General features: G+C 46.3%; 5 protein-coding genes, 1 long non-coding RNA gene and 1 other non-coding gene across 12 annotated transcripts in view; 3 read left to right on the forward strand and 4 right to left on the reverse strand.

Moving 5' to 3' along the window:
- LOC120942618 (tolloid-like protein 2) overlaps nt 1-1,223 on the reverse strand; it is a 4,510-nt gene extending 3,287 nt beyond the window's left edge. Inside the window, exon 1 of the mRNA XM_040355591.1 lies at nt 958-1,223. Within this exon, the coding sequence (XP_040211525.1) occupies nt 958-1,207 (250 nt within the window). The 5' untranslated portion in view covers nt 1,208-1,223. The remainder of the gene's footprint in view (nt 1-957) is intronic.
- Nucleotides 1,224-30,452: 29,229 nt separating this feature from the next.
- On the reverse strand, nt 30,453-30,608 carry LOC120944493. Its single transcript, XR_005750395.1, has one exon. It is a non-coding gene; the product is annotated as a U1 spliceosomal RNA (small nuclear RNA).
- Nucleotides 30,609-35,652: 5,044 nt separating this feature from the next.
- On the reverse strand, nt 35,653-59,765 carry LOC120944383 (deleted in malignant brain tumors 1 protein-like). The gene is made up of 9 exons (XM_040358440.1): nt 59,660-59,765; nt 49,054-49,277; nt 46,339-46,381; nt 44,917-45,026; nt 42,758-42,968; nt 40,593-40,943; nt 38,474-38,583; nt 36,885-37,095; nt 35,653-35,827 (listed from the first exon to the last, which is right to left on the reverse strand). The coding sequence occupies exons 1-9, from the start codon at nt 59,763-59,765 to the stop codon at nt 35,823-35,825; spliced, it is 1,371 nt and encodes a 456-aa protein (XP_040214374.1). The 3' UTR covers nt 35,653-35,822.
- A 61,486-nt stretch (nt 59,766-121,251) lies between these two features.
- Nucleotides 121,252-290,350, forward strand: SLC9A3R2 (SLC9A3 regulator 2). Its single transcript, XM_040356480.1, has 7 exons — nt 121,252-121,592; nt 149,067-149,303; nt 263,264-263,443; nt 278,612-278,768; nt 280,603-280,646; nt 287,488-287,553; nt 289,619-290,350. The coding sequence occupies exons 1-7, from the start codon at nt 121,383-121,385 to the stop codon at nt 289,775-289,777; spliced, it is 1,053 nt and encodes a 350-aa protein (XP_040212414.1). The 5' UTR covers nt 121,252-121,382; the 3' UTR covers nt 289,778-290,350.
- On the forward strand, nt 175,242-177,367 carry LOC120943276. Its single transcript, XR_005750278.1, has 2 exons — nt 175,242-176,725; nt 176,831-177,367. It is a non-coding gene; the product is annotated as an uncharacterized LOC120943276 (long non-coding RNA).
- A 12,477-nt stretch (nt 290,351-302,827) lies between the features above and the next one.
- On the reverse strand, nt 302,828-329,585 carry NTHL1 (nth like DNA glycosylase 1). The gene is made up of 6 exons (XM_040356487.1): nt 329,411-329,585; nt 325,703-325,926; nt 320,089-320,259; nt 317,198-317,357; nt 308,808-308,913; nt 302,828-303,146 (listed from the first exon to the last, which is right to left on the reverse strand). The coding sequence occupies exons 1-6, from the start codon at nt 329,496-329,498 to the stop codon at nt 303,017-303,019; spliced, it is 879 nt and encodes a 292-aa protein (XP_040212421.1). The 5' UTR covers nt 329,499-329,585; the 3' UTR covers nt 302,828-303,016.
- Nucleotides 329,586-329,624: 39 nt separating this feature from the next.
- TSC2 (TSC complex subunit 2) lies at nt 329,625-423,106 on the forward strand. Of its 6 annotated transcripts, none has more exons than XM_040356484.1 (42): nt 329,625-329,721; nt 336,673-336,827; nt 338,449-338,535; nt 339,984-340,094; nt 342,231-342,375; nt 346,050-346,167; nt 346,258-346,306; nt 347,766-347,891; nt 349,460-349,533; nt 351,677-351,803; nt 353,205-353,348; nt 354,518-354,655; nt 356,752-356,855; nt 361,237-361,318; nt 361,841-361,996; nt 363,963-364,064; nt 364,149-364,271; nt 364,405-364,511; nt 370,813-370,969; nt 371,082-371,204; nt 372,852-372,986; nt 374,473-374,662; nt 374,999-375,092; nt 376,842-376,944; nt 377,023-377,117; nt 378,483-378,506; nt 386,469-386,633; nt 388,782-388,949; nt 391,188-391,294; nt 393,693-393,869; nt 396,677-396,892; nt 397,600-397,668; nt 403,832-403,989; nt 406,515-406,990; nt 410,104-410,182; nt 411,052-411,138; nt 412,794-412,980; nt 415,518-415,657; nt 417,375-417,453; nt 418,194-418,285; nt 420,105-420,203; nt 422,610-423,106. In XM_040356484.1, the coding sequence occupies exons 2-42, from the start codon at nt 336,693-336,695 to the stop codon at nt 422,772-422,774; spliced, it is 5,313 nt and encodes a 1,770-aa protein (XP_040212418.1). In that variant the 5' UTR covers nt 329,625-329,721; nt 336,673-336,692; the 3' UTR covers nt 422,775-423,106. The 6 variants fall into 6 exon arrangements, with proteins under 6 accessions (XP_040212418.1, XP_040212415.1, XP_040212416.1 ...); XM_040356481.1 differs by lacking the exon at nt 378,483-378,506 and adding an exon at nt 383,826-383,948; XM_040356482.1 differs by lacking the exon at nt 378,483-378,506 and adding an exon at nt 383,826-383,948 and having other exon boundaries at nt 391,188-391,255.
- The last annotated feature ends 6,237 nt before the right edge of the window (nt 423,107-429,343 follow it).

Raw genomic sequence — 429,343 nt, forward strand, 5'->3', positions numbered from 1 at the left:
CGTCCGTGGACATATCCCAGTGTGCATTGCTTCAAATACGCCGCAAGGACGTATTGGTTTCGACATGAACGTAAATTACGTCCATCCCCATTCATGGACGACTTACGCAAACGACGTAAAATTTTCAAATTTTGTCGCGGGAACGACGGCCATACTTAACATTGGTATGCCGCATATACGCCTCATATAGCAGGGGTAACTTTACGCCGGGAAAAGCCTAACGTAAACGGCGTATCTGTACTGTGTCGGCCAGGCGTACGTTCGTGAATTCGCGTATCTAGCTAATTTACATATTTCAAAGCGTAAATTAGCGTAAACGACCCTAGCGGCAAGGGTAAATATGCAGTTACGATCCGACGGCGTAAGAGACGCCGGTCGGATCTAAGGGAAATCAATGCTATCTAATTCTAAGAATTAGGCGCATAGATACGACGGCGCAACTCGGAGATACGCCGTCGTATCTCGTTTGTGAATCTATGCCTATCAGACTAAATACCGACCGTGCCAAAACGCAGTGACGTAAAACACTACGACAAGCTCAATGTTCAATGCTTCCGAGCATGCCTCGACTTGATTCTGAGCATGCGTGGATTTTTCTCCGATGGAGTTCCACACAGACGATCGGAATTTACTATCGTTTTTTTTTTTGTTTCATCGAAAAAATTTAAAACATGTTCTATTTTTTTACACCAGTGGAAAAAAGTCAAATGGGGCCCACACACGATCGGTTTTTCATTGAAAAAAGTCCATCTGACTTTTTTCATCGGAAAAAACGATCGTGTGTACACGGCATTAGCATTGTTTCTGATCCATGTAAACTCCACATAAAATATAGTCATATTGAAGCTGGGATTATCATGCCAAAAAACTGGGACAACAGGGAAACATAAAATTTGCCACCTTAGGTAAAGACTTGAACTGATAAAAATCACAACAGAGAATGGCGACAGAGATTACCTGGTTCATATTCAAGCCTGAATCCTTTCCAAGGGTCAGCAAAATCACTGGTGAAGACGATCTGCATGGTGTTCTGCTGAGATGTAATGGGTGGTGGCAGTGTCTGCCCACAAAAGACAGACCGGTATGAGGAAATGAAATATCCTCCATTGTAGATCTGCAACTTGTCAAAACAGTTGCTCATGTGGCCTTCTAAAACAAAATCTGTAAAGGTGACCTTAAACTGTAAGGAAAGAGATGCAAATGTCATATAATAGTTTCTTAGTATGAAGAGATAGAAGAAAATACAGAGTACACTGAGTGTACACAAAAGAGCAAACAAAAAACAGACAGTGATAGAAAAAAAAGAAAAAATACCAATCAAACACAAAAAAGGAGAGAAAAACAAAACAAAAAAAATAGAGAATTTCAACATACCGTAATTTAGCAAATGACAAATTCAGCAAGCTCTTTGTGACATCGCTTTCAGTGAAATCACCCCACTGATCTCTAAATATAGCTATGTAGCACCCTTTAGTGTGTGCTAGTTGGTAGTGTAGGTTTGTTGTCAGTGTAGGAAATTTTAATTTAGCTTAGGGCTAAGCCTAAGCTGGAAAACTGGGTCAGGGTTCAGTGAGTCAGAGATGGATGACTCATCCTGATAGCTCCTCTGGTGCCTCCCCATGGTCTAGAAGGTTGTAGAAACTTCTAGAGCTAGTGGGTGGAGGTTAGGAGGAGCTGTTTGGAGTATTTATGAGGGCCTCAGCCAATCCCCAGTAGAGGGCTGGCAGGGGGCAAGGCTTACCTCTTAAATAGGCTTGAGCCATGCCAGCAGGGCAGTTGGATGGAAAATGGAGATATAGTGCTATGGAGACTGTCAGTGGCCTCTGGGGTACCACCTAGTCTGGAGTAGTGACCTTGGGCCAGGGTCAGGTGCTGGAAGGATCCTAACACAGCACACAAAGGATGCCCTTCCTGGAGGCACGTAGGCAAGTGAGAGGACAGTGAGTAGAGCAGCACTACTGGGGGACTTACAAGGGAGGAGACTGCCACATGTAACCTGTTTGCCCTGAAGACAGTGTTGTGCCAAGTCTTCATTGCTTCCCTGGGAGATCTCCTGCAGAGTCAGTCGGGTGGGCTGCTGAGAATCAGTTTAGAGGACTGTGGAGCAGTGGCGGCCCGCCCATAGGGGGCGCCCAGGCGCGGCCCCCCTTCCTGTAGTCATAAAGGATTGCATGAGTATATGTTATTGTGGCCACCCTAGTCAGATAACCGGACATTGGGCGCCGGTTATCTGAATAAGGACAGCTGGTTGGCTGTGCGAAAGTGCCTATCAGAGCCAGCAGCTCTGATAGGCTTCTGAGTACAGCCCTTCAGCTCTTGGATGTCTTATCTTCGGAACGTAGTGGGCTACATCCCTTGGATAAGACTGACGGCCGTCTCAGCCAATCAGGTTCACTGATTTTGGTTATCAGTAACCTGATTGGCTGAAGCGTCATCGAGGGCAGCAGAAGACATCGAGGGACCGTGGAAGGAGGATGGCGAACCCCAGAAAGGTAAGTGCCGGGCGGGGGGATCTGACTGGCAGCATTTTACAGGGGACAATTGATGTGGGGACAATTGATGTGGGCACAGGCACAGTGGGAACAATTGATGTGGGGACAATTGATGTGGGCACAGTGGGGACAATTGATGTGGGCACAGTGGAGACAATTGATGTGGGCACAGTGGTAACAATTGATGGCACAGTGGCTGCGTTTGGCATGGCACAGTGGTGACAATTGATGGCACAGTGGCAGCGTTTGGCATGGCACAGTGGCGACAATTGATGGGCACAGTGGTGACAATTGATGGCACAGTGGCTGCAATTGATGGCACAGTGCCTGCGTTTGGCATGGCACAGTGGCGACAATTGATGGGCACAGTGGTGACAATTGATGGCACAGTGGTGACAATTGATGGCACAGTGGCTGCGTTTGATGGCACAGTGGCTGCGTTTGGCATGGCACAGTGGTGACAATTGATGGCACAGTGGCGACAATTGATGGCATGGCACAGTGGTGACAATTGATGGCATGGCACAGTGGCTGCATTTGATGGGCACAGTGGCTGCATTTGATGGGCACAGTGGCTGCCTTTGATGGGCACAGTGGCTGCCTTTGATGGGCACAGTGAGGCTGCAATTGTTTTTTTTTTTTCATTTGTTTGCGCCCCCCCAAAAATGTTGAGCACCAGCCGCCACTGCTGTGGAGGAAAGTTAACCGGGAGGGCTAGTGAAAGGGACACCAACGGCTAGGTGGGTTGGCAGTGCCTGAAGAGGTGATGCTGGAACCAGTAACCACAGGAGGAAGATTGCAAGCTGATCACTGTGTTCTGCTATACAACAAGGTGATTTGAGTTCCTGCCTGCAAAGAGCTATTGCTAAATCTGACTGTGCCTGTCGGATCCGTTTCAGTGATTCCGCTGAAGTCTGCAAGCGAGTAAAGTGCAGGAGGAGTGTCAATGAGGCTGTATAAAGACTGTATACAGATTGTGTATAGGAAGCTGTCCCTGCAGATGTTGCCAAAGTTTTGTTGCGGACTCAAGTGGTCATCCCATAACCTCCCAACCCCATCAAAGTTAATAACCTTCAATAAACCATGAAAACAAAGTCTCGGGCTGTTCTCTGTCTCTGGAGTGCCTGTGAAAGTTTGGAGTGCCTGGCTGTGCAGGGTGTGGGTGCGCTATATCTAGATCATAAGATGATAAATAGGCCTCATTCACATAGGTGCTACCATGAATGGGCCATTTGTAAAGCAGCTTGAGATGCCAAGTATGGACTACCTGCATGCAGCACTTGGCGATTTAAGCTGCATAAACAGCAGTGTATGGGCTTCAATGCCCATGTGAATGAGGCCATAGATAGATAAAATATTCCCCAATGATCTGTATTATTTAATAACGTACATGAACTATTTAGACATATTGCACATCCTTACCTTAGAGGTGAGGGTGATGTTCCAGTGACAGTAGGCATTATTGGGGTAATTGTTTGGGAAGTTGGGTGAAGTGATAACTCCCTGTGGCGCTGTCAGCACGCCACCACAAGCTGGAAGAGACACAAACAGATTGACATTACAGCTGTACAAGTATTTGGCTCTAAAATCACTGCCATCAGTTTAGATTTATAGATTAGTAGGTGGCCACTATTTTATATGCATATTTTCCACAAATTATATATGTAGTATGTGTTTATAGAATGATTGTATGATACAGTATATACATTTTTTCTCACATTTCATCCATGAGATAAAAAAAAAGATACTTCTTCGAATTTTTGGGGATATAACTACCAAGTGTTAAGAAGATAAGAAAAAAACTTTTCAATGCATATTTTGTATTTTATTCTTACCAAACAAGCGCAGAGGTGCGCTATGTACAGAGTGCAGAGTTCAGGGGTGCGCCATGTACAGAGTTCAGGGGAGCGCAATGTACAGATTGCAGAGTTTAGGGGTGCACAACGTTACAGAGTGCAGAGTTCAGGGGTGCGCTATGTACAGAGTTCAGGCGCGCGCAACCTTAAAAGTGCACTATATACAGAGTTCAGGAGTGCACTACGTACAGAGTGAAGGGTTCAATAGTGTGCTACATATACAGTGCAGAAATCATGAGTGTGCTACGTACACAGTGCAGAGATCAGGAATGCGCTACGTACACAGCACAGAGATCGGGAGTGTGCTACGCACACAGTGCAGAGATCAGGAGTGTGCTACATACTCAGTGCAGAGATCAGGAATGTGCCACGCAAACAGTCCAGAGATCAGGAGTGTGCTACGTACACAGTGCAGAGCTCAGGAATGCGCCACGCACACAGTGCATAGATCGGGAGTACGCTACGTACACAGTGCAGAGAGCAGGAATGCGCTATGTACACAATGCAGAGATCAGGAGTGTGCTACATACTCAGTGCAGAGATCAGGAATGCGCCACGCACACAGTCCAGAGATCAGGAGTGTGCTACGTTCAGAGTGCAGGGTTCAATAGTGTGCTACATATACAGTGCAGAAATCAGGAGTGTGCTACGTACAGAGTGCAGAAATCAGGCGTGTGCTACATATTCAGTGCAGAGATCAGGAATATGCCACGCACATAGTGCAGAGATCAGAAGTGTGCTACGTACACAGCGCAGAGCTCAGCAATGCGCCACGCACACAGTGCAGAGATCGGGAGTATGCTACGTACACAGTGCAGAGATCAGGAATGCGCTACGTACACAGTGCAGAGATCAGGAGTGTGCTACGTACAGGGTTCAGGAGCACGCTATATACACAGTGTAGGGTTCAGGAACGCACTATGTACATAGTGTAGAATTCAGGTATGCAATATATAGAGTGTACAGTTGCAAATTAGCTGATTCTATTGAAAAGGGAGGGATGGTTGAAGCGATGGATGGAACGAGGGATGGAGGAAGGGATGGTTGGATGATGGGATGGAACAAGAGATGGTTGGTTGCATGGATGGAGGGCTGGTTGGTTGGATGGATGGAGGGAGGAATGGATGGTTGGATGGAGGGAGGCATGGATGGTTAGATAGAGGGATGGATTGAGGGAGGGATGGTTGGTTGGATGGATGGAGGAAGGGATAGGTGGAGGGAGGGATGTTTGGATAAAGGGAGGGAGAGAAGGATGGATAAAAGGAGGGGATGGATGGAGGATAGACTGCCTCTTGTAATTCATCCTCCATAGCAGGCTGTGTTCTCTCAACTCCTCTCCTGTCCCCCTCCTATCGATCTGCCGGCACCTCCTTCTGATACAGCTTAGCTTAGAAGTCAAATCAGACAGGCTGAGGAAGGGGGCGGCGGGTACAATGCTTTCTCATTGGCTAAGGAAGCAGCAGAAAGGCTGTAATCAATCCGCCTCTAAAATCAGGCTGCTGAGTCTAACTAAAGATGATCAGCTTATGTGGCTGAAACTGCTGTATCCCTCCACAAGAAAAAAAAAAGAGTCCCCAGCCTTCTGGCATCAACAGAGGATATGCAGGTACAAAAAAAATAAAATGTGACATATGCAAGTAGTGGGCAGCTGAATTTTGGGGGTGCTACGAGGGTGCTTAAAGAATTTTTGGGGGTGCTTAAGCACACCCAAGCATCCACCTGATGCCACCCCTGCCGGGGACTAAACCTGGGAGAGACTTGGTCTGGGGACAGTGTCCTCAGTCCGGGGACTGTCCCCGGAGACTGGGGACGTCTGGTCACCCTATAGTAGAGGTGCATTACAAGCTGGCCTGTATAAGAACATTAAATCTGCAATATTGTATAAGCCTGATTAGGGAACTCTTAGATGGCAGGTTAGTGTCCTCTGTGCAGAGCCACTGGCAGACGAGTCTGCATCCACCTGAACTGTGTGCAGGCAGCCCATAGAAGTGGATGCACATGCAGCGCCAGCGCGGACACAATTGTATGTCAAAGTTATTGGGCACAGACAGAAGCATGGATCCAAATGTAGAGGTTAGTGAGTTGATATAGGAAACATTACCAAGCCTTACCATTGCTTGAGACTGAAATAGGCGTTGCTCTTTTAGTAATGGGAGTAGTAGTTGATGTGGTTGAGACTTTGGTGGTGCTTTGTGTGGTTCTGGTTTTGGTGGTTCTTGTAGTTGTCGGTGTTGTGGTGGTAGTTGTAGGAGTGGTTCTTGTTGTTTTGGTAGTAGTGGTGGTTCTTGTAGTTGTTGGTTTTGTTGTGGTGGTGGTAGTAGTTGTAGGGGTGGTTCTTGTAGTTGTCGGTGTTGTAGTTGTAGTTGTGGTTTTTGTAGTTGTCGGTGTTGTTGTGGTGGTAGTTGTAGGGGTGGTTCTTGTAGTTGTCGGTGTTGTTGTGGTGGTAGTTGTAGGGGTGGTTCTTGTAGTTGTCGGTGTTGTAGTTGTCGGTGTTGTGGTTGTAGTTGTCGGTGTTGTTGTGGTGGTGGTGGTAGTTGTAGTGGTGGTTCTTGTAGTTGTTGATGTTGCTGTGTCGGGAGTAGTAGTAGTGGTGGTTGGTGTTGTTGTGATGGTCCGAAGAGCTGAATATGGCTTTGGTGCTGTTAATGGAAAGCAGAAGACACATTTCAGAAACAATCCAGATTAAAGCTGAACAGATAAACAGCTAAATAAAGATATGATATACTGTTCATACATGAGAACAGTTTTACCCACCAAAGTATTTGTATTCCTATTCATTCATCTCTGATATTTACACAGCTCTGCCACACAGTTCTGTCTCGCTGGGGAGAGGAACTGATCTCTGCTACAGTTATAGATTGACTGTCCCACCCCAATCGTGTTACTGGACAGTGAAATGAGAAGCAGAAGATGGATGCGCTCAACTTTCTGTAACTCTGATCTCTCCTCCTATCAGAACGCTGCTTATCCCTCTCTGAGCTCTACAGTACATGGGCTAGAGGAAGCTAATGTCAAGTCTAATTCAGGCACTCACACTATCTTGCAAAAAAATAAATTTAATGATGTATTGACAGATACAGAGTTGAAATAATCTGTGTTTTTTAGATCTGCCTGGAATTGGGTTTTTAACAGAAAATTACCAACCTGGAATTGCATATTACAAACCAGGGATGTACCTACAGAGGTCACAGGGGTCACAATTGTGACCCAGCCCCATGCTCCGGGGGTCCTATGTGGCCCCCCAGTACACCTGGATAGAAGGGGCGGCAGGGCTGCTGCATACATAGGAACCGATCTCTCCATTCTCCTTCTGCAGTCGTTGAATGCCCGTTTCTCCTCCTCTCCCTCCAGCTGGCATTCAGTTGCTGCAGGAGGAAAATAGAGAGATCGGCTCCTTTGTATGCCGCAAGGGTTTTGTAACGGTCACCACCGTTTACAACCTTCCATCCCATCCAAGACAGCTTATCGACACTCCAACCAACAGGCAGACCCAATCCATTCCATAAGAATTCCCTCAATAACGAGACACACAGCTCTGTTTGAGGTTTAAAACAGGGAATGAATTTTTATTATCTGCACATGGTAACACATTTCTCTTCAAAATACATCCCTCCCACCCTTGGGGAACAGGGTGGGTTAAATTGTCCAATGACAATGGTGATACAGGTCAGGTGTGTTCAAACTTTTCCTTCAGCAAACAGTCCCAGCAGGGGGGCTGCTGGAGTGATTCCCCCCCTTTCCTCACAGCAAGACACTTAAAACATCCCATAATAGGTATGCAGACTGACTACCAAGCTCCAATCCACATAGCCGACTTAATTACCACAATAGACAATGGAATGCAATCACACCCCACCCCTTTCATCACAGCAAGCTTACTAGTATACATCAGCCAACACACAATATATATATACAATATATACAATATCTGACCGCATTAAATGTGACTAGCACAGACCATAGTGGGGTTCTCATTCACCCTGTGCCCCTAAAGTGACTCCCGTTACAGGTTTTTTCTATCCTCCTTCTTTCTGCTGCCCGCCTGTGTGCTCTTCTACCGCCCTGTGCTATTACCCAGCCCCCCATGCTCTCTCCTGTACCCCCTCATCCCTTGCAGCTCTGCCGGCTTCCCCCATCCCCGCTACCACTGGTCACTGACTGCAGGCAGGTTGAAGAGCAGGGAAGGGGCTGGTAAATATGTTATTACCAGCCCTTTCCCTGTCTTAAATAATAGAGTCAGTGATCCATACCGATCACTAACTCTGTTCATTCAAAACTGTGTAATGATTCTTCAGTTTGTGAATGAACGGGAAGCTCTGTATAGAGCTATTCCTGTCCATTCATTCTTTGCAGCTGAGGTTGCAAAGAAGGAGATTGAGGACTGTGTTCTCAATCTCCTTTCTCTGTCTCAGGTGGAACATTAAAGATCTATTTAGATCCCTAATATTTCACCAAAGCCTCGCAATGGGGCTCCTAAATAATGGTACAAAATAAAAAAATAATAATGTAAAAAAAATGGTAAGAAATAATAAAAAAATAAAATAACAAAAATAAAAACTCCTGACACCAGTGGCGGAACTACCAGGGTCACACAGGTTGCACTTGCTACTGGACCCTGGTGTTCCACCACTGGACTTGGGGGGGAAGGGCATTGACCAGGGGTCAAGGGTGCCTTTTGTGGTTTCTTGCCGGTTCTAGTTAAGACTCTGCGACAAACAATTGCCTCCCATTATCAGTAGTGTAATTGTGAATTAGTCCCTTGGAGATGCAGGAAAGTCATATAGGATAACTTTGGCAAGTAATGTGTCAGTTTTTAACAGGCCTGTCTGTATCTTCATGGACTACCAGCTGACAAACATGACAAAGGGCAAAGTACAGGACCCCATGTCATTCAGTCATAAATCACCGTAAAAATGTAGTAAAGTCCTACAATGAAAAAATAAAAAAATGGGCCCCTGGAGGATTAAGGCCTTGTACACATGATAGGATAGCCAGAGGACAATGGTCTGAAGGACCGTTGTCCTAGGTTAACCTATGAGGCTGACTGATGGTCCGTCGTGCGTACACACCATCAGTTAAAAAAACGATCGTGTCAGAACGCGGTGACGTAAAACACAACGACGTGCTGAAAAAAAGTTCAATGTTTCCAAGCATGCGTCGACTTGATTGTGAGCATGCGCGGGTTTTTAACCAATGGTTTTCCATACTAACGATCGGTTTTGACCTATCGGTTACCAGTCCATAGGTTCAATTTTAAAGCAAGTTCTAATTTTTTTAACCTAAGGTTAAATAACCTATGGGGCCTACACACGATCGGTTTGGACTGATGAAAACGGTCCTTCAGAGCGTTGTCCTCTGGCTATCCTATCGTGTGTACGAGGCCTTAGTCATAACGTGCTAGTATTCACTGCATAGTAAATATGACAGACTTACCTTAAAATAAAGCCTTTCGTCAGTGTGCTGTCACCGCTGTCGGCACTTCCATCTTCATCCAGTCTACCTGCCTGAGTCCTCGCTCTCCAGCTATTTCAATGGCCAGGCCGCGATGACGTCACTTCTGCACGTGCGCATGGGGGTCACAGTCGCGGCACAGTGCTCTCAATGGACTGCATAACCCAGTGTGCTGTCCATTCAGAGCACAGTGCGCATACAATGTAGGCTTACCTTACCTCACTCCTTCAGTCTCCTCTTGCATTACTAGCTTATTAACCGACATATCAACATGGATGTCACACCACTTCCTCAAACTCAATCTTTCTAAAACTGAGCTCATAATATTTCCTCCGGCCAGTGCCCCCTCCCCTGATTTCTCCATCAAGCTCAATAATACAAACATCAGTCCCTCCCCTCATGCTAGAGTACTAGGTGTAGGACTCTGACCTGTCCTTTCAGCCCCAAATCCAATCGTTGTCCAAATCTTGCAGAATTCACCTCCGTAACATCTCCAAAATATGCCCCTTTTTAACCATTGAAACCACTAAGCAACTTATTCACTCCCTTGTTATCTCTAGCCTTGACTATTGTAACTCCCTCCTCATTGGCCTACCTCTCCACAAACTATCCCCTCTTCAGTCTATCGTGAATGGCGCTGCCAGACTCAACCACCTTACCAACTGTTTTGCCAATCCCTACACTGACTTCCCATTGCCCAATGAATAAAATTCAAAATAATAACATAGAAAGCCATTAGGAACTTACTGCATTGATACAGGAGATTGATTTTCATGATATCCAAGTCAGTCATGACGAATTCCTGTCCAAAACTAACACTGCTGTCAGGAACAGCTTCCAGTGTAGGCATGTTGTTTTTGGAGAAAGCCTTTCTATAGGAGGAAAATGGAAAATTAATAACAGAAAGGAAATTGACCAGAGATCCTCAAACTACGACCCTTCAGCTGTTGCAGAACTACACATCCCATGAGGCATTGTAAAGCTCTGTCATTCACAGACATGACTAGGCATGATGGGAAATGTAGTTCCTGAACAACTGGAGGGCCATAGTTTGAAGATCCATGCTATAGACAGTCAACTGTTTTAATCATTTTACAAGACTGTGAAAATGCATTAAATTAAACTCAACTGACCTTACTAGCTGCAGGCATAAAGTAAATTAAGCCGTGTACACATGACTATTTTTAATGTCCTAGAAAAAACGTTTTTTTTCGATGTGATTCTTGTCAAGCCTGCCTTGCATACACACGATCGTGAAAAAAATATACTCGAGCAAAGCGCGGTGACGTACAACACGTACGACCGCACTATAAAGATTAAGTTCCATTCAGATGGCGCCACCCTTTGGGCTGCTTTTTGCTGATTTTGTGCTAGTAAAAGTTTGGTGAGAGACGATTCACGCTTTTCAGTCTGTTACAGCGTGACGAATGTGCTATCTCCATTACAAAAGCTAGTTTTACCAGAACGAGTGCTCCCGTCTCATAACTTGCTTCTGAGCGTGTACGTTTTTTTCACGTCGTTAAAGCCTACACACGACCGTTTTTTCACGACGTGAAAAACGACAACGTGAAAAACAAATAGAAAATTTAGAGCATGTTCTAAATTTTTAATGCCCATTTTTCACGTCGAGAAAAATGCTCTGGAGCCTACACGCGACCGTTTTTAATGACCATTTAAAAAAATTGCATTTTTCACGTCATTAAAAATGGTCGTGTGTACGCTGCATTAGAGTTCTGAAAATGCAATGCTAAGCATTTTTTAGAAAGCCCATCGATTTATTTATTTTTTTTAAACGGTTATAATGCCGCGTACACACGACCGTTTTTCTCAACGTGATTCCTCTCAAGCCTGCCTTGCATACACACGATCGTGCTAAAAAAATGTGACGTACAACACGTACGACGGCACTATAAAGGGGAAGTTCCATTAGAATGGCGCCACCCTTTGGGCTGAATATGCTAATTTCCCGTCTCATAACTTGTTTCTGAGCATACACGTTTTCCCCCTTGTTAAAGCCTACACATGACCGTTTTTCACAACGAGAAAAACTACGAGAAAAAATAGAGCAGGTTCTAAATTTTCAATGCCCATTATTCTCGTCGAGAAAAATGCTCTGGAGCTTACACATGAACGTTTTTCACGACCAATTAAAAAAAAATCAGTTTTCTCATCATGAAAAACGGTCGTGTGTACGAGGCATACGATTTCTTAAAGCTTTTCCTACTATTGCATTTTCACGCATTTAATTTTCATTGTTTATAAGACAGTCAATGGGAGTTGTAAAAGAAAAAGTTCCCTTAATGTGTACAGCAGAGATAATTTGATAGGACACTAGAGGATGCATGCTCCAGCCCGCATTTTGTCAATGTTCAGGCCATGGTATGAGGTAGTACTGCATAGTATAATGGACAGCATTAACTGCTCTCTGTTATTAATGAGCCCCTACGTTTCCAAAGATAAGAGAAGCAGCATAAATATTCTGAAGCAATGGCCGGAAAGGCTGTGTAAGAATTAGAACTGTCATATTTTTTGTCTGCAATCTGCATTGCCATTAAAGAGAATTATCCTCACTTCCTGTCTGGACAGGAAGTAATAAATAATGTCTCCAGTGGGGACACAAACTGCAGCAAAACGATATTTTAGTAAAATTGGTGAAGCGTTAGACCCTCATTATTAATACTATCTAACAAAACAACAAACAGATGGACAGTGCTGAGTGGACTAGATAATCAAGTAGGGAAAGTCAATCATATCATGAATAAAGACAAATGTTTATTTCCTCAATGAGCAAAAATAAATAATAAAATAAACTGAATTAGAAAAGCCAACGATACCACACTATTTCGGCAGCAAAAAAATGAGCCTGCATTCCATCTCTCTTCTTTCATTTCCTGTTGGTACGGTGCAGTTGTGTCATCCAGGCACGCCGATCCCTCGGCGCGGCTCCCTGGTCAGCTCACAGCGGCTGGTGGTGGCATCCCCACAGGCAGTGATATACGATCCTTCAGCCTCCTCCCCCGTTTGGCTCACACCACCACTCTACAGCGACTAGCAGGCAAACCCCCAAGACACGCCTGTGCTCCCCGGACACACGGTCATCAGGGACCCCCCCCTCACTGGCGGTTGGCAACCCTGCTCCACAGCATGGACACTGGCGTCCCTCCACGCTCCACCAAGCAATTATTTATGCTCATTGAAGAAATAAACATTTGTCTTTATTTATGATATGATTGATTCTTGTGACTCTCCCTACTTGATTGTCCAGTCCATTGAGCGCTGTCCATCTGTTTGTTGTTTTAAATCTATGCTACATTTTCCATGTCATTGGTCAGCTGCATGAGTCCTATCTCCTTGGTCACCTCACACCACTCTCTGATCCACATGTTCTAGCGCTTGAGGAACAGTGTTTCTTTTTTTTAATACTATGGGCCCTTTTACACCTATGGACAAACGGTCCGTTTATTACAAGTCCGTTTACGGACTTGTAATGTATCCCTATGGGATTGCAGACGTTAGCGGATGATGCATCCGCTAACGTCCGCAACCATCCGCGTCCGCAAAGATCCGCTTTTGCGGACGGAAGAAAACCCTATTTTTCTTCCGTCCGGCGGAACGTATCGGATGAATACGGACACACGGTCCGTATTCATCCGAATCCCCATAGGGGAGAGCGGAGGAGAGACAGGGCGGTCTCGGCACTGTGTGCGGGGACCGCCCTGTCCGCCGACAGCTCAGCGGGGATTAACGGAGGAAAACGGGCTAACGGAGCGGATCAATACGGATCTGCTCCGTGTGAAAGAGCCCTATCTGTATCTTCATGACCCTGTAACAACCACTCTCCTAATTTATTGTCCTGCTGTCACAACAACAGGATATGAGGTTTCTTACGGGGTCAGAAATCTTCCCAAATCTTCCGAATGGGATAACAGACAGCAAAAGTCTGTACCCCTTTTCTTTTGAGAAAAAATAACTTGTAAGGCCTTGTACACACGATCAGTCCAAACTGATGAAAACGGACTAAGGTTCAGTTTCATCAGTCCAAACCCACCGTGTGTATGCCCCATCGGACTTTTGTCCTTCAGACCAAAGTTTTAGAACTTGCTTTAAAATCGGACTGATGGACGCCTGACCGTCGGTCAAAACCGATGGTTAGTACACAAAAGCATCGGTTCAAAACCCGCGCATGATCAGAATCAAGTCGACGCATGCTTGGAAGCATTGAACTTCGTTTTTTTCAGCACGTCGTGTGTTTTACGTCACCGCGTTCTGACACGATCGGTTTTTGAACTTATGGTGTGTAGGCACATCAGACCATCAGTCTGCTTCATCGGTGAACCGATGAAACTGAACCTCAGTCCGTTTTCATCAGTTTGGACTGATCGTGTGTACAAGGCCTAAGAGGGAAAAAAATAGGCAGAGGTCGAAGTTAATGAAAATAAAAACCTGGCTGAAGTATTTATTCTTTCCTAGTCTATACAAAATTAATATACATTTCTGTGCCTAGTCAGACAGCTCTCAGAATGCATAGTAATAATATATGTTTTTGATAGATAGATACAGTAGATAGATAGATACGATAGATAGATAGATAGGATAGATACAATAGATACGATAGATAGATAGATACGATAGATAGATGGATACGATAGATAGAGAGAGAGATAGATACAATAGATAGATACCATAGATCGATATGATAGATATGATAGATAGATACAATAGATCGATATGATAGATAGATAGATAGATAGATAGATAGATAGATAGATAGATAGATAGACATTTCTAGTAAAGCTTGTCTACAATAAAACATGTGAGAGACTCACTTGGAGTAATGCATGATGGAGCCATAATCGTACTTGGTGAGATCCATGTTAAGGGTGTCAGCCACCTCAAAAAAAGCAGAATATCCTAAAGTAAAAGCCAAAACAAAATGTTAATACCAGTTTAAAAAAAGAACTGTATAGGTAGTTATGGTTCCCATGTCTTAATGTAATCAATTTAATTTTCTTATGGAGCCAGCCTTTAGTTATAGCACCATCCGGTATGAAGGAGAGGAAGGAAGCCAGCAACACTGTGGGGTGGAAAGGGGGTGCAGATAGGGTTGCCTAGGCAGTAATGTGAAATGTACAGTGCACAGGGTGATTGGTGCATTGGGAGGGGGGGGCAATTAATAGAACCGATCCCATGTATGGCTCTGGTGGGAGGAAGGAGAAAAGAAGATAGCTTTCAGCTTTTGCAGAGAGATCCATACATGGGATGAGTTCCAGGAATTGCTCCCTTTGCCATGGCGATCTCCCTCTCTGCCCATATCTGATTCACCTGCTAGCCTGGGCCCCATACATACAGGATGACTGGTAGCACTCCTTGCTGACTCAATCACTGCCAGAAATGTTATAAAAGCACTGATTGGTTGCACATACAGATTTCAAGAGTTGACCTCCTAAGTGCCGTTTCACACTACCGCGACTTGGGATCCGACTTGTGTCGCCCCAAGTCATGCGACATGAGAAATTCAATTGGAGTGAATGAGAGCCATCTTAATGTACACTACTGAAGTCGCTCTGACTTCAGAAAAGGTTCATGTACTACTTCAAGGCCACTTCTAGGCAACTTGTACCCATAGATTTCAATGGAAGTTGCCTCCAAAGTCGGATCTCCATCTTAACTGAAGCAACTTTACAGGAAAATAAAATAGTTTACTCAGGCAAACCCCTCCCACAGAGCTGATTATTCTGTGATTGGCCACAGCCAAAGTCGCCTGTCCTGGAGGCAACTCCAAGTCGCGTTGTAAGTTGCTCCAAGTCGCGCTGAAGTCGTCTTGCAAAGTCGCGCTGTAAGTCGGGTTGCCCCTGTGTGAACCGGCACTAAAAATAAATGCTATTTGTGTTTAGAATACTGATCCAATGGCTACAGTATTTTTTGAGTGCCTCACCTGAAAACAATGTATAATACTTCTTTAATCAAGATGGCTTCATTTACATACCGTCTTGGATGTTGTCCCACAGAACTTTCACATAGTTGTCCCTGTCTTTCCTCACATGTTCATGGGAGAGACCCAGGGCATGTAGGGTTTCATGGGTGGCGATTCCTGTCCATATACATCCTGACTTATCCAAAGAGACTGTCTGTTTACCTCCGGTTCGTCCCAATGAAGACCAACATCTGAAAAGAAAAGCTGCAGCTGTAGTCTGACACCTACAAGGGGGTGGTGGTGGGCTAGGACGCACTCCCCACAAATCAGTAGCAGATATTAGACCTCACTTCCCGCTAGGGTGACCACGTGTCCCGGATTGCCCGGGCCAGTCCCTCATTTTGCAGGTCTGTCCCGGCCACCTTCATTCCAGGACAATACAGTGTCCTGGAATGAAACTGACACAGCCACCTCCTGGGCCAATCGAATGCCACCAAAAAAGTCCGCCACATCACCGCTTTACTCACTGACAGTACTTGTCCTGGCCCGGGAATGCCTGGAGGAGCACAATCCTGCCCCCTGCTTGTGATTGGAGAAATCATAAATCCCGCCTCTTGTGCAAATCACTGTGCTGTGATTTGTTACAGCACAAGCTGATTTTTGGGAAGGGAGGGTGTCCCTGAATGGTAGTTTGGAAATGTGGTCACCCTACTCACCGAGGATGAACACAACATGAGGGAAGCAAAGGCAAGGTATGTCTATGTGAAGGGATAACTGCAATTAATGGAAACCTGTTGCTTTGCTTTGCATGGGCATACCTAGATACATACTACACATACATACCCATCCTGAGACTCATAAGAAAGGTAATCCACCTCTGATGTCTGCTTGATAAAACTGATGCAAGTGGCATCTTCAATTCCCAGCAATGCAGTCTGTATTATCACTGATTGATAGACATCTATACAAGTTAGAGATGAAAATGTCATTAGAAAATCCTTTTTCTTTTCACAGTCTACCTACGTTTATGTGGATGTGATCCTTTTAATGTATATTGTACTTTTCAGTGCCATCAATGGACTTTATAGGAAAAAGGGTTTACAATTTTTATTAATTAAAAGACATACACAGGTTAAAAAACAACACTGAGGCAAGGAAAACAACTGGACAGTAGCCTCCGGGGGACCATCAAGTCAAAGGAGGGTGGATATGGGGGTGCATGAATGAAAGGTGAGTGGGCCTATATTAATAATAAATGTTGTGAGTGACCTCACAGTGTTGATGATGTGATAAAACGCGCTCCCAATACAATCGCTGAAAGTGCAAAGAGTGATCTTTGCAAATTATATGTATACGTTTGTAACCTTGTTTAAACGTGTATTAGAGATTTGCTTTACTTTATACATGTGCGCAAATGTTTCAAAAAGGTATATATATATAGTTTATAATTGTTCAAAACAAATATGTCATAAAAAGTTCAAAACAGCTCCAGAATTATTTTTGGATGATTCTGCTCCAAACACCATGTGAAAAATAAAATCCGTGTTCCAGATAAAATTTGTGACTTTTCACCCAAAGTGACAACAAAATGCGCTCACCAGATGGCTCTGGCCGGCAAGTGACCATAAAGCATGAAGTAGCTCCTCAATCCCCGGAAACCATTCAACGATCTCCTGCCAAACGATCATTCACATGTGTTGTGAACTAGGTCGAATGAGCCCAGGAACAGCCTGATCAAATCCTTAGTATCTATCCTCTGCTTCAATCACCCACATCTGCAAGGCAAGCTCCACCAATAAGAGCCAGGGAAAGCAGATATGGTGTAGTATGAAAGTGCGAAAGTGACGTGAACTGCGTGTCAGACCTAGCTTCTATGCATTTCGCGTTCCAGCACGCGTCATCAGGAAGTGGGTCTGACACAAATGTTTGTAGCTTAAATAGTGGACCTGTTTGTTTTTGCTTTGTGTGGGCTCAGAGTAGCAGCTGATGACTGATAGACAGCAGGGGAGGAGGGGAAGAGAGGTGGAGCTGTCTGGGGTGTCTCAGGGAGCCCTGACCAATCCCCAACCAGAATTAGCAGGGAAAAGGCCACCTAAAATACCCAGAGTGAGCCCAGGTAGGGGGTGGTCAGTGGAAGAACTGAGGATGGAGGACTAGGCTGTTGGGAGCTTTGAGGGAGCACCCCAGTCTGGGGGGGTGACCTTGGGCCTGGGATTCGGGTGCAGAATGGAGCCCTTTACAAAAGCATGAAGGATTTGGACAGAAGGCACAGGAGGAGTCAGAGAGGACAGCAGGAGCTAGTACTGCCTGGCAAGTCTTCAGAAGGGAACCACCGGTAGCAGCCAGGAGGGCTGGTGAGTGACATGAACAGTCAGGAGGACTGGGGAGGCATGCCTGAGAGGACTGGGAGTGTGCAGTCTGGGATGGGTGCAGAGCCAGAAGTGAGAACTGTGATGTTGCGGGCAGTGAAGACGGGCAGTTGCAGCCAGGAGGCTTGCAAGGCCTGAAGGGGGCTGACTGGGAGCAGTAATACATCTGTGGGACAGCTAGCACAGGGAACTTTCTACCATTATCTGCTACACTATGGGGGCCGGGGTCCCTGCCTGTAAAGGGCGTTCGCTATGGCCTGGCTGAGCCAGAGTCAGGCCTAAACATATGCTAGCTGCCCCTGAATTAAAGATTTGTGAAGGAGGAAGAGAGAGTAATAGTCTGCAAGCAAGTTGTGCAGGAGGAGTCCGGAGAAGAAATCTGTACAAAGAGTGTATATAGCTTTGTCCCAATTGATTGCTATACAATCTGCTAATTGATTGCTATACAATCTGCCAATTGATTTTTCCACTGGGCATCCCATATATTCCTATACCCACCCAAGTTTATTCCCTCAATAAAGGAAATTGAAAAACAAACGTACGGATTGTTCATTGTCTTTAAGGTGACTGGGAAGTGAATGCCGGTCTGAGCAGGGTAACAGATGGGCCACATCACTTAAGAGCCCTTAAGGGTGTACCGCTACAATTTGATGTCATAAAACTGTCAACAATATGTGATACTGTTAAAGTGGACCTGTTTTTAAACTTCATAGTTCTCAATCACTAAACCCCAATTTTATGGTCTTTCTGCTAGGAAGATTTCTTCCATTTCCTGTGTGGTCACTGGAACAGGAAGTGATGGGAAACCTCTCCAGGTGGGACAGGGACAGCAATAAAAACCTCAAGTAAATTCTAAATCTTTCTCGCTCTATGCAAAAAGAAAAAAAGCTTAGGCGAAAGTTTGACTTTATCATGGATGAACAAAAAACATACTTACCGAAGTTGGATAGAACGTATGGGATGTAAACCCTTCCATCGTTGGATTTTGGCCACAGGCAGATGCTCTTGGGGCATGCACTAGCGACCCTTTTAATGTTGAAGGCGATGTCCAAATCACTAATTAAATATTTCCCGGATAAAATTATTCCTAAAAGATTAAATACAAGGTGTTTGTTAAAGGAAGCGGTGTTGTGTCATTTGAGCCTAAGTGCTGCCCAGAGAAAGTTTTAAAGCGGAACTAAACCCAATAATTTAATAGATTCAAAAAGCAGTTACCTTCCTGACACGTGCCAGGAATGTAACGGTCACATTGGTTATTTTCTCGGCCAAACCGTCTAACCATCCATTGGCTGGTGCCATAACTGATAACGTGCAGCATCATGGCAGTTGAGGATCAAACAGAGGCCAAGATGGTAGCTTTCTTGACTGAAAATGATAGGAGGGTTCTAGGGGTTGTAAACCTTCATGTTTTTTTTCACCTTAATGCATCTTATGCATTAAGGTGAAAAAACACCCCAGCCCCCGTTTACTTACATGAGCCCTCGAAAGTCCCGCGTCAAGAACGCGCTTGCTTCTTGGCTCTTCTCGGCCCACTCTTCATTGGATAATTTGATAGCAGCGCAGCCATTGGCTCACGCTGCTGTCAATCAACTCCAATGATGCAAGGGTCGGGGGCGGGGCTGAGTCCTGTAGTCGGCGCCTATGGACACCAAGTACAGGACTCAGGAGCGCGCCCACAGGGTAACCCCCTTGGGAAACCCCCTTGGGAAAGCACTTCCCAGGGGGGTTAGCTGATGTGGGGAGGAGCCGAGAAACCTGCCGAGGGACCCCAGAAGATGTGTTTCGGGGCCACTCTGTGCAAAACAAGCTTCACAGTGGAGGTAAGTATAACATGTTTGTTATTTTTTTTTTTTTAACAAACCTATCCGAACTCCTTTAAGTCTAAGATTGACAGTTATTGCACTCACACTGTAGACTCATACTGAAAGTCTGAACCTCAGTACAAACATAGAAGAGCCTGCACTGAGGGGGCAAAGTAGAGTAGCGACTGACAGTCACCACTCTCTACTCCAAAAAGTCTGAGGACTGAGGCCCCGTACACACGACCGAGTTTCTTGGCAGAATTCAGCCAGAAACTCGGTCGGAGCCGTATTCTGCCGAGAAACCCGGTCGTGTGTACACTTTTGGCCGAGGAAGCCGACGAGGATCTCGTCGGGCCAAATAGAGAACATGTTCTCTACTTTCTCGTCAGTCAATGAGGAAACTTGGCTCGTCGAGATCCTTGGCGGCTTCACAAGGAACTCGACGAGCAAAACGATGTGTTTAGCCCGTCGAGTTCCTCGGACGTGTGTACGGGGCCTGAGTGATCAGCCGCCATGTGATCGCTCGTTTCTCTGTTTTAGAACTGGCAGGGGAGAGCAGCAGTATTAGTATGTACAGTATGTTCGTTTTTTTTTGGGGGGGGGGTTCCCACACTTCTCTTTTAATGTACTAAAGAGAAGCAGTGTTTTCATCCTAGGACAGGGAATATGTTAGGGCTATGGAACACCTCCCCCTCTACTTATCATCATATCATAAGGAGAAGGTGTTCTGCACTCCAAAGAAACAACTGGAAAAAGTTGATAACAGAATGTTACAAGCGTACTGGATTTTCTACAGGACTGTCAAGTATTTTTTCCACTTATCAAACAGATATAACAAAGCTATTGCAACTGTATGTTTACCAGGCCAAAAGACAGCAAATAAGAGAAGTCTATTGCTAAGGTTTAATTAAATATACCGTACTTTAATCCACAAGGTCACATATAGGAATGTTATGTGTTTTCATTGACAGGAAAATTCTGCTTAATACCTTACCTTTATTGAGTTCTTCAATCTGCTCTGTCAAGGTTTTATTCTCTGTTGTGGCAGCTGTAAAGAGAACTACAGTGTAAAACTTTCATCATATACTATGAAGTTAGAATATACAGGTATATGTATTATGAATGCAGGATTACAGGACTGGCTTGTGAATGCTCAGATGTTAGGCCTCGTACATACGACCGAGTTTCTCGGCAAAAACCAGCAAGGAATTTGCTGGGAGATATTTTTTTGCCGAGGAAACCGGTCGTGTGTACATTTTCGTCGCGGAAACTGTTGAGAAACTCGACGAGCCAAAAAGAGAGCATGTTCTCTATTTCCTTGACGGGAATGGAGAAAATTGGCTTGTCGAGTTTCTCGACGGTTTCACAAGAAACTCGACGAGCAAAACGATGTGTTTCGCCCGTCGAGTTTCTCGGTCGTGTTTACGAGGCCTTAGCATCAAGCTATATTAACAGCTTGCAGAGATAGATAAAAAAAATTAGTGATCAAAATACTTAAATACTTAATTTTCCTGGAGAAAGCCTGTTCCAGCATCCTTCCAGAGATGGTCACATGACCAAAAATCTAGGCATTTGGTCATGTGATCTCTGTTAAAGGGCATAATTAGATTTCATAGTATCTGATTCTCTCCTTTAGCAGTTATCAATATCATAATCTAATTTATTTATTAGTCTTTGTCAATCCCAGTAAAATAAGGTTAATAGTTTCATAGTAAAACAGCTTGGTGGATTTCACATTAAATGAATGTTGAGATGTTATTGGTAGTTTGAATTAAAAAAAATGTAATTCAATCATCCATTTTTAGCTCCCAATAGTCCCTCATTTAAAGGAACTGTCCTCTTTTTTGTCCCTCTTTCTTCCTCAGCTGTCCTTTTTGTATTTGATGCATAGTTTTATATCTAAAATAAGATTTTACTACCAAAAGTGTAAGGCTGTACTAAACCTTTAATCCAGCCTCCAAATAGTTTATTTATTATTCTAAAGAGTCAGTACAGTATAGAAAAGATATCAAGTGATGTAGAAAGGAGGATGGCCAACCCCAGAAAGGTAAGTCCCGGGCAGGGGGAGGGGCATTTTACAGGGCACAGCGGCGACAATTGGCACAGTGACAGTGGCGACAATGGGCACAGTGGCATCAATTGGCACAGTGGCGACAATGGGCACAGTGAAAGTGGCATCAATTGGCACAGTGGCGACAATGGGCACAGTGAAAGTGGCATCAATTGGCACAGTGGCGACATTTGGCACAGTGACAGTGGCATCAATTGGCACAGTGGCGACAATGGGCACAGTGGCGACAATTAAAGGGCACAGTGGCATCAATTGGCACATTGATGACAATTAAAGGGCACAGTGGCGACAATTAAAGGGCACAGTGGAGACAATTGATGGGCACAGTGGCTGCGTTTGATGGCATGGCACAGTGGTGACAATTGATGGCACAGTGGCTGCGTTTGATGGCATGGCACAGTGGCGACAATTGATGGACACAGTGGCTGCGTTTGATGGCATGGCACAGTGGTAACAATTGATGGCACAGTGACTGCGTTTGATGGCATGACACAGTGGTGACAATTGATGGCACAGTGGCTGCATTTGATGGGCCCAGTGGCTGCATTTGATGGGCACAGTGGCTGCATTTGATGGGCACAGTGAGGCTGCAATTGTTTGTTTTTTGTTTTGTTTTTCGTTTGCGCCCCCCCCCCCCCCCAAAAAAAAATTTGAGCACCAGCCGCCACTGAATATGACAATTTTTGTATGACTGCCTACAGATATTTATAGCCCACAACTTCAAGTCTGACCATCTTCCAATGTCTTTAACTAGCCCCTCAGTCTTACCTGGTGTCCCCGGTATCTCAGTCTTCTCTTTTTCTTCTAATTTCTGTGAAATTAACATACAATTCTATTAACAAAAGTAGATGTTATGTTATAAATTGATAACCCTTTACACATCAATTTGTCAAGTAAAGATTACAGAATGTAATGAGTTTATTGGTTGCTGTTGGCAACACCTTCACTGTGTTTCTTTTTTCTGATGTTCAAATATCACTTTATGCTATTCATCTTGGCATGACCAAGAAGATTTTTCATCCTTTATGATACTTTATGATACGAATGTAGGTCCATTCAATTCTGATGAATGGGGATTGTTCAAGAAGGATAGCAGAATACGCAATTAAATTAATTCTGACTAGTAAGCAAAGACCAGAAGTAACAATAGACAAGACTGTTGAAACGTGTGCCATAAATTGAATACTGGGCTAAATTCTGTAGATTAAAAAAAAAACATTTAGACAATTCTTTGACCAATATACAGTAAAACCTTGGATTGCAAGCATAATTCGTTCCAGAAACATGCTTGTAATCCAAAGCACTTATACAGTACAGACCAAAAGTTTGGACACACCTTCTCATTCAAAGAGTTTTCTTTATTTTCATGACTATGAAAATTGTAGATTCACATAGAAGGCATCAAAACTATGAATGAACACATGTGGAATTATTCATAACAAAAAAGTGTGAAACAACTGAAAATATATTTCATATTCTAGGTTCTTCAAAGTAGCCACCTTTTGCAGCAGACACATCTCTAGAACTGTTAAGAGGAGACTGTGTGAATCAGGCCTTCATGGTAGAATATCTGCTAGGAAACCACTGCTAAAGAAAGGCAACAAGCAGAAGAGACTTGTTTGGGCTAAAGAACACAAGGAATGGACATTAGACCAGTGGAAATCTGTGCTTTGGTCTGATGAGTCCAAACTTGTGATCTTTGGTTCCAACCTCCGTGTCTTTGTGCGACGCAGAAAAGGTGAACGGATGGACTCTACATGCCTGGTTCCCACCGTGAAGCATGGAGGAGGAGGTGTGATGGTGTGGGGGTGCTTTGCTGGTGATACTGTTGGGGATTTATTTAAAATTGAAGGCATACTGAACCAGCATGGCTACCACAGCATCTTGCAGCGGCATGCTATTCCATCCGGTTTGCGTTTAGTTGGACCATCATTTATTTTTCAACAGGACAATGACCCCAAACACAACTCCAGGCACACATAAGGGCTATTTGACCAAGAAGGAGAGTGATGGGGTGCTGCGCCAGGTGACTACCTCTTGAAGCTCATCAAGAGAATGCCAAGAGTGTGCCAAGCAGTAATCAAAGCAAAAGGTGGCTACTTTGAAGAACCTAGAATATGAAATATATTTTCAGTTGTTTCACACTTTTTTGTTATGTATAATTCCACATGTGTTCATTCATAGTTGTGATGCCTTCAGTGTGAATCTACAATTTTCATAGTCATGAAAATAAAGAAAACTCTTTGAATGAGAAGGTGTGTCCAAACTTTTGGTCTGTACTGTATATCAAAGCGAAGTTGTACCGTCAATAAATGTAACCAAATTGCTCTCCTCTCTCTTCTCTTTTATACTCAGTTGTGACATGACGCTACTCTTATGCCCCGTACACACCATCACTTTATGTGATGAAAAAAAATGACATTTTCTGTGAAGTAAAAAATGACGTTTTTGAAACTTCAATTTTCAAAGACGAAGTTGCCTACACACCATCGTTTTTCTCACAATGTTCTAGCAAAGCGAGGTTACGTTCCACCACGTTTTTCCATTGAAGCTCACTTCATAAGTAGCTTCTAGGCATGCGCGGGTGAAAAAACGTTGTTTTAAACGACGTTTTTGCTACACACGGTCAATTTCTGTGAAGTAAAAGTTGACGTTTTGAAAAACGACACATAAAATTGAAGCATGCTTCAATTTTTTTTGGTCGTTTTTTAAAAGACATAAAACGACGTTTTCCCCCACACACGGTCAATCAGTTTTTAAAAACGTCATTTTTTTTCATCACATAAAGTGATGGTGTGTACAGGGCATTATATCAAGACATCACTTGTACATCAAGTAAAAATTTATAAAAAATGTTTGCTTGTCTTGCAAAACACTTTCAAACCAAGTTACTCTCAAACCAAGGTTTTACTGTATATTAACTTGTTGAGAGCCATGGCATCAAGTAGGAGCTTCCTTCATCTGTTGACCAACATATATGATTTTGAAATATTTAGGTAAAACAGGAAAATTAAACATTGTGAAAAATACATAATTATATATGTACATACCGATAATTATACATAATTACACCACAATGTTATTTTTCCAGGGAATGGATGGCAGATGTAATAGGCTCTGAACATTTATGACTACATTTGGGAAGTCAGGATGCATGCAAAAAATTCCAACTCTTCAGATCATCGCTACCCATAGGTAGTGCAGATAATAATAAAACCTGACAGAGCATTTAACCCTTCCCCTACTACCTTTTAGCAAAAATTGGCCTTATTTGCTAATACAGGTTTGAATCGTACATAAACTGCTAAGACTCAAATCAACTTTTCTCTTTATTTGCTTTGAAGACTCACTAGTAATCTAGATTCAGCGGCAATGCAACTAGTTAAAGCAACTTCTAGCAGGAAAAGTGGCAGTTACATTTCAGTGATTCTGTCACTTGTCAGTATGATAAGGTCCTCCAACCTTCCCTACACAGTATATTTGTAGTGGCTCAATAATGCCTCTAGAATCTTCTGTGATTGATTGCTAACAGTAGCAATCTATAACAAATCAAACCAATGGCTCTCTGTGCTGTAGGCTACACGAGAAGCACATAGTAGCAACTGGTAGAAGCAATCACATCCAACTGCCGTAGTGTATGACAATCTATATATATAACTCAATGTGTGTATGTATGTTCCAGCATCACGTCCAAACGGCTAAAGATATTAACATGAAACTTGGCACACATGTTACTTATATGTCAGCAACAAACATAGGATAGGTGGTTTAACCCTTACCCACCCCCATTTGCCATGGTCGGGGTTTTCCTTTAAAGTCCCATTCAACTCTATGGGAAATACATGTTACTTCATAACTTCCAAACGGCTGTAGATATTTCGATAACACTTGGTCACATGTTACTTATATGTCCACTTAAACTATAGGATAGTTAATTTATCCCTTAACTACCCCCATTTGTGAGGGTCGGGGTTTTTGTTTAAAGTCCCATGCAAATCAATGGGAAATGTATGTTCCCACATAACTTCTGTACGCCTGGAGATATTTCAATAATACCTGGTACACATATTACTTATATGCCAAATAAAAATATATGACAGTTAAATTAACCCTTACCTACACCTTATATAAAAGATGGGTATATTTATATTACTATGATTTTCCTCCCCAAAAGGTTAAGATAGGAAGACCGGGCAACGCCGGGTATTCAGCTAGTGTGCAATAAATATCCCATTTAGGCATTACTGGTACATAAAAAAATAAAAATAAATCTGTGTAATTCCAGAAATTAAAGATCTGAGGCTGGGTTCACCAGAACATGCAGAAGCCTGGTGCATCTCCATTCAACATTTCAGGTCCGATTTCATCCCGATGTTTTGGCTGAATTCGGACCTGAAACAGACCAAAAGACACACAGGGCTCCTGTGCAATTTGCACCGGAGCCGCTGCGAAGATGTGTAAACCGGCTCCTTAAAGAGCCAGTCACCCTGTACTGCTATGCCAGGAAACCCACATCCAATTCACATAAGTGTGAACCCAGCCTGAATGAGTTTATACTCACCTGAAAAGGTAAGGCGAAGCACACACAGCACATAGCGGAGAGTAGTAGTAAGGTCCTCATTATTTCCATGCTGAAGATGTTGAACTGAAGAGGTTGATTGAAAGGAGGTTTTTGAATGACCCTAGCCCCTGAGATCTTATATAAACCCCTGGGCACTCCTTCTGGGCACGCCCATCACACTTTGATGTTCTTTGCTGGAGGGAATTGTCACACCACCATGGGAGGTAGCTGTTGTTAGGACAGGTTTTTTTGTCCATAGACCATTACTTGGAATTACTAAGCAGTGTTATAACATTCTATATTGGCATGTTAGTAATCTTATCGTCATGATTAGGATTAATGCCGCGTACACACGACCGTTTTTCATGACGTGAAAAATTCTATTTTTTTATTTGGTCATTAAAAACGATTGTGTGTAGGCTCCAGAGCATTTTTCTCGATGTGAAAAATGGGCATTAAAATTTTTAGAACATGCTCTTATTGTTCTCGCCTTTTTTCACGTCGTGAAAAACGGTCGTGTGTAGGCTTTGACAGGAGACGGGAGCACTCGTTCTGGTAAAACTAGCGTTTGGGATGGAGCTAGCACATTCGTCACGCTGTAACAGACTGAAAAGCACGAAGACTGAAAATCGCAAATCGTCTCTCACCAAACTTTTACTAACATTAAATCAGCAAAAGCAGTGGTTAACTCCTAAACTTCATTTGTCATTTTCCCAGTAATCAGTGCATTTTTATAGCACTTTTCGCTGTGAAAATGACAATGGTCCCAAAAATGTGTCCAAAGTGTCTGATGTGTCCGCCATAATGTCGCAGTCACGAAAAAAATCACTGATCGCCGCCATTAGTAGTAAAAAAAAAAATATCGATAAACCAATCGATAAATGCTTATTGCGATTTTTTTTTACCAAAAATAGGTAGAAGAATACGTATCGGCCTAAATTGAGGAAAAACAATGTATATCTTTTTTGGGGATATTTAATATAGCAAAAAGTTAAAAATATTGCATTTTTTTCAAAATTGTTGCTCTATTTTTGTTTATAGTGCAAAAAATAAAAACCGCAGAGGTGATCAAATACCACCAAAAGAAGGCTCTATTTGTGTAAAAAAAAGGACGCCAATTTTGTTTGGAAGCCACATCGCACGACCGCGCAATTGTCAGTTAAAGCGACGCAGTGTCGAATCGCAAAAAGGGGCAAGGTCCTTAACCTGCATAATGGTCCGGGGCTTAAGTGGTTAAAGTCTATGGGACACAAACATGAAAAATCGAAAGTGCTAATTTTAAAGGCTTATACGCAAGTTATTACCATAAAAAGTTGTTTGTGTGCATTGAAATTAATTAAAGAGTATTTTTTCCCAAAAAATTGCGCTTGAAAAACCACTGTGCAAATATCGTGTGACATAAAAAATTGCAAAACCCACCATTTTATTCTCTAGGGCCTCTGCTAATATATATATATATCTATATATATCTATATATATATATATAGATATAGATAGATATATATAATGTTTAGGGGTTCTAAGCAATTTTCTAGCAAAAAAATACAGATTTTTACATAGATCACCTTTATTATGTGTTATCAGAAAAATACTAGTTTATATTTTTTTGTCTGTCTCTGTCAGGTCCATTCATTGTGTATTTATAGTACAATCCACCTGGATATTACCTAGATCTCATCTAATCTCTTGGAGCTTAGCAGCACTGCCATGTTACACAGGTTATACTCCAGATAGATGATCATCAGAAAAGGTTTTTGCATGTCAATAGGAAGGATAGAAGACCTCAAATTACACAATGCCTGCAGGTGATAACTGGAAATAAGGAAGAGAGTATCCAGACCATGACCCATTTACACTTTACAAAAGCAACTGTTTAAAGAATACCCATAAACTGAAATTATCTGCGACCACCCAGATACTGTGCAGGACAAATGCTCAACCCAAGGTAAAGCTGGTTTACATTAGCATTGGCCATCTGAAGAGCGATCATCAGCGAATTCCTGTCTGGCGGGAATTTAATAGGCAATGAGGAGGTTTTATCTCACCTCCTCACCCCTAAAACCTGCACCACCACCAATAGGTTTTTTATATTGTGAAAGATAATGTTACGCCGAGTAAATAGATACCCAACATGTCACGCTTCAAAGTTGCGCCCGCTCGTGGAATGGTGACAAACCTTTACCCTTAAAAATCTCCATATGTGACGTTTAAAAAATTCTACAGGTTACATGTTTTGAGTTACAGAGAAGGTCTTGAGCTAGAATTATTGTTCTCGCTCTAACGATCACGCCGATACCTCACATGTGTGGTTTGAACACTGTTTACATATGCGGGCACTGCACACGTATGCATTCAATTATGCGCGCGAGATCGTTGGGACAGGGCGCTTTAAAAAAAATATTGTTTTGTTTTTCTTATTTTTTTTTACTTTAATTTTATTATTTTTACACTGGGTCACTTTTGTTCCTATTACAAGGAATGTAAAGATCCCTTGTAATAGAAAAAAGCACGACAGGTATTCTTAAATATGAGATCTGGGGTCAAAAATATGTCCGATCTCATATTTAGACTAAAATGCAATAAACCTACCAAAGGTGGTTCAAGTATGAAAAACCTGCAAACCACCGGTGATAGGGTCATGGGCAGCCAAGGCTCATTGATGAACATATGGAGCGAAGGCTGGTCTATGTAGTCTTTTTCAGTGGAGGAGCTCCTGTAGTTTAAATTGCTGAAAAAGCATGGATGAGGCACAGTTGAAGCACAGATTTTTTTTTTTTTTTGAAAAGCCTATGGCGTGTGAACACACCCAAAAACTCCACCCGGTGCAGAAAAAATGTGCACACACATAAAGAGTGTTCACAAAAACATGCAGACGGGTGCAACGTCAAGTGGTCCTCTTGTGAAGAGGAACCCAAACCCTGATCCCCCGGGGCGTTAGGCTCCAGACGGGGACTGAGGTACTGTGGTCCGAGCAACCGAAGCCAACACGGACCCAACTTCCTCGGAGGGACTGCCGAAACAGAACCCTCCCAGTACTAGGTGGGGCTCCCCCGAAGGGAGACCCAATGAGAGCAGGCGAACTAAGCCAGAAGGCCATGTCCACCCACTCCCAAGACGTTCAGGGCTGGCCCGAGGACCGGCACCCTAATAATCTCACAGTGAACAAAACGTGCACAAACAAAAATAAGACAAAAACGTGACAAACATAGGCTTAAAATAAAAGAAAGTGGGGGAAAGGGATAGTGAAGAGGAGAGTGAAAGAAGTGGTCATTGTGATAAACAATGACCAGGCCCTCCGGCCAGGAATAAAAAATTCCTCCGGTCCTAGCCAAAAGGCCCGGCCCAGGAGGCAGGTGCTAAAAAAAGCGTGTATCTGGTGCAGTGACCGTGGTATCTTAAATCAATGTGTCCCTCACACACAGTGATCTTCAGATACTCCTGGACTGCCACTCCAGGGGCACATGCACCATAGGCTTTTCGTTCCATATCCGACCCCCCGACCGGCCAGTGCAGCCTTCCACCCCTGCCAGCTAGAGAGCCCTTCAAGGTTTTCTTGGGGAGAACTGCCGCTCAGGTAGCAGCCTCCACCAATACTAGCCCCTCCAGACCCTCCGTCAACCCGGCAGATTTGCATGGTCCTACCCCGTTCCACCACACAGGGCATTACCAGCTCCTCCTACCGGATCGCTGACAGAGATAGCACTTACACCAGCCAGCCAGAAGGCCAGACTAGAACTCGGCAAAAAGACCAAGACCGAGCGCAGCACCCATCCTCACCAGAAGCACCCTTCCAGATGGCTCAGACTCAACCATGGGCCCCAGTAACTGTCGGGCAGCACAGCGTAGTCCCTGCTGAAACCATCCTTCCAGGTGCAATGACGTCTTTGGATTGCATCCACCCTCCCCATGTAGGAGGTGCTTCAGCCCCCCGCAGACAACTGATAAGAACAGATACCACACTCAATCCTAGCCAAAAGGCCGAGAAGCGACAGGGAAGACACCACGATCAGCACGGCCTAGAGTGCAATGGCCGAGCCTCGCCCTGGGAGAACCACCTTCATGATCATGGTGTCTCCCCTGCCAGGTAAGTACTACAAATCTTCTTTTAGGTGAGAACGACAAAATCAGGTGCTGCGAAAACAGATGAAGCACAGATGGGCATGAATGAGGCACAGGTGGGCATGAATGAGGCACATATGGGCATGTATGAGGCACAGATGGGCATGAGTCAGGCACGGATTAGGCAAGGGTGAGTACTGTTGCAGTCTCCCTCCTCACCAATTGGTGTGTACAGCGTGTAAGGAGAGAGCTGAACCGGACATGCGCCAGTTTGTTGACAAGTGATCGCTCCGTTATTCGGACTCTCCCCCGATCATCATTGGCACTTCCCCGATCCGTGATGCGTGGGTCCAGGCGGTCACAGACGTTTCACGTCCCAGGGGGGTGCATGGGAAGCGTGATTTTGGGAGGACGTCCCTGGACACCCTCCCAGAACTAGCCGACCGCGCAGTAGCCGTCATTCGGCTGTGGCCCGGTCAGCAAGTAGTTAAAATATCTGCTACTGGCGGCTTGGTGCCAGATACCAAAGAATACCTTCAAGGTCTCTGGACTATCCGTCATCACACCTCCTTGCCCTCAGCAAGCCTTCTTATCCCCTCCAGCACACCTCTGTAACTCCCAGCACACCTCCGCACCCCCTATACACCTCTATACTTCCCAGCATCTTCTGTATTTCCCAGCACACCTCCGTATACCCCAGCAGGTCTTCATACCCCCCCAGCATGCCTTGGTAACCCCCAGCACATTTCTTCACCCCGCTACATGCAGGACTGCATGCCCCAGAGGCTTGAATCCTGCTTGTCTTGCTAGATAACGCTTGCAAATCAAATCAGGATTAAAAAACAGCTTGTATTGCGAAACGCTCATAAACCGCGTTACTCGCAATCCAAGGTATTACTGTACTGTAAATCAAAAAGATAAAGTGAAGTACAATATATATATATATATATGAGCCCAATAGACGGTACACTTCAGAAATCATACATGAAGTGGGCTCCTCTGCGACAAAGAGAAGCTTGTATGGTGTAAGCTGGAAGGTAGATCTAATGGGTTGACCTAGCGTGGCAAAGAAGTGACTTGTTTGTATTGCCAAAAGTCCATGGGGAAGCTACCATGGTGGGCCCAAAGGGTCTCAAGAGTGAGCAATCTACCGTTCTCCATGAATTCGCCACAACAGGCATTAGAGTCATCCAACCACTTTTTAAAGAACGCTATTTGTTCTCCCTGGGGGGAACCAGCAGAAACCCCCAAGCAAGCCAGCAGGGGCCAGAGAATATGTGTTGTTAATCCTATCACAGACCCTAAGAGTCTGGGTCTTTAAGGGAGAGGTGGTATCTGACAGCCCCCTGTGTTCCCTAGCTAGCCACGGGGCGTAGGCTAGGTCTCTTCCCACCAGGCATTTTTCCAAGGTCACCCAGATCCTGGATCGGGTATGAAAATGACAAGAATTTGCTGGAGAACGATAGCCCTGTAATATCTTCTAATATCCAATATGCCTAAACCTCCGGCCCTTTTTGAGCGCTTCAACACTTTCATAGCTTTTCATTCCACACAAATTCAGAAAACATGCTAGTGATTTCTGAAAAAAAGGAACTTGCCAAAGGCACCGGTACCATCTGTAAATAGAAAAGAACCCTTGGGAGAACGTTCGTTTTGAGGCTATTCACTCGCCCCAGCCATGTAAAAGCAGTGTTAGTCCAATGCTTGAGGTCTCCTTTGACAGCTGCCATCAAAGCGGGGTAGTTGTTTTGATAAAGGGTCTCGAAGCGGTCAGTTAGTTGGATACCCAAGTACTTTATGGAGGATTTAGCCCATGTAAAGGGAAATGCCGCCTGTAGGCAGTGAGGGGAAAGCACTATCGGTAAGATCTCCGCTAATTATTCTAATTTTGACAGAGGGGTTAGTGTCCTTTTTGTGGAAGTCCTTACCCTTCCGACTTTTACATCTAGAGTTGGACCCAGATGGATGGTATGTCGTAATTTATGCTGTAATAGTAGGTTTGGAACTTGTGTTGGTAGGACTATATATTCCCCCTCCTGCTTCACCTTGACTGCTTCATAACATAGTCTCTTTGGTAGCCACTTATTCCACAGACAATATTCTTATTATGGGAGACTTTAATATGCTTCCGGACCCTGGGGTGGATAGGCTCTCCTCAGACGGGGGCATCCCTTCTGAACTAGCATACTGGGCAGAGGCCTATAGTCTTACTGATGTCTGGAGTTGGAAACATTCAGCCTCTAGAGAATATACTTATCACTTTGCCACATACAATACTTTTTCTCACCTAGATATGGCCTATGCAGGAGTTCCTCTCCTCTCCAGGGTCCAACAGACTGATATTTTGCCTAGAGGGATCTCAGATCATGTCTTAGTGCAAATCTTCCTCTCCCAGAGCACCCGGGATAGGCTGTGGAGACTTCCAGATTTCGGATTGCTGATACTGAGGTAGATCAAGCTTTTCAGGCACAATTGGCCACATATTGGAGCCTCAACCTCTGACACAGCTTCGGAACCAATGGTGTGGGATGACTTTAAGGCTTTCAGTAGAGGACAGTATCAAACACTAATAGGCCCGGTTTGTAAAGACTTGAAAGCTGACCTAAGTAAGGCAGAGGCTGAGGCTTCTAGCCTGGAGCAACAATATGTTTTGTCTAATGAATTACTGTTTATGGCTAGGAAAAAGTTACTTCAGCAATCGCAGAGATTTTTGAATAAGGCAATCTAAATGAGAGGCTTTTAGCCTGGCTTGCCTGTGAACAGTCTCCTGCTATGAGTGCCCTTGTATAGTCGCTTTCTTTGGGGTGGTCCTTATGGAGTTGGAGCCCATAACGGATTGTTTCACTTCTTATTATGCAGGACTACAACTCAAGGGTGACATACACTGCGGATGAACTTAATACTTACCTCTTGACGGTTGACTTTACGGTGTTGACTGGTACATATAGAGACCGATTAGAGACCCTCTTATGCTAAAAGTGGTTCAAGTTGCCATCTCCTCTCTTCAATCTGATAAAACTCTGGGACCTGATGGCTTTCCCGTTTAGTTTCATAAAATGTATGTGGACGATCTTGCGCCCTGTTTACATTCCATGCTTGTGAATTTGTTGCGGACTTGGACTTCCACTCTAAGGCCTCGTACACACGACCGAGAAACTCGACTGGCGAAACACATCGTTTTGCTCGTCGAGTTCCTTGTGAAGCCGTCGAGAAACTCGACAAGCCAATTTTCTCCATCCCCGTCAAGGAAATAGAGAACATGCTCGAGTTTCTCGATAGTTTCCTCGACGAAAGTGTACACACAACCGGTTTCCTCTGCAAAAAAATATCTCCCAGCAACGCCTGTTTTTTGCCGAGGAACTCGGTCGTGTGTACGAGGCCTAAGGCGGTGATAGTGATGGCCAAGCCTGGAAAGGACCCGGATTTGTCCACCATCACCACCCTATTTCTTTGCCGAATGTGGATGCTATGTTGCTTACAAAAAATCTGGCCCGTCGTTTGAATATAGTCATTACCGCATTGGTACATCCGGACCAGTCTGGGTTTATGCCGGGGAGAGGGACTGACACTAAGATCAGGTGACTGTTCACCCATATCGCTATAGCAGCTAATGATTTCCCGGAGTGGTAGCTTCCCTTAACGCTGAGAAAGCATTCGATTCAGTTGAGTGGGAATATCTCTGGAGGGTATTGAAATGTTTTTTTGGGGTTTGGGCCCAATTTTATTTCCTGGTTGAAGCTGCTTTACCGTAGCCCAGTATCTAGGTTACGGGTCAATGGAGTGTTGTCTGCCCCCTTTCCTTTGTCTAGAGCAGGGCTACTGAATTAAAATTCATGGGGGTCCGGTCAGATACATTTTCTTCCAGCAGAGGTCCAAGTGTCATATTGGTGCTAGGACACCACATGATATCTCCACATCGCAGCCTCCAGTGCACGCCACAACAAACCCCCCCCCCCCCCCCCCCCCCCCCCCCCCCCCCACACACACACCTTTAGAGCCCACACAAATCACACTTTTTTCCTTTTAACTTTATTGAAATGTCAAAAATTTAATTTCATAAAAATTTTATGCACCACAGCTCAGTTGCGGTGCACAGAAACAGTATGCATTTCGCACCGCACTGCTCAGCACTCGGGCAGGGCCGGCGCTCCCACTTGGCGAACTAGGAAGTTGCCTAGGGCACATTCCCGCCAGGGGCGCAACCACAGCTGCTACGTCCCCTCCAGAGGATCGGATTCCTTGAAGGGTGGTGGCTGGTGCTTGCAGAGTGTAGCGGGAGGCAGCTCCAGATGGCTAGCTGCAGAGTCGCTGGGCGGGGAGAATGTGCAGTCAGATCCCCCCCTTCCCCAGAGCCAGGGGCGACCATGCCGATGTCCAGCAGATGCAAAAGAAGATTGTCTAATGTATGGGCAGCCTTATGCTGGCCATACACTATGCAAAAATGTGGCCGATATTCGGTCGTTAAGAAAGATCTTTCGTTTTTCAAACAGTTAATGGGCACGAAATCGATAATCGTCGGGACGTTTTTGAGCCAAAAAAACGAAGGACAAGTTTGGAATTTTTCTGCCGAACGAACGATAAATCGGAAGGTTAATGTGTTTCCCGTCCGAACTTTCTGCACTATATGTAAAAAAAACGAACCATTTTTTTTTTATGTTCACTGAACGATTTATCGGTCATTACATGATGGCACTATCGTTTGCGCTCACAAACAAACTTTCGTTTTTCGAAAGTTCGTTCGGACGATTTTTCGTGGAGTGTATGGCCAGCATAACTGTCATGTTGACTGATAATATTCCAATGTGAAGAATAACCCTCTATTCTAGTTCTGGCGGCAACTCAAAAATGTATATTTACCCTCACTTTCATTACATTCATTACTTTATGAGGGCATAGACCGTAATAAAAACTTGACAATAGTTCTAACACCTCGCCACTCAAAATCTAAAAAAAAAAGTTTTTGTCTTTGGATATATTTTAAACAAATAATAGTACACATTTGGACTAGTTGATGATTTAGCTAAATTAATGAATCAATTCAGTTATATTTATACAAATACTTGTTTAATTCAAATATAAAAAAAACACAGTTTAAAAAAAAATCATAACATATAACACAAGATACTGTAAAAAAAACACATTATTGAAATTAAATTCATATTCTTTGAAATTTGTCTTGAGAATGCACTTGAGGGTCTTGAGGTCTTTAAGAAGTTCAATGCCGGATTTCACCGTTCTTTTCGCGCTTTATACTGCAAGAGGAAGGGTTTGTTTAAAGTAGATGTAAACTTAATCACTTAAATCTCATATAATCGTTAATGTTCACAGAATTTCAAAGGGATCTTTACTATTTTTAAAACAATGTATTTCATTAAAACCTGGTGATCCTGCCATGAAAGTCCTTGTTCAGGCACTTTCTGTTATAAGGTGATGTTCTGTCTCCAAATTGTTCTCCTGAATTGTACATCTTGCCACAAAGGCTTCTGATGTTGGGGATATGATGCACAATGCTTTAGCACAGGGGTCTCCAAACTGCGGCCCGAGGTCTGGATGTGGCCCTATGCTTTCCTTTATCCGGCCCTTGGGGCAGTATTGCTCCCAATGATATGAGGCACTATTCCTCCCAATGACACCAACAATGGGGCTCTGTTTCTTCCACTAATAGCAATGATGGAGCACTATTCCTCCTCCTACTGCCCACCAACACTGGGGCCATGTTTATTCTCACTGATGCTCGGGCCTGGGGCATTTTCTACCCCCATTGGTCAGAATCCGGCCCGCCTGAAGTCTCAAAGACAGTAAACTGGCCCTTTGCTTGAAAAGTATGGAGACCCCTGCTTTAGCACACTAAATGGCATTCAATTATAGTTTACCTCTACAAGAATTCTGATCTGGTAAGAAATTGTCAGCAAGGCAGGAAATGAGGGGGCCCCAGGTAGCAGTAAAAGCCTAAGGGAGATTGTTTATTTTCTCGCTCTATCCAAAGCTAAGAAAAAAAGTGTTGGCTTGGCAAACATTTTATGCCTTGTCCTTGATTCATGGCATAAAACATGACCATATTGAAGCTAGGATAAGGCCCGGTTCACACTGGTGCGATGCGAGAACCCTGCGAATCCCCTGCGGGTTCCCGCATCGCACCCGAATGGCACGGCAGTTCACACTGCCATATGCGAACTGCTGGGCATCGCACAAGTGTGAACCGGCCCTTATTGTACCAAAACTGGGACAACAGAGAACCATAAAATTGTCTGCTTTAGGCAAAGACCTAAACTGATAAAAAAAATAACTGAAAATGGTGTCTGAGCTTACCTGGTTCATATATGAGCCTGAATCCTGTCCTATTGAGACTTTTATCAGTCTTAAAAACAATCCGCATGAAGTTTCCGGTAGATATAATGGGATCTGGTAGCATCTGTCCACACAATTCTCGGGGGAAACTTCCACCATAGACCCAAAGCTCGTCAAAGACACACAAGTACATGTAGCCTTCTAAGTCGAAATTTGTGGGTGTGAGTTTAATCTGGAATGAAACAAATGTACATTTCCTATGTTAGGTATCTTGTATGATGAGATGGAAGAAAACACGGGGGAGTGCTCTGAAGAAAAATATTTTATTCCACAGAAAGAAAGAAATATAGCGAAAAAAAAGTCATGTAAAAATGTATAGTGTTGGTATTTCAGTAGCTATCAAATACACACACAAAAAATAATAATACAAAGAGCACTAATTCAATTAAACTAAATTACCCTACAGTGTTAATTGTGACATCAAATTTCACTTTCGTTATAATCATAGTCATGTGACTAAAATGGCATTTTAGTTTTAGTTGTATTTTAGCCTTTTGACTAAGCTTCCCATTCACACCGGTGCGACCCGAAGTCTATCATTGGCAATGGAACTATTCAAATCGATGCAACACTGAATTTGTGGTACTGCACTGATTTAAAAAAGTAGTTTCTGCACTACTTTTGGCGATTTCAGGTGCAACTTGTATAGACATCTATGCATGCAGTCCCACAGATATCAGACAAGTCACACTGACATGCGGCTTTCAAATCGCTGTAATTTCAAGTGAAGTTGCACGATTTCCAAGCAGCTTTTTTTTTTTGTTTACATCCTGTGATCAACTGTCATTGGCAGACAGCTGATCACGTGGTAAAGGGCCGCTTTGATTGACCCTTTGCCTCAATCTGTGATCGACTGCGTCCAAAGGACCGTCTTTCGGCTATAGCGCGGGCACAAAGTAGTTAAATAAATTGTCCACTATGTCCGCCATAATGTCGCAGTCACGAAAAAAAAACGCTGATCGCCGCCATTAGTAGTAAAAAAAAAAAGTATTAATAAAAATGCAATAAAACTATCCCCTATTTTGTAAACGCTATAAATTTTGCGCAAACCAACCGATAAACGCTTATTGTGATTTATTTTACCAAAAATATGTAGAAGAATAAGTATCGGCCTAAGCTGAGGAAAAAAATATTTTTTTTATATATTTCTGGGGAATATTTATTATAGCAAAAAGTAAAAAAAATTGCATTTTTTTCAAAATTGTCGCTCTATTTTTGTTTATAGCGCAAAAAATAAAAACCGCAGAGGTGATCAAATACCACAAAAAGAAAGCTCTATTTGTGGGAAAAAAAGGACGGCAATTTTGTTTGGGAGCCACGTCGCACGACCGCGCAATTGTCAGTTAAAGCAACGCAGTGCCGAATTGCAAGAAGGGGCCTGGTCCTTTACCTTCATATTGGTCTGGGTCTTAAGTGGTTAGATAGATAGATAGATAGATAGATAGATAGATAGATAGATAGATAGATAGATACTATTTTATAATATACAATATATTATAATATTACATTATAATATACATAAAATATTTGGATATATTGCACATCCTTACCCTAGAGGTGGTGGTGATGTTCCATTCACAGTAGGCATTATCGGGGTAATTGTTCGGGAAGTTGGGTGAAGTGATAACTCCCTTTGGGGCTGTCAGCACACCACCACAAGCTGGAAGATATACAAAACATCTCATTATAACAGCTGTACATGTATTTGGCTCTATATTCAACTGCCATGTGCATACAGTGTCACTTTATAGACTTGGTATAGATTAATTACCAGCAGGCTTTTATCAAAACATTATACTTGCACTATAGTAAAAGCCTATAAAACAAGGATGCTGCTGGATAGCAGACACCTTATGCCCCGTACAAACCATCGGGCTTTAGCCCGACCAAACTCACATCGGAATTCCGAAGGAATTCCATCAGAGGAAAAGAGAACATGTTCTCTATGTAGACTCCAACGGAATTCCTCGGAATATCCAATGGAAAAACTCCGATGGGCATACACACGGTCGGAATTTCCGACGGAAAAAGACCCTCTGACTTTTTCCATCGGAAATTCCAATCGTGTGTACGAGACATTAAAGTACCAAATCACATCTTTGTAGTTGCAGTAAATCCCTCCTAGTACTGTCAGAGCGTCCTAAAGTACCTATGCAATAATTTACTTTCCAAATGTCATCGCTCCCACCCAGGGGTCAAGTCCTGGGGAAAAAGGTGTGGGAACTCCCACCCAAGATCCACTCCCCCACCAAAAAAAAATAAAAAAATCATACCCTCATATGCATTATTACTAAACCGCATGTTTTTTTTTAAAGCAAGTTCTTTCTAAATCCCACGATAACTCGTGGCAGACCTCCGCAAAGTCTCCTGGGAACAATGACAAAAGCTCCCAGGAGACATTGCGGCATCGAGGAAGTGACGGAATACCCGCACACTACCCAATGAATCCACATACAGGAAGCGGCCAGTAACATAAAGGATTACTAAGGTTCGCCTGCCCCTGACAGTGACTCGAGCTGGGCATCGCCGCTTAGTGAAGGATTGGCTTGGGCGGCTCGGCTGCTCTAGTCCTGCAAAGGGAACTGAGTTCCTGCTGTGAAAAAAGTGCAGGAACTCTGTTCCCACGCGTTCCCGCAGGACTTGAGCCCTGCTCCCACCAATGCTGTATCCTGGCCTAGGCCAACAAGGCCCGGGGCTAGGGCAGCATTTTGCAGGGTGGCAGCACGGAAAGAGTCCCAGATGGCTTCCGCTACACTATTAGTGTCACGCCATTTTTATGGGGTGGACTGGGCTGGGAGGCAAATTAGTCTAGCGCCCCCATAAAGCGGCCGTACTGCTTCCGGTATGCAGGCAGTCGACATTACGCAACTATGGGGGGATGCTGCTTCTAATTTTGACTGTCCTATCATCCACAAACCTTCCTCACTGTGCTATGTTTTCTGCTGTACCATTGGCATTTTTATATCTTCTTAGTTCTCTCCATAAAATTATCAGAATTTTGTGCTTAAAGTAGGCAACATGTTTTTTTTTTTTCATTTTGGATAGAGTAAGGGAGGGTTATAGCCCCTGTCAGTTTATGTTTTACCATCTCTGTCCCATTGCAGAGATTTCCCTTTACTTCCTGCCCTGTAGCCAAACAGGAAGTGAGAGGAAATCTATGCAAATTAAGGGAATCCATTGCCAGGCCCTCAGAACTAGTGTACTCACTCTAAAATTTTATAGGGGGGTCTTAAACAGAAAGGGGTGTGGCCTTGGCAGGAAGAGGTGGGTCATATTAAAATTAGGGGGTGCACCAGTTTAGTCAGGCCTAGGGCAGCACAAAACTCTTGTTTGAACAGATGTAAGTGAGTTATTTCTAAGAATTACAGGCCTACAATATAAAACGCCAAATTTCCATGCAAAACATTATACCGCTTTCAGCATCAAAAATCTGACATAATATTACCGCCAGGAAGGTTAATGTGTTATGTGTGGCGATCTTTGAGCCTAGTACACAATTCTAAAAGAAATTGTTCAACCCAGCAGGTGGAAAAACTGACAGCTCAGGTCAGAGCTGCTGTACTAACAATCCAATGTTAGTACAAAGATCTCCCCTGCTGTTCTGACAAGGGGAAGACTTCGGTCATCGCCTTTTTTTGTCATGCCTCTTTTGACAGAACATTTCCTTACCCTGGTATATGACGGCAGAGCTTGTAGTAGGGGTTCTAGTAGTTTTAGCAGTAGTAGTGGTGGTGGTTCTTGTAGTTGTCGGAGTTGTTGTGGTGGTAGTTTTAGGAGTGGTTCTTGTAGTTGTCGGAGTTGTTGTGGTGGTGGTTTTAGGAGTGGTTCTTGTAGTTGTCGGAGTTGTTGTGGTGGTAGTTTTAGGAGTGGTTCTTGTAGTTGTCGGAGTTGTTGTGGTGGTAGTTTTAGGAGTGGTTCTTGTAGTTGTCGGAGTTGTTGTGGTGGTAGTTTTAGGAGTGGTTCTTGTAGTTGTCGGAGTTGTTGTGATTGTGGTAAGAGCAGCAGAATCTGTAGAATCAGCTGTTGACGAAAAGCAAAAGAAACATTTTAGAAACAAATCAGACATTTCTGCCTATCCAGAGTTTTAGAAGCTCTGTCATACAGCACAGCCCCGTCTGGAAGGGTCAGGGGCCTGATCTTACTCTGGACAGTAAAGAGACAAGCAGAAGCCTGATGAGTTAATCTCTCTATCACTCTGCTCTTTTCTCCCATCAGCTTGCTCCCTGCACTGCAACACACCAGACTGCCTCCTTGTGCTGCTTCTTCCTGTTTGAGCTTTGCTGTTCAGGGAATTACCAAGTCCAGTATAGACTGTGTTAGGAAAGCGAATAAATATTTACTTTCCTAACACTGAACCGCCTCTCAGCCAATCAGGTGGTCGGGTCTGTTACCTGTCACCTGATTGGCTGAAACGACAGGCGCTGTGATTGGACGCCGCCTATCAAGCATCTAATCATAGCAAAGGATGGGAAGAGAGGACGAAAGAAGAGATCGAGGAGCGTGGAGGACACCGCCGTGACCCGCTGCCCCACCGAGACAAGGTAAGTGCAGGGCGGGCGGGAGATGCACACTGGCAGCATTTGATGGGCACAGTAGCGGCAATTGGTGGGCACAGTAGCGGCAGTTGATGGGCACAGTAGTGGCAGTTAATGGGCACACTGGCAGCAGTTGATGGGCACAGTAGCGGCAGTTGATGGGCATTCTGGCACAGTGTCAGCAATTGATGGGTACAGTAGCTGCGTTTGATGGCACAGTGGCGGCAATTTATGGGTACAGTGGCTGCGTTTGATGGCACAGTGGCTGCTTTGATGGGCATAGTGGCGACAATTCATGGGCACAGTAGCTGCGTTTGATGGGCACAGTGGCGGCAATTGATGCTTTTTTTTTATTTGATTGCGCCCCCCAAAAAAATTTGAGCACCAGCCGCCACTGATAGAAAGAAATAAAATTAATACACTTACAAGTGTAGATGAAACATAAGCGTCTAAAGTCCTGTATGGAGCCCTAAACAGAGTCACATCCAAGCACCAGTGTAGATGGATTGTCCACAGGATGAATGGATGAATGCCTCCACAAGCGCTGGCTCACCAAGCAGCTGCCAACAGGCTGCGAGCAAGCCGATCACTGACTCCAGGTGCCGGCTGGTCAGGACAAGGCTGTGAAAGCCTCCACCATATAATCCAGGGGGAGCTTCTGGTGGAACAGACTGATAGAAGACGCTATGTGGTTGCCAGGACTTGATGTCATGTCAGGAGTCTTCAGGAGGGGTTTTCTCAGATAAGCACTCTCTCCTGCCTGCATGACTGAGCTAAGGGAAGATGGATTCCAGGAAGTAACTGCTACATGAATCATCTGCCCTTACGCAAGTTGGCCACAGCCAGAATTACTAGGGGGTGTTTTTTTAAATTATTCCCGCATCGCACCCGACTGGCACGGCAGTTCACACTGCCATATGCGAACTGCTGGGGAGTGTCATTATATGTTAACGACACCCCCATTTCAGCTCACGTATCGCACTGCGAACTTCAGTTCGGACATGAATCGGATCGCATATGCTTGAAAACCCATGCAATCCGATTCTGGTCCGAACAGAAAAAAGGGTCCTGTGCGTGTTTGGACCGAATGCGGTGCAATATCAGCCATACTATCTGTATGGCTGAAATCGCATCGCACAGACATTGCGCTGCGAATTACATGTGATATCTGGCATCGCACAAGTGTGAACCGGCCCTTATTGTACCAAAACTGGGACAACAGAGGACCATAAAATTGTCTGCTTTAGGCAAAGACCTAAACTGATAAAAATAAGAACTGAAAATGGTGTCTGAGCTTACCTGGTTCATATATGAGCCTGAATCCTGTCCTATTGAGACTTTTATCAGTCTTGAAAACAATCCGCATGAAGTTTCCGGTAGATATAATGGGATCTGGTAGCATCTGTCCACACAATTCTCGGGGGAAACTTCCACCATAGACCCAAAGATCGTCAAAGACACACAAGTACATGTAGCCTTCTAAGTCAAAATTTGTGGGTGTGAGTTTAATCTGGAATGAAACAAATGTACATTTCCTATGTTAGGTATCTTGTATGATGAGATGGAAGAAAACACAGGGGAGGGCTCTGAAGAAAAATATTTTATTCCACAGAAAGAAAGAAATATAGCGAAAAAAGTAATGTAAAAATGTATAGTGTTGGTACTCCAGTAGCAATCAGATACGCCGATTCACAAACGTAGTTGCGCCCGGCGCATAATATATGCGGTTTGCGTAAGTCGTACGTCCGACGTAAAGTTAAGCCCCATATACGAGGCGCAAGTCATGCTAAGGTATGGACCAGGGAACACAGCCGTCGTATTTTACATCGTTTAGGTAGTACGTGAATAGGGCTGGGTGTAGGTTGCGTTCACGTCGTAGGCAGTGATCCGTCGTATCTTAGGGAGTAATTCCCACGTGATTCTGAGCATGCGCACAGGGATACGTCCACGAGACGGCGCATGCGCCGTTCGTTTTAAGTACTTGTCTGGCACTCGGCCCATCATTTGCATGGGGTCACGCATCATTAGCATGGCTCACGCCCACTTCCATCTACGACGGCTTGCGCCGAGGGAACCCAGCACAGTTTGGGAGGCAAGTGCTTTGAGAATTCGGTGCTTGCCTCTCTGCGCTACGTCGGCGTAGCATATGTTAGATGCGCTACGCCGGCATAAAGATGCGCCAATGTATGTGAATCCGGGCCGTAGTTTCTGCACTACTTTTGGTGATTTCAGGTGCAACTTGTATAGACATCTTTGCATGCAGTCCCACAGATATCAGACAAGTCGCACTGACGTGCGGCTTTCAAATCGCTGTGATTTCAAGTGAAGTTGCACGATTTCCAAGCAGCTTTTTTTGTTGTTTACATCCTGTGATCAGCTGTCATTGGCAGACAGCTGATCATGTGGTAAAGGTTCGCTTTGATTGGCCCTTTGCCTCAATCTGTCTTTCGGCTATAGTGCGGGCAAGAAGTAGTTAAATAAATTGTTTGCAGTCACGAAAAAAATCGCTGATCGCCGCCATTAGTAGTAAAAAAAAAATTATTAATAAAAATGCAATAAAACTATCCCCTATTTTGTAAACGCTATAAATTTTGCGCAAACCAATCGATAAACACTTATTGCGATTTTTTTTTGCCAAAAATATGTAGAAGAATACATATCGGCCTAAACTGAGAAAAAAAAACTGTTTTTTAATATATTTTTGGGGGATATTTATTATAGCAAAAAGTAAAAAAATATATTTTTTTTCAAAATTGTCGCTCTATTTTTGTTTATAGCGCAAAAAATAAAAACCGCAGAGGTGATCAAATACAACCTAAAAAAAAGCTCTAGTTGTGGGAAAAAAAGGACACCAATTTTGTTTGGGAACACACCGTGGATCGTACAGAACCTTCAAAAATGTATTGCAGTGAAACCATCACAAGGATTGCAACGTTTCGAGGTCACACAGGGCCTCTTCGTCAGGCAAGTGATGCCTGACAAAGAGGCCCTGCGTGACCTCGAAACGTTGCAATCCTTGTGATGGTTTCACTGCAATACATTTTTGGACTTTCTGTACGATCCACGGTGTGCTGGCGAATATGTTTGTATGATTGTTGTTCCAGTTCCCAGCTGGTGATCGCTTCAGCACCCATTTTTGGCATTTATAGGCCGTTTCTCCAGGAAGGTGTGCGATTGGAATATTGTCTAATTTTGTTTGGGAGCCACATCGCACGATCGCGCAATTGTCAGTTAAAGCAACGCAGTGCCGAATCGCAAAAAGGGGCCTGGTCCTTTACCTGCATATTGGTCCGGTTCTTAAGTGGTTAAACAGATAGATAGATAGATAGATAGATAGATAGATAGATAGATAGATAGATAGATAGATAGATAGATAGATCTTATTTTACAATATACATTATATTATAATATTACATCATAATATACATTAAATATTTGGATATATTGCACATCCTTACCCTAGAGGTGGTGGTGATGTTCCATTCACAGTAGGCATTATCGGGGTAATTGTTCGGGAAGTTGGGTGAAGTGATAACTCCCTTTGGGGCTGTCAGCACACCACCACAAGCTGGAAGAAATACAAAACATCTCATTATAACAGCTGTACATGTATTTGGCTCTATATTCAACTGCCATGTGCATACAGTGTCGCTTTATAGACTTGGTATAGATGAATTACCAGCAGGCTTTTATCAAAACATTATACTTGCACTATAGTAAAAGCCTATAAAACAAGGATGCTGCTGGATAGCAGACACCTTATGCCCCGTACAAACCATCGGGCTTTAGCCCGACCAAACTCACATCGGAATTCCGAAGAAATTCCATCAGAGGAAAAGAGAACATGTTCTCTATGTAAACTCCAATGGAATTCCTCGGAATATCCAATGGAAAAACTCTGATGGGCATACACACGGTCGGAATTTCCGATGGAAAAAGCCCCTCTGACTTTTTCCTTCGGAAATTCCAATTGTGTGTATGAGGCATTAAAGTACCAAATCACATCTTTGTAGTTGCAGTAAAGCCCTCCTAGTACTGTCAGAGCGTCCTAAAGTACCGATGCAATCATTTACTTTCCAAATGTCATCGCTCCCACCAATGCTGTATCCTGGCCTAGGCCAACAAGACCCGGGGCTAGGGCAGCATTTTGCAGGGTGGCAGCACGGAAAGAGTCCCAGCTGGCTTGCGCTACACTGTTAGTGTAGCACCAGTCTTATGGGCTTCTTCTAATTTTGACTGTAGCTGCACTGCTATCAATTTATCCAATGGAGAGCAGAGAAGAACAAGCAAAGGAAGAATGCGTTCACAACAGACTTTGCAGGGCTCAGGTAAGTAAACCGGGGGGCTGGGGGGCCGGTAAATGAGAGATGTTTTTTCACCTTAATGCATTAAGGTGAAAAAACATGAACCTTTACAGCCCCTTTAAAGTTTTTATTAACAAATTGTTCCCAAATTTTGAAAGAGTCCATGGGTGGTGCCCAGAGGTTAGTTCTTTAGATCAGTCAGTGTTGTCTTGTCAAGTCTGTGGTCAGCTTTTTGGTTATTCATCTCTGCAGTTCAGCTGGAAAGTTAGACCAACATTTGGCAACATACACTTTGGTCTTATAAGCATTCTTCTCTCTCTGCATACAGATGGTTATGACATATGTGATGCAGCTCTGCATTGAAACCAATCAGCTTCCATTTTCTTTTTTGTCAAAGCTTAGTTCAACAAGCTGAAGTTAGAAGCTGATTGGCTACCATGCACAGCTACACCTGTTTTAGCACTCTCCAGTTTTAGTAAATCAATGCCATAGTTTCATAACTGGACACAAACCATTTACCAATCAAGTCTGACAGCTAATATTTATTCTCAACTTTAGCCATCCACTCAGATTTACCTTGTGTCCCCGTTATATCTCTCTTCTTCCTTTGATTTAAGTTCTGTTAAAACAAATATACAATTACATTAAGAAGGCAAACATATTGAAAATTGGTAACATGTTACACTTCAGTCTGTCTAGTAAGGAATGATATGATAATATGTAATCTTAGTTTTCTTTTAAATGTTCATACACATTTCTCCAATGTGAACTTTATCGGCATTACTGTATAAGGCCCCGTACACACGTCCGAGGAACTCGACATGCCAAACACATCGAGTTCCTCATTGAGTTCTGTGTTGAAGCCGCCGAGGATCTCGGCGAGCCAACTTTCCTTATTGAACAACGAGGAAATAGAGAACATGTTCTCTATTTGGCCCGACGAGTTCCTCGTCGGCTTCCTCGGTGAAAAGTGTACACACGACCGAGTTTCTCGGCAGAATCCAGCTCCGATCGAGTTTCTGGCTGAATTCTGCCGAGAAACTCGGTCATGTGTATGGGGCCTCAGAAGCTTCATGTTGTTCATGTTGGCATGACCAAGAACATTTCCCATCCGTTATGGTACATTTTACCTGCCCAATGTGATGGGAATTTTGAATAGATCCTTAAATTCTGATGGGTTTTGATGGTTCCAGCAAGATAACAGAATAAATAATTCAATTATGCTTGACTAGAGATCACAAACAACAACAGGGAGGACTGCAGAAACCCAAAGAAAATGCTGAAGAGTTTAAATAATCTATTTAGTCTTTGACCAATATTCTTTTACTTGTTAAATGTCATGGCATCCTGTGGATGCTTCCTTCACCTTTTGACCAAACATTCATTTTGAAATATTTAGCCAAAACAGGGAAATTAAACATTGTTAAGGGAACATCATTACATCACATAAATTATAAATAATATAGGTAATTAACAAAAGACTATTAGCCAGATTCAGGTAGAGTTACGCCGTTTACGTAAGGCGTTTTCAGGTGTAAAGATAAACCACCAAAAAGATGTTAAGTATGGACATCGGAACCGCGTCAAATTTAAAAATTGTACGTTCAAAACGTCAATTACGTGGGGTTATGCCTTATTAACATAAAACACGCCCACCTCTTCCCAATTTGAATTAGGCGCGCTTACGCCGGCACATTTACGCTACGCCGCCGTAACTTAGGACGCAAGTGCTTTGTGAATACAGCACTTGCCTCTCTAACTTACGGCGGCGTAGCGTAAATGAGATATGCTACGCCTGCCTAACGTTAGGCACGTCTACGTGAATCTGGCTATATATCCCAACTCGCCTATTCTGAGTGACCCTGTTGGTCAAAAACACTTCCAAGACAATACCAAATCAGGGCATAGATACCTTGAATTAAAGAAATACGTCATTGTACCATAACGTTAGTTGTCAGGGAACAGACGGCAGATGTTATAGGTCCTACCCCCTGAACATTCATGATGGTGTTTTGGGAAGTCAGTTCTAAAACTCATCGTTTTAATTACTGACAAGTGTTAATTACACAGAATGCATGGTTGATTACTATGGGAAAGGTGCTAAATAAACCCAACTAACCACAGAAACCATGTAAGTTAGACATATAAGTAATAAAAGAGATAGGTTGACCACCTTGCCTGTTGCCACGTCCTTTGAATTAGCTCAGGCATCCCCTTGTCACATTAGCTATTTTGTTACTGATGACAATTTGCCAGTGGCAGAATTACTAAGACTCAGATGAACTTATTTTATCCTTCTCTCCTTGTCTGAGCACTAATTTCTGCTGCATTGTAGTCAGTAATAAAAATAGCTTCCATTAGAGAAAATGAAAGTTACATTTCAGTGATTGTGTAAAGCCTCGTACACACGTCTGAGGAACTCGACGGGGAGAAACACATCGTTTTGCTCGTCGAGTTCCTTGTGAAGCCGCCGAGGATCTCGGCGAGCCAAATTTTCCCATTCCCGTCGAGGAAAAAGAAGACATGCTTTATTTTTGGACCGACGAGATCCTCGACGGTTTCCTCGTCGAAAAGTGTACACACGACCGAATTTAAAACAGGAAAGGGGGGCAATAAGACAAGAACACTAGGGAAGGGGAAGGGGAGGGGACTGGGAAGGGTAGGACAGGGCACACAAGGAAGGCACTCATATTAGCAACATCCGTTAATGGTAAGAATACACACGACCGGTTTTCTCGGCAAAAAAAAAAAACCAGCAAGCTTCTTGCTGGTTTTTGCCGAGAAACTCGGTCGTGTGTACGAGGCCTTACTCGCTAGCAAGTCAAAGCTATGGCTGCCTCTGCTGTAGGCTACACAAGAAGCATATAGTAGCAACAAGTGGTAGTAGCAATCCCATACATCTGCAGTATTGTGTGACCATGTGCAGTGATAATCACATCACAGGCAGCCATTCATTTTTTTTGGTAAAGGTCAACTTGTCTGTAAATGAGTTATTACTGTAGATCAGGGATATGCAATTAGAGGACCTCCAGCTGTTGCAGAACTACAAGTGTCATGAGGCATAGCAAGACTCTGACAGCCACAAGCATGACACCAAGAGGCAGAGGCATGATGGGACTTGTAGTTTTGCAACAGCTGGAGGTCCGCTAATTGCATATCCCTGCTGTAGATTTTAGTTATATACTGCTAAAAATGGCATATGTACATTAGGCATTATTGTTACGGTCCACAGAAAAAAAAAACATTTGTGTAATCCTATAAGTTTAAGATCTGAATGAGTTTTAAACTCACCTGAGAAGGTAAGGCCAAGCACACGCAGCACATAGCCGCAAGAAGCAGTAGGGTCTTCATCATCTCTCGGGTAAAGATCTTAATCTGCAGAGGCTCCTTTAGCAAGGTGTTTGTATGGCTTGCACCTTGCATTGACTCTAGCCCCTGCTGCCCTTTATATACCCAAAACCAGTCCTTCTTGGCACACCCCTTATTATAATTTGATGCTTTGTGTCTGTGAAAACCTGTTACATGTGAGCAGGTAGATATTACTTTCATCTATTGTTTCAAATGCAAAACCAGACTATTTTAGTGATTCTCACAGGGGGTGCTACATGTCAGAGGATTTTAAACCTAAACATTGAGGCCCAGATTCTCGTAGGAGTTACGGCGGCGTATCTCCAGATACGCCGTCGTATCTCTGAGTGTGAGGCGTCGTATCTATGCGCCTGATTCTTAGAATCAGTTACGCATAGATTTGTCTTAGATCCGACCGGCGTAAGTCTCTTACGCCGTCGTATCTAAGTTGCATATTTACGCTGGCCGCTAGGTGGCGCTTCCGTCGATTTACACGTCGAATATGGTAGTGAGCTAGATATGCTGATTCTCAAACGTACATGTGCTGGCGCATTTTTTTACATCGTTTACGTAAGGCTTTTTTACATTCACGTCGACTAGGCATTGAGCGGGCGCAATTTAATTTGAAAAATCGACGTGATACTGAGCATGCGTGCGCATGCGCCGTTCGATAAAAACGTCATTTACGTGGGGTCACAAAACATTTACATATAACACGCCCCCTACCAGCCTAGTTTGAATTAGGCAGGCTTACACCGTATCAGATACAGTACGCCGCCGTAACTTAGAGCGGAAGATGTTTCTGAATACGGGACCTGCCGCTCTAAGTTACGACGGCATAGTGTATCTGAGATACGCTACGCCCGCCTAAAGATAGGTATTTTTTTGAGAATATGGGCCTATATCTGCATACCAGATATCATAGGCCAAGACTTCTGGATGAAGTTAAAACATTTTTTTAAACACAATAAAATATATCTTAAAAGCATATTAAAAAAATATATATGCATGCTTGATTAACACATGCATTTATTTGATATAAACTAGAATGTAAAGTGTACGGCCCTCTTGTGACTGTGTGCAAGTGGCCTAATGGAGGAAACATTGCATAGGGTATTTTAACATATAGCTGAGATCGTCTTAAGAAAAAGCATTAAGGTCCTTTTATGCTTATACATGTACCATTATAAGCTTTTTCCACTGTATTAGTTTATGTATTTTATATGTACCTTTTGTGTTTATTTATCATGCAACTTTAGGCAGAAACCTTACTGTTCATTTCAGTGGGCCGTCTTAATGCACAAAGCTTTTTTAAAAAAAAACTGCACTACAAAAACTAGCCAAATAAAAATACATAAATGCAAATAAAAATACATTGGAATCCTAATTGAAATAAATGTTTCCTTAGGCTAAATGCATGTGTTATACTGTAGAAAAAAATTAGAAGTATAAAACAGGTTCTTATTTATTAAAGACTGCACACACTGCATTACATTGCAACCAACGTACTGTTCATTTCAGTGGGTCTCCTAAATGTGCAAAAATGCAGCATATCTGCTATTTAAACAAAAAAAATTGATCTGCACTACAAAAATGTGAATTAGCCCAAAAAAAAAATACATTGGAATCTTAATTGAAAGGAATGTTTCATTAGGCAAAATGCATGTGTGATGCCGCGTACACACGATCATTTGTCGGCATGAAAGAAAACGTTTTTCAGCATGTCCAAAAAATAATTTTTTCCAACTTCATCATTAAAAACGACGTTGCCCACACACCATCGTTTAAAAAAAATGATGAACAAATCGCGGTGACGTACAACTGCACTCTAAAGGGGAAGTTCCATTCGCCTTTGGGCTGCTTTAGCTGATTCCTTGTTAGTAAAAGACGATTCGCGCTTTTTTGTCTGTTACAGCGTGATGAAGGTGCTTACTCCATTATGAACGGTAGTTTTACCAGAACGAGCTCTCCCATCTCATAACTTGCTTCTGAGCATGCGTTTTAGCCCACACGTGATCATTTTTTACTACCCGAAAAATGACATTTTTTTAAACAACGTTAAAAAATGCAACACGATCATTTTAAATGACGTTTTTAAAAACAACGTTTTTTTTTCATGCCGAAAAATTATCATGTGTACGCGGCATTATACTGCAGGAAAAATTTGAAATATAAACAGGTTCTTATTTAATAAAGACTGCACGCAGCATTACATTGTAACCGAGCAGAACACATCCTGCAGTGGTCTGACTTCAGTGGAGTAAATTCTGATTGGTTTTCGTGGGTGGCTGTATTTAAGAGTTAGCGATAGTGAAACTAAATCTTTAAAAAATTGCTTGTTATAGAAATGTTTCCCTTTCTAGTAAGGATTCACTGATGAGTACGGATACTTTTTCACAAGTAATCGCTGATATCAATTTCCGATACCAAAAAGAGACTGGTACGATTTTCGGGTGCAATTTCCAATGTCATACACTTTGACAATTTGCACCTGAATCGCACCTGAACTGCGTCACACTGAACGGGGCTTGGAATCGCACTGCAAGCCGACCCTGCACATATGTGAACCCAGTGTCATAGTGACTTGAAGGTATCATAGAGGGGGTTCAAATGCGTGTTTTGACCAAGCTTAACTGCAAGGTCACACGCTTTAACCGCTTCAGCCCCGGAAGATTTTACCCCCTTCCTGACCAGAGCACTTTTTGCGATTCGGCACTGCGTCGCTTTAACTGACAATTGCGCGGTTGTACCCAAACAAAATTGACGTCCTTTTTTCCCAGGTGGTATTTGTTCAGCTCTGTGGTTTTTATTTTTTTGCGCTATAAACAAAAGAACAGCAACAATTTTGAAAAAAATACAATATCTTTTACAATATCCCAATTTAAAAAAATTAAAAAAAAAATTCAGTTTAGGCTGATAGGTATTCTTCTACATATTTTTGGTAAAAAAAAAAATCCCAATAAGCGTATGTTGATTGGTTTGCACAAAGGTCATAGCGTCTACAAAATAGGGGATAGAATTAGGCATTTTTTTATTTTTATTTTTTATTAGTAATGGCAGTAATCTGCGACTTTTTTACGGGACCAGTGACATTATGGCGGAAAAATCGGACACTTTTGACACATTTTTGAGACCATTAACAATTTTACAGCGCAATACACAGATATTTATAAAATGAAATGTCACCCATACATGCAAGTACAAGTTTGGTTTGTGTGTCTTGTAATTGGGGTAATTAATTGTGAATAAAGCTTCAATGATGTTCACTCTATATGGAGTAGCTTAATATTTTGTGTCATTTTAATCATTGTTTTATTGCTTATGGCTCGCTTTAAGCTACATTATGGCCCAACATTTATTATATGCTATTGAGTAAATACTAGTTTACACTCTTGCTGACTATGGAACGCATTTATGCGGTGGCAAGAAAAAAAGCTCAGCCATCGCACCTCTGCGTCCATTGAAGCATGAGGCCATGACAGCTCTTGGTCAAGGCTTCTGCTTTGGAGTATGCACACCTCCCAACTTTTTAAGATGGGACCGAGGGACACCTATTAGCAAATGTATGTAGGCATAGGACACCCCACCATGCCTCCTTAACCTGCCTGGCGGTATCCCCGAGCGTGACTCGGGGTGGGTTTTTCATGCTGCGATCAGTATCCCCGCTCGGGGTAGCTATGCAGAGCCTGCAGCGTGCGCTGGCTTACCTTGTCCTGGATCCAGCGATGCCACCACGCTGTGTGAGCGAGCGGGACCTCGCTCGATTCACACAGCGTCCTCCTGTGCCGCCGATCTCCGTTCTCTGCGACGTTACGATGCACGGGAGCGGAGAACGGCGCCAAATTCAAAAACGTAAACAAACACATTACATAAAGTATACTGTAATCTTATAGATTACAGTACTGTATGTAAAAAAAACACACCCCCCTTGTCCCTAGTGGTCTGCCCAGTGCCCTGCATGTACTTTTATATAATAAAAACGGTTCTTTCTCCCTGCAAACTGTAGATTGTCCATAGCAACCAAAAGTGTCCCTTTATGTCAAAAATGGTTTTAGAGCAGCTAGAAAACAGCGATGATAAATTATAATCACTTGCAGAATTGTGCGATAGCGATTTGTGTGGAAATTCGTCATAAAAAAAAAAAATAATGACCGACAATTTTGCAACTAAGAAAATTTCAGTGATTTTGATTTGATTACATTATTGAATAATTTTTATTAGAATTATATTATTATTTGTTATAATTATTTATAATTATTTATTATATTATAATTTATAATTTTGTTTTAAAAAAAATGTCATACCCGGGATGCCTAGTAGACGCTTGTTTGGTCAGATTTAAGTGAGTTATTCCTAAAAATTACAGGCCTACAGTACAAATCACCAAATTTCCTTGCAAATAATTGTAGCGCTTTTGGTACGTAATTCCAGACAGAATCATACAGCCAGGGAGGTTAAGGAAGAACGATACGAAAAAAAAAAAAAAACCCTCATGTGCTTTATTTTTCTTTTTACCACTACTATCCGTTTATACTGGCATTTGAAGTTTACAAATTTTACAGTTTAGAATTTGGATGAAAGGTTTAGTACTGGAAAATACTTTTTGAAAGATAAAAAGTGCATTTTATATACAACTATATAGATCAGACCAAAATGAGGGGGAATGAGGGACAGAGGGACATTGCATCCAAATCAGAGACATTCCTTTGAAATCAGGGATAGTTGGGAAGTTTGGGCCAGATTCACGTAGCCCGGGCGCAACGTAACTTAAACGATTTAAGTTACACCGCCGCAAATTTCCCAAGTTAGTGCCCGATCCACATTGCACTTACCTGGAAATTTGCGGCGGTGTATCCTAAATCCGTCCGGCACAAGGCGGGCCCAATCGAATGGGGCGAGTCCCATTTAAATTAGGCGCGCTCCCGCGCCGGACGTACTGCGCATGCTCCGTCGGGTAAATTACCCGACGTGCATTGCACTAAATGACGTTGCACCGACGTCATTTGCTTAGACGTTAAAGTAAATGGCGTCCAGCGCCATTCACGGACGTCTTACGCAAACGACGTTGATGTTTAAATTTCGACGCGGGAACGACGGCCATACTTAACATGGCTTAAGACAACTAGGGCTCAGCCCTAGTTTTACGCGGCGTAACTCGACGGAAACGATGTAGAGATAGATCGACGGGCCGTTCGGACGTTCGGGGATCGCCGTAAGTATTCATTTGCATATTCTACGCCGGCCGCAATGGCCTCGCCACCTAGCGGCCGGCCTAGAATTGCATCCTTAAGATCCGACAGTGTAATTCAATTACACCTGTCGGATCTTAGGGCTAGCTATGCGTAACTGATTCTATGAATCAGCCGCATAGTTAGAAACAGAGATACGACGGAGTATCAGTAGATACGCCGTCGTATCTCGTTTGTGAATCTGGCCCTTTGAGTATGTCATGTGAGTGCCAATCAACAAGTGTCGCATGATACAAAAGCCATGCTGCCTCTGAAGCTTTAGGCTGCATTCACACCTGAGCGTAGGTCGTTCGGTCGTTTTGTCGCGCGTATTCATGCTTATTTCCGCGTTTGCATACAGCGTCATCTGACGTTTTTGTACTTCGACGTTTTTTTATTTTAGCCAATAGGAAAAATGATCATCTTTTCATCACTTTTTGCTATGTTGGTAGATTTTTTTCATCTTCTGCCTGGGTGAAATGTTCTATTGATTAAAGCGCCAAAACGCCCGTAGCAAACGCTCGTTGTCGCGCTAGTCGCTTGAATCGAGCGTTTCCATTACTTTCTATGGTAAATGGAAACGCTCAAAAACGCCCAAACCGCCCGATTCGCGCGACAAAAAAGGGTCCGGAACTTGTTTGAGCTTCAGTCGTCAACCATCTCCATAGGGAATAATGTATTTTTTTCCCCTCTAGCGTTTTTGAGTGTCGCGCTTCAGGCGACAAAACGCTCAGGTGTGAATGCAGCCTGGACTGCTGGGAAGCGGCATCAAGTGGTTACCTTTGGGCTATCTCAGTCTCGCCCAGTAATTGTGCATTTGCAGAAACAGTCTTCATTTACAAGAGATTACACAGATTTGATCTAACCTCTTGCATATGAATATGAAGGCGGCTGTATTACACTGGTTTCTCGCCCGTCGAATGGAATTAAAACACAATCATCCGATAAAGTCTTTACATTTCAAAAGGAAAACCACCAGGACTTCAGAAGTCACCAATTGTTTTGCATACTTGCATACATTGTTACATTGGGAGGAAGTAGGAAAATGTAGAAGAACCAGATAGGCACAGATTACAAAGGATCAGCTGGAGTTATTTGAAACAGTTTAATGCAAATAAGGAGCAGAGTTCCCAGGCATGACCAAATTACACTTTACAAAAGTGGTCGTTATTTAGAGACAACCCCAAAACTGGAATTACTTGAAACCACCCAGAAACTTGCCTTGTGCAGGAAGAAGGTTCAAATCAATAAGATGAATGAGTTTCACTTTATGACCAAACATTGGTGGGCCCCTGACCATCACACCTATTATACAAAGACATACATTTGGTGAAGGCCTTTACTTGTATAAGCATGACTGTGCCCCTCTACACAAAACCAGGCCAATAAAGACATGGGGCCAGATTCACAGAGGAAATACGCCGGAGTATCTACTGATACTCCGGCGTATTTTCAAATTTGCCGCGTCGTATCTTTATTTGTAATTCACAAAAAAGATACGACGGCTTTTGGCTAAGGCCCCATACACACGAGAGAATTTATCCGCGAATACGGTCCAGCGGACCGTTTCCGCGGATAAATCCTCTCGAGGATTTCGGCGGATTTTCATGCGATGGAGTGTACACACCATCGCATTGAAATCCGCGCCGAAATCCTCTGGCGATGACGTGTCGCGCCGTCGCCGCGATTATGACGCGGCGACGTGCGCGACGCTGTCATATAAGGAATTCCACGCATGCGTCTAATCATTACGAAGCATGCGGGGGATCCCTTCGGACGGATGGATCCGGTGAGTCTATACAGACCAGCGGATCCATCCGTTGGGATGGATTCCAGCAGATGGATTTGTTTGGCATGTCAGCAAATATTCGATCTGCTGGAATCCATCCCAGGGGATAAATATCCGCGGAAACAGATCCGCTGGAGTGTACACACCATAGGATCTATCCGCTGAAACCCATTTGCTGGGATTTTTCAGCGGATGGATTCTATCGTGTGTATGGGGCCTAAGATCCGACAGGCTTACGGCTTCGTACGCCTTCAGATCTTAGGATGCAATACTTCGGCTGCCGCTGGGTGGAGTTTGCGTCGTTTTCCAGCGTCGGGTATGCAAATGAGCTTTTACGGCGATCCACGAAGGTACGCGCGTTCGTTACGTCGTCGCTAGTCGGTTTTTCCCGTCGCAAAGTTAGGCCTGTTTTTTCATGGCTTAACTTTAGACGAGCCATGTTAAAGTATGGCCATCGTTCCCGCGTCGAATTTCAAATATTTTTTTTTTGCGTAAAACGTCCGGGAATACGAAAGTACGTTACGCACGTCGCCAGTCAAAACATTACGTCTGGCGACGTCATTTCGCGCAATGCGCCGGACAGCTTTACGTTACACCGCCGTAAGTTTACACGCAAGTGCTTGGTGAATCAGGCACTTGCACTGAAAACTTGCGGCGGTGTAACGTAAAGACGATACGTTACGCCGCTGCAGTTCTTTATGAATCTGGCCCATGGTTTCATTAGTGTGGAGGTATTCAAGTGGTCTGCTCTGAGCCCTAAACTCAACCCTACTGAACTCTTTATTTGATCATTTATAATTCCAGTTGGGTGCCAGGTCTTCTTGTCCAACCTCAGTACCTGATCTCACACCTGGGCTCAGATTCACAAAGGACTTACAACGGCGTATCTCCTGATACGCCGTCGTAAGTCCGAATGTGAGGCGTCGCATCTATGCGCCTGATTCATAGAATCAGATACGCCTCACTGTTGCCAAGATACGACTGATGCAAGTCTCTTACGCCGTCGTATCTTGGGTGCATATTTATACTGGCCGCAAGGGGCACTTCCGTAGATTTACGCGTAGAATATGCAAATAAGGTAGATACGCCGATTCACGAACGTACTTGCGCCCGCTACGCCGTTTACGTTAGGCTTACGTCCTGCTATATAAGGCGCAGCCAATGCAAAGTATGGACGTCGGAACAGCGTCGTATTTTACGTCGTTTGCGTAAGTTGTACGTGAATGGGGATGGGCGTAGGTTACATTCACGTCGACTAAGCATTGAGCGGGCGTAATTTACGGAGAAAATTTGACGTGATACTGAGCATGCGCCGTTCGTTAGGCGCGTCATTTACGTGGGGTCACGATTCATTTCCATACAACACGCCCCCTTCCAGCCTACTTTGAATTACACAGGCTTACACCGGCCCATTTACGCTACACCGCCGCAACTTACGGAGCAAGTGCTTTGTGAATACTGCACTTGCCTGTCTAAGTTGCGGCGGTGTAGCGTAAATAGGATCCGCTACGCCCAACTAAAGATACGCCATTGTATCTGACTCTGGCCCCTGGTCTTTTAGCTGTACAGGCACAAATCCCCACAGACACGCTCCAAAATCTGATGGAAAACCTTTCCAGATGGGTGAAGGTTGTTACGGTTTCAAAGAGGGGACTCCAACTCCATATTATTGCCAATGGTTTAAAAATGAGAGGTCCAAGAAACTCATATAGGCGTGATGGTCAGGGGAATGTGAACGCCATTCCTTATTTTATCTCATGAAATTTTCTTTAAAGAAAAATTCAACTCAAAATCATAACTATGGTTTAGTTACGTAATCCTTTTTTTTTATGTGCAGATCCATTAAGGGTCTTATTTTATAATAAATCATTATTTTATTCCACAAAGTGATATTTTACCACAACTTTACATGGCTCCTTTTGAGCAGTATTTTAATAGAATTTACACCAGTGATGGTCAACTTGTAATGTGGGGGGCCTAAAGTGCAGACCTCAACATTACCAAAAGGCTGCCCATAAAATTCTGTGAATATTCAGTATCAGAGATGGCCATGTGCACGATGGAAAAATTCCTTTTGATTTGCATCTGTTTGTTAACCGCTTGCCGAAAAAGCCGCCGTCATTATACTGCAGCAGGTCGTCCCTTTAACAGCTAAAGCAGGCGTGCACGCCTGTCCTCCGGCCACCCGCGATCGCTCCACAGAAAGCCAGAATGGGGATCTGTCAATGTAAACAAACAGATCCCCGTTCTGACAGGGAAGTACAGAGTGATTGTTTGTTCCTAGTGATTAGGAACAGCGATCTCTCTCTACTCTCGGTCAGTCCCCTCCACCCACAGTTAGAAACCTCCCTGGGAATACATTTAACCCCTTGATCACCCATTAGTGTTAACCCCTTCCCTGTGTCATTTATACAGTAATCAGTGCATTTTTATAGCACTGTGGCTGTATAAATGTCACTGGTCCGAAAAAGTGTCCGAAAATTGCTAATCACCGCTAGTAATTACTAGTAAACAAAAAAATTATAATAAAAATGCCATAAATCTATCCCCTATTTTGTAGATGCTATAACTTTTGTGCAAACCAATCAATATACGCCTGTTGTGATTTTTTTTTACCAAAAATATGTAGAAGAATACATATTGGCCTAAACTGATGAAGACATTTTTTTTTTTTTTTTTTTATAGGGGGTTGTTTTGGCCCCCAACAGTGACAGGGCCCTGGGAAGCTGGCCCATTTGCCCTGTGGTAAAGACGGCCCTGACCTGGACTCGAACCTGGGACCTCTGGTGTGTCTGGTGGTGACTCTGCTTGCTGAGCCACCTGGAATGCTGGATGAAGACATTTTTGATTATTTTTTGGGGGGCTATTAATTATAGCAAAAAGTAAAAAATCTTTTTTTTTTTATTGTATTTTTTTATGTTTATAGCGCAAAAAAATAAAAAGAGAAAACTACCATGTATGTTTCAGGGAAAATTGTCGGGAAATGCCTTGCAGAAGGAATCTTGCTGCTGGTGCACGTCTGTGAGTGCTGATGCACGGGTGCACACGAGAGTTTTGGGGCCAGATGTCCTATTTAAACTGGGCTTCTAAACAGAGTCAGTACTGCCTGATCTGAAGCTTCATGTGACCCCTGCTACTCGTAACCTGCTTTGAGATCCTGTTTCTGTGTTCTGATCCGGCTTACCTTTGATTATTCCTGCCTGCTGCCTGTACACGACCCTGGCTTGTCCCTAACTTTGATCCTGCCTGCTCCTCTTGTTACTACGCTGTCTGCCTCTTGCCAACCAAGCTTGTAGTCCGACCTGTCTCTGCTTCTGCACCTGTCCTGGTTTCTCTAACCCGTGTGTGCCTATCTGTGCTCCAAAGCCCTCAGGACTGATCCGCTGTGCACTGACTGCTGTGCCGACCCAGCTCCTCTACTACCTGCTGCGCCGACCCAGCTCCTCTACTGCCTGCTGTGCTGACATCTCATCCCACCAGTCCTCATTCCTGTGTTATCAGGAACTCCGGAGCAACTCTCCTGACTACCTACCTGCCAGGCACTCATACCATTCTGTACTTTCCCCTGTCTGCTCTATCAGGGGCCGCAAGTCAGATACATAAGGGAGGCCTTCTTCTGCATTACCAGGCTCATCCATAAGGTACGTGAAAACGTGAAAGTATCAGACAGCCATATCTGAGCCCGAGCAAGGGACCTCCCCTATGGAAGAACTTTGTCAACACCTGGCAGGTCTGACGCAAGCTGTCAAAAGTCTACAAGAAGGTTACACCCAGCTGGAAGGACGGGTCCAAGCCTTGTTATCCCCTGCTAGTCCTCAAGGGGCAACAGCTGCCAGTACATCTTCCTCACCTGCCATAGTCATGCTCTCACCGGAACCAAGGGTACCCACACACAAAAGTTTAATTGGAGAACGCAGCAAGTACAGAGCGTTACGCAACGCATGTGAACTCTTTTTGCCTTACAGCCCCGTACCTTCTCCCTGGAAGTAACCAAGGTGGGGTTTGCAATTTCGCTGCTTCAGAGTGAGCCTAAAGCCTGGGCACACCGTCTCCTGGAACAAAAAGCTGAATCATTAACAAACCTTATCACCTTCTTTGACGCCATGTCACAATTGTACGAGGACCCTAAGTTAACTGCTACTGCTGAAACAGCACTACATTCTCTCCAGCAAGACCGTCGAGTGGCTGAAGACTATGTAGCCGAATTCAGGCGTTTGAGTTATGACACAAACTGGAATGACGCTGCCATTCGTTACCAATTCCGCATGGGCCTGTCAGATTCCCTAGAGGATGAGCTAGCACGGGTAGGTGTACCCCAGACTCTGGTCGCTCTTGTCAAACTCTATACAGATTGATCAACGCTTAAGAGAACGTCAATCTGAGAGATCTTCAGGACAATATTGTCCACATGGATGTTACCTAAAGTGCCTATATAACCTAATGACAGGCAGAGAGTTGCTGCCACTGTTCGCATGTAGATGTACACCACAGGATTACCTGCCATTAGGGATGTCTAGGCCTGGATGCAGTTAGCTGTCCTTAAAGCGGAGATTCACCCATAGAGAACACATTTTCCCCTTAGATGAATGCTCGTTTTGTCTAGGGGAATCGGCTAGTTGTTTTAAAATATGACCTGTACTTACCGTTTACGAGATGCATCTTCTCCGCCGCTTCCGGGTATGGGCTGCGGGACTGGGCGTTCCTTCTTGATTGACAGTCTTCCGAGAGGCTTCCGACGGTCGCATCCATCGCGTCACGATTTTCCGAAAGAAGCCGAACGTCGGTGCGCAGGAGCAGTATAGAGCCGCACCGACGTTCGGCTTCTTTCGGCTACTAGTGACGCGATGGATGCGACCGTCGCAAGCCTCTCGGAAGACTGTCAATCAAGAAGGAACGCCCGCTCCCGAAGACCCATACCCGGAAGCGACGGAGAAGATGCATCTCGTAAACGGTAAGTACGGCTCATATTTTAAAACAACTAGCCGATTCCCCTAGACAAAACGAGCATCCATCTAAGGGGAAAAGAGAGAAAAAAAAACGAATTGGGTGAACTCCCGCTTTAACTGCAGGTAACCACTTTGTGTGTGGCTACATGTGAACAGCGGTGGCCTTTATCAGCCTATCATTCATTTATATAACTTATTTGCCCCCCCCCCCCCTTTCCCTCTGCAATAGAGGGCAATCTTAGAAGAAAGCCTGATAGAGTCTGCAAAAGACTTAAGACTGTGGCAAAGGTTCACCTTCCAGCAGGACAACGACCCTAAACATACAGCCAGAGCTACAATGGAATGGTTTAGATTTCGAATGGCGCAGTCAAAGTTCAGACCTATATCCAATTAAGAATCTGTGGCAAAACTTGAAAATTGCTGTTCACAGACGCTCTCCATCCAATCTGACAGAGCTTGAGCTATTTTGCAGAGAAGGATAGAGAAAAATGTCCCTCTCTAGATGTGCAAAGCTGGTAGAGACATCCCCAAAAACACTTGCAGGTTTAATTGCAGTGAAAGGCGGTTCTACAAAGTATTAAGGGGGGCTGAATATAAATGTACCCCACATTTTGCATATATTTATTTGTAAAAAATTTGGAAAACCATTTATCATTTTCCTTCCACTTCACAATTATGTGCCACTTTGTGTTGGTCTATCACATAAAATCCCAATAAAATACATTTACGTTTTTGGTTGTAACATGACAAAATGTGGAAAATTTCAAGGGGTATAAATATGTTTTCAAGGCACTGTATCTACTTTAAAGCGGGGGTTCACCCTAAAAACGATTTTCTAACATGACATCCAGCTCACTCTCTACATTCACAGTATGCCGTTATTTTTTATTTATTTGCTGTACATACCTTTGTACAGCTATTTTCTTCCCCGGCTAGGGCCGGGTAGGGCCTCCCGCGGGAGTGGGCGTTCCTATCCAGCAGGTGATTGACGTGATGACAAAAACAACCTCCACCCGTCGCATAAGGAGCGTCCCGGGTTGCCGAAAGAAGCCGAACGGCGAGTCAGCGATATACGGCGCCTGCGCACCGACGTTCGGCTTCTTTCGGCAACCCGTGACGCTCCTTATGCGACGGGTGGAGGTCGTTTTTGTCATCGCGTCAATCACCTGCTGGATAGGAACGCCCACTCCCACGGGAGGTCCTACCCAGAAGCCGGGGAAGAAAATAGCTGTACAAAGGTATGTATAGCAAAAAAAACATACTGTCAATGTAGAGAGTGAGCTGGATGTCATGTTAGAAAATCGTTTTTAGGGTGAACCCCCGCTTTAAAATACATCTATACAATACAAGTGAGGGAAAAAAGTATTTGATCCCCTGCTGATTTTGTACGTTTGCCCACCGACAAAGAAATAATCAGTCTATAATTTTAACAGTAGGTTTATTTTAACAGTGAGAGACAGAATAACACAATTCAAAAAAGTTATAAATTGATTTGCGTTTTTACGATTTCTGACTCCCAGTTATTTTCTATACAGGTAACGAGCTGAGATTAGGAGCACTAGCTGAAAGGTAGTGCTCCTAATCTCAGCTTGTTACCTGTATAAAAGACACCTGTCCACAGAAGCAATCAATCAATCAATCAATCAGATTTAAATCTCTCCACCATGGCCAAGACCAAATAGCTGTCCAAGGATGTCAGGGACAAGATTGTAGACATACACAAGGCTGGAATGGGCTACAAAACCATCGCCAAGCAGCTTGGTGAGAGGGTGACAACAGTTGGTGCGATTATTTGCAAATGGAAGAAACACAAAATAACCATCAGTCTCCCTCAGTCTGGGGCTCCATGGAAGATCTCACCTTGTGGAGTTTCAATGATCCTGAGAACGGTGAGGAATGAGCCCAGCACTATAAGGGAGAATCTTGTCAATGATCTCAAGGCAGCTGGAATCATTATCACCAAGAAAACAATTGGTAACACACTACGTCATGAAGGACTGAAATCCTGCAGCGCCCGCAAGGTCCCCCTGCTCAAGAAATCACATGTACAGTCCGTCTGAAGTTTGCTAATAAACATCTGAATGATTCAGAGGAGAACTGGGGGAAAGTGTTGTGATGAGATGAGACCAAAATCAAGCTCTTTGGCATCAACTCAACTTGCTGGGGGAATGCTGCCTATGACCCCAAGAACACCATCCCCACCATCAAACATGGAGGTGAAAACACTATACTTTGGGGGTGTTTTTCTGCTAAGGGGACAGGACGACCTCACTGCATCAAAGGGATGATAGACGGGGCCATGTACCATCAAATCTTGGGTGAGAACCTCCTTCCCTCAGCCAGGGCATTAAAAAATGGGTCATGGATGGGTATTCCAGCATGACAATGACCCAAAACACACAGGCAAGGCAACAAAGGAGTGGCTCAAGAAGAAGCACATTAAGGTCTTGGAGTGGCCTAGCCAGTCTCCAGACCTTAATCCCATAGAAAATATGTGGAGGGAGCTGAAGGTTCGAGTTACCAAATCTCAGCCTCAAAACCTAAATGACTTGGAGAGGATCTGCAAAGCGGAATGGGACAAAATCCCTCCTGAGATGTGTGCAAACCTGGTGGCCAACTATAATGCCGCGTACACACCATCACTTTATGTGATGAAAAAAAACAACATTTTTAAAAACGTCATTTTAAATGACCGTGTGTGGGGAAAACGTTGTTTTATGTCTTCTGAAAAACGTCAAAAGAAAAATTCAAGCATGCTTCAATTTTTTGTGTCGTTTTTCAAAACGTCGTTTTTTTTACTTCACAAAAAATGTCGTTTTTTTTTCATCAAAAAAAATGACCGCCTGTACGCGGCATAAGAAACATCTGACCTCTAAGTTTGCCTACAAGGGTTTTGCCACCAAGTACTAATGCCGCGCACACACGATCATTTTTCGGCATGAAAAAAACGTTGTTTTTAAAAAATGTAATTTAAAATGATGGTGTGTGGGCTTCACATCATTTTTCAGGTTCTGAAAAACGACAATTTTTTTTTTTAACATGCTGCATTTTTTAACGACGTTTTAAGCTATGTCGTTTTTCGGGTTGTTAAAAATTATCGTGTGTGGGCTAAAACAACGTGAAAAACCCGCGCATGCTCAGAAGCAAGTTATGAGACGGGAGCGCTCGTTCTGGTAAAACTACCGTTCATAATGGAGTAAGCACATTCATAACGCTGTAACAGACAGAAAAGCGCGAATCGTCTTTTACTAACACGGAATCAGCTAAAGCAGCCCAAAGGGTGGCGCCATCCGCATGGAACTTCCCCTTTATAGTGCCGTCGTACGTGTTGTACGTCACCGCGCTTTGCTAGAGCTTTTTTTTAAAACGATGGTGTGTGGGCAACGTCGTTTTAATGATGAAGTTGGAAAAACGTTGTTTTTTCTACATCCCGAAAAACATCGTTTTTTTTTCATGCCGAAAAATGATCGTGTGTACGCGGCATAAGTCATGTTTTGCGAAGGGGTCAAATAATTATTTCACCCATTAAAATGGAAATCAATTTATAACTTTTTTGAAATGCATTTTTCTGGATATTTTTGTTGTTATTCTGTCTCTCACTGATAAAATAAACCGACCATTAAAATTATAGACAGATCGTTTCTTTGTCAGTGGGGCAAACGTACAAAATCAGCAGGGGATCAAATATTTTTTTTCCCTCACTTGTAATGTTATCTGTTATGAAAGCTTGCATCATTTAACTTCTGCTTTACTTAAAGCGAGTTCACCTGAAAAAAAAATTTTAACATTAGATTGAGGCTCGTTTTGTCTAGGGGAATCGGGTAGTTTTTTTTAAAATCGAAGCAGTACTTACCGTTTTAGAAAGCGATCTTCTCCGCCGCTTCCCGGTATGGTCTTCGGGACTGGGCGTTCCTATTTGATTGACAGGCTTCCGACGGTCGCATACATCGCGTCACGAGTAGCCGAAAGAAGCCGAACGTCGGTGCGGCTCTATACGGTGCCTGCGCACCGACGTTCGGCTACTTTGGGAAAATCGTGACACGATAGATGCGACCGTCGGAAGCCTGTCAATCAAACGGGAACGCCCAGTCCCGCAGCCCATACCCGGAAGCGGCGGAGAAGATCGCTCTCTACAACGGTAAGTACTGCTTCGATTTTAAACAAACTACCCGATTCCCCTTGACAAAACGAGCCTCAATCTAATGTTAAAAAAAAAGGTTTTTGGGTGAACCTCCACTTTAACTTTAAGTACCTTAACTTTTCTTGTAATAGTAGTAAGTAGTAATTGAGTAGTAATTGAATATGAAAATGAAAACAGAATTATGCAACATTTTATTTTCAGAATGAAATGTCTTTTAAATGACTATATAAAGGCCAGGAATAGAACACAAAAGAAGCAAACAATGGTATTGCTGGAATAAAGGATACACCAATACATATGTATAAGGGATCTGTCTGTTTTTGAGAACACAATGCTTTGCGTACTTATTATATTGAAAAGCAGTGGGCAGTAATGGGAAAGTTTTTAAGTGGGGAAAAAAATTATATTTTTTTTAATCTAGAATAATTATAAAGGTTTTCCATTATGGGAAGTCGGTTAATGCAGAAGGCCTCGGGTGAGAATGTTTGAAATAGAAACTGTCAGATGTGTGAAAAAAAAAAAAAGTCTCAGGGCCCTATTGCCAATCTATTCAGGTTTCCATGTTTTATTTCTTAAAGCGGAGGTCCACCCTAAAATAAAAAATTACATAAAAATGCCCAAAAAAAAAAAAATTGAAAACTATTTTTCTTTTTTTACTTACCAGAAATGTTGGTTGCTAGGCAGATCTTCCTAATCTGCCTCTTCCTAGTCCGCGGCTGGTTGTCCTCCTCACGTTGTCTTCTGGGGAATGGGGCGCGCTGACTTCCGGGAACTGGCCCGGATTCAGAAAGGAGATACCACGGCGTATCTCTGAGTGGCGGGGTCGTAACTATGCGGCTGATTCATAGAATCAGTTACGCATAGATTTCCCTAAGATCCTTACACCGTCGTATCTTAGGCTGCATATTTACGCTGGCCGCTAGGTGGCGCTTCCGTATATTTACGCGATGAATATGCTAATTAGGTAGATACACCGATTCAGAAATGTACGTCCGCCCGGCGCATTTTTTTACGTCGTTTACGTTAGGCTTTTTTCGGCTATATGAGGCGTAGCCAATGTTAAGTATGGACGTCGTTCCTGCGTTGAATTTTGAAAATTTTACGTCGTTTGCGTAAGTCGTTCGCGAATAGGGCTGTACGTAAGTTACGTTCACGTCTAAAGCAATGACGACTTGCGGCGTAATTTCGAGCATGCGCACTGGGATTTTTTCATGAACAGGACATGCGCCGTTCGTAAAATACGTCAAATACAGTGAATTTAAAAAAAAAAAAAACCACATCATCCACATTTGAATTAGGCAGGCTTACGCCGACACACATACGTTACGCTGCCGTAACTAAGGGCGCAAGTTCCTTCTGCAAACGGAACTTGCGCCCTAAGTTACGGCGGCGTACCGTATCTGAGATACGTTACGCCGCGCCGACAGATACTCCAATGTATCTGAATCCGGCCCACCGCGTGTATCCCAGAGAACAGCCATTCATAATGCGCTGCGCAAATCGCGCATGCGCAGTAGGAAACGGGCAGTGAAGCCGCAAGGCTCCACTGCCTGTTTCCCTTAGTGAGGCCGCTGGTGACGTCACTGGCGCATTTGCTCTGAAGGAACAGCATACTAGCACATTATAATATTACCTTGCAGGAGGGAATTTTTTTTTTCCTTCACCAAGTTTACTACCACTTTAATTTGGTATTAAACCCAAAATCTAAAAGGTAACATATTGCAGCTTACCAATCATTAGATGTGGTGGCTGCATTCGTTTTCTTTTTAGGATTTTCTTTCCTCTGTTTTCACCTGGTGATCTAACCAGTAACACACCTCTTGTATTAGAGTGCCCCCACTCTGGATGAAGGAGCACAGAGGGCACCTTTAGACATCAGCACTGCCCATCTGTGTTAGTTTTACTAGCTAATTTAGACACTCTGTACCAGGGGTCTCCAAACTTTCTAAACAAAAGGGCAGTTTACTGTCCTTCAGATTTTAGGACTGGGTCGGACTGTGGCCAGGGGAAGTAGAAAAGGTCCCAGCGTCAGTGGGAAAAAATAATGCCCCATTGTGTGTTTTAGTGAGAATAATTGCGCCCCATTGTGGTGTAAGTGGGAGAAATTGTGCCCTATCATTAATATCATTGGGCCCCATGTTGATGGGGACAAGGGCCTCATCCCCACAACCCTTGCCCGGTGGTTGTGGGGGTCTGCGGGCGGGGGGCTTATCAGAATCTGGAAGACCCCTTTAACAAAGGGGACCCCCAGATCCTGCCCCCCCCTATGTGAATTGGTAGAGGGGTAAAAAAAACACACACACACACACACACCGTAGAAAAAAGTAAAAAAAAATAGGTACTAGGTACGAAATTTAAAGTAATATTTCACTTTTATTGTTTCACTTTTAGCATTATTAAATTCACTGCTCCCGAAAAAACGTTTTTAAAACTTTTTTTTGCATTGATACATGTCCCCTGGGGCAGGACCCAGGTCCCCAAACACTTTTTAGGACAATAACTTGCATATTAGCCTTTAAAATTAGCACTTTAGATTTCTCCCATAGACTTTAACAGGGTGTTCCGCGGCTTTTCGAATTTGCCGCGAATACCCCAAATTGTTTGTTGTTCGCCGAACAGGCAATTTTCGAGTCGAACATGAGTTTGACTCGAACTCGAAGCTCATCCCTAGTCAGGAGCATGTTTTTTATGGATGCAGTGCTATATTTAAGCAAAGGGGGGGGGGGGGGGCAGGTATAAACCAAGCAGTGTTCTTACAGTACATCTTTCCCATAAAATGTGTTATTAACATGTGTTTTGTTCTTATCATTCAGGAAATTTTATCATTTTCCATAAGTGTTTGCGCTAGGCCTCTCTGATGGGTGCTGGGAATGTACATTTGCTATACACAGCAATCTTTCTTTTTTATTTTTATTCTTTCAAACATAGTATGCACAATGGTTACAGTAAAACAATCGAATATTAAGTTTGTACATAAGTATGTACATATTTTTTTACATTGTGGTCTGGATTACAAATGAGATAGTAGGCTGTGCTGCTTTTTGTGCATTGTTCCTGAATATTGCTTCTAGGACAGGCTGATCTACAATGTACTAAATAGATGTGTCTTTCAGGACAACACATGAAGGTGAAGTGAGCCATCTAGTGGACAGTATACAGTATGACAGGTCACTTAAATTTCAAGAATACGAACCAAAACTACCTTGGCTGATGAGGATCATTAGCCAAAACAGAACTGCCAATTTGTCAGGTCAACTACTGTATATAGGTTGAAGCAGTGTTGCCAACCTACCAGATTGAAATTTACTGACACAACACCCAAAATTTACTGGCACAGCTAAGTTTTTACTGGCATTTCCAAAAGTTACAAAATTACAGTTTTAAGTGCAAATTAGAGTACTTATAGCTAGATTCAGAGAGAGTTATGCCGGGTACACACGAGAGGATTGATCCGCGGATACGGTCCGCCGGACCGTATCCGTGGATAAATCCTCTAGAGGATTTCCGCGGATTTTGATCCGATGGAGTGTACCCCCCATCGGATCGAAATCCGTGCCGAAATCCCATCGCGATGACGTGACGCGCCGTCGCCGCGATGATGACGCGGCGACGTGCGCGACGCTGTCATATAAGGAATTCCACGCATGCGTCGAATCATTACGACGCATGCGGGGGATTCATTCGGACGGATTGATCCGGTGAGTCTGTACAGACCAGCGGATCAATCCGTTGGGATGGATTCAAGCGGATAGATTTTAAAGCATGTCTTAAAATTTTTATCCGCTGGAAATCCATCCCAGGGGATAAAAATCCGCGGAAACAGATCCGCTGGATTGTACACACCAGGGGATCTATCCGCTGGAGCCGGTCCGCGGATCAATTCCAGCGGATGGATCCTCTCGTGTGTACGGGGCCTAAGGCTAACTCGGAATCTGCGCCGTCCTAATCCTATTCTCAAACTGAGATACACTTAAACCTATCTAAGATACGACAGCCTGCGCCGTCGTATCTTTTTTTTTAACAGGGAAGCGCGCCGTCGTATCTTAGGGTACAATATTTAGGCTGGCCGCTAGGTGGCGCTTCCGTTGAGTTCGGAGTAGAATATGTAAATGACTAGATACGCCGATTCACGAACGTACGTGCGCCCGTCGCAGTAAAGATACACCGTTTCCGTAAGAGATACGCCGCGTAAAGATAAAGCTGCCCCTAGTTGGCCTAGTCAATGTTAAGTATGGCCGTCTTTCCCGCGTTGAAATTTGAAAATGTTACGTTGTTTGCGTAAGTCGTCCGTGAATGGGGCTGGACGTAATTTACGTTCATGTCAAAACCAATACGTCCTTGCGGCGTACTTTGGAGCAATGCACACTGGGATATGTACACGGACGGCGCATGAGCCGTTCGTAAAAAACGTCAATCACGTCGGGTCAGGAGTAATTAACATAAAACACGCCCCCTCATCCTCATTTGAATTAGGCGCACTTACGCCGGCCGCATTTACGCTATGCCGCCGTAAGTTAGGAGGCAAGTACTTTGTGAATACAGTACTTGCCTCTCTGACTTAAGGCGGCGTATCGTAAATATGATACACTACGCCGCCTTAAAGTTGCGGCGGCGTCTCTGAATCCAAGTATTAGGCTACAAACAAATACAATAAGCAATTAGCAATATGATTTAAGGTAGATAATAAGGCAAATAATAAGGAAAATATTTCCTATTTCATTTTCGATATAGTAAGTAAGTAGCTCAGGGACAGGCTTTAAGAGAATGGGCGGCACACACACATAAAATTGACTCTCACAGTGACACTGACAGCAGTGTGCAGTAGCACAGATGATGATGAGACCTCACTGACACAACATATCCCATGCGGAGTCACAGTGACAGTCTCTCTCCAAGCCAAGTGATCCCTCCAGTCCACTCAAGTCTAAACGGCACTGACGGTCCCGGGCCCAGCCTGCCATACTCCTTTACAGCTGACCCGCACACGAGGCTCTGGCCGCTCTGCTTGGCTCCATTGCACCATGACATCCCGCGACATGCTCAGGCACCGCCCCCGCCAGAGCCGCCCAATCACACTGTAGTAGGCACTCAGATGGTCTCAGCTCCAGACCAAGCCGAGCGTCACAGCCACATTTTTTACTGGCAACCTTTTACTTTTACTGGCAGGAGAAAATGTCCTGTTTTTTACTGGCTGCCAGTAAAAATACTGACAGTTGGCAACACTGGGTTGAAGGCAAAGCTAATTGAGCAATAATAGGTCATCTCATGTAAGGATCTTAATAGTGAATAGTAGCCAAGAAAGGGCCAACTCAAAATGGCAGTTCAACACAGTAGAATCAGCTTTTTGAATTTCACTTCATTTGACCAACTCCGCCGTTTTCAAAGTTTTGAGCTATGTCCAGGGGTCAAGTGCAAAAAAGTGTGGGAACTCCCACCCAAGATCCACTCCCCCACCAAAAAAAATAATAATACGCTCATATGCATAATCACTAAACCGCATGTTTTTTTCCCCGATCCACTGTACCTTAGTAATCCTTATGTTACTGGCCACTTCCTGTATATGGATTTTTTGGGTAGTGTGCGGGTATTCCGTCACTTCCTCGATGCCGCAATGTCTCCTGGGAGCTTTTGTCATTGTTCCCAGGAGACATTGCGGAGGTCTGCCGCGAGTTATTGCAGGATTTAGAAAGAACTTGCTTCGAGCTGGGCATGGCCGCTTAGCGAAGGATTGGCTCGGGCGGCTCTGCTGCTCTAGTCTGCAAAGGGAACTGAGTTCCTGCTGTGAAAAAAGTGCAGGGACTCCGTTCTCACGCGTTCCCGCAGGACTTGAGCCCTGGTTATGTCCCTCTATACCCCCAATTCATAGTCACATTTTCCATATCTTGCACTAATTAGGCCTTATGCACACTGGAACTTTGGCCCTCTCTCCTTCACTCCTTCCCTCCTTGGCAGAAAAAAAATACTTGATGCTTGTAAATGTATTAAGCGCTTGTATGTTAATTAATTTAATTGGTCGGAATAACCTAATAACTATTAATAATGAATTAATGCTCAAGCGCTAAATGCACCTAGCGTTAACACGTATGTAGGCAGGTTGCATATGGGGTTTGGTAATGTTAGTTAGATTAGTGTGGCTGCCCAGGCTGGGGAGAGGAAAAGTTAGCTCAGTTATGTTCCACTGCTAACATTTTGCTGGGTGTTTGGGATCAGCCTCCTGTCCTGTGATATATAAAAGGCAGAGGTTCTGATCTCAAGGGTCGGGTCAATATTGCCAAATGAAAAGTAAATTTATTTAGTAAAAAAACTGCAGTAAAAAGCAATGGGAGTAGTGACACACAGGCCTCCTCACCATACTTCTGTTAAAACACCACAGGAACTGATGTCACAAGGCTCCACACGATGCGTTGCGTCACTGGTCACGTGACTTCCTCAGGGATCCCTGGAAAAGTCACGTGACCAGTGACGCAATGCATCGGGTGGAGCTTTTGATGTCAGTTCCGGTGGTGTTTTAACTGAAGTATGGTGAGGAGCCCTGTGTGTCACCACTCCCATTGCTTTTTACTGAGGTTTTTATCCTTACTTAATGTAAGCAGTTTTTTTACTAAATACATTTATTTTTCATTTGGCAATATTGCACTATGGCTATTCTTTGTTTCCTTTGAGTGCCATTTATACAAGAAGTGCCATTCCTTGGAGCAAACTGTTTCCTCTATATGTGGAATTATCCAAGATGTTTTGATGCCAAGTTTTGGATGTAGTTCTTCGTCTTCGCCTGAAACCTGGATGCCTTTACAGATCCATCAGCAGGATTCCTTATCTGACTATCGGATGAGCCTTGTTTGACCCTTGGGTCATTGTTGGAGGTGAGCAGCCAATTCATAAATGTAACAGTCGATGTTTGGATTGATGTTTTATCTGTTTTTTCTTCTATCAAGTTAGCTCTATGAGCTTTTTGCCTTTATATGAACTGACTCCTACCATTGGGCTTTAGTTGGACTTTATTCACATTTATTTATTTATTTGTATGTTTGGATACTCATCATATTAAATGTTTGAGTATATTACTTTATGGCACATTATTGAATAAGCGCACCATTCCCTTCTTTCTCTTTTACATTTATTACGCAGTGTTTTTTGAATACACTAAGTGTTTGCAGCTAATTCACGGTCACTATACATGTACTATATATATTTTAGTTTATTTTCACTATATTCACTGGAGATTGATGGGTTATATTTACTTAAAAATTAGAACATAGTAGCGTGCATGTTTTTCCCTTATAACTCAGTAGATCAACAGTTTTTTAAATACTAATAGCCAGATTCAGGTAGGGCAGCGTAACTTTGGTATTTACGCTACGCCGCCGCAAGTTAGAGAGGCAAGTGCTGTATTCACAAAGCACTTGTGTCCTAAGTTACGGCGGCGTAGCATAAATGTGCCAGCGTAAGCGCGCCTAATTCAAATGAGGAAGAGGTGGGCGTGTTTTAAGGAAATTAAGCATGACCCCACGTAAATGACGTTTTGAACGAACGGCGCATGCGCCGTCTGTGGACGCGCATGCGTCGGATAGAATGCCTAAGATACGTCGAACACTGCTTACAACGTGAATGTAACTTACGCACAGCCCTATTCGCGTATGACTTACGCAAACGACGTAAAAAGATACGCTTGTTCCGACGTCCATACCTTGCATGGGCTGCGCCACCTAGGGAGCAGCTTTATCTTTACGCCGGCGTATGTCTTACGTAAACGGCGTAACTAATTGCGACGGGCACACGTACGTTCGTGAATCGGCGTATCTTGCTCATTTGCATATTCAACGCGGAAAACAACTGAAGCGCCACCTAGCGGCCAGCGTAAATATGCACCCTAAGATACGACGGCGTAGGAGACTTACGCCGCTCGTATCTTAGCCTAATTTAAGCGTATCTGGTTTCCAGAATACGCTTAAATTTACGACGGCGTAGATTCAGAGTTACGACGGCGTATCTACTGATACGCCGGTGTAACTCTCTCTGAATCTAGCTATAAGACAGCACGTTTGGCGCCAACAACCATGCCACGTTCAAAGTCACCTAAATCCCCTTTGTGATTGGCTGATTAGCCATTTGTGTTACCAATCAATTGAACAGGTGCACCCAAATAAGTGGTCGGTAAGCGTATATCAGGTGCTAGGTCCACTTTAAGGTTGGGTAAACGTGACATAGGATAACGCTTCTGAGTCTGAACACGGATACTGGAGGAGTGATCACTTCCTGACGCTAGCAGTCTGCAGACAGCGGCACAGTGGGGGGTCAGTGGAGAGTAAGGGATATATGGAGGAGTGGCACAGCAGTTATATGGCAGGAAGGATACAGCGATTCCCCAGAGTGGGTCACTGTGAGTTTAAAGCTTTGTGTCAGGTGACACCCTGTGTTGTAGGAGGGCAACAGAAGAAGTGGGCACAGCGCCAGAGCCTTAGCCTTTGAGGAAAAATACTTAATTTTTCTGAAAAGTATTATATGAAGGGAGGAGGACAAGGTTGTGAAATGCAAAAATAGAAGGGAAAGGGTCACCATCATAATGAAGTCTTAGATTCCTGAAATGTAAGGTGGTCTTCCTGTCTCCTCTACTGGTGCCATTCCTATCCTCCACCTCCCTCTTCCTGCACTCACAATAAACATGACTCTGTATTGGCTACCACCCAGCTTAGATTTCACAATGTGATTGTTTAAAATCTTTTTTTTTTGTGTGACTTTATAATCCAGTGTTTCTCAACTTCTTTTTTTTTAGTCAAGGCGCCCTTTCACATTATGCACATCTCAATGTACCCCATTCAAAAATGTAAAAATGAAGCTAATAGTTTTTAATATTGCTGCTGCATCCACACACGGGCCACCCAACATTAGAGGTGATTTATTCTTCCAACTCTGCACACAGGTACTGACTAGTATTCTAGAGTTTCTCTTCTCCCTCAGTTTCTCTCCCTCTCTCTGCTAATGTGACCCCAGTGCTAACGGAGAGGAGCAAACAAGGATATTGTGCACGTGTCCAATGTCCTCCTTATCAACTGATGACATCTTTGTAAATATAACAGAAGAATTAAACAAGGGTCACTTATCTGGCGCTTAGGTAAATATCCTAATCTACCGTATATACTCGAGTATAAGCCGAGTTTTTCAGCACATTTTTTGGTGCTTCGCTTTTCGCTTCCCGTCCACTGAGTCATGGCACGCTCTGTGTGTGCCGTTCCCAGGGCCGATCCACCCTATACGCTTGCTACGAAAGCTGCGTAGGGCCCCTGCAATGTACTCGGGGCCCCCGCCTCCCCCTCGTGTCCTTCTTTATACAAGTAAAGTAAATAGGTAGCGCCCGCCCTGAGCTATTGACTGTCTGACGCTGACCGTGTGTCCTGCCGAAAAAGTTCCCCCGGTGTCCTGACGAAAAAGTTCACTCGGCAGATAAGGATCCCCCCTGTACCGCACAGGTGCAGCACGGCGCTTGCGCAGTACAAACCTGAACTGAGCCTCCGAAAATAGCCGAACATGTAGAAATGAGACCGAGTCAGCTCTAGACGGCAAGAACACCATAGGCTGTTGAAAGGTAAACCAGTTTCAAGGCTCTGTCTGCACAATCACAATGTAATTATTGTATAATGAACACTTGTCGCTGCTAGTTGACCTTCGTTTTGTCGCGGTTTTTATTAGGCTGGTCAGATGGTAATTACTAGGACGTGTATCATAGGGAAAAGGGAATATTTCTGTAATGACTAATGAATGATTTTTTATTATTTAGCTCTCGTTTTTCCAAAGACTCCGGTGAGTGCACAAGTGGGCCTTTTGTTTCATTTTCGGACCAAGAAATATTGTTTGTGGATATTTTAGCGGCGGCAGAGTCATCGGTAGGGGGTAGCAGAGAGGCGTTAAAGAGCTTGTTATATGTTTAAGATGGATAGCTGAATTAATAGATCGATAGATACACATATTTTTATTGTGGCGTAGGATCTGAGCCTGCTGTCCCTCCATCTCTTTTTCTCTCTCTTTCCCTCTTTCTCTCCTTTCTTTCTATCTTTATCTCCCTCTTTCTTTTTTTCTTTCTTTCTTTCTTTCACCCTCCATCCCTCATTCATCTCAGACTCTAACCACACACCCTTCTGAGCCACGGCCATTTGAGCCACGCCCACTATTTTGCGTGAACCAACGCCCATTTTTCGTAATGTATATAAGGTGCAAATTATATGAGTTTCCATTGATTCCTATGGGGAAACTCGCTTTGATATACGAGTGCTTTGGATTACAGGCATTCCTCTGGAACAGATTCTGCTTGTAATCCAAGGTACTACTGTATTTTGAAAATGCCCAAATCTGGTCCGATACCAGACTGATGTGTTTGAAATTATTAGCCGTGTATTTCAACTACATTGCTCTCCTAAGCCAAAAATGGGTCTCCTGGGAATCTTGGAACGCGCTACTAGAACCTTTTACTTGGCTTGGAAAACTACAGCTATCGCCTCAACTTCCCACCACATGTCTGTGGATAGATAGAATTAACTCTATCCTGCATTTGGAAAGTATATGCAAAGGTTCTGTATGGTTATTTAAATCACCCCACCCTTTCGCCCCCAGCCCTGTTTATGAATAAACCTTTGGAGATCTTGGATGTTAGGATAGATAGCCATACTATATCTCTCATTGCCAATTATGCATTTTCCTGACTGACTCCATGGCAGCCTACGTGTGGGTTAATCCCGCCTCCTCTCCAATGTGATAGGACCCCATACCCATAAAAGTTAACTCACCAATAGACTCAGTGTTCCTTTTTTTTCCTCCTCCATGGATCAGATTCATTTTCTTCAAGGAATGGAAAAGGGCACACTTTAAGCGGTGCAGCTCGGATCCCAGCCATGGGCGGGTGGAGAGCTTGCCCAGCATATCTTGTTATATGCTGTGGCGTGTGCTGAAGACTGGATTCGGCTGGCAAGGTCCATCTTTATCTTACTCCATGGCAGTCGCCTATTTGTTATTCTATGTTGTTTGTTTGTACATGTGTGGCGGCTGGAGCGCTTCTGCGTTCCAGCACGCCTGTGGCTTCCTGGTTCCCCATCGCCTGTGCCCCGCGCATGCGCTGTACCCACTCCCGGAGCGAGGCTTGGTCGCGCATGCGCAGTCCGTCGGTTCCCGCGGCGGCCGCGCAGGCGCCGTGGGTTCGCGGTCCACTGCGCAGGCGCGTACGTGGAGGACGTGTGACGTCACCGGCGGGCCTTTTAAAATCAGCTGCTGGCCTGTGTTCATTGGGTTTCCCTACAGGCGAGCAGCTGATTGACCGTCTGTGCTACTCTGCTAAAGCTGTCAGGTCAGTGAGAAATCCTTTTTGCTTCTGGCTAAATTGATTTTACCATTTCCTGCTGTGCACTTTCTACTTGTCTATTCCAATTAATTGTTTAATTATTTTCTAATACTAAATTAATTTATTTATATGCATTGACTTTATTTTGTTGGTTCTGTTCATTTATTTAAAAAAAAAAAAAAAAAAAAACACACACAGATGAGTTAAGAAATTTCTTAAAGGGGCAGTATACTCATTTTATTTTTTGTATTATTCGGCACCATAGGTTCCTTTTTGGTTCCGAATCAGTGTCACCTTTTACACGCAGGTCCGGGAATTATGGACCAGTCACCGTCTACAGGCGGCCAGCCCTCACGCACAAGGTATGTGCGGGAAAGGGTTCGGGTTTGGGGCTGCTAGTCACATTTTCATGTGTGTTGACAGTTTCCTCCCTAAATGTTTTTTTTTATTTAGCCCTTCCAATCCAGAACCGGAAGACCTTGCCAGTCCGCAACGCACTTCTTCTTCCTCAAAGTCGAGGTCCAAGCGTAGATCTCCATCTACTTCTTCCCACCGGAGGAGAAGATCACATTCCTCCTCAAGACACCGCTCCCACCGCCATGATAGTCGCTCTGATCGCAGAGCCTGCTGGGGATGTGACACTCGTGTCCCGGAGGGCAAGTCATTGTGCGACCGATGCTACGCCCATGCGGTCAGGGAAAAAGAGACTGATGGTCATCGTATCGAGTCTCTGGTGGAACGTGTGGTTCAACGAACTATAAGAGAGAACATGCCCCACACGCAGATTCAGACCAACACTGACGGGTCTGTTTCTCCAAACTTAGAGATCCTAGAGGATCCAGGTCCTTCCCGGCCTCAAGCCTCCACTCCGGCTTTTCCTGAGGGTGACCTAGAGAGTGATGAAGAAGGCTTAGAATTTGACTTCGCGCAGGTGACGCCACTCGTCAAAGCGATTAAGGAGGCTCTCTTATGGGAGGAACAACCTGCTTCTCCAGCCAAGCAGAAAAAATATTTTAAGCGCTTGGGAAAAGAACGCCCTACGTTCCCGTTTCTGTCTGAACTGAAGGGTATCTTTGAAGAGGAATGGAGCAAGGTGGACAAGAAATCTTCCATGGCTAACAAAGCCTCAAAGCTCTATCCCTTCAAACAGGAGGAGGTCAAACATTTGGAGAATGTTCCTCTAGTGGATGCGGCAGTAACAAGACTTGCTAAACACGTCACTTTACCTATTGCTGATTCCGTCTCTTTCAAAGATGGCCTGGACAGAAGAATGGACCAGGACCTCAGAAGAATTTATGGCCTAGCGGGCACAGCGTGCAAACCGGCTCTAGCTTTAGCGGCATTATCAAAGGCCATGGAAGCCTGGACGGAAAACGTTGATTCTTTCCTCAAAGGCGTCTCTGAAGAACTAGCCAAGAACTCAGCCACGGCAGAGCTAAAACTGGCGGTCGCATTCCTGGGTGAAGCCTCCGTTGACTTAATCCGCCTGTTAGCTAGGATTATGCTTTCTTCTGTGACCGCAAAACGGGCCCTCTGGCTACGCCCCTGGGTTGCTGACCCATCATCGAAGCAGAACTGGTGCAAGATTCCCTTCGAAGGGTCAACCCTGTTTGGTAACAAGCTGGATGATGCCATCTCCAAAGCCACGGGTGGCAAGTCGGGTTTCCTTCCTCAGGACAAGCGCCAAACAGGAAGAAAAACATCCCAATTTCGGCGATACAGCCCGGATCGCGCTAGGGAAGCTCGCGCTTACAGACCTGGTGGAAATTACAGAAGGAATTGGAGCAGAGGTAGAGGCTCCTACCGCAAACCTACTCCAACTACTCAAGCGTCAACTGGACGCGACAAAGGGAAATCTTTTTGAGACAACGCCCGCCCAAGCGGATCAGGTAGGAGCTCGTCTACTCCTTTATCGGCACGTCTGGGCGGCCTCAATCAAGGACTTTTGGGTCATCAAGACCGTGACCTCAGGACACACATGGTCCTTTTCCAGTCCTCCCTGTCCAAAGTTCATCTCCACTCTTCTTCCAGGGTCACTGGAACAGAGACAGGTCCTTCTAGATTACATTCACCTCCTGAAAATTCAAGGGGCAGTGGTACACGTCCCAAAAGACGAACAGTTTCTTGGGGTATACTCCCCTCTCTTCTTAGTACAGAAGAAGAACGGTACCTGGCGTCCAGTCATAGACTTAACGTACCTGAACAAATTTATAACACACAAAAAGTTCAAGATGGAAACTTTATCAACCATCCAACAAGCAATACAACCGGGCGACTGGATGATTTCTGTGGACCTAAAGGATGCCTATTTTCACGTCCCAGTAGCAGCAGAGCTGCACAAGTTCCTCAGGTTCTATGTCAACCAGGAACATCTTCAGTTCGTATGTCTACCCTTTGGCCTAACAACATCCCCACGGGTCTTCACCAAAGTTCTTTTGGCACTGGTAGCCCTCATCAGGCTGAAGAAGATTCGTTTGTACCATTATCTGGACGATCTCCTGGTCTTGTCCCAAGACAAAACCCTTCTCCTGGCACAGAGAGATCAGGTCATCTCGACCTTGTCCGAATTCGGGTGGCTCCTGAACCTGGCAAAAAGCCACCTAGAGCCAACTCAGTGTCTAACCTATCTGGGAGCTCAATTCGACACGGTAAGGAAGACCATCTCCCTACCAGTAGAGAAGATTCCGGTAATTCAGGGGAGGATTTCCCGGGCCTTGAGTACTCGCCACCTAAGAGCTCATCAATGCTTGAAGATCATTGGTCCACAACACCAATGGTGAAATGGGCGCTTTGGAGGCTACGTCCCTTCCAATCCGGCTTTCTCAGGCAGTGGAAATCAGGGAGCATGAGTCAGCGGATCCACATTTCATCGTCAATGAGGGGCAGCCTCTTCTGGTGGCTTCAACCGAAGAATCTGCTGAATTGTCACTCCATCGCTCCAGTTTCGTGGGTCACAGTGACAACAGATGCCAGTGGCTCCGGTTGGGGGGCCTTATGCGGCACAAGCATGGCGCAAGGCAGGTGGGACGCTCGCCTCCACAATCCAGGCTCGAACACCCTGGAGCTTCGAGCGGCCTGGTGTGCCCTACAGTCCTTTTCACAACTGCTGAAGGGAAAGTCAGTAATTCTAAGGATGGACAACACCACAGCAGTATCATATGTCAAGAGACAAGGCGGGACTCGGAGCTCATCCCTTCTCCAGGAAGTAGAGCCCATTATGAAATGGGCCCAAGTGAACCTGGTCAACCTGACGGCTGTTTTCATTCCAGGCATTCAGAACTCCCAGGCGGATTTCCTGTCACGAACTCAGGTGGACGTCAACGAATGGTCTCTCCACGATCAGTCCTTCCGTTGGATATTATCCCTGGGAGTCAATCCCCAAGTGGATCTCTTTGCTTCCCCGAACAATGCCAAATTGAAGAAATTCTACACGAGGGGTTACTACAGCCAGGCAATCGGGACAGATGCCCTAACGGATCAGTGGCGGTTTCAGAGGGCGTACGCCTTTCCCCCGATCCCAATAATTCTAAAATTCCTGAAGAGACTTCTAGCGGAAGAAGTGGAAATCACAATGGTGGCTCCATACTGGCCGAACAGGCCATGGTTCCCTCTTCTGGTTCAGCTGAGTCTTCAGGACCCAATTCCAATACCATGCAGACCAGACCTTCTCTCCCAGGGGACACTCCTCCATCCCTGTCCGGCTCAAATGAAACTAGCGGTCTGGTTCTTGAAAGGGAAAGGCTAGAATCCCTTGGCTGCGCCTCTCGGGTGATCTCTACCCTTATGAGCTCAAGGAAAGGAAGCACAAATAAAGTGTACGGTAGAATATGGTCTAAGTTTGTGGAATTTTCTTTAACCGCGGGCAGTTCCTTCAAGAACCCAGAAATCCAAAACATCCTAAGCTTTCTTCAATCAGGGCTAGACCTACCCCTGTCTGTAAGCTCACTAAGAGTTCAAATCTCAGCACTTTCAGCCTTTTCTGGAATTCCTTGGGCAACCCATCCACTAATCAAACAGTTTTTTCGTGGAGCTTCAAGATTGAGACCTCTGAGGAAACCAAGATTCCCCAAATGGGATCTCCCGTTAGTTCTTGACTTTTTGAATGGACTTAGTATGTCGGGGCCCTTCCCGTCCTCGTTGAAGAACTTTTCAGCCAAAGTAGCCTTTTTGGTAGCCATCACCTCGGCCAAGAGAGTGTCCGAGATCGGTTTTCTGGGTCACAAAGAGCCATTTCTCACCTTTTTTCCAGACAGAGTGGTTCTGATACCTATGCTGGGCTCCAAACCAAAGGTCTCGTCGGTTTTCCATGAGAATCAGGAAGTAGTTCTCCCTACCTTTAAAAACCCAGATTCTGATGAGACTCACCCTCTGGATATGGGCAAGATACTCACTGAATATCTTCAAGTTACATCTACATTCAGACGTTCTGATCACCTGTTCGTCCTGCATTCAGGCAAGAACAAGGGGAAAAAGGCATCTTCAAGAACAATCGCATCCTGGATCGTCCAGACGATACAACAGGCTTATTGTGCAAAGGGCTTGGCTCCTCCGCAGGCGGTAACAGCTCACTCCACGAGAGGGATGGCAGCTTCCTGGGCAGCAGCCCGTCATGTGGCGCCAGACGTTATTTGTAGAGCGGCCTCTTGGTCTTCTATAAACACCTTTATGTCCCATTACTGTGTTGAACCTGCAGCACTGTCTTCTGTAAATTTTGGTTTATCAGTCTTGTCGGCTGACGGGACAAATTAAATATATTTCTGTTCAGCATACCCACCCGTGTGTTTGGCTAGTTATTTCCCACACGTAGGCTGCCATGGAGTCAGTCAGGAAAAAGGAAAATTTATTATCATACTTACCGTAATTTTCCTTTCCTGATGGACTCCATGGCAGACGGAGTTCCCACCCTGAAATTATGGAGTCGGGATAGTTACGGAACACTGAGTCTATTGGTGAGTTAACTTTTATGGGTATGGGGTCCTATCACATTGGAGAGGAGGCGGGATTAACCCACACGTAGGCTGCCATGGAGTCCATCAGGAAAGGAAAATTACGGTAAGTATGATAATAAATTTTCCTTTATACCAGCTCTGCATGTTCAATACAACAAAGAATTCAAAGAATTCACAAACCACAGTGTTATTCATTCACTGGAAATACACTTTTTTATTGACTGTATGTCAATAAAAAAATATGTCTATTTCATGTCACTACAACGTACATTACATTGCTGAATTTCATGGTTATGATGGAAGTCTTTTATACAAATGACATTTCCAGCGAATGTGGATTCAACGCCGCTCTTACACATTCTTCTTGTGTTTTTTTTCTAGCTATTTTCACCTCTTGTAAAAGACCTTGCAGAATTTTGTTCAATAAAAATGACTTTGATGGTTAAAAAAATATCTGCATTAAAAGGATGCCTACATCTACTACTGTTTATGCAACCTGGCTGCATTAAAGTAAAAGGAAATCTTGAACTGTACTTTAATGCCCAGTACACACGATCTGAATTTCCGATGGAAAAAGTCTGATGGACTTTTTCCATCTAATTTATCGATCGTTTGTATTTTTTTCATCGGAAATTCCGATGAATTCCATCGGAGTTTAGATATAGAACATGTTCTATATTTTTCCGATGTAATTCAGTTGAAATTGCGATGTGATTTGGCCGGGCAAAAGCCTGATCGTGTGTACCAGGCATAAGAGGAACCCATAATGAGAAAAATATGCATTGCATGCTGTGGGGCTGCAAGCCTTATTTTTTTTTTCTACTAACTCAAACAGCATAAGAAAAGTGCTTGCAATACCGATCTGTACCAAAATTAGAAGAAACTCTGGATCTCTAGATCATACCCACACTCATTGAATCAGGTATATATTGCTGTCTGTGTCCTTGATGGTGAGATTTATGCTCTCTCTTTTTCTTTTCTTTTCGTTCAGCATAATCCATGATAATTTGCGTTTAAGCTGATCGAAGGGTATCGCTGTCGATTTCTAGTTCCTAGCGATAGTTATCTTAGCTGATATAAATATAAATGTGAGGAGCCGTCTCTGATGACTGGATGCTTCGAACACCCTGTTACCCAGGAGTGCGTGTTTTGTGGATTTTGTTAGATTAATCTGGATGAGGGAATATATAAAGTTGTAAACCCTTATCCAAAATCTCCTGACCTTGGGGCATCATGTCCACCATATATGATAGGTGGATCCCTCCTGGCCACAGCCCCGAAAGCATCTTGAGGAGGCACCGGGCACAAACCATTTAACTTTAGAAAGTTTTTACTTTAGATGTACTTTAAAGGAAATCTAAACCCAAGAGCAAATTTTTGAATAATGTATGTTACAGTGGTGGCTGCTTCAGTTTTCAAGTCTTATGCCGCGTACACACGGTCATTTTTCGTCATAAAAAAAATATTACGTTTTTAAAAACGTCATTTAAAATGATCGTGTGTGGGCCTCACATCATTTTTCGGCTTCTGGAAAAAATGTTGTTTTTCGGGTTGTAAAAAATGATCGTGTGTGGGCTAAAACGACGTTTTAAACCCGCGCATGCTCAGAAGCGAGTTATGAGACGGGAGCGCTCGTTCTGGTAAAACTACCGTTCATAATGGAGTGAGCACATTCATCACGCTGTAACAGACAGAAAAGCGCGAATCTTCTTTTACTATCACAAAATCAGCTAAAGCAGCCCCAAGGCGAATAGAACTTCCCCTTTAGAGTGCCGTCGTACATGTTGTACGTCACCGCGCTTTTTTCATCATTTTTTTAAAACGATGGTGTGTGGGCAACGTAGTTTTTAATGATGAAGTTGGAAAAATGATCGTGTGTACGCGGCATTAGGCTATAATCTTTTTTGTCTAGTACAGAAACTACCAGTAGACCTTGCCAAAAATGAAGGGCCCCATGTCACTTCTTGTCAAGTGAATGCAAGGCGCAAACTATGTTATGGAGATGATGGGAGGAAGATGTGTTTGTAATCCAAATCACGAGAGCAGTCTAGAGTAACAACCGCTGCTCCCTCCAAAGATAGAGGCAATGAGCGGCGCTATACCGTCGGGATTGTCGCGGAATTGCGGCATTATTCGGCTGCTAGCGGTCTGGTATTAACCCCCGCTAGCGGTCGATAAAGGGTTAATACCACCCGCCAGGGCTTTTTTTCAGGGGGAACTTGGGGGAACTCAGTTCCACCACCTCTGGCTCAGACCCTTTGGTGCCTGCTCACCACAATCACTTGTAAACACAGAAGTCTGGTTTTTGTGTTTACAAGTGACAGCTCTGCACTCTGTGTGTAACCCCCTGAACCCTGCACCCTGTAAGACCCTCCTACTGTTTGTGAAATCTGAATGGGGTCGTGGTTGGGTTCCTGCACCTATTTTCTGAGAAAAAAAGCTCTGCCACCCGCAATGCGCCTCTGCAGAGGCCGGCGGGCGGCGGTATTAACGCGGTGTCCCATTGTTTTCAGTGGGAAGGAGCAGTAAACACACGCTCCTCTCACCGCTCCAAAGATGCTGCTTGCGGGAGATTTTTTTTTCTCCCGCCAGCGCACCGCCTCAGTGTAAAAACGCCCTTGAGCTTTCACATTGAGAATGCCGGGGCAGGATTATTTCAGGCGTTATTTATGCGCTATTTTTAGAGCTAAAACGCCTGAAATACGCCTCAGTGTGAAAGGGGCCTTAGTGACAATCTGCATCTAATGACAAGCAATGTGGCAAATTTTTACAAGAAAATTGTATCTTACACATAGCAAGATGGTGACAGACCTGTTGGATTGCATACATGCTTGGTTACTAGCAACAATGGAGTAGGGTAGTAATATGCTGTAGGATATAAATAGACTAGCTGGTTTGGGCGCTGGCTAATTTTAGTGCTGTATATACATTGATGTCTACAGACACCTGCAGATAAGGAGAAGTCCAACCCTTTGTCTCTACATTCCTATTGTTCGCTTGTTTACACAGCATTGTTATCAGGAAACTGATTCAGTTGAGATCGAATCTGCTTTGTTAGGTGCAGTAAATGAAATGCGGACTAATTGAGTTCAGTTTCACAGTAATTAAATAAAAATACACCCAAGCCTGTGTGTCAGCAAAGGACATGCTATAATTATAGCATATGTTGGTGACACACTTCTTCCGCAATATTTATATACTTATAGAAAATGTGCCATATGCCTGCTGAGTTATTAAAGAGACATGATCTTAATGCATTTTTTTTTTTATTTTTTTTTTGGAAAAGGTATGTAAGCCACATTGGCAACACATTCCTGCAACACCTTGGTACATGTGTATTCTATGCCACTAGGGCACTGATTGAATCAGTGTCATTGATACCTAGATGTCCTGATCAAATAATAAATAAGTTCATAGTTAATGTGTATACCAAAAATTACTATTTAGATATTTTTAAGGACATATATATATAGAAAAAACCCACACTGTGAAATTACAAAAAGCAATAAAATAAATATATTAAATGTAAACAAATGAGCAAAACCCGTGATTGAAATTGTTCATAAGCAAAAAATAGTTCATAAGTGTTGAAGAGCAGCAAGGTAAAACACTTTCTCTCTCTCAAATGTGAAATCTTCAAAGTGATTTTTTTCCAAAGAATTCTTCCACCACACCCGATGTGCAAAGTGATTCCTCCACCAATAAAATTGGCCACTCACCAGAACGATTTGCCTGACACTCTCGTGTTTCGGCACAATAGCATGTAATGATTGTTCAAACCATTAAGTGAGCTTCCATTTCCAACCGTGTGATAAATAAGATCCTCGTAAATAATGAAGAAAGCATATAATAGTGTGATAACGTAAAACTAGTTTTAATAACACACCACATAAAAAATCTGCAAATAATGCACTAACAAAAGGCCAAAGTAAAACTTGTGAATCAAAACAAAGCAGAACTTCCTCAATATTGTATGGCTGATGAACTTCGGTCACGGCGGACCCAAGAAAACAACCAGGTATCTCTCACCACTCGATCCACACTGTGCTGGTAACCCACAAAGCTGGCGTGAAGCAAAAATCAATCGCTGGTCACTAGCGTAGTAGACTGCTGCGATGGCCTCTCACGTTGGTTCAGATGGTTAAAAGTCAGACTGTAGCCCCGCCCCCGACATGTTTCGTCATATAATTGACTTATTCATGGGATAGGCCCGGATTCACGTAGTACTTACGCTGACGTATCTCAAGATACGCCGCGTAAGTGCACAGATGCTCCGTCGTATCTATGCGCCTGACTTTGAAAGCAAGATACGCATGAAATTAGGCTTCATCCGGCCGACGTAAGTTTCCTACGCCGTCGTATCGTGGGCGCATATTTACACTGGCCGCAAGGGGCGCTCCCATTGATTTACGCTTCGAATATGCAAATGACTGAGATACGCCGATTCACGAACGTACTTGCGCCCGTCGCAGTAATATACGTGGTTTACGTAAGTCGTACGTCCGGCGTAAAGTTATGCCTCATAAAGCAGGTGTAAGTCAGCAGCATCAATGCACCAGGGAACACAGCCGTTGTATTTTACGTCGTTTACGTAGTACGTGAATAGGGCTGGGTGTAGGTTACGTTCACGTCGTAGGCAGTGATTCGACGTATCTTAGGCGTTCGTTCCGATGTGATTCTGAGCATGCGCATTGGGAAGCGTCCACGAGACGGCGCATGCGCCGTTCGTTCGGCCCATCATTTGCATGGGGTCACGGTTCATTTTAAATGGATCACGCCCACTACCACCTACTTTGAATTAGGCCGGCTTACGCCTACGAATTTACGTTACGCCGGCGCAACGTTGGGAGCATTTCCTTTGTGAATGCTGTGCTCGCCGCTCTGCACAGCGTCGGCATAGCATATATTCGATATGCTACGCCCGCATAAAGATGCGCCGAGGTATGTGAATCTGGGCCACATTTTTTCAGGTGATCAATTACCATTCCGGTTCCAGATTGTCAGTAAGGAGACTGACAGTCATTGACAGCTGGTGTTCTGTCGAGATGTGGCCCCCCCATCGAATAGTGCCCGCATGCGCCGTACGTCATAGCACAACAGCTGATTTGCCGTTCAGCTGGGCTGATGCAACCAAGGCGCATGCGCACATCTTAGCAGGTATCTCTCGATGGGAGATACCAATTCAAAGGCACAATTTAAACCTATACAAACAGCGGGGGGAGACAGTAGTTGTCAGATTGTGCATCGCCACTGCTGGAGGGTGGCTAGTGGCGAGGTGCAATGTGAGAACTACAGTCTCCCCCCACTGTTTGTATAGGTTTAAATTGTGCCTTTGAAATGGTATCTCCCATCAAGAGATACCTTCTACGATGTGCGTTTGCGCCCTGGTCACGTCACTCCAGCTGAGCGGCAACCCAGCTGGAGTGTGGCGCCGTCCTGCGCATGCACAGGCACTATTGGATGGGGGGCACTTCTCGACAGGACACCGGGATTAAGAGCAGCCGCAATATCAGCTGCTGGTTCTCAAAGAGGAGAAAGTATATTATTTTATCCTTTGCATGGGACATTGTTTCAGGGAATAGGGCTGCCACCTTTTCTTCAAGTCACACCCGAACACTTTAGCGGCGCAGAGCAATGTTTTTTATTGTATAAAATATATATATTTTGCGATTAAAAAACATTTCTAATCATATGAAGTTAATCACAAGAGTCCCCCTTTACATCAGAGTTCTCAGTGTTCCCCCTTAAGTCTCTTACGCCGTCGTATCTTAGTTGCATATTTACGCTGGCCGGTAGGTGGAGCTTCCGTCGATTTCAGCGTAGAATATGCAAATTTTCTGGATACGCCGATTCAGAAATGTACGTGCGCCCGGCGGATTTTTTTACATCGTTTGCGTAAGGCTTTTTCCAGCGTAAAGTTACTCCTGCTATATGAGGCATAGCCAATGTTAAGTATGGACGTCGGGCCAGCGTCGAATTTAGCGTCGTTTGCTTAAGTCGTTCGCGAATAGGGCTTTGCAGAAATTACATTCACGTCGAAAGCATTGACTATTTGCGACGTGATTAGGAGCATGCGCACTGGGATACGTTCACAGACGGCGCATGTGCCGGTCGTGAGAAACGTCATTTGCGTGGGGTCATGTTTTATTTACATAAAACACGCCCACCTCTTGACAATTTGAATTCGGCGCGCTTACGCCGGCAGATTTACGCTACGCCGCCGCAATTTACAGAGCAAGTGCTTTGTGAATACTGCACTTGCCTCTCTAAATTGCGGCGGCGTAGCGTAAATAACATATGCTACGCCCGCACAAACTTACGTCCCCCTACCTGAATCTAGCCCGGGGTATATTTACTTGAGCCACACTCACGAGTTGATGGCAAACATGAATGAACTCTAAGAAAACTCTCTTGATGTATTGAACATTACCACGATCACTCATGCATTTAGGAGGGACACGCACAGCCAATGCCCTCTCCTCCTGTCCAGTGTATCACCACTAACTCCCTCCTAGTAGCGGTATGGGGTCTCGCCGTGCACCTAGTGTGTACAGGATGAGTGCCTCGGCGATGCAGATCTTCTCCCGTTGCTATGGGAGACGGATTGCGGCCGAAGGAGTGCCCATAACACCTCCCTCAATGCAAGGGACTATCTCACCTGCCACATATACACACTTACCCAACAGGCTGCTAGAGAAACCTTCATTACCCCTGGTAACCACTTGCTTGTACTTCATACTGTATATACTCCTGTACTGATGTCTTCATACCACAATGTGCCTAGTGATCGAGCTGTAGCAGGTGCGTCCATAGAGGGCACAGGAGCGCCGCTCCCTCTCTCCTGCACCGCCACTGTAATACAATACATAGATTCATGCATTGCATGAATCTATGTATTGTCATTGTCGCTCACTATTCAGATGGCCAGCCCCCTGGTGAGCGCCGGCTATCTGAATAACGGCAGCTGGTTGGCTTTGGAAGTGCCTATCAGAGCAGAGCCAGCGGCTCTAATAGGCTTTCCGATTACAGCCTGAGGGCTGTAATTGGCTTCCAAATAGTTAACCAGGGGACGCACGGGGTGTGCGTTCCCTGGTTAACACTGACAGGTGTCTCAGCCAATCAGGTTCACCGGTTCTGGTTACCGGTAACCTGATTGGCTGAAGCGACATCGAGAGCGGGACTTCTTTGAGGGATCGATCCGAGGATGGGTGACCGAGAACGGTAAGTGCCAGGGGCGAGGGGAGCGCAATATGGCGGCATTTTAGGGGCAAACTGGTGGCAATCGATGGGCACAGTGGAGACAATGGCATGGCACAGTGGCTGCGTTTGGCATGGCATAGTGGCGACAATTGATGGGCACAGTGGCGACTATGGCATGGCATAGTGGCTGCGTTTGGCATGGAACAGTGGCGACACCTGATGGGCACAATGGCGACAATGGCATGGCACAGTGGCGACAATTGATGGGCACAGTGGCGACAATGGCATGGCACAGTGGCTGCGTTTGGCATGGCACAGTGGCTGCGTTTGGCATGGCACAGTGACGACAATTAATGGGCACAGTGGCGACAATGGCATGGCACAGTGGCTGCGTTTGGCATGGCACAGTGGCGACAATGGCATGGCACAGTGGCTGCGATTGGCATGGCACAGTGGCGACAATTGATGGCACAGTGGCTGCGTTTGGCATGGCACAGTGGCGACAATTGATGGGCACAGTGGCGACAATGGATGGCATGGCACAGTGGCGGCAATTGATGGGCACAGTGGCAACAATTGATGGCACAGTGGCTGCGTTTGATAGCATGGCACAGTGGCGACAATTGATGGGCACAGTGGCTGCATTTGATGGCATGGCACAGTGGCGACAATTTTATGGCACAGTGGCTGCGTTTGATGCGCACAGTGGCAGCAATTGATGGACACAGTGGCGGCAATTGATGGGGACAGTAAGGCTGCAATTGATGGGGTTTTTTTTTTCGTTTGTTTGCGCCCCAGCCGCCACTGAGCTGTAGACTATATGTGGTCGTTACTTACAGTGCACCCCTCACTGGAGTGCTGAACAGGAAAGGGGGTGGGCGCAGCTGGCTTCAGCTTTCATCCGGTGTATTGTCACAGTTTGCTGCCTATCCTAGAATGCTCCGGAAGTAACGTGGCGGTCAACTGCGCATGCGCGATGCGTTCCAAACGCAAATGCGATGCGTTCCAATGGATTCACGACAGTGCACACCAGTGAAACCTCGGTCGGCATGCAGGCTCTTTCCTTAACATCCCCGTGGATTGGAGGATGTTAAAAAAAGAGCAAGGAGGCCGAGCGAGCGGAGCGAGCCGTCCGACTGGCCACTTTCCTCTAAATCCACGTCGCCCTGAATGCCGGGTTCGCTGGTGTGTACTGTCGAAAATCCATTGGAACGCATCGCACTTGCGTTTGGAACGCATCGCGCATGCGCAGTTGGCCGCCACGTGACTTCCGCAGCATTCTACGATAGGCAGCAAACTGTGACACTACACCGGGCTCTGAGAGCCAGCCAGCTGATAATAAGGCAGCTGGGTGGATCTCGACAATAGGTCAGAATCTTTCCAAAGCTTGGATTGGCTCTGTGACATCAGCTGATAGCAGGCACTAGATATTATCTGTCTTTGGGTCACAGGACAGAAAAAGTGCCCTCCTGGGACCAGCAAGAGAAGAAATAAAAAAAAAAACTTTGGCCTTTTTAATAGCGCAAAGAATGACATTAATGACTTCGTCCAGCAGGTGGCACTGTATAGCAGTTTTGTTTTTTTCAATGACCAAGAGCCATGTCAAAATTCTTTATATTTATAGCAGGAAAACATTTTCTCCTTCCAGAAAAACAAGAATCCAAGAAGCTATTAACTGTATTTGTTGATGTCATGACTATAAGAAAGTATTAGAGACAGTTTATTTGTAGGATCTGTGCTACTGCTTGAATAGACTACTCTCCTGCCCATTGATTTACAGTATCTAAAGTAATTGGAAGGGAATGTTTGCTCACATGGTTTGTGAATCCAGATGTTCAGGCTTTCTATAAACACTGGAGAAGGACATGCAGCTGGGGGTATAGAGGTTAAACATCTACGCATGAGAGCAATCATGCAAGACAGCCAAGAATAATTCCATGTGCTGCTAATACTATAAAAAACATGGCTGCAGAGCAAAGCATTCTGGGAGGCCCAGTCATAGTATTCCTTATGTTTCTTGCTGTAGACACAGAATAACTAAACATTTTATTCAGGTGTTATATAGGCCTACAACAATTTTCGGGATACTGCAGTCTAAAATGTTACATAGTTTTATTAACTGCAACTAAGTATAATATTTAGATTATGATATCAGTACAGTCAGCGTACCAACAAAACTATATCAGGATTCTCTTCGGTGTGCTAGAATAAGTATGGCTAGAATTGTTGATAAAGTAGGTAAATTTCCAGGCTTTTCCTGGCAGCCAACCCTGGGTATGTTTTGATCTGGGTTGGGAGTAACTCAGGGTAGAGCTGGGTGACTCACAGGCAGTATCACCAAGACCTCCCACTAGGGTTGCCACCTTTTCTTCAAGCCAAACCCGAACACTTTAGCGCTGCACACCAATACATTTTAAGGGGGGAACGCTGTGGACTCTGGTGTAAAGAAGAACTCTGATGTAAGGGGGAGCTCTGTGGACTCTGATGTAAAGAAGAACTCTGATGTAAGGGGGAGCTCTGTGGACTCTGATGTAAAGAAGAACTCTGATGTAAGGGGGAGCTCTGTGGACTCTGGTATAAAGAAGAACTCTGATGTAAGGGAGTTTCTGCTCACCAAAGCTCCCTGTGCCGCCCCAATGGGGCATAGAAGTTATATACGTAGATTGTTTCCCTAACCATTTTCTATGGACGTTTATGTTCAGTTCACATGCTGCCATCTAGTGACCCTTTGTGGTATTTGTATTTTCTATGTTCCTTTCTCTGATGTATGACACACTTCCTTTGTATGTAATGCTCCACCCCTTTTTCCTGTGTTTGGTACTTCCTGTGTAATGGAGGCAGCTAACAGGCCACATGTAGCAGGGCACATGTATTCTGCATAGTAAGCTACAGACAATATCATCTTTTGACCGCATAATACCACTATTCATCTATCTATACATCTATTCATCTGTTGTATCCTGTCATCTGCTGTAACTTGATGTTTCGGATTAAACACCTCTTTGGATGGAAATGGTATTGGTGAGTTCAAGCTATCTGATGAGGATTGTCCTCAGTGATTATGGGCCAGATTCTCGTAGAATCCGCGGCGGCGTAGCGTAAGCCATTTACACTACGCCGCCGCAAATTACTGGAGCAAGTGCCGTATTCTCCAAGCACTTGCTCCGTAATTTGCGGCGGCGTAGTGTAAATGGCCCGGCGTAAGGCCGCGTAATTCAAAGGGGGCAAGTACTCGCGCAAATGCTCAGTATCGGTATCGGTACAACCCTAGTGGCAACCCTACCTCCCACTTCTTTTCAGAACGTTCTGGTATCTTCTGGAAAGGAAGGAGGTGAGGAGAGGTGGAGCTGCTTGGGGTGTTCTGAGGTGCCCTGACCAATCTCCAACTGGGATTGGCAGGGGGCAGGCCTCCTTAAATACTCAGGGTCAGCCAAGCTGGGGAGGAGTTGTTCGGGGTGGAAGCTGAAGATGGAGTGCTAAGCTGTCGTGGCCTAGGAGGGAGCTCCCCAGTCTGGCCTCTGTGTTCTTCACCTATAGCAGCCCTCTTTCCCATAAAGTTAGCAGGCCTACCTGTACAGCGAATCCAAACAGCAGAGCAGGACAGACAGCAAGTTTGAGCACATATTAAATGCGCTATCATAAGACTGCAGGCTTGGCTGGCTTACATTAGATTTGATCTCCACCCAGAGATAGGCTACATCAATTAAAGGTGTTGTAAAGGTAAAAGTTGCATTAAGGTTTAAAAACAACCGTCAATACTGCCCCCCCCCCCCCATTATACTTACCTGACCCTTTGAAAGTCCTGCGCTCGCCCCCGACATCCTCTTCGCCATTCAGCCTGGCCATTGATTGGCTACATTGGATGGATTGAAAGCAGCGCAGCCATTGGCTGGCGCTGCTGTCAATCACATCCAATGATGCAGCGCACCAGGGGGCGGGGCCGAGTGATACAGTCAGCGGCTATGGCCACCGCTGTATCACGGGAGCATGCCCGCAAAGACTCAACACCATGCAAGCTTGCTCGCATGAAGGTGTTGAGTCCTTGCAGGGGGGAGCCGAGACAGCCGCAGAGGGACCCCAGAAGACCAGGTTCGGGGCCACTCTGTGCAAAACGAGCTGCACAATGGAGGTAAGTATAACATGTTTGTTATTTTTTTTTTTTTCTTTAGTGATCCTTTAACTTACAGGTGGACAGACAGATGGGGAGAATGCATAGCCAAAACCAGGATGCTGGAACCAGCAGCTATGATGGAGCAGGAGTTCTACATGCTCCTGACACTCTTGCAGAGAGATGAGCTCATCACTGTGCTGCCTCTCCTTTTCACAGGCTAGAGTGGGTCCAGGACTCAGAGGAAGTGGGGTGAATAAAGCTGGCCAGCAAAAAGAGGACATCTAGTGGCAGAAAAAGTACTGCAGGGGAAATCTCTGGATTGAATGTGAATATTGCAGAAAAACTGGTTTTGATATCTTATGTTTTATTGAGCAATTTGTTTTATCTTGGAATTTTTGGCTTTAGTTCTATTTAAAGTTCAGGTATAAAGAAGGATTGTTTTGTGTGACAATTAGTCCTCTCACCTTCTGCCACGGTCCCTTCTCCTTTATCTTGCCTCTGTTTTTCTAGCCCTTTGTTGGTTGTGTACATATAACTAAAGCTATGCATACAAAGTGATTTGAGCTGTAAACAGCAGTGAGAATTGTGATTTCCTAACAGCGGGGAATGATTACGCAAATTATCAGCTTCTCGGTATAAGAGAAAGCCCAAATCTCGCTGTTCCCGGCTGTCCCTTGGCAGTAAGAGGGATGTGACAATACATAACTCAGATTTCTGTTATCAGGATTACTGCAAAGACTGGGAAATTATTCAACCGAATGTCTTAACAGGGGATTAAACCTTTCCATAGGGAATGAAAGCAATCTACCTAAAGCTTTCTGGAACAATCTAATCTCACGTAAATCCATCATTTCATGGATTGTTGTAGGATTTGAGGATATTGGCTTTTATTTATAATAATCTCTGGAGGAATGTTCTATCAATCTGAGTAGTCGAAATAGTCCAAAGCTTTTTGTTTGACACGCCACCTATGAAAAATGTAGTCACGTCAAATCGATCACTCTGAAGACAGAAAGTCAATCTGAAGCTGTCAACTGTTGCAGTATAAAATATTATGCTCCAATTGGAACGGCTTTCCGACTTGAAATAAATGGCTTCCATAGGGGGGGAAATCGATCAAAATGATGTGGGAGGCAAACTGTCTTCTAAGTCAGGGGTCTCCAAACTACAGCCTGTTGTCCAAATCCGGTCTGCCACAAGGTTTTCTCTGGCCCGCAGCTAGGGTTAGTGGTGAATCCTCAGAGTAAGCCCATTGTACTCTCACACAGGTCTCACTTCAGGCTAGCAGAGGTCCCTTTCTTTCTCCCCTTCCCAGTCTCCAGCACATGTTCCCCCCTGCTTCACTGTCATTGCCTCCATCATTGGAGGTTAGGATCGCCAGGACTCTGATGGGGACGCTAATGTAAATAGAAACTTTGATGCAAGGGGGACTTTAACGTAAAGGGGAACCCAACAAGACACTGAAGGGACCTTGAGGTAAGGGAGGACCTTGATGTGGCTTCTGATGTCAAGAGGGACTATGATGTAAGGGTGGACTCTGATGGGTACACTGAGGTAAGTTGGGCTCTGGGGCAATTTTGACATAGACTCTGACATTAGGGAGAATTTTGATGGGGACTCTGATGTAAGAGGAAACTCTGATGTAAAAGGGACTTTGATAAAAAGGGGACCCCAATGGGGAGACTGATGTAGGGCGGACTCTAATGCTGACCCTGACATAAGGCAGACATTTCATGTGACATAAGGGACTCTGGTGCTAAGGGGGATTGTGATGGGGACCTTGACGTAAGAGAGGAATTTTAAGTGGACTCTGAAATAAGGGTGAACTCTCATGGGCACACCCATGTAAGAGCCTTTTGGCAAAATCCAGTCTGCTACACTGTTTTCTCTGGCCCCCAGCTAGGGTAAGTGGTGAATCCTCAGAGTAGGCCCATTGTACTCTCACAAAGGTCTCACTTCAGGCCAGTAGAGGTCCCCTTCTATCCACACCCCTTTCCAGTCTCAAGTACAGGTTCCCCCTGCTCCACTGTCATTGCCTTAAACATTGGAGGAATTAAATGTGGACTCTGATGTAAGAGGAAACCCTGGTATAATAGCTGTAAGAGTGATCCCAATGGGGAAACTGATGTAGGGGGGACTTTGATGGGGACCCAGACAAAAGGGAGAAGTTTTATGGGGACTCTGACATAAGGGAGGAATTTGATGGGCACTCTGACATAAGGGAGGAATTTGATGGGGACCCTGACATAAGGGAGGAATTTGATTGGGGACCCTGAAATAAGGGATGTATTTGATGTAGACACTAACATACGGGAGGAATTTGAAATGGACTTGGACTTGTAAAGGGGGACTGTGATGGGGTCCTTCACATAAGGGAGGAATTTGATGTGGACTCTGATGTATAGGGGTATTCTGATGTAAGGGTGGACTCTGATGGGTACACTGATGTAAGGGGGACTCCGGAGGGGACCTTGACATAAGGGAGGACCTTGATGTGGCTTCTGATGTCAAGGGGTACTCTGATGTAAAGGTGGACTCTGATGGGTACACTAAGGTAAGGGGGACTTTGAGGCGATCTTGACATATGGGAGGGATTTTGATGGGGACTCTGATGTAAGAGGAAACTCTGATATAAAGGTGACCCCAGTGGGGAGACTGATGTAGGGGGACTCTGGGGGGAACTTAGGATACGGGAGGGGCTTAATGTGGCATCTGATGTCAAGGGGGACTCTGATGTAAAGCCCCCATAAACACTATCAGTTTTCCTGCAGGTTTTTGTCTTCAGGTTTACCAAAACCATTTAATATGAGGTCAAACCTCAAGAGTTTCAATTTGTATGCAATCAGGCAGGCTCTTGCACTACATGGTTTTGGTAAAGCTGAAGAGAAAAACCTGCAGGAAAACTGATAGTGTGTATGGGGCTTAAGAGTGGACTCTGATGGGGACTCTCATGTAAGAGGAAACTGATGTAAAAAGGACTTTGATATAAAAGGGCACCCCAATGGGGTAACTGATGTAGGGGGGCTTTGATGGGATCCATGGCATAAGGCAGAAATTTGATGTGGACTCTGACATAAGGGAGCAATTTGATGTGGACTTGGGTTTGTAAAGGGGGACTGTGATGGGGACCTTAACATAAGGGAGGAATTTGATGTGGACTCTGGTATAGGGGGGAACTTCGATGGGCACACCCATGTAAGAGGGACCCTAACATGAGGGAGGACTTTGATGTGGACTCTGATGTCAAGGGGGATTCTGATGTAGGGGGGCCTCTAATGTATGGGGCAATTTGATGGGATCCCTAATGTAGCGGGGGACTATTTTTGTTTGACCTTTACTATGTTCTTTCTCTGACGAAGAGGGTGGGGACAAGGGACAGTGGCTAATGCTGATCCTCTAACATTCCCTCCCCCCAAAAAACAGATTAATGGACTATCTCGGTACTAGGTAAGAAATGACATACATATACAATAATAATACATTTTATTACATAAAATTGTTAGACAAAAATGACATGATTAGAATTGAAAGAACAGAACCTCAGGGATACCCCCGGGCAATATCTGTTATTACAAACATATAGATTGGTCTATGCCTCGACTAGTTTCGCGGTAAGAACCGCTTCCTCAAGAGAACCAATCTATAAAGCAACAAATACAATTATTGTTGAACAAACATAATAATTCAAACAATAGCCATAAAAATAGAATAGAAAGGGATAATACAAAGGGAAATAGCTTACCCGCTATTTGGGTGGTTAAACTAGCTACTCTGTTTATCTGAGGCCATACTCAACCTTTTTTGCATATGTTCTTTCTCTGTTATTCTGAAATATATCATGCTGATTACAAAAAAAGAGGAGCTATTAAATCATATCCATTCATGTAAATTGTGTTCATTCATTTATAAAACCGATTTTCTTTTTTTTTTTGGGCACACACAAATATTTGTATATTACACGATGTGGCCCTTGTACTGGAAAGTGTTGGGGCCCCCCTGGGGTAAACAGCACATGACACGTTTACACGGATTGCAACATTGCCTCGGTGGAGATCTGGTAAACACATGAGTGTGATTACAGGTTACAGCCGCACATCTGGCTAATATCTCCTGACCTGAGAACTTTATAGGGAGGATTGTGTTTTTTTCTATCACAGGGAGATTTTCTAAAGAAGAGTTATCTAAAGCAGCAAGAAGAAAAATGAACCCCCCCCCCTGGTTGGGACTATGGGCAAGCAATCCACACATTAATAGATAGACAAAATATTTATTATGAATGTATGAAATCTCTTGATCATTCAAACATGAAATTATGATCATTAAAAAGGCATACCGTATCACAAACAGGTACATACTGTATATCAAAAGCAAAAACAAGAAAAAAAGAGAACATGATATGTAATTTGGGCCAGATTCTCAGAAGAGTTACGCCGGTGTATCTACTGATACACCGGCGTAATTCGAATTTCCCGCCGGCGTATCATTATTTTGTATTCACAAAACAAGATACGCCGGAATTAGGCTAGGATCCGACTGGTGTAAATCACTTACACCGTCGGATCCTAAATGCAATACAACGCCGACCGCTAGGTGGTGTTTACGTTCAGGTCTCATTTGTTTATGCAAATGAGCCTGATACGCCGATTCCTGAATGAATTAGCGTCGCATAGCCGTCGCTTACGTCGTTTCCGTAAGCGTAAGGTTACCCCTGCTATATGAGGGGTAACCATACGCCAGTCCGCCGTATGCCATGTTAAGTATGGCGTCGGGTCCGCGTCGACTTGTTACGTCGTTTTCCTAAGTCGTCTGCGAATACGACTTTACAACAATGACGCCCACGTCGGCGTCATTGACGTTTTCCGTCCAGAACTGGAGCATGCGCACTGGGCTATTTTAAGCCCGGTGCATGCGCAGTTCGATCGGCACGGGGGCGTGCTTAATTTAAATACATGCCGCCCCCTTTGAATTACGCGGGGATACGCCGGGCCAATTACACTACGCCGCTGCAAATTACGGAGCAAGTGTTTGGGGAATACGGCACTTGCTCCTGTAAGTTGGGGCGGCGTAGTGTAAATGGCTTACGCGACGCCGCCGCAGGATCTACAAGAATCTGGCCCTTTGTCTTTTTTTCTTGTGATGACTGATCATGGCAGTTTTTTATTTAAAGCGGTTGTAAACTCCCAATGCGGAAGTTCTACCTATAGGTAAGCCTATGTAGCGCCCTGCTCCTGATGACCAGGCGCTATTTCAAATTTAGAGGGTGTCTGAGCTGATAGTTTAGCTCAGACTTTAATTGGGGCTGAATCAGCCTCTGTTCTGGCTATGGCTGTGCCTGGAGGGATTTCCCTTTGTCTGCCTGTAGGTGGCGATACCACCACAGGCCAATGTTGGAACTAAGGCAGGTCATGGTGTATTGGGTGTCTTTCCTCGGGAACAGCCCAGTGGGAGTGGTCTCCCCGCTGGGCATGCTGGGGAAGGATACTTGAGGGGCAGGCACCATTTTACGGGGCTTTTTTTCGCCTCGTGGTCCTCCTTGAGCAAGGTATGCGTCATGTGATTTTTAGCCTCGGGACCATGCTAGTCCGAGGCTGCATTTCTGCCTGGTAGGCCCAGTTACCCTGACTGGGGGCCTACGCTTTGGAGGTGATCCTGTGCTGTCTGTCCTGCGGGAGAAAGTCACTCAATGGAGGAAGCCAGGGGAGGACCTGTTCCCCGGAAAGGACCGAGCGGAAGGCTGGTACTTTGGGAGAGGCCTGGTAACTTATTGAAGGATGCACCGTAGCCTACAATACCTTACAGTGTTGGCTTAAAGGCTCTAGAACTGTAAGGGTGGATCTCCGGGTACCAAATCCTGTGGCAGAGGATTCCGCAATCCCTCATCTGAACTTGCAACCAGTCTGTGGCAGAGACTGAGATTATTCTTGTCCGTGCATCATCCCGGCTGCTAGGCCAAGTGAGAGGGGCCTATCCGCGTGAGCAATACCCACTCGAGAAAAAGTGGTGAGTGTGACTTTGAAGTTTAGCAATTCCCCAGTGATCTGCCTTGTGCGCCTGAACCTTCCCCTGATCCTTCTTCCCTCTTCTTCTACAAGTTGTTTGAAAATAAAAGCGAAAGAAAAGGAGCTATAACTTGTGGACATTGAACTTTTTACAGACTCTCCACCCCTAGACAACGAGGAACGAGGTAACGTGCAGACCCAAAACTAACTAGCAGCTCCTACGGGGGTAGTGCTACACCTATAATAAGGCTTATATTATTATTATATTATTAAGGTACAGTAATTATCGCCTAAACGTTTAGGAGATATTTTTATCTTGTAGTGCACCGATGATGTCATCGACGCATGCTTTGTGAAGAAACGGCCCTCCATGCCATTTCTTTACTAGTGAGTGCCGTGACTGGCGGCTCCCATGCGCATGCGCAGGAGTGACGTCACGCTACTCCGGACAGTCACAGACCCGGAGGGAAAAGGGGCGAAGATGGATGCGGCCTCCAGCGGGGACAGCGCGGGCTTCGTTTTGCAGGTAAGTGCCACATAATGTGCTAGTATGCGATACATACTAGCACATTATGCTTTTACTTTGCAGGGAACTAAAAAGGATGTAAAACTCATCAGGATTTAAGGATAGGGACCATATGAAGCTATTTATTATCACATAGTTGTTTGGCTCTTTTTAAAATCATAATAGTGACAGAAATCACCCTCCTACAAACGACTGGAAGCTCTGAGGCTCCATTCACATCTAGGCTGACGAAATCGCAGCGTTTTGTCCCGCGAATTGCGGCGGCAAATGGCGGCGTTTTGTACCGCAATTTGCCGCGATTGTCCGCCTGGATGTGCCCCTCTATGGAGATGGTTCCCGAACGCCGAAAGCCGCCTGAAAAAAAGGTCCGGGACCTTTTTTCAGACGGCAGGCGACAGGCGTACGGCGTGGAGATGTGAACCATCTCCATAGAGGGCAATGTGTTTCCAGCCCTCTGGCGGCAGCGGCGTCACACTACAGCCGACAAAACGCCTAGGTGTGAATGGGGACTGAGGGCTGTAGAACTACAAGAAGTGATTGTAGTGGAAGTGAAGGAACTGTTACACTTTGTCTTAGGAACTGTTACAGACTGTTGCCATAGGAGACAGCATTCCTACACATGCTGATGTCAGGTCTTGCTTGAGGCCTTTCCGTGTGTGGCTGTCCTCCTGTTGAAGTCTCGGAGTCTGTCAGTTAATCTTGCAACTACCTAAGGGTGTCCTGGCCCTTACCCTCTCTCCCAAAGTTCTGTTAAGAGAAAAAAAAAATCTCTTTTACATTCAAGAAGTGTCTAGCGCCCAATCAGTCTACTTTGCATTACGCCCACTATGCCATGCAAGCCACCATATACAGAAGGATGTCAGCTATCTCTGGCCCTGGAGGTTCTCATTAGACCGAAGGAGGCCTGGGACCTTGCTACAGTCAATACACAAAGTTAGCTGACACATTCAGGAGGTAAATGGAAAAATAATGGATGTTATAAAATAATGATTGTACAAAATAGGTTGAGAAACATTGATTATACATAATACACTAAGAAACTCAGATAAAGAGATGTACCAAGAAAAGCATTTACATTTAAAAGTGGGGAAACCCACAATTAAATATTAGGGCCTGGATTCACATACATCGGCGCATATTTATGCGGGCGTAGCGTATCTAATATACGCTACGCCGACGCAGCGCACAGATGCAAGCACTGGGTTCACAAAGCACTCGCCCCCCAAATCTACGCTGGGTTTCCTCGGCGTAAGCCAGCGTAGGTGGAAGTGGCCGTGAGCCATGCTAATGAGGCGTGACCCCATGTAAATGATGGACTGAGCGTCATAAAGATACGAATAACGTACGGCGCATGCGCCGTCCCGTGGACGCAACGCAGTGCGCATGCGCAGAATCACGTCGGAACTACTCCCTAAGATACGACGGATCACTGCCTATGACGTGAATGTAACCTACGCCCAGCCCTATTCACGTACTACTACGTAAACAACGTAAAATACGATGGCTGTTCCCTGGTCCATACCTTTGCTTGAGTTGCGCCTCATAGATGGGGAATAACTATACGCCGGACGTAAGCCTTATGCAAACCGTGTATATTATGCGCCGGGCGCAACCACGTTTGTGGATCGACGTATCTCCCTCATTTGCATATTTGCAATGAGGCGGCCAGCGTAAATATGCGCCCACGATACGCCGGCGTAGGAAAGTTACGTCGGTCGGATGAAGCCTAGTTTCAGGCGTATCTTGTTCTGTGGGCACGGTGCACAGATGCGACGGCGCATACTTACGCGGCGTATATCGAGATACGTCGGCGTGAGTGCTTTGTGAATCCGGGCCTAGGTCTTCAAACTCTTTAGCACAAGGGCCACGACCTATGTTCTACAAATATTTGTGGGCTGAAAAAAAAAATAGTTTTATAAATGAATGAGTCTTCCACATCAGGCTTTCCATCAGAGTCTCCGTACATCAGAGTCCCCAGTCTCCATCAGAGCCCCTCCCGAGGCCTGGTATATACTTATGCAGTTTGCTTTTGATCTGTTTCTGCAGTGCTTTTTGTGGTGCATTTTGCGTTTTTGCATACGCATTTTTGACACGTTTTTGATGCATTTTACATTTTGTTTTACTTTTTTTGGCCAATTTGTTGTTAAGCAGATTAAAAAATGCAAAGCGCGTCACAAGTACATCAAAACGCACTATATGTTTTTCTCCATTGAAGTCTACTGAACTAAAAATGCACCATTTTGCATTAAAAAAAGTCCATATCCCTTTCCAAAAACGCAACGGATAAAAAAAGCATAGATCTGGACGTGTCCCATAGGAAAACTTTTGTAAATGGACTGTAGTGCATTTCTGCAAAAAGCACCAAAGAACACATAGGTGTGAAACAGGCCTTACATCAGAGCCCCCATAAGAATCCCCCTTACATCAGAGCCACCATCCAAGGTCCCCCTAATACCAGATAAGAACAAAAGATGATCAGGACAGCCGCACTCCAATCCAATGTAACTTTAATGTAAAAAACTGGAAACAGGCACTACAAATCACAGCAACGGAGCCTAGGACAGCTGGTGTGTTTCCTAATACCAGGGTCCCCATCAGAATCCCCCTTACATTAGAGTCCCCATCCAAGGTTCCCGTTTATACCATTGTCCCCATCAGAATCCCCCTTACATCAGAGTTCCCATCCAATGTTCCCCTTATACCAGGGTCCCCATCATAATCCCCCTTTACATCACAGTCAGTCCCCCTTATACCAGGGTCCCCATCAGAATCCCCCTTACATCAGAGTCACCATCCAAGGGTCCCCATCAGAATCCCCCTTACATCAGAGTTCCTGCATAAGGTCCCCCTTATACCAGGGTCCCCATCAGAATCACCCTTACATCAGTCACCATCCAAGGTCCCCCTTATAACAGGGTCCCCATCAGAATCACCCTTACATCAGAGTCACCATCCAAGGTCCCCTTTATACCGGGCTCCCCAACAGAATCCCCCTTACATCAGAGTCCCAATCCAAGGTCTCCCTTAGGTCAAAGTCCCCCTTACATCAGGGTCCCTATCAGAATTCTCTTTACATCAAAGTCCCCATCAGATATTACATCAGGAGGGTTAAAGGGGAAAAGTGTTATTTTTGGCTGGAGTTCTGCTTTAAGCTGAACCTGTTGTTTAACTGCACCTAGGCAAAGCGTGGAGTCACTTAACCCCTTGGCGCCAACCCTTACGCAAATATGAGGCCTCTCGGCGCCTGGTGCCCAGAGCAGAGGGGCCGCATATTTGCGTGAATTGCCCAAGCAGCTGTGCCAAGAGCGTGCGCGCTGTACGCTCCTGACACAGTTGCCGGCGCCTAATTGCAAGCAGCGATCAGAAGTTTTCGAATCACGTAACCGATGTGACAGCCAATCACGGTGGTCACATGCTCTTAAGCCCCGCCTCCCAGCATCATAAACCTCTTAAAGGGCTTGGAGGCGCTGGCGTGAAAAGGTTAAAAGACATTATATTGAAAAACATTGATCTATGCCACATGTTTTACAGCTTGTCATCATTCGTTGTGTAACCCATACTTCTGATTGATTGCATCTGTTGCAAATATCTTATAACAAAAAAAAAACCTTTTATCTTGTAGCTGTAGGTTACAAATCTGTGTTTTCCAGCAACCAGCCAGAATTCTTCTTCAACTTAAAATAGAACTAAAGGCCATTTTTTTTGAAGGGGGGTGTAGAGTAAGTGAAGGTTGCAATCCCTGTGGATTTTTTATTTTTTTTGCCATCTGTGTCAAATTGAGGACATTTCCATTGACTTCCTGTTCCATAGTCAAAACAGGAAATGAGAGGAAATCCCTCCAAAGTAAGTGAGGGGATCCTAGGGTTTCACCAGAATTGGTTCCTCCATTATGCCCCGTACACACGACCCGTTTTCCCGACGGAAAAAGTCAGATGACAGCTTTTGGCCGGGAATCTCGACCGTGTATGTATGCTCCATCGGACATTTTCCAACAGGAAAACTGCCGGAGAAAAAAAAAGAGAGCAGGATCTTTTTTTTCCCCGTCAGGAAAAAATTCTAGAGGGAAAACCGTTTGTCTGTATGCAATTTCAACATGCAAAATAACGTGCATGCTCGAAAGCATTGAACTTAATTTTCTTGGCTCGTCGTAGTCTTTTATGTCACTGAGTTCTTGGCAGTCAAAATGTCACCAAACTTTTGTGTGACCGTGTGTATGCAAGGCAGGCTTGAGAGGAATTTCTTCGGGAAAACCATTGTTTTTTTTCCGACGGGTAAACCGCTCGTGTGTACGGGCCATTAGAATATTCCCCCCCTATTACTGTTCTGGTAGCAACCTATAATTTGGGATTCTCTTTTACTTTCACTTTAAGGCCCCGTACACACGACCGAGTTTCTCGGCAGAATTCAGCCAGAAACTCGATCAGAGCTGGATTCTGCCGAGAAACTCGGTCGTGTGTACACTTTTCACAGAGGAAGCCGACGAGGAACTCGTCGGGCCAAATAGAGAACATGTTCTCTATTTCCTCGTTGTTCAATGAGGAAAGTCGGCCCGCCGAGATCCTCGGCGGCTTCAACACTGAACTCGACGAGGAACTCGATGTGTTTGGCACGTCGAGTTCCTCGGACGTGTGTACGGGGGCCTAAGGCTGCATTCACACCTGAGCGTTTTGTAGCCTGAAGCTATAAAACGCTAGAGGGGAAAAAATACATTATTTCTATGGAGATGGTTCACATCTCCACTCCAAAACGCCTGAAGTCGAACGCCTGAAGCTCAAATAAGTTCTGGACCCTTTTTTGTCGCGCGAATCGGGCTGATTTGGGCGTTTTTGAACGTTTGTATTCCCATAGAAACTAATGGAAACGCTCGATCCAAGCGTCTAGCGCGACAACGAGCGTTTCTACGGGCGTTTTGTCGCTTTAATCTGTTCTGTGAAATAGAATATTCACCCAGGAAGACGATAAAAAAAATCTACAAACACAGCAACAAATGATGAAAGAGATGAGCATTTTTCCTATTGGCTAAAATAAAAAATGACGAAGTTCAAAAACGTCGGACAATGCTGTATGCAAACGCGCGTCAAAACGTGCGATGGAAAAAGTCAGATGGGAGCTTTTCATGGGCTATTCCGACCGTGTGTATGCCCCATCTGACATCTTGTCCAATGCACTAAAAACCATGCATGCTCAGAATCAAGTACAAGACGGAAACGCTCGATCTGGTTAAACTAGCGTTTGTAATTGAGATAGCATATTCGTCAAATCCTAGCAGAGGACAGAAAGTGAAAGGGAACACTTGCTGCATTTTCTCCATTTTTTATACAAGGCACAGTGCGTGCCATAAAGCACCGAGCAAAATCACCTGACTAATAGGCATTTAATGGTGCAAGTTGTGAAGTTCTAACAGGAAATGCATGACATTCCTGTGTGTGCCGAGTATAGTTATTGCTCTGCGTGGAGCCAGTCCCTGTATATATGGCTGTGTAACAAGGAGACTAAAGACTACTGCTTCTTAGGCTGCGTTCACATGGACTCACAGGGCGGATGTCGGCGAGAATATATTCTAAATGTGGCCTGTACACACTGTGTGTGCCAACAGCATCACCTGCCAGTGTGCTCCTTACAAATCAAAGGCCAGCGCCGTCGCTGTTCACATCTAAAAAGTTAGGGTCTTTTCACAATGATGTGTTTTGCTCGGAAGCTTCAATATCACTTTAATCGTTGTGCTCTCATCTTTCCTATACCCTGTACATCAGAAAATAAGAGGAAGAACTCATGTAGTCATAGGCCCGGTTCACACTGGTGCAACAAACGCTCTGACTTTGGGATCACATGTCGCATGACGTGTATAAATCAGTTCCATCCAAAAATGGAACTTCCACTTTAAAGAAAGGTGACCCCCTGACATGCCACATTTGGCATGTAGTTTTTTTTGGGGGGGGGGGGGGGGAGCGTAAACTCTCTTTTTAGAGGTTTCAGCTCCCAATTCCTCCCTAGGTTGCCTCGGCGACCGGAATAAGTTCATTTGACTCTCCCAGGCCTATATTCTGGAAACCCCCAGACACCAGAGTTAGGTGAGAATAAAAAATACCAGAAGATAGGTTTTAGGGTCACAAGAAAAAAATTGAAGCTAGTAGTGGTTCTCAACTTTTTTAAAACCAGGGCCTAGTAAATTCTTCCTAAACCTTCCGTGCCCCAACGGTAATGAATAAAATATATTCTCAAACAATAAAAAGTATGGGAATGTAAAACTTATTAAAATGCTGGAAAGCTCTAGATGGGGCTAGGTGTCATTCTTGGAGGGAATGGGGTTTGTGGAGTGGGTTATGGCAGAGGTCCCCAACCCCGGGCCATGGACCGCCGCCGGTCGTGGCCTGTCAAATGTCAGGCCGTACTGCCACTGGGGGGGAGCCACATCGGCAGCCAGCGGCAGGAGGGGTGTTCACCCTCCTGGGGGCTCTGGTGTGTCAGGCCGTCTTTGGGAAAGGCAGCGCAAGGCCGGCCTGCTCTGGCACTGCTGTAAATAAAGGCATGATAAAGGTCTCCTTAAGCAGAGATTGGTGGGGGAGCTGGAAGGAGGCACGGACCCCTGGCCGCAAACACAAATCCAGGCCTCTATGTGAGCATCTGGTGTCAGGCTATGGGCAGACACTGTATCAATCACCCGCCGCCAAATTCCCCAGTCAACCCCAACTACATCCCAACCCCCCCTGTCCTTGGCAAAACGTTCTTCCACAAAACCGGTTGCTGGGGTTGGGGACCGATGGGTTAGGGGCAGGGCCGGCCTTTGGGGTGGGCGGGGTGTGCGCTCGCACAGGGCGCCATAGCAACATGGGCGCCTGGCGACCTGCACAGATTCCGATGGTCACAGATTCGGCGGCGCCCCCCCCTTGCGCAACTGAATATGACTTAGCGGCGTTAGCGGGCGCCGGGTGGCATGCTTGGTGACAGCCGGGAGGCAGCGGCAGACACACAGCAGGCAGGGAGGGTGCAAGTCGCACCCGAGCGAGCCGTCAGCACACCCGGGACCCGGCAGCAATAATCCCCCTTCCCTTTGCAGTATAGGCGGTGTTATTATAGCGTGTGATATACAGTATAGATGGCATTATTATGTGAATAAAAGTTGTATTTTTATCATAGCTTGTAATCTGTTTTTTGGGAATGGAAGGCTTTAAATGGAGCCGGTATTGGAGAAAGGTGTGGACACTGAAAGGGCGTGGTTATGGAGGAGTGTGGTTACTGAGGGGCGTGGTCACTAGGGGGCACTCGCACAGGACGCCTAAAGGCCTAAGGCCAGCCCTGGTTAGGGGACTCTACAGGAAAAGTATTGAGGTTTCTGGAGTGGGCTGGGGAACACTCTGGGAGGTTGGGGGGACACTGTAGGAGGTTTGGGGCACTGTGAGACACTGTTGAGGGCACTATGGAGGGCTGGAGGCTCTAAAGAAGGCTGGGTAGCACTGGGTGAGGCTAGTTGGCACTGTGGGAGGTTAGGGTAAGGTGACCAGATTTTTTAAGTGAAATCCGGGGACATAAAAAAATTTTTGACTAGTAATGGCGGCAATCAGCAACTCTCTGCCTGTGGCCGCCGCCGCCTTCCTCGCAGCCTGTCAAGTCTCACTCTCCGGCCCCCCGGCTACTACTGGGTGGGGAGCGGAGGAAGATCACTCTGCCAGGGAAGGCAAGATAGATAAGCAGGCAGGCGACTGGTCGGGACTTGAGCCAAGGCAGAAGAACATGTGAGTGGAGCTGAATGGGCACCCGAAACTGAAGAAATATTCCCTCCGCTCCGACCAGCACATGATCATCAGAAAGGGGCACAGATAATGCTAGTAGGAGCAGTGGAGTGGGGGTGTAATTCAGATTTTTTTTTTATTCTGCACTGACTGTCTTTGAAATTGCCCCAGTCCCTGTTCAGATGCAATCCGGGGACAAAACCAGGGACAGACTTTGTCCGGGGACAGTGCCCTCAATCCGGGGACTGTCCCCTGAAAGTAAAAAGTATTTCCGTTTACACTAACCTGAAGTGGAGGCTGGTAATGTACATGTAGGTAGATTCACAAAGAGTTAGGCCGGCTTATCTACAGATAAGCCGACCTAACTCTGAATCTACGCCGGCGTTTGTTTAAACGTATGCTCAAACAGAGATACGCTTAAACAAAGCTAAGATAGGCCGGCTTGCGCCATTCTATCTTAGCTTGCAATGTTTCTGGTGGCCACTAGATGGCGCTTCGATTGCGGCCGGCGTAGATTATGTAAATGAGGGGATAGGTAAGTGATTTGAGAATCACTAATAGCCTAAATAATTTACGGCGGTGTAGCCTAAAAAGACTAGGCTAGTCCGTCCTAATTTTAGGCCGGGGTACATGAATCTACCCAATAGTATATAAGGAATGTGAAGTCAAATGTGTGACCTTTTTATCTTCTACGTGACCCGGGGTCTTAGCAAACAGCTTCTTGTGTACAAAACAGATTTTTAGATGTTTTCTGTCCAAACTTGTGATAACTGATATAACATTTCTCCGATCAATTGTGTCACTTTTGCAGCAATGAAGATAATCCTCCTAAAAGTAAGAAATCCACATACTTCTGTCCACATACAACTCCATGTTTGAAACAGAAACCACAAGTTAAGCCATTGCTCACAGTCATCCAGCAGCACGGCAATAAACTAGTGCATGTCATTTTCACAGCTCTTCAACTATTAGAAAAATGAAAAACTGTTGAATGTAACAAGTTTGGGAAGAAAGGTCATGCTGGGTTCATTGGTCATGTGATTGCAAGTTTAGTACTGACTGACATTCTTGAAATTTAGGACTTCTTAACCACTTAAGACCCGGACCAAAATGCAGGTAAAGGACCCGGCCAGTTTTTGCGATTCGGCACTGCGTCGCTTTAACTGACAATTGCGCGGTCGTGCGACGTGGCTCCCAAACAAAATTGGCGTCCTTTTTTTCCCACAAATAGAGTGTTCTTTTGGTGGTATTTGATCACCTCTGCGGTTCTTATTTTTTGCGCTATAAACAAAAATAAAGCGACAATTTTGAAAAAAATGCAATATTTTTTACTTTTTGCTATAATAAATATCCCCCAAAAATATATAAAAAAACTTTTTTTTCCCTCAGTTTAGGCTGATACGTATTCTTCTACCTATTTTTGGTAAAAAAATCGCAATAAGCGTTTATCGATTGGTTTGCGCAAAATTTATAGTGTTTACAAAAAAAGGGGATAGTTGTATTGCATCTTTATTAAAAAAAATGTTTTTACTACTAATGGCGGCGATCAGCGATTTTTTTTCGTGACCGCGACATTATGGCGGACACATCGGACAATTTTGACACATTTTTGGGACAATTGTCATTTTCACAGCAAAAAATGCTATAAAAATGCACTGTTTACTGTGAAAATGACAATTGCAGTTTGGGAGTTAACCACTAGGGGGCGCTGAAGGGGTTAGGTGTGACCTCATATATGTTTCTAACTGTAGGGAGCCGGGGCTGGACGTGTGACATCATTGATCGTGTTTCCCTATATCAGGGAACACACGATCAATGACAGCGCCACAGTGAAGAAGGGGAAGCTGTGTTTACACGCGGCTCTCCTCGTTCTTCAGCTCCGGGGGCCGATCGCGGGACTCCAGCGGCGATCGGGTCCGCGGGTCCCGCGGCCGCGGTCACGGAGCTTCGGACCGGGTCACGGGCGCGCGCTCGCGACCCACGGCTGGGTATTTAAAGAGGACGTACAGGTACGTGCTTGTGCCCAGCCGTGCCATTCTGCCAACGTATATGTGCAGGAGGCGGTCCTTAAGTGGTTAATGTATGCAGCAGCCCTTGACATCCCGCTGCAAAGCAAATCTGCAGTGGATCACCTTTCAAAAGCGTTTAACAGGTGGTGAGGAAGCAATATATCACCTCATCAATGCTTGTTTTAACCCTGAAAATAATGACCTACCATGCCACAACTGCGTGCATGGCATGCAGTTCCAGGGTGGTTACGGTGTGGTTGGTTGTTATTTCCAGAGTTAAAACAGGTAGCTGGGCTTTAACACCTACTGCACTGCGGTGGGATCTGTTCCCCGGCATATCTGGTGGACACAGCGGATGACAGATCAATCTACTGGCCCACTGTCTGTACCATGTAAATCGCTGTGACCAATCACAGCAGATCATATGACAATGGTACACAATGGATGGCTTCAATTCATGCCATTTATTGTGTACCATTGTGTTGATCTCTGTGATTGGTCACAGTGATCACATGGTACAGACAGAGTCAATCACAGCCCATCTGTACCATGTGATTAGCTGTGGCCCATCACAGCTAATCACAATAGTGAACACTGAATGAATAGTTTTTATTGAGAAAAAATGGTTACTTATAACAGTGACATTCATTGTTATAAGCAATCATAGTGTGTAAAAAAAAAAGTAGTACAGTGTGACTATAATAACACTATATTGCTCTGGTCACAGTATGTAAAAGAAAAGTAAAAAATAACATTTTTTTTTTTATAAAATAAAATATTCAAAATATTCTTGTTTTTGTTTGTTTTTTACATACTGTCACCAATTAGTGTCCCTGATCACCGCTACCAGTTATTTGATGAAACTGTAGTGCACTGGTGACGGTATTTAAAAAAAAAAATATGTGAAAATAACAATTGTTGTTACATTTCTTTATTTTCCAAAACATTGTGACAAAAAAAATTACAACTTCAAAAAACTTGCCACACCTCTTACTAAATACCTTGGACTGTCTACTTTCCAAAAGGGAAAGTGCCCACATTTGGGGGGGGGGGGGGTATTTCTACTGTCCTGGCATTTTCGGGTCTCAAGAAATTAGATGAGGCTGTCAGTACATCAGGATTGATCGATTTTCAGAGATATATATACCATAGTTTGTAACATTCCTAAACAATATACACTGATTTGGGTTATTTTCACTAAAGAAATGTAGCAGTATGCATTTTGGGCTAAATTTATGAAGAAAGATTATTTATTTTCAAAAATTTAAAACAGAAATTAAGAAAAAAAAAAGTATTTTTTTCAAAATGTGAATTTTATTTTTTTCATCAATTTAGCACAAAATAAAAAACCTAGTGGTGATTAACCACTTCCATACCGGGCACTTATACACCTTCCCGCCCAGACCAATTTTCAGCTTTCAGCGCTGTTGCACTTTAAATGACAATTGCGCGGTCATGCTTCACTGTACCCAAACTACATTTTTATCATTTTGTACCCACAAATAGAGCTTTCTTTTGGTGACATTTGATCACCTCTGGGATATTTATTTTCTGCAAAAAAAATAAAAAAATTACCGAAAATTTCTGTTATAAAACATTGTAAATAAGTATGTTTTCTCCTTCACTGATGGGCACTGATGGTACTGCACTGACAGGCACTGATAAGGCGGCACTGATGTGGTGGCATTGATGGGCACTAATATGTGGCACTGATGGGCGGCACGGATAGGCGGCATGGATGGGCTTGGATAGGCAGCACAGATGGGCACAGATAGGCGGCACGGCTGGGCACAGATAGGCAGCACGGATGGGCACTAATAGGCGGCACGGATAGGCGGCATGGATGGGCACTGATAGGCGGCATGGATGGGCACTGATAGGCGGCATGGATGGGCACTTATAGGTGGCATGGGTGGGCATAGATGGGCACTATTATATGTGTTGTACTAATGGATGCCAATCAGTGCCAAACAATGCCTGCCAATCAGTGATGCCCATTGTGGGCACTGATTGGCATCTATTTTTTGTGTCCTCCTCATCCCTGGTGGTCTAGGGTGGCATGCTTTTTTTTTTTTTTTTTAATCCCTGGTGGTCTAGTGGCCATCCCTGGTGGTCCAGTGGGCATCCTCGGGGGGGCTGTGCTGATAATCGATCAGCACAAACCCCCCCCTGTCACAGGAGCAGCCGATCGGCTCTTCTCTACTCGCGTCTGACAGACGCGAGTGAGGAAAAGCCGATTACCGGCTTTTCCTATTTACATTGGGGTAGATTCAGGTAGCAATTACGTCTGCGTATCCATAGATACGCAGCGTAATTGCTAAGTAGCGCCGGCGTATAGACTTTCTGTATTCAGAAAGCTCGATACGCTGACTGCAGCCTAAGATATGACTGGCATAAGGCTCTTATGCCGTCGTATCGTAGGCTGCATTCTTACGCTGGCCGCTAGGTGGCGTTCCCGCAGTGGTCAGCGTAGAGTATGCAAATTGCATACTCACGCCGATTCACAACCGTACGCGTGCCCGGCGTTCAAATTTTACGTCGTTTGCATTCGTCGGTTTCTGCGTAAGGCTGCTCATGCTATTAGCAGGCGCAGCCAATGCTAAGTATACCCGTCGTTCCCGCGTCGCGATTTTAGAAAATTACGTCGTTTGCGTAAGTGAATCGTGAATGGCGCTGGATGCCATTTACGTTCACGTTGAAGTAAATGACGTCCTTACGACGTCATTTACCGCAATGCACGTCGGGAAAGTTTCCCGACGGAGAATGCGCACTACGTTCGGCGCGGGAATGCGCCTAATTTAAATGATCCACGCCCCCTAAGGGATCATTTAAATTACGCGCGCTTACGCCAGCCACTTTTACGGAACGCCTCCGCAAATTACAGAGCTAATGCTTCGTGAATGAAGTGTAGCGCACGTAATTTACGGAGGCGTAGCGTAAAAACGGTACGCTGCGCCTCCGTAGTAGTGCGCGCCCCTACCTGAATCTACCCCATTGTGATCAGCCGTGATTGGACACGGCTGATCACGTGGTAAAGAGTCTCCGTGAGAGACTTTTTACCTTGATCGGTGTTGCGGGGTGTCAGACTGACACCCTGCAACAACGATTGCCGCGATGCGCGCCCCCGGGGGCGCGCAGTGGCTCAGAATCCTGAGGACGTCATATGACGTCCAGTCAGGATTCTACAACCACTTTGCCGACGTCAATATGTCATTGGCGGGCGGCAAGTGGTTAAATACCATCAAAAGCAAGCTCTAATTGTGTAAAAAAAAAGTGCGACAGCTCTGAAATCTGTGGGCAGGAAGGGGGTGAAAGTGTCCGGTATTGAAGTGGTTAAAATAATATTTAGCACGTGTGCCATGAAGATCCTTGTGCAGATACTTCATGTTATGGGGTGACTACGCACTGTTATTCTGTATTGTCACCCTGTCACATACAGTTCCAGCAAAGACAATACGTGACTGTGTGGACGCATGTTGTGTGGGCATGTTCTTCCATTGTGATACTCAGGATGCCCTCCCTGAAAAGTGCCTGCAGCCATCAATGACAGAGGAGTATTTATATAAAATAAGGATTACAGAGATAAGCAGCACTGGATAAAAAAAAAACAAAACAAATTTAGACAGAACAAACGTGGCAGATATTTATAACACACAGAGCTTTAGCAAACTAAAATGTTATCTAGTTAGTCTAGTCCTACACAGTTAGGGCTCTTTCACACGGGCCGCCTGACAGTTTTTTTTGCGGACCTGAACGGGCACTCCGTGCTCCTCTATGGAGCCGCGGATGTCAGCGGTGACATGCCCGCTGACATCCGACCTGCTCCGATCCGCCAAAGTGTGACGGAGGAAAAACCTACTTTTCCATCCGTCTGGCGGATCGGATCGAGTGAACACAGACAGACAGTCCGTGTTTATCCGATCCCCCCCATAGGGGGGAGGGGAGAAAAGACAGGGCGGTCCCTGCACAGTGAGCGGGGACCGCCCTGTCATCCGCCGGCTCTGCACAGTGAGCGGGGACCGCCCTGTCATCCGCCGGCTCAGCAGGGATCAACGGAGCGATCCCCGCTGAGCAAGCGGAGGTTCACGGGGCGGATCATTACTGATCCGTCCCATGTGAAAGGGGCCTTAGAATTTCATTGGAACATGGAAGTTTTTAAACGTTCGTTTTGGTTTTCAAAAGGCCAATTGGAAAAATTTGACAATCATTTTCAAATGTAGCGACAAAAAAAAAAATCTAGGGAGAAGGATAAAACATTTATCGTTTTCTGTCTGAACAAAACAAATTCTGCTTCTGCACTTTGAATGGATGTAGGAGATAGATTGCTGTAGATGAACCATTGGCGGCTGGTGCTTAAATTTTTTTTGGGGGGGGGGGGTGCAAACAAACGAAAAAAAACAAAAAAACAATTGCAGCCTCACTGTGCCCATCAAACGCAGCTACTGTGCCCATCAATTGCAGCCACTGTGCCCATCAATTGCAGCCACTGTGCTCATCAAACACAGCCACTGTCCATCAAACGCAGCCAATGTGCCCATCAATTGTCGCCACTGTGCCATCGAATGCAGCCACTTTGCCCATCAATTGTTGCCACTGTGCCCATCAATTGTCGCCACTGTGCCATGCCATCAATTGTTGCCACTGTACCATCAATTGTTGCCACTGTGCCATCAATTGTCGCCAATGTGCCATGCCATCAAACGCAGCCACTGTGCCATCATTTATCGCCACTGTGCTCATCAATTGTCACCACTGTGCTATGCCATCAAAGGCAGCCACTGTGCCATGAATTGTCACCACTGTGCCATGCCATCAAACGCAGCCCATGTGATTAAGGCTTTATAAGGACTTGACTGATAAATTAAAGCCAAAATTCAATCTGGGAGTTGCCCTGTCGGCTTAAAGAGTCAGTTAACAGTGTATAGGCAGGTGCAGTCTACTTTCTCCAGTGCAGGTGGCGTGAAACTGCAGCGGCATTGCAGAGGGAGAGGAAGTCAAGAGGAACATGATTCCGTTATGGTTTTACTGTGCCCTGAGCCCTTAGCCAACCCTACTTTGAAGCCTCTTAGAGCCTCTGGCTCTAAGCAGGTGCTTCAAACCCCCCCCCCCCCGGTTGGAATTTATGCATCCGGTGTCCTGCATGGGGGCTGGGCACATGGATGGGGGGGGGGGCCCGGGCACCCCTAATGGACGGGCCACCACTGCATCTAGTTTTAAGAGGAACCTCAGTACTCTTAATGCTGGCCCCTAACCCACTCACTAGCGCCACCATCTTTGAATGTTCTGTGTGTTACAAAGGAACGTGCATGCGCATACAAACAGGGACCTCCTTAGTTGAGCTGCCTTCATACATGTATGGGTTCTGAAGGGCAGGCAGGGCACTTCACCACATCTGCGTATGGGTGGCATCAAGCGCAACACCATTCTCTTCTAGGCAGCAAAGGACGAAGTTACAAAAAAAGCTGAAAGCATTAAAAAAAGGGGGGGGGGGCTGCAAATAATTATTTTTTTGGGGTACATGTTTGCTTTTTTGTGTGGGGGTTGCCTTTAGATGTTTACTTTGTTTAATAAGTACTGAAAGTATTCTGGCTCCAGGCGGTGACTCCGGCAGTCCTTTTCACAGCACAGTCAGAGTTGGTGACGACACTCGGGTTAATTAAACGGCGGTGCTGAGTCAGCGCACACTCATGTCAACTCCTTAACACTCCAATTAGAAAGGATTCATTTTGGTGATTGAGAAAGTTTCCGTCACTCCCTCCCATTCCTTCCATGTCTTCTTGCTGCAAAGATCTTCGTCAGTTTACAGGATTCTTTCCGAGCCCCAAGGCTTGGACGGCCCCACCTGCCTCGGCAGCCAAACTTCTGTAAATTCCCATGATATAAATACAGGTGGGCTGATCTGAAGCTGATACAAGGTTATTGTACCTGCTGTCAGCCGCACTGCCGGGGGGGAGAGAAATGTTTACAGCTGACAGCTGTACTTCATAATGACAGTCGTTTTATTATAGACGGGGCTTATAAATAGCTGTGGCTTCGATAACGTACACACGAGGCTGCTAAAAAATCATTTCTGATTTACTTAATGCCTGCAGTTCAGTTTCACTTTAAAACTGGTTTCATGTTCCTGTGAACTAGAGAGACACACAGAACAAAAACAAACAAATCCAGGGCAGTGTTTTGTTTTTAAAATGAATCTGATTGGTTCTGTTAAGTTTTAGACACACAGTAATGACAGCTTAGACCACCGTGAAAAGCTCCCAGTACTGTGGTTATAAGGAAACAGACAACCAGGAAGTGTGGAGATCACAGCAGAATTACAGCAACTTCAAAGCAAAAACAAACAATAAGGACATGAAACCAGTACTGCAGTAAGGTAAAGGAAGCTATTTAGCTAAAAAAAAAAATTCCCTTAGTGATCCTTTAACGCAAGAAGATTTACTGACGTTAAAGCGTCTGATGTTCCAACTTTTGGTAGATGCTGGAGAGTCAACAAATACGAAAGTTTACACCTATCCAATAGCAGTGGCGGCTGGTGGTATATTTTTTGGGGGGATGGAACAAAATAAACCAACAGCCAACCCCTCCAGTTGGTTGGGTCACCGCAACCACCGTGGGTCGGTCGGGTCCGCTGTACACATCGCCTACCCCCCCAGTTCATTCGGGTCGAGTCACCTCCCCCCCCTGTGGATCGATCAATGAGTCCTGCACACTTACCCTCGGGCAGCGCTTCCCTGAGGCCTCGTACACACAACCGAGAAACTCGACGGGCGAAACACATCGTTTTGCTCGTCGAGTTCCTTGTGAAGCCGTCGAGAAACTCGACAAGCCAATTTTCTCCATTCCCGTCAAGGAAATAGAGAACATGCTCTCTTTTTGGCTCGTCGAGTTTCTCGACAGTTTCCTCGACGAAAATGTACACACGACCGGTTTCCTCTGCAAAAAAATATCTCCCAGCAAGTTTCTTGCTGGTTTTTGCCGGGAAAATTGGTCGTGTGTACGAGGCCTGAGAGCGGCAGCTTCGTCCCCTGCATCTCCTCCGGCGGCCTCCACGTCCCCTCCCTTCTTCTCTTTCCTCGCCGTGGCCCAATAGAATCGCTTCTCCTTTTGGCCAATTGTGTCTGCTGAGAAACGCCTTTCACGGAAGGGACCAGGAGGAGACCACAACTTTAAACAATGAATGGACGCACGCAGCCTGTCAATTTCAGGTACACTGATTTGGGCACAGTGAGGCTGCAATGGGCGCAGTGAGTAAACACTAATATAAGTGTGAAACACGTCAGCTTTACCGGTGTGCTGTGACTTATAGTGCTGTTTTGGATTTTACAATAAAGGCAATTTTTATTCGGAGTGCGGCTGTCCAGAAGAATCCTTTTCTTTTCTTTTGCCTTACACGTGCATTGCTTGCACCCATGGTTCTGTGAGGAGTGATTACCTTGAAAGACATCCACACCTGAGCGGCTTTTCCTCTCCGATGGGCACAGTGAGGTTGGCACAATGAGGTTGGCACAGTGAGGTTGCAATGGGCACAGTGAGTTTGGCACAGTGAGGTTGGCACAGTGAGGTTGCAATGGGCACACTGAGATTGGCACAATGAGGTTGGGCACAGTGAGGTTGCAATGGGCACAGTAAGGTTGGGCACAGTGAGGTTTCAATGGACACAGTGAAGTTGCAATGGGCACAGTAAGGTTGCAATGGGCACAGTGAGCTGTGCAAATGGGCATTGTTGACACTCTTTTCTGCTTACAGTAGCTGCTGCATTCTCACCCTAGGCTTATACTCGAGTCAATACGTTTTCCAATTTTTTTGTGGTAAAATTAGGTGCCTCGGCTTATACTCGGGTCGGCTTATACTCGAGTATATACGGTATATATAAAAAATAAACAAAAACAGTAGAGATCAAATACCACCAAAAGAAAGCTCTATTTGTGTGATTAAAATGATATAAATTCCAGTTGAGTACAGTGTTGCATGACCGAGCATTTGCCAGTTAAAATGGCGCAGTGCTGAGTAGCAAATAATGATCAGGAGGCAGTGATGGGAAGTACTGTGATCTCTGTGACAGGTAATAAATGTCTGAAAGTGTTACAATCACTCAATACTTAGCATGAAAAAGTAGAAAAATATATCTGATGTTAGGTCTACTCTAATGCCTCGTACACACAATCGCGTTTTCCAACTTCCAACAAGAAAACCAAGTTTTTTTTTTTCCAGCAAGAAAACGTCTGAAATTTGTCTTGCATACACACGGTCACTCAAATCTTTCCTGAAATTCCGAACGTCAAAAAACGCGGCGACCTACAACACGTTCGACGAGCCGAGATCGATGAAACTCAATAGGCAGTTCCGCTCTTCTGCTTGATTCTGAACATGCGTGGTTTTTATTTTTTTGCGCGTCGTAATTGCATACAGATGAACGCGATTCGCGATAGGATTTTTTACTGTCACTAAAATTGAGATCCTGCTCGCAATCTTTTCTTGGCAGGAAAACTGACAGAAAAAGGGTGATGGCATAGAATCAGTTACGCATAGATATGCCTAAGATCCGACAGGTGTAACTGTGTTACACCGTCGGATCTTAACTGCAATTTTAAAATGGCCGCTGGGGGCGTTCTCGCTGATACGCCAATTCGCGAACGTAAGCGGGACGGACGCAGTCACTTTACGCCGTTTACATAAGGGTTTTCCCGGCATATAGTTACCCCTGCTTCTATGAGGCGCAGCCAATGTTAAGTATGGCCGTCGTTCCCGCGAAAAAATTTGAATTTTTTACGTTGTTTTCCTAAGTCGTTCGCGAATAGGGATTTGCGGAAATGACGCTCACGTCGGCTTCATTGACGTTTTCCGACGTGAGTTGGAGCATGCGCACTGGGCTATTTTTTCAGCCGGCACATGCGCAGTTCGATCGGTGCGGGGGCGCGCTTAATTTAAATACAAGCCGCCCCCTTTGAATTACGCGGCCTTACGCCGGGCCATTTACACTACGCCGCCGCAAATTACGGAGCAAGTGCTTTGAGAATATGGCACTTGCTCCAGTAAGTTGCGGCGGCGTAGTGTAAATGGCTTACGCTACGCCGCCGCGGATTTGATGTGAATCTGGCCCTTTCACTTTGTATGCAATCAGATATATGCACTGTGTAGTTGAAGGTGAATCTAAAGGAAATTTCCACATACAGTAGATATGATAAGAAAAACTTTTTTTTTTTTTTATCTGAAACGATCACACTGCACACTATAGATAAAGTGTTCTTACAATTTACTGTAGATTATCTAATACCTAGTAATGCTCTGCGAGTTCTCTGTCCTATCACTAAAGGAAAGGTCAGTGCAATCAGCTGGAAGGTTAATATTAACCAAACGTTCAATAGTCACATGGGCCTGACCATGGCTTCTCACATCTCACTAATGTCCTCAGCCTCTGACTTTAATACTTCCCATTCAGCTCAGCTGTTGTGACCCCACATCTGCTCAGTGTCCTGCCAGGTGTCACATCTATGTGTGGTGTCCTGCCTGGTGTCCCCCTCCACATCTGTATGATCCTGCCTGGTGTCCCCCCCCCCACATCTGTATGATCCTGCCTGGTGTCCCCTCCTCCACATCTGTATGATCCTGCCTGGTGTCCCCCCCCCCACATCTGTATGATCCTGCCTGGTGTCCCCCCCCCCACATCTGTATGATCCTGCCTGGTGTCCCCTCCACATCTGTATGATCCTGCCTGGTGTCCCCCCCCCCACATCTGTATGATCCTGCCTGGTGTCCCCCCCCCCACATCTGTATGATCCTGCCTGGTGTCCCCTCCACATCTGTATGATCCTGCCTGGTGTCGCCTTCACATCTGTATGATCCTGCCTGGTGTCCCCCCCCACATCTGTATGATCCTGCCTGGTGTCCCCTTCACATCTGTATGATCCTGCCTGGTGTCCTCCTCCACATCTGTATGATCCTGCCTGGTGTCCCCTCCACATCTGTATGATCCTGCCTGGTGTCCCCCTCCACATCTGTATTGTCCTGCCCGCTGTCCCCTCCTCATATATATGATCCTGCCTGGTGTCCCCTCCTCCACATCTGTATGATCCTGCCTGTGTCCCCTACACATCTGTATGATCCTGCCTGGTGTCCCCTCCACATCTGTATGATCCTGCCTTATGTCCCCTCAACATCTGTATGATCCTGCCTGGTGTCCCCTCCTCCACATCTGTATGATCCTGCCTGGTGTCCCCTCCACATCTGTATGATCCTGCCTGGTGTCGCCTTCACATCTGTATGATCCTGCCTGGTGTCCCCCCCCCACATCTGTATGATCCTGCCTGGTGTCCCCTTCACATCTGTATGATCCTGCCTGGTGTCCTCCTCCACATCTGTATGATCCTGCCTGGTGCCCTCCTCCACATCTGTATGATCCTGCCTTATGTCCCCTCCACATCTGTATGATCCTGCCTGGTGTCCCCTCCACATCTGTATGATCCTGCCTGGTGTCCCCTCCACATCTGTATGATCCTGCCTGGTGTCCTCCTCCACATCTGTATGATCCAGCCTGGTGTCCCCTCCACATCTGTATGATCCTGCATGATGTCCCCTTCACATCTGTATGATCCTGCCTGGTGTCCCCTCCTCATATAAATGATCCTGCCTGGTGTCCCCTACTCATCTGTGTGATCCTGCCTGGTGTCCCCTTCACATCTGTATGATCCTGCCTGATGTCCCCTCCACATCTGTATGATCCTGCCTTATGTCCCCTCCACATCTGTATGATCCTGCCTGGTGTCCTCCCACATCTGTATGATCCTGCCTGGTGTCCCCTCCTCCACATCTGTATGATCCAGCCTGGTGTCCCCTCCACATCTGTATGATCCTGCATGATGTCCCCTCCACATCTGTATGATCCTGCCTGGTGTCCCCTTCACATCTGTATGATCCTGCCTGGTGTCCCCTTCACATCTGTATGATCCTGCCTGATGTCCCCTCCACATCTGTATGATCCTGCCTGATGTCCCCTCCACATCTGTATGATCCTGCCTGGTGTCCTCTCCACATCTGTATGATCCTGCCTGGTGTCCCCTCCTCATCTGTGTGATCCTGCCTGGTGTCCCCCCCCCCCCAGATGTGGTCCCTGTCCTGGCTCCTGACCGCCCCTCCCCCAAGATGCGGTCCCTGTCCTGTCCTCCATATGTGGTCCCTGTCCTGGCTACTGTGCCCCAAATGTGGTCTCTGTCCTGGCTCCTGTCTCCTCCAGATGTGGTCCCTATTCTGGCTCCTGTCCCCCCCAGATGTGGTTCCTGTCCTGGCTCATGTCCCCCCCAATGTTGTCCCTGTCCTCCCCAACGTTGTCCCTGTCCTGGCTCCTGTCCCCCCTAGATGTGGTCCCTGTCCTGGCTCCTGTCCCTCCTAGATGTGATTCCTGTCCTGACTCCTGCCCCCCCCAGATGTGGCCCCTGTCCTGACTCCTGTCTGCCCCCCAGATGTGGCCCCTGTCCCCCCCCAGTTTTGGTCCCTGTCCTGGCTCTTGTACCCCCTAGATGTAATCCTTGTCCTGGTTCCTGTCCCCCCTAGATGTGTTCCCTGTCTTGGCTCCTGTCCCCCCAGATGTGGCCCCTGTGCCCCCCCCCAGTTTTGGTCCTTGTCCTGTCCCCCCAAGTTTTGTTCCTTGTCCTGGCTCCTGTCCCCCCAGTTTTGGTCCTTGTCCTGGCTCCTGTCCCCCCAAGTTTTGGTCCTTGTCCTAGCTCCTGCCCCCCCCCCCAGTTTTGGTCCTTGTCCTGGCTCCTGTCCCCCCCCAGTTTTGGTCCTTGTCCTGTCCCCCCCCCCCAGTTTTGGTCCTTGTCCTGGCTCCTGTCCCCCCCCCAGTTTTGGTCCTTGTCCTGTCCCCCCCCAGTTTTGGTCCTTGTCCTAGCTCCTGACCCCCCAAATTTTGGTCCTTGTCCTGGCTCCTGTCCCCCCAGTTTTGGTCCTTGTCCTGGCTCCTGTCCCCCCCAGTTTTGGTCCTTGTCCTGGCTCCTGTCCCCCCCAGTTTTGGTCCTTGTACTGGCTCCTGTCCCCCCCCAGTTTTGGTCCTTGTCCTGGCTCCTGTCCCCCCCAGTGTTGGTCCTTGTCCTGGCTCCTGTGCCCCGGTGTGGAAGATTCCAGCCTGTGTCGGTGGGAGGAGCCAGAGAAGCATCTTTGTGGCTTTTCCTTGTTTGCAAGTGAGAGAGGAGAGGAGGAGGGGGAGGAGCCACACACTGAGCTCCGATCTGTCCGAGGAGAGGAGAGGAGTCCCCCCCGCTCTGTGCCCCGCTATGCCCGCCGTCCTCCACTGACTGCCCGCCCGCCCGCCGCCCGTCACCCACCATGTCCCAGGAGCGCCCCGAGCCCCGGCTCTGCCTCATCCTCAAGGGGGAGCAAGGCTACGGATTCCACCTACACGGCGAGAAGAACAAGAGCGGCCAATACATCCGCAAGGTGGAGCCCGGCTCACCCGCCGAGCTGGCCGGACTCCGAGCCGGAGACCGAGTGCTGCAAGTCAACGGGGCCAACGTGGAGAAGGAGACCCACCACCAGGTAAGTGCTCGGGAACTACCTACTGTACTATTATGGGACTAACTACAGCTCTACAATGCCAAGTAACTTCTCTACTATACTACCTACTGTACTGCCCACTTCACTACCCACTATACTACCTACTGTACTACCCACCACCAGGTAAGTGCTCGGGAACTACCTACTGTACTACTATGGGACTAACTACAGCTCTACAATGCCAAGTAACTTCTATACTACACTACCCACCACACTGACACTACCCACTATACTACCTACCGCCGGGTACCACCACTTACCTCTGCTCTATACTACCAGTGTACTACTACCCACCACCAGGTAAGTGCTCGGGACTACCTACTGTACTACTCACCACCAGGGAACTACTGGGCTACAGCTCTACAATGCCAAGTAACTTCTCTACTATACTCTTTACTACCTACTGTACTACCCACCACCAGGTAAGTGCTCGGGACTACCTACTACCTACCGCACTACCCTCCGCCAGGTACCACCACTTATCGCTATTCTGCCTACTGTACTACCCACTGCACTACTCACTATACAACCCACCATCAGGTAAGTGCTCGGGACTATCTACTGTACTACCTACCGCTAGGTAAACTACGAGGCTAACTACAACTCTACAATGCCAAGTAACTTCTCTACTATACTACCTACTGTACTACCGCACTACCCTCCGCTAGGGAACTACGGCTCTACAATGCCAAGTAACTTCTCTACTATATTACCCACTATACTACCCACTTCACTACTCACCATACTACCTACTGTACTACCCACCACCAGGTTAGTGCTCAGGACTAAGTACCTACTACCTACCGCCAGGTAACTACGGGACTAACTACAGCTCTACCATGCCAAGTAACTTCTCTACTATACTACTGTCCCCAGTCTTCAACATCTCCTATGGTTAGAGATGGAAGACATGATACAAGAGATGGTCAGAGACTGAGGACATGATACAAGAGATGGTCAGAGACTGAGGACATGATACAAGAGATGGTCAGAGACTGAAGACATGATACAAGAGATGGTCAGAGACTGTAGACATGATACAAGAGATGGTCAGAGACTGAGGACATGATACAAGAGATGGTCAGAGACTGAAGACATGATACAAGAGATGGTCAGAGACTGTAGACATGATACAAGAGATGGTCAGAGACTGAGGACATGATACAAGAGATGGTCAGAGACTGAGGACATGATACAAGAGATGGTCAGAGACTGAGGACATGATACAAGAGATGGTCAGAGACTGAGGACATGATACAAGAGATGGTCAGAGACTGTAGACATGATACAAGAGATGATCAGAGACTGAGGACATGATACAAGAGATGATCAGAGACTGAGGACATGATACAAGAGATGGTCAGAGACTGAGGACATGATACAAGAGATTGTCAGAGACTGAATACATGATACAAGAGATGGTCAGAGACTGAAGACATGATACAAGAGATGGTCAGAGACTGAGGACATGATACAAGAGATGGTTATAGACTGAGGACATGATACAAGAGATGGTCAGAGACTGAGGACATGATACAAGAGATGGTCAGAGACTACAGACAGGATACAAGAGATGGTCAGAGACTGAGGACATGATACAAGAGATGGTCAGAGACTGAAGACATGATACAAGAGATGGTCAGAGACTGAGGACATGATACAAGAGATGGTCAGAGACTGAGGACATGATACAAGAGATGGTCAGAGACTGAGGACATGATACAAGAGATGATTAGAGACTGCAGGCTGTATTTTTCTTGAGCTTTTCTTGCACTAAAGGTGCCAATAATGGGCAACAATATTAATTTAAATTGATGATATTCATTAAAAAGTCGAATATAATACTGTTATATAAATATTTTCGGTTTTCGGCCAAGCGCATCCTGCATTTTTTGTTTCGGCACCAAAATTTCCATTGGGTGCACTGGACCCCATAGATAGTACTCATGTAATTATGCCATTCTGTGGTATGTACTGTTACTAAGGGGGTGATTTACTAAAGGCAAATAGGCTGTGCACTTTGCAAAATGCAGTTGCTCCAGAGCTTAGCGACTTGGGACTGCAAAGTCGCATGACAAGTCATACCCCATGATTTCCAATGAGTACCGTTCATATCTGTGCGACTTCAAGTTGCACCAACTTCATCAGTCCCTGTACTACTTTGGTCCGACTTTGATGCTAGTTGAGGATCCATAGACCTCGAGTTTACACAGGCATTCCCTGAAATCACATGAAAATCGCAGTAAAATCACACCACTTTCAAGTCGCCGCAGTGTGAAAGGGGTCTAAATGAGTTGAAGCTTCACGTTGCAAATAATACTCAATCATGTGCAAGGAGAAAAAATTTTTTTTTGCTTGCACATGATTGGATGATAGAAGTAATCAGAGTTCACAGTCTGTTTGTCTTTAGTAAATGAACCCCTATGTGTTTACTGAAACCATCACGTAACTTAGTGACTCTCTAGTATATACCGTCACTGTGTGTATACATTCACTCCCAGAGATCTCTGTAGAATATTCTGTCATTTGATGTGTTTACCAGCCAGTAAGTGAGCGACTTCATAGAATATACGCGCTAAGCATGCGCTAAATGTGGTTATAGTGGTGGCGAAAATATATTTAATGAAAAAAAAAAAAGCATAAGATATGCCCCACTTTTTTTGTATAATATGAAAGATAATGTTACGCCAAGTAAATAGATACAGTACCGTATTTTCCGGCGTATAAGACGACTTTTTGGATGCAAAAAAATGCATCCAAAGTCGGGGGTCGTCTTATACGCCGGTGACAGTCTCCGTGCTGCTGCGAGCGTCCTTGATTTAAAAGCCACTCCTTCTTCTCAGCGTGTCCTGTGATAGGCGGAACACAAATATTCCCAGCAGTGCCTCTGTGATGGCACAGTGGGGGCAAGTGATGGCACAGTGGGGGCATGTAATGTAATGGCACAGTGAGATTTGAAAAAAGCCTGTTTCTGTCAGCGGTTCCAGCTACCCCTCCGCTTCCAGAAAGACTAATAGGAAGAAGGAGGTCTTATATGGCGAGTATATCCCAAAACCAACATTTTTCCTGGAAAATTAGGGGGTCGTCTTATACGCCCAGTCACCTTATACGCCGGCAAATACGGTACCTAACATGTCACACATAAAAATTGCCCAGACTCTGGGAATGGCGACAAACTGCAACACTGAAAAATTTCCAAAGTGGACACTTTAACCACTTAAGACCTGGACCTTTAGGCAGCTAAATGCCCAGGGCAGGTTTTGCGATTCGGCACTGCGTCGCTTTAACAGACAATTGCGCGGTCGTGCGACGTGGCTCCCAAACAAAATTAGCGTCCTTTTTTCCCTACAAATAGAGCTTTCTTTTGGTGGTATTTGATCACCTCTGCGGTTTTTATTTTTTGCGCTATAAACAAAAATAGAGCGACAATTTTGAAAAAAGTGCAATATTTTTTACTTTTTGCTGTAATAAATATCCCCCAAAAATATATATGAAATTAATTTTTTTCCTCAGTTTAGGCCGATACGTATTCTTCTACCTATTTTTGGTAAAAAAAATCGCAATAAGCGTTTATCGATTGGTTTGCGCAAAATTTATAGCGTTTACAAAATAGGGGATAGTTTTATTGCATTTTTATAAAAAAAATTTTTTTACTACTATTGGCGGCGATCAGCGATTTTTTTCGTGACTGCGACATTATGGCGGACACTTCGGACAATTTTGACACATTTTTGGGACCATTGTCATTTTCACAGCAAAAAATGCATTTAAATTGCATTGTTTATTGTGAAAATGACAGTTGCAGTTTGTGAGTTAACCACAAGGGGCGCTGTAGGAGTTAGGGTTCACCTAGTGTGTGTTTACAACTGTAGGGGGGTGTGGCTGTAGGACTGACGTCATCGATTGAGTCTCCCTATAAAAGGGATCACTCGATCGATATGCCGCCACAGTGAAGCACGGGGAAGCCGTGTTTACATACGGCTCTCCCCGTTCTTCAGCTCCGGGGAGCGATCGCGACGGAGCGGCTATAAACGAATAGCCGCGCCGTCGTCCCGGATCGCTCCCCGAGGTAAGCCGCCCGCCGCACGCAGCGGGGGGGGGGGGGGTCCCGATCGCTAGAAGGCAAGGACGTATATATACGCCCATCTGCCTGTACGTGCCATTCTGTGGACGTAAATAGGCGTGCGGCGGGCGTTAAGTGTTTAAATGCCTTTACAGTTTACCTGTTTAGAGTTACAGACTAGGTCTAGTGCTAGAATTATTGCTCTTGTTCTAATGTTCGCGACGATACCTCACATGTGTGGTGCAAACACTGTTCACATATGCGCGCAAGACTTACGTATGCATTCGCTTCTGCACATGAGTATGGAGGGTGCTTTCATTTTTTACTTTTTTTTAATAAAAAAAATTTACTCTGTCCCTTTAATTATTATTATTATATTTTTTTATCACTTTTTTTCCTATTACAGGGAATGTAACCAGACGATCGTTTTTCGGCATGAAAAAAAAACGAAATTTTTCAGCATGTCCAAAAAACGAAGTTTTTTCCAACTTCATCATTAAAAACGACGTTGCCCACACACCATCGTTTTTAAAAAAATGATGAACAAAGCGCGGTGACGTACAACACGTACAACGGCACTCTAAAGGGGAAGTTCTATTCGCCTTTGGGCTGCTTTTAGCTGATTCCGTGTTAGTAAAAGACGATTCGCGCTTTTCTGTCTGTTACAGCGTGATGAATGTGCTTACTCCATTATGAACAGTAGTTTTACCAGAACGAGCGCTCCCGTCTCATAACTTGCTTCTGGGCATGCGCGGGTTTAAAACGTAGTTTTATCCCACACACGATCATTTTTTACAACCCGAAAAACTAAATTTTTTCAGAAGCCGAAAAACGATGTGAAGCCCACACACGATCATTTTAAATGACGTTTTTAAAAATGTAATTTTTTTTTCATGCCGAAAAACGACCGTGTGTACGCGGCATTTGGCCTCATGCACACTGGACGGTAAAATAACGTTATAAACGTCAGTAGCATTGCAGTGAGTTTTTCAACGTTTTTGCAATATCGTTTATTAGCGTTTTTTTTATCTTTTGCTTGTAAAATTAGTTTTGCTTCCATCCTGGATTGAAAATCATGACATCGCTCTGGTCCTCCAAGGCCATAGAGGCGATCAAAGATAATCTAGTCTTTTATTGCCACTGTGACCAGCTGGCTGCACTATTGGACCGTTTCATGGGCAAGCCGGTGGAAAGGGTAAGCCTGAGAAACCCCGGGCTGCAAAAAAAACAATACCAGGGTTATGGCTGACATCTTCATCCATTATCCTGGTAAACCATTTGCAAACCGCAACTAATCTATACGTATTGTTAGGGCCGGTGCTAGCACTAGGAAAACGTGGCGGCCGCCTAGGGCGCCCGGCCACTGGTGTTCATACTCTCTGCAGCAAGCAACTAAGTCTCACCATCATTAGGCTGCATTTGATGTGCACTGGTAGGTTGCATTGATGGGCGCTGGTGAGGCTGCATTGATGTGCGCTGGTAGGTTGCATTGATGTGCGCTGGTAGGTTGCATTGATGTGCGCTGGTAGGTTGCATTGATGTGCGCTGGTAGGTTGCATTGATGTGCGCTGGTAGGTTGCATTGATGGGTGCTGGTAGGTTGCATTGATGGGTGCTGGTAGGTTGTATTGATGGGCGCTGGCGAGGCTGCATTTGATGGGTGCTGGTGAGGCTGCATTGATGGGTGCTGGTGAGGATGCGTGTGATAGGTGCTGGTGAGGCTGCATTTGATGGGCGCTGGTGAGGTTGCCTTTGATGGGCGCTGGTAAAGCTGCATTGATGTGCGCTGTTAGGTTGCATTGATGTGCGCTGTTAGGTTGCATCGATGGGCGCTGGTAGGTTGTATTGATGGGCGCTGGCGAGGCTGCATTTGATGGGCGCTGGCGAGGCTGCATTTGATGGGCGCTGGTGAGGCTGCATTTGATGGGTGCTGGTGAGGCTGCATTTGATAGGTGCTGGTGAGGTTGCCTTTGATGGGCGCTGGTAAAGCTGCATCGATGGGCGCTGGTAGGTTGCATTTAATGGGCGCTGGCGAGGCTGCATTTGATGGGTGCTGGTGAGGCTGCATTGATGACCGCTGGTAGGCTGCAATTGATGGGCGCTTCATTTGAAAGGTGGGCAATACATGGGCAGGGCAAAAGGGGTGGAGTCAGGGGTGGGGCCAAGGGGGACGGCAAAATTAGGTTTAGTCTACGGCGTCTAAAATCCTTGCACCAGCCCTGCGTATTGTGGTCGGCTAGGGGTTAATTAGAGGTGTAACAGGGTGTATATACAAGGCCCCAGCTTCGCATATACAATGTATGGTCTGTAAGCACCTGACCATCTCACCTATATGAGTGTATTGGACATCCCATTCCAAACCATGGACATAATATGGAGTGCCCCCTCCCCCCCCCACACGAGTATTTGGGCTCATTCAGCCAAAAGGGCAATTGTGGGGTCCGGTACTGAGGTTGGATGGGAAGACCCGGCTCACAATTGTCTTTCTGGCTGATCCCAGATTGGATCTTCTGTAGGGTTGAGGTCCGAGATCTGTGGGGACCACTCCAGTTCCTCCACACCAATCCCACCAAACCCACCAAACTCACCAAACTCACCAAACCCACCAATCCCACCAATCCCACCAAACCACGTCTTTATAGAGCTGGCTTTGTACACAGTCATGCCGCAACAGAAGACCCTTCACTGGAGACATCTGACCTGAATAATATGGATAGTCGTCCCCACACCTTTGGCTTCATGGTAGCTGTGATAGCCAGGCGTGTGCCATACTATATATATATACCTTGTCATTTCCTACAACCAAATCTCCCTGCCCTAAATCCTGTCATTTTCTAGGTCCCATTATTTGCACATGTATGATTGACCTGAAATTGCACGCTCCCCAAGAACACTATCTTATGTCCGTGTGACATCTGCGCCGCTAACTACTCAATGTAATCAAAAGCAAAGAGCAAGTTCACTTTCTAACAAATATTTACTTTTACACTTATGATTTTTTTCTTTTTTTTATTATTATTATTTTTTTTAGCTTTTTTCCTTTTTTTTGTATTTGCTTAAAGCCCATCCCAGGGCAAGGTGCAGAGAAGACGTAGGTAGATTCCAAAAAAGCTCATATACAACTAATTATAAAAGCTGGAGAATGGGGGAAGGGGACTTGTTGCCTCCCACAGTGTTTCTACATTCTGGAAGTAATGCACTAGAAATAAAAGGTTGGGGTCTGGTTTCTTTGGAAAACTTTTAAAGAGAATCTCTGAAGATCAGGGCCCGGATTCACAAAGGATTTACGACGGCGTATCTCCAGATACGCCGTCGTAAGTCCGAATGGAGGCGTCGTATCTCTGCGCCTGATTCAAAAAATCAGATACGCCTCACTGTTGCCAAGATACGAGCGGCGTAAGTCTCCTACGCCGTCGTATGTTGGGGTGCATATTTACGCTGGCCGCTAGGGGCGCTTCCGTATATTTCCGCGTCGAATATGCAAATGAGGTAGATATGATGTGATAGATTGTAATAATATGCCTATTTTTGAGTTAAAAACGCAGATTCAGAAACGTACGGATTGAGCTACGCCATTTACGTATATTTCCGCGTTGAATATGCAAATGAGCTAGATACGCCGATTCACGAATGTACTTTCGCACGGCGTATTAAAATACGCTGTTTACGTAAGGCGTACGACCGGCGTAACTTTACCCCTCATAAAGCAAGGGTAAGTCATGTTAAGGTATGGACGTCGGAACAGCGTCATATTTTACGTCGTTTGCGTAAGTCGTACGTGAATGGGGATGGGCGTAGGTTACGTTCGCGTCGACTAAGCATTGAGCCGGCGTAACTTAGGAAGAAAATTCGACGTGATACTGAGCATGCATGCGCCGTTCGTTAGGCACGCCATTTACGTGGGGTCACGATTAATTTCCATACAACACACCCCCTACCAGCCTACTTTGAATTAGGCGGGCTTACGCCGGCCTATTTACGCTACGCCGGGTCCGCGGATTGCCGCCGCGGTCACAGCATCAGGAAAGGCCGCGGCTTCGGCCTAGCTCCGGAGCTGTGGCCATCTTGGTACACCCAGCGCGGCGGCCCTCCTCTCTGTTTACACCCACAGAGGAGGAGGGGCCCGCGCTCGTGGGACAGACACCGCTCTCTGGTGTCTGTACTACGGGGGGCAGGGGGGGTCTGTACTGAGGAGGCGGGTGGGTGTCTATCCTGAAGGGAGAGGGGGTCTGTTGTACTGAGGGTGGTGACACTATATTTTTTTTGCACCAGTGCCCCCTGCCAGTGCCAATAAGTGCCACTTGACGTCCAGTGCCATCTGCCAATGCCACCTGCCAGTGCCAATACCAGTGCCACCTTCTATCCAGTGGCAATACCAGTGCCACCATCCAGTGCCAATTAGTGCCACATTCTATCCAGTGCCAATTAGTGCCACCTTCTATCCAGTGCCAATACCAGTGCCACCATCCAGTGCCAATACCAGTGCCACCTTCCATCTAGTGCCACCTGCCAGTGCCAACTAAAGCCATCAGTGCCACCTGCCAATGCCAACCAGTGCCATCTGCCAGTGCTAACTATTGCCATCCAGTGCCAATTAGTGCCACCTGCCAGTCAGAGCCAACCAGTGCCACTTGCCAGTGTCACCTGTTAGTGCCAGTGCCAATCGGTGCCATCTGCCAGTGCCATCTGCCAATCAGTGCCACCTGCCAGTGTCAATTAGTGCCACTTGCCAATCAGTGCCATCTGCTAGTACCATCTTTCAGTGCCATCCAGTGCAACCTGCCAGTGCCAATAAGTGCCACCTGCCAATCAGTACCTTCTGCTGGTGCCATCTTCCAGTGCCAATTAGTGGCATCCAGTGCCATGAGCCAATGCCACCAAAAAAAATAAAATCGGCCTAAAATATCGGCCGCATAAATCGGCATCATATATCGGCCATCGGCCGCCCCGATTTCTAAATATCGGCATCGGCATCGGCCAGAGAAAAACCCATATCGGTCGAACTCTAGTTAGCATAGCGGCTCCCATAAGAGCTGACAGCTGAGGGTTGAATGGAAAAAAAAAAGCTAATAGTGTGTACAGTGCTTCAGAATCTGGTGCGGCTGTGCATGGTGGCCAATCAGCTTCTAACCTTTAGCTTGTTCAATTAAGCTTTGACAATTAAAGCTGGAAGCTGATTGGTTTCTTTGTAAAGCTGCACCATAGTTTGCACTCTCCAGATTTGGTAAATCTCCCCAATAATATAAAACCAGGAGGCAGAATAAAGGGAAACACTCCTATGTGAAGGATCCGGACTTTGGCTTGTATGAAGACTTGTCTCCATGTTAGTTCTTTGTCATCGATCAGTTTGGCAGGATTGATGGCTTCATCTGTCACAAGTGATTTCTGGCCTTGCAAAGCGCAGAATAAAAAACCGCAACGAAATTTCCTGTCGCCTTGAGACCTACCACTGACCTAATTAGTAACTGGCTCCTTCTAAAAGATCGCCATCTGTTCCCTATTACTATCCGGAAAGATGTTGGAAGCCCTGACAGCCGTCACCTACAGCTGCAAGTCAGAACATTTGCAACCTGTGGCTCTCCAGCTGCAGTTGGACCAAGTCCCGCCGTTCCCTGACCGCACTGCATGATGGGCTTTGTAGTTCTTCAGGAACCATTTTTACTTTTGGATGGTGTCCTTCATAAGCCAGTCTTATGACTGTGGTTCATTCCAGATAAAGATCTCTTCATCCCTTTGATTGACAATTATGGATTATTGTTTCCTCCCATGTCTATAGATTAGGGCAGTGTTTCTCAACTCCAGTCCTCAAGGCGCCCCAACAGGTCATGTTTTCAGGCTTTCCATTATTTTGAACAGGGGATTGTGCCCTGGTTCACACTGGGTACGATTTGGAACGATTTGAGATGCAATTTGACATGTCAAATCGCATCTCAAATCGGCGGCAATTGTCGGCAATGGCACTGTCCTAATCAGTGCGACGCCGCATCTGCGATTTCAAAAGTAGTTCCTGTACTACTTTTTGCGATTTCGGGCCGCGATTTACATTAAATTGCGGCCGAAATCGCGGCAAAATAGCAGCCGCGAAATCGCGGTAAAATCGCGCATTTTACCGCGATTTTGAATTCGCAGCAGTGTGAACCTAGGCTTAATCAGTTTCACTGCCTTAGTAATTACCACAGCTATTTCATCTGAGAAAAATGCTGAAAACATGACCTGTTGGTGCGCCTTGAGGACTGGAGTTGAGAAACTCTGGATTAGGGTGACCACGTGTCCCGGATTGCCCGGGACAGTCCCGCATTTTGCAGGTCTGTCCTGGGCACCTTCATTCCAGGACAATACAGTGTCCCGGAATGAAACTGACACAGCCACACCCCCCCCCCCACCCCAGGCCGATCTGATGCCCCCAAAAAAGGCCGCCACTTGCTTCACTCACTGAGGGTAGATTCAGGTATCTCCGCCTAAAGTTACGGCAGCGTAGTGTATTTACACTACGCCTCCGCAACTTACAGGAGCAAGTGCTGTATTCAGAAAGCACTTGCTCCATAAGTTGCGGCGGCGTAGCGTAAAAGGGGCCGGCGTAAGCGCGCGTAATTCAAATGATCCGGTAGGGGGCGTGGATCATTTAAATTAGACGCGTTCCCGCGCCGAACGTACTGTGCGTGCGCCGTCCCTAAAATTTCCCGACGTGCATGGCGGTAAATGACGTCGCATGGACGTCATTGGTTTCGACGTGAACGTAAATGGCGTCCAGCGCCATTCACGGACGACTTAACGCAAACAACGTAAAATTTTCAAATCGCGACGTGGGAACGACGTCCATACTTAACATTGGCTGCGCCTCCTAATAGCAGGAGCAACGTTACGACGAAAACGACTTACGCAAACGACGTAAAAAACTACCGCCGGGCGCACGTACGTTTGTGAATCGGCGTAAGTATGTAATTTGCATACTGTACGCTGACAACTATGGAAGCGCCACCTAGCGGCCAGCGTGAGAATGCACCCTAAGATACGACGGCGTAAGAGACTTATGCCAGTCGTATCTTAGGCTAATGTCGGCGTATCTAGCTTTCTGAATACAGAAAATAGATATGCCGACGTAGCTTTGAATTTACGCGGCGTATCTATGGATACGCCGGCGTAAATCGTTCCTGAATCTACCCCACAGTCGGACAAAACCGATGAGAATGGACCGAGGTTCAGTTTCATCGGACCAAACCGACCGTGTGTACGCCCCATCGGTCTGTTGTCCTTCGGTCCAAAATTTTAAAACATGCTTCAAAACCGAACCGATGGACCGCTGCCCGATCGGTCCAAATCGATGGTTAGTACAGAAAAGCATCGGTTCAAAACCCGCGCATGCTCAGAATCAAGTCGACGCATGCTTGGAAGCATTGAACTTCGTTTTATTCAGCACGTCGTGTGTTTGACGTCACCGCGTTCTGACCCGATCGGATTTTGGAACTGATGGTGTGTACGCATATCAGACCATCAGGCCACTTCAGCGGTGAACCGATGGAAATGGCCCGTCAGACCAATCTCATCGGTTTGGAACGACCGTGTGTACGCGGCCTGACGGTACTTGTCCTGGCCGGGAATGCCTGGAGGAGCACAATCACGCCCCCGGCTTGTGATTGGAGAAATCATAAATCCCACCTCTTGTGTCCAATCACTGTGCTGTGATTCGTTACAGCACAAGCTGATTGGTATGAATGGTAGTTTGGAAATGTGGTCACCCTACTATAGATGCCTTTGTAGAAACTACTTTGTGATACACTATATTGTCAAAAGTATTGGGACGCCTGCCTTTACACACACATAAACTTTAACCTCCCTGGCGGTATTCCCGAGTGTGGCTCGGGGGGAATTTTCAGTACCAAAATCGGTAACCCCGAGCCACACTCGGGATCGCATCGCAGGATCCATGTACAGCTCTTACTTACCTTGTCCCCTGGATCCTGCGATGTCTCCCCGCTGTGTCTGCGTGCCGAGTCTCCGCTCGATTCACAGTGCTGAGCTCCGTTCCCTGTGAGCGACGTGACGCACGGGGGCGGAGCTTGGCGTCAAATTCAAAAAGTGAAAAACACAGTATAGATACAGTACACTGTAATCTTACAGATTACTGTATCAAATAATTACACATCTCCTTTGTCCCTAGTGGTCTGTCCAGTGCCCTGCATGCAGTTTTATTGTATATTATAAAAACTGTTCTTTCTGCCTGAAAACTGGATATTGTCCATAGCAACCAAAAAGTGTCCCTTTATGTCAAAAGCGGTTTTAGAGCAGCTAGAAAACAAACAAATTAGAATCACTTGCAGAATTGAGCAATAGCGATTTGTGGGGAAATTCGTCTTCAGACACTGAAAGTATTGACAGCGACAATTCTGCAACTGAGCAAATTTCAGTGTTTTTGATTTGATTACATTATTGTATAATTTTTAATTATTATTATATTATTATTTGTTATTATTTAAAGTTATTTATTATATTATCATTTATAATTTTGTGTTTCAAACTTTATCATACCCGGGATGTCTACTAGACTCTTGTTTGAACAGATTTAAAAACTACAATTTTTCCCCTAAATAGCTTCCTTTACCTTAGTGCAGTCCTCCTTCACTTACCTCATCCTTCCATTTTGCTTTTAAATGTCCTTATTTCTTCTGAGAAATCCTCACTTCCTGTTCTTCTGTCTGTAACTCATGCAAGGCTTTCTCCCTGGTGTGGAGTGTCCTGCTCGCCCCCTCCCTTGGACTACAGGAGAGTCAGGACGTCCTCTAACACACAGCTTCTTTCTCTATCTGCAACGTTGAAGCTGTTCTAGCTGCAAAGGGCGGGCCAACTCAATATTGAACCCTACAGACTAAGGGGCAGATCTACGTACATCGGCGCATATTTCCGCCGGGCGTAGCGAATCTAAGATACACTACGCCGCCGTAACTTAATTTTTTTTTCGAATCCTCAAAGAATGCGCGCCGTAAGTTACGGCGGCGTAGTGTATCTTTGGCGGCGTAAGGGCGCGCAATTCAAATTGATGTGATGGGGGCGTGTTTTATGTAAATACGGCGTGACCCGACGTAAACAACGGTTTTTTTTTTAACGGCGCATGCGCCGTCCGTGGGGGTATCCCAGTGCGCATGCTCGAAATTAAACCGGAACAAGCCAATGCTTAAGACAGTGGCGTCATTCTACGCAAATCCCTATTCGCGAACGACTTATGCAAACAACGCCAAAAATTCAAATTTCGACGCGGGAACGACGGCCATGCTTAACATTGAGTACGCCACCATATAGCAGCTTTAACTATACGCCGGAAAAAGCCGAACGCAAACGACGTAAAAAAATGCGCCGCCTGGACGTACGTTCGTGGATCGCCGTATCTAGCTTATTCGCGGGAACTTTGAAATTACGCGGCGTATCAATAGATACGCCGGCGTAATTTCTTTGTGGATCTGCCCCTAAGACAGGGATGCCATTAAATGCATGTAAAGGCAGGCGTCCCAATACTTTTGAATATATAGGGGCAGATTCACAGAGCAAGTACGCCGGCGTATCTACTGATACACCGGCATACTTTCCCGCGTCGTATCTTTAGTTTGAATCCTCAAAACAAGATACAACGGCATCTGGGTAAGATCCGACAGGCGTACGGCTTCGTACGCCTTCGGATCGCAGATGCAATACTTCGGCGTCCGCTGGGTGGAGTTTGCATCGTTTTCCACGTCGGGTATGCAAATTAGCTTTTTCCGACGATCCACGAAGGTACGCACGGTCGTCGCATTCTCTTACGTCGTCTGTAGTCAGCTTTTTCCGGTGTATAGTTAGAGCTGCTATTTCGTGGCGTATAGATAGACTTGCCATGTTAAAGTATGGCCGTCGTTCCCGCGTCGAAATTAGATTTTTTATTTTTTTTGCGTAAGTCGTCCGTGAATAGGAATGGACGTAAGTCATGTCTAAGTTAAAAAAATGACGTAGTTGCGACGTCATTTAGCCCAATGCACGGCGGGAAATTTAGGAACGACGCATGCGCATTTCATTCGGCGCGGGGACGCGCTTCATTTAAATGAAACCCGCCCCCAACCCGCCCAATTTCAAATACGCCGCCAGAAAAACACTACGCCGCCGTAACTTACGGCGCAAATTCTTCCTGGATTCGAATTTACGCCAGGTAAGATACGGCGGCTGATACGCTGCGCCTGTCCAATTGTATGTGAATCTGCCCCATAGAGTATATTTGTCTTCCCAGGTCCCGGATTAGACACGGGTCTTGTAGAAGTCCAGAGATGACACAGGTCTCCGGAGAACCCCCCAGAGGCTGCAGAACATCTTGTACGCCATTGGAAACAAGCCTCTGCGCTGGGATCTGTGTAATGCTTTCACTGGCGGCAGACGCACATTTGCTCATTGGAAAGACTCGAAAGACGTAAATTAAAGCTGAACTCCAGGCAAGGAGTCTAAGTGTTTGTAAACCTCAGACATGAAATATGAACAAAGCATATGACTCCATAGCAATGATTCTCACCTCCTCTCCTCAGGGCCCACTAAGGCCCCTTTCAGACGGACGGCTGTTTTGCCACAGTTAAAAGCACTACAAATGTTTTGTGAAATTCAAGGCTCCAGGTACTGCGATTAGCTGCATTTGCACATTGCGATTACATGCGTTTACGTGCGTTTAACTGCGGCTGCGTTTAGCTGCGGTATTCATTTCCATAGCAACCATTTGTTTCTTTTTTTTTGTTTGGGTCCCTTGAATTCTAAAACGCTGCTATCCGCAGTTGACAAAAAAGACTGCGATTACCTGCGGTTATGTGCATATAGCTGCGCTACATCGCACCTGGACGCATTCAATTCTATTTTTTCTATTCGCACCAAACCGCATGTAACGTAATCGTGCGTAAACGCTGTGTGTGAATGGGGCCATAGGAAAACATTGTGTGCTTTTAGCTGCGGTAGAAAAATAGAAAATCCGCAGCTAAAAGCACCATTCTATCCGTCCGTCTGAAAGGGGCCTAACAGGCCAGGTTTGCAGGATAATTGAAATACATCACAGGTGATATCATTTGCTGCTCAGTGATTGCAGTATTCTAGTCTGCATCTCCCCAAGGTAATACATAAAACCTGGCCTGTCAGGCTGGATTCACACCTAGGCATTTTTAGTGCTTTTTGCATTTTGCAGATTTGCACTACAGAACGTGTTCCATTGGAAACCATGTTAAATGGACTGTAGTGCAAATCTGCAAAATGCAAAAAGCACCAAAACTGCATAGATGTGAATCCAGCCTTAGTGGGTCCTGAGCACAGGAGTTGAGACTTACAGTTATGAGTTGTAGTGGTGTCCTCCCACCCCCAGCCTGCCTGGTTGGATATTGAAGAAGCAGCAGTAGACTAGTGTGGTCATCTTTATGGTCACTCTGTTTTCTCTCTTTCTCACATTGCTGGTGTCATTGAGCCCGATTGTTGGTGTCATTAGGAGAAATTGTGCCCCATCATTGGTGTCATTGAGTTCAATTGTTGGTGTCATTGGGAGGAATTGTGCTCCTTCGTTGATTTCATTTTGGCAAATTGTTGGAGTCATTTGAAGGAATTGTGCCCCATCGTTGGTGTCATTGGGAGGTATTATGCTCCTTTCGTTTGTGACAGTGGCAGGAGTTGTGCCCCATCATTGGTGTCATTTTGCCCTATCGTTGGTATCATTGGGAGGAATTGTGCCCCATTGTTGGTGTCATTGGGAGGAATTGTGCCCCATTGTTGGTGTCATTGGGAGGAATTGTGCCCCTTTGTTGGTGTCATTGGGAGGAATTGTGCCCCTTTGTTGGTGTCATTTTTTTTTTAAATCAAGAAAGTTTTTATTGCTCACAGAACAAGCAAGAAATCAACAGTATGACATCTCTTACAGGTTACAAACATTACACTTCACATACATCTTTTCATTCGGTACAAGCATGAATACAATCTGCTTTATATTGCGCCCTCTCATCCCACTCCCCCAGTTCTAACGGGTTTAGTTTCCTCCTAGCAATCTCGCCTGGACGAGCTCCATAGGGCTCAGACCTGGTGTAGCTAGCCATGCATCCCATATTTTGTCAAACTTGCCCGCCCTACCCCTATGCTGATATATATATTTTTCCATCACGAGCATCTTGCCCATATGTGTCACCCATAGTTTAAACGTGGGGGGTACCTCCAGCTTCCATTTCAAAAGGATGACCTTTCTGGCCTGGAATAATGCCCTATTAAATACCAGTCTGGTCATCTCCTCCGCCACCGCTCCCTCCAATACTCCTAGCAGGCAATAGACCGGTTCCAGGGGAACGGAAGTCTGGAAGACCGAGTTGAGCGTGTCCAGGACCTCCCTCCAGAACCTATGGAGTTTGGGGCAGCGCCAGAGCAGGTGGATCAAGTCACCCGTTCCTACCCTGCACCTGTTGCACAAGGGGTCGGGGACCCTGCCCATTTTAAAGAGCTTCACCGGGGTGTAGTGGACCCGCAATAGGATGTATAATTGAGATACCTTTTGTGCAACGTTTAGGGAGCACCTGTTTACCACCTGCATCGCCTCCTCCCACATGTCACCTGTCAATGGCCCAACGTCCGCCTCCCACTGATCTGCCACCTTCATGGGGTGTCCTTCCAAGAATGAGTCAAGTAGCATATTGTAGCACTGCGAGATAATGCCCTTTGTTTCTAAGGCTTCCCGCAGGATGCGGAATACCGGAGTGGGGGACTGAGCCCACTCCACCGCACTCCCCTGGGCCCTAATTGCGTGTTGCAGCTGGACGTAGTAAAAAAACATGTTTTGTGGAAGCGCATACCTGGACCTTAAAGTATCAAACGGGAGCAGTGTGCCCCTGTGAAAAATCTGTTTGAGGAGGGCGACACCTCTAAGGCGCCATCTGGGACCCTGATCCAGTTTGGCCAGTTCAGTGAACGTGTTGTTATCCCATATCGGGCTAAATTCAGTAAACCCCGTGACCCCCTGCAGCTGCCTCACCTTATTCCACACCTTCTGGATAAGTACATATGTGGGCATTTTCCTATTGGGCTTCTGAAAGTGCTGAGCCTCCAGACCCTCCGGTATCGACCGGGCCCCAGTGCCAAACATCAGAAGCCTGGCCGAGGAACCCGCCGGGACCGGGGACATGGCCCCAATCAGGTGCTGTAGCTGCGCAGCTAGGTAGTAAATCCATGGGTTAGGAAGTGCCAGTCCCCCTCCCTCCTTGGGGCGTTGCAATTGCTCCAGTTTTATCCTGGGGGCCCTAGTGTGCCATAGCAGTTGTCTAAAGAGCGAGTTTACCACTCTGAAAGTTTTAAGGGTGATAACTATTGGGGAATTGTGGAGCAGGTATAGTAACTGCGGCATCAGGATCATTTTGATGAGATTAGTCTTACCCGCGAGGGACATTTGCAACCTATTCCATATGTGTATTTTGTCTCTAAACCTGGTCAATAGGGGAAAGATATTCAATCTGCTATAGTCAGTCACATTGGGGGACACATGCACCCCCAGGTATTTAAAAGAGGGCACTATCGGGACGGGGGTTGAGGGGCCGTCCTCGGTCATGGGAGGTCCGTCCAGGAACATCAGTGCAGATTTAGTCCAATTTATGGTGAGGCCCGAGAAATGTCCAAACCTCACCACAAGGGACATCACCTGGCTCAGGGAGTCCCCAGCATCTTCCAAAAACAGGAGCATGTCGTCGGCATACAACATGAGCTTCTCATGCATGTCTCCGTAGCGGAAGCCCTTTACTGCTGGGCAATCTCGTACCATAGCCGCCAGGGGCTCAATCGCCAGGGCGAAGAGCAAAGGGGACAGGGGGCAACCCTGCCTGGTCCCCCTGCCCAAAGCGAAGGCAGTAGACATCCGGTCCGACAACCGTATGGCCGCCTGGGGCGCGTCATACAATAGTCTCACCCATTTTAGAAAATTGGGGCCAAAGCCAAACTTGGCCAGTACCGCCCACAGATACCGCCAGCCGACACTGTCGAAAGCCTTATTGGCATCTAGTGACAACAGTGCCCTTTGGCCGACGGAATCCGAGGGGGTCTGCATGTTTAGGTACAAGCGGCGGAGATTGGTGGCGGTGGAGCTGCGAGGCATAAATCCTGCCTGGTCTGGGTGGATTATGGATAGGATGATTTTATTAACCCTCATGGCCAGTACTTTGGCTAGTATTTTTACGTCGCTCTGCAGCAGGGATATGGGCCTGTATGAGCCTGGGTCAAGGGGGTCTTTGCCCGGTTTTAACAAAAGAATGATGTTGGCCCTTGTCATAGATGGAGGGAGCTTTCCCTGTTCAAAAGCAGCGTTGAAAACCTCTAGCAGCTTGGGGAGAATCTCCCCCCCGTATTGTGTGTAGACCTCCATGGGGATGCCATCGTCCCCCGGAGCCTTACAGGTAGGGAAGGAGGCGGCCGCCTCCGTTAGTTCGTCAAGGGTCAGGGGAGCGTCCATCGCAGCGCGTGCTTGTCGGGACAGCACCGGGAGGGTCACATCGTCTATGTACGTCTGTAGCTCACTGTCAGGGTAGTCGTCGCAGGGTTTATACAAATCCATGTAGAAGGTCGCCAACACGGCAACTATCTGCTCTGGATCATTCACTAGCCGCCCCTGAGAGTTGCGAATCGCTCCGATGGCCGGGGACGCCTGCTGGGATCTGGCGATCCTGGCCAGTAGCCTGCCGGTCTTTTCCCCCTCCTCGTAATAAGCTTGTTTGGTGAAAAAGCGTTTTTTTTCCGAGGCGGACGCTCTCAGCCGGTCCAGGGAATCCTGGCCCGACATCCAAGCCTCCCTCGCGGAGTCCGAGGGGTCTGTCACATACTTTAGTTCCAGTCCCTGCACCTGATCCCCTACCTGCTCCAGAAGTGCTGCTGAGTTACGTTTCACTGCTGCAATTTCTGCTATGAATGTGCCCCTAAGACAGGCCTTAAATGCATCCCACACCTCGACTGCGCCACCCACTTGGCCATTTTCCGCAAAGTACTTTCCTATCTGCTGCCCTATTCGCTCATGTGAAGTGAAGAGTTTTAACCAGAATGCGTTCAATTTCCAGGGGGCTCTGGGCAAGGAGGAGGCCGGGCGGGTAACAAGGTGCACTGCCAGGGGCGAGTGGTCTGATACTCCTCGAGGGAGGTATTCCACCTTGGATACCATGTGCATAACCTGGGTAGACCCCACGCAAAGGTCAATGCGTGAAAGCGACCCATGGGTCTTAGAAAAGCAGGAAAATTGTTTGGTCGTCGGGTGTCTGGCTCTCCAAACATCAATCCAGCCCACCTCCGCTAGCAGGCGGCTCAAAATGGTGCCTCTGCCCCCCAGTGGTGGTATGGCTGGCGGATGTCTATCTAGCCTGGGGTCCAGGCATCCATTAAAGTCCCCCATAATCACAACAGGCATATCAGGCTTATCTGCTAAGTATGACAGGAGACATTGTAAAACCTCTCTAGAAAAGGGGGGGGGAATATATACAAAAGCAAGTATCATTGTCACAGTGTAGAGTTTGCAATACAAAAAAACATATCTCCCTTGGGAGTCTATTACCGAGTCTATTTCCTGGTAGGCCAAGGATTTGTGAACCAAAACACTCACCCCCCGTGAGTAGGAGGTGTGTGTGGAGTGGTATGCCTTGCCCACCCAGGAAAATCCTAGGCACCCAATGGTGTCCTTCGTGAGGTGCGTCTCCTGGAGACCCACCACAGCGGGATGGAACTTCCTCAAGCATGAGCCAATCATAGTACGTTTCAAGGGATCATTGACACCACGGACATTCCATGATACTATGGTTGTGGCTGCCATGTCTGGTGTGGATTAACGGTAGCGCCGCATGGCGGCAGTGTCACAAGTCCTCTTCGAACCCTGGGGTCCAGAAAAAATGATGCACGCCCATTTGTAACAGTCCATGTGCAACGTGGGTGGAGGCAGATAAAGTATAATAAGGGGGGAGGGGAAGCAGCATAAAGTGTAGTGAAGTGAGCAAAAAACAACATAAAAACATAGGTGAGACAACAGTGTCTCTGGGACTCCGTGCCAACCTGGCACCTAACAGTCCCCTTCCGACCTTGAGGTCGTGGTCTAACTTGCGCGACATAAAGGGGGGGCCTCCCCCGCTGCCGCTCTGATTCCAATCTTGGAAGGGGCATTGTACAACAGCTCTGAGCTCACGCTGCCCAAAACACAGCTGGAAAGAAAAATAGCAATGTCCCGCATTTAAAGATAACAATAACAGGTAATTCCCACAACAGGTGTCATACCTAGTCCTCTGAGTGTGGTTTGGTGCTTCAGTCCCCCTCGTCTACTTCCCTCCTCCTGCGCAAATCTTGTTCGTTGCGGTCCAGCCAATCCGCAGCGTCCGCTGCGGATTCAAAGAAGGTGGCCTGTCCTCTGACCGTGACTCTCAATTTAGCTGGGTACAGCATGGCGTATGTTACTGGAATTTTCTGTAGGCGCTTCTTTATATCAGCAAATTTAGCTCTCCTGCGCTGTACTTCTGCAGAGAAATCCGGGTAGAATGAAACCCTTGCTCCATTATAGTGTACAGTCCCCTTCTCCCGCGCCAGCCTGAGCACTATTTCTCTGTCCCTGTAATTGAGGAGCCTGGCTAGCATGGGCCTCGGCGGATTTCCAGGTGGGAGAGGTCTGGGTGGCGTGCGGTGTGCCCTCTCCACCGCAAAAAGTGTAGTAAATGCTTCTGCACCAAACATCTCTTGGAGCCATGACTCCACGAATGCCGTGGGGTCCCGTCCCTCCACCTTCTCCGGGAGCCCAACTATACGGACGTTGTTCCTTCGTAGGCGGTTCTCGATATCATCCGTCTTTGCGTTTGCCTGGCCCGCTTGCTGCAGCGCTGTTCTGGTATCTCTGATGAGGGGGGGCATCTGGTCCTCCACCTCGCTAACTCGCCCCTCCACCGCCGTGGTGCGTTCCCTGATTTTCTGGATGTCATGCCGGATAAATGACACTGTTTCCGTCAGGGCCCCAAATTGCAACTTTAGGCCGTCTACTGATGCAGTCACAGACGTGGTGCAGCGTTGCACTGCCTGCAGGATCTCACTCAGCGTGGGCTGTGGGGCATCGTCTGGCCTCTCAAACAGGTCTGCTAACTGATCTTGGGACACCTCAAGGGGTAGTGTGTCGTCCAGGGCAGAGGCGCCATCTTGCCCCCCGGCCTCATGTAATGGCGTCTGTAGCTGAGGGGAGGGGGAGCAGCTCGGGCCTTGTAGCTTTTGGGCATAATACAGCATGTCTTTGGGCTGCTCCCTCCCCTGCTGTTTTTGGGTCTTAGCCGGCTTACCCGTCTCCTTGTGTGTCTCCCAGCCACGCGTAGCTCTCTGAGGGAGGACGGGGCCGGCGCCATCTTGGAGGGTCAGGGCCGCCACCGCTGCCGCTTCCTTGTCGCCTCTACGGGCCATCTCGAGGATCGGGAAGGACTCCGTGTGGTCACCGCTGCGTAGAGGAAGGTAGGGTGAGTCTGTCAGCTGTTTTTTTGCGGTGCAGGATCGCTGCGGGAAGGATCAATGCAGGGTCAATAGCGGGAGCTCCGTGCCAAGCGTCCGCTCACATGCCTGTCCAGGCCACGCCCCCCTTTGTTGGTGTCATTGGGGGGAATTGTGCCCCATTGTTGGTGTCATTGGGGGGGAATTGTGCCCCATTGTTGGTGTCATTGGGAGGAATTGTGCTCATTGTTGGTGTCATTGGGAGGAATTGTGCCCCATTGTTGGTGTCATTGGGAGGAATTGTGCTCATTGTTGGTGTCATTGGGAGGAATTGTGCTCATTGTTGGTGTCATTGGGAGGAATTGTGCCCATTGTTGGTGTCATTGGGAGGAATTGTGCCCCATTGTTGGTGTCATTGGGAGGAATTGTGCCCCATTGTTGGTGTCATGTGTTCAATGTGTTAGTTTATCTAAATCTGCTAGTACACCCAACACTCTCCCCCCCCCCCTCCTGATTAACAATGCTGCGCTCCAAAGGTGCCCCCTTCATCCGGAGTGGGGGGGCACTCTAATACAGGAGGTGTGTTACTGGCCAGATCACCAGGTGAAAACAAAGGGGGAAAAAGCCTAAAAAATAAAACTAATGCAGCCGTCATTCTGGAGGTATGTGAGAAGACTCCAGCTGATGTCATGGCGGCCGTCTGCAGTAAACATAGTCAGTGACGGGGTATAGACGGCCGTGTCACATTGTGTCTGCTCCATTCACAGCGGCTGAGATCAGTGTCACTTTGTGTCACATTGTGTCGGCTCCTCTGTTATCACTGAGCTCTGTGTATCATTGCGATGGCCATTGTCTCCTCGCTCCCCGTTTCTTCTGCTCAACTCCTCAATCTCTGGTATTTTTTTGTCTCTTGTGAGAAGTGAAGAGGTCACTGCGTTCTCTTCTACAACAAGCGTGACATTTATACAAGGCGTCCGGCTTTTGAAGAATGGAGGAGAGGCCTTGTGGAGGGCGACTGGAAGAGCTGGAAGCAGGGCCGTCTTTAAAGTTGATTGGACCCGGCTCACTAATTAGTTGCTAGAGGTTACAGCACATGATTTCTTCTTGTTGATTGTTTTCTAGAGATTACTGTACAGTAATACTGCTCACTGATTGGTTGTTAGAGGTTACAGCACATCATCTCGTCACTGCAGAGGGGCATGATATACATATGAATGCCGCCTTTATTTACATATGAATGCCGCCGGCCTCAGCTATTTACATATGAATGCCGGTTATTTGCATGTAAACACAGGGTCTGCAGGTGAGTCATCTGTACACAACAATAGGACAGAGCTGGGCAGCATTAGTAGCAGCACTTCACACTGAGATATCAGGACACAGTACAGGCTAAAACTTCAAGGGACGAGGGAATTTAAACTGGGATAGTTGTTTCACACGCATCAGATGATCTCTATTTCCCCCCGGAGTTCCCCTTTAACATCGCTCTCCCCCTCACAAAGCCAAGTCAATAGTCAGCGATGAGTTGTATTGCGACAGCGGCTTTCACAGTTGGCCACACACTGGCATTGTTGAGAACTCGCCCAGCTGGCACAACCCACCTGACATTCTCAAATGTCTAATCCTCATTGTACGGGCATAATCAGGCATTGAGAGGAACAGGGACATAGCTGTGCTCCGAGCGGGCGAGACGTGTGTTGAAATATTCCCCGTGACGTGAAAGAACAAATTAAGATCATGTCGCTGTTGGCGAGTGTCGCCGATGAGCTTTAATAAGGGTGCCTTGTGCTAATTGGCCCTGATAAGGTGAAGGAGCGTTCCTGTCAGACGGGAAATATTAGTATTGGAGTTTATACTCGGGGGCACATCTTCTCACGTGGATGCTTCTCGTTTTTATCTTGTGTGACGGGCGTCCTCCTCCACTAGATACCCGTGTCCGCAAGAATCCCTGATCCCTATATCTGGATGGCCGTAAATAAGAGCCTGGGCAAGTACAGTAAAACCTTGGATTGCTAAAATAATTCGTTCCGGGAGCATGCTTGTAATCCAAAGCGCTTGTATATCAAAGCACATTTTCCCATAAGAAATAATGGAAACTCAGATGATTCGTTCCACAACCATTTATTCATAAGTCCTTCAGTTTATAAACCATATAAAAAAGTATAGTAATGTGAGCAGGTTGTGTGACCATAAAATTTCCCTCCACAAATGGAGCCTCCACAAGGGGATTAGAAGCAAAATCCAGCAGGAGATACAGAGTATAAAAGAGAAGAGAGGCGCCTCTAAGTGTAGCAATATGGTTAGATTTAATGAAGGTACAACATTTACCAACTCACATGGTTGATGACTAAAAGAGGCACATCTAAGTATGCAGGCATCCGGGGTAAAGCTGTCCACATAGACCGTCCTCTTCATCGCCGGCTCTCACCGCTGTCAGTCTGCAATGGTCACCAGGAAGACTACCCTGCAGTAGATAGGATGGAATTTTCAGAACTTCTTAATTCTGACTTACAGGAATTATCCTTCGACAAGCTAAGTAATGCTAAGAAGATAGGTAAAGATAAAGACTTTCATAGGTAAGCCTACAAAGTTATAACAAGTCTAAATACTTAGATTCTGCACTAGTCTGATAATGACTGGTCCTCTTTGATGCCAAACTCCAGCAAAAGCTGTCTGTCACCCGTGTTGGGGAGATGTTCCCTCACTTCCTGTCCCTGTGACTTCACTTCCTGTCCCTGTGACTTCACTTCCTGACCCTGTGACTTCACTTCCTGCTCCTGTGACTTCACTTCCTGCTCCTGTGACTTCACTTCCTGCCCCAGTGACTTCACTTCAAGTCCAAAGGAGAACGAAGATTTGCAGTCCAAGGACCTAGACCAGGGGTCTTCAAACTATGGCCCTCCAGTTGTTCAGGAACTACAATTCCCATGATGCCTAGTCATGTCTGTGAATGTCAGAGTTTTACAATGCCTCATGGGATGTGTAGTTCCGCAACAGCTGGAGGGCCGTAGTTTGAGGATCCCTGACCTAGACTGTGGAACGCTCTACCAACCACCATCCAAATGGAGGGGAACCACTTGGCCTTCAGGAGAAAGATCAAAACCTATCTCTTCTGAGGTCAAAAAGTTTACTCAGGAATGGATACTAAGCGCCCAGAGGCGATTCAGTTTGCATGTGTTGCGCTATATACGTTTTTCACTCACTCACTCACTTCCTGCCACTGTGACTTCACTTCCTGCCCCAGTGACTTCACTTCCTGCCCCAATGACTTCACTTCCTGCCCCAGTGAAAAGCAGACACAGCAGGACAGGCTCACTACTTTACTATAAAAGGTGTCTTTGCTGCTCTTCATGTCTCCATGATTTCCCTTTTCATTTCTTGTACCCATTAAATGTACCCAACTGAACACAGACACCCATAACACCTGACAGAGGTTCTAAATCTTCACCATTCCATTCAAAGCTGAATAAAATCCATGGTCTGGCGCTGTTCTTTATAGATTCCTGATCTTATCACCACGTTTAAGCAGAAAACACAAAGGGCCAGATTCACAAAAGGGATACGACGGCGTATCTCCTGATACGCCGTCGTATCCCTGTTTCTATCTATGCGACTGATTCATAGAACCAGTTACGCATAGATATCCCTAAGATCCGACAGGTGTAATAGTTTTACACTGTCGGATCTTAGGATGCAGTACCGCGGCCGCCGCTGGGGGGATTTCGCGTCGTAAACCAGCGTCGGGTATGCAAATTAGCAGTTACGGCGATCCACTAATTTTTTTCACGTCGTTACGTCGCCGCAAGTGTTAGTTTGCCGTCGCAAAGATAGGGTACCTTTTACAAAGTGTAAACTTAGTACACCATGTAAAAGTATACCCGTCTTTCCCGCGCCGCTTTCGATTTTTTTTTACATTTTTTATTTTTCCCGGAGCAAGTCTTTTTTACCCGTCGCGATTCACAAAACGTCGGCGCGTCGTAACTTCGCCCAAAACACGTCGGGAAATTTGCGACGGGAGCATGCGCAGTACGTCTGGCGCGGGACTCGCCCCATTCGATTGGGCCCGCCTTGCGCCGGACGGATTTAGGATACAACGCCGCAAATTTCCAGGTAAGTGCTTTGTGGATCGGGCACTTAGCCAGAAAATTTGCGGCAGTGTAACCTAAATCGGTTACGTTACGCTGCGCCGCCTGGCTGTGAATCTGGCCCAAACTTTTTTCTTTTATTCTGTGAACTTTCCTCCAACTTTCTTTTTTGACCACTGGGAACCTTTACTGTGGGCCATGTGCCTAAAAATGGAGAACAATGATCATTGTCCCGAAGAAAAGGATTTTCCATAAATAAGTATGGGTGTGCTCACTATCGGCCCCCGGGGGAACCAATCTTTGCAGTTGTGTAAACAGGGACAAGCACTACGATACGGTAACACAGGACAGGGGGGTTAATGACCAATAATGGAAATGACGAAGATGCACCATAGGGTTTGGTTTCTGTAACATTCATAGATAATCGTTTCAGAGATTTTCAGAGCAATGTATATTAAGGTCCCGAACTGAATGGACACAGCTGCATGGGGTGTGTATGTTTGGGTCACGGCTGCATGGAGTTTCTTTATTCTTACCATGTTTTGGTGGGTTACCTTGGGTACTCTGGTTTCCATCTTTAATCAAAATACATACAGGTACGTTAATTGGTAACAATACAATCAGTGGTCTCCAAAATGCCACCAAAAGAAAGCTCGTTTTGTGGGAAAAAAAGGACGTTCATTTTGTTTGGGAGCCACGTCGCACGACCGCACAATTGTCAGTTGTAGCGACGCAGTGCTCTGGTCTATGGCCAGCCAAATGGTCCGGGGCTTAAGTGGTTAATATGACCAACTCTAGCAACAGGGCAAAGGAACTTGGGTACATAGAAACATATAACCAATAGGGTTGTGCACACCTTGGGATTGGTTCTTATCTTCAGGAGCTTTCTTGTGTCCTTTTACATCCGTACAGAGCTGTATGTGTTTAAAATGTACATTTATATAGAAAATTAAACTTTGACATGTACACAGGCAACCCAACATATCTAAGGAATTCAAAATACTCAGTGTAATCCATGAAATGAAGATTCTTTATTAGCTACATGCACAACACACTGGTAATATGCTAACGCGTTTCGTCTGTAACAGCCTTCCTCATAGCACCGAGCGCCAGCTCAGCTGTATTTTGTATTCTCTGGATAGAGTGTGGGGACACTTCAGCCTGAGCACCAGTTTTCAGCCACAAGAAGCCGTGAACAGTTGAGCTTGGGCAGGCCCGTCGCTACAGGACAGGCAAAGCAAACAATTGCTTGGGGCCCCCGAGCTGGCCTGGGGCCCCCAACTTCACCTTTCAGGCTGTAGCGTGTCCTCGCTCCTCTTCTTTCCTCGCTCCTCTTCTTTCCTCCTGTATATTTCATGCTCTGCTGGGGCACTAGTGATTCATCACCCCTTCCATCCACCCGGCTGTTGGTTTTCTGCTTTCTGTGGTTCTGTGCTGTGCGTGCGGTGGGGGGGGGGGGCCTCCATGTCCATTTTGCTTGGGGCCCCCTAATTCCTTTAAATGGCCCTGAGCTTGGGTATTGTGTATCCTGACCTAACCCAACATTTCTGCCCTGTTGGGGACTGCCTGGGAGCATTGCAATCAAAGCCCCTTTAGAAATCAGTCCCCGCCACAAGCTGGTGGTTCTGGGGCCTGAGAACTGCACAAAAAAGAACCAAAGGGCAGCAGGTTGGGTCCTGGGGCTCTGTAATATAGGAGTTGGGAATTCAGAAGCAGATGTTGGGTGATTGTCCTTGCCCCCTGAACCAAAACCCTCCCTATGGGTGGAATGACCCTCTGAAAAGTCCTGACTGTGGTTTTAGGATTGTGTTGAGCTTTTGTTTTCTTCATTTGTTTACTGTGGATTACTAAGGTGCTATGTTTTCTTCTCTCTCAGGTGGTCCAGCGCATTAAAGCCATAGAGAACGAGACGCGGTTGTTGGTTATCGACAGAGAGGCGGATGAGTACCGGCGGCTTTCACAGTCCAGTTCGCCTCCAGAGTCTCAGCCCAACTCAAGTGCCCCTTCCTCCCCCTCCGTGGGCAACAACAATGGCGAGGTTTGGAAAACTAAGAACGACACCACCATTGAAGACCAGCTGCAGAATAACCACAGTACGGAGAACGGCAAACAGGTACCAGTAACAGAGAGAACGCTGCTTCTCATAGCATTTTCTATTGTCTTGTATGCCCATCTGTCAATTATTAATACCAACCTGCCTCCGGGGTATATAATCAGACATGGTACATGGTTTATAGTGCACAGAATGTGAACCTGTTAATGGCCCCGTTCACACCAAGCAGCGTGTGCTTCAGGGCTTTTTTAACTGAATACTGGAAAGTCTGGTAACCCACAGCAGAATTCTTTCTCTAGTCTGTCGTTGGTAAAGTTAGCCATACAACTTATAGTGACCCCGTCACCACAGGGTCATTTGTACAAAAAATGTCCACCTTCAGAAGAAGGGTTTATTAAAGCGGAGTTCCACCCAAAAGTGGAACTTCCGCTCATCTTATTCCTCCCCCCCTCCGGTGCCACAACTGGCACCTTTCCCACTTCCGGGAGTCCCTGCCGCGGAGCTGCGACGTCAGCACGGGGCTCCCTCCTCCTCCCCCGGCCGCCGGGCCATTAGTAGAGAGGAGTGGGGCCTTGTGCATGTGCAGTAAGGTTCCCGGCGTGAAGCCGAAAGGCTGCACTGCCGGGTTCCCATACGCGCAATGGCGGCGGAGCACCCAGCAGCTGATGGAAACATTAGCTGTGGGTGCCGACATTGCTGGACTCCAGGACAGGTAAGTGTCCATTTATTAAAGCCAGCAGCTACAGTATGTGTACAGTATGTGTAGCTGCTGGCTTTTAATGTTTTTTTTTTTGGGGCGGAACACCGCTTTAATTGCAGCTCACCCATAGATGACAAACTCTCAAAGTGTTATTAAACCCAGGACCCTGCATTTACTATATCTGGTCTCCCACAGTACACAGAACATGCAATTATTTTAGTAAATATAAACTACTAAATACCCTTTCTCATTAGCAGTATATAGCAGTCTTTTGACTTCTATCAGTGTCTGGTTAAAGCTTGTAGGAGGAGTTTCCATTCTCCTCTGACTTCCCTATGAGGCATATTACATATACCCTCAGTCTGGACAGTGCTGATTTGCCCCTGTGCTGATCACATGCACCCTCCCCAAAAAACACAAGCAACTCTCTAAACTGAGCATGTGCAGAGTCCCCCCAAGGCTCTTTACTATTGGTAGGGTTGTCCCGATACCAAGCATTTGCCCTCGGGCAAATGCTCCTGATGCTTCACCCGATACTTGTACTGTCAGCGGTGATCAGTGCATGGGGAAGTTACAAGCACCGATCACCGCAGTATAGATTTAAAAGTAATTTCTCCGCTTCTCCCCCCCCCCCCCCCCCCCCCCCAGCTTTCAGCTGCTTTAAAATCAGCGGTGATCGGTGCTTGCAGCTCCCCCACACATGATCACCGCTGACTGTCCCGTGTCCTCCTCCAGCCCCCCTCCGATTTGCTGCAGTCTCCCTCCCTCCATGTCCCCCGCTGTGTTTCTCTCTCCCTCCGTGTCCCCCCATGTTTCTCTCTCCCTCCCCTCCGTGTATCCCTCAGTGTCCCCAGCCGTGTTTCTCTCTCCCTCAGTGTATCCCTCCGTGTTTCTCTCTCCCTCCGTGTATCCCTCCGTGTCCCCCGCCGTGTTTCTCTCTCCCTCCGTGTCCCCCCATGTTTCTCTCTCCCTCCCCTCCATGTATCCCTCCGTGTCCCCCGCCGTGTTTCTCTCTCCCTCCGTGTATCCCTCTGTGTCCCCCCCTGTGTTTCTCTCTCCCTCCGTGTCCCCCCATGTTTCTCTCTCCCTCCCCTCCGTGTATCCCTCTGTGTCCCCCCCTGTGTTTCTCTCTCCCTCCGTGTCCCCCCATGTTTCTCTCTCCCTCCCCTCCGTGTATCCCTCCGTGTCCCCCGCCGTGTTTCTCTCTCCCTCAGTGTATCCCTCCATGTCCCCCTCCATGTTTCTCTCTCTCCCTCCGTGTATCCCTCTGTGTCCCCCCCGTGTTTCTCTCTCCCTCCGTATATCCCTCTGTGTCTCCCCGTGTTTCTCTCTCCCTCCGTGTCCCCCCTGTGTTTCTCTCTCCCTCCGTATATCCCTCTGTGTCTCCCCGTGTTTCTCTCTCCCTCCGTGCTCCTCCTCCACCCCCTGGAACTGTCAGGATGGAGAGCGGGGTAGGAGCCGGTAAATCCGCCTGTTCACTTTGCAAGAAACTTTTCATTTTGCAAGGGAGTTTTCCCCTTAGGCTGGCCATAGAGTATGCAGTTTTCTTTCCCTCAACCACTGGTTTAAGGAAAGAAAATAGATTGATTCACATTCAGTGTTGATGGGGGAATCCCTCCTCCTGCGCTATTGTATTCTGACAGCGGGGGATTTCCCCACCATCAGAATACATTGATCACTGCTGGCGGCTAAAGCTGAGCCAGACAAATTTCAATCCATTTCAATCCATTTCAATCCATCTATGGCTGGCTTTAACCTTGGGAATGAGGGGAAACGTTACTGACTTTCACGTGCAGGCAAAATTTGTTTTATTTTTTTATTTTCCTTGCATTTGATTGTTTTTTTTTATTGCAAAGTGAATTTTTACCACATGCAATAAGGCAAGAGAAAAATTCCCTCGCAAAGTAAACAGCAGCTTATTTGGCTTTGGCCCCTTTCACACAAGCTTTCCGATCAGGTCCACCTGTCAGTTCTTCAGGTGGACCTGACCAGAGCCTCCATTCATTCCTATGGAGTGCCAAATGTCAGCGGTGACACCCACTGCTATGCGATTCGATCATGTCCGTAAAATCTAGACGGATGGTGACCCTATTTTCCTTCCATTTGGCGGATTGGATGAAAACGGATAGGTGGTCTGTTTTCATCCAATTTCCCCATAGAGGAGATCGGGGCTCTGACAGGTCCATCTGAGCACAGTGAGCGGAGATGGACCTGTCATCCGCCTGCTCAGTGGGGATCAGCCGATCTATCCCCCGCTGAGCAAAGCGGAGTCCGCCGGGCGCACAGCCCGTGTGACAGGACCCTAAAGTAAACCAACCCCACTGTATCAATATATATAGCCAGATTCAGGTAGACGCGCCTAACTTTAGGCAGGCGTAGCGTATCTCATATACGCTACGCCGCCGTACGTTAGAGAGGCAAGTACAGTATTCACAAACAACTTGCGTCCTAAGTTACGGCGGCGTAGTGTAAATGTGCCGGCGTAAGCGCGCCTAATTCAAATGTGGAAGAGGTGGGCGTGTTTTATGCAAATTAAGCATGACCCCACGTAAATGACGTTTTGAACGAACGGCGCATGCACCGTCCGTGGACGTAACTCAGTGCGCATGCTCCAAATTACGCCGCAAAGACTCATCGGTTTCGACGTGAACGTAAATTACGGCCAGCCCCATTCACGGACGACTTAAGCAAACGACGTAAAACGTGAAAAATTTTACGCGGTTCCGACGTCCATACTTAACATTGGCTGCGCCATCTTTTTGGTGGTTTATCTTTACGCCTGAAAACGCCTTACGTAAACGGCGTATCTTTAGTGCGCCGGGGAAGCGTACGTTCGTGAATAGGCGTATCTCGCTGATTTACGTATTCTAGGCGTAAATCAGTGTACACGCCCCTAGCGGCCAGCATAAATAGACAGCTAAGATACGCCGGCGGTCGTATCTTAGCAACATTTAAGCGTATCTCAATTTGAGAATACGCTTAAATATACGACGGCGCAGATTCGGAGTTACGACGGCGTATCTACTGATATGCCGCTGTATCTCTACCTGAATCTGGCTAATAGTTTACACTAGTGTACCTGTGGTTATGCCTAAAATGAGAGCAAGAATTTGATTGGTTACTCCAGAACTGACTGTTCCCCATCATTCTCTCACATCGCCTCTAAATCACAGAAGGGGGAATGGTGTTGCTTTAGGTGACAAGAGCCGTTCTGCTGTCACACACTTTACTGTCCTTGTGTTATGAAAGTGACTTTTCAGGTTTGGTAATTGTTGTGCGTAGAAACTACAGCGCTCCTCCAGTTATGTTTAGAGTATCCCAGGGGCCCCGAGGCTCTTCTGTTGGGGGTCTGTTTCCTCTCGCCCTCCCCCATTTCCTGATTCTCAGGCTCAGGCTGGAGCCTTGTTGTCAGGGATTTGGTACGGAGACACGGAACAAACACGAGGTCGGAGGAGCGCTGGAAATATTCGTGTGACATAAAGCAGAGCAGGGAGCTGGGAGTCCAAGCTGGGGGAATTGTGTGCATTAAGTTGAATTTTGTCTTCTTTTTGTCTTGGTGAGGGAGTTGAAGTGACCTTTGTTATTCTACTTGTTTTTTTTTACTTATAGAACAAACTATTTTTCTCTTATCGTCCATGGACGGACACAGCTCCTTAAATCTTGACAAGTGGGTTATGTTCCCTGTTTACAGGAGAGGACTAGGCAGAAACATGTTAAATAGTTAAATACATGTTACATTAACAGAGTTGAACAGCCCCGCCCAGGGGGCGGTCCCTCCAGACATAACCCTCCTCACTGCAGCTTGCAGCCTCAGTTTCGTTCTGCCTAGCAAAGGAGAAGGACGTATGGCTCCCTTTGGGCCCAGCGCCCTGAGGAGAAGTTTTATTTTATTTTACTTTACTTTTTCTTGAAGAATCTTCTTTCAACTGTTGGCTGAGAGACAGGCTGGATATTATAGATCCTTGTAGTCTACTCAGTCCGACCAGCAAGCGTGGGCACACCTTTGCAAAGAGGCTTGGTGTGCCACGCCATACCCCATGACTCCTGGGGTGGCCGGTGAGCTTTGCTCCGAGGTCCACATATGACTGGGCTGTGGTGTTGTCTCACTCACAGTGGACCGGGCCGACAGCTACCTCCATTTCGGTTGTAGTTCTGTCAGGAATGCGTCAGCGAGTCCTCGCTTGGACGGGTAAGTACAGTCCCTCCTGCTTCGGTGGGTTGGTACAGCTGGGCATTCCTGGGGTTCGGGGGTCCCTTCCCCTTACTTCCCTGCTCCTTTCCCTTGCTGCATTGCTAACATTGCCGCTGTCAGGGGGGAGGGGGCCTTCCTGAGGGGACTGTGTTATCTGGCCTGTGCTTTTTCTTTTTTGTATTGGGCTTTCCTGTGAGGTAAAAAGCCCTGTGATGAGCACAGATGTTTATGATTATACTTCAGCAGACGCTGACTGATTGGTGACACCTGTAACGGTTTTGCTTTTTATGCTGTATCTGTGTCTTATCCTTAAATAAAACAGCCCTATGAGGCTTTTTCTGTTTAAACACAGGTCCCTGCAAAAGTTACCTCACGGTTCTTTTCCTCTCACAGACAGCACTGGGCAGTCTCCTCCTGAGGGAGTCCCCTGGTTACCCCTGGTCAGCGCAGCAAGTGGGTGAGAGGCCCTGAATAGGGCTCTAGGAGCTTTTGTCTATTTGTATGGACAGGTGTGCATATTATAATACACACTATATGTAAATATTGGAGTCAGTATCTGGGTCCTTCCCCACATGCTGGTGGTGGCAGCAGGTGTTAGCACCTGGGATTCCCACAGAGTTTTTATTGTTAGTCCTGGACACAGTTTGTGCCAGGGTGGGGGTGGACTGCGGGCGGGCGGTAAAAGAGTGCCCCCTTCCCCCGTTATCCCCTGGGGAATGCTCTGTTATGGAGCCATGGACTAGGTACCTAGTTAAAAAAAAAAAAAAAAGGCAGAATAAGGCATTTATGGGTGCGCTTTTTACTGCTGCAAGGGACTCTCCTAAGCTGCATAGTGCAGCTGGGTTTCCGCCGAGGGCTCGGTCTTTTTTGGATCACACAAATCAGACCGCTGTGTAGGTTTTTTCCTTCTGTGCCCTTCTTTGATAATTTCTGAGATGCGGAATGAGAAAAGCCACTGAGGGCTTTTGTAGTCCCTCACCGCCTGGCGGGAACCCCCGCTTGTATGGATCTGACTGATAGAAGATCCGAAGTACTGACCCGTTCCATGTTTACCATGCTGGGGTCTGGCTTGCGGCCTATTGTGGCCACTACACTGGGGTCTCAGTGGTCGCTGGCGCTATTTTTTGGGAGATTTTTCAATTACATTGAAAACTCCCATTGGCGCCCATTTTGTCGTAGCCACGCTTTGGCGCAGCTTACATTGTGCTGGCCTTTTTCCTGTGGCCGCGTTCTGAACGCTCGGCGGCCATCTTGGAGTAGTCCTGACCCCTAGTGCTGTATACAACTCACAGAGTGAGCATTTTGCACCAGACAGTGGAGGAGCACCGACTCTCTCCTGAGGTTATTAGCCTAGCGGACCAGCTGGTCCAGGGCCTCATATAGGTCTGTGATGCTTCATTGAATGCTGCGCCCTTGTTATCCAGGGCGTCTGTTTCAGAATGGTTTTATGCACACGGTGGTGTAGTGCTTAACTCCATTACTTGGCAGCAAAAGAGTCATTGGTTCGAATCTGCACACTGACGCCAATCTGCACACTGACGCCAATCTGCCTGGAGCTTGCATTGTCGCTCCCTGTGTCTGTGTGGGTTTCCTCCGGGTACTCCGGTTTCCTCCAAAGACATGTGTGCATACACCTACATAATATACATACACACTATGTGTGTGTATTATTTAGGGGCAACCCTCCCAGGCCGTCAAAGGCCCAGCTGGGGGACTAATCTGTCCCTGGGTGCATAAGCCGATCACGCCGGCACCCAAATCCTGCCAATGTATATAGCCTTCCCTCCCTGTCTCTAGGTGGGAGGGGCGGCTTGCAGGTTCACAATTCAGTGAAACCTCCCTGCTCTCCGACTAGTGGGTCTGCGAGGTGGTCTCTTCGGAGTACTAGATAGGGTTTCCTCCTATCCACAGAACAAAGTTCTGTCCTTGTGTCTTCCCCTCCCGGCACGTCGGTCTGCCTTGGGCAGTGTGGGATTTGCTAAGCTGCAAGGTAATTTTACCTTTCCTGCAGGACGAGAGTTTGGGGGTTTTCTATGGGCCTCAGGCCCTAAATACCTTTGTGAACGTCGGGTAGTTCCGCATGGAATCCATTTGTTCGGTGGTAGCTGCGCTTCATCCGGGGGATGTCCTGACGTCCTCGGACATCAGGGACGCATACATGCATGTCCCGTTTTGCACATGTCACAGTGTTTTTTTCTGTGCTTCGTGATGAGAGAAGGGTCTCTGTCAGCCTGTGGCCCTCCCTTTTGATCTGGCGTCAGCACCATGGGTTTTCAGCTAGGAGCTCGCACTTATTTGAATTTTGTTGGGACAGCGAGGCTTTGCCTCATTGGCTACTTTGACGACTTTCTTCTGAGAGCAGCTTCTGTCTCCGACCTAGTGGATGGGTTATTCCCATTCAGACCCTCCGAAGATTCGGGTGGATGTTAAACGTTTAGGCCAGAAAGTGTAGCTCAGTGGCAGCAAGCCTGCCCTACATGTGTGCGACCCAGGGTTCAAATTATGGGCATGCTAGGTTCCGACTCAGCGTTGGAGTATCTAGTGTTGATCCAGACTCCTCAGTGGCAAGGTCCTTCTTCCCCTGGAGAAATTGCAGACTCTTCAGTCTGCGGAGAAGGTATTGGCATCACGCAATCGGTCTTCTCTCCGGGCGCCTGCTGGTTCAGGGTCTGTGGGTAGCCTCCTTCAAGGTGGTACTGTATGCCCAGTTCCACACCCTGGTTTTCCAGTGGAACTACTGTCCAGGTGGTAAAAATCTCTTGTCTCTGAAATCATTAGATTCCTGTGCGCCACCTAGTCAGAGTCTCTCTGAGTTGGTGACAGAGATTCCCGACTCTTCGGTCCGGGAAGTTGTTCCTTCCTTCCAGTGGTCGGTGTTTACGACGAATGCCAGCTCACGGGTTGTGAACCTGGAGGTTCACAAAACTGGGGGGTCCAGTCGGCCCTGAGTCGCTGGACTTGCGTGGACCTATGACCACACCTCCTTGAATGTGTCTGGTCTCGGTAGCTACCCAGGGTCGGGCCTGGCTAGTGCCTGGTGGAAGACCGCCTGGGAATACCAGGTGCTGTCTACTGTTCATTGTCCTACTATTTTAGGCGATCAGGCTATGCTTCTCCTTGTGGTCGACCAATCTGGTTTCAGCCGGACAACGCCACGGCCGTGGCTTCAGTCTACCATCAGGTATGCCGGCAGGCAGACTACTGGAGTCGCCAGATGCTGGACCAGGGCGACTGGTCTTTGTGCTTGGGGTGTTTCGGCTCCCTTGCAGGAGGTGAGCCTCACATGGCATGGATCTCCTGGCAGCTTGTCTCCGCCGCAAGGGTGTCAGTTAGTGGCCAGGTCTAGTGATCTTGTACAGACGCGTCAGTCGCGCTGGTGGCCCTGTGTTGTCTGTATCGGTGATTTTTTGCCATTCCTCCATGGTAGTTGCTTCCTCGGCCGCTCCACAGAGTGGATGCTGAGGAGATCCCGATGATTCTAATCGCTCCAGATTAATCTCGGCGTCCTTGGTACGCTGATATCGGGCGCCTGGTAGCGGAGGCACCCTGGCGATTGCCAGGGCAGGAGGTTCCTGTCTCAAGGTCCCATACTTCCTCCTGTTGTACAGTCACTGACTTGCTTAACATGGTTATTGGAAGCCAGACTTTAGGTGACCAGGGTCTGTCTGACTCGGTCATCTCAACAGGGCACCGTAGTCTTCTTCCGGAGGATCTACCGTCGCACCTCTCTTGGTGCGAAGGGATGGAGTGACGTCCACGGGCGTACTTTCAATGTCCAGGGTCCTGCTGTTTTTAAAGCTTGGATTGGATCTAAAAATTGCTTAAAGCACCGTTTGGGGGCAGATTTCAGCCTTGGCTGTGTTCTTTTAGTGGCCTTTTTGCGGCCCGTTCCCTGGTGGGTCCCCTTTTTTTGTGTGCAAGGGGTTTGTCATATACTTTCCCCTCTTGGCCCATCTCTTCCCCCATGCGTTTTGTTTCTGGTGCTCTCGGTTCTTCAGGAACCTTCCTTTTGGAAACATCAGAGAGATTTTCTCTTGACACTATCTCAGAAGGTGGCCCCTTTAGTGGCCTTTACCTCTGTTAGAGGGGTTTCTGAGTTGGCGGTCTTGTCTTGCAAGCCGCCATGCTTGATCCCCCATAAGGATTAGGTGATGGTGCGCCCGCGACCTTCCCTTCTTCCGAAGGAGGTTTCGGCCTTTCATACTTTAGGCGTGGTACGCGCTTTGCGGGTATACCAGCCTACTACGGCTCCATTTCGGAGCTTCTGACTCTCTTTTGTGTCGGTGTCTGGTCCACAAAAGGGCCTGGCGGTCTCGTCGACCACCATTTCTCGGTGGATCGGGCAGGCCGTCATACAGGCCTATGCTCCTAAGGGCGGGCCCCCCTTTCCGGTCACGGCACTTTCGACCAGGGCAATTGGTGCTTCCTGGGTTTTTTTTTTTTCCCGACATCATGCGTCGGTCTCACAGGTGTGCGAGGCGGCGATTTGCTCGTCCGTTCACGCTTTTTCCAGAATTTACATGGTTGCTGTGAGTGCATCTTATGATGTTTTTTTTCAGCCGCTAGTTTTTGCCGGCGGCTGTTTAAAGTTGCACCTCCTCCGTTGAGGAGCTCTGCTTGTTTTGGGGTGAAGTTAAAATTGTTTTTACTGATATATTTCCCACCCCTCGTTTTTTGACACTGCTTGGGGACGTCCCACTTGTCAAGATTTAAGGAGCTGTGTCCGTCCATGGACGATAAGAGAAAATAGGATTTTTTGTACTCACCGTAAAATCCTTTTCTCTGAAGTCCATGGACGGACACAGCTCCCACCCCTCCTTTTTAGGTTTGTACTGCTTGTTACGAACTGAGGCTGCAAGCTGCAGTGAGGAGGGTTATGTCTGGAGGGACCGCCCCCTGGGCGGGGCTGTTCAACTCTGTTAATGTAACATGTATTTAACTATTTAACATGTTTCTGCCTAGTCCTCTCCTGTAAACAGGGAACATAACCCACTTGTCAAGATTTAAGGAGCTGTGTCCGTCCATGGACTTCAGAGAAAAGGATTTTACGGTGAGTACAAAAAATCCTATTTTTTTTGGACGTTTGCTGCTTCTTTCTTGAGTTTTGAATTAGAATGAAAGAAGGAAAGGTTAGAGGAACTGCAGTCTGCTCACATAATTTGTAATAAAAACATGTTTGCCATTCTGAAGCTTCCCTCCAACCACTTTGCATATTTTATATATACTGTGATTCTGTACTTGCCAAATATGCTGCAGAAATCTCCCTCCACTGAGTCTGGCTGCAGCCATTTTAAGTGTGGGCAGCTGAAGCTGCTGCCTGTTCACTTCCTGGATTTACACAGACACACACCTCCAGCTCTGTAGCGCTCATTGGCCCTCTTATGACTCATCCTACCTCCCTCCCTGGCAAACTCACTAGAGAGAGAGAGCTGTGTATGATGTCATAAGCCTAGGCTTTTTACCAGGCAAGAATCAGGAAGTGGGCTGTATAAGGTATTTACTGGCAGAAAAAAAATGTTTTACTATCCAAAGTTAAAACAACAAGGGCAGAAGATTTAATAGATGAAAAGATGAAAAAAATACTGAAGTTCCACATTTTAAGGAAAATGTCTGTGAACAATGAAGTTTGAAGCTCCGGTAAATCAGAATAGACCCGGACCACTGGGTCAGTCAACATGGAGACCATAGTCCATATTCTCCTCTCTGTTTAAGTCACTGCAAAATACCCAGTGCTTCTGGGTATAGGGAACATGTGCCCTCCACCCATGTCTTAGTCTAGGTCAGGGATATGCAATTAGCGGACCTCCAGCTGTTGCAGAACTACAAGTCCCATGAGGCAAAGCAAGACTGACAGCCACAAGCATGACAGTGGCATGATGGGACTTGTAGTTTTGCAACAGCTGGAGGTGCGCTAATTGCATATCTCTGGTCTAGGTTCTCACTTCTGTGGGATCGAAATCGTGCGAGTTCAGCTATATTCTCACAATTTCATTCCCGCATGTCAGTCCAAAATTCGGGGGCGATTTCAGAGACATCTGAGCGGGTTCCTGCGCAGATGTCTATTGAAATTGCACACAAAGTCGCCAAAAGTTGTACAAAAACTACTTTCGGGAATCGGTGCGGCACCGCAAAGTCTAGGTTGCACCTATTCAGGCGGTGCCATTGTCGGCAATAGCTGCTGATTTGGCATATGATTTGACAGGTCAAATCGCATGCCAAATCGCATCAATTGTGAACCTGGGCTTAGCAGGAACCTGCACAGGTATCTCTAAAATCGCCCCCCGATGTCGGACTCACATGCAGGAAGGATATGGTGTGAGTTCAGCCGATCGTGCATCAGTGTGAACCTGGGCTTAGTGCTCAAACCTAGCAGCCAGTCTCCAGGCTCATATGAGGAGGAGATGGGTGTCATACTTGTGTAAGCTCCAACAGCACCCAATTTAGAGCTTACACAATATTTTACTTCTAGAGGAAAGGAGTGGTGGGGGGAATGCCAGAAAAGATGAGTATACGTGGATCACCTAAACGGATAAAGTGGCAGGCTATTTAAATCAGAACTCAACTAGTCACACTACTAATGAATGACTGCCCTGTAATCAGCATATGCATATCATGCATTCCTCATTCTCCCAGCGAGACTTTCCCTCACTTCCTGTTATGACAGCTGTCACTTGGACAGAAAGTGAAGGGAAGCTCCTCAACAGGAAAACGGACAGCAATAAAAACGTCTTTCCCACTCTATTATTAAAGGGGTTGTAAAGGTACAATTGTTTTCCCATAATAGCTTCCTTTACCTTAGTGCAGTCCTCCTTCACTTACCTCATCCTTCCATTTTGCTTTTAAATGTCCTTATTTCTTCTGAGAAATTTGATATATGATGTCGATTATTGCGGCCGATATTTTAGGCTGATTTTTAAAAAAAAAATTGGTGGCACTGGCTCGTGGCACGGGATGGCACTGGAAGATGGCACTAGCAGAAGGCACTTATTGACACTGGCAGGTTGCACTGGATGACACTGAAAGATGGTACTAGCAGATGGCACTGATTGGCAGGTGGCACTTATTGGCACTGGCAGGTCGCACTGATTGGCAGATGGCACGTGGCACTGGCAGGTGGCACTGGCAAGTGGCACTGGTTGGCACTGACTGGCAGGTGGCACTAATTGGCACTGGCAGGTGGCAATAGTTAGCTCTGGTTGGCATTGGCAGGTGGCACTGATGGCTTTAGTTGGCACTGGTAGGTGGCACTGGATCGCACTAACAGGTGGCACTGGATGGAAGGTGGCACTAATTGGCACTGGATAGTGGCACTGGTATTGGCACTGGCAGGTGGCATTGGCAGATGGCACTGGATGGTGGCACTGGTATTGCCACTGGCAGATGGCACTGCATGGCAAGTGGCACTAATTGGCACTGGCAGGTGGCACTGGTTCAAAAAAAAAATGGTGTCACCCCCCTCAGTACAGACCCCCTCTCCCTCCAGTATAGACACCCCCCCCGCTACAAACACCAGAGAGCGGTGTGTGTCCCACGAGCGCGAGCCCCTCCTCCTCTGTGGGCGTAAACAGAGAGGAGGGCCGCTGCGCTGGGTCTACCAAGATGGCCACGGCTCCGGAGCTAGGCCGAAGCCGCGGTCTTTCCTGATGCTGTGACCGCGGCGGCAATCCGCGGTCACAGCATCAAGAAAGGCCGCGGCTTCGGCCTAGCTCCGGATCCGTGGCACCGCTAGCGGCCATGTAAAATCTCGGCCTAATTTGGATAAAAATCGACCGATGCCGATTTCTCCAAAACGGCCAAATATCGGCCGATATATCGGCCTGCCGTTATATCGGTCGACCTCTAGTCCAGGCACCTGGCAGATCCAGACGTTATTGTCGTGATGACGCCGTGCCTGGACTGATTTCTGTGATGTCACCAGAGAGCGGACTTCAGACTTGCTCTCTGCTGAAAACGGGTCACAGGAGTGCAAAACGAACTGCACTCATGTGATCCACAGGAGAAGTCCAGCCAAGCGAGCTTTGGCTGGACTTCTCCGTTAATGACTACCCTGGTTTGTACCAAGTTGGAGGTTTTCTTTTATTATAACATCGATGGTCAACGACCTTCGTGCCGGGCATTCTGTCCCAACATTGTCCCACGGGTCATGGCGGTCCTTGGCCACAGGCCTTGAAACCTTTGTACAGTCCGAAGAGATTTTCAACAAATCGGGGACAATAGTATGAAGTAGTGGGATAAGTCATTTTCTGAATACCTGAATATTTTTTGTTAAAACTATTAAAATGTTCTTTAAAATGGAGTCTAACCGTTCCCATGTTCAGTCTGTTTTTTTTTTTATTAATAATTCTGAAAATAATTAACGTGTATACAGGAAAACCTTTGATTGAGAGTAACTTGGTCTGAGAGTGTTTTGCAAGACAGGCAATTATATACAAGTAGCATCATGTCACAACTGAGTATAAAAGAGAAAAGAGGCACCACTAAGGCCCCTTTCACACTGGGCATGGGAGGTGCGGTGTCGATATAGAGGCACGATTTTTAGCACCGCTATACCGTCGTATTTACCGCAATATTCGGCTGCTAGCGGTGCGGTTTTAACCCCCGCTAGCGGCCGAAAAAGGCCTCGGCAGAGGCGCATTGCCGGCGGTATTACCGCAGTTTCCCATTGATTTCTATGGGAAGGAGCGATGAAGGAGCGGTAAACACCCCGCTCCTATACTGATCCAAAGATGCGGCTAGCAGGACTTTTGGAGCGGTCCTGTTTCGCTCCACGAGTGATTCAAGACTCGCTTTCAGATTGCTCTACTGCAGGGTAGTCTTCCCAATCACAATTGCAGACTAATAGCGGTGAGGAGGATGGTCTATGTGGACAGCTTTAGGCCCCTTTCACATGGGGCGGATCAGTAATGATCCGCCCCGTGAACCTCCGCTTGCTCAGCGGGGATCGCTCCGCTGATCCCCGCTGAGCCGGCGGATGACAGGGCGGTCCCCGCACACTGTGCAGGGACCGCCCTGTCTTTTCTTCGCTCTCCCCTATGGGGGGGGGGGGGGGGATCGGATGAACATGGACCGTATGTCCGTGTTCACCTGATCCGATCCGCCAGACGGATGGAAAAGTAGGTTTTCCTCCGTCACACTTTGGCAGATCGGAGCGGGTCGGATGTCAGCGGGCATGTCACCGCTGACATCTGCGGCTCCATAGAGGAGCACGGAGCGCCCGTTCAGGTCCGCAAAACGAACTGGCAGGCGGACCTGAACGGGGGCCGCCCGTGTGAAAGAGCCCTTACACTATATTGCCAAAAGTATTGGGACACCTGCCTTTACACGCACATGAACTTTAACGGCATCCCAGTCTTAGTCCGTAGGGTTCAATATTGAGTTGGCCCACCCTTTGCAGCTATAACAGCTTCAACTCTTCTGGGAAGACTGTCCACAAGGTTTAGGAGTGTCTATGGGAATGTTTGACCATTCTTCCAGAAGTGCATTTGTGAGATGAGGCACTGATGTTTAATGAGAAGGCCTGGCTCGCAGTGTCCGCTCAGGTCAGGACTCTGTGCAGGCAAGTCAAGTTCATGCATTGGGGTACTTATATGTAATGTACAAATACAACGCATTGACTTCTTTGCAAATGAGCATTTTATATCATTGATGGATATTGTTTGTTGTTTCATATTTCGACCAGAGCTCATATTTTACATTTCTTGAAATCTGTATTTTGTACCTTTTTGATAATAAAATATTGGGCTATGTGGGTATCAGAAAAAAAGGAGTACAGTAAGTTTACATTGATCTGCCTTCTAATGATCATCATTATTGATCTTTGTCCCCTGTCTTGGTGACCCCAAATGTGAGGCTCCTGTAATGGAGCTCCTAGTCTTTTCCTCGGTTCCTCTGTGTATTGGCCCCCTGGCCTCACACTTTGCTTTAGTGATTTTCCTGTGGTTGGATCGGTTCCCCTGGCGCTGCGCTCCCTTTAACAGATCAGCACTGGAATAATTGCCGCTGTCGCCCTCTGAGCGGTAAGCCGTGTCTGTTTCCAAAGTTCAACCTAATTAACGGGCTCCCTGAGGTGTGAAGGCTTTTTTTTTTTTTTACGTTGTACATCAATCTTTGGGATTCCCGACTGTCCTGTGCCATGTTGTCTCTGTTGGGATTAGAATTAGATTGTAATATTAAAGTGGGTATGGCTGGCAACCTTTTGTCCTTTGTTCAAGCAGGTCAAAACAACAGGTTTAGTTTTTGTTCAAGCAGGACTAGATTACAGGGACCACCAGGTAGAGAACGCTGCTTATGAGGCTCCATTCACACCTAGGCGTTTTGTCGCCTGTAGCGCGACGCTATTGCAGCCTGCAATACGCTGGAGGGGTGATTTAACATTGTCGTCTATGGAGATGGTTCACATCTCCACGCCGAACGCCGTACGCCTGAAGCTCAAAACAAGTCCCGGACCCTTTTTTTCAGGCGGCTTTCGGCGTTCGGCATAGCCGACAATGTTAATCACCCCTCCGGCGTATGTTAGGCTTAAAAAACAACGCGTTTTGTCGCGGCAAATCGCGTGACAAAACGCTGCAATTTGTCGCGGCAAATCGCGGTAAAATACGCCGCATTCAGGTGTGAATGCAGCCTGCCTAAAGCCTCATACACACGATCGGACTTCCAACGCACTTTTCCGTGGATTTTGCTCCGAAGGACGTTGTCCATGAACTTGGTATGCATACACTAGAGGTCGACCCATATGGGTTTTTCTCTGGCCGATTTTTAGAAATCGGGGCGGCCGATGGCGATATATGATGCCGATTTTTGCGGCCGATACTTTAGGCCGATTTTTAAAAAAAAATTGGTGCCACTGGCTCGTGGCACTGGATGGCACTAATTGGCACTGGAAGATGGCACTAGCAGAAGGCACTGATTGGCAGGTGGCACTTATTGGCACTGGCAGGTTGCACTGGATGGCACTGAAAGATGGCACTTATTGGCACTGGCAGGTGGCACTGATTGGCAGATGGCACTGGTTGGCACTGGCAGGTGGCACTGATTGGCACGTGGCACTGGCAGGTGGCACTAACAGGTGACACTGGCAAGTGGCACTGATGGCTTTTGTTGGCACTGGTAGGTGGCACTGGATGGTGGCACTAATTGGCACTGGATGGTGGCACTGTTATTGGCATTGGCAGGTGGCATTGGCAGATGTCACTGGACGGCAAGTGGCACTGGTGCAAAAAAAAATAGTGTCACCTCCCTCAGTACAGACCCCCCTCTCCCTCCAGTATAGACACCCCCCCTCCTCAGTACAGACCCCCCCTGCCCCCCATAGTACAGACACCAGAGAGTGGTGTGTGTCCCATGAGCGCGGGCCCCTCCTCCTCTGTGGGTGTAAACAGAGAGGAGGGCCGCCGCGCTGGGTGTACCAAGATGGCTGCGGCTCCGGAGCTAGGCCGAAGCCGCGGACTTTCCCGATGCTGTGACCGCGGTCACAGCGTCAGGAAAGGCCGCGGCTTCGGTCTAGCTACGGATCCGTGGCACCGCTAGCGGCAGCACAAAACCTAAATACACCACTGGGTTGAGGGGCGGTAAAACCCTGCGGTTGAATCGTGTTTTTTACGTGCCCCCCCCCCCCCCCAACTGTCCCAGAAGGGTGGCTCGAGAGATAATTACATCCTGAGAAAAGGGAGTCTCAATCCTCAGTTTATGTGGTGTGGGTGATGCAGATGGGAAACATTTTATAGATACACTTTGGCCACTGTAGCTGCTTAAAACGTAATTTTTTTTCCTTTTTTACCAGGAGCCGATCTTCCCAGTTAAGCTTTATTTCAGCTGCAGGGGAGATGAAAATGATTTTCCTCTTTTCCTCTCCAGAACCTTTTGTCCTTCTAATTGAAACGCTAGTGAAGTTTTGTGTCCTGCTGCCAATTCTGGCTCTGCTACCTCGGCTGGACTGTAATATGTTCCCTGTGTAAATCAGACTAATTATCTGGGAACACTGCAAGTTTCCGCATCTTGTTCATTGCAATTATATCAGGAGCTAATTTTTTTTCCCTCTGGCTTTACAGTTACCTGCATTAAAGAAAAGGCAGTTTGTATGTAAGAAAACCTGGATTCCCCACTTGATAAAAAACAAACAAAAAAACTCCTGGGTATTCTAAATACATAGGGGGTTATTTACGAAAGGCAAATCCACTTTGCGCTACAAGTGCAATCTACAAGTGCAAAGTGCACTTGAAATTGCACTGAAAGTGCACTTGGAAGTGCAGTCGCTGTAAGTCTGAGAGGTAGATCTGAAATGAGGGGAAGCTCTGCTGATTTTATCATCCAATCAGGTGCAAGCTAAAATGCTGCTTTTTATTTTCCTTGCATGTCCCCCTCGGATCTACAGCAACTGCACTTCCAAGTGCACTTTCAGTGCAATTTCAAGTGCACTTATAGGCCCAGATTCACAGAGTGTGGGGGCACATTACGCCGCCGTAGAGTAACCAATGTACGCTACGCCAACGCAGCGCAGAGAGGCAAGCAATGAATTCAGCAAGCCAGTGCTCCCAACGCTGCGCCAGCGTGGCGTGGGATTCGAAGGCGTAAGCCGGTGTAGGTGGAAGTGGGCGTGAGCCATGCAAATGAGGCGTGACCCCATGCAAATGATGGGCCGAGCGCCAGACAGATGCGTATCACGAACTGCGCGTGCGCCGTGACGTGGACGCATCCCCCTGCGCCTGCTCACAACCACGTCGGAAGAACTGCCTAAACTACGCCGGATCACTGCGTACGGCGTGAACGTAACCTACGCCCAGCCAGACACACGTCCAACGTAAAATACACTGGCTTGTGTTCCCTGGTGCAGACCTTTGCATGTCTGCTGCTGGGTTGCACCTCCTTTATGGGGAATAACTTTACGCCAGATGTACAACTTGCGCGCACCTTGCGTAGCCTGCGTTGGGCGCACGCAGGTTCGTGAATCGCCGTATTTCCCTCATTTGCATGTTTGAATGGCTAATCAATGGGAGCGGCACCATGCACCCAGCCTAAATGTGCGCCCACCCTACGCCGGCGTAAGCAAGCTACGTTGGCGGGGTGTAGTCTGGTTTTAGGCGCATATCTGTTTGTGGGTCTGGCGCACAGATACGACGGCGCACATTTGCACTTACGTCGGCGTAACTTGTTATACGTCGGCGTAAATGCTTTGTGAATCTGGGCTATAGTTTGCACTTGTAGTGCAAAGTGGAATTGCCTTTAGTAAATAACCCCCATTGCATTCAATTTTGCAAACCTTACTGCAGATCCTTACTTTCTTGTACCCCAGGGGTACTTTTGTAGGCTTTGCCCTGATCTTCCTAAAACGGGTTGCTAAGTTGGAGGTTCTGTCTGGCTATGGTCATACGATCAGATTAGCCTTCAAATGTACAAACTGGATCCTTGAGAGTTCCTTTTGCATAAACCCATCTCACACCTAGATAAATATCGAAGGAAGCTGGCAGGGTACATACTCCTGGCAGACCCTGGCTAAGACCTGTAGATGACCGTGGATACCTTTCGACCCTTTGCAGAGTTCTAGCAACGTCTTCTGGTGACCATGATACATGAGAACTAAACCTCCATTCTTGTGCCCCGTACACACAATCGTTATTTCCAACAAGAAAAGTTTGATGTGAGCTTTTGGTCGGAAATTTTGACCGTGTGTATGCTCCATTGGACTCTTCCTGTCGAAATTTCCACCAACAAAAATTTGAGAGCTGGAAAAAAATCCATTTGGAAATTCCAATCGTCTGTAGCAATTCCGACGCGCAAAATTCCGAGGCATGCTCGGAAATAATTTGACGAAATGCCCGGAAGCAGTAAACTTAATTTTCTCGGCTCGTCGTAGTGTTGTACCTCACCACGTTCTTGATGGTCGAAAGTTCAGAGAACTTTTGTGTGACCGTGTGTATGCAAGTCAAGCTTGAGCGGAATTCCGTCGGAAAAACAATCCAAGGTGTACGCGACATAACCGATACCCATGCTAAGTACCTTTAGGGTTTCATCTGAGGCACATGACTGGACCATGTTGACCACCTGAGGATTGACCACTCTCTTCTCTCCCTGTAACAATTATCTATAGCCTGGTGGGCTGACGCTGCCGGTGGGCCCCATGAGACACCCCCTTCCCTGACTTGTCTACCTCTCTCTCTCTCTCTCTCTCTCTCTCTCTCTCTCTCTCTCTCTCTCTCTCTCTCTCTCTCTCTCTCTCTCTCCCTTCCCCCTTCCTTTACTTTTCTTTCGTATCTGTTACCCATACCATTGTTTTGCTCATGCAACTCATCCTATCAGATATCTTTTGAGCTCCTCCTGCCCTGATTCCGGTTGCCATATATCGGCTGACGAGTGGAAGACTCTTTATAGGCCTATAAACCTCGTGCCTTTATACCAAGTTGTATAGTTTGTGTTCCTTTGGGAGACGCCAAAAGAACCCTCATTCCTACTTTCTCTTTACTTCTAATGTAGACGTTTGAAAATTCCGACAACAAAACCGTGGATTTTTTTCCGACGGATGTTGGCTCAAACTTGTCTTGCATACACACGGTCACACAAATGTTGTCGGAAATTCTGAACGCCAAGAATGCGGTGACGTACAAGATGTATGACGGCACTATTAAAGGGAGGTTCTTGTTAGGAGAAGTTTGGTGAGAGACGATTCACGCTTTTGAGCCTCGTGCTTTTCAGTCCGTTACAGCGTGACGAATTTGCTATCTCCATTACAAACGCTAGTTTTACCAGACCAAGCGCTTCCGTCTTGTACTTGATTCAGAGCATGCGTGGAATTTTGTGCGTCGGAATTGTCCACACACAATTGTTATTTACGATAACGGATTTTGTTGTCGAAAAATTTGAGAACAAGCGCTCAAATTTTTGTTGTCAGAAATTCCGACAGCAAATGTCCGCACACGGTCGGAATTTACGACAAAAAGCTCCCATCGAACATTTGTTGTTGTTGTTGGAAATTCTGACCGTGTGTACGCAGCATAACTGTGCGGAGCTTCGCTCCCCTTCGTGTAATGCGCTCTGTTGTTCTAAGTACGTATTGTATTCCATTTTGCTATTCTGTATTTTGGAAAATTGTTAAAAACCTGAAGATGATGCATGAAAGAAGATATTATTGCCACAAACAACATTCTTCCTGCAAGGGACACCTATAATTTGACTACAAGCACGGTGCAAACTTCTGAAAAAAAGCAGTCAGGTGTAAGGAGGGCCTGGGGATCCATTACACTTTGTACTGTTTCCAATAGAGATTTGAGTTTTTGACAATTTTTTCAAAAGTATAGTGGGCCTCAATTTTCAAATTCTGCCAGAAATTCTTGACTGAAGTCTCAGGCCCCATACACACCAGCGGATCTTTTTGTCCGCTGGAAAACGGTCGGCTGGACAAATGTCCGCTGGAAACCTGTCCGGTCGGCCGTACACACGAACGAACGTGTCTGCTGAAACTGGTCCGCGGAAAAGTTAGCAGCCTTTTCACTTCTCTTCTTCGAACTACAGAACACCAACCTCCTGTGTTATGGAGAAGAGGAGGATGTGTGCTGTAGCCCTAAGGCCTAGGGTGACAACGCTGATCCTCCATAGATACAGTGAAGTTAGTAAGCGTTGTCACCCTAGGGCAGCGAATGTGGTACTGGTAGGACCGCCAGGTGAAAATAAAGGAAAAGCATGAAAAAGAAAGCAAATGTGGCCATTACATTTAAGAACTGATAAGCTGTGATATTTACTGTATTTATTGTATTTATAACACTCACTTTTTCACCCTGCAAATCGGTTGCAAATAGCGTGTTATGCGCCGATACTGCAATTTGGGCTGCCTCGGAGAGAACGGGGAGGGGGGTGGGATGAGCGCCGTCAGATTACATACAGCGAGAATCTCCTCTTTACTCAGCGGCCTCTGTAATAGGAAGTCCCGTCTCCTGGGCTGGCATTGGACCAGTGTTCTGTCTATCATAGAATCCAGTCCAGGAGGCGGGACTTTGTTTTAAAGAGGCCGCTGAGTAAACAGGAAATTGTTGCTGTATGTAATCTGATGGCGCTCATCCCGCCCCCCTCCCTGAGATGGGCATTGATCAGGCTGCATTCATGGCAATGGGGAGGCTGCAGATGGGCATTAATCGAGCTGCATTGATGGTTAATTGTGAGGCCACAGATGGGCATTGATCAAGCTCCATTGATGGGCAATTGTGAGGCTACAGATGGGCATTGATTAAGCTGCATTGATGGGCAATTGTGAGGCTACAGATGGGCATTGATCAAGCTGCATTGATGGGCAATTGTGAGGCTACAGATGGGCATTGATCAAGCTGCATTGATGGGCAATTGTGAGGCTACAGATGGGCATTGATTAAGCTGCATTGATGGGCAATTGTGAGGCTACAGATGGGCATTGATCAAGCTGCATTGATGGGCAATTGTGAGGCTACAGATGGGCAGTGATCAAGCTGCATTGATGGGTAATTGTGAGGCTACAGATGGGCATTGATCAAGCTGCATTGATGGGCAATTTTGAGGCGGCGGATGGGCATTGATCAGGCTGCAATGATGGGCGCTGACCCTTATTTTACTTCAAAGTTCATTATTTAAAAACATTTTTTTTCCTGAAACTTCCCTCTTAAAATGAAGGTGCGTGTTATACGCCTGTGCGTGTTAAATGCAGATAAATACGGTATTTTTTTTTTCTTGGGTTTAAATGTATTTTAATTCTAAGTGAGCTTATTTCCTCTGAGCGCTTAATTTGGAGAAGGATTGGGTTGAGCAGAAGTGGCCTCCCATTCCGCCCAGGATTGGGTGGAACCCCTCATAGACTATACACTGATAATCGTCTGTGGTAAAAAGGCATCTTTATTGGCTATCGCCCAGATCTTCAGAAGAACTGGCTCTGATCCAACCTGAAGATCTTATCAAACTCAGGCCATTGTATGTGAAGGGGTGTGAACTTTTGATGTGCCGTTCAGGTTCCCACCGGGGTTGAGCAGTGCGGAGGGGTGTATATGTATACGTAGGATGTTACTCAGCAGTAAACCATCTGGTTTATTCTGGAAGTCCACCATCTTGGATGTCAAGGTGGACATGGCATTGAATCACATGGACTTTGCCAAAGTGCACCTGTCAGTTTGTGTAAAGAGCATAAGGAAGAAAATAGGGAATACCCTGTCACCTTGCCTATTCAGGTCCAAACCTACTCCTGGACCCAGTTATATTAGTCTTTACAGCACTCCCTTGCCTTGTGTTCTTCTATCATAGAAAATGATCTGGTGCGTCGGGTTATCGGGAAGCAACCTTCTCCGATGATGCAGTGCTCGGGAATAGCGGCCAACCGCTAACCCTGAACCCTGTCACATGATGGAGGGGTGTCATTTCTGCCGGGAAGCGCCAACATTTGGTAAATTGCCATTAAGGCTCCGTTCACACCTAGGCGTTTTTACGCCCGACGCTATTGCAGCCTGCAATACGCTGGAGGGGTGATTTAACATTGTCGGCTATAGAGATGGTTCACATCTCCACGCCGAAACGCTGTACGCTTGAAGCTCAAAACAAGTCCCGGACCCTTTTTTTCAGGAGGCTTTCGGCGTTCGGCATAGCCGACAATGTTTCAGGCTGCATTCACACCTGAACGCGGCGTATTTTACCGCAGCGTTTTGTCCCACGATTTGCCGCGACAAAACGCTGCGTTTTTTAAGCCTAACATACGCCGGAGGGGTGATTACATTGTCGGCTATGCCGAACGCCGCCTGAAAAAAAGGGTCCGGGACTTGTTTTGAGCTTCAGGCGTACGGCGTTTCGGCGTGGAGATGTGAACCATCTCCATAGCCGACAATGTTAAATCACCCCTCCAGCGTATTTCAGGCTGCAATAGCGTCGCGCTACAGGCGACAAAACGCCTAGGTGTGAATGGAGCCTCAATCACCCCTCCGGCGTATTGTAGGCTAAAAACTACGCGCTTTGTCGCGGCAAATCGCGGTACAATACGCCGCGTTCAGGTGTGAATGCAGCCTAAGAAAGGAGCAGTGTGGGCAATGCAATGAAGGTGATTAAAACATCGAACATTTGTTGTTGTTGTTGGAAATTCTGACCGTGTGTACGCAGCATAACTGTGCGGAGCTTCGCTCCCCTTCGTGTAATGCGCTCTGTTGTTCTAAGTACGTATTGTATTCCATTTTGCTAGTCTGTATTTTGGAAAATTGTTAAAAACCTGAAGATGATGCATGAAAGAAGATATTATTGCCACAAACAACATTCTTCCTGCAAGGGACACCTATAATTTGACTACAAGCACGGTGCAAACTTCTGAAAAAAAGCAGTCAGGTGTAAGGAGGGCCTGGGGATCCATTACACTTTGTACTGTTTCCAATAGAGATTTGAGTTTTTGACAATTTTTTCAAAAGTATAGTGGGCCTCAATTTTCAAATTCTGCCAGAAATTCTTGACTGAAGTCTCAGGCCCCATACACACCAGCGGATCTTTTTGTCCGCTGGAAAACGGTCGGCTGGACAAATGTCCGCTGGAAACCTGTCCGGTCGGCCGTACACACGAACGAACGTGTCTGCTGAAACTGGTCCGCGGAAAAGTTAGCAGCCTTTTCACTTCTCTTCTTCGAACTACAGAACACCAACCTCCTGTGTTATGGAGAAGAGGAGGATGTGTGCTGTAGCCCTAAGGCCTAGGGTGACAACGCTGATCCTCCATAGATACAGTGAAGTTAGTAAGCGTTGTCACCCTAGGGCAGCGAATGTGGTACTGGTAGGACCGCCAGGTGAAAATAAAGGAAAAGCATGAAAAAGAAAGCAAATGTGGCCATTACATTTAAGAACTGATAAGCTGTGATATTTACTGTATTTATTGTATTTATAACACTCACTTTTTCACCCTGCAAATCGGTTGCAAATAGCGTGTTATGCGCCGATACTGCAATTTGGGCTGCCTCGGAGAGAACGGGGAGGGGGGTGGGATGAGCGCCGTCAGATTACATACAGCGAGAATCTCCTCTTTACTCAGCGGCCTCTGTAATAGGAAGTCCCGTCTCCTGGGCTGGCATTGGACCAGTGTTCTGTCTATCATAGAATCCAGTCCAGGAGGCGGGACTTTGTTTTAAAGAGGCCGCTGAGTAAACAGGAAATTGTTGCTGTATGTAATCTGATGGCGCTCATCCCGCCCCCCTCCCTGAGATGGGCATTGATCAGGCTGCATTCATGGCAATGGGGAGGCTGCAGATGGGCATTAATCGAGCTGCATTGATGGTTAATTGTGAGGCCACAGATGGGCATTGATCAAGCTCCATTGATGGGCAATTGTGAGGCTACAGATGGGCATTGATTAAGCTGCATTGATGGGCAATTGTGAGGCTACAGATGGGCATTGATCAAGCTGCATTGATGGGCAATTGTGAGGCTACAGATGGGCATTGATCAAGCTGCATTGATGGGCAATTGTGAGGCTACAGATGGGCATTGATTAAGCTGCATTGATGGGCAATTGTGAGGCTACAGATGGGCATTGATCAAGCTGCATTGATGGGCAATTGTGAGGCTACAGATGGGCAGTGATCAAGCTGCATTGATGGGTAATTGTGAGGCTACAGATGGGCATTGATCAAGCTGCATTGATGGGCAATTTTGAGGCGGCGGATGGGCATTGATCAGGCTGCAATGATGGGCGCTGACCCTTATTTTACTTCAAAGTTCATTATTTAAAAACATTTTTTTTCCTGAAACTTCCCTCTTAAAATGAAGGTGCGTGTTATACGCCTGTGCGTGTTAAATGCAGATAAATACGGTATTTTTTTTTTCTTGGGTTTAAATGTATTTTAATTCTAAGTGAGCTTATTTCCTCTGAGCGCTTAATTTGGAGAAGGATTGGGTTGAGCAGAAGTGGCCTCCCATTCCGCCCAGGATTGGGTGGAACCCCTCATAGACTATACACTGATAATCGTCTGTGGTAAAAAGGCATCTTTATTGGCTATCGCCCAGATCTTCAGAAGAACTGGCTCTGATCCAACCTGAAGATCTTATCAAACTCAGGCCATTGTATGTGAAGGGGTGTGAACTTTTGATGTGCCGTTCAGGTTCCCACCGGGGTTGAGCAGTGCGGAGGGGTGTATATGTATACGTAGGATGTTACTCAGCAGTAAACCATCTGGTTTATTCTGGAAGTCCACCATCTTGGATGTCAAGGTGGACATGGCATTGAATCACATGGACTTTGCCAAAGTGCACCTGTCAGTTTGTGTAAAGAGCATAAGGAAGAAAATAGGGAATACCCTGTCACCTTGCCTATTCAGGTCCAAACCTACTCCTGGACCCAGTTATATTAGTCTTTACAGCACTCCCTTGCCTTGTGTTCTTCTATCATAGAAAATGATCTGGTGCGTTGGGTTATACGGAAGCAACCTTCTCCGATGATGCAGTGCTCGGGAATAGCGGCCAACCGCTAACCCTGAACCCTGCCACATGATGGAGGGGTGTCATTTCTGCCGGGAAGCGCCAACATTTGGTAAATTGCCATTAAGGCTCCGTTCACACCTAGGCGTTTTTACGCCCGACGCTATTGCAGCCTGCAATACGCTGGAGGGGTGATTTAACATTGTCGGCTATAGAGATGGTTCACATCTCCACGCCGAAACGCTGTACGCTTGAAGCTCAAAACAAGTCCCGGACCCTTTTTTTCAGGAGGCTTTCGGCGTTCGGCATAGCCGACAATGTTTCAGGCTGCATTCACACCTGAACGCGGCGTATTTTACCGCAGCGTTTTGTCCCACGATTTGCCGCGACAAAACGCTGCGTTTTTTAAGCCTAACATACGCCGGAGGGGTGATTACATTGTCGGCTATGCCGAACGCCGCCTGAAAAAAAGGGTCCGGGACTTGTTTTGAGCTTCAGGCGTACGGCGTTTCGGCGTGGAGATGTGAACCATCTCCATAGCCGACAATGTTAAATCACCCCTCCAGCGTATTTCAGGCTGCAATAGCGTCGCGCTACAGGCGACAAAACGCCTAGGTGTGAATGGAGCCTCAATCACCCCTCCGGCGTATTGTAGGCTAAAAACTACGCGCTTTGTCGCGGCAAATCGCGGTACAATACGCCGCGTTCAGGTGTGAATGCAGCCTAAGAAAGGAGCAGTGTGGGCAATGCAATGAAGGTGATTAAAACAGATAAGGCTTTAAAGAGACCCTGTCTTTTTGATCTGAATGGGTTTCTTTAATGAGATCTCTGTATTTGTACTGGATTTGCTGTGTTTTGGTGCTGGTACAGGAAATGTTGACTTTATTCCTACAAAACACAATCACGCGGACCTGGGCTCCGAATCAAAAAACTAAATATAACCGCTTAGTGTGATACGGCAAAGCTGTTTACCGGTGCCTGGTCTACTAAGGACCTGTGCAGGGTCTACAAGCTTTGCCACTTGTATACAGTCATATGGGCAGCTCTGCTATGCCTAAGCTGGAGACAGCAGTGGAGGGCTCAGTGCCATTATATCCCATGGGCAAGTCCACTGAAGGCCACACCTATCCTGTCTCCAACTTGGTTATTGTACCCGACTTGTATGGTTGCATAAAAATGCCAAAGCTGATAAACCCTGCACCAACCTGGGAACCTTTGTAAATCAGTGGGCCTGAGAAAGGGTGTGGGACAGGGAATGAAGTCAGGAGATGCTTTAAAACGTGGAGGGTTTAATAGCAATGCACATATTGTCCCACGCTAAATAAAATATGGGGCCAACAGTGGCAAAGGAAAAAAATGTTCCAGGAAGGAGGAAAGAAATGCCCCTGTTTCAGTGGTGTTATCACTGTCCCTGCATAAATGGTATTACTGAAAAGAAAAATGCCTCTGCATCCATGGTGTCACTGGAAGAAATAAATGCCCCTGTGTTGGTGGTGTCACTGGAGGGAAAAAATGCTGCTGCATCCGTGGTATCACTGGAAGGTAAACATGCCCCTGTGTTGGTATCACTGGAAGGTAAACATGCCCCTGTGTTGGTATCACTGGAAGGTAAACATGCCCCTGTGTTGGTATCACTGGAAGGTAAACATGCCCCTGTGTTGGTGGTGTCACTGGAAGGTAAACGTGCCCCTGTGTTTTTGGTGTCACTGGAAGGTAAACATGTCCCTGTGTTGGTATCACTGGAGGGTAAACATGCCCCTGTGTTGGTGGTGTCACTGGAAGGTAAACATGCCCCTGTGTTGGTGGTATCACTGGAAGGTAAACATGCCCCTGTGTTGGTGGTGTCACTGGAAGGTAAACATGCCCCTGTGTTGGTGGTGTCACTGGAAGGTAAACATGCCCCTGTATTGGTATCACTGGAAGGTAAACATGCCCCTGTGTTGGTGGTGTCACTGGAAGGTAAACGTGCCCCTGTGTTTTTGGTGTCACTGGAAGGTAAACATGTCCCTGTGTTGGTATCACTGGAAGGTAAACATGTCCCTGCGTTTTTGGTGTCACTGGAAGGTAAACATGTCCCTGTGTTGGTAGGTATCACTGGAAGGTAAACATGCCCCTGTGTTGGTGGTATCACTGGAGGGTAAACATGCCCCTGTGTTGGTGGTATCACTGGAAGGTAAACATGCCCCTGTGTTGGTGGTATCACTGGAAGGTAAACGTGTCCCTGTGTTGGTGTCACTAGAAGGTAAACATGCCCCTGTGTTGGTGGTGTCACTGGAAGGTAAACATGCCCCTGTGTTGGTGATATCACTGGAAGGTAAACATGCCCCTGTGTTGGTGGTATCACTGGAGGGTAAACATACCCCTGTGTTGGTGATATCACTGGAAGGTAAACGTGTCCCTGTGTTGGTGTCACTAGAAGGTAAACATGCCCCTGTGTTGGTGTCACTGGAAGGTAAACATGCCCCTGTGTTGGTGATATCACTGGAAGGTAAACGTGCCCCTGTGTTGGTGGTATCACTGGAAGGTAAACGTGCCCCTGTGTTGGTGGTATCACTGGAAGGTAAACATACCCCTGTGTTGGTGATATCACTGGAAGGTAAACGTGCCCCTGTGTTGGTGGTATCACTGGAAGGTAAACATGCCCCTGTGTTGGTGGTATCACTGGAAGGTAAACATGCCCCTGTGTTGGTGGTATCACTGGAAGGTAAAAATGCCCGTCAAATGCCACTGTGTTGGTGGTGTCAGTCTCCGGACTGCTTTGACATCTGTGCCACTGAAATGAAACAAGAACTGGGAGGCTGGAGAAGTAGGGGAAGCTCTTTGAGGTGCATTGAACCAAGGGACACCTAGGTGGCTTTAGGGGAAAAGAAGAAACGGAGGGGCTCTAAGGCGGTAGGGTGACTATGTAGCACTTTAGGGGTTTTGAAGGGGAGAGAAGACCCCTGGGGCTGAGTTGCTCCCCCCCACTCTCGACGTACTTATAGTTCGGACCTCCATCCCAGCCCAGGAATAAAGGCAGCTTCTTCTTCTTCCAGTCTCTGGTTGTGAGATATTGTCCCCTCATTCTGCACTCTTCTGCCCACAGAAGACAGAGAAAAGAGCCGAATTCTCCCTTCACCATCTATTAGGTGAAATTGAATACAGTAAAACCTTGGATTGCGAGCATAATTCGTTCCAGAAGCATGCTTGTAATCCAAAGCACTTGTATATCAAAGCAAATTTTCCCATAAGAAATAATGGAAACTCGAATGATTTGTTCCACAACCATTTATTCATAAACCAAGTTACTCTCAAACCAAGGTTTACTGTACAAGTATCTCTGGGCAAGTCAGCAAGTTCGCCAGTTATGGACAGAAGACGATTTCTTTCTGCAGGGTGGAAAATTACATGAAGGTGCCCTCAGGGGTAGCAGTGTTTGTCTTTATGAAGTGGTGACCTCACATACACCTATCTTCTAATATTAGGTGAGCTTTTTTTATCATCTCGGTACCGTCATTTATGACCGTTTTCTTCTTCTTTTTATTTGTAGAGTAAAATAAGAGGTCAGGTTTTCACTTTCAGTGACTCACAGACTGGAAGAGATGAGTATATTACAAGGAAGACGTTTACATTGTATATTACTTTATGGCCATTGTCATAAATAACTTGTTTCTGAGCTTCTTCCTCGCAGTCTGAAATAAAAACTCCATTACGGCGATATAATATTAGAATAGAATTCTTTGTAAAACGGGCAGTTTTAATAACTATTAGAGCTGCATGATTCTGGCTAAAATAAGAATCAACATTTTTTTTGCTTAGAAGATAGATCACAATTCTCTCACGATTCTCGCGGTGTAACGTCATCTTTCGTATTAAAACAAAAAAAAATTGTGCTAACTTTACTGTTTTTTTTTTTATTTCATTTTATTCCTTGAAGTGTATTTTTCCCCCCCAAAAAATTGCATTTAAAACACCAATGATGGGACACTATTCTCCCCACTGACACCAATGATGGGACACTATTCTCCCCACTGACACCAATGATGGGACACTATTCTCCCCACTGACACCAATGATGGCACACTATTCTCCCCACTGACACCAATGATGGGACACTATTCTCCCCACTGACGCCAATGATGGGACACTATTCTCCCCACTGACGCCAATGATGGGACACTATTCTCCACACTGACACCAATGATGGGACACTATTCTCCACACTGACACCAATGATGGGACACTATTCTCCCCACTGACGCCAATGATGGGACACTATTCTCCCCACTGACGCCAATGATTGGACACTATTCTCCCCACTGACACCAATGATAGGGCACTATTCCTCCCACTGATACCAATGTTGGGACACTATTCCTCCCATTGATACCAATGATGGTGCACTATACCTTCTACTCACACAATTATCGGGACACAATTCCCCCCATTAATAACAATGATAGGGCACTACTCCCTTTATTGATATCAACAATGGGGCACTATTCTTTCAACTGACACCAACAATGGGGCACTATTCTTTCAACTGACACCAATGATGGGACACTATTCCTCTCCATTGACACCAACGATAGGGCACTATTTACACCCACTGACGCTAAGACATTTTCTACTCCCACTGGCCACACTCCAGCCCCCCCCCCCTATAGTATGAAGGACAGTAAAGTGGCCCATTGTTTAGAAAGTTTGGGGACCCCTGGTATAGAGGGTGGCAGAGGAGTCAGCAGCCTGACTACAAATTTCAGCTTGAGTTCTGTAGGGCCTCGTGCACACAGGAAATGTTTGTAGCTGCTTCCAGGGGCTTCTTGGGGGAGGGGGGGGGGGTTTACTGCCTCTGAACTCCCCTCTATGTTAGCCTATGTGTCCATGCACACATAAACTTTTAGAGGAGTCTGTAGGCAGAAGCGTTTAGAGGCATTTAAAAAAATCGACAGGCAGTTCGTCCAGGAGCAGCAGAGTTTTGACAGAAAAAACGATTGAGGCTGCTAAACGCTAGGCGCATTTAGCGCTTAAGCATTCATTTATTTCAATCGCCAGAATAAATTATTAGCTCTTGACACCTGTTAATGCCTTTTAAAAGCTTAAAAAAAAAATTGAAACTATGGGTGCTCAGCCTGTGGCCCTCCAGCTGTCCCATCATGCCTCTGCCTTTGGGAGTCATGCTTATAACTGTCAGCCTTGCAATGCCTCATGGGACTTGTAGTTCCAAAGAGCTGGAGGGCCACAGGTGGAGCACCCATGCCTCAGAAACTTTTACAAGCGTCCGGCCTCGTACACGCAATTGGGTTTCTCTGCAAAAACCAGCAAGAAAACTGCTTCTTGCCGAGATTCCCGTTCGTGTGTACGAGGCATTCAGGTTTCTCGTCAGGAAATCTGGCCAGAATCTCGACGAGAAAAAAAGAGAACCTGCGCTCTTTTTTCTCGTCGGGATTCTTGTCGGCCTTAATCCCGACGAGAAACCCGAGAGTGTGTATACTTACCTGTCGCCGTGGAAACCCGCGCATGCTCGAAATGACTTTGACGCATGCGCGGTAGCTTCCACAGCATAGGTAGGGTGAAGCAAGATGGCGGCGACGGCATCATACGTGATGACGTCACCGCGTTCTTTCCTTTCAAGAGAACCGCAGTTCTTTTGAAATGACGGTCAGTACACTCCGGTGGCGAGAATCTCGTCAGGGAAAACGCCGGGTTTTTCCTGACGAGATTCTCGGACGTGTGTACGAGGCCTCAGGCTTTTTTTTTTGGAGCAGCCAGGAGGAAAGGTTTCTAGGAGAAGAGAAACTGGAAAACTTATAAAAAGGAGCCTCAAGCTCCTCCTGCTTGCTGGTTATAAGAATACATAAGAATGTAAAATATGCCCTTTTTTTTTTTTTAGTCCTGACCACAGCAAATAAATAATAAATATAAAACCACTTCATTCTCCCTTAAAAGAAGCCTTATTATTTCTTGCTGTGCTTTCAGCGCACTAATCCAGTTAGTAATGCACTGTACATGATAGTAGACTGGGGACATGAAACGCGGCAGTAATTAGAATCGCATATTGACCCAGTGAGTGTCCTCTCCTGAAAGTGGGTCAACAGCCCGTAGAGCAGATATGTATGGATATGTGTGTTTTGCTATATACTAGTAATCTCCGGTCTAACAAGGATTCAGAATCTGACATTACCTTTTGGCTGTCCGGTTGTTGTGGAACTACAAGTCTCAGCATTCTGGGATGAGTATCTTGCATGCCACTGTAAGAGATGCATTTGTTGTGTGATGAAAGGCTTGTTCCCCTTTTCTGTGTAAAGGAACAGAACAGCTTTGGTTGGTTTTGCATTTAACAACCCTACACATTTTACAGCAGCGAGGTTGTCCTTAATGGAGGAATACATTTAAGTGTTACTAAACCCAGGACACTGCATTCATTATATCTGCTCTCCCACAGTACACAGAACATGGAAATGCAATTATTTTAGTAAATTTAAACTGATAAATACATTTTCTCATCAGCAGTATATAGCAGTCTTGTGACTTCTATCAGTGTCTGGTTAAAGCTTGTAGGAGGAGTTTTCATTCTTCTCTCACTGTCCTATGAGGCTGCATGACCTCTGACCCTCTGCCTGGACAGTGTTGATTGGCTCTGTGCTGATCACATGCCCTTTCCCAAGAAAACTAGCAATAGAGGCCAGATCAGGAGTATTCTGTTTAGTTCTGGTCACCAGTCCTAAGAAGGGATGTGCTGGGGGCTGGAGAGAGTCCAGCGAAGGTTAACGAAATTAATAAATCTCAATTACGAGGAATGACTATAGGCACTAAATTTATTCTCACTGGAGAAACGATGCATGAGAGGGGACATGATAGCGATTTACTAATACCTCAATGAGTATCCCTGCATAGGAATAAAACTATTCAGTCTCAGGGGGTGTAATAGGACACGAGGCCACACAATGAGATTGGAGGAGAAGCCGTTTAACCTTAAACCCCCCTGCAGGGGTTTTTTCACTGTCAGGGTGGTAAGGATGTGGAACTCTCTTCCACAATTGGTGGTTTCAGCGGGGAGTATTGATATTTAAAAAAAGACTCTTGGATGTACATCTTAAAAAACACAACATACAGGGATATGGGAAATAATTATAGACACTGACACATGTACACCTACACAGGTTGAACTGGATGGACTATTGTCTTTATTCAACCCTTACCTTTGTAATACACACCAAACTGAGCATGTGCAGAGTGGCCCCAAGGCTCTGTTCTATCATGAGATGGATTAGGGACAGTGGAAGAAGGGGTGGTAAAGAGAAGACAGGATCAAACAGCCTTTTTACACAATGCAGAAGATTAACCCCTTAGGTTCCACAGTGAGTATAACCAGCACGCTTTACTGCATATACAGACTGATTTTACTGTATGTGGGTTTAGTAACACTTTAACTACTTGCCGCTCACGCTATAGCCGAAAGATGGCTACAGCGCAGGCCTTTATTGCGGGGAAGGCGTCAATGGACGTCCTCTCGAGCAAGCGCTTCCCGTGCCTGCGGGTCGCGCGCCACGTGCTCTGTGATCACTGAGTCTATGAGACTCGGCTGATCACAGATCAAAGTAGGGGGTCGATCCCGGCCCCTTACCACGTGATCAGCTGTCAGCCAATGACGGCTGATCACGTGATGTAAACAGAAGATCAGTAATCGGTATTTTTTCCCCCTCACGCTCTCTACAGGAAAAAAAAAAGCCGATCACTGGCTTCTGTCAGAGAGACATCGGTCCCTCACACAGAAAGCCACGGCTGCATTTTCTGTGCCCGTCAGCTGCCAGTGCCCACAGTGCCAACTACCAGTGTCACCTATCAGTACCCACCAGTGCCACCTGCCAGTGCCCATAGTGCCATATAGCAGTGCCACCCATCAATGCCCAACAGTGCTGCCAATCAATGCCCATCAGTGTCTCAAAATCAGTGCTACAGATCAGTGCTTCCTATCAGTGTCACCTTTCAGTGCCGCTTATCAGTGCTACCTATCAGAACCCTTCAGTGCCACCTCATCAGTGCCACTTATCCATGCCCAATAGAACCGCCTTATCAGTTCCTATCAGTGCCCATAAGTTCCGCCTATCAGTGCCCATCATTGCAGCCTCATTAGCGCACATCAGTGATGGAAATAACTTGGGTTGGGTTTTTTTTTGGTCCTTTTTAGTTTTATTTAGCAAAAAATAAAAACCCAGCAGCAAAAAATACCACCAACAGAAATCTCTATTTGTGTAAAGATATGATAGAAATGTAATTTGGGTACAGTGTTGCATGACTGCGCAATTGTCATTCAAAGAGTGACAGCGCTGAAAGCTGAACATTGGCAGGAGGGGGGGGGGGGGGGTTTAAGTGCCCGGTAAGCAAGTGGTTAAAATGCAGGTGGAGACCTAAGCAGCATTGCGTGTTATGATAAATACAGAAAACCAATACAGGAAAGCAAATGTTGTCCTACATATATATATATAGTAATTAGTGTATTTACCTTATTTGCATGATAGAATATTAAAATAAGCAGCCATGCGTTGTTCTCTGTCACAGAACAGACAGTCATTATCTTTTGTGGGTGGGGGGCAATTGTAAAACAGACGTGTGGTTGTTGGGGAGCCAGACCTCGTATGTATATTGTGCCGCCATATAATTTATTATTTTATTGATGCCGTCTTCCTTTCATTGCTGCTCTGCTCCTGAATGTATTGTACAAGAGATCCCACAGGAAGGGGAGGACATCTATACATATTCCAAAGACCCAACCTTCCCTAACTGTTTGTTGGCGTATTCCAGCTGGGTGTCAGAGGGTGTCAGGGAGCATGTGGAAGGGCAGGAACAGAGGCGGGAGCGCAGCCATCTTGAAGACTTTGGTTTCCTGTCTCCGGGCTGTGAAGGGGGATCAGGGAATTGGAGTAAAATCCCTGCTGTTCTTTAAGACACCTTTTCTCCTTCGCCCATATGGATCCAATTTTCTTTATGTGACTGAACAGGCCTCAGAACCTGGAAATCGAGTTAGGCTTAAATTTATACATAAAAAAAAGAAAGAAATGTAAAAATCGGCCTGTAAACTAACAGCCGTAAGGAAATCAATCGCAAAATGCGTGCTGGCTTATTGTACGGGGCTTTACTAACATCTGGAACAACAGTGGTTCTTTAGCCCATGCCCATTGGATTACATGCTGGAAGATGATGGAAAATGATTGGTTTCCTTGGGGAATGGCTTCACTGTGCTATTTAAAACAAAAAAAGCATACATCTCTCTCTCTCTCTCTTTATAGATATATAGATATATAGATAGATAGATAGATAGTGAGATGGATAGAGAGAGAGAGAGAGAGAGATTGATAGAAAGATAGATAGAGAGATAGTGAGATGGATAGAGAGATGAATAGAGAGATTGATAGAGAGAGATAGATGGATAAATAGATAGAGAGTGAGATGGATAGAGAGATAGATAGAGAGCAAGATGGATAGAGAGAGAGATGGATAGAGAGAGAGATGGATAGAGAGAGAGATGGATAGAGAGAGAGATGGATAGAGAGAGAGATGGATAGAGAGATGGATAGAGAGAGAGATGGATAGAGAGAGAGATGGATAGAGAGAGAGATGGATAGAGAGAGAGATGGATAGAGAGAGAGATGGATAGAGAGAGAGATGGATAGAGAGAGAGATGGATAGAGAGAGAGATGGATAGAGAGAGAGATGGATAGAGAGAGAGATGGATAGAGAGAGAGATGGATAGAGAGAGAGATGGATAGAGAGAGATGGATAGAGAGAGATGGATAGAGAGAGATGGATAGAGAGAGAGATGGATAGAGAGTGAGATGGATAGAGAGTGAGATGGATAGAGAGTGAGATGGATAGAGAGTGAGATGGATAGAGAGTGAGATGGATAGAGAGTGAGATGGATAGAGAGTGAGATGGATAGAGAGTGAGATGGATAGAGAGTGAGATGGATAGAGAGTGAGATTGATAGAGAGTGAGATTGATAGAGAGTGAGATTGATAGAGAGTGAGATGGATAGAGAGTGAGATGGATAGAGAGTGAGATGGATAGAGAGTGAGATGGATAGAGAGTGAGATGGATAGAGAGTGAGATAGATAGATAGATAGATAGATAGATAGATAGATAGATAGATAGATAGATAGATAGATAGATGGATAGAGAGTGAGATGGATAGAGAGTGAGATGGATAGAGAGTGAGATGGATAGAGAGTGAGATGGATAGAGAGTGAGATGGATAGAGAGTGAGATGGATAGAGAGTGAGATGGATAGAGAGATAGATAGATAGATAGATAGATAGAGAGTGAGATGGATAGAGAGCGAGAGAGAGATGGATAGAGAGTGAGATGGATAGAGAGTGAGATGGATAGAGAGTGAGATAGATAGATAGATAGATAGATAGATAGATAGATAGATAGATAGATAGATAGAGAGTGAGATGGATAGAGAGTGAGATGGATAGAGAGTGAGATGGATAGAGAGTGAGATGGATAGAGAGTGAGATGGATAGAGAGTGAGATGGATAGAGAGTGAGATGGATAGAGAGTGAGATGGATAGAGAGTGAGATGGATAGAGAGTGAGATGGATAGAGAGTGAGATGGATAGAGAGTGAGATGGATAGAGAGTGAGATGGATAGAGAGTGAGATGGATAGAGAGTGAGATTGATAGAGAGTGAGATTGATAGAGAGTGAGATTGATAGAGAGTGAGATTGATAGAGAGTGAGATGGATAGAGAGTGAGATGGATAGAGAGTGAGATGGATAGAGAGTGAGATGGATAGAGAGTGAGATGGATAGAGAGTGAGATGGATAGAGAGTGAGATGGATAGAGAGTGAGATAGATAGATAGATAGATAGATAGATAGATAGATAGATAGATAGATAGATAGATAGATAGATAGATAGAGAGTGAGATGGATAGAGAGTGAGATGGATAGAGAGTGAGATGGATAGAGAGTGAGATGGATAGAGAGTGAGATGGATAGAGAGTGAGATGGATAGAGAGTGAGATGGATAGAGAGATAGATAGATAGATAGATAGATAGATAGAGAGTGAGATGGATAGAGAGCGAGAGAGAGATGGATAGAGAGTGAGATGGATAGAGAGTGAGATGGATAGAGAGTGAGATAGATAGATAGATAGATAGATAGATAGATAGATAGATAGATAGAAAGTGAGATGGATAGAGAGTGAGATGGATAGAGAGTGAGATGGATAGAGAGTGAGATGGATAGAGAGTGAGATGGATAGAGAGTGAGATGGATAGAGAGTGAGATGGATAGAGAGTGAGATGGATAGAGAGTGAGATGGATAGAGAGTGAGATGGATAGAGAGTGAGATGGATAGAGAGTGAGATAGATAGATAGATAGATAGATAGATAGATAGATAGATAGAGAGCGATAGAGAGATGGAGAGAGAGCGAGAGATTGCGCTCGCTCGTCCGCACCTCCTTTCCTGACTTGCCAGGCTGCGTGCTCGGATAAGGTCTGGTGTGGATTTTGGGGGCCCCCCACGCCGTTTTTTCAGCATAGGGGGTTCCCCTTTAAATCCGCACCAGACCCGCGGGCCTGGTATGCTCTTGGAGGGGGAACCCATGCCGGTTTTTTATTTAAAATTTGGCGTGGAGTTCCCCCTCAAGATTCATATCAAACACAGTGCCTGGTATTGGCAGGGATCCAAGTCGGATCCCCATTCATTGAGAGTTGGACATATGCCATCTTCAAGTCGCAGGGCAAAGTCGGATCCAAAGTAGTACTAGTGTCGTGTCGCACCAGTGTGAACCCGGCCTAAAAGGTCAATGAGTTTCTGGACTCCTGACAGACCCTTGCATCTTTCATCCAGTGCTGCACTGACGGTTCTGGATTCTGAGTCATGGGGAAAGCAAAAGAATTGTCAAAGGATCTGCGGGAAAAGGTAGTTGAACTGTATAAAACAGGGAAAGGATATAAAAAGATATCCAAGGAATTGAGAATGCCAATCAGCAGTGTTCAAATTCTAATCAGGAAGTGCTAAATGAGGGGTTCTGTTGAAACTAAACCACGGTCAGGTAGACCAACTAAAATTTCAGCCACAGCTGCCAGGAAAATAATTTGGGATACAAAGAAAACTCCACAAATAACTTCAGGTGAAATACAGGACTCTCTGAAAACATGTGGTGTGACAGTTTCAAGATGCACAATAAGGACGCACTTGAAGAAAGATGGGCTGCATGGTCGAGTCGCCAGAAGAAATCCATTACTGCGCAAATGCCACAAAGTATCCGCTTACAATACACCAAACAGCACAGAGACAAGCCTCAAACATTCTGCCACAAAGTCATTTGGAGTGATGAGACCAACATTTAGCTTTTTGGCCACAACCATAAACACTACATTTGGAGAGGAGTCAACAAGGTCTATGATGAAAGGTCCACCATCCCTACTGTGAAACACAGAGGTGGATCGCTGATGTTTTAGGGATGTGTGAGCTACAAAGGCACAGGAAATTTGGTCAAAATTGATGGCAAAATGAATGCAGTATGTTATCAGAAAAATACTGGAGGAATATGCAGCCCTGCCATAGGATGCATTAAGGTGAAAAAACATGAGGATTTACAACCCCTTTAAATCAACTTAATTAAAATCATAATTTAAACATAAAGAGCAACTGTCATCTCTGTCCCGTAGTGGCTCCTCCTCTGACCCACTTTAATGGGAGGGCTGGTAAAGCGGCAGTGACACAACAAGGTGAGGAAGGTGGCGGCAGTAGGTGAGTAGATGCCCGCTAACAGGCGCTGCCATGGTGGATCTGAAACTTTAAATGTAAGGACTTATTCTTGCTCTTAGTTAGAATCTTTAATATTTGCCAACAAAATGAAGGTTTCCTATTTAGAATAATAAGCTGTCAGGTTAGTAAAACAGCGATATCAGAACCGATTCATTCATACAGTTTGTAGTGTACATAGATTTGCAAAACAATTCGAAAAAGGAATATCCCTGAACTTTGTTTTATCTCATGGTTACTGAGAAATTGTGTGAATGCATCAATGCAGTGCATGTTATTTCAGCTTGCAGAGCTTGGATTCATGGAATGGAGTTTACCAAAAATGTAAATATTGCAGAATATACAGCCTTGTGCTACATAACTAAGCTCCATTTCATGCTGAATAAACTCAATTATTAATGTATCTTAAATAGAAAACTATCTTTAGTTTTTTACTCCAAAAGCATTTTAATAAAATAAATTTGATAAAAATCTAAAAAATCGATTTAAATAAAAAAATAAGATTGTTCTTTTCATTCTTTTTTTTTTAAGCATACATTTGTATCCACCCTGTGTTGTTGCTGCTGTTGTTGTATAATGATGTTCATACTGTATATTAAACTTGGCTAAAATGCATTCTAATATTATGTTCATCGTAATTTTGTAATATACTGTTTGACAGAGAAGCCGTGGATGGTTGAATTATTACCATTTGAACGTTTGTCACATTAAGTTATCGCCATGAAGTGTACCTGGAGGTGTGCTGTCACCTGGGATTCTGTCATTGCCATTATAAATACGGCTGCTAATAATGACTTTTGTTGTTTTAAGTTTCCACACTCCGTCTTGGCAATTAAGTGTGATTATTGTTGGCACAGCTGTGTAGTGCCATCCTTCTGTTACAGTACTATAGTAAAATCCTACTATTACACTACTATAGTATAACCCATCTACTACAGCAGTACAACATTACCCTACCATTACAGTAGTATAGTATATCCCTACTATTAGAGTACTATAGTATAACCCTACTATTACAGTAGTATAGTATATCCCTACTATTAGAGTACTATAGTATATCCCTACTATTAGAGTTTTATAGTATATCCCTACTATTAGAGTACTATAGTATATCCCTACTATTAGAGTACTATAGTATATCCCTACTATTAGAGTACTATAGTATATCCCTACTATTAGAGTACTATAGTATATCCCTACTATTATGCCGCGTACACACCATCACTTTATGTGATGAAAAAAAACGACACTTTCTGTGAAGTAAAAAATGACGTTTTTGAAACTTCAATTTTCAAAGACGAAGTTGCCTACACACCATCGTTTTCTCACAATGATCTTGCAAAGTGAGGTTACGTTCCACCACGTTTTACCATTGAAGCTCGCTTCATAAGTAGCTTCTGGGCATGCGTGGATGAAAAAACGTCTTTGAAAACGAAGTTTTTTGCTACACACGGTCAATTTCTGTGAAGTAAAAAGTGCACTTTTGAAAAACGACACATAAAATTGAAGCATGCTTCAATTTTTTTTGGTCGTTTTTTACAAGACATAAAACGACGTTTTCCCCACACACAGTCAATTAAAGTGACGTTTTTAAAAACGTCATTTTTTTTCATCACATAAAGTGATGGTGTGTACGCGGCATTAGAGTACTATAGTATATCCCTACTATTAGAGTACTATAGTATAACCCTTCTATTACAGTAGTATAGTATAACCTTTGTGTCACAGTAGTATAGTATAACTCTACTATTATAGTATTTATTAAAGGTATATTATAAAAAAAAAGTACTATGTATGACTCTTCTACTACAAGAGATAAGCCATTTGGCATTGCAGTATGTTGCTATTGTTTGCTATCAAGTTCTTGCTGTGTGTTTGCTGTATCTTTTGTGTGTTTTGTGTGTTTTGGTAAAAATTGTCTCAGCCATTCTCAAACAGGGTTTCTCCCGAGGTTTATTATGCTCTTCATTGGGTAGATTGATAGCATGCAGCCATTGGCTCACACTGCTGTCAAACTCCAATGATGCGAGGGTCAGGGGGCGGGGCCGAGTCCTGTAATCGGCGGCTATGGACACCGGTACAGGACTCGGGAGAGCACCCGCAAGGTAACCCCCTTGGGAGAGAGCTTCCCAGGGCGGTTACCAGAAGCGGGGAGGAGCCGAGACAGCCGCAGAGGGACCCCAGAAGACGTGGACCATGCCCAATCTGTGCAAAACGAGCTGCACAGTGGAGGTAAGTTAACTACTTGCCGACCAGCCGCCGCAGTTATATGGCGGCAGGTCGGCTCCCCTGCGTGAGAGCACGTAGTGTGATGGACGTGAAAATAAAATGAATATTTTATTCTATTCTTTTTATTATTAGAATCACTGAAATGTTTCTCTTTCCTATATTCCTTATACTGTTTATTTGTTTTTATACGCATTATGCATATGTATGTATGGGGAGGGAGGAGGGTAGAGTGGGTGTGCATGTATTTGTGATTCTGTGGTTTTAATAAAAGAGCCAGCAGGCTCTAGTGATTTTCTCTTTGCTGGCTGAACGTTGGAAGGTGAAATCTTTTTGTCTATAGATTGCGCACTGTCTCACCATATTAATTTGAATCAGGCGGCAGAAATGGGTTAGCCCTGAGATTGTCAGGAAATCAATGAATTAATCGTTATCAGTGCTCTACGTCACCTCGCAAAGCGGGCACTAGGGGCGCCCCCCGCTCATCCCTGATCCCGACGCGCATGCCCGGCGGGTGCGATCACCGCCGGGCACCCGCAATCACTCGTTACAGAGCGAGAACCGGGAGCTGTGAGTAAACACACAGCTCCCGGTCCTGTCAGGGGAGAAATGCCTGTTCATACAATGTATGAACAGCAATCAGTCATTTCCCCATGTCAGTCCCACCCCCCCTACAGTTAGAACACACCCAGGGAACATACTTAACCCCTTCCCCGCCCCCTAGTGTTAACCCCTTGCCTGCCAGTGGCATTTTTATAGTAATCCAATGCATTGTTATAGCACTGATCGCTATAAAAATGCCAATGGTCCCAAAAATGTGTCAAAAGTGTCCGAAGTGTCCGCCATAATGTCGCAGTACCGAAAAAAAATCGCTGATCGCCGCCATTACTAGTAAAAAAATTTTTTTTATAAAAATGCCATAAAACTAACCCCTATTTTGTAAACGCTATAACGTAATTTGCGCAAACCAATCAATAAACGTTTATTGCGATTTTGTTTTACGAAAAATATGTAGAAGAATACGTATCGGCCTAAACTGAGGAAAAAAATCGTTTTTTTTTATATATTTTTGGGGGATATTTATTATAGCAAAAAGTAAAAAATATTATTTTTTTTTCAAAATTGTCGCTCTATTTTTGTTTATAGCACAAAAACTAAAAACCGCAGAGGTGATCAAATACCACCAAAAGAAAGCTCTGTTTGTGGGGAAAAAAGGACGCCAATTTTGTTTGGGAGCCACGTCGCACGACCGCGCAATTGTCAGTTAAATCGACGCAGTGCCGAATCGCAAAAAGTGCTCTGGTCATTGACCAGCAATATGGTCCGGGGTTAAGTGGTTAAACATGTTTGTAATTTTTTTAAAAAAATACGTACCCATACAACCCCTTTAAGGGTGTAAGGATTTCCTGAGACCTGAAAATTATTTTGGGGTTTCCTATGGAGTAAAAAGGTTGAGAAAGGCCGCCATCATGCATGTCAATGGGGACACAGCCGTTGCTCCCAGTTTGGCAGCCATGTGGGTGCTCAGCTTTGAATACACACTGTTGGCGTTTGGGGCCTTGCACCCACACGGCTATTAAATTGGGAGCAGTGGCCCTGTACATCAACATGCGGGCAAACACGGCCCTTTCTCGGGTGTGCGCTGTGGTATGCCGGTGTACAGGAGTGTACCTGAGCCCCCTATGTGCCCACCATACAATGCCAGTCATTGAACGGAGAGCCTCTGTGTGTGAAGGTTTTGGTATCAGATGACATGCGGGCAAACACGGCCCTTTCTCGGGTGTGCGCTGTGGTATGCCGGTGTACAGGGGTGTACCTGAGCCCCCTATGTGCCCACCATACAATGCCAGTCATTGAACGGAGAGCCTCTGTGTGTGAAGGTTTTGGTATCGGGTGACATGCGGGCAAACACGGCCCTTTCTCGGGTGTGCGCTGTGGTATGCCGGTGTACCTGAGCCCCCTATGTGCCTGCTAGGGTTGTCCAGATACCGATACTAGTATCGGTATCGGGACCGATACCGAGTATTTGCGGGAGTACTCGTACTCGCGCAAATGCTCCCGATACCTAAATAGAATACTTTTTTTGTATTTATCAACATGTTCTATGAAAATTCTTTGAGTTTTTTACTACTGCGTGACAAGCAAATAAATTTTTTTTATTCATTTTTACTCATTTTTATTCTTTTATAATGTCTTGAGTTAGAGTTCTTCATAATTCTAAAGAAAATATCCTTAGTCTGTATTGTGGTTTGAAAACTGTCACATGACATTTAAAAAAAGTATCGGTATTCGGTATCGGCGACTACATGAAAAAAAGTATCGGTACTTGTACTCGGTCCTAAAAAAGTGGTATCGGGACAACCCTAGTGCCCGCCATACAATGCCAGTCATTGAACGGAGAGCCTCTGTGTGTGAAGGTTTTGGTATCGGGTGACATGCGGGCAAACACGGCCCTTTCTCAGGTGTGCGCTGTGGTATGCCGGTGTACATGAGTGTACCTGAGCCCCCTATGTGCCCACCATACAATGCCAGTCATTGAACGGAGAGCCTCTGTGTGTGAAGGTTTTGGTATCGGGTGACATGCGGGCAAACACGGCCCTTTCTCAGGTGTGCGCTGTGGTATGCCGGTGTACATGAGTGTACCTGAGCCCCCTATGTGCCCACCATACAATGCCAGTCATTGAACGGAGAGCCTCTGTGTGTGAAGGTTTTGGTATCGGGTGGCATGCGGCACATTTCTTTTTTTCTCAAAAAAGGATGTTTATTGAAAAATATGACAGACATACAGAGTGCAGACAATATATCCGTTACATGACATATCCACTTTTTGTACATCCAACTAAGTCAGCTAAATGATGTAATAACACACAAAAACAAAAAGAAAACAAAAAAAAAAAAAAAAAAAACACAAAAGAACGAAACCACACAACATTTCTGGTATGCTGCCTCCTCCTCCCACTAAACCATCACAGTTTGCATTTTTATGACTTGCGGAAATCAATGCACACTCACACTCTGGGATCCACTCCATTGTACCCTTAGGAACTATCTCCTAACCCCCGGCATGCGGCACATTTCTGAACCTCTCTTTGTCGCGGAATGTATTGTTTGCCAGAATAGTTCTCAATGAGGCATCTTGTGTTTGACAGAAAGCAATGCCTGAGGAAAGCGTGATGTCACACGGACGCCTCACATGACGCCGCTTCTGCCCGTCTTCCACATACAACTCTTTATAAAGAGCTTTTGTAGCTCAGCGTTCTCCTGTTCTTTCCCTGTGGCGCAATGTACCGCACGCTGTGTACAGTAAACTTGTTTACACTATAAATGGGGATTAGTGAATGCGCTGGCGGCACTGCTTAGTGGACGGGCTTAGCTTGGCGCGCCGATGGTGTTCTGTGGTCTTCTGGTGAAGGCTTGTGGGTGAAGGTTGGTGGTGCGGGGGTCTTCTTTACCTATATAGATGGAATAGAAGCAATAATTAGAGAATACACTCAATTTTTATCTATTTATTACCGATATTTATATGGCGCCATACTGTACATTCACATCAGTCCCTGGGTTAAGGAGCTTACAATCTAAGGTCCCTATCTCCCATACATGCTCACATGTTAGGACCAATTAAACTACCCGCATGCAGACTCCATGCAGACCAGTGTTTAACCACTTCCATACCGGGCACTTATACACCTTCCTGCCCAGACCAATTTTCAGCTTTCAGCGCTGTTGCGCTTTGAATGACAATTGCGCGGTCATACAACACTGTACCCAAACTAAATTTTTATCATTTTGTTCCCACAAATAGAGCTTTCTTTTGGTGGTATTTGATCACCTCTGGGATTTTTATTTTCTGCTAAAAAATAAATAAAAAAATGCCGATTTTTTTTTTTTTTTTTTTTTTTTTTTTTTTTTTACGTTTTTTTTATTTCAGTTACAAGACTTTGTAAATAAGTATGTTTTCTCACGGATGGGCACTGATGGGGCTGCACTGACGGGCACTGATAAGGCGGCACTGATGGGCACCAATGAGGTGGCACTGATGGGCACTAATATGCGGCACTGATAGGTGGCACTGATAGGCGGCATGGATGGGCACAGATAGGCCGCATGGATGGGCGCTGATAGGCAGCATGGATGGGCGCTGATAGGTGGCATGGATGGGCACTGATAGGTGGCATGGGTGGGCACTAATAGGTGGCACGAATGGCCAAGGATGGGCACTGAATAGGTGGCACAGATGGGCAAGGATGGGCACTGATAGGTGGCACTGATGTACTGTAATGTATTGTACTGATGGATCCCAGTGCCAAACAATAATGCTTGCCAATCAGTGATGCCCATTGTGGGCACTGATTGGCATCCCTGGTGGTCTAGGGTGGCATACCTGGTGGTGGGCATCCCTCGTGGTCTGGTGGTCCAGTGTGGGCATCTTTGGGGGGGGGCGCTAATAATGGATCAGCACCAAACCCCCCCCCCCCCCGTCAGAAGAGCAGCTGATCGGCAAGTGAGGAAAAGCCGATCACTGGCTCTTCCTGTTTACATCGTGATCAGCCGTGATTGGACGCGGCTGATCACGTGGTAATGAGTCTCCGTCAGAGACTCTTTACCTAGATCGGTGTTGCGAGGTGTTAGACTGACACCCCGCAACAACGATTGCCGTGATGCGCGCCCCCGGGGGCGCGCAACGGCTCAATATCATGAAGACGTCATATGACGTCCGGTCAGGATATTGAAACCACGTTGCCGCTGTCATTTTGCATAAGACGGGTGGCAAGTGGTTAAACCAGGGGTCTCAAGCTGGTGGCCCTCCTGCTGTTGCGAAACTACAAGTCCCAGGAGACATTGCAAGACTGACAGTTACAATGCATGACTCCCACAGGCAGATGCATGATGGGACTTGTAGTTTCGCAAAACAGCTGGAGGGCCGCCAGTTTGAGACCCCCTGGTTTAAACCAAGGACCCTAGGCAAAAGCGCTAAGCCATTACTTCCTATCAGGTAGGATCTCATGCTTCATGATTGCAGGTAGACCTACAGAAGATTGTAAAAAGGAGGAAATAGGAATAGCAGATGAAGCGCCTCAGAGGGACACAGATACGTGCTCCATATTGCGTGCACCACATCCTGCCTATTGTACCGTCGGGGTCAGGATCTGGTCTCTTCCTCATTTGCTGCTTGGTTAACCACTGACATTGACACTCCGCCATAATGAGGATGAGGCACGGCTCCCGTGTTCTGGGGTGAGAGAAGTGAGGAGTCCGCCGGCCTGCCATCAGAGAAGTGATATTGTCTCTGCCATGTGCTTTCACTTTTACATCTGCTGGGAGCGACTCCTATCTAAAGCTTCCATTGTATTACCAATAGAGAAGGGGCACATACATGGCGTGGCAGAGGGCCTAGAGAAACGCCAATAGGTTGTGGGGCATGAGAGAGATCTAGGCAAAGGCTGTCATGGCCGTGGACCAGTCCTCGTTCTTAGTTTAGGATCCCATGAGATGGCGACATGGAAGCTAGTGGAATCTTTCAGAGTCAGGTAGTTAGGTATGTTGCTGAAAGGGGTGAATGCCCCCAGCGGTCAGGGGTCTCCAAACTTTACAGTTCAAGGGCTATACCCTATATTTTACAAATACTCATCAGGGGTTCCTTTAAAAGTCTTCCTTACATCAGGGTCCCCCTAAGGACCCTGCATACATCAGGGTCCCTATCAAAGCCCCCCCCTTATATATAAGCTTTCCTTTATGTTAGGATTTCCTTCAGAGTCCTCCTTACATCAGGGTCCCTATCAGAGTCCCCCTTACATCACTGCCCCCTTTACATAAGGGTCCCCATCAAAGTCACTCCTTACATCAGGGTCCCCATCAAAGTCCCTCCTTACATCAGGGTCCCCATCAACGTCTCTTTTACATCAGGGTCCCCATCAAATTCCCCCCTTATGCCAGAGTCCCCATCAAAGTCCCCCTTACATCACAGCCCCCTTACATCAGGGTCCCCATCAACGTCTCTTTTACATCAGGGTCCCCATCAAAGTCTCCCCTTACATCACAGCCCCCTTACATCCGTGTACCCCCCTTACATCAGGGTCCCCCTCAAAGTCCCCCCTTACATCAGGGTCCCCATCAAATTCCCCCCTTATGCCAGAGTCCCCATCAAAGTCCCCCTTACATCAGGGTCCCCATCAACGTCTCTTTTACATCAGGGTCCCCATCAAAATCCCCCCTTGCAACAGGGTCACCATCAAAGTCTCCCCTTACATCACAGCCCCCTTACATCAGGATCCCCCCCAAAATCCCCCCTTACATCAGGGTCCCCATTGATTCCCCCCTTATGCCAGGGTCCCCATCAAAGTCCCCCTTACATCAAAGCCCCCATACATCAGGGTCCCCATCAAAGTCTCCCCTATTATCAGGATCCCCATCAAAGTCCCCCCTTACATCACAGCGGATGTCAACAGATACGCCAACGTAACTTCTTACTGAATCTAGCCCAATGGCTGCCATTGGGAAGTGCCAGTTTCCTGGTTGCGTTATGCTTACCCTTTGGCTTCAGTACTTTCCTAGTCACCCAGAACAGAAATGTGCACCAGGAAAGTCAGAGCTCCCCATCCGCATGCTTGCTCTGGGTTGGCATTGAATCCAGGGGGGGCGTGTGACAGCCAGGCAAGTAGCATTTTCAGAATAAGATGTCAGCAACAGCAGCCTGCATGCTCCTTTATTAAGGAGAACTAAATGACCCCCCCGCCCCCAGTTGGCTAAGAGGGGGCAAGCCCTTCCATGAGAAGTGAATGGGATTGCAAGGGCCCGGATTCAGAAAGCAATTGCGCCTGCGTAACCATAGTTACGCAGCGCAATTGCTGACTTGCGCCGGCGTAACGAGTTCTCCTGATTCAGAGAACTCGTTACGCTGACTGCAGCCTAAAATCTGCGTGGCATAAGGCTCTTATGCCACGCAGATTTTAGGCTGCATTCTTGCGATGACCGATAGGGGGCGCTCCCATTGTGGTCAGCGTATAGTATGCAAATTGCATACTTACGCCGATTCACAATGTTGCGCGCCCCCTGCGTACGCAAGTTACGTCGGTTGCGTACGGTGTCTTTAGCGTAAGGCTGCCCATGCTAAAAGCAGGGGCAGCCAATGCTAAAGGATACCCGTCGTTCCCGCATCGCGCCGTTCGAATTTGACGTCGTTTGCGTAAGTGAATCGTGAATGGCGCTGGACGCCATTCACGTTCACTTTGAAGCAAATGACGTCCTTGCGACGTCATTTTCCGCAATGCACGTCGGGAAAGTTTCCCGACGAAGCATGCGCTGTACGCTCGGTGCGGGAGCGCGCCTAATTTAAATGATTCCCGCCCCCGGCGGGATCATTTACATTGCGCGCGCTTACACCGGGCAATTTTGCCGGCGCGCCCTCGCAATTTACGGAGCTACTGCTCCGTGAAGCGTCGGGCAAAATCGTTGCCCTGTGCCTCCGCAAATAATGCGCAAGTCGTACCTGAATCCGGGCCATTGTGTGCAATGGCTAGACGGGGGTCCCAGCTCCACACATTCGTATGTCATAGATTGGATTTATTTGTTTCTTTAGGTCCAAAGCTGTAAAAAGACACAAATAAAAGTGAAAGTGCGACTTTATGTCACATGACCAGGAACGCCATAACCCTCAGGGCTCGCAGTGTGCAGAGAATTAACCCTTGCAGCCAGATTCTACAGAACTGAGAGGCTGCATCCAGCAAATCAGACGACAGCTTCCAACAGAGAAGAATGGGCAGCAAGGGAAGTGATTTCTGATTGGCTGTCGTGTTTTATGGCACAGCACTGCAGTTTACATCGGTGTGCATTGTACTAAACTTCCCATGAAGGAAGAGAAGAGGATTATAATGTACATTTATAGGTCATTCTAGGGCTTGCCACTCCTCAACAGCAAAGGGTGTTTATTAGTTTTTATTGTCTGAATGACCTTTTTGTGCCTTTACAAGCCGGCATGACGTCACGATATACAGGACCTGTCATTTGTTTTTTTTTCTCAGTGAAGCCTTTTTATCGTTAAAGAGCTTTTCTGAGCTGTGTGCATTGCGCCAAAGTACGCCGCAAGGACGTATTGGATTCGACGTGAACATAAATTATGTAAAGTCGTATTTGCGAACGACTTACGCAAACGACGTAAAAGTTTCAAAACTCGGCAACGGGAACGACGGCCATACTTAACATTAGCTACGCCTCATATAGCAGGGGTAACTATACGCCGGAAAAAAATGCGCCGGCGGGACGTACGTTTCTGAATCGCCGTATCTACCTAATTGGCATATTCCTTGCGTAAACATACGGAAGCGCCACCTAGCGGCCAGCCAGAAAATGCAGCCTAAGACACTTACACCTGTCGGATCTTAGGGATATCTATGCGTAACTGATTCTCTGAATCAGGCGCATAGATACGACCTCCCGCACTCAGAGATACGACGGCGTATCAGGAGATACGCCGTCGTATCTCTTTTCTGAATCTGGTCCTATGTGTGCAGGGAGAACAGCCGGTCGAGTCTTGTGTTGACATGCCCCATTGCACAGCCATTCACTGGGAAGACCCGTGTGCTGCTGTTCCTCCTCCCCCAGCTCTCTGAACTCCTTATGCAGCTGAGATAATAGATTATGTGATCACTTTTAAAATAAGGAAAAAATACGTATTTATAATGTTTTTGATATGTAAACACACTGGCCTGGATTCAAGAAGCAATTGCGCCTGTGTAACCATAGTTACACAGCGCAATTTCTTACTTGCCCCGGCGTAAAGAATGCTCCTGATTCAGGAACCTCGTTACGCCGACTGCAGCCTAAAATATGCGCGGCATAAGGCTCTTAGGCTGCATTCTTGCGATGGCCGCTAGGTGGCGTTCCCGTTGTGCTCAGCGTATAGTATGCAAATTGCATACTAACGCAGATTCACAACGTTACGCGAGCCCTGCGTACGCAGTTTACGTTGTTTCCGTACGGCGTTTTTCGCGTAAGGCTGCCCCTGCTATTAGCAGGGGCAGCCAATGTTACGTATACCCGTCGTTCCCGCGTCGCGGAATTTCAAATTTACGTAGTTCGCGTAAGTGATTCGTGAATGGCGCTGGACGTCATTCACGTTCACTTTGAAGCAAATGACGTCCTTGCGACGTCATTTGCCGCAATGCACGTCGGGAAAGTTTCCCGACGGAGCATGCGCACCACGATCGGCGCGGGAACGCGCCTAATTTAAATGATTCCCGCCCCCTACGGGATCATTTAAATTGCGCGCTCTTACGCCGGGCATTTTGCCGGCGCGCCCACGCAATTTACGGAGCAGTTTACGGTGCTCCGTGAATCAAGGGCTGCGCAGTAAAAACGTTGCCCTGCGCCTCCGTAAAAAAAGCGCAATTGTACCTGAATCTAGCCCAATGTTTTGCCTTTCTTTTCTATTTTGTCGGAATGTTTTTTTTTTACAAGGTGAGGGTTTACACATCTATTCTTATGAGAAGATTGTGGAAGTGAACGGTCTGGTGGCAGGTCTCTATAAATTCTTCTGAGATTTCTGAAGTTCTTTGTTTTCCTCGGGGACTAATCATGACTTTCTATATATGTTGGATTATGAGAATGAATGGGACGGAAATTCTGCCTCTCATTGTATGAAGAAGACAACACAATCCGGCTTTAGCTGCTAAGACTGTGCGTTCCATGGGCCCGGCTGGCACACAGAGGGCCCTTTGTCAGCGCGTGCTTCTACCGCCGGATCGCGGAGGGTGGGTGGGAGCTTAATCTAGACCTTTCACCTTGTGCAATCAGTGCTGGAGCAGCATTTGTACATGGGAATGACACAGATGACTTGTACTGTTTGTCCTTGAAGGCACGGCCGCTAGGTTGGGGACTATTATGTAAGGCCTGCCGTGACGCTGCAACAATATACATATGGAAAGCATGACCTTAATGTATACAGGTGTGGGCGGGGCAGGGGGGTGGAAGAGGTCGGCTCTCCACCTAAGTACAGTCTACAATGCAGCCAGATTCCTGGAGCCAAGGATGTCATTGTGTGATGGGAGGATGCAAAATGGCCAACATGGGGACAGTTATGTACATTTAAAGGGGACCTTTCCCTTTCAGAAACTTAAAGTGATGTTAAAGGCAGATAAAAAAAAAAAACATGTTATACTTACCCGCTCTGTGCAGTAGTTTTGCACAGAGCAGCCCCAATTCTTCTTCTTGGCCCTTCCCTCTTGCCCAGTGCCCCCTTAGCAAGCAGTTTTCTATGGGGGCACCCGAGCAGACTCACTCCGAGATGTGGCTGCATTAGTTAACTTTTTTACTTATTTTAACCTGTTTTTTCTGCTGTTAACCTGCTTCCTATTCTACGGTGACAGCCATACTGAGCAGCGTTGTCTCCCAGGGACCGGAAGTGTGTTAGGACTATATACAGCAAATATAATTTTATTTATTTAACCACTTAAAGTGGAGTTCCACCCATTTTTTTATGTTTGTCTGTGCTGCATGCCCTAATCTCATAGTGTTCAGAATGGACAATTTTTATTTATTCTGTTGCTTGTAAATACCTTTATTTTGTAGTCCTTCATTACTTCCCCCTCCTTATTAGCCTAGGCTAAGTCACAAGGCTATTCGCAAGGGTTTCTGGGATAGGCAGCATGTATCCCAGTAGTCCTTGCAAATAGCCTATTTGCATAGAGAAGGGGCGGCAACTTCCTCTGACACTCCCGTTGCTATGGAAACCTGACTGAAACCTATTACATCGCTTGTGCAGCACTGAACATGTGCGAGATCTGCAAGGCTGAAATCCAGGAAGTCATACAGTCTGGCTTCATGATGCCCACACTTAGGATGGCCACGTTCAATTTCTAGATTATAAACTAACTAAATGCTCTAACAACCTAACAAAAAGGACCTTAGTTTACAGATTAACTTTACTAGACTACATTAAGCTTGTGTATTACAGGGGTATTTATATTTAAAAAGTGAAATTGTGGGTGGAACTCCCCTTTAAGCCCCGGACCATTATGCAGCTAAAGGACCAGGCCCCTTTTTGCGATTCGGCACTGCGTCGCTTTAACTGACAATTGCGCGGTCGTGCGACGTGGCTCCCAAACAAAATTGACGTCCTTTCCCCCCCCCCACAAATAGAGCTTTCTTTTGGTGGTATTTGATCACCTCTGCAGTTTTTATTTTTTATTTATTTTTTTGCGCTATAAACAAAAATAGAGCGACAATTTTGAAAAAAAAAAAATATTTTTTACTTTTTGCTATAATAAATATTCCCCAAAAATCTATACAAAAAAAACAAATTTGTTCCTCGGTTTAGGCCAAAACTTACTCTTCTACATGTTTTTGGTAAAAAAAAAACATCGCAATAATAAGCGTTTATCAATTGGTTTGCGCAAAAGTTATAGCATCTACAAAATAGGGGAAAGTTTTATGGCATTTTTATTAATATTTGTTTTATTACTAGTAATGGCGGCGATCATCGATTTTTATCGTGACTGCGACAATATGGCGGACACATCGGACACTTTTGACGCCATTTGGGGACCATTGTCATTTATACAGCGATCAGTGCTATAAAAATGCAGTGATTACTGTGTAAATGACACTGGCAGTGAAGGGGTTAAACACTAGGGGGCGCTGAAGGGGTTAAGTATGTCCTAGGGAGTGATTCTAACTGTTAGTGGGCGTGGCTACGAGTCACACGTCACTGATCGATGTTCCCAATGACAGGGACTCAGGTTGAAGTATACAAGAAGATAGTGTGGAGGGTGGAAGGAGAGGGAGGACAGGGAGAAGAGGGATAGGAGTGGGAAGATGGAACCTGGGGAGACTCGGGTTGAAGTATACAAGAAGATAGTGTGAATGGAGGAAGGAGAGGGAGGACAGGGAGAAGAGGGATAGGAGTGGGAAGATGGAACCTGGGGAGACTCGGGTTGAAGTATACAAGAAGATAGTGTGAATGGAGGAAGGAGAGGGAGTGCCGGGAGAAGAGGGATAGGAGCAGGAAGATGGAACCTGGGGAGACTCGGGTTGAAGTATACAAGAAGATAGTGTGGAGGGTGGAATGGAGGAAGGAGATGGGGTGCAGGGAGAAGAGGGATAGGAGCGGGAAGATGGAACCTGGGGAGACTCGGGTTGAAGTATACAAGAAGATAGTGTGGAGGTTGGAATGGAGGAAGGAGATGGGGTGCAGGGAGAAGAGGGATAGGAGCGGGAAGATGGAACCTGAGGAGACTCGGGTTGAAGTATACAAGAAGATAGTGTGGAGGGTGGAATGGAGGAAGGAGAGGGAGGACAGGGAGAAGAGGGATAGGAGAGGGAAGATGGAACCTGAGGAGATTCGGGTTGAAGTATACAAGAAGATAGTGTGGAGGGTGGAATGGAGGAAGGAGAGGGAGGACAGGGAGAAAAGGGAAAGGAGAGGGAAGATGGAACATGGGTAGACTCGGGTTGAAGTATACAAGAAGATAGTGTGGAGGGTGGAATGGAGGAAGGAGATGGGGTGCAGGGAGAAGAGGGATAGGAGCGGGAAGATGGAACCTGAGGAGACTCGGGTTGAAGTATACAAGAAGATAGTGTGGAGGGTGGAATGGAGGAAGGAGAGGGAGGACAGGGAGAAGAGGGATAGGAGAGGGAAGATGGAACCTGAGGAGATTCGGGTTGAAGTATACAAGAAGATAGTGTGGAGGGTGGAATGGAGGAAGGAGAGGGAGGACAGGGAGAAAAGGGAAAGGAGAGGGAAGATGGAACATGGGTAGACTCGGGTTGAAGTATACAAGAAGATAGTGTGGAGGGTGGAATGGAGGAAGGAGATGGGGTGCAGGGAGAAGAGGGATAGGAGCGGGAAGATGGAACCTGAGGAGACTCGGGTTGAAGTATACAAGAAGATAGTGTGAATGGAGGAAGGAGAGGGAGTGCCGGGAGAAGAGGGATAGGAGCAGGAAGATGGAACCTGGGGAGACTCGGGTTGAAGTATACAAGAAGATAGTGTGGAGGGTGGAATGGAGGAAGGAGATGGGGTGCAGGGAGAAGAGGGATAGGAGCGGGAAGATGGAACCTGGGGAGACTCGGGTTGAAGTATACAAGAAGATAGTGTGGAGGTTGGAATGGAGGAAGGAGATGGGGTGCAGGGAGAAGAGGGATAGGAGCGGGAAGATGGAACCTGAGGAGACTCGGGTTGAAGTATACAAGAAGATAGTGTGAATGGAGAAAGGAGAGGGAGTGCCGGGAGAAGAGGGATAGGAGCAGGAAGATGGAACCTGAGGAGACTCGGGTTGAAGTATACAAGAAGATAGTGTGGAGGGTGGAATGGAGGAAGGAGATGGGGTGCAGGGAGAAGAGGGATAGGAGCGGGAAGATGGAACCTGGGGAGACTCGGGTTGAAGTATACAAGAAGATAGTGTGGAGGGTGGAATGGAGGAAGGAGACGGGGTGCAGGGAGAAGAGGGATAGGAGCGGGAAGATGGAACTTGGGGAGACACAACCCCAAATCCACACTTTTCCACATTCCATGAAATATCCATCACCATCCAATGGAAGTCAGATCGCATGTTATGTTTACTCCAGGGTGTCCAGACTTCATATATTATTCATGAAATATTGGTGAAAGTTCCTCATTTGTCAAGTGCCAGGAGACTTTCCGTGTGACCTTTGTGACGCTTGGTATAGCAGACTTCCTCTTCTGGGTTTCTATTGCTGTCTGGATGCAAGCTTAGAATTTACCCTCTTTTATGTCAGTAGAGGATTGAGCGCAGACTAAAACGCAATTTTAGTGGAAAGAGAAGGATTAGAAATCGGTGATGTTTTAAAGCTGATTTCCTGGTATGTAATCTTTGCATACCGTGTTTCTCCTAAAATAATCCCGGGTCTTATATTAATTTTGGCTTATTTTCGGGGGAAGTGCTTGTCATGTGCTGTCTTTTCTCCCCCACTCTCTCTCTGCCTGTCGGGAATCCCCAGTGTGAACTGAGTTATGCCCCGTACACATGATCTGGCTTTTACCCGGCCAAACTAACATCGGAATTCCATTGGAATAAAAGAGAACATGTTCTCTATCTAAACTCCATTGGAATTCCTCGGAAAAAAGTCCGATGGGGTATACACACTGTCGGAATTTCCGATGGAAAAACACTGTCAGACTTTTTCCAATCGGAAATTCCGATCGTGTGTACGGGGCTTTAAAATGCTTGTAAAATCCTATAATCCACTCTTCCACAGTGCTTCCACAGTAATCAGCCAGGAATGTAATCAGCATCCAAGCTGGACCGATGTAACTACTGTGTTTCTTCCTTGAAAGTAAGAGCTACCCCGAAAGTAAGACCTAGCGCTATTTTATAGGAGGGCTGCAACATAAGCCCTTCCCCGAAAATAAGCCCACTTGCAAAATCCAATAATCCACTTTATTACAGTAGTATTTAATGTACAATGTGTGTGTTCCCTGGTGCATGTCTGTTACCGGGTTGCACCTCCTTTATGGGGAATAACTTTACGCCGGACGTACAACTTACGCGCACCTCTCGTATCATGCGCCGGGCACACGCACATTCGTGAATCGGTGTATTTGCCTCATTTGCATGTTTGAATGGCTAATCAATGGGAGCAGCACCATGCGTCCAGCCCATATGTGATGTGCGCCCACCCTACGCCGGCGTGTGCAAGCTACGTCGGCGGGGTGTAGCCTGTTTTTGGGCGCATGTTGGTTTGTGGGTCTGGCGCAGACATACGCCGGCGCACATTTGCACTTCGGTCGGTGTAACGTGTTATACGTCGGCGTAAGTGCTTTGTGAATCTGGGCCTATGACTTCAGCTTTAGCCACATTAGCCAATATACAGTTGGGCTTTAATGTAATAGCCATCTGAATTTTTCTGTCGGAATTCCAGACAAGAACATTTTGAGAGCTGGTTCTCAAATTTTCCGACATGAAAAGTTCTTGGAGGAAATTCCAATCGTCTGTATGCAATTCCGACGCACCAAAAACCATGCATGCTCTGAAGCAAGTCGACGCATGCTCGGAAGCATTGAACTTTATTTTTCCCGGCTCGTCGTAGTGTTTTACGTCACTGAATTTTTGACGGTCGGAATTAGGTGTGACCGTGTGTATGCAAGACAAGTTTGAGCCAACATTCCGTCGGAAAAAAATCCACGGCTTTCTTGTCGGATTTTCCGACCGTGTGTACGCGGCATGAAGGTTCAGATAAAAAATCATATCCTGAAATCAATGTACAGCTCTTTGCCATCCTGCGCACAACGCCGCACCTGCTATTGTATGTTGTATAAATGACGTCTTTTATTTGTTAGACAAAATTGTGTGGAGAGGAGGAGTCCTCCCCGGGGGAGCCCGGTCCCATTTCACATGACCTCACACCACAACGCTCCGCACCACCACCATTTTCATCCTCTTCCCTGAACTGTTTTGCACATGGAAAACGTTTTTTTTTTTTGGTCCTCGGCCGCATTTCTTTGCAGAGACAATGGATGAGGCCAATATGTTTTCTGTTGGTGGAGTACAGGATGTGTCTCCTGCATAGGAAGAACACACACCCCAGAAGGGAAAATTTCCTTTTCTTCCCTTATTTATAGACCAGGACCAGAAATCTCAACAATGACTCCTCCGTATATTTTCAGATTCAGGCTATGACCCCGCGGCTTATTAAAAATACATTCTGTCTAGGATATCACTGAATAGATTACATATAGCCAGATTCAGAAAGACTGGCTTAAGTTTGTGCGGGCGTAGCGTATCTCAGATACACTACACCGCCGTAACTTAGAGAGGCAGGTACCGTATTCACAAAGAACTTGCGGCGTAGTGTAAATGGGCCGGCGTAAGCCCGCGTAATTCAAAGTAGGCTGGTAGTGGGCGTGTTGTATGCTAATGAATCGTGACCCCACGTAAATGACGCGCCTAACGAACGGCGCATGCGCCGTCCGTGGACGTATCCCAGTGCGCATGCTCAAAATCACGTCGCAAATAGACAATGCTTTCGACGTGAACGTAACCTACGCCCAGCCCCATTCACGTACGACTTACGCAAACGACGTAAACAATGTGAAATTCGACGGCTGTTCCGACGTCCATACTTAACATTGGCTGCGCCATCTTTTTGGTGGTTTATCTTTACGCCGGAAAAAACGCCTTACGTAAACAGCGTATCGGGCGCAAGTACATTCGTAAATAGGCGTATCTTGCTCATTTGCATATTCTAGGCGTAAATCCACATACACGCCCCTAGCGGCCAGCGTAAATATGCAGCTAAGATATGACGGCGTAGGAGACTTGAATTTTTGGTGACTGATTTATTTAAAGTATATGTAACCCATACATTGTAAAATAGCCGTTCAGTTTAAAATAGAAATGAAAGGCGAAACATTTGTGAATAGGCATATATAAAAAAAAAAAAAACATTATATACACCTTTTCTTTTTTTTATTAGTTATTACATAACCTCTGTTCTCAGATGCATAAGCCCCATTTGACACTATAAATTTGTATGTGAATCACACAGGAATCGCACCACATTCCCGTGCAGTTGGATTTGAGCCCATTCATTTTGAAAGAATGAGAGCTTTTTGCCTGGAATCCTGACCGTGTGTATGCTCCATCTGACTTTTTCCTACAGGAAAACTGCCGGAAAAAAAGGGAGCAGGATCTCTTTTTTACCATCAGGAAAAAATCCTAGCGGAAAAAACGTTCGTCTGTATGGAATTCCGACAGGGCAAAAAACACGCATGCTCGGAAATAATTCAACGCATGCCTCGGGAAGCATTGAAATTCTTTTTCTCGCCTCGTCGTAGTGTTGTACGTCACCGCTTTCTTAACACTCGAAGGTTCAGAGAACTTTTGTGTGACCGTGTGTATGCAAGGCAGGCTTGAGAGGAATTTAGTTGGGAAAACCATTGGGTTTTCTTTTTTTCGACCGGAAAACCGCACGTGTGTACGGGGCACAGGGCCGATCCTAGGGTCACAGGTGCCTGGGTGCATAAATAATGCTGGCGCCCCAAAATGGGCGTGGTCATCTTACTAACTCCTCCCCTTTACAAATGTTTCTATGGCTATGACTCAAACACAGGGATGCTCCCCTAAGAAGTCTTCATTCGTTGGGAGCAGAAGCACATTACAGGGGGGCATCTTTGGTTACTAGGAGGGTGGCACTCGGAGAGCATTTCTGGGAGTGCACAGGATGATTGGCAGCCCAGAAGCCTCTCATCACACCGCCTATGGGAGAAGAACCGACGCACACAGAGGGGGCGGGGCAGACAGGAGACTGCTCCACGCGCACCGGCGGACAGAATTAATTAGTGGAGCCTAGTACTGGAACATGTTCCGGTACTAGGCTCTGCTGCGGTACCCAACCCGGATTACGGGGACAGCGGGAGGTATGCACTCTTGTCAGTTGCCAGTGGAGAGAGCAAGCGGGATGGAACCGCAGCACCTGCTACATGCGCTCCGCCTCTGGACACAGACAAGGAGGAGGGAGGGGAGCACTTTGGAGCTTCGGCGCCCCCACCTCTGCGGCGCCTGGGTGCGGAGCACCCCGCGCACCCTGCCTAGGATCGGCCCTGACGGGGCATCAGAGCTGAGGGGAGGAGAAACAGCAGCTCACTGGTATTGCCACAGCACAAGTTTAATCATTGGAGGACAGCAGGCTGAGTTCTCAGCACAGCCAGACAACTGACCACTCTTTGCTTGCATGCCCAGTGTGGTCAGTCTTTAAGAAATCGGAAAGCAAGGGGACTGGCAGGGATTTCACATAAAGGAAGCAATACGAAGAAAACAGGAGACGTTTTCATACAAGTACATGGTACATCAGCCACATATCAGAAATACAGAATGCTGGGTTTACATATTCTTTAAAAGTGATCATTTTTGGACTTTTTTTACTAATTCAAATTAAAGATCGCTGAGCCAGTCCCCTATTTTAGTTGGGCTGTGAGAGATCCGAAGTCTCTGGATGTGACATTGCAGTCAGATTAGTTCTGGACCAGACGTGATCATTCCAGATAAAGGATCTAGTATTTTGTGCAAAGGCTGCTTTGTGTAAAATAAACAGCTTTGCTACAATCCCAGTATTAGATAAGACAGCCTTGCTGCCCCATTGAGCAATACTTTCCCTGTCAGCGCTTGGCTCGTGCTGCCTGCTTTCTTTTCTCTTCAAACAGAAATGTTTCCCTCATCTGTGGGAACTTTTGTTCTCTGGCAGCTTGCATCAGGATTTACCTGATTACTATAGTTCTATTATTATTATTTTATTAGTTTTATTTGTATGATTTTTTTTTTATTATTATTATTTTAAATATAACTAACAAATTACTAGATATAGGGCGCCTTGCGTACTTGAGTTTCCCAGAGTGTCCACACATACATTTTAGTATATGTAATGCTACAAAAGCCCGTCAGAGACTGCAGACATGCAACAAGGGATAATTCGAGATATAGGACATTCTACCAGTGGCGGTTGGTGCTCAAAGTTTTTGGGGGGCACAAACAAACGAAAAAAAACCCCCCATCAATTGCAGCCTTACTGTGCCCATCAATTGTAGCCACTGTGCCATGCCATCAATTGTCGCCACTGTGCCATGCCATCAATTGTCGCCACTGTGCCATCAAACGCAGCCACTGTGCCATGACATCAATTGTCACCACTGTGCCATGCCATCAATTGTCGCCACTGTGCCATGCCATCAATTGTCGCCACTGTGCCATGCCATCAATTGTCGCCACTGTGCCATGCCATCAATTGTCGCCACTGTGCCATCAAACACAGCAACTGTGCCATCAATTGTCACCACTGTGCCATGCCATCAATTGTCGCCACTGTGCCATGCCTTCAATTGTCGCCACTGTGCCATTAAACACAGCAAATTTGCCATCAATTGTCACCACTGTGCCATGCCATCAATTGTCGCCACTGTGCCATCCCATCAATTGTCGCCACTGTGCCATTTAACGCAGCCACTGTGCCATGACATCAATTGCCACCACTGTGCCATCAAACACAGCAACTGTGCCATCAATTGTCACCACTGTGCCATGCCATCAATTGTCACCACTGTGCCATTAAACACAGCAAATTTGCCATCAATTGTCACCACTGTGCCATGCCATCAATTGTCGCCACTGTGCCATCCCATCAATTGTCGCCACTGTGCCATTTAACGCAGCCACTGTGCCATGACATCAATTGCCACCACTGTGCCATCAAACACAGCAACTGTGCCATCAATTGTCACCACTGTGCCATGCCATCAATTGTCACCACTGTGCCATGCCATCAATTGTCACCACTGTGCCATGCCATCAATTGTCGCCACTGTGCCATGCCATCAATTCTTGCCACTGTGCCATCAAACGCAGCAACTGTGCCATCAATTGTTACCACTGTGCCATGCCATCAATTGTCGCCACTGTGCCATGCCATCAATTGTCACCACTGTGCCATGCCATCAATTGTCATCAGTGTGCCATGCCATCAACTGTGCCATTCCATAAATTGTCACCACTGTGCCATTCCATCAATTGTCACCACTGTGCCATTAATTGTCACCACTGTGCCATCAAACACAGCAACTGTGCCATCAGTTGTCACCACTGTGCCATGCCATCAATTGTCGCCACTGTGCCATGCCATCAATTGTCGCCACTGTGCCATCAAACGCAGCAACTGTGCCATCAATTGTTACCACTGTGCCATGCCATCAATTGTCACCACTGTGCCATGCCATCAATTGTCACCACTGTGCCATGCCATCATTGAGTTGATTGACAGCAGTGGGAAACAATGGCTGTGCTGCTATTAATCATCCAATGAAGAGCCAAGAACAGCCAAGAAGGCCGGGCCGAGGGCTCAGTAAGTAAATGGGGGCTGGGGGGCTTGTAAGCATCGGATGTTTTTTCACCTTAATGCATCCCATGAAAAAAAACAAAGCTTTAAAACCCCTTTAATGGTGAAAAACACATAAAAATGCATGAAAATGCATGAAATGCAGAGCAAAGGTGTGAAAATAGTCCAAGCTCCCATTCACAATTGAGAATTAATGTTTTCAGGCAAATTTGAAGCATTTTTTTGTACACTTTTGCACATTTTTTCATGCACAGATGTGCATTTTTGAAGTAGTTTTTATGTGTTTTTTTTTCATGTTTTTAAACTTCAGACATTTCAGTTTTGGCCAATAGAAAGCCGTATTATGTGACATCATGGGGCTTATTTACGAAAGGCAAAGTGCACTTGGAAGTGCAGTCGCTGTAAATCTGAAGGGTAGACCTGAAATGAGGGGAAGCTCTGCTGATTTTATCATCCAATCATGTGCAAGCTAAAATGCTGCTTTTTATTTTCCTTGCATGTCCCCCTCGGATGTACAGCGACTGCACTTTCAGTGCAATTTCAAGTGCGCTTTGGAAGATTCCATCGGATTTTATCGATCGGTTTTGACCTATCGGTTAGGAATCCATCGGTTAAATTTAAAGCAAGTTGGCTTTTTTTTAACCAATGGTTATATAACCGATGGGGCCCACACATGATTGGTTTTGACCAATGAAAGCGGTCCATCAGACCGTTGTCCTCTGGTTAACCTATCGTGTGTACGCGGCCTGAGGTAATTCATCCCTCTTTTCTGACGATATCTTGGAAGCTCATTTATAAATGAAGTTTCCATATTCTTCTCAGCCTGGCTGTAGCTCCACAGATCCCTCCAGTAGACCCCGGTGTCTCTATTTCCAGCCTAATGTCACATATTTGGGAGAAAGTGACTTGTTATGTGGCAGAGCTTTCCATGTTTATGTCCTACATCAATGAACAAGACGATGGAAAGTGCCCAGTGGGACTCAGGATGGTGAACACCCATTTTCCTGTCACAGACAGACGCCCATTGTCATATGGTCGTCTATATTTAGCCTGGATACAGTTCTGACATTAATAGTTTCTCAAAATGAAGCGCTGCAGACTACAATAGCGCATTGATAAGTTGTGGATGTATCGCCATCTGGCCAGGTTAAGGGTTAAAATCACAATAACATATCAAAATAGGAAAAACGGTGAACTATGAGGAACCCCCGGGAGCCGGGACGTAATCGCGTTTATCTTCCTGACCCAAAAGCATTCCACATCCATCTTTGCCCCAACCAACCAACCAACCAACCAACCAACCAACCATTGAGAAGTTTGCATCTTCTGTATACATGTGGGTTTGTTGGGTGGCAGAGCTTCCATTTCTGAGCTAGAATCTGAGATGTGAATATTGGGCCAGATTCTCATAGAATCGGCGGCGGCGTAGTGCAAGCCATTTACACTACGCCACCGCAACTTACTGAAGCAAGTGCCGTATTCTCCAAGCACTTGCTCCGTAATTTGCGGCGGCGTAGTGTAAATGGACCGGCGTATGGCCGCGTAATTCAATGGGGGCGGCTTGTATTCAAATTAAGCGCGCCCCCGCGCTGATCGAACTGCGCATGCGCCGGGCGGAAAAATAGCCCAGTGCGCATGCTCACGACAGAAAACGTCAATGACGCTGACGTGAGCGTCATTGACGTAAAGTCGTATTCGCGGACGACTTAGTTAACCGACGGAAAAAGACGACGCTGACCCGACGCCATACTTAACATGGCATACGGCGGACTGGCGTAAGGTTACCCCTCATATAGCAGGGGTAACTTACGCTTAAGGAACGGACGTAAACGACGACGACGACGCGCAAATCCGTTCGGGAATCGGCGTATCAGGCTCATTTGCATAGTCAAATGAGAACTGAACGTAAACGCCACCTAGCGGCCGGCGTCACATTACATCTAAGATCCGACGGTGTAAGTGACTTACACCTGTCGGATCTACGCCGTATCTATGCGAAAATGATTCTAGGAATCAGACGCATAGATACCTGGGGCCAAAAACAGAGATACGACGGTGTTTCCTGAGATACACCGTCGTATCTCTTCTGAGAATCTGGCCCACTGAGTTTTTTTGTTCCTAGTACATACAATAAAACGCCTAACTCTGGGATCCTCAGACTACGGCCCTCCAGCTGTTGTGGAACTACATATCCCATGAGGCATTGTAACACACTGACATTCACAGACATGACTAGGCATGATGGGAATTGTAGTTCCTGAGCAACTGGAGGGCCGTAGTTTGACGACCCATGAACTAACTTGTAGAACCTCCTTCAACATCTATGTAGTGAGAAGGAACTGTCTGATAGGATATGAGGTAATTCAATTGTTTACGTAGACTATGGTAGCCACCGGTGAACCTAAAGCAGGTAAATGACCTTACAAAAAGATTGTATATTGTTTTAGGTTTACTAGTAACTGTATGAGAACTTACCTGATAGTAGCCGGTATAAACAACTTAAAGGGGTTGTAAAGGTACAATTTTTTCCCCCTAAATAGCTTCCTTTACCTTAGTGCAGTCCTCCTTCACTTACCTCATCCTTCCATTTTGCTTTTAAATGTCCTTATTTCTTCTGAGAAATCCTCACTTCCTGTTCTTCTGTCTGTAACTCCACACAGTAATGCGAGGCTTTCTCACTGGTGTGGAGTGTCGTGCTCGCCCCCTCCCTTGGACTACAGGAGTGTCAGGACGCTGTTCGGTCGTTTCCGACGTCCATACTTGACATGACTTACCCCTGCTTTATGAGGGGTAACTTTACGCCGGAAAAAGCCTTACGTAAACGACGTAAAAAAATGCGCCGGGCGGATGTACGTTTTCTGAATCGGCGTATCTACCTAATTTGCATATTCCTCGCGTAAATCTATGGAAGCGCCACCTAGCGGCCAGCGTAAATATGCAGCCTAAGATACGACGGTGTAAGAGACTTACGCCGGTCGGATCTTAGGGAAATCTATGCGTAACTGATTCTACGAATCAGTTGCATAGATACGACCGCGCCACTCAGAGTTACGACAGCGTATCCGGAGATACGCCGTCGTAACTCCTATCTGAATCCGGGCCACTGTGTCTGTCCCTGTGTCCCACACCGCCATCCCGGTCCAGTCCTCCGTCATCTACCGATGGCACAACAGATCGGCCCTCTGCCAATTCTGTGAACGGGTTCCTGTAGCCTCTTGGGAAACGGGATATTTTGATCCCTGTATGGCCGGCTTAGGGCTACTATGTTTGTACCAGGAGACTACATTTGTGCAGCCATTCTCAGCCAGGGTTCCTCTAGAGGTTTGGAGAGTTTCCTTGAGCTGTCACCTTAGTGTTGCCTTGAATAGGTCCAGAGCCAAAGCCACGTAGCGGAACACCAGATATCTTTTCAGCTGTCTAGGGCTCATTTACACTTGCTATGACTTCAACACACAATAAAGCGCCTACCACTTCAACATGTTTATTTAATATGATTATGATGCTTCGATAATGCTTCGGTGGTGCTTTTTTTGAAGCTTTAATGTAGCTTGCCAGATGCCCTGTGCTTGTGTTGATATCTCATACCTGCAATACTGCCAAAACAAAGATGCTAAAGCTGAATTAAAGCCTTTTAGAAGCTTCAGGGGCTTCAAGCAAGCTTTGTCATAGACTTCTATGGAGGCTTTGAAGATACTTTGAAGTACCACTAAAGCGGCACAGGGTTTAATATTTGAAGCAAAGTAAACACGTTTTTACTGGCGTTCAGAGATCTTTTTAAAAGCGTGTCCGAAGCCATGTTTTGAAGGAAGTCTAAACGTGGCCTAAGAGTGGCATTCTCCCAAGTGGCCACGCATGTATGGGGCGTGTTTTCCAATTGATCCCCAATAGATAGGTTTTAGCAGAGAATCCTTGATATCTGGAAACTGTTTCAAGGATTCCACTTGGGTAATAAGGTGGAGAAAGACTGCTTTATTGTATACACTCACTACCAAATGATTGGATCGGCTGTATTCGTGTTGTCACCATGGCTATTGATCTTGCCACCACTTCTCTGAAGGACAAAACTTTGTTAAATTGTGTTCACCGTATTGTTATCCACTATTCCTTCTTGTAGATATAAAACCTAATAAAAGCTTTAAAAAAAAATATTATTAGCCGGATTCACGTAGGACTTACGCCGACGTATCTTCTGATACGCCGCGTAAGTTCTCGGATGCGCCGTTGGTATCTGTGCACCTAATTCTCAATACAATATACGCCTGAATTTTGGCTTGATCCGACCGATGTAAGTCTCCTACGCCGTCGTATCTTAGGCGCATATTTACGCTGGCCGCAAGGGGCGATTTCATTGATTTATGCGTTGAATATATAAATGACCTAGATACGTCGATTCACGAACGTACTTACGCCCGTCGCTGTAATCTACGCCGTTTACGTAAGGCGTACGTCCGGCGTATAGTTATCCCACCTAAAGCAGGAGTAAGTAATGCTAGGGTATGGACGACGGAACAGCCGTCGTATTTTACGTCGTTTACGTAATGCCGTGTACAGACGACCAAACATGTACGATGAAACCGGTCCGCCGGACCGTTTTCACGGTACATGTCTGCCCGGGGATTTCTGTATGGTGGCTGTACTCACTATCATACAGAAATCCGCGCGTAAAAAATGACGCGGCGACGTGGGTGGCCCTGCCAGTTCAATGCTTCCACGCATGCGTCAAAGTCATTCGACGCATGCGAGGGATGGCGGGCGCTCGGACATGTACGGTAGGTCTGTACAGACGACCGAACATGTCCGAGCGGACAGGATTGCAGCGTTCTGTTTTAAAACAAGTCCAGAAATATTTGCCCGCTGGAAAAAGGCCCGCCGGGCAAATGTATGCTGGAATCCTGTCCGCTCGGGCCTACACACGACCGAACATGTCTGCTGAAACTGGTCCGCGGACCAGTTTCAGCAGACATGTTCGGTCGTGTGTACGGGGCCTAAGTCGTACGTGAATGGGGCTGGGCGTAGGTTACGTTCACGGTGTAGGCACTGAGCCGTCGTATCTTAGTGAGTATATGCGACGTGATTCTGAGCATGTGTGCGCATGTGCCGTTCGTTCGGCCTTTCATTTACATGGGGTCACGCTTCATTATAATAGATCACGCCCACTTCCTTCCTACTTTGAATTAGGCGGGGTTACGCCGGCCAATTTACGTTACGCCGGCACAAGTTTGGGAGCGAGTGCTTTGTGAATACTGTTCTTGCCTCACTGATTTACGTTGGCGTAGCGCATATGAGATGCGCTACGCCGGTCTAAAGATGCGCCGCTGTACGTGAATCCGGGCCTATATGTGTGTTTGTTGGGGGGGGGGGGTCATGTGTTACGTTTTGAGATCTAGCTAGAGTTTGGTTGGAGCTACACTATAATGATATATAATCACTTATGTACCAAACCCCAGTCAGTCTCCCGCTGAGTGCAGTGCCTGATGTGATTGCTGATAAAGAAGACAAGTGACTACTCTGGCCAATTACACACGTGTCTATGATGAAGGAGACACTGCTATATCTGTTTGTCATGTGATGCTGTTAGGAAAGCAAACATTTTTTTTTCGCTACGCTTCTAGAACCCCGGCGTATCACCAGTCGTGCAATTCCGTTTTTCTCTCACAGCACGCCATTTCCGTTTCAAAGCACTTTTTGTTATATTTGTTTTTCACACAGATGATACCACCATGTAACATCAGGCCACAGTGACCCAGCCCTCTCTTATCAAGCCTCAGCACAGAGGGGAGGAATAGAAGACACTGATAGCAGGTCACACCGCCGATCCGCCAATTCCCAACAACATTCACAGCACTCGTTCCAAGTATGAAATGATAAAGCTGTGGTGTGACTTACAGCACAATCACACACTGTACAATCACACATTGTACAATCACACACTGTACAATCACACACACATTGTACAATCACACACACATTTTACAATCACACAATCACACACACATTGTACAATCACACACACATTGTACAATCACACAGACTTTAGTTAACCAGGGTGATTTTGTTGGTGTGATCATGCTCCTAAAATCAGCCATTATCAATCGCAAGTGATTTGCGACTTATCGTTAGAATGTAGTAGTGGTTCATTTCTACTACAACCAACCGAATGTGTAGCAATTTTGTGTATGTGTGATACTCCATCTGCATGGAGTATGCATTTTCTCCTTTCCGCCAATGCTTCAAAGACATGCTGGTTGGTTATTTGGTCCCTGTCTACACTGGCCCAGATTCAGGTACATTTGCGCTTTATTTGCAGGGGCACAGGGCAACGATTTTGCCCTGCGCCCCCGCAAATATTTTGCGCTGCCCTCGATTCACGGAGCAGTAGCTCCGTAAATTGCGAGGGCGCGCCGGCAAAATTGCCCGGCGTAAGCGCGCGCAATATAAATGATCCCGCCGGGGGCGGGAATCATTTAAATTAGGCGCGCTCCCGCGCCGAGCGTAGAGCGCATGCTCCGTCGGGAAACTTTCCCGATGTGCATTGCGGCAAATGACGTCGCAAGGAAGTCATTTGCTTCAAAGTGAACGTGAATGGCGTCCAGCGCCATTACGATTCACTTACGCAAACGACGTAGATTTTAAATATCGCGACGCGGGAACGTGGGTATCCTATAGCATTGGCTGCGCCTGCTATTAGGATGTGTAACCTTACGCGAAACTCGACGTACGCAAACTACGTCATTTGCGTACGCAGTGCTCGCGCAATGTTGTTAATATGCAATTTGCATACTATACACAGATCACAATGGGAGCGCCCCCTAGCGGCCAATGCAAGAATGCAGCCTAAAATCTGCGTGGCATAAGAGCCTTATGCCACGCAGATTTTAGGCTGCAGTCGGCGTAGCGATGTTCCTGAATCAGGAGCATTTGCTACGCCGGAGCAAGTAAGCAATTGCGCTGTGTGACCTATGGTTACACAGGCGCAATTGCTTCTTGAATTTGGGCCATTGGCTCCGGTATGTTTATGTGAGATAGAGATCTTAGATTGCAAGCTACTTGAAGGCAAGGACTAATGTGAATGAATAGTACAGTATGTAAAGTGTTGCATAAGTTGTAATACCCCGATTAAGTATTTGTTTTAAATTAAAAAAAAAAAAAATGTTTTTTACCGTATTTATCGGCCTATAGCGCGCATGTGAACTTGCCTACGCCGGCGTAGGGTGGGCGCACATTTAGGCTGGACGCATGGTGGCGCTCCCATTGATCAGCCATTCAAATATGCAAATGAGGGAAATACGGCGATTCACAAACGTACGTGAGCCCGACGCAGGCTACGCGAGGTGCGCGTAAGTTATACGTCCGGCGTAAAGTTATTCCCCATAAAGGAGGTGCAACCCAGCAGCAGACATGCAAAGGTCTGCACCAAGGAACAGAAGCCAGCGGATTTTACGTTGGACGTGTGTCTGGCTGGGCGTAGCTTACGTTCACGCCGTACGCAGTGATCCGGTGTAGTTTAGGGAGTTGTTCCGACGTGGTTGTGAGCATGCGCATGGGGATGCGTCCACATCACGGCGCATACGCAGTTCGTGATACGTATTTGTCTAGCGCTCGGCCTATCATTTGCATGGGGTCACGCCTCATTTGCATAGGTCACGCCCACTTCCACCTACGCCGGCGTACACCTTAGAAACCCAGGCCACGCTGGCGCAGCGTTGGGAGCACTGGCTTGCTGAATTCCATGCTTGCCTATCTGCGGTGCGTTGGCGTAGCGTACATTGTTTGCCCTACGGCGGCGTAATGTGCGCCCGCTCTCTGTGAATCTGGGCCTTTGTTTCCAGAGCATTTATTTCAACAAAATTGAGATTATATTTGCATTCAATGTATTTACCAGTGAAAGAACTCTTTGTATAGACATCCAAAGCCCTGAGACTACTACTGGGTGCCGCCATCTTGGATGTGATGCCAGCAGCCCTAGCACAGCTCTATTGTAGTAATCTTTGCTCCTCGAGGGAGGAGAAATGGGGAATCCTAGAAATAGGGTCCTGGCGACTTGGCTTGGAAGGGGTGAGCTGGCGCCATCTGGTGGTGAGCCGTTGGTATTACAAGTTATTACCACCAGATGTGTAAGCTGGCGCCATCTGGTGGTGGCCGTTGGTATTACAAGTTAAGCATTACAAGTTAAACATTAATTCTAATGTCATTTTTCACTATTTTCACTGCCATCTTCTTCCTTCTAATTAGAACCCCCAAACATTATATATATTTTTTATCCTAACACCCTAGAGAATAAAATGGCGATCGTTGCAATACTTTCTGTCACGCTGTATTTGCGCAGCGGTCTTGCAAGCGCACTTTTTTTTTTTAATAAAAAAATAAGACAACAGTAACGTTATTTCAATTTTTTTTAATATTATGAAAGATAATGTTACGCCAAGTAAATTCCTACCCAACATGTCACGCTTCAAAATTGCGTCCGCTCGTGGAATGCCGACAAACTTTTACCCTTTAAAATCTTTGTTTAAAAAAATCTACAGGTTGCATGTTTTGAGTTACAGAGGAGGTCTAGAGCTAGAATTATTGCTCTCGCTCTACCAATCGCGGCGATACCTCACGTGTGTGGTTTGAACACCGTTTACATATGCGGGCGCTGCTCACGTATGTGGTCGCTTCTGCGCGCAAGCTCGTCGGGACGGGGTGTGTTTTCTGGCTCCTAACTTTTTTAGCTGGCGCCTAGATTCTAAGCAAATTTGTCAAACCCTGTGCCAGTCCTTCGCATCCAAATCCTGCATCGAATGGCATGCAGAATAATCGTACTGGCCGGACACGCTGCGTTTGAGCAACCGCTGGAAAATGTGATGTATGCATGTGGGTGAGATACCCGATACTAGGTCCACTTTAACTTTCAATGGGCTTTTCTTCTACTTTTATTTTTGTTTCCCACCCAAACACTCGATTTTCCCCATTTTACCATCCAAAGCGCTGGCGCTTTTCTGTTACTCTAAGAAATAACTCGCTCTACATTCGCTGCAGCCAAAAATCTGGCAGTAAATTGATGACGATCGTATTTTTACAGCAGACTGAAGAGAGGAAAAGCAGACGACACAACATAAAAAAAAAGAGCAACTTGACAGCAAATATTTCCCGCGATCGACCAACAAATCTTGTGCCGCAGCCGGCAAAACAAGCTAATCCTCCTGACAGATGGCTCAGAGGAGTGTGACGTTTCAGGGCAGCTATCAGTGTTTGCACAAAGCTGGAAGATGGAGAGGGAAAAAATGAGACAAATGTTTTAGTTGTCGGATGACCCTCTGCAGCCTTTGCACGCACGCTGTACTGTGGGAACGGCGCTGGTGGAATGAACTGTGGTACCTTCACCCTCTCGGTTCCTGTTACCGCAGGAACACGGGGCCGAGGACAGGAATGGCGGGGCTCTGAAGCTGCTGCTGCTGCTTCATACTTCTGTGGTGGAAAAGCGCAGGTCAGACTCGGAGCGTCCTCTGAAGATTAGGCAAAAATTAAGCTACTGGCAACTACGGCCCATCAGAGTACATAGCGCACCCATAACCCTGTATCTGTACATAGTGCACCCCTGAACTCTGCACTCTTTTAACAGCGCACCCCTGAACTCTGCACCCGTAAACCTGTATCTGTGCACAGCGCACCCCTGAACTCTGTACATAGCGAACCCCTGATCTCTGTACATAGCGCACCCGTAACCCTGTATCTGTACATAGTGCACCCCTGAACTCTGCACTCTGTTCACAGCGCACCCCTGAACTCTGCACCCGTAAACCTGTATCTGTACACAGCGCACACATGAACTCTGCACTCTGTATGTAGCACACCCGTCACTCTTCACTCTGTACATAGCGCACCCGTAACCCTGTATCTGTACATAGTGCACCCCTGAACTCTGCAATCTGTCCACAGCGCACCCCTGAACGCTGCACCCGTAAACCTGTATCTGTACACAGCGCACCCCTGAACTCTGCACTCTGTACATAGCGAACCCCTGATCTCTGCACTCTGTACATAGCGCACCCGTAACGCTGTATCTGTACACAGCACACACCTGAACTCTGCACTCTGTATGTAGCACACCCATCACTCTGCACTCTGTACACAGCACACCCTTGAACTCTGCATTCTGTACGTAGCACACCCATAACCCTGCACTCTATACACAGCGCGCCACTGAACTCTGTACTCGGTAGTGCACCTGTAACCCTGCACTCTGTTCACAGGGCATCCCTGAACTCTACAGCCTGTCCATAGCGTATCTGTTGCCTTGCACTCTGTACACATCGCACCCCTGAACTCTGCACACAGTGCAACCCTCAACTGTGCACTTTGTATGTAAAACACCTTTTACCCTGCACTCTGTTCACAGAGCGCTCCTGATCTCTGCCCTCTGTACGTAGTGCACCTGTAACACTGCACTTTGTACACAATGCACCCCTGAACTCTGCGCTCTGAATGTAGCGCAAACCTCAACTTTGTACTCTGTAAGGCTCCATTCACATTGTAACGCCGCGTACGCAGCGTATTTTGCCGCGATTAGTTTACCTTTTTTTTTTTTTCACAAAGAATTTACATTGATGTCAATGGCCGAACGCCAATGCCGCCTGAAAAAAAGGGTCCGGGACTTGTTTTCAGGCGGCAGGCGTACGGCGTTTATGAGCTGTGAACCATCTCATAGACATCAATGGAAATTCTCCCCTCCAGCGGCACGGGCGTCGCGCTTCAGGCGTTTTTTGTCGCCTAGGTGTGAATGCAGCCTAAGTAGCACACCCTTGAACCCTGCATTCTGTACACAGTTCCTCCCTGAACCCTGCACTCTGTATGTAACGCAATCCTAAACTCTGCACTATGTACATGTCACATCCCTAAACCCTGCATTCTGTAGGTAGTGCACCTTAGATACAACCAACCCTTGAGAGCAACCATACTGATGCCCACGATGTAATTCAGTTTGACACTCCTGATTTATGGGTTGCTTAACTTTGTTGCAAGTCACAAGCCGGTTGATCTTTGTTAGACATTTGTGAACAAACCCAATAAATACACACTCCAGGATTTAGAAGGAGGGGGATGCACAGAAAGATGGACAGAAAATCAGATGAAGGCATTACAAGGGAGAGTACTGTGATCTCCGTGCAAGGTGTTAAATACCGGGAAGTGTTACACGTACACATTGCTTAGCATACATGCACTAACATGCAAACTAGATTTGAGGCTAGGTCCGCTTTTATTGCAGCGTCTATACAATCCGGTTCCTCCCATACAAATACTGTGTTGAACAACATGCAGAATAATTAAACCGGCGGCATGCACTGCGTTTGCGCAACCGAAGGAAAATCACAGTGGTCACATGATCGGAAGCCGGTCTTGCTGGCTACTGATTTTGAGCCCACGTTGAGGACTGTCTTCCACAGCTTGGCGCTCATTGCTTGCTCCCAGCACATAAACATTGGCGTTAAAACCCACCCTTCTACCTCCTCACATATGATTTGGGTGGCTGTAAAGGGGGTTCAAATAATATCCTGAATTTTCATTGGCTCGGAGTTCTTAAAAAATGTACTTTAGCTGGAAGTTTGAATTATTGAATTTAGAGCTGCACCGAAATGGAAATTTCAGAACCGAAATGAAACCGAAATAAAAAAAAATGTCAACCCGAAACCGAAAATGACTTTTATTTTTATAATTGTATGTTAAAACACCACCCCCACAATCACCTCCTGCCAGCTCCTGCCCCCACCACCCCCTGCCACCATCACCTCCTGCCAGCTCTTGCCGCCATCACCTCCTGCCCCCACCACCTCCTGCCAGCTCCTGCCCCCACCACCCCCTGCCACCATCACCTCCTGCCAGCTCTTGCCGCCATCACCTCCTGCCCCCACCACCTCCTGCCAGCTCTTGCCACCATCACCCCCTGCCAGCTCTTGCCGCCATCACCTCCTGCTTTCACCACCACCTGCTGCACCCACCACCCCCACCTCCTGCCACAATCGGCTCTTGCCACCATCACCTCCTGCCCCACCACCTCACCCACCTCCTGCCATGGTGCCACCATTACCTTTTCCACCATCACCTCATGCCCCCACCACCTCCTGCCAGCATTACCTTCTGCCATGGCTGTGCTGTGCCGGGCTCAGGGCTGTGCTGTGCCGGTCTCAGGGCTGTGCTGTGCCGGTCTCAGGGCTGTGCTGTGCTGGGCTCAGGGCTGTGCTGGGCTGGGCTGGGCTGGACAGGACTGGGTTGTCATGGCTCCGTCCTCTGCCTATGGTGAGTGCACTGCACGAGCCAACGAGTGTCACTGCCAAAGATACGAAGAAAGAGGATGGATAGCCGCACTCCAATGACCAAACGGTTGTCTTTTATTCAAAAAAACACAGCAAGTACATCACTTCACAAGGTGCAACAAAGGAACAGGTAGATAGCCGACGCGTTTCGCACTGAGCTAGTGCTTAATCATGGCTAGTCACTGCCAAAGTGGCCCTCCTGAGTCCTCCTGACTCGATCGGCCATTCGATCGAACTTTCCCGAGCCCGGCCAGCTTCGGGCTCCGGAAAGCTTGTATCCGCTCAGCCCGCGGCGAATGCGCAGTTACGTAATGGCGCCACCCGGCGCCATTTTTGAATAGCCGATCGAGTCAGGAGGGACACTTTGGCAGTGACACTCGGACGGAGCCCTGACAGCCCAGTTGCCTTTTTTTACAGCATTATCGGCAATTTTTAAGCTGTTTCGGCATGTCGCCAAAACGTCTGTTTTCGGCCGATATGTATCGGCACCGATCTATATGTGCATCCCTAATTGAATTGTCATAAGTTGTAGTGATGTAGAATGTTTGGGCCTTGCTTATCCGCTGATCTCACCACAAGTCCACCAGACAGGGCCCGTCTAACTTAGAAAATATAACCTCTGCAGTCTCTAGTGATGTGAAAACCCCACAATGGCGCTAAGATCTGGAGCCCCATGTGATCTTCTGCTTATTTAGATAAGGTTGCTGAGGAGTGGCAAGGCTTATTTTACCTCATGAATGTTATCCTTTTTATAACTCAAACCAATGATGTGATTTGATAATGCTGATTCATGGGACTGCTAATAACAGGTCTCATTATACAAGTCACACAGGTTGGTGTACAGTGACACCATTTACAGAAGAAAGAAAAAGTAAATGGAGCTCAGAGAACAAGTTTCTTCGTCACTCCTCTACCTGGAGTTCAGATTATGTAACCTCAGCCAACAAGAGAATTGCCTCTAATGAGAGACCGGGGTTAGAACCTCCCTGACTTATTCACTGCAAACTGCCCCAATTATCAGATAATCCGAGGACCATTAAACATAATACAGAGATTGATCTCCATAGAAAAGAGCCAAATCTGAAGCCTCATACACACCATCAGACTTCCAACTGACCTTTTCCGTGGATTTTGCGCCAAATGGCGTTGGCCGTGAACTTGGTCTGCATACACACGGCGGGGCTTTTTTCAGCCAACAAACACAAACGTAGTGACGTAATAAACGTACTCTGTGGTTTTTCAGCTCTTTACCGCCACCCTTTGGGCAACTTCTGCTATTGTTGTCTGATCTTTAGCATTGGTTCCGAGCATGCGTGTTTGGACTTTATTCCGATGGACTTGTGTACACAAGATCGGATTAGCCGGCGTAGGACATTTGTTGCTGGAAAGTTTGTCTGTTCTCACAGTGAACATTTGTCCGATGAAAAAGTGAAAAAGTTTGTCCGATGGAGCGTACACACGGTCGGATTGTCCGCTAAAACAGGCCTGTCAGAAATTTGTTGTCTAAAAGTCCGAACGTGTGTATGGGCCTATAGTCACAAATATTCTGTACATTGAACCTATGTGAATGTACCATCATTCCGTCCGATGTGAATGTACACCATCATTCCGTCCTATGTGAATGTACCATCACTCCGTCCTATGTGAATGTACCATCATTCCGTCCTATGTGAATGTTCCATCATTCCGTCCTATGTGAATGTTCCATCATTCCGTCCTATGTGAATGTACCATCATTCCGTCCTATGTGAATGTACCATCATTCCGTCCTATGTGAATGTACTATCACTCTGTCCTATGTGAATGTACCATCATTCCGTTCTATGTGAATGTACCATCATTCCGTCCTATGTGAATATACCATCATTCCGTTCTATGTGAATGTACCATCATTCCGTCCTATGTGAATGTACCATCATTCCGTCCTATGTGAATGTACCATCATTCCGTCCTATGTGAATGTACCATCATTCCGTCCTATGTGAATGTACCATCATTCCGTCCTATGTGAACGTACCATCATTCCGTCCTATGTGAATGTACCATCATTCCTTCCCATGTGAATGTACCATCATTCCGTCCTATGTGAATGTACCATCATTCCGTCTTATGTGAATGTACCATCATTCCGTCCTATGTGAATGTACCATCATTCCGTCCTATGTGAATGTACCATCATTCCGTCTTATGTGAATGTACCATCATTCCGTCCTATGTGAATGTACCATCATTCCGTCCTATGTGATTGTACCATCATTCCGTCCTATGTGAATGTACCATCATTCCGTCCTATGTGAATGTACCATCATTCCGTCCTATGTGAATGTACCATCATTCCGTCCTATGTGAATGTACCATCATTCCGTCCTATGTGAACGTACCATCATTCTGTCCTATGTGAATGTACCATCATTCCGTCCTATGTGAATGTACCATCGTTCCGTCCTATGTGAATGTACCATCATTCTGTCCTATGTGAATGTACCATCATTCTGTCCTATGTGAATGTACCATCATTCCGTGCTATGTGAATGTATCATCATTCCGTCCTATGTGAATGTACCATCATTCCTTTCTATGTGAATGTACCATCATTCCTTTCTATGTGAATGTACCATCATTCCTTTCTATGTGAATGTACCATCATTCCGTCCTATGTGAATGTACCATCATTCCGTCCCATGTGAATGTACCATCATTCCGTCCTATGTGAATGTACCATCATTCCTTTCTATGTGAATGTACCATCATTCCGTCCTATGTGAATGTACCATCATTCCTTTCTATGTGAATGTACCATCATTCCTTTCTATGTGAATGTACCATCATTCCGTCCTATGTGAATGTACCATCATTCCTTTATATGTGAATGTACCATCATTCCTTTCTATGTGAATGTACCATCATTCCTTGCCTGTTGGTGAATGTACCATCATTCCTTTCTATGTGAATGTACCATCATACCGTCCTATGTGAATGTACTATCATTCCGTCCTATGTGAATGTACCATCATTCCGTCCTATGTGAATGTACCATCATTCCTTGCCTGTCGGTGAATGTACCATAATCCTGTCCTGTTGGTGAATGTACCATATTCCTGTCCTGTTGGTGAATGTACCGTAATCCTGTCCTGTTGGTGAATGTACCATATTCCTGTCCTGTTGGTGAATGTACCATAACCCTGTCCTGTTGGTGAATGTACCATATTCCTGTCCTGTTGGTGAATGTACCATAACCCTGTCCTGTTGGTGAATGTACCATAATCCTGTCCTGTTGGTGAATGTACCATAACCCTGTCCTGTTGTTGAATGTACCATAATTCTGTCCTGTTGGTGAATGTACCATCATTCCGTCCTGTTGGTGAATGTACCATATTCCTGTCCTGTTGGTGAATGTACCATCATTCTGTCCTGTTGGTGAATGTACCATATTCCTGTCCTGTTGGTGAATGTACCATAATCGTGTCCTGTTGGTGAATGTACCGTAACCCTGTCCTGTTGGTGAATGTACCATAATTCTGTATGTTCTTGTAAATCTCTGAGATTGGAGAAGAGACATTCTCCAGCAATCACAATAACAACCTCAGTAAAAGCAGAAGGAGGCCCCGGACTCTACACATAGGAGTGCTGGTGTTTCCATGAGCATTACTCTTATGTTACAAAGTTGATTTTTCCCGGCTCAGCAGATATGTGTTTGCACACGCTGCCTTCCCCTGACCTGTGAGGGTGATCTGTATATAAGTTTTACAAGAACAGAAGACGTCAGGTTACTGGGAGACGCCGACACAGGAAGATTCACTGCCTCGGGTGACACGCTGCGTGACACCACATGGCCTACTAACATGGGACTTCCTGAAGGAGCAAAGCAGAAAACCGTAAAACCTTGGATTGCGAGGTAGTAGGGGATTGCGAGGTAGTAGGGGATTGCGAGGTAGTAGGGGATTGCGAGGTAGTAGGAGATTGCGAGGAAGTAGGGGATTGCGAGGTAGTAGGAGATTGCGAGGTAGTAAGGGATTGCGAAGTAGTAGGGGGTTGCGAGGTAGTAGGGGAGGTAGTAGGAGATGGGGAGGTAGTAGGAGATTGCGAGGTAGTAGGGGATTGCGAGGTAGTAAGGGATTGCGAGGTAGTAGGGGATTGCGAGGTAGTAGGGGATTGCGAGGTAGTAGGGGGTTGCGAGGTAGTAGGGGATTGCGAGGTAGTAGGGGATTGCGAGGTAGTAGGAGATTGCGAGGAAGTAGGGGATTGCGAGGTAGTAGGAGATTGCGAGGTAGTAAGGGATTGCGAAGTAGTAGGGGATTGCGAGGTAGTAGGGGATTGCGAGGTAGTAGGGATTGCGAGGTAGTAGGGTATTGCGAGGTAGTAGGAGATTGCGAGGTAGTAGGGATTGCGAGGTAGTAGGGATTGCGAGGTAGTAGGGGATTGCGAGGTAGTAGGGGATTGCGAGGTAGTAGGGGGTTGCGAGGTAGTAGGGGATTGCGAGGTAGTAGGGGGTTGCGAGGTAGTAGGGGATTGCGAGGTAGTAGGGGATTGCGAGGTAGTAGGGGATTGCGAGGTAGTAAGTGATTGCGAGGTAGTAGGGGATTGCGAGGTAGTAGGGGATTGCGATTGCGAGGTAGTAGGGGATTGCGAGGTAGTAAGGGATTGCGAGGTAGTAGGGGATTGCGAGGTAGTAGGGGATTGCGAGGTAGTAGGGGATTGCGAGGTAGTAGGGGATAGGTAGTAGGGGATTGCGAGGTAGTAGGGGATTGCGAGGTAGTAGGGGATTGCGAGGTAGTAGGGGATTGCGAGGTAGTAAGGGATTGCAGGGGTAGTAAGGGATTGCAAGGTAGTATGGGATTGCGAGGTAGTATGGGATTGCGAGGTAGTAGGGGATTGCGAGGAAGTAGGGGATTGCGAGGAAGTAGGGGATTGCGAGGAAGTAGGAGATTGCGAGGTAGTAGGAGATTGCGAGGTAGTAGGAGATTGTGAGGTAGTAAGAGATTGCGAGGTAGTAGGGGATTGCGAGGTAGTAGGGGATTGCGAGGTAGTAGGGGATTGCGAGGTAGTAGGGGATTGCGAGGTAGTAGGGGATTGCGAGGTAGTAGGAGATTGCGAGGAAGTAGGGGATTGCGAGGTAGTAGGAGATTGCGAGGTAGTAAGGGATTGCGAAGTAGTAGGGGGTTGCGAGGTAGTAGGGGAGGTAGTAGGAGATTGCGAGGTAGTAGGGGATTGCGAGGTAGTAAGGGATTGCGAGGTAGTAGGGGATTGCGAGGTAGTAGGGGATTGCGAGGTAGTAGGGGGTTGCGAGGTAGTAGGGGATTGCGAGGTAGTAGGGGATTGCGAGGTAGTAGGAGATTGCGAGGAAGTAGGGGATTGCGAGGTAGTAGGAGATTGCGAGGTAGTAAGGGATTGCGAAGTAGTAGGGGATTGCGAGGTAGTAGGGGATTGCGAGGTAGTAGGGATTGCGAGGTAGTAGGGTATTGCGAGGTAGTAGGAGATTGCGAGGTAGTAGGGATTGCGAGGTAGTAGGGATTGCGAGGTAGTAGGGGATTGCGAGGTAGTAGGGGATTGCGAGGTAGTAGGGGGTTGCGAGGTAGTAGGGGATTGCGAGGTAGTAGGGGGTTGCGAGGTAGTAGGGGATTGCGAGGTAGTAGGGGATTGCGAGGTAGTAGGGGATTGCGAGGTAGTAGGGGATTGCGAGGTAGTAAGTGATTGCGAGGTAGTAGGGGATTGCGAGGTAGTAGGGGATTGCGATTGCGAGGTAGTAGGGGATTGCGAGGTAGTAAGGGATTGCGAGGTAGTAGGGGATTGCGAGGTAGTAGGGGATTGCGAGGTAGTAGGGGATTGCGAGGTAGTAGGGGATAGGTAGTAGGGGATTGCGAGGTAGTAGGGGATTGCGAGGTAGTAGGGGATTGCGAGGTAGTAAGGGATTGCAGGGGTAGTAAGGGATTGCAAGGTAGTATGGGATTGCGAGGTAGTATGGGATTGCGAGGTAGTAGGGGATTGCGAGGAAGTAGGGGATTGCGAGGAAGTAGGGGATTGCGAGGAAGTAGGGGATTGCGAGGTAGTAGGAGATTGCGAGGTAGTAGGAGATTGCGAGGTAGTAGGAGATTGTGAGGTAGTAAGAGATTGCGAGGTAGTAGGGGATTGCGAGGTAGTAGGGGATTGCGAGGTAGTAGGGGATTGCGAGGTAGTAGGGGATTGCGAGGTAGTAGGGGATTGCGAGGTAGTAGGAGATTGCGAGGAAGTAGGGGATTGCGAGGTAGTAGGAGATTGCGAGGTAGTAAGGGATTGCGAAGTAGTAGGGGGTTGCGAGGTAGTAGGGGAGGTAGTAGGAGATTGCGAGGTAGTAGGGGATTGCGAGGTAGTAAGGGATTGCGAGGTAGTAGGGGATTGCGAGGTAGTAGGGGATTGCGAGGTAGTAGGGGGTTGCGAGGTAGTAGGGGATTGCGAGGTAGTAGGGGATTGCGAGGTAGTAGGAGATTGCGAGGAAGTAGGGGATTGCGAGGTAGTAGGAGATTGCGAGGTAGTAAGGGATTGCGAAGTAGTAGGGGATTGCGAGGTAGTAGGGGATTGCGAGGTAGTAGGGATTGCGAGGTAGTAGGGTATTGCGAGGTAGTAGGAGATTGCGAGGTAGTAGGGATTGCGAGGTAGTAGGGATTGCGAGGTAGTAGGGGATTGCGAGGTAGTAGGGGATTGCGAGGTAGTAGGGGGTTGCGAGGTAGTAGGGGATTGCGAGGTAGTAGGGGGTTGCGAGGTAGTAGGGGATTGCGAGGTAGTAGGGGATTGCGAGGTAGTAGGGGATTGCGAGGTAGTAAGTGATTGCGAGGTAGTAGGGGATTGCGAGGTAGTAGGGGATTGCGATTGCGAGGTAGTAGGGGATTGCGAGGTAGTAAGGGATTGCGAGGTAGTAGGGGATTGCGAGGTAGTAGGGGATTGCGAGGTAGTAGGGGATTGCGAGGTAGTAGGGGATAGGTAGTAGGGGATTGCGAGGTAGTAGGGGATTGCGAGGTAGTAGGGGATTGCGAGGTAGTAGGGGATTGCGAGGTAGTAAGGGATTGCAGGGGTAGTAAGGGATTGCAAGGTAGTATGGGATTGCGAGGTAGTATGGGATTGCGAGGTAGTAGGGGATTGCGAGGAAGTAGGGGATTGCGAGGAAGTAGGGGATTGCGAGGAAGTAGGGGATTGCGAGGTAGTAGGAGATTGCGAGGTAGTAGGAGATTGCGAGGTAGTAGGAGATTGCGAGGTAGTAGGGGATTGCGAGGTAGTAGGGGATTGCGAGGTAGTAGGAGATTGCGAGGTAGTAGGGGATTGCGAGGTAGTAGGGGATTGCGAGGTAGTAGGGGATTGCGAGGTAGTAGGGGATAGGTAGTAGGGGATTGCGAGGTAGTAGGGGATTGCGAGGTAGTAGGGGATTGCGAGGTAGTAGGGGATTGCGAGGTAGTAAGGGATTGCAAGGTAGTATGGGATTGCGAGGTAGTATGGGATTGCGAGGTAGTAGGGGATTGCGAGGAAGTAGGGGATTGCGAGGAAGTAGGGGATTGCGAGGAAGTAGGGGATTGCGAGGAAGTAGGGGATTGCGAGGTAGTAGGAGATTGCGAGGTAGTAGGGGATTGCGAGGTAGTAGGAGATTGCGAGGTAGTAGGAGATTGCGAGGTAGTAGGGGATTGCGAGGTAGTAGGGGATTGCGAGGTAGTAGGGGATTGCGAGGTAGTAGGGGATAGGTAGTAGGGGATTGCGAGGTAGTAGGGGATTGCGAGGTAGTAGGGGATTGCGAGGTAGTAGGGGATTGCGAGGTAGTAAGGGATTGCAAGGTAGTATGGGATTGCGAGGTAGTATGGGATTGCGAGGTAGTAGGGGATTGCGAGGAAGTAGGGGATTGCGAGGAAGTAGGGGATTGCGAGGAAGTAGGGGATTGCGAGGAAGTAGGGGATTGCGAGGTAGTAGGAGATTGCGAGGTAGTAGGGGATTGCGAGGTAGTAGGGGATTGCGAGGTAGTAGGGGATTGCGAGGTAGTAGGGGATAGGTAGTAGGGGATTGCGAGGTAGTAGGGGATTGCGAGGTAGTAGGGGATTGCGAGGTAGTAGGGGATTGCGAGGTAGTAAGGGATTGCGAGGAAGTAGGGGATTGCGAGGTAGTATGGGATTGCGAGGTAGTAGGGGATTGCGAGTTAGTAGGGGATTGCGAGGTAGTAAGGGATTGCGAGGTAGTAGGGGATTGCGAGGTAGTAGGGGATTGCGAGGTAGTAGGGGATTGCGAGGTAGTAGGGGATTGCGAGGTAGTAGGGGATAGGTTGTAGGGGATTGCGAGGTAGTAGGGGATTGCGAGGTAGTAGGGGATAGGTAGTAGGGGATTGCGAGGTAGTAGGGGATTGCGAGGTAGTAGGGGATTGCGAGGTAGTAAGGCATTGCGAGGTAGTAGGGGATTGCGAGGTAGTAGGGGATTGCGAGTTAGTAGGGGATTGCGAGGTAGTAAGGGATTGCGAGGTAGTAGGGGATTGCGAGTTAGTAGGGGATTGCGAGGTAGTAAGGGATTGCGAGGTAGTAGGGGAGGTAGTAAGGGATTGCGAGGTAGTATGGGATTGCGAGGTAGTAGGATACAGGAAACATCATAAACATTCGGGTCTATGTTTTCCTGTTGGGAAAACGGCAATAGAGCATACACACGCCCGGTTTTCCCGGCCAAAGGCTCTCATGGCAGTTTTCCCGACGGGAAAACGGTCATGTGTACGAGGCTTCAGTGTTGATGCGGGAATCTCTCCCGCGGAAGCCATTTTGTTCTCCCAGCAATAATTGCAAAATCCGACAGGCTGTTTGTATCCGTGTTTCAGGGGTTCCTCGGGGCTTAAAATCTTTTTTAAAAAGTTGTCTCATTCGCTCCAAACACTGGGGGGTGATTTAAGATTTTTCTGCCAAAAAACAAAAAATTCTAAAATGATTTAAAGTGGATGTAACCCACGCTCATCCTTTCTAAACTCCTGCCATAGTGCTGATCTATAAGGATATAGATGCCTCCTGCATGTGTCCTCACCTGTCAGATGTCTCCCCTCTTTCTGTTATAAGAACTGAAAAACTGCAGATTCTGTGGGTGGGTCTGTTGTCCGGAGCTCGGTGGGTGGAGTCGTGATGTCAGTAGACTGCCCCGCCCACCTTAACACTCCTCTTGTCAACATGCATTTTTTCCTGTGTATTTCTTACACTAAATTCTGCTATGATCACTAACATCCAGTCAAAATCCAGAAAAGTAACCACATGACTTCAGAAAAGGAGTGGGGTCGGAATAAAAAAATAATGCCTGTCTCAGGCTAGTGCATGAGATATGTAAAAAACCTGTCACTCACAGCAAGGGGGAAGAACGGACTAAGGTTTTTCTCTGCAAGTCCGTATTATTTCACTGAACAATAAAAGAGGATTGCTCAGAGCTGGATTAACTCTGTGTGGCAAGACTGGGCACAGATGATAGGAAATCTTATACTCTACATTGTGACATAAAAAAAAAAATACAAATTTTCGGGTTTACATCCACTTTAAGACATCTAAATCTGTTGCTTTGGGAGATGGCTCCACTTTGCTACGGGTTACAGCCCACAGCCGGCTCCACAATGAGATACTGGCTGCCATCAATCAGGCACATGGCAGGCCTTCTTCATTGGACCCAATACTAGAAGAACCAAAACACAAATAGCTGGATTCACGTAGAGCGGCGTATTTTTGAGCCGGCGTAGCGTATCGTATTTACGCTATGCCGCCGTAAGTCAGAGAGGCAAGTGCTGTATTCACAAAGCACTTGCCTCCTAAGTTACGGCGGCGTAACGTAAATGGGCCGGCGTAAGCGCGCCTAATACAAATTGTGAAGAGGTGGGCGTGTTTTATGTAAATAAACCATGACCCGACGTGATTGACGTTTTTAACGAACGGCGCATGCGCCGTCCGTGGACATATCCCAGTGTGCATTGCTCCAAAGTACGCCGCAAGGACTTTTTGGTTTTCGACGTGAACGTAAATTTACGTCCAGCCCCATTCACGGACGACTTAACGCAAACGACGTAAAATTTTAAAAAATCGACGCGGGAACGACGTCCATACTTAACATTGGCTAGGCCAGCTTTTTGTTCGACTAACTTTACGCCTGAAAACGCCTTACGTAAACGGCGTATCTTTACTGCGACGGGCAAGCGTACGTTCGTGAATAGGCGTATCTCGCTGATTTATGCATTCTAGGCGTAAATCAGCGTTCACGCCCCAAGTGGCTGGCGGAACTTGACAGCTAAGATACGACGGCGCAGGCAGTCGTATCTTAGCTACATTTAAGTGGATTTCAATTTGAGAATACACTTAAATGTACGACGGCGCAGATTCAGAGTTACGACGGCGCATATTCAGAGTTACGACGGCGTTTCTACTGATACGCCGGCTTAACTCTTTCTGAATCTGGCTATAAATCTGCAATTACAAAGTGGATGATTTTATGGTTGCGCCTGACAATATCGCACATCTCATGTTTGATTTGTGACCATCCCAATCTCCGTAGCGTAATCCGTTAACACAAGCGCTTGCGGTATCTTGATGACAGGATCTTAGCGGAGATAATAAAGGAATGATTCTGTCTAATCCCAGAGGAGCGTGCGGTTTATACAGCTAATGTGTTCAATTAAGTGCAAACCAAGTTGTGTGTTTTGGAGCCCAGGGCTGAGGAAGTTATGAAACTGTCCTGATACAAGCGCGGTGTTCCTAATTCCCTTCTACTATGCTCATTCTCTGCATTCCCTACTTAAAGCCGAGGTACATAAAAATGTAACATTAAAACCAGGGCTGTGGAGTCGGAGTCGGGGGAAATTTTGGGTACCTGGAGTCGGCAAACAATGCACCGACTAAATTTAGATTTAGAATTAAAAAAAAAAAGCAAGTTTAAATGTCCCAATTCACAAAAAGTTATAATTAATGACTTCTCTACTGTAAGAATAAAGACCAATGCATGCAGTGCCTCACGTAACCGCAAAACGAACACGTTAAGTGACCGTGAAGAAGCATGCTTTTCATGTGCTTCACTATATGGCACGCAACGCACACTTATACTTTCCCAGTGTTGTGTTCTGCTTTTACAGGGAACGCAGCGTCCATGTGTAACCTAGCCTCTCACTGATAAGGGATTAAGTAAATATGTTTTTTGCAGGACTAGACAGTGAGACACTTGTATAAGTGAAGGGAATGGAGGGCCAATAGTTCAAGACTGAAGCTGTAAACCATTGGAAAAACTGCTGTCATTTAGCTAAGGCTATAAAAACTTGTAAACTCCGATTGTTAGCTTAAACTTTAAACATGACTATGGGATTCTCCTAGGAAAATCATGTTTTAGAATAAAAAAAACTTTGTTTTCATTGTGTTTGTCTTTTGCTTAAAGCGGGGGTTCACCCTATCGACAGGAAAAAAAATTTTTTTTTTTCTTTTACCTTTAAATCAGGCACTGTAGCGCGAGCTACAGTATGCCTGTCCCGAATTTTTTCCCCCCATACTCACCTTGTAGTCGTCCATCGAAGATACCGGGGAATGGGCGTGCCTCTGGAGACGGAGGATGATTGACGGCCGGCTCTGGCGCGTCACGCTTCTCCGGAAATAGCCGAAATAGGCTTGGTCTTCACGACGCGTGCGCATAGCCTGTGCGCACGCGCCGTGAAGAGCCGAGACCTACTCCGGCTGTCTTCGGGGAGAGTGACGTGCCAGGGCCGGCCGTCAATCATCCTCCCTCTCCATAGGCACGCCCATTCCCCGCGGGAGCCGAAATCTACGATGGACGACTACGAGGTGAGTACGGGGTTAAAAAAATCGGGACAGGCATACTGTAGCTCGCGCTACAATGCCTGTCTCGATGGTAACATCATGTGGGTCAGGGTGAACTACCGCTTTAAACTGTGCAATACAGTAGACTGTTGGCTTCCCAGCCAGTAGTCCTGTGGTAGGTTGCGTTTCTTTCCCTCAAGGAATGTATAAAATACATTCGCATATTAATACAGAGGAGTCGGAGTCGGGGAGTCGGAGTCGGAAGTGCATAAAACTGAGGAGTCGGAGTCGGAACATTTATCTACAGACTCCACAGCCCTGATTAAAACACTCCTTTAATTTATTTTAAAAACATACGAGTAGCCGAAAGAAGCCAAACGTCGGTGCGGCTCTATACGGCGCCTGCGCACCGACGTTCGGCTACTTTCGGAAAATCGTGACGCGATAGATGCAATCGTCGGAAGCCTGTCAATCAAATAGGAACGCCCAGTCCCGCAGCCCATCCCCGGAAGCGGTGGAGAAGATCGCTCTAAAACGGTAAGTACAGCTTCGATTTTAAAAAAAACACCCAATTCCCCTAGACAAAATGAGCCTCAGCCCTGGTTCACACTGGGCTGCGGGAGTGAAGCCGTGCGAGTTCAGCTGAACTCGCACGATTTCACTCCCGCCGGCAGTCCCGATTTCGGCCGCGATTTAAGAGACATCTGTGCAGGTTTCTGCACAGATGTCTATGTAAATCGCGGCCCGAAATCGCAAAAAGTAGTACAAGAACTACTTTTTGAAATCGGTGCAGCGCCGCAGATGCGGCGTCGCACCGATTAGGACGGCGCCATTGCCGACAATTGGCGGCATTTGAGAATGAGATGCGATTTCACATGTGAAATCGCATCTCAAATCGAATGAAATCGCACCCAGTGTGAACCTGGGCTCAATCTAATGTTAAAAATTAACATTTCCGGGTGAACCTCCACTTTAATAAAAGTCAGCAGCTATAGTGTTTGCACTTGTAGTGGAAAGTGGATTTGCCTTTAGTAAATGACCCCCATAGACTTTCTGTAAAGTTGTAATGTCTTGACTACTATAGAAGAACATAGGATATCTTCAGAAAGAATATCAGGAGGTGAGTATTCTGTCCTTTTCAATATACTGTATTGTACAGTCCTGTGAAAACACTCGCTGTGAGATCTGCTCCATAAGAAGCCAAGGTGACAACAAAGGAGCACAACTACGAGGCAGGGACAGAGCGTTGTCACCCTAGAACAGGAAGTCCTGAACAAGTTCCTTCATTTAAGGATTATTATTTTTTTATGAAAGCTGCAGATATAAAGATACAGAAAATGACCCATGAAATAACATATTATGGCAAAGCTTATGTGTGATCTTAAATCCGTAGACTTTTAAGGCAAGGAATTTTTGGCATTATAAATATGCATCTTACATGTAAATTACTCTCCATTAGAAGCAATAAAAATTCTTTCCACATATTACAATCCATATGCCTTATCATATGCGTTCCTCAGGAATGTTCATAGGAAATCTGAACTTGTAGATACTAAGAATGAAGTGCTAATCGAGTATTTCCCCAAGAGATGAGGTTTTATTATATGTTTTGTTTTGTCTTTGATCAGTTTTACTTTCTGTCATGGAACGTTTTACAAGAAAGCCAAACACTATAAATAAATAGCTGTCAGTCCAGATGGAACTACTAATAGAGTCTTATAGATGCTGTGAATCTTCTTTCCTTCAGCCTCTGTGTATGTTAGTCACTCTTTGGGTTGGACATGTTCCACGGCTCATACAGTCCGGTGAGCATGTTACTGTGTTTCCCCGAAAATAAGACCTACCCCGAAAATAAGACCCACCCTGAAAATAAGACCCACCCAAAAATAAGACCTACCCCGAAAATAAGACCTACCCTGAAAATAAGACAGAGGGCCAGATTCTCAGAAGAGTTACGCCGGAGTATCTACTGATACACCAGCGTAATTCGAACTACACAAAACAAGATACGACGGATTTAGGCTAGGATCCGACTGGTGTAAATCACTTACACCGTCGGATCCTAAATGCAATACAACGCCGACCGCTAGGTGGCGTTTACGTTCAGGTCTCATTTGTTTATGCAAATGAGCCTGATACGCCGATTCCTGAACGAACTCGTGTCGCGTAGCCGTCGCTTACGTCGTTTGCGTAAGCGTAAGGTTACCCCTGCTATATGAGGGGTAACCTTACGCCAGTCCGCCGTATGCCATGTTAAGTATGGCGTCGGGTCCGCGTCGTCTTTTCCCGTCGGGTACGTAGTTTTCCTAAGTCGTTCTTGAATACGACTTTACGTCAATGACGCACACGTCGGCGTCATTGACGTTTTCCGTCGAGAACTGGAGCATGCGCACTGGGCTATTTTAAGCCCGGCGCACGCGCAGTTCGATCGGCACGGGGGCGCGCTTAATTTAAATACAAGCCACCCCCTTGGAATTACGCGGGGATACGCCGGGCCAATTACACTACGCCGCCGCAAATTACGGAGAAAGTGTTTGGGGAATACAGCACTTGCTCCTGTAAGTGTAAATAGCTTACGCGCCGCCGCCGCAGGATCTACCAGAATCTGGCCCCTAGTGCTATTTTCCAGGAGAACTGCAATATAAGCCCTACCCCGAAAATAAGCCCTAGTTTAAAATGCTTGTTAAATGCTGTAATGCACTCTATTACAGTATTATATAATGTACAATGTGTGTGTTTCTGTAATATAATTGTGGGAAAGAGAGGTCCGGTAATTGTAGGATGCATTAAGGTGAAAAAGCATGAACCTTTACAACCCCTTTAAGGCGTCGGCATACCAAGACATTTTGGACAATTTCATGCTCCCAACTTAGTGGGAACAGTTTGGGGACGGCCCCTTCCTGTTCCAACATGACTACGCACCAGTGTACAAAGCAAGCACCTTAATGCATCCTACAATTACCGCCCCCCCCCCCCTGTCCCCCGTTTTACCTACCTGAGCCCTGGAAAGTCCTGCATAGGAAACGCGATCTTCCTTTGCCCGGGCTTCGCGGCTCTTCATTGGATAGATTGATAGCAGCGCAGCCATTGGCTCGCGGCCAAGTCCTGTACCCTGGGGCTATGGACACTGAATACAGGACTCGGGAGCACGCCCGCAAGGTAACCCCCTTGGGAGAGCACACCATAGTCCCCCCTCCACCAAATGATTTGGACCCATGCACAAAGCAAGGTCCATAAAGACATGGATGAGCGAGTTTGGGGTGGAGGAACTTGACTGACCTTCACAGAGTCCTGACTTCAACCCAACAGAACACCTTTGGGATTAACTAGAACAGGAGGGTCTATTTGTAAGGTCAGGCATTGACCTGGATATGAAGGTGTTCTATCGGGTTGAGGTCAGGACTCTGTGCAGGCCAGTCAAGTTCCTCCACCCCAAATGGTTGACAGGAGTGCAGAACGAACTGCACTCCTGTGAAAAAAGCTTTGGCTGTACTTCTTTTAAGCGTCTCTACATTTTTAATGAATACCTAATTGCATAACGTGGAAAATGAGTGTAGATAAGATGTTTTGCATTGTAATATAATTGATACAAATGGCGCTGAAACGGTAAAATGACAATTTATAAAATCCACCTGCAGACTCTAGAATAGGTCCGTTGCCAGATTCTGGGCCCCACACCGGGACTGGTAGAGAGTTAACAGCTCAGGTATTCATATTGCTCAGCCGGGCAACTTAATCTTAAGAATTTAATATAGATGAAGAATGTGAACGCCTCTGCTACTCAGGCAGGCAAGGTCACCCCCTGGGACAGGTGATATTACAAGGACAGGAGGATTAATTGCTGCACAAATACCATGCACCACCAGCCGCTCCAATAGCCTGTTTATTGTCCTCTAGTTCCAGAAGTTCTATGAAGATCGGCCGGTGATCTGACGATATGGTTCCGGCTATCGAGATGGTTCCTGTAAGGACTGCGCAGGGGAAATCCACGGGGATGTTAAGGAATGAGCCTGGATGCCGGCCGAGCTTCAGAGATTTCCGTCGGCAAGGATTGCGCCTGCGCAGTCCTTACAGCAGGGGTTGACAAATTTGCTTGGAATCTAGGAGCCAGCTTAAAAAGTTAGGAGCCAGAAAACGCACCCCGTCCCGACGAGCTTGCGCGCAGAAGCGAACACATACGTGAGCAGCGCCCGCATATGTAAACGGTGTTCAAACGCAATTTTGAAGCGTGACATGTTGGGTATCAATTTACTCGGCGTAACATTATCTTTCACAATATTAAAAAAAATGGGGATAACTTTACTGTTGTCTTATTTTTTTATTAAAAAAAGTGTAATTTTTTTCCAAAAAAGTGCGCTTGTAAGACCGCTGCGCAAATACGGCGAGACAGAAAGTATTGCAACAATCGCCATTTTATTCTCTAGGGTGTTAGGATAAAAAATATATATAATGTTTGGGGGTTCTAATTAGAGGGAAGAAGATGGCAGTGAAAATAGTGAAAAATGACATTAGAATTGCTGTTTAACTTGTAATGCTTAACTTGTAATACCAACGGCCACCACCAGATGGCGCCAGCTCACATCTGGTGGTAATAACTTGTAATACCAACGGCTCACCACCAGATGGCACCAGCCCACCTTCCAAGCCAAGTCGCTAGGACACTTTTTTTAGTCGCCATGGCGACCTGGCGCCCGGGATTTGTCGATCCCTGCCTTACAGGAACCATCTCGATAGAGGAACCATACCGACAAGTCACCGGCACCCAAGGTGGGCAGCACAGTGGCTAAGGGAGTAACATGCTTACCTTGCAGCACTGGGGCTATGGGTCCAATGACCACAAGACCCGCTGCTTTTATGCTCTCCATGTTTTTTTGCTCTGGTTTCCAACCAAAATCGAAAAAAAGGATTTCTTTTGGACAAACGCACTCCGAACAAAAAATTGCCTTTATTGTAAAAAAATCAAAAAACAGCACTACAAGTCACAGCATGTCGGCAGAGCTGACGCGTTTCACACTATACTTAGGGCTAGATTCAGGTATCTGCGCGCATTATAACGGCGGCGCAGCGTATCGTATTTACGCTGCGCCGCCGTAAGTTATAGAGGCAAGTGCTGTATTCACATAGCACTTGCCTCCTAACTTACGCCGGTGTAGCGTAAATGGGGACGGCGTAAGCGCGCCTAATTCAAATGAGGATGAGGGGGGCGTGTTTTATTTTAATTAACGTTGACCCTGCGTATTTTACATTTTTTACGAACGGCGCCCCCTCCCTTGGACTACAGGAGAGTACGACACTCCACACCAGGGAGAAAGCCTTGCATTACTGTGTGGAGTTACAGACAGAAGAACAGGAAGTGAGGATTTCTCAGAAGAAATAAGGACATTTAAAAGCAAAATGGAAGGATGAGGTAAGTGAAGGAGGACTGCACTAAGGTAAAGGAAGATATTTAGGGATTTTTTTTTACCTTTACAACCCCTTTAAGGTGAAAAAACACAAAGCTTTACAACCTGACCTGTAGGTAAAAGTGGGCGTGTACAACCACTTTTTTCATCCAATTGTTGTCTTCTGTCTATGTACAGATAGGAACCGATGTGCTCTGTAAAGCTCGGTGGACAATGCTTTATAATGTATAAAATAAATATTCCGATGTCACATTCTTTCACGCTTACAACAGCTTTTTCTTTTTGCTATTTTCGGTGGATGTTTCTCCCTATTTGAGAACTCTGAAAAATGTCTATATTGTTTCCTCCTATATCCTCCGCATCCTGTGTATGGAACAATCTGAGGAAGAGCGTGCGCTGGGCGTGGGCACCACGGTCAGGAGACACTTTGAACGAGAACGCTTAAGTGTACTCATTGGAAAAACACACACCAGTTTGTTTAGACAAGGACGCACCAGCAGCGGCGGGTACTGTGTGGGAACAGGCACAGGTTTATCTTTACTTCAAATAGACTAGATTCTACAATAAACTAATTACATTGGAAATTCAGATAGCGGAATATTAAAGGCGCCCTTTGACATAAGATGAATGGAGTTCAAGTCCAAGTTGTACCTGATTCAGAAACCATTGTGAGTCTTTGCACAGTTCTTGGCTGGCCAGTCTAGGGGGGAAGAATATGTTATTTTGGATGGATGTTTCTGGTGATTGCTGTTGTTCCCCTGGGTAAAGTCCGGGGTCAGAGGAGTCTGCCCAGTGCCCGGACATACACGCAGGTCTTCCAACCACCATTTCTGGTCTGTGTGTACCTTAAAGGGGTTGTAAAGGTTTGTTTTTTTTATTCTCTAAATAGGTTCCTTTAAGCTAGTGCATTGTTGGTTCACTTACGCTTGCCCCCATCATCCAAGCCGTTCTGGCTGGGGATTAGTCACTTGCTCGCCCCCTCCCTTCGGACTACATCCCTGTGGGGAGACGCTGTGAACACAGCATCACCCCGCAGGAAAGTAGTCTAAAGGGAGGGGGCGAGCACGCTGACTAACCCCCAGCCAGAACGGCTCGGATGATGGGGGCAAGCTTACTGAGGAGGAATAGGAAGTGAGAAATTCAGAGCAAGAAAAAAAAAACATTTAGAAGGGAAATGGAAGGAAAAGGTAAGTGAACCAACAATGTACTAGCTTAAAGGAAGCTATTTAGAAAATAAAAAACTAACCTTTTTTTTATTTTCAGTCCAAGGTCAACCGGCAGTATGCAATTTGGATTTCAAGGTGAGATTCATGGGTGGATGGCCCTGTGATTCCCAAAACTCACAATATAAGCCTATCCTCTAATGCAAAAAAGAAATTCAAAGTCATAACTACGGGCAGCTAAGTGGATAGAACTTCCGCCTAGCAGCACTGGGGTCTGTGGTTTGAATCCCAACCACGGGACTACCTGCCTGGAGTTTGTGGGGTAGATTCAGATAGATTAGCGGATCTTTAGATCCGCGTAATCTATCTGATTTACGATCCGCCGGCGCAAGTTTGAGGGGCTAGTGCTGTATTCAGAAAGCACTTACCTCAAAACTTGCGGCGGCGTATCGTAAATCCCCCGGCGGAATTTAAATTCCGCGGCTAGGGGGAGTGTAGTATTTAAATCAGGCGCGTCCCCGCGACGATTTAACTGCGCATGCGCCATCTGCGAATTTTACCGGCGTGCATTGCTCCCAATGACGTCGCTAGGATGTCATTGGTTTCGGCGTGAGCGTAACTTGCGTCCAGCGCTTTTCTGAATCGACTTACGCAAATGACGTAAAAATTCAAAACTCGGCGCGGGAACGACGGCCATACTTAACATAGGATACGCCTCACATAGCAGGGGTAACTATACGCCGGAAAAAGCCAAACGCAAGCGACGTAAAAAAAAAAGCGACGGGCGGGCGTTTGTTTCTGAATGGACGGAAATCGGCATTTGCATATTCGTCACATAAAAAACCGAAGCGCCACCTAGCGGCCGGCCTGGAATTGCAGCCTAAGATCCGACGGTGTAAGTCACTTACACCTGTCGGATCTTAGGGAGATCTATGCGGAACCTGATTCTATGAATCAGCCGCATAGATACGACTGAGCGCACTCAGAGATACGACGGCGTATCAGGAGATACGCCGTCGTATCTCTATCTGAATCTCCCCCTGTATGTTCTCCCTGTGCCTGTGTGGGATTCCTCCAGGTACTCCGGTTTCCTCCCACACTCCAAATACATGCTGGTAGGTAAATTAGTCCTAGTATGTCTTTGTATGAATGTGAGTTACTGACCTTAGATTGTAAGCTCTTTGAGGGCAGAGAACTTATGTGAATGTACAATATATATGTAAAGCGTAAATTGAAGGCGCTATATATAAGTACCTGAAATAAAAAAAAAAAATAACTACTCTAATAAACCAATAACTCTTCTTCTTTTAGAGTTCCTCTTTAATGATAAACATCGCCATGGTTTGAGCGACTGAACGGACAGGTCTGTTTGCATTTCCGAACGTCAGCTGCCTAATCAGGAACTTGCAAGATTTCATTTTCTGCTTTTCCCTAATCCGAATTTTGCAACATTATCTCTGGATTAGTGTCTGGTCTCCGGGAGTGAGCCGGATAGTTCTACCTTTATATAACAGAGAAAAGGGGAAAAACAGGCTCAGCGTCTGGCGCTCCAATGTAATGGAGACTGAACTTAGGAAAGTCAGTTATTTAGTAAGGGAGAGGAGGGCAGTGACCTGTAGTAACCAATTATTCATCTGTGGCTGACCTGGTTGCACTAAACTACAATACAAAAATGTGTATTGAAAAACGCAAAATGCACCTGCATAGGTGTGAACCAGCCTAAAAAAAGGAAGCCTTGACATTTCATAGTTAGCATTTATCTTGGTGCAAGTGTGGAAATTATTTGCTATAGACCTCTGGTTCTCCACCTTATTGAGATCAGTGCCTGGTAAATTCTTCTAAAACCTTCCATGCACCAAAAGTAAAAAATAAATCTTAATGCGACAAAATATATATTAAAATGCTTGAAGGCTCTGGGTAGGGCTGGGTGTCACTGTTGTAGGATGGGGGTTCTGGGGGGAGTTGAGGGTTTCCCCCCATCCTCAGAATTAATGTGCGAAATTGGATCTCTTTTTTCTTTGTTCAACCTCGTGGTTGAACGAAAAAAAATTAAACATGTATGGCTGGCTTTAGGGGACTCTGAAGCAAACTTGGTGGCCCTGTAAGAGATGAGGGAGCTAGGGGCAGCTGTGGGGGTTGTGGTCTATCCTGGAGACTAATGGGTTTACATGGTACTATGGGGCCCAGTGGGAACATAGTATCTACAGCAATCTAGAGGATGTTGGGTGGCACGTTAGGGGCAATGTGAGAGCTTGAAGGGCACTGTGGGAAGTTGGGGGCACTATAGAAGCTGAGAGGCACTGTGGCAGGTTGGGGGCACTATGGGAGCTGGGAGGCACCGTGGGAGCACTATGGGAGCTGGGAGGCACTGTGGGAGGTTGGGGGCACTATGGGAGCTGAGAGGCATTGTGGGAGGTTGGGGGCACTGTGGGAACTGGGAGGCACTGTGGGAGGTTGGGGGCACTATGGGAGCTCGAAGGCACTGTGGAAGGTTGGGGGCACTATGGGAGCTGGGAGGCACTGTGGGAGGTTGGGGCACTATGGGAGCTCGAAGACACTGTGGAAGGTTGGGGCATTATGGGAGCTGGGAGGCACTGTGGGAGTTTGGGGGCACTATGGGAGCTCGGAGGCACTGTGGGAGGTTGGGGCACTATGGGAGCTGGGGGGCACTGTGGGAGTTTGGGGGCACTGTGGGAGCTCGGAGGCACTGTGGGAGGTTGGGGCACTATGGGAGCTGGGAGGCACTGTGGGAGGTTGGGGCACTATGGGAGCTGGGAGGCACTGTGGGAGTTTGGGGGTACTATGGGAGCTGGGAGGCACTGTGGGAGTTTGGGGCACTATGGGAGCTGGGGGGCACTGTGGGAGTTTGGGGGCACTATGGGAGCTCAGAGGCAGTGTGGGAGGTTGGGGCACTATGGGAGCTGGGAGGCACTGTGGAAGGTTGGGGCACTATGGGAGCTGGGAGGCACTGTGGGAGTTTGGGGGCACTATGGGAGCTCAGAGGCAGTGTGGGAGGTTGGGGCACTATGGGAGCTGGGAGGCACTGTGGAAGGTTGGGGCACTATGGGAGCTGGGAGGCACTGTGGGGCACTATGGGAGCTGGGAGGCACTGTGGAAGGTTGGGGCACTATGGGAGCTGGGAGGCAGTGTGGGAGGTTGGGGCACTATGGGAGCTCGGAGGCAGTGTGGGAGGTTGGGACACTATGGGAGCTGGGAGGCACTGTGGGAGGTTGGGACACTATGGGAGCTGGGAGGCACTGTGGGAGGTTGGGACACTATGGGAGCTGGGGGGCACTGTGGGAGGTTAAAGGATCTGCAGCTGGCTGGAGGCCCAGAAGGAGGGAGGCTGATGCCCACTGCTATAGATCGCTCTTTACTATGTACATTTTCATACATACACTGCTTATGTCACTAGTTTGCAATACTTCTGCCCAGTGCCTCTGATTACATCGGCACGCCACAGACAATAGCTACTAATTACAGGGAAGTGTTTCCTGCTTGTGACAATTAATTACACGGTGCTGCTGAAAGCCAAATTAAGAAAACCCACTTCCTTGAAACCTCCTTCAAGAGCTGAATTTTTTTTCACACAGCCCTTCCCATTTCAGGCTGCGGCCGGTCAGTGCTCAGGAAAGAGAAAGTGACTCTTTTTGGGTGGATTCTGGTAGATTCTGCTTTCACTGGCTTCTTACATCTGATGGAAAGACTCTCTAGGCCTGCATATAGCATGGCATGGAATCTCCGCACCCACACTGGCACAAAAATAAGGTTGACCCACACCTCTGCATCGTGCGGTTGTATGTGCATTGAGTTGCTTTGCTGTTCTTTATAGATGGGGCTCCATATGTGGTAAAACCAACACATGGGGGTTGATTTACTAATGTAAAATACACTGTGCACTTTGCAAAGTGCAGTTGCAGCTCTGCTTCAGAGCTTAGTAAATAAGGGGAAGCTCTGCTGACATTTATCGTCCAATCATGTGCAAGCAAAAGTACAGTTTTTATTTCTTTTCCTTGCATATGATTGGGTATTCTTTGCAAAGTGAAGCTTCAACTTATTTACTAAGCTCTGGAGCAACTGCACTTTTAAAGTGAACAGTCTACTTGCCTTTAAAAAATCAACCCCAGGTGTGAACAGAGAGAGCTTCAGTCTTTTAGATCATCCACTAAACAAAGTGAGCGTTCTTTTTAAGTGGACCTTGCCAAAAAATGCATAAAACACAGGGCGACTAAGTGCCGTGAATGCAACTGTGAAAGTGTACCAACGTCCCGATATTATTAAAATTTAAATTACTCTGGACTAATTGAATGGACTTTTGGTGGTACAAGTAATAAATGTAAAAAATCTATAACTATTTATACATAAAAAGTAGGGATGTCCCGATACCGATACTAGTATCGGGACCGATACCGAGCATTTCCCCGAGTACTTGTACTCGGGGAAATGCTCCCGATGCTTCACCCGATACCTGAGCGGGCAGGCAGGGGAGTTGCAAATCTTCTCTCCCCCATGGTCAGTGTTGTCTCCCCCCCCCCTGCTGTTGACTTCCCCTGTCCGTGCTGCTCTCTCACCTCCCCCCGTCCGTCCGTGCCGTTCTCTCTCCTCCCCTTCCCCCGTCCGTCCATGCCGTTCTCTCTCCTCCCCTTCCCCCGTCCGTGCCGTTCTCTCTCCTCCCCTTCCCCCGTCCGTCCGTGCCGTTCTCTCCTCCCCTTCCCCTGTCCGTCCGTCCCGTTCTCTCTCTCCCCCCCCCCCCCGTCCATGCAGTTCTCTTTCCTCCCCCCCCCGTCCGTCCCGTTCCCTCTCCCCCCCCCCTCCGTCCGTCCGTGCAGATCTCTCTCCGTCCGTGCAGTTCTCTCTCCATCCATCCCGTCCCCATCCCCGTCCGTGCCGCTCTCCCCCCTCAATCTGTCATTGGGGAGAGCGGAGGTAGGAGCCGGGCTCCTACTTTTTCCGAATGAACAGAGTCGGTGATCACCGACTCTGTCCATTCATATAACTGAGCATCGTAACCTCCTGTGTTTACGATGCTTCAGTTTATGAATGGAGGAGCTTCCCTCCATTCATTTCAGCTGAAGCTGCTGAGAAAGGGACTGGGGAATCTGTTTCCCTAGTCCCTTTCTCTGTCTTAAAGGGGAGATGCCAGAGGTCTGTTAAGACCCCTGAAATCTCACCAAAGTCCCCCAACAGGGCTGATTAAAATGAAAATAAAAAATTGCAATAAATATTAAAAAATAAATAAAATGTAAAAAAATTAATAAAAAAAAAACACACTGACAAGTCACCCCACCCCCCCTAAAAAAATAAATAAAAAAAAATCACTGTAAAAAAACAAAAAAATTGTAAAAAAAAATAAATAAATACTGCCACTGTCACATGACATTAAAAAAAGTATCGGTAATCGGTATCGGCGAGTACTTGAAAAAAAGTATCGGTACTTGTACTCGGTCTCAAAAAAGTGGTATCTGGACAACCCTAATAAAAGATATACGAAGAACATTGTATACAAAATTTTGTGAAAAAATAGTACAATATTAGCATATTAACTCAGTACATGTTATAAAGAACGATACATAAAAGCTTATACTTATGCAAATATACTCATGAAAATGAGAACATATAGCACCAGAGGGTATATATAGACTTTTAATCCTTGAGACTGAGTTTGATATGCAGAATGGTAAATCTTGCTTTTACTCTCGACATGTTTTGCGTACAGGACGCTTCATCAGGAGCATAGAGGTCTAATGATAGACATACATAACACAAACAAAAAACACCAAAAGATTTCCATTAGTTAAACAAATTTATACATAAAACACATAAGGATATAAAAAGGAAAAAATAAAAATATATATAGAATTAAAAGACTGCCAGTGAGCGTTCTGTATAAGCTTTGGCAGATACAGTTTTTATCATTGATCAAAGTATATGTAAAGGCAAAACTTTTTTTTAGTTTTGAATGGAGTACAAATAAACCCAAGCTTATGCTTACTGATATACAACAGACTTGTCATTGTTAGAGGTCCCCTTTAAGAGGCCCTTTTACTTTTTTCTAGCCCATCTACATCTGGCAAGATGACAATCCTAGCCCGTAATGTCAATATTGAAGGGCTCCAGTTTCCATATTGTGTCTGGCAACTATTAATTCTGTTTTCCCTCTGAGGAACAGCTAATTCGTTTGTTTAAGGGCTTTAAATCTCGATCTGTATCTGAATTGCGCACTTAGATGTTCCGCAATCTCTGAGGGTTCAAGTTATAAGAATTTCCTTGCATAATCAAGACTCTCAGAATAATGTATAATAATGTACCACACAGATCTATAAACCACTTTTATTTAAAAATGATAATGACGTAACATGAAATCACTTTACCACTTCACCACCACGTCACAGTGGTTGATCCGGAGGGACAATGACACTGATTAATCAAGCTGCTGGAGCATTTAAAGCAGAATTACCACCGACAATTCATTTTTTTAATCCGAGGCCTCGTACACACGACCGTTTTCCTCGACAGAATCCATCAAGAAACTTGGTGGCAGAGCTTTTTTGCCGAGGAAAACGGCAAAAAGTTCTCTTTTTCCTCGTCAGGAGTCTCAATTTCCTCATCGTAGCTGGTTTTCGACAAGAAACACGTTCGTGTGTATGCTTAGAAACCCGCGCATGCTCAGAATAAAGTATAAGACGGGAGCGCACCTTCGGTAAAAGTAGCGTTTGTAATGGAGATAGCACATTTGTCACACTGTAACAGACTGAAAAGTGCAAATCGTCTCTTACCAAACTTTTACTTCACACGCAGTAACATGAGATTAGCAAAAGCAGCCCCAAGTGTTGTGCCAGTGGAATCGAACTTCCCCTGCCGTCGTATGTGTTGCACGTCACCGCGTTTGAGAACAAGGAGATTTGGTCTTGACAGTGTGTACGCAAAGAAAGCTTGTCAAGATTCTCCACAAGCCTGACAAGGAACTCGTCGAGGAAAACAATGTTTAATTTACGACGAGTTCCTTGGTTGTGTGTACGAGGCCTGAAGCTTTCAACCGTAATGGGCTTGTATGCAGAGCATTGTAATACATTATGGCAGAGGCACCTGGAAAGCAATTTCCTTCCGCACTGCGCTGTCCATCATGATATGAGGAAAGACGGGATGGACAGCCGCACTCCAGAAAAACCATAAGGTTGTCTTTATTGTAAAAAAGGATAAAAATGCACTACAAAACAAGCAGAACTCAAGGAAAACAGCCTACGCGTTTCACACTCCAATTAGTGCTTAGTCATGGCTGATCATGGAGTGCTTCCACCTTCTCCTGATCAATCTTCCAGATTCCAACTCTATAGCCACTTGGTTGGCAAGGCAACAATGATATCACTCTCGCGCATGCGCACAGGAGTTGCGTCATCACAGAGAGGTGATGTACCTGTACACTAAAGCGTTACACAGTTTGGGTCCTTGGACTACGAATCTTTGTTCGCCTTTTGATTTGTAGCGGGTCTTGGGGATGTGGAGGAGGTTTTGGTTAGTTGACCGGAGGGGGCAACTTGGGATGTAGTGTTTTATTTTGTCGCAGAGGTATTGCGGAGCATTACCTTGTGTACATTTGTGGGTGAGGAACAGGGTCTTAAATGTGACCTGATCCTTCACGGCTAACCAGTGGAGGGTCCTCAGGGACGGGGTGATTAATTCCCAGGTTTTTTTTTCCAGTTACCAGTCTGTCTGCTGTGTTCTGGATAACTTGTAGACGTGAAATTTGGTATTTGGGAAGTCCTAGGTAGAGGAAGTTTGCATAGTCGAGTCTGGAATTGATGATTGTTCCCACTACTACTGCTGTGTCTCCTTCCGGGATGAGTCTACGTAACAGGCGAAGAAGGTGGTGAGATCCGCTTGACTACTGATCCTATTTGTGCGTCCATTGTCATGTCAAAATCAAAGATAACGCAGAGGCTTTTGACTTTAGTGCTAGGGGAGATTGTTTGTCTGAGGATGGTGGGTGGTGTGAACGTCGTGGTAGAGTTTTTGTTTCGGTTTGCATGGAGGAAGAGGAGTTATGTTTTGGATCCATTAAGTTTGAGGGAGCTCTCCGTCATCCAATCGTCGATCAATGATTTTTTTTTTGTTGATGATGCGAAGGTAAAGTTGGGTGTCATCAGCGTAGGAGTGATAGAGCAGGTCCTGGGTGCCGATGATTTTGAGGCCATCTGTATGCATTCCAAGTTCACGGCCAACACTCTTCGGACCACAATCCATGGATTTGTCTGATGGAAGTCCGATCGTGTGTACGAGGCTTTACACATGTGGGGTTTGATCCAGGGGTCAAGTCCTGAGGAAAAAAGTGTGGGAACTCCCACCCAAGATCCACTCCCCCACCAAAAAAAATAAAATGATACGCTCATATGCATAATTACTAAACCGCGTTTTTTTTTCCGATTCAACTGTACCTTAGTAATCCTTTATGTTACTGGCCGCTTCTTGTATACGGATTCATCGGGTAGTGTGCGGGTATTCCGTCACTTCCTCGATGCCGCAATGTCTCCTGGGAGCTTTTGTCATTGTTCCCAGGAGACATTGCGGAGGTCTGCCGCCAGTTATTGCGGGATTTAGAAAGAAGCAAGTTTCTCCGCAATGCCTCCTGGGAACAATGACAAAAGCTCCCAGGAGACATTGCGGCATTTAGGAAGTGACGGAATACCCGCACACTACCCGATGAATCCATATACAGGAAGCGGCCAGTAACATAAAGGATTACTAAGGTTCGCCTGACAGTGACTCGAGCTGGGCATTGCCGCATAGTGAAGGATTGGCTCGGGCGGCTCGGCTGCTCTAGTCCTGCAAAGGGAACTGAGTTCCTGCTGTGAAAAAAGTGCAGGAACTCCGTTCCCACGCGTTCCCGCAGGACTTGAGCCCTGGTTGGATCTTATTCTGAACAAATCTGAGCTTATTATCGAGGAATATAGGATTCGTAGTGCGTTTCAAGAGAACCGCCACTTTAACCGGAATGGGCAAAGTAGCAAATTCACTTTCACTGCCGCAATACCTCCCTTCAATAATCTGATGCCCCCCCGTCAGTGCCATCATCTTCTACCTGGCTTCTTCCAGGGCTGGGCATGGGAAGGCACGTATGCGCAGGAGCGCCGTCATACTGGCACACAAAATGCAGGTTTCTTTTATAGAGGAAGAGACATTGCATGTGCCTTTTGCAATAAAGAGCCTGTCTGTTCATAGTTTTTGAAAGTGGGACTTTATTTCCACAACATTATAGTTACAAAAGCATTGACAGGAGCCCATGACTTCCTTTGTCTGCATCGAGTGGAAGAGAATATATTCCGCTGACCTTCAAGAGGCTCTCCAAGGCTGCGCAGGCCTCCTGCATAGAGCTTGTTCTGTTTTCACAGCTGATAGTGACCTCTTAGCGAATGATTACCGAGAAACATAAGCTCTCCTGTGTATTTTGGCAGCATTACAGCCCCATCAGTCACACACAGGTAGAGATCTCCTCTGCGAGAGGCGCTTTAGCAGATACACCTGTTACAATTCCCCATATGAGCCCTTCTAGGTTGTATAATAAGGCGGGAGGGCTGTGCTTCGTCTCCATTGCACTCGATTATCAGTATGACTCTTCCAATATGTTGTGTCCGTAATAAGAAACATCTGTAGAGCAGTTGGGAACACATTGATGGTTTAAATAAAAAGCGAAGGGCTGCGAGAATATCTGAATACAAAATGAATGAAAATTAAAAAAAAATACTTGTATATAATACATTTATCGGAGAATTATAAACATTTATAGAAAAGGTTCATATAGAAATTTCATTGTAATTGTGCAATTATAAAAACATTACATACAAAACATTGCATACAAAAAAGTGATACCGTATATACTCTAGTATAAGCCGACCCGAATATAAGCCGAAGGCACCTAATTTTGCCACAAAAAAATGGGAAAACTTATTGACTCGGTATAAGCCTAGGGTGTCCATCTGCATGCCTCACTGTGTCCATGCCTCAGTGTGCCCATGCAAAGAGAGAGAACGTATATGGACAGCCACACTCCAATAAGTCTAAAAAAGACGTGCCCTTTATTGGGTGAAAAGGGATGCACTACAAAAAAACAGCATACAGTGGGAAATAAACAGCTGACGCGTTTCACATTGAACTTCAATGCTTAATCATAGCTACCTCACTGTGCCCATGCCTCACTGTGCCCATGCCTCACTGTGCCCATGCCTCACTGTGCCCATGCCTCACTGTGCCCATGCCTCACTGTGTCCATGCCTCACTGTGTCCATGACTAGACTGACGTTTAACGTGGGAGTCTATGGAAGGGGTGTCCATGTCCATGCCTCACTGTGCCCATGCCTCACTGTGCCCATGCCTCACTGTGCCCATGCCTCACTGTGTCCATGCCTCACTGTGTCCATGACTAGACTGACGTTTAACGTGGGAGTCTATGGAAGGGGTGTCTATGTGCATGCCTCACTGTGCCCATGCCTCACCTGGACTATACAAGTATGAGGGGTAGGGGAAGAACTAGGGATGGGGGAGCAAAGCTCCTCTTTAGGTTGTTGCTGTGGAATGCTCGACCGGGACAGAAATATAGAGGATATCTTTCACTGAGGACACTTGCTTGGGTGACACCTAAGAGGGAATTTCTTTTTTTTTTATTCTCTATTTCTTTTATTTTTAAACAAGGGAGGTATACAGAAATAAAGACAAAAGGACCATACAGAGTCCAATGACAATACAAACATTGGGTGACACCTAAGAGGGAATTTCATTCATTTTGGAGAGATTTACTCTCACTTCCTGTTTTGTCTACAGGACAGGAAATTAAGAGCTTTCCCTCTTTGTCTTTTCCATTTTCTCAATTGAAAATAAAATGGGTTTAGATATACTTTAATACAGTACAATTGGTCCTGGGAGTTCTTCTTTAACTTATTTATTTTTTTTTACTTTTATCTCTCTGGAGTAGCGGATAAAAAATAGAGCACAGTGTTAGATAAATCTGCAGATAATATATTTCTCCTTTCCATTTCCTCAGGGTTGTGCTGTAGGGTCTTATGTCACTGACACAGCACAATGTCACATGTGGGGTTAATTAGAAGCGTAGATTATTGGACTCTTCACTAAGGATGACAAAGGGCAATTGTATATGTTAGGGGCAGGGGGATAACCCCGGGTCAGTGGGGGGGTTCCTCCATCAATCACACTATTCTAATCTCTGCAATGTTACATAATGATTAACCCTGTAAGTGCTGGAAATGCCACGGCTGCCAATTTTCCATTTATCATTCGGAAAAGGCTGTGAGTACTTTATATTCAGATTCTTACCCCGGGCGCTATTGGGGGAAACGTAATCACTGTATAAAAACTGTCATCAGTACAGCCAGTTTAACAGGCATGGGATTGCAATAAGCAACCAATAAAGCTCCCCTCCCTTGTTTTTTGGAAATCAGCCTGCTGATCAAGTTATCTTTTGCGCCTCCTGTCTCTCTTCGGGACGGCTGAGATAACAGAGAGACTTGTTGACTGCATTGCATCGTCCTTTGCATGCGTTCTCACACCCCCAGAGCACAAGCATGTGAGAATCTGCAGGATGTACAGCCCGGGCAATGTGTGTCATGCCTCTGTTTGGATATTCTGTGGGAGTTCAGAGCTGGGAATGGTTTCCTGATGGCTGTTGCATTCCAGAACTCATCCCTTAAAGGACCACTCCAACCGAAACCGACATCACAGCTTTTGGTAGATTGCAGAGAGGTAAAGTAGATGTAAACCCCTACTGGATGACATTTCGTTTGGTAAAGCACTGTGTATCGTGAACAACTGCTTTTTTTTTTTTTTCCTCCTAAAACGAATTTCACATACTTTTTCATCTCAGTGCTGCTGATCTCCTGCAGCCTCTTTCAGTCAATTTCTGTCTTGCTCTCAAGTATCAGCTATAGGGCCGAAACAACTAATCGATTAATCGGCAACTAATCGATTAATCTATTTTCATAATCGATTAATCGGCCAGTTGATTAGTTGGCCTGCATATAGTATGCATTATTTGTTTACATATCAGGAAATACAGTGCAGCACACATACAGCTCAGTACACCATCCTTACATGTCACTAAGTGCCTGAGAATTTGTGAAAGTGCAAGGAGCAATGCCTCATGGGACATGTAGTCCTGGGCAGGAAGTGAGTGGTTCTAAAGGCAGAAGTTTTTTTTTACCTTGCTATAGGGGGCGCTCTATACTATACTTTGCAGCTTGCTATTGAGGCTCTCTGAGGGCAGGAGGAGCCAGAAGCATCAGCGAGGGACCCCTATAGCAAGAAGTGGAGGATCAGGGCTGCTCTGTGCAAAACCATTACACAGAGCAGGTAAGTATAACAAGTTTGTTTAAAAAAATAAAAATCACTTTAAAGACTGCAGGGAAGATCAGCATCTGAACCCAGAGAAAGTGGAGGTAATAGAAGGCATTACAATTACTGTAGTTGGTTATTTTTTTTGACCACTGCATATGGATATTTAAGAATAAATTGCCCTTTTTTTTTTTTTATTATTTACATATTAACTAAATTGTACACCACACTTTTTTTAAGATTATCCAATTAGTCGATTAATCGAAACAATAATCGGCCAACTAATCGATTATGAAAGTAATCGTTAGCTGCAGCCCTAATCAGCTACACATTGCTCTAGACCAGCTTCCCAACAGTGACAACATTGATTCATGCCTGTGCAATGTGTGTCAGCAAGGCGTCTTGTAGTCACCTCCGGGGGTGACAACAGAGCAGCACAAATGTCAGGCAATTGTTACACCTTGTCTGAACAAGGACCTTTTTGATGAAAGATGCATATTTAAAAAAATATATATTTAAATTCCATTAACGTGTAAGAAAAGAAATGGCTGCACATCCAGGAATTCCGATTTGCCTTTTATTGTTCGAAGTGATAACACCAAAGACACCAACACGAGGTCACGTAGACGCGTTTCACACAAACAGCTTGTGCTTAATCATTAATGATTATGAGTAATGAATAAGCACAAGATGTTTGTGTGAAACGCGTCTACGTGACCTCCGTGTTTGTGTCTTTAGTGTTATCACTTTGAACAATAAAAGGTAAGGCGGAATTCCTGGATGTGCAGCCATTTTTTTTCTTACAAGTTTCCCACGGAGGCGGGCCAGGGCTAGCACTCTACAAGATATTCCACCTCAGGTAATCAGCATACACCTGGAGCAACGGCTCTTTTTCTTTGTAAATTCCATTAACGCTTTGCAAATTGTATAAGACTTTTAGTGATTGCATTAAAGAAGGATCCCAGGAAACCCCACAGCATGGGTTACCTGCTCTTTTATGTCTAGGGAATTGGAGAGCGAACATATACTTACCTAAATCCCCGGTGCATGACCAGTCCCGGCCACTCCTGCAAAACCCCCCCCACAATCTATCAGTCTTGTGCGGTGGACTGTTCTTGACTTAATCACGTCCATAGACCGGCTCTGGACTTGAGGATAGCAGGAACAGTCCAATGCTGATTGGGGGGAGCACTGTTTTCTGGAGGATCGAAGAATCGAGTGAGTAAAGCTTTTCTGTGTATCCCTGAACAAAACGAGCAGTTAACCCATGCTGTGCAGGTACAGCCCCACTGCATGGGGGGAAAAAACTCCGGAGTTCTACTTCAAGATCTAATTTAGACCACCTAACAACTTCTTATGTATCCCAATGAATTATCTGTGCTTAGGTTCCCTGGCCTGGTGCTATTTCCTGTTTATTTTGTATTACCCAGAATCCACAATAAAAGAGTGAAGACCATGGAACAGTTCTGTTGGAGCAGGAGGAGTGAGAAAGCCATAGGCGGTGCAAATTTAGTCCAATTCCTGCTGAGTTGGCCAAATTTTGAGCCATGGGTGACCCAGCTCGATAGAAGTCAATTTGAAAAATGACTGGCCAAATACTGTGCCAAGGGTGCCACAGCTGTCAGAATACAATAGCCGTTTAGAGAGATTCATCCAGCCATGATGTTAGTGTTCATGGGGGGAATAAATTGAGTTTCTCTCAAAAATTAAAGCTAAGTACCTATTATAAAGGAGAGTCTGGAGCAGGGGTGTGTAGGTAGCTCTGTTTATCTCATCAACAGGGTTAGGCCCCATGAACACTGGGTGTCTAGCCTGGATACATGAGGCTCGCCAGGCCTTGTCATGTGACCCTCTCACCCAGTTTTGCAGCCGGATCATGGCAGAACTCAATTCTGCCACCTCCGGCTCCCGCCCTCTGCTCCCACTTTCACTTGTAAATACAGAGGCCTTCCGATCTCCCTGAAAGGCACTGCCTCCTACACAGGGAGGTATAACAGAGCCAAATACACAGGTAGTAGAGAGCCACCTACACAGGGAGAGGTAGGAGTGACTAGAGATGTAAGGAAACTGTGGGTGGGGGGGGGGGGTTTGATGTTGCATATCGCACCCCTAAACTCTGCACTCTTCACTCTGTGCATAGCGCACCCCTAAACTCTGCACTCTGTGCATAGCACACCCATAACCCTACATTCTGTACAAAGTGCTCCCCTGAACTCTGCACTCTGTATGTAGCTGACCCCTAAACCCTGCACTCTGTAGTGCACCCCTGAACTCTGTACGTGGCATACACTTCAATATCTGCCTGCCATTATTTTTCCCAGGCTTCTACTTTCAGAGCTAGTTATTACCAAATATATTTATTATTAATTAATAAAAGAGTACATACATACATACATAGTCTTACAGATACAACCAGCCCTTTACCATACAACTATACTGCCCATGCGGCCCACGATGATATTGAGTTTGATATCCCTGCACTAAAAGAAATGGTTGGTCAGAGACCATGGACAGGCTGCAGGTTTGTTTGGGGGCTGAAGACATGCTGCAGAAGACCGTAATTAGAATGGAGACATGTTAGGTGGGATCCCTGCTATTACCCTTTTATAAATCAATGCTCCCATTACTGACTGCTCGGCCATACAACCAAAGTACCAAAGGGCAGTATGTGGCCCTTGGGCAGCAGGTTGGGCTCCGGGGACTTCCGGTTTTAACAATTGGAGGTCACTCACTCCACCATTACATAGAGAGAAACCATCACAGAACACTCTTAGGGCCAGATTCACATACAAATGCGTTACGCTGCGGCGGTTCAACGTATCCCATTTATGTTACACCGCCGCAAGTTTACAGCGTAAGTGCCTTATTCACAAAGCACTTACCTGTAAACTTGCGGCGTAGCGTAAATCCGCTCGGCGCAAGCCCGCCTAATTCAAATGGGGAGGGGACCATTTAAATTGGTTGCGTTCCCGCGCTGAACGTACTGCGCATGCTCCGTCCCTAAAATTTCCCGACGTGCATTGCGCTAAATGACGTCGCAAGGACGTCATTGGTTTCAACGTTAACGTAAATGGCGTCCAGCGCCATTCACGGATGACTTACGCAAACGATGTGAAATTTTAAATTTTGACGCGGGAACGACAGCCATACTCAACATTGGCTAGGCCACCTAGAGGGCACCCTTAGTTTTACGCCGCGTATCTCTACGGAAACAACGTAAATTTAGAGCGACGGGCAAAGCGGACGTTCGTGAATCGGCATAACTAGTCATTTGCATATTCTACGCCGACCGCAATGGAATCGCCACCTAGCGGGCCGGCCTAGAATTGCAGCCTAAGATCCGACGGTGTAAGTCAATTACACCTGTCGGATCTTAGGGCTATCTATGCGTAACCTGATTCTATGAATCAGGCGCATAGATACGACAATCGTATCTCAGAGATACGACGTCGTATCTCTTTTGTGAATCTGGCCCATTGATCCTGCAATAATCTCTGTCTGGCTTCATGTCAGAGGCGAGAGATATTATATTATAATTCAGTACTTTTCACAGTAGCAGCCTCCCTTTTATTGTATGTGCAATAAAACTATAAGGCCCCATGTACACGGGACGCTGCTAAGCGTACGTTCAGAGGCAGTTGGATGCTTTTTTCTACTGCTCCTGAACTCATTCAATGTTATCCTATGTACACTGTCTCATTTGTTGCCGTTTTTAGGCAGTTGCGTTTAACAGCGTTTCTTTGAAAGCAAAAAAAATGGGTTCAGACGCAGAAGATTTCCACGTTTCGGATGCCAAACGCAACTAAACGCAGTAACCCGCGTTTAGCAGCGTTTTTGTTTATAGGCATTTTTGGCCATTTAAAAAAAAAATATATATATATTTTTTTAAACGCTTCTAAACTCAAACATGGCAAAATGCCGCTAAAAGCGCCATGTAAACGCGGCAAAACGGACGTTTTAAACGTTGATTACTATCTGTCAAGTTTAGGAGCAGTTGTAAAAACGTCCCGTGTACATGGCGCCTTATCGATTATCTGAACTCCTGGTTTATGGAGTCCTTTATGGAGTCGTTCATCGCTTCAGCTCCTATCCTATCCAGGTCATCTATGGATTTACTTCCTTATCGGTGTAAACAGAAGATACGGCCCTGCTTGTAACCCTATCGGCTGGCTGCAACGTAACGGAGCCCGTTCCATCGGCAACTCTTTGTTTCCATATGAAACAATGTTTTCCCTTGTACTTTGTACATTCCTGCGCCTATCAGCTTTTCCTCCAGTTTCCTCCTGAAAATCTGTTTAACACGTTATTTCTGTCCGCCTCCCTCATGGATTTTGCTGAAGGAGTCGGAGTTTCGAGCGCTGCCAAGCCTTGATCAGTAGAAAAGCGCCAAGATGAGAACAGATAAGGGCAGCAAGTTCCCAGAGGTGCGTCTGTTTGAGTGCCCGCCGCCCTTTCTGTGGTTGGAGGAGGGGAGGGGCGGGAGGTATTTTGGCTATTCTGTTTTCATCAATGCCGACGTTAAAAGATAACCCGTGTTGCTAAATTGTCCAAAGCGTGTTTTCGTTCTGACAGGTGGGGTGGCGGTGCCAGGCCCCAAGCCTGTGGGTATGCCTGGCACAATGCCAGTCACATGTCACACAGCTCTGACAGATGACCATGAGAGGCCAGACTGACGTCAACAGCCCTAAACATTCGATTTTATTTCATATGAGCAAACAGGATGTGAAATTCACAAGCGTGGAAGCGTTGGAGGTCAGCGTGTGCATGTGCATATGTTTAAAGCTGAACTCCATGCAAATATAAATGACACACACACTATTTACTAAAAGTATTGGGACGCCTGCCTTTACACGCACATGAACTTTAATGGCATACCAGTCTTAGTCGGAAGGGTCTATTTGTGAGGTCACTGATGTGGACGAGAAGGCCTGGCTCACAGTCTCCGCTCTAATTCATCTCAAAGGTGTTCTATCGGGTTGAGGTCAGGACTCTGTGCCGGTCAGTCATGTTCCTCTACCCCAAACTCGCTCATCCATATCTTTATGGACCTTGCTTTGTGCACTGGTGCGCAGTCATGTTGGAACAGGAAGGGGCCGTCCCCAAATTGTTCCCACAAAGTTGGTAGCATGAAATTATCCAAAAGGTCTTGGTGTGCTGACGCCTTAACACCCGGGGTGTCAAACTCAATTTCATCGTGGGCCACATCAACATTATGATTGCCCTCAAAAGGGCCGGTAGTATCTGTAACATTAGATGTCCAGCACATCCCCTCCCCTTTCATTAGATGTCAAGAACCCCCCCCCCCCCCACCATCAGAAGTTGAGTCCCCCACTCTCCCTTACATCACAGTGCACCCCCCTTTCTTTATACTGCTGCTGGGAAGAAGCTGGGTGCATTGCTTGAAAGCAGAAAGTAAGGGTCTGGAGGAGGACCATAGGTGGGCTGGAGCTTTCCTGCAGCTGCAGGAGAGGTGTGAGGGCCACATGAAATGGCCTGGAGGGCCAGATTCGGCCAGCGGGCCTTGTGTTTGACACCTGTGCCTTAAGAGTTCCCTTTACGGCAGTGGTTCTCAACCTGGGGGTCGGGACCCCCTCGGGGGTCGAAAGAGGATTTGCCAGGGGTCACCAAATCCTGGTCTGTTCCTGAAGCCCGCACCACTCTCCCAGCCTTTTTGCTATCCCTGGAGCCTGTGGCCACCCAGATGGGTTGTTCCTGGAACCCGCAGCCGCCCACTCAGCCTCTTCGCAGTCGCCCATTCAGTTCACGGCATGGCTGGGGGGCAAAGACTAGAACTCAGCTGACTGGTGAGGAATGTGAAGTGGGAGGGGCTGGAGGAGACCCTGTCTCCTGATTTCGGCAACGGTGTCACTGCTACGAGACGCCACGAAGTCGGAAACACAGTGAAGCCGGAGACAGTGAGTGACACTACCTGTGATTATAGTTGCCATTAAAAAGACTCAGGGAGTGCTAAATGTCTGTGGGCTAGGGGTGCAAATTACCTGTCTTGCCTTGGGTGATGACAGCCCACACTACAAAAATAATTTTACTGTTAGGGGTCCCCACAACTTGGGAAATTTTATTAAGGGGTCACGGCACTAGAAGGTTGAGAACCACTGCTTTACGGGACCTAAGGGGCCAAGCCCAACCCCTAAAAAACAACCGCATACCATTATCCCCCTCCCCCCCCTCCACCAAATGATTTGGACCAGTGCACAAAGCAAGGTGCATATAGACATGGATGAGTGAGTTTGGGGTGGAGGAACTTGACTGGCCTGCACCTCAACCCAATAGTTCACCGGTGGAATGAACTAGAGCGGAGACCGTGAGCCAGGCCTTCTCTCCAACCTTACAAATGCACTTCTGGAAGAATGGTCAAACATTCCCATAGACACTCCTAAACCTTGTGGACAGCCGTCCCAGAAGAGTTGAAGGTGTTATAGCTGCAAAGGGTGAGCCAACTCATTATTGACCCTACGGACTAAGACTGGGATGCCATTAAAATTCATGTGTGTGTAAAGGCAGGCGTCCCAATACTTTTGGTAATATATGCCCCCTGTAATCATCAACCCCTTCTCACCGAGCCTCCGCATCCCTTTAACTGGGCTATTACGCCCAGTGGGTGGGCTTTCCAGATCTGCCTGATCATGTGACAACTGTCACAGAGGTCACATCATGAGCTGGACCAGAGACTGGGAAACCGATGCCATCCCAAGGGCACATATATATGCAGCATGTGGGGTACCATTCTCTTTGCCGCTGCACATATGCGGAAAGAGGTTGATGCATTATTACATTTTTTTATTTTTATTTTTTAAATACAAACAGCATGAGTACCTGAATGTGTCCCAGTATTAGCCTCTTGTATGCCCCGTGCAGCAGAGCTCGAGTATGAGAGGAAGAAGAAGCAGCAAAAGGAGCTAATCACTTCATATGCTGATACCGTGTTTCCCCCGAAAGTAAGACATCCCCCGAAAATAAGACCTACTTACAGTTTTGCCTCTCGCTGAAATATAAGGCATCCCCCCAAAAATAAGACCTCTCCGAAAATGGGGCCTATCCCGAACATGAGGCATCCCGATAATAAGGCCCCCGAAGCTACCGTAACTCTGTACCCTGGACCGTAGCAGCGGGCGCCGCCGTGCAGCTCACTATTGGCCGCAGCACAGACGGAGCAGACAGGAAGTGCGTGGTCTCTTTTCATCAGAGAGCCCGCGCTACAATGCGAAAGTTTCATGGGAAAGGGTCATTTATCAGCTCACAGTCCTGTATCACAGTTGCTTGGGTTGTGTTGACCATGCAAAGGTAAATATTTGAAATGCAAATCAGCGTTTGATTGGCACACAAGCGGACAGGCGCCGGTGTGAAGCAGTGTGCCGCAATGACGACTCTCCACATCCCATACACAAGGCTTAGAGGCCCAATAATAAAGCTGTTATGGGGATCTGCTAGTCAAAGTGGTTTGACATTTGCTGTATGGAAGTCTATTGTGCATGTTCCCCTCTGTTATGTACAAATACCGGATCAGAAGGATAATGATACAAAATGGGCGAAAAGACTCTTTCAACTTTTTTATTTCTTTTTTTATCACAAAGGTCAATTATTTCAAAAATTACAATTAATCCTAAACACTATACACTACAATATACTACAATACTATACACTACTATACAATACACTACACTACAAACTATACACTAGAATACACTACACTACAATACGCTATACTACTATACACGCCAATACACTACTATACACTACTATACTATACACTAGAATACAATACACTACTATACACTACTATACTATACACTACAATACAATATACTACAATACTATACGCTACAATACACTACTATACAATACACTACACTACAATACTATACACTACAATACACTATACACTACAATACACTACACTACTATACGCTACAATACACTACTATACAATACACTACAGTACTATACACTACACTATACTACTATACGCTACAATACACAACTATACAATACACTACAACATGTGTGCTCAACCTGTGGCTCTCCAGCTGTTGCAAAACTACAATTCCCATAATGCCTCAGCCTTTGGGAGACATGCTTGTACCTGTCAGCGGCTTGCAATGCCTCATGGGAATTGTAGTTCCGCAACAGCTGGAGAGCCACAGGTTGAGCACCCATGCACTACAATATACCACACACTACTAGGGTGACCACGTGTCCCGGATTGCCCGGGACAGTCCTGCATTCTGCAGTTCTGTCCCGGGCACCTTCAATCCAGGACAATACAGTGTCCCGGAATGAACCTGACACAGCCACCCGATGAGTCGACAGGTGAAAACTGTCTGGGTGCCCAGGGTGTTCGCCCTGCCAAATGCCCTGCGCCCAACCAGGGCGCAGTAAAAGCTGGTTGTTAAGGAGCGGGGCTGGGAAGCCGACATCCTTAACAACTGATAAGTCATCAGCTGTCAATGGGCTTCCCCGCTGACAGCTGAATAAAAAAAAAAGCTGCCAATAAAAAACAAAAAAAAATAAAAAAACAGTGTGGGGTCCCCCTCCTCTAGTCCATTCCACACCCTTTGGGTCCTTTGGAGGCTTCCAGATTCTGATAATCTCCCTGCCTGCATGCCACTACAACCACCAGTCAGGGTAAGATGGGGACAGGGTGCTTTGGGGTGGAAGGGGGTGCAGAGCCCGAGGGATCTGGTATAGACTAGGGGGAGGGGGCACTATGTTTTTGTGCTTTTTTTTCAATAGCTGGATGCATGCAATTGCAACCTGGAGTCAATTTAAATGAGATGTGACTTTTTTTTTCTTTAGAAATGTCATTTTTGATGAAGCAGGTTCTATACATGGTGCACCACTTTACAGGCAAACTAAGGGGACCCCCGAGACACTATATTTAGAGGAATTGTTCATTTTTTATTTCTGCACTTTAAGCATAATTATAATCACTGCTCCTGAAAAATTGTAAAAACATTTTTTTTGCATTGATACATGCCCCCAAGGCAGTACCCAGACCCCCATACCCCTATTATGTCCAATTAATTGCACATAAGCCTTTAAAATTGGCAAATTTTTGTGAAGGAGGGGGGGGGGGTGTCCCTGAATGGCAGTTTAAAAAAGTGGTCACCCTACACACTACACTACTTTACCACATAAAAGGGTGGCTTCCCATTGCAAGAAATGTTCCTGCATATTGTGTAAGATTTTGTTACATGCAGTGCTTTACAGCTCTTACCATCCCTCTCTATTACACACAGTGCACCATCCCTCTCTATTACACACAGTGCACCATCCCTCCGTATTACACACAGTGCACCATCCCTCTCTATTACACACAGTGCACCATCCCTCTCTATTACACACAGTGCATCATCCCTCTCTATTACACACAGTGCATCATCCCTCCATATTACACACAGTGCACCATCCCTCTCTATTACACACAGTGCACCATCCCTCTCTATTACACACAGTGCACCATCCCTCCATATTACACACAGTGCACCATCCCTCCATATTACACACAGTGCACCATCCCTCTCTATTACACACAGTGCATCATCCCTCTCTATTACACACAGTGCACCATCCCTCTCTATTACACACAGTGCACCATCCCTCCATATTACACACAGTGCACCATCCCTCCATATTACACACAGTGCACCATCCCTCTCTATTACACACAGTGCATCATCCCTCTCTATTACACACAGTGCACCATCCCTCCATATTACACACAGTGCACCATCCCTCTCTATTACACACAGTGCATCATCCCTCTCTATTACACACAGTGCATCATCCCTCCATATTACACACAGTGCACCATCCCTCCATATTACACACAGTGCACCATCCCTCTCTATTACACACAGTGCACCATCCCTCTCTATTACACACAGTGCACCATCCCTCTCTATTACACACAGTGCACCATCCCTCTCTATTACACACAGTGCACCATCCCTCTCTATTACACAAAGTGCACCATCCCTCTCTATTACACACAGTGCACCATCCCTCTCTATTACACACAGTGCCTCATCCCTCTCTATTACACACAGTGCACCATCCCTCCATATTACACACAGTGCACCATCCCTCTCTATTACACACAGTGCACCATCCCTCTCTATTACACACAGTGCACCATCCCTCTCTATTACACAAAGTGCACCATCCCACCAACCAGAGGTCTCCAGAACCTAATCCCATAGAAAATATGTGGAGGGAGCTGAAGGTTCGAGTTACCAAATGTCAGCCTCAAAACCTTAAAGCGGTTGTAAACTTGCGATTATTTATTTATTTTTTCACCTGTAAGGCAAAGGCCATAATGAGCTAGTATGCACCGCATATTAGCTCATTATGAAATACTTACCTCGGAACGAGGTAAGAGGAACTTACCTGGTCCACGCCGAGTGAGATGTCATCTTGACTCGGCGTGTCTTCCGGGTATCGCCGCTCCAGCACTGTGATTGGCTGGATTGCATGCGCGCGGGAGACTTTAATTCAGCAAGGTCCGGCGGCTGCCGGTCCTTTAGCCGAGGATCCCTGCTGCGCATGTGCTGCTGCAATCAGTACAGGTTTAGGGGATATTCTTTATACCTACAGGTAAGCCTTATTATAGACTTACCTGTAGGTAAAAATCATAAAGTGGGGGTTTACAACCACTTTAAGGAGTTGGAGAGGATCTGCCTCTTCAGGATTTGGTATTTTCCATACATCAGGGCTATTTGTACATCTTCAGAAGACAAAAAATGGCTCCCTAAGACAGAAAGAATGACGACTCCTGGAATGAATTATCTTTAGATCTGTCTCACACCGGAAACCTGAAATAATAATGTGTTTGTCAATGCTGGTGTCATATTTACATAATGGAATTTGTAAGCTGCTTTCCATTCAGTTTGTGGCGGCTGGTGGAGAAATGTCAGAAAACCACAAAATAAACATGCGTTGCTTTGTCTCTTTACAGGACATCAATGGGCAGGTGAAGGAGAGGTGTCCCCGTCTGTGTACTCTAAAGAAAGGGCCCAATGGCTACGGATTCAACCTGCACAGTGAGAAATCCCGGCCAGGCCAGTTTATCCGTTCCGTGGACCCCGGATCCCCAGCAGCCAAAGCTGGCCTGAGACCGCAGGACCGTCTGGTGGAGGTACGGGGGGGGGGGGGGGGTCTGATATGACTTTTACAATTTGACCTGCTTCCTATTTCTTCTTAAACATTAATGCCTCGTACACACGCTCAGACTTTTGCAAAAGTCCGCAAGTGAGTCCGTCAGAAGTCCGACGGAAAGATAGAGAACAGGTTCTCTAAGGTCCGCCGGACTTCCGACAAAAAAAGTCCGATGGAGGCTACACACGGCCCGGACTTTCCAGTCGGACTTTTTTTCTCGGAAAGTCCGGCCGTGTGTACGAAGCATTACAAATATCTAAAGCCAATATTTTTTTTAGTCTTGGATGGAGTAGGGAATGGTTTAAACGTGTCAGTTTTTTCTTTTTGCTGGTCGTGTCTCATGGTTGAGATTTCTTTTCACTTCCTGTCCCGTAGACACAGCAGGAAGTGAGAAATATCCCCCATTCGACAGTTGTCACTGGAACACGTGTACTTGTCTTCCCTCTCCTTGTGTTGCATTGGGAAGTCCCTCCAGTGGGGAAAACAATTGTCAGAGGATAGAAGGGTAGTTTTAATGATCTGTGTCTTCCTCTCCAGTTGTCACAAGGAAAAGGAAATGAGGTGAAATCACAAACCGCATTAAACATGTAAAAGGAAACTTTGGGCCAGATTCAGATACATATACCTATCTATCGGCGGGCGTAGTGTATCTCAGATACACTACGCAGCCGTAACTTAGGGCGCAAGTTCCGTATTCAGAAAGAACTTGCACCCTAAGTTACGGTGGCGTATCGTATGTGGTCCGGCGTAAGCCCGCGGAATACAAATGTTCCATGCAGTGGGCGTGTTGTATGGTAATGAAGGCTGACCCCACGTAAATGACGTTTTTGACCAACGGCGCACACGCCGTCCGTGAACGTATCCCAGTGCGCATGCTCCCAATTACGCTGCAAATAGTCAATGTTTTCGACGTGAACGTAACTTACGCAAAGCCCTATTCGCGAACGTTTTACGCAAACGACGGAAAATTCGACGCTGTCCCGACGTCAATACTTAACATTGCGTACGCCTCATATAGCAGGGGTAACTTTACGCTGGTCCGACGCCAAACGTAAACGACGCATATAGATACGCCGGGCACAACTACGTTCGTGAATCGGCGTATCTACCTAATTTGCATATTCTATGCGTAAATCTACGGAAGCGCCACCTAGCGGCCAGCGTAAATATGCAACTAAGAGACTTACGTCAGTCGGATCTTAGCCAAATTTCGGCGTATCTTGCTTTCTAAATACAGAAAGAAGATAAGCCGGCGCGGGTTAGAATTTACGCGGCGTATCAATAGATACGCCGACGTAAATTCTTTCTGAATCCGGCCCTTTAACTTTAAGTGAAGGTGACCCCCTGACATGCCACATTTGGCATGTCATTTTTTTTGGGGGGGGGGGGGAGCGGTAACCCACGGCGCCCGTAGGAAGTTCACCTCTCCCCTCCCTGCAATCTTCTGGGACATGTTACAGGTTCCAGAAGATTGCCCGGCCCATCCCAGTGTGTATGCGCAGTGCGTGCCTGGCTGTGAAGCCACAGCCGGCCACCCACAGTCAGAATGCTGGCGCTACGGAGAGGAGCGGGGCTTCGTTCGACCGCATCGCTAGACCCTGGGACAGGTGAGTGCCCGATTTATTAAACGTCAGCAGACTTTTATATGGGTGGACCTTCGCTTTAAAGTGGTTGTAAAGACCTTCTTAAGACCCATCTTGATCCAGTGATGTGCACAAGAGCCTCAGCTCTCCTGGGTCCCTCCCTCCTCATTGGCTAAGACAGCAGCAGTAGCCATTGGCTCCCTATACTGTCAATCGTGGCCAGTGAGGAGAGAGTGGGGGCGGTGCCGAGCCATGCTCTGTGTGTGAATGGACATCCCATAGTAAGAGGGGCTGGGGAAGGGGCCTGGAGTGCCCACATGGAACCCGAAAAGAGGAGGATCGGGCCTGCTTTGTGCAAAACCACTGCAGAGAGCAGGCAAGTATAACTTGTTTGTTATTTAAATAGCCAGGCACGCACTGCGCATGCGTGAGCCGCGCTGTGAATGGCCGGGCAATCTTCTGGGACCTGTGATGTGTCCCAGAAGATTGCAGGGAGGGAGGGGGAACTTCCTTTCGGTGCCACGAAGCCCCAGGAGGATAGAAGTGGGAGCTGAATGCCTCTTAAAAAAAAGGGTATGTGTCCCCCCCCCCCCCCCCCAAACAAAATGACATGCCAAATGTGGCTTGTCAGGGGGTCACTGTCACTTAAAGTGGAAGTTCCATTTTTAGGTGGGACTCCACTTTAAGGAAGAGAAAACTGAACAGGGCTGACACCACTTATCTCACACAAATGCTGTGTGTTGTCACCCCACAACAGGACCTAGAAGCTGAGTGCATTTCTCACAGCTCAACTGTCACTTATCTGTACTTGGAAGCTGGGCAACTAACACACCACAACCCATGTCACACTGACTGTAATCCTGTCTCTGGCAACAACTCGGCACTGACGTGATCACTCACCTCACTCCACACCCAACTTTCTAGATGCCCAGATAAGTGAGGAGCCATTGCTGGCAAGTGACATTCTACAGAATCAACAGCGGCTCACTCATCTTCATAGCCTGGGAGTGTCACATGTGTGTCTACTGTGATCACTACTGTGGCATGGTTCTAACACACAAAGACACACACTAAACACATATACACTAACACACAGTAATCACACACACAAAAATATACATTAAACACATACACTAAAACACAGTATATACAAACACACGTCGAATTTGAATTTTCTAACGTCGTTTGCGTACGCCGATTCACAAACACACGCGTCGCAAGTCACGCTCACGTCGAAACCACTGACGTCCTAGTGACGTCAGTGGGAGCAATGCACGCCGGGAAATTCCCCGGACGGCGCATGCGCATTTAAATCGGCGCGGGAACGCGCCTGATTTAAATAGTACACTCCCCCTAGCCGCGGAATTTGAATTCCGCCGGGGGATTTAGGATCCGCCGTCGCAAGTTTGGAGGTAAGTGGTTTGTGAATTAGCCACTTGCCTCTTAAACTTGCGGGAGCGGATCTTAAATCACGTAGATCGAGCGGATCTATAGATCCGCTGATCTATGTGAATCTGGCCCAGTAAATACAAACACATATACACTAAAACACAGTATATACAAACACTAAACACGTATGCGCTAAAACACATAGGGCCATATCCACAAAAGAGATACTCCGGCGTAAGCCGTCGTATCTCTGGTTCTAACTTTGGAACTGATCCTCAGAAGCAGTTTTCCTAAGTTAGGCAGAAGATCCGACATCTGTAAGGGACTTACACTGCCGGATCTTAGGATGCAGTACCGCATCCGCCACTGGGGGCATTTCGAGTCGAAATGCCTCTTCTAGTATGCAAATTAGCACTTAGGGCGATCCTCAAAGCTTTTGTGCCTAGTTTTTTCGCCGTAAGTGTTAGTTTGCCTGGTGTAAAACTAGGGCTGCTTTTACAAAGTGTAAAGTTAGTCACACCTTGTAAAGGCCCATTCAAGCGACGGCATTTGGTATGCATTCCCGAGGGAGAACTCCACGGCAATTTGTAAATTCCAAACCGGCATGGGTTCCCCCCCCCCAGGAGCATACCAGGCCCTTAGGTCTGTTATGGGTTGTAAGGAGACCCCCCTCCGCCGAAAAATCGACGTAGGGGGTCCCCCTACAATCCATACCAGACCCGTATCCAAAGCACGCTACCCGGCCGGTCAGGAATGGGAGTGGGGACGAGCGAGCGTCCCCCCCCCTCCTGAGCCGTGCCAGGCCGCATGCCCTCAACATGGGGGGGTTGGGTGCTCTGGGGCAGGGGGGCGCACTGCGGGCCCTCCCACCCCAGAGCACCCTGTCCCCATGTTGATGAGGACAGGACCTCTTCCCGACAACCCTTGCCGTTGGTTGTCGGGGTATGCGGGCGGGGGCTTATCGGAATCTGGGAGTCCCCTTTAATAAGGGGGCCCCCAGATACCGGCCCCCCACCCTAAGTGAATGGATATGGGGTACATCGTACCCCTATCCATTCACCTGTAGGCAAAAAGTAAAAGTTAATAAACACACAACACAAGGCTTTTTAAAATAATTTATTATTCTGCTCCGGATGCCCCCCCTGTCTTCGTTATTAGCTCAATTACCAGGGGGGGCTTCTTCTTCCACTCTCCGGGGGTCTTCTCCGCTCTCCGGGGGGGGTTTCTTCTTCCGCTCTCCGGGGGGGGGCTTCTCCGGACTCTGGGGGGCTTCTTCCATCTTCTCCCCTCTTCCGCTGTTGACTCGGCGAACCCCGGTTCTTCTGCAGCTCTCCGGTGCCTTCTTCTTCAGCGCTGGCTGCCTGCTATGTTTGTGTGTTAGCTCGATTTCAAACAGGCAGCCGGCGCGGTCTTCTGTGACGTCATCTTCTCTTCTGTTCTTCTCCCCTCTTCCGATGTTGCCTCGTCGCCTGTTGTCGCTGTAATGATGGAAGCGCGCCTTGCATCCCATTTATATAGGCATCACCGTCCCATCATGCTCCGGTAGGTACCCACGTGGTGGGTGCACGTGGGTAGGCACCCACCACGTGGGTACCTGCCGGAGCATGATGGGACGGTGATGCCTATATAAATGGGATGCAAGGCGCGCTTCCATCATTACAGCGACAACAGGCGACGAGTCAACATCGGAAGAGGGGAGAAGAACAGAAGACCCTGACGTCACAGAAGACCGCGCCGGCTGCCTGTTTGAAATCGAGCTAACACACAAACATAGCAGGCAGCCAGCGCTGAAGGAGAAGGCACCGGAGAGCTGCAGAAGAACCGGGGTTCGCCGAGTCAACAGCGGAAGAGGGGAGAAGATGGAAGAAGCCCCCCGGAGTCCGGAGAAGCCCCCCCCCGGAGAGCGGAAGAAGAAACCCCCCCCGGAGAGCGGAGAAGACCCCCGGAGAGTGGAAGAAGAAGCCCCCCCTGGTAATTGAGCTAATAACGAAGACAGGGGGGGCATCCGGAGCAGAATAATAAATTATTTTAAAAAGCCTTGTGTTGTGTGTTTATTAACTTTTACTTTTTGCCTACAGGTGAATGGATAGGGGTACGATGTACCCCATATCCATTCACTTAGGGTGGGGGGCCGGTATCTGGGGGCCCCCTTATTAAAGGGGACTCCCAGATTCCGATAAGCCTCCGCCCGCAGACCCCGACAACCAATGGCAAGGGTTGTCGGGAAGAGGTCCTGTCCTCATCAACATGGGGACAGGGTGCTCTGGGGTGGGGGGGCCCGCAGTGCGCCCCCCTGCCCCAGAGCACCCAACCCCCCCATGTTGAGGGCATGCGGCCTGGCACGGCTCAGGAGGGGGGGGGACGCTCGCTCGTCCCCACTCCCATTCCTGACCGGCCGGGTAGCGTTCTTTGGATACGGGTCTGGTATGGATTGTAGGGGGACCCCCTACGTCGATTTTTCGGCGGAGGGGGGTCTCCTTACAACCCATACCAGACCTAAGGGCCTGGTATGCTCCTGGGGGGGGAACCCATGCCGGTTTTTTCTTTGAAAATTGGCATGGAGTTCTCCCTCTCAGGAATGCATGCTGAGCGACGCTGTCATTTTTTTTTTTAATTATTTGTTTTCCCGGCGCTTCTTTTTTTCACCCGTCGCAACTTTAGTGTCCCGTCGCAATCCACAAAGCCGCCCGGCGTCAATTACGTTCGCGCGATGCACGTCGGGAAAATGACGTCACACGCATGCGCAGTACGGCCGGCGCGGGAGCGCGCCTCATTTAAATTGTAAACGCCCCCCGGAGAGGAGGAACGCCTTACGACGGCGGCACTTAACTTACACGGCTTGAAATTTTTACGTAAGTGCTTTGTGGATCAGGCACTTAGGTAAAAACTTTAAGTCAGTGTAACTTAACTGCTGAAAGTTAAGTTACGCCGCCTGGCTGAGGATTTGGCCCATATACACTAGCACACACTATACACATAGACACTAAAACACAGTATATACAAACAATAACACATGTACACTAAACACAGTAAACACACACACAAAAAACACATGCACTAAAACACAATATACAAACACACTAAAAACATATGCACTTATATACACACTGAATTCATATACACTATACAAACACACACTAAACACGTGCACTAAAATACAGTATATACACACACTAAACACATATGCGCTAAAACACAAATACACTAACACACTATACAAATACGCACACTATACAAATACACACACTAAACACATATACACAAAAACACACTATACAAACACACACACTAAACACATATACACTAACACACACTATACAAACAGATACAATACAACTAAAACATTTTTTTTAACATGTGCAAAAATGGTCGTGGCAGTGCAAGGGTCAGAATAGGTCCCTAGGCAAGGTAGCATCTTTGGCTCTGCCACATCCCTTTTTTGACATTGCCACATAGCGGCCCCATTTGCGGTGTCAGTACTGGCATAGCCCCCCCCCCCCCCAGCTGCCTACAAGTCCATCCTTTTTTGTAACGTGACAGGTAGGTGCCCAGCTTTGACCAATTGGTGTACTGTCAGAGCATGAAGGTTGTAGCTGGCAGTGGGCACCCTGGACATCCACCAGCCCTTAGGCTCCTGCCTACATTGTCCTGTGAATGATCCATCACAGGCATTGGTATTATCTGCATGTTGCAGTAGCAGGAATTAGAATGAAGATAAATCAGCTGGGTTCAGTTACACTTTAAATTGTTTCTTTTAATAAACACCTGTCATTTTGAAAGAGGACACTTCCGTGCGTTGTTTTATGCATTCGTTTTAACTGATGGTTTTCCTGAAATGCCGGGATCTTATTACACGTTGTAGAGGGGGTTTTAGACATTCCGTCTAATATTCTAGAAGGGGGGCTACACACAGCTTGGTGGCTGTTGAGGAACTGGGAAGTCTAAGCAGGACCTGCCTCTCCGCAGGAAGGACAGAGAACAAAAATTACACAATACAATAAGTGACAGTTATTTTCCAAACAAACGTGACAGCTATTTTTAGTCCAGTGGAATCATTTAAGGAACCCTTGGCAGAATTATCTGTGACTGTCACTTTTGTTGGACAAGTTTGAACTGTTACAGGCAGTGGAAAAATAAAACGGATTTATTGGAAGAATCTAACAGGTAATAAAACCGTGTTACAGGGAGGACTCTGGAAAATGAAAAGTGCCGTATTCATGTTATTGGCAGAATCGCATACAGAATGTCTTTTATTCTTATTTTGCGCAAAGTTATAGAGCCGCAGTCCATGTCTCCAACACGCTGCCAGCGCAGGGCATTGTAGAGGCAACACAATCGTATAATATAACAATATATAAAAAGACACCCACATTTATTACTGTTTATGTAATCTGACTGCATTATAATACTCCTATCAATGCAGAATATTTCAGCCAAAATCTGGCATAAAAAGAAGCATTTTGGTGAAATTATTCAAGTTTATGTCCGTAGTTGGCGAGGGATTCCTTACAAAGAGCCGTGGTGGGCTAATCTTCTGCCTGATGGCGCTTGCATCGTTTTAGCACCAAACTCACTTGGCAGGGCCATCTGCATAGGACCAGTAGAGGGCAATCTAAGGGGGGGGGCTTTTCCCAATGACCACCAAAATAAGAGGGGATTTCTCCAATCACCACTGATGTAAGGGGTTGCTTCCTTAATGACCACCAATCAACCAATTAAAGGCCCCAGTGTAGGGGTATATTTCCTTACTGGCCACCAGTGCAGGGGTTTGTTACCTTACTGGCCACCAGTGTAGGGGTTTGTTACTTTACTGACCACCAGTGTAGGGGTTTGTTGCCTTACTGGCCACCAGTGTAGAGGTTCGTTACCTTACTGGCCACCAGTGTAGGGGTTTGTTACCTTACTGGCCACCAGTGTAGGGGTTTGTTACCTTACTGACCACCAATGTAAGAATTTGTTACCTTACTGGCCACCAGTGTAGGGGTTTGTTACCTTACTGGCCACCAGTGTAGGGGTTTGTTACCTTTCTGCCCACCGGTGTAGGGGTTTGTTACCTTACTCACGACCAATGTAGGGGTTTGTTAACTTACTGACCACCAATGTAGGGGTTTGTTGCCTTACTGACCACCAGTGTAGGGGTTTGTTACCTTACTGGCCACCAGTGTAAGGGTTTGTTACATTACTGGCCACCAATGTAGGGGTTTGTTACCTTACTGGCCACCAGTGTAAGGGTTTGTTACATTACTGGCCACCAATGTAGGGGTTTGTTACCTTACTGACCACCAGTGCAGGGGTTTGTTACCTTACTGACCACCAGTGTAGGGGTTTGTTGCCTTACTGACCACCAGTGTAGGGGTTTGTTATCTAGATGACCACCAGTGTAGGGGTTTGTTACCTTACTGACCACCAGTGTAGGGTTGTGTTACCTTACTGACCACCAGTGTAGGGGTTTGTTACCTTAATGACCACAAATGTAGGGTTTGTTACCTTACTGACCACCAGTGTAGGGGTTTGTTACCTTACTGACCACCAGTGTAGGGGTTTGTTATCTAGATGACCACCAGTGTATGGGTTTCTTACCTTACTGACCACCAGTGTAGGGGTTTGTTACCTTACTGACCACCAATGTAGGGGTTTGTTACCTTGATGACCACCAATGTAAAGGGACATTTCCTTAGTGAAAATCACTGGATACGATACCCAGGCTCTACTGATTGACTAGGAGATCTGTGTCTGAGGACGCCTGGCAGGGATGTGCAGTCCTTGTACACCTGGACAGTAGCCAATATTACCCGGCAACTCGATAAACTCCAAAATAAGATTTATTTTTATTGGCTACATGTAGAAAACACAGTGAATGCAGCTAATGCGTTTCGCCCTTTGTAGCCTTACTCATAACATCCTACTTGCTCTGACTTTGTATGAGTAAGGCTAATATTCGCCATTTCCTTCCTGACCACCCGTGTACAAGTGACTGATCACCATAATGTACATAGAGGTATAGCTATAAATTCAGGAGGGGTTCTCTAGGACCTGAATATTATTTCCTTGGTAAATAGGTTGGGAAAGTCTGCCCTAGACCAAGTGAGCATTTAACCCTTGCATTGTGAGAGGGGGGGGGGTAGATTTTCCAGTAGCCCGGAGCTCAGCTGTCACAAGCCCATCTCTCACGCTCCTGTGTCAGTGATGTCATCGTTGTGTCGCCATTGTAATGTGCTTTATAAATTAGTCAGGCTGGCATTCTGCAGGACAATACAAAAGGGGGTAAGGTAATAACACATCAGACATTGTAATGGCACATAAATGTCACCCACTAGGTATAACCACACGACATGGGTACGTGCTTGGCATACATGACATGGGTACGTGCTTGGCATACATGACATGGGCACGTGCTTGGCATGTCCCTGCTGAGATGACCCGGGCAAACACCATGTTCATTCTGACAGGTGGTTCTCCCGAAACATATGTGCTGCCACCCGATCTGCCTTTTTTCGTTGCCCGAGACTGCTGAACCCTGGGTGCCCTCTGCCCGCTGGATCTGTCATCTCCTCCCATTGTGTCCCCGGCAAGCCTTGCCCCGCAATCCATGGGCCCCGCTGCATAATTGATGCGGGCAGCGCAGCCATGCGAGCGAGGGAGCGTGCTGTGCCAGTTGGAGGATTGGGGAACCTGATCCGGGCCCAGCACCTTGCAGACTTCAGTCCGGACATGCATATTTCATAGGGCATTGTAGGGCAGAGGATTCCCAGGAGATGCACCCAGCCTGTGCCTGGAAAGACAACACCGCCTCCAACTGACTCTTTACTTTTCCTTGAAAGGACAATAAACTTATCATTTTCATTGCTTTATCTCCACCGCAGAATTATAGTATGTATGGGCAGAACATTTCTCTTCAGGTATGGATAGAGTAGTGAAGGGTTAGACCCCCTGTCACGTCTTTATTGCTATCTGTGACTCTGATGCAAAGATCTCCAGTCACTTCCTGTCTTGGTGACCACTGGGACAGGAAGTAAGGGAAAATCTTCCCAACAGTCACATAGATAGCAACCTGATCTAGGTTCTACCCCTTGGGTTTTTGTTTGTATATATTTGCTTGGTGCTATCCAGCCCTTGGGGCACTTTTCCATCCACAACTGACACCAGTACTATTCCTCCCACTGACACCAATGATGGGGCACTATTCCTCCCACTGACACCAATGATGGGGCACTATTCCCCCACTGACACCAATGATGGGGCACTATTCCTCCCACTGACATCAACAATGGAGAGCTATTATTCCCACTGACACCAACAATGGTCACATTTCTATGTTTAGGTGGGCGGTTGGGGGATGGGGGGGGGGTGTCAGTAAAATCTGCTTTTACCACCCCCCTGGCCACTTGTGTGAACAAGCCCTTAAGCCGGCCAAAGATGGTTTCAATCTCAACCGGTTCAGCAGGGACAGGATGATAAATCCCAAGTCGCCAATCAATTGACTTGGGTATAATCAGCATGTCGGACTTTTACATGTGATTATTGCCAGCTGCCCCCGCACCCCCCAGCCGCCAGGGAACACAATAGCTCCACCAAAGGGCTTCCACCATCAACACTGGCTGTTGATGGGGGGGTGGGGGAGCGTTGATGGGGGGATGGGGGAGCGTTGATGGGGGAGCGTTGATGGGGGATGGGGAGCGTTGATGGGGGGATGGGGAGCGTTGATGGGGGGATGGGGGAGCATTGATGGGGGGATGGGGGAGCGTTGATGGGGGGAGCGTTGATGGTGGGATGGGGGAGTGTTAATGGGGGAGCGTTGATGGGGGGATGGGGGAGCATTGATGGGGGAGCATTGATGGGGGGATGGGGGTGCGTTGATGGGGGGATGGGGGTGCGTTGATGGGGGAGCGTTGATGGGGGGATGGGGGAGCGTTGATGGTGAGATGGGGAGCGTTAATGGGGGAGCGTTGATGGAGGGATGGGGGGAGCGTTGATGGGGGGATGGGGGTGCGTTGATGGGGGGATGGGGGAGCGTTGATGGGGGGATGGGGGAGCGTTGATGGGGGAGCGTTGATGGTGGGATGGGGAGCGTTAATGGGGGAGCGTTGATGGAGGGATGGGGGGAGCGTTGATGGGGGGATGGGGGAGCGTTGATGGGGGGATGGGGGAGCGTTGATGGTGGGATGGGGGAGCGTTGATGGGGGGATGGGGGAGCGTTGATGGGGGAGCGTTGATGGAGGGATGGGGGGAGCGTTGATGGGGGGATGGGGAGCGTTGATGGTGGGATGGGGGAGCATTGATGGGGGGGATGGGGGAGCATTGATGGGGGGATGGGGGTGCGTTGATGGAGGGATGGGGGAGCGTTGATGGTGGGATGGGGAGCGTTAATGGGGGAGCGTTGATGGAGGGATGGGGGGAGCGTTGATGGGGGGATGGGGGTGCGTTGATGGGGGGAGCGTTGATGGGGGGATGGGGGAGCGTTGATGGGGGGATGGGGGAGCGTTGATGGGGGAGCGTTGATGGTGGGATGGGGAGCGTTAATGGGGGAGCGTTGATGGAGGGATGGGGGGAGCGTTGATGGGGGAGCGTTGATGGTGGGATGGGGGAGCGTTGATGGGGGGATGGGGGAGCGTTGATGGAGGGATGGGGGGAGCGTTGATGGAGGGATGGGGGGAGCGTTGATGGGGGGATGGGGGAGCGTTGATGGTGGGATGGGGGAGCATTGATGGGGGGGATGGGGGAGCATTGATGGGGGGATGGGGGTGCGTTGATGGAGGGATGGGGGAGCGTTGATGGGGGGATGGGGAGCATTGATGGGGGGGGATGGGGGAGCATTGATGGAGGGATGGGGGAGCGTTGATGGGGGGATGGGGGAGTGTTGATGGGGGGATGGGGAGCGTTGATGGGGGGATGGGGAGCGTTGATGGGGGAGCATTGATGGGGGGATGGGGGAGCGTTGATGGGGGGATGGGGGAGCGTTGATGGGAGGGTGGGGGAGCGTTGATGGGGGGATGGGGGAGCATTGATGGGGGAGCGTTGATGGTGGGATGGGGGAGCATTGATGGGGGAGCGTTGATGGGGGGATGTGGGAGCATTGATGGGGGAGCGTTGATGGGGGGATGTGGGAGCGTTGATGGTGGGATGGGGGAGCGTTGATGGGGGAGCGTTGATGGGGGGATGGGGGAGCATTGATGGGGGAGCGTTGATGGGGGGATGTGGGAGCGTTGATGGTGGGATGGGGGAGCGTTGATGGGGGAGCGTTGATGGGGGGATGGGGGAGCGTTGATGGGGGAGCGTTGATGGGGGGATGGGGGAGCGTTGATGGGGGGATGGGGGAGCGTTGATGGGGGGAGCATTGATGGGGGGATGGGGGAGCGTTGATGGGCCCTAATGGATTGCGGTGAAATCACATGCACAGTTGTATAGTGTAAACTGTTCCCAGAAGTGTTGCCCATAGCAACCAATGCGCCTCTAGGTGAGATCCCTGTACTACGAAGAAGGATGAAGTTGGTTTTGGGAGAAAAGCCGGGTCCTGGGAAGAGCAGAGTCAGGGAAAGGTTTAGTGTAGGGGGTGGGGAAATCAGATGAAGGGGGTAACAGCAGGGGGAGGGGGAGGGGGGGGGGAACGATGTGCGGCCCAAGAACAGAGCAAAGTAATTATTTCTGCAAGGAGAAAGTAGGAAGCGGTTGCTAGGAAACCGGGGAAAGAGGCATTGGTGTTTGTTTTCATTGCCAGAGCGCAGGGCAGAGTGCAGGGAGCCGAGAAAAGAGACCATTTCAATAGGAGAGGGCCGCTTAACCCCTTCACTGCCGCCCACCACAAACAATGCGCCCCGGAGGCGGCTCCTTTGTGAGGCCACACAATGGCGGCGGCTCGTTCTCACACTTGGAGATTGTCAGAAAACGGCCGACTTTCCACAACCAAGTGTGAGAAGGAGCCGCTATAGCCGGCCAGACAGTTCCCAGCCTGCTGGGATTTGTAGTTCCTCAGTGATTGGGGGGACACAACTTATTTGGGTTTGCCGTTTAGAGACAAGTGGTGGAACTACAAGACCCAGCATGCATTGCCAGCCTCTGTTGTGGCTTCTCATTGGTGCTAATGATAATCAAAATGTTATAATCATTATTATTATTATTACTTTTTATTTTTTGTTTTTTAAACTCTAATATACTTTAAAGGGTATTCATTGTAATGTACACTCTAAAAGTATTGGGACACCTGTCTTTACACGCACATGGCATCCCAGTCTTAGTCTGTAGGGTTTATATTGTGTTGGCCCACCCTTTGCAGCTATAACAGCTTCACCTCTTCTGGGAAGGCCGTCCACAAGGTTTAGGAGTGTCTCTATGGGAATGTGTGATCATTCTTCCAGAAACACATTTGTGAGGTCAGGCACTGATGTTGGATGAGAAGACCTGGCTCACAGTCTCCGCTCTAATTCACCCCAAAAGTGTTCTATCAGGTTGAGGTCAGGACTCTGTTCAGGCCGGTCAAGTTCCTTCACCCCAAACTTGACTGGCCTGCACAGAGTCCTGACCTCAACCTGACAGAACACCTTTGGGATAAATTAGAGTGGAGATGCACACATACACTAGTGCGACTTGGGACTGCAAAGTCACATGACAAGTCGCACCCCATGATTTCCGATGAGTACCGTTCATATCTGTGCGACTTCAAAGTACTCCCTGCACTACTTTGTTAGACCTCAAGAATACACAGGCATTGCTTCAAGTCGCATCAAAATTGCAGTAACAAATTTGGGCTCCTTGCATTAAAAAAATATATATATTAAAAAAAAGGGGGGGGGATAACGGTCTGGGGAGCTCTGGGCCCTTTAATAAAAACAAACAATATATATATATATATATATATATATATATATATATATATATATATATATATATATATAAAATTATAAAAAAAGGGGGGGTTGCCATCTGGGGACCTCTGGGCCCTTTAATAATAATAATACAAAATATATATATAAATATATATAAAAACTATAAAAAAAGGGGGGGGGGGGGTTGCCATCCTGGGCCCTTTAATTAAAAAAAAATATATATATATGTGTGTGTGTGTATATGTATATATATATATATATATATATATATATTTATTTTAAAAAAAGGGAGGGGTTGCCATCCAGGCCCCTTACAGGTGTACTGCCTGTACCTCCCTGATGGCGGCCCTGGCTGCAATAGTGGAAACCTAGGCTAAGGGGTAGATTCACATACAAATAGATCGGCGCAGCGTATGTGAGTTACGGCGGCGTAGTGTATCTCAAGCGGCGTAACGGCGCGGAATTCAAATCGGCGATTAGGGGGCGCGTTTCATTTAAATGAAGCGCGTCCCCGCGCCGAATGATCTGCGCATGCGCCGTCCCTAAATTTTCCGCCGTGCATTGCGCTAAATGACGTCGCAAGGATGTCATTTTTTTTAACATAGACGTGACTTACGTACGTTCCGATTCACGGACGACTTGCGCAAAAAAAATTAAAAATTCTAATTAAACGCGGGAACGACGGCCATACTTAACATGACAAGTCTAACTATACGCGACGAAATAGCAGCTTTAACTATACGCCGGAAAAAGCCGACTAGAGACGCCGTAAAAAAATGCGCCGGCCGCTCGTACGTTCGTCGGAAATAGCTAATTTGCATACCCGACACGGAAAACGACGTGAACGCCACCCAGCGGACGCCGAAGTATTGCACCTACGATCCGAAGGCGTACGAAGACGTACGCCTGTCGGATCTAACCCAGAAGCCGTCGTATCTTGTTTTGAGGATTCAAAACAACGATACGACGCGGGAAATTTGAAAGTACGCCGGCGTATCAGTAGATACACCGGCGTACTCGCTCTGTGGATCTGCCCCTAAATGTATATATACACATTGCAGGTCTGCTCAAACCTCTGGTTGTTTTTGCAAATACCGACTTGAGTTGGAAAAGTCAAGCCTAAGCCCGCCCCCTTCTACTTCCCACCCCCCCCCCTCTATTGATGAGGACCAACTATTGATTTTTCCTAGTAACCTTTACTTTACACTAATTACATGGGGCGGCACGTCTTGATAATCTTGGCTGATAGCTGTATTGTGTGTTCAAGCCCTAAATGTTCCAGAATTTCACTTTCTATATCAATGTAAACGATTGCTGTTCTCTATCTCTGGCTGACGGCTGATCTTCCCCATCCAGGTGAATGGTCAGAATGTGGACAACGTTAAGCATTCCGACGTGGTGGCCAACATCAAATCCAAGGAAAACGAGACCACGTTACTTGTGGTGGACCCGGAGACAGATGACTACTTCAAGAAGCTGGGAGTCACCCCCACAGAAGCCTATATAAAAGGAGGTACACCGCAATTTTTTGTGAATCCCCCCCCCCCAAAGATTTTGCGAAAGCCACAGACATTGTATTCCTACTTCTTATGCCCTGTACACACGATCGGAATTTCCGATGGGATAAGATCCGATGGCATTTTCCGTCGGAATTCCATTCAAGCTGTCTTGCATACACGCTGTCAGACCAAATTCCGACCGTCCAAAACGCGGTGACGTAAAACACTACGACGAGCCGAGAAAAATGAAGTTCAATGCTTCCGAGCATGCGTCGACTTGATTCTGGGCATGCGTGTTTTTTCTCCGTCGGAGTTCCACACAGACGATCGGAATTCCCGATTAGGATTTTTTTTCCCATCGGAAAAAAAATAAAACATGTTCTATTTCTAAACTCTGACGGAAAAAAAGTCCGATGGGGCCCACACACGGTCAGAATATCCGATGAAAAAAGTCCATCTGACTTTTTTCATCGGAAATCCCGATCATGTGTACAAGGTATTAGATGTCTGTATGAGGTAGGGTTGTCCCGATACCACTTTTTTAAGACTTTTTTTTCAAGTACTCGCCGATACCGAATACCGATACTTTTTTTTAATCTCATGTGACAGCGGCACATGTGTCAGTATGTTTTTTTTTTTTTATCTTTAACAATTTGTTTTTAATTTTTTACATTTTTTTTTTTTTTTTTTTACAATTTTTTTTTTTTATAATGCTTTCTTTTTTTTCAAGGAGGGGGGGGGGGGACCGTGTCAGTGAGTTTTTTCTTTACTTTTTTTATTTTCTACAATCATTTTTTTTTATTCTTTTGTTCTTTTTTATTCTTTATTTTTTTTTTTTTTTTTCAGCCCTGTTGGGGGGCTTTGGTGAGATATCAGGGGTCTTAACAGACCTCTGACATCTTCCCTTTGAGACAGGGAAAGGGACTAGGGACACATGTTCCCCTGTCCCTTTCTCAGCAGCATCAGCTGCGCTGAAAATGAATGGAGTGAAGACAGCGTCTTCTCATCATTCATAAACTGAAACATTTGTAAACACAATTTACAATGTTTCAGTTATGTAAATGGACAGAGTCAGTGATCACTGACTCTGTCCATTCGGAGCAGTAAGGTTTTTCCGGCTCCTATCCCGCTCTCCATCCTGACATTTCCAGGGGGTGGAGGAGGAGCACGGAAGGGGAGAGAAACACGGCGGGATACACGGTGGGATAGATGGCGGCTTTCAGCTGCTTTAAAATCAGCGGTGATCGGTGCTTGTAACTTCCCCATGCACTGATCACCGCCAACAGTACAAGTATCGGGTCAGGCATCGGGAGCATTTGCCCGAGTACAAGTACTCGGGCAAATGCTTGGTATCGGTCCCGATACTAGTATCGGTATCGGGACAACCCTAGTATGAGGTATTCATTACACTTTTTTAACCTGTATAGGACCACTGTATGCATATTTATATGCATACAGAGATCGGTGTAGCGGTGTGTCAGACAGACACGCCGCACCACTGATCGCTGCGATGCGCGTCCCCCTGCTGGACGTCAATAGACGTCCAGTCAGGATAACAGAACTACTTCCTGGACCTCAATCTGATATTGACCGGGTGGGAATTGGTTAAAAGCCAGCAGTATGTGTAGCTGGTGGCTTTTATTTTTTTCTTTAGGTTAATAATATTAAGGTTTGATCTGATATTCTATGGTTTTGGGAAATCTGAAGACAAAAGTCTGCAGAAAATCTAATAGTGTGTATGGGGCCTTAGTATGGATTGCCCATAAACGTTGTAGTCTTAAAATATTTCCTTGCATTTATGAACATAATACCTCGAAACTGATACAAATTGTATATTTTCATTTTTAGGTTCCATTCCCCAGCCCCTGACCAATGGAGTGACCAAGACACAGGTTAGTGCACCGAGTGATAAGAACAAATGCAATAACAATAATAAAAAAAATAGTTTGGTTCTAAATTGTAATATGAAATGGACTATGATTGTACCGTATCCTAAACTCACCATCCAGGTTACAATCGTTGCACAATCTCCTTTAGATTTACCAAAACTACACCATTTAATTTGTATCCAATCAGGCCATCCCTTATACAGTGAGGGGGAAAAATGTATTTGACCCCCTGCTGATTTTGTAAGTTTTCCCACTGACAAAGAAATGATTCGTCTATAATTTTAATGGTCGGTTTATTTCAACATCAAGAGACAGAAAACTACCAAAAATATCCATAAAAACGCATTTCAAAAAAGTTATAAATTGATTTGCATTTTAATGAGTGAAATAAGTACCGTATTTATCGGCGTATAACACGCACCCTAACTTTAAGGCCGCTTACACGCGACCGAACATGTCTGCTGAAACTGGTCCGCGGACATGTCCGATCGTGTGTAGGGCCTAGCGGACAGTTTTCCAGCGGACAAAAGTTCCAGCGGACAAAAGTTCCAGCGGACAGGTTTCCAGCGGACAAAAGTTTCTTAGCATGCTTACAAACTTGTCCGCTGGAAACCTGTCCGTCGGATATGTCCGCTGTTTAGTACGTCTAACCAGCGGACCGAAATCCCGCGCATGCGCCGAATTGATTCGACGCATGCTTGGAAGCATTGCACTTCCGGGTTTGAGAACGTCGGTGTCATCTACGTCACCGCGTTCTCTGTCCGCGGGGATTTTGGTTTGATGGTGTGTACACACATCAGACCAAAAGCTCCCAGCAGACATGTCCGATGAAAACGGTCCGCGGACCGTTTTCAGCGGACATGTTCGGTCGTGTGTACGCGGCCTAAGAGGGAAGTTTCAGGAAAAATACTTTCCACGGCCCCCTACGTATAACACGCAGGCACAGTTTACCCTCTATTTTCAGGGTAAAAAAGTGAGTATTATACGCCAATAAATACAGTATTTGATCCCTTATCAATCGGCAACATTTCTGGCTCCCAGGTGTCTTCTATACAGGTAACAAGCTGAGATTAGGAGCACTCTCTTAAAGGGAGTGCTCCTAATCTCAGTTTGTTACCTGTATAAAAGACACCTGTCCACAGAAGCAATCAATCAATCAGATTCCAATCTCTCCACCATGGCCAAGACCAAAGAGCTGTCCAAGGATGTCAGGGACAAGATTGTAGACCTACACAAGGCTGGAATAGGATACAAGACCATCGCCAAGCAGCTTGGTGAGAGGGTGACAACAGTTGGTGAGAGGGTGACAACAGTTGGTGCGATTATTCGGAAATGATAGAAACACAAAATAACTGTCACTCTCCCTCGGTCTGGGGCTCCATGGAAGATCTCACCTTGTGGAGTTTTAATGATCCTGGAAACGGTGAGGAATCAGCCCAGAACTACACGGGAGAATCTTGTCAATGATCTCAAGGCAGTTGGGACCATCGTCACCAAGAAAACAATTGGTAACACACTACACCATGAAGGACTGAAATCCTACAGCGCCCGCAAGGTCCCCCTACTCAAGAAATCACATGTACAGCCCGTCTGAAGTTTTCTAATGAACATCTGAATGATTCAGAGGAGAACTGGGTGAAAGTGTTGTGGTCAGATGAGACCAAAATCGAGCTCTTTGACATCAACTCAACTTGCAGTTTATGGAGGAGAAAGAATGCTGCCTATGACCCCCAAGAACACCATCCCCACCATCATACATGGAGGTGGAAACCTTATGCTTAAGGGGGGGGTTTTCTGCTAAGGGGACAGGACAACTTCATTGCATCAAAGGGACGATGGACCATCAAATCTTGGGTGAGAACCTCCTTCCCTCAGCCAGGGCATTGAAAATGGGTCATGGATGGGTATTCCAGCATAACAATGGCCCAAAACACACGGCCAAGGCAACAAAGAAGTGGCTCAAGAAGAAGCACATTAGGGCCTGGAGTGACCTAACCAGTCTCCAGACCTTAATCCCATAGAAAATATGTGGAGGGAGCTAAAGGTTCGAGTTACCAAACATCAGCCTCAAAACCTTAATGACTTGGAGAGGAGGGGGACAAAATCCCTCCTGAGATGTGTGCAAACCTGGGGGCCAACTACAAGAAATGTCTGACCTCTGTGATCGCCAACAAGGGTTTTGCCACCAAGTACTAAGTCATGTTTTGCGAAGGGGTCAAATACTTATTTCACTCATTAAAATGCAAATCAATTCATAACTTTTTTGAAATGCATTTTTCTGGACATTGTTGTTGTTATTCTGTCTCTCACTGATTAAATAAACCGACCATTAAAGTTACAGACGGATCATTTCTTTGTCAGTGGGGCAAACGTACAAAATCAGCAGGGGATCAAATACTTTTTTCCCCTCGCCGTACTTTATAGCTTGTAGACCTAAAGAAGATTGTAACGCTGAGGTCATCCCACCCATAGACGTCAGGAACAGTCCACTGCGTTTTGAGAGGATCGGGTGAGTAGAGGCTGTGGGGTGTTTCACCCCTAGACAAAACGAGGGGTTAAACCCATGCCGTGCGGGGACAGCTCCACTGCATGGGAAATAAAACATTTTACTCAGTGTTGGTTTTTTAAGCATAAGCTAGACATTAAAGGAGAATCAAGTGAATTCTTTAGCTGATGAAGCCCAATGCAGAGTTCCCTGAAATCTCTCACATTCCGGGGAAGAACAACTGATCATCTGCTGGAAATCTTGGCAGAATTGTTACTAACAAGGTGGTGCCGGAATGCTCGGGTTTTGTCCGCACGCTCCAGCAGAATTCTTGGTTGACACACCTAATGATGGCTGCCGGCCTTTACATAGAAATCGAATTGCTGAAACCACAAAACAGACCCCAGTTGGACCCTTTGCCTTTGTATTGGCACCTTTCATTTATTCCCGGCTTCAGATCCTTCACACAGCCCTATGTGGAGGGACAGAGGGCCGCTTCACAACCTGAGAATAAAGGGCCAGATTCACAGCGGAGATACGACGGAGTATCTCAGATACGCCGTCGTATCTCTGAGTATCTATGCGACTGATTCATAGAATCAGTTACGCATAGATAGCCAGAAGATCCGACAGGTCGGATCTTAGGATGCAGTACCGCGGCCGCCGCTGGGGGGAGTTTGCGTCGTAAACCAGCCTCGGATATGCAAATTAGGAGTTACGGCGATCCACAACGGTCTTTCGCGTTCGCTACGTCGCTGCTAGTCTAGTTTCCCGTCGCAAAGTTAGTCGTCGTTTTGGGTGCCCTAACTTTACACAGCACACGTATGTGCTGTATAAAGTATGGCCGTCGTTCCCGCGTCAAAATTAAAAAATTCACGTCGTTTGCGTAAGACGTCCGGGAATACGAAAATACGCTACGCGCAAAGCACGTTCGAAAAAATGACGTCGCGCAAAGCACGGCGGGTAATTCAAAAGGGAGCATGCGCAGTAGGTCCGGCGCGGGAGCGCGCCTAATTTAAATGGCACACGCCCCTTTGAATTACACAGGCTTACGCCGGAGGCAGCCGGCGTAGTTTTCATCGCAAGTGCTTTGTGATTCAGGCACTTGCGATGTAAACTTGCGGCGGTGTAACGTATCTACGATACGTTACGCCGCCGCACTTCTACGTGAATCTGGCCCAAAGACTCGCCCTGCAGATCTTCCCGAATTTGGGGAGATGTATTGGGAATGTCACACGTGGAAAGCCAAAGTAACCCGCCGGGGAGAGATCAAGGTCTGATGGCTGCGGCTCTTCTCTATTCTGTTGCTACATTTAGTTTGGGATTTAAATATTGTGACTGAACTCCATCGGCCTTCCCTTCAGTCTTGCACAGTTTGTAGAGGCTCCTCTTCCGTGCTTGCTCTGATTTCACTGCACACTGTGAGCTTCTCACAGTGTGCATTAGAAGCTGCAGCCAATCAGAAAGAGCCCAACTCATTTCCTGGCTGGAGGACTTCTAGCGTCTAGATTTGCATTCTCCATTTGTAATTTCCAGCACAGGTCTGAATTTGATTTTAGGCCTGGTTCACACCTATGCATGTTGCTTTTGAGCGTTTTTGCAATGCTTTTTGTGGTGCTCGCTGCGTTTTTTGACGTGCGTTTTTACCGCGATTTGCGTTTTTTTTTTTTTAGGCAGTAATTTATTTATTTTTTTACATTTCCTTTAACAACCAGCTATAAACAGGTTAAAAAAACAAAAACGCAAATCGCGGCACTTGCGTTTTTGATGCGGGTCCATTGAATTCTATTGCATGCAAAACGCTGCTTTTTGCAGGAAAAAAAGTCCCTGACCCTTTCCAAAAACGCAGAGGCACAAAAAAGCATTGATGTGAACATGTTCCATAGGAACCCATGTTAAAACATTTCCCTGCTTTTCTGAAAAATGCAGCAAAAAACGCATTAGTGTGAATGGAGCCTGAGGCCTGGTTCACACCTATGCAGGTTGCAGTTTGCATATTCCAGGTGCATTTTGTGTTTTCCAAGTCTATAGACATCATACAGGCAAAGCTGGAAGGAAGGGAATCTCTTGTCCCGAGCAACAACCTTTGAAAATTAACATGGACCCAGTGTTCGGCTCAATTCACATTTATGCATGTTGCTTTTGAGTGTTTCTGCAGTGCTTTTATGGACACACATTTTTACCGTCATTTTTTTTTTTTTTTTTTTTTTTACACTGTATATAGCTGGTTGCTAAGAAGGGGGCCAGGATGCCGGCCGCGACGTCCCCGGGAAATCAATTTTTTTTTTATCTGTGCATCTACCGCTTTTAATATAGTTATGAGTGTACTCGCGTCTCTGAATTTCATAGCCATCCGCATTCACATTCGGCCGTATTATTTATAAAAATTCGTCCTGTAAGGTTCCATCTTGCTTGTGGGCACTGTGAAGCCCACAAGTAAATACTTCCGGGATTCGGTGATTGCCTTCTGAATCGTCTCCTGGGAAGCGTGACACTGTGCACCCAGGAGACATTGCTAAATAGTCCCAGCAAGCACTGGGGCGCTGAGAGATGAAGTGACACGCCCACTCCCGCGCGAGGAAAACCAGGAAGTGCCTGCTACAGACTCACGATCTAAGGTATTGCAATGATATTGAAAAGTATGGATAGCGATCTGTTTGCATACACACCGAGATAGTCTAATTAAAGCGGGGGTTCACCCTGAAATTTTTTTTTTCTTGATCTACCATACAAACGAGCATACTAGCATCAGCTACAGTATGCCTTTTTTTTTGAGCTGTACTTACGGTTTAATCCGTAACTTTCGTTTCAGACTCCGGCCGGGAAATGGGCGTTCCTATGAAGAGGGGTACTTGATTGACGTCCAGCTATGGCGCGTCATGCCTTCCGAAAAAAGCCAAAGTAGGACGCCGACATATACGGTCAGCTTCTAGTCTGATGCGCAGGCGCCGTGAAGAGCCGAGTCCTACTCCGGCTATTTTCGGAACGTGTGACGCGCCATAGCCGGCCGTCAATCATGTTCCACTCTTCATAGGAACGCCCATTTCCCGCGGGTGTCTGAAACGAAACTTACGGATTAATCTGTAAGTACAGCACATAAAAAAAAAAAAAAGGCATACTTTAGCTGATGCTAGTATGCTCGTTTGGATGGTCCAAAGTGTTTTTTTTGAGTGAACATCCGCCTTAAGCAATACTTTAGATTTAGGGTGAACCTCCGCTTTAACTGATGAGTCATTAGCTGTCAACGTCAGTTTTTTTCACATTTCTTTTTTTTTTGCTGGCAATTCTTTTTTTTACACATTCAGCGGGAAAGCCCGCTGACAGCTGATGACTCAACGGTTGTTAAGGACATGGCAGGCGGTTTCTCGGCCCCCCTCCTTAGCAACCAGTTATATATAGTGAATGTACAGCTAAAAAACAAAAAAAAAAATCACAAACCGTTTTAAAATCACAGTAAAACCGCGGTACTTGGATGCCGGTCCATTTACGTCTATTATATCCAAAAGCTGCATTTTGTGGGGAAAAAAAAAAGTCCCAATCCAAAAACGCAGAGGCACAAAAATGCATTGATGTGAACATGTTCCATAGGAGCCCATGTCTAGTGGTAAGCATGCCCCCCTTACTTTGGGGTCAGTGGTAAGAATGTACCTCTTACATTGGTAGTCAGAATGCCTCCCTTGAATGAATGACTTGTATAGCGCAACGCATGCGAACTGAATCGCCTCTGGGCACTTTTTCCAGCCAGTATCTGCTTGGCTGGTGCGGTCATTTCCACCCCGTAGGATCATGACACGCTAGGGACACACAGTCATACACACATATACTGGGCCAATTTGGACGAGATCCAATTTACCTACCAGCATGTCTTTGGAGTGTGGGAGGAAACCGGAGTACCCGGAGGAAACCCACGCAGACACAGGGAGAACATGCAAACTCCAGGCAGATGGTGTCGTGGTTGGTATTCGAACCAGCGAACCTTTTGCTGCTAGGCGAAAGTGCTACTCACTGCACCACTGTGCACCCTTACAGCTCAAGGAACCCCTAGCAACCTCTGGAGGAACCCTGGTTGAGAATGGCTGCTCTAGATGTTGTATTCGTTTTCTTTTCATCTGGTAATGCTGCTAGTAACACACCTCCTGTCCGTAAGTGACAAGATGGCGTCACCGTACTGTATGTATGGAGGAGAAGCGTTGTCACCCCAGGACGGGATACAGAACAATTTCCGAATGTTCTGTAGTCCACGGTGAGAACTACAAACAATGTTTTACCCCTGTTGGTTACCGCCCTGTTGTACATTGAATCTCTATGCCTTATGGAATACGTCTGCAGACTGTTACAGTGTACCTCTCTGTTCTACAGCTTAATGGCGGATCCTCGACTTCCTCATCTCACAGCGATCTTCAAAGTCCTGACAAAGACTCGCAGGTAAGTCACCTCCAGGTAAAAAGCCAAGTACAGAGAAGAAGCAAAACTCTAAGGCAGGAATCACACTAGTGCGGTATGAATTTCAGCTCTCTTATCTCTGCAGAGAGATAAGAGAAGTGTTCAGCAGAATAGCAACATTTTAGATGCGAATTTGGAGACCTGGGAGAAGTTACGGGTGAGAGGAGAGTGGGGAAGAAGTGTATTGAGCTGAATGAGAGAAATTCCTGAAGAGAACTGAACACATCTGCGAATCAGCTGCGTGCCCATAGAAGATAATGGGCTTGAATTCGCACCTGAGCTGCACCGCAATGCCTAAAAGACGCACACGGTTTTACTGCAATGCATCGCACATATGTGAACCAGCCTCATTGAAAACAATGTATTTAGAAATGTTCTACGTATTGGATGCGGTTTAAGCCGCACTCAATTCGCATAGGTGTGAACCTGGCCTTATAAAGCTTTTACCCACCAAATGATTTACAAAATGTCCCCTCGTCTTTCACTATTTGGCGCTTTTTTATGGTGCAGCAGAAGGTGACAACGCGTTTCAGAGTTTGCATAAATTACATTTATTGAAGGCAAATAAACTTTGCAAGTGCAGTAGCATTCATTTCCCCCAGAGCTTAGTAAATGGCGGTAAAGCACTGCTGATCTCCATCTTCCAATCATGTGCAAGCAAAAATGCTGTTTTTTTTTATTTTACTTATACCTGATTGGGTATTCTTTACTAAACGAATTGATTAAGCTCTGGGGAAAATGAATGCAACAGTCTATTTGCATTTAGTAAAGTGTCACTTTAAGAGGAACTCCAGGCACAATTTTCTTTCGGGCTTGGATGGGTTGGGGAAGGGCTTAGAGCCTTTGTCAGTTTTTCTTGTTATTGCGGCATTTGTAGAATTCTCTTCACTTCCTGCCCTGGTGACAGCACAGGAACAAGAATTGAGAGGAAATCCCCCCAATGGGGCTTACAGCTTTCTCTTAGCCCCACAAATACTTGTTGATCCTGCAAGTGAAGTCCACCCAATGCAGCTCGGCTTCCTTTGATGGTGTGGCAACAATGCTGCACTGATCCTGAATTTGGTGAAGAGTTGCCACTCCCGTGTGGGCTGCACCACCTTACATGAAGAATAGGACAGGGGACGTGGCTAACAACATGGTCACTGCTGTTTCTCAAGCCTGAAGCTTGTCAGTCATCTATAACAGCTCCGCCTCTGTTCCTGAAACTCTCCCACCGTGATCTGCAGTGTCTCGGAGGGGGAGCGTGTGAGACACAAATGAAGGAGGATTTGGTTCAGTGGGGGGGAAAATGACGTTTTCCATTTTACTTACATTTGTAAGTGGATTTGGGGCTTGTTTTGACTGTCATACAGGCGTACTGTAAGATCATCTATCAAGTCCTGGAAAGAAAGGATCAAACCGCTGCACACCCGCACAGCCCGAGTGCGAGATAGTAAATACGGCTTCAGCCCAGTTCCATCCAGGCCATGCCACTGACGCGTTTCGTCCTGCCCACAGGGCTTAGTCATGGAGGTGTTTACTATCTCGCACTCTGACTGTGCTGGTGTGCAGCTGTTTGACTTTTCCTTTCTAGGAGTTGTATAGAGCCGGGATGAGCTCCTTCTCCCACCTGCACCAGAGGGTAGGAGGCAATGCACTTTTTGGATGTAGGTCTAGAGCAGGGATATGCAATTAGCGGACTTCCAGCTGTTGCAGAACTACAAGTCCCATGAGGTATAGCAAGACTCTGACAGCCACAAGCATGACACCCAGAGGCAGAGGCATGATGGGACTTTTGCAACAGCTGGAGGTCCACTAATTGCATATCCCTGGTCTAGAGGGTGCACCAAGCTATGCATGGTCACAGCCTCTATCAAGCACTGGAATTTCAGTTTGGGGTGGACTGATCCTTTATTGTATAGCAAATTTAACATCTATCCAACCATGTAGCCCTCAACTAGACTGGTGCAAAAATATTGTATTCTTTGTTTATTGTGAATTGTTACCTGCTGTAAACATTGTTGAATATGTCCAACAAAATGATTTTTCTTTCCTCCTTTGTGAACAGGCAGGTGATTTGACCAAAATAGATCCCTTCGAAGAGAGCGGTCTGCGTCTGAGCCCCACAGCGGCGGAGGCAAAGGAGAAGGCGCGGGCCAAGCGAGCCAACAGACGGGCCCCCCAGATGGACTGGAGCAAGAAACACGAAATCTTCAGCAACTTCTGATCCCTCCCTATTCACCAACAGCTGGGATGAGAGCGTTCATTGGACTTATACCCCTCACCCGCCACCTTAAAAAAAACAAAAACAAAACCTAAACCACTGCGGATTAACAAGCGCGGGGAGGATTAAAACCGACTAACGAGAGGATGTCACCAAATTACTTGTTTAACCCTTTTAAGTTACGCGGCATTTCACGGCATTTAACGCTGACTTTTTTTGTCTCTTCAGTGCCGGAGGCACCAGGTCTATTTCACCCCCCCACCAGCTTTGCAGGAGGGAGCCGATTTTTATCTCCGATGAGATTCTTTTGCCGGTTCCCAGAATCCTTTGGTGCAAACTATACTCCTCCAGCAGCACCTCATGGGCATTATTGTCAGGCTGCCCCGTGGACTTTGCCTGGCCTCTACTGAAGAGCCTAAACTAAGACTGGAACTTTTATTGGAAGCCAGGAAAGAAAAGAAAGCAGAGGGCTGCAGCAGCTCAGCGAGAGTGGTGCATTGTGGGAAACAAGGCCAGCGAGGTCTCTGCAGCTGCATTGTATTCTTCCTCATGTGTTTATAAATCTCCTCCCTCATCCTTTCCTGTGGTTCCTCCAAGGATTAGAGAATCTTCTTTCCACAGGCTATGACCACTGTTAGTGATATAAGGCAGCCAATAAGACCATTGCCAGTGCTTATCCAGGAAAGCCGTACAATGGTGATAAATTCAAGTCCACTTGGTTTACCCAATTATCAATTATTGTCAGTTGATGCAGCCAGATCCAGGATTGCATCAGCGCGGGACTGCAGCCTCCTGCCTGTTATTCTGTATTGCAGAAGTCCTCACAGTGCTAGTAGGAGATTTTCTGTGGCGGTTGATCAGTTTGTGTGAATAATTTGGGATGATCTGGGGATTTAGCATGGATCTGTTTTGGGGTGTAAATTTTAAACTGCAGCGGAGTTGGAAAACTGGGATGCGGCCATGCTGATAGGTAGGCGAAAGAAGAGGCCGCCTTTGAGGCGGGCGCAAAAAGGGCAGAACCGGCACTCTATATTGCTGTTCACGGCTGGAAACTTTGGTCTTTTGGCCTTGGGTGTTGGAGGACCTTGTCCCACCAATGTCTACCTCCTCTGCTTCTCCTCAATGTTGGAAATATGGACAATGGGTCACCAGCAACCGTAGAAATAGACCCAAGGCACAAAATTAGACCCAAGGCCCTTAGTAGACCAATTCCATTCTTTTTAAATGGCACATTGTCACACTTGGCAGGAGTGCACCTTTATCTAACCGGTATGGTCCTTATATTGCCTCAAGAGAACATTTATGAGGTGGAGGTATTTAGCCCAAAACTGATATACAGTTACATGTAGAAAAGTGTATCCAGTGACTTAGTAACCCCACTTTCTTCTTTGAACACCCCCCCTCTCCCCACATAGACAGGTCCTTGTGAACATTCCAGACGTTAGTGTAATGCCGCGTACACACGATCGGAAATTCCGACAACAAATGTTCGATCTGAGCTTTATGTCGGAAATTCCGACCGTGTGTAGGCTCCAGCGGACATTTGCTGTCGGAATTTCCGACACAACAAAAATTTGAGGGCTGGTTCTCACAACAAAAGTTCTTTGTCGGAAATTCCAATCATCTGTATGCAATTGCGATGCACAAAAATCCTACGCGTGCTCGGAATCACTTTGACGCGTGCTCGGAGTCATTGAACTTCGTTTTTCGCGGCTCGTCGTAGTGTTGTACGTCACCGCGTTCTTGATGTTCGGAATTTCCGACAACATTTGTGTGGCCGTGTGTGCAAGACAAGTTTGAGCCAACAGTCCGTCGGAAAAAATCTGCGGGTTTTGTTGTCGGAATGTCCGATCGCGTGTTCGCGGCATTAAGATGGACTTGGAGAAAGGGAGTGTTAGGATTAAACAAAGGCTGGGTGAGTTGGCATTAGATTTAGGACAGAAGTGGTGGCAGTGGGACCACGGGTGGTTGGTGTTCAGTCTGCCACAAATATTACACTCTGCCCAATCTCTGTGTGATCCCAGTAACTGTGGGGATCCACCAAAACATTCCATTCAATCTACATCCAATCAGGTAGGCATTCTCAACCAGGGATCTACCAGAGGTTGCTAGATACTCCTTGAGTTGTGTCTGATTCAATTCCTATTGGATGGTGGCTGCATAGTTCTAGGATCAACACAACATGACACTGATCCCCTTCACAGCAGCACTCAGACTGAGGTGGGAGAAGCAGAACTGGGAGCAAATCAGGTGTGTCTCATGCATATGTGTTGACAAAGGGCCAGATTCAGGTAGGGAGCGCGTAACTCTATGCGGGCGTAGCGTATCCTATTTACGCTACGCCTCCGCAACTTTGACAGGCAAGTGCATTACTCACAAAGCACTTGCTCCGTAAGTGGCGTAGCGTAAATTGGCCGGCGTAAGCCCGCCTAATTCAAATGTGGAAGATGTGGGCGTGTTTTATGCAAAATCATTGTGACCCCACGTAAATGAAATTTTTTTACGAACGCCGCATGCGCCGTCCGTGAAAGTATCCCAGTGCGCATGCTCCAAATTAACCCGCAAAAAGCCAATGCTTTCGACGTGAACGTAAATTACGCCCAGCCCTATTCGCGAACGACTTACGCAACCAACGGAAAATTTGAAGCTGGCCCGACGTCCATACTTAACATTGGCTGCGCCTCATATAGCAGGGGTAACTTTACGCCGGAAAAAGCCTTACGTAAACGGCGTATCTGTACTGCGACGGCCGGGCGTACGTTCGTGAATAGGCGTATCTAGCTGATTTACATATTCTAGGCGTAAATCAGCGTACACGCCCCTAGCGGCCAGCGTAAATATGCAGTTAAGATACGACTGCGTAGGAGACTTACGCCGGTCGTATCTTAGTCAAATTTATGCGTAACTGATTCTAAGAATCAGGCGCATAGATACGTCGCCGCACACTCAGAGATACGACGGCGTATCTGGAGATACGCCGTCGTATCTCCTACCTGAATCTGGCCCAAGGAGCACATTGATAAGAGAGCCTCTGCCCTAGAAGCGAGGGTGTGTTACTAGAAGGATCACCAGCTGAAAAAAAGCAAACCAATGCAGCCACCACTTCTATGGACTGGTAATCTGCAGTATATTACAGACTTGTTTTTGGTGTTAAATATGCTTTAACTATAATGCATGGAACACTGACAAGGGGTACAATCTGAAGGCTTGCGGGATTGTCATAGAGGCATTGCACAATCTATCCTGACAGTCGTGTTTGATGGCCTGCAGGACAATATGTACAACATGGCCCTCGTGCTGTTAACACTTGTGGTGCCAACAGGAAACAGACAGACAGACTCTCTAGCCAGGGATTGGGGTGATAATTCGGAAAACGAAGTTGCTGTTGACAGCATTTTACACTTAGCACTGTTTACTGAATCCCTCCTACTTCTTCCAGGAGAATGGGGGGAAGGGACTTGGGCCTCATGTGGAATAGGCTAAGGATCACACAATCCCGTGGGGTCACGCATTCCTCTCTGCAGCCCAAAACCGCCGGCTTGCTCTACCCAACTTGACAGGCAGATGGTTTCAGTTAAAGGGAAAAAGTTAGAGAAAAGCAGAATCAAGCCACTCAGCATTCTGTCCTTGAGCAAGAAGAATAGCTGGCTGCTTCTTCTTCCATTGTGAGATGTTTCACAATAGATGCGATCACAGGCAGGGGGAATGTGCCGTGAGAGCGCAGGAGCCATCGAAACGCAGAGTTTGTGAAATGATAGCTGAAGGCGAGAATTAAAGGACCCAACGCCAGCGGCTGGATAGGGAAGCGGTGAGAGACCCTGTAGTGTACAGGGATGCGGCACTTGTGGAATGGCAAGCATCTGGCAAGGCATGCTGGGACTTTAAAAGGCGACTACAGCTGGACAGCCGCAGTTGCCTTTAACTCTTGCCGCACATATGTTGGATTTTTCCATCTTTTAGGATGCGGTGATAATCGCATCGATATGCAGTTGCCCATAGTGAGCGCTTTTAGTGGTTCAAACGCGACCGTTTTTCATGTCATGGAAAAAAAAAAGTTTTTCTCGACGTGATTCTTGTCAAGCCTGCCTTGCATACACACGATCGTGAAAAAAAAATGCTCGAGCAAAGCGCGGTGACGTACAACACGTACGACGGCACTATAAAGGGGAAGTTTCATTCAGATAGCGCCACCTTTTGGGCTGATTATGCAAATTTCCCTTCTCATAACTTGCTTCTGAGCATGCGTTTTTTTTCCCCCCGTCGTTAAAGCCTACACGACGAGAAAAATGATGGCGTGAAAAATGCCGAGAAAAGAAATAGAACAGGTTCTAAATTTTTAATGCCCATTTTTCTCGTCAAGAAAAATGCTCTGGAGCCCACACACGGTCGTTTTTAAAAAATGTTATTTTTCTCGTCATGAAAAACGGTCGTGTGTACGCGGCATTAGAGGGTACTGTACCGACTGATTGACTAGAATCGGCATAGGAAAGAATTATGGTTACCAGCACATCATGAATCCATAATCGCATAGTCCGAATGTTTATCACATTACAATGAGTGCAAGTGTAAGGTTTCCAGGCCATGCAGGACCTCTTCGTCAGGCATGTAAGGCCTCATGTACACTACTGCTGGTAAACGGACATTTAGGAGCAGTTGGGCATTTTTTTCAACTGCCCCTGAACTCTTCTTTGTTATCTTATCAGGACATGTACACAGGGTCGTTTCTAGGCAGTTGAGTTTAGAGGCTTTTTCTGGAACCCAAAAAAATGCGTTCCGAAGCTGTGTTTAGAGGCATTTCAAGCGTGGCTAAATGTGGTAACTCGCGCTTAGCAGCGTTTCGTTTACAGTTGTTTTTCATTTTAACCCCCCCCCCCCCCAAAAAAAATTAACGCTTCTAGACGCAAGATGCGGCTAAACGCGGCATGTAAACACGGCTAAACAGACATTTTTAGACGCCAGTTTCTAGCTGTCAAGTTAAATCGTTCAGGAGAGGTTGAACAACGTCCCGTGTACATGAAGCATTAGGTGTCAAAGTTTTGAGGCCAAGCGAGACCTTTTCTTCAGGCGTGTGAGATGTCACCGTTTCAGGCAACACAGGACCTCCTCGTCAGGCATGTGAGGTACCAAGATTTCAAGGCCACACAGGACCTCTTTGTCAGATATGTGAGGTCCTGACAAAGAGGTCTTGAAACTTTGTTCTTGCAGTTGTGATGTGATTGCTTTAATAGTGTGCTGGTGCCATATGTTCATATCAAACTGATCTCAAATGCAAGCTAAGTGCTTGTAAAAGCACACTGCGTTTGCTCATCTATACAAGCCCTTAGGATCCTTATTAGGTTTCTTGGTAGTATTGCAGTCTCTTGTCCCATGATTCAATGCTAAACCCCTGTGTGTGTATAGGGAAGCAGAAGTGAGTACATTGCAGACTCGGCTTCAGGGTCATTCAGACAGAGGATGGTGACACTTAAGGCCAGTGCCGATCCTGACCTCCCTGGGGCCCTAAGCAAAATGACATGTCACATTAAAGTTGAGAAGTGTGGGGGGTGGGGGGCACTGCCGACAGTAACATGTCACATTAAATATTAAAGTTGAGAAGCAGGGGGAGGGGGTGTTCTGCTATCGGAACTGACATCTTACATTAAAGTGAGAAGGGGGGGGGGGTGTTGACTTCTTACCTCTTCTCCCATGCAGCCAGCAAGTTGAAAAGCGGGGTGAGGGGCCAAAAATGACTTCTCACCAGACGGGGCCTCTAGTAATTTGCCAGGCCCTAAGCGACTTGCATAGTGAGCCTATAGGGTGGATCGGCCCTGCTTATGGCGCTTTAATCAGCAGCACAGTTTGCCATGCACAATAGATTTCAGGAAAATAACCAAATGAGAAAGAATGGTCCAGAAAGTTATGGTGAGGAGGGTCTATAGGAATCAATAATCCCTCCACTGATCCAATGCATAGCACAGCAAAGCCTTTTTAGAACAGAAGGTATTCACATATCCCAAAAATAGGATCATTCCTCGTTTCAGGATAGGATCATTCCTTTCTGCCCCATTGGCCAGGTTCCCATCCAGAGCCACAGGTGTGTATAGTCAAATCTAGCCTAATATTATAGAGCCATTTACTCCAAACGGTATAGAGCTTTCTTGGCACCTACACTGCAACCCCCAAGAGTGCGGAGTAAATGTTTTATGATATGGGGGGGGGGGGGGGGGGGGGGGCATGTGAATTCAGCAGGGAAGGCTGCTGCCAGGACTGAAATCATTCCACGCCCTCTAATTATATCGCATCGTTTTGTCCCCAGACATATTCGCACGTCTCATGAAACTCAGGTTAGAAAATGATGAAACTAGATGAGGAGATTATGTCGTCTAATACGCGCTTTTTTTTTTTTTTAAAAGCTCCGCTTACGAAAGATAAAGGTCTGAGCATGATTCAGGAATGTTGTTTTAATCACCCCGGGGAGATTCGGTAGATGCTGGCCAAATAAAATAACTTTTTTTTATATTTTATTTTTTTATATAATCACCAAAACAGAAAGAAAAGTTAGTTACGTGATGGAATGTTCAATAAGCCAATGGCGCCCCCTGGTGGTCATTAAACTACTTTACAACGTCTGCAATTTTCAATGGGAAAGTAGGTTCATTCTCTTTGCCAGCAATCAAGAAGCTCTATGCCAGTGATGGAGAACCTTGGCACCCCAGATGTTTTGGAACTCCATTCCCCATGATGCAAAGCAATGCCTTATAATTACTGTATTTATTGGCGTAGAACACTCACTTTTTTACCCTGAAAATAGAGGGTAAGCTGTGCCTGCGTGTTATACGCAGGAGGCTGTGGAAAGTTTTTTTCCTGAAACTTCTCTCTTAAAGGGGAGTTCCACCCACAATTTCACTTTTTAAATATAAATACCCCTGTAATACACAAGCTTAACGTAGTCAAGTAAAGTTAGTCTGTAAACTAAGGTCTGTTTTGTTAGGTTGTTACAGCATTTAGATAGTTTATAATCTAGAAATAGGCCGTGGCCATCTTAAGTGTGGGCATCATGAAGCCAGACTGTATGACTTCCTGGATTTCAGCTTTGCATATCTCGCACATGCTCAGTGCACAAGCAATGTAATAGGTTTCAGTCAGGTTTGCAAGGACTACTGGGAAACATGATGCCTATCCCAGAAACCCTTGCAAATAGCCTAGGCAAATAAGGAGGAGGAAGTAATGAAGGACTACAAAATAAAGGTATTTACAAGCAACAAATTAAATAAAAATTGTCCATTCTGAACACTATGAGGTTAGAGCATGCAGCACAGACAAACATAAAAAAATGGGTGGAACTCCACTTTAAAGTTAGGGTGCGTGTTCTACATCTGTGCGTGTCCTACGCCTGCGCGTGTTCTACGTCTACGCCTGCTCTACGCCAATAAATACGGTAACCCCCGAGGATCAAAATGTCAAATGCATATAGGATGTTGTTCCCCATATACTAGAAATGCTTAGAGAGGATGGAAGTGCTCCTCGTGATACAGCTGTGATGAAGTGAATGTTTCAGTACTTGGGAACGTTTTTGTAGAAGGTGAAGTGTTACTTAGAAAAGGTCGGGTGACCAGAATCACAATCTATTGGTTACCCGTGGGGTGGATCTGTTTGTAGCGCAGAGAGAGATCTAGAAAGAGAAACTACCATCTGTAAGCTCAGCACTGATGCCCTCTGCTGCCCCCATCCAGTGCTGCCTTCAGGGGAAACATCTGCCTTTTCAGATGGTAATGAAGTGAGGTCCGGCAGCTTATACTGGGCTTAGAAATTAACTGAGGTCTGGCCATGTATGCTGGGATTGGAAAGGAATTGGGGTCTGGCCATGTATACTGGGATTGGAAAGGAATTGGGGTCTGGCCATGTATGCTGTGATTGGAAAGAAATTGGGGTCTGGCCATGTATGCTGGGATTGGAAAGGAATTGGGGTCTGGCCATGTATGCTGGGATTGGAAAGGAATTGGGGTCTGGCCATGTATGCTGGGATTGGAAAGGAATTGGGGTCTGGCATTGTATACTGGAATTGGAACTGTTGTTTGGAATCTGTCCCCCACTGGTTCTAAGACTGAAAACTGAGCGATCAAACACTACCGATTGCTCGGTTCTTAGAGCTCCGTGGGCAGAGAGCTGGTGTCTGCCTCACCGCTGTCTGCTCTGCTTCAGCGCGCTGAATATGGTTCACAGGAGAAGTAAAGCCAAACAACCTTTGGCTGTACTTCTTCTTTAAGCTCTACTATTTTTTTTATATACACTACTGGGGCAACAATACGGAGGGGGTTAGGTTGTGGGAGAATTTCATCTCGCACTGAGATAATGAACTATTGCGTGTCAAACCCAATTCTCCAACAAGCTAACTTCCTAGAACTACCATGATAACACTCAAGCAACAAAGATGTACAGCAAAACCTTGGATTGCGAGCATAATTCGTTCTGGAAGCATGCTTGTAATCCAAAGCACTTGTATATCAAAGCAAATTTCCCCATAAGAAATAATGGAAACTCAAATGATTCGTTCCACAACCATTTATTCATAGGTCCTTCAGTTTATAGTCCATATAAAAAGATTATAGCAATGTGAGCAGGTTGTGTAACCATAAAATTTCCATCCACAAATAGAAGCCTCCACAAGGGGATTGGAAGCAAAATCCAGCAGAAGCTACAGAGTATAAAAGAGAAGAGAGGCGCCTCTAAGTATGCAGGCATCCCGGGGAAAGTGATCCACATAGACCGTCCTCCTCACCGCCGTCAGTCTGCAATCGTGACCAGGAAGACTACCCTGCAGTAGAGCGATCTGAAAGCGAGGTTTGAACCGCTCATGGAAGGGAGGACATCAGTGAGGAGAACGGTCTATGTGGACAGCTTTACCCCGGACGCCTGCGTACTTAGATGCGCCTCTTTAATCATCAACCATGTGAGTTTCTAAATGTTGTACCTTCATTAAATGTAACCATATTGCTACACTTAGAGGCGCCTCTCTTCTCTTTTATACTCTGGTTGTGACATGACGCTACTCTTATATCAAGACATCGCTTGTATATCAAGTCAAATTTTTTTTATAAAATTTTGCTTGTCTTTCAAAACGCTTTCAAACCAAGATACTCTCAAACCAAGGTTTTACTGTACAGAGAACTGAATTGGCATGGGCAAGAAACAGGTTTAAGGTGAACCAGTCTTTTGCCCATGCCATGCCAGCAAAGCATACAATACTCCTCCCCCCTGCAGCTGCACATGCTCACCTTTCCTTTACTTCCCTGCTGCAATGTTCAGCTGCAGAAAGCAGCCTCCCTGTGAAAGCTGATAGTCACATCATTTGTAGCTCTCCTAGGGCTGTAGACTCTTCCCATGTGAGGACGCTGGTGATTGGCTGAGCACTGTCCCATGGGGTACATCACATGCTCCTCCATACCTGGAAGTATCGGGAACTTTCCGCAGCCGAGCGGGGGAGGGGAGAAGGCAGATGGTATCTGTTACATTAAAGGAAACCTGTTGGGCAAAGCACAGATTTTCTTTATACTTGACACCTCCAGATGCAAAGTGACCCCAAGGACAGTGTCTACCTACCTTCATGTTACTGAATCACAGGTATGTCTTCTACGAGTCCGCTACCTTTATCCCCGTGGGGCCACACATGAAATCTGGCCTATGGACTGATCCTACTGTGAAGATGGCAATGGCATGTTATGCAAACCCATGAAGGATGTTGCTGACTTACAGCAAACTTAATTAATTTTAAACAGAACTTCTGATTTAACAGTGGACGCAAATTTCTTATCAAGTGTTCTTAAAACCGGCCACAAGGGGGCAGGACTGTGCCTGGCACAAGCGACGCCACTGTTGATGTTACCGCTCTGCAGCATTGCTCCCGATTACTGACAAAACAACTGACTGCACAGATGAACTCTGCCCCCTGCTGGTAGAAAGGGAGGTCTGCGTGTGGAATGGACAGTATTTTTTATTCCGGATCGGAAACTTTGGACTGCAGACGGTCATTCAGCTGCCTATATGTAGCTCTCTGTTTGGAATCATATTTTTGTACTTTTAAACCTGTAATTATATAAGGCACATATCTGACAACATTTATCTGTCACACATGAAAATAAAAAATACATTGTAAACTGCTATGTGCATAATAAAGGCTTTCCCACGTATGTGCGATTACTTCCCTCCTGACTCCCACAAGATTCAGGCCCCCCCCCCCCCCCAAGTCCTTCAATCTTTACCACCCCCCAATTGTGGGCCAATGAGGCTATTTGGAAAAGAAGGCAGGGGACTTCCCAAAGAGAGAAGGTTATTCAAATTCTTCTAATATTGTAGAAAGTAGGGTTGTCCCAATACCACTTTTTTTTAGACCGAGTACAAGTACTGATACTTTTTTTCAAGTACTCGCCTATACCGAATACCGATACTTTTTTTTCTATTTTATTTTGACAGTGGCACTAATATGCATTACTGACGTGTGGACTGTCAGTTTTTTATTTTTTACAATAATTTTTTTTTTAAATATTCTTTACAATTTCTTTTTTTTTTTTTACAATGCTTTCTTTTGGAGGGGCGGTGTCAGTGTGTTTTTTTTTTTATTTAACTTTATTATTTTTACAATTCTTTTTTTTGCTTTTATCAGCCCTGTTGGGGGGCTTTGGTGAGATATTGGGGGTCTTAACAGACCCCTGATATCTCCTCTTTGAGACAGGCTCAACTGCACTGTAGATTAATGTAAAGGAGACAGCAGCTCCTCTCCATTCATAAACTGAGACATTGTAACACAGTTACTATGCTCAGTTATGAATGGACAGTCAGTGATTACTGACAAAAAAAAAAGATCACTGACTGTTCATTCGGAAAAGGGCTCCTTCCTCCGCTCTCCATCCTGACAGATCGGGGACAGAGGGGGGGGGGGGGGGAGCACGGCGGGGGACCAGAGCGGTACACTGAGGGGAGCGGAGGACGGTGGGGGACCGGAGCGGTACACAGAGGGGAGCGGAGGACGGCGGGGGACCGGAGCGGTACACTGAGGGGAGCGGAGGACGGCGGGGGACCGGAGCGGTACACTGAGGGGAGCGGAGGACGGCGGGGGACCGGAGCGGTACACTGAGGGGAGCGGAGGACGGTGGGGGACCGGAGCGGTACACTGAGGGGAGAGGAGGACGGTGGGGGACCGGAGCGGTACACTGAGGGGAGCGGAGGACGACGGGGGACCGGAGCGGTACACAGAGGGGAGCGGAGGAAGGCGGGGGACCGGAGCGGTACACTGAGGGGAGCGGAGGACAGCGGGGGACCGGAGCGGTACACTGAGGGGAGCGGAGGACGGCGGGGGACCGGAGCGTTACACAGAGGAGAGCGGAGGATGGCAGGGGACCAGAGCGGCACACGGAGGACCAGAGCGGCACATGGAGGAGAGTGAAGGACGGCGGGGGACCGGAGCGGTACACTGAGGGGAGCGGAGGACAGCTGGGGGACCGGAGCGGTACACTGAGGGGAGCGGGGGACCGGAGCGGTACTCAGCGGGGGACACGAGCAGAACATAGAGGGGGACCAATGCAGAGCACGGCAGGGTACAGGAACAGAGCATGGAGGGGGACCGGAGCGGTACACAGCAGGGGACAGACGCACCACTGACAAAGTATCGGATTAGGCATCGGAGCATTTGCCCGAGTACAAGTACTCGGGCAAATGCTTGGTATCGGGACAACCCTAGTAGAAATTATGACTATAGTAATAAGTGACAATAATAATTGCTGGATATAAGCTGCTTTTAAAATGATGTGCATGGGTTGAGTTCCCCTTACGAGAGAGAGTGGCTAATTGCTCCCTCTAGTGGATAATCTTCATATCTCTTAAAAAAAAAAGGAAATTATTAAAGCGGGGGTTCACCCTAAAAACAAAATTCTAACATTACATCCAGCATACTAAAGGACATTTACTGTATGCAGGTCTTTTTTTTTTTTCTCCTTACATACCGTTATATTCTGATTTTGTCCAGGGCTTCCGGGTTTTGATGACTGCGGGACTGGGCGTTCCTATCCTTGGATTACATGATTGACGGCTTGTGAAACAGGTGACCTGTCGCACAACGCGCGTCACCAGATTTCCGGAAATAGCCGAGCTACGAGTCGGCACTATACGTATACATTTTTTGGGGGTGAACCCCCGCTTTAAACATGATTTAAAGTGGAGTTCCGTGGAAAAAAATAAAATTAAAAGTCAGCAGCTACAAATACAGCAGCTGCCGACTTTTAATGGGACACTTACCTGTCCAGGGCGCCCGCGATGTCCTCACCCGAAGCCGATCTGTCCCTCGGCTCTCAGGTGGAGGTGTCGGCATCTTCAGTAAGGGAACTAGGAAGTGAAGCCTTGTGACTTCACAGCCTGGTACCCTACTGCGCATGCGCGAGTCACGCTGTGCGTCCTGACTGGTCCCTGCTGTCTTCTGGGACCTGTGAGTCTCCCAGAAGACAGCAAGGGGCCGGACATGACCTAGATCACCGCAGATTCTGTGGCGATCTATCGCCGGAAGTGGGAGCACATACCTGCATTAGAGGAATACCTGCATAAGCAGAAGTTCAATTTTTGGGTGGAATTCCACTTTAAAGTGGTTCTAAAGTCAGAAGGTTTTTTATCTTAATGCATTCTGTACATTCTTAATGCAAATGTTGTGTGCGGCAGCCCCCCTCAGCCCTGCCAATATTTACCTGAGCCCCATCTCCATCCAGTGATGATGCATGAGAGACTTGGCTGCCCGGGACTCTCCCTCCTCATTGGCTGAGACAGCACTGGGGCGACATTGGCTCCTGCTGCCGTCAATCAAAATCAGTGAGCCTATGAAGACAGGGCCGAGCCGAGGCTCCATCTCTGAATGGACACACAGAGCACCGGCTTGGCTCAGGTGCCCCCATAGCAAGCTGCTTGAGAGGGGCCAGGAGCGCCGGCGAGGGACCCGAGAAAACCAACTGCAAAGAGGAGGACAATATAAAGTTTGTTATTTTTAAATGAAAAAAATAAGACTTTAGTATCACTTTAAAGAAAAAGAAACTCCAGAAGAAAAAAAATAATAATAATTTACTGAAACAATGGAAATATAAAAATATATACACAGATAGAGATGACAATGTCATTAGTAGAAAAATATCCCATGTCGTCTATAAAACATTCTAATCTAGTGTTTTCTCTGTAGTCTTCACTTCAGTCCATCGCTAGCGGGATCAGGGTCTGTCCTTAGGGTCCTCCTCACTTCTTCTTCTTCTTGGCTCCGGGACAGATGTCTCGGTTCAGACAGTCGGAACATCGAGGGGCCACAGGGAGGCACATCTGCTGCCCGAACCCCACTAACAGCCAATTCATCTCACTCCACAGATCCCTGCAATAGGCCCAGGTGTAAACGCTAAAGCTGAAATATCTATACATGTTACCTGGTTCCCCATCTATGGGATTTGTAAAGCAGAGGCTGAGGAACTACAAATCACAGCATTGCTTGTCAGTGCATTACACGTAAAGCAGAACTCCAGTGTTGTCACAATACCCCTCTAAAAATCAGAAAATGTTCATTTCATGTGTGAAGGTCTGCTTTAAGCCAAAAGAACATCATCATCATTATTATTATTATTAGGGGTCGCACCAATATCGTTTTTTGATCGGCGAGTACCGATACTTTCAGTTAAGTATTCGCCAATATCGAGTACCGATACTTTGTGGTTGTAAAGGTTTGTTTTTTATTTTCTAAATAGGTTACTTTAAGCTAGTGCATTGTTGGTTCCACTTACCTTTTCCTTCCATTTCCCTTCTAAATGTTTTTTTTTTCTTTGTCTGAATTTCTCACTTCCTGTTCCTCCTCAGTAAGGTGTTCAGTAAGCTGTTCTAAATGACTTTCCACCACTGGAAAGCTTACTGAGGAGAAACAGGAAGTGAGAAATTCAAACAAACATTTAGAAGGGAAATGGAAGGAAGAGATAAGTGAACCAACAATGCACTAGCTTAAAGGAACCAATTTAGAGAATAAAAGACGAACCTTTACAACCCCTTTAAGTACCGTATTTATCGGCGTATACCGCTCACTTTTTTGCCCTGAAATTCAGGGCAAAATCCTGAGTGCGCGATATACGCCGATACCCGCGCCGAGTTCAAACTACTGCGCCGGCATATACCGAGCGCAGTACACTCGTGTATAGTCGGGCAGGCTCGGGTTCTCTCGCAGTCATGTCCTGGACGTACAGGACGTGACCGCGAGAGGAGCCGAGCCTGCCCGACTATATACGAGTGTACTGGGCTCGGCATATGCTGGCGCAGTAGTTCAAACTCAGCGTGGGAAGCGGGGAGGACAACGCAGAAGGACGCCGGACCCGACGAGGAGGACACTGCTGAAGCCGCAGACGGACTCCAGGCCCGACAAGGCCGCCGATGGAAGCCGTGCAAGACAACAAAACTGTAAGTACTAAAATCTTTTTTTTTTTTACAGGAATGCGGGTCCACTTTAGGGGTGCGCGCTATACGCCGGAACGCGCAATACCACGATAAATACGGTACATATCTGGTCATATGAAAAATCTGCTTAATGTCCCGATCTTGCTGATGATAGCAAATCATGGCCACTGGAGCTGCCCACAGGGCTGGAGAAGTTCAGGGACTTCTGTGGGTATAGGGAGAAAGTGATGTCAGCTTGGGGGGTAGACCTGTGCAGACCTTGGGGGGGGGGGGGGGGGGCAGCTGTGATTTGCTATCGGCGGGATGGGGATGCAGATATGTACTTAATGTGAGTAAACACATTTTTAATAAACTTCCCATTAGCGGGTGATTTGGACAGGAATCGCACCACATTCCTGATCGTTTTGCATGCGATTCTTTTCACCCATTCATTTTATATTGGCGCAAATCGCACCGCAAAATAGCGGTTTTGGGATCGGGACCATTTTCGCGAATACTCCTGAAAATGCTCGATATCCTGCATCCCTAATCATTATACAAGATTTATGTATCATAAATAGTTTGCTCAGCAATTTACAAAATAAAGTTACAAGAGGGTCAGGAGGCGACAGTTTCTAAGGGGGACAAGTGAGGGATGAATTGATGGCAAATGTAAGAGTTCAGTTTTAAGGTGGAGGTGGGATACATTTTATATTTCTTTAGTAAATAACCCCCAATGTATACTGGAAGAAACCTTCCCCTAACATCAGTTCATAATGTCCTGACCATGAATGTAAACCTGGTAATCGTCCAATGTGCAATTACCTTTTTTTTTATAGCTTTTATATTTGAGTAACTTCTCAGAATACAAAGAACTATTCCTTCCCCAGCAGGATCACATATTCAGTGCAGTTACCTTGGTGGTGAAATCATCCCAACGCTACAGGACTAACCATTAAAGTGGTTGTAAATCTCAGACATGAAAGAAGAACAAAGCATATCCCTCTCTATAGCAGGGATATGCAATTAGCGGACCTCCGGATGTTGCAAAACTACAATTCCCATCATGCCTCTGCCTCTTGGTGTCATGCTTGTGGCTGTCAGAGTCTTGCTATGCCTCATGGGACTTGTAGTTCTGCAACAGCTGGAGGTCCGCTAATTGCATATCCCTGCTCTATAGCAGCTACTTGTCTCAATTAAAAGCACTAGATGTCATTTCTGTCTGCTGCTTTGTTACTCTGCTATCAGCATGAATCACTCCTGACACCAAGAAAAAAATGCTGACAGGGAAGGGACCTCCAGCTGATTAACAGCATTAGCCCTGTTCCTGTGTGAAGGGGGCGTGTCCTGTTCCTTCCCTCCACTCAGCCCTCAGAGATCTCATTACCGAGCTCTGCAGTGTGTAAATTCAGCTCTCCGCCCCCTATTTTCTGAAGTCTCAGACAAGCTTATTAATTCTGGGCCTTGAACAGAATGTAGAGAAGAGAATACAGCAGATAAAAAAGGTACAACTTATGTAGGAGGATTTGTTTCATCTCTGTGCATCACCTGAGGATTGTTGTTCCTTCACTGGGTAAATGTAAGGGGTTACAACCAGTTTAACCCACCATATCAACCAGTGAGTGGAAAAAAGTATTTGATCCCCTGCAGATTTTTTACATTTGTCCCACTGACAAAGAAATGATCAGTCTATAATTTTTAATGGTCGGTTTATTTTAACAGTGAGAGACCGAATAACAGCAGCAATATCAAGAAAAACGCATTTCAAAGAAGTAATAAATTGATTTGTATTTTAATGAGTGAAAAAAGTATTTGATCCCTTATCAATCAGCAAGATTTCTGGCTCCCAGGTGTCTTCTATACAGACAAGCTGAGATGAGGAGCACTCTTCGCCCACGTCACCTTGGGCCGATTGCAAATGCGATTTGATATGGCAAATCGGCAGCTATTGCCGGCAATGGCACCGTCCGAATCGGCGAGATGCTGACTTTGCGGCGCCGCACCGATTCCCAAAAGAAGTTCCTGTACAACTTTTGGCAATTTGAATAGACATCTGTACATGAACAGATGTCTGTGAAATCGCCCCAAAGTCGGACTGCATTGCCGGTCTAAAATCGTGCGTGTTAAGCTAAACTCGCACAATTTCATTCCCGCATGTCAGTCCTGACTGTGGGGGGGGTCAATTTGTGCGAGTTGCTGCACAGGCGTCTATACAAATCGCACCCCGAAGTCGCCAAAAGTAGTACAGAAACTACCTTTGGCAATCGATGCAGCGTCGCACCGATTTGGACAGTGCCATTGCCGGCAAACCAATTTTGCTTGTGATTTTACATGTCAAAATCGCATGCCATATCGCTGCAATGTAAACCTAGGCTAAAAGGGAGTGCTCCTAATCTCAGCTTGTTACCTGTATAAAAGACATCTGTCCACGGAAGCAATCAATCAGATTCCAATCTCTCCACCATGGCCAAGACCAAAGAGCTGCCCAAGGATGTCAGGGACAAGATTGTAGACCTACACAAGGCTGGAATGGGCTACTAGACCATCGCCAAGCAGCTTGGTGAGAGGGTGACAACAGTTGGTGCGATAATTTGCTAATGGAAGAAACACAAAATAACTGTCACTCTCCCTCGGTCTGGGTCTCCATGGAAGATCTCACCTTGTGGAGTTTCAATGATCATGAGAACAGCGAGGAATCCGCCCAGAACTACACGGGAGAATCTTGTCAATGATCTCAAGGCAGCTGGGACCATCGTCACCAAGAAAACAATTGGTAACGCACTACACCATGGAGGACTGAAATCCTGCAGCGCCCGCAAGGTCCCCCTGCTCAAGAAAACACATGTACAGCCCGTCTGAAGTTTTCTAATGAACATCTGAATGATTCAGAGGAGAACTGAGGGAAAGTGTTGTGGGCAGATGGGCCTCAACTCGCCGTGTTTGAAGAACAAGGAATGCTGCCTATCACCCCAAGAACACCATCCCCCACCGTCATACACGGAGATGGAAACCTTATGCTTTGGGGGTGTTTTTCTTCCAAGGGGACAGGACACATCAAAGGGACATGTGCCATCAAATCCTGGGTGAGAACCTCCTTCCCTCAGCCAGGGCATTGAAGATGGGTCATGGATGGGTATTCCAGCATGACAATGAACCAAAACACACGGCTAAGGCAACAAAGGAGTGGCTCAAGAAGAAGCACATTAACCGGTTAACGCCCGCCGCATGTATATGTACGTCCACAGAATGGCACATTGGCGTACCTGTACGTTCATGCCTTTCCGCGCGTCGGGGGTCCGATCGGGACCCCCCTGCTACATGCAGCGGTCGGTAACCAACTGTTGGAGCGATCCGGGACGAGGGCGTGGCTATTCGTTTCTAGCCGCTCCCTCGCGATCGCTCCCCGGAGCTGAAGAACGAGGAGAGCCGTATGTAAACACGGCTTCCCCGTGCTTCACTGTGGCGGCTGCATCGATCGAGTGATCCCTTTTATAGGGAGACTCGATCGATGGCGTCACTCCTACAGCCACACCCCCCTACAGTTGTAAACACACACTAAGTGAACCCTAACTCCTACAGCGCCCCCTGTGGTTAACTCCCAAACTGCAACTGTCATTTTCACAATAAACAATGCAATTTAAATGCATTTTTTGCTGTGAAAATGACAATGGTCCCAAAAATGTGTCAAAATTGTCCGAAGTGTCCGCCATAATGTCGCAGTCACGAAAAAAATCGCTGATCGCCGCCATTAGTAGTAAAAAAAAAAAAATGCAATAAAACTATCCCCTATTTTGTAAACGCTATAAATTTTGCGCAAACCAATCAATAAACGTTTATTGCGATTTTTTTTTACCAAAAATATGTAGAAGAATACGTATCGGCCTAAACTGAGAAATTTTTTTTTTTTATATAGATTTTTGGGGGATATTTATTATAGCAAAAACTAAAAAATATTGATTTTTTTTTTAAATTGTCGCTCTATTTTTGTTTATAGCGCAAAAAATAAACGCAGAGGTGATCAGATACCACCAAAAGAAATCTCTATTTGTGGGGGAAAAAAGGATGCCATTTTTGTTTGGGAGCCACGTCGCACGACCGCGCAATTGTTTGTTAAAGCGTCGCAGTGCCGAATCGCAAAACCTGGCCTGGGCATTTAGCTGCAAAATGGTCCGGGGCTTAAGTGGTTAAGGTCCCGGAGTGGCCTAGCCAAAAATATTTGGAGGGAGCTGAAGATTAGAGTTATCAAATGTCAGCCTCGAAACCTTAATGACTTGGAGAGGATCTGCAAAGAGGAGAGGGGGAAAAAAATCCCTCCTGAGATCTGTGCAAACCTGGTGGCCAACTACAAGAAACGTCTGACATCTGTGATTGCCAACGAGGGTTTTGCCACCAAGTACTAAGTCATGTTTTGTGAGGGGGGGTCAAATACTTATTTCACTCATGCAAATGCAATTCAATGTATAACTTTTGTAGTTATTCTGTCTCTCACTGTTAAAATAAACCGACCATTACAATTCTAGACGGATCATTTCTTTGTCAGTGGGGCAAAAATACAAAATCAGCAGGGGGATCAAATACTTTTCCCCCCCGCACTGTAGATGCAGATGTACAGCTTCCTCACCTGGGCATCCAGTCTTCAAGGGCCACCCGAGTGTCTTCCGGGTTCTTAGTCTCTTTCTTTACCCACTTCAGTCGGTTGGAAATTCGATGTACATGAGTGTCCACACCTGTAAGCAGAGATCGTACATCATTAGCGCTACATGTGATCGGAATGGTCAGCGGGGTGCCTACAGAGTTCTGATGGCAGCAACATCAGTTCCTACAATGGCTCGACCCGATCGCCGCCGGTGTTCCGCGATCGGGTCACAGGAGCTGAAGAACGGGGAGAGGTAAGTGTAAACACACCTTCCCCGTTCTTTTCCGATATAGGGAACGACGATCACTGACGTCACACGTCCGGCCCCCCTACAATTAGAATCACATAGGAGGTCAGACTTAACCCCTACAGCGCCCCCTAGTGGTTAACCTCTTCACTGCCATTGTCATTTTCACAGTAATCAGTGCATTTTTATAGCACTTTTCGCTGTGAAAATGACAATGGTCCCAAAAATGTGTCAAAGTGTCCAATGTGTCCGCCATAATGTCTCAGTCACAAAAAAAAAAAACGCTGATCGCCGCCATTAGTAGTAAAAAAAAAAAAAAAAATATTAATAAAAATGCCATATAACTATCCCCTATTTTGTAAACGCTATAAATTTTGCGCAAACCAATCAAACGCTTTTTGCGATTTTTTTTTTACCAAAAATATGTAGAATACGTATAGGCCTAAGAAGGAAAAAATAGGATTTTTGTACTCACCGTAAAATCCATTTCTCTTCCGTTCATAGACGGACACAGCCTTCTTTGACATTAGGGTTATGCTTCTTCCTACCAGGAAACTCTCCTGGTAGGAAGAAGCATAACCCTAATGTCAAAGAAGGCTGTGTCCGTCTATGAACGGAAGAGAAAAAAAATATTGTATATCTTTTTTGGGAATATTTATTATATCAAAAAGTAAAAAATATAGAATTCTTTTTAAAATTGTCGATCTATTTTTGTTTATAGAAATAAAGAAATAAAAACCGCAGAGGTGATCAAATACCACCAAAAGAAAGCTCTATTTGCAGGGAAAAAAGGACCCCAATTTTGTTTTTTGGAGCCACATCGCACGACCGCGCAATTGTCAGTTAAAGCGACGCAGTGCCGAATCGCAAAAAAAGGGATTTTTAATACAGCTTACCTGTAAAATCCTTTTCTTGGAGTACATCACGGGACACAGAGCGGCATTCATTACTATGTGGGTTATATGGAGTACCTTCAGGTGATGGACACTGGCAATCTCAAACAGGAAGTGCCCCTCCCTATATAACCCCCTCCCATAGGAGGAGTACCTCAGTTTTGTAGCAAGCAGTATGCCTCCCAAAATGGTCCCCACAAGAGGGGTGGGAGCTCTGTGTCCCGTGATGTACTCCAAGAAAAGGATTTTACAGGTAAGCTGTATTAAAAATCCCTTTTCTTTCTCGTACATCACAGGACACAGAGCAGCATATTCATTACTATGTGGGATGTCCTAAAGCAATGCTTTACTGAGGGGAGGGAGAACATCTCCAAGACAAAAGGATTTAATTTAGAGATATACTCAAATCATAATAAATCCAACTTAGTTGAGAAAATTAAATTTAAACTTAAATTTTAACTCAAGGGTGCCCCCGATTCTGAGGGTCTTAAATCGCAGCCCGCAGCACTGCCTGCCCAAAGGCTGTATCTGTATTCCTTCTTACGTCCACCTGGTAAAATTTTGTAAACGTGTGGACTGAAGACCAGGTTGCCGCCTTGCATACTTGAGCCATAGAGATCTGATGGTGTGCTGCCCAGGAGGCGCCCATGGCCCTGGTAGAATGGGCCTTTACTGACAACGGAGGAGGCAACCTCTTCAAGCCGTAGGCCTGAATAATTAACTGTTTAATCCATCTCGAAATGGTGGATTTCGCAGCTGCCTGCCCCTTCTTGGGCCCATCTGGCAAAATGAATAACACATCTGTTTTCCGAATCTTCTCTGTAGCTTTAAGATAGGCCTTCATGGCCCTGACAATATCCAAGGTATGCAGCAACCCTTCCTTTCTGGAAGTGGGCTTTGGAAAAAAGGATGGTAATACCAAATCCTGGTTCAGGTGAAAACTGGATATAACCTTTGGTAAAAAGGAAGGATGAGGACGGAAAACCACCCTGTCCTTATGCAGAATAAGATATGGCTCCTTACAAGATAAGGCTGCCAACTCTGACACTCTCCTGGCGGAAACTATGGCGACCAGAAATACCAACTTCCTTGTTAGTAAAACCAAAGGAACTTCAGCCAACGGCTCAAAAGGTTGTTTCTGTAGAGTTGACAGAACAAGATTCAAGTCCCACGGACAAAGTGGTGACTTAAGCGGAGGTTTAATACGCAAGACCCCCTGAATGAAGGTCTTAACCAGCGAGTGGGTGGCCAGCGGCCTCTGAAACCACACTGACAAAGCTGAAATCTGTCCCTTGATTGTGCTCAATGCCAGGCCTTTATCCACTCCCAGCTGGAGAAAACTTAATACTCTATCAATGGTATATTTGCGGGAAAGCCATTTCTTGGACTCGCACCAGCCAACATAGGCCCTCCAAACCCTGTAATAAATTACTCTGGAGACTGGCTTTCTAGCCTTAATCAGGGTAGAGATTACTTGTTTAGATAGACCTCTACCCCTAAGAATCAGGGATTCAGCCGCCAGGCCGTCAAATTTAGACGCCGTAATGCAGGGTGGAGGATCGGGCCTTGCGAGAGTAGGTCTGGCCGTAGAGGAAGCGTCCAAGGTTCTCCCACTGACATCTTTAGGATTAGTGAGTACCATGCCCTTCTGGGCCATGCTGGAGCTACCAGAATGACTGGCTTGTGCTCCACCCTGATCCTGCGCAACAGGCGGGGTAGTAACTGAAGCGGGGGGAAGGCATATAGAAGATTGAACTGATGCCAAGGGCAAACTAACGCATCGGTCCCGCAGGCCATAGGGTCCCGAGTCCGGGACATGAACCTGTCTAGCTTCTTGTTGAGCCTTGATGCCATGATATCCACGTCCGGCATTCCCCACCTCTGGCAAATTATCTGAAAAATTTGCGGATGCAGAGACCATTCCCCTGGCGACAGAGTCTGACGACTCAAGAAGTCCGCCTGCAGGTTGTCCACCCCGGGAATGAATATTGCCGATATGCAGGGCACATGATTCTCTGCCCATAGGAAAATTAAGCTCACTTCTCTCTGAGCTGCTTGACTCTTAGTTCCCCCTTGGTGATTTATATATGCCACAGCCGTGGCATTGTCTGACTGTATCCTCACCGGGAACCCCTGTAATTTGGAGGTCCAAGCCCTGAGGGCTAACCGAGCAGCTCTGAGCTCCAAGATATTGATGGGCAATTGACTCTCCTCCTGTGCCCAAGTACCTTGGTGAGTGCACCCATCCAAGATCGCTCCCCAGCCCTTCAGGCTGGCATCTGTGGTCACTATCTTCCATGTCACGGGGCTGAAAGATTTTCCCTTCAGTAGATTCTGAGGGTCTAACCACCAACACAGACTCTGCCGGACTCTTGATGAGAGTGGCAACAGAAATTCCAAGGCCTGTGGCCTTTTGCTCCATGCTGACAGAATGGCTGCCTGCAGGACACGAGTGTGACTTTGAGCGTATGGCACTGCTTCGAAGGTGGCCACTAGCTTGCCTAGTAATCGCATGCATAGGCGAATAGTTGGTTCTCTCTTGCTTAGAACCAGATGTATCAATTCTTTGATAGCCTCGACCTTTATTCGAGGCAGGAACACCCTTTGTTGTTCCGTGTCTAACGACATGCCGAGATATTCCAACCTCTTTGTGGGTTGGAAAGCTGATTTTTCTCGGTTTAGGACCCAACCGAACCTCTCTAGGTATCGAACCGTGAGAGCCACTGCTCGTTCCAGGCCAGGAGATGAATGATCTATGATTAGAAGGTCGTCCAGGTATGCTAGGACAATGATCCCCTGGATTCTTAGGTTGGCTAGAATTGGAGCTAGGACCTTGGTGAATACTCGAGGAGCCGTAGCCAACCCGAAAGGGAGTGCCACAAATTGAAAATGACGCCGAGCCACTGTGAAGCGTAGAAACCTTTGATGTGGCTGAAAAATTGGCACATGAAGGTAAGCATCCTTTATGTCTATGGATGCCAGAAAGTCGTCTTTCTGAAGTGCGGCGGCTGCCGATCGTACGGATTCCATCCGGAACGAGCGTACTTTTAAGTACGCATTTAATCCCTTTAAGTCCAAGATTGGCCTGACATCGCCGTTGGGCTTTGGGATGATGAACAGATTGGAGTAGAACCCTAGCCCCTGTTCCTGGGCTGGTACCTTTACTATCACGCCTTGGTAAAGCAAATGATTTAATGCCGCCATTAAGGCGGCCTTCTTTGTCGGCTCGACTGGCACTCTCGACTCCTGATAATGAGGTGGAGGGATTCTTAGAAATTCTAATTTGTAGCCTGTGGCCACGGAAGACCGGACCCACTTGTCGGGAATGTCGGTCTCCCAAATTTCTGAAAAAAGACGCAGTCTTCCCCCCACCTTCGTGGGTGGGGGCGTCCCTTCATGAGGCAGACTTAGGGGCTGTCTTTGCTGGTTTACGATACCACTGCTTCTTGCCTCCAAAGGCTTGTCCTGGTGGCTTATTGTTAAAGTATGATCTCGCAGGAGGCCGTCGATACTGCCTGGAATTGGCGGACCCCTGAGCAGGGGGAAGCTGCCGTTTGAACGCAGGTCCCCGGACCTTCTTTTTTACTGGTAGAAGTGTACTTTTGCCACTTGAAATAGTCTGAATGTATTTATCCAGATCTTCTCCGAAGAGTCGTTCTCCATGGAAGGGAAACCCTGCCAGGAGCTTTTTGCATGGGGGCTCAGCCTCCCAGTTCTTTAACCATAAGAGCCTTCTCATATGTACTAAAAATAGTGACAGACGAGACGCTTGCTGGATGGAATCCTTTATAGCATCCACCGCGAAGCACATGGCTCTAGGAATATCCGATAATTCTTCCGCCTGTTGGGCCGGAATAACCTTAAGCATTTGTCTTGTCTGGTCTGTTAGTGCCTGACAAACTCCAATAGCAGCCACCGCTGGCTGTATTACTGCACCCGCCGTAGTAAAGGATGTTTTTAAAAGCGTCTCGAAACGCTTATCAACCGGTTCTTTAAACACCTGTATGTTTTCTACCGGGCAAGTCAAGGACTTATTTACACAGGAGATGGCGGCATCCACCACTGGGAGAGTCCACTTTTTGGCAAATTTTTCTTCCATAGGATAGACGACGGAAAATCTTTTAGGTGGTAAAAAGATTCTGTCTGGTCGTGCCCAATCCTGGAAGATTACTTCCTCTAAAAGAGGATGGACTGGAAAAACAGCGCTACTCCGAGGCGATTTCAAAGAGCCTAAAGATGATACGGCCGAAACCTGAGGTTCCGGCAAGGGCAATTTAAACGCCAAGTGGACCATGTCTGTCAGGGATTGGACCCAGAAGCTTTCCGCTTGGGAGGCTGAGCAAGGCTCTTCATTAGCCGAATCCTCCACCTCTGAACCTATTTGGTCCTGGTCCAAATGATCCTCCTGCAACTCAAATCCCCCCGGGGAGAGAACCTCAGCATCTGAGGGTCCACACTCAGGCGACGGAGACCTAGTCCGCTTTTTACCCGGTGTAGATTTGGCTATCATAGCCGCTAATCTTTTCTCTAGCCCTACCAAGGAGGTGGCTAGCATACTCTCTGTGATAAACACAGGGTTGGGTGGATCTGATGTAGCCTCAGCACCAGATCTCCCTAATGGCTTAACCAAGGTGCCCAATGGTGTAACAACCTGTGGGGAAAGTACCGGCATAGGCCGATCTGAACCATCAGAATCTGAGGGGGAGCCCCTTTCTTTTGTACCCCCTGATCCTGAACCTTTGGAAGCCATGGTACAATACCGAGGTACCCCTGCTTACAACCTTTGATGGTTGTAGCTAGGAGAAAGAAATAGTACGGTTTAGGGAACGGTATTAACCATTAACGTCCAAAAACCAAAACGGGAAGACCAGTATGTTTCCTATATTTTTTTTTTTTTCTTTTTTTTTTTCAATAACCTTTTTTTTATTTTTTTTTTATGAAAACATGCTGTCTTCCCTCAAAAAATTGCAAGTATCCATCTGCTGTATAAGGAATTTTTTAGGCTAGTAACCACACAGCTAGTTCTGTTCACCAGAACTGCAATACTTCCTTGCGCAACTGGGTGCCCTCAGCCGCACTGCAGCCGATCTGCGTCCTCCTCCTTCAAGCTCAGCAAGCAACTGAGCTACACAGCATAGAGGAAGGGCCGCCCCTTCCTTTTATGAGACTCGATGTCCCGCCCCTCTTTCTCCACAACGGCGCAAATCATCACCCTGCGCCTATATTACAGGGCGCGCGCCCGCGTTGCGGAGGATGGGGCCACGCCGGAAGCGTCTGACATGCTGGAGGACAACACCGCACGGCACCCAGACAGGCAAGGCCTCAGGTGAGTCACTGACCCCCCAGTCCTGGGAAAGCATAGCCAACACACAGCTCCTTTCCCAACCCAGCGCCCAGCAGACAATTTACAATGCAACACATATCTTTAGGAAGATCACACATGGGGGCCCATACATAGACCATCCTGTCTCTTTGATAGACATAGTGGCCCAAAACTGCCAATGCAAGAGCATACTCAGGCACATCCCCCAAAAATCTCCCTAGAGAGCCTGCCGACGAACCAAGTCCCGCAGGCCCCCCCTTTCTTACCTGCTCCATGCCGCAGGACTTTGCATAGCAAGCGGTCCAATCTTCCCCCATCTCCGTGGGTGGCGTACTAGACCTTCAGGCCCTGGGGTCCTAAAAAGGAACCCACTGTCCTGGGCCCATATAGCAAACAGGTTACCTTAGGTACCGCAGAGGTTCTAAGTCCTGGGCCCAGCTCTCTAAAAAGAGAAGCATTATAGGCAAAACCCCACGGTTTGGGGCCCGGGTACTGTCCACTTTTGCTCTGAGGCACCTTGGACAGATCCGGTTAGCCTGCCTTGATCCCAAGGATGTAGGAGACAAGCTATTCCATGACCAACACCTAAGACACTGGCGAAAAAACTGAGGTACTCCTCCTATGGGAGGGGGTTATATAGGGAGGGGCACTTCCTGTTTGAGATTGCCAGTGTCCATCACCTGAAGGTACTCCATATAACCCACATAGTAATGAATATGCTGCTCTGTGTCCCGTGATGTACGAGAAAGAAAGGGACAAGGTCCTTAACCTGCATATTGGTCCGGGGCTTAACCGGTTAAGCAGAAACTAAAGAGAATAAAATGAATAAAATGGTGGGCGTTGCATATTTTTTTATCTCAAACGATATTTGTGTAGAGGCTTTTCAAAGCAAATCTTTTGGGGGGAAAAAAATATTGCGTGGTGTGCCGATCGCCCCCGTTCGGATCACGGATCGGTGACGATCCGTTGCACCCCTAGTTTGTGCAAAAGTGATCGCATCTACAAACTGTGGGATATTTTTATGGCGGACTTCTAACTGACACTTTTGAACAAGATCTCCATCTTCATCCCTGTCAGAGCGGCGATCTGCCTTGTTTCCAAAAGCAGATCGCTGTTCTGCCTCTCTGAAGAACAATCGCGGGCAGCCGTTGGACATCTAATCCGCCAGACCCGCTGATTGGCATCCCGTGTAGATTCAGTGCACACGCACCACCCAGTGGCTATTGCACGGAATGACATACAAGTACGCGATTTCGTGCAATAGAGCCGACCTGCCGCAGTAAATATGCGGTAGGCGGTCGGAAAGTGGCTAATGCATTTTAATGCAGACCTTTTTTTTTTGTCTGCACTAGAATCAGATCGTATGGGTCGATCCGATTCCACATTTCGCACTGCGTTCTGCAAACAGATTTGGGGGCGTCATTAACTTTATATTGACACCCACAGTAGTTTGCGGAGCACAGTGTGAACTGCCTGCGATTCTGATACGCTGCTGGAACTGCACAGGAAATCGCTGTGATTCCCACGCCTCGTCAGCGTAAGCCGGGCCTCGTCAGCGTAAGCCGGGCCTCGTCAGCGTAAGCCGGGCCTCGTCAGCGCAAGCCGGGCCTCGTCAGCGCAAGCCGGGCCTCGTCAGCGCAAGCCGGGCCTCGTCAGCGCAAGCCGGGCCTCGTCAGCGCAAGCCGGGCCTCGTCAGCGCAAGCCGGGCCTCGTCAGCGCAAGCCGGGCCTCGTCAGCGCAAGCCGGGCCTCGTCAGCGCAAGCCGGGCCTCGTCAGCGCAAACCGAGCCTCGTCAGCGCAAACCGGGCCTCGTCAGCGTAAACCGGGCCTCGTCAGCGTAAACCGGGCCTCGTCAGCGTAAACCGGGCCCAATAGGCAGAAATCGAGTAATTTTCCAACCTAACAGACTCACCAATCCCTGATACTCTGTTCCATGCGATATCCATGACCAGATGAGCCATTTTGGGGCCCACCCCGGGAAGTTTCACCAGCTCAGCTACGTTATCAGGTATGTCTCCTCCGTATTTCTCCTCCAGGATCTCCGTGGTCTGCTTGATGTACTTTACTTTGCTCTGATGGAAGAAGGCAAGACACTCGTTACTCCACTTCTATTAACTTTACACCAGTTAAAGTGTATATCACCCAAACATTTTCTATGTCCGATATGTGTATATTGTGTATATTGTTCCATGTACTTATAATAAAAGGTATCCGGTTTCCTTTGCATTGCTTTGATTGTGTCAAATACCTGGAAATCATACCAGTTCCGCTGCTATCCTACTTCGTGCAATCACATCCATACCTGTGTGGTCGGGTTTTTTAATTTTTCTTAGCATTCTACTTGGGAGAACATACCGCCCCCCCCGCACAGCTATTTACTGGGACGCTCAGTGTACTGCTGTTTCTTTGCCTCCTGCTTACAACCCTCCTCCCTACTTCTCTATGAGGGTTGCCAACTACCAGTAAATTCATGGACAGTTTGTAAAAGACATGATTTGTACATCTGCCCGTGAATGTGCATTACAGACATGCAATCACAGATTTCACAAACTGTCCATGAATTTACTGACAGTTGGCGTCCCTTCTCTCTATGTCTCTTTTGCCGCTGAGAACAGAGATCATGTGATCACTTAATAAGAAAAGTTATTTATATTATACATTAAAATATACATACACAAATGTTTTTCCTTCCATTTCTATTTTAACCACTTGAGCTTTAGAAGTTTTTACCCCTCTCCTGACCAGGCCATTTTTTGCTATTCTTCGGCACTTTGCTACAAATTTATGTACCGTATTTATCGGCGTATACCGCGCACTTTTTTCCCCTTAAAATCAGGGGAAAATCGTGGGTGCGCGATATACGCCGATTCCCGCTGTCTCTCCGAGAGCCGAGCCGAGTGTACTGCGCACTCGGCTAAGCTCTGCCACCACAGCTCCACCCGCAGCCACGCGAGAGGAGCCGAACACACAGGAAATCCGGCTCCTCTCGGCTCGCGCCAAAATCCAAAAACGAACACCGGACACGCTCACCTGGATGGAGGCCGCAGACGGACACGCTGGCCGCAGACGGACACCTGGATGGATGGAGGCCGCAGACAGACACCTGGATGGACCCTGCGCAAGGAAGCCGCAGATGGACACCCACAAGGCCGCAGACAGACGCCAGACAAGGCTGACGATGGACGCAGGACAAAAATGTACGTTTTCTTTTTTTTTCCTTTTTTACCTTGCTAAGCTTGAGTTGCGCGTTATACGCCGGGGCGCGGTATACCCCGATAAGTACAGTAATTTTTTTTCACACAAATATAGCTTTCAGGTGGTGTTTGATCACCACTGAGTTTTTTTTTATTATATCAACCAAAAAAGGCCTAAAATGTTGCTATAAAACATATCCAATTAAAAATCAAATACATTTAAAAAATCTAAATCAAATTCTTCATAAACGTTGACCAAAATGTATTCTGCTACACATCTGTGATAAAAAAAAAAAAAAATACCAAAAAGGGTACATTGATTGATTTGTGTGAAAGTCATATAGGTAGACTCAGGTAGAGTTAGGCCGGCTTATCAGTAGATAAGTCGACCTAACTCAGAATCTACGCCGACTTATGTTTAAGCGTATGCTCAAACAGAGATACGCTTAAACATATCTAAGATAAGACGGCTTGCGCCGTCCTATCTTAGGTTGCAATTTTTCGGATGGCCGCTAGGTGGCGCTTCCATTGCGGTCGGCGTAGAATATGTAAATGATTTGATACGCCGATTCAGGAACGTACGCCCGGCTGCCGCAGTAGTTTTACGCCGCTTCCGTAAGGCATTAGCAGGCCTAAAGTTATTCCACCTATGAGGTGGAATAACAATGTTAAAGTATGGCCGCCGTTCCCGCCGCGAGATTCAAATTTTTTACGTTGTTTGCGTAAGTTGTCCGCGAATCGGGATTTACGTCCACGTCAAAATCAATAGGCCCGTGCGGCGTACTTAGCCGAAATGCACACTGGGAAATGTAGGCGCCCGGCGTAAAAAAACATGAGGTCAAGCCTCATTACCATACAACACGCCCCCCTCCAAGACATTTGAATTCGGCGCCCTTACGCCCGCCCGCTTTAGGCTACGCCGCCGTATATTAGCAGGCAAGTACATTGAGAATCATGTACTTGCCTAGCTAACTTATGGTGGCGTAGCCTAAAAAAGGTAAGCTGCGCCACCGTAACTTTAGTCCTATCTACCTGAATCTACCCAATAGTGTCTACAAACTATGGTATATATATTTGGATTTTTTTTTTATATACTACTAATGGCAGTGATCAGCGACTTAGAATGTCGCTGTGATAGTGTGGCAGTCAATCTGGCACTAACCATCGCTGAGGTGAACTAACTGCCAGCACTAGTGACATTAATACAGTGATAATACTATACACCGTCACTGTACTAATGACACTGGCTGGGAAGGGATTAACATCTAGGGGTGATCAAGGGGTTACTTAGGCGAAGGTGCATTTTTGGTTAAAAAAAAAAGAGAAGAAAACCTGCAAAACAATGGCATAATGTGCTAGTTTACTAGCACATTACAAAATACTCACCTTGGAACGAAGCCCTGCAAAGTTACCGCTGAGAGTTCCTGAGCAATTGGGCCGTCGTTTGGAGACCTCAGAGCTAGATGAGGTTGGACGTCCTGGCACAGAATTGTGCCCAGCCTGTACACTGAGCTGTGCATGCATGGCTCACTGTACACTCACAGACAGGTGGAAACATCTGCGACAGACAAGACATACACAATATGGTAATAAACACTGCCCCACTCACCTTCCAAAACCCTACTGGATAGATCAGCTTCCCCAAAGTCTCTTCGTCGGTCTCCAGAATCCTCTGTACACTCAGTCCATGCTCCCGCAACTTGGCCATGGCTGCCGAGGTCACCTGATCCTTTGTCTGGCTGGAGAGCATCAAGGAGAGCAGGACCTGATAACGCATCACCTGCACAGAGACAGCGCTTAGATAAGGCGACATCATGTAGCTTTCAGTACTTCAGATCATTTGAACCCTCTACACCACTGAAAATTAGGCAAGGACTATTTTACCAGCTTGGACCAATAGAAGTGTGCATATGCCATAGCTGGCTGATTCCCATGGAAGCTGGAAATCACAGGCTACTACAGCGATATTCACTAGCATCCAGGTCCTGTGACAAGCAGCTGCCCTACTGCTTAGTAAACACAGGAAGCGGCTCCCATCCGACCCCGCCTTACTATCGCAGTGCACAGGGAACAGTGGAAGCCAAAGACATACAAGATGCAAGTCTCACTCTCTCGGATCAGTAAGCTCCGCCCAATGCGTTTTGTCACCAACGTCGTCAAGTGCCCCTGATGAAACGCATCGGAGAGTAACTTTATTCACCAATTCGTTTTAAAGGGGTCATAAGATTTTGGGGAGTTTTAGCGCTTATTTTAGTGACTGAGTATTACAAATCACAATATATCACCTCTGAGGGCAAAACTTTAATAGGTTTGTTTGTTCAAAATATTACACACAGCTCTATTTTTCTTTATTGTTTACATTTGATATTGATGCGCAAACTTTTTACATTGTGCTTTATTCCAAAAGGAGGCGCTATCCCCCCCCCCCCCCCCAAGATCAACCTGCAAGGGGGGCCCAGCATTGCTCACAGAGATTATCATATAGCAGGGATATGCAATTAGCGGACCTCCAGCTGTTGCAGAACTACAAGTCCCATGAGGCATAGCAAGACCCTAACAGCCACAAGAATGACATCCAGAGGCAGAGGCATGATGGGACTTGTAGTTTTGCAACAGATGGAGGTCCGCTAATTGCATATACCTGGTCTATAGGTATCTTAGGGCTACTACTCACACTCACATGTCTGCTTACTAGGGTTGTCCCGATACCACTTTTTTTAGGACCGAGTACAAGTACCGATACTTTATTTCATTTACTCGCCGATTACCGATACTTTTTTTAAAAATGCAGCCTTGTGTCCCCAAATGCAGCCTTGTGTAGGTCTCCCCCCCCCCCCCCCGTCTAGTTGATTGGCGCTCGGGGAACATAACAGCTTTCATTTGAATAGCTGTGTGTTCCCCGCCGCGCCCGTCATATATAGCCCCCCCCCCCCCTGTCCGGGCACTTTGATAGACAGATCACCCATCCCAGGATTGGATTGGTGATCTGTCTATCAAAGTGCCCGGACAAGGGGGAAGGGCTATATATCAACTAGACGGCGGCAGCGGCAGCAGCTCTCCTCTCCAGTGGCATGTTTTACATACCCCAGGACTGTTCTGCTCTCCGCCCCCTCTCCGGAGGAAAAAATAAATAAATAAATATCGGTGAAGCATCGGGAGCATTTGCGCGAGTACAAGCAGGCGCTGTATAGAGCCGACAAGCAGATCTGCATGTTCGGCTTCTGTCGGAAACGCCGTGACTCGGACGTGCCTACGCAATATGGGGGGCGGGGCCTTATCCGCCGGGGGGAGCTTATGCTGAAAAGACGTCAATCATCCGGGCGACCTCCCAGAAGACATGCCTCCTCAGCTTGGAAACGCCTACTCCCGCGGGGAGAAGTACCCGGAAGCCGGAATGAAAAGATAGATTATAAGGTATGTACAGCGTAAAAGAAAAAAATATTCGCGGACTGTACATGTTAGAAGTCTAAAGAAGTTGTAGAAAAATTTTATTTGGGTGAACCTCCACTTTAAGCTGAGCTGTCCCCGTGCCTTTCTGAGCATTTCCGGTGCCCCCCACCTCTGGCCACATGTGGTATTGCATGCCATAGAAGTCAATGCGGAACTAATTATTTTCGTTTCCATTGACTTCTATGGGGAAACTGGCTTTGACATACGAGTGCTTTGGATTATAAGCATTCTCCTGGAACGGATTATGCTCGTAATCCAAGGTTCCACTGTACTTACAATAGACACACTATTACTTTCCTCGAGTATAAATATTTAAAAAATTAAACAGGTAGACTGGCTCAGCAGGTACGAGGGTCTGGGGACTCCTACTGGCGTCTGTGAAAGCCATAAAGAGTTGGCCCGTGTCTCGGTCTGTAGGGGTGCACCCGAATCTGCAATATTAGTTTTGGATGGAATTTTTCAGCTCATACCATTATGTATTAATGTATTTTATGACCAGAGGTGGAATGCAGCTCATGTCCAAGATGATCCAGGAAATGTAAACGGAGATGAAAGCCAAAACCGCATCCAGTAAACACAATCCCCGGCTGCTTATGTTTCATCTGTGCACAGTGTCCGGATCACGCCGTCATTTTACTGGCATTCCAATCAAACGGCTCGAACATACACAGGCCAATAAATCTCACATCTGCTCTCCACTATCTTCAAAACACACAGATAAAATACTGCTGTTCTTCTGACTTTAGCACCTTGCCCCAGAATGTTCGAAGAAAAGCGTCACAACATTCTGGACATTCAGTACATAGAGGAGGAGGAGGAGGGGACCAGATTACAGTGAGCCCTGTGCTATAGAAGTATGCATTAGGGTTGTCCTGATACCACTTTAACCTCTTGACCACGGCCCCATGTCCAAAAGACGTCCTGTTTTTAAAGATGGATATCTCGGTAACGGCAGCAGCTGCTGCCACAACCGAGGTATCCATCTTTTCAGTGGGCGGTGGTGTACACGATAACGGCGTTCTCCGCGGCGGATTCACCGCGAGATCGCCGTTATCGGTGGCGGGAGAGGGTCCCCCCCCCTCCCGCCGCTCTCCCGTGCCCTCCGCTTACGCTTACCGGAGCCGTCGGTAGCAGCGGAGGCGATCGGGTCCGTTCGCCAAGTGACTGGGGTTGCGAGTGAAGGAAAAATGTCCTTCACCCGTCCCCATAGCTCTGCTGGGCGGAAGTGACGTCAAAACGTCAGTCCCGCCCAGCGTCTTAAAGCAACATTTTTTTTTTTGTCATTCCAGCCTTTTATGTTTATTAAAAGTCAGCAGCTCCAAAAAGTGTAGCTGCTGACTTTTAATAAACATACACTTACCGCTTCGCTCCTAAAGTCCCCCCCCCCCCCTCACCGCCGGCGCCTCCACTGCAACTGTGGGCACCCGGCCGTGACAGCTTTCGGCTTCACAAGCGGGCACTCACTGCGCATGCGCGAACGGCGCAGCGCTCCCCGATTGGACAGGCGATCGCCTAGGACCTGTCACGTGTCCCAGGCGATCGCCTACAGGGAAGGGCCCACTCCCTCCCCCCCCCCCCCCCCAAGAAAATTACATGCCAAATGTGGCATGTAAGGGGGCGAGGAGGGGATTAAGCGGAAGTTCCACTTTTGGGTGGAACTCCGTTTTAAAGCGGAGTTCCAGCCTTTTATCTTTATTAAAAGTCAGCAGCTACAAAAAGTGTAGCTGCTGACTTTTAATAAACATACACTCACCTGCTCCACGGTCCAGCGACGCGGCTGCCTGGAGCTCCACTCCTCTCCCCCCCTCTCCGGCCGGCGCCTCCATTCATAGTGTGGGCACCCGACCGTGACAGCTTTCGGCTTCACGGCCGGGCACTCACTGGGCAGGCAATCTCTTGGGACCGGTCACATGTCCCTGGAGATCACCTAAAGGGAAGGGCCACCTAAGGCGTGAAGAGAAGTTGGGCCCTGGGCAGAAAGAGGAAGTGGGACAGGAAGTCCCACTCCTACCGAAGCCCCCACCCCCCCTCCCCAAAAAATGACATGCCAAATGTGCCACTTTTGGGTGGAACTCCGCTTTAAAGCAGGGGGCTGTGATGTTTTTATGAAGCTACATACAACACCCTGCTTCCCCTTCCACCAGCCATGTTCTGCCTGCATTGCATAGAGAAGTGTGGAGATTCAGTGGTGATGTCAAAGTATATAATGAAAATGTTTTATTTAAAAATTGTATTAGTAGGCTGAGAGGGATGGGGGTTGAGTAAGGAGATACCAGGTAAGAAAAGAATAAGCAGATTAGACTTCAGCTTTAATTTGGCCCTTTTCCCATTGACTGTGGCCCTCAAGGGGGTTGTAAAGGTTTGTTTTACATTTTCTAAATTGGTTCCTTTAAGCTAGTGCATTGTTGGTTCACTTACCTTTTCCTTCCATTTCCCTTCTAAATGTTTTTTTTTCTTTGTCTGAATTTCTCACTTCCTGTTTCTCCTCAGTAAGCTTTCCACCATCATCCGAGCCATTCTGGCTGGGGGTTAGTCAGTGTGCTCGCCCCCTCCCTTGAGACTACATCCCTGCGGGAAGACGCTGTGAACGTTCAGGAAGTGAGAAATTCAGACAAAGAAAAAAAACATTTAGAAGGGAAATGGAAGGAAGAGGTAAGTGAACAAACAATGCACTAGCTTAACCACTTCCTGACGGCCGTACGACTATATACGGCCTGCAGGGTGGTTCTAGTTCTCTGGGGCGCCGTCATTTGACGTCCGCCCCCTTCCGCGCTCCAGAGCGCGCAGCGGGGAACTTCTGTGCTGGCCGTGTCCCTTGGACACAGCCAATCACAGATCGCCGTGAACGGCCAATTGGAGTGGCCGTTTGGTAGGCGATCTGTGCGGCCAATGAGAGATGATCTCATATGTTTACATATGAGATCATCTCTCATTGCCGGCTCTCGCAGACGGCGTCCTGTCAGGGAGAGAGGAGACCGATCTGTGTCTCTTCTACATAGGGACACAGATCGGTCACCCCCCCCAGTCACCCCCCTCCCCCCACAGTTAGAACACTAATTAGGGAATACATTTAACCCCTTCCTCACCCCCTAGTGTTAACCCCTTCCCTGCCAGTCACATTTATACAGTGATTAGTGCATATTTATAGCACTGATCGCAGTATAAGTGTGAATGGTGCCAAAAATGTGTCAAAAGTGTCCGATGTGTCCGCCATAATGTCGCAATCGCAATAAAAATCGCAGATCGCCGCCATTACTAGTAAAAAAAAAAATAATACAAAATAATAATTCTGTCCCTTATTTTGTAGGCGCTATAACTTTTGCGCAAACCAGTCGCTTATTGCGATTTTTTTTTTTTACTAAAAATATGTAGAATACGTATCGGCCTAGACTGAGGATAAAAAAAAAAAAAAAAAAAAAATTGAGCTATTTATTATAGCAACAAGTAAAACATTTTTTTTTTTTCAAAATTGTCACTCTATTTTTGTTTATAGCGCAAAAAATAAAAACCGCAGAGGTGATCAAATACCACCAAAAGAAAGCTCTATTTGTGGGAAAAAAAGGACGTCAATTTTGTTTGGGAGCCACGTCGCACAACCGCGCAATTGTCAGTTAAAGCGACGCAGTGCCGAATCGCAAAAAATGCTCTGAGCAGGAAGGGGGTTTAAGTGCCCAGTAAGGAAGTGGTTAAAGGAACCTATTTACAAAATAAAAAACAAACCTTTACAACCCCTTTAAGCGGACAATAGTCAGGCCCTCTCCTACAGACCATACCTCTGGGGCAGCGTTCTGATCAAAACACTTCTCAGCCCCCATCTGATCCACCGGGGCGTCCCGTCCGCTCCTCATCTGCCGGATGTTCTCCAGATGTTTCTGCCACTTTGTCGGCTCCCACTTCAGCTTCTTCTCCACGTCCTCCACCGAGCCCTCGTATGCCACCTGCACCCTCTTCTGCACCACCCTGCTCCTTCCTCCAGAGGGGGGCGCGCCAGCCTCACCTGCAACAACACAACCATTAGAAACTCTGTCTACAGTTGCCACCTCATCCCTTTAATACCGAACACAGAATTTTTGTATTCATTATACAGGTTCAGGGGCTAGTTTAATGCAATAAGTAAAATGTAAGTACAACCTTAATCAGCCACAGAACCTGTGTAAAGGGATTATAAATAATATGGGGTTTGATTTACTAAAACTGGAGAGTGCAAAATCGGGTGCAGCTCTGTATAGAAACCAATCAGCTTCCAGGTTTTATTGTCAAAGCTCAAAGCTTTGGAACCCTCCCCCCCTTCGGTGTCACATTTGGCACCTTTCAGGGGGGGGGGGGAGCAGATATCTGTGTAATACAGGCATTTTGCTCCCACTTCCGGGCATAGATAGCCAAGCCACCCACGGCTATATACGCCACTTCCGGCGCCTCCTCCCCCACCCCTTGCTGTCTTCTGGGAGACACACATGTCCCAGAAGACAGCAGGGACCAGTGGGATCATGCAGCGAGAGTCACGAATGCGCAGTAGGGAACCAGAAAGTGAAGCCGCAAGGCGATTCCCTTACTAAGGATGGCGGCACCTCCACCCGAGAGCTATAGATCAGCTTTGGGTGCAGACATTGCGGGCGCCCTGGGCAGGTAAGTGTCCTTATTTTAAAAGTCAGCAACTGCCGTATTTGCAGCTGCCGACTTTAAAAAAAAATTGGCGTAACTTTAAAGTGTTTTTTAAATATATATATACCTTATTTATCGCGGTATAACGCGCTCCCGCGTATACCGCGCACCCCTAAAGTGGCCCCCAATCCTGTGGAAAAAAAAGTTTTTTTTGTACTTACAGTTTTGGTGTCTTGCGCGGCGTCCATCGGCGGCCTCGTCGGGTCCGGCGTCCTTCTGCGGCTTCGGGTGTCCTCTTCGGCGGGTCCAGCGTCCCTCTTCGGCGGGTCGGGTGTCCTCTTCGGCGGGTCGGGTGTCCTCTTCGGCGGGTCGGGTGTCCTCTTCGGCGGGTCCGGCGTCCTTCTGTGGCGGGTCCGGCGTCCTCTCCGCTCGTTTCCCGCCACGAGTTTGAATACTGCGCCGGCATATACCGAGCGCAGTACACTCGTGTATCTTCGGGCAGGCTCGGCAACTGTCGCGCTGACGTCCTGTATGCTCAGGACGTCAGTGCGAGAGGCGCAGAGACTGGCGGGAAAGCGCGGCGGGAAAACGGGTATCGGCGTATATCGCGCACCCACGATTTTGCCCTGATTTTCAGGGCAAAATAGTGCGCGATATACGCCGATAAATATGGTATATATAAAATACCCTAATCCTTCTAGGGCCCACTGCTGGTGCTCAAGGCCCCGCCTCTTCATCGGGCTCACCCACGGAAAGCCACTTTCTATGGGGGCACCCATGCTCTCGAGTCCCCCTGCTGCATCCATTGACACAGACAGCTGGACTCGGCCTGCTCCCATTTCACTGCCAATGGCTCCTCCTGCTATCAGTCTGTCCAATGAGGACCCGAGACAGCGCCAGGAGCCACTGCGCTTGTTGCGCATCACTGGATCGGGCTCAGGAGGGGGGGTCTGTGGGGCTCGCCGGAGCACAGAAGGCTTTACACCTTAATGCAGGGGTCTCAAACTGGCGACCCTCCGGCTGTTGCAGAACTACAAGTACCATCATCCCTCTGCCTGAGGGAGTCATGCTTGTAACTGTCAGCCTTGCAATGCCTCATGGGACTTGTAGTTTCACAACAGCTGGAGGGAAACCAGTTTGAGACCCCTGCCTTAATGCATAGAATTAAAGCGGAGCTCCACCCAAAAGGGGAAGCTCCACTTGTTTTTGCGCCCCCCCCCCCTGTTTTTGACAGGTACTGTCCCCACTTCCTGGAGACCTGGCTGCGGAGAGGTCCCCCAGAAGTTCGGCCCCCCCTCCTCCGCCGGGCCAGTTAGAAGGCGCAGTGTGCTAGTAGGGAACTGCCGGTTTCCCTTACTACGAATGGCGGCGGCGTCAGCACCCGAGAGCCCACCGGAAAATCAGCTGGGGTGCCGACACCGCTGGATTCCAGGATAGGTCAGCGTCCGAATATTAAAGCGGAGGTTCCACCAAATGTTTTATTTTTTTTTTAAAAAGCCAGTAGCTACAAATACTGCAGCTGCTGACTTTTAAAATATGGACACTTACCTGTCCAGCGAGCCCATGATGTCGGCTGCCTATGACGAGCAATCACTCGTCCCTCGGCTACACCCGCCGCCATCCTCGGTGAGGGAATCGGGAAGTGAGGCATTGCGGCTTCACTGCCTGGTTCCCTACTGCGCATGGGCGAGTCGCGCGGCACACCCTTAGTGGGGTGGATTCCGTAAGCAATTGCGTCTGCGTAACCATAGTTACGCAGCGCAATTGCTTAGTTGCGCCGGCGTAACGACTTTTCTGTATTCAGAAAGCTCGTTACGCCGACTGCAGCCTAAGATATGACTGGCATAAGGCTCTTATGCCGTCGTATCGTAGGCTGCATTCTTACGATGGCCGCTAGGTGGCAAATTGCATACTAACGCCGATTCACAACCCTACGCGCGCCCTGCGTACGCAGTTTACGTCGTTTGCGTTCGTCGGGTTCCGCGTAAGGCTGCTCCTGCTATTAGCAGGGGCAGCCAATGCTAAGTATACCCGTCGTTCCCGCGTCGCGATGTTTGAAAATTACGTCGTTTGCGTAAGTGAATCATGAATGGCGCTGGACGCCATTTAGGTTCACGTTAAAGCAAATGACGTCCTTGCGACGTCATTTGCCGCAATGCACGTCGGGAAAGTATGTTCGGCACGGGAACGCACCTAATTTAAATGATCCACGCCCCCTACGGGATCATTTAAATTACGCGCGCTTACGCCGGCCATTTTTACGGAGCGCCCACACAAATTACGGAGCAACTGATTCGTGAATGAAGCGTAGCGCAGGTAATTTACGGAGGCACAGCATTAAAACGGTACGCTGCGCCTCCGTAAGAGGGCGCAAGTCGTACCTGAATCCACCCCAGTGTTTTTCCCAGAAGACAGCAGGGGCTGCATTTTTGGGCTTTATGTGTAGCTGCTGACTCTTCATTTTTGGAGGGGGTGGGGTCGGCACTCCGCTTTAAGGTGAGAAACCATAGGGCATGGAAATCGTTTCGTAGCGGCATGTCGGTGCGACTTGGCGGACTCCTGTGCGTCTTCAGATGTCTATGCAAGTCGCACCTCAAATTGCCCAAAAATAGCGCAGGAACTTTTTGTCACGTCAGTGCGGCACCAAAAAAGTCGAGTCGCCCCGATTTGAACAATGCCGTTGCCCACAATAGGGTGCGACTTGTCGTGCGATTTGAACCTGTCAAGTCACACCAGGGCCCATTTGAACAAGCTGATTGGTTACCATGCACAGCTTCACCAGAATATTGCACTCTCCAGTTTTAGTAAGTCAGCCCCCAATGTGTCTATAGAAGTGACAGGTTCTCTTCATTCCCTCAGTCCTCCGTCCTCCATATTACCTCCATGCTGCTCCGGTCCGTTTCCTATTCTCCTCCTGCCGACCTCCAGCACTTTCCTCCCACTCCTGGTCACCCTGACAGAGCTCATCCCTCAGCACTGCCTCAGTCACCACACATGGGCAAAACACGCCACAGCACTACAACTCCCAGCAGCCTCCGCGGGCGCTTCCGGGTTAGGGGCATGTGACCGCGGAGGAGGGCGGGGCGCTGGAAGGGTGAAGGGGGGCGGTACCTGCAGGCCCAGAAGCCGAGGATTGAAGTTGGGTGAGTGGGCGCGTGCCAGTGACAGCAGAGAAGGGGAGAGACTGCAGGTGAGTGCAAGATAGGGGGTGGGGGAAGGGGAGAGAGACTGCTCTGTGCAATCCCTAATAATACTACATGACTCTATACATACACTGCTAATACCAAACACTGGGACTTCTCTATACTGTATAGAATACATGTCTGCATTACTACAATATACTCTGCATTACTACAATATACTCTGCATATATATATATTGTGGTGTTATGCACTATACATTCACTGTCCTTTTTTCTTATAATTGTGTGTGTGTGTATATAGTGTGTGTGTGTATATAGTGTGTGTGTGTGTATATATATATATATATATATATATATATATATATATATATATATGTATGTGTGTGTATATAGTGTGTGTGTGTGTATATATATATATATATATATATATATAATAAATTATAATTAGTGTATATGTGCAGCGGGTGTACACACACAGCTGTATGTAAATATCTATGTATATAACTTTGATATATATATATATAATGTATATATTATAATTAATATATGTAGATAATTACCTACAGCTTAGTGTGTGTGTGTGTGTGTGTGTGTGTGTGTGTGTACACACACGCTCGCAAAAATTAGTACACCCTTCACATTTTTGTAAATATTTTATAATGTGACAACACTGAAGAAATGACACTTTGCTACAATGTTGTGTAGTGAGTGTACAGCTTGTATAACAGCGTACATTTGCTGTCCCATCAAAATTACTCAACACACAGCCATTAATGTCCAAACCACTGGCAACAATAGTTGGTACCCCCCCCCCCTCTTAAGTAAAAATGTCCAAATTGGGTCCAATTAGCCATTTTCTCTCCCAGGTGTCATGTGACTTGTTAGTGTTACAAGGTCTCAGGTGTGAATGGGGAGCAGGTGTATTAAAGGGATTGTAAACCCTTGTGTGTTTTTTTTTTTTTTTACCTTTTTGTTTTTTTTACTGGATTTGATTGATGGCAGTGGGAGCCAATGGCTGCGCTGCTATCAGTCTATCAAATCAGGACACCAGCTAGAGCTGGTGTGCTTGTTCCCGGCTTGAGGATAACAGCAATCAAGTGAGTAAAATGGGGGGGGCGGTACTACAGGTTTTCACCTTAAAGTGATACTGAGCCCTGGTTCACACTGGGCTGCGGGAGTGAAGCCATGCGAGTTCAGCTGAACTCGCACGATTTCACTCCCGCCGGCAGTCCCGATTTCGGCCGAGATTTAAGAGACATCTGTGCAGGTGAAATCGCAAAAAATCGCAAATAGTAGTACAAGAACTACTTTTTGAAATCGGTGCAGCGCCGCAGATGCGGCGTCGCACCGATTAGGACGGCGCCATTGCCGACAATTGGCGGCATTTGAGATGCGATTTCACATGTGAAATCGCATCTCAAATCGAATGAAATCGCACCCAGTGTGAACCTGGGCTAAAAGTAATTTTTTATTTATTTTTTGTCTTCGTTTATAACAAACATGTCATACTTGCCTCCACTGTGCAGTTCGTTTTGCAAAGAGTGGCCCCAGTCCACCTGTTCTGGGGTCCCACGGCGGCTCCTCCCTGCATTAAATAACCCCCTCTGGGAAACTCTCTCCGGAGGGGGTTACCTTGCAGGCACGCTCCTAAGTCATACATTCAGCGTCCATAGACACCGAGTGTTTTTAACTCTGCCCTACCCCACCAGCGCTCCCATCATTGGATTGGATTGACAGCAGTGGGAGCCAATGGCTGTGCTGCTATCAATCTATCCAATCAAAGCCAGGACTCCATGGACGGCGGGGACATGCCCATGGAAATTCAGGGCTCAGGTAAGTAAAACTGGGGGGGGGGCCGGACACTGCAAGGTGTTTTTTCAACTTGATGCATTAAGGTGAAAAAAAAACAAATCTTTACAACCCCTTTAATGCATTAAGGTGAAAAACCATGAGTGTTTACAACCCCTTTAAATTTGGTGTTATCGCTCTCACTCTCTCATACTGGTCACTGGAAGTTCATCATGGCACCTCATGCCAAAGGGCTCTTAGGATCTGAAAAATAGAATTGTTGCTCTACATAAAGATGGCCTAGGCCAGGGATATGCAATTAGCGGACCTCCAGCTGTTGCAAAACTACAAGTCCCATCATGCCTCTGCCTGTGGGTTTCATGCTTGTGGCTGTCAGTCTTGCTATGCCTCATGGGACTTGTAGTTCTGCAACAGCTGGACGTCCGCTAATTGCATATCCTTGGCCTAGGCTATAAGAAGATCGCCAAGACACTGAAACTGAGCTGCAGCATGGTGGCCAAGACCATACAGCGGTTTAACAGGACAGGTTCCACTCAGAACAGGCCTCTCCATGATCATCCAGAGAAGTTGAGTGCACGTGCTCAGCGTCATATCCAGAGGTTTGGGAAATAGACGTATAAGTGCTGCCAGCATTGCGGCAGAGGTTGAAGGGGTCATCCTGTCGGTGCTCAGACCATACGCCGCACACTGCATCAGATTGGTCCTCATGGCTGTCGTCCCAGAAGAAGCCTTTTCTAAAGATGATGCACAGGAAAAGACTGCAAACAGTTTGCTGAATACAAGCAGACTAAGGACATGGATTACTGGAACCATGTCCTGTGGTCTGATGAGACCAATGATAAACTTATTTGGTTCAGATGGTGTCAGGCGTGAGTGGCGGCAACCAGGTGAGGAGTAAAAAGACAAGTGTCTTGCCTACAGTCAAGCATGGTGGTGGGAGTGTCATGGTCTGGGGGCTGCATGCATATTGCCAGCACTGGAGAGCTACAGATCATTGAGGGAACCATGAATGCCAACATGTACTGTGACATACTGAAGCAGAGCATGATCCCCTCCCTTCAGAGACTGGGCCGCAGGGGAGTATTCCAACATAACGACCCCAAACACACCTCCAAGATGACCACTGCCTTGCTGAGGGTAAAGGTGATGGACTGGCCAAGCATGTCACCAGACCTAAACCCTATTAAGCATCTGTGGGGCATCCTCAAATGGAAGGTGGAGGAGCACAAGGGGGTGGATTCAAGAAGCAATTGCGCCTGTGTAACCATAGGTTACACAGCGCAATTGCTTACTTGCCCCAGCGTAACGAGTGCTCCTGATTCAGGAACCTCGTTACGCCGACTGCAGCCTAAGATCTGTGCGGCATAAGGCTCTTATGCCCGCATATCTTAGGCTGCATTCTTGCGATGGCCGCTAGGTGGCGTTCCCGTTGTGCTCAGCGTATAGTATGCAAATTGCATACTAACACCGATTCACAATGTTGCGCGAGCCCTGCGTACGCAATTTACGTCGTTTCCGTACGGCGTTTTTTGCGTAAGGCTGCCCCTGCTATTAGCAGGGGCAGCCAATGTTGCGTATACCCGTCGTTCCCGCGTCGCGAAATTTGAATTTTACGTACTTTGCTTAAGTGATTCGTGAATGGCGCTGGACGCCATTCATGTTCACTTTGAAGCAAATGACGTCCTTGCGATGTCATTTGCCGCAATGCACGTCGGGAAAGTTTCCCGACGGAGCATGCGCTCTACGATCGGCGCGGGAACGCGCCTAATTTAAATGAGGCCCGCCCCCTACGGGATCATTTAAATTGCGCGCGCTTGCGCCGGGCATTTTGCCGGCGCGCCCGCGCATTTTACGGAGCTTCTGCTCCGTGAATCAAGGGAAGCGGAGCAAATTTGCGGGGGCGCAGGGCAAAAACGTTGCCCTGCGCCTCCGTAAATAATGCGCAATTCTACCTGAATCCGGGCCAAGGTCTCTAACATTCACCAGCTCTGTGATGTCATCATGGAGGAGTGGAAGAGGACTCCAGGGGCAACCTGTGAAGCTCTGAACTCCATGCCCAAGAGGCAGTTCTGGAAAATAATGGAGACCACACAAAATATTGACGCTTTGGACCCAATTTGGACATTTTCACTTAGGGGTGTACTCACTTTTGTTGCCAGCGGTTTATATATTAATGGCTGTGTGTTGAGTTATTTTGAGGGGACAGCAGATTTACACTGTTATACAAGCTGTACACTCACTACACAACATTGTAGCAAAGTTTTTATTTCTTCAGTGTTGTCACATGAGTGAGTGAAAAACTTATATAGTGCTACACATGCAAACTGAATCGCCTCTGGGCGCTTGTTTGGGCACTTCTCCCTTGAGCTCAGAAGAGGTGGGTTTTGATCTTTCTTCTAAAGGCCATACTGGTAAAAGATATACTGGTAATAAAACATTTACAGAAATGTGAGGGGTGTACTCACTTTTGTGAGATGCTGTATATCTTCCGTGGACAGCTAGATGCCGACTCCGTGTTTGAAATTGTATCGTTCCCAACATTGTTTCTAATGATCTGGATTTATTACATTTACAAAGTTGCATTAACACTTTAACACTTAAAATGAAGAGGAGTAGCCCCCATGCTAGAATAGTAAATGTGACTGTGGCAGCGATAATGTATTATCTGCATTTTGGATACTGGTTTTTAGCCAGGATCATAACAAGAATTACAAGAGATCTCCACTCAAACTTGGTGATTGTGAAGTCCTTGTTTTTTCCCCCCATAAAAATATGTTGATTTGCACAGAGCAGCCCTGATCCTCCTCTTCTCGGGTCCATCTTTGCTACTCCTGGCCCCTCCCTCCTGTGTGGGGGGGGGACTTGTATTTGGGTATAGCATTTCACGCCCATGCAGCTGTCGGTTAAAGTAACGCAGTGCCGTATCGTAAAAAAATGGCCGGATCATTTGCAGAATATCAGTCTGTCACTGATGTTTTCCCTGGAGAGAAGTGGCTTCTTTGCTGCCCTTCTTGACACCAGATTATCCTCCAAAAGTCCTCACTGTGCATGCAGCTGTACTCTCACCTGCCTGCTGCCAATCCTGAGCAAGCTCTGCACTGGTGGTCCCCCGGTCCCGCAGCTGAATCAACTGTCCTGGTGTCTGCTGGACCTTCCTGGGCACCCTGGAACCTTCACAAATGTAGTGGAATTTTTTTTATTTTCTAGCACTTTTTGGAATGTGTCAACCAGTGTACTGTTATGGACTCTGTATCTGCAGAGCAGAAGCTGGTATATACTGCATCTGTAAAAAAAAAATCTCGAATTCTTGAAATGTGTACAATAGGATTGTTAATGTCTTGGAAGCATTTACATATGCATGGAATAGAACCTTGGTTTCCAAACTGCTGCCCTTGGCCCGGATGCAGCCCTTTGCTTGCCTTTTATCTGGCCCTTGGGCACGATTCCTTCCACTGATACAAGACTAGTGGTGCAACGGATCGTCATTGATTCGTGATCCGAACGGGTCAACCTGTTAGGATCGGCACACCACGTGATCCTCGTATTGAGCTCCTAGGAAAGGCCGTGGCTTCGGCCTAGCTCCGGAGCGGCGGCCATCTTGGTACACCCAGCGGCAGCCTAGGTGAGCTCCCCTAGAGCGCGTGCTGACGTCATCACCTGCCTGCTGGTAAGAGCAGACAATCTTCCTATACAGTGGGGCTATAGACTGGGGGGGAAGACGTGGACATTACAGTGGGGGGGAGATGTGGACATTACAGTGGGGGGGGGGGGGGGGAGATGTGGATATTGGTAATGTCCACATCTCCCCCACTGTAATGTCCTCTTACAGTGGGGGGAGATGCGGATATTACAGTGGGGACTATATATGGTGGTCCGAAAAATTATCCGATCCGTGACTCTGATCTGAGGAACGATCCGAACAGTGAGTTTTTTGATCCATTGCACCCCTATACAAGACACTAGTCCCCTCACGGACTTCAACAATGGGGCACCATTTGTCCCACTGACACCAAATGTAATTTTTACTCCAACTGATGCCAAGAAAAATGTTTCTCCTGCTGGCCACAGTCCGGCCCTCCTAAAGGCTTAAAGTGGTTGTAAACCCTTTTAAACCACTTTAACCTACAGGTAAGCCTTGATTTAAGGCTTACCTATAGGTGATTGAAATATCTCCTAAAACTACAAGGTTTAGGAGATCTTTTCAATTTCCCCGAACGACGGCTTCTACTGTGCATGCGCTGTCTTGAAAGGGCACGCCGTGCCATTTCAAGCTGGGGTCATGCCGTGACTGGCGGCTGGCAGGAGTGATGTCACGCGACTCCGGCCAGTTTGAGACGGAGTTTGCAGGCCTGGGAGGAAGAGGGGTAAAAAATGGACGCTCACTGCCAGCGAGGAAGACAGGGACATCGCAGGCTTCTCCTGCAGGTAAGTGTCACATAATGGGCCATTATGCTTTACTTTTGCAGGGAAACGGAGGTTCACCCTAAAAACATGTATATACCATTACATTCAGCATACTTTCAACATGTACAGTACGCTGTTTTTTTTTTTTTGCTGTACATACCGCATTGTTCTTTTCCACCTGGCTTCCGGGTTCACTCCCGTGGGTGTAGGCATTCCTCTGCAGCAGCGCAATGTCACCTGGGACTTGGCCCACATGATTGACGTGCTTCCTCCTGGTGGATAAGGCGCATCACGAGTTCCGAAAATAGCCGAACTGGGAGCCGGCTCTTTACGGCGCCTGCCCAGTCAGCTCTACACGGCTCCTAGTCTGTGCGCAGGCGCCGTATAGAGCCGACTCCCAGTTCGGCTATTTTTGGAACTTGTGACGCACCTTATCCGCCGGGGGGGAAGCACGTCAATCATGTGGGCTAAGTCACAGGTGACATTGCGCCGCTGCATAGGAATGCCTACTCCCGCGGGAGTGAGAACCCGGAAGCCGGGTGGAAAAGAACAATATGTACAGCGGAAAAACCCCCAGCATACTGTACATGTCGGAAGTATGCTGAATGTAATGGTATATACATGTTTTTAGGGTGAACCTCCGCTTTAAGAACAATAAACTGGTCTTTTGGAAAGTTTGGAGATCTCTGGCATAGCGGGATGCTGAAAGTGTGTCTAAACTTCAGTGAAGTTTGATAACTTTATATTCCATGTGTACTAACCTAACCATGCTTTGTTTCCACACAGGGCCCCTTGTCACTCCAATCATGGCACGCCAAATGGGCAAAGACCCGGGCCTGAAGGAGAAGGTGAAGATGTTTCTGGGGTTTGGGCCCCCGCGTCCCAAATCCAAAAATTCAGACAGGCAGCCAGAGTATATTATTACTGCTGAACTGCTGAAAGTACGTGGTCTGTTGCTATGGCTGGGTATCGTGTATAATCTATTATGGCCAATCTCAACCAGGATTCCTCCAGAGGTTGCTTGGGGTTCCTTGAGCTGGGGATGATTGACCTTCAATCTGATGGTGCTGGGGCCAACACCAATTTGAAGAGCAGGGGCATGGCTCCAATATCCTTTTCATCTGTCTATAAAGGTGGTATTCTGATCACCACTGTAAGGGCTGTATTCTTCCCAATGACCACCAATGTAAGGTGCATTTTGCCTCCTGACTAGGGTTGTCCCGATACCACTCTTTTAGGACCGAGTACAAGTACTGATACTTTTTTTTCATGTACTCGCGATACCGATTACCGATACTTTTTTTTAAATGCAGCCTTGTGTCCCTAGATGAAGCCGTGTCCCTAGATGAAGCCGTGTCCCTAGATGAAGCCGTGTCCCTAGATGAAGCCGTGTCCCTAGATGAAGCCGTGTCCCTAGATGAAGCCGTGTCCCTAGATGAAGCCGTGTCCCTAGATGAAGCCGTGTCCCTAGATGAAGCCGTGTCCCTAGATGAAGCCGTGTCCCTAGATGAAGCCGTGTCCCTAGATGAAGCCGTGTCCCTAGATGAAGCCGTGTCCCTAGATGAAGCCGTGTCCCTAGATGAAGCCGTGTCCCTAGATGAAGCCGTGTGTCCCTAGATGAAGCCGTGTGTCCCTAGATGAAGCCGTGTGTCCCTAGATGCAGCCTTGTGTCCCTAGATGCAGCCTTGTGTCCCTAGATGCAGCCTTGTGTCCCTAGATGCAGCCTTGTGTCCCTAGATGCAGCCTTGTGTCCCTAGATGCAGCCTTGTGTCCCTAGATGCAGCCTTGTGTCCCTAGATGCAGCCATGTCCCTAGGTGCAGCCTTGTGTCCCCTAATAGAAAGCCAAGTCACCCCCCCCCCCCCCCCGCCGCTGCCAAAATCTAGTTAATTTGCGCTGGGGGAACACAACAGCTTTCATTTGAATAGCTGTGTGTTCCCCGCCGCGCCTCTCATGTATAGACACTCCCCCTTGCCCGGGCACCTTGATAGAGAGATCACCTGTCCAATCCTTGGACGGGTGATCTGTCTTTCAAAGTGCCCGGGCAAGGGGGAGTGTCTAATGAGAGGCGCGGCGGGGAACACACAGCTATTCAAATGAAAGCTGTTGTGTTCCCCCAGCGCAAATTAACTAGATGTCGGCAGCGGGGGGGGGACTTGGCTTTGTCTTAGGGGACTAGGCGGCGGCAGCACTCCTCTCCTCCATACGAGGACTGCTCAGTCTGCTCTGCTCCGCTCTCCGCCCCCTTTCTACCCGCACTCCACCCCCTCTCCACCAGCTCTCGGCAAGAAAATAAAAAAAAAGTATCGGGTCAGGCATCGGGAGCATTTGCGCGAGTACAAGTACTCGTGCAAATGCTCAGTATCGTTACCGATACTTGTATCGGTATCGGGACAACCCTACTTCTGAACCTCGATTAATTTTTTAGCAAGGGTTCCCCTAGACCCGAAAAGTATTTCTAGGGTTCCTCTGGAGTAAAAAGGTTGAGAAAGGCTAATCTAATTGCTTTCTCTATTTTAAGGATTATTTAAAACTAAAATGCCTCTTCCTGACCGTCCTCTAGGACCTGAGCCCCGAGAGTGCCCTCAGTGTAAGGCTACGTGCAATGAATCATGTCTGTGAACTGGCAAAAACAAAGAAGTTTGAGGATGTAAGTATGATGTTTTATAAGAGTGTGTAAAAAGTAACACAGCTATTGTGGCAGAGAAAAAGGAAAGTGTGCATGTCTGCCATAGCAAGTGTAATACTGTTTAATAAAGCGCACGATAAAAACTTTTTACAAGTTGCATTCACATTTGAAAGCACATATACAGGCATGAAGTACACATGTTCCCCTCTGCCAGATGGTCACTGCAAGAAGTATCGATAAACGAGAGACCCCCAACCCAAAGCCTCATGGCAGCTCACCAGCCGCCCGACAACACCTCCGGCGTGAACTCCGAATTGTGCATGGGCCTGGGCAAGCCGGTACCACACTGATGTGACCTGCAGCACAGGGAGAGATGGAGACCAGAATGTCAGCCCGTAGGGTCGCTATGATGACACGTTTCGGAGGCATGGCCTTCTTTATCAAGTCACTTCCATACCTCCAGTATATGGCTTTTTATTGGGAGTTGTCACCTCCCATCTTAAAGAGGTCGTATCAGGGGAGGAACAGTAAATGGGGGCTAATGGCAACCTTATCTCTACTGAATTCCTTAATGGCTGGCCTTAGTCTCTCAAATCTCCTGTGCAATTGGTGTCCCTATTAATCTGTTGCAATTGTCATTGTGTTTTTCCTTAATCTGTGCTTCCCTGTCCCATCCACACTTGTGAGAACTCTCCAAATGGAGTTAACTTCTTTACATAAAAGGTCAATTGTGCCTTCCCTTTTAAGGGATTATATCAATTCTTGCTGGCACAATCCTCTAGGGCTGGGGTGTCGATCTCCATTTCATTGTGCGCCGCATCAACATTACGGTTGTCCTCAAAAGGGCCGGTTGTATCTGTAAGATTAGATGTCCAGCGCATCCCCTCCCCTTACATTAGATGTCAAGAGCCACCCCACAATCAGAAGTTGAGTCTCCCACTCTCCCTTAGATCACAGTGCACCTCCCTTTCCTTATGCTGCTGCTGCTGGGAAGAAGCTGGATGCATGGCTTGAAAGTAGGGGACTGACCAGAGGAGGGCTGGAGCTCTCCTGCAGCTTCAGGAGAGGTGCGAGGGACATGAAATAGCATGGAGGGCCAGATTCGGCCCATGGGCCTTGTGTTTGACACCTGTGCTCTAGGGTGTATAGCTCATATATCCTATTCATAGGGAATGAAAGTCGCCATAGTATAAAACCTTTTACTTTTTATCCAGTTTTAATATAATAATGTCACACAGGTATTTTGCCTTACTGATGTAAAAATGCCGGCTCCACCACTTGCTCGGTGCGGACACGAGCGTCCCTGGGGAAAATTACGAAAGGAGAATTGTGCAGACATCCTATGCATTGTTACTTTGGTCCAACCTGGACTAATGGAACTATGTATAAAATAGCCATACTTAGAACGTCTATTTTACTGTATTAGAATTTTCTTGTACATATGTTAACGGTTTTGTTTTACTGACCAGCATGCTGTTGAAGCGATCTGGCTGGCGGTGGAAGACCTGTTGCAGCCAGAGCAGCCAGCTGAGGCCAGACTTGATGTTCTGAATTTGTTGAAGAGTCTCATCGTTGGACAGGTAGGTCTTCTTTCTCATGTGCAATATTTTTATTTGGATAGAAAGACAGTACACTCTTATCATGACGTAGGTGCTAAAATCTTCCAGAAGGTACGAGATGAGCAAAAACAAGAACATTCAAGAAATGTGAACTCGGAAACAAGCACGCAAGGTGTATTCTAAAAAAGTGGTCCCCAGACTTTCTGGGAGAGATGAGCCTGTGAGCTCCAACGTGTACTACTAGCGACTGTAGGATAAACTATAAAAAAATCTGCACTGTGGGACAATGGGAAGGTCTAAAGCCTCGTACACACGATCTGATTTCTATCGGACAAATCCGTGGAATTTTGTGCAAAGGGCGTTGCCCGTGAACGGCATACAGACGGCATAACTATGTGTTTTTTCAGCTCTTTAGCGTCACCCTTTGGGCAACTTCTGCTAATGTTGTCTTATGGTTGGCATTGGTTCGGAGAATGCGTGTTTGTACTTTGGATTTTCTTCTGTACACATGATCGGATAATACGACGGCCCACATTTGTTGTCGGAAAATTTGAAAGCATGCGATGTTAGTGTGGTGATTCCCCCCCCCCCCCCCCCACGGAGCTACTGTATTCCCACATGGGCCAAAGTCACCCGGTTCCTGAAAAACCAAATGTTTTCAAATGATTTTCGGCCCAAGTGAAAAATGCCGCATTCAAATCAATCGTACGATAATCGAATCATTAGTATAGACCAGTGATGGTGAACCTTGGCACCCCAGATGTTTTGGAACTACATTTCCCATGATGCTCTTGCACTCTGCAGTGTAGTTGAGCATCATGGGAAATGTAGTTCCAAAAAATCTGGGGTACCAAGGTTCACCATCACTGGTACAGAGCTTTCGAGAGCTGATCAGGACAGTTCATCCGATATTATTCTATCGGACATGCACGGAATTTTTTTCCGTACGATTTTCGTTTCACCAGTACAGCTGTCGTTCGAAAACACATGACATCACTTCCAATTTTTTTTATTCTGTCGTATGAGAATTTTCCTGACTTTAGTAACCTCATCGGATTCGGCGTGAGATTTAGAATGCAAAAAACTGGACGATCATTCGTCCGATAATCTCATCGTGTGTACAGGGCATTACTCTCCTCTCATTGAAGTTCCCTGTGCTGGCAGAGCTTGGTAATGGCCACACCCCTCATCACACAGACTAGCAGTGCAGATAGGGGGAGGAGTTGTCAGGTTAAAGCAGAGGTCAACCCTAAAAAAAATGCTACAAAAATTTGAAAAAAAAAAAAATATATATATTTTTTTTATACTTGCCAGAAGTGACTGTTACTAGGCAGATCGTCCTAACCACTTCCTGGTCTGCGATGGTCTTCTTGCTTCTCCTCGCGCTGCCTCCTGGGAAATGGAAAGCAGTGTCTTCTGGGACCTTGTGTGTGTCCCAGGTGACATCCGCCCATTTACATTGCGCCGCGCGACTCGCGCATGCGTAGTGGGGAACCGGGAAGTGAAGCCGCAACGCTTCACTTCCTGATTCCTTCACTGAGGATGGCGTTGGGGCAGCCGAGACCCGAGCGATTGCTCGGCTTCGGCCGAGGACATCACGGGCACCCAGGACAGGTAAGTGTCCTTAAGTCAGCAGCTACCATGTTTGTAGCTGCTGACTTTAAAAAAAAAAAGAAAAAATGTAAACGCCGGACCTCCGCTTTAATCCTGTTAGAATGCACTGGTGCAAACTCTGGTACCTTTTGAACGGCACCATCATATCTGGATATCCTACACAAATGCTAAACAAAGGTAAAATTAGAGGTTGTTGGTATAAAGCAGGGATATGCAATTAGCGGACCTCCAGCTGTTGCAAAACTACAAGTCCCATCATGCCTCTGCCTCTGCGTGTCATGCTCGTGGCTGTCTTGCTATGCCTCGTGAGATTTGTAGTTCTGCAACAGCTGGAGGTCCACTAATTGCATATCACTGGTATAAAGTTTATATGACTGCACATCTATTACTATCTTTTAGTTGAGCTTTAACTGTTACCCACCTGTCAATCTCTTCCAATGAATCTTCCTTGCACATAAATCCCAAAACATTGAAGAATTGATGTACATTGTCCTTGTGTGGTGATGAAGAAATTCTGTAATCCAACAATATGACATTCTGTAGGGTGAAAGGCTGGGATTTCTTCGTGCCCATTTTTTCCGGGTTATAAAGGATTACCCCACCAATGAGGACCTCGAGCAGAGACTGGAGGTCTTCAAAGCTCTTACCGATAATGGCCGAGACATCGCCTATCTGGAGGAGGAGCTGGGTAAGTCGAGTCTGCCTTTCTAACAGACCTAGCATGGAAAAGGTGAACTCCAGGAAGATATGGAAAAATCAATACATTTACTTAAATATTTAAAAATGTATTTTTACATTGATCCACTGTACCTTTTTATCATCTTATAACCCCCCCCCCCCTGTGCAGACTTGCTGAGACTGGGTGGGGCAGTAGCAGCTAATGGGAGCAGAAAGCAGACCTCCTCAGTATTTTTCCAATCCAACACTGTCCAGTCACAGGCAGAGAGGTGATCTAGCGGAGTGGCTTAAAGTGGAGGTTCACCCAAAAACTCAATTTTTAACATTAGATTGAGGCTCATTTTGTGAAGGGGAATCGGGTGTTTTTTTAAAAATCGAAGCAGTACTTACCGTTTTAGAGATAGATCTTCTCCGCCGCTTCCGGGTATGGGCTGCGGGACTGGGCGTTCCTATTTGATTGACAGGCTTCCGACGGTCGCATACGGCGCATCACGATTTTCCGAAAGTAGCCGAACGTCTGTGCGCAGGCGCCATATAGAGCCGCACCGACGTTCGGCTTCTTTCGGCTACTCGTGACGCGATGTATGCGACCGTCGGAAGCCTGTCAATCAAATAGGAACGCCCAGTCCCGCAGCCCATACCCGGAAGCGGTGGAGAAGATCGCTCTCTAAAACGGTAAGTACGGCTTCGATTTAAAAAAAACACCTGATTCCCCTTCACAAAATGAGCCTCAATCTAATGTTAAAAATTGTTTTTCGGGTGAACTCCCGCTTTAACTTCAGTAGAGATGACGGGTCACTAGGCTTGCTGTGAAAGGGCTCTTTCACACGTGCGGCCCATTCAGGTCCACCTGCCAGTTTGTTTTTTTTAGGCGGACCTGAACGGGCGCTCCATGCTCCTCTATGGAGCCGCGGATGTCAGCGGTGACATGCCCGATAACATCCGACCCGCTCCGATCCTACTTACCTACTTTTCCATCTGTCTATCGGATCGGGTGAACACGGACAGACGGTCCGTGTTCATCCGATCCCCCCCCCATAGGGGAGAGCGGAGAAAAGACAGGGTGGTCCCTGCAGTGTGTGGGGACCGCCCTGTCATCCGCCGGCTCAGCGGGGATCAACGGAGCGATCCCTGCTGAGCAAGCAGAGGTTCACGGGGCGGATCATTTCTCATCCGCCCCGTGTGAAAGGGGCCTAAATCTCAGGATTATATGGATAGAAATATGAACCATTTGATTCTATTAGAAGTGTGTACAGGTGTTCTGTTGTACGTTCAACAATATCGCAGCTTCATTCCAAGAGGGGCACCATTCCACATGAATATTTACACTCTCCACTACTGGCAGAGCAGGACACATTATTGGGACATTATATGTGCAAAAGAGGTATCCCTTACGTTGTATTGTGTGGTTCCCCCCCCCCCCCCCCCCTTTTTTAAAGGCCTACAAAAAAAATCACATATATGACCAATACAATAGTACTAAATGTGTTGAGACCAACATGTTTTGTGCAGGATTCACTTCCTCAGGATCCACACTTTCTATGTACAACGGGTATAATATTTTATAGGATTAAACAATACATAAACAACATGCATAAGGAATATACAGAAAAGGTATAGGTGTGGAAGCAAAATGTGTCGGTCTCTCAACATGCCGAGTACTATTGTATTGGTCATATACATGAATTTTGGATTTTTTTTTTTTTTTCATGTATAAGAATGGTGTAATAAAGTACCACTTTGATTTTAAATGTTTTGGATTCCTCTGTGGCGCATATAAAGATCCAGTAATTTTTCCTGCCCTGTCATAGATAGGGACTGTAAAGGTTCCTTTGTCTACTCTAAACGATTTCATTTAAAGAGGAACTGCAGTCTGCTCACGTGATTTGTAATAAAAACATCTTTGCCAATCTGAGGCTTCACTCCAACCACTGCATATTTTATATATACTATTAAACTGTACTTGCCAAATATGTGCAGAAATCGCCCTCCACAGAGTCTGGCTGCAGCCATTTTAGCTAAAACTGCTGCCTGTTAACTTCCTGGATTTACACAGGCACACTCCAGCTCTGCTGCTCTCATTGGGCATCTTATGACTCATCTCCCCCCCCCCTTCCTTCCTTGCAAACTCGCAAAAGGGAGAGAGCGCTGTGCATGATGTCATTATCCCTAAGGACACCCTGTCTTGGCGTCTCTATGGGATTTCTTTTTTTCTTATGCACATGTTCAGGCTACGGCGGTGACCTCCATACTGGAGGAGTGACTATTTATAGGTTTGTGGGAATAGTATCACAATTTGTTAATAAGGAGGTGCTCACCTTTTTGTGGTATTCATATGCATGATGTCATAAGCCTAGACTTTTTCAAACAAAGCAAAATATAGTGTAGTGCAGGGAAATGCAATTAGCGGACCTCCAGCTGTTGCAAAACTACAAGTCCCATCATGCCTCTGCCTCTGGGTATCATGCTTGTGGCTGTCAGTCTTGCTATGCCTCATGGGACTTGTAGTTCTGCAACAGCTGGAGGTCCGCTAATTGCATATCCCTGGTGTAGTGCAATCAAATACCAGTCCAAATATAACAAAATTCCACTGTTGTGGACCTTTCAGTGACAGTTCATAAATTTCCGGTAACTTCAGTGACCACCACCTTTAGCTGGAATGCTTGCTCACCTCCTAAAGTTGACCCCACTACAGAGTCACACTCGCTGTGCTTGTTTCGTGCCTCACCTGCCGAGTCCTACCTCTACACCTGCAGCAAAGAGCTTTGAACATGTCGTATGTTTGCAGAGAGACTGCTGCTTCCCCATAGCGGGCAACAGCTTGCTGGCAGGGGACCAATTTTTTTTCTTTTTTCCACCCAGGCTGTGGCTGCTTTGTAAAGAATTGCAAAACCATTATTTTGGTGCAGCTGAGAATTATGTAATTAAACTGTTTCATTAGGCTTTAAGGGCCAGATTCAGAAAGAATTGCGGCGGCGTAACGTATCGTAGATACGTTGCACCGCCGCAAGTTTTCATTGCAAGTGCCTGATTCACAAAGCACTTGCGATGAAAACTACGCCGGCGGCCTCCGGCGCAAGGCGGGGTAATTTGAATGGGCGTGTGCCATTTAAATTAGGCGCGCTCCCTCGCCGGACTTACTGCGCATGCTCCGTTTCTTAACTCCCGCCGTGACGTCATTTTTTCGAACGGCGACGAGCGTAGCGCAATTCCCTATTCCCGGGTGGCTTACGCAAACGACGTTATTTTTTAAATTTCGACGCGGGAACGACAGCCATACTTTAGACAGCAATACGTTTGCTGACTAAAGTTAGGGCACCTAAAACAACGACTAACTTTGCGACGGGAAACTAGACTAGCGGCGACGTAGCGAACGCGAAAATCCGTCGTGAATCGCCGTAACTACTAATTTGCATACCCGACGCTGGTTTACGACGCAAACTCCCCCCAGCGGCGGCCGCGGTACTGCATCCTAAGATCCGACAGTGTAAAACAATTACACCTGTCGGATCTTCTGGATATCTATGCGTAACTTATTCTATGAATCAGTCGCATAGATAGAAACAGAGATACGACGGAGTATCAGGAGAAACGCCGTCGTATCTCTTTGGTGAATCTGGCCCGAAGATTCTGGCTCCTAATCCGTCATCCTCCCACCATTGTGCTTTTTTGTTTTTCTTGCAGCGGCGTTTGTCCTGCAGTGGATGGAGGTGGGCCTGTCCCCGGATTTCCTGCTGGTTCTGGTGAATCTGGTGAAGTTTCATAGCTGTTACCTGGAACGTTACATTGCTCCTATGGTGCAGTAAGTCCTCTTGTGTATCCCTGGCTCTGCAGGTTGTAGCACAGCGTAGATTGCATCCATAATGTAATGTTTTTTTATTTTTTTTCACAGAATGATTTGTCTGCTTTGTAATCGGACTACATCTTCCTATGACATCGAGGTTAGTTTTATTTATTTTTTCCTTGCTGATCAGGGAACACCGTAGCCCTCTTGGGGTGTTGGCTCTACCCTCATGAGGATCAGGGCGGCACAGTGGCTAAATTGGCATTTATCTTTGTAGCACTAGTTCAAATATAGTCAGGGCATTCTCTGCATGAAAATTTGCATGTTCTCCCTGCGATTGCGTTTTTTTTTTTTTTTTTTTTTCTTTGAGTTGCTCCAGTTTCCTCCCACACTCCAGAGACCAGCTGGTGGGTTAATTGACTCGTCGTTGAAATTGTCCCTAGTACAGGGTTTGACAAATTTGCTTGGAATCTAGGAGCCAGCTAAAAAAAGGTAGGAGCCAGAAAACGCACCCCGTCCCGACGAGCTTGCGCGCAGAAGCGAACACATACGTGAGCAGCGCCCGCATATGTAAACGGTGTTCAAACCACACATGTAAGGTATCGCCGCGATTGGTAGAGCGAGAGCAATAATTCTAGCCCTAGTCCTCCTCTGTAACTCAAAACATGCCTATGAAGATTTTAAAGGGTAAAAGTTTGTCGGCATTCCACGAGCGGACGCAATTTTGAAGCGTGACATGTTGGGTATGAATTTATTCGGCGTAACATTATCTTTCATAATATTAAAAAAAATGGGGATAACTTTACTGTCTTATTTTTAAATTAAAAAGTGTAATTTGTTCCCAAAAAAGTGCGCTTGTAAGACCGCTGCGCAAATATGGCGTGACAGAAAGTATTGCAACGATCGCCATTTTATTCTCTAGGGTGTTGGGATAAAAAAAATATATAATGTTTGGGGGTTCTAATTAGAGGGAAGAAGATGGCAGTGAAAAATAGTGAACAATTACATTAGAATTGCTGTTTAACTTGTAATGCTTAACTTGTAATACCAACGGCCACCACCAGATGGCGCCAGCTCACACATCTAGTGGTAATAACTTGTAATACCAACGGCTCACCACCAGATGGCGCCAGCTCAAAAAAAAAAACCTTCCAAGCCTAGTCGACCTGGCGCCCGGGATTTGTCGAGCCCTGCCCTAGTATGTGTGCATGTGTTATCACATTCTGCATGCAAGTCCCAATCTGAGCAAGTGGAAAGAAGGTAGGAGTTGGGACTTCTGCGCCCCTTTAGATATTGCGCCCAGGGCCACCCCCTCTGCTACGCCACTGCTGCCAAAAGAAAGCTCTATTTGTGGAGAAAAAAAAAGAAATACCGGTACATTTTTATTTGTGTACAGCGTCGCAAGACTGCAATTGTCAGCTAAAGTAACACTGTGTGGTAAAAAAAAAAAAATGGCCTGGTCGTAAAGGCACGTAAACCTTCTGGGGCTGCAGTGGTTAAGCATGTAGCTTTTCTGGTAGGCACAAGATAACTGTATGACGGTATGAATTTCAGGGTAAAAATGTGGAGCGCTACTTTGGCACTGAAGAGCTTATCTGATGTGTTTGTATTTGTAGGTGTCTTTAATGGTCCTGGACGCCGTGGTGTGTTATAACTGTCTGCCATCGGAAAGCATCCCAACATTTGTCATCACACTGTGCCGAACTATTAACGTCAAAGAGCTGTGTGAGCCCTGCTGGAAGGTGATTATCGATGCTAGGCCCTTATGTAAGGGCTTGTGTATATGGCCATTGTTTTTGCTGCATATTTCAAAAGACAGGCGGTGACAGTCTCTGTGCTGCGCGCGTCAATGATTTAAAAGACTCTCCTTCTCTTCAGAGTGTTCTGTGATAGGCGGAACACAAATCTTCCCAGCAGCGAATCTGTTCTGTGTTCCTCCTATCACAGATGCCTTCTCATCCTCGGACGAGATGAGAAAACATCCGTGATAGGCGGAACACAGAACCAAGGCGCTGCTGGGAAAATTTGTGTTCTGCCTATCACAGAACACTCTGAAGAGAAGGCGCGGCTTTCAAATCATTGACACGCGCAGCACGGAGACTGTCACCGCCTGTCTATTCACACAAAAAAGTGAGTGATTGCACGGTCTGTTTGGGGTGATGGCACAGTGAGGGGCAGGTGATGGCACAGTGAGGGGTAAGTGATGGCACAGTGAGGAATGTAATGTAATGGCACAGTGAGATTTGAAAAAGCCTGTTTCTGTCAGCGGTTCTGGCTCCCCCTCAGCTTCCAGAAAGACTAGTAAGAAGGGGGTAGTCTTATACAGTGAGTATATCCCAAAACCAACATTTTTCCTAGAAAATTAGGGGGTCGTCTTATACGCCGGAAAATACGAATATATATATATATATATATTTATATATTTTGCTTGTAAAATGTATAACTTCCCTGATAGGGGTAGGAAACATACCAAAAAGGGAGGAACCAGATGGCGGCACGGAGGAAGGAAATAAACCAACCCCCTACTTACGCTTTGCACTGGGTGTGCAGGTGGCGCTGTGCTGGTGGTGATCATCATGCACCTTTCTCAGGAGCTGAGGGGGCAAGGGGACCGGACGCCAAAACACATATTCCCCCAATGGGATGGTAACCCCCATGCCCCCCCCCGGCTGACACCGCTGATGATGCCGAGAGATGACCATGAAGGTGTCTATATAAAAAAAAAAAAGAGAAATAATGTGCTAGAGTGTGGGATCGAGGAAGGTAAATTGGAATGTAGGCTCATAGCAATGAGCACAGTGATGGCGAAGTGAATGAGTGAAATGACAATGTATTTGCCATGATAATAAAATGTGGATAAAATAACTGTATGGGATGAGGAAGTGTTTGGTAGGGGACCCATCTGTGTAGTGTAGCAAATACGTGGGGAATGAATGGTAAAAGGGTATAAATGAAAGTTCGGAATCTGCGTTTTTTACCTGGTTTGCATTGAACTTCAGGTCCTGTTGGGCTTTGCCTGCAACCCAAACCACCTCTTGTCAAATGCTGCGTCTTGCATTTGAACGCATATGTTTGGCAGTACAAGGCTCTAGTGGAAAAGGCCAACTGTCTACATGACATATTCTGCACACAACATATTGCACTGTGCAGAAGTAATGGTCTTACATCAGTTGTGTGTATGTCATCAGTCCCTATGGAGCTCCTATTGTGTATTGTCTGCACATCAGATTATTTTTCCCTTGTGGTGTTTTTTTTTTCAATCCAATTTATTTCTGCCGCCTGGAATAAATGTTTTCTTCTGTCTCACCAGCTGATGCGAAACCTCTTGGGAACACACCTTGGTCACAGCGCTATTTATACCATGAGCCGCATCATGGAAGACAAGTAAGTCTCTATAGTGCTTAGTTAAAGGCAAAGTAGTCTTTTCGCAGGTTTTTTTTTTTTAAAGCTGGACGCCAGGTAAAATCAAAATTGACTCTTGCAGTGGGACTCCCCTGCACTGCAAGGGTTAAAGTGGAGGTTCATTACATTCAGCCGAGTTGTCCTAATGACAATCTGCTGTTTTTTTTTCCCCGTACATACCGTATTTTCACCGCCGCTTCCGGGTATGTCTTCTGCGGGACTGGGCGTTCCTATCTGATTGACAGGCTTCCGACCGTCGCATACTACGCGTCACGAGTTGCCGAAAGAAGCCAAATGTCGTTGCGCAGGCGCCATATAGAGCCGCCCCAACGTTCGGCTTCTTTCGGAAACTCGTGATGCGCTGTATGCGACGGTCGGAAGCCTGTCAATCGGATAGGAACGCCCAGTCCCGCAGAAGACATACCCGGAAGCGGCGGTGAAATACGGTATGTACGGGGGGAAAAAAAAAAACGGCCGATTGTCATTAGGACAATTTGGCTGAATGTAATGTTAAAAATTTATTTTTGGGTGACTTTAAATACTCCTTTTATTCTAAGAGGGAGAAGAAAGCGGTTTAAGTGATAAGTTCACCTTTTTCCCAGAAAAGTAAATGCACATTTTTTTTTTTGTTGTTTACTTCAGTCTGTAAGGCGTTGCACCCACAATCGGCAGATCGCAGGTTCCAAGCTAGGATCCTGCAGACTCTCTAAGCCAGTGGTAGGCAACCTGGGGCCATCCAGCTGTTGCAGAACTAAAATTCCCATCATGCCTCTGGGAGTAATTGTAACTGCCAGCTATGCAATGCCTCATGGGAAATGTAGTTACACAACAGCTGGAGGGCCCGGGTTGCCTGCCCCTGATGCAAGCTATCTCTGTGCCTCGTATGGGCAGGCAGTTACTGAATGACGGGAAGAATCGATGGATTATAAGAGTGCTCACCATCTCACTCTGTTCATTGACTACAAGTCATCAGCCCATCACTTGTAGACATTCATTCAGACATCTGACATGGATGTGTGGGCAGAGCCCCGCATGATCTTATTTTTAAATTGTGACTGCAGTTGCGGGGATCGGAAAGGAGGCAGGAGCTAGAAAACTTTACATGTTCCACCCTAAATACAGGTGTCCCGAAGGTTACCTTGGCTTTTAACTTTAGCTCCTCATCCCTCAGACTTTGCTGTACGACCAGTACCCCAAAGCGGCTTCTTTGTGCCCCCCCCCCCCCCAGCACAAATTTTATCTCGCATGGCTGCAAAACGTTTCAGATGGGAGATGTGAACACTACAGATCTATGTGCTTTGCTCAGATTCCATGACTGAGGTTTACAACCACTTTAAGACTTGAGCTGTAAAGGGCGGGTGCAGACTGGCATGACCCTTCCTTGGCAGATGGCCCAAGTCTGAAAAGGAGAGTCGCACACCGCTGGTATCATCCATAAACTTTATTGGAGACTGTTCAGACATTACAAGGTTTATGGTGTTCTACCTGCGCAAGATTCCTCCACCCTCCCTTACAGCACAGGGCACCTCTGTTACCTTGTGCTGCCGCTAGGCAGAAGCTGTGGGCAGAGCTGGGAAGCAGAAAGTGCCAGATCTGGAGGAGGACCAGAGGAGGGCTGGAGTCTGCTGAATGCGGAGACCAGGGGAGGCAGAAATGGGGGGGATGTTGCTACTGCACAGAGACTCCGGATCTGTAGGAGTTCCGTCATCCTCCTCTTCTGCTGACTGCAGAGGTGAGCCTCTCCGCGGGTTCAGGGAGAAGCTCCAGATCTGGCAGAAGACTTCTTTTGTCCTTTCTGCTGCCAACTGCTGAGACAAGGTGGGGTGGAGATGAGGGGGGTGCCACAGCAGCTTATGTTTGGCACATGTGCTCTAGTGGATAATATGGAAAGGGACATTTTGCTATTATAAGTGCGCAGCACCATAGATTTCAGGCACTAAGATTCAGGAAACACCATTGTATTTGTTTTCTCTTGTTTCAGGGGAGGTGTTTCACTGCTTGATTCTCTCCCATCTATCTCTATCTATCTATCTATCTATCTATCTATCTATCTATCCTATCTATCTATCCAACAATCAATAATGTAGACGATTGACCCTTTCCCTGCGGCCCCTTGTTTTTTCAGGGTGTATTGGGAAGATGCCCCATTGTTGAGAGGAGCCGTCTTCTTTGTTGGGATGGGGCTTTGGGGAGCACACAGGCTCTTCTGTCTAAAGAACTCTCCAATATCTGTGCTCCCCTCATTTCTGAAGGTAAGTTGTGAGACTCGGATTATTATTATTTTTTTTCAAAGACCATTGATCTGTATTGAGCTTGAACAACCAACCAGTTCATTCCGTAATTTATATAGACTATAAATGTTAAATTTGGGCTCCCCCCACCTTTGTACTTACTCTTTCACGCTCCCCCCCCAAATTCCTACCTTTCCCAAATAACTTCAGAACAGACCAATGATGCTGCTGGGCCCTCTTCCACTTTGCTGCTTCTTCCAGCTAGGTCTAACTTCAAGCTAGGTCTAACTGATGCATAAAATAAAAATCACATGTCGGCATCTTTCTCTGCATCAATATCCTGGAAATGAAAGGGGTTGGCCCATGACACCTTGCACTAACGGGAAGTCCTCAGTCTTCCAGATTGAGGACATCTTGTGGCAGAAAAAAGTAATATGGGGCACTGCTCTGCATTGAAGCTGCATTTTGTAGCTTGAATTTTTTATTTTTTTGCCTTTTTTTACGTGTGTGTGTGTGTGTGTGTGTGTGTGTGTGTGTGTGTGTGTGTGTGTTATATACCGTATTTATTGGGGTATAGCGCGCACCCCTAAAGTTGCCCCGAAATTCCTGTGGAAAAAAGATTTTTGTACTTACAGTTTTGGTGTCTTGCGCGGCATCCATCGGCGGCCTCGTCGGGTCCGGCATCCGTCTGCGGCTTCGGGTGTCCTCTTCATCGGGTCCGGCGTCCTTCTGCGGTGTCCTCCCCGCTCGTTTTTCCGCTTTCCTGCGCCGAGTTTGAATACTGCGCCGGCATATACCGAGCTCAGTACACTCGTGTATAGTCCGGCAGGCTCGGCTACTGTCGCGCTCACGTCCTGTACGTCCAGGACGTGAGCGGAGCCGAGACTGCCCGACTATACACGAGTGTTACTGCGCTCGGTATATGCCGGCGCAGTATTCAAACTCGGCGCGGGTATTGGCGGGGAGGACGCCGCAGGAGGACGCCGGACCCGACGAAGAGGACACCTGAAGCCGCAGACGGACGCCGGACCCGACGAGGAGCGGGTATCGGCGTATATCGCGCACCCACGATTTTGCCCTGATTTATTTATATATATATATATATATATATATATATATATATATATATATATATATATATATATATATATATATATATATATATATATATATATATATATATATATATATAATAAATATTTTTATGCCTTGCCATTTTATATACACTTACTGGCCACTTTATTAGGTACACTTTGCTAGTACTGGGTTGGACCCACTTCTGCCTTCAGAACTGGCTTTAATTCTTTGTGGCATAAATTTTTTTACCTGAAGTTTTGAGCTGAACATTTTGCATTCCATGCCTTTTTGCTAATGCCAGACTACAGAACTTCATTGACTAATTTATATAACATTTCTGGTTAGGCTATGAATTGCCCGAATGCTGTGGTTTCCTATGAGATTGTCTTGTCCATCACACGACTCATAAAGAAGTATGGGAGAGAACTGCAGGCGTCAACGTGGGATGTGCTCCTGGCCGTCATCGAAAGGTTGTTCCAGCAGCTGCAGGTACTTAACTGCCGAAGCCAATTGTCATGCACTTACAAAATGCATAATGGTATTTTATCTCATTGATGGTCACCTTTTTATATGAGAGAAAGGTGATAACTGCGCTATGAATCACTGTGTATTATGCCAATACTAGTAAATATTTTTACTATTGTGCTTAAAAAAAATTCCCAAAATGTCAACAATTGTATAGAACCAATCCCCAAAGTCCTATTTTACCATAAATCATAACATGCCAAACAGACCAAACCATATAGAAAAAACAATAAAAAACGTAGATATAAAGTCCCAATGGTTGTCTTCTATACTATCCCACTCACTTGGTGGCAAACGCTTATTCTATCTCTATATATCTATCTCTATATATCTCTCTATCTCTATATATCTCTCTATCTCTATATATCTCTCTATCTCTATATATATCTCTCTATCTCTATATATATCTCTCTATCTCTATATATCTCTCTATATATATATATATATATATATATCTCTCTATCTCTATATATATATATATATATATATATATATATCTCTCTATCTCTATATATATATATATATATATATATATCTCTCTATATCTCTCTATATATATATATATATATATATATATATATCTCTCTATATCTCTCTATATCTCTCTATATCTCTCTATATCTCTCTATATCTCTCTATATCTCTCTATCTCTATATATCTCTATATATCTCTATATTTCTATTTCTATATAAATATCTCTATTTCTATATATCTATCTCTATCTCTCCATCCAATTTTTTTTTCGAAATATTAAAGGAGATCCAAAGTCTCGGCATACCTTCAGTTGGAAACCAATATATGATTTTAAATTTTGACCCTAAATGCACTTTAATTGTAGCCAAGAAGTACCCTGAAAAATGTGCCTTTTTTTTTTTTTTTCTTCTGAAATTCTCTGAAAAATAGCAATGCACTTCTTGGTAGATGAGTGTGCCTAGGCACCTCCCCCCGTTAAAATTGATTGTTCCTATTGATTTATATGTGTCCCTGTTATCCTGCTTGGGTGCCAACGATTGTACGGCCCTGGTAGTGTCATTTGCACAGATCGAGCAATTTATCAAGCTTGAGTTACAGGTACTTCTCTTAATTTTATGGACTTCCTTTAATATTTTAAACGATTCTTTGCTGATTTCAGGTTCTCCGCAGCCCGGAGTTGAAGGCTGCCATGCACAATTTGCTGACTGGAGTGGAGGAGCTCTATGACCAGAATGAATTCCATGGGGAGGAGCAGAGGTTTTTTGAACTGGTAGAGAAATACTCTGATGATCGGCCTGTGAGTTTCTACATTGTTTCCAGTGCTGGATATTCTGCTTCATAGTCTTCCCAACATTTTTGATTTATTCAGGGAATGCGATCCAATACATTATCCTGTAGACGGCCAGCTTGGCCTAAGTTGCAAAATTCTCCCTTCAGTTTATTGGTGTAGTGAGGATCCGGTTCGTAATGGCTACCCTAAATGGCCATCAGAAATGCTTGCTATTGTCACATTGAGTCTCGGAATGTTTAACACCTTGACCACCGGAAGATTTACCACCACTCATGACCAGGCCATTTTTTTGTGCGTTATTTTAATTGACAGTTGCACGGTCATGCGACGCTGTACCTAAATTTAAATTTGTCCCTTTTTTTTTTTTTTTTTTTTCACAAAGTATGCTTTCTTTGGGTGGTATTTGATCACTTTGTTTACAGCACAAAAAAATGACAGTTTTGAAAAAACATTTACTTTCTGCTATAAAACCTATCCAACAAAGTAAATCTAATTTCTTCATAAATTTAGGCCAATATGTATTCTGCTACTTATTTTTGGTAAAAATCACAAGTGTATTCTGATTGGTTTGCGCAAAAGTTTATAGCCTCTACAAACTATGGGATATTTTATTCATTTTTTTTGGCAGTCATCAGCGATTTATAGCAGGACTGCGCTGTTGCGGTGGACAATTTGGAGACTGACACTTTTTGGGGACCAGTGACATTGGTGATCAGTGCTAAAAATATGCACCGTCTCTGTACTAATGACCCTGGCTGGGAAGGGGTTAACATCGGGGGTGATCAAAGGGGTTTAAATGTGTGATTAGCCTGTGTTTGTGTACTGTGTGGGAGGTGCTTTTACTAAGGGGAGGCAGTGAGCCAGTCCTGGATCCCGAGTTCCTTTGCAGGAACTCGGGATCCATGTTTTCCCTACTGATTACTTGTTTACATAGGCAGACTGACGTTCTGCCTGTGTCCTCGAGCGGGTGCTGGCAGGCCAGATTTTGTGTGTGTAAAATGATAGATAGATAGATAGATAGATAGATAGATAGATAGATAGATAGATAGATAGATAGATAGATAGATAGATAGATATATTAGGGCTGTTACTGATCAAAACATTTTTGTTCGATAATTTTTTTTTATTTATTTTTTTATCGATTAATCGACTAATTTCGATTAATTATAACGCACATACAGATCCAACTACTTTTAGCTGATCTCCTTGCAGGCTGATTCCCAGTGCAGCTACCAACCACTGGAAAAATGGATAGCAGGATACAAAAAACACACAAAGGCAGCGCTCGATGGGAACAGCATTAAAACTGTTATAGTCTTCAAGTAGGTAACAAAATAAATATTGCACCGCAGATAAAATCGATGTAGCTACATAAACTGTAAAAATGGTGCGAGTTATACCAAAGGCTAACAAAAGCAGTCATAAAAACATGTAGCGGAGTATGATACTGGTATAAAAATGTGTACAACGATACCACTGCTGAATCCAGATGAGGAGAGGTTAACATCAGTCTGTCGGCATGTAGATGTCCCGTAAAGGGAACTATCACAACTCCCAGTGGATGGCTGTAGAATCCCAGGTTGATAGAGGGAAGTGATAGAGGGAAGTGATAGAGGGAAGTGATAGAGGGAAGTGATAGAGGGAAGTGATAGAGGGAAGTGATAGAGGGAAGTGATAGAGGGAAGTGATAGTGATAGAGGGAAGTGATAGAGGGAAGTGATACAGCCCTTATGTGTGGCAGATAGTGAGGTCCCGCCGGCATGCAGATATGAAGGCACAGCAAAGGAGCCCTTCAGATGGATCAGGCAAGCCCCGTCGGTGGCCGTGACATCACCGGATCTCAACGGAACTCCCTGAAGCCGGAGGAGAGGTGAGTACATACACGTGTACGTTCCTCGGTCCAGGCAGTACTGGGCTGAGAAGGGATTACCCTGAAGGCTTGATATGAAAATGTAACTGTTCTTGCAAATAAAGTACCGGACAGTACTTAACTGTGTTAATGAAAGGGCACTAATACGGCATGAAGAGTATAAATGCCCCTATAAAGACCTCTCCTACCTTACTATGTGTCATTGATTTTTATGGTATTTGTGTCTTTCTAGGCAGCCTCTGTGGTGAATCTGATAACCTACAGAGCTCGGTCCATCCACCCGGGGAAGGAGGGGTGGATACAGGATCTGCAGAAGCTGATGGATAAGTATTTCAGGTCAGGACCATTTAATTAGTAACTTTCTAGCTATCAATTGTCCAGTGTTTAGGGTATAGTAAATATTGCTACATTCCTGCTAAGCTGTCACCGGATGGTAGCAGATTAAAAGCGTATCTAAATCCCCAGAAAATGTAATCTGTTGCAGTTAATCGGCTGGTAAATGAGGTGGCTGGTGCATTAATATTCTATTTGTAACACTGAGAATAACACACTTCCTATTCTAGGATGACAACGTTCACTGCCCTGTATGTATGGAGGGAGCGTTGTCAGGCTTAGAATAGGGCTACTAGTGCATCAGGGCCACTAGAGCCACATAGTACAAAAGTGAGTCCTCAGGGGTGGTTCTAAAGCTCACAGAGGGTTATGGATTCTTTTTGGGGAAAAAAAAGGATATTGGTGTCAATTTAAACAAATTCGTTTTTATTGCTGGTTAGCTTGAAAGTGTGGTAGGGACCCCTTTGCGGAACTTTGTAGGTTGCATTGCCCGTGTGCACCTTTCCCTGTTAGCTAGTTACAAATTGATCAGAATACCTCATTTGTTCTTCTTTACAAAATGTAAAGGTGAACTAACACTGTAAGGTCAAAAATAGACTAAATGAATGCCTTTCTGCCCAGCCTATAACATAGTGACAGGAGTTTCCTCCCTCAGAGTGGACGCCATATGACGTCCTCTCAAAAGGCGGGGTTGCAGAGCGGACTAATCTGTCACTGGCTGTGTCCACTGGACACCGTTGATTGATCACTATACTGGCCTACTGCCAGGGTCAAGTCTTTGCTGTAACCAATCGCAGCAGATCACATGACACTTATTGACAATGGATGGCTTCCTTTTGTACCATCCATTGTGTACAATTGTGTTGCTTGCTGTGATTGGTCAATGTTTACATAGTACAGACAGAGCCAATCGCAGCCCATCTGTACCATGTCATGCCATGTTCATAGTGTCACTGATCACCGCCACACCAGTTATAACCCTATACAGCACTGGTGACAATGTGTAGCAATAAAAAAAAAAAAAATGCCTGTTACTAAATACCTTGAACTGTCTACTTTCCAGAAAGGGGTCTTTTTGGGGGATATTTCTAGTCTTGCCATTTTCTGGATATATATAAAAAAATAAATAAAAATATATATATATAATATATATATATATATATATATATATATATATATATATATATATATATATATATATATATATATATATATATATATATATATATCTCTCTATCTCTATATATATATATCTATATCTGTTACTGATCAAAATGTTTGTGTTCGATTAATCGTTTTCTTTTTTTAATCGATTAATCGACTAATTTCGATTAATTATAACGCGCATACAGATCCAACTACTTTTAGCTGATCTCCTTGCAGGCTGATTGCCAGTGCAGCTCCAACCACTGGAAAAATGGATAGCAGGATACAAAAAACACACAAAGCCAGCGCTCGATGGGAATAGCATTATAACTTTTATAGTCTTCAAGTAGGTAACAAAATAAATATTGCACTGGAGATAAAATCGATGTAGCTACATAAACTGTAAAAATGGTGTGAGTAATACCAAACGGTAGCAAAAGCAGTCATGAAAACATGTAGCTAAGTATGATACTGGTATAAAAATGTGTACAACGATAACCTCTCCTCATCTGGATTCAGCAGTGGTAACATCAGTCCGTCGGCATTTAGATGTCCCATGATGGGAACTATCACAACTCCCAGTGGATGGTTGTAGAATCCCAGGTTGATAGAGGGAAGTGATAGAGGGAAGTGTAACAGCCCTTGCATGTGGCAGATAGTGAGGTCCAACCGGCATGCAGATATGAAGGCACAGCAAAGGAGCCCTTCAGATGGACAAGGCAAGGCCGTCAGTGTCTGTGACGTCACCGGATCTCAGACGGGAACTCCCTGAAGGCCCGAAAGCCGGCGGAGAATTTTGATCGATCAAAAAAAATTTGATCGATCAAAAAAATTAAAGATTAATCGATGAATTAATAGTTAATTTCCACAGCCTATATATATATATATATATATATATATATATATATATATATATATATATATATATATATATATATATATATATATATTAATATAGTTTGTGGACTCTATAGCTTTCCCTACAGACTAAATATACACTTATTTGGGTGTTTTTCATCAAGGAAATGTTGCAGATACATTTTGACCTAATTTTATGAAAAAAGATCATTTTTATTTTATTTTTTGCAAACTTTTATAGCCGACACGAAGAAACATGTGTTTTTTTTTTTTTGTTTTTTGTTTTTTTTTACTTTTTTAGCAAAAAACAGTGTTGATAAAATGCCACCTAAAGAAGGCTCTATTTGTGTGAACAAATTGATAAAAATGTCCTATGGGTACAGTTTTGCATGACACCGCAATTGTCATTCAAAGTGTTACCGCACTGAAAGTTGAAAATTGGCCTGGGCAGGAAGGGGGTGAAAGTGCCCGGTATTAAAGCAGTCAGAGTATCGTCTAAGCAATCGTTTTGGATAGAGTAGTCTGTGTCGTCGCAAAGTTTGTCCTGATGACCATTGTCCGCAGTACGGAGAGTGATGGAAACTTTTCAGTTGTCACCAGAACATGAAGTGAGAGGCAATCTGAGGAGCAACTGTTAAGATTGGAGAGACTTCTTAATTTTCTGTCCTCGGGAAGTGAAGGGAAATCTCCCCAACAGGACACGGACAACCATAAAACCTAACCATTTTAAAGGGGCTGTAAAGGAAAAAAAATTTTTCATAATAAAACACCTTTACCTGCAGACATTCCTCTTTTCACTTCCTTATTGTTCGTTTTTGCTCAGAAGTTGCTCTATTTCTTCTCTGTTCTGTTCACTTCCTGCTTGTCTGATCGTTACTCACCACCGTGATGGGAGGGTTTACTGCGGTGGTCAGTAACGTGCTCGCCCCCTCCTGGGAACTACATCTGTGCGGCAGGACGCTCTCTACGTGTTAGAGACTTCAAGGAGGTGTGAATTACTGGGCGTGCCACAATGCATACTGGGAAATGTAGTTCTTTCATGAACGAGAGCCACAAACCAGGAAGTGAATGAGAGAACAGAAACTAGAATGCCGGAGGTGATATAGATGAAGGAATTTAATGGGTATTTACTTGTTTTTTAACTTTACACTATTCTGTCTCTCTACCTTGCAGACATTAATTTTAGGCAAAAAAATGTTTTCCTTTAAAACTCCTTTAAATCTTTCTCCATTCTATCCAGAAGAAAACTGTTTGACTAATACATTTTAAGCATTGCAGTTGACTCGTGAAAACTGAACAATTTTCTATGATTTCATATTGGTGTTTATTTTTCATTGAGGGAAACAAACTGAAAAATCCTCGGCCTACAGATAATGGCCCAGATTCAAGAAGCAATTGCGCCTGTGTAACCATAAGTTACACGGCGCAATTGCTTACTTGCTCCGGTGTAACGAGTGCTCCTGATTAAGGAACCTCGTTACACCGACTGCAGGCTAAAATCTGCGCGGCATAAGGCTCTTATGCAACGCAGATTTTAGGCTGCATTCTTGCGTGGGCCGCTAGGGGGCGCTCCCATTGTGATCAGCGTGTAGTATGCAAATTGCATACTACCACTGATTCACAAACTTGCGCGGGCCCTGCGCAAGCCAGGTACGGAGTTTCCGTACGGCAACTTTAGCGCAAGGCTGCCCCTTCTAATAGTAGGGGCAGCCAATGCTAAAGTATAGCCGCCGCTCCCGCGACGTGAAATTTGAATTTCACGTCGTTTGCGTAAGTGATTCGTGAATGGCGCTGGACGCCATTCACGTTCACTTTGCAGCAAATGACGTCCTTGCGACGTCATTTGCCGCAATGCACGTCGGGAAAGTTTCCCGACGGAGCATGCGCTGTACGCTCGGCGCGGGAGCGCGCCTAATTTAAATGATTCCCGCCCCCGGCGGGATCATTTACATTGCGCGCACTTACGCCGGGCAATTTTGCCGGCGCGCCCTTGCAATTTACGGAGCTACTGCTCCGTGATTCGAGGGCAGCACAAAATATTTGCGGGGGCGCAGGGCAAAATCGTTGCCCTGCTCCCCCGCAAATATCGCGCAAATGTACCTGAATCTGGGCCAATGTTCAGAAGTTGCGCATACAATGTTAAAAACGCTCGTTAAATGTTAAAAAAGCACGATCGCTCGTGCTCTGCTGCGGACGCCGCTGGACTCCAGGACAGGTAAGTGTCCTTATATTAAAAGTCAGCAGCTGCAGTATTTGTAGCTGCTGGCTTTTAATATATTTTTTTTGGCAGAACATCTGCTTTAAGCCTTTTTGTTTGGAAACAATGAATGTGCAGTCTATAACCCTTCCTGTATATCAATGCATCATTTCTCTCTTCCAGGAATGAATCTCGATGTATTGTACGAATGAAAGTCTTGGATGTCCTATCCTTTGCATTGAGCATCAACAGACAATTTTATGAGGTTTGTTTTTGGATACTTTGTATGACTTTTTGTATGATAAAACTTCTGGGAATCCAGATGTTCATCCTTTTTTTAAAAGGGAAATCTTCAGCAAGCTGAATAAAGGGGCTCTCGACATATTTTTTGATAATCAAAGCCTTGAATATGCGAGTCGTTACTGTTCATTCATTAAGGCCCCTTTTTACATTGCGGTGGCAGTAAATTGCCGCTTATTTTGCTGTGCTATTCGGCCTCTAGTGGGTCGGTTTTACCCCCCCGCTAGTGGCCGAAAAAGGGTTAAAAACCACCGCAAATGGCGCCTTTGCAGAAGCGCTTTGCCGGCGGTTTAGCTGCGGTGTCCCATTGCTTTCAATGGGCAGGAGCCATATACACACCGCTCCACTAAGTTACTGCACTAAGGTAAAGGAAGCCATTTAGGAAAACCTTTTTTTACCTTTACATCCCCAGTTTATAAAACCAATATTTTGTGTGTTTGTGTATATCTGGCATCTCCTTGAATTCTTCTTGCAATTTTGTTTTCAGGAGGAACTGATAGAAAAGGTGGTGACCTGCCAGCTGGCGCAAATCCCAGAGGATAAAGATCATAAAGTCCGAAAGCTTGCCACGCAGCTCTTGGTTGACTTGGCAGAATGCTGCCACTCTTGCCATTTCAACAGTTTAATGGATATCATAGAGAGGGTAAGGCTTTGCCTTCTCTACAGTTAAGTTATTTATTTGAAGTGCTTTTTGTAATTGCATGGTACAAATATATTCCAAAGCAATTTCCAGACTGCGTGGGGGAAATTACACTTTAACATTCCTACCACAAATCTTAAAGTCAAGGCAGTTGTAAAAGATGCAACTGAATGCAGCTCTGTAAACATTATGGGCCATATTCTGAGTATAGTTACGACGGTGTATCTCAGGATACTCCGTCGTATCTCTCTTTTTTGACCCGCGTATCTATGCGAGTGATTCTTGGAATCATTTTCGCATAGATACGCTGAAGATCCGACATGTGTAAGTCACTTACACTGTCGGATCTTAAATGTAATTACCCAGCCGGCCGCTAGGTGGCGTTTACGTTCAGGTCTCATTTGTTTATGCAAATGAGCCTGATACGCCGATTCCCGAACGAATTCGCGTTGCGTAACCGTCGCTTACGTCGTTTGCATAAGGTTACCCCTGCTATATGAGGGGGAACCTTACGCCAGTCCCACGTAGGCCATGTTAAGTATGGCGTCGGGTCCGCGTCGTCTTTTCCCGTCGGGTACGTCGTTTCCATAAGTCGTTCTTGAATACGACTTTACGTCAATGACGCACACGTCGGCGTCATTGACGTTTTCCGCCGAGAACTGGAGCATGCACACTGGGTTATTTTTAGCCCGGCGCATTCGCAGTTCAATCGAAACGGGGGCGCGCTTAATTTAAGCCGCCCCCTTTGAAATACGCGGGGATACGCCGGGCCAATTACACTAAGCCGCCCCAAACTACGGAGCAAGTGTTTGGGGAATACAGCACTTGCTCCTTTAAGTTGGGGCGGCGGAGTGTAAATGGCTTACGCTACACCCGCCTCAACTATACAAGAATATGGCCCCATGTCATTTACATGTATTTTTTTTATTTTTTTTTCAATTTTAGGTAATTGTTTACTGAAAGTATTATAATGCATGTATTTTTTTTTTTAAATGCAGGTAATGTAAGTATCTGAATCTGACCTCCTGCAGTCGTTGTATGACAATGCTGGAGTGTGAATGAAAGAAGCAGTACAAGAAGCCAATGGTTCTTCTATATAGAAAAGGCAGTGTGTGACCAAGAGATGAGCTCATCATTGCACTGCTTCTCCTTTCACTGTCCAGTCATAGGCTGGTGTGGGTGCAAGGTGACCCAAGTTCAGCAGGATTGAATGATTCCAACCATCAGATTGAAGATTGGCGTATATCGCGCACCCACGATGTTGCCCTTATTTTTAGGGCAAAAAAGTGCGCGATGTACGCCGATAAATACGGTAACATTCATTTTAAGAGGGAAATTTCAGGGAAAAAAAAACTAACATTTTAAATAAAGAACTTTGCCCATCTGCAGCCTCACAATTGCCCATCATTGGAGCTTGATCAATGCCCATCTGCAGCCTCACCATTGCCATGAATGCAGTCTGATCAATGCTTATCTCACCTCAGATAACTGCTGACTCAGAGGGGACAGGGAGGGAGGGGGGCAGGATGAGCGCCGTTAGATTACATACAGCGAGAATCTCCTGTTTTCTCGGCGGCCTCTTTAATACAAAGTCCCGCCTCCTGGACCGGCTTATTTGACAGACAGAACACTGGTCCAATGCCAACCCAGGAGACGGGACTTCCTATTACAGAGGCCGCTGAGTAAACGGGAGATTCTCGCTGTATGTAATCTGACGGCGCTCGTCCGGCCCCCCTCCCCGTTCTCTCCGAGGCAGCCCAAATTGCAGCATTGGCGTATAACATGCACACACTATTTGCAACAGGGTGAAAGTGTGTTATACGCCAATAAATACAGTATATAATGTGCTGTAAGCCAACATTTCTAGATGAACAGTCAGCCACGCGGGTAATAAAAAATCTTTTTGTATTACCCTTTTTGTTTTGTTTTTTTTCTTGTTTGTGAATTGGATTTTTTTTTTTCTTTTAAGGTTGTGACTCGATCCTTGTCCCTTCCTGTGGACTCTACACAGGATGCATCATCTTTGGAGGATGTAAAAACATCCGTGTTGGGCCTAATGGTCATCCTTCAGGTGGGAAGCGGGCATTTTCTCTCCAGACGTGTACTAAGGCAAATAGTTATTCTAAGGTAGTGATATGAACTTCTCTATGTGCAGACCAAGCTATACATCCTCCCGGCCAGTCATGCCATACGTGTGTACGAAATGATGGTCAACCACATTCAGCTTCACTACCTGAACCTGTACAGCTCTCCAATCGCCGGAAGCATCAGACTCCAGGTCAGTCCATGTCGTTCGCAGCGCTGTGCGATCAGTCCATAGAGCGCTGTGCAGGGAAATTGGTAACACCTGTTGTGTGTTTAACACTATCTTTCCTACATTTTAATATTTTTTTTTCCTTTCAAAACAAAAGGTGTTTGACTTCTTCTTGCACCTGCGGACGGACTCTCTGAAGCGCATTGGTCTCCCCAATAAGGATGGAGCTGTGAGGTTCAGCCCATACTGTCTGTGTGAGTCTGTGTAAGTGTCACCTGACTAGTGCCTCCTTTTTTTTCTAGACAAAAAACACAACGGGCTAGATTCAGGTACGAGATACGACGGCGTATCTGAGTTGCGCCGGCGTATCTCTTGAGTTGCGCCGGCGTATCTCTTGAGTTGCGCCGGCGTATCTCTTGAGTTGCGCCGGCGTATCTCTTGAGTTGCGCCGGCGTATCTCTTGAGTTGCGCCGGCGTATCTCTTGAGTTGCGCCGGCGTATCTCTTGAGTTGCGCCGGCGTATCTCTTGAGTTGCGCCGGCGTATCTCTTGAGTTGCGCCGGCGTATCTCTTGAGTTGCGCCGGCGTATCTCTTGAGTTGCGCCGGCGTATCTCTTGAGTTGCGCCGGCGTATCTCTTGAGTTGCGCCGGCGTATCTCTTGAGTTGCGCCGGCGTATCTCTTGAGTTGCGCCGGCGTATCTCTTGAGTTGCGCCGGCGTATCTCTTGAGTTGCGCCGGCGTATCTCTTGAGTTGCGCCGGCGTATCTCTTGAGTTGCGCCGGCGTATCTCTTGAGTTGCGCCGGCGTATCTCTTGAGTTGCGCCGGCGTATCTCTTGAGTTGCGCCGGCGTATCTCTTGAGTTGCGCCGGCGTATCTCTTGAGTTGCGCCGGCGTATCTCTTGAGTTGCGCCGGCGTATCTCTTGAGTTGCGCCGGCGTATCTCTTGAGTTGCGCCGGCGTATCTCTTGAGTTGCGCCGGCGTATCTCTTGAGTTGCGCCGGCGTATCTCTTGAGTTGCGCCGGCGTATCTCTTGAGTTGCGCCGGCGTATCTCTTGAGTTGCGCCGGCGTATCTCTTGAGTTGCGCCGGCGTATCTCTTGAGTTGCGCCGGCGTATCTCTTGAGTTGCGCCGGCGTATCTCTTGAGTTGCGCCGGCGTATCTCTTGAGTTGCGCCGGCGTATCTCTTGAGTTGCGCCGGCGTATCTCTTGAGTTGCGCCGGCGTATCTCTTGAGTTGCGCCGGCGTATCTCTTGAGTTGCGCCGGCGTATCTCTTGAGTTGCGCCGGCGTATCTCTTGAGTTGCGCCGGCGTATCTCTTGAGTTGCGCCGGCGTATCTCTTGAGTTGCGCCGGCGTATCTCTTGAGTTGCGCCGGCGTATCTCTTGAGTTGCGCCGGCGTATCTCTTGAGTTGCGCCGGCGTATCTCTTGAGTTGCGCCGGCGTATCTCTTGAGTTGCGCCGGCGTATCTCTTGAGTTGCGCCGGCGTATCTCTTGAGTTGCGCCGGCGTATCTCTTGAGTTGCGCCGGCGTATCTCTTGAGTTGCGCCGGCGTATCTCTTGAGTTGCGCCGGCGTATCTCTTGAGTTGCGCCGGCGTATCTCTTGAGTTGCGCCGGCGTATCTCTTGAGTTGCGCCGGCGTATCTCTTGAGTTGCGCCGGCGTATCTCTTGAGTTGCGCCGGCGTATCTCTTGAGTTGCGCCGGCGTATCTCTTGAGTTGCGCCGGCGTATCTCTTGAGTTGCGCCGGCGTATCTCTTGAGTTGCGCCGGCGTATCTCTTGAGTTGCGCCGGCGTATCTCTTGAGTTGCGCCGGCGTATCTCTTGAGTTGCGCCGGCGTATCTCTTGAGTTGCGCCGGCGTATCTCTTGAGTTGCGCCGGCGTATCTCTTGAGTTGCGCCGGCGTATCTCTTGAGTTGCGCCGGCGTATCTCTTGAGTTGCGCCGGCGTATCTCTTGAGTTGCGCCGGCGTATCTCTTGAGTTGCGCCGGCGTATCTCTTGAGTTGCGCCGGCGTATCTCTTGAGTTGCGCCGGCGTATCTCTTGAGTTGCGCCGGCGTATCTCTTGAGTTGCGCCGGCGTATCTCTTGAGTTGCGCCGGCGTATCTCTTGAGTTGCGCCGGCGTATCTCTTGAGTTGCGCCGGCGTATCTCTTGAGTTGCGCCGGCGTATCTCTTGAGTTGCGCCGGCGTATCTCTTGAGTTGCGCCGGCGTATCTCTTGAGTTGCGCCGGCGTATCTCTTGAGTTGCGCCGGCGTATCTCTTGAGTTGCGCCGGCGTATCTCTTGAGTTGCGCCGGCGTATCTCTTGAGTTGCGCCGGCGTATCTCTTGAGTTGCGCCGGCGTATCTCTTGAGTTGCGCCGGCGTATCTCTTGAGTTGCGCCGGCGTATCTCTTGAGTTGCGCCGGCGTATCTCTTGAGTTGCGCCGGCGTATCTCTTGAGTTGCGCCGGCGTATCTCTTGAGTTGCGCCGGCGTATCTCTTGAGTTGCGCCGGCGTATCTCTTGAGTTGCGCCGGCGTATCTCTTGAGTTGCGCCGGCGTATCTCTTGAGTTGCGCCGGCGTATCTCTTGAGTTGCGCCGGCGTATCTCTTGAGTTGCGCCGGCGTATCTCTTGAGTTGCGCCGGCGTATCTCTTGAGTTGCGCCGGCGTATCTCTTGAGTTGCGCCGGCGTATCTCTTGAGTTGCGCCGGCGTATCTCTTGAGTTGCGCCGGCGTATCTCTTGAGTTGCGCCGGCGTATCTCTTGAGTTGCGCCGGCGTATCTCTTGAGTTGCGCCGGCGTATCTCTTGAGTTGCGCCGGCGTATCTCTTGAGTTGCGCCGGCGTATCTCTTGAGTTGCGCCGGCGTATCTCTTGAGTTGCGCCGGCGTATCTCTTGAGTTGCGCCGGCGTATCTCTTGAGTTGCGCCGGCGTATCTCTTGAGTTGCGCCGGCGTATCTCTTGAGTTGCGCCGGCGTATCTCTTGAGTTGCGCCGGCGTATCTCTTGAGTTGCGCCGGCGTATCTCTTGAGTTGCGCCGGCGTATCTCTTGAGTTGCGCCGGCGTATCTCTTGAGTTGCGCCGGCGTATCTCTTGAGTTGCGCCGGCGTATCTCTTGAGTTGCGCCGGCGTATCTCTTGAGTTGCGCCGGCGTATCTCTTGAGTTGCGCCGGCGTATCTCTTGAGTTGCGCCGGCGTATCTCTTGAGTTGCGCCGGCGTATCTCTTGAGTTGCGCCGGCGTATCTCTTTAAGACCCGCCCTAAAAAATGAGTGGGGACACTAGTTCTGAGGGCCGGTGCAGTGTCCTATTCTGCTCCCTATCGCAGAATGCTGCGGAAGTCACGTGGCGGCGAACTGCGCATGCGCAATGCGTTCCAACGGCAAATGCGATGCGTTCCAAGGGATTTACGACACTACCCTTCAATGAACCCATCAGAATTTGTCACGGAAGTGACGAGGAACCATACACAGAGCGGGGGGGGCGGGAGAGAAAGAGACATACACATCTAATGAGAACCATATGTCTCTCTCCCCGTATGTCTGTCTGTTCCCGCTCCGTCTATGGCAATACGTCACTTCCGTGACAAATTGTGATGGGTTCACTGCTTCCCGCTCTGTGTAAAGTAATAAGTCTACGTCACTTCCGTGATAAAATTGTGATGGGTTCACTGAAGGGTAGTGTCGTGAATCCCCTGGAACGGAACGCATTGCGCATGCGCAGTTCGCCGCCACGTGACTTCCACAGCATTCTGCGATAGGGAGCAAACTGTGACACTACACCGGTTGGGGGGGGCAATGATATCCCTTAATTTGCATAGATTTCCTCTCACTTCCTGTTTGGCTATGGGGTAGGAAGTGAAGGGAAATCTCTGCAATGGGTCGGGGTTGGTAAAAAAATAAACTGACAGGGGCTATAACCCCCCCCCCCCCCCCCCTTAATCTATCCAAAATTAAAAATAAAGTGTCGTCTATAGTTCTACTTTAAGCACAAATTTCTGATAATTTTATGGAGAGGACTACGAAGATATAACCATTCCAATGGTGCAGCAGAACCCCCCCCCCACACACACACACAGTTGCAGAACGCCGGCCGCCTGCATACCAGAAGCAGTGCGGCCGCTTTATGGGGGCGCTAGACTAATTTGCCTCTCAGCCCGGTCCGCCCCATAAGACTGCCGCTACACGAACAGTGTAGCGCAAGCCGGCGGGGACTCTTTCCGTGCTGCCCCCCTGCAAAGTGCTGCCCTAGGCCTGGGCCTTGTTGGCCTAGGCCAGGATACAGTGTTGGCCCCGCCCCCTGTAATGTGCTTCTGCTCCCAGTGCGCCCGAGCTACAGGGATCTATTGGACAGGTACTGATCTATGGGGAAACCTGCTGTGGGGGCTCTGATGTGGGACACCTGCTGTGGGGGGGGGGCTCTGATGGGGGACACCTGCTGGGGGGGGGGGGGCTCTGATGGGGGACACCTGCTGTGGGGGGGGGGGCTCTGATGGGGGACACCTGCTGTGGGGGGGGGGGCTCTGATGGGGGACACCTGCTGGGGGGGGGGGGCTCTGATGGGGGACACCTGCTGTGGGGGGGGGGCTCTGATGGGGGACACCTGCTGTGGGGGGGGGGGGCTCTGATGGGGGACACCTGCTGTGGGGGGGGGGGCTCTGATGGGGGACACCTGCTGTGGGGGGGGGGGCTCTGATGGGGGACACCTGCTGTGGGGGGGGGGCTCTGATGGGGGACACCTGCTGGGGGGGGGGGCTCTGATGGGGGACACCTGCTGTGGGGGGGGGGGCTCTGATGGGGGACACCTGCTGGGGGGGGGGGGGCTCTGATGGGGGACACCTGCTGTGGGGGGGGGGCTCTGATGGGGGACACCTGCTGTGGGGGGGGGGCTCTGATGGGGGACACCTGCTGTGGGGGGGGGGGGCTCTGATGGGGGACACCTGCTGTGGGGGGGGGGGCTCTGATGGGGGACACCTGCTGTGGGGGGGGGGGCTCGGAGGGGGGACACCTGCTGTGGGGGGGGGGCTCTGATGGGGGACACCTGCTGTGGGGGGGGGGCTCTGATGGGGGACACCTGCTGTGGGGGGGGGGGCTCTCATGGGGGACACCTGCTGTGGGGGGGGGGCTCTGATGGGGGACACCTGCTGTGGGGGGGGGGGCTCTGATGGGGGACACCTGCTGTGGGGGGGGGGGGGCTCTGATGGGGGACACCTGCTGTGGGGGGGGGGCTCTGATGGGGGACACCTGCTGTGGGGGGGGGGCTCTGATGGGGGACACCTGCTGTGGGGGGGGGGCTCTGATGGGGGACACCTGCTGTGGGGGGGGGGCTCTGATGGGGGACACCTGCTGTGGGGGGGGGCTCTGATGGGGGGACACCTGCTGTGGGGGGGGAGACAGGGAGATTTCAAATCCCTGGACTGGTGAAGTGGTGTCCCGGTGTCTGACAGCAGGGGGGATTGTGAGACCCTGGCAAGGGGGGGAATGGGGAAGGGGGTCCAGTGTAGGTTCGCCTTATAGATTTTTTTTTGCATTTTAAAGTGAACCCTCATCTTTTTGTTAAAAAAATAAATAAATCAGGAATCAAAGGCAAAACATTTCTGTATAAATAAATAAAAAAATATATATATTTTTTTAAGCATCATTTACTCCTATACATGATCATGTTCTCAGATGCATAAGGATTTTTAGAGAGCTAGGAGGGGAGAAACGGCTGTACGCTGATCTTTAGTGAGTCCCAGCAGAGCTAGAGAACTGACTAATGCCTAGCGTGATCAGTTTTTGATGGGGGAAAGCAGAGTGACTGGCAGCAACACCAAGTATTTCACACAAAAGAAGCGATGCAAAGAACAGGCTACTTCCATATACAAGTACCGTATTTATCGCGGTATAACGCGATCCCGCGTATACCGCGCACCCCTAATGTTGCCCCCAATCCTGTGGAATTTTTTTTTTTTTGTACTTACAGTTTTGGTGTCTTGTGCGGCGGCCTCGTCGGGTCCGACGTCCGTCTGCGGCTTCGGGTGTCCTCTTCGTCGGGTACGGGTCCTTCTGCCGCTTCCGGGTGTCCTCTTCGTCGGGTACGGGGTCCGTCTGCGGCTTCGGGTGTCCTCTTCGTCGGGTCCGGCGTCCTTCTGTGGCGTCCTCCCCGCTCGTTTCCCGCGCCGAGTTTGAATACTGCGCCGACCTATACCGAGCGCAGTACACTCGTCTATCGTCGGGCAGGCTCGGCAACTCTCGCGCTGACGTCCTGTACGCTCAGGACGTCAGTGCGAGAGGCGCCGAGACTGCCCGAAGATACACGAGTGTACTGCGCTCGGTATATGCCGGCGCAGTATTCAAACTCGTGGCGGGAAAGCGGGTATCGGCGTATATCGCGCACGCACGATTTTGCCCTGATTTTCAGGGCAAAATAGTGCGCGGTATACGCCGATAAATACGGTACATGGTACAGCAGGAATATGAAGTGTTGGGTTTACATATTCTTTCACCTAGTTAATGATGTGCACATTGCAAAGTAGTTTTGATGCTTTCTTGGCACTGTGTGGGTTGAAGTGTCCTTATAACTGCTCTGCTTTCTGTTAGGATTGAGCCTGAGAAGAGGCCGCCAGAGAGGAAGCCCGCCGGCACGCTGTCTCCCCCCTCTGGAAGCCCCAGCCTCTCTTCTCAGGGTGGTTGTCCTCGATTGGGCTGCCTGCATTTCTCTCTGGCTTTTGGGGTCATTCTGCAATGTTTAAAGCAGGTGTGTGGTATTACATTCTCCAAAGCAGATCTGATCAAAGACATGTCTGTTCCAGCTGTATTCGGATCTCTTCCTGAAAATTTCTGAATAATCACTAAACTTTCTCTTGTAGGAAACGGACTGGAAAGTCCTCAAACTGGTTCTCAATAAACTGCCTGAGTGTCTTCGTTATAAACTCCTCATTCTGTCCTCTCCCTGTAACATTGACCAGCTTTCTGCATCTCTCTGTAACATGGTGAGTAAAACGACATAGTCTATACGCAGGGGCGGACTGACCGGGCACTTGGGCACTGCCCGAGGGCTCCATGCCACTAGGGGGCCCCATCAGGGTTGCCAGCCTTGGTAAAACCAGGGACAGTATGTAAAAATGTGTGTGTGTTTTTTTTTTTTTTTTTATCCCAAGATTATAGCTGCCCCGCCTCTCCAGTACCTTTTGTGTGTGTGTGTGTATACAGCAGAGATTTTGTAGCGCAGGGTTTGACAAATTTGCTTGGAATCTAGGAGCCAGCTAAAAAAGTTAGGAGCCAGAAAACGCACCCCGTCCCGACGAGCTTGCGCGCAGAAGCGAACACATGCGTGAGCAGCGCCCGCATATGTAAACGGTGTTCAAACCACACATGTGAGGTATCGCCGCGATTGGTAGAGCGAGAGCAATAATTCTAGCCCTAGACCTCCTCTAACTCAAAACATGCAACCTGTAGATTTTTTTAAACGTCGCCTATGAAGATTTTAAAGGGTAAAAGTTTGTCGGCATTCCACGAGCGGAACGCAATTTTGAAGCGTGACATGTTGGGTATGAATTTACTCGGCGTAACATTATCTTTCATAATATTAAAAAAAATGGGGAAAACTTTACTGTTTTTAATTAAAAAAGTGTAATTTTTTCCCAAAAAAGTGCGCTTGTAAGATGGCTGCGCAAATACGGCGTGACAGAAAGTATTGCAATGATCGCCATTTTATTCTCTAGAGCAGGGGTGTCAAACTGGCGGCCCTCCAGCTGTTGCAAAACTACAAGTCCCATGAGGCATTGCAAGGCTAACAGTTACAAGCATGACTCTCACAGGCAGAGGCATGATGGGACTTGTAGTTTCGGAACAGCTGGAGGGCCGCCAGTTTGACACCCCTGCTCTAGGGTGTTGGGATAAAAAATATATATAATGTTTGGGGGTTCTAATTAGAGGGAAGAAGATGGCAGTGAAAAATGGTGAAAAATGACATTAGAATTGCTGTTTAACTTGTAATGCTTAACCTGTAATACCAACGGCCACCACCAGATGGCGCCAGCTCACATCTGGTGGTAATAACTTGTAAAACCAATATGCAATTTTTTTGCTCACCTTCCAAGCCAAGTCGCCAGGACACTATTTCTAGTCGCCATGGCGACCGGGATTTGTCGGACCCTGGTATACTGTGTATGTATATTGTATGTGGTGTGTATACTGTGTGACCCCATAATCTCCTATTGCCCGGGGGCCCATGAGTTGTCAGTCTGCCCCTGTCTATACGTTGCCCATCGCCTGTTGGACTCGGTACACCACTACCTTTTATAGATGCCTGCTCTAGGACCCCACCAAATCTGTGCTGCCTGCATATGTAAAGGTTTAGCATAGGGAACCCGCCTACCTGTTTAAATGTTGGTAAGTAAGGAACCAAAGGCTGACCATCTCTCCACACTACAAGAAAGTGTTACATTGTATAATAAATATATATGGAAGCTGCATAGATGTGAACGTGACCCATAGAAAATAGACTGTAGTGCGTTTCTGCACATGTGCGAACGCATAGCATAACGCATAGGTTTGAGCCTAGACCTAGGAAGGGTTTGTCTTGCTTCTCTGTCCTTGTTCATATATTGTCATTATATATGGTGTGTGTGTTCCAGCTCTCAGACCGGAGTGCCAGCGATCGCTTGTATAATACCCCAGATGGATTCTCTCGTACTGAACTGCAGCTGGCTGTGGTTCCTGTACTGACTGCACTGACCTCATACCATCAATATCTGGATATCACCAAACAGGTATTTTTTCTGGAGGTTTTTTTCTTAAAGCAGAGTTCCGGCCACAATTTCACTTTTTAAATATAAATACCCCTGTAATACACAAGCTTAATGTATTCTAGAAAAGTTAGTCTGTAAACTAAGGTCCGTTTTGTTAGGTTGTTGCAGCATTTAGACACTTTATAAAATAGAAATTGACTGGGGCCATCTTAAGTGTGGGCATCATGAAGCCAGACTGTATGACTTCCTGGATTTCAGCCTTGCAAAACTCGCACATGCTCAGTGCTGCGCAAGCGGTGTCAGATCAGGTTTCAGCACCTGTGCTGTCCAAGTCACATGATTCTTTGAGACTGGGGAGTGCACAGACTCCTGGAAAGTTACACCCACTACATTCCCAGGAGTCTGTGCGGTGCATTAAGCACCTAGGTGCAGGAAGTGGGAAGATTACCTATTCTGCCTAGCAACAACACTTTGAAGGCATCTAAAAAAAAAAAAAAATTCGTAAAGGACTAATGAAATTTTTTTAAAACTACTGATGTAATGTTATATTTATGGGTGGAACTCCACTTTAAAGGCCTAGCAGTGAAAAAAAAATGCTTTGTAACAGTAATTTTGAACAAGCAATAAGTATACAACATTGTAATTATACTGTGCTGGTCATGCAGCAACCTTCGCTGATTGGATTCAGCACTGTAAAAGGATGATCGCCATATAATGTTTAGGAGTGTTCAATAAACGGGGCAAGGAATCCCATGTGCAAAGCATCCTACCCAGAGCAGCCAGTGAGGATCCATTTTCTGCTGGTCTCATTTCTGATAATTAACCACTTAAGACCCGGACCAAAATGCAGCTAAAGGACCTTGCCCCTTTTTGCGATTCGGCACTGCGTCGCTTTAACTGACAATTGTGCGGTCGTGCGACGTGGCTCCCAAACAAAATTGGCGACCTTTTTTTTCCCCACAAACAGAGCTTTCTTTTGGTGGTGTTTGATCACCTCCTGCGGTTTTTATTTTTTGCGCTATAAACAAAAATAGAGTGACAATTTTGAAAAAAATTCAATATTTTTTTCTTTTTTGCTATAATAAATATCCCCCAAAATTGCTGCTAACATAACATGGGTACCTTTTTATAAAGTAACCACTTGACCTCCGTAGAAGGGGTTAAAAACTGTTTTGCTTCAGAAGCGCTGCCCATTCGTTCCAATTCAGAAGCGCTGCCCATTCGTTCCAATTCGCAGGGCGCTAAACACATCGCTCCCAAACCGCCCCAAAGCTGCTGCTTGCAGGACTTTTTGTAATGTCCCGCAAGCACACCGCCTGGGTGTGAAGTCACTTGAATGGGAGGCGGTTTTCGGGCACTTGGCAGAGGCGATTTCCCAACGCTCAAGCGCCTGAAAACCGCCCCAGTGTGAAAGGGGTCTTAATGCTAAGCAATTATATTGAATTCTATATGAAGTGAAGCGTGTCGGACTACAAAAGGTAATCGTGTTTATTTCCTCTCCTGGTAGAAGGAAATGGTTCGCTGTCTGGAGACCGGCCTGATCTATCGCTGTGCCAAGCAGTGTGTGGTGGCTTTGTCCATGTGCATGGTAGAGATGCCTGGGATGCTGATCAAGTCCCTTCCCGTGCTCATCGTGAAGCTGACGCACATCTCCGCCACTGTCACCATGGCAATACCCATGCTGGAGTTCCTTTCTAGTAAGTTACTTTACAGTCCCCCAATTCATTATGAGTTATTTGGCCCCCCCCATACATAGGCTAGGAAAATCGGCCATTGGTCTGTAATATGTAGACGGACATTGTCAGCCATCAGCCATTATTTCTATCTATGTGTATATGTATATGTGTGTGTGTGTGTGTGTGTGTGTGTGTGTGTGTGTATATGTGTGTGTATATAATACACACTGTCAAGCCATTTTGTTCTTTTTGGTAGCTTGGCAAGTCAGGCACCTTTCACATCACAATATGAAGCCATGTTGTCGATCACCTCTGACTTCCAACACTCTAAACATTCTTTCTAATGGTTTCTTTCAGCCCTGGTCCGGTTGCCCCATCTTTATGGGAACTTTGCTGCAGAACAGTATGCAAGTGTGTTTGCCATTTCTCTGCCGTACACGAATCCCTCAAGGTGAGTACCTGTCCAAAATGCAGTTAATGGGGGGGGGGGGGGCGCATTACAGCAAATCTGGAAGGCAAGAGATCTTATTGTAAGATTGTGTGTTATAGGGAATGTTTTTTTTACCCATGAAATCCTCCCTTGTGTAGACGTCCAAAATCCCAGAGACTGCAGGTGGACACAGCCATCTTGAATGTGACGTCGGCACATCTAACAGACTTGAGCTGTTACTCAGAGGACACACTAGAGCAGCGATGGCGAACCTTGGCACCCCAGATGTTTTGGAACTACATTTTCCATAATGCTCATGCACTCTGCTGTTTAGTGGAGCATCATGGGAAATATAGTTCCATAACATCTGGAGTGCCAAGGTTCGCCATCACTGCCCTATAACATTCATCTTCACTATGCCCACCTGGCAGCTACTTAGGTGAGGATGGGAGTTGAGGAGCTGGTCCCGCACAGATAGTAGTTACTCCCAGAAAAGACAAGGGCTATGTTATGTGGGGGGGGGGGGGGGGGGGGTTGTTAAAGTGAATTGACTTTTTTTAAAGTAATCGGATTTGCTAGCAGATTCCAAGACGCATTGCAAGTGAATTAAGGAAATGTTCATGGAAGGGGAAAATGCTGCAAGTCAGCATCTGGGATACTTGAATTTTCTGTGCTTTTTACCTACAATATTTCTGTGGTCTTTTTAAATTACTCTTTCCACCAGATTCTACTTTGTAGGTCCTTCAGTCTTCCCTCCTTCTCCCTCTTGGCACAGAGCTGCAATTTGGTGGGAACCCATATCTGCTGTTGGATATATAGCCGTTTGGCAGGAGCTGAGCCCTTAAAGTTGAATGCCAGGCAAACCTGTAAAGCCTTTCCGTAAAGCATAGCTAGGCAGATGACCCGTATATCTGTTACAACCGTAGACTGTAGAAGGGATCAGGGGCGGATCCAGAGTCTAGTCTCGGGAGGGGCACTACCAGAAAATATTTTTTTGGAGGCAATTTATCGGGGAAATTACTGGTGTTAGCACTTCAATGATCATGGCACCATGGTTATGGTATCAGGATGATTGAAGCTCATTATTTCTATTACATTGTAATATAAAATGGTTCAACTCTCACCATAATGCAGAATCGGTGGGAGCCCCGAGCTTGTCACTTGCCACACGTTGCGGACTGTCACTTGCCACACGTTGCGGACTGTCACTTGCCACACGTTGCGGACTGTCACTTGCCACACGTTGCGGACTGTCACTTGCCACACGTTGCGGACTGTCACTTGCCACACGTTGCGGACTGTCACTTGCCACACGTTGCGGACTGTCACTTGCCACACGTTGCGGACTGTCACTTGCCACACGTTGCGGACTGTCACTTGCCATTGCCCTGTTGCCCCCCTCCCCCCCTGGATCCGTTCCTGGAAGGGATGCAGTAGTGCCCTCATCTCCTACAGCCTACTGATTAGACCATGAAAGAGCAGCAGCAGATTGATGAGGTTATCCCTTTTCTTTCCCCTTCTATTAGTATGTGCCTTGTCAGCGAATTTGCTTGCAGATCATGCACACCCTTATATAGTGGATCACAAGAGGCCTATACCATGTCCCATTCGGGTACTTGTACTAGTTGCATTAGAGCATGCAATTACTGATTTAAGAGTATAATAAATATAAAGCTGCATTTATTTTTGTTTCTTTATATCTACATCTGTTTTTGCTTTAATCATAGCATACAATTTAGTGGGAAATTACTACTTTGGTTTTTCTTCCAGATTTAATCAATACATTGTGTTCCTGGCCCACCATGTCATTGCCATGTGGTTTATCCGATGCAGACTGTCTTTGAGAAGAGATTTTGTGCCTTACATAACAAAGGTAAGTTCTATTACCTACCTGACAAACTCGGCTACGCGTACTTGACAAATCGCATGACTTACTCTGCTTTCCCCATAGGGTCTGCGCTCCAACGTTCTGCAAAGCTTTGATGACACTCCTGAGAAAGGGAGCTTCAGAGCCCGCAGCACCAGCCTGAATGAGAGGCCTAAAAGGTACACAGTCTATCTGTTGGCTCCTACTGGGGGAATATTGAATAAATGCATTACCTAGAATGCCAGCAAGCCTACACAATGGCAGTGTTCAGGATACCCCAAGAGGGGCTGATTTATTGCAGTGATCCCCAGAGAATGAACTGTAACCTGAGAAAGGAGAAAGCAAAAACCAATAAATATATATATATATATATATATATATATATATATATATATATATATATATATATATATATATATATATATATATATATATATATATATATATATATAATTAAAAATTTTAATATAATTGGCTTAGGTTTTTAAATGAGGTTCTTTGTATTTTATGCAGCATATACTGAAGGCCTGTTATCAAGTCTGCTGGCGTTTTTGCTCTTAATGAAAACTATATTGTATATATATTTTTTTTCCGTGAGAACATTTTGCGTTATTGTAAAGATTGAACTAAAAATAATGGTTTGAGGGCCAATTCTAACTATATGCGGTGACAAACTTTTTACTGCATGGTAAAACGTCTGTCACCGCAGAGGGACATGGTGAACAATTGTGTCCCATTCACACTTAAATGCAGTCTAGCGCTGTGCTAAGATCCAGGCATGCTGCATTTTATCGCAACACACTGGCCGCAATCAAACTGCAATGTAGCGCACCGCCCGACGTTGCAGTGAATGAAGTGTGTTTTGTACGCTTCAAATAAAGTTTGTACAAAAAAGGGGTGGTGCTATGAATTGTGCACCACACTGCCCCAGTATCCAGCCGGAAACGCAGAGAAGCCAGAGCGTTGAATCGCTTTGGCTGCTCTGCAATACATGTGCCACATTCCATATTTAATTTTTTAAGCCTGCAGATGAAAGCAATTCAAAGGTGACGACATATCATTTGCTGTTGCAAATCTCTACAAGAAATCGAATATTTCAAATATGGGACAGCAACCAACCAAAAATTGTGAAAGTGATCAGAAATGTGAATTCGGCTCAATATTACAATGATCATTAAAGATAATATATTTTCCCTTTAAATTTTGTTCATGTCCCTTCTCATTTTCCTCCCCACAGTGAGTTGCACAAGAATCTGTTTCCCTAATAGATATTTAAATGTCATTCCTTCAGTAAATTTGTTGCTGAGCTTACTGACCTTTAAATGTCAACTACTGTACCTGCTTAGAACATTCTATAAAGTACATTTTCTTAAGGAGATACTCCATTTTCTTTCCCCTTTTTTCTTTGAAATTAACCTTCAGTTCATTCTGTGTTCCTTCTATATGCTCTTCATTGTGATCATTTTCTGCTCAGTATGTGTTTAACATGTGCCTGTGACAGTTGTTGTAATTAAACCATACTGACATGCAGTGCCTGCTTTTAGGGAGGTCCTTTATGTAGTAAAAAGGTATGTTCCATCCTTGTCCCTTCTCCAAGTGATATCATCATGGTGCTGCCGTGTGACAAGTACTGTATGATTGGAATTCGGCCATATTCACTGGTCTTTATGGTGGAATCTTAAAGCGGAGTGCCACCTAAAAGTGGAACTTGCGCTTTAAGCACTCCTCGCCCCCTTACATGCCACATTTGCCATGTAGTAATTTTTTTTTATTTTTTTTGGGGGGGGGGGGGGTGGGTACCTGGTTTGACAGGTACTTCCTGTACCACTTCCTCCTTCCGTCGGCCTCCTAGGCGACTCCTCTCCCCCCTAGGTGGCCCCTCCCTCTCTGCGATCTTCTGGGACACGACAGACTGCCTGGCCACTAGGAGATCGTAGCGTGACTCACAGCTGGGCGCCCACAGTTGCAATGATGGCGCGGCGGAGAGGAGCGAGGCTCATTACCCCACATTAATCAACCTCTGACCTTGGCTAACCTTATAAAGTACTTGGTCTTGTCCGGTAGAACCACGATGAAGTCTCTGGTCTATTCACAGGTGGAGTTTCATGGTTTTTATTTATTTTTTTGCCACATTTCACATGTCTGCTGGGATGGGAATAATTAGCCCAGCACAATGTTGGTTCAAATTTATTTTGTTTGCCTTTCCTCTTAAATATTTCCCAAAGAGGGAGTATCCTCATTGGGACATTTTTCCATCATCCTTCTAGTAGTACTCAGATGGCTGGACCACGAGTCCCAATCTGACATGTTAGTGGGGCTTTACCAGCTGAGGCATTTTCACTGAGATTTGGCCCATGGTGAGGTATAATAGCATTTGCCATCTTGATTGACCCAAGGCAGATGTCCTCAGCTGGTAGATGCCCATGTCGTACATTTGGCTCCGGTTAAGAGTAGCCGACTTTAACTGATTACTACTAAGTGGTTGATGGGGTAGACTTCCCAAATGTGGAAACATCCTAGGACTTCAGAAAGAAACCTTTTGTGTTCTGGGGTTTACTAGAAATCTGGTCCAACCTGCATCTTATGTATTGCAAATTGCCCTTGAGTTTTTTGTTTGTTCTAAGCTAGCCGCATACTGGTTTGATTTATACAGCAATGTTTGAGCATATTGGTCAGGCTTGATTTAAAGCTGAACTTTCAGGCACAAAAAATATATTAAAAAAATAGAAGGTGCAATCAGCGCAAAAACAAAATCAACAATAATATGAATGAATGACCCCCCCACAATGCAAGCTGAACACTAAGAATTGACACAAAATTCCAATAGCAAATATAAAAAGAAAACAGTGCAGCGCAAATGTATACATATGACATCAAAGGTTAATAACCAATAATGATAATGGTGAATAAAAAATAAATAAATGTCCGTGATTAATAAATTAATAAATAATGGACATAGGAATAAATAAAAAGTCCATAGTTCATTTATTCCTATGTCCATTATTTATTAATTTATTAATCACAGACTTTTATTTATTTATTTTTTATTCACCATTATCATTATTGGTTATTAAAGCGGAGTTCTGGCCACAATTGCACTTTTTAAATATAAATACCCCTGTAATACACAAGCTTAATGTATTCTAGTAAAGTTAGTCTGTAAACTAAGGTCCGTTTTGTTAGGTTGTTACAGCATTTAGACACTTTATAAAATAGAAATTGACTGGGGCCATCTTAAGTGTGGGCATCATGAAGCCAGACTGTATGACTTCCTGGATTTCAGCCTTGCAAATCTCGCACATGCTCAGTGCTGAACAAGCAGTGTCCGATCAGGTTTCAGCACCTGTGCTGTCCAAGTCACATGATTCTTTGAGACTGGGGAGTGCACAGACTCCTGGAACGTTACACCCACTACATTCCCAGGAGTCTGTGCGGTGTAGGTTAGGAAGCTTAAGCACCTAGGTGCAGGAAGAGGGAAGATTAACTATTCTGCCTAGCAACAACACTTTGAAGGCATCTAAAAAAAAATGTTTTTTTTTCGTAAAGGACTAATGACATTTTTTTAAAACTACTGATGTAATGTTATATTTATGGGTGGAACTCCACTTTAACCTTTGATGTCATATGTATACATTTGCGCTGCACTGTTTTCTTTTTATACAAAAAATATATTCCTCAATAACCCGAAAGGATCTAAAACTGCTTTACCTTGTAAAAGTATCAGTGACATCACTATGCTGTACATAGCTTATGCAGAGGGTGGGACCTAGCAGACTCCACCCACTACAAACTGCTAGCGCCCAACTACAGTGGGGGGGGGGGGGCGGAGACCAGTCAGACTGCACAAGGAGAGAGCAGCGGTGAGCGGTCTTTATTACAGGAAACTGCTGCACAGAGGTAAGGTTTCACACAGGATTAGTACACAGATCTGCAAGAAATGCGCACAGCGCACCAAGATTGAAATATGCACATGCCTTTTGTGTTTAGACAATATTTGCTTATCGCAAAGTTTAGTTTTTAAGCTGAAATCCAAACCGATGGAATAAAAAATAGTGCCTTGAAAAGGTATTCATTCCCCTTGAAATTTTCCACATTTTTGTCATATTACAACCAAAAACATGTATTCCATTTGGATTTTATGTGATAGACCAACACAAAGTGGCACACAATTGTGAAGTGGAAGGAAAATGAAAAAAAACATTTTTTTTTTTCTACAAATATGTGAAGTGCGGCATGCATTTGTATTCAGCCCCCCGAGTCAATACTTTCTAGAACCACCCTTTGCTTCAATTACAGATGCAAGTCTTTTTGGTGATGGTTTTTCTACCAGATTTGCACATCTAGAGGGACATTTTGGCCCATTCTTCTTTGCAAAATAGCTCAAGCTGTCAGATTGGATGGAGAGCGTCTGTGAACAGCAATTTTCAAGTCTTGCCACAGATTCTCAATTGGATTTGGGTCTGGACTTTGACTGGGCCATTCTAACACATGAATATGCTTTGATCTAAACCAGGGATATGCAATTAGCGGACCTCCAGCTGTTGCAAAACTACAATTCCCATCATGCCTCTGCCTCTGGGTGTCCTGCTTGTGGCTGTCAGTCTTGCTATGCCTCATGGGACTTGTAGTTCTGCAACAGCTGGAGGTGCGCTAATTGCATATCCCTGATCTAAACCATTCCATTGTAGCTCTGGCTGGATGTTTAGGGTCATTGTCCTTTTTATCCCAGTCTCAAGTCTTTTGCAGACTTGAACAGGTTTTCTTCTAAGATTGCCCTGTATTTGGCTCCATCTATCTTCCTATCAACTCTGACTAGCTTCCCAGGTGAAGAAAAGCATTCCCACAGTGTGATGTCACCACCATGTTTCACAGTGGGGATGGTGTGTTTTGAGGTGATGTGCAGTGTTGGTTTTCCGCCACACGTAGCGTTTAGCTTTTATGCCAAAAAGTTCAATTTTGGTTTCATCTGATGATCACCTTCTTCCACATGTTTGCTGTGTCCCCCACATGGCTTCTAACAAACTGAAAACAGGACTTCTTATGGCTTTCTTTCCACTCTTCCATGGTAGCTGTATTTGTGGAGAGCATGACTAATGGTTGTCCTGTGGATTCTTCCACCTGAGCTGTGGATCTCTGCAGCTCCTTCAGAGTCACCATGGGCCTCTTGGCTGCTTCTGATTAATGCTCTCCTTGTCCGGCCTGTCAGTTTAGGTGGACGGCCATGTGAAGGTAGGTTTGCAGTTGTACCATACTCTTTCCATTTTCGATGGATTGAACAGAGCTCCATGAGATGTCCAAAGCTTGGGATATTTTTTTGTAGCCTAACCCTGCTTTAAACTTCTCCAACTTTATCCCTGACCTGTCTGTGTTCCTTGGCCTTCATGATACGGTTTGTTCACTAAGGTTCTCTATCAAACCTGAGGGCTTCACAGAACAGCTGTATTTATACTGAGATTAAATTACAGGCAGGTGGACTCTATTTTTACTAAATTAGGTGACTACTGAGGGCCATTTGTTCCAATAGATTTCTGTTAGGGTATCGGAGTAAATGGGGCTGAATTCAAGTGCACACCACATGTTTTTTCAGATATTTATTTGTAAAAAAAAAATGGAAATAATTTTATCATTTTCCTTCTACTTCACATTATGTGCCACTTTGTGTTGGTCCATCACATAAAATCCCAATAAAATACATTTACATTTTTGGTTGTAACATGACAAAATGTGGAAAATTTTAATGCCGTACTGTCTGGCATGGATGTGTAAATCTCAGAGGTGTATTGATAGAATTTTATAAGGGCCTTGAGCAGGTAAAACCGATCCCATTTATGTACAGTGGAACCTCGGATTACGAGCATAATCCGTTCCAGGAGAATGCTCGTAATCCAAAGCGCTCGCATGTCAAAGCGAGTTTCCCCATAGAAGTTGATGGAAACGAAAATTTGTTCAGCTTTGACTTCAATGGCATGCAATAACGCATGTGGCCAGAGGTGGGGGGGCACTGGAGAGCCTCGGGAACACTCGGAAAGGCCCGAGGACAGCTCGGCTGACCTCAGGCTCGGAAGCGTTTCCAAACGGCTCGGCACCTGCGCCCCCGCACCTTAGGCCAAATGCCGTACTGCACACCCCATTGGCTCGAATTCTGCTCATTTTGTGAGACAACACTCGCAAACCGAGTCAGAATAAAACCAAGTTCCCATTCTTTCAAAATGCTTGTTAACCACGTTACTTGTAAACGGAGGTTCCAATGTATATAAAAAATGTATTTGGCTTTTTATCTTGAGTTCAGCTTTAATCAGTCTACCATCTTGGTCAACGGATATTGGCAATTTGGTCAAAATTATTTTGTATGGTGTTAAAAATTTGTTCTCCTTTTTCAAAGAAAGCCAATCCAAGCACTGGTCACTGCAGATTGTGTTTGTTGTAAGGTCTACTACAATTGTAGCCAATTTACATCAATGGATTGACGGTGTGCAAAATGCATGTATGTGGCTAACTTAAAACCGTTTATTTGATCTCCCCACAATGCAACTGGTTCTTATTACAATGCTGCTGCTATTTGTTGCGTTTCTTTTATTTTTTTTTCTCCTTTTTTAATTTTTTGCAAAATTTTTGCTTAACTTTTGTTGTCTTTTTTGCTTTCTCATGTGTAGCATTTATTTTTGTTTTCTGTTTCTCCTTTTCTATGGTGTACCCCAATACTGATCTTCGCGGGCCCTCTGCTGTACCCACTCTACACGTCCCTTCACTGGTTTCCACTGTGGCATCCTGTGTGTGGGTGGGGTGACTTTTTTTTTTTTTTTTTTTTTTACCACTTGTGTGGAATATGGTTTGGGTGGTGGGCACCTTACCCCTCTCTGCCAATGGGGCACTCTTTATTGGGGTAGCTTGAAGCTATCCAAACCCTCCAAGCCGGGCTTGAGTGACTCGTCCCCCGTGAAGGAGATGAGAGACCTCTCGAACGCCTTTCGCTCTCGCAGCATCAGTGTGTCGGAGCGTGCTGCGTACAGGTAGTGGCCGGGCATGGTAACCTGGGCCCGTTGCACCCAGTGGGGCGGGGGGGGAGGTTGCATGCCAGGGAAAGACTTGCATGGCCAGCCGTAGACACTAGTGCCCATTCCATAACCCTTCTAGTGCTCCCTGATCTGTTCCGGGCCCCTAACTCACAAAGTGCACGTGTTGGACTGAAATACTTAAACCTCTGCAGCAAGTTTAATCCCTAGGTGATCTTAACACTGTTTTTTTATTTTTTTAAACGAGAAGATTGCAGTACAGTCCTAATATTTGAGAATTTAAAACCGTAGTTCTGGTATGAGCTCTGCTCATCTTTCCTAAATTTCACATTTGTTCTTCAATTGAACATGTTGGGCTTGCACTGCACTCTTTTCTAATGGGGAAATTATTGTACACTTAAGTAATTTTATGGTTTGTGCATGAGAGCCACCTTCAGATTGTTGCAGGTCTGCGGATCATGACTTTTATCCCCACGTTATGCTAGGAGTTTCAGGAGGATCAGATTTGACAAGTTCAGGGCTGTGTAAGCAGAGGGATTACTAGTGGAGAGAAGGGAGATTTCAGCTAGTCCTTAGACGTATGCCCATTCTTACTTAAAGCTTTCCTCACGCTATTCATTAGGATTATTGGAGAAAACAAAATCCAAAGGAACATGATGAAAGGGGTGCTGGGTGTAGTAAAAAACTGCAAGGTAAGGACATAATGTGCTAGTATGCGTTGCATGCTAGCACGTTTATGAAATGCGTACCTTTTAGAACGAAGCCCTCCAGCAGTGCGCTGTCACCGCTGACAGGGCTTCCATCTTCACCTTGTCTTCCTTCTGGGTTTGTGTGCAGCCTGAATGGCTGAGCCCCAATAACGTCACTACCCGTCTTGGTAGTTATGGGCACGGCAAGCTCTGAAGGAACAGCGCGGGTATGCCGTTCAGAGCGCATGCACCAGTGATGTCGGCTGCATTCTGTCTGAATATCTTCTACTAAACAAGTTTAGAAGATATTCACTGTACCTACAAGTAAGACTTGATCTCTTACCTGTAGGTACAAGTCCAAAAAAGTAGCTTGCTACCAATTTAGAAGCGCACCTGGTTTTTCTTTTGATCTATTCAAATAGGCAATTTTCGTCTTGGCATAGTGTAAGGTAAGCCATAGGTGATGCGTTTCTTTTTTTCTTTCCTGCAGCGACGGGTTGCAGGAAAGAATCTCTAGTCAGTATTGACAGGGATTCCCTCTCGGGCAGCTATTGCGTCCCCTGGGCATAAGGGGAGCCGTCCCTGCCTGGAGAACACTGATCATTGCTAGCTTCTCTAGCTACTTGCAAATAAGCGCATGCTGGTTATAACCAAAACGATCGGTTGATTTGACACGGTACAATCAGCTGCCCATACATGGATTAAATCTCAGAGGGTCCCTGCTAAGCTGGCCAAGATTCAAACCATCTATGGCTGGCTTAAGTATACCCTAATGTATAAAATCCCAATAAGCTGGAGTTTGTGCTGCACTTGTTCCTAGTCTTGTGATCTTGCAGGTCAGTCTTTCCCATCCTCTGCCTACTGTGCATTCACACCTGAACGCGGCGTATTGTACCGCAATTTGCCAAGACAAAACGTGGCGTTTTTTACCGCGGTTTTCGCTGGAGGGGTAATTTACACATTGTCGGCTATGGCCGAAGCCGCCTGGAAAAAAAGGATCAGGGACTTGTTTTGAGCTTCAGGCGTACGGCGTTTCGGCGTGGAGATGTGAACCATCTCCATAGCCGACCATGTTAAATCACCCCTCCAGCGTATTTCAGGCTGCAATAGCGTCGGGCGTAAAAACGCCTAGGTGTGAATGGAGCCTAAGTCTGTACCCGTTGCCAAGTCCACAAACAATTAGCCTGTTTGCAATGGGACCTGTTCAAATCGGTGCGACTTGGAAAAGGTGCCTGCGCTACCTTTTGGAGACGTGCAAATGTGAATGGAGCCATCTATATTTTAATGTTTGCCATCATGTCTCACTGTAGACAACCCAACATCCAACTGAAGGAGCTTGCATGGCAGGCTGACAAAGCTGCTAATTGTGACACAGTGGCTTAAACAAGGTTAGCCTGTTAACCATTGATCTGCCATCTCCATCCTTTCTTTACTACTTAGTAAGTCGCTGACTTGCCATGCAACCATTACAATATCCTGATATACACTTGCTTGTTCTGGTTTAGTGACTCGCCAACCAGTGAAGATAGGATAAGAGTTGGCTCTTGCACCAATGTTGCTTCCCATGTTCCTTTCCAAACTAGAAAACAAAAATATTAATAGGCCTCGGGGTAGATACAGCCACCTCCTGCTTTGCCATGGATAAGTCATTAGATACAGCCACCTCCTGCTTTGCCATGGATAAGTCATTAGATACAGCCACCTCCTGCTTTGCCATGGATAAGTCATTAGATACAGCCACCTCCTGCTTTGCCATGGATAAGTCATGATCCAACAGACCACCACTGCAGTTTGTCATTCATCTAACAGTCATTGCTGTTTTGTGCAGTCGAATGCAGCCCTCGGTGACCAGCTCTAGTCTCAGCTCTGCTGATGAAAGCTCTGTGGCCCAGGCAGACGACAGCCTGAAAAACCTTCATCTGGAACTAACGGAGATCTGTCTAGACATGATGGCCAGATATGTGTTCTCCAACTTCACAGCAGTCCCTAAGAGGTGAGTGTCTATGGCTGCAACCAGACTTGGAGCTTATATAAATGTGCTTTGGGCATCTGTCAGAGTTAATTCTTAATTGATGGACTAGTGTATTTGACATTCAGTTGACCTTTTGACCTGATTTATGCAGGTTTTGCATTCCCATAGACTTGTATTGGTATGCAAAATCTATTTTATGTGAGAAAAACCCAATGACACGGGCCCTAAGCTACAGTCATTGTGTTTTTTTTTTTTGTATACCTGTGGAAATCCAATGCTCATTGATGAATGGAATTTCCTCATAACTAAGTGCAGTCCTCTACTTCCTCAACTGACCAAAATTCTAACAGAGTGGTTGGCTTTGGACCATTTGCAAGAGTTGGCTGTGCTCTTGTCCTAGGCTGCCTTACATTTGCACGTAAAGAGAAATGGTAACAAATGTTCAAGAGATTTGTGTTAGACCTGTTTCACACAAGCATGAGCTTGTGTAAGAGTAGTGTGAGCAGCAAGCTTTCAGAAAGCATTTCAGCAAGCTCTGTTGAAACTTTTAACCATTTACCGCCCGCCGTATAGTAAAATGGCAGCGCCGTGGCACTGTCATTCTGGGGCGACGTCCTATGACCCAGAGCCGCCATGCTTGCACCGTGTTCCTAGGACACTGCGCGACCCCAGTAAAGAGCTATGTCCAATCACCGCCTGTCACATGAACAAGGAAGTGCCGTGTGTGTGGCGAGGAGAGCCGATCAGCTGCATCTCCTCAGGGCACTGATCATTGGTGCCCTGATTACAGTACAGCCTTAGGCCCCATGCACACGAGAAGCAATTACAAACACCGCTTTTGCGGCTGTCAGCGCTTATCTCAAAGACATTGTAGACCCTCCCAAAGTTTAAAACGCAAAAATAAAACGCATCTGAACCCAAAATTTTGCGTCTGAAAAAAACGGACATAAACCCAACTGCTTTAAAAAACCAAAAAACGTGATTGTGTGCATGGACACATAGGATAACATTAAATGTGTTCAGGGGCAGTTGAAAAAAATGCCCAAATGCCTCTAAACTCGAGTTTAGCAGCGTCTCGTGTGCATGGGGCCTTAGTGTTGCCAGTCAGTGCTGCCTGTCAGTGCCCATCAGTTCAGCATATCGGTGTGTGTGTGTGTGTGTGTGTGTGTGTGTATTTTGGCAAAAAAAAAAAACAGTAGCAACTTAAATTGCAAAAGAAAGCTCATTTGGGTACAGTGCTGCATGACCGTGCAATTGTCATTCAAAGTGTGACAGCTCTGAAAATTGGTAGAGGCAGGAAGGTGGTCAAAGTGCCCAGTAGGTAAGTGGTTAAAGTAACATTCAGCTCCAGTTTGTAAATGTTGAACACAGGTCCTAATAGGGACGTTTAACTGCCTCTAAAAGAAAATTACAGCTGGGTGGTGCAACCCTTAAAGGCCAAGTTTTTTTGTTTTTTTGTTTTTTTTATCAATTCTAGCTCCCCTATATACAATATAGCATTAATGTACTACTTTTGCAAAAACAAAAACTTTCCATTTATTCCACGCATGCTTACCTCAGTCCTCATGGCTGTTTGAAAACACTGATCTATTACTTCTGCCTTCCTGGACAGACTTTAGGTCATGACACAGGAAGGAGTTGGCCAGCTGATCCAATTGGCACACACCCTGCATCATCTACCCTCAGCTGGTCAACTACTTCCTGTGTCATGACCTAAAGCAGGGATATGCAATTAGCGGACCTCCAGCTGTTGCAAAACTACAAGTCCCATCATGCTTCTGCCTCTGAGTGTTATGCTTGTGCCTGTCAGAATCTTGCTATGCCTCATGGGATGTGTAGTTCTGCAACAGCTGGAGGTCCGCTAATTGCATATCCCCGACCTAAAGTCTGCCCAGGAAGTGAGGCAGAAGTAATGGAGCAGTGTTTTCAAAGAACCTTGAGAACAGTGAGGTAAGTGTGCGCAGGATAAATTCAAAGCGGTTTTGATTTTTTGCAAAAGTAAATTAATGCTATATTACATAGGTGAGCTGGAATTTAGAAAGAAACTGTGAACAAAGGTGAACTTTTTGCCTTTAAATGTATTGATGTGATGAAGACTGGCAAGCTACTTTGTCACACAAAAAAAGGTTTAAATGTGTTTTCTTCTTTTTTGTTTATGTTTTTTAATAGGTCACCAGTTGGAGAGTTCCTGCTGGATGGTGGAAGAACGAAGACCTGGCTTGTCGGGAACAAGCTGATAACTGTGACAACTAGTGTAGGGAGGGGAACACGGTCACTTTTAGGGTTAGATCCTGGGGAGGCCCCGAAGCCGTCAGACACGGATTACTTTTTTAACAGGTACTTGTATAAGCGCTGTCAACATGGTTGGAATTCAAACCAATGACACTATTACTGGCAGGTGGAAATGCTAACCACTTGGCCACTGTGCTGCCCATTACATTACAGGGTTTTTGAAGTAGAGATGACACAAGTCATTGCTGGTTAATACCCTCAACTTGGTTGAAAATCTGCTTAGTTTTTTGGAATCCTTGGGTATGTTTGCCATGCTCCTTAATGTAGGCAACACCTGCTAAATTAAAGGTGCTAAAGTACAATACTTGCCTATCTTTTAGTAAAGCTTTAATGACTGGTCAGGTGACCAACTTCCTAGGTATTAGTCAGGTGTCCTAACCTGGTATGGAAAATATGTTTTTTTATTTATTTTGTTGATGAATCTTTTTTTTGTGGAAAATGTTTAGTTGGAGCCGCTGTCAAGTGTTCCTTTTTGTCTTTATATTTGGTCATGTGACGGTAGAGGGTGTAAGGCTACTTATACGTTCTAGGTTTCCCTCTCTTCACTAAACGGCATGGATGGAGGAATCTCCCCTGGTTATGACTAAGGCCTTATCGGCTGAAACGCGTCAACCATTCCTATTTGCGACTATGGATCGAGCACCCAGGAACCTTGCTTTCATGTGATTGTATGGGTAGCAGCACTGACTTTTTTGTTTGTATTCAGGAATCTCCCCTGCCAGCTGTTTAGACAACCGTAGCATCTGCGTAAGGCTGCTTTCACATTGCAGCGTGGAGCCGCGGTGACGGTATAGCCGTGCTATTTGTAGCGCGGCTTTACCGTCGTGTTTACCGTGATATTCGGGCGCTAGCGTGAGGTTTTAACCACTTGGGATCCGCCTGCCGTCAATTGACGGCTACAGCGCGGATCCCAAAAGCCAACAGGACGTCAATTGACGTCCGCCCCTTTGGGCGGTCCCCGCGCGCGCTCCAGAGCACGCAGCGGGGAAAATCTGTGTTGGCCGTGTCCCTTGGACACAGCCAATTACAGATCGCCGCGAACGGCCAATCAGAGTGGCCGTTTGCGATGCGATCTGTGCGGCCAATGAGAGATGATCTCATATGTAAACATATGAGATCATCTGTCATTGCCGGCTCACACAGAGACAGCGGTGCTGTCTCTGTAGAGGAGACCGATCTGTGTCTCTTGTACATAGAGACACAGATCGGTCACCCCCCCTCCACCTACAGTTAGAACACTTTATAGGAAACATATTTAACCCCTTCCTCACCCCCTAGTGTTAACCCCTTCAATGCCAGTCACATTTATACTGTAATTAGTGCATATTTATAACACTGATCGCAGTATAAATGTGAATGGCGCCAAAAATGTGTCCGATGTGTCCACCATAACGTCGCAGTCCCAATAAAAAATATAACTTTTTTTTTTTTTTTTTTTTTAATTGGGATATTTATTATAGCAACAAGTAAAAAATATTGTATTTTTTTCAAAATTGTCGCACTTTTTTGTTTATAGCGCAAAAAATAAAAACCGCACAGGCGATCAAATACCACCAAAAGAAAGCTCTACTTGTGGGGAAAAAGGACGTCAATTTTGTTTGGGAGCCACGTCGCACGACCGCGCAATTGTTAGTTAAAGCGACGCAGTGCCGAAAGCTGAAATTTCACCTGGGCAGGAGGGGGGTATATGTGCCCAGTAAGCAAGTGGTTAACCCCCCGCTAGTGGCCGAAAAAGGGTTAATACCGCGGTATTACCGCGCTTTCCCATTGATTTCACATCTTTACCGCGGTAAAGATGTGGCTAGCAGGACTTTTGGAGCGCTCCTGCTAGCGCACCGCTTCAGTGTGAAAGCCTTCGGGCTTTCACATTGAACACTACAGGGCATGATTTTTCATGCGGTATAGCAGCGCTATTTTTAGTGCTGTACCGCATGAAAAACGCCCCAATGTGAAAGGGGCCTAAGTCTGAATATCTGAACTGATTGCGTCTGATTGGATGTGGTCACTCTTCAGGCCAACAATTTTCCACCCAACTCTTTATTGATTTTTTTCAGTTGAAGTTTGTTGAGCCAGGTGCCACCAACAGGGCCACCCACAGCTTGAATTTCATGCGATTCACCTGAAATTCAAGTCATGTAAGACTAGTCCTGTTGGTCTGTTGACAGTTTTGTTTGAAAAAGCCAACAAAATGCAACAATGAGAAGCAGAAGTAGAGTCCAGCCTACTTGGAGTTCATCAAAGAGGTCCTGCTGATTGATTTTTCTTTCTTTTTGCCTTTTAAAGCTCACCTATGCAAACAGAGCAAGCCAAAGAAACGCCGCCAAAGATCGACCTGCAGGCGAGAAAGCCGGGTATGCAAACGCCGCGTCACAGAGTCCGCTCCATGTCTGGTGAGCTCACTTCCCTGGGAGAGCGTTCCTCTCCTGTTATAGTTCTTTCCACACTGGTGACATTGAGAGTTCAGAGGGGAACTTCTGTGAGTTCAGCACACCATGACCTGTCTGTGACCGGTTCTCTTCTTGTTCAGCCTAAAAGATGTTACTGCTAGCTTTGCCGTGTGCTTGTTCAGAGAACTAACAAATTGTCTAATCGTGTCACTTGAATTGATAACAAATTTGCTGTTTGGATTAAGGCAGATCCAGCCAAGTAGTACATGAAACCATTGCAAAAATCCAGTCTATTATCACGGCCCTGCAGGAAAGAAGATGACACTAATGCAGCTCTGTAGTCACTTATGCATAATTAAAAAGGTTGTAAATAAAAAAAAAAATACTGCAGCTCGTTTTGCACAGAGTGGCCCTGATCCTCGTCTGGGGTCCCTCGGCGGCTATCTCTGCTCTTCCCTGATTCTGGTAACCCCCCCCTGGGATGCGCTCTCCCAAGGGGGGTTACCTTGCGGGCGCGCTCCTAAATCCTGTATTCAGCGTCCATAGCCGCCAACTACAGGACTCGGCCCCACCCCTCGGGCCCTCGCGTTATTGGAGTCGATTGACAGCAGCGCGAGCCAATGGCTGAGCTGCTATCAATCTATCCAATGAAGAGCAGACCGGACTGGGCGTTCTCAATGCGGGACTTTCGAGGACTCTGGTAAGTAAACCGAGGGGCTGGGGGGCCGGCAAACGGATGTTTTTTTACCTTAATGCATAGGATGCATTAAGGTGAAAAAACATGAACCTTTACAAACCCTTTAAGCCGGCCATAGATGGAACAAATTTCCTTCCTGCAACCATGGACCGTGACCGTAATCCCTTCTGCTGATCCATTGTACCCTATCCCTGCTGGGAGAACACAGTGATTCTTGCTAGCTGCTATGCCAGCCGCTAGTGATAATCGCTTGTAGAATCCGCCAGCCTGATTGTACCCAAATTCATTGATCGATTAACTTTGATATTTTATGCCTTGTCCATTCATGATTCAAATCTCTGCCGGTTCCAGCTTAACCGGTCTAGATTCTAACAGTCTATGGGCCATAGACTGAGAGAGGGGAGAAACCGCACAAGGAGCCACGCTGTTTCTGTATAATGCAATATGGCGACCTGGAGGTGTTGTGTACACAGATGGCGTACAGAACTTCTCCCAGGGAGGTCCTTTCCTGCCTGTGCGATTGGCTCGCCGATCCCCTGCAACAAAAACATTTTTTGGTAAGATACTCCCAAGGGGAGATCGTGTCCTGAAGACCCTGACACTTTCCTCATTGGAACAATGCAGGTGCAGTAAGGGGAATGTTTTTTTTTTTTTTTTTTTTTAAAGTGGAGTTACTCTTTAAAGCGTGAGCTACAGTATGCCTTTATAGATTTTTTTGGCGCCATACTCACTGTGTAATCGCGTAGTAAAGTTTCAGGGGAATGGGCGTTCCTATGCAGAGGGCTCGTGATTGACGGCCGGCTATGGTGCGTCATGCTTCACGGAAATAGCCGAAATAGGTGTTTGACTGACTGCGCAGGCGCCGTGAAGAGCAATCACGAGCCCTCTGAATAGGAACGCCCATTCCCCGCGGGGAGTCTGAAATTTTACTACGCGATTAAACAGTGAGTACGGCGCCAAAAAAAATATAAAGGCATTCTGTAGCTCGCGCTACTATGCTGAATGATATGCCATAAAGTTGTTTTTTAGGGTGAAACACCGCTTTAATATTTCATACCTATGTAGTGGTAATATAAAAAAAAAATTGGGTTAAGACCCCATTCACACAGACGGCTTTGGATCCGACTAGTTGCCCCTAGTCGCCTCAAGTCGCGCTACTTGAGAAAATCATTGTAAGTGAATAGAGCCGTCTTAATACACACTACTGAAGTCGCTCCGACTTCAGAAAAGGTTCCTGTACTACTTCAATCCGACTTGTAGGCAACTTGTACCCATTGATTTCATTGGAAGTCGCCTCAGAAGTCGGATCACTGTCTTAACAGAAGCAACAATACAGGAAGAGAACATACATTTCTCAGGCAAACCCCTCCCCCTCCCACAGAGCTGATTGTTTGATCGCCCACTGGAAGGCCTCCTGGAGGCGACGTAAAGTTGCCTTGTAAGTTGCCTCAGGTTGCGCTGTGATTCATACTGAAGTCGTGTCCAAGTTGCCTCCCAAAGTCGTGCTGGAAGTCGTGTTGCCCCTGTGTGAATGGAGTTTGTGTCCCAGTTATTTCCCTCGGAACAAATGCCGCCATCTGAATTTTGCAATGGCACTTACAATGGCTGCCTTGGATGTGCTGTAGATTGATGCACTTGAGCTTTGCATGTCTGTGCATGTTGCATGAAGAAGACATTATTTTCTAATGATTTTTGATATTTCAGGTGGACATGGGCTACGTGCTGGATCAGACGGTGGATCCTCTCCTGGTGGCGCCCCAGGAAGCAGAGGAGATAAAATTCCCCGCAGGCCTCAGGTCAAGAAGGAGAAAGCCACCCTGGCTGATTTTGTGCCGGTGCTGACCCAAGGCTGGGCAGAAATACTTGTACGAAGACCCACCGGTGAGTAACCCCGAGCACTGGGGCTGTTGCATGATTGCCATTGGTTTTACCTGAGTTGTAACAGGTAAGTGTCTCTGCATGGTATGGTAACCTATTGTATACAGTAAACTTGAGCCTTTGTGTAGGTCAGCGATCCTCTGGAGTTTCACAATTTCAGAGTAGAATTAGTAGTTGTTAATAGTTGTATTTTGATACAACTATCATTATGTGCTGCATTGCTGTAATGAATTTTATATGACTTGTCTATAGAGGACTTGCTCCCCCTGGTGGAGGACTCCCCATTGGCGGACATGTGCTTGTCCTAGCAGGGACGCTCTCTGAGGCCTCGTACACACGACCGAACATGTCTGCTGAAACTGGTCCGCGGACATGTTTGGTCGTCTGTACGGCCGACCGGACCGGATTCACGGCCTAGCGGACAGGTTTCCAGCGGACAAATGTTTCTTAGCCTGCTATGAAACATGTCCACTGGAAGCCTGTCCGTCGGACATGTTTGGTCGTCTGTACGACTCACCGGACATGTCCGCTCGGCCGAAAGCCTTTGCATGTGTCGAAGTGATTCGACGCATGCGTGGAAGCATTGACCTTCCAGGGTCGCGCACGTTGCCGCGTCATCGTCGCGTTCGCTGTCCGCGGGGATTTTGGTCCGATGGTGTGTACACACATCAGACCAAAATCCGGCAGTGGACATGTCCGATGAAAACGGTCCGCCGGACCGTTTTCATCGGATTGTCCGTCCGTTTGTACGAGGCCTGAGCTATCCCTAATTGCACAAGGCTGCTGTTCTGCCTAGTGACACAACACTGATCGTCTGCTCCCTCTCGTCGGAAGCAGTGATCAGTGACGTGTGACCGTAAGCCACGCCTCCTAACAGAATCACTCCCTAGGACGCACTTAACCCCTTCACGGCCCCTACCGGTTAACCCCTTCACTGCCAGTCACATTTATACCGTAATTGGTGCACTTTTATAGCACTGATCGCTGTATAAATATGAATTGGTGGAAAAAACAAAATGTATGAGAATACGTATCGGCTTTAAACTGAGAAGAAATTTGCTTTTTAAAAAATATTATAGCAAAAATTACAAAATATTGCTTTTTTTTCCAAAACTGTTGCTCTATTTTGTTTATAGCGCAAAAAATAAAAACCTCACAGGTGATCAAATGCCACCAAAAAGCTCTATTTGTGGGGGAAAAAAACATGTCAATTTTGTTTGGGAGCCACGTCGCACGACCGCGTGATTGTCAGTTAAAGCGACGCAGTGCCGAAAAAGTGGCCCCGTCATTTGGCAGCCAAATGGTCCGGGGCTGAAGTGGTTATGTAGTCGTTCCTCATTGAGGTCCTCCAGCCCCCTTATCAGTTATGTTGCCCTTCTCTGGACTCTCTCCAGTTGCAGCAATCCTTCCTGAGGACCAGTGACCAGAACTTGATGGCATACTTAACATGGCCAGACCAGAGTTCTGTAAAGTGGTAGATTGATTGCTCTCGAGTAAATTCCCTTTTTTAATTCATAATAACCTGCTGGCCTTGCTTGCCGCAGCTTGGCACTGCATGCTATTGCTAAATCCGTCATTTACTAGGACCCCCAGATCCTTGTCCATCATAGATTCTCCCAGAAGTGTTATCCCCCCTATGGTGTAGTTTGCATCCATATTTTTGGCATTATTTTACTTTTATCAATATTAAACCTCATTTCCCTGTAGTTGCCCACTCCTCTATTCTGTTGAGGTCTTAAGGCCCGTACACAGGATCGAATATTTTCCGACAACAATTGTGTGACGGATGTGTTTTGTCAGATAATGCGACTGTCGGTATGCTCCTCCGGACAATTGTCGGAATTTCCGACAACAAATGTTGGATGGTCATGCTCTCAAATTGTCCGACAACAAATGTGTCCTGTCAGATTATCCGATCGCGTGTACACACGTCCGTCGAACTAAAATCCACAGTACAAACACGCATGCTCCGAACCAATGCTAAACATCAGACAACGTTTGCAGAAGTTGCCCAAGGGGTGGCTGAAAAAGTCTGTATGCAGAACAAGTTCACAGCCAATGCCCTTCAGACAAAATTAGATGGATTTGTCCGACTTGAAGTCTGACCGTGTGTATCTTTAGCGTCTTTAGCGTTTCAATATCATGTTGTGTAGTCATTACCCTGCTTGGCTTTGTATCTTTAGCAAAATGTCATTCATGTCTGTGTGTGTCTGTGTGTGTCTGTGTGTGTCTGTGTGTGTCTGTGTGTGTCTGTGTCTGTGTGTGTCTGTGTCTGTGTGTCTGTGTCTGTGTGTGTGTGTCTGTGTGTGTGTGTCTGTGTGTGTCTGTGTGTGTGTCTGTGTGTGTCTGTGTGTGTGTCTGTCTGTGTCTGTGTGTGTGTGTGTCTGTGTGTGTGTCTGTCTGTGTGTCTGTGTGTGTGTCTGTCTGTGTGTCTGTGTGTGTGTCTGTGTGTGTGTCTGTGTGTCTGTGTGCCTGTCTGTCTGTGTGCCTGTCTGTCTGTGTGTGTATGTGTGTCTGTGTGTCTGTCTGTGTGCCTGTCTGTGTGTGTGTATGTGTGTCTGTCTGTGTGTGTATGTGCGTCTGTCTGTGTGTCTCTGTCTGTGTGTCTCTGTCTGTGTGTCTCTGTCTGTCTGTCTGTCTGTCTGTCTGTCTGTCTGTCTGTCTGTCTGTCTGTCTGTCTGTCTGTCTGTGTGTCTGCTTTTGTGTGTTGCCTCATCTGGGGGGCAAATACAATTTTGATTTTTTTTGTTTTTCAAAGCATCACATCACATTGCTGTACAAATTAAAGCGATGCGTCTTTTCATCCTCAGGTAATACCAGCTGGCTGATGAGTTTGGAGAATCCACTGAGTCCCTTCTCCTCCGATATTAACAACATGCCTCTCCAGGAATTATCCAATGCTCTCATGGCAGCAGAGCGATTCAAGGAGCACAGAGAGACGGCTCTTTACAAATCCCTCTCCATGCCCGCCTCCTCCCTGACTGCTGCCACATGCAAGCCTACCCTGCTGCAGAGAGCCAACACAGGTAAGTGGGCTCTTGTCTTCTCCAGGTAATGTCGCAGCACCCATGCTGTGACAGAGCAGATGTATGAAGTGCTGTTTTTATTTACTGAAATGAGGCAGGAATGCCAACTTGTTCAATACCAATTGGTATACAGGCATACCCCACTTTTGTACACAATGGGGTTTATTTACTAAAGTGAGAGTGCAAAATCAGGCTCACTTCTGCATAGAAACCAATGAGCTTCCAGGTTTTATTACCAAAGCTTAATTGAACAAGCTGGGGTTAGAAGCTCATTTTGTTTCTATGCAGAAGTGAGTCTGATTTTGCGCTCTCCAGCTTTAGTAAATAAACCCCATTGTGTACTTTAAAAGTGGGGTATGCTTGTCTGCTTTCAGAAAATATGTTTTATGTAATTTTCAGGTCAAAATAAAAAAAGACTCTGGCTGTGAAAGGGTTAAAGGCTAAGTTCACCTTCGGGAACATGTTACATGTTCCTCCTGTGAGATTTGTTTAAAAAAAAAAAAAAAACTGCCTGATTCAAAGCAAATTTGTCAAGCCCTGGATTTAGAAAAAATGTTTATATATATATATATATATATATATATATATATATATATATATATATATATATATATATATATATATATATATATATGGTGGGGTGTTGCTTCTACAATGTGGTGCTTTCTTTCAAACTCTTGCAAACTGCCTTTCCTCTCCCATTGCAGTGGCCTCTGTTTCTCCCATCTCCCCGTCCAGTGATCAAGGAAAGCTGCTTAGGAGCATATCCTGGGCAGGTACATCTATATTAATCAAAGGATCCCCGCAAAACTCTGCCCCATTAACAAGCCTGTGGCACCTTTGCAGCTATACTATGAAGTTTGTTAGCCGTGTGCTTTTGTTGCTAATGGGGGGGGGGGGGGGGAGGAGCCTAACTGTAGCATGGGCTTCTAATGTGTGCATGTGATTAGTTTTTCTCAGATAGTGGCTCAGCTTTTGTGGAACCCCAACTGAAAGTGCATGCTGACCTAACTGTGCTGGGATCATCACTGTGCTCCATGGAGGCTTCAGTTTTGTAGAGTGAAATGATTTAATAACTACATTTGAGCGATAATCAAAGTGCTTACTTTGTGAAGGTTTTTGGGTAGGTTGGAACTGTTGGTTGGCTTTCCATTTGGTTGTTTCATGTGTGGTACACTTTGTTGCCAAAATCCTGACCACCATCAGCTACCTATATGGCCCAGAGTATGTGGACACCCCTCCAGATGACTACGTTCAGGTGTTTCAAGTAGAAAGCCCTGTTGGTTCTACAGAATAAAAGGATGTTTTGTGCCCATTCTAACCTTGTGGGAACGGTTTGGGGGGAGGCCACTTTCTGTTCCAGCACACAGGAGGGCACAAACTCCTAGTTTCTTACCAAAGGTTTGAGGTGTAAAGAACAAACCGTCTAACGGTCAGGGGTTAACACCATTTACGATATTCCATTCCACCAACCCAAGACAGCTTATCTGACACTCCACAATCCAGCAGACACGATCCATATGGATTTTCCCAGAATAACGAGACACAAGCTCTGTTTTCTGGTTCCAAACGAATAATGGTAAACTCAGCTTGTTATATACAGTTAGAAACCAAATCTGGACAATGACTCAACTCCACCCGCAACATGACACAAGGAACTTCAATACACATTCCTTTAGATGCAAGTCAGACTTTCTGGCACCGAGTCTACATGAGTCACTTACTATAGCTGACATGGCAGACATGACTTTTAGAGTGTGTTAACTCACAACACATATTAACATCAATAGAACTTTCACACAATACAGGGTTAGTTAGCATAGCACCATGAAATATCTTAGGAGCCAGGCTTAATTAACACAATAGACAGTAGAATGCAATCACAGCAAGCTTTCCTCACTACAGCCAGGTAGCTGGAGGCGATTGACATCTTAACAGTAGCAGACTTAATTAGCACCTCAACAGTCTATGTTCCACATTGAAGGAGACACTCTCTCCTATTGACCTGTTGTGGTCAGAATTAACAACTTGTAATATTTCCAGATATCCTGCAATGCATGAATTATCATTACTGTCCCATCTCATGTAATTCATGATATCATTTCTCAGTCATCCTATGCCCCTATTGAACATAGGATGACCCAAGAGTCATTAGTGAAGCTGGCACAGGAGTACCCTGCATCCTTTATAAGTGTCTGGGTATCACGGGCCATTCCGTTACACCGTCAAATCCACACTCACAAAAGTGGGAAATAAGTGTTGTAATACACCAAATCACAATGCAGTGTGGTTATTAGGTGGCCTGGCTTGATGCACGACTATGTTGGCAGGCTGACTTGTTTTGGGGACAAACCCCATTCCTCAGTTAACTGAACACCTTTTGGGATGATTTATAATTGCAATTCCGGTCTTCTCCGCCAACATCAGTACTCAACCTCACCAATGCTGTTGTGCCTGAATGGACTCAAATTTCCACAGATGCCCCAAAGTATCGTGTAAAAACCTTCCCAGAAAAAAATGTCTTATAGGCATAATTTAAAGTGCTAGGCAAGAAAGGTGTCATACAGCCTGTGCTTCCTCTAATCGCCATACCTCCACAGTAAAATCATAGGATGAGTGTTTGAATCCAGTTGATTGCACCAGGGGTGCCCAGCCAGTGGCCCACAGAGCCCTCTGATGGTTCCTGCAACCTCTTGCTCTGGGATGGCAGGTCAGTAAGCCATGTATGCGGGTTCCCAACCTGCCATCCCAGAGCACTGGTGTTGTGAATGAAGCCGGCGGCAGAGGAAGCAAGCGGCTGCAGGGCCACATAATCCAATGCTTCAGGTATAGCCCCAGATGTGGAATAAGGTATTTAGCAGCAGGTCTTTTTTTTAAAAAACGCTGCCATCCTCTGTTATAACAAGATATACCACACAGTGTATGTACGTGTGTTTTTTTTTTTTTTTTTAAAGCCCGCTAAAGACCTTATTCCATTTTGCTGCTGTGCTCATCACATGACCGCCCGGCTGACATCAGAGGGAAATGTCAGCCCCTTCCACTGTAGTCCTTAGATCGGGAAGGAGAGCGGCGGGCACGTGACTGCACATTGCCGATCTGGAAAAAGGGTATTTAGCAGCAGAATAAAAAAAACACACATACACATACTAAAGCTTGTTATAACGGAGGGGCTGGCAGTAATTGTGAGCACCAACTTGACTGCCACATGGAATAGCAGTAGGAGGGGGGCTCACACATGGAGCTGACTGGGAGGAAGAGGAAGCAGCGGGATGACGGAGGCATGGACACCGACCACGGTATCATGGATGAGGAGACATGATTACTGTGGTCAGCACACCTAGGGGGGCACAGGAACAGGCAGGATCAACCTGTGTTTTTTGTTTTTTTACAGCATACGAAGGGACACATGACACCGCATTATGTGGTTTAACATTTTTTGTTTTTGTTACAACCCTTTTTAACTTGCACAAAATATACTTGGTCACAAACTAATAGGCTGCAATATGTTTTATTGTTGGCTTTAGATGTACAACCTGGAAATGTACATAAAGTATATTAAAGTAACCAGGTTTTATTTTATTGCTTGGGGTTGCTACAGTTTCCATATAGTGTTTTCTCTTATAAAAAAAATAAAATAAAAATAGTTTGGTTTATGAAAATAAGCGGCAACCTCTTTTGCAATGTGAATGTGTTTATGCGCTTATGGCTGCTTGCCCAAAGCAACCATTTAAATTCCTTGTGAATATCTTAAAAACCTGACCATTAACGATTTGTGCATACTACTGTGCAGAATATTAAGGTGATTGTAAAGCTTTAGGCTCGGTTCACATTGCTACTACTTGGGATCCGACTTGTGAGACCCTTAGTCGCATGACTTGTGAAATCCCATGTTGGTCAATGAGATTTGTCTTAAAGCGGGGGTTCACCCTAAAAAAACATTTTTTTTTTTTTTTTCTAGCATGCCATCAAGCATACTAGCGCGATCTACAGTACGTCTTTATTTATTTTTTTGGCGCCATACTCGGTTTACTGCCGTAGTGAAGTTTCAGACTCCCCGCGGGGAATGGGCGTTCCTATGCACAGGGAAGATGATTGACGGCCGGCTATGGCGCGTTACGCTTCCCGAAGATAGCCGAAATAGGACTTGCCTCTTAACGGCGCCTGCGCAGTCCGCTCCGATGTCTGTGCGCAGGCGCCGTATAGCACCGTGAAGAGGCAAGTCCTATTTCGGCTATCTTCGGGAAGCGTGACGCGCCATAGCCGGCCGTCAATCATCTTCCCTGTGCATAGGAACGCCCATTCCCCGCGGGGAGTCTGAAACTTCACTACGGGAGTAAACTGAGTACGGCGCAAAAAAAAAGAAAGGCATACTGTAGCTCGCGCTAGTATGCTTGATGGCATGCTAGAAACTTGTTTTTTTAGGGTGAAACACCGCTTTAAGTAAGCACTACTGAAGTCACTCGCCTTTAGAAAAAGTTCCTGTACTATTTCAAGGCGACTTCTATCTGACTTGTGCTCATGGACTTTAATGGAAGTCGCCTCCAAGTCGGCTCTTCATCTATATTGATGTGATTTGGATCCAACATTTACAGGAAGATTAGCCGGGCATTTCTAAAGACTCATCAAAGTAGTACTCAAGTCGCCTGGCAAAGTCACTGTTGTGCGACTTTCAGGCCGCAGTAGTGTAAACCAAGCCTCAATTGTTTGTTTTATGGTTTATGCTTGACTGCTCTGTGCATTGGAATTGAACAGAGAGGCCCTGAACTTCCACTTCTTGGGCTCAGCCGGTGCTCTGGGCTCCTCTTCTCTGGCGAGTGCCCCCATAGAAAACTTAATTTTTTTTTATGGGGGGGACGACTCCTGTGGGCTCACTCTGCGTCTATAGACAGCGGGACTGTGCCCCGCTCCCTTGTCACTGGCTTTGCTTGACCATAGCGGGAAGCAATGGCTCCCCTGCTTCTGCAAAACCTGAGACCAGGAAGTGAGGAGAGTGAAGAGCTACAGACAGACACAGCTCTGGATCGAATGAAGGTTCAGGTAAGTAAAACGGGCTTGAGGGGGGATACTGATGAACAAGAAATGCATTAAGGTATAAAATATTTAGGCTCCAATTTTATTCTGGCCATTGAAATACATTTACCTGCTTACTCTCAGAAGGCATCTTTAGTGGATTCTTCTTTTTTTTTTTTTCTGCCTGTGAACGCTCCTCTTCAAATACTATAAACGGCCATCTGTGCATGGGCACATAGGCCCGGATTCACGTAGAGCCGCGTAAAATTGTGCGGGCGTAACGGATCCGATTTACGTTGCGCCTCCGCAACTTACACGGGCAAGTGCTGTATTCTCAAAGCAGTTGCTCCGTAAGTTGCGGCGGCGTAACGTAAATCGGCCGGCGTAAGCCCACCTAATTCAAATTTGGATCAGAGGGGCGTGTTTTATGCAAAACTACTGTGACCCGACGTGATTGACGTTTTTGCGGAACGGCGCATGCGCCGTCCGTGGAATTTCCCAGTGTGCATTGCTCCAAAGTACCCCGCAAGGACGTCATTGGTTTCGACGTGAACGTAAACGACGTACAGCCCCATTCACGGACGACTTGCGCAAACGACGTAACTTTTTCAAATTTCGACGCGGGAACGACGGCCATACTTAAAGCGGTGGTTCACCCTGCAGAACAAAATTTCAGCATTAAATTCGGCATTGTAGCGCGAGCTACAGTATGCCGGTCTTAATTTTTTTATCGCCATACTCACTGTCACGTACATAGTAGATTCTGACTGCCCGCGGGCAATGGGCGTTCCTTTCAAGACGGAGGGTGATTGACGGCCGGCTCTGGCACGTCACGCTCCCCGAAGACAGCCGGCGTAGGTCTCGGCTCTTCACGGCGCCTGCGCACAGACTATGCGCAGGCGCCGTGAAGAGACAAACCTATTTCGGCTATTTCCGGAGAAGCGTGACGCGCCAGAGCCGGCCGTCAATCACCTTCCGTCTGGATTGGAACGCCCATTCCCCGCGGGCAGTCGGAATCTACTATGTACGATATAACAGTGAGTACGGCGATAAAAAAATTAAGACCGGCATACTGTAGCTCGCGCTACAATGCCGAATTGTAGGCTAGAAGAAAAAAAAAATGTTTTTTTTTATTTTATAGGGTGAACCCCCGCTTTAATATTGGCTGCGCCTCATATAGCAGGGGCAACTTTACACCAGGAAAAGCCTAACGTAAACGTCGTAACTTTACTGCGTCGGCCGCGCGTACGTTCGGGAATTCACGTATCTAGCTAATTTGCATACTCAACGCGGAATTCGAGGGAAGCGCCACCTAGCGGTCAAAAAAAAAAAATGCAGTTTAGATCCGACGATGTAAGACTTATGCATGTCGGACCTAATGGATATCTATGCGTAACTGATTCTAAGAATCAGACGCATAGATACGACGGGTCAGATTAGGACTTACGACGGCGTACATGGCGCTGCGCCGTCGTAAGTCCTTTGAGAATCTGGGCCATAGGCTTACATAGAGGTGCTTTAACAGCCCTACAAAAAAATCACTGAACGTAAAATCGACTTTTTTTTTTTTTTTTTAAAGCCTTTTGTGCATGAGCCCTTCATTGTCTTTTTCTCAGGTGGCATGTGTGATACTCTTTGTACCTTCTGGTTTACACACACGGCATGAAGTCTGCATGAATTTATAATCTGAAAGTAACAAAAATCTGATATGTCTGAGAAGTAATAAAGATGGAGGAAATAAATGGGTCTAATAGCTCCTAGCATTAAATGCTGTCTGTTGCTTTAAAATTGATAAATGAATAGCGGTTTGGATGGGTTGCTATAGGCAGCATTGCCACTATTCCTTCCAGGTTGTACTTGTGACCTCTGAGTTTTTCTGGCTAAGAGATGCTCTGGATTCTGTTAGTGATGCACCTTTGTTCTTTTCAGAGTCCTCCGTACTCCCGGAAGAAGGCTCCCAGAATGAAGCCGACGTAGACGTGACCTCTCCGGCTGCATCTCAGGAGCTGGAAGACTTCAAGCCTGTGACCATTGATGACACACCAAGTGAAGAAAAAACGGACAAGAAGTCTGAAGGGATCAGCAGGGTGAGTGTGTTGCACTTTAAAGGGGTTGTAAGGGTACAATTTTATTTTCCCTAAATAGCTTCCTTTACCTTCGTGCAGTCCTCCTACTTACCTCATCCTTCCATTTTGCTTTTAAATGTCCTTATTTCTTCTGAGAAATCCTCACTTCCTGTTCTTCTGTCTGTAACTCCACACAGTAATGCAAGGCTTTCTCCCTGGTGTGGAGTGTCGTGCTCGCCCCCTCCCCTGGACTATAGGTGAGTCAGGACGCTCTCTACGTTGCAGATAGAGAAAGGAGCTGTGTGTTGGTGGGCGTCCTGACTCTCCTGTAGTCCAAGGGAGGGGGAGAGCACAACACTCCACACCAGGGAAAAAGCCTTGCATTACTGTGTGAAGTTAGACAGAAGAACAGGAAGTGAGGATTTCTCAGAAGAAAAAGGGAGATTTAAAAGCAAAATAGGATGATCCCCCCCCCCCAGCCCTCCATTATACATGAGCCTCAATCCAGCTCTCTGCTGTGTCTGCTGTCTCTGCTCTCTCCATCCTTACAGGACAGAGGCAGCAGCGGCGAACCGTTGGCTCCTGCTCTCAATAAAATCCTGTGACTGAGTGGGGGACAAGCTGTGCTGCCTGTGTGTATAGACGCGGACAGAGCAGATTAGGATTAATCTTGCACAAGTGCCACTATAGGCAATGGCTTTCTATGGAGGCACTCACTGAAGTAGTGGAGCCGTTGTCAGTGGTTGTTTAGAGCCCTCCTGCCACACTGGGGGGGGGGGCGGTAGCGGTAAAGTGCCGCTCGTCTTGGTGGTGTTTTTAAAAAAAGTTTATTTAAACGATCGTGTGTGGGCTTCACATCATTTTTCGGGTTCTGAAAAATGACAATTTTTTTTTCGAACATGCTGCATTTAACCACTTGCTGACGGCCGTACGACTTTGTACGGCCTCAGCGCGGCTCCCAATCTCTAACAGGCCGTCTTTTTACGGCCGCCCCTTTGCACGTTCCCCGCGCGCGCGCTCCCGAGCGCCTTGGCGGGGAACTGCTGTGCTGGCCATGTCCCTTGGACACAGCCAGTCACAGATCGCCGTGAACGGCCAATCGGAGCGGCCGTTTCCTAGGCGATCTGTGCGGCCAATGAGAGATGATCTCATATGTTTACATATGAGATCATCTCTCATTCCCGGCTCTCGCAGACAGCGGTGCTGTCAGGGGAGAGAGGAGACGGATCTGTGTCTCTTGTACATAGAGACACAGATCGGTCACCTCCCCCAGTCACCCCCCTTCCCCCACAGTTAGAACACTAATATTAGGGTACACATTTAACCCCTTCCTCACCCCCTAGTGTTAACCCCATCCCTGCCAGTCCCATTTATACAGTAATTAGTGCATATTTATAGCACTGATTGCAGTATAAATGTGAATGGCACCAAAAATGTGTCAAAAGTGTCCGATGTGTCCGCCATAACGTCGCAGTCCCAATAAAAATCGCAGATCGCCGCCATTACTAGTAAAAAAAAAAAAAATAATAATTCTGTCTCTTATTTTGTAGGCGCTATAACTTTTGCGCAAACCAGTCGCTTATTGCGATTTTTTTTTTTATTTTTTTTATTTTTTTTTTTACTAAAAATATGTAGAATACGTATCGGCCTAGACTGAGGATAAAAAAAAGTAAAAAAAAAATTGAGCTATTTATTATAGCAACAAGTAAAAAAATGTTTTTTTTTTTTTTCAAAATTGTCGCTCTATTTTTGTTTATAGCGCAAAAAATAAAAACCGCAGAGGTGATCAAATACCACCAAAAGAAAGCTCTATTTGTGGGGGAAAAGGACGTTAATTTTGTTTGGGAGCCACGTCGCACGACCGCGCAATTGTCAGTTAAAGCGACGCAGTGCCGAATCGCAAAAAGTCCTCTGGTCAGGAAGGGGTTTAAGTGCCCAGTAAGGAAGTGGTTAACAACGTTTTAAACAATGACGTTTTTCGGGTTGTAAACAATGATCGTGTGTGGGCTTAAACGACGTGAAAAACCTGTGCATGCTCAGAAGCAAGTTATGAGACGGGAACGCTCATTCTGGTAAAAACTACCATTCGTAATGGAGCAAGCACATTCATCACGCTGTAACAGACAGAAAAGCGCAAATCGTCTTTTACTAACACGGAATCAGCTAAAGCAGCCCAAAGGGTGGCGTCATCCGAATGGAACTTCCCCTTTATAGTGCCGTCGTACGTGTTGTACGTCACAGCGCTCTGCTAGAGCATTTATTTTTAACGATCGTGTGTGGGCAACGTCGTTTTAATGAAGTTGAGAAAAAAGTTTGTTTTTTCTAGAGGCTGAAAAATTTCGTTTTTTTAAATGCCGAAAAATGATCGTGTACGCGGCATTAGACTCCAATGGAGGAACAAGTATTATCAAAATGTGGTTAAAGAGCCAAGCAGCTATCCCAAGTTAAGGGCAAACAAAACCTGTAGTGTTCTCCAAACGTGCGTTTAGAATTTTGAAGACGGTGCCCTTTTATAAGGTCTTTCCTTTCATCCTTTGTTTGCATAGTCCTCCTCCACCTCCAGTCAAGATTTGTCCACCCAGCAGTCAGAAGAGTCAGAAGTTGGTGGAATCCCCATTGAAGGCTCAACACGGGAGATTCCTTTCCAGCCCTCGCAGACGCTGAGCAAGTCCAGCTCCTCCCCAGAACTGCAGACTTTGCAGGAACTGCCCAAGGAGCCCGAGGCTAAAGAAATCACCAGTACCCCAACCCCAGAAGCCAAACCTGTGCTGCAGACACCCAGTGCAGAGCCACCTGTCATCCAGACTGCCAGAGCAGAGGAAAATGGTGCTAAAGAAGCTGGAGCCAGGCTTGAGCCGGGGCTGTCTCAGCAATCTCCACAATCTCCGAACGGATATCGCCCCAGAGGTCACACCATTTCTGACTCTGAGCCCTCCCGTCGGGGAAGAAGGATCAACGTTGATGCTTTCAAGAACAGCACAAAGTCCACCAAAGCTGAAAAAGTGCCTGGAATAGACCCAAGGTACGCCCCAGTTCTTGTCTATTTTAGTTTTCATGCATTGGTATCGGACAAAACCATGCTCACTATGGCCAGTATAATTTGTCTTCCTGTGCTGGGAACATAAAAAGAAAAATCCCAGTTTTTGTAAGTAGGAAGAACCTCCGTCAGATACATTTAGGTATGTGATGACCCATTACACAGTGGGGTGGATTTACTAAATAGACTGTGCACTTTGCAAGTGCAGTTGCTCAATAGCTTGGTGAATGTGGTGAAGCTTCACTTTGCAAAGAATACCCAATTATATAAAAAAAACAGCATTTTTGCTTGCATGTGACTACATGGAAGTCAGCAGAGCTTCCCCCATTTATTAAAGCGGGGGTTCACCCAAGAAAAAAAAAAAAATTTAATTAGATCTAGCATACTAATGATATTTATTTTCGGGAGGTCTTTTTTTTTTTTTTTTTCTCTGTACATACCTTTTTATATCTTGATTTTGTCCAGGGCTTCCAAGTTCTGATGACTCTGGGACTGGGCGTTCCTATGCTTCGGTTCGATGATTGACGGCTTGTGAAACAGGTCCCCTGTCACACAACGCGCGTCAACAGATTTCCGGAAATAGCCGAGCTGCGAGTCGCCACTATACGGCGCCTGCGCAGTCAGCTATACACGGCGGGCGCAGGCGCCGTATAGTGCCGACTCGCAGCTCGGCTATCTCCGGGAATCTATAGACGCGCGTTGTGGGACAGGGGACCTGTTTCACAAGCCGTCAATCATCGAACCGAAGGATAGGAACGCCCAGTCCCACAGTCATAGGAACGCCCAGTCCCGGATTCATCAGAACGCGGAAGCCCTAGACAAAATCGGGATATAAAGGTATGTACAGAGAAAAATAATAAAATGCCAAAAGTAAATGTACTTGGTATGCTGGCTCTAATGTTAAAAATTAGTTTTTAGGGTGAACCTTCACTTCCAAAGCGCACAATCTATTTGCCTTTAGTAAATCAATCCAGATGTGTTTAGAAAAATACTCATAAGCTCTACATCGCAGTTACCAGCTTTCTTTCATTGGCAAATTGATTGAATTGGTAAGTGTACGTATCCTTAAAGGTCTGTTCTTTAAGCACTAGTGACCACACACACGGCTCGCTACACCTAATTATTTCCTAAAGCTCTTCATGAGAACTAGAGACTTTAATAAATTGACCAGTTTATTTGATTTCGACTTTTGGAAATTGACAAATTGCCGTGCTTCAAACAAAGGGCCAAATTGCTTATTGTAGGAATCGGTCTGATATTTTCATATTGGGGAGCATGTTGACTTAATTTAGAAAATGGGGCAGGTTATTTATACATCAGGAGATGGGCCTGGTTTGATCTTTTCTGGGACTAGTTGGCAAGGGCTGTTTCACTTATTGAGTATGAGGCTGGCTACTTATGTCTGGGAGCAGGTCTTCTGTCTAGGAATAGAGCTGGCAAAGCAAGTTATCTGGTGGCGTGGTGGTTCCTATCAGGAAAAGGGCTGATCGTGTATTTTTTTCTTTGGCAATGGTGCTAAAAAGTCCTGTAAGTGGCACATCACTGCAAGACCCTGTGTAAGCATGCAACAGCCTCAGCCCGGGTTCCTAATCGCTAATCCCTGGCGGCTGGACAAGATGCGCTGGGGGTGGTTTCGTCGGAGCCTGGGCTGAGGCTGCTACATACTTGCACACAGGGTCTTTCAGTGATGTGTGGCTTATAGGACTTCTATTTCCCCCCATATTGACATTTGCAGCAGGGACAAGCTCTGTCCTTGCATGCACTCCTCGTGGTTAGTTTGCAGAAGAGGACCTGTCGGAGCTTCAAGCGACACCCATCATTTTGGTATTGGTTATGGAGCTATAGTGGTGGTGGTTATTCCTCTAGGCCAGTGGTTCTCAACCTTCCTAGTGCCGTGACCCCTTGATAAAATTTCCCAAGTTGTGGGGACCCTTAACCACAAAAAAAACAATTTGTAGAGTGGGTTGTCAGCGCCAGAGGCAAGCCAAGTAATTGGTGCCCCAGACATTTGGCGCTCCCCGAGTCCCTTCCACACGTACAGTATTAAACCCCTTATGGTACATTTTAAGATCTCTCTCTCTCTCTCTCTCTCTCTCTCTCTCTCTCTCTCTCTCTCTCTCTCTCTCTCTCTCTCTCTCTCTCTCTCTCTCTCTCTCTCTCTCTCTCTCTTCTCCCCCCCCCCCCCCCCAACCTAAGTTCTTGTTTTTTCCCCGTCCATCTCTAGCTACCTTTCTTGTTCTTTCTCTTATTCTTTCTCTCCCTTTTCTTTGTTCCTCCCCCTCTTTTCTTCTCCCTTCAATGTATTCTTTTTATTCCTTCTCTTACTCCTTGGGGAGTTCTGATCAACCAACTTGGGTGCTCTTGATGACGGTGATCTGATCTCTGTAGTGGGGGGACTTTTAATGGCAACTCTAATCACAGGTAGTCTTACTCGCTGTGTCTCCGGCTTCACTGTGTCTCTCACTTTGTGGTGTCTTTTAGCAGACACCTATGCCGAAATCAGGAGATGGGGTCTCCTTCAGCCCCTCCCACTTCACATCCCTCATCGGTCAGCTGACCTCTAGTCTCTGCCCCCAGCCATGCCATGAACTGAATGGGCAGATGCGAAGAGGCAGAGTGGGCGGCCGCGGGCTCCAGGAAACAGCCCAGTTGGGCGGCCGCGAAAAAGGCTGGGAGAGTGGTGCAGGGTCCAGGAACAGACCAGGATTCAGGGACCCCTGGCAAATCTCCATTCGACCCCTGAGGGGGTCCCGACCCCCCCAGGTTGAGAACCACTGCTCTAGGCTAATGGGCTGGTTATTGCTATAAGAGAATAGTTACTTAGATCAGGTAATGGGCCTATTTTTTGTTAATGTGGGGAAAAAGGTTGGTGATGGTTACTCTTATTCAGGGATCTTCAAACTACGGCCCTCCAGCTGAGGTAGAACTACACTTCCCATGAGGCATTGTAAAAATCTGACATTCATAGGCATGATGGGGATTGTAGTTCCTGAACAAATGGAGGGCCATATTTTGAAGACCCATGCTCTTATTGGATAATGTGTTTTTTTTTTTTTTTTTTTTTGTTTTTTTTTTCTAATGTCCCTTCTCTTCTCCAGCTTTGTGTTCTTACAGTTGTACCATTCTCCTTTCTTTGGGGATGAATCCAACAAGCCCATCCTGGTCCCAAACACTGAGGTGAGCAACAACTTGGACTAATTGAACTGCTTAATGATACCAATTATCACTCCTACCACAAAAAGTCTTTCCAGCTAAGCCAAGTGTGTTCATTTCAAAATCTAAAGACCTCGTAGTTGTGTACATCGTGTCTCCATATTAGAATCCATAGATGTGTGTGTGTGTGTGTGTGTGTGTGCACAGGGAGTGGGGTATGCTGAGATTATGAGAATCTCTCAGGATTTATAGAGGACATCACTGTGGCAGGAAGTCCTTGCATCATAGTGATGTAAGGTGTTCCTAGGGGTTTGTCAGGCCACTTTCTTTACAATATATGTCAAGGCCACCAAAACGGCTGTTGCTGCATGCAAATGATCTAGAGTCTTGTATCTCCTGGTAAACGCTTTAAATTCAAATACTTGCAGTATATGGGAAATGTTACTGGCAAGATTTGCAATTCCGTTCAAGCTACTTTTGTGATTATGGCACCTTTCCAGATAAAACAGTCGGGTCCTTGACCTCCATGATGAGTGCACTGCGGTTTGGCAATACATGCTAGTCCAGGACGCATCCTAGCGTGTGATTGGACAATGAAGGAGCAGCAGCACGTTAAGTTCATCCCTGTGTATTGCCATCTAACTGTGCCACCTCCTTTAGATCTACCAACAAGTATGTCCTGCAAGTGCCCGTCTTATTGAATACAAATTGCTTGGAACATGTATGGTGATTTGTAGACTGAGCATCATGCATTTCAGTAGATTCCTGATTGGCTGAGACTAATTGCACCCTTTCCCTCCCAGTTTAAGTTTATTACAGGTTGTTATGCTATTCTGTGTATAAATATATATTGGTATTTAATGCTTTGGATAAATCCGTATTTTGTGTTGTAGACATTTGATAGAACAATGAAGCTGCTTGATCAGATCCCATGCTATGACACCCACAAGATAGGAGTCCTGTATGTTGGGGAAGGACAGGTAAGTACCACTGTTTGTAACTTCTTCAAAGTTTTTTTTTTACCTTCAAGAATTCATGTTCTATTAAAGATAACCTGTTGCTGTGATAAGAACGTGCACTGAGGCCTCGGAATCCACGTCTCTTCCAATGATGATGTGGTTTTATCCTCTAGTGCAGGGGTGTCAAACTCAATTTAATTGTGGGCCACATCCGCATTATGATTGCCCTCAAAAGGGCCAGTTGTATCTGTAAGATTAGATGTCCAGCTGCAGGAGAGGTGCGAGGGCCATATGAAATGGCCTGAAGGGCCGGATTCTGCCCGCGTGCCTTGTGTTTGACACCTGTGCTCTAGTGCTTTGGAACTTTAATGCTCAAAAGTGATTTTTTTTTTTTGTGTGTATTCTGAACCCTATGGCCCAGATTCTCAAAGGAGATACGCCGTCGTATCTCCAGATACGCCGTCGTATCTATGCGCCTGATTCTTAGAATCAGTTACGCATAGATTTGTATTAAATCCAACCGGCGTAAGTCTTACGCCGTCGGATCTTAACTGCATATTTACTCTGGCCGCTAGGGGCGTGTACACTGATTTACGCCTAGAAATATGTAAATCCGCTAGATCCGCGAATTCACGAAAGTACGCCCGGCCGACGCAGTACAGATACGCTGTTTACGCTGGGCTTTTCCCGGCGTAAAGTTACCCCTGCTATATGAGGCGTACATGCGGCGTACCAATGTTAAGTATGGACGTCATTCCCGCGTCAAATTTTGAAAATTTTACATCGTTTGCGCAAGTCGTCCGTGAATGGGGCTGGACGTAATTTACGTTCACGTCAAAATCAATATGTCCTTGTGGCGTACTTTGGAGCAATGCACACTGGGATATGTCCACGGACGGCGCATGCACCGTTCGTAAAAAGCGTCATTTACGTGAGGTCACATAACATTTACATAACACACGCCCACATCTTCCACATTTGAATTAGGTGGGCTTACACCGGCCTATTTACGATACACCGCCGCAACTTACGGAGCAAGTGCTTTGAGAATACTGCACTTGCCCATCTAAGTTGCGGAGGCGTAACGTAAATAAAATACGTTACGCCCGCTCAAAGATACGCCGCTGTATGTGAATCCGGGCCTATATCTTCTCTCTAATTCTCAATTCTAGCGCTTTCATCTGTAATACCTCACCTCCCCCCCTTTCCCTTCTTCCATTCCCCTCCTTACCTTTTTTACCACCTCTATTGACAAACCTCTCATTGTATAACGTTAGACTATGGTCTGGGTTGTCAATTTTTTTTTTTTAAGATTGAAACTAAAAAAGTTATAAAAAAAAAGTGCAATGCACAATACCTACTGGTTAGCCTTGGTGAAAGCTCAGCTTCATGCTGGTTCTAGGCAGTAGCTATAAATGCCTGCCAGATATGCCGCCATTTTGGATCCAGCATGCTGCCCACTGCTGAGGTTGGCTCTATTTGCACGAACAAGGAATAGACAGCTGGGGGGTGAACCCAACCAAGTACACGGCACACAAGGACTAGAATATGCTACCGACAGGTTACAAATGTGACACGTTCTTTACATTTTTTTCTTTTTTTTTAATCCGTTATGATATCCTGTTTGTTAATGGATATCCTTCTGATCATTTTATTTACTAAATATTTACTCCTAGATTGGTGATGAGAAGTCGATTCTGTCCAATGAGCACGGCTCCTACAGATACACTCAGTTCCTGACTGGTTTGGGAAAACTGATCGATTTAAAGGAAACTCAGCCTGATAAGATCTTTCTAGGTGGTCTGGGTTGGCGTGGAGAGGATGGTCAGTTCACTTACTGCTGGCATGATGACATCATGCAAGGTATGACATCACTCTCAAATAGACTGTTCAGAGGGTGCACACATACCATTGAATCTAAAGTTCTCAGGACTTGCAAGGTTATCAGACAACTATCAGCTGTGTTCTACATGTTTAAAGGCGAAGCATCTATGGCATGAAATCAGATTTCCAAATTTTCCACATTTTTTGAGAACTGAATGGTTCCTGAGGGAAAACATGTGGACTATCCCTTTATTTCCCCATGGTGATAGAATGCCCCATCCTGTTTCACTCCACATATAACTATAACAGGGTTTGACAAATTTGCTTGGAATCTAGGAGCCAGCTAAAAAAGTTAGGAGCCAGAAAACGCGCCCCGTCCCGACGAGCTTGCGCGCAGAAGCGAACACATACGTGAGCAGCGCCCGCATATGTAAACGGTGTTCAAACCACACATGTGAGGTATCGCCGCGATTGGTAGAACGAGAGCAATAATTCTAGCCCTAGACCTCCTCTGTAACTCAAAACATGCAACCTGTAGATGTTTTTAAACGTCGCCTATGAAGATTTTAAAAGGTAAAAGTTTGTCGGCATTCCACGAGCGGACGCAATTTTGAAGCGTGACATGTTGGGTATGAATTTACTCGGCGTAACATTATCTTTCATAATATAAAAAAAAATGGGGATAACTTTACTGTTGTCTTAATTTTTTTTATTTAAAAAAGTGTAATTTTTTCCCCAAAAAAAGTGTGCTTGTGAGACCGCTGCGCAAATACGGCGTGACAAAGTATTGCAACGATCGCTATTTTATTCTCTAGGGCGTTAGGATAAAAAATATATATAATGTTTGGGGGTTCTAATTAGAAGGAAGAACATGATAGTGAAAAATGACATTAGAATTGCTGTCTAACTTGTAATGCTTAACTTGTAATACCAACGGCCACCACCAGATGGCACCAGCTTACACAAGGAAGAGCTGGGGACTTCACCAAAATATATATATATATATATATATATATATATATATATATTTTTTTTTGCCCACCTTCCAAGCCAGGTCGCCAGGATGCTATTTCTAGTCGCCCTGGCGACCGGGATTTGTCGAGCCCTGAACTATGAAACCACTAATGGAGCTCAGCCCATCTGATCAGGGCTTCTGTTTATCATCCAGACATGGGGTAATGCTTCAGTCCATCCTCTGCCTTATTGCTGGTGATTTCTAGGCCCAATATGGGAACTTGCAGCCTAGTAATAACTTGTGAGTAAAGTGGACTTGTGCTCTGCCCATACTATGCTAAGTAACCAGCTCACTTTACAGGAGGCGCTGCAAACAATCGGCTCTCCATGCTCCTCTGATGCTTTAACCCAGATAAAGTGAAAAGAAAGGAGGGCGCACCGACCTAGTGTGATACCGTATAAAAGGGTTTTATTACCGTATTTATCGGGGAATTGCGCGCTCCGGCGTATAGCGCGCACCCCTAATGTGGACCCGTAATTCCTGTAAAAAATTTTTTTAGTAATTGCAGTTTTGGTGTATTGCGCGGCATCCATCGGCGGCCTCGTCGGGTCCGTCTGCGGCTTCGGTGGTGTCCGCTCGGCTTCTCCCGCGCTGTCTCCCCGTCGAATCGCCGCTTCCCGTGCTCAGTTTAAATGCCTGCGCCGACATATACGGAGTGCAGTACACTCGGCTACATTCGGCCAGGCTTGGCTTCGCTCGTGCTCACGCTCTGTGACGTTTATGCGTGAGCGAAGCCGAGCCTGGCCGAGTGTACTGCACTTGGTATATGTTGGCGCAGGCATTCAAACTGAGCGCGGCTATCTGCGTATATCAAGCACCCACGATTTTCCCCTTTATTTTAAGGGGAAAAAAGTGCCCGGTATACGCTGATAAATACGGTAAATGTATTAAAACAAAAGTTATACTCACAAAATGAGTTGTATAACACGCTTTGAAAGATAGTACAGCTGGTACACAGCAACACCAGAAGAACACGGTGACAACACGGATGAAGTGGTATCCGACAGGTAGTATGGCTGACACGTTTCAGGGGCGTACCCCTTTCCTCAGAGCCTTGGTGGTCTGTAGTTGCAACTTGATCTGTGTTGTCACCGCGTTCTTCTGGTGTTGCTGTGTACCAGCTGTACTATCTTTCAAAGCGTGTTATACAACTCATTTTGTGAGTATAACTATTTTAATACATTTAATAAAACCCTTGTATACGGTATCACACTAGGTCAGTGTGCCCTCTTTTCTTTTGTCCTTTTTTAGCCGTATGAATTCCCATGATTCTGAGGAGGGCTGCAAGACCGTTGAATATACCCTGTAATTGGACTGTTACCCTATAGCAGGAGATACCAGAGCGCAGGAGAGTTTTCTGTTTGTCATTGAACCCAGATAAAAACATATTTCCTCTTCCCACAATGCACCACTTGGTGCCTTAGCGGACAATCACCAGGCCCAAGCGCCGTCATGTAGGGAAACTGAGCATAGCCTTGTGTATGTTGCCCGCACACACCCAATTCATAGGATGCTGGAAGCCTTTTGTTGCACAAGACTGATTTCCATCAACTTTGTTTAGTCATTTTCCAGATCGCCACCCTGATGCCCAATTTGGAGATCGATCCTTACCGCTGCAACAAGAAGAGACATGTTGGAAACAACTTTGTGAATATAGTTTACAATGATTCCGGAGAGTTCTACAAGCTAGGTACTCTGAGGGTAAGTAGAGAAAGTAGTTCTGCCCATTGTAGACTCTGTTGGCTGGTCAGCATGGGCACAATGACTGGTGTGTGGCTACGCAGCCCCATACACTACAAACTGAAATACATCGTGTGTTCTGACGTTTTTCGATCAGAAACCAGCATTTACATTTTCTATATTTGAGTTGCTTACTACAGTAACTCATTTCATTGGATCGGAGTACACAAGCCAGACTTCCCTCCCTGTGTGCATCAGTGAGCCTTGACCGCCCATGACCCTGTTGCTAGCTTTCCTTCCTTGGACTACTTTTGGTGAGTCCTGATCACTGCAGAGCGGGAATATCCCACAAGAGCTGCAGTTTTGGAGTTGCTCTGACCCAGTCTAGCCATTACAATTTGGTTCTTGTCACACTTGATTGACCCTTTAAACTTGCCCATTTTATATATTTTTTTATTTGCTTTCAACACATCAATTTAGGGACAGCATATGCAGTCTAATATATCTCACTAACGTTCAGATGCCATTGTAGTGAGATTGATTATATTCACTTTACCTGTCAGTGGTAATAGTTATGCGGGTTATTTGAGCCTCATCACTTGTCTGTCCTGAAGAACCCATTGCTGTGTTCTCGCAGCGCCTGATCACATGACTGACATTAAATCATGTGATCAGACTGAACCCTGAGATCATCATGTGACTTTGATCACCAGCTGTTTTTATATATTGGGGCAAGGAAGTCAGGATTGGCCAGTGTGGCGATCAAAACCTCATCCGCTGGCCTCTCCACCTTGGCCAATCAGAGGATTCATAAAAATGCATGACTTCTCCTGAATGGTGAAGCACTCAGTCTGACTTTATTTATATCCGATAACGAACAGGAAGTTGTCCTTACTGCTGTCGGGAACTCAGCGCCGCTTACTATATGTAGCGAATACTACTACAGTCTATTGCGGAAAATGGAAATAGTTTGGGCCCGGTTTGATCCAAACAAACTAAACATGAAATTCTACTTCGAACCACTTCCCGACTTCGCTATAGCCAAAAGATGACTACAGCGCGTCCGTCCATTTCTAGGAGGACGTCCGTGGACAATCTCCCAGAACCATCCGACGCACTCTGGTCGCTGTGTCCTTTGAAAACAGCTGATCAGATTGCGGTAAAGGTCCAATCATAGTGGCCCTTTACAATGTAACCAGCTGTGTCCAATCACAGCTGATCACATGTAAACAAACTTGCTGTTTATCAGCTTTCCTTTCCTGACGTGCTGTAACAGCATGAGGAGGAGAGGAGAGCCAGCAATACTGATAGGCAGCACTGATGATCGTAGCACTGGTTATCAGTGCAAGCTCATCCGTAAATAAGAAAAATTACTTTGCAAAAGAATATATAATTTTTTTTTTTTTTTTTTGGAAATGTTGGTATTTTTCATTTGTTTAGCAAAAAAAAAATCAAAACCCAATGGTGATTACATACCACCAAAAGAAAGCTATATCTGTCTCAAAAAGTGCTGAAAATGTTATATGGGTACAGTGTATGAGCATTTGATGCAGCAGGAAAACTTTGAATTCGCTGAGTATTAGAATTGAGGGCAACCCTGGATAATATATGGTGGGGGTGGCAGTTCCTCTTGAATGTTTCACTTCTGTGTTAAGAAAATTAACAGCAAGTTCCTTATCCTGCTGTCTCCATTTCACATAATCGTATTCAGAGGCTTTTTGTCTTTTTTTTCTATCAGGGTCAGTTTAACTTTGTGGATGTGAACATTCAGCCCCTGGACTGTGAGAGTAACTTGGTGACCTTGCAGTGTCGAAAAGGTGAGAAGCCTTCCTCTGTTTTGCAGGATGTGATTAATATTTTATTATCCTTGGCCAATGAGAATGTCCAGGCTTATGGTTCCACCCCTGAGGGCAGAAGGGAGCATGTATAGAATTATAACCCATATTGGAGATTATAAAATATATAGATAGATAGATAGATAGATATAGATATATAGATAGCAAAAAATACAACACGTTAACCGTGGACAGTGCAGTCTCCAGTAATTGTTATTTTGGAGAGGGTGGGAGGAACAGGGGTTCTCACCCCTGTCCTCGAGTACCCCCGACAGGCCATGTAGTCAGGTTTTTCTTTTATCTTGCACAGGTGCTTTAAATCAGAGTCAATGGCTTGGTGTTGTGGACAGCTATTTTATCTAAGCGAAATTCCCAAAACCTGGCCTGTTCTGGGTACTTGAGTACTGAGGTTGAGAACCACTGACCAAGGCAATGGGGTTGTGTGTCCAACGATGCACATAGTATAGGGAAAAGCCAATAGTTCTGCATGCAAGGGTGGCTCCATAGTATGCTGCAAGAGAAAGAAGCCACCCTGAAATGGTAAACCTGGGTAATGGTCGTGGCATCAGCTTAAACTGGAACATAGGCAAAGAATAAAAGATAAAGAAGCTGAATACTCAGTAAATGATTAAATCAGTTGCTAAAAGTGCTTAAAAACTGAGAATTGAATCACTTTAAATATTTTAGTTGCTAAATTTCGTTTAACATTTTTTCTCTTGTAGATATGGAAGGCCTGGTTGATATCTCTGTTGCCAAAATTGTGTCCGATAAAAACCTTCCTTTTTTGGCCCGTCAGATGGCGCTTCACTCAAACGTAAGTAATATTCTATGGTGGTTTGTTGAGGGGCACATATCTGTGGGGATAGGGGCCCTGCCTCGGAGGATGGACACTAAGCTAAAGCAGAAGGGCATTACTGCTCCCCTTACCCTTTGCCATACCCCTCTGTACAGGCAGCAAGAGCTCAGATTCAATTTGTGTTCTTGAAGGGTGAATGTTGAGGGATTTTTTTCTTATCTACACTAAAATGTAAATTTTATTAACTGCCTAAAAAAAAATAATCAAGCTGAACGTATTCACCACCATATTGATAGAATGCCCACTGTCGGCTGACCTCAGAGCCAGGCCAGGCTCTGAAAAGATCCAGACCATATGGTCGGGATCCATTCAGAACCCCAGACCGGCGGCTGGCTCAGCCTCTCGGCAATCTGCTGAGAACCTGTCGCAGCTCCTCTATAGCTCAGCGCTCCAGTGAGCGCTGGAAGGGAGAGGAGAGAGCCACTGACTGACCATCAGGGCTCTCTGCTCAGAGCGGAGGGGGAGAACTGAGCAATCAGCAGTGTTCGCTCGGTTCTCACTGCAGAGCCGGCAGGGGACAGATGCAGTGTTGGATCGGTGTTGCATCCACCTACGTATAGTGTTTGTTTTTAAGAGCCCATACTTTTTTCTTTTAATATTTTCATTAAATGTGTTGCTTGTTTATTATATTGTCTTGTCTGAGAAAAAAAAAGCTCTTCCATGTTGCACCCAATTCTGCACTTAATTCTTATTTCCGCATAGTTCATTCTGAGTTATTGAGCTGTCGTTGTATAAATGTCACAGGTGTTGGTCTTAATTTTTTATTTTTATTTTTCACAAGAAAAACAGGTGTTGGTCTTTAACCACTTGCTTGCCGGGCACATATACCCCCCTCCTGCCCAGGTGAAATTTCAGCTTCCGGCACTGCGTCGTTTTAACTGACAATTGCGCAGTCGTGCGACGTGGCTCCCAAACAAAATTGATGTCCTTTTTTCCCCACAAGTAGAGTTTTTTTTCTTTTTGTGGTATTTGATCACCTCTGCGGTTTTTATTTTTTGCGCTATAAACAAAAAAAGAGTGACCATTTTGAAAAAAAAACTATTTTTTACTTGTTGTTGTAATAAATAGCCCAATTTTTTTAAACATTTTTTTTTTCTCAGTTTAGGCTGATACGTATTCTTCTACATATTTTTCGTAAAAAAAATATCACAAATAGCGCCTACAAAATAGGGGACATAAATCCTTTTTTTTTTTTTTTTTTACTAGTAATGGCGGCGATCTGCGATTTTTATTGGGACTGCGACATTATGGCGGACACTTTTGACACATTTTTGGCACCATTCACATTTATACTGCGCTCGGTGCTATAAATATGCACTAATGACTGTATAAATGTGACTGGCAGGGAAGGGGTTAAATGTGTACCCTGCATGGTGTTTCTAACTGTGGGGGAAGGGGACTGACTGGGGGAGGTGACCGATCTGTGTCCCTATGTGTAAGGGACACGGCATCGGTCTCCTCTCTCCCTGACAGGCTGTGGATCTGTGTGTTTACACACACAGATCCACGTCCTTGTCCGTGTAATCGCGGGTGCGTGGTGGACATCGCGGCCGCAAGGCACGCGCATCGGCATCTCGGTGATGCGGCAGGCAACCGCGCGCCTCCCAGTGGCTGAAGGCCGTGTATAGACAGCCTCCCGGCAATTGGGATCCACACTGCGGCCGTAGAAAGTCGTACGGCTGGCAGCAAGTGGTTAATGTGTGTTTTTTTTTTTTTCTTTTTTTTTTTTTTCTGTATGGTTACCTGTGACATGTCATGTTCTCTCTTCTCCCTCTAGATGGCATCACAGGTGCACCACAGTAGATCCAACCCCACAGACATCTACCCATCCAAGTGGATTGCCAGGCTGCGACACATTAAGAAGATAAGACCTAAGGTGGGTCACTTTGAGGAATATGTATGAACCTGCCTCTACGAAGGCACCTTGCTTTACATTAGATGGCAAAAATGTGTAAATGTGTGACCTTTGCACCTACCTATGTGGACACCATTCAAATTGAGTTCTGGTGTTTTCAGTGGAGGGTACTGTTCATTCTACAGCATGCAATGATACTTTAGATTACTGTGAGCTTCCAACATTCTGACACCAGTTTTGGTAAGGCCATTTTCTGCTTCCAACATGACTGTGCCCCTGCAGTGTCCTTTACAGGGCCCTGACCTCAACCCCACTCAACATCTTTGGGTTGAATTGAAACACTGATTGCCAGCAAGGTCTTCCCGTCCATCATCCAGTACCTGACCTCACAAATGCTCTTTTGGCTAAATGGCTACAAATTCCCACAGACACTCCAAAATCTTGTGGAAGGCCTTCCCAGAAGATTAAGGGTCTTACAGCCACAAAGAGGGGTCCAACTCAATATGAATGCCCATGGTTTTGGAATAGAATGTACAACAAGCTTTATATAGGTGTGATAGTTGGGTCTCCATAATTTCTTTTGTCCATATAGCATATGTCGTCTTTAATCATATCCCAGCACCCTGTGCCTCGAGTGACTTGTATGTAAATTGCTTTCTCCAAAATGTCCCTGGAGTGTGCAGGAGCAGACCTGATCACAAAGGGGGGAAGAGACAAAAATATGGTATACAGGGTCTTTAAAAAGTATTCATACCCTATGACATTTTCCACATTTTGTCATGTTACAACCAACAATGTAAATGTATTTTATTGGGATTGTATGTGATGGACCAACACAAAGTGGTACATAATTGTGAAGTGTAATAAAAATGATAAATGTTTTTTTAATTTTTTTTTACAAATATGTGAAAATGGCCATCGTGATGCTGTTTGTTCATGAAGGTTCTCTAACAAACCTCTGAGGGCTTCACAGAACAGCTGCATTTATACTGAGATTAAATTACACACAGGTGGACTCCATTTAGTAATTAGGTGACTTCTGAAGGCAATTGATTCCACTAGATATTAATTGGGGTTATTGGAGTAAAGGGGGCTGAATACAAATGCATGCCACACTTTTTCAGATATTTACTTGTAAAAGTGAAGACAATCTTATAATTTTCGAATTCACAATTATGTACCACTTTTGTGTTGGTCATCCCAATAAAATACACATAAGTTCTTGGTTGTAACATGACAACACGTAGAAAATGTCAAGGGGGTATGAATGCTTCTCCAGGCTCTGTACATGTACCCATTATATATATATATTAGAGTGTGTGTGGAGAATTTTATATATCTATTGATCTAGAGATTGAGCTATTTCTATGATATATTTGGGTCCTATATCTAGCTTTGTCATTTATTGGGATAAGTCTGTTTTTCTCCCTTCCACTGGGATATCCACAAATCCCCATGCTAATAGGAACATGCAGTGATGGATGTGTAACCTTGTAATGTAATTTAGACCGCGTTGTATATAAATCCACAGATCCTACCCAGACACTATGGTGTTCTAGCTCAGTGGTCTCCAAACTGCGGCCCGGGGGCCAGATGTGGCCCTTTGCTTGCTTTTTTCCGGCCCTTGGAACACTATTTAATCCACTGATACTAACAGTGGGGCATAATTCCTCCCAATGACACCAATGATGGGGTCCAATGTCTCCAAGTGACACCAACGATGGGGCCTGAGTCTCTCCCATTGGCACCAACAATGGGGCCCAATGTCACCGATGGGACCCAATACCACCCTATGACACCAATAACGGGGCACTATCCCTTGCATTGACACCAAAGATGGGGCATTTGTTTTTTCACACTGACATCAGGACCTTTTCTGCACCCATTGACCACAGTCCGGCCCCCATAATGCCTGAAGGACCAAAAACTGGCCCTTTGTTTCGAAAGTTTGGAGACCCCTGTTCTAGCTGTATGGTTCTTAATACAGAGATTGCTCACACCTTGCCCCTCATGGATCACAGGAAGCACACACCTCCCCTGCATGTCCATCAGTCTGCTGCAAGCACAACTAAGCAATTCCTCAGTCTCCTGCATAGAGATGGCTCAGGCCCTACTCCCAACCCACATGCCCGATCCCGCAAGGAAACCGACACTGCACACTGCTAATCACATGCAGACCTTTCCCGGTCTTTAGCTGGACAGACCTTTAAATGTCTCGCTGCCTTTGATTAGCGGTGTGCAGTGACGGATTCCTGGCAGGTGGGTTGGGACTAGGATCCCGAACACGCCTGAGCCCATCTCTACTCCTGAACAATGTGCTGCATTCACTCAACACGCCCAAGCCCACTATGTCTGCAAATTACTACATTGTCTATTATGTGATGCATTGCATGTAATAACTTGCATCCAATTTCTTGCATCCTGCAGGTCCATGAGGAGCTGCTTGAAATGTCCGCAAATACGCCTTATTCAATCCACACCCTCTCCAGCAAACCACCTCCGCAGAATCCGCCATCAGCAAGTGGCTCGTTTGAAACCGGTCAGCGGACGCGGCTGATATCCGCCGTGGATGACTTCACAGAATTTGCATAGACGAGGCGTGGATGTGCTGGACTGGATGAACGGTACACCCCAAAGCATTGACGGGGATATAGTGGAGTTAGACTACCATACGCTGAACACTAAACCTTTCAGACCGCATGTAGCAAGACTGCAGCACAGCATTTTAGAAGAGACTCTGAATTAAATTATTTTTCAATACTGAAATGGAACCCTAATTTATTAAAGACTTCATCGGAGAGGATGCAAAGACCATAAAACATTCACCTGAAGATGATCTTTATTTGGACACATAAGTGCCCACTTTTGCTTAAAAGTTGTTTTCTGCACAATTCTAAAATAAAGTTTAAAAAAATCTATTTCTCTTTATTAGTCTGGTACGGTTTGTTAAGTTATGTAAATGTTGGCATGTTTAAAAAAAAAAAAAAAAGGATAAAATTCTTTATTCATTAACCACTTAACACCCGCCCGCCGTCAAGTGACGGCGGGCGGAATGCTCTTTTGTTCCGACAGGACGTCATATGACGTCCTGTCATTTAAAGCCTCTAGGGCGCACGTGCACCCGTCGCGTCACTGGGAACACAGTGCGCGTGCCCCGCGGCCGCGATGGCCGCCGGGCACCCGCGATTGCCCAGTAACTGAGCAGGGACGTGGAGCTCTGTATGTAAACACAGAGCGCCACGTCCTGTCAGGGAGAGAGGAGACCGATCTGTGTCCCTTGTACATAGAGACACAGATCGGTCACCTCCCCCAGTCACCCCTCTCCCCCTACAGTTGGAACACACCCAGGATACACATTTAACCCCTTCCCCGCCCCCTAGTGGTTAACCCCTTCCCTGCCAGTCACATTTATACAGTAATCAATGCATATTTATAGCACTGTATAAATGTGGTCCCAAAAATGTGTCCGATGTGTCCGCTATAATGTCGCAGTCCCAAAAAAAACGCAGATCGCCGCCATTCCTAGTAAAAAAAAAAAAAAAATCATTATGTCCCCTATTTTGTAGGCAATATAACTTTTGCGCAAACCAGGTTATTGCGTTATTTTTGGTAAAAAAAAAATGTAGAAGAATATGTATCGGCCTAAACTGAGAAAAATATGTGGGGGGGGGGGGGGAAGGACGTCAATTTTGTTTGGGAGTCACGTCGCACGACCGCGCAATTGTCAGTTAAAACGACGCAGTGCCGGAAGCTAAAATCTCGTCTGGGCAGGAAGGGGGTGTATGTGCACAGTAGGCAAGTGGTTAAACCAGAGCTTATTTTTTGTAAGCCTTACCTTTGCCAAAGTTCGTTATAAACCATTCTCTTTATACAATGCAGTACAGTAAAACCTTGGTTTGTAAGCATAATTCGTTCCAGAAACATGCTTGTAATCCAAAGCGCTTGTATAGCGAATAATTTTTTTACAGGGTATAAAAGAGAAGAGGCACCTCCTAAGTGTAGCAATAGGTTGCTAAATGTTGTACCTTCATTAAATGTAACCATATTGCTACACTTGGAGGCTCCACTTTTTTTTTTTTTTTTTTTTTTATACTCCGTTGTGACGTGACGCTACTCTTATATCAAGACATCGCTTGTATATCAATCTTACAAAATGCTCTCAAACCAAGGTTTTACTGTACTTCACTTTCTGGGGTCTTCTGGACAGTCACGTGGCGTCTTTGGGTTGTAGGCTTTAACATCTCTGCAGTATTGTGCCTGCCCACATCTGTGAGCCCAGTCTGATATGGTGGCCCACCATAGGGGTGAGTCCATGAGCGCCTGAGCTCACAGGAAATAGGCGGAATGACACTTGCCATTGGTCAGCTTACAAGAAGACCTATGGCAGTAGGGAGACCCCACTGGAGACCAGATGAGTGTCTCGGTAAGGGCTCCAATTTTATTTTTCCAAATGCATTGATGCTTCTCTTTATTAAAACTGAAGCTCAGCGAGCACATTTTAGATGATCCTGCTTCCCCAGTTCTTATGGGGGCAGATCCACAGACGAAGTACGCCGGCGTATCTACTGATACGCCGGCGTACTTTCAAATTTCCCGCGTCGTATCTTTAGTTTGAATCCTCAAACCAAGATACGACGGCTTCTGGGTTCGATCCGACAGGCGTACGGCTTTGTACGCCTTCGGATCGTAGGTGCAATACTTCGGCGCCTGCTGGGTGGAGTTCGCGTCGTTTTCCGCGTCGGGTACGCAAATTAGGGATTTACGACGATCCACGAACGTACGCGCTCGTGGGGTGGCTCCGGACACAAATTGTCGTGGCAGGTGCTGAAGAACCCCACTGAGTTGGGGGGCGCGGCACTGCCCGACTTTAACTTCTACTACTTGGCTGCACAGCTATCCCATTTCTATCATATAGATAAGCTTGACAAGGATTGTTATTTAACATTGGTGTGCTCCCCTCAGACGCGTGGGTACACGCACCCTTTCCAGATCATCTTTAGAGACCCTGCTGATCCCTGGGTGTTGGGAGACCGTGGGAGACTATTTTATACTCGCTGTAAGATCTGGGTGCTGAGATGCAGACTGAGATTGCCCCCTACCCATTCTTATACACCTTTATGGGACAACCCCTGCTTATCTGAATTGCTAACTATACCAGACCAGGTTTTATGGCTCGGCCATGGGGTGATGATTTTGTCAGATGTTTGACGGGTCGACTCGAAGGTCGTTCCAGCAACTCGGGGAGGAGTTTGGTCTTCCGCACTCCATGCATTTTCATTACCTCCAGCTCCGCCACGCTCTCCAGTCTCCATTTCGTGCAATTCCTCGTAATCTAGACCAAATGGATATTCTTGTCAGAATAATGGGACAGGATCCACTTAAAGCGGTAGTTCACCCTCCTTCACCTCATTATTCCATTACTTTCGGCATCGTAGCGCGAGCTACGGTATGCCGGTCTTAAATTTTTAATCCCCGTACTCACTGTGCTATTGTTGATTGAAGAATCCGACTCCCGCGGGGAATGGGCGTGCCTATGGAGAGGGAGGATGATTGACGGCCGGCTCTGGCACGTCACGCTCCCCGAAGACAGCCGGAGTAGGTCTCGGCTATTCACAGCGCCTGCGCACAGGCGCCGTGAATAGCCAAGCCTATTTCGGCTATTTCCGGAGAAGCGTGACGTGCCAGGGCCGGCCGTCAATCACCTTCTCTCACCATAGGAACGCCCATTCCCCGGATTCTTCAATCAACGATAGCACAGTGAGTACGGGGATTAAAAATTTAGGACCGGCATACCGTAGCTCGCGCTACGATGCCGAAAGTAATGGAATAATAAAAAAAAACATTTTTTTTTTTTTTTAACAGGGTGAACCCCCGCTTTAAACTTACTTCGGTATTCTATAGCTCCTTGCTTCGCCCCAAGGCAGCGGCCCTTGCCTATGCTTTGAAGGATCGTTGGGCTGGCGACGTGGGGGGGATGGAGGATGATGAATGGGAGGACGCGTTGGATAAAAAGGTCTCTACCAGGCTTTCTGACCACCTTGTACAGATGTATGTTATGCATAGATCTTATCTGACTCTTCTTCGCCTGGCTAAGTACAGGCCCGACCACAACCCTTTATGCCCCAGGCGTGACAGTCCGTCTAGCACCTTTTTTCACCTTATATGGTCATGCCCTGTGATACAGGACTATTGGTCCCACATAGTGAGGTTTATACATGACGAGATGGGGTCTCCACTGACACTTTGCCCGAAACGGTGCCTTCTGGGTGTGTTCCCGGACTCTGAAATTTCACAAAATATTGAGTCATTGTTTATTGCCAGGTTACTTTATAGTGAGAAAATGGTTACGGGTCACACCACCGACACTCCAGGAATGGATTTCTGCGACTTATGCTGTTCTGCCTTATAAAAAGGAGATCTATGTGCATAGGGGCTGCCCGGCTAAATAGAACAAGATTTGGGATTCTTGGCTGCAGCCACGTGTGGCGAAGGGCCGGCTGACGTATGAGGTACCTGCCGATTTTTTTTTTTTTTTTACGCTCTAGAGCATATGATTTGTGGAAACTCATTGTACACCAGTCTCTTTAATTTTTCTTTTATTATTCTTTTCATTGTACTTATGTTGCCAATGCCATTCTTCTGTATGCCTTAATTCTTCAGAATAAACACCACGTTATTTGTAAAAAGAAAAAAAAATTGAAGCTTAGCTTTAAAGTGGAAGTCCATACAAAAACTAAAATCTAGGGGGCAGATTCTCAAAGATCTGCAGCGTATCTGAGATATGATACACCGCCGTAACTTACCTGGCTTTGGTTTGAATCCAGAAAGAATTTGTGCCATAAGTTACGCCGGCGTAGTGTATCTCTCGCGGCGTAAGGGCGCGGAATTCAAATGCGGCGAGTAGGGGGCGTGTTTCATTTAAATGAAGCGCGTCCCCGCACCGAACGAACTGCGCATGCCCCGTCCGTCAAAACTCCCAGGGTGCATTGCTCCAAATGACGTCGCAAGGACGTCATTGTTTTCGGCGTGAACATAAATGGCGTCCAGCCCCATTCACGGACGACTTGCGCAAACGAAGAAAATTTTTCAAAATTATACGCGGGAACGACGGCCATACGTAACATTGAGTACGCCACCAGATAGCAGCTTTAACTATACGCCGGAAAAAGCCGAATGGAAACGACGTAAAAGAATGCGACGGCCGCTCGTACGTTCGTGGATCGTCGGAAATAGCTAATTTGCATACTCACCGCGGATTACGACGTGAACGCCACCCAGCGGCCGCCAGAAAATTGCATCTTAGATCCGACGGCGTACTAAGGCGTACGCCTGTCGGATCTAACACAGATGCCGTTGTATCTTGTTTGGTGGATACCAAAACAAAGATACGACGCGCAAAATTTGAAATTACGCGGCGTATCAACAGATACGCCGGCGTAATTTCTTTGAGGATCTGCCCCTAGATATACACCACCGATCTAACACTAATCTCTCTATCCCTGTAAAGAAAGCATGTGTATACATACCTTTTTTGGAAGCTGATCTGACTTTCTCCAACCAGATCCCATGCTGAGCTGACCGCTGTGGCTTCTCTTTGTAGGCGGGAACAGAGGAGACAGACAATGGAAGTCCCATAGTAAGTCTATGGGTGATGTCACTTCCCATTCATTTCACAGACGTTGTCGGCCGTGTCCTGTGCAGAGCTTCTGCTGCTGGAGATCGGGTCAGAGTGGGTCCAAAATGGTAGGTATACCTTTTTTTTTTATTTATTTTTTTATTTACAAGAATAGCGAGATTAGTGTTGGATCGGTGGTGTCTATAGACACCATTAAAATTGCCCCCATAAAAATTGACCCATCAATTTGCCCCCCCTCAAATTGCCCCCATAAAAACTGTGCCATAGTTGGTATGCATCAAGAGCTTTCTAATACACGCCGGCTACCATGCTGGAAGCGCACTCTCAGTCGTTTTGACAGTGTTGTCTATATGTGGCTGCTCGGCGTGAAGGCCCACCCGCCACATATATGTGTGCGGTTAGCACCAAGGTGTTACTTCTATACTGCATAAACTATTTGCTATGAGAAGCACAAGACAATAACAAAAATTCCCATGTAATTCTGCAAGAAACGACAACACACAGCCGTAGTGCAGTCATTTTTATTTTGACTTTGTCTTACAAGTTGCGCATTTAACAAACATAAGGCAATAGTGATGAAGCAGCCTATGAGATAAGCCAAGACTTCCTCTTTGAAACGCCACTTCCTGTTGAAAGTGTTACCATCGCTGACAACATCAGAGGCAGCCATTTTGGGAGCTGAACCAATCTTTGGCCTATCAGTCCATTAGAAACTGGTAACTGTGCTGTTCCATGTGAGCTGACAAACTGCAATCTCTCAGGGCAAAATTCCTGGAGATTTAAAGGAATCGGTCTAATTTGGGATTTTGGATTCAGGAGCATGTGGTTCTCATAATGACAAAAAAATAAAATAGAAGAGGCACCTGCTGTAGATTTTAGGCGCACTGGCTTTGTTTAGTGCTGTTCAGTATCCAAAATGGCGGCCTCCTACGTCACCATCCAGTCTGCACATTGCTTCCGGCAGACGGACAACACAAAGAAACTTCGTACCTTGCAATAAATAATTTATCATACATAACTCCGTACATACATAGAGAAGCAAAGCAAAACCGTCTCAGCTCCTGCACACAGGGAACTTTGGCAGAAGTTTGGTTAAGTGCAATGTCTTACATTGAACATCTATAGCAGCCACTGATTCAATGGCGTTTGTCAGTCATCCTAGCAACTGTTAACGCAAAATGACAAAACATGATCACATCTGTAAACTTGGATGAAGTTCCTTTTCCTGGTTATGTAAAATTGGACGTGTCTGTAGGTAGAGTTGGGTTGCAAGCTGTGCCTTTTATATTGAATAATAATGCGGAATAATTGTAATGCCTTTTTTTTATTTTTGTCTTTAATTTTGACGATACTGTTTATATATTCTAATTAGCTGGATCAACAAACTGAACATTAAGGCTGCATTCACACTGTAACGCGGCGTATTTTGCCGTGACAAATTGCGGCGTATTTAACCCGCGATTTGCCGCGACAAAACGGGTCTTTTTTTTTTTTTTTTTTGACAACACACTGTTGTCTATGGCCG

Source organism: Rana temporaria, chromosome 6 (assembly GCF_905171775.1).
Source record: "Rana temporaria chromosome 6, aRanTem1.1, whole genome shotgun sequence".
Lineage (NCBI taxonomy): Eukaryota > Metazoa > Chordata > Amphibia > Anura > Ranidae > Rana > Rana temporaria.

Excerpts from the sequence above, each read along its gene's own strand:
- LOC120944383 (XM_040358440.1), bottom strand. The coding sequence starts at position 59,765 with ATGGATGAGCCTGGTAATGCAGAAGAAGGCCTCCCTTATGTATCTGAC. Across the intron at positions 45,027-46,338 it reads AGATATAACGGGGACACAAG|CTTGTGGTGGTGTGCTGACA; the intron begins GTAAATCTGAGT and ends TATTTCTTCCAG. Across the intron at positions 37,096-38,473 it reads ACATCACCACCACCTCTAGG|ATTAAACTCACACCCACAAA; the intron begins GTAAGGATGTGC and ends GTTTCATTCCAG.
- SLC9A3R2 (XM_040356480.1), top strand. The coding sequence starts at position 121,383 with ATGTCCCAGGAGCGCCCCGAGCCCCGGCTCTGCCTCATCCTCAAGGGG. Across the intron at positions 280,647-287,487 it reads ATGGAGTGACCAAGACACAG|CTTAATGGCGGATCCTCGAC; the intron begins GTTAGTGCACCG and ends TCTGTTCTACAG. Across the intron at positions 287,554-289,618 it reads GTCCTGACAAAGACTCGCAG|GCAGGTGATTTGACCAAAAT; the intron begins GTAAGTCACCTC and ends CTTTGTGAACAG.
- NTHL1 (XM_040356487.1), bottom strand. The coding sequence starts at position 329,498 with ATGAGCTCTGTCAGGGTGACCAGGAGTGGGAGGAAAGTGCTGGAGGTC. Across the intron at positions 325,927-329,410 it reads CGGACCGGAGCAGCATGGAG|GTGAGGCTGGCGCGCCCCCC; the intron begins GTAATATGGAGG and ends GTGTTGTTGCAG. Across the intron at positions 308,914-317,197 it reads GAACAGAGTATCAGGGATTG|GTGTGGACACTCATGTACAT; the intron begins GTGAGTCTGTTA and ends CTCTGCTTACAG.
- TSC2 (XM_040356481.1), top strand. The coding sequence starts at position 336,693 with ATGGCACGCCAAATGGGCAAAGACCCGGGCCTGAAGGAGAAGGTGAAG. Across the intron at positions 346,307-347,765 it reads CATCTTCCTATGACATCGAG|GTGTCTTTAATGGTCCTGGA; the intron begins GTTAGTTTTATT and ends TTGTATTTGTAG. Across the intron at positions 391,295-393,692 it reads CAGAGTCCGCTCCATGTCTG|GTGGACATGGGCTACGTGCT; the intron begins GTGAGCTCACTT and ends TTGATATTTCAG.